This window comes from Neolamprologus multifasciatus, chromosome 16, assembly GCF_963576455.1.
Source record: "Neolamprologus multifasciatus chromosome 16, fNeoMul1.2, whole genome shotgun sequence".
NCBI classification, from domain to species: Eukaryota; Metazoa; Chordata; class Actinopteri; order Cichliformes; family Cichlidae; genus Neolamprologus; species Neolamprologus multifasciatus.
In genome coordinates, this window is record NC_140454.1 from 21,093,240 (window position 1) to 21,543,888 (window position 450,649).

Here is a 450,649-nt window from a genome sequence, read left to right on the forward strand (position 1 = left end):
AGATACTTGGAGGGATAGGACACAAAATGTACAGCCTTGGATTTGAAGTCAGGGCACGAAAGTGTTGAGTTTCTTGTCATGATGGTTTAATGGAAACGGGTTAGGGAGACTATCAGACTTAAGGAGACAAGAGGTTCAATTGCTCTTGTTGCGTCCTTGGAAATTCCACCAGGATGGGCTCAAGGAAAAAAAACAACAAACAAAAATGAGCTTTTCTATAAGCAACAGTAGTTATGATTTAAAGGGAAAAAACTCAAGTTAATGCTTGGATTTATTTTTAAAAGGATGGCATTTACTAACCTTATTAATAACACTATTTATATTAACCCACTAAAACACATTGATGCACTTCAACACAATTATTCTATTGTTTATACTGTTACTACAACTAACTAACTACAACACACAAGACACAATTTAGTGCACACAAATCACACACCATCTTCTTTTATTGCCACATGTAGCTGCAGTAAGTCTCACACACCGGTGCTGCAACTTAAATATTTCCTTTGCACTGATTTAATTTTTCTGGTGACACAAATACTACTGTAAACCTAAGGTACTTTTATAGTGCGCATCCTTGGCTTCTGAATGAATTCATGTTTTTGAATAAAACATTAAATAATTCCCTTGTGTTTTCTAAACAAACAGTCTCAGGAATAATAGGGACTTTGTTGTGTAAAATGGGGGAATTAGACATGGTGTAATATGGTCTTTGGTCTCTAGATAAAACCACCTATTTATACAGCATTTCCTGAGCATAAAAAAAGCCCATGTTTTAAATAGCGGAGAACTGCACAGTCTTCATCGTGAGGATGTTCTACCTTCAAGAGCGACAGAAAGCTGCAGACAGCCACAGATAAGGCTTCCATTAGGGCTATTATTTTAAAGCATCTCACCCCTTAATGGACCCTCCTGGTGTGCCCACAAACCCACTATCTTATCCTCACAGGGCCCGTTAACCAGCCTGGGTTTCGCTTCCTACAGGTGTGAGACTGTCTGAAACCACAGTCAGTCCCCTCAGGGCAGCTGCTGGGAGCGCTGTGAGGCACTGATGTTTTGTCAGCCCCACAACAACAACTGTTAATACCTCTGCAGTGGGCACCTTAGAGAGCTTTGAGAAATACTGATCAAAATGCTACCATAAGTGAGGACAATGAAAATGCACAGTATATCTGCAATGAGTGTTTATTATTTACCCACTATGTCTAATGAGACTTTAGGCACAAATAGTTTGTTTTCTTTTTTAATTTTATGCTTAAATGGTTATTCTTTCTTTTATTTGGTGAAAAAATGAAGACTTACACCACTCTCATGACTGTACTTTAAATGCAAAGCTGAGCAGAAACAAGGAACATCAGCACACCTAACACTCAATATTCATTATTGGTCTATTTTTTATAATTTTTGTACAAATAGTTACAAATATTTTAGCATGGACTGTGTTCTGGATTGCACTTTGAGCCAACACATCTCTATGAGGCTGTCAGGTTTTATTCAGTGTCCCTTCTTGAGCCTGGTTCTGCCAGAGGTTTCTTCCTGTTAAAAGCGAGTTTTTCTTTCCCACTGTTGCCAAAGTGCTTGCTCATAGGGGGTCACCTGATTGTTGGTGTTTGTCTGTATTACTAGGTCTTTACCTTACAGTGTTAAGTGACTTGTATTGACCATTGTTGGGATTTGGCGCTATATTAAAAAAAATATTTATTTTTTTTGCTGGATTAATGATGCTATACCCAACAAGTTAAAAAGTTAGCTTCAGAGATTCTTTGTTTCATGTAGATGTGAGAAAGGTGTTGAGACTCACATACTTGCTAACATCATATCTAATCAGCCAATCACAGCCAGTGAATTTAGGCATAAAGATAATAACAGGATTATCGGCTGAAGTTCAAATCGAGCATCACCTAGGGGAAGAGATGTCATCTGAACATGGCGTTGTTGTTGGCACCAGGTTGGCTGAAATTACGAATGTACTGGAATTTTCCCACACAACCATCTCTGGGGTTTAGCGAGAATGGATCGAAAAAGAGAAAACACCAAGTGAGCGGCAATTCTTTGGTCCAATGTCAAACTGGAACATGACAGTTCATTGTACTTAAACGGCCTTCATAGGCACCTGGTTACAATCTAATATATCTCATGTGGTGGAATGAGGAAGTTGCATCATTGATGTGCAGAAAACAAATCTACGCAATAGCAAATTCAATTAGTTCGCAAGGCAAAAGTGGGTACTGGTCAAGCCTAACTTACTGTATAAAGTGATGAGTGTAAGGATGTTCGTCACCATGTTCAAATCGTTTTCTAATTCCTACGCTCTGTGCTAACAAAGAGTGGCAGCAGATAATATTGTGCTGGATAAAAATGCAGATTTCAAACACATTTACAGTGAGGAAGGTGTTTTATGCCACTTTTAGTCGTTTTACCAGTTTTTAGTTGGGTGACTACACTGACACCAGCTGTTCTTGAAAGTATTAACATGATTTGCTATGAAGTCTATTATGAAGCCTGATTTGATAGCTATAATAGAAGAAGTTGGAAATGTTACCTTAGTGTTATATCATGGTGGCCACTGGACTGTGGGCAGCACTTTGGAAATCCTGGTTCCAATCCATAAGCCTGACATTTGAGTAAGTCATCAAGCCTTTTTTTTCTGATTCCAGCTTCTGAAATGTGCAGACTTGCTGTTCACACAACTTTGCCTGTAAGAGGTTAGAGTATAGAGTATAGAAAACAAATATTAAAAATATATGCTGCCCTTTTCAACTTAAGGCTTCAAGGCTAAGCCATTAATTAATCAACTGAACAAAAATCTGAAAAATGAATGAATATTTCAAATAATAATTACTAAAATTGTATAATTCATGACATCCAGTGTCTGGGTATTCTGCTAGCTTTATTCTTTCAAAGCTTTGCTCAAAAAGAACAATTTTGCGTCTCAGACTTTTTCAGAGTCACCTGAAAGGTCGAGCCTTCTGTGATTAAAAGCACACAGAATAATGACAAACTCCTTTACACATAAAGCATAAAACCAACAACTAACATTCATTACAACATAACTCTTATAGTATCCTGTTGTATTGGTGTTTTTTTTTCTAGCTCATAATAAAAGAGACGGTACAATTTGCTACATTTAAAAAGGACAGAGTAACCCCGGGTAATGAGATGTACGTGAGGCCTTAAAAGCTTCTTAATCAACCGTATATTTTGGTGCGACAAGCTGTCAGGTGCTCAACAGTGAAGCTAATCATTATTTTATGTTCAGAAGTTTTATTTTTTTCTACAAAAAAAAAAAAAAAAAAAGCAAAATGTACAAACAGATGACAAATGTGCAACCCACACATTGAAACATTACATTCCTGTTCTAACACCATGCACTTTAAGATAATGAAAAACAATAAGTGTGTGCATAATATCAAAGAGGTCACTGATTTTCAATCTGAATGCCAAGCAGGCACCTGGCATCAGTTCAGTATTCAAGCAGCATGGGCAGTATACCCCACCCCTCATGTACTTAGTCCTTCAGATAGTCTCCAAATTGGTTTTTGTGGGACCAATGAGGATTTCCAAAACACAGCACAATTTCAAAACCCAGTGTCAGCACTGTTTTTATTACTTCCAAATCTATCCAGTGATTTTGTTTAATCATCATTCAGTATGTTTTGCAAGAATATTCCAGTTTTACAGCATCTTAGAAAAATAATTGGTTCTGTATATATAACAACAATGGTGTTAGATACATCTGAACAGCATTATGTACAATACAATTTGTTTGCCGAATGTGGTGAAAGATATCTGTAAAGGTAACGATGAGTACTGATATACTTCATATTCACTTAATGCAATGATCAAGACTTTGTACAATTTATTTATGAGATATGGTAATTATTTACTATCAATAAGCTGCAATATTTTATCTTAAACCATCCTTTTCAGACATAAAACGAATCAACCATCCAAAATCACTAACAACCAAACATGTAACAACTTTTATAAAGAAAGATTTGCACCCGGATATGTCATGATATCTCCAATGGAAAGAATTTGAAATCATATGGAAACTGACTTAAAAATAATTTTTGATGTAATGATGTTTTGATAGCTATAATATTACAGTGTGATTTTCTCAAAAGTACCTGTTAAAATCTACATTCATTCAAAATGTATCACTTGTATTTCTAGTCCAACACCAACATCATATTTCTCATCACCTGTAATAGATTAACTTCCATGATGTAATTCCTGTTGGAGTAATACGGAACATCAACAGCTGCGTCAGTTAACAACAGACTTGAATTTCAAAGATATGTTTCAGGTATAGTGCTGTGCAAAAGTGTCGAGTTGCCCCTCATTTCATTTTGCTTTGCTTCCAAAGTAGTTAGAGTTTCATGCAATTTTTAAAGTGGTCTTGAGCAATAATTATCAGTAGAATATCTTTAAATTTTTGTCTTTGGACATTGACTGCTTTTTTTTTTGTTGTTGTTGTTGTTTTTATTAATTTCAGACAAGTTCTTGTACCTGACCTTTTTCAGACTAATGTTTTGGGGGGATTTTGCAGTTTTTGTTTCTTTGTTTTTTTGGGGGGGAAAGGGGGGGGGTGTCTATCCACTTAATAATAACCTATAAACTCATTCAAGCATAAGAACCTAACCCAAGGGATAAACCAGTATTGTGGCTACACATAACAGACAACTTACCACAGAACCAATTTTAAATTGTATCTTTAGGCGCTTTGTTATTAGCATTCTGTTGCAAAAAACATTTTTCCCACAATTTCTTTAAACCATCATGACTATGAACAAAGGCATTCAGGAGAGAGGTTCAATAGTGAGTCTCTATAGCCATCTGTAAAACAAGGTGGCCGCTCTGTCATGGTTGTAACTGCAATTCAGCCACTATTACTGGGGGATCTTCAAAACTCATCAAAATTGATCAGATTTAGATCCACCATCCCCAAACACACCACCAATGTAGTAAAAACATACCTGGATAGAAAAGCACACAATGAAACACTGGACTGGCGTCCCCAGAGCCTGGATCTCAACATTAATAAAGCAGTGTGGGATCAACTTGACAGAATGGAAAGAAAGGCAGCCAACATCCAAAGACGACCTTTGAATGTCTTTTAAAAAGCCTGGAGAACTATTCCTGAAGACTTACTTATGGAAGTTACAAGAAAGCTGCCTAAGAGAGTTCAGGCTGTGTTGAAGAATACTAAAAACTGTTTGTTTTTTTTAAAGCTCCCTAGAATTATACAAACTGTTTTGTCTTATACTGCATCTCCATGTATGTTTGCATACTTCAATAAAGCACTGCAAATATCAAGAAGTTAAGGGTGGCTCAAGACTTTCTGCACAGTATTAGAAAGCATAACTTAGTACAACTCTTTAACCAAGTTTAAGGGATCTTTATAAAAATGGTACTCCTCTTAAGTTAAACTGTAACAACTGATATGGGTGTCAGGGCTTCAACTGAAATGTGATTGTTCAGTTTGTTAAGGTTGGGCTTCCGTTTTCTCTCGAGCAGATTTGTTACCACACGGTCTCATGAAATGTGATAAAAAGACACGTCCTAAATAGCTAATGCTACAGTGGGCTTGATAAAGAAGAAGGAAAAGCATTTGTAGGTTATACAGGGCTACGACTTTATCCCTTCAGTAAATCACCTCAAGAGGGTAACACCTATCAGTGCAGACCTCCATATGTCAGTCAACAGTTGCAGTTAAAATGACCACCATGCTGCTTGAAGCATAGACACAGTAGACACCGACATGAAAAGAGAATGAGTAGCAAACCAGCTGTTTTCTTTTACGACTGTACCTATAGTAGATACATCAATGCCTGTCTGGATACAGTGGTGGTTATAGAATCTCAACCATTGCAAAGATGCGTCTCAGAAAATGACAAATGGTCTCTTGTTTATGTTTTTCCAGAAGCTAATCAGCAGTCAGTGCAGCAGATTCACAGCTAGCAGGTGTCCATCACAGTGTGACTCCTTTGATGTGAGTGTTTTCCATGCACGACCCGATACGTCATTATCCTAGTTCAGATCTGTAAAAGTTCCCAAAGCTACAGCTCATCATATTTTTAGAAATGCAGGTGCCAGTGCAGTTTATCCTCAAACCTGTGTTGAACTGTAATATGATCAAATGGAAGAAAAGCCGCTGCTGCCCAGTTCTCTGCATTTCTTGGCCAGGATGTAAAAGCAAGAGGTGCATGATGTGTGGTAAGAGCCATCTGGTGAGGGTAAGGAAAGCCAGGACTGGTTGGGTGAAGAACGACAGAGGACTGAGGTGAAGAGTCAGACGCTAAGGGTCATGTTACGGAGCAGCCACTGCTGGGAACGGCTGCCATTGCAGTCTCTCAATGTGGGGACCATCTTGTCGTCCTCAGAGGGCATGTCCAAGCACTGGTTGCTATTCACATGCAGCAGAGTAAGGCGCTGGAGAGAAAAGATGAAAAAACAAAACAAAAACAGGCAGTTACAGCTGATGTAATTGTTTAATGTCATGCATATATATTTACAAGTTGAAGACCAACCTCCCCTGTGTTTTACAGTCATGTACCCTCAAAGATGCAGGTCATCACCGAGGGCATCAGTGCAAGCTGCCAGTGCCTGACTGCTTCAACTGTGGTCTGAAGAAAAGCTGAATCTATGCACATCACTCAAACCAACCCTCACAGATTCATTTTAACTACTAATTTCCCAAATTTCAGCTTTGTTGTACCATTGACCCAGTAAATAAACTTAAGTCTGTGCCTGCACCATTTATTAAAACAATAAAAACAGAATGACAAAATAAGGAACATCAAGAGAAAAAGACTTGAATAAAAAAGGGTTACCCCTCATACAATACACCTCTCGCTGTGAAACGCTGTGGAAATCGAGGCTCCTGTCGGGGGAGGAACTTGTCATTGGCACTTTAACAAAAGGATGTTTCTGTGATTGACTGAGCTTCAAAAGCATCAACCTCTCTAGAGCCAACTTCCCCCCCACATTCAGTGGTAATGGGAAAATGAGTTGTTTTAATGTTAAAACCACTGCAACAAACCCGCTACAGTGTTTTCAGTTTTATCACTATGTTTAGGTTTGCAAACTCCTGTATGTTCACTGAATAGCAGGTGAAGACACATCATGAACAAGTGGATCGCATACAAAGTAAATGTAGACCTCTGCATACATTTGACCTTAACAAGGAGGTCTACTGAGGCATTTTCTAGTCTTTGAAACTGATTTTTTGACCATTAAAAAAGTGATTATATTCTGATTACAAATGTAAATAACACATTGTTTACACATCCAGAAATTACAAAGCAGCTTTAAAAATTAATGTAGGGTCTGTTTATACTCCGTTTATATCTCTGTTTTGGTCTGTGCCATCAACAAAGGAAAAGATCCGGTCCTGTAGCTCCTAATTTTCACCAACCATTCACTGCAGGCCAGAAAATCAAACCAAAGAGCTGAAATGATAGCGATGTGAGGTGATAATAATGTTTGTTCCTCTGAGTGACCCTTATCACATACATGTGGTGATCTGGTCCATTCTCAGGAACAATAACAAACAGTTTTAAATATTTATTTATTCCAATTATTAAAATAACCTAGGAAAAAGAGTTTATTGTTAACACTGCAGCTCATTATATTTACTTTTTGATCAAAGTACTACAATATAATAGGCACCATTAGTACCAGCAGTAATACTGCTGGTGCTTGTTAGCACTGACCACATCACGATTATTTATTCAACACCATGCTTGGGATAAACGGTGTTTTTATTGTTAATGCGACACATTATAGTAGCATCTTTTTTCAGAACAGATAACAAGTAACCAGGGATCACGAGGAGAGGAAAAAGGTTACAATGTAACATTAGTTGCAACAAATATCTCTACCCAAATGATTGTGTGTGCCTTAATCAGTACACCACAATGATCGCCTCTCAGTTGTGTAAAATCTAGAGATGGCACGATACCACTTTTTTATGTCCGATACCGATACCGATATCATAAATTTGGATAGCTGCCGATACCGATATGAATCCGATATAGTGTGTTTTTTAATCAACAAAACGTTTTTTTTAATATCTTGTTGCATTTTGTATAAGTTTATACTCAAGTTTAAATAAATAACAACACTAAAGCTACTCTGTTATACCTGTATGTAAAAAATACACTGCGTCCAAAATATGTCATAGTTCAGCAACACTGATCAATCTAATAAAGTTAAACCTGCTCCATCCTCCCTATTCTGGTATTTTAAAGAGTACTTAGAAGAAATTTTAAGCAACCTAACTAATAGGGTTGCAAACTCCCAGCAAAAAAAAAAAAAATAGGGAACCACCCTCCACCTCATGATGCTTAATCGATGTAATCAAATTTAATTTGATGCAGGGGGAAAATGCACAAAAATAAATTATTTTTCAAGAGTAATTAAATAGATTCAACATCTTTCTTCAACAGAATTGCAGACTGCACAGATGGTATCTTCCCAAAGGAAAAAGTACTATAGCTTACTAGGGTATATTAGACTTAACAGTTACTATATACAGTAATGGACTTCTATATATTTTACACAAGATTAAAACTTTGGGTGTAAGAGTCAGATAATTATTTATTAAAAACTTGACATTTTAAATGAGAATAAGAAAGAAAAGTATGTCTTTGTGCCCCCTTTTCCCTGTTCATGCCCTATCGGCCCCCCTGGCTAAACTTTGCTAGATCCGCCCCTGCACAATTACCAGCCGTCAGCTACGTAGAAAAAGATCCTGGTGTAGAAAGTAATATTAAATAAATTCTAACAACAGCTTATCAAGCTTAAACGTGCTGCTGTTGTTCAGCCGCTGGTTTCCTCTTTCTGGTGAGAAGTGGGCCAAAAACTAAGAAGAGACGGACTCGCGACAGAAAAGCCGATCAGCTGATCATTAAGCTGTTTCACGATTGAAGCAGCAGGAGAGAGAGAGAGAGAGAGAGAGGCAGTCGCTCCAGGTATGGTTGTTAAGCTTAACGTGGGAACGCTTTACAGACATTCAGAGATGAACTTACACACTTGCTTTACTTCTCTCTGGGAAAACTTCCTCATAGATGAAATGCTGGTTTGCTAGCAAGGCTACAAATACACACAGCCGCTCTATCACGTGATGCACACTGCTGCTACGTGCTGCGGTTATGAGCCGAGTTACGCCGCGTAGCAAGTTTTGTGAGGTGCTTTTTTGATATTTAATGGATCGGATTACGTTTTTTATTTCTCACCGATATCCGATCCAGTAATTTGGGTCAGTATCGGACCGATACCGATACGTAATATCGGATCGGTCCATCTCTAGTAAAATCTGATAAAAATTTTCCATTTTTGTTACTATGGTCGCTGTAGCTCAGGAGGTAGAGCAGATCATCTACTAATCAGAAGGCTGGTGGTTCGATATCTGGCTCCTCCAGTCTGCATGCCAAATATCCTTGGACAAGATAGTAAATCCAAGTTGCTTGTATGGATGGGTGAATTAGGCAAGTTGTATAAAGCACTTTAAGTGCTCAGTTAGAGTTGAAAAAACCTATATAAGAACCAGTCCATGTATTAGCAGTGTGTCACAAAAAACACACAATTTGTTGCCATTTTTCAGCTAATTTAAAGACAACACAGTTTGACAACCTTAAATTTTTTGCACCAACAAGGTGATTTGTAAAGAGTTATTAGCAGAAAACCTGGCATATTTGAGCAGGGTGTGCAGTGTGTCCTTAAAAACTTTGAGGAAACTAGACAAGTGAAGGACAAAAGAAGTGGCTACAGCAGATTCACTGTATTTGAAAGTCGTGTTCTTATAAAATAGGGGGGAAAAAATCCAGCAAAGACCTGACACAGAACCAGAGAGGTGTATCTGGCCATTGAACTGATCAATCTCTTGTTCACTGACACCTCATAAGAAATTGTTTCCGTGGAAGGATGGCAGAGAAGAGAAAAGGCCAAGACATGCCAAATTATATTTATAGAGTGATACATCCAGTTTAGAAAATTTAGGTTCAAATCATGATGAACAGAGGAGTTCAGGAGAAAGGTACAACAGGGAGCGTCCACAGTTATGTCTTAAACATGGCGGAGGATCGGTCATGGTTGGGGGTTCAATTCAGCCAGTGGTTCTAGGGACTTTGTCAAAATAGATGGAATTATGGACACAGAGAAGTAAAGTCAGACTCTGACCCACCAACAACTATAAGGCATCTGATTGGCAGCAGCTTCAGTTTTCAGCGTGGTCTCAAACACACTGCAATGCAGTAAAAGCACGGAACAAAAGAAGAGCTTTGACTGTCCTTCAAGAGACCTTGAGAATTATTCCTAAAGACTACTTTAAAAAATTACATGGAAGCTGCCTAAGACAGTTTAGCCTGTGTTAAAGTATAAAGTCAGTAATACCAAATATTGACTTTCAAGCTCGTTGCAATTGCACAAACTCTGTTGTTGCCTTATAAACTGTATTTCTATGTATGTTTGCACATGTTTTGAGTTTTGCACTTAGCATGTTTTGCATGTTTTGCACTTAGTTCCCTGTTTCCTGGCAAAATATAAAGAAATAAGAGGTTGCTCTAGACTGCATTGTATACCAGTAAAAACACCTGTACAGAACTAATGAAGGTGTGTAATTGCAAAGCTTATCATTATAGAAGTATTTTAATAACCTTACATTTCTCACAGTGGCTTCATTACACATCACAGGCCAAATATGCCATCATCTGCTAACTAAATTGACCGTGGGACAAGTTGGATTGGGCTCTGTCTAACTGTGCTCAGGTGACAATGACTGATTAACTGGCTTTCTTCATGAAAGACATTTTAGTAAAATAATGATGAGTGAAAACCATTTACACTCTCAGGGATCTGGTACTGTGTACTGTGCATACTGGCTCACTGTCACTGCCATAGCTCATCAAGACACTTAAATAGAACAGGGTCCCTGTTAATGTAATTACAGTATTCCTTCTTCTGCTCCACTCCATCGCTCCTGTCTGTCCTATGTGATGCTTTTTCGTGGAAACCAGAAAGGCTAGAAAACAGGACAAACTGGACCAGACTGGAAATAACACACCTGTTGTGATGAGCTCGAACTCAAGCACCACACAAGTGGTATGTACCACAGGAGAGAATCTGTGGCTATCTGCCACACGTCACCAGAGATAACACCCCCCACTAACAACTGTGAGAGAGCCCTCAATAGCCTTGATTAACCATTTATGTTTAAACCCTCAGTAGTAACATGCTTCCGCAATTTCATTCCTCACTTGAGTTGCTTTTCTCATCCTAATGATCACATGCAGAGGAGTAGGGGACTTGAGAGTTGGTTTGTAAAGAGAAGCAGAGCCTCTGCAGAGAAAAACAATGCCACGAGAGAAATTGGGAAAATTATGTTAGGAGCTACAAAGATGCCATGTAATATATGAAAATGTATAAGCGTATAAATGAAAACCAAAACAGAGATAGCCTCAGGTTTAGCAGTTTGTAGCTTAACACAATGTTATATTAGCATAAAAAATAAAACGCAGGTGAACAAGTAACCTAAAAATACATCATGGCATAAAAACTGGTCATTAAGCATGATTTTGTTTTTTTTAAATTCTGCAATCGAAGCATAATTCTTCATTAAAACAAGATTGTGCTTTGACTGTTAACATAGGATATTCAGACTAATGAGCTCACGGAGATGCTCAGGCCATGTTTGATCTCCAGCTATAAAACACAAGGGCCCAACACTATCTGCCTGGATACAAAGAAGTGCATGCAAACACAGCCACACAGCCCCCCTCCCCCCCCACACACCTTTCCTGAAGTACACATTGCAGACTGCCCTACAGGGCACACTTGTTCAAACAGAGTGAGAACAAAGAGAGCAGGTGGCACACAACCTCACACACCTGTCTAAAAACAAAGGAAAAGAACAATAAGCTTGTGCTACACTATACTTTAATTTAAAAAGTACTTCTTTAATAGTAGTTGTAACTTCACTATTGAGAAGAAGAATAAAAAAGAAGCAAAGATTTCCTAATCCAGACTGAATGAATACTACATTTTTGAGCCATGCGCAAGGCATAATCATTTACAAAGCCTTTCTAAACAGCCTTAAATCATAAAGATAATATTTTTCCTTTCATTCAAAATCTAAATTTCCTCCAGGGGAACATGTAGCACAAGAAAAGTATGATTTGAGAAAAAAAAAAAAAGTTCCATGTTCAATGAAATTACTCGAAATATGGAGGTACTGTCCTTTGCTCATAATTATTTCATGCTTGCTTTGGGGCAGAGAAAACTCCCATCTTCCTCCCAGCAAACCAAGCACAGTCTCCGGAGCAAGAAACCGAGTGTGTGCACAGCTGAGACCAGCTAATTAAATGATGACCGTTTCTAACCATAACCCAGGTTGAGGAATAGCATCCTCTTTATCACCACACAGCACACTGGACTTGCTGAGAGGCAGAGAGGTTCTTGTTTTGACGTGATCTTCTGTGCTTGCTGCTGGGGATCTAGATAGAGGAGTGGCTTTTTTGTGGGAGATACAAACACAGCAGATACTTTTGTATCTCAGGGCAGATTCAGCAACAGTGTCATTTGCTTTAATGGAGCCCTTCTCTTGTGTACGTGCTCCTCTCTGCTTGCTATGCTAGGAGGACGTCTGAGAGTGAACAGCAAATCAGGCCATCTAACAGCAGGTCACTATACTGCCACAACTCTGACACACACCAGCAGTCCCGGGAGCTCCTTACCCAATTTGCCCTGCTTGGACACAGAAACTGTGGCATGCTACAGTGAAATTGCTCTTCAGCGTTTTGAGAGATACAACAGTACAGGATTCTGAGGTGTTCACTCCAAATTACTCAACAGAACAGAATTGGCTACAGAGAGAATGACTGACAGACACAAAGCCTGGAAAAGGCAGGAAAATAACAACTCCGAAATGGACAGAAATGCTGAGCTGAAGAACATTCCTCACAAAAAGTATGTAAATAAGAAGGCTTAGTGGTGAAAAAACACTGATAATGGGCGTTTTACAATGTACATGGAACACTGTGTACACAGCTGCTTTTGGCCAATAAGAGAGTGGCCTGAGCAACTACAGCCATGAAAGATAGGTTCACAATGAAGGATCACTTCAAAAGAACTTGTAAACAATGGCGAGCCCATTTGAATAAGCTCCGCATGCAGATAATCAGCTAAAAATAAGCACGTCCTCCATCTCGGCCATCATTCATCATGTGCAGGCAGTCCAGGGGACAGCCAGTGAATTTTCACATCAAAATATAGTTATTTTGGAAAATAAATGTCAATTGAGATATAATTTAGCAAAAAGATTAGCTAAAGGTCTTCCAGATAGCATCTTATACAGAGAAGCATCTTGACAGGACATCTGTCATTGCGTGATGAAGCTCTTCCCATGTCTCTGTGCACTCCCCCCTTGAAAGGTCACCAATAACAAAAAAGTGTTAATGCTTCCTAAAACACATGCACATTCAGGCATACACCTGGAAGAACCACAAGTCTACTCTCACTGACAAAAATCAGAAAATCAAACATACTCTCAAAACAGCCAAAGTTGCCTATTACAGCCCAAACAGGTCTAGTGAATTCTAACAGTGTGAAACTACGTTGCTACAGAGCAACTATGATGACCACCAACCTCTATTCTACACCTAACTTGTGCTAATCTGCTCACCTCACGCCCCCCGTAGCCCCCGAGAGCAGACTTGAGTTTAGAGAAAATAATCCGTGGGACTGAAGTAGAGGTGTCTAGCGACCTCCAGACGAGTGTAGTTGTGGAGGATCCACGACTGTATTGGACTGTTGTTACAGTACTCCACAGTGGGGCCATAGGTGCCGTCCTCCAGACGGCCGATGGTCAGACATGATTGGGTGATGATGTGGAGGAAGGTGTGCTTCTGCAGTGAGCCAGGAGGGAAAAGGGACAGATGGTTTTCAAGGTAAGTCACAGAGTCATAAAGTAATTCTTAAACTGATGTGTCTGTTCTTCGCAGTAAACTTTCCCAGACACTGACTAAATGTCTGACTTATTTGGTCCATTTCTTATTTTATTTAGTTATTAGATAGACCATATCTTCATAAGCGATATGGGTCATGTTTCAAGTTATTCATGTGACTATTAGCTCAGTCACCCACAAAAAAAAAAAAGGTAACAGGATGGCGGCAACCTTGCAACAAATCAGTAGCAACAATCACTTGTAGGCAGATCTCATTGATGCAGACAAATTGGCAACACATTAAAATCTGTCTGCATTTATGAATCCGAGTGTGTTTGCACCAATAAGCGCTTGCCCATTGAAAGTTTTCTGGTTAAATTCCTATATAAAAGCAAGCAGAGTGCCTATGTCATTCTTTAGTTAAACTGCCATCCTGGAGCAATTACATCACAGTTTAATGTTTAATATAAAGGTGCCATATTCTGCTGATTTATCACAGTTAATCCCTCTGTTGTCACAGATTGCATGTAACTGCCAACTTGACCCAATTCAATGGCGGACCATCTGATAGGAGACCCACTTATTTTTAATAGACATCTTGATGCACAAAGTGGCTTTGAGGTCAGCAACTGACTGCAAGTAGTTGCAGGCCTAGTTGCTGTCTCCAAAGCAACCACTTGAAAGTCAAGGAGGTTGGTTTCAAACCCCTGAGAAAATGACCACATCAACAATTTGAACATATCCTTACAATGAGGCAGACGATATTTGCCAAAATTAGCACAATGCAAATAATTTTTGGGGGTAATTTATAAAACGAGATGGACAATTTAAAAAAAAAAAAAAGTTAGATATTTAGTAAAAACATGTCATCTATGTTCCAATTTGTGGCAGGGCGTGGTCGGCGGTGCCGCGACAGGGAAAGCGGACCCAGCTGCGCGGCATCGCAATCACGCCTCGCCAACTTAAGATCGGTGTAGAGTCCTGTTGTGGTGTTGCTGTTGTTGTTGGTATGTGGCTGGCAGCTGGGAAGCTGAGCCGACTTGTGTGAGCTTCAAGCGTAATAAAGAGAATGTCCAACAGTGGTGAAACGCGGTCATGTCATGACCCTTACCTGCAGGAATTTGAGTTTATCTATATGGTTCTCCTATTTTACTCCCTGATACAGCCTGTGGCTTAGTGTGCCTCACTTGTAAATAGCTATTCAATCAATATGCCAATCCATGCCTCAAACTCTTTATCTCCAATAAACTCATTACTTGCATTTTGCTGCAATAGTTTAAGTGTGAATTAAATAACGATTAGCTCAACTATTTTAAGTCTTACAAAAATAAAGAACATTTTGGATTTCTTTAGCCAGAAAACTGGCTGAAAAAAAAGTTTAAAAACTACAGTAATTAGACTCTACTAAAGCTAAAACACAACTTGACAAGCACAGCAAAGTTAAAAAGTACAGATAAATTGGTGAAAACTTCAGCGCACTTAGAAATTTTGGCCATCATGTGTTTGAGTGGGATATCCATGCGAGGGAAAGCACAGTAAATAGAACTTATTACTGGCTGAAACAGCAGAGTAGGTGAACAGGAAAGTGGATGTCGGTCACAACTGTAAATGAATACAGGAGGAATATGGAGAAGCCAGGTATTTCTGTGAAAGTGAAACTGATGACCAGATGAAATGTTAATGGTACTGTAGTCATCCAGGATTCAGTCCCTGTCAGTCACACCTGGGCTAAAAATAACACCAGCCACTGACAGCGATGAAACCCCAGAGCTGTTTACAACAGAGACCGGTTCTCTTCGTTATGAATTATTCATTTTATTCTCTTTTTTTTCCATTTTAAGAAAAGCACACTGAGAGCAAAGTGTAATGAAAGGATTTCTCCATGGATTTGTTCAATGCTGGATGGAAAGGCCTCTGAGCTTCCTCACTTTGTCATATCGCCATGTCAGTGATAGGACATCTCAATCACTCATAGACAACTCTGCATGCGACGCTGCCTCGTCTAACCATCTCCCAGAGGATTAAAAATGCATAAATTGTTCATATAAAAATGCTTTTTGAGTTGTGTAATCCATAATGTATTTTGATTTTGATGTATTCTGAGGAAACAAGACTTGAGAAGAATATTTAGTTTTCCTATGAGATTCAAAATGTCTTTGTTTCCTGCCCACAACATCTGTTTCTTCATTTGACTGAATATCAAAAATGCAAGCTTATTACTGCTTGCATACCCAGGAATATTAGGTAAAGTGAAACCCTGGTGTTCAATATGCTTTGTCGATTTTTTATATTTTCTAATTCAGTGCTATAGCAAAAGGAAAAGACTTTGATACATACATATATAGCAATACCTGTAATGAGCAACACAGCTAAAAAAAAAAATAGACATAAGGTTATTATTTTTTCACCTCACCATTTTGCACCTAATGCATGCAATCATTTTTCTTTGATATTTGTAGGACATACTTGTGTTTTGGTTTGTTAGTTTTTTTGTTTGTTTTTCGAGGGGGGTTATAGGTTAGACTTCAGTTTCTCTCTGCGATGTAAATTATTTGGTGACTTGATTGTTCTGCTGCACATACAATATATTTGTCTACAAATTATAAAAGGATAAATTGCAATGCGTGATCCCAGGTCACCAATGTAGGAAAAGGCTTCAGTACACATCCAAAAAATATATATATTTATATAAACGATCTACCGTACTAAACACTAACACTTCAGAGTCCACACACTCATACTCACAATACTAAATCACAATGTGGCACTTCAGGAGGGACAAATTGAACAGCTTACCTCAAAATCATATTCCCACTTGCCAACATACTACATAATGAGACGAGAAAAGAGAAACAGCTGCTGGGTTGAAATAGCAACTCAACTTCCTTGGTGCTTTAAAAAAAAAACAACAACAACAACACACAGCACCATCTTGTGGCAGAAAACAGTCATTCTAGTTTCCCACAACCAAAAATCCTCAGTGTCCTGTTGCTCATGAAATTACCTTTTGACAGGTAAAGGTACAAATATTAAATTGAGGAACAGGGGAAAAGAATGGCCACTTGCTTTAGAACCCTTATTTTGAATTATTTGGTTCCTACAAGGGCCACAAATCCTACCTCAGCATCGTACTCAAACATCTGATTGCCCTTCATGTGGTGACACTTGAGCATGACAACAGGCCCGTTGAGGCGGGAGACATCCAGGCAGAGGTCATCTGTTCTGATTTCTTTATCCGCAGTGTACGAGAACACCTACAGGAGGAAGTTTTATTTAGCTCTTGAAAAATATCAGTAACATCAACATCACAAAAAATAAAACAACAGTATTGTAAGGGGTTTTAGGGATAGATGACTAAACTGTACATATTTATTAAACCTTAATTTTTTTTTCTTTTTGTTTTCTTTTTTTGTTTACAATCTAGAGCTTTTTAAAAATTGATTGTGTACTTTATTGGGCATTTCCAGGATGTTCTACAGATATTTTTTCTACAAGACTGGACAGATACTCTGTCTTGTGTGCTGCAGAAAAAAAACTATAATGAGACTTGAGTATAAAGAATATTGATTGGACCAAAGTGAATTCTGGGCTAGAAATCTTTGAGTCTAATCAACACTGGGCTTCAGAAATGAGAGAGAGAAAGCATTGTATTGAAAATCTGCACATTGACTTAGAAGTTGGAGATTAACACACTCCTCGCTTCCAACCTGAAGTCAAGTTTTTGGGCAAGATAATGTACTGCTAGAGGCTGCACTTTAAAATTAAGTACACCCCATGATTTAGTAGCTTGGAGAACCATCTTTAGCAGTAATAATTTGAAATCATCATTCTCTCGAATCACTGTGGAGAAATTGAAGCATTCGTTTCTGCGCAGCTCTCTTAAGGTCCTGCCATAACATTTCAGTCAAGTTGAGGTCTGATTTGACTGGACCATTGCAACACCGTGATTATTTTATTTTTCAGTCCTTCTGCTGCAGATTTGCTGGAGTCACTGACCTACTGCATGACCCAGGCTTTAGCTGTCAAACAGATGGCCTCACATTTGACTCTAGAATACTTTGATACGGAGAACGGCTCATGGTCGACTGAATGACTACAAGGAGCCCAGGTCCTGTGGCTACAAAACAGGGTCAAATCATCTACTGTGCCTGACAGCTGGTATGAGGTATCTGTACTAATGTGTTGTGTTTAGGTTTTACTAAACATGGTGCTGTGCATCTCCAATCTGGTGCTATCAGTCCAAAGGAGGGAAGTCTTGTTCAAGAAGTCCTGTGGTTTGTTCACATACAATTTTGCAAACTAAGCCATGCTGCCATACTCCTTTTAAAGAGAACAGGTTTTCCCAACAAGTCGTCCAATCAAGCTCGATTAGTTCACGCTAATTGTACCATCATGAACTTTAACATGCTAATTGAAGCCTGGATGGTCTGAGATCTAGTTCTTGGGATTGTGCTTTTAATATCTTTAAGTATTACATGTCCTGACCTTGGAGTAAATTTGTTGGCATGTCTACTCCTGGGAACATTGTGTTAACACCTAAATGGTCCAGATCAGCAAACTGCAAATTATAGAGGTGCTCACACCTGCTAATGATCAATTAATCAAGTACGTTTAGTTAGCAACACCTGGCTGCTACCCAAGTAGAACATTTAAGGCTGTGCTTAGTTTCATTCAGATTTAAAGTTACATTTGCAAATTCTATTATAATATAGACAATAGTATTTCTTTTCACAAGTATAATGCTCTCAATACAGTATTTCCTGTTATCTCCTCACCTGGTTTCCACCCATGCCATGGCAGTTGAAAAAGCCAACCTTCTCATTCTCCTTTCTCCCCATGTTGTCCATACACTGGTTGGTTTCAGCATTTCTGATCTATAGACAGGAAGTTCATATTTACAAATAAGAAGTACAAGTTTATTAACTTTGTAACACTAAAGTCTTAAAGTGTTACATCATAGCATTTTATTTATGTTTCTTTTGACAACAGCTAGGCTACAGGAACAGAAAAAAATAAATTACCAGAATAATGACGTCCCATTTCATACATCAATAAAAAAAATTCCTTTTCTAAGTCCTTGTTTTTTTTGTCCTCCCTCATTGTTTGAATTCTTCATCCAAGGATCTCTTATGCAAATTGATTATCAATCACTACATCTTAAATATTGTCTTCCAAAGAAATTAATCTGTTAATATATAATTAGCAACAGCATTTTAGTTCATTCAGTTGTACTGAGTATCTTTAGGGTTTGATTCGTTTTTTAATTAACCTTTTAAACCCAAATGTATTATATTTGATCCATGAGTTTTGGAAACATACCTCAGTGTTTATTTTCCTCCCAAAACAGCAAAATAAATGGCACAATATATTTTTAAGGGTTTTGTTTTTAATTTTTTGTCAGAAGGTTTAATAATCACTCAATTTCCAAAATCTTTAATTTTCTGGCAATTATTTCATGGTTCAGGCTTTAAAGGGTTAAAAAATTAACCTATTTCTTGGCATTTGACAAAATAATCATATAAGTAAATAACAGAGAATAATGTTAGTTGCCACCCCAGGTTTGCAAATATTGCAGCATAACTAATGCTGAAACCACTTTAAATGCAAGTCACAGATTTAATGATGCTTTCTTTTTGGAAACTGGAAAAAGTTTATCACCATCTTCCATAAATGTTTTAGCTAAAATCATGTATATAGCATGTCACTGAGTTAATTTAGTCCAACCTCTGCTCATTATATCCACTTTTAAAGATGAAACTGAGCTAAGTTGACTGCACACTTCTCAATAAGCAATTATCACAGCTCCTACTGACTTCCAGTCAACTCAGCTATCTAATGAACTCCTACATTCACAGAGCTAAAGCAGAGCTGACTGTGTATGTTGCCTAAGCCATTACCATGCCTATCATGCAGGAACGGAATGGCATTCATAATAATTAAGTGATATAAAACCTAATGGTTCCGGCTGTTAAAGAAAGGCTGACTGTATGTTACGGGGGATGAGAATCAGCCAGAAGTAGTCCGGTTTAGAGGAAAATTGGAGAAAAGGTGCTGCAGTGGCTAAAGGGAGATAGAGAAAACCAGTTTTTACTGCAGTATAGGAGAGCAGTGCAAAGGAGAGAGAAAAGTCCCCTCATCCTCAGCTGTATGAGTGTTAGAGGATTACAACCTCATTTCACACTCAGTTCTTAGACTGACATTACTTTTACATGACCTCCATCTATGTCCAGATAGCACGGTCCATGTTAGCACTGAGTTGACCCCCGCTTCAATGCTTCCCACACAAAGCTATGTTCATCAAGAAGCTGATTGTGGTCACTTTAAAAAAGCGGAAGGGAAATAACTAAAACATCTATCGTAAAATAAGCTGCGTCAAAACTGTAAATGAGTAGTTATCAAACCATACTACATGCTTACAATTTCTACCTATTAACAACCCTATGAAAAATCAGATTTCTAAGGTAGGTACTCGGAAACAGTCTTTTTTTGTTCTTTAAAGAGCAGAAAACTATCTAGAATGCATACACGAGCTTTATCTCACTGCCTCAACATGTGGGGGGGATCAATACCGACTCCTTGAACAGCCACACGTCTGTTTATTATTCACGTTCAATACAAACTTGGTTGGTTGTTTTTCAGCTTTTTTTAAGCCTTTCCTGGATCCTGATATTTTCAGGCTATATCTCACAGAGATATTGGCTTTCTGAAAGAAAATGAAAAAAATGAGGCCAGGCGCTAAAAGGATATATCTGACTGAACGCAGAAGGAGCCGGTGTATGCGATACATTATAGAAGATGAGAGTATAAGAGAGCTCATACTTCACCAAGAGAGTAGTATCTTCTTGGGATCTGGGAGTCTGGGTAGATGTTCTCTAGATACCAGGAAAACGGTTTGCACTTTAAGGCCTCACGGAGGGTTTTGCGAGAGGAGACGTCTCCGTACTCCACCCGCATCACGCCTGCAAATGAAATGTCAAGACAGGAAATGCAGCCATATGTATCAGTGAACATCATCCGTCACATTAAGAGCCACATTTTCTGCTCTGAAAAATAGGATGGTTCTGAGTCTGTGCACCACCGAGACCAGACACCAGAGGGAACCTTTATGAAGGGAAACAAAGCGCTTTACCTGAAAATATCCCAATCACAATGTTAGCCTGCAATACCATTTACAAACAGTGTAATGTGGAAGATGCATCTCCTTCAATAGTGCACAAGCTGCAAAAGCTGTGCAATAACTGTGGGCCATGATGTAAGTCACTTTAGCCAAATGTGAACTGCCTGATGTATCAGCCTTGATGAAACTAAAGACTTAGAAAGGATTAGACAGCGACTGGGCACAGACACTTACAAACACATTAGACAGATGGTTTCTTCCTAAAGTGCCGCTTGAGGACTCGTAGCTTGAATGCAGATAGACTCAAGGTGGTAATTTAATATGAAAGAGCATGACTGCAATGAGGGAAAATAGAGGACAGCTTTCAAAAACCAGTCAACATGTAAGACGTACAGCACTGTACTGTATGAATCTATCTATCTATCACACAAGACTAAGATATTGTAAACAGCTTACCAATACCAATAGCATCTCAGGCTTTAATGTGGGAAACAGAAATATCAAGTTGGCAGATAAAAGCAGTGAGCTGAAGGCTACTTTTCTCTTCCTCTCTTTTTTTTTTTTTCTATCTGTGGGGGCTAAGCATCACATGTTATAGATCATGATGAATAGCCTCTTAGATGCAGTGCAGAGGAAGGACAAGGAAAGGGGTACACTTTTAATAGGATCACTAGATGACACTCCCAAATTCAGCCTGAGCAACATACTGTGCTCTTCTCCACCAATAAGGGAGGTCTGGCAGCAGCACAACCCAGATCATTCTCCCTAATGTCCTGGAGGAACAGACAGTCATCGCGGGGCCACAATATACAGAGAAACTCATCCATCACAGCCCTGGCTCTGTCTGCACACATGCCCGTGGAGAATCCTGCCTGACTGAGAGGAAGAGAAGGTCACATTTTGTGCCGTAAGATCAAAAGATTGCGGATGATCCCTTGGTTGGCTGGCATCTAAAACAGTTAACCCGAGATTTCCGGGATACCGCTTCCTGCAAAAGGGTAATCACATTACTAAGTCGACAGATGGAGGGGTACTCATCTCTCAATCTGCACAGTTGTATCGTTCTAGTTAATCCATATGTGTTTGAGCTCTGTTTGAAGGATGGCCGTACGTGACTAATTTCTGAACCCAAGTTCAAGAGAGAACTAAAAAAAATGTATCTGAGAGAAGGAATTAATTAATCCCACTTTGAAGATGGCAAAGCTGCATTAAATTCAAATATAAAAGTAAAAGAAAATGCATATTTGCATAAGAATAAAAAAAGAACCTTGCAAGAGAATGAAAGACTAAAATGGAAGAGACATGTCTTTCCTTTTACACCAATTTGCTAAATTAACCACACAGGGGTCCAGCAATGAGGTTTGTTCACGTCTTCCTTTGACCAGCAGTGCACACTGAAACTTTTTTTATAACATGTAAAATCAGCAGAGCTGATGGTTTTCAGTTTCAGTTTTCTGCATCATTTTAGTGGCTGAGTAGTAGTGACATGGTGGCAGTTTCATTGCTCTGTACCTGGTGATATGATATAAAAGAAGTCTTTGAAATCATCCATCCAGACTTCGGCCAGGCGCCTGTTGTTCTTGTTGATGACTTGGCCCGTTCCTCCAGGGAAACTGTATGGGGTGGCCTTCCGGAAAACATGGCCCACATGTGAACATGTTACAATTTCCAAGGAGCCACCGCATTGCCAAATCTGCAAGCGGAGAGACAAGGCAGATTTATGTAGTATGTGACAGGAAAGCAGACAAATAGGCTGGATAAAAACTGATGAAACAGTCAGTGAATGCTTGTTCCCTTTGTTCTACCCCCTTGATGCTTAGGTGACCTACATAAATGATAACGTTTGTTACCAGTAAAAAGATTTGCTCTTAAATTTTAACAGCGAACCATCGTACCACACACACACTTACTGTAGATCTGTTTGTGACTAGATGCTGCAGCTCACAGGCATGCCTTATAACAGCACTTCATGTTTTCTGATTACTAACGACAAGCTGTGACAGGAAGACAAAAACACCTTCTATAAACTGCCCTTGTCATAGTTTCTGGTACAGTAGGTGTCCCCAGAACTAAATTTTCCATGATAGCAAATTCAGAGAGACTCATGAGTAGGGATGGGTACCGGTATCCGGTGCCATGATGGCACCGGTTCTGACATAAACGGTAGTAACCAGACCGAAAAGCAGCGCACATTTCGGTGCTTTATTTCGGTGCTTTTTTTCCTGAGCTGTGATACACTTTCTTCTTCCTTACATTTGTATTGGCGGTTGGCAAACAACTGAAAGGTGCATTACCGCCACCAACTTGTATGGAATGATACACTTTAGATTCTAGCCAATCATTTTAAGTTTCCGAGAATAGTAGGCGGGTCCAGGTACGTACGTTCTTTTAGAGCAGAGCTACAAATTAAAAATGTCCAAGGCGAAGCGGTCAAAAGTCTGGCTGTACTTCACAGCAAAAGATGCAAACTCAGCAGCTGCAACAAGTGCTTTAAGGTGATACTGTGATACTGTCAAAGGAGGTAACACCTCAAATCTGATGAAACACCTGGCGACGCATAGTGTTTTTTTTTAAAGCCGAGAAATGCGCCGTATTTGATAGCTTGCTGCGAGACCTCACACCGAGCACATCTACTGCTTGTGGGTTGCCTGTTATCGGACCCGGAATTAGCAACATCCCCCAAAAACCCGAAGAGGAGAGTCCTGGCCCCTAGCCCTGCCAGTGTAGCAGAAATGATGACGGATGATAATGGCAGCAGCAGCCGTTCTTCTCTGCGTGAGTAGCTTAATGTTGTTCGTGTGTAATTTACGTTGAGTAGGCTAACCACGTTATTACATTAATGCATGTAAGGTGAACAGCAAACACCATCATAGCTACATGCAGCTGTCTTCTTCTTTGATGGCAGATACTCCCTTCACCCTGGCCAAAAAGGCTAAAATGACCAAAGAAAAAGTGGAAAACAGTTAAACATGAGAGGTTTTTGGACAAAGTTTGTGTTTTTTTCCATTGTTTAAGCACTGCTTCCAGCCAAGAATGATACCATATATGCCCCATAGCTGCAGAAAAGGCTAACATTGTTATCTTTTTACAAAAAAACAGCTGAACATGAGAGGTTTTTGGACCACTTTTGTGTTTTCCATTCTTTAAGCACCGGTTTGAGCACCGTTTAAGCACCGGCACCGTTTCAAAAGTACCGGTTAGGCACCGGTATCGGATAAAACCTAAACGATACCCATCCCTACTCATGAGGTGAAGTACGAACCACACTATCACTAACTGGTAATAATAACATATACTTTTTACAATAAACTGTACAAACATAAAGCAAAGAGACTAAATATTTTTCCCTTATGTTGGTGCCAGGCACCAACTTGTAATATGAGCACACACATCTAAGGCTTTCATGTGATGTCAGTTCCACATCTGCAAGGTTTCATGAGTACATCCTGTACAGTTGTGACATTACAACAATGACAAAATCTGTCCACAGATGTCTGCCAAAGTGCTCAAACCCATCAATGCCCAATAGTACATTTGCCAGGATGATGCACAAAAAGAGACTCTTACAAAAAAAATCAGCAGCAGCAACCACATGGTTGCAGCAGGAAACAAAAAATGTTTGCAACAGTGTATTTTTTCATATATATTTAGAAAGATCATCCAATTTTATAATATGTGTAAATATCTACAAAAAGGGAACATCACAAGGCAGAAACATGTGCTGGTATACAGAGAAACCACTCACTCTAAAAGACATTTCCAGGTTTTCTCCTCCCCAGATATCCATCCCTGGATCGTAACTCCCAATTTCTTCAAAATACGTCTTGTCTATAGAGAATAATCCTCCTGCCATGGTGGGAGTCCTGCAAAAAACATAAATTAAGGCAACAACACAAAACCTCTTTGTAATATTTCATTTCCTCATACTGAATTCGTTAGCATCTTTTTGTAACTAAGGGGAACATTGAGGATATAATAACAGGCCAATTTGTTTGACAATTTGAAACAAAGCCTTAGAGGGGCAATTACTTTTATCTTTTAATTCATTCTACACTCAAGTCAGTCCTAAATAAAGGATATTGTTTGCTGCTTGGAGTGATTTGCATACAGATGAGTTTTGTGAAGCCAAAAAAGGCAGCTCTAAGCAGTTTCTATTTTCCCGTTTCAAAATACATGGATAGTTATACTACAAAGAGAAACATCACAACTCTGTGGATGCCATTTAGGCAGAAGCTGGCACCAGTGGGACACAGAGGGAAAGATTATCTATTTCTAGCTCTAGATAAAAATGGAGCTTTTTATAAAATAATATTTTGTAGAGAAATTTAACTTTCAGCGTTTCCTCTGTAGCCTGCTGTACAGAAAAAAAGCTGCATTTAATTAAGCTTACAAAATATTTCCAACTTTTTCAGCGTTTAATCTGATCTCGCCTCTCTTATTTCAAGACGATATGCAAGTGCAAAGTCACACACAGATGTACCTGACGGGGAGCGTTCTATCCCCTTTGCGTCGATCCATCTCCCGCTGGGGAACAGGATACCATCGAAAATTCAGCTTCCAGTTGAATCCACCATAAGTCATATCAGAGCCTGCCATGTATTCAAATGTCTCGTCGCTGATTACATCTATGATAGGGCACACCACTGCAGTCCTGAAACACACAAAGTGCCATAATGGTTACATGTATGATGAAACTGGCTTGACTGAAATGAAGCATGTGGTTCATTATCATATTCAACGTGCCTCAACATCCCACCATCATAAAATCGACCGCATACTGTGAAGAAATCAGGTTCTGGGTTGTAACTGCAAATTCTATGCACACCATGCCAGCAACTAGCTATTATTCACATTATTAAATGTTCTGAAGAAAATGATCATTAATCATAATGCGCTGCAATCAGCTGAACATTCACGTTTTGATTAATCAATTAACTGGTTAGTCTTTAAAAAGTTACAAGAAAATATGAAAATTAAATCATCAAATGTGTTGTTCTCCTTGTCCACTCAGCTGCTGTAATATAAACAACATTTCTGTAAAAACAGATGAATCCCTGTTTCAACTTATGAAATACGAAGTCAAAACAGAAGTCATTTAAACCCTAAACACAAAATAAAGACAATATATTGAATATTAGCTGGAATATATAGTAGCTTAATATGTTGAATTTATATCCAACAACATTTTTAAGGTGGAGCTGGGGGAATGAGGATTGTGTAACAGTTTGAAGGGCAGAATGACACTGTGTTTTAAAGGACAGGGATCTGAGAGGCTGATTGGCTTTGGAGAAGGAGTCAAGAAGATTACGGGATCAGAGGGGATGACGACAAAATTAAGAATGAGTGGAATTTAAAATAGTGGGAAAGCGGAAGTGACCAAAGAAAAGATCAACAGTGACAACAAAAACACCTAGAAAAGCAGGCAGATGGAATAACACAATAATTTCATTTCTGAAATTATGGAAGCAATATTCAGAGAATCCAGGGAGATCTCGGTACACAAGGGACACGGAGAAAACCAATATTGAATCTTGAATATTTTGAATTTGCCCTCAGGCAACACTGCAGTAGAAAAAAAACCCCAGCTACAATTCTGTAATGGAAATCACTTCACGGGCTCTGAAAATCATTGCAACTGAACGCAATTTTATCGCAGCTAAAAATTTACCATGTGTGTGTTTTATGTGAGGACGTAACACAAAGAAAAACACAAGTTCCAGAGCCCGAGCTCATTTAAGATTGATTGAGAGGAAGTAGGAAGGTGGTGTGATGGAAATCACAGATCCTGCATCCTGTGGGATAAAGAGGAAAAGGACCACCCAACTTATTACCAGCACAGAGTTAAAAGTCTAAAATCTTATGGGATAAATTTTTAAAAAGATATATTCTATGTTTTATATGCTGCCATCCAGACAATGTCTATGTTTATTTGATCAAGACAATTTTCTTGCATGCATTACAACAGCACAGTAAGACTGTAGCTACCCCACAATAAGAGGTTTTATTTAAACATTTTACATATTAGACATTAAACAAAATCGAACACAAGACCACCGAAATTCTTGGGCAGCTGACAAACAACGATAAACATTCTCAGTTCTGTGTGTTGGAAGACAATGTAAATACAGTTTCTTGGAATCACTGCATTGTTTTTATTGAAGGGCGGTGCAGATGTGTAGGAAGTAGGGTTGCACAGGTATTATTTTGTAAGATAAATGCATGTACTTCCTCTCAGGATAGTCACAGACAAAATTATTTCTTTATCAAAAAGAACAGGTCTGGAAATTTAATCTTTGAACATACAGTATAATTTTTGCACCATCTCAACAGTCTGCACTCAGACTTAAAGACATCAATACATGTGCAGCAGCATTCAGTAAAAGTGTAATGGCTCCATAATACAATATTCGGAGTCATATGATACCAATTTCCTCCTGAGGGTAAATTAATGTGTCTGACCTCAGATAAGGTAAGAATCACAAGAGGATCATCATCATTCATTACTGTCACACAGAAACAGTGGATGGCATAATGGTGTCTACAGAGCATGGGTAAATGCCTTATGTAGTATCTTAATATTTTGATAAACAGCATAAATTAAATGAATTCTTCATCACTTTAAATCAAAGCTATTTGTTTAACGGTTTTACAGACGCAGCAAACTCAAACCTTTGCCCACTTAATACCGATACTGCATAAGTCATATAGTGTTGACATGATGACGGTGTTACTGTAATTGTCTTGGTCCCAGGATTCTTATTTGTTGGTGGTTTTGTTTATTATTACAGTTTCTTTTTTGATGCTGTGATTATTTCGCTTTAATGACTTTCTTATATAAACTTTACTGAAATTTCCCAGTATTTGCCTTAGTGTAAAACTGCTGTGTGTAGGTGTGTGTCTAATCTCTGCATTTATTAGCTATTTCCCTTTTTTCCCCAGTAATGATTCATCTCCGGTGTTTTGGATTTAGTCTTACTTCCCACCTGACTCGCTCTCTTTGATTATCTTCACCTGTGTCTCGTTACAGGGCTGTGTCCACTTTCCCTTAATTATAAATACTGTCATATAAATGTTGTTGTCTTCCCCTCTGTCCCTGTCTGTGATCATCACCCGGGTGGTTTTGTCTTCATGCTCTTGCGGCTTAGGTTTTGTTTCTCTTCGTGTTTTGCTCTGTGGACTTCTGCCATCAGCCTAATTAAACGGCTTACCTTTCGTTAAACCCTGCTGCCTCCTGTGTCTGTTTTTTGGGTTCTCAACCTTACACTCTACACAGTTTGCATAACCTGCAGATTGACAGAAGCTATCTTTTCCTCTGAGGTTGCAGCATAATTATTATCTCATATCAGCAGTGCCAGGCAGCGTATTAATAACTGAAAGTTTGCTTTCCCATCAGTATTCAGATAGTTTTGGCTCAAGTACCCAGTGATGCAACTAAGGCGAAATATGATAACAACTGCAGTAATAAAGCCTTTTTAGGGCTCAATAGTAACACTAAACTGTCAAAACAATAGGAGGTTTTGCAGCAGTGTGGTGCACTGCTGCAAAAACGTCAAACATATGTGTGATTTCCTATCAGTGCCTTCAAAAAAAACAGCATTAAATTCAAAATACTTAGTGATGTCAATTTTAGCTCCTACCTGTCCTCTTTGATGCGAACCAGCAGGGGCTCTAGCCAGCCATCAGTACACTCGCAGTGAGCATCAAGAAAGGTGATGACCTGACCGGTGGTGGCAGCTGCCCCCCTCAACCTGGCTCTGATTAGACCTGAACGCTGCTCCATCCTCAGGATCCTCACCGGCACCTCCAGAGTACGCACATAGTTCTCCAGTTTCTTCTTTAGGAAATCTGAAAGAAATTATGCAAAAGAAAATTCATAACAAGTTAAATATGGACAATATGATGATGAGATTTCAATCAGGTCATCAAATTATCAATTCGAGCTAGTCAGCTTATGTCCAGCTGAGAACTTATGGATTCCAAAAGAAAATAATAAAATTTGGAAACAAGGTTTTTAGCTACTACCTATTAGGATTATATGTCATTTTATGGGTTACAGAACTGCAAATTAAAAAAAATAAGGTAAAGATAGTAAGACCATAATTACTTGAGCACATTAATATTGTTTCTTGACTCATCAGAGGTGGATGTGCCACCTAAAATAATAGCACAACCAATAAAGGAAGACATTCTTTACTTACAGATGTCTTTCAATATTTCACGATTCCTTAAACTGTGATATAGCAGAATCAAAACCTGGAAACCCGACCATTATTTCTATAATGCTCAAAAATGTACTTATCAATGTGTTTTTACTTGAGTCTTCAACATCACACTCCTCATTAGTTTTTTCCAGGGTTTAGTGAGGAGTTCTCAGAGTAAAAAACCCCCACAATTATGTAAATTTGAACCACAAACGTTCCATTTGGCTTTTTTATTAATCTAAAATATCTTAAATGGTTATTTGAAGATTACAAGAACAAATGGGACTCACAGCCTTACATCGAAGGTTAATTGGTGTATTTATTAATCAGGTTCTAAAAATAAATACTAACACCATAAAGTCCTTATGTTGTAATTAAAAAAAAAAAAAAAAAAAAAAGCTAGATTAGTTTTAATTTATCTTACTACACAGCCAGAAACTTGGGTCCCTTTTATCATAATCATCCTACAGTACTCCATCACATACATCCTGTATGTATACTTTGTTAACGTACACAGATTACAAACCTCGCTCGCTGGCATCATCAACTAGGATAATTTCCACTAGCAAGTGTTTAGGAGAGCGGTTGATGACACTGTGAACAGTTCGCAGCAGCGTGCTCCATGCCTCGTTGTGAAACACGATGACAATGCTGGTGTTGGGCAGGTCATCTGAGTACACTTTGGTCTTACAGCTGACAGAGTAACACAGGGGGGGAAAAGGCAAATCAGTGACATAAGACTTTACACGGAAAGTTCCCTTAGATATGCAGAGTCAACAAACTAAGTGAAAAGTCACACTTATAGTTTTAGAGTGGTACTTTAGAGTTTCAGAGCTTTAGTAAACCCTATTAATTTAAATCCATTTCACAAATATTTTAACTATACTGGATGTTTTTCATACTGATAATTATTAATATGTAATCACCATTTTACAGTATATTAATCTTAGATTTTTACACTGACAATTGTTGGAGATTGCAGATTATTGTGTAACAATATGTATTACTGTATAACAAATTTTAAAAATATTATTTCATTTTTTGAAAGAAAAACAATTATACTTTTAGTCTCAAATAAATAATTTAGTCCTGTAAAATTACAAGCAAGTTTCTAAAAGGTTAATATATGGTAAAACTGTAATGTTACGATAGCTGATGATCTGATTATCATTTGTTATAATCTTTGATATTCTGTTTATTAAAAGGATTCATACTTTGACAATTTATCCCAAAACTAAAATGGTCATTTACAATGACAAACATAATTTCTCAATATGTTTGAACCACTGCACAGAGCATCTAATCTGTTGCTGTACTTCTACTGAGTTAGTTTCAGAATGCAGCCCATTATTTTGTATCAGAGAACATAAAGTTCCCAAGCGTTATCCAGTTTTGCCATCAGTGCAAAAACACTGTCACAATAGGTTTACTGAAAGATATTGAGAAAGAAAGTAGAAAAAGTTAAACCAGTGTTGACAGCTATGTCAGCATGTCCTTGGATTAATGTGACGTCTGTCAAAGCCAAAGGGTGTGAATGTGGGACGGTGCTGCAGTCAGTGCTGTTGAATAAAGAATTAGCTACATTACAGAAGAGGATGTGGACAGTGAAGGCAGCATGTATGGCCAGAGGAGGTGGTGATGTGGGGGGGGGGGGGGGGGGGTTTACCGGAGCAGGGTGCATTGCTAGTTCTGTCCTGTCTATTCAATGTGACAGCACTGACTGACATAACTAGGCCAGGAGGCTGCCTTGAAGACATAATGCTGGTGAAATTTTGCACAGCTCAGCTGTGCGCTGTAATAAAGACGCTGTATTATTTATATGGACCCATATTGGGCAGAAATACAGAGTTCACATCATCTGAATGTTCAACTTTTTCTCTCTAATATAGAGCTTCTTTTGCACTGTATAAATTTTTATGTATTGTATTTTATACAGTTTTTCCACATCCCAGACAATCTGGAGTGGTCTGCTTCTTGAAACAGGCAAAAACAGGAGCTAAAACAAAAAGAATGTAGGAGTTTAGAAAGATAATTTTGTGGCTTATTTCTCATTTGACAGGTAAAGACTCTGATAACCACTTAATGAAAAGTGTCATCCAACTCATCTGGAATAGTTAAACATGAATCACTTGGATATTGTCTCCGCACTGGGCAAATGTCTGTGCATATCAGCAGCCTTAAATGAATGTGCCCATGTTTCATACAAGATGCATTTTGAATTTTCATTAGGTGTTCAAGACGCTCTTGAATGACAGTAAACAAACCCTACTCCCATTCAAATGTCAAACCTAATGCAAAACGCGAGGGACCTAATAGATTGATCCTGCATGGAAATGATAGTCATTATTAAAGATATCTTTCACAGTGGGTACAGTTGTTATTACTAATAACATGTAATGGACCCAACTGTTTAAATTCTATTTAAATTATCAGAAGACTTTTCTTAGTTTAGCATTTTTTCATTAGTTTCTGCAGTCCTTATGAGACTATATAAGCATCTTTCAATCAATTTGATAGCATAATTTCTTGATTTCACTTTCAGATATCATTAAGCTCTCTCTGCAGTCTCCTTCGCACTCAAATAGTCTCCGTACAACTTCGTTCAGCTCTTGCTCAAAACTGTAAGTGTGTCACATACTTGGCTCTGGTTTTTGTGTAGCGGCTTATCACTATAAAAATTCCTCCAAGAATAAAATGCCAGATATGGTGTCGACCATGGAAGTCACCTCTGTATTCTTATCAGGCTTTGAGTAGGGTGAGTCAGTCTTGTTCTATTATTCTCTGTTGCTTTCTCAGTAACTCTAAGTTAATTATATGTTAGTAAAAATCTGACAAAAAAAACAAAACAAAAAAACAACATCTCTTAGCAATGACGGTAAAAACAATATGTGCCATGAAATGTGATGGATATCAAAGATCTGCTGTTAGTGAGGACACACGAGCCTACGCACCCATCCAGCCTCACATCTGGCAGACTCCTGTTGAGTGCAATCATATCACTGGCCATCAAATTGAACTGGTTAATCTTAAAGAGCTCCTTCATTTTCTCCTGGTCATCCTTAGGGATGTTTACCGCTTTGCCCATCTCACCTGGACCCTCGTGGCTCCGTGATATCACTGCTGTAACGTAACAAGGACACCACAGAAAAATATTTGATAAGAAAACATTTTTTTCTCACCAATGAGGCAAAAAATTAACATCAAACTGCATCATAAAACAAATCCTACTGCATAAAAAAAATGGACTCTGTGGAACAAGGAGAGTGCAGAAAAGCGTGCGTGTTCTATTTCTGTCCACTTTGTAAATTTTCTAAACTCATATAGCACCCAGAGCATGAAAACCTAATTTTCCAGATCAATGTGCATGTGCGTTTGATAACAGAAATAAATGTACTGGCAGCTGGTGTTCACACATGAACAGTACATCATGTTCACATTTATTACATTATTATAATACTGTATATACAAAAAAAAATGTGAAAGCCTCTAAAAGCCTGTGCTATTAAAAGCAAGGAAAAATGTGTTTCTTCAAACATCAGTGCATGCTCAGCAGAGAAAAACCTTTAACACAGTGACAGTGCATCCACTCCGCTTAAGCTCTCTCCTGGTGGTTCTGGCTTAGGCTGACAGGGTATTAAGCACTGTACACTTTGCCAGCTATATTTAATTTAAAAATTTAATCTATTAGGATGTTTTGAATTCAGAGATTTAGGCCGATGTATTAATAGGTGAAAAGAAGAAGCATGACAGCAAAACAATTGCTACAGTTTTGGTTATGAAAGGCCTGGAAAATATCAGAATTGCTACTGCACAGCGCAAGCTTCTTTCACCGAAGGTAAATAACCACCCATTGATTTATGGCTCTGCTCTCTCTCACTCTCTTTCTCTCTAATAATCTCTTAGAACAGAGGCTGTGATTTCCATGAAAGGGGAACACATAGTTCACATTAGCTGCATGGCCTCCTGCTAAGAGGATTTCCTAAGACCCCTTTGTGGAGACGGACTGGGATCGGTCGGATTGTAACCTCAACTGATCCTGGGTTTTCTTTATAATGCCGCTGACACTCTTCATTTGGACACCAGCTGACATCTGATGGACACAGCTCTCGAGCTGCATGACTGAGCATCAAAACATTCTCAGCCTGCTCCAGCCATACTCCAATCCATCATTCTTTGTGTGTGGATAAACGTCTTGCAGAAAGAGAAAGAGCACCAAGCAAACCATCGATAGTAGTTTGGGTTTCTAAAGAAATTGTAGTGAAATTGCCAGCTGCAAAGCTGAGACTGTGCAATATTGCTTGATAGATGGATGGTGGCCAAACAGCAGTGCAATGACTAAAAGCTGGAAGCTGTACAGTACAGGTTCGTGTTATCTGAAAGCTAATTTGTACTGCCTAATTTATAGCTGCTGACAAAATATTAGATATGCTAATGTGAAAATAGGGTTAAAAGGGCAAATGAAAGGCAGAGAAAGGTGCTAAAATGAGTTAAATGTGTAATTATGTGTAAATTCTCAAGACCCAACTTAAACTATACAGGTAAGAGTTGTCATGTTTTGATTGTTAGCTAAGAACCATGTGCACTAAACACATGCGTACATCTTGGTTGTGAGCTTTGTGCTAGGTATTGCAATTTTTTTTCCAAAGCCTTCAATGGTCATAAAGCTTGTCCTAGTGGAAAATGCAAGCTGGAAGGGACATCTTTTATTAGTCTTCCCCTACTCTGTAGGCACCAATTAGCTTCACTTCACATCATCGGTCACTTTCTTAAAGGAGCCCATAACATTTGAAGGGCCTGATAATTTATCAGTCTCTGAATTATCATAAACTGACACTCCCTAATGACACTTCTTGACCTGGTTTCCAAGTCCTTATCAGTTGATTAGGGCCCAACTTTCTAATGACGTTCTGAGCCCGAGTCAGTGTACGCATGGATAAGTGTTGAAACAGTCTGAACCCAGGATTTTAACAAAAGAGAGAACCTAGAGGCCTAAAGAAACACTTCAACAGACCAGTGCAATTAGCAATCTAATTAAATTGCTTGGTTTTCTAGAATATTTCCAATCTTCTGTAATGCTGTGGTAGCTAAATCAGAAAGAAAGGTTCTGGAAGAGAGAAAGATGTAAAAGTGGAATATCAGAACAGTAGCCAACATGCTATTTAGGCAATGCCAAGTAAGAGAAGAAGCCACAGCTGAGACTAACACACACATGAGCGTGCAGATTTTGTGCAGTCATCATCACATGGCTCCTAAGGTTCCCCTGTTGTTTTCATTCTCGTTTACGTAGAAAAAGATCTGTGTAGTGTCTCCTCCTTAGGCTCAATCCATTCTTTTTCATCCAGACATTACCTCCTCTTCTTCCCTCGCCTGCTCTGCTCTGCTTCCTGCCTGGCACAGCTGCCATTTCATTAAAGATCAGAGAAGCTCCTCTTGAACACATAACCACAGAAGACCATGAACACACATCACACAGAGTACTACTACACGTCTCTGATATGTACTTTAACTGTAACTCTCTCTGGTGTTGCATGACAGGTAAGGGGCTTTGTTCACAGAAAGATTCCAGCCAATTAGAATTAATGTACCATCTGTGAAATGTAAGTACACAGAACTGGCTTAATTATTCTTGGCATAGATGTAACAAACATTCCAGGAAGATTTTGGTCTATATTGATATGACAACATCACACAGTTGTTGCACATCCAAGAAGAGAATTTTCAGTTCCACCACATCCCATCATTGCTCTATAGTATTGAGATCTGGTGACAATGAAGACAATTCACAGCTTGAGATGATCTGAGCTTTGTAACAAGGTGCATTGTCCTGCTAGAAAATGCCATCTGAAGATGAGCACATAAAGGAATAGATATGATCAGCAACAATGCAGAATGGAGATCAATCAAGTGAGACCATGCGAATTATAGGAAAACAGGAAACTGAGGCTGACTTGACAAGAGTGGCACCCGGTGTGGTCTTCTGCTTCATGGTTTGACATGTAATAACGCACCCTGATTCTACCAGCCTAAACCAGTGTGGCCATTTTCCTCTGACATCAACAAGGTATTTTCACAAAGACAAATGCAGCTCATTGGAGATTTTCTCTTTTTTGGATCATTTTCTGTAAAGCCAAGTTTATGAAATCTCCCCACCTGCCACCAACAACACCACCAAATTCAAAGTCACATAGTTCACCTTTTTGCTCCCATTCTGATGATCCACTTCAGTGGGTCATCTTGACCATGTCTAAATGCACTGAGTTGCTACCACTTGATTGGTGTGATTGATTACACATTTTGTTTATCAAGCTGTTGCACTGGTGTACCAAAGCAGCCATACTCCTGATAACCTAAAACTGCCATGTAGATATTTTTTAGAAAGGAGAAATTTGTTATGGAGACATATACAAAACTTATTTTTATATCAAACTGCAAGAGATATGAATTTTCTGTCTGAAGTTAAGCATTTTTAAATCATATTCTATAGGGAATACTTAATCAGCCTCAAGCAGTCATTCGTGGAACCCCAAGGGCTTCCTTATTCAGCCTCAGAAGTTGTTTTGTCTACTTAACATACTAACACGTGTTTTATTGTGTTTGAGGCAGGTTTGCAGTACTGAGAAAGCAAATTTTTCATGCAAGACTTGTTTTTACTAATGTGAATCCAAGCAAAGAACTGTTTTAAACCCAAAATAAAGCAGTGAATTTGTGCTAGACTAAAAATTATATTTTCATTTGACAGCTGAAAAAACAAAATAAAACAGGGGTACACTTAACAAGATAAAACAGGAAACACCTGCAGAGACATTGCAAAATCCAGTGTTTGACAGCAATCCTAAGATATTGTTCATATACACGGAAAATCCTGCGATTTTAAATGCAAAATAACATCCAATGTAACTGCTGACTTTTGTATGGTAATGAGACAGAGTAACTTGGAGCTCAGCATCATTCTAACCTTAAAAGCAGATTACTAAGCTTCTTAGAAACCTGCTTACTTGAGGACATGTGAGCAAATTAACTCTCCTAGAGGAAGTCTGTTAAAGTGATTTGAGCAGCACAGCTTTATACAGAAAAGCACAGTTTTACAACAACAAAAAAAACTCAATTTCATCAGTTTTGTTTCATAGTCCATTTAGCAAAAAAGACACTACATCAGAAATGTCTAATTCCTATAAATGTATTAATATTTTTGTAGTTATAAAACCAGAATTCTTACCTTTTCTTACATTACCATCAACTATTAACTGTTTCATACGTTTTGTGTTTTTCTGCTCTTTCAGGCAAAGCTTTCCCCTCAGTGAACACTGTTTTAATAGGATTTGTCACAGATGATGAATATTTTACACTCAAGTGAAATTTTAGAAGGTATTATTGTCTCCAGCTTACATTCTCATGCATGTTTGATACAAAATAACAGGGAAATTCTGCAACATCAACTTACCTCGAAGCGCAGGGAGCAGCGAGCGGTCCTTCCTATCATCACATTTGTTACACTCGCTGAAGTACAACAGCAAGAACACATCTACCAGCACCCACACTAAAGAGGTGGTCAACACCACCTTGCAGTAGACAAACCGTCGCATCACCTCTCTAGGATGACAGCCAGGCAAGTTGATAGCGAGCACTTAGGAGCGCTCAGGCTGCCAGTGAAACATCTGAAGTCCAATGACAGGGTGAAGTAACGGGGACGAAACCAAGCAGGTTTGACCGTGGGGCATCATCCTTCAGGAGATGGGAGAAAAAAAAGTGGACAATACTAAATTTAATGTGAAATGACATCATAATAGTTTAAGTATTCCTGCTATGAATCCAACTGATATCAATCCTTACTATAAAATGACATAAAATGCAAAGGAGGAACTACATTAAAGTAGATCAATATTAACCTCTTTTAACCTTTCTCAGGCTTCACTTTATCAGTTCCATTGCTCTGTTAGCATCCTCTGTCAGAGGTTTCCAGTAGCTACTTAAGAGACCTGCAAAAACATGAGTAGTATGAGTATGACCTGCTAAACTTAAGTCAAATTTCTATGATCTTTCTAGGGTATTGATGGATCAGCTATAATCTAGTCATGACACTGCTTCTTCACTGTTTTAGGAGGACCATTATAAAGCTCAAATATTTCCTTTTGTAATTTATTTTGTAATTGATCTACTTTTTGCTTTGAGTTATTGCCCTAGAAATGTTTAAAAATATCCAGGGGGTCTTATACAAGCTGCAATTTCTTTTTTTTTTTTACTAGTAGTGGTTCAGTTTGTGGCAAAACAACAATGAAGTTCATGCATAAGTTTAAGAAGTAAGCTCTCTATTTACTCATCTGTGTGTTTGACCTGCTAGTCCATTCTTAAAACACTCGAGTCTGTCTTCATCACTTTAGCCCATTCATTTTCCCACCTTCTACAAGCTAGTGACCCACTTTTTCATGTCCTTCTGATCTCAGTGCTCGTCTATCATTCTGCCTTTCAGAGTCTCATTCATGCGACCTGCCTCCTCCCTGCCTCCACCTAACTAAAACATCTTCATTTAACTTTTCATTACTTCTTCTCCACTGTCAACAGCACCAGCATCTGGGTTCCAGGGGATCCTGTCCCACCATTGCTGGTGCTATATTCTGCTATATGGGGTCGCAGTAAAAGAAAACAAAAAACAGCTCTTTAAGTTCAATGGTTTTCATGTCAGGACATAATAAACATATGGTAAGATCTGCCAAAATCAGCTGTTAGTTCCTGTGGAGCAGTAAGGATGCACTTGCATGTGACACAGTGCAACAGCTGAGAGGACCACCAGGCTACACCCCATGAAAAATGATCTTGCTTGACAGTAGCCTGTTTTGTATTCAACTGTATATCGCACTTAATTTTTCATTTTTTCTAAGCATGACCTCCCTGTACTGATTTTTGCAAATCATATTTTCTTCCGGTGAAGTATAACTGACAGCATATACAGACAAAAATATACTCTTCTTCAATGCAACAAATTCCTTTGTTGGATTATTTTTCTTGTTCAGCTACATGAGTGTGACTTCAGTGTCTGATCAAGTTTTTTGATAGGAATATTTTCGTAGTGGTCCCCTACGCTTTATTTTGGTAAACTTTGGGTCTTCGCTTACAGTGAAGAGCTTTCATGCTAACAGCATGTAAGTGTGTGGCTGTGAGTGAACACTCCACGTTTTTTTATCACTATTTTTTCCCCACTGTCCACATGTTATGCAGGAAACCCATGAGCTACATCTCAGACTCAGTTAAATGTTTAAGTTTAAGACAATGTGTTTAGAAAAAGACTGAACAAGAATGGCTTATGTGGAATGGCTTTTTCTCTCAAAAAAACAAAAACATGTTAGCACAGCCTAGCTTTGCAAAATCTGGAACAATTTCCTTTGGACAGACGAGACCAAAGTGGAGATGGTTGCACATAACCACGTTTGGTGAAAACTAAACAGAGCAAATCAGCACAAACATGTCATGCCAGCTGTCAAGTACGGTGATAAATTGGTGATGATTTGGGTTTGTTTTGCAGTCAGAGGATCTGGGCACCTTGCAGTCATCGAGTCAACCACAAACTCCTCTGTATGCCAAAATATTCTAGAGTCAAATGTGAGGCCATCTGTCCGACAGCTCAAGCTCAGCCAAAATTTGGTCATGCAACGGGAAAATCATCACAAGCACAGCAGCAAATCTACAGAATGACTGAAAAAGAAAACAGGCTGTACCTTAAGAAAACTGTGCATGAACAAATATCTGCAAATTGAAGCAACATTGGAAAAAAACAGTGGGGCAGAAATCCTCCACAGTGATGTGAGAAAGTGAACAAATAATACAGAGTTATTGTTGCTAAAAGTTGTTCTATAAGCCACTAAATCATGTGGGTATGTAGCTTTTCACACACCGATTTGCACTTCAGTTCATTTTCTGTTAAAGAAATAATAACACAGCCTACTGCAATTTGTCATGTTTTATAGGTCATCTGAGGTCGTATTTACTTAACTTTATGACCTGGTAACATGGTAACATTTACATGCTATGAAAATGAGTGTAAACCCTTAGGGCATACTTTCCTTTTACCATGACTCTAGGTTCAGCTGAGTCTAATTCACTTTAATTCATATAGCGCCAAATCACAACAACAGTTGCAGGAAGAAGCTTAATATTGTCAGGGGAAAGACCCTATAATAATAGAGAGAAAACAGAGAAAACCCAACAATCAGACAGCCCCCTGTGAGCAAGCACTTTTGCGACAGTGGAAAGGAAAAACTCCCTTTTAACAGGAAGAAACCTCTGGCAGAACCAGGCTTAGGGAAGGGCGACCTGTTGGGGGTGAGGAGAGGAAGACAGGGCAAAGACATGTGGTGGAAGAGAGCCTAGATTAATAATAACTAATGATTAAATGCAGAAACGTGTATAAACACTGAGTAAAAACGGTGAGTAAAATAATAGCCAAATAGTTTATTACTCAAACTCTGTGATTCTATAAATCACAGTCAATTCTCAAGCAATCTTTGCCTTCTCTGCAGGTGTTTAACTTTACTGCAAACATTTTCTAATTATAACTAATAATGATGAGCAACATATGAGACAAATAGCACTACACATAGTATATTTTCTTCATACACGGTTCTCATTTTCTATTTCTCTTCTTTGTTGCTTTTACAAGAATAATAAATAAATAAAAATTAAAAACTGAGGAATGAAGGTCAAATCCAGCCTCCCACATTGGACTGACCACAGTCTCTTCGCATTCTTCCATTTGAGAGAATGAGTGAATGCTCATTTCCCTTGTACAGTCTTCACCCACTTCATCAGTAGTGCTGCTAAGACCATCTGGGATGCTTAAATACCAGAGGCAATTTGCAGAGGTTAAATATCTCATTGGCATGGAAAGTGCGCCTCACAATATTTCTGATGAAAGACAACATAATTTTCTGTCTAAAAGGATCCTTGACTGAAATTATAGGTTTTTGTTAACTGAAAGACTTACGAAAGTACAATCTGGATGATATTACAGTCATGAATAACGCTTTCATTCAAATACACAAACCAAGCACAGAAATGGTCAGGAGTTTTTTTGAACATCTGTAACAAAATACACCACAGTGCTTTTACATTACTCTGGGTAGTAAAACAGATCAAAAAGATTGGATGGTCTACCGATTGTTTCCAGCCTAGGATGATGTGGTACATCCCATGTATTAAAGCCACATGAGCCTCTTGATATTCTCAAAATGTAAAATACATTAAACATAGTTTCCATAAATAACTATGCATTTAATTGCCAATGCATTTAGATATAACTTACCTGAGTAGTTACTTTCATAACTAGCGGAAAAACGCCTGCAGAGTAGTAAGGACAGATTTTCTTATCTTTCACATGCAGCATGGTAATGACTTTGCACTACACACACACACACACACGCATCTCTCAGTCCAACTCTGTGCCCCCTGTCTAAATGTCCATCACAGAGGCTGACACGGCTGCCTTAGGCTAACTCTTATCTCATTCAAAAACAAGGCAGCCTCTACCCAGCTGCATCAAGACTGACATCACGGTGCAGTGGATGATTTCAGTCATTCAGACAGAAACTGCACACCACTCAATAAAGTAGATGGATGCAGTCTACACTTAATGACTGTAATGAACAAAATTGTGTCAGTAAAAGCGAAACACAAGTCTGCATCTAGCATATCACCTCCACTCACACTGTAGACAGATCAGTGATGATTCTGCCTTTATGATGTCTGTTTGCATCTCTAACCATCTGCTTTGCTGCATGTGTGTTACAAACATATTTGGGTGACTATGACTGCACCAGCCACACCACCAGGAGTTTGCTGGTCTGAAGAAGTCTGACTCAATTAGTCCCACCATCTGGAGAGATGAATATTTCCTGTCTGCTGTGCACAGCTCTAAAAATACATGTCTACATTCTCGACGTGAAGCGATTTTTTTTTTTTCTTTCAATCTTTTCAATAGGAGTGTAAACCACTGGCCATTATTAACTGCTTCTCAAGTGACACTTAATTGTGTTGTTAGCAACACTCTTTGTTGTGAAATGTCTGGTGCAGTGCTACAAGTTAAATTATGTATTCCTCGCCCATTCAACAGGAGTGCTTCTACTGTATGCAAATAAAAAGCTGTATACTTAAGCTGCCAAACTGCGTTTCACAGTAATATAATTGGACACGGCTCACTTCAGCATCTGACAATGGAACTGTGACAGTAACAGGAGACTAAAAATTTAATAAATTAAAAAAACATAACATTTTTCATGAATCTTTTTCTCCTCCACATTTACAGTACAAACCCTGCTGACCATCAAAGCACTCACTGAGGTTTGGGTGCCTTCTTAGGAGTAAGAGAGACCAGGCCAGCTAACAACTGACTTTGATATTTTCCCATCACGCACCTGCATCTAAAAGGTCACAAGCATCATGTAAAGCTGCAGTACTTTCTTAAGTGTTAAATGAAAACTGTATTTGTTATGTATGGTAAAAAAAAAAAAAAAAAAAAAAAAAAACCTGGCATACAAACAATTAATAATTGGGTTAAACATATTGGTACAAACTGGAAGTCACACTGTCAGTGGCACTGAAAAATAACAATACATACACTGATCTTAGATTGCCCACTATTCATATGCAAGAGATTGTGGCAGCAGAAAATCATAGGCTTACTGGAAGAAAAGACTCCATCTATATAGCTCACTGTGGTGGTCTTAAAAGTGTTGATTACCCTCAATCTGTCAATCTTTCATTCATGTTCAGGTACATTAGGCCTTGGCTTCAAAGACTGGTTTAATAATTGTTAGATGTCACATGAACAAGACGGCAAATACTGTAAGAGCAGCCAACCAAAACCACTCATTTTATGGTAATATAGATTAAATCTAAACTATAACCAAGCTCTCGACCACATTAAGATCACCGTTTAATGGTGTGATGTGTAACCATAGGAGCCAAATTTTAGTCTTGCTATGCAAGGTGTGCACGCAACAGAAAATGGGGACACTCTTTGCTTACCTAAATTATGGATGGAGTGAACCATTGACCTGTTCCTGACTCGCTCCCGGGCAACGTGTTGAACGTGGACGACATACCCAAATCTACTGCTAATTACTGGTTTAAAACAACGGGGCCAAATTTACCGCGCGAGCGCATAACATCTCGTAAAAAGACACCTAAGTTGCAGTCCATCTCAGCGCAGAGTAGTCCAAAATCCAGTCCGTCCAGTAAACCTTCTCATGGTACCCGTGTGGACTCCATAATGTGATAAGTCTCCGGCTGAGCCGCACTAAACCGGTGGATATGAAGAGTCTCCATTATTTTTCCCCTTTTTGCGTTTAAATGGATATGCGGTCACTGCAACAGACGCCTCTCTCTGCGCACCTGTTTTCCGAGTGAATATTGTAACGGTAAGAGGACAGGCTGAGATAATAGTCGGCACAATCTAACCTCAGCTCCGACCGACCTGCATATATACCGAGTCTCCTCTCTGATTGGCTCACAGCGACGTCGCTCACGAAATCCCTTTGAAGTAGGGCTTCACGGGCGTCTGGTAAATGTAGGCGCGTGCATGCCACCAAATATAGTGTTTGTTTTTTTTAATCATATATATATATATATATATACATTTATCGAAATACGCTTAATTTGATTTTAGCTACTTGAATTTTTATTTTGTTTTAAATTCGTTTTCACGGAATCTTCTCAGACATATATTAGGAGGTCAACTTGATAACAGTTATTTTCCATATATACTTTTCATTTGGCATAGGTTACCTGCAGCACGAAATACAGCTAATCTAAAAATAAAAGCAATCAAAAGAAACGCCTAAATGCCTATGCTCTTTGTGAAATGATCTTTTATTGACATTCTCGGTTTTAACTTTGTCCTAATATTCTGAACTAAGCCTGATTCCTCGTGTGGTTTTGTAGTTTCGCCTTTATAAAGCTTATAAGCAACTATTAGAGCGTTTTCCTGTTTATGTTTCCAGCAGGGACAAGGAGAAAGCTGGTTAAAATGCACTCTAAGGCAGATTACACCCGGTCAGGGTCTAAAGGTCAATTCACTGAAAATTTCCAAACGACACAGACACTTGTGTACATCACAGGTATTTTGAAGCAGACCTTTGGTGGATCGTGTTGAACAATGCTGCCATCTACTGTTATTGATAAGAAACTCTGTTTTGCCGCTGGGCAATTAGCCAGATAAAATCTAACCGAAGCATTTAATAAACATTCAGGGAATCATAATGTACTGTCAACGAAGTGCAGCCACAGACTCCAAACTCTCCTTTATTGCTATTTCATTTACCTCAGCGACAATAAAGAAGCTGCAATAAATACTGCAATCTGTTTTCTGTGAAATAAATCTGACTTCCGTTCATATCTGCAGTGTATGCAGATGAACACTGGCTTCAGATCAGACCCAAATTATCCACTTTTTTTTACAATGTTTGTCTTGCACCCAATTTCAACTGAAAAAAACATTTTGCATTTTATCTTTGTTGTGCTATTAACTCAATGTAGGGATTTGCCAGTCATTTGGTTAGGTTTTTTTTTAGCATTTACCACAGCCTTCTTGCTTCTTTGGAAACATGGCTGGAAAAAAGCTGAATGCAGACTATAAAATGCAGATATTTTCATCAACAGTAAAATGTATTCGGTCTGAACCAGCTGGTGCAGATGTCATGAGATGCCAAAATCTAACGAAAGCAATAATTGTGGAAGATAAGTTGTGATAAATCCACGAAGACTAGTTCTGAAGAATGATTGCATTACTTCACATCTCGAACAGCACTTATAGGATGAGTCATGGCTCTGTTGTACTGTTGATTGTTTCACACTGAAGCATCACTGGGATTTAACATCTGAGGAATCCTGCCACTAACACTTTAGTGTAATCCAACGTGTGTGTGCATACATTACTGAATGAGTAGGAGCAAAAGTCTGTTCACTCACAGTCACTCACTGAGGAGGACTGACCTCAAGTATACAGACTTTGAAGGTCATAACTTGTGGTTCACTTTTAGATTACTCTCAAGCTGAACAACTCGTTCGCTTTTTGTTTCTTGCAGTGCAGCTGGTAATGAGTAATGCAAAATCCCAACTTGGCTGAACATCACAGCTCCATGGAGCATCATTTTCAGTTTACGGAGTGACTTCAACTGCTTAATGCTGTTGTGTTCATTCATGTCAGGTTCCCGTTTTTTGTGTAAAACCTCTAATTAAGTTAATGTTCAAGCAATTTTACCACTCAATGTAAGGTTTATGGCACAGCTGCCTGAAATTAACACCATTGTTAATTATTGAAATAATTTTTTATGTTTCTGTATGCCAAATTACAGCTATTTGCTTGCACTCCTGAACAGGAAGAAGTGGAGGAAATTTGATTAATTTCATAGAAATCCAGTGTGCCTGCTCAAATATGGGTATAAAAACATGAATTCAGTTTGGGTTTTTTTTTACTAATATATAACAATATGATTTACAGTTTTCTAAAACATTTGTTGCAGAAATTTAACAAATGACAGGTTGTTAAGAACACTAACTTGGACAAAACAATAACTGACTAACAAGATTTGTAAAGGATTACTATCTCATAATATAAATACTACTAGAATCTATTTATTAATCAACCAACAGGAATACCACATGAGAGGTACCCTGACACTCATGTTGGTGTGAAAAAACAAAGCAAGTCCAAACCCAAAAGTTCATACACTGCATATGCTAAACAAGAAAGAAAATCTCATTTAGTTTGGCCAGCAGACGCCTTGTTTGTAGAATGTGTCTTCCAGCTGTTATCATGGCTGCATCAAGGAGGAGATAATACAGGGATAGAGAAACTAGAGGGACAGATGAACACTGGCTTCAGATCAGACCCAAATTATCCACTAGATGTCACTACACGCCCTCCTTGAGTTAGAAAGTAATACAATTTTTTGAAAAGAATACGTTTATTGTCATTATTATTATTAGTAGTAGTAGTAGTAGTTTTAAGACTTTGAGTAACTAGATTGCTTTGGGGAGTATTTTTTCCTACAACAGCTGATGTATAGTATAAAGTTTTTCTCAAGTTTTAGAGTGAGCTCTATTGGCTGGGTAATTGTGGGGGAAATGTAAAGTAAAACTCAGTGGAAATAACCTGAGTTTTGAACTCAAAACTTTATTTCAAAAAAATTCAGAAAGGATTCATTTTATTGCTTATGACAGGCCAAAGCTGTGAGGTGTGAGGCATAAACCTAAAGGTAAGATAGGAAAACACTGTGCTATAAGCAGACCTTTTGCATGTGGCAGTGGAGAAAACACTGATTCATATTATTAAATTTGCCTCCAAGCCATTTCAGGGTCCTGTTCATGTCCTGCATGTTGGTTCACTGTCATGAACAAAGCCATTGTTACAAACATCTGTAACACTTGTGTTCTTCTTATTATCACGGGGAGCTTAAATCAGCCAGCTAAGCATCCAGTCTCCGCGGCTTTGGATCATGTGTAGGAGGGAATATATTTTGGACTTTTAACTTATATTCATAGGTTTCAGCTTTTCCAACGGATAATCATCGTTGCTATTCATAAAAAGGAATTAAGTAACAGATCAACAATAACAATTAAAACTACATAAATTTCTCTCTCTCTTTCGTTTTATGTTTGCTTTTCAATTCACAGACAAATTCATCAGGACTTTTTCTGTAATTTTACGCATGTATTAACTACATTTTACTACATTTACTACATCATTTACTTTATCATGTAGAAAAACTGAGACGTGCTGTTTCAGCTGCAACTCGCATTTGTAAAGCTTATGAAGCTCACTTTGCATTCGTATATTGAACAGTGCTGGTCTTCAGTATGGCTGCAGGAACAGGATGCAAGCTGCTCTGGCCTCTCTCTGACACGGGGTCAGCAAAGACCTGTCAAGGTTTTGAATGAACCACCAACTCATTAAACCATGCATGCATACACACACCAACACAGAGATGGCCGCAAACACCCAAACATACGTAACAGACAGTACGTAATGTCCTACATACATGCACATTCGTGGCACGCATGCGGTCCGGTCGTATGGTGGCGCTCTTGCTGTGCCTTCCTGCCACTGGAAAACAGCGACAGTCTGGCTATTTAACGGCGGGGCTGGTGGCTTCATTCCGCTCTGAAACTGGCAGCACACCACATGAAATCCCCAGTAATGCGATGCCAAAGCAGCTTGTTAAACTCAAGAAGAGCGTTGTCTGATCTGAGGGAACTTGTTCAACTCGCCGCCTCCTCATCTTCACTTTTCACTTGATGACAATTTCTGCCGGATCGTGCCCAGCGCGTCTTTCTCTCTCCGCCTTCCGCATCTGTCGCACTGAAAGTTTGGTTTTGCGAAAGTAGACATGAATAACACCGGCTTCAACCAAACAGAGAGCGGCCTATTCAACAAGACAGAGGAGTTTTTTTGCTGCAACTTTTCATCCGTGGTGACTGATAATGGCTTTGTGGCAGCCGCTCCGGATGAGAGGAGCCTCTTCATCATGAGGGTGGTCCAGATAGCCGTCATGTGCGTTTTATCCCTCACGGTGGTGTTCGGCATATTTTTCTTAGGCTGCAACCTCCTCATAAAGTCAGAGGGGATGATTAACTTTTTGGTAACGGACAGAAGACCGTCAAAAGAAGCGGAAGCAGTTATTGTTGGAGCCTACTGACTGATAAAGACATATACAGTGATCACACTCTGATCAGATGGCCACAGATCGGAGACAGTGTGATGATCAGCCGCCAAAACCGGGCGCCGTTTTCATAATTATACTTAGAAAAAGAAACAAGAACTCAGAGGAGCGGTCACCTTGCAAGAGGTAACTAAACTCTGCTGGTGACTGATACTCACGGGGTGGGTCTACCTTATTTCTGGTGACCTTTAAAGCCAAGAAAGACTCATTCATCTTCAAGAGGTATAGTGCGTTTTAAGCCTATTGTTGTATTAAGTACTGTAGGCTATTTAATCACGCACTGTTGTCATTTCAGTATAGTTTCCCTGTTTGTAAAGCAGCATCCTTTGTCAAAATAGTGGCAAAGTCTTTGTATTTGCTGCTTAGAAATACTTCCTTGCATCGAAAATGCAAGGGCAAATTACATGAATGTTGTATGCCTCTGCATGCAACATGCAGCTCTCTATTTTCTGGTGACAGTTGTTTGCGTGTCTTTGCGGTGAAAGTCCGTAATGCTGTGTATCATGTTCATTTGAATAAATTCATTCTGTAATTAAAGTTTTCTTCTTAAGATCTGCTTTTCTGTCATATCCTCCGCCACACCCTCTGCCAAAGTAACTGAGATCTCAGAAGCTAAAATTACAGCAGGAGAAAGAGCTCTTTGATTCATACTGTGATAATGACATGATGTTAAAATACAACGGAGGGTACTGATCCTGATGAATATATATATTTAAGCTTTATCTATATCTATGAAGAGTTGTACAGTTACAGGGAACCAAGAAATAGCTGCTTTTCCCTCTTTTGTTTTTTGTTTTTTTTTTAAATTAGATTTAGATTTAACATTTAAATATGAATTATTTCTACCCAAAAGGATGCCTTAAAAATGCTCTAGAGTCCAAGAAAAAAAAAGCCTTCTCGCCTTCCCAAGAGAGCCCTGTCTGGGTCAGATTTTGATCCATGCAGCTTTTTACATCCTTCCTCCTTCTGCCAAAACATCTGTTATGCTCATCCGCTTCTTCGCCTGGATTCTACCTCCCCTGGAGCCTTAAAAATGACTTGCTTTCTCAGTTCAGAGAGGCTGAAGCTATCGGACAATACGCTGCTGTCTGATTGCTCACCTGTGCTCCGCTCGCAGTTAAATAGAATCAACTTACTTAATTTAAAATGCCCTTCACCCCAGTTACTCCCTCCATCTGTTTTACCCTTTCTGATCTATGCATCTCGTCTGACACGGCCTTACTCGTCTGATTAATGTTTGTCAAGGTGGAAACTGTCTCAGGCCACATTTGCTGTCCTCATGCTGGCTCTGAAGAACTCAAGCAAGCACTTATTTTACTAGTCGTGCTGAGGAAAAATAAATAAGTCAGCAATAATTAGATTTTATACTCTTATAGGTGGAAGACCTACACATGGGTTATATTAAATTAAAACAACTGCTATCAAATATGGCACAATCCAGTAGAGTGGCAATAAATGCTGCATTTGTGAAGCTTATGATGTTGACTTTACTGGGGCTATATTTTATAGTCTTGAACAGTGGGGGGGGGGGGGGGGGGGGCAAATATTGCCTAGATTCTTTGGAAGAGAGGTGTTTAATGAAAGACCACCAAAAATAACAGCTTGTGAAATTGCAACAACTGAATCAACACCTCTCTGAGTCAGCCTCCACAGAAACTTAAATATACAGCTGAGCTGGGTTTATAGGGTTCATATTCTGTTCTTGTCTTGCCTTCTTCAAATTTCTAATAAGAAATAACTGCAAAAGCACACAATCCTGGGAGGTTATTAATAGCAAGTTAATAGGCTTCTTTACATGTAAAATTCACACCCCATAAATTTACCTCTGAATAATTAAGAGACATTTAGTTTTTCAAACTGAGCAATAGATTTTTTCACATTTTCACCTCAGGTATGACTCTCTGTAGTTAGAGCAACACATTAACAAAGCAAATGATGCAAAGAAAAACACGTCATTCTCTGTTAATAACAGCATGAAGTGTTATTAATATAAGTAAACATAAAACATATAAACACACAAAAAAAAATTTGGTCTAACTGAATATGGAATAGAATAACAGTAAAAACGCAGCAGGTATAATTGTATTTGTATATATGACTCCAAGCGTTTCTCTTTTCTGTGATTGCTTCTGTTAGGTAGTGCTGAGACTAGCTCTCAAATATTAAATATCCAGCAGAGAACAATCTTCTGTCTGCAGCTGAGTTGTAGTTAGTTTATCCCGCAGTGCTTCATACACATTTATATAGGCTGAAATCTGGCTAGAGATCCTGAAAGAAGCAGATCTAAAGTTGGAAATTCAAGTTTAAATACTATAATTTTTCTTCTTATTTAGGATTTTACTTTGGATTTACCACTAGAGGCCATCTCAAAGAATACACACACCTGTCACACACCAATGCTGAGGGAGATTTAGGAGATACTAACAGCAAACAGTCATCTATACCACCGGCCTTCCTGCTCTCAGCAATCTGATAGTTCCCCGCAAAGCTTATGTTAAAGTCCTCTCGATATATTTAGGCACGCATTAAGAGTTTTACTCGGTGTAAAACAAAAGCACCAAGCTAGGGCTTCATAACACGGTTCAGTTTATAACTTGATGTTACCTAGTTTTGTGTTAATCATCATTTATTCACAAAGTGTTTGGGATTTTAAAAAAACAAACAAACATGTTCTTATTTTGTTAATACACTTGCAGTCTGGTTAGAGTAACTTATATCACAACCGCAGCACAGGTAAAAACAGCATTAACTCACTTTATCCCATGTGGACTGTATGCCAGCTTTGTTCAACTGTGACTGCATCTGCAGGGTGTTGATTGTGGGCTAAAAGAGGCTTCGGGTCCTGACTCGCTCTCATATGATTGGCTGGTAAGTAGAGATTCAGTCGATGAACTGGATAGTGACTAAAAGCTCCAAATAGCAGCAAGGCACCACAGCCACCTCCTCGGTTTACTCCTATTCTCCCACAGCTTTATTCCCATTCAGTTTATTTTATTGCTGTGACGTGGGAGAAATAAATCTGTTAATGTCGTCTTATGTTTCTCTCATTGAATTGTGGTTTTATGAAGTTTTTCTCTGCTGTGTCTTTAAACAGTGAGATGTTTCTTCTCAAAACTACTCAGGCTCAATGTAATTCTTTATTACTTTCCCATTTTTAAAGAGTTGGTACACTGAAATAAGAGTGAAAATTAAAATGTGAAACACATTTTAAAAAGAAGAGAAAAAAAGGAAATTTAGCAAATTCTCTAATGCTGAATGTGATTAATTTAATTGTATTTAAAACAAAATATTGTTTGTGCCCATTTCCAAAGAGTTAGGACAGGGGCTTGTTTATATCTACAATTCACGTCTTCTTTGAAAAACCTTGCATAAGCATCACAGGCAAGAGATTTAACTCGTACTGTATTTTTATTACAGATACATGCTGCTGCAGCATGTGCAGAATCTGGTTTGACATTGTCGTTCAGAAATAAGCAAGCCTCATCTGTAGGGTACCATATGACACTCCTAAATCTGTATATAATGCAGTTTACACCTAGAATATGATATTATTTTAATGCAGTGTTATCCAAGGGCCTTAAGATTACAACCCTTCTGTATTGGTTTTCACCCATATCACTTGTATGTGGACAGATTTTTAAAGATTTTACATACCACAGCTGAAATCTACTGAAATCTAGACATTTAGACATTTAATTTTATCTTTTATTTTCCTAAAATCTCAAAGTATTTACCCAGCTTTTTTACAATGTTTGTCTTGCACCAAATTTCAACTGAAAAAAACATTTTGTCATGGTCCTGAGTCTGAGGACTCGGTGTTTTGTGTTTCTTTATATTATTCTTTGTTCTCAGTTATTCTGTTTTGTCTTTTGTTTAGGTTTGCTATGTGTTAGTGTTTTTGTTTCATGCCTGCCTGTGTTCTCTCTGTCTGTCCATGGTGTTATTGTGTCTGCTCTTGAGTCTGCCTGTCAAGTTCAGTGTCCGGTCTGGTTCTCTGTGTCTGTTAGTTTCCTGTTTTATTCTGAAAGTTCATGTCTCATGTCAGTGTGTTCAGTTTTACCTCTCCCCTGTCTCGTTAGCCTAATTGCTCCCAGCTGTGTCTCCCTCCTGTGGCCCATTCCCTGATTACTCCCCGTGTATTTAAGCCCTGTGTTTTCCTGTGCTCTCTGTCGCGTCGTCTGATTAATTCCATGTCAGTCTGCATTATTCTATGTTACCCGGTACTCATTCTGCGTCTCTCTGCCATCTCTCTTTGTGCATTTTGCGCCTCCTCCCGTGAGTGGCTGGTTGTTCGTTAGTTTTCCCAGTTTAGGTTTGTTTACTCCCTGCTCTGCTCTTCTTGTTTTGTCACCTTCTCACCGCTGTAAATAAACACTCACTCGCACCCCAGCCAGTACCTGCATTTTGGATCCTTTTTCAATACACCACACGACTGCCCCCAGCCGTGACAGTACGACGCGACAGCAAGATGAATCCAGCGGACTTGCCCAGGGAGAGTGACCTCACACGCGCCCTACGCCTGGTGGACTGGGTAACCCACACCTCCAATGCACGAGCGAAAGTTGTGGGGATAAATGCCATTGAGGCTATCCTGGCCGGAAATCCCTATCTCCACCAGGTCCGGGGATTTACAGACTTAATCGCTGAGCTGCATAAAGCCCGGGAAGCGGTGCAAGCTTGGGAAGATTCTGCCCAGCAACAACGGACAACGACCGCCACAAAGCAGCCGTCTCAGATTCACCCACCGGAGGTTTCACGGCCCGACCCCCCAGAGGTTTTTCCCTGCCTGTCGGAGCCGTCAGCGGTGGGGAGGAAACATTCGCGCCGCCGGCGCTTCACCCCACAGCCGGATTCAGGGACCCCTGTGCGGCCAGCTGGGGTGAGTTTTAAGGACGCTGGTGCTTCTGGGACTGTGTTTTCTGGGGCTGTTCATGGGGAGAGTAGAGACAGTACACGGCGCTTACCTACCTTCGTGGTAACTGACCTCTCACAAGTTGGCATTTTCAAAACATCCATAACAGTAACTGACTGGGTTTCATCCATTCCACCACCAACTCCAGTCTCACCTCAACCAGTACATCAGCCTTTAGCCAGTTCATTAGCCCAGCCTGCATCTATTCCATTAGCCCGGTCACCCGCTCCCTCCATACTGGAGGCTGTGTCTGTGCCACCCATTTTGAATCCCGTTCCTAGCACCCATTTTAAGCGGAGAGACAAACCCATTAAAACCACTCTAGTTTCTCAGAAACTGGCTAATTTAGAGACTGTTATTCGCCCCAGGGCCTCCCCAGAGGCTGAGTTTCTGCCTTCAGCCGACTCTGGACCCCTGGAGGCCAAGACGCCAGCTAAGAACTGCATCGTGCCAGCGCTGCCTGGGCAAAGCCAGTGCCCTGCGCAGTTTCAGTTACCGGTGTCTCTGCCAGAGGCCCGTGTGCCTGCTGGTCCTGTTCTGTCCCTGCCGGAGGCCCCCGCACCTGCTGGTCCTGTTCTGTCCCTGCCGGAGGCCCCCGCACCTGCTGGTCCTGTTCTGTCCCTGCCGGAGGCCCCCGCACCTGCTGGTCCTGTTCTGTCCCTCCCCGAGGAGCCCGTCCAGCCTTCTGCCTCGTCAGCTGGAGGGCCCGAGGAGCCCGTCCAGCCCCAAGACTCGTCAGCTGGAGGTTCAGGAGAACCTAGCCAGCCTTCTGCCTCGTCAGCTCGAGGGCCCGAGGAGCCGTCCAGCCCAAAGACTCGTCAGCTGGAGGTTCAGGAGAACCTAGCTAGCTTCCTGCCTTATCAGCTGGAGGGCCCGAGGAGCCCGTCCAGCCTTCTGCCCCGGCAGCCTGGTCCGGCCTCCGCATCCGCTTCCGCCTCGCCTGGTCCGTCCTCAGCTTCCGCCTCGCCTGGTCCGGCCTCAGCTTCCGCCTCGTCTGGTCCGGCCTCAGCTTCCGCCTCGTCTGGTCCGGCCTCAGCTTCCGCCTCGTCTGGTCCGGCCTCAGCTTCCGCCTCGTCTGGTCCGGCCTCAGCTTCCGCCTCGTCTGGTGCCGCGAAGGCCACGCAGCCTTCAGGTCCCCAACTGCCGCCGCGAAGGCCACGCAGCCTTCAGGTCCCCAACTGCCGCCGCGAAGGCCACGCAGCCTTCAGGTCCCCAACTGCCGCCGCGAAGGCCACGCAGCCTTCAGATCCCCAACTGCCGCCGCGAAGGCCACGCAGCCTTCAGGTCCCCAACTGCCGCCGCGAAGGCCACGCAGCCTTCAGGTCCCCAACTGCCGCCTCAACATCGTCGGTCATCTGCCTGGCCACATGTTGGGCATCTTCGCCACCGTGGCCGGCCATCTGCCTGGCCACATGTTGGGCATCTTCGCCACCGTGGCCGGCCTCCGGACTTGCTTTGTCGCCGCTGTTGCCGTCCGCACGGTCGGCCCCCAGAACTGCGTTCGCGCCGCTGTTGCCGTCCGCACGGTCGGCCCCCAGAACTATTTCCACGCCACTGCCTACTGCGTGGCCGGCCTCCGGACCTGCCCCACTGCCGCTGCCTTTCACACGGTCGGCCCCCGGAACTGAACTGTTTTGGCCTACGGCGCTGTCGGCCTCCGGGTCGGCCCCCTGAACTTGTCCGTCTGGGCCTTTTTGGACTCTTTTTGGTTAGGTTTTTGGGGGGGGGTTAGCACTTACCACAGCCTTCTTGCTTCTTTGGAAACATGGCTGGAAAAAAGCTGAATGCAGACTATAAAATGCAGATATTTTCATCAACAGTAAAATGTATTCGGTCTGAACCAGCTGGTGCAGATGTCATGAGATGCCAAAATCTAACGAAAGCAATAATTGTGGAAGACAAGCTGTGATAAATCCATGAAGACTAGTTCTGAAGAATGATTGCATTACTTCACATCTCGAACAGCACTTATAGGATGAGTCCTGGCTCTGTTGTACTGTTGATTGTTTCACACTGAAGCATCACTGGGATTTAACATCTGAGGAATCCTGCCACTAACACTTTAGTGTAATCCAACGTGTGTGTGTGTGTGCATACATTACTGAATGAGTAGGAGCAAAAGTCTGTTCACTCACAGTCACTCACTGAGGAGGACTGACCTCAAGTATACAGACAAGTAGCCCCTTCGAAGGTCATAACTTGTGGTTCACTTTTAGGTTACTCTCAAGCTGAACAACTCATTCGCTTTTTGTTTCTTGAAGTGCAGCTGGTAATAAGTAATGCAAAATCCCAACTTGGCTGAACATCACAGCTCCATGGAGCATCATTTTCAGTTTCCGGAGTGACTTCACTGCTTAATGCTGTTGTGTTCATTCACATCAGGTTCCCGTTTTTTGTGAAAAACCTCTAATTAAGTTAATGTTCAAGCAATTTTACCACTCAATGTAAGACACAGCTGCCTGAAATTAACACCATTGTTAATTATTGAAATAATTTTTTATGTTTCTGTATGCCAAATTACAGCTATTTGCTTGCACTCCTGAACAGGAAGAAGTGGAGGAAAATTGATTAATTTCATAGAAATCCAGTGTGCCTGCTCAAATATGGGTATAAAAACATGAATTCAGTTTGTTTGTTTTTTACTAATATAAAACAATATGATTTACAGTTTTCTAAAACATTTGTTGCAGAAATTTAACAAATGACAGGTTGTTAAGAACGCTAACTTGGACAAAACAATAACTGACTAATAAGATTTGTAAAGGATTACTATCTCATAATATAAATACTACTAGAATCTATTTATTAATCAACCAACAGGAATACCACATGAGAGGTACCCTGACACTCATGTTGGTGTGAAAAAACAAAGCAAGTCCAAACCCAAAAGTTCATACACTGCATATGCTAAACAAGAAAGAAAATCTCATTTAGTTTGGCCAGCAGACGCCTTGTTTGTAGAATGTGTCTTCCAGCTGTTATCATGGCTGCATCAAGGAGGAGATAATACAGGGATAGAGAAACTGCATCCATGCATGCTAGCCTACAATTTAGTAGATGAAAGTATTATCATCTCTCAGTCTACTTACATAAAACTTGATGTTGTGTACGCAGGTTTGTTATCCATGCTGGACAGCGTGGCCTGCAATAAACTTAAGACTTCTGAAATCTGACAGTCAGTTGGTGCCTTAAAAAGTAGGTTAATATGAGTTTAAGGACAGAGTTGGGATAAAGGTGTGTGTGTGCATGTGTGTGAGTGTGTATTGTATTGAAGAAGCGTACTTAAAACCTCTTGTGACAACAGCCATAATAAAACATCAATAAGTGAAAGATATAATAAGATAATTTATCATGTAAATAAATCTTTAAACATTTGATAAAGTTACAAATACAGTCAAAATTTAAAAACAATGTGGGAAGAAATGTGAAGTGTCCCTTTGTAAAATAAAATGTCCCCTTACTCAAAATTTATGGATGCTGTCAGTGCTCTCTGCCAGCTCATATTTGACCTGTAACGCAACAAATGTGCCTTTTTTTGAAGACCCTTACTAAAATGGTGAAAGTGAAAACACATTTTTGTTGTTACAACACTGTTAAAAAACCTGCTTCTGAAGATTGACATGAACCCTTGTTTCAAAGAAAATAAAAAAGCAGAGTGCTTTTCACATACCTAAACAAGTCAAATGTGACCCAAACACAATATAAGCGTTCCTCCCTTGTAGTTTTAGGCTGATCGACCACCTTAATCTTGATTATCCTCACTCCATGAGGCCACATCTTGCATGGACCTACAGGCTGAGGGTGATTGATGGTCATTTTATATTTCTTCCTTTTCCGGATAATCACACTGACAGTTGTCACCTTCACACCAAGCTTCTCACTGATGGTTTTGCAGCCCATTCCAGCTTTGTGCAGGTCTGCAGTCTTGTCCCTGATGTCTTTTGACAGCTCTTTGGTCTTGCCGGTGGTTGTGGAGAGTTAGGAGTGGAAGAAACTGATTATGTGGACAGGTGTGTTTTATACACATAGCATTTTTTATTTATTTATTTATTTATTTATTGTGATTGATTGATTGTAATCACAAAAAAATCAGCACACAGCTGATATGTGGGATTCTGGATGAGTTGTAGGGGATCAAATTTCACTCAGTGAAATGCACCTGCCAAAGTACTCACAGCCACCTTTGTCATAGATACTGCTGTGGTAGGTGTACCCAACACAGCACAGTCACAAATAGACTCACAAGGTAAAAGCAATACCAGCTTTGCTATGGCAGCTTGTAATTAGAGGATACATCAGATTTTGCTAAACCAAACAATTTTCACACTAAAGACAAGATTCATGACAAACAATATGTCGATGTGTTATTGAACCTGCAATCCATTACAGCTGTTGTGTGAGTGTGTTTCAGACTTTACTGACCTTCTAACCATGCCACTCTCTGCCAGCTACAATCTGAACAGTGTTGTCACCGAAAGGGAATTATTACTTGACTTTCGGGGGGGGAGTTTCTCTATACACCATTACCACCAGGCAATAACCTTTTCAAGAGACCACTCTGGCAGAGTATCAAGGGAGGGAGTTGTTTTTTTGCTTTTTTCTTAAATTGCACTTTCAAACTGATTTTTGATGAATGAGAAGACTTTGCTATCTTTCATTCCTGATATACAAACTGTTTTAGTGCAGTAATATTTCTGGGTAATGATTTGAATCTGTAATCTGTTCATGTGGATGTATTTTCAGCAGCGAGAAGTAATACTGTAACGTGACAAAGTGTGGAAAAAGTTAAATGTTGTGATTATTTTCCACACATCGACAGTCAAGAAGTCGAGCTCACTAACTCAAATCACCAGAATAAGCTACAGCTCCTGTCAATCAAAGCAGCCACACCCCTAACTTAATGTCTTATATGTAAGACACACACGAGGGATATCAGTGGCTGCAAAAAGACCCTCAGTTCTGTATGAATCCATAAGAAAAACAGTCCACAGCCCTGACCTGAATGAGTAAATGACTTTAGATTATGGTTTCAAAACATCAAGATTGTGATTTCAAAAACACTCATTGCAAAGCTCACAAATCAGTGGATGATCTCACAGTAGGATCCATCTATTATAGACCTTTAACACAATGGACTGAGCAGGAGAGAAACTACAGTTTTTGCCATTTCTGCAATGTCTTCATTTTTACAACTGCTTGATTCTCCAAGAAACCCCATGAATTTGAAAACATTTGGTAATATATGAGGAGCTGGACAAGCTTTAGTCTGTATTTCTACTCTACCTGAAGCATTCATCCAAACTACTTCAAGCTTGGCTCTGCATTATCAGCAATATGCCTAAACCCACCAAGTGTAAAGTAGACTGGATGAATGGTACACAACAAAAGCTAAGACCAGCCCCACACAGACAGATTCTTTTTTTATTAATGAGATTGTTTCAACAGAACAACAAAAGACCTTCTGCGCTCTTCCTGCTTTTACAGTTTGCTGCATCACATTTTTCCTGACCTGTCACCATGACCAAAGTGTATTTTTAATCAAGCGGTCTGGCTCACACTGGCATCACACACCCGTCTGTGGGCTTTCATCATCACCACCACCACCTGCTCTCGTGAGACCTGAATGACATAGAGGAGTACTCATTCGACTGCTTTACCGTTTGAAAGGATAGAGAGAAACCGTGATGGTGCAGTACAATAAAAACAAGCAATTATAAGGTCACACAACCTCTAATTAATAGAGTTAATAACTATTCTGTTTTCAAAAGTACAAAGTCTTCTGCAGCGTTTATGTGAAGAGCTAATCTTTTGGCTGAGCAAAGATACACTGATGAGAAGTGTACTCTTCATTCCTGACCGTGGAAATGAGCCGTGACAGTTTTGGCCTCCCTGCCAAGCACCACTGTCCTGTCTGCCTATGCAGTGCACTCCCATGCCCCAGCTGTCATCTGCACTCACTGTACACAGTCACTGTACCATTAATGAACTACTTTTGGCCAAGCCATACTTTACTATAACATATAGTATTTCTTAACCCGATCATCTTCATCCAAACTGCCTCATTTCTACGCTTTGGCCACAACAGACTTTATATACAGCTATACAGTTTGCCCCATGCAGTGTACAGATATAGAGTCAAGTCATTTTATTTATATAGTAAATGTAAATACAACAGATGTTGACCAAAGTGCTGCACAATGAATAAAATCATCAAAACACAATGTAAATGATTTAAGGGCAATAAAAGGAATACAAATAATAATTCAATATTTAAAAAACATGTAAAAATATAAAATGATCACAGTAAAAACAACAATTAAAATCACTAGGGGAAATGACACAGCAAGTTCAAAAGTAGTACGAAGCTCAAAAAGCTATTGAAAAGAAATATGTCTTAAGTTGAGATTTGAAGACTTTTAGCGAGGTAGATGGGCTAATCTGAGGAGGGAGACTATTCCAGAGTGTTGGTACTGTGACTGAATGCACAGTCACCTTTACAAGCCAACTGGGAATTCATAATAATAATAATAATAATATATTTTATTTATAGCACCTTTAAAGAGCCTTAAAGTCACCTTACATTAATGTAGCAGAATAAAAACCTATACAATAAATAGAATCACAATTATAAACCTAATGAAGGTAACAATAGACTAAGACCAAGAGATACTGGATGATGATCCACAGCTCTAAGTGAGCAATATGGGACATAGGAATGTAAAAAGAAATCCACTAGATAATCTGGGGCAAGCCCTTTTAAGCACTTGTATATCACTTTTATATGAGCAAATATATTTTAAAATGGATCGAATATATTATTACAGGACAGATCTGAAAACAGAATTACTACATTTGTAACTTATTCTATGCATCCAGTATGAACAATAGGTCAAATGTGACTTGCCAGCTGGGCAAAGTGTCCTTTCTTTCCGATCTGATGCCGTACCTTGGGAATTCATGCCTAATGGTGCACCTTCTGATTCTGTCACAGCACATGAAAGTAAGCCTGAATGCTGCATGATAAAACCTCTACAGGGTCATGACTTATTGAGCTACCTCAAATTGCTTCTCACGGTGCTGCAAGCTCTTCCTCCCCCAGGCCTGGCTCCATTATCGCCTGACTCTGTCTGCAGGTTACAGTCACATCCCTGACTTCCTCTATTTAAGTTATATGGCAGCTTAACTCTACAGTGCATGCGATTGATTTGAATTTAGAAAACTTTTAAATTATCACAGGAAAAATAATAATGCCACATGGCTCAGTTTGTGTTAAAGGTGAACACATGAAAGTATACTACAATAATCCTTATGAAAAACAATAATTACTCCCATGTATGACTTTTCTATTAAAAGCATCATATTTTATAAGAAAAAGACAGACTCTTTAAAGGGGAGACTTGGTGAGTAAAGATAAGAAGTTGCGTTGACAGAACAGATCTATCATATAGAGGATAGAGAGAGACAGAGGAGACGTGGCAATAGAGAGAGAGCGAGCAAGAAGAAAAAGTAAAGATAAGAAAAAGACAGAAGTTGAAGCAAATGAGTCAGAAAAGCAGATGACTCGAAGTGCTCTTTCTGTGCAAATGATTTTCATCTGAGCGCAGAAGAAGAGTGCCAATCACTCAGTGTCAAAATTATCCAGCGCACAAGTAACGTGTGTGACATTCAGAAATGCCACTACTATAACATATAACAGTGCTTCTCCCACATACAGTAAGTGTATGAGCAACAGCCACTGGGAAGCTGTTGTTGTTGTGTTGCCAAAATAGAAGTAAATAATCTGGCAAATTGATTTTGACTACAGCCATCCTGATAACATCTTTCTTTCAGGTCTCTTTTCTTCAGCTTGAGCTGCAGTCGCCGCGGTGTTATCTCCACCATGTGGCGTGCGTCTTTATGTGTGTGACACCTTTCTCTCCTCTGCTCATACACTATAAGGGTCTGCATCGCAGGTGCAGCTGCGACCACAGAGTGTTGCAGCAGTGCGTGTGCGAAATGACTTCTCGGCCTAGCGGAGCCGCACCTTACCACACAACAGCTGTCACAAAAGATCAGCGCCCAGCCTGCCACACTCCAGGAGCTGCTTTCTGAAAGACCTCTGCTGTTCTGTTGTCTGAGCTGCTTATTCTTACAAATGAAAGGTCAGCTCCATCATATGACAAATAAGCGCCCACCTGTTTGACTGTGTCGGTTTGCATCAGCTCAGGTGTACGGTGCCACAAAGAAGTGTTTGTGGGCTATTAACGGTATAACTTCCAGGTAAAATTAATAAAGAAATGAAGTTTTTCTTCAAAATTATCAAAACATGCTTTGAAGTGTTTAAGAAGCTCTTGCTGGATATTAAATATAATGTGCAATAAACATCTTATCTAAAGCACCAGTCATCCAATCAGCCACCTCAGATGCTCAGATATTATTAGCCTATAAATGACTATGGTGAGTGACGTCGCTGCATTTTAATTGCCATAGAACCACCAATTTAAAAGACAAAGTCTGACTATAATATTGTGAATTAGCTACACATAAAAGGTTTGATCCCAGAGCTTTGCACCTGGCTAGTGTTAGAGACGCTTTGATCTATTTCTCTGCTTGTTTTCCGCTTTTTTGTAACCATTAAACAGCTCTCTGGTTCCTTTGAGGGGAAATTGATTAGCGATTAAAAAAAGAAAAAAAACAGGAAAGAGGAGGAGAGGCGTCTTTGTGTCTGAACAGACTTGCGGGTCTGTGGGTGGCTTTTACAGTGCAGAGTCACTGTTTGGAGAGGACAGCAAGAAGATGTCCGCAATATAACATCTATCTGAAGCTGCTAAAGCAATTGTTTTATGCATACGGAGGTAGTGAAACATTTCACTGTATGTACTCTTACTTCCTCTGTGTTAGAAAATTGAATAAAAAGAAACTGATGATGTGATCTCGGCTCATGCAGTAGCCAGACTGTGATGCTGGCTGCAGATTCTGAAAGTACTCAGACCCCTGCGCATTTTGCACTAGATTTAATTCCAGATGGATGAAGCTGCAGCAGTGTAGGTGATTTTTACTTTAAGGATCCTGTCCAGCACCTTGAGTTTGGGTGGTGTCAGTTGTTACATAAAACCTAAAGGTCTGCGCACAGTTAGGGTTCAGTTTGCTAATATTTCCATACATTACCTATTATGTGGAGGTTTGAAGGAACACTTATAGAACAAAGCAGACAGAAACAGAAGAGAAGCTGTAAGAACTTGAATGAACTATTCAATAAAGTGCATTCCTTAAATCTGTATAAATTATCTGATCTCTGCATTGCACTACAAACAAATGTTTAAAGCTCACATTAAAGTCCGTTCAAACTGTATTCAAAGATTGTTTGAAAGTATGCAAAGTAGGGCTGGGCCATATCATACCGTTCACGGTAATACCGGTATAATGTTGGCCAACGATATGAAAAATGAAATATCGCAATAAAATATGGGTTAAACGCGTATGCCTTTGTTTTCATACACACGGCGGAAAAAGCGCGACGGAGAATGAGAAGAGCGAAAGCGGATCGTTAAATGAAACGGATGCACCAGAACTGGTTTGTAAAAATGCTGCACTATTTTTGGTAGAGCATGCTAGCGGGCCGTCGTTATTACCGTGTTTTGTGGAAAATACGGCACACTTAAAATCAATCCTTTGATTTTTCTGAATATCAACAGTGCCCCTTATAATCCCGTGGGCTTTATGTATGAATTCTGGTTGTGTTTACTGACCTTGAAACGATTTTATGTGGTACACGGCGCTGGAAACTCTGTCAAATGTTTTAGTACAACTTTGCTAAGCTACGAACCCGCACTGCTTGATGGATTGTCGGAGCATTAAGGCTATCGTAGGCAGGAGCCACGCGGAGTGATACGTACTGTGCTTCAACATAATATTACCGTATTGTGTGTGTATAACATCTTTTTAAGTTCTGTGGATATTATACACGGTTATGCTGAGGATATGTCGGTCAATTTCCACTGGAAATGCCTTTTGGTTAAACTTTCAGCAAGGAATTTGCATTTGCACTGTTACATTTTTATATAACTTTAATGCACATAAAAAACAGTTGCTTGTTTAAGTGAAAATACATTAATGTTGTTGTTTTGGTTTTTTTTGCACTAATAAAGTTGTGGAGTTGTAAAGTATTTTGTCCAGTGTCAATTATATCGTCAGTTATATCGTTATTGCAAATTTTCAAATGTATATCGTGATAAATATTTTTGGTCATATCGCCCTGCTCTAATGCAAAGTATGAACTTGGGGGAAAAGATGTGTTTAAAAAAAGCATGAATCTGGACAATTATTTAAATTAATTTCTTTGGTCTTAGAAAAGCGTTGCCATTTGGAATATGCTGTATGCAAAAAAGGTTGTTGTAATGTAGAGTAAGTTTTTACACTTCCACTTTTACATTAGTTTATTTTCACTGAAGTTATGTAGGAAACAGTTGGTTTAATAAATATGGTTAATTTGTCTTAATACATTATGACACTACATTACACTTTTCTTCAGTTATCCATCTGCTGCTCCAATCCTTCCTGGTTTAAATAAAAGAGGAGGCTCCTGGTTTTCTTCTTCTTCTGCTACTGCTCCTTCTTCTTCTTCTTGTGCAGAAGGTCCCAGCATTAACAACCTCTTGCAACAAAATACCCAAAATTAAGTATATCTTTATTTCTCTATTTCACCTTGAGAACTTCTATAGCTCTTCTATATTCATTACACTTCAGTAACACTGCTATACTTTTCCTTTTCTTATCATTTTTCAGTGTCCTGTATAATGCTTTTCTAATAGCTGCATGGTTGAATTGAACCCTGTATGACCCAATCAAAACCTAGAGAATATGACTTCTTCCTTTCTATTATTTTCAGTTGCTTTTCATTGCCCCACTTTTTCTTATATATTACATAAGTGTCTTCACTTTAACCTGTTGTCTCACCTGTGCTGCAGCTTCTTTTTCATCGCTAGTGCTGTCAATGCTTTTTGCTTCCATTTTACTAAGTGCCATCTCCACCGTTCCCTGTTTAAGTGCCTGTTTGGCCCCAGTACCTGCCATTTCATTTCCTCTAATACCAACGTGTGCAGGTACCCAAATTAACTTAATTACCTTCCTCTTCTTTACCAGGTGAGAACACTGCAGGAGTGCTTCATGCAGTAAATCTGACCCGCTACTTGAACTAAAGTTATGTAAGCTAGTCATGTCAACATCTGGAGGAGTTTAAGTACAATAGTTACACAGATTGAGCTGTCTCCCATTTGGACAGGTCAATGTGTTCAGATATTATTTTTTAAGCATTATTTCTTAGTGGAGTTCACTTCAGGTGACTCACTTATTTCTTAAAATAGTTTTTTTATGATAATGTATTTATTTATATTATTTTGCCTTTTTTAAGTGTATAATAAAACCCTTATTTTGAAAATTATACCTGTCCCTGTACATCCTCAGTTGCTTATTCCCTGCCATGTAGAATTGTATCTTTCATCTTTAATTTTAGTTTAATTATTATGATCAAGTATTGATACTTTTGGCTTGTCTGGATGTCCTCACATAACTCATCTCTTTTCTGAATTGTCAGCCGAGCACCGTCTTCAGTTGTTTTTACAGACGTTCTTTGAGATTGAGGGCTGGGCTTGTATCAAGCTCAGAGCACGAGAAACAGTCAAAAAATTGTTTTCATGAACTGAACTCAGGACGAAGTAATAACAATGAATGTTTAGAGATAAACACTACAGGTCATCAGACTGTTCGGCTCACGTGGCATAGCTCAGGGCCCTGCATTTTCTTACCTGTTTGTCTCTAAACATTCATTGGATTGATAAGTATGAGCAAGAGGAACATGTGTGTTGTGTTGAACAAAAAGTTTTCTTCTAAAATTATTTCCACAAAGTGTCAGTGAGACAATATTAGTATATTTTATCCATTTTCAAGAGCTTTGTTTTTCTGTGTCTAAAGTTAAATCAAAGACAGATGTGTCAAGTGTTTTTAAGAGGCTCTGCTTTGGGGCGAGAACAAAAAGAAAACTAAATGTGTACTAAATGTCTGTAAAAGGGAAGGTCTGTGCTGGGGGACATTCATAAAGTGTGAAAAGAGGGATCATTAGAGTGCTATCAGCCTCCTACTCTCCTGCTGCTGTCTCCTGATGCAAAAGGGTCATTGCTGCCATTAATCTGTGCCCTGCAGTAATGTCAGAAACTGCAGCTGGTGTCCCTAAGCCAAACTCCGACCCCCTCTGCTCCCCCATTTGCAAAAGTGGTCACATCCCTTGAAAATGCCTCACTTTTACCTGTGAATGCAAATTGTTCTGGTACCTTTTGCAGAGAATATGTCCTGTCTTTGCTCTTTTTAATGTTTTTGTTAGCTTGTGGACACCTTAGGCTCTAATTCGGCATGAAATTCTAATTTCTGGGCATATTATTACATAATGATTGCATTATTTAGCATTATAAATTCAATATAAAATAAATTTGCAGGAACATAATAATTAAAGCTAAAATTCCAGAATGAATGCTGCTTTCTGGATTACAATTTCAGTTCAGATATTCTGCCAAACAAAGCCACATCCCCTGCTGCTGCCAACCCTCCTGTTCATTCGTTCTCATTTACAAGACTGAATTAAAATCAATGTGTATGAATCCATGGGACTTTCCACTGCAGACAACGACAGCCAGCCTGTCACATGTGCTGCACACTTTCAGAGCATCCTGTGACAGTTTCACCAATATCCCAGTCTTCCTCTTACACTGGCAAAGACATATATGGATTACCTCAGTACGCTCACCAGGTTAGACCAGCTCAACACAAAATCCCCAAGCTGACAGCCAGTAAAGGTTGAGCAAGTCCTTGCTGAAGCTGCCCAAGGGCAGAGAGGAAAGTAGTGCTCTACTGCCCCCAGCTTTTATCACGCAACGCACATCAAAGCATCTCAAAACAGGCAGCCCGTGAGGGGGGACCTCTTTGTCATATGTCAGACACGGGCATTACTTTGTCTGGTTGTTTGAAAGATTATCGGAAAGGTAAATTACTTTTCAAAGGTTTGCTCTAAAAATATCTCAGTCCGGGTAGTGCCTTGTCATGTTAGGTTATTTTTACATAGCAGATGTGACACTGGCACAAAATGGATGGAAAAGCCTGGAGATGATCCGATAATATCACTAGCTCCTTTAATCTTTTTCTAACCTGATAAGATACCAGCACAAAACAGGAGCTGTGGAAAGCTTGAAGAAATGCACTGTTCTTCTTAGACTTGACACTGCATTTGTGTTTTTATGATTAATACCCTCTGACAAAGATGAAAGTGACAGCTGTCGTTCTCAGAGCCCTAAAGCATTCACTATATAAGGGTTAGTGAACTCTAAGAGCTTTCAATACCAGCAGCACACAGACACCTGAGAGTGCATGAGAAGCTGTCTCCATTACACAGACTATTTCAGCTGGTCAGCTGCTGATGGATGAAAGCCCTGAAAACTACAGGTGACATTTGGAAAGCTGTTCATTTCATGATGAAAAAGTAATAACAGAACATGGTCAGCTGCCAGATTTCTCAGGTAGACAGTGCAGAAATGGAGCTTTTTTTTTTTTAGGCAACACTATGAAAACTTTGTCAGATATAAAAATCACATGAGGCTCTCTCTCTTTCCGTGGATGTTTATCTGTGCATTTATCCCTCCTGTTTTAATGGTCTTCAGCCCCCCCCCCCCCCCCCCCCCCCCCCATCTCTGCTGTGTCACTCTTTCTGAAGTCCTCAGTGGGAGCCTGTTTGCTTTCAGCTTGCATTTTGGTGACACTAGTGTCAAAACACATCAGCTGTTCCAGCATAGGTTTCAGTGCCACCAGGCTCCACAGCTCTGGCTCTGTAAATGCAAATCTCTCACATGGGCTACAGACACCCACATCTCTCCCTGAAACCACAACATTAAACCTGCTCCTTCATCCTGCAAAATAAATGCATTGTTTTTGCAATCAGAGCCTGCCAGACTGCTCCGAGCTGAAAGGTACATAAATTGAACTCTAATAATGCCTATAAATGGGAGAATGTTTTTTGCTGAAGAATGATAGGACTGTAGACAGCAATGTGCACATTCACAAGATCCAAGGTGTCAAAACAGGGTGCATACATATAAGACTGAAAGTGTTACACGAAACATGTACTGGGATTAACTCTGCCATTAAGAAGCGGCACATTTTTCTAAGCAACTGAGAAATTGTGACACTTATCATTGTTGGCTTTTGAAAAAAACAATCTTAGCTGCAAGGTTTCTGTCTCTAATCAATCATTCTCATTGTGGGTGAACTGAAATACTTACTTCTGGCGTCTGGTCAAGAATGAGACAAGCACACGCTGTGAATGACTGTCTCGGTATTGACTAGCCTCATAATCCCCACTTGATTTTGTAGCATCCAATTTCAGAGGCTCTTCTGGAAATACTCCACTGTGGGCAATGCTCTGATGGAGATCTCTAAGAAGAGAGAGGGGGACAACTGTGGTATTAAAAATGAAAATGACATCAAGAGGCTGCATCTAGAAACTGCCAGTTGTTGGTCTGCAAAAACATAGCTTGTATTATGGCCACAGGGCATTGGGGTACACACTGAAGCTAGCTGTTTGCATACTAACAAAGCAAAACCTTGAATTTACCCTCATTTGCACAAATCATTATTTTTGTAATAATAACAATTTTTAAATTTATGATTGATTGAATAAATGTGCATGTCAGGAATACAAAACGCTTCACTCTACCAGCAGACTCTGGACCACACCTCAAACACATAAAGGCTTAAGGCAGACCCGACACCATATTCGCACTTTTCAGCACACTTTGTTACGGTTGTCGTTCTCTTACACTCAGCTGCAGCTTTTCAGCTGTCAGCCACACACACTACCACCACCAACAACGTCAGGACCCAGTTTATTCATCTTAAGCAGGTGACGCATAATTGCTGATGCAGCTCCGGTGTGTCAGCGGCGCCACAGACCACGCCCCACGCCCCACCACAGCATGCTTTGAAGATTCAAATTCTTTTTGTAAAATAATTCAAAATCATTTTGGGAGGGATGCATGTGAGCTAAAACTACAACAAACCCAAAGGCAGACTCTTTACAAATAAAATTTAAAATGTCTTTATTCTCATGGCGTGGTCACATTTATCCTAAAAAGCTCCAACGTGTTTCAGATTACAACCCTTCAGCGATGAGTTGATTTGATTACATGAAAACGCCAGTTGTGAATTTCCACAGTTCCAGGGTGTGAGTGTTATATTCAACCAGTGATGCTCCACTAATAAGAGAAATAAGGTGTCAACACAAAGCCCACAAAACGTAACAACTTTAAATCAAAATTATCCATCATCCACAGATAACATGAAAAAACTGTGAGATCCATGTCATTATTTAAACTGGGATATTTAGAGGTTTTTCATTAAAAATATAAAAAGCTTGCCTTTGGTTACAACTCCTTTGTCTGTCACCTCTTCATAAAAGGCTATGACTAAAACTTTTTTTTTAAAGTCCTTGTAATATGTTAATATAAATATATGCCATTAAAAAATGTACAAAATAGATTTTCAGCACATTAAACCAAAATTCTATGTAAAATATCAGTCATTCTAAAAGCTGGTCACAAGACCATGGTCAGAAGCCTCTTTTTCCATGTCCGTGCACAACGCTGAACAGATCCAATTTCTACAGCGATGCCACAGATATGTAGCTGTGAGCTGTAAGGCTGTGTCTTCTGGAAAGATGCGGTGGGTGACATGGTGCATCGATTTGACAACTGTCATGTTGCATTAGCCTTTGAATGCAGGCACTGATTACTGGCAGGTTGAACAGGTTTGACAGAAGGCAACTGACACTTTGAGATTCAGTTTTGAGCAGCCAGGACACTGGAATGTAATCTGAGAGCTGGCTGTTAAACATGTGACTGTTGCCTGTGTGATTCTTAAACCATGTTTATGTCCCTCCACAGCATCACGTGCAGAACAGGGTGAGGATCGGTGGACTTCTTTCCTTTTAAGCCCTTCATTACTGAAATAATGTTGCCAGCTCCTGACCTTTACTTCCATGTTTAGGTCTAGAGATAATAGGCATCACATCCTTCAAAGATTCCTGTTATGGAAATGAGCGTGTGAGTGGGCCAGCAGAATTAATAAGTGACTCTAATAAGGGGCAGCTGCCACTCAAACAATAACAACACAATCTTCAGTAAATTTCACTCACTAGATTATTTCATGTTGAATTGAACTGCATTGTACACAATTGCCTTTTAGCTAATAGAAGAAGAGAAAAGTGTTGTATTTAGCCATAGAGCCAGTGCCATATGTAAATAAAGTGGCTTTTCTGCTTTTAAAGAAGAAGGACAGCATGATCAAACATCAATACCACAGCAGTACAGTACATTAACCTTTCATGAGGCTGTTAAAATTACTAATCAATCAAAAAAGAAGACAACAATCCCATGTAGGAAGTCAGTGAACCAGTTAATTTTACGCATCACACAGCCGTTGCTCGTGTTGATTGATTTCTACAGTTTATCCCTACTTATTTCCATACTTAGTGAAGGTATCTACTGCTTTGTGTGTGCACAGAGGTGGTTGATATGTGTTAGTTGGGTCTGTCTTGGTGTAACACTGAAGATTTATTTATTCTTTCTGAATCCTTCCAACATTGTCTAAAAATAATAAAATGCAATATTTTAAAACAGGCAGATCTTTTTAGGTTCTGCAGTTTCAGGGAAAAGATGCGTTAACTCGATTTGTTATTATTTGTTACTTTTGTAGTAGTGATGTCAAATCAAGGCAGATAGCATACACAATATTGGCAAACGTTTTCACCCACCCAACCAAATCACTAAAGTCAGGTGTTCCAATGACTTCCACAGCCACGGGTGCATAAAATCAAGCACCTATGCATGCAGAGTGCTTCTACGAACATTTGTGAAAGAATGGATCCCTCTCAGGAGCTCAGCGAATTCCAGTGAGGAACCAGGATAGGATGCCACCTGTCCAGCTGAAATTTCCTTGCTAAATATTCCACAGTCAACTGATAGTGGTATTATAACAAACTGAAAGCGATGGAGAATGCTAGCAACTCGGCCACGAAGTAAAGCAATGTTGCCACTGGACACTATATAGAGTGTAGATTGGTTTATACACTCATCTGCCATTTAATTGGGTACATTTTTTGTCAATATTGACATGACAGCATCACAGATGCTGCAGGTTTCTCAGCTGCACATCCTTGATGTAAATCATCCTCTCCATCACATCCCAAATATGTAAATAATCCACCAAGTTGATACCACATGATCGGCTGGTTGGTCATTTAAATTAATTAGCAGTTGTTAGCAGAACAAGTATATCTAAAAGAAAGTGGCCATGAGTGTACATAGATCATGATGCTGAACAGGCTGAAAACCTTTCTCAGGTTTCAAGACTATTTTAACTTCTCTTCAACATATACGTCAGCCATGCAATGACTTCAATCCAAGCAACTGAACACTGGGGAAAATGGTGTATCAACAGGCATTTTATTGTTGTTCTTAATTGGCTGTTTGTGCAGACACTCTCATTTAATCTACTACATTCACTTCAAGAATCACTTAAATGTGCTTTAAATCTCGTGGCCTTATATTCAATCTGTGATCACAAACAACTTCAGAGTGAGTCGAGGTCTTTTATCTGTGCTCAGTGATTGGAGAAGTGCAATTACGGCAACATCTAGGCATCTGTTATCTAAACAATTAAACATTTTCGTGCTGATAAGTATCACAACTTTGCATCAGAGTACAGACGATTGGGAGCACTGTTTAATAATGGTAATGCTCTCAATTTACATTTGAATGTGATAATCATAGATTCGGTCCAAAAACTGATCCGAATGGGCTGAAAGGTTTATCAATATTAATGAAACTGGACCTGCATTTAAAAAGATGAAACACCAGACGTTTTTTCCTTAAATACCACTTAACCAATTAAAGAGAAAGTGATGTGGCTCAATGCAAGACAGTGAAAAACAACTAAGAAGTGGTCTTTTAATTAAATGCCTGTCTCAAGCCTGACAGGACAGACCTGTGGTATCACAGCCTCTAAGAAACGGCACAAGAGGATTGCTCCATGTGTGAAGTCAACAGGACTGCAGCAGCCTAAATGAGAGCCAGTGGAGAGATGGCTTCAGCCCAACTGTTTCCTGGAGATAAGGGGAAACAGAGCACTTGGGATGGAGCAAATTAAATAAGTCAGGCAAACAGGGAATGACAGTTTAACATGATATCTAATTAACAATCGGGGCTTGCCAGATGCTGACACGTTCAAAAGTGTCCAATTTGGCTGAAATGCGGCACTGAGGAATTGCAAATTTCCCCACATCGTTAGCAGGTTTGATTTATCACAGAAGAAGAAAGAATTTTTGTCCCTTAGAGAATGAAAGAAGTTTCAGCGAATATAAATGACAGCAGATCCCAACTCTAAGATTTAACAGGAACATGAGTCGAAGCTATAAATAAATTTTACCCTAATGGAACAACAACTGAACCCTGGGTACACGTAATTATACATCTATTACTTTTCATCTGTTTAAGTTGATACTATTCAAATTTTGACATGTGTTTCCACCCTAATTCACATCAGTGATCACAATCAACCTGAGAGAGAGTTGAGAGCTTTTATCCATACTCTGTGATTGGAGGAGTGCCATTATAGCGTCATTTAACCCTAGAACACTATCGCCGGGTGATTTTCACCCGAGCAAATGTATTTACATAATTTTCAATATGTTGCGTTTGTCTGAGTGTGGTGGGTCCCTGGGTAGCTTCAGCATTGTCTTTGACGTCTTTGAAGGCGTGGGTGTTTCCCTACCCCAAATCCCACTTTTTCCTACAGGCATGTGTTCGGGTGAATTTCACCCGGCAATAGTGATAGAGGGTAAAGTAGGTTTTGGGTGGATTTCACCCGGTGATAGTGTTAGTGTATAAAATCAGGTGATCTTGCCGCATTTCAAGGGTGAGAACATTCAGGCTCACCATATTTACTGTCCCTCTTCAACTACAGCTGTCACCCTGTTGCAGGTTTAGTGTCTTTGGCATCCCAGCTAGTGAGTAACACATAGGTAAGGTTTGTTTAACTTGGCAATTGTTAGCTGATTAGATTTCTTTTTCTTTTCTTTTTTTTTAATCTAAAAGCTATGTTATGTAGCTAGCTGTGGCATGAGCTTAGTGGGAACAATAAAAGCAAACAAAAGGGAGATCCCACAAGTGATGAAAGTTAAAGAAAATCACGCGCCAGGCTCCAGTGCATTTCTCTTTACCAAAGAACTAACCTTGGTGTCCTTCCTCCCTGACAAAGCTTCAGAAAAGAAGGTCGTACTGCTCCTGTCATCCATGCATACACAACCGAGCATAGGACCCACTCGTAAGGCCGAAGTGATTGAATTTTACAACAAAACAAAGGGAGGCGTCGATACTTTTGACCAGATGTGCGCTCACTATGGTTGTGGAAGAAAAACCAAGAGATGGCCCCTTTGCGTGTTCTATGGCATGATCAATGCTGGTGTGATAAACTCATGGATCATTCACAATGAGAATGCAATGAAGAGAGGTGAAAACCAAATGCAGAGGAGGCCTTATATGCAGGCTTTGGCATTGGCACTCATCAAACCATGGGCAGAGCAGAGGCTCCCCTCTTCAAGTCTGTCACGTCAACTCATAGTCCTGATCTGTAGCGTGCTCGACATCCCTACCCCTGGCACTCTTGAAGGTGAGGCAGGACCAGTGGCAGCAGAAAGCAGTGGTCCCTTAGTGAGGTGTGCTGAGTGCCCCACAGGCTTGAACAGGAAGACGCGATACAGGTGCCATGTCTGCCGTCGACCGGTGTGTCCACGCCATTACTACCCTGTGTGTACTGACTGCATATAAGGAATAGGTAAGTAAGAGTGGTCCTGGAATTTGCATGTTATCCTTATTTAGTGCAGTGGTTATGAATAAATATCAACAAGTGGTGATTTCCAAGGGAATTCACATGGTAAAAAAAATATTTTAGTCAACTGGTCATTTTTACCCACTCAAAAAATGTCATTTTTTGTTTCTCTCTCCTGCAGCTGTTCGCGTGTCAAGGAGACTGTGCCTTCACCAGGGAAGACTCAAATATCCCAGGAATGGGTGGACCAAAGACCAAGTTTCCAGCATCATTATATTTTTGTTTAGGATTTGTTTTGTTCTCCAACTGCTAATTTTCCAGAAATTTTGGAGCATTTTTTAGGGTCCCCCCATGAAACTTTTTTCCCATTTTGTTAGATATGGCACAGCTGAAAATAAAAGAAAACCACTCTAATTTGTCATGTGTTGTCATATATTTCATATATTTTGATGACAAGTACTTTTTGTTGGGTATATTATATTGGGTAAAAATCTCCCGGCGTTAGTGATGGTGTTACTATTTATAGCGATAGTGTTCTAGGGTTAAGCATCTCTTATCCAATAAATTAGATGTTTTCATGGTGATAAATAACAACATTTTATAATGGACTAAAAAAGATAGGAGACACCAGTTAACAGCCTTGCAGTAACATGTACATCATCTAACGTTTAAGCATATTTAGTATACCTTTTTTTAGATACAAATTCAAATGTTGTTTTAAATATCTTATTTCCAGTCTCCTCTAATATTACAATATGGAAATGTATGATTGCCCCCATTATTTTTTTATTTTTTGTATTTATTGCTCACAAAATAATAATAATAATGTTAAACCATGTTTTGAGAATTTGCCTTGTAGGTTGGAATAATCATGAAAACAAACCTCTGCAGAGAGCGTACCACAGAGAACTGCAGTTTCTCACATTACAGATTAAGGCAACGCCTAAATGAAATATCAAATATGTCACTGAGCTAAAGTGGTTATGGGATTTTTAAACTGAGTCACCACACGAGCATCAGACACGGGGTCATTTTACCTGGGCTCACAGTTTCCATCAGGTTTTTAGTATTTGGTTGATGTGCAGCAAAGCCTGCACATATACATTGCACATACGGAGCAGGTGCATTCAGCACGCTCAATATCATAATGCTGTGCCAGTCACAACATATGAGATAGCAGTGTCTGACTCTGCGAGGGTATCATGGGTCCCTGGGAAACTCAGAAATTGAGTTTTTAATATAGGGCAGAAACAGAACCCAAAGGGGAGGGTTGAAAACTGCAGATAAACAACATTTAAAAACTGCAGTCATACATATAAGTGGCATTGCATGTTGCATTGATATTACCATTGTTGACTATCAGTGTTAATGATCAGCTCAGTTGCCTATTTGTCAGCATAGCTTCTTGGGGAGTACTAACAAATTACAGTCATGTGAAAGAGAAAGTTTTCACAGGACTGGATACAGTGCACTGCTTGATTCAGTAGTCTATAGAAATACCTTCAGTAATAAGCATTTCTCAGTCTCTCATGCAATTGTCGAGGAATTTTGGCCCTCTCTTCTATACAACATTGCTTCAGCTCATTGAGTTTGGTGGCTATTTGTTTATACATAGCTCTCTTAAAGTTCTGCCACAGTTTTTCAGCCAGGTTGAGGTCTGAATTTCTTCTGACGCATTGCAACATTGCACCTCGATTCTTCTCTTTTTCAGCCTGTTCTGTTTTGCGTTGTGCTTTGAATTATTGTCCTGCTACCTGACCAAATTTGGGCAAAGCTTTTGCAGAGCACATTTAACTCTAGAATACTTTTGTACACAGAGAAGTTCAGGGTTGACTCAATGACTCCAAGGTTTCCAGGTCCTGTGTCTGCAAAACAAGCTCAAATCAACCACTCCACCTATGCATTGGCTGTTTATTTGAGATGTTTGTGCTATTATGCTGTGTTTAATATTGCCAAACATGCTACACTTTTGGCCACTTTAGTCCCGTCTGACCAAATGACAAGGTTCTAGAAGTCTTGAGGTTTGCAAACCTAACCTTTGTAAATCCAAGCAAAGCCATGTTCTTTCTAGAGAGAAAAGACTTTCTCATGGCTTTGATCAGTGGTTGTTGATCAATGGTCATGAGAATCTGCATATCAATGATCAAGGAACAGACCATGCTAGTTTCAGTCATTATGCAAATGTACTGTTTATAAGATTGGGGAAACCTGCAGTCAGCTGAGACTGAAGAAGTCACTTGGATGAGTGACGAAACGTTTCTCCCACAGAAAACGCTATGTCCAGATGAACAGAATCAACTTTTGGAGATTTACTTACCTGGATGATTGAGCATGCATCAAGATGTCTTAATGGCTACCCTTTAAACAAGCCATACATTCCAACTGAGGCCTGTAGCTCTTGTTTTTCTTCTTTTTTTGCAATTTCTGCACAGTCTGACCTTGGTGTGAATTTGCTAGAACATCCATTGCTGGGAAGAGTGTGCCATTTTCTTAACATACACCTCAAATTGTCAAAACCTCTGCTTTTATAGAGGTGCTCACACTTGCTGATGACCAATTAATCAAATGCTTTTGATTACAGTTTTTCTCAGTTGCTTTGGTGCAATTCTCACAACAGAATGAAACTTTGCACAATAGTTAGTTCAACCTCCACAACATGTAGTCGTTTTGGCACAACCTTGTGGCGGTTTCATGTTCATTTCGTCCAAAGGCAAATGTCTTTGGACATGAAGCAGTTGAGTAAGTACAAATATCTAAAGAATGGTCACTTTTGATTTGCTATTCATCACTATCTCCTTGCTTTTATCATGAATGTCACAATTATTTATACTTGTACCGGCTGAATAGTCATTGTCCTTACAACTAATAGTCTTCATTTCATTGCTTGCGTCAGTGCACTCAAAATTGTTGAACATCTTGTCAAACAATTTGTACACCCATTTTGAAAACCCTATTCTTAAGGAGTTTCCATGAAAATCTCCATAAAAAAGAGGTCCACTTTTGACTCCGCAGCAAGAGGAAAGAATTTGTGCAATGGTGGCTGCAAACAACGCTTTGAGACTGAGAGAAATACAAAGAACTGTCGTAGAAGATGACACCATCTTCGGAAATATTCAGTCAATATCAATTTCCACCATAGACAGAGTCCTCAGACGGAATGAAATGTCCATGAAGCAATTGTACAAAGTACCATTTGAACGGAACAGTGATCGAGTGAAGGAGCTCCGTCACCAGTATGTACAGGTAAAACATGTTTGCATATGTACCTCTGTTTACTGTAAAAGTTTAGGCCATGTACTGCACTTACATTTATGCATGTTACTGTAATCCTATTTACAATTCAAACTGTACAATCTGTTGTGCCAAATGCACCATTACAGACTTTTTTATTCTCATCCTTTGTATAGCGTATCCTGGAATTGGAGGCCAGGGAACCCCTGCACACGTTTGTATATCTTGACGAAGCAGGATTCAATCTCGCAAAAGGCAGACGGCGTGGACGAAATCACATTGGAGAAAGAGCCACCATTTATGTCCCAGGCCAACGAGGAGGAAATATTACAATGTGTGCAGCAATCTCAGAAAATGGCGTTCACACCCATATTCCTCGTATTGGTGTATACAATACACAACACCTGTTGGCTTTTCTGGACGCTCTTTATAGGGTTCAATTGAATATTATCAAGAGTGCATATGAAGTGTCTTGATTTTCCTTTATAATTTATGGTTTTCAACATGCCATGCATGCTGTCCAGACTTGACATGTCATTGGGAAGCACCTACAAAGAAATCCGTCACAATGAGAACATGTTCAAACCATTTGATTTTGTGACCAAAGGTGCTGGTGTTATGACTTGTAATTGTGACAGCCCTGACACTTTGATTGATATAAGTACTTGCTTTTGATGAATATATTATCTGTTTTGATTAAGGGACTTGCTTTTGAAGCATTGACTACTTATTTTGAGCAACTGACTTTTCTTTTTGATGAAGTGACTCATTTTTGCAAGTTATCTACCATGTTTTGCAGTTTGCACTAATTGTTTTGAGAAAAGCCTTAGTAGTGGTGCAAAGTTTAATTCTGTTGTGAGAAATGCACCAAAGCAACTGAGAAAAACTGTAACAGCATCTGGCTGCTAATTTTTCACAGGACTGTTTTTTTTAACATGGCTATATGCTCAGAATCTCATGTCAGCATGCTATTTCCTGATTAAATACAAAATACATTTAAGGCTGGCTGAAATATCACCAGTTTCTCAGAATCACTGATATTCTATTTTTAGATAGCTATATATAAGAAAGTGGGAAATGTAAGGTGAGATGATTTGGTCACACATTCTACTCCTCAGGTCAGCATTGAGATTTTATGCCTAAAATGATTTTTCTGATATGATAAAGTCTTGACGAGTTTAATTTCTGCTTCTTCTAACACATTTTGTTGTAATAACTCACAAAAACAACATGTTGTAGCACATGCTCTAAGTGCAATATTTTTATATTAAAAAGTCTCTCTACATATATCAAAGTTTAATGCGCAAATGTAAATTTAAAAACAACAAAACTCCAAAACAAAATGTTCTGCTCTCTTGTGGCCCCAGTGGTCAGTCTTGCGTGTCTAATTGGTATTGCCAGATGTTTAGAAGCATTCCAGTGTGTTACAGAATTAGTGCTGTTGCATAACAGATGTCAAATGTTTCCTCTGAATGAGCATTTTAGGGAGGTATTTATCTCAAGTTTGTCAAGTGCTCTGGGATTTAGCAAGGTGTGGTGAACCTGCCATGACGGCCCCATTTTACAGTAGACTACTCACAGCAGCCCCCTTTGGGATGTGTGTGTCTTTCCACACCTGATGTTAGTTACCCACCTGATCTCAGCACTTCTTTTTAAAGCAGCCATGCTTAGTTTCACAAACAGATGTCACGTCAGCCCTATAGATGGGAATCTTTTACTTCTGATTGTATAATTCAGAAAGTTTAGTGAGCATCATTATCTCCATGGAGATACCCTTCCTGTCTGATTGACAGGAAGGGTATTAATAACACACAAATGAGTACTGTAATAGCTAATTGACCGCTCATTCGTGTCCTGAACACAATGTTCCGTGAAGAGAGGAGGGACTATACTAGCAATTACATTGAGCAGTGTAAGTCAATGTGCTTATCGATTCTGTGTATTTTCCCTTCCTTTGGAAAAGAAAGACCTGTGCTGTTCCTTGGAGATAGGACGGCTTTAAATGGGCTTTGGTGTTGAAAGAAGCTTAAAATTTGAAGCAATCTTGTGAGAGCAGTACGGAGACTTTGGTAAAAGCCATATCTGATCCAGAGATTACACTGTAAACCATTCCCTCTTCATAGAGATAAGCTGAAGATCCTGTGGCAAATATATTCATCTTGGGTTTGAGGATAAGTCTTATGTATGTGACAATGTATGTGATGCTGCACTCCATGGAGATCTCATGTGTTAATTAAAGCTGTGGAGTTTACAGATGTGTAATGTGTGGCTGCATAACACATAAATTTAAGTAATATGCGTCATAAAAAATGGGAGGGTTGAAATGATTTAAACTGCTGCACAGACAGAATAAGAATGAGCTTATGAGCTTTATTCATCATCATCTTCTCATTTAGATGACAAACAAGCAATTACAGTGGACACATCTCTATGCACTGTTAATTTCTACCATGTCTGTGATGACATTTTCTTAAGCAAAAAATTTATTTTTCATTAAATATTCATTTGTGATTAGATTTCACAGTGTGTTGAATTACAAACAAAAGTTGATGAACACACTTTAATTCAATTTACTATAAAGAACTTTTTTCCTTTCTTAAACTTAACTCATAGCTTCATCAGAACGATTGTTCATAGAAAATAATCTCAGGAAAGAAGCCGTTACAAAACAGACAACAGCAAACTACTGTATGTGCACACGTAGATTTACTGGTTTCATATAAGACAAGTGATTTTCCAGCAGCCCTTCATTCCTGATGAACCCCCCACCACCTCCAATCATGAGAACACATTTCAGCAGCAAAATATTCCGCATGAAATTTGAAATATGGGACATTTCAAAGACTTCTATTACACATAAATCCCCTGGCATCCTCTTTACGCCTCCAACGGTCCCCCCACCCCCGCCCCCCATTTTTTCCAGCGATTTCCCCTCATTATAGGCCACAGACACGGCGGCGAGTGAGTGCCACTGGCAACAGCTGGACATCAGTGCTCAAATGAAAACAACTCACCACCTTTATTCCTTCCTCAGATGAATCAAATGAGAATCTATATTTTTGCCTCCCTGTCTTAATGGAAACAGGCAGAAAATACTGGATATAAGGATTGACTGAAGACAAAGTGAATGACATCTTCAGTATCTAAAGGTGAAATTCAAATAGTTTAATTTAAAAGTTTCATTGAGAATGCATATGCATATATAGATAGATAGATAGATAGATAGATAGATAGATAGATAGATAGATAGATAGATAGATAGATAGATAGATAGATAGATAGATAGATAGATAGATAGATAGATAGATAGATAGATAGATAGATAGATAGATAGATAGATAGATAGATAGATAGATAGATAGATAGATAGAGCAACAAAGCCATTTCTGAGCCTTTGAGACTGCAGTATACCACAGTGAGATCCATTATCCACAGATGGAGAAAACTGATGATATCCATGGGAGTGTTCCAATATGAAAACCACTATGACCAAAAAGAACACAATGGCTCCTTTCACATTTGCCCCCCAAAAAACAACTTCTTGATAATCTCCTCTAAGTTTTCGGGGAAAAATCAAGAAAAAAAGCTGATGATCTAGTGTAAAACTAACACAGCATTTCATTAAGAAAAGCATCATACCAACAGTCAAACATGCACACAAATATGCAAATATAGATAGACAGTGGACACATCTCTATGCACCCTTGGCCTGCTGGGAGTAGCCATCAGAAGATCAGCTCAGGAGTAATATTCAGCTGAAAATGAGATCCATTAGAGTAGGCAATATTTTTTTATTTTTCTTTTGTCAAATTTTGGTGAGCCTATGCGATTTCTAAACTCTTTTTCCAGTTTTAGCAGACAGAAGTGGCACCTGATGTGGCCTTCTGCTGCTTTAGCCTATCTGCTTCAAGGTTCAACACATTCAGATATACATACATTTGTTATAGAGCATTTCACTAACTGATGCCTTCCTGGCATCTCAAAGCAATTTATGAACTCTCCCAATTCTCACAGAGAACTGCTGCTAGCTGAATACTTTCCCTTTTTTGGGACCATTCTCTTGAAACCCTGGAGATGGTCACCACGAATTGCTTTAGCAGCCCCCCAAAATATCAACACACCAAACTAACATTAGGTCTTCTGGTAGTAACTTAATACCTAAAGTATTCCCAATACTTAAAGTTAATTGATATGTATTAATTACTTAATTACATGGGAATTGCAATTCAAGTCCAGAAAGTCTGACCATCTACTATAGATACTATTCTGGTGTAGTTTTAGCAAGACCTAACTTCATTCATATTTTTTATGATATCTATATCAGTGTTAGTAAACATATTAAATCACCCATGCAGGGGCTTGCAGATGAGACAGTGTGAATGTGTTGTATGCACACGTTTGCTTTCAAACAAAATAAGATTCTCTGAATTCATCTGGTATACCGAAACATTCAGTGGAAACTTACAAGTGCTGAACATCTCTTACTTATCAGACAAGAAATAGTCATATTTCAGCAACTCAGAAAGTCAACCTTTTCAAGTTGTCTCTTTACTCTATAGACTAATCTTTCAGAGATTTTCTAAGTGAAGTCTAAAAAGTGTACAAATAACACCAAGGACAGTGTCTGACATTTACCGTGACATTCAATGAGATGCCTGCTTACTTTCCTCTGCTTTGCCCTGATGCCGTGGTCATAGGTTTTCTGTCATTTCTGTCTGAGAAAGCGATGAACGCATGCGTGTGGGTGGCATTGCAAAGGGATAGAAACAGACCATTTGACCAAAATGATTGATATCTGTGAAATCAGCAACTCTTTCAGAAGCAGAGACTGTGACTAGCTGGTGCTCGGCAATCAACAGATTCGTGTTGTGTGAGATAATTGCACCCCAGCCAAGAATCTTGCCAAAAATAGTTTTTCAACTCCTGCAATAAATTTTCTCTGCAGAACACAGGGTGAGAAAAATTACATCCCTAATTTGCGATCTCTTGAATTCCTAGAAGCAGTACAATGTAAAGTCAAGTAGAAACCAGGCAGCATATAGCAAGGATGCCATATGTCATGTTTGACTTTTTTTTTAAGAGCAGGGCTGAGAGGTCATGATTTCATTGATTATGTGGCTCAATAATCACCCACAGGTTAAAAAGGCTTTTAGAAAGAAAAGAAATATTTTCTCAAGAAACATAAAAACACAAGAGCTTTGGTTAAGCAGCGTGCCTTTGCTTGTCAAAGAAATAACTGGAGGCAATGTGAACATAAAAAAAAAACTTAACTAAAAAGAGCTAAAAATAAATCATGAAAAAATCCATTAATATGCGTCTACAACCCAAAATTGTTTTTTTCTTTGTAAAACCTGTGCAGCTGGTCTTAACAGCTGCACAGGCAACAGCAGCAAACGAATCTTAACAAAGCTTCTTCTGCTCCTTTATTTTATGAGACGAAATGGAAAAGCAAGCTGGAATTGTAATACTGTGTTTTGTTGATAGTTAATGTGACTGTGGTTGACAGGAAGCCAATTGTCAGATGAGAGAAGAGTGCCTATAAGGCAGGTCAGCAGCAGGCTGGGCTCAAAGCTCACTGGGTAAAATGGCCAGAAGCAAACATTGACCACATCAAATATTGTGAATCAATCACAAACAAACAAACAGACACACACAAACACAAACACAAGAATGAGGTTCTGGCAAACAGTGAAACTATGGAACACCAATGCGCATAAATATACAGCATATAGGACTGAAGAGTGGAAACTAGTTTGGAAACATCATAGCATTCTCAAGGATTTTAAATATAATATGTCTTTATTCATAAAAAATAAATCAGTTTGTCAAAGCAGCTATGTACAAGCAATGCTGACTCATGGCTGTTTTTTTGTTTGTTTGATGCACTGTGGTTGACTGACTCCCGTCATTAGACTGAAGCCTGATCTATCTCTGCCCCTCACTGTCACTTCCTTTTTTTTGTTTTTTAGCTTGTTAAGATAATCGATAGGGAATTCTCCTGCGCTTGTCAGGAAATGCATCAGAGTTTATTGCAGTCTGCCTCAAGTGAGGGCTCATCTGTTTTCCAACTCTTTGTTGCATGCTTCACACCTCAGTGGCACTCTAAATCCCAGGGACAACTCCGGTAAACAACTTCACTGACAGGCATAAAGATAAACCGGACATCGCGTATACCTGTATAATCGATTTTTCGTTTTGAAAAGATCTGAACACACACGCACGGATCTGATTGTTCAAAATCTTTAATATAGAGTCCAGGCGATCTGCAAAGCAAGAACAGCAATAAATGAAAACATGTTCTTTAGGCCATCAAACTAATTTTCTGTTTGAATAAACACCTTAATGGGTGAGCTACTCCTTAACCTTGATTTGTGTGGAAAATATATGACTGGAATGCAGAAGCAAGAAGGAAAGGAGAAAAAGTGAGTGCTGCAGCCATGTGAAAGGCACTTAAAGCTAAACTGTGTAGACTGACTGCTTTATAATTTCCGCTGTCATGGGGAGTCTTTGCAGCACCACAGAGGTCTAAGAGCTGTGTCACAGAAGCCAATAATTGGAAAATCACAGCCGGTCCTTCAAATGATCCCCAATACACTGAGGTAATTTTGCTGTGTCTGAACACCAGCTACCTCGGCTTCTGAAATAGGTACCTGTTATAACAGCAAAAAAAAAAAAAAAAAGGGAATCACTCTCTGTTACGGTGTAAAGAGCAACCTGATCGGTATTCATTCACGAACACTAAAAAAGTTAAAAATAAGGATTTAACAGTTCATAAATTAGTGCCATAATGACAATTACCTCTTACCAGGTGTTCCTAATTATTTAAGACAACAAATGAAAAATAAACTAATTGATTAGTAATATGCATTAAGCTGCTTATCAGATTTGATAAGCTGTTGAATACTATCGATCATGGATTGGCCTCCCCAGAGCCTCAACCTCAACATAATTGAAGCAATGTGGGATCATCCTGACAGATAACAGAACAAAAGGCAGCCAGCATTCAAAGAAGAACTTTGAATGTCCCTCAAGAAGCCTGGATAACTGTTCATGAAGACCACCTTCCTGAAGAAATTACAAGATAGCTTGCCTAAGAGATTTCAGGCTCTGTTGAGGAATAAAGATGGTCAAACAAAATATTGATTTTCAAGTTTGTTAGAATGATTCGGTCTCTGTTTTTGGCTTATATTTTTATTTCCATGTACGTTTACGCAGATTTTAATAAATTAGTGCGCCTACTTCCCATTCTACCTTGCAAAATATAAAGAAATGAGGATTGGATCAAGACTGTTGCACAGTACCATATATCGTATTAATAAGACAACTCATAAGTATTTGTCTTTCTCTATATTTGCATATATTGTATGGCATAAATTAAATTTCATAATAGAAAATAGAATTTGTTTATTTATTTATTTATTTATTTATTCATGCAGCTGCAGGGCTATCTTTACTTTAAGCTATTTAACATCAAGAAACATATAATTTTATGTTTAAGTTTGACTATAGCTTATTGACTTAAAGTGGACTTTTTTTTTCCATCGCTGTTTCTTCCTTGGTTAACACGCCAGTTTCTTTTAGAGGAAACGGTGGTGTTGCGCATTGGTGCGCATTTCCAACGCAGAATGACGCTACAGAATTGTTACCTTTGACCTCTGAGCGCTAGGCGGAAGCTCAACCAATCGTTTTGCTTGTTGTTGAGAAGTGCTCAAATTTCTCGGAGGTTCTTCTCTTCAACATGGTGAGTGCAAGCGTTCAAAAAATAGTTTATAGCGGTAACGAAAAAGACGAAAACTGTTAAGACTATGTGTATGAATTTTTAAGGCCTGGTTAGCAGCCGTCTTCTTCTCTAAACTATACCGTAACGATGCCGTGTATCAAAGACCACGGGTTAGCATTTCTTGTTAGCAGTGGGCTAATAAAGCGGTATGTGCCTACCTTCGTGTTATAAGCGGTTTCCTTTAGCTGAAGCTTTTTTGGGTATAGCACGCCCTTTGCTTTGTTAATGTGTAAAAACAGCAAAACGTGTTACGGTATTCGTGAAGTAAAATTACGGTGGTGAAAGTGTATTTGGTTAGTTGAATAATTAAGCAGTTGAACTCTTGCGTTAGCCTTTTACGATTCATTTCCAGAGATTAGACGGAGCCTGCAGTCATTCATCACAAACAGCAGCAGTTATCTCAGGTTCTTACGTTCTTACACATAATTTACATTAGCACAGCCAACGTTACTGGTCAGATTAAGTCAGGAGGTAAGTGAACTTTATCGGTTAAAAGTAGTAATTTCGTAGTAGTAAAATAGAATATCCCACTCATGCACCCAAATGAGTGGATTTAAATAGACCATATTTGACATAAGATAACCGAAAACAATCAGTACTATTCTATTTCCGATAATATATTGTCTGGTTAAACTACAAGGCTTTCGTTAGGGTTCGTTATTCAGATACAAAAAATGTTAAAGCTTCACGCATGAATTTTTTGTTACCCAGGCAATGGGTACATGTGTTTGCCTGTGCCATATGTAATGTTGGTGTCCGCATTAGAGGACTCGTATTCATTCTGAATAAACCGGAAGTCTTTTTGAATATTATTTATGTAAAAAGGAAGCACTTGTTTAAAAGGTGTAGATTAAGGTAGGCACCGTTTCACCCTCAGTTAATGATGCAGATATTACTTTTTAAATAAATACGTTTTTTTTTTAAATAAACCAAATGCTTGATAATTTGTGTAGTTTTTCTAGTCTTTTGTCTTTAGACATTATAAGCTTTATATATGTCAAATTAAAACTGATTTCATATAATGTTTTGATTACTGACACCCCAATTAGTACTACCTCATTTAAACTTTCAAACCAAATATTCACACACTCGTTGTGGTTTCATGTAACTGCACTAATTGAAATGCACAATGTAGCCATTACTTTACTTTTTATGTGCATTTTTTATTTGGGAGCAGCCAAATTTATTTAGAGTGCTTTATTAGCTGTAAACCACTTAATTTCACAATTCCTTAAACACATATCTGGAAAAATGGTAGTTTTCCTGATTGAAGCACACTGCTAACTGCGCAACTGGCTGTTGGGAGTTCACTAACTCTGTGTGGTGTTTCTTACTCCTCACAGTCTTCGTCGGAAGCTAATAATGGGCCGAGCCAAGCCCCACCTTATCCAGGTGTACCGCCCGCGGCGATACCTCCCCCATTTGTAAGTCATCAAAATGCAGTTTTGTTTACAGATCCAAAAGAACATAATTTGAATTACTTTGATTTCTGCATTGATTACTTATAAATTTGCTGGGGGTTAAAGTTAGAATTATAGGCAGTTATATGAATAAATCTTTTAGGCAAGAATACCAGTAAACTCTTGCTTCCTATAGCAGCAGCAACATCTTACAAAAACAGTTTCCAGTAGCTGTTTAAATAATGATACAAACTCTCTTTTTTTCCTCTTTTTTGTTTTAAGGAAAAAAAGAAAGGACCTTTCCAGACATTGATTTTATCAACTTGCACACATTTCTGCAGGTTTTCAATATTGCATATTGGGCTGATTGGGCTCGTGTCTAGGTACATTTAGAAACTGAGAGGATTTTTTCATGCTCAAACATTTTTTCTGTGCAGGAGAAACCCTGACAGTCTTACTTGTATTTATAGGTGACCCAATCTCAACAAAACTGTACAAACGTCCTCTCTCACACAGTAATTATTAACATCTGTATATTTAAAACCATAACTTTACTATAAATCACAATTCTTTTGATTTTCGTATTAATCATCCTCCTGCAAACTTGATCATATATTCTTCACTTGCGTTTGTTTTGCGTGTCATGTTCAACAAGTGTCGCCATACGTAACTTAAAGGTTGCCAAAATTTATATCTCTGGTGGAATTTTCACCACTAAATGTGGGATGAAGACTTTGAAAAAACACTTGCTAGTTCCCCAAATTTTTAGTCAGTTTGTCTTTGATTCAAAGAACTTCCACATCTGTAGATTTGATTTAGTTTTTTGCTCTTTCCAGTTTAGTGCATGTGTAGTGCTTCTCCTAAGGTCCTGTGAAAGTTAGTGTGACTGAAGCACAGTTCCTCCACCATGTTTATCACACACTGTGGCAGCCAGTGTTCACACACTCCCTATTTTATCTCCTCAGCTACAACACCTAACTTAAATTAGCCTTTAAAGGAGCAGAGAGTTGCACTTGCTTTCTTTCATTTCCCCCTTTTAGGTCTTACTTATTATGTGTAATTAACTGTGATTCAGTATAATGTTAGATTGCATATTATATGGAACACTGCAGAGATCCAGGTAATTTCAGAGGGTTAAGAAACTATTTCTTCTAACTGCAATATAATGTTTTTGTCTTCCTTCTCCTATGAAGATGGGACCACCTGGAATACCACCTCATTTCCCTCCCATTGGAATGCCCCCTATGGGACAGCGACCTCCCAGCATGACACCAATGCCTCCTGGTATAATTCCCCCGGGTATAATGCCACCAATGGGGGCACCGCCAATGGGACAGGTGAGCTTTGTAGTAACCTCATAGATTTGTTTGTGTTGGGGTTTTTTTTTCCTCTTTTCGTCCTTTGTGCCTTATGAAGTCTAGGGACTATGCAGCCTATTTATTTGTCCCTCCACTTTAATAATTTAGGGAGAAGCATAACCTTAAATGAGACACATCTCAAAATGTTTTAAAGTGAAAGAATTAACATTATTTTCTAGTTATTTGCTTGAATTGTTCTGATCATTGTTTCATGTATCAAGTGGTTATACTTTCATGTTAGTCACACTTAGCCACATCCATCAACATTTACAGACCAGGTATATTTTCTTATCTTATAACTCTCCGAATGCTTGATACGGGCGCTAATTAACTGAAGAAAAAATGTTGTTCGTCGTAGGGCTGGGCCATATCATACCGTTCACGGTAATAATAATGTTGGGCAACGATAGAAAAATGAAATATCGCGATAAAATATGGGTAAAACGCGCATGCGTAGTGCCTTTGTTTTCATATGCACATGGCAGAAAAAGCATGGCGGCGAAAGCAGATCGTTAAATGAAACGGATGAATCAGAATTGGTTTGTAAAAATGCTGCAGGGGTGTGGAACTGGTTTAGCTTTCGTCCGTCAAAAACACAACAAAGCACTATTTTTGGTAGAGCATGCTAGCGGGCCGTCGTTGTTACTGTGTTTTTTGGAAAATACGGCACACTTAAAATCAATCCTTTGATTTTTCTGAAAATCGACAGAGCCCCTTACAATCCCGTATGCCTTATGTATGGATTCGGGTTGTGTTTACTGACCTCGAAATGATTTTATGTTGTACACGGCGCTCGAAAATCTGTCGAATGTTTTAGTACGACTTTGCTAAGCTACGAACCCGCACTGCTTGATGGATTGTCGGAGCATTACAGCTACCATAGTCAGGAGCCTCTCGGAGTGATACGTACTGTGCTTCAACATAATATTACCGTATTGTGTGTGTATAACCTCTTTTTAAGTTTTGTGGATATTATACACGATTATGGTGAGGATATGTCGGCCTATTTCCACTGGAAATGCCTTTTGGTTAAACTGACAGCAAGGAATTTGCATTTGCACTGTTAAATTTTTATCTAACTTTCATGCACATAAAACAGCTGCTTGTTTAAGTGAAAATACATTGATGTTGTTGTTTTGTTTTTTGGCACTAATAAAGTTGTGGAGTTGTAAAGTATTTTGTCTGGTGTCAATTATATCGTCAGTTATATCGTTATCGCAAATTTTCAAATGTATATTGTGATAAATATTTTTGGACATATCCCTGCTCTAGTTCGTCAGTGTAAATCTCTTTCATCAGCTGACAGTTAATGAATAAATAGGCATGATGTAGCTGTAGTCTTTTTTTCTTTTCTTTTTTTATCTAGTGATTAAAAAAAGTGGATCATGCATGTAATCCTGTCATGCATAAATAGGCGTGATCATGGGGAGGACTGTTTGATCAGAGTGCCAGAAACGCAAGTCTGAAGAGGTGGTGAAACACTGTAGTTTGGCATATTGCTGCTTCACAGGTGTCAGGCTGTGGCATCACACTTTCAGTAAGCGCAGCATAATCAGTCAAGCAGCCTTCTACACACCAGCAACCTGTTTCACACTGTGTCTAAATACCTCTGCCTGGATTAGGTAGCATGGAAATACCAGATGAATATTTCATGGTGCCTCTTTTATTAGATGCCAGGCATGATGCCCCCTATGATGCCAGGAATGATGATGCCCCCTCGCATACCAGCTGCGGCTGTACAGCCAACGGGACCGGTAACTCTTTTCGCTATGTTTCTTGAGTGCTCTGCTTCACACTTCTTAAAATACACTGCAGTCTGTGAAATGCCTAATGAAACATTTGCACAGCCATGGAACACTACTGTTGGCTATAAATTTATAACTTTCCATAAAAAAATATATTTTCATGTTGAAACAAAACAGCTAAAAAACCTAATTAAACACTAGCTAATGAAAATTTTACACTTGTATGCAATGTGTCTATTATTGTCACATTTTTTGTGTTTTTGGCTTTGGGTTTTCTGTGAATCGCTTATCCAAAAAAAGCCAAATACATTAACCCTTCACTGCTGAAGTTCAGTTGATTTTTCTTTTTAAGTAATAGTTAGCAAGTTATGCAAATAAGCAAAATGATTTACTGTATTTATCTCTAACAACATCCAGATGGGTTTAGTGATCATAAAGCACATGTAACCAAGCACTAGCTATACATCTTGAGGTTGTGGAGTAATGTACTGATTAGTAAAGCTGTGTCTCTTACTGTTTTGTTGTTAATAAGGAATCTGTAGATGTGCATTTTAAGACTGGGGAAAAAAATTATCCACCAATAAAATTGTTGTTTTTTTTCCTGTCAACAGCCTGGTGTTGACTCCACAGGTAGGATTTTTTACTTAATGCAGTAAAATTAATGTTTAGGCATATTTAGAAGTTTAAAGGCTGACTACTTTTTGTCTTGTTTATCTTCACAGCTGCTGCTCCTGGAACATCTGTAAATATAACATTTTTTGATATGTAGTAATTGGAAGTCTACAAGCTTTGACAATTTTGAGCTACCATCATTAGCTCCAGTATTTTTCCTGCTGTCTCACAACATTTATTTCCGTTCCCCCTGCAGAGTACCACAAATGGATCCCCGCAGGAAGAACAGCCAAGGAAGGTTTGTGCACATGAAACATTGAAAAACTAGACACAATTAACAAGGAACTATTCAAAATGCAACCAAAATAATTATCTGATTTATCTGTCGTGTTTGTTTGCTTCAGAAATCTGTGTGGACTGAACATAAATCACTAGATGGAAAGACCTATTATTATAACACAGAGACTAAGCAATCCACATGGGAGAAACCGGATGAACTCAAATCTCCTGCAGAGGTACAGAGATTTTAATTTTAACTATTTATATTACTTGCATATTCACATACATTTTATTTATTTGGCACTTAGCAATTGCAGTGCTCACGTATTAAAATTACAGTAATGGTAAATGTACCAGATTAAGCTAAATTGGATTTTGCCCCACTCATTTTGGGGGAATTATTTAAATCCTTTGTGTGCATATATTAAACAATTTTATTTTTAAAATATGTGCGTCATCTATACTTAATAAAAACTGATTTGTTATTGGACTATGGATATTGACTCACACTAATTAAGGCCTTGCTGTTCATTTAAACTATTAAAAAAACCTTTCCCATCATTCTTTGAATTCTTTAGCAAATGCTGTCAAAATGCCCCTGGAAGGAGTACAAGTCAGACACAGGGAAGCCTTATTATTACAACTCTCAGACAAAGGAGTCAAGATGGACAAAACCCAAAGAGCTGGAGGACCTGGAAGGTAAAGAGCGGTATCTGATTATATCAAAGCTGTTGTATTAAAGGCAGGGATTTTTATATTGAAAAATGTTGCCTTCTACAGAAAAGCCTTTAATGGCACAATGACTGTAAGAATGCTGACTTTGTCAACAGATCACTCCATACATTAGGGGATGTGGTGTGATTGATGTGCAAACAAAGAACTTACAAAACACAGGACACTTGATGGCTCCTTTAGTACATTTATCCTTGAAAAGGTCTCTTGATCTGCTGCATGATTAAAAATGAAAGCAAGCGCCTTAACTGTTATCTCTTTTGTCAATTCCAGCTATGATCAAAGCAGAGGAGAATGGGTAAGAGCTTGCTGTTACTCTTGATGTCTTCATTTTGTATTATGATTAACAAATACAGCAGTCATCAACAATTATTAATCTCGTATGGCTTTATTGTCATGATCTTACATTAGGACTGCAGAGGCAGCAGCTCCTGGAACCACTGCAGCTCCTGCTGTGCAAGCAGATAATGTAGCTCCTGCAGCGACTGTAGTGGAGGCGGAAACTGCGGTAGTAGTCTCAGAGGAACAACCATCCCAGGCAGCAGTGACTCAAACACCTGAGGTGAAGACGGCTGATGCACCTGTGGCTTCCTCTGAGACTTCAGCAGCTACCGAGGCTGTAGCCAGGTAAACAATTATGAATCTAGGGTTTAACTGAGCAAGCGCAATGACATGTCTGCCTGTGTGGCTATCTCCAAGCATACCTGCTGTTGTGGTTGAAGTGGATTATGAATCAGAAGGTGTAGTGATTAATAAATGGACTCAAAGCCAGCCACATTGCTGCTCTCATCGATCTGGAACAGCTGTGCTGGTCAGAGTGATGCATGACAACAATAGCTCGGCAAATGAAAAGAGGCCTCTCCAGGAAATGACATTATTGTGAGAATGGTTCAGAGCAGTGGAGAGAGACCACATAGCTCCACAAATCTGCAGCAAGATGCAGATGGTGGATTTTTTTTAAATTTAACTTGTACAATATTGATGTAAATAAATGATAAAAATTGATTAATTCTCACACTGATATAACCACAGCAGTCTGAGCTATTCTAGTTTTATTATTATTAAACAGTCACATCAGAAGATATGACTCAACGGCTGTATCATAATCCATTTCAGAAAATAAATAATGAATGGGCTTTGGCATAAGAAGAAGTTGGAAAGTAGGCTGTAATGCACAGTGATCTGCTGATGTAGCCAGAGATTTTCCTCAGTTTGGCTATTTTGTACCATCTTCCTCTCAATTAGTTAAACACAGTAGATACTATGTGTATGACAGTGTAGTCCACCATAGTACTCATAAAATCCTAGGGTTCTGATTGATTGTTGTACATCCTGCTGCCTTTTGGTGGCTACAGGGAGTAAGGAGTTGAAGGAAAAGGTCTTCATACAGTTTTATGCAGATGTTAACATAAAATACTCAAAGTATCAGTTACAGTATTTTACATTTTAAACTTGTTGTAATTGAATGGAAGCCTCTGACTAAACTAACTTAAACTAAAGTTAGTTTAAGAATTGTTTGAAAATGTTGCTGTTTTTGTTTTCATAAAATCACTATAGTGGTGCCAGAAACCCATGTGATTGTGAGAAGTTAATATAATGCAAGCTTGTAACACATCTGCCATCAAAATACCAACAGCTTAGATTGCGCTTCCTCATTTAAATGAACATGATGGTCAAAGCAAATTTTTAAATGGACCTATTATGCTTTTCCTCATTTCCTGTCACATATTGTTAAACCGGTGCTCTTATTAAATGTGGGTAAAGTTTCAAACAATGACATCAGCAGTGTTGGGAAGGTTACTTTTAAAATATATTCCACTACAGATTACAGAATACATGCCACAAAATGTATTTTGTAACGTATTCCGTTACGTTACTCAATGACAGTAATGTATTCTGAATACTTAGGATTACTTAATATGTTATCAAGCTTTTTACAACTACATGACTGTACTATTGCTGTGTGATTTATTACTATTACTATTACTCGCCACCAATACCAACTGGATTTTTAAATATTAATATAAAACGAGTAACAGTAGTGTGGACATTAGATAAGGCTGCACTTTTTGCAGCAATCTTGTAGAAAACTATTCTGTGCATATATATATATAAAAAAGGTCCGCTGCTCCAAACTGTAGTAAAGGGACCTCTGGCTAATACGTCGGGTTCCATGTCGGGCTTGTAACCAAAAACTAGCTTTAAAGGGTATCCCCATTATGGTCATCTCAGGCCACCACAGCTCTATTGGGTTAGTGTTCACAGAGCACTTTCTACTTATAATATTGGTGTAACAAAGCCGTTTTTTAATCCATCTTTGATTGCAGAGAACTACAAAAGTGCTCAGTGTCAATAATATTTTTCTTTGCTCTTAGTGTCGAGGTTGTAAAAGAAGAAAGGCCAGAACTTCAGAAGAAAACGTACAAATGGAATACAAAAGAAGAAGCCAAGCAGGCCTTCAAAGAGCTGCTGAAGGAGAAGGTGAGTCAGGCTGTTAACAAGCTGTAGGAGAGAAGGCATGCCTTTACTGCAGGGGAGTACCGAGTGGTCACAGTCATTCTTGTTTTCAGATTCTAACTCTAAAATGTTTTCTATTTTTCAGTGTATAAAATCAGATTAATTATGTGAGATGTTAGGCAGTCAACAAGTGTGCAGCAAAATTAGATTCATGACGTTGCATAAATTTGGTTCTTTAATCAAGCAGAGTGTGTTTTAAATCAGAAAGCAAATATCTGATAATTTGATTACTTTTCGTGCCCAAAAAGTCATCCTACAGCTTTTAAACTGTCTCCATTGAGGGTTGTTTTTTTAAAAATGTGTGTGTTTAAGTATCCATTGACTGTTGCTCTGTTGTTGGCACTGAAATGCAAATCTTGATTTGTTTTTAAGACTACTTTTGCCACCTCAGTGTTCACTAGTGCCTGATGTGTTCATCATCACATCATTTGCATTCAGATCTGGATCTAATCCCTGTCCCTGCTCCTGAGCCCCTGGGAGACCTATTAAACCTCACCTCCTGTTGCTGTGGACATGTTGTGTGTTCGGTTTGCACGGCGGCCCAGCACCACCCACCTTGAATGTTGCTATATTTAGGAGCTTTTTAATTTTGTGCACAAAGCTCTCCTCTGAGATTGCTTGCCATTTCCTGCAAGATCTTAATGGCTGTGTCTTTATGATTAGCTTTATTGGATCAAAGGCATGAGGACTGGCTGGGATTAAGACAGCGAGAGAAAGTGGCATGCCTGAGTGAGTTAGAATAACTGTGACAACTGACAAGACCGAGGCACATAGTGGAATCAGTCATAATGGATGAAGTAGTCACTCCTTGGGAGAGGCCAGTGGCAGAAAGGGCACTTACAAAGGTCCTTAGTGGCACTTCTTGATTTATTGCCACTCCACACCTTTTAACCCACCATCTATTAGTAATTAAGAAAATGTGTTCGGTTCTAGACCAAAGCAGCAAAGCCCCATTTTCTTATCCAGGTTTATGTACTTTTTTCTAACACAGGACAACAAGGCAATCCATTTGAATATTTTTGAAATATTTCTTGTGTGCAGATTTTATTTGAAACCATCATGAATATTTCTTATCCTTTGTATTTCAGGGCGTATCCTCCAACTCCTCCTGGGAACAGGCCATGAAATTGATTATCAATGATCCTCGCTACAGGTACAATGCTTTCCAGAGATCTGTTTATCCTTCATACAATAGTAAGTTTAAACTGTCACCATCTCTGACTTAGAATTTGTTACTTTTCTTATCAACAAAGTGCACTTCCGAAGCTGAGCGAAAAGAAGCAGGCGTTCAATGCATACAAAGTCCAGACAGAGAAGGAAGAAAAGGAGGAGGCCAGAATTAAATACAAAGAGTCAAAAGAGACTTTTCAGAGATTCTTGGAGAACCATGAAAAGATGACATCTACCACTAGATACAAGTAAGTGTTACTGTGATATGGTAATAAAGTATTTTGTTTTTCCCCCCCTGCATTGATTTGCAGTTCTCTGAACTGTCAATATGATTATGCAGACTGGTTGAGTGTGAGGACATCTGTGGCGCTTGCACACCATCGTGCAGTTACAGCACTGTTGACTTCCACTTAAGCTACTTTGACCTGTTAGTGCTAGTCACGTTGACATTGCTGAATTTGTTTACACAATAACAAATTGTTACAAGGTCAAAGTTTCGCATGTGTAATGAGTTCATTAGAAAGTTAATGATTGATGAATCTATTCAAAGTCAAGGTGCATGTGACGTAAAGGTTATATCTAATTCAAAATCTCTTAGCTTTTTTGTTGTTGTTGATTTTGTTTGCTAATGTCTACAACATCTTTCCAACAAACACACTTATTGGAAACTTACTCGATCTCAGTGAACAACACATAAAACACTTAAAATATCAAACTTCTTAATAAATTCTTGGAACGTCTTTTTCATCAGCACTCTTTAGTTTTTGGGTGAAAGTCGTGATGATGGGCAGAGGAAAAGGGGTAATCAACTGGTGACCTTGACAACAAGCCAGCTTCAGTGTTCTGCTGACACTGGGTTTGTAGTCTGGGGTGGCACACAACAGGCAGTTGGATGGTGAGAGCAAGGCTTTCTGATGCTGTGTGGGTGTATGCCCTTGCATTTAATACTTTATTTTAGCCCGTAACACCTAGTGACTCTTCTGAGCAACAGGGTTTCAACAGACGTCAAATATATTGAATATTTTCAGCACACATCTTAAAAGACATGATAACTTTTTCAGCTTTCATTAATATCTGTGTTGTGCCTAGGATGGCTCGCAAAAAACCATAACAACTGGTGCCTTAAAGCTAAATTTGGCAAGTGAAATGGTGCCCTCACGTGGCTTTGTGGGAAAAATATTCTAAAGTGTGTGTGTATCTGTGTGCGTACTCTTGCAATCCAGGAAAGCAGAACAGATGTTTGGTGAGCTTGAAGTGTGGAGCTGCGTGCCAGAGAGAGACAGGCTAGAGATCTATGAAGACGTGTTGTTCTACCTTGCCAAAAAAGAGAAGGTAAGGGCTCCAAAGTGCATTAGGAATCTTGGATTTTAATTTTAGTTAGCATGTTTGGCATAATTATTGGGTATAGGTCCTCTTTCAGTGTCGTATTTGGGAGTAGGAACTTTATGGTCTAGTGCAATTACCATCTGGTTGTATTCTCTACTTAAGGAGCAAGCCAAGCAGCTGAGAAAAAGGAACTGGGAAGCTCTGAAGAACATTTTGGACAACATGGCAAACGTCACATACCGCACCACCTGGTCTGAGGCCCAGCAGTATCTGCTAGATAACCCTACCTTTGCAGAGGATGAGGAGCTGCAAAGTATGAGATAATACAACGGTTTTAGTAGAATTAGAAGAAAAACATTTATCAGGTCATTGTGCTTCTGCATGAATGTGTGTTTGTATATGTTCAGCCTACTGATAGTGCCGTTATCTTACAGATATGGACAAAGAAGATGCCCTTATATGTTTTGAGGAGCATATTCGGGCTCTGGAGAAGGAGGAGGAGGAAGAGAAGCAAAAGACACTTCTCAGGGAAAGAAGACGGCAGCGCAAGAATAGAGAGGCTTTCCAGGTGAGAAGCAAAAACAAAGAATTGATGTCTCAAAAAGAAACAAAAAAAATGCCCTGCATGTAATTTTTCACATTTAATCAGGTTAATAACAGTTTTAATATAAGCCAAAAGAAGAGGCCACATGTACTTTTCCGATCCTCATCTCTTCTTGTTGTTTTCTCAGAAATTTCTGGATGAGCTTCATGATCATGGCCAACTTCACTCCATGTCTGCTTGGATGGAGATGTACCCAACCTTGAGCTCAGACATCCGCTTTGCCAACATGCTGGGCCAGCCGGGTAGGACAGCGGGCCACACGCACACATATCTGCATGAGCTGAATGTGATAGTCGGACTTGAATCATAGCATTAACACAGAAATAAAACATTCACAACTGACAACATAAACGATGTATGAATCACAGTTTAGCTTTTTGAGGTTATATTTTCTTTTAATTTCCTTATTATTTCCATATTTTTTCATTTTTATTTTTCATACTTATTCCGATAATACACTAGTCTCTAAATCTTTAATTATTTGGCTTCACTGTTTTGCACCCTTGTTGTGGTCCATTGATGCTGTTGAACCTTGTTTATTTGCTGCAAGGATCAATATTTACACATTTTTAAATTTAATGTTGTTTGTTGTGCAGGTTCCACTCCCCTGGACCTCTTCAAATTTTATGTGGAAGACTTGAAAGCACGCTATCATGATGAAAAGAGAATAATCAAAGATATTCTTAAGGTATTACTCTAACGTCATAAAATGTTATTTATATTTGGTATTTTTAAGGAACAGTCCGTACTCATGCACCTTACTTGCGTTGATCCAATTATACATCTAATAATTATCTGATCTGTTCTTTCCCAGGACAAAGGATTCCTGGTTGAAGTCAACACCAGCTTTGATGACTTCGGATCAGTCATCAGCTCAGATAAGAGAGCTACCACGCTGGATGCAGGAAATATAAAGCTAGCCTTCAACAGTGTAAGACTCCAGCTCTGCATCATATGCTTTGAGTTGGCACCTGTTCGTAAACATTAATGGACACAAATATTGATATTAAAGTAGGGTGAACTGTTAAGTAGCTGGGTTTAATCTATTAAATCAGCATAATAAATGTAAACAGGTCACAGTTTAAATAACCAGCACCTCTCCTTCGCTTAGAGAGCTTTAAGTTTTATCCTGTTGTTAGGTGTTAAAAGACATTCATCGTATCCATTTGAATTAATAATTATTTTAAAACTCATTTTAGATCTTTTCACACAGTTATTTGCAAGTGATCTCATCAGAGTTCTGTATCCACACGTAATCCACCTATCCCCATCACAAGATGTGTCAATGCTGAGCCTACTTGTTTCTACGGCCCCCAAATAAACAAAAACATGTTATTACAGATTATAAAATTATGGAAAAAGGGGAATAATATACCTTTCAGGATAAACAGGCCCAAATCAATGACATTTTAATGAGTATACATAAGCACAGGCCTTGACCTGCTTGTTTGAGGATGTATGCAGGTCTGAATTGGCTGTAAGTGTGGATGTGGTGAACTTTCCTGGGTGTACCCCACCTTTTGCTCTGTGCCCTGTCCAATCTGAAAGACTTCACTTGGGATGAAAGATGTGTGCGTTGAACCATGGCTGTTTGTTTTATTTCATTATAAGATGAACTCACTTAGAAACCCCTTTTCCTAATTAGTTGCTTGAGAAAGCTGAAGCCAGAGAGAGGGAGCGAGAGAAGGAGGAGGCCAGGAAGATGAAAAGGAAAGAAGCTGCTTTCAAGAACATGCTGAAGCAGGCCACACCGCCACTGGAGCCAGAGACTACGTGGGAGGGAGTATGTACTTTCAATGCGGATCAAATTCGTGTGGTTTTGCAACACCATTTATTTTGTTTTTTTATCCTCATCCCTTTTTTCCAGTCTTGATTGTATTTAATGTTTTCTGATGACTGACATTTTACCATTTCAGGTCAGAGAGAGGTTCCTAAAAGAGCCTGCCTTTGAAGACGTGACTCTGGAGTCGGAGAGGAAAAGAATATTCAAAGATTTCATGCATGTCTTGGAGGTGAGTCATGACGCTAGCAGGGGCATGAAGTTTTTAAACTTGATGACGACTATAATGATGTTTAACCTGGTATTTACTTTTAATTTAATTTAACAGCATGAGTGCCAGCATCACCACTCAAGGACCAAGAAACATTCAAAGAAGTCCAAAAAGCACCACAGGAAGCGCTCCCGCTCTCGATCAGTTAGTACCACCACAAGAAAATGAACATTTTATACACTTAGACCACAGATCAAATGTTTAAAAAAAAAAGTGAACATGTGTTTTAAAAAATGTGTTGTTTTTTTTAAAATACGTTTTTAATCAGATACAGGGTTTACTGAATACACATCATTCCATTCTGTAATTTATGTAAAGATTTACTGGAAAAATGATGTAGCAAAGCACACTTTACAAAAAGCATTGTTCATATCATGCACTGCTAATCTGTAATGTTTTAATAGGGCTCTGAGTCTGAGGATGAGGAATACCACAAGAAGAAAAAGAGGTCGCAGTCCAAATCCCCCTCAGAACGGTCATCTAGTGGAGAATCTGGTGAGTGTTTTTACAGCTCAGATCAGTTGATTTGTGTATTTAGGAAGGAGAAAAAGTGCCACACTGTGTGTGTTCATTGACATGTTCTACCTGAAACCAGAGAGAAGCTATAAAAAATCCAAGAAGCACAAGAAGAAGGGCAAGAAGAGACGCCACAAGTCTGTAAGTGTGCAGGAAGAAACAAATGTGTGCGCTTGATGTCTTAAATACAAATGTATTGGCAACACTGGTGTGTGCACTAACTGTAATTATGACAAACAGGCGTCTCCAGATTCTGACAACGAGAAGAAAGGAAGAGACCGTGATGGGAAGCGAGAAAAGGAGGTAGAGAAGGAGAAAGAGAACGACAAGTCTCGGGGGAAATCTCGCTCAGAGTCCAAACAGAAATCTCCCAAAAGGAAAGCAGCCAAAGAGGAGGTGAATGTTGTTGTTGTTGTTGTTGTTGTTATTATTGTTATTATTATTATTATTATTATAATAAAAAAATCGCCCCTATATTGTGAGATTAGCTGGGGGGCTCAGGTCAAAGTTAGTGTGTTTTAAAGAAGTTTCGAGCGTATATGTTAGCTTACAGTTTCTAGCATGAGATAAAGGTCTTGCGGTTAACTAGTTATTTAAAAAGATCGAATTTTCATTATGACTGAATCTTTGTATTTTTTTAATGGTGCGTTTAAGGGTGGCTGGGACACGTCAGGCAGTGAGCTGAGTGAAGGAGAGCTGGAGAAAAGGAGAAGAAACTTGCTGGAACAGCTGGACGCACCTTGATGATAATTCATGCTGATCTCTCCTCTCCAAACATGCATTCCCCTTCAAGCTCATCTGACCGTGCTGGTCATACGCCCATAATGGACTGATTTGTGGTATTTATGGGAATGCCATATACTGAGCTTTTACATAGACTTTGACTAATTTGATATCAGGAAACTGATCAGCTGTTAAATACTGAGTTGTTTTTTTGTTAGCTTACCTTTCTTCAGTTGGCTGTAGTTATACATGTTTTCCATTGACAATTTTTTTTATATTCACTTAAAAGCATATCTTTATGACACACTGCAAATGTGTAGAAATACAAGAAACTTGTCCACATGTCCAGGAATACTGGGGGTTACGTCTGATTTGAAGTAATTTAACTGCAGCTGGTTTGAATGAATGAAAGGTTTTAATTGGAGGATTTGCTGAAATCGATACTTTAGTTAAATGTAATAAAACAGTTTCACTGGAAGTTGTCTGCAGGTGTTGCTTTGACTTAGACGATAACTTGTTGCCAAACCTTCCAAGATAATAGGATTGTTGCCATGCTGTTACAGATTTACAAATAGCCAACAAAGAAGACTAATGGGTGATGCCATTGTTGGTTTATTAGGAACACCTATGCCATGGCTATTCAACTACGAAGTTAGTTGGGCCAGATTTTCAAACCGAGGAATTTATCTGGGCCAGATATTTTTTTTGAAGCCAGTAAGCAGCAGATCATGATCAATTTCAAACCCACACAACTGTATTGAAAAACAAGTATTTTTTTTTTTATTCCTTTTCCCCTGTAAATCTGGTGACCTCACAAATGCACACCAAAAGGTCCATTTTAAAAAAAGGGAGCTATAACTAAACTATTTTTTGCACATTTGAAATAATAATAATAATAACAAAAAAACATTTTGATAATTCCCTTTCAAATTAAAATAAATATTTCGCTGACCACTCGCTTTTCCTGCCATGGATGGAGCCCCATCCGTCACAAGTATACAGACACGCTTCATATCCAGACCATTTTCCTCAAAAAGAGCTTAAATCTTCTCAAACATTATTTCGTCAGCTGTGTGTCCCTCTAACGGTAGTAAGCAAGCAATTTCCCATCCAAAAAAACGGACATATACGCACAACTTTGCATTATCAGTTCTGTCTGTGATCTCCTGCTATAGACATTACATCAGTTTTCTTCAGGTCATCTAACAGCATTTCAAACTCGTCTGACGCCAGAACTTCAACTCTACGAATATTTGAACTGTCCTACAGGGGTACGTTTTTAATAGCAGATGTCACACTTTAATTTTTTCATCACTTTTCACCGCATCCACCACGGCCAGCATGCAGTATTTCACTGTTTCAGAATCTGTGAAAGGCCTTTTCTTCTTCGCCAAGAAGCAAACACGAAGGGAAGATGCTGCAGCTCTCTCTTGGGCTGTACAGGACCCTCACCATGGTAGTACAACTCCGGTTGTAAGATTATTAAACTCGGTAAAATGAATAAGTATTTGTCAGTCCAGGCAGGGTTGAACCGACAGTTTTCATTGTAAATTTTGCGCTTTTGGAGTGAGAAAGACATGCTGTTGTCGCATCATTTATTACGATGATTGTTTAATATGTTTACATCACGGTGCATTGTGGGTTAAATATTGCTAGGCTACTAGGAGTGTTGCATTCACAGTCTACACTACGCTGTAGGAATTTTTAATTTTTTTTAAATTAATTAATGAATTAATTTTTTGAGTTTTCTCTGTGTTTCTGCCAGGACCACAGGCAGGGCCACTTGCAGGTTGCTTCTGGGCCGCATTTGGCCCGCGGGCCACCATTTGAATAGGTTTGACCTATGCTGTCTAATGTCGTCTCAGTGATTTGTAGTGTTTTTTAATTCTGGGAAACAAGTGGTCCAATATTGATATTGGGCAAACATTAAGTGGGTGAATATTAACTCCTTGTGTTGCGGAAACACTGTTTCTGGTGAATGGATTAAGAAAATTACATCTATTGCTAGTTATTGGTAACACTTTACTAACACAAATGCAGTCATAACCACTTAATGTATCTTTCTGTGTATTTTAAGGGACAGAGTCTGCATTGTGGTTCAGTTATGGTGTGCTTTACTACTGGTTAATATTCAGTCAGTGTCCTAAATATGAATAAGTCAGACAAACACTGTGTATGGACTGTAACTACTTACAGTTTAAACTCATAAAATAAGGTTGAATTGACATTGCTTAAATAGAACAAATGGAGAAACACTGGTTAGCTTTTCAATGTGAGGTTCTGCTCTTAGCAAAAAAAAACAAAAGCTAAATGAATGCATCTGCACTCACAAACGTATATTTTGACAAGAATCAGACAACAAATCACAGAGAGTAAAGAACTTTATATTTCATGTAAATAGTTTATTTGAACATATTGAAAATCTCATCACCTAATTTAAAAATTGTTATTTTGTTATAAGCACAAACTGCCTAAAATACATTTCTGGTGAACGTCCAAGATAAAAACATGCTGGTAATATCCAGTTCGAGAAGTTACGCTGCCACAGACAGTGAAGTTCAAAGAAAAGGAGCCGATGGCGTCACATGCTTCAGTGGAGACAATGAACAGAATTACTTTCAATTGTTAGTGTAGCCATTAAGTTGGCGTGTATAAACATCTGCACATCAGAACCTTTTCCAGACTTTCTTTGTTTTTATGCACCTCTGACACCCTAACAGGTAAAGTGCATGACCCCACTGCCTTCTGCATAACAGTAAAAGATGATCAAACACACTACTGTAGATTTCTGGCTGAATTTGGCTTAATTAAATATACAAAAATGGGGAGAAAAACTAAGTTAAAATAACATTCAAGTTGTATAGCACAAGGCAGGGAAAACTTCTGTTTAAACAATATGTACAATATTAACCATCTGGTGATGTGAATTAAGTAAAAAAAAGAAAAGAAAAAAAAAGTTTGTAGCAAAATATCTGTACATTTAGGAAGCTTTAGGTGGTATACTTTTGTTTTGCCCCATTTTAAAACACACATTAGATGACGACATAAGCTTAAATGAATCTTTTAAGTGGTTAAATACTATACATTAAAATTACAGTAAAGCGAGTAGACTCGGTGACCTGGAATGTTGTTAGCCTGTAAAACGCTCACAGAAGCACGACGCTTAGTTATATCCAGTTCTGACAATGAGATCATCCAGTAAAGTTTCGCATCTTGCGTGCAGTTTCTACCCCCGATAGAAAAGGTATTCGGTTTTCTTGCTCTGCACAATTCCTTCCACAAAACCAGCTGGGCAGCTACAGATATGCACAACTTGAAAATAAGTTGTTTTTTAATGGATTAGAAGCTACAAATTCAGCCCTCACTGATCACTCGTAATAAGACGTGACAGAAGAATCAGTATGGAGATACCTGCTATAAACAGAATTCACATTAAACTGGTCTTTATTTACCTTTATAGTTGCTTTAGTACAAATATAGAGTTCATACCGCATTGACAGCCCTTTAATAATTTGAGAAACCCTCATGAGATGTAAAAACATTTTTTTAAAAAGTGCAGGTTGAGCATGTTCATGTTGTTAGAGGAGCGGACTAAAGGGCCGTAACAATAATATTTGTAACAGCTAAAAAGAGAACCCGTCCTGTACATTCTACATCATCTTTCCCCACGTAACACCATTTCACATGGCTCTTAAGGCCACCGCATGTCCAGTTTTACACATCTGAAAAATTAAAGCCAGGTCACGTTGTATTGCTCAGAGTGGGATTATTAAGAACAGTCATTAGGCAAACACGGCAACGTGACGTGAAACCACAAAAAAACAACAACAATAAAATTCAGGCACTTGGCTCGTCAAAGGTTTTTAAATCAACCTTTCAGACACTTTAAATTCAGTCCCGTACGTGTCCCAGTCCTTCATAGTGAAATGCTGCTAATACTATAGCACAGATGTGGAATATTGAGTATTCTTATGTAATATATATACATAATCATCTCACATGTTGCTACAAACACCTGACTTTCACGCGTCATCCTTCACTCTGCTTCGATCTTTTTGTCACTCCTTACTCTCGTTCTCTCTCTCTCTACCCCCCCCCCAATACCTTTCTCCCTTCCCCCCAGCCCTAGCACATGCACTATTCCCTCATCACATGACTACGTCGCCATTGTTGACTGGCCGCAGGTTCTGATCATCAAAGCGTCTCCTGACACTCCTCCGTACGGCATCCGCTCTCCTGTAAGGCTGATTCCTCAAATCTGAGAGAGAAAAGAAGGGTTGGGGATGGGCATGGATAAAAAGATGGTGTCAGGCGTCTTCATCGGGGTGTTTTGATGAGCTCACGTGTTCACAGTGCTGGCAGCCTGTCTTTCAAAGCAGTGTGATGTCTACACAAACAACAGCCAAACAACCTGTCTTTGGTTTTTAAACATGAGACAGTCCGCTGAATTTTTTTTAAAAACCTCTGCAAAAAATCTAAAATCTCTCATGCATATTGTTAATGCATGAAAATGTATCTTTTCTCTACAATAAAGCCAAAGCGACAAGTGAGGAGAGTAAGGTTATGTGCTAATCACTACACACAGAAATTTCCTGCTACAAAGGAGCATTAATGACTACATCGATGAACAGAAGTAGGTCAATGATGAGTGGACTTGAAATGAAAGAAGTATGACAGAAACTGAGGTAATAAAGAGATGCTTGCCAGGTTTGGGGCACATCCACTACAGGGGTGCTACTGGAGGAGTTCCTTACCCTCGAGTAGACATTGGGAAATTTAGTAATATTATTCTTCTTTAGGGCTAGATGAAAAGAAGACAAAATGAAGGTTAAAAATGGAGAAGGAGGCTGACCGGTGCACGTCAGCCAAACAATTCACACTGGCTTTGCTAAAAGAGCGCTGCAAGAGCCAAGCGGTGTGGCAGTAGGCTGGATGTAGAAAAGCTAGAGCTGGGTAAGGACACGAGAGAGGACAGAGCTAGAGGTTGTTAACTGTTTCAACTGGCAGAGGAGGGAGGAGGGAGTGGAGAGAAGGATAAAAGCTTTTTCTTTCTCCTTGTTACTAGACCCAGACTGCTTTGCAAAGTGGCTACCAGCAAGATGGAAGAGAGCCCATTTCTACCTTTCTGTGCAGCACAACTGTAAACTGAAACCAATACAATTCATCACCACCAAAAAAAACTTAAAAAACAAAACACTGAAGCATGCATGCAGCCAGGGAAAAACACTGACAACAAGTGATTCAAACACCTCAAAACCTTCAGTGAAGTAACCTGGTTGCATGTTAGTAGCACACACAAACTCCTGAAATGCACCAGATGATCTATATGCACACACCATGCAGAATAGCAACGAGCCTGACCGAGTCACCAAGAAGTGACCCAGAGCGGGCGCCAGAGCGAGCGTGGCACATGGACTAACTGGGAGAGCAGGGGGTGCAGTATGAGCAAGCAGCAGGGATGAAGCAATCAGCATGCACACAACTATGAACATGTGATAAAGACATGTGATAGTGAACAAACATGAATTTTGAATGAAAACACTCTTTGAAAACACACACAAAAAAAGCAAGGTATAATGCCACAGACACTTCTACATCATACCTGCTGTGAAGATAATGACCTTAGCTTGTATATTGCAAGATGTAGTGCGACATGTTAATGTCAAAGTGACCCAATTAGAGGCTAAGAAGAGAAAAACTTTTTAAGTATGTAATTCATAGCTCAGTAAATGTTTTTGAGTCATGGCCACTAGATGGCAGCAGCCAGCTTAACGGTGTTTCTTTACTTCTCAGCACTCTTAATATCCAGATTGGAAACTGCTCTCTCTGTGACATTATGGTTTGCTGGATTTGATAAAACAATGATGATCAATGTGGGTGTCACACTCCATGCATTTGTGGAAAGAAAACTGTTACCCCAGCACCTTATGATGGTCAGTAAGGGAGAAAATATGAACACACGTGGGGTGAGGGAGAATTGTTTTGAAAAAGACAAAAAAAACAAGAAACGCAACACCCGCACTCGGGCGTGTCTCCAGGGCTTGTCACAGTGCACATGCACAGGTCCGAGGTGTGAGAGGTGAGCGTAACTGTTAAAGGAGAATCGTGGGGGGAAAAAAGGCATGCAGAGGAGGAAGGAGAGAAGGACACCAAGAAGAGAACTGTTTGTTTCCAGCAACCTTTGAGAAGATAGAGAGTTCTACAAGCTTAGTAATGGTACTCCTCATTGAGAGCGGACTCGCAGAAGAACCGAGAGCCACGCTTGGCTGTGCGGGCGGTAAAGGGCACGGTCTTCAGCACTGCATTGGAAACGACAGGGACAACAGCCAAGACAAAACAAGACAAATACAATGTAAGAAAAGCAGACTCCTACAGGGGTTTAGCACTGGTTAGCACTAAGCAAATACCCAACAATAGCATCTCGATGCAAAGGCGAAGTCTTTTTTAAAGAAGGTCACAGAGCGAATTCTACAGCCAAATTCTCCCAAAAACAGATGATATCGAGGTTATACTGTTAAGGAAACATCAGTAACATTTTACTGTTATAGCTCTTTGATAATGAGCCAACTGTCACCACTTTATCTTTAAAGCCTGAGTTGTTACTGTTACAATCCATTAGATGTTTTGTATTTTTATAAAAGTAGCTACATTCTGTAGAAACTATCTAACATTTCTCGCTAAAATTTTATTAAACATAAACGATAAAACTAAATACTTAAAGTTCGTCTTTTATTGCTGCTTCTCAGAACTTCTGTTTGCCAGGAGCAGCCAATCAGTAGAGAGATGGCTTAAAGGGAGGTTGGCGTTAAACTGAACTGAAGAGGTTCAATGAGGCCTAGTTTAAGCTATACAAAGACTATAATAAAAGCTACAGAGTGCCTAAAAAATACACTGAAGCTTACTTAGGTACTGAACTGAGTTAATACACTCAGTTGCTCAAGTTTACTCAAGTTTTATCTCCCCTCCGTAAACAAAGGGAGAATTTCATCCCTAAGTTTTTAGTGCTGGAGATAGTCATATCCGGGCTTGCCTATGTACAGATGGTGTTACAAAGCAAAGACAAAGCAGATAAGCCACGGTGAGACACATTTGAGTTGAACAGATTGCCGTCAGTGCATGTTTGGACTAGTCAGGTATTACCTTTGGTTCTCAAGCACCTGACAGTTGAAACTTAAAAGAGCCAAAGTCATTGTGTTAGTTTTGAATCCTTCTGTTAATGACTGCTTTTATAGCAGAAAAGGACCTTCATGCAGGGCACCAAGTGTGTGTGTGTGTGTGGATGTGTGTAAATATGAGTTTAGCCACAGACTGTAGCCACGTGATCCGGGGGACGTTACCCGTAATGATGTCCTCGATCGCTCCGTCTTTGCCTTCGTAGACGTGGCGACTGTCTTTCACCTGTTTCCTTCTGAGCTCCTGGATCAACTCTTGCTGCTGCCTCTTGCTCTTATGGGATGGAGACTGAGGAAGACACAGGCACATAAAAGTGTTACGGCCAGTAAGTAAAATATCGTCGACAAAGGATTCTCCCACTTGTAATTTGTTTCAGTTCAAAAAATGCCTCGGTTCATTCAGGCATGTGTGAGTTAATTGAACCGTTCAAGTCGTATAATTGCCGATTCTGAGTTGATGCGATGTGACTCAGCAGGGCGTAAGAGTGCAGAACTAGATACAAGCGCGCCCAGCAGGCAGTCGGCACTTAACTAATCCTGTAATCAAGAGTCTGGAGGAAATTAGGATGAAGCGGAAGGGGAGGAAGTGGAGCTGTCTTACCTTCTGGTCATTGTGATCCTCTGTAGACTCCTGTCCTAGAAAGTAGGGGGTTGGGGATAAGTAGAAAAGGGTAGTTGGAGAGCTGGGAAAGGAGGGTGGGAGGTGGGGTGCTTACCTTCTGGTCTTCCTCCATCATGGCTTCTTGCTCCATAAGTTTTTCCAGCATAATCTGCTCCTGTCTTTTTCTTTGCTCATTGTCCTCCTCCGCTTGCTGAGAAGATTTCACATTCATGTTCAAATTCAATTCAATTAAATGAAGTGAAGACTACTATTTATCATGGAAAGAAGTGTGTGTTTTGTCTGTTTCTGTCCAATGTGTGAGACTAATATCCAACTCACCCTGTAGGCCTTAACAAATCGCACAAACACAGGGAAGAAGACTGATGGCGGTGTGGTTTTGGCGTTCTCGCCGAAGAATTTCACCACCTCATCAAAAGCATCCTTAAAAAAGCAAAAACAAGAGCAAAAGGCACAGATATCTGTCAAATGAAGTAACACAGACTCATTGCCTGCACTGTATGTGGACCAATCACGTTTGCATGCAAATACACGCCCCAGTGTCTGACAGCGAGCCACGAATCACCCTTTTACCTGTGCGATCTTGGCATCATCCTGCAGCTTCTTTAGCTTGCTCTCATTGTGTGCAATGAACTCTTTGAGCATGGTGTTGTGGCCATGCATGCTGTATTCTCTTTTGGTCAGCTCCATGCCTCTCTGCAGCTCCTTAACATCCAGCAGGACGTTCTCCAGCGACACTGTGAACACAGAGAAGTTTAGCTTACATGACACAAACCTGTACATGTAAAGTGTGTCGCATCTTCTTAATCAAAATCACATTGTTCTCCTGTGGGCTGTAGTGCAGTTTGAACATCTAGATTTTTGTGGCATGAGTTGTCTAGCTTTCTACATTTCTGCTATTTTCGTTCTATTCCCTTACTCTCACAGTCGGATACATGCATGAAGTAGATTAACTTCTTCTTCCAACTGCTCCCTTTAGCGGTCGGCACAGGGGATCATCTCACCCTAATCCTCCCATCCTCCACTGTCACACTAACCCTCTGCATGTCCCTCCTTCACTACATCCATGAATCTGCTCTGCGATCTTCCCCTTTCCCTCCTGCCTGGTAGCTCCATATTCAACATGGTTTGTACTTTATATCCACTCTCCCTCCTCTGCACATGTCCAAAGCATCTGAGCCCTGTCCCGTACTCATTTTTAATCTCATCCATCCTGGTGGTCGCTCCCACTGAAAATCTTAACATCTTGCGCTCTGCTTTTGTCAGTGCCACCATCTCTAAACCGTACATAACAGCGGGTCTCACTACCATCTTGTAAACCGCTCCTTTTACTCATCCTGCCATCCTTCTGACACTCGTTTCCACCTGCTCCACCCTGCCTGCACCCTTCTTCACCTCTCGTGTGCACTGTCTGTTACTTTACATGGTGGACCCCAGATATTTAAACTCATGTACCTTCACTACCTTTACTCCTGTTACACTTGTCTCTATTCTAAATTGTCCATATGTGTGAATCACCCTATCATAGACAGCTGACCTATGCACGGTGCCTTTCACCCTAAAACAGACTACAACTCACATCTGCACAGGTTGGCAACTCACACTGCAATAATCTAGATGGATAAATTGCACCGCCGGCTAGAGAAAGAAATACACAATTAAATTCTGGAGTTTATTCCAAGAGAAACATGATAAGATTCTGTCTCTGTCTCTCACTGACAGACGCAGTCAGATTATGTGCTGTTCACTTTCGCCCAACTTGACTTCACTGTACGACTCACCTGCTGCAGCTTTCTCCACATAGTGCATCTCATTGTAGAAAAGGGAAACTTGTGTGTATTTCTCTTTAACCACATTGGCTATGTAGTGTAATAATGTTTGTTTCCGGTCTGTAGACTTGGTATCAAGTAGCTGCAAAGAAAGAAAAAACAGACATGTTGAAACATGTTCTAAAAGTCTTTAAAGTTTTGCTAAAAGGTAACAAAATGCAACTTACCAAGTCTAAACTCTGCAGCTTGAATCCATACACCGCTCCTCTTTTGCTGCTGTTCATGTAGTTTCCAAGAGCTAAGATAATCTGCAGGACAGGAGCAAACAAGAATGAAAAAGGAAATCACGCATGCATTTGACACGATGCGTCATAAGGGACGCAAATGGTTCCGTTACCTCTAAAATCTTCTTCAGTTTCTGTGATGACTTGATGGACACAGATGCTGCAATGACTGCATGCAGTTGCTGTGGGTGAGAATGAGAGATCAAATCCAGCACAGCGCTGTTGCTTTCTAAGGTTGCAGCATAAAAACATTAAGAATGACAACGTAGCGTCGTTATTCACCGGTGTAAGCATCTGCACGCTTTCGGCGAAGTTGCCGATGAAGGCCATGATGGTCATCTTCTGCATGAGCCTCTCGATCTTACTGAACTGCATCATGAAGCGGTCCTCATCCGTCAAGCTTTCGAGAGGCTTGCGCTCCTTCTCGAACTGTCGCAGGACTTTAATCTCGTTCTCCGTGGGCTGGAAGCGCATTAGACACTCCACGAAGTCCACCGGCAGAGTCCGTAAATCAAACCTAGGCGATGAGGAGTCACAAGGACACGTGTTATGAACCATTAGTCTATTTTATAAGACAAACAGGCATACAGCCATGTGAGTTTAGGAAAACAGACTGCATGCAGGAACACCAGTTGAAGGCTTACAGTTGAATGGCTTTGCAGATCTCCTCGGGTGTCTTGCCCACTTTCCTCAGCGTGATGGCCAGGTTCTTTGCCCTGTTGGAGTCCAGCAAAGCCACCTTGTTGGGTCCCTTCTGGGTGACCTTCTGCTTGCTTGCAGTGAGGTCAATAGGTGGGCCCTGGGCTTTCGTCTTAAACATCTCCTCAAACTCATCAACATTCAGGTCCTAAAAAGCAACAGCAGTCAATTCATGATTCATTTTCCTGGGATATAGGCAGGAAACGGATGCGTAACCTCTGAATCAGCGGAGAGCTTTACCTCCAGTATCCTCTCATCATCAATCTCATTGAAAACAGTCCCGTTGATCTGGTTTGGTTTCAGGGCCACCCAGTTGAAGACGGGCATACGGAACTTGGTCTTTATGGGTTTCTTGATCTTAACAGCTTAAACAGAATACAGACAAGTTAGCACAGGGTGTCTATCTACAATCAACAGTTCAGATAAGCATGCAGGTGAAAGGGTAGACAAGTACCTGGGACTGGTAACACACATGGATATGACTCTCTGGGTAGCTAGATGGCATATCTGTCTAATCTCTAAAAACAAAGTCCCACTTTGTGTTATTTACATTAACTAAATGCTTTCTGTAAGCCCTTCAAAATAAAACAGAAACTAAGCTGCCTTGTATGTATTTTTTCCCCAAATAGAGCAAAGCTTCTTAGCTTTCTGTACCTGTTAAGTAAACGGTGTATGCGGTAAGCCTGATGACAAACTATTTATTGGACAGATTATAGCTATTTGTAGCCACCACTGCTGCTTCATTGAAGCTGAACATTGACATGGTGCCCTGATTCCCCACACAGACAAGGTGTCAGCAGGGACAAATAAGATAAGGCTGTCATGGGAAAGGTAAACAGCATTCCAGTATGCACGGCGCCTATCGCTTTAATCATCTGCATGCCACAGCAGGTCACTGTGCCTCAGCATGCACTCAACTCTTTCTGATGTTGCCAGATTTCATTCAAATAAACACTTAAACAAACACTGGAGTAATACTACAGAAGTGTAGAGATTGCTGTGTTTTTCAAGGGAAAACTAGTTTGGGGATGTGTTGCTTTATATAGCATGTTGGCAAGCGCACGTTAATGAAAATGGTGAAAGAAGACAGAAAGTGTTTGAGAAACGTGGAAATACGGCATGAATACAGCAAACAGGTTTGTGTTTTTAACTGGGGAAGTGAAATGTGGGACACTAGAGGGGAGGGGTGGGGACAAAACAGCAAACACGACAAGCATAACCTACAGAAGAGTTTGATGGGTCCCTCTGGTCGGCAAAAAAAGGAAACAATTATAAGACAAATAAAAAGGAGGGTTAGTGAGAATTAATGCACATCTCAAATCACACAGTACAATATAGAAACTGCTCTCCAAGGGGGAAATATTTACCCCCATCTACATACAGTAAGAGCTGATTAGTGACGGAACTTAGTCATCAAGTCACACAAGGGTCACTTATCAATACTAATCCACTGAGCAGAGCAATCCTAGTAAAGTAAGTCTGAACGTGTATTGTGGTGTGGGAAAACAAATATATAATAAATATGTTCCTGTCTTTCTATTTATCTGATTGCCATTTTTTAATATTCTGTTTGAGCCCACCAACTAAAATGAGGCCAATCAGTGGCTACTGTCTAACTCAGTACGTCACAAACTGGCAGCAGCTCTACAGTAAAAAGCCTCCCAGCAGTATCTCTGGAGTTAGATGGTCCTTTCAGCTGCTTGTTTATCTCCCAAGAGGTCACCGCAGCAGACGATTTGGCGTGTTTAGTCTTACGCCAGATGCCCTTCCTGACATAACTCTTGACCACAATGTAAGAGTGACACTGCTGAAAGTAATACTTATTAAGAAAAGGGGTTTTACAGGAGAATCGGTACAAACCCCACATTTTTATGCAAAGGAGACACATCGGTAACAGGATTGTTAAGATCATAAAGAGGTGAAGAATTCAGCCAGTCCTAGGAAACACTTGTAAGTGACTGGTAAAAAAAAATGTTAAAAAACTGGCACAAAGTAAGAGGCAAAAGTTTCTTTAGGGCTAAAATACATCTTTAAGCAACCAAAGTTTTCCCACTTGCTAAATTGTTCAAACTTGCTGTGGTTTTTCTTTGCATTTAAAGTAATCGCCATATGACTCCATATGCAGTGATTTCTGTGCACTTTATGAATCGCAGGGGGAGGTTTTGATTAAAAAGTAGCTCAGAGCAGCTCATTAAACAAAAAAGAAAAAACGAACCAGCTAATTTTTAGCTAAATCTAAAGCTCAAAACTTTAATGTCACAACCTGAGTCAAGCCTAGTTTGACGAAACCTTGGTTTTATTTTTAAAAAATTCTTAATAATCTCAGCTACAAAGACTTATCTCCCAGAAAGCACCAAGGCAAGAAGTGGTGTCACCTCAAAAGCCAACCTCAGGCTCGCCTTTACCCAAACTCCCTTACCCATTAATTAGCAATTAAGCCGCAGTGACACCCTGAGACTCCTGCGCGGCCACTGCAAGGCGAGTAGACTTTGCAGAGGATTGCAAACCGTGAACTGTGAATTGAAGCTAGCTTGTTTGAGTCTGTATGAGAGTGAACACTGAACACAAGGTCTTTACTGTGAAGCAGCAGCAACAAGTATCAGATAGCCTCAAGGTAAACTAGAAGCAGCTGAGTACATTAGCCGCTGTTATGTAATATTCCAGAAGTTTGTGTGTACAGCAGCAAACCTGTACTAAAGCAAATCAAAAGCAGTGCTAAAGCAGAGCCACATAAACATCACCTCTTGTATTATCCTATATGAACAAATTGTGCATAATCCCTATTCTACACATTTTCACAGTGCATTAAAGAACATTGACTCCGTTGATTTGATGACCTTACCTGCTAACCCAGAGTTCATGATAACAGTGGGAGTCCCACAGCCGGGCAGTGGGGGGGCCACTGGAGGAGGCGGAGGAGGGAGAGGGGCTGACGTCTCTGTAGGCATTCCTGGGGGTGGCGGGGGAGGCGGAGGGGGTGGTGGCGGAGGCGGGGGAGCTGCTGCTGGAATTGTTGACGTTGGTCCGTTTGACACTGGGAGAGGGGTAAGAAAAACAGTTCAGGCTGACCCGCTGTTATCGGCTCGGTTTTCTCCAGCTAATAATTCTGAGCTAATATTAAACTTACATGTGCTGTTCATCGGAAGCGGCGGGGGCGGAGGAGGCGGTGGAGGTGGAACAGGTGTGCCCACCATAAGTGCAACATGGTTTGGACTGACAGCTACACCGTTTCCGCCGATCACGGCGCCCAGCGAGCCCTCCGTAGCAGAGGGCGGCGACGTTAGGATTGAGATGTCTCCGTCTCCTTTTTTGTGGATCTTGATGGTGCCCTGCTTCTCCAGCTCGTGGATCTTCTTCTCGAGTTTACTTTGTCGCTGGATGGCCTCGTCCTTCTCCTTCAACATCTGTCGCAGCGAGTGCACCTGCGAGCTGGCATCTTTATAGACTTCCTGTGTGGTACAGGGAAACAGAAAAAAGGAACATATGAGAAGAACAGAAAAATACGTGTGGCAATATTTTACATTTTTTTCTACCATTGGCTTAACTAGCTATCACCAAGTTGAAGAACTGATGTCAAGGTAGAGAAAGCGGGTCTGACCCTGATGGATTCCAGCTCCTTGTTCCTTTGCATCAGCTGCTTCTCCAGCTCTACAATTTTGGCCATGGCCTCATTCTCCATGTCCTGCAGCTTCTCTGTCATCTATGGGAACAGTATCAGGAAGAAAAGATTGCAGAGTGATGTGAACTAACTGAAGAGACACCATTCGAATCAACATGTTAGCACAGAAATATACTGAGGCACTACGAGGGTTTCATATTTTCATGTATCTGGATTAAAAATGATCTGTCAGGGCCTAAAAGTTCTGCATTTTTCAAAAAGAAAACCCTTTGCACCATATCAAGTTGCTATTCCATCAACTTCCTATTGTTAATATTCAGACTGCTGCAAGAGAAATAAGATCAAAACCTTTGCCTCAAGTCAAAGAGTACAACCAACACTAGAGGGTTCTCACATGTGATATGTTCTCCTCCAGCTCCTCCACCCGCTCCAGGGCAGCATTTTTGGTCTCCGCATCCTCCAGCAGCGCTCCCACGTCAAACACATTATCCAAGTAAGCCTGGATCTGGACCTGCAGCTTATCACTCTCTGTGTGCTTTAGTTTCTGCAGAGCAGATACAACAAGTTAGGGAAGAGGAGCTGTAGTTTGATTTTAGCTCACAGCATTGGGATAACATCGATCTTTCTGCAGAAAGTCAGGAGACAAAGAACTACAAAGCTGACCACTGTTTCTGAAGTAATGGAAAAGCCATTATTGACTGTGGTTGCTGTCTCAGGGGCACTGTAATGACAGCCTATCCTCTGGACTGTGAGTGTTCAGAAGAATGTCTGTCTAGCCATTTTCCTGCAGCACTATGTCTCAACTCACATCTAAGTAGTCGTCCAAACACAGCTTGGTGAAGTCGTACTGTAGATGAACCCTGAAGTTCATGTCCTCCACTGAGTGCACGACGATGTTGATGAACTGCATGCACGCCACCTGGGGAATGGCAGGTAGGAACGGTTAGCGGAAGAGAGAGTTACTGCATGTACATTTTCTATATTACACTGTTTATAGGACTGTAAAACACCTTTATAGATCAGTGTGCAACAAGTTTGTATTTTTATACACCAGTTTGCTACTTCCACGATTTGTTTTTTATGCTCATATATAATATATGTTGCCTTTTATTATGTCTTGGGTATATAAATCCTTATTATTTTGCTCGCTTAGCTGGCAGGGTAGCTTTTCTGGCGGATTAAAAGGATCTGAAAAAACAAATGAACAAAATCTGCCAGTTCAACACTACTATGGGAGCTTGCATAAAACATAAAACATAAAAGATCAAGGGGGATCTACTCACAGTTTCTAATGCACACACACGGGCTTCCCAATGCTAAAATGGGCTTCATAAACATCCTACAACAAGCTCAGCTGCCCCAGTGTGAGAAAGCAGCTTTTGGCAAAGTCTGTTCGCTTCAGAGCTGCTGTCAGGTGACCACTGCCTATCGGGAGGACTGCAAGGGAAACTTGTTCAAAGTGAAGCACTATTCAAGCACAGCCTCTGTTGGTTTTCACTCAGATTAATTAGAAAGGATTCACAGAGATGTGACGTATAAAATCAAGCATAAGGTGGCATGTCCATCGATGTTCTTAAGTCTTTTCTGTCAGATTAATTAACACTGCTGAGCCTTGAAAAAACAGAAGTCTTTGCTCAGGGATCCTCACGTTTGATCCACTGCAACACACATCTGTAGCTTATGCAGTGACCTTGCACAGAAACTGATAGTACTACATATCACAAAACTGGAGGAACAGTTTGTTAATTTTTTACACTGAACTCCTGCTCAACCTCCTGGTAGAGGCAGGGCAGGTCATCTACCAATCGAAAGGTTGGTGGTTCAATTCCTGGCTGCCCCAGTCTGCATGTCTAAGTAATCTTGAGCAAGATACCAGACACTGAGCTGCTCTCGATGTGTTCACTGAGTGCGAATGTGTGTGTGAATGCTAAAAAGAAAAGAATCGGACGTAGAAAACAGTTGTATAAAGAGCTCATTTAGGTACAAGTATGTTTACCATTTAAGTTCGATTGGGGTTTAGACAGGTATATGAGGACCTGTTTCTAACTTCTTCTGCCCACACATTACAGTTCACATCATTTTCTCTGAACTTTTGACACTAAAAAAATCATTCGGCTTCACAGGAAGGGTTTTCGGGGATTGCAGCACAATTAACAGTCATCACAACTGTGCGTGGGCTGACCATGAAGTCAATGTTGTTGTCCTCATTCTTGAAGTACTCCATTAGCTTCTCAAATCGCTGCTCCTCCATACACACCTGCAAAGAAAACCACACATTAATTTACTTCATTTATTTCAGACCAGCTGGAGAAACAAAGCCAGGGATTTAGCCAGGAATTGCACCTCATCATGTGTCAATATGTGGTAAAAAACTTTTAAAAAACTACTGATGTAAGCTGCGAAATACTTTACAGCTTCCTATGATCTCAGAGAGAGCTGTTTTCAAAGTGATAATTAATAAGATACGTTTTTACGAACTGCTGCAGGATCATTCTTTTATTTTATTTCAGCTACAGTTTGCACCGTGCATCTGTTTTCAATGTTTCTCGCAGTATGTTAAAGCGTGTTTAGAGTGGAATTTGGGAGATATAAAAGAGGGAGTAGAGAGATGCTGTGCAGTTCAGGGAGTTCATGTGGATGTCAATGAGGCAGACAGAGGATGATAAAGAATTGAGAAGGAAGGGAAGAAGGAAAAAACAGAGGGATGCAATGCGGTGAGCTTTAGCCTGCAGCCCCCATCATTCAGCAACATATCTAAGTTACCCAGAAAAATAGATCTCACATTATGGTCGACAATGTCACTTTTCATCTAAAAGGAAAAAAAAAGAAAAGAACAACTAAACCCTGCCTCCACCAGAATAGAAAAACATGCCGCCGTGCTTCCTGCACTCACATTATCCAAATGCTTTCTCAAACTTCGCCTCATTAGACGGGCAACGTTCTCTCTATGCCTTAATCTCCCATTAATGCCAGTGCCGCTGAGAGCAACGCTCAATATTTCATTCAGGGAGTGTAAATATTACATTAACTGCAGTCAGCCCATGTTTGCGGGCCGTATGCTACAAAATGGGGCTGCTATTAGCGCTCTCTCCATCACAAACCTCCCACTTCTTTCTCCAGAAGCCTCATCCAGACAGGCAGAGGTCAGGCAGGGCTATCTGTTACAACTAACTCACTGCTTTTCTGAGCTTTGAAGCTACTGCCAAATCCAGTTAACACGCATATAACTGTTATCACTTGCGGCTGTGTGGGTCGTCCTATGCGACACAGCTAAACTGGTGTCTGTAATCTGTTGACTAACAGAATTCATTCCTAGACGCTATCCCTTTGAAGCAACGAGGAATATGCCGGCCTCACAACTGCCAGACGAGCATTCCTCCAGGGCTGAGTCACTGTTTGAAGCAAAATGTAATGACATATTCGTCTCCTCTGAACCATCTTTGCAGCTCGTACCTCCTTAAAGTTGTCGAACGCAGAGAGAATAATTTCGTGGCCTCCTCTCACGAGGCAAACTGCCGCCAGGAGCTCCAAGACCAGAGCTTTGGTTCTGAAAAACAGGGAGAAAATGATGTCAGGAATAATTAATGAATGAACAGAAAAGCAGGAGATAATCGCAGTGGAAACAAAGCAGAAAACTGTGTAATTTAGGATCATCTCGCTACTGAAACGTCTGCATAGGACAGATCATAAACAGCAACCACTGTCACAGCAAAACAAATTTTCATTGTGTATTCATTGGTTTAACCTCTTGAGAGTCAAAAGCCCAGAGTTAAAGGGGGGTTAAAGGGCAGGTATAAAAATGAATACTTCTTGGCCTGATTCATGTGAGTTTATTAAAGTGCACAGACACTGAAAGTGCCAGCTCATCCCGTCTCCAGTTCATTCACGCGGGATTTCTATGTCTGGATGAGACGAAATGTGACAGGTGATGCGAAGTGGTTCCACATCCACTTTTGAGAAAATCCTTAAACCCTGGGGCATGAAGTGAAAACACGACCACACACACAGAGTGCTCCTCGTAGCCGTCTCAGTGAGCAGCTGCCAGTGTGGTGGACTGTGCCAGCGGTGCCTTGACCCGTCTGTCAAGATGAATGTGCCCCTGAGCAACAAGGGCTCCCACTCTCAGACTGTGCAGGTGCACAAAATCTAGCGTTTGTGCTTTTATGGATGTGGGTCCAAGTTGGTAAAACATAAAACCCACCTTATTGAATCTTTTATCCAGCAGCTCTTTTTTTATTTGAAAAAAGAAACTTGAGATTTTGTTCTTTATTTACTTACCTTTTCATTTTTGGTTCCTTTTTTGTTTTTGTTTTTCAACCTTTGGTCGAACTTACCTCGGGTTTTTGTTGTTGAGGCTTAGTGCAATTTCATTCACAGCATGAGGGTGTGACATGACCATGTTGAAGCCATACTGGAAGATGAAAGACAGAGACAAAGCAGTTCATTAACAGAGAAGATGAGACACAGAATAAGCAAGGTGGGACTCGTAATAATAAAAACAAGTTAGAAAATTGAATTTAGCTTAACAAAATGTGGCTCAGCTCAGAGAGATGTGCAGTCTGTGTGGACTGGATGATCCCTGTAGAGGCTTTGGGGGCTGACCTGGTAGTTCATGATAGCACGCAGGCACATGATGCAGACGTGGACATCATCTTTTTTGCAGACCAGTCTGGAGTTTTTCAGCGTTCTCCGGCTGGGCAATGTGTTGAAGCTAATAAATAAAGATCAGAAGTCAGTATTAAAGGGAATAAAGCTATGGAATAAAATGCTAAGCCTATGTGACTGAACAAAAGAGTTCACAAGAACTGGATAAACAAGATAACAGATGCCATTTGTAAACAAGCCCTCATTGCACACCATCTTCTGCACATAATGAGGCTGTTAAACTGCCAGGGCACCTTATATTAACACACACAAAGGCCATAAAATCTACAACCGAGCACAGGGCCACCGGATGCCTTCTTTCAATTGTTTCAACAGACCTTCACAGAGATATCACTTACAGCTAACACCACAGCAGCCAGTCATTTGCATGCAGCACAGTGATTGTGCAGCTTTATCTGGACAAAAACAAGGCCTCTGCTCCTGGTGCAGCTCCCACATTAAAACAGAAATGCTGGAGCAGCAGTCTAACTGAATAATATGCAAAAAGAGTCGGAGAAAAGGAGTTCATTTTCAGACTTTTATCACGAGGTACAATTACCAAACCCAAGTTCTGGGGAAAAATGTGTCTTCGGGCTACTGACAGACATGCCAATTCGTGTCATCACCCATGCCTGTAGGCGTGACTTCTCTGTGAGTCAAAACACAGTGCGTGAGTGTGCATGTGTGTTTGTCAGAAAAGGAACAAAGCTTTCAAGGGAGAGGCAGCGGTTTGAGGATGAAGACAGCTCTAAATTAGCAGTAAAATGAGCTAGAAAATGGATTTGAGGCATGATTTTTTTTCCTGCTTACACAAGTATCCACATTTGCTATGCGAGTATTAAGTAAAGTGCAGCATTAAAATAAATGAATAAACAAATGAAGTAGATAAACAAGGCTTTTCCTGACAGAACAGGAGCACCTGCTTCAAACTGCAGAGATAATCCTCCATCCAGGGTTTTTTCCACTCCTGATTAGGCAACATCCAGGAAATGACTAATGAGCGCTTTCTAATCTCAAACCAGTGAATAGATACATTATTATGTAACACCAACAACATGAAGGAGAAGTTTGAGAGAAAAAGCACAAAGAAGAAGGGAGACAAGGAAAGAAAAATAGAAAAATAGGAAGGTAGGACAATAATGAAAAGAGGGTAGAAGAGATACAGAAGAAACAGAAGAAGACGGAGGAGGAGAAGAACAAGGAGGAAGAAGAAGAACACGAGTATGGCGATCAAGGAGGAAAACATGAAGGAACAAGAAAGAAGATGAAGAAGGAGGGGAAAAGGGAGAAGAAAAACGAGACAAAGAATGAGAAGAAGCAAAAAATAGACGAGAAGAAGAACAAAGAAGTAGATGAAGCAGAGGTGGAAGAACAAGAAAAAGCAGAAGAATGGGAAGAAGGAAAAGGAGACAAAGAGTGAAGCAAATGTAACACCACAAAAACCTAAATGTAATTTAAATAACAGAACATCAATCACTACAACTCTATTTACAAGCTATCAATAACAGCTCTAACACGGCTACCTGTGACTAGCTAACGCTTCAGACATACCGTCTTAATTGAGAACACTTTGGACAGCTCAGTGCACTCGGTGTCCTTCAAGTTGGCAGTTTCAAGAAGACATATAGATAAGACTTAATGTGGGATCTAACAGTTTCTCGGTATTTATCATTCTACTTCAAAGCCCGTCTAAAAAGCATAAGGGAAAATAATCTGTATAATGGACAAAATCGATATTATTAGGAATTATAAAACCACTTAGGCCCAAGCAAAAGATTCATAATTCATTTGCCATTTAAAAAATATAGAAAACATAAAAAAGGAACCAAAATACAGAAGCTTGTTAGAAGCTACTTATTCTACTCATACTGGTTGTAGCCTAGTGCTGAGCTTTTAATGGTTGTTGTAGAAACTAGGCTAACGTCTGCACAGAATGGCATTTAGGGAGCCACACAAGCAGCACACAGACACACAGGCAGGAACAATGAGTGCAGTAAAACCCATTTGCTCCAAGGAAAGGAGAATTTAGTCACAAGCGCAGGGGGGGTGGGGGGGTGGGTGGGCAAGCAGTACAAATAATTCACATCCCCGACACAGACAGCGGGACAAATAAACTGGGCAGCTCTAGCAGGGAGGTATAAAGTACAATGAGGCCGGGGGATTGTGTGTGGACGTCCATGTGTGTCTCTGCTCGCAGCATTATAAGTGCGTTTGTTTCTCTAGAAGGGACGGGGATGCTGGGGTTACAGCCGAAGAAAGCTCACTCTGAGCCAGCAGAGCGAAACTGAGACCTGCCTGCTGTCGAAGACTGGCAGACAAAAGAGCAGATGACTATAGGAGAGTGGGGGGGGGGGGGGGGGGGGGGGGCATTAGGACAGAACAGAAAAGACAGTCAGCCTCACTGAAGATGCATGCTCAAGAGTGATGTCACATCTGGGGCCAGCAGATGTGTAGGTGAGGTGACATGGCATGGGAGGGTGAAGTTATTTATGGGACAATATTGATATTTGACAGTCATTTAAATATCAGTAAAGCATGGATGAAATATGTGCAAGTAACAATAAAACAAGACCTCATCATGTGGTCTGTCTACAACTTCCACATTTAGCAAATTAGCATCTAAATTCCTGGTGAAAAATGTGCAAAAGCCAAAACACCAAGTCAGTTTGTCTGGTCTGCATTTCTTCCATTGCATCTATTTACATATTTATCAAGAAAACACCGCTACTTTGTGACACCACATAACAGAAAAAAACAACAAAAAGTGGCTGACTTGATTATCATTTAAGGATCTCGTATTAAAAAGACATGTGCTTCCATGAATCAATAGTGCTCTTTGTGTGCAGTGTGTTCAAGTTAACCTCTTCAGACTAAAGGATTAGAGGCCACAGAAGTCAGCAGGAGTGCTGTACCAAAACATTAATGGAATGACGGGCAAGATTAGAGAAATAATGCACAAATGAACAGGATTTATGCACCTATACTGGCATGGGTTTATAAATAAACTGCCCTGAAATCCTCTACACACTGGATTTTGAGTGAAAAGGTCTGTTTGGTGTTTATAAAAACCTAGACAATAAAATCTGACAAAAACCTAGTTCCATAAGAAGATCTGTCACAGAAATTACTGTTACTTATGTAATCACAGATTATCACAGTCAAAAACTCCAGGCAAATGGTACTTCCCCCCTGCACATGTCTTAAGCCATTTAAAGACTTAGAGACCTCATGACTACACAAAGGACGTGGCTGAGGCGTCATATGAAATGTGTGAGTTCTCAAAATAATCACGATTCCCTTGGCTAGTCATTTCGTCAGTCAGAGAGGGCAGTTCGTGTGTGTGCTGTACCGTAACGTGGAATGTCGCCCGACTCGGGTGATACCGTTCCCAGTGATGGGAGATGGTAGGGTGCTTCCTCCATGGAGGTCTTCTATAGAGCGGCTCCAGGGCTTAGACTTATCCATCGCAGCCTCTGGGTTGTTCTCCAGGCACTCGCCATCGAAACTGTTGTAACAAGGAACATCTGCATTTACTCGGATTGCTTTACATCTGATGCTGTTTACAGGCTGTGAACAACAGGTCGTCTAATTTATAAGACTGCAATGCCAATGCAATGCAATCAATCTGAATCAGTCTGTGCCGATAGGTGCCACTTCTCTGCAAAGCATCTGTTAGCAATAATGACTCAACTTAACTGGCTGCCAACTAGTTGTATTCTGGTTGTTCCTGTGTCATTTTGTAGTTAAACACCATCCTGTAGCAGCTAAGTCATTTGGGGAGGAATTTTTGCTTCGAAATTACAAGGTTATGGCTGGACTCTGAATGTAAATTTTAATGTGAATTTTTCTGCATGCAGACAGCAACTGATTTGTGACTGAGTTTCAGCAATTACAGCTAATTGCTGCATTATCACAAACAGAATGTAATTGTTAGCTTGAACCCATCCAGTCAAAAACGGGATGGGTTCAAGTGACTATCGGTCATTTGAAAACTGCGATTTTTTCCTTGGTGTGACTGTAGCATGAAGTAGTTATTTCCTACTACTACAACCAAATCAATACATGGTGTCTGATACACACATGTATTTTTTTTTAAATTTGTTTAACCATGCTTACATGGTTAAACAAAAGTGCCACAAAAGTGGCACATTACAATTATGCTCTGTAAAGTGTATGAATTAGCATATTGCTATCATGTTATGAGCAATGTACATGTAGTCATGAGCATATTTCCTAAAACAATTTTTTTTTCTAGATGTGGGTGTAAATTCACTGAGGACTACAGCAAGGAAAACATGCAGTAAATTTTGAAGCAGTGGCATTAATAGGAAGTGAAAAATGCTAATAATTAGCCAGACTCTTGCTAAGCTAATCGAATGATGCTAGGCTAGCCAGCAGATTTTTAAAAAAGCCACATTGACCACCCGATAACAGATGAGGAATCCATTAGTAAACCACAAACCCTGCTTCTGCCTATAACATATCCAAACATAATATATGCAACCTTATTATCTTATATATTAGGGCTAATTATAATTATATATGAGGCTAATTCTTTTAAAAGTAAAAAAGTGTTCAACTCCATGTTTTAAAAAAGTAACAAATGTTTTAAAGGGTTTTGCGTTAGACATGATCCTGTATATTAGAAAAAAGCTCATGTTTTGTTGTAGTTGGCACAAACTGTGGAAACTGCTAGTTAAATCATACCTTTTATGATCTATTTCAGTTTTTAGACTTAGACTTTGACTTTAATTTGCTGCTGCAGTGGTACTGTGTAAACACAATTTTACGGCTAACCATTCATAATTTCGACAGACTATAATAACATATGGTGGAGTGGTGAATTAAAAATTTAACTGTGTGGCACTCTGGCCCTGAACAGCGACTCTGTGAGTGACTAATAACCACACTGTCAATCCATGAATAGAAGCATATGGTTAGCATAACACACAGTGCCTATGTGTCAGCACTGGGCGTCGAGTGACTCAGTGTTTCTGACAACCGGGCAGCAGCGACGGTGGTGCTGGCGCTGTGTGGAGATGCATCAGCGGTTGTGCAGAATAGCATCGTTGTGTTGATTATGAGTTCTGCATATAGACCATTGTGGTGCAAAGCGAAAGAGCTGCTAGAGACTTACGTGACAGCATACTGTGCGAAAGAAAGATAGTCCACCAGCACATCCAGGCCTTTGTTCTCTTCATTTAGGAATTCTCGTACCCACCTGAAGAGAAGAGTAAACTATTAAACCAAAAACACTTCAAATGTGTTAAATTAATTGACAATTACAAATTAGGCAAGTTAAAGCAGGACTTTTCAGAAACATGACAGTTGTGAGCCTAAACTCTAAAATAAAAAGATGGAAAGGGAGAGTAATACATTGCTTTTAAGAGTACACAGTATTTTAAGCCGGTTTAGCACAAAAACACAATTTTTGTCGTTTTCCCTCTGCACACAGTGGATTGTAAATCAAAAAAATCAGTACGTGATTGAAGTGCAGACTTTGGGTTTTAATTCAAGGGGTTTTACAAATATTACACCCATTTTCATTCACCCAATTTTCAAAGGTTTAAAATTAATGGGAAAGACTAATATAAATGTGAAGACTCTTTTTAACCATTTAAAGCCTGAACCATTAAATAATTGCCAGAAAATTCAAATATTTTATTGAACCATATGACAATATTAATTTGCATATATGAGTTTTATTTGTATAATTTTACTACATCTGGCATTTTTTTCCATTTATTGCTTAAAAAATACAATTTTTGTGCAATTCTTTCAGGTTTCAGTATGAGAAAAAATATATCACACTGATTATGTAATAGTTTAAAAAATGCAAAAAAAAAAAACCCAACCCGGGTACCAAATAAATACTTAAAAAAAAAACTTGCTCGAAGTCTAGAACTCACGGACACCATCAAATTCTGCATTTCCTCCCTTGAGATCCTTAATTGAGGCCACCTTCAGTTGATGCTGGTCTGTGTCTCTCTGCATTCAGTACTTAGTAATGGAAAAGCATGCTCTGTTCGGTTGAGATCAGCCAACTGACCATTGAAAAATAATCTGTCTGGTACAAAAAAGTCTGAGCTGTTTTGCAGCATTTGGCTGAATCTGAGCAGAATTTAGTTCTGTGCACTTCAGAGTTCATCCTGCTTCTTCTAGCAGCAGTCATATCATCACGAAGCACTAGTGGCCTGGTTCCACTGGCAGCCATACATGCCCATAATTGCATAACACTGCCTCCACCATATTAGATGTGATATCTGTTCTCTCCTCCTCCACACTTTTCTCTTCCTGTCATTCTGATACAAACTTGTTGGTTAACCTTGTTTTATCTGTCCAAATAATTATTTTTCTGAACTCTGAAGGCTCTTTTAGATGTTTCCTTGCAAAGTCTAATCTGACCTTCCTCCTCTGGAGTATAATGAGTGGTTTACGACACAAACTATATACTATATTTCCATTCACGAATGCGTCTCTTGATTGCAGGCCTTGACAATGATACGCCTACATCCTCAAGAGTGTCTTTGACTTGGTTAGATGTTGTAAAGGTTTTTTTTTTTAACCATGGAAATAATTTTGTGATCATGCATTTTAGCTGTGATCTTTCAAGTGTTTTGGTGTTGCTCCCTGATAGATTTATTTGGGTTTTTCTGCCCAATTTTGGCTTTACTCATTTGCAACAACATCTCTTTGTGCCTCATATTAGAAATCAAATCTTTGTCCCGAACATTATGTATAACACATTATGTGCAATTAGTTTTTTCTAAACATTCTTCCCGGGCTGTAACCTGGCCTCGGTAGATGTTTTCAGATTATTCACCCTGTCTCCCTTCCTTTGCAGAGAAGAATTGCATTGACCATTTCAAAGCTTCCTGGCTCAGAGAAACAAACGTGTTCACAAACACTCAAATAGAAACTCATTATTAATCTTTTATGTATTTATTTCTCTATCGCTCACACACACTGATAAAGACAAAGCTGAAGAATGATCAAAAGCCCTTTATCGCTTTCCTTAAAGGCACTACAGTGGGCCACCCATCCAGCGCTTTGCCTGCTTTCTAGTTTTTCATTCTGCACAGAAAAGCTGAGCTTTTCACAGGAAAGCTCCCACCACCTTTGGTATGTGCTGCTCTCCTTTCGTATTTATAAGCACTGTTAGCTGAATCACAGAGGATCTTTATTTAATCGCGTCTTGTGGAGGTGCCGTTTCGTTTTATTGGTCCCACAACTGCTTCGATGGGGCTGATTGCTCAGCGATGAAATAAATTTGTAGGGCATAAACATAATGACACAGGCAGGCTTCAGAGCTGATGAAAGCTAAACTGCTTTAAAAATCCACTAGCTGCTTCTTTATTAGCTCCCCTGTGGTGTAACTACATGGAACTGAAAAAGACTAACAAGATTGTCCAGTGAACTAGTGCCTAGTGGGGTCGGTGGTGGTTTAAGTAGTCTCGGGGGGTGTGGTCTCATAGTAATTATTACCAAAGGACCCTAACTAACAATCCTCCATTCACTGCATGTTGGTGACCAAGTCAGAAGCAGGCTCACATCAGCAGTGCTTATAAAGGGACAATCTGTCTATTATACACAGCCTGCATAATTAATATCTGTTTTAACCTCTGACACTGTGTTCCAACATCATCAGGCACTTCTACCCTCCCAATCTCCCTTTCCCTGTCCTTTTGCTATTATGGTACCGCCTCATTGTTTAATCTAGATTAGTGAGACTATTTGTGTAATCTAGTTACCAACAATAAGGTTTCTAAGGTTTATCCTTGTAAACATAGCTTCAGCTCTGAAGGCGGACATCGTCTCTGGCTGTGGTTGGAACGTATTTTTGGTTTGAAGAGCAGAATTTGACTATTGTGTAAACAGCGTGTAGGAGTGTGAGAGACAGCGTTGTCAGACACATGAGATAACTTACGTGAGTGTCGCTGACATGGACACACTGAACTAAAACAATATGTGTGTGGGAGGCAGGAAAAGAGAAAACCAGAGAGACTGAGAGATGCAGTTTAGGATATAGAGTATTGTTGCTGTTACAACAGCCGGTGGGCAGCGGATGTTCTCAGGGTTGCTTCATCCAATCCTCGACAGTGTGTCCATGTTATCCATGACCATCCAACCCACCATTCCGCTGTGAGCTGCTAACTTTCATTACTCGTACAGTAAATCCAGGTGCCTCATTCATAAGCAGCACAGGTTTTCCTCAAGGTTATACTAAAAATATTCACGTCTTAAGCACAGCCGTGAATCATTCTCCATTGAAGCCCACAATACTAGTTATGGTCTCTATCGCATATTTTAATATGTAATAACATGTAAATGGTGGTGTATTTATAGTGTAACCCATTTAAATTTTATTAAGGCTTAAAGTAGTGCATTATTAGAGACTTAGATACTACTTTTGGGTGATGAGCGGGTGCTGCAAGCTCACTGCAAGGCCTCACCTCAGCAAACCGGAGTCAAGGAAATGCACTTTTCTTTTTTTTTCTTTATTATCTTAAAGATTTGTAGTCATTTTTGACTATTAGATAGAAGACAGTAAAGTTCGGAGAAGGGAGGGAACACATAGCAAATGACCGAGGCGCATATTCAAACCCCGGGTCGCTGCACTGCAGCCACGCGGCACGCGGTCGCCTACTCTTTTAAAATGGACTTTTCAAACATGTTTGTTGTGCTGATGCTTTTTACTATGTAATTATCTGACAGATAGCATGGCTTGCTGTGCAGGTAATGGTACTAACAAACCATCTAAAAAGTCTGCTCTCCAGTGTTTGTGAGTGAAAACACAAAAACAATCCACAGGTGAACTTCTGTTCTTAATAGGAAAGCAAAGCGACTGGGAATCTGTGTCTTTAAAAGAAAAACTTTGAGCTCCATTCAAATTCAGGTCTGTGTGCTATTGTGCAGAGGAGTGGGTCCGCTCTAGCTCTGCATATTTTTTACACATTTTTTCCTCTTCCAAACTTTAAGCCATCAGCAATAACCAACTATCATTTACACTCGCTTTATGCTAATAAAGGAAGCAGTGCTCTTGTACCGCTCCCTTTAAATTATGAACATTTCAAAGGACAGCTGCTTTTGGCTGCTTCCTTGCCACAAGGGGTCGCCACACCAGGTAGCGCTGCATGTTTGAGTTGACAGATTTACACCAGATGCCTTTCCTGATGCAACCCCAAAGGGGATTTGTATGATTATACCTAATTACAAGTGTCTCTAACCCTTGTTTTGGTTACTATTTGTTTCTCTAGTACTGCAGTAATAACCTCTTAATTGTTTTAGCCAAGCAAAGAATATTTTCTGCTTAGCTGACAAGCAAAAGAAAACTGTAATTTTTTATGTCTCTTTCTAAATGTTTGCACCATCTTCATTTATTTAAGTAGTAATAGAAGTCTCCTGAATCCAAAATGTCCCAGAATCCAGTGGGACTCATTAATGTCGAGCAGGCCATCGTTATCCTTATACAGGGTCTCTAGTTAGTGACTCGAGCCCTGTGATCTTCAGCAAGACAAAACACTGAGACCTTGTATGACTCTCACCGAGATATTGATCTTTCCTCAAGGCTAAACATACAGCACTGAATCAATAACAGCTGCAGCCAGTCGAGGCTTGTTACCCTGGAATACCAGAAAATGCAGATGAATGCATCATTGTTTTATCTGTTACAACATCAGTATGTCTTTAGCAACCGTATCAATACGTCTTCAGAATCGCAGACTGGCGAGCAACTATTGCAAGAGAAATGCGTTTCCCCTCCAGACGCTGTTCATGTGTCAGCTGCCCGAAACAATCAATTGATTCATCTTTTCTTCGTCGCCACATGGCTTTCGGTGTAATATTAGGTCAGAGCACAAATAGGAATGGGGGATGGTGGTGGTTAGTGTCAGTGTCTGCGTCTCCGGGTGTCTGGAATGCCAGACTTTTCCCCTTAAATCTAATATAGGCAGGTCGCGGACATGCAACGCTACACAAGCCTCGCGCACTTTCTGCGGTGACTCACCCTATATGATTGGTCCGTAACGAAATTTCCAGTTCTCTCAGGACTTGGGTGGACTCCTGTACTCGTCGTCTGAATTTCTGAAGGAGGAAAGAAAGTGGGGGAGGTAAAGTTTCATCATACTCCTGTAAATCAACATGTGGAAGCACAGAGATATTTTGGCTGGAGAAAGCTTTGTTTCTGACAGAAAGGTCAGACAAACAGACAGAAGGAACCACATTGACATTTAGATATAAAAGCAGGCCGCCTGTGCACTGATTACAAAATAAAAGAATGAAAGAGGAGATGGAGCTGTTTCTAAATGATGCTTTTATTTGCCAGTAACCAATAAAGAGGCTAAACAAGAAGGCCGGCTGAGTCATTGGAAACTGTGAAAGTGCATGAGTTGGATTTTTTTTTTTTTTTTTTATCCACTTATGTTGTTTCTGTTTGCTCATGTTGGTTCTGTAAATAGCAATAATCCCTCCTGGAAGCAGCATGATAAAATCAAGTCACCTAATTGGCTACCTCTCAAGCCTGGCCAGGAGCAGCAGCAGCTACATAAACACAATTGTACACATACAACACACACACACATTCTCAACCCTGTTACTGTGGCTACAGACAGAAGACAGCACGCATGAAGCTGTGAACTAACTAGTGAGGGAAAGAGAAACGAGAGAACAGAGAAGATGAGCGGGTTCTTCTTTTCTTTCATCCTCTAACGGGAGGTGTTCTGCAAAACCAAAAACAAAAAGGCCCTTCAGGCTGTTATACAATCACAGGAACAAAACAAGAGAAGTGAGTGACCGGTGATGATCAAACAGCCTCACAGTGCAACAGGAGGGCGGGGGGGATCCCTGATCAGAGAGAGGGAGAGAGAGGGAGAGAGTAAAAGTGTTACATCAGAAGAGCGAGGAGGAGAGGAGGGGAGAAAATTGATTGTATAATAGAGCACTGGCACTGGAGTTTGAAACACAGTGTGTCAAAAGGTGAAAACACCATCTCATATCCCGTTGCCGTCTTGTTAATAAAAACTTCAGAAGAGCGTAATCGGAGCGGTGCTTGAAATCAGGCAATTTCCAGTGTTGCAAAGAGCTCGCGAAATATCACCAAACACAAACATGTGTCTGCAAGTTAAAGTTTTAGAGGGAGGAAAAAATGTTAGCATTTGCTCTAAGAGATGGAGAATGATATTAAAAAAAATAAAGGACAGGAGAGGAAGATAAGAAAATAAGGACTGCTCAGCAAGGAAAATTTGATACACTGGAAATTCAAGTTTGGGTAGATTATAAATGTTGCTTTAAATATCTTTTTTTAATCAGTTATTGGATCAAACTTACTTAAGTTGAATGACTTAAAAAAACAATTTAAAGTATCTAACTTTTGTATTATTTAAACATGAACATGATCTGCAGTTTAGTGCAGGTTAAACTAGTTTGTTTCCAGTATTGTGATGAATTTTGCACTAATGTAGCATATTGGACTGTTATAGGGCAAAATGGGGTGTTTATGGCCGATGTTTGGTTACATCGTTGAATTCAGTCAAATCCACAAAGAGCACACAGCAGCTGCGCAGGTCAGCTGATCACATCCTGTATGCAGAAAAAACAAACCCAGTGCAGCTCACAAGCCAGTTTTTTATATGTCTTATTTCTAAGTGATCGTATTTTCCACTCTGCACTGCTACACGGGATATTACGGTACCCCCACCAGCCAAATCCCACTTTAACCCCTGGTCTTATAACACTCAGGTATATTCATGCTAATAGTTAAGCCGTGTAATCGTTTAGGTATTTTTCCTGACAAAGCAGGATACTGTAAATTCTACTGTAGACTTTTCATGCTGTTTTATATTCAGATTAAATAGAAGTTAGTTCTGCATTAGTGCTGTCCTGTTTTCCTGCTGTATATATACAATATACTAAACATTGCCAGTGTTTCAAATAACAAGGTCAGCGGAAGTGCAGGCAATCCTCATGAGACTAAAGCAAATACAGTTTTTTTTGCTGTTCTCCATATGATGTCACTGAGAGTGGATATCCCTAATATGGTCATCTTGGGCCGATAGCTGTGGTTGAAAGAGAGAAGAGAAGAGAAGAGAAGAGAAGAGAAGAGAAGAGAAGAGAAGAGAAGAGAAGAGAAGAGAAGAGAAGAGAAGAGAAGAGAAGAGAAGAGAAGAGAAGAGAAGAGAAGAGAAGAGAAGAGAAGTCCATCGAGGGTTGGAGGGCCTAGTCACTTTCCATGATGCGTTTGTATCAGGGGGGAAACGAAGCTCAGTCCCACGTTAACCTATTATTAACATTCACAAGAGCTGTTCCCATAGCTAAGGCCTGTGTCTTTGGGCTTAGGCGGCGTGTGTCTGGAACATGAGGAGATGAGAATCAGAGTGTTTTTATTAGGGAGGAGTCATTTGTGCGCTTGTGTGGAAAGCCGAGCAAATTTCGGGAGAACTGCGCAGGCTCTCAGAGCCCCCACCAAACACCCCGCACTCCACACTTTAAGTGCTACCAGCTGCAACACGGAGAGAGCAGGAAGAGAGAGGAGCAGACAGTGGGGAGGGAGGGTGAAGACGACATGAGGGGAAATGAGAAAAAGGAGGAGACGTGAAAGGGGAAAGCAAGCGCATGGAAAGCACTGAAACCATAGAAAAGGGAGGGTAAAAAAAAGGGAGTTTTTAGGGAAGTGTGAGCTCAGGAGGGGTCATCCTGGAAACAAATCAATAGCTGATACATTCTTGGGGACTAGTTGGACTGCAGCTCTTCCTCCTTGGCTGCCTATTGGTTGAGAGCTGCCTCGAGGAATGCACCGGAGCCTGCCTATGGAAAAGCAGAGGCAATGACCTCCAGCTCTCTCACAGTGGCACAAAGTGGCAATTGTTTGAGCTTGAAGAAAAGGGGGATGGAGCAGGAATGTAGAAAGAAGCCCATAACTCTTTCTTTTCCTCCACACTCTCTTGTGCTTCTTTTTTTGTCTCTCACTCTCTCATTCACTGTCCATCTCTTTCAAATCCCCCCACCTACCCCCTTAACCCGCTCTATTATTCACTATTTCTTGTTCCCTCCCTCGCCATTACCCAACTCACTTTCTGTTTTCATTTGATTCCCCTGTGCCTGACCACTTGAGGTCTCCGATCAGGGCAAAGAACAGGCAAAGACTTTCCAAAATCCCACATGAACCACTCAGCCTATGAGACTAATCGGTAAAAATATGATGGTAAATAAATAAAGAGAGCTTTGTTTTATTTAAAGGGGTTTAATATAGATCAGTTAGTCATGTAGACACAGATGACTTTAAGATAAAGAGAAGAGAAGGAGGATGCGACTTGAACCGCATCCTCCTTCTCTTCTTCAGAAGCTAACAACGAGTGTGCTGAGTGTTTAAACTGCAGGAGCTTTAAACACCAACTCCTTCAAGTATGGCACTGTGGAAAATTTGCTTAGTCAAATTTTACAGGGGATTTGGAGGAGAAAGTTGAGACACCAAATTTAAAGCTGCAACCAGGAGGTGGACAGCTCAGCCTTGCTTACAATTACACCTACTAGCACCACTGAAGCTCAATCAACAACATTGTTTTTGACACCTCAGCTTTAGGCTGAGGTGTTAAAAAAAAGTTAAAAAAAAGTTAATTTGAGAGCTTAAAAAGTGCTGGTAGGTGGATTTTGTTACCTTCAGCCAGAACCAAGCTTATGCATTTCCCAGCAACTACAGCTAAACAGATTTATTACACACCTGAAAATATTCTTCCGGTTCTCTTATGAGATAAGAAATGTGAAAATTAAACACAGTGATAGTCAGTAACTACCTCATACTAGGCATTCATGTGTGAAAACTTCAGCAGCATATGTGAAGGAAGGGAAGAGGAGTACTTCTCCATCTATAGTTTCACAGTCGGTGTCAGTTACCGAGGCAGATTTACACTTGCTGTCAACAAACCTGCACCTGTACCACTGACACAGCCTTTCAGTGTTTTGTCTATCATGTCTCCTTTGACATGCGTCACTTTCTTCGTGCTTCCTGCCTTTATCAGATCTTCTATAAGTGCAATCTCTCAGGCATTACATTAGCCATTAAAGTCAGAGAGGTGTAGCAGTCCCAGTGGCGGTCGATACTCCAGACGACCTATCAGATCAGCCTAATTAGCCCTTTATCGTCACCATCTAACATGCTGCAAATGCAGTTCTTTGTGCCAAAAAGCAAACAAAGTCCCAGCCTGGCAAGGCCGAGAACTAGGAGTCAAACTGCTGAACTTATCATTGAAAAGCATATATTTTGCAGCCTAAGCCACCATCACCAGTCAGTCTTAACCTCAGTGGTTGTAAATTAAATTAGCATTCAAAATGCTCTTAAAATTGGCAATCTGTGAGAGCCTTGATTGGCTCGTATTATTGAACTGTCAGTATTTCAACAATTTAGGTGTACTAGGAGACGCAGTATGTGCAGAGAAAACTTTTATCGCATTAATTTTATGTTCTTTCTCTTTAAAGATCATTGAAGCTACTCTTTCATTCCTGACTAAGCTGCATAATTTACCATTAGGAATCACTCCTCACTGTACCCATTAATAACGCTGATTTTGGCTACACACAGAGAATGTGCTGTGCGGGGTATTTTCTTGCACCAATAAAACATTGCTGCTCCTCTTTTTACCTTAGTCATCACAGCTTTTGTTTGTGCTGCTCTAGCTAACCAGTTGTGCTTTAACATCTTAACTCTGGTCAATCCAAATTGAATTATTCAGCGATTTGTTGTTATTCTGGCAGAGTCTTCGGGTTAATTTGTTTATCACAGATGCTGGTCTCCCAACCTTCCCCCCACAGCTCGCTCAGCCAGGCCAAAAAGACTTCATTTTGGCAAACCCCTAAGAGCTGGCTGATACTTGTCTTCACGAAGCTCCTCCTTTTACTCCCTTCTCCCTTCCAAGCTGCCAGGAAAACAGCCAGAACTGGCTGCTCAGATGACATAAGGCCATCTTTATCATGTTGCTGGGACGCTCCTGATCTCTTCAGTTAGTCCCTGCTATGCTACAAGGTGATGTGAGTGCAGCGCTTCATGTGACTGCGTCACTCTGCATTCAAGTAGCTTGTTTCAAACTTTTATTTCTCCATTGCTCTTTCTGGCAGTGCATGGTGAGTGCAGAGCATGCCCTCAGCCACAGAACAGCACCGCTAAGCATTGGCCAGTGGTTTTCTCAAACTCGGGCGGTTCCAGATAAACAACTGTCTCCTTTCTATCTAAGTCAGTCTGATGCCCGTTTTGCAACTAGTTCCCAGGTTGTCTCCTCCAGAACTCATGTGCACAATTTTTCCTCAGTTGTAGGGATATCCTGGACAAGAGATAGAGGGGTCAGAGGGGAAGGAAAAGCCACAGCACTGGAACGGCCAGTGGAACAGGGAAGCATGTTTTAGCAAGGCCACTCACCTTTCTTGTGACCGCTGGATCTAGATAACTCCTCAGCTTTTGGAGGTATGTGTGAGGCGGGTTTTTCACTTGGAATCGCTCCTGTAAAAAGGAACAAAAAACAAAAATACCAAAATGAGCAGGGGTGGGAGGAAACAAGACGAGAGGAAGAGGAGAACAAGAGCACAGGGCAGAAGCTAAACATCTGGACAGTTCTCGTGTAACAATAGTGGAAGTTACATTCACAGTTTCACAGTTTTGTTTGACAGAGCCACTTTGTTCATTCAGATGACTGCACACACACAGACACACACACCACAGCCTCACAAGTCTGAACTCATGGCTAGTAAACGGCAACCAGCCTTTATATGCAAAACAAATTTCACTGATGATCTTTTCATTAATTTCAGCGTGCTATGAAGAGCTGCCTGCCTGAGAACTGTGGCCACACCTGGCTACATGAATGTTTAAGTCTCCCAAGTTCAACCAGCAAGACTTGAGGCCAGACCGTTGTGCTCTAAATATATACGATACAGCAGATTAGTGCTGGATTTGGATCACTGTGTTGAGCAGAAAAGAGCGTTTGGATCAGGCTGAGTGCCGCATCGTAGCCCACACTGCATCAGTTTAAGACTGCAGGCCATATCACAGAAAGGAAAATGTGTTCTTCATGCAGTGCAGTCACATTTCTCCAGTGTTCTTCCTAATTTTGAATGCTCTGATCTTGTATAGATTTATAGATCGGGAGGTGATATAGATCGGCGGCTCGTTTCACTTACTAGCAAGAATATTTAACCAGAAAGAAAGAAAGTTACTGTCCAGCGTCAGATTCCCCAAAAAGAGGAGCGAGAATTTAGCAGGCAGTGACAAGAACTTGATCTCCCAGTGGCTTTCCTCTAACGGACAGCCATATCTCTTCAAACAAATGTAACAGGATACAGTGATTCTGATCTCGTTAAAGGTCAGCGACAGTTACAGCTTGGCCGTACACGTGTGCGAATTACTGGAACACATATACTTACAAACCTCCCTCACTGGTAACCAAAAGCCATCCATATCACATGCTTTTATGCAAACAACTTCAAACTGTCAGCTTCATCAGCACAGTATTTGCTGTGCCGCTTTTGTCATGAATCACATCCTGGAAAGGTGTCCACCCTCCGTACACAGATACAGAGAACGGATCGACAACATCATATTTGTCACTGCCACAGGGTCTGTCGCATAAAAACAGGAAAGACGAGAGAGACGTCAGGAAAAAGAGCTGGCTCTCAGCGGACAGCTCTAAAGCTTGGGAGCTCGAGCTGGAGAGTCTGCAAAATAACGAGCGAACGGTACGGTGCAAATCATGACGAGTGCAAAGACCTGTGAGGTGTGTAAATACCTCACAAATATAAAAGTGTGAATTTAGAAAGACCGGTGAAATCACAGTGAGCAAATATGTTTGGTATGTAGAGGAATATAAGCGGGTTTCAACATGCTATGTGGCAATGAAGAGTCCAGGATAGCAGGTTTAAGTTAAGTTTGAGCAGTGATCTTTACTTCCTGCTCTACATCTGAGAAACCTTTTAAAATTAGAGTTGCCAACCAGTTGTTGTACTCTCACAGCGACTCATCTATATGAACTACGCCTCTGTACAACGCTCCGATGGCTAGAAATAGATCACAACCACAGGATTCGACTGGGAAGAGTTGATCGTGCCGATCTCCCTCTTTGTACTCGGGATGTTTTAACCTTGCATTCACCTCAAGAACAACCTCAACAATTCATCAATATTTCATAAATCCTCATAATTGCTGGAAAGAAAATGTTTAATATTTCATCCGCAAGGGCTGTTTTCCAGAGGGGGTGTGTACCTGTCGTCTCTGCTTCTCTCTGTTGCCATAGTTACATTAAGGGCTTCACTGTAGCTATGACACAGAAAGTAACTTAGTCCCACAGCTGCCTGCAGTGTCATGGGTATAGGTTTATTTTGAAAACAAAAAATGAATAAAGAACTGGAAGAACTGGGTTAGCAATATTCTTTGATGTCAACAGTAAAACTGAGGAAGATGCATTATTTCATTCTATAACTTCAACCTAATACCAAACAAAGTGTAGGAAAGAGATGGAGCATACTTTCAAATGACTGATGTCCACCTTTATTGTCTGAGCAGGTTAAGCTTCTAAATTTGGTTTTCCAAATGTAACATTTCTCATAAGAGAGAATTATCTGACTAGATGTTATCACAGGATTGAAGCATTACCATAGTAAATCTATATTTGGATAAATTTGCAGTGGTTTTTTCCTTGCTAATTTCAGTACCACACAAATTCATTGCTGTAACTTCCCTGCGCTGAAAATTAGTTTCCTTTCAGAACCGATTTTCTGGCTGGAAAAATTTACACCATAGTTTTCCAGCCCAAAGCGGTCTGTCTCAAGGTTCCCATCCTCACAGAAAGGATAAGAAACTTTAAATTCACAATATAAAATGTTTATTATGAACATGAACTGTGGCGAGCGTGTTCCCTTCTTCTGTGCGTGACCATCGAGAAGCCAAGACTGTCAGTAAAAATCACCGGGCAATGCTTAGCTTCAATGAAAGCGACTATTTTCACTTCAACTGTGACAGTTTGCAGTCAGCCCCATGAAGATATCTGACTGCTGGTCAGCAGTCTGGTGGTTTCTCTCTGTTACAGTTCCTCTCAGGGTCAGTAACTATCAATACAGTTTTTGGTGGGTGGTGGTCTTGATCTTGTCTCTGCTTTTCTCCTCTGTTCAAGGAGGCAGAAAAACCTTCTGGCACAGAGGTTGCGGACTGAGTGGAGCGCTCAGACCACAGCTCATTGCACAACGTACACCCTCTGTTATTTCCTACACGCAGCACTGACGCCAATAAGAGGCTGAGTTTTTTCAACTAGCTAAGTGATGTGCGCTCCCTGCTGTGCCACTTAACCCACTTGACCAAGGAAGCCAGAGTGGCGTGTAAAGATGGCAAAAGACTTACTGGATAAAGGCAGGGCAATGGAGCATGAGTGTTGCGGTCACGACACACAGTGGGGTGGGACCTTCTCCTAGATTACACGCTCAGCTGACAGTCCAGACAGCACATATAACATCATTCTGTGTGAACCTTACCCAGATGTTTTCAGCATTTAAAATGATTTAGTAATTAAGCAGCAGCTACATCATTTAGATGAGTGGCTGATGCTCACCTGATCACAGATCAGTTCCCACTTCTTCTCATTGTCATACTGCCGCAAGAGCCGCGCTTTGTCTGGAGGAAGATTCATTGAGTTCTGAAAGAGAGAGAAAGGTCCCAGTTAATCAAAACGATGATCAATGTAATGAATAAATAGCATCATTAATCCCAAACATAAAATCAAACTAAGAAACCTATCATCATTGGTAAGATGCAAGCATCTATACACTATACTCTGCACCAACAACATCAGGGTGTCCATGGCTCCCAAAGAGAGTAATTAAGAGATTGCAAGCTTAATGGACCTCTGACCTAACAGCTGGTTATGCGCGCTCTCGTTGCTAAACATAGCAATGAGCAGGCAACAGAAGAGTTATATTAGCCAAAGTGTGAGTGAGGATCATTGGGGAAAGGTCGGCAAAAGTGTTTACATGTGCTCTTCCCTCCTGTTCATTTGAGATAATCCAGCTGTAAATGAAACTGACCCCTCCCTAAGGCGTCTTAGAGGTTTTATAAAAATGGACCACAATATATAAACAGAAAACAAAAGGAAAGTTTAGAGGGAAACACAAAAAGTTCCACTTTGTTAAGAAAAAAATATTCTGTTCTGTAAACAAGATTGGACAAACAGTGCATAGAAAAAGATTTTCTATGATTAAGGAAATCTGACCATGAATTTGTTTTCCAACTACTTCAGCACTGAGGGACAATGTGGCCTTCACACTATATATATATGTGTGTGTGTGTGTGTGTGTGTGTGTGTGTTAGTTTGAGCCTGTTGCTAAATAGAATTTTTTTTACATTCCTTACAAGATTTTTGCCATCAGTCTACAAATAAAATATCAAGTCTCCCACTAACCAAACAGCTGATGGTTTATCTGTCTTGCCGGATACAGAAATCTGCTGAGGCAGGACAGGTAAACATCTAACCCTGCTTTCTAAGTTACTGCTATGACTCTTCAGCCAGTTATCCCAGGACAAGAAACGAAGGTGTGAGCACAGAAGTGAGTCTGAAGTAAAGGTGGATGCTCTGAACATCTTTCAGTATTTTGTAGGGCTGCCACGATTAGTCGACTAGTCACGATTGCGTCGACTATCAAAATCGTCAACGACTGATTTAATAGTCGACGTGTCGTTTGAAGCTTTGTAAGATCACAAAAGCCGCAAGAATAAGTAGTAGGATTTAAGAGTGTAATAACGGACTGAAACAGAAGATGGCAGCACTGCATGTACAAGGATGCCAGCTGCCGTTAAACCCCGAAGAAGAAGAAGTAGCTCTGTCCCAGAATTCATAGCGCAGCCCAGCTCAGTTTCCAACAATGGCGGCAGCTAGTTAGTTTTAATATTACTCTTATTATTCTTTCTGGGTCACAAAATAAACGTTTAACATATTTTCAGGGGAGAATGTAACTGTGTAAATCTCAAATATCTGCTCAGTTTATCAAGACACCACATATTTTCAAAAGCGCTCCGACGTTTTCGGAGACGTCTGTTACCCACTAGCTCGATAGCTAGCCGGGGGCAAGGCTTTTTCTAGTATTTTATTTGTTCCTGAGTAAATCGGTTTGGCTGAGATTAAAGTTATAGTTTTTACACAGCTGAATAAATATCAAACAGACAACTGATTATAAAAAGTGTGAGATACTCCGGTGTCCCGTTATATTTTAGATAGCAAGGAGTTTATTAAACTTCACCGAAACAATCTGCAAATTTCATTAAAATTTAATAAACTATCATCTTGTCTTTATTTTTAGTTAGCACATACCTTAAACACTTAAAGCTGTAAGCTAATGATAGTTATATAAGAGCAGATGCTGCTGGTGCAATAAGCTGTACGTTTTACATCCAATGGATGCATGATCTGATTAGTAGACTAATCGTAAAAATAATCGGTGACTAGTCGACGATCAAAATAAAAGTTTGTGGCAGCCCTAGTATTTTGCTTTGAAACTTTTTTTTTTTTAAAGCTGTTCCTCTTTGATGAGGTTAAGCAAGTGATTTCCTGTGAAGAGCCTGTTGTTCAGTCACACCTAATGTGACCCATGTGTTGGCGAACACATTAAGACTGAAAATAAGCTTCAATCGTGCAAAAAAACACAACTCTTGCACAACTCTTTTTCTTTATCCGGTTTTACTTTATCGACATCTGCTTCATGTATGAACACTTCTGCAGCTGTCCAAAATGTTGCACTTTCCAGCATTATTCACCACACCCTGGTGTGGATTTAGAAAGGCTTCAAACAATTATCCAGCGCTCCCAGTATGCTGCGCAAAGAACATGGAAACACAAGTGCGACCCAGCTGGATACTGGTTAACCAGCTATTCTTATAGAAATAAAACAGAAACAAATTAAAAGCACAAAAATAGCATAGAGGTGTATAGCTAAACTGAGTGTTTCTGCAGCTTTCAGTCATAGAGAATACACAATAATACAGATGCACAATACAACTGTGTGAGAGAGAGCCATTCAGCAAAGAGCAGGGGAAAAAATTAGAAAACATAACCATTAGAGTTGAGGTTGTTTTTCCCATCCACACTGGTTGGGCTGCATCACCTATCAGAGCGGGTACCGCACTCAGCTTCTACTTTTTCTTCGCTGGATTTTCCAAAGAGCACGAGGGGGGGGGGGAGGGGGGGGGGGAGAAATATCTTGAGATAAGACCCATTTCCATGAGTGAGTAACACGATAATCGAGTCAGACCTGCTCTTAGAGCTATTGTTTTGTTGTTTTAGAATTTGCTTGAGATTTTTTTGCATAATAACGTGTGGCAAGCCTATTAGTCTTTATCACCATTTTAATTATGAAATAGTCCATTTATAAAGAGAACAATCAATGCGATGCCGGGATCGGGCTTAGGCACATCTTTGGATTTTACTAACAGCTATCGAGAGGAAGGCTAATATACATAAAATAAAGCTCAACCTAATACAAAACATAATATCTAAGCCAGTTTTTGGACCTTTTTTTTTTATTCCATTATGTTCATTAGGTCATGTTTCCCCCCACATATCTTTGTGCTTCAGAATAGTTAGTGATGAACTGAACTGATCCCAGTAGACCTGTGAAACAAATAGAAATCCAACTGACAGCTCAGTACTGTGGAAGAATCTTGCACCTAGGGCTGTGCGATATGACCAAAATCTCATATCCAATAACATGTCTGTGAAGGTTCTCAGTCATCCAGGTCATCGTAGTCAAAGGAGCTTGCAAAGAAAAGCGTCTGGACTTTGTTACTTGAAGACGTTTCACCTCTCATCCGAGAAGCTTCTTCAGTTCTAAGGTCAAATGGTGGAGAGTCCCAGATATAAACCTAGTGGGAGTGTCCCCCCACAGAGGGACAAAAGGACCCCCTGATGATCCTCTAATCGCCTGAGCCAAGGTGTGGAACTGGGTGTGGGTCCCAATCAGCCAGAGTTTCGGGTGAGTTTATTGTGAAACCTGGCCCCACCTTATCATGCGAATTCCTGAGGTCAGATGGCCCAGGGTGTGAGTGGGCGTTAAGGCGTCTGGGAAGGGATCTCAAAACTGGATTATAGATGGCAGAGAGTTGGTGTCGTAAACCACCGCCTCTGTTCAAAGATGGTCGCTCACAGTGGACATAGATGGCTTCTTTCACTCCTCTTTCAAACCATCTGTCCTCTCTGTCCAAAATGTGAACATTGGCATCCTCGAAAGAGTGTCCTTTATCCTTAAGATGCAGATGGACAGCTGAGTCTTGTCCTGTGGAGGTCGCTCTTCTGTGTTGTGCCATGCGCTTGTGAAGTGGCTGTTTGGTCTCTCCAATGTAGAGGTCTGGGCATTCCTCGCTGCACTGTAGGGCATACACCACATTGTTAAGTCTGTGTTTTGGCGTTTTGTCTTTCGGGTGAACCAGTTTTTGTCTGAGCGTGTTGCTAGGTCTGAAATGCACCGGGATGTCATGCTTGGAGAAAACCCTCCTGAGTTTTTCTGATACACCGGCTACATAGGGGATGACAATGTTGTTGCGTCTGTCCTTCTTATCCTCCCTCGCTGGTGTCTGATCTTCTTTTCTGTGCCTCTTTGCTGACTTTAAGAACGCCCATTTAGGATAGCCGCACGTTTTGAGTGCTTCCTTTACATGTGTGTGTTCCTTCTTTTTCCCTTCAGGCTTAGAGGGAACATGTTCTGCCCGGTTGTGTAGGGTCCTAATTACTCCAAGTTTGTGTTCCAGAGGGTGATGGGAGTCAAACAGGAGGTACTGGTCCGTGTGTGTGGGCTTCCGGTAAACTTGCATTAAAATGATGATGTTTTTGTCCACAGCGTTAATGTGCGTTCACTGCGCACATTAACGCTGTGGACAAAAACATCACGTTCACCAGGGAAGACACAAAGGACGACTGTTTGCCTTTCCTGGACTGCGCTGTGCACATTGAAGAGAATGGCAACCTCAACATCGAAGTTTACTGGAAGCCCACACACACGGACCAGTACCTCCTGTTTGACTCCCATCACCCTCTGGAACACAAACTTGGAGTAATTAGGACCCTACACCACCGGGCAGAACATGTTCCCTCTAAGCCTGAAGGGAAAAAGAAGGAACACACACATGTAAAGGAAGCACTCAAAACGTGCGGCTATCCTAAATGGGCGTTCTTAAAGTCAGCAAAGAGGCACAGAAAAGAAGATCAGACACCAGCGAGGGAGGATAACAAGGACAGACGCAACAACATTGTCATCCCCTATGTAGCCGGTGTATCAGAAAAACTCAGGAGGGTTTTCTCCAAGCATGACATCCCGGTGCATTTCAGACCTAGCAATACGCTCAGACAAAAACTGGTTCACCCGAAAGACAAAACGCCAAAACACAGACTTAACAATGTGGTGTATGCCGTACAGTGCAGCGAGGAATGCCCAGACCTCTACATTGGAGAGACCAAACAGCCACTTCACAAGCGCATGGCACAACACAGAAGAGCCACCTCCACAGGACAAGACTCAGCTGTCCATCTGCATCTTAAGGATAAAGGACACTCTTTCGAGGATGCCAATGTTCACATTTTGGACAGAGAGGACAGATGGTTTGAAAGAGGAGTGAAAGAAGCCATCTATGTCCACTGTGAGCGACCATCTTTGAACAGAGGCGGTGGTTTACGACACCAACTCTCTGCCATCTATAATCCAGTTTTAAGAACCCTTCCCAGACGCCTTAACGCCCACTCACATCCTGGGCCATCTGACCTCAGGAATTCGCATGATAAGGTGGGGCCAGGTTTCACAATAAACTCACCCGAAACTCTGGCTGATTGGGACCCACACCCAGTTCCACACCTTGGCTCAGGCGATTAGAGGATCATCAGGGGGTCCTTTTGTCCCTCTGTGGGGGGACACTCCCACTAGGTTTATATCTGGGACTCCCCACCAATTGACCTTAGAACTGAAGAAGCTTCTCGGATGAGAGGTGAAACGTCTTCAAGTAACTTAAAGAAGTCCAGACGCTTTTCTTTGCAAGCTCCTTTGACCATATCCGATAACGATATAAATCACAAAAATGTAACATTTTCTGTAAACTCTGTGAATCTCGGGCAGCTCGACTTGCGGGAAGTGTTTCCAGCTGCACGTTATGTAGCTGGAGTCGAGTGAACCAATGCATGAAACTATATATTTTTAGACATAAGTTGTAACGGCCGCCGTTTTCTTTGTGAGTATTTATTACACAGCGCGCTGCGGGGAAAAGCCTGTTCTAACGTTTGAGTCTAAGGTTTATTTATTAGCACCTGGCGGCTCTTTTTTACTTCTCATCCGTAAAAAATCTGCTCTTTCACGTGATTCAGTTTATTTTGAAAAGTCTCAACAGGATCTTGAGCTTTATTGTGAAAGGTTTGTGTGGAACATAAACAAGGGGACGCAATGGTGTTACCGTCGTTGTTGCTAACCACAACGCATAAAAACAGGCGCTTGTCCGTCCTTAGTGTGGTTATATAAAATATAAGAGAAATAGAGAACTTTAAGAAATTAATATAGCCACTACAGTGACCATCAAAACAATGAAAAAATATTGCCGTAAAGAGTTTATTTTGCAACACCACGAAACAAACGATAGCGTAAAATGAAACGATAGACGTTTTTATATCGTCATCCGATATATATCGTTATATCGAACAGCCCTACTTGCACCACCTATTATTTTTTTTGTTTTGCCTCCTAGAAGACAGACTTCAGCCAGCAGTGTTGGGGATCTTCTGAAAACTGATGGAAATATGAACATAGAAAAGTATCCTCAGAGTCTGATCCACCAAGTATCATCATCTGGAAAGCTTTTGATTTTTCAGACTAACATTGATCCCAAACAGTGTCAGTGCAGTGAAACCCGCATGGATAGAACAAACACGCAGTGAAACACTATCAGCCGTGGATTGGCCTCCCCAAATCATGGACCTCAACATTACTGAAACAACGTGTAGTCATCTTGGTGAAGAATGGAATGAAAGGCAGCCAACATCCAAAGCTCTGAATGTCTTTTAAGAAGCCTGAAGAACTATTCCTGAAGATGACTTAAATAAATTACAAGAAAGCTTGTGTAAGAGAGTTCAGGCAGTGTTGAAGAATAAATGTGGTCATGCTAGATATAGACTTTCAAACTTGCTAGAATTGTACAAACTATTTTCTCTTATATACTGTTATACACTCATATATAAATTGTTCACCCCTTTCTCATTTTCCTGGCAAAATAGTAAAAAAAATTAGGGATGGCTAATGGATATGGTAAAAACTCAGGTTGTAGCCTGTAGATATTTAACTAAAGGAAATTGAATTAGTATTCTGCCGAAGCTTTGAGTCGAATGATCGCTGCTGTGCTGACTGCAGGGAATTGGGAGTCATAAGGGTTCTATTGACTCATTCTGGCTGCTGACCAGATGACTAGGCTTTGTATCCATTCGTCTTCCCTAAACACATTAAAATACAATCTGACGCCTGAGCGGACGGTCACATCAAGTGACAGAAAACCACCAGCGGGTTTACTATGTTACACACAGAAGTGGTTTTACATTTTGGAGAGAGAAACCTGAAGGAGGGTAGACTTTTACTTCTAAACGTCTACCTTGTTTTGTTTGGAATTAAGAGTACCTTTGGCCTGGGTGCTTGTGTGGCTTGGGTGGTTTGCTGAGTCGCTGTGGGTGCACTGAACTGCTTGGTGAGGCTCCAACTAAAGCAAAAGACCACTTCTACCAGCCTTCATTTCATCCCACTGCTAATGAGCTGTGACCAGCACTCAGCTCACTGGGTTACCCCATGTCTACAACCACACTGGTATCTGTGCAACTGTGTTATTAATGGGGTGCAGCTGAGGAGGGTTGGGCAGCTTCTAACCAACACCTGATGGCAGACCACCCTGACGAATATGCACCTAAATTGAACTGGTTAGTAAAACAGTAAAGCATAACAGAAATTTGAGACACAGGCGAACACGCTAAAAGGATGCACTTATTCATGCTGAAAATTAATAATAATCTGATATAAAATGGTGGCAAAGCCATTTTAAGTATTGGTAAAGCAGATGCGTGCAACCAGTGCAGCTGCAAGGAAGTTTAAATCCTAAAAAAGCACAATGAAAGGGATTTAGTCAACAAGACAATCCTGTTGGGAGACCCTGACAAAGCATAAGAGACTCCCTCCAGACGGCAACAAAACGCAAACGACAAGAGGGAGAAAAAAAAAAAAGAGGAATTCACTGTGCTGGACGACCATCCCCTCAGTGAAATGTGGGGTTTCAATGCTCTCCAGTCTCCCTTCATGCTGCCAAAGTCACATTTCATCTCCAAAGCAGCTGTCCCACATCTGTACAGTTAGTGAGTGAGTTCTTTTAGAAACAAAAATGACCTGAAAGCTGTAGCCTGAACATGAATCCAGGTCATTAATAACTGTCAGTACTGTGGAGACAACGAGCCAGTATGTCGTGCTAAACTATGTCATATTTACTCAGATACAGGGGGCCAATTTTAGTGTAGCTCAACTTTAAAAGTTGCTACTAATAACTTTATGTCAATGCTTAACTCACATCAAGTCTTAAGGTTCTTAAGGTTCATAAATATAGAACTTATTAGAGCTAACGTATCCTATCATTATCCAGCTTAAGTCATAAAAGAAGTAAAAATAGACTGCTGGCTCAAAGCCCACCAACCACCACTACCTACCAGGAGGTCTGCTCAGGCACAGCCTTCACAGCACAGCTGGCTAGAAAAGCAAACACACAGCCCACATGAAGGACCTGCTTCAGTCAGTAATGCTGCTACAAGATCTAAAGTATATTGACACAACTAGCTAACTAACTACTTGCTTTGGAACGTGTCTAAAATGTAGTGTTTTGCACCTTTAGGTGTGCAAACACACGCGCGCGCGCGCACACACACACACACACACACACACACACAAACAAACAAAACACATCTAACCAGGTCAATCATTTTTATTTTCATTTTCTTAAAACACCCTGCAGGCCTTCAAATGTAACGCAGAACAAACTAGGAGTAAAACATATACTGTAAAGTATACATAAAAATAGTTATAAACTTCATAACGACTTTGATGGTAACTGCAGTTGAAACATAGATCTGGGATTAAGGAGAAGCACTTGAATTTTCTGTGACAGCCAACAACAAAAAAATGATAAAGCACCAATTTTACATCAGATAGAATCCACAACCACATGTTCACATCATCACTCCACATGCTGCCTGCTGTGATCTCACATACCAAGCAATTTTGGCTTGAGCGAATGCAAACAAAAGAGCTCGATCCAACTAGGAAAGTCAAGAAACCCTGGTAGACCACCTATTAAAGAAAACATCCACTTTCAGAACATGCTCCGCTGCGTTTACTTGTGTTTACTCTTCAACAACATGAGACAACCTGACAAAAGTGTGCAGTACATCACCTCACTGTCACCAGCTCTCCTCTCAGATATCTTTCAGCACAGTCATTGGTTTCTCCTTGAGGATTTGGGTTGCCATGAGTTGGTAGCACACCCACGCTCCCCTCTTTCTTCCTCTGCGTCTACCTTCTCCCTACTAAAGCACCACAATCCAGAAGAACTTAATCTCTGTGTTCAAACCACCAGATGCAGCATAACTGTTTTGTCAGCATTAATGAAACTAATGACCTTAAAGAAGACGTGTCTTTCTGCTGTAAACAACCAATTTGCATCATTCAAAGCCACGTTCCGACCTCTAATCAATTTATTTTCGCTAAAACGTCTCACTTGTCTTTTTAAATGAGCCACGCTGCGTGCCACAACAAGAAAACCTCACATTGCATCAGTTATTAAAAACTAGTCAGAGCAATAATCCTCAAATTGCTCAACTCTACGGAAATGACTGGATGCTGTACTGGTCTCTCCCAATGCTTGCTTCATCGAATGCTGGGGTGTTTTGTTTCTGAGGCATTTACACATTTATATTGAGGTTAATGCTGCGCTTCAGGCTAGTGTGAGTTGTAAAACACCATCCCTATGAGTATTAATATGTGACGGCAAAACTGCATAATAAATGATTCACTTCACTTCTTGCTTTTCACGTTAACCTTCAGGGGAGCGGAGGAGCCCCGCAGCTCAGGCAGAATTGAAATCTGTCATATTCATAATGGAGTGTCAGAGATAAGAGCCTACTTAAAGGAGAAAGGAGCTGCACAGCCCCGAGGCGTGTGCTGTCCAAACCGAGCTGTCCTCCACTCATTAGCACAGCGTGGATCTGTAATCCCTGGCGTTCTTTGGGGGCACAGGTGTCCCCTGTCTGTCCTCAGATTAGCTTTGTAATCCCCAGGACCCCCCTGACCCGACAGTAGCGTTTGTGTTTGTGAAGCTGTTCACTAGAATGCCTCTTGACCACTCGGTGAGTCAAATGTTTTTGCCTCTCGTTTTACGCATTCCAACGACATTTCATCCATTTACCTCACCGCGCTCACCAATAACATGACATACTGGACTTAGCAGACCATCTGTCAGCTTCACACTCTCTAACAAGAGTGGGTACTCGCTATTCTCAATTTATCCACGCTGCTCACAATGCCATCAAAGTGCCTTCAGCAAGCCTCACCACAAATGCAGCGAAACGCAGAAGAAGTCAAATGATTGATGTTGAAATCTGAGCCCAACAGCTTTGTTCAATTTTAAAGCATGACACAGAAAAAAAAAATCTATAACACTTTGTGTGTAAAATACACAAAATATTGCAAAAATATGTTTAAGTTGTGGATTAAAAAGAAAGGGAAAAAAAACTGTGGTTTGAGTACTGGATGCTATCCAAATTCCGGAAACATCATGGAGGTGGTGTGGAGCAGCAGGAAGCTGTCCAAATAAAACAAGTGATACATGAACACAGAGGCGCTCTGGCCAGACCAGATGTTGTGAGGTTGCGAAAGTGTCTGGACTGAGGTGGAGTCCATGTTCCAGAGCGAATATGAACCCAAAATGTTGTTTGTTCAAAACAGTTAATAAAAAAATGGCACAGCTGAGTTAAAAATGATGAGAAAAATTAGTTTACATGGATTATAACATTTAAAAGAACCTTTTAAATCTTCCTCCTGTGGCAGGAAATCTTCAATGAAATGAAAAAGAAGCCGGATGATTTAATACCAGTGCTCAATAATAGCATTTAATTTGTCCTTTATTAACACAAGCCTGACAAATACAACCAGCTTAGTGCCTAACTGTAAGCTGTGACAATGATGGCCACATTTGTGTCACTGTGTCGCATTTAGATCTGTAATAAAGTAAAAGTATTCAGCATCCTGTTTTATGTGTGCATTCGGGTGGGTGGGGGTTGTTTTTTTATCCTGTTATACACACTTATTCATTAGTCACAAGAGTGGAATTCAAAGGTTAAATGCAATAATGAAACTGATTACATACAAACTTCACAAGAAAAAGTGATAAAATAAAAAGCCTTTGAAATGGCTTCCATGATGTCACCCACACACACTGATGGCAGGCATGACGTAACCTGAGAGCTGAGTGCTTTCGCTTTATTTTCACTGGAAAACCAGGAAGCTTTACCGTTGCTTCGAAAGAATTACTGTCCCCTAGTTTGCAGTTTCAACGCCTTAGGTGGCACCGCAGCTAAAACATTGGTTTCCTGCTCTGTGACATTTCTGGAAGGTGTGCAAACATTTCTGACAGAATCATGATTACCTCCCCCACAAAAAAAACCCCCAAAACACACCTGTAAATTTTGACCCTCCAATCCCACCCCGTGTGAATCGGCATCCCTCAAACGCCGAAGAGCCGTACACTCACTTTTTCTAACGAGACGATAGAGGCACTCTGAACAGCAGGTGCCCGCCACAAAAGTACACTTTTGCATCATCCAGTGAAGAAAGGCTAAATGGGAGCTTGAAACCACATGATTACTGAGCACACAGCTGCTTTTATGGTATAAAAAAAGGGCTGCAAGTGCCTACAGACTTGACTACAGACAGTGTGGATCAAACTGTTCAAAGCTGAAACATTTGAACATCAGCGTCAGTGATCAAAGGTATTATGTGTTATTGATAAACCTGTTCAACTGTCCCATGGTGAGCATCTAAATACAAGATTTTCATAGGAGAGGAAAATTGCCTGCTCACCTGAATTTGAAGGATTCAATCTATTATTATATATTATAGATTTATTTTATAGGTGTATAAAATAAAAATTATTTACCATTTGTTGGTAATGTGTTTTTTTTAACGAAACAGCAATCTGAAGCCTCTACTGTAGGAAAGAAACAAAACTGATGTTTTGCCAATTTCCTATCTCTGCTTTTGAGATTTACTGGAATCGCTTGAGTCGGTACTGAATCCAAATCCTAACCCCGGATAGGCTGGTGCTCCTCTGTGGCTACTTGTAAAAAGTCTAGAGTAAAAGGCAAATCTCCTGTCCAATAAAACCTGAAACAGCAGACTGCCACATTGTCTTCAGGTCTAATGGAGTCCATTCAAATTCAACAGCACCTCCCATTCTGCGGAGCAGAATGGGAGGTGCTGGCAATTCTGGCAAGTTGCTACCCGACAGAACCTGCCTTTTTGAATGTGGCCATTTCAAAAGCAGCTTATGTCTCACACAGAATTTAAAAAAGTACTAAAATAAAAGCCTGAAAAAGAATGTTAAAGTTAACTTTTGAGACAAAGTGTTACATCACATCACAGCTGAGGACAAAAATTAAGCTCAAGGCCCATGAATAAGGATTGACAAGTGTCAATCCCAGAGGATAAAGTGTATCCTTGTCATAATGACTCTAATAACTGATGAATTTGCTGGAAGTTTTAGATAAAACTCAACATCATTAACATTAACTAATTCTTAACAGGTCACAACAAAACGCCCACTCTTGTGCAGAACTTTGACAGACCAAGCAGAATGTCTTTCTAGTGCAGCTGCCACCTTGGAGCCTGGACAGATCCTGACCATAATGCACTTCTCAAAAGAGCTGCAACTCTGTTGCTCTTTTGTGTGAATTTTGGACAGGTCCTGGCAATGGACTGTTACCCACATGAAAGGATCAGACTGGTCTTTTTAAGACTCCATCATGATACACCTGCAGGAAGAATTACAGCAAATATAACTATGGATGGCCAAGTCTAAACAATGACTCCAGGCTGATGTCAAAACTCCCAGGGACATTTTCTTTTCCTCTTAACACAGTTGCTAGCTGGCATTCAACATTTCATTGATGCCAAACAAAGTGTCCGGCTGTTTTATTAGTCCACAACCACGCAACTGAAACTTCATTCAGCAGGTAAACAAAAGCAAAGAACTGTACAATCAAAACAAAGTCCAGCTGACAGGTTTAAAGGTTATTCTAGAGTCAACGATTTCCTTTGGCTTCATGTGCCACCCACATAGTGGAGCAGAAAACCGAACCACCGAATGTGCACATGTCAAAACTGAAGTTAGAGCAACAATACTGATTGGACCCTCGGTAGTTTCAACTGGGTGGTGACTGCACACAGCTGAGAGACTTTTTCTCACATAATCAGCTGAGCCTCTGCCAGCCAGGCAAGATGCCTCCAGGCTATGCTTTGGGATCTTGAGCAGCACATTATCGCTTCACACCGCAGTACCTCACATCCCTCTGAGATTTCACAGGCCAGAGCGTTGGTTGCAGGATTTCATTGCTCCCTGAGCATAACATCCTCAGTGCTGTTCTGGCTAATTGGTGGGTGAGTATCCTGGGGATCCAGCACAGCAGAAACTGATACAAACACACACACACATAGAAACGGGTATGTGTGGAGGCCTCTCGTGGCCTGCCGGCTCTGGGTCCAGTGCCAGGCTCCGTCTTGGGCTTCACACAGAATAAAGAGCAGCTCTGTCTGGTGGTCCTGACGCACGGGATTCAGCCACTGTTCATCCTCTGCACCACAGACAAAACCCACTGTTCTATTTTATTAATGAAGAAGAGTCAACGTGGAAAAACCTAAGAGGTTTAGCTTAGTCACTTCCTGGGTTTCATGTAGCACTGTGAGAGATGCAGGGCTCAGTGTCTTCGCACATTTGAATGACATTCTAACAAAAAGCCACAATTTGCATATTACCACCAATGCACTTTGGATACACCTTACCCTGGGAAGTACCAGAAAGCGTTTTCCAGGTAAAAACCCACTCTGGACCTGCCGATGTGACAGATTAGACTTCATTTAAACATGAGGGCTACTCTTGTGATTAATCTGCTGGAGTAGATTTCAGATGCGGTACCTCACAGCAGAAATAACAGCAGATTGTGGTGCGTCGCAGCCTTTAAACAAAGCAGCTTAGACGTAATCTGGGCAGACTACTGAGAAGAGCAACAACAGCATCCAAGCTAGTCCCCCCCATATGGCATTTAAACAAGTAATGACTCTGAACTTCTCTGTCTCCATGACAGCAGGCACGATACTCAGAGATTCAACTCGACGGTCTCCTGGATGTGGGTGCAATCTAATTTGATTGTTAACTCTGTGGTTAGCTGAGGCAGAAGAGCAGACATGAGGCCTTGGCTGCATTCCTGTTACACAGAGTCATTTTCCTTTGGTTCAGTGTGAAGCATATAGACTGACTAATAGTGTACATGTGACTCTCAAAGACTGACTGTAATCATTTCACGTGCTTTCAGCTATTGTGCACTTATAAGCCAAGAAACATGTTAAAAATGCTGTTCAGAAATTTTGTCTGGATCTGGCAAGTGTATGGTTAACTGATCAGCAGCACACTGACATGACAGAACTGTGCCGTGTAGATTAGACATCAAGAGGGCTCACTCATAATCATGTGGAACTCATCTGTGGTTGACTTATGTTACCAATACTACGACAACAAGTGAGCAAAGATGCTGTAAAAGAACCAGCAACAATGAGAAGTCGTAGAAAGCAGAGAGCCTTGGCATACAAACAAATTCCTATTTATGTCTCTATGACAATCTGCGCCGTCTAAACAAAGATTATTTGGGTTTAATCTCCTCCTGACTGAAGGCCAAGGCTGCATGTGAATCAGGCAGTCCTATCACAGCAGAGGCCTCAGATTACTATTAGCTCAAGTCTGTTTCAGAGATCAGTTCTTGGCCTAATGAGCCACTTCACTGGGAGCTTTTCATTTGTTAGAAACTGCAGACTCCACCAGAAGTAAGCCACTTGTATGACAATCACACACAGTGAGAGCAAACAACCATATCTAAGGAAGGTGGGTTGAAATTTAACTTACTACAGCTTTGAAGGAGCTGAAGCCAGTTAAAACTACACCATTATAAGTTAGGGTTAGCTCACTGAGCACAGGCAAAGGTTAGAGTTTCTATTATTTCTTTGGGTCTTAAATACAAACTTTGAACTATTTTAATGAGATAAATGCGATAAGTACAAAAAAACAACAAGATATTACAACAGCCAAGAAGTGGGGACTTCTAAGTATAATTTAGATTGGCACATGTACACAACACACTACAGACAAAATATGGTGATAAACTTTAACAACACTGAATTTTGCATTGATCTTAACAGTTTATTCTTGACCTTGGAAACATTTTTGCTAAAACAATCTCCAGTGAAGGACCATTTAATGGCATTGACACATTAACTCATCTTGTGGACTGTGCCAAGATCCTGGACTTCCTGGATCTTCTAGCATTCAGTGGGTAGTTTAACAGAACACAGTGACACCAGTTCCTGTACAACACAAGTCAACTTTACTTGTGCAATTACATAAAATCTTTACTGTAGAAACAAGGTTTATTTTACATGTGTGGTTACACACAGATGCAGTCTGCTCAGATGATTTGAGTCACGAGTTCATATTTGAAAAGCTTTTCACATCACACACCGTGCAAATTTTAATAGAGTGTAGTTCTGTGCAAAACTCTTGTCACCCTTCATTTCTCTTTATATTTTGCTTCCAAGGAGCTAGACTTTCATGTAATTTTTAAGTGCTCTTGAGCAACAGTTCTCCAGGCTTGCTGAAAGTTATTCTCTGGACATTAACTGCTATTTCACTCGGTCTGTTGCAAAAGCATATGTCCTCATTTCTTTAATTGAATTCATAAAAAATGTCAAAGATAACACAGTTTGGAGGGTGGATGAAAGGGTGGTTTTCACGCAGATACTCAAAAGGAAGAAAAAACAGAGTAAAGGCTGAGTTATGAAAAATTACACTAGAACTGGACTAAGAATCGGTGGCAACAGGTCTTATTTAGTGGTGAATCAAAATTTGTAATCTTTGGATCAAAGTATCATCATGTGTACAGAGGAGCTCAGAACAATGGATAGAAAAAAATAAATGATGGAGCAGTATCAGTCATGGATTGACCTCCTCAGAGCCAACACCTCAGCATTATTGAAGCAGTGACAGAGACAATGTCAAAAGGCAACCAGCATCCAAAGAAGAGCTTTGAATGTCCTTCAAGAAGCTTGGAGAACTAATCCTGAAGACTAATACATAAAGAAATTACAACTAGTGATGGTCAACCTCATTAGAATAGTACAAACTTGGTTTTTGCCTTATATGTTTTGTTTTTAATCTTTCATGTTTGCACGTTTTAATAAATCACTGTATCTATTTCCCATTTTCCTAACAAAATATCAAGAAATGAGGGGCAACTCAAGACTATTGCAAAGAACTATATGTCCTTGATTAAAAAGAAAAAAACAAATACAAAGCTGTGGACCACTTGAATGTGGTTACATACTGTGCAAGCCTTTAATCCAAATGGTTCCCTGCTGTGATCCAAAGCTTGCCTGTTGATCAAATCTATTAAAAGTGGCAAGTAAACAGTCCTGCAGCTATTATTTGACCAATCTGGTGTCAATATGCAACAAGAAGACTACTATATATATCATCATGTCCAAAAGCAGTCATTTAGTTATAGTTTACATAACTGATAAGAGGAAACCAGCCAATCAGATTGATAAAACTTTATGGGTGACTAACAAGGGGCTAAATGGCCCACTTAAATCTTGATCAGCTCTGAAGGCCTCTGTTATGTCAGGACACAAAGCAGAGCGAGGGGAATCATCCTAATTGTTTGCCACTCAAACTGAAGTGAGGTGATCAGAGTCACGTAGTGCCACTTGATAGTGCCAACTGCCATGAGCCACAGCTGAGACACATTAGGGTTTAAACGGCAGTAACTAACACTAAATGCTGTGATTATAGCACTAAGTTCTTTTAATGCTGGAGGGCTTCCATCCCACCGAGAGCTGAGGCATCATGCTGGCAGCAAAGAAGAGGAGGGGAGTCAGCGGGGGAGTTCCTGAAATGGTATGAGGACGGGCGTTTCAGATAGCCATCTTAAGAAATTTTAGACTTAAACAGTTTGATTAGGGCGGGGTTTGTATCCTGGAAAGCATAATGATGATGAGTTTTATAATCAACAAACTAAATTTTCTAGATCACAACTGTTTTGCTATTTCTCATTTGAGAGGGGAATTCCTAATGCTTGTAAAATGTAGGAAGTAGGTGGTTCTAGTAGCAGATGTGATTAAGAAAAGGGCCTAAATCCCTCAGCAGTGTGACGTCAAACCTCTCTCTCCGTGCTGCCTCCAGGGGATTCACCAGTGTCTGACAAGTAGCAATCACACCCCAACACAACACAGCGAATTGACTTCCACCTAAACTGCTTTTTTGTGATGTGCTTACAGGCTAAATGATCTGCCCCGCCACCACTAACATAACAAAAATGCTCTGTAGCAAGTTGAAAAAAATAAAAGACAAGCTCGAAATGAAAAACCTTCTCCTCGTCTCCGGACGAGTGCACGACGATGCAGTGATAAGAACCGGCTTGCTCAAGTCAAATTCCTTCTCTTAAAGCAGTTAATGTGTATGAGGGCGCGAGGCCAGGCGACAATCACGTTTGACCCACATTTTGCCGGCTCTCAAATTTCACCTCACTGTTCCTCTGTGCAGGTTTTGATTCACTGACTGGGGCACAAAGCTGGAGAGCAGAAAGTCATGTGTTACTCTGTGATGGCTTAAATAAATAAAATTGTCCAGTTTTTCCACACATCTGGCCAATCAAAACCTATTATATACAAACCTTCTTTGAATCCCTGCAACACGGTCAGTATCTTGATCAACTGTTTAGAACTGTTCATGCATGGAGGACTCTTTATGTTGGTGCCCAGGTAAGGTATCTGTTGACAGATCCACTGCCTGCCTATGATGTGACAGATGTTTCAAAGGACCTGACATGCCGGGCACTTAAAGCTTTAATGGGGAGCTTGTGTCTGGACTCATAAAGTTTGGGGAAAATGGCAATAAACTCAATAACTTACCACTGTAGGTGTCTCATGCATATACTTGTGGAAGTGCTACAATATTAACATTTTATCTTTTTTAATTTATTTATTTATAGGGCCAAAACGTAGTGTCTGATCTATTTCAGGACTATGTGGTAAAAAGTGTAAAAGCTGACTCAGATACTTGTTGAATCAAAAAGAAAGAAGGTATCAATAAATTCCCAGTCCTGCTACAACTTCATCGCTACTTTGATTACGGTTAAAAAAAAAACACACAACAAAGTTTAGAAGTTTTGCGAAGCTCAAAAAACGTCATATATGAGGAACAGATGCAGATGTTGTGCAAATAAACAAACACTTTTCTGTTTGGAATGACTTTTTTTTAACTGAGCAACAAAGAGAGGATCGGGGCGTGCAGGACGAGAAACAGAGGGTCCAACCTACACACACAGCTGTCCCGTCCCGGGGCACCGGAGCATGGAGGGAACAAAGAGAAGACAGATGCAAACGACTTTTTTCTTACCAAAACGATTGCAAATCTCTCCTCCAGTTCACCTGCGTCTGGCATGGGGAGTTTCAGGGGCATGTTGTGTCCCCTGAGATCAGTGTGGTGGTCCATGCTCCCTGCGTTCCCCATGATTCCTCTTTTGACCAGAAACCCCAACTTTTTCCCCTCTTAGTCCACTTGAGAAAAAAACTAAACAAAACAAAAAAACTTTGCACGGCGATAAAAAGGGGAAATATCCGCACGCTCTTCGCTTTGCTCAGTCGCCCTGGCAGGATCCTCGCAGGTTTATCCAGATCACTTCTTCTTCTTCAACATAAAGCACATGTGAGGGAAGTAACATAATGCGACGGGTCCGAGCGCCAGCGGCGGCGGCGGCAGAGGAGTCCCTGATGAAACATTTTCATGGCAAAGGGAAGAAACCTGGAAACGTGACTCCTCTTACTCACTCGGACCTTTTCTATGCAGTTATCCGTATCTTGCACAATTTCGGCTCCACTCCCAGCCGGTAGTAATGACGACGAGCATGATTCACGATTACTGCAACCCTATCTGTTACTTAGTAGTGACTGAGTGAGTGAATGAGTGAGTGAGTGAGCGGGTCCGGCTTTCCTAATCCCTCCACTGCTGACCAGCTAGTTAAGGAGGAGGGGGGTGTCCACACGCTCACACACACTTGGACACACTCGCAGCCTGCGCGCACACTCTCATCCCTCTTTTACAATGAGTCCTTTCAGGGGGCGAGCCTCCCACTTCTTCTTGGGGCGTAGCTCCCAAAGCCGTAGCTAAGGAGATGCTCGGTGTTGCATTGTGGTACTTTGAGTCTAGAGCCAGGGGCCAGTACTCAAGGGACGCCCTCGTGCAAAAGAAGAGCGAGTGCAGGGGGTCTGTGAAGTGAATCATCCTTCCCACGGTGTGTTTTTCACTTTTTGTGTAGATAAACTTGTTAATTTGTTACAGAATAATATCCTGCCAAACTCTGTCACAGTGACTTAGTCAAGCGTTTTCTACACATGTGTGATTATCAGTTTTGAGCTTAACCAGTCATCATATTGAACAATGTTTTCCAAAAACAGCACATGAGTGTAATAAATCAGTAACTCCAGGCAAGTAATCACAATGAGATAAGGCTATTTTAATTTACACCTATTTCTAAATTTTGACCATGACTGTATTCGAGGGAAAAAAATTGGCACACAATGACCTTTTCCCTCAGAACAGTCATCTTATTAGACAATATTTATTGGCTGAAAATGTGCGAACCAATCACTGCGGTCAAAGCAACAAACACAGACAGGTGTTTTTAATTGTGCGTACTTTTCTATAGCAACAGCAAACTTATAACTTATAACAGGAAGTGATCGCCAGCAGAATCAGGCTCCGGGTGGGGCAGATATGTGGTGACTGATTGGTGGAAAAGAGAGACCTCTAAAAAACGGGACAAATGACAGCTAAACAAAGATGCGAGTAAAGTTAATAATGGATGGATGGAGAAGTGCCCAGTGCTTCAGGCAAAGTCCCTCAATGTGACTAAGGGGTGGTTCAGGATCATAACATCCAACCCAAACTATAAGCTTGATCAAAACGGTTTATCAGCTATTTCAAACATTTCCCCCCCAATGAACTTACATTTTAAAAAACTAACTCTTGAACCTCTTGAACATTGGATTCAGTGTAAAATGTGATGATCAACATTCAGTGACAGTAGTAGCAGTCTGCTCAGTTGTGACACCTTAACATTTGTGTAATAAACATATATGCATATATATCTGTATTATACTAAGTACATATTCAGTGGTGAAGGGCAGTCAACATCCACTGGAAAGTTCCTATCAGATCCAGTCTGTTTTTAAAAAAAAAAAACATATTAGGATCTTCAACATGGCTTAAAATGAAATCTGATGCGGTCAGGGTGGAGACCACATTACACACAACTGGGTGACATCAACATGCAACCTTTTGGAGAAAATCCAGAGGTTCTCCAGATGCACAGTGCTTTCATTCAGCCTGCTTGACTGAGGAGGGGAGGGTGTCATATATGAGGTTACTTGGCTGCAAACACCAAGGATGCAAAACACAGCTGACTGACCTCATTCGCTCATTACGTGTTTAAAGTTGAGTATTGTTAATTTGCTCTGTAAGAACCCCTCCCCCCTGCACTGTGTATGCGTATTCAAAAGCCATTTATGCTCATTTTGATGTCTGAAAATACTAATTTACCAACAAATTTATTTCATACACCAATTCAACTGCTCAATAACACAAATAGCTTGTCATATGGCAGCTCAGTGCATTTAGATATGTTGACACGGTCAAGGTGATCTGCTGAAGTTTAAACTGAGCATCAGAATTAGTGCCAGGCGGCCTAGTGAGCGGCAGTTCTTTGGGTGAAAATGCCTTGTTGATGTTGAGGTCAGAGGAGAACTGCTTTGAGCTAATATTACAACCAAGGTACGCAGAAGAGCATCTCTGTACACACAATACGTAGAACCAGTAGCAGAAGACCACACCGGGTGCTACTCTTGTAAGCTAAGAGGAAAATGATGCTGTATTTTGCATAGACTTACCAAAACTGGACAACAGAAGATTGGAAAAACATTGCCTGGTCTGATAAGTCTTGATTTCTGCTGCAACTTTTAATGGTTGGATGGTAGAACCAGAATCTGGTGTAAAACTGTGAAAACATGGAGCCATCCTGCCTTGTATCAACGGTTCAAACTGGTGGTGTAATTTTGTTTGAGATATTTTCTTTGTATGCTTTTACAGACTTTTGGGGCTTCATGTTTTTTTTTATGGCAATATAAATAACAATGATAATAATGTCAACATAATTTAACTTTGAATCTTGCATTTGTTCTCTGAAAATTGTTTCTTTTTCTCCACATAAATCTAAATGTGCAGCTAACTCGATAATCCACCTATTATCTCAGACAATAAACAGCCCTTACTTTACAATGATCAGCACATGACACGAGCTCAACAATGACTTAACATTAAAACAATGACAACAACACTGTGTGTCGATTAAGTGCAGTGTCAAACAAATGAGGTTGTGTACTGAAATAACAAGCGTTCCTGACACAGCGGACGGTGACACAGCAGCAATAAAAACAAACAGTGAGGAAGACTGTTTCATTCTTACCCCTTAAAGTAAATAATGGTTTCATTTTTAGTAGATATAGAATGTGCAGAAAGGTGATTAACATAAGCTTAATTAAAATAAACAACTGATCATTTTTCTTTTACTCATTTAATCAACACAAAACAGCACCTCAGTTTTCTACCTAACACAAATTGCTGAATATTCTTCCAAAGACTGTGCATTAGATGCCAGCAGGATGTTGCATGTATGGGTGGAGGCGGCACCTTGCAGCTGCATTTCTGAAAAATCTTGGGGGGTGGTATGATGGCCTCAGATATGTCCATGAGGAAATATAAAATGCAAAAGAGGTGCCAAAAATAAAAGCAGCACAATCACGCCAGTGTGTGAGGAATCTCACAGGGAGTTCACTTGGCTGCTCATTTTAGTAACATCTGTGAAATCAAGCTTTCTTAAAAGGAGACTCATGAAGTTCTAGCCTTCATAAGGCTCAAGCAGATAAAACAAATGTGTCTTTGTACTTTAACTTATGGCGCTGGAGGGTGCAGTGATTGAATCAAGTACCAACAGATCGTAAGGATAATGGTGCCATCTAGTGTATATTGCTTCCTACTCTGGAGCAGATTAAGACAAAGCTAAATGTCCACAACCCTTTAAAGGAAGACTAAATAACCTGATCATGGTCTAATGGTCAGGGGTACCAAACATATGGGCCAGAGGCCAGAACTAGCCTGCCAAACTCTAACTTGGACCACAGGACACCTTTCAAAAAAAGTGGCCACTTAAGGAGGGCATAATTTTGGGACTTAACTATATTTAAGTTTTACAGCTTTTCCTACTGACATGCATACAACACCAAAGTAAATAATTTCTATCCCACCCCCCCCATCTACAATAGAAAATTATATGAGAAAAAACCCCCAAAAACATTAAAAGATTTATTTTTTTTAAGTAGTATTTTTTTTTTAAATGGTAAAATCGTATTATAGCAGAGAGTGGGTAATGAGCTACCAGAAGTTTCTGTAAATTTGCAGATTTATTTCTTAGAATTTAAGCCCAAAGAATCATGCTGGCAGATTTCTTTGACATCTGGGCTTGGAGGGCAAAAAAAAAAATAATGCCTGGACTTGTGAAGTGTTTCCAAGCTCCTTAGACTACGATGACCTAACGCAACATTTACTTCCCATCATAACCAGTGTCCAGGATACTTATTTTCACATGTAGCTTGACGAGGAAGAACAGATAAAAAAACCAAAACAACACAAACAAACAACAACAAAACATTGTAATTAGAAAATCAGGCACGTTTCTTTGCCCGCTTTTTTAAATGAGTTCCCGTTTATGCCAAAGATGTAAATATTTTACACCCGCTCTGCACTGGCAACTAAAGGCTTTACAGTACTCTGACACAAATGAAAGCCAACAGGGTTCAGACAGCTGAGTATCAAACTATATTTATTGTATTCAGTAGAAGGACAAAAAAAAATTAAAGAAAAAACATTTGCCAACACCACCATGCAAATCTAAAATGTTTAAATTTGAAACGCAGGTGAAAATGAACAAAAACAAAAAAGGTTCCATCAACACACAAGCATAAAACAACATTAATGTTTGGATAGACTTTTTACAAACGTATTCAAATTGGCAACATGTCATGTATGTATGTATACAATGAGTGAAATACTTATTCTTGGATGAGATAAAATGTCTCTGATAAAAGGTGAGGAGTTTTTCCCCTTTTAAAGTCCTGGACAGGCATAAAATCAACTTTACACATGAAAACAACCGGTTTTCTGCTGTGCAATACCACCAACCACTGAGTTACAATAACTTTTACATCTACATTTTTATATTAGTCAAACCCTTTTATAAAAAGAAACCTTTTCATTTAGCATTTTTGGTCCAAGAACCTTACTACTGTACTACCAGTCAGATAAATCCACTTTGAAGGTAACAGTATTGAGGTAAACCATCCATAATGACGCTTTCCAAGCACAAGTATTTCTCCTGTTGAAGATAAACTTTGCATGGACAGATTATTTCTAAATGTTCTTTTAAAAACGCGACTAAAATCTACATGAGAATAATGTCACAAAATCTCCCATCTATGAACAGATCACTACTGACTATCCCAGCAGCATTCCTCATAAGTACATTAATATTTAAATAGTCAAGTCCATCCTGAATATGAATTCTTACCATTACCTGGAAAAAAATTAAACAAATATCAAGAAACAGAAAAGAAAGCATGTCATTTAGCTTACTCAGACAGCTGAACATCACAAAAACCCCACAATGGTCCCGTCATTACAAGCCATAATATGAGATGTACTCTGTCCTTATGAATTTCAAATCGGTTTTGGTGAATAAAACATTAAGTTACCTAATCTCAAAGTCGGTATTTGGCCCCAAATGATCATTATTATGATTTTTATTTTTTGTTGTGTGAAGTCTTTCATTTCGGGAAGCACAATCGAAAAAACCTAATAGAAAAAGAAAACTGAATTGAAAAGGAGAAAGACAAAACAAAAGATTGTTGACTCTTTCCACTTAACAGACTCCTCCCGTCTGTTGCTGAAATACATCAATAGTGTCTTCATCCTCCATCTCCAGCTGCAACAAAGACACGTGAACATTAGTCTCTCAGACCATGTCTTGACAGGAAGTTTTCAGTAATGCTAATAATATCATGTAGGCAGGTTTCTCTGCCTAAATTACCACTTTTATATTACCATGTTAGGACTGTTTTGTTTGTTTGTCTTTTCCCTGAGGTGTGATATATATTATTAGAGTTAAAATAACAACTGACAATTTGGTGCACAAAAAGAGCTTTCTGAAATAAACAAAATTTACACATATTTTGTACCCTGTATGTGTAAAGCACAATTAATATTGGACAATGTTTCCCCGAAAAAAGGTCACTACAGACACTGGACTTTTACCATAATTCCACTTTTTTTTTGATTGGTTTGAGGTCGTTGCACTTTGAAATGATTTCTACTGAACAATCCTGAGGTAGATACAACATCCAGGTCTGTTCAATGTACCAGCTCCACTGGTAGCTAAACAGTTCCAGATCAACATGCTACAAGCTGCATGTGGAACAGCTAGTAATAGTTCCTTTGTTTATGTCTGAAGGATGTCTCCTCCAGACATACTTCAGGTAATTCTGCTCAGAAACAGTTTTGTCTAATCTGATTAACATTCACCTGGAAAACAATTGTGCATGTGGTCAGCAAAAAGCTTTTGTTTAGCTTTGCATGTCCTTTTTGGATGGCGGCCTCAATCTACAGCAATACAAACTCATGAGTGTCTCCAATGGTCCAGCAGCTTCCAGTTTATGATGGGTCTATGCCTTGATGGATTCACACCATCCAAACCAGCTTCCATTCAGCCAACCTCTTTAGTCTTTTCAGACTTTGGCCAACTTGTTGACCATTTGAACCGATGGTCTTGTAATGTGCAGCTGTTCAGGAATTTGTCACATACACAAATATAGGTTTTCCTTTCTCAAATCTGCCCTGAGCGTTTTGGACTTCCATTCTGCTTTTTGTCAGTCCAGTGGAAAAAAGCAAATGGTTTGTGAGAAAGTATGAGCTTTAGTCAACCACAATTATTAACAGAAGGCTGGAAGTTTTTCAGGAAAGAGAATTTAGAACTTACAGCATCGCCAATTTAAAACAAATTTTAAAATCTGTTAAAAATGCTCGCTCTGGGTTAGGGAAGACAAGCTGCCTCAAGCAGTTTTGCAAACTGGCACGTTGTGCCACAGCTAAGCTAAAGACGTGTGTACAGTCATTTAGGATTTTACAGTCATTTTGATGATATTCCAGTACAGAAGCTCAGATATATCATTCAGGAGAATACTGCACCGGGTTCCTGCACTTAACAGCAGGAAAACTGACTGCGTGATGGTGATCTAGACTTCTAGGGGAAATCTATGTCGTAACCGGCACCTTTAGATCCTACCAGTAACTTCCCAAGTAGCTTGATGCGAACCTCCTGACAAATGTAACTACATGTATGGTTGATGCACCTCGAAGCAACTGAATGGCTTGGAAGGTTACAGCATAGGGTTAATAGGGGTTTTCAGTTACGTCATAAGTAACGATGTAGATTTCCTACAGAAGTCTAAATCACGCTTTAAAGATAAGGCAAGGAACACAGAAATCTGAAAGGATCTCTGGAGTAGAACCACTCCTCCTACAAAAGGAGCCAGTCGAGGTGGTTAAGTCCTCTCTTTGCAAGGCATGCCTAACTTGGAAGAGAACCCAGAGTAGCGCCTTCCTTTTCTCTTTCTTTTAAATGTCAAAAAAGTTGCTTAAAACTAAAAATTATATTTTAATTTATCAGTCAAATAAACTAAATCCACATTTTAGTGGATTTACTATTTCCTAATTTTTTTGCATTCTAAATATTACTGATTAAGAAGGTTTTACATCTTTATCTTTATTTGGCCACGTTTGAGCAACAAACAAAGAATTTGGCTTTGGTTTACTTTGTATTCAAAATATTTGTTAAGCCCTGTACTATTTCACAGTGTTGCAACTATAAAGTAGCTAAACACAGAGCAGAAACAAAGTGGTCTTATGCTTCACACTATATAAACGTATAAAACTGATACTCAACCCTGAATATGTTTTCATAAAAATACAAGAGGACAAGTAGATACTCTGATTTGTCTGTTACATGCCATTTTGCATCACTTTAATGACGACATTACGAATATCCAACCAAATACATTAACTTTATGATTTATAGCTGTAAGTCTTCACTTTGAGGTTGTGATTGAGCATTTTCTGGAGAAGCTGAGATGTACAACTTGGCCTGAGGACTGTACTTGTTGTGCTGGCATAAAAGACTTTCTAGTTAAAGAAAACAAGGGCAATGCTATTTTGCATCTTCAAACCTCCATAATGAACTGGGCCTTTAGTATTTTACCAACCTGTGCAGGTGTGTCTGTTTCATTAATTGGTTGTCCATCAAACCTAAACCTTATCTGCCGAATTGACAATCCCTGGAAAAGACAGAAAAGAACTTTCTCTTAGATTCTGCATCTAGTTAATCATTTACAAAGTAATACGCAATAATATGAGCAAAAAAGCTCAAACGGCCCCATACCTGTCTTTCGCAGTATGCCTTCATTAGCTTGCTTAATGGAGTGTGCCTTTTAATTTTGAACTGTACAACCGAGCCATCCTGACCAGCTACCTTGAGGTTAATGTGGTCGTTCTCCGTCTTCACTCCTTCCTGCAACAAAAGCAAAAAGGTCACCAACAGAAGAATCCGGGAGTAAGCCCCGATTAGTTCAAAGTAGCAGCCAACCTAAGTTGGCCAACTACGTTTACAAGAAAGCGTGATAACGGAGGGAGGTAGGTTTCAAACCCAAAACCCACACGCATACACACTTCCTTTCGCCTTCTCCCAGCGTTAGCATAGCAGGCTAGTCCGTGTTCAAACTGGCGCAGAAAGCCACAATGGCGCAAACAGTAAGTGGGAAAAAAAACAAGCCATTCATTTCACTAGCACTCTCTGTTACCGACATTAGCAAACATAGTTTAACTGAAAGGTATGCCGATAGGCAGGAGGCTGGATATGAAAGATACAGAACAGGGTAGGCACAAACTGAGCTTAAAGCCAAAATATCCGCAAATTGAGCAACCTTTGTTTCCCCCGTCTACCCGCTCAAACTAGAAAACTGCAGCCTTTAAGCAGCACTAGCTTAGCAGAACATGCTAACGGCTGCTTGCAGCGGGCATAATGAGCACCTAAAGGTGAACATGACCCAGATGTGTCTCTGTAGGAGCGCGGCACCGACCTTTGGCTTTTCTTCAGACATTCTGCTATTTCCTCCGGTATTTAAGAGTAACGTGGACTCTGGCTGATAATGGTGAAGCGGTTTATCAGCTCCTCCGGCTCTTTCGTTTGGCGAGGGAGCGCGCAGTGATATTTAAAATGTAATTCGACCAAAAACGTCACGTGATCCATTTTTCGTCGGGGCCGCGGATGCGTGAGCGTCCGCTAATTTGCGCACTCCTGTGACATGGTGGAAACAAAAGGGCCCTGATCAAAGAAAACGCGGGAGCTCAGGACAGAAGCTTTCAAATGGCAGCTAATTTACCATAGAAGTTGGCCACACTCATCTCATTACCATAGTAATTACATAGATTCGTTATTATTTATCCCTTGAATCCAAAAGTTGTAATTTTTATTTTATTAATCTTTAGAGATCTGCCATATACACTTAGGTCTTTAAGTTTTTGGATAGTCACACCTTTTCTTGTTATTATGTCATGGATGAGCAGTGATTTTGCAAAGTGTTGCATAAACTGTTTTGTTCAGCTTTGAGATTCAAGATTACAAATAAACATATCAGAGAGTTATCAAAAACTCTGAAAAGGACTAAAGTGCATGATTACAGAATTCTTTTCATGGATAAGAGAAACACCTCCACAACATCTAGCTAAGTCAAGAATGCTCCTGAGGAGGGACGTGTATTATTGTCAATCAAGACACGCCTTCATGAACATAAAGAAAGAGAGTTTAGTTTAAGGTGCAAGCCACTGGTTACAGTCAAGAACAAGAAATCCAGAGTAGACTTTGCCAGAAAGATTCTAAAACAGCCTACACAGTTCTGGAAAAAAATTATTTGGGCAGATGAAACCAAGATTAATTTGTACAGAAATTTGGGACTGTATAGAAAAATGTCTGTACACTGTAAAATGTAATATTGTGTTTAATTAAAAATATTCAATAGGCTGAACTCAATTTTTATCAATTTGTTATTAGAACTCAATTTAAATAAGTTACAAGTACATTTTATGCAAAAACGCTAATAAACTCAATTTATTTGAGTTGTCTTAACTTAGAAAAACTAAATAAGCTGGAAGTTTTGCTTCTCGGTGTGGAAGGATGAAAGATGTGTTTTGAAAATGCCACATGACTACTGTCCTCCCTCCCTCTGGGATCAAGTCCGCATGCCAGCATTTGTTATGGAATATGTTGAGCAAACCTGGAGAAGCTCAGCTCAAGAGATTATTGTTGTCATTGCTGTGAATCTTTACCTGATACACTGACTTGGTGAGTAAATGTTTACTCTTATTTAAACTGATTTTGTGGCTGCTCTTAGTTTAGCACCAGGTTTATAATCTTGCTAGCTAGTTAGTGTTAGCCTGGGTTCATGTTACTTAAAAATTAACAGCCTTAAAAACCTTACATAAAACTATGTCTGTGAAATTTTCTGTTGATTGTTTGAAATAAAAAAGTGAGATAAGAGCACAGACAAAATTCTTCGGGAGGTGCAGCTGTTAGGGGTGTGGTGTGGGGGTATTTTCAATCCATAGCCATAACTAACTAACTAACTAATTATATATCATGTTTAACCTGAGTAGCAAAAGACCGCAGGGGGTTGAAAACAATAAGCCAGGAGTTAGCTGTGCTCGCAGACTCTATCAAGCCTTGACCTCCCGGTCAGCTATCCCGCTGGTGGATAACAGAGCTCTCTGAAAACGTGGAAGCACTTTTGCAAATATGTGATATTTTGATAAATTAAGTAGATATTTGAGCATTACACAGCTACATTCTCACCTGAAAATATCTTAAAAGGTTATTTTGTGACCCAGAAAGGGTAGTCTGGGGAAAAAGAGGATCGCATTTGTCGGCTGTGGTTGTTGGAGCCTGCGCTTACTTGTAAGCGAGGCAATGGCAGAGGAGCACGGCTAAAAAAACGTATTACTTTTTCTGGGTCACAAAATAAACTTTTAATATATTTTCAGGCCAGAATATAGCTGTGTAAAGTTCAAATATCTGTTCGATTTATCAAGACATCACATATTAGCAAAAATGCTCAGACGTTTTTGGAGACATCCATTTTTTTCATGCTTTGTGGCAGCTTTTGAACATCTGTGACATCTATTAATGTCAAATCTAGCCTTTATTTAACAACATAAGCAAACTCTATGTTACAATGATTGCACAGCCATTAAGGATCAAATCAGTTTCTGAAAATGTTCTGTTTTTTCTCCCTCTGCTTGCTTCTTACTGTCTTTGAGGCTCGGGACCAGCACTCCTGCTGTTGGACAGAAAGACATCAGTAAGTATTTTGGTTTTCCAATATATTAGCAACTGTCAGTGACATTTATATTAATCAGGCTGAACTTTAATCATACTTTAGATCAGCCTGTTTTACTTATTGTTTTATTTGTGCTTTGGTTTGGGGAAGTTGTTTCTGTACTGATTTTTTCCTGTCTTCTGTTATTAGACTTGAGATATGACTGCACTATGCTGTTGCTGGTGACTCCAGTTAATTCTACAAGACATGCTGTGTAAGTAAACAAACAACAACAGTTTGGTTTGCATTTCTTGAAAGATCACATCCCCCAAACTTAGTTTAGAGGGTCTACACTGTAAATAGTGAAGTCTGCAAGTTTTCTAACAACAAAATTTATTTTGTGCCCAAATTATTTTGCACATCATTAGAATGAAAGTTATTGGCCATGTTTGCATAGCCCTTTTTAAAATGATGCTTTCATGACATTATTGTGTGTTGGGTGGTGGTCAGGGCTATCCAGACTGACAATTGGGACATTGAATGTCACCTCTCTGGTGGGGAGGGAGCCTGAGATTGTCTAAATTGGAGTCTGTTTATACCAAATGCAGAAAAAATGTTTTAAGAAAGCAATTAAGTTCATGTTCCAAAAAATATGATTGTTTGCTTGCAGGACAACAGGAGAGATGAGTCCTCCGTCACAGATGGTGTGGTCAGTGAAGATGGTTGCCTGCAGGTTCAAGCTCATTGCATCTCCAACCCACATCCACTGCCACTGTACTTAAGGGAAGTTAAAGACTTTCTTCTGCACCTACATTTGGATCACCTCGATCCATGATAGTCATTTAAGTCATCCTTAAAATATTACAACATTCCAGCTCATGTGTTGGAACGAAAAACAAATGTGTTGTTTAAATCAGAGACTGCACTTGTGACAGAACAATAAATATTTTATTTTGATTATATAAGTAATGTAAGTACAAAACAAACTTGTGGTATGCCTAAACTTATTTTCAGAATAATTACATCTGAGACTTTGTTTCATTGTAAGATTATAACAGTGATGGCAATATAATTGTTTGTTGTTCAGCAGAACAGTGTCCAGTATGTTGGCTGTTATACTTTGTTGTGTTTGAAAATAAAAGTTGGGCTGACTTTAACATCATTACAAAAAGTGTTGTTAATTATTTTTAATCATATTCAGGTTACCACAAATTGTTTTTTCATTTAGTTGAACTTGAAATGTTTGTCAGTAGGTAAACAATTAGTATTGTACAGTCAGAAATGTCAAGCTATTCTTAATACTGTAGACTTGCACTGTATAAGTTGTCCTAACAGTCACCTTAAGTAAGCTTTACTTAGTTTTTTTGAGGCAACGAGTTTCCTTAATTTTTTTGAGTTCTGGGAACTAACAAGGCCGTGCAGTGTACTCAAAATGAGTAAGTTGCCCTAACTTGGTCATCTTACGTAAACTTGATTCAATTTTCTTGAGTTCTGGGAACAAATGAGCTTGTACAGAGTACTCAAAATAAATAAGTTGTTCTAATTTAGTCATTTTTAGCTAAGCTTTACTCAATTTTTTTGAGGCAACGAGTTTCCTCAATTTTTTTGAGTTCTGGGAACTAATTGGATTTCACAGTGTAATCAAAGTCCACGGAGGTGGTGTATAAGAGGCAAAATTACAAAAATGAGTGATGAATCACCCCAAAACGTATTATCCGTTTTGTTATTGTCATGGTGGGGCGGGACCAGAAGACCAAACAAGTGAGCAGAATATTATTCTCAGGAACTGAAACATTCTTAGATTGCTTAATTTCCACTGTCAGTTGGAATATTTTGGAAAATTAACTTATTAAAAATATTTTTGAAATTTGATTTGTTCATAGGCCAAAACATAAAAGAGCATGTGTGAGAGAGACACAGGGAAAAAAATAAAACAACTAAAAAAAAGGTATGATTTTTTTTAATTATTTTTTTTATTGGCAGATGATTCAGATGCAGTTCAAAAACACTCATTTTCTTTTGTTCAATAAAAAACGAAAAATAATTCTGGAATGCAATAAAAATGGAGAAAAGGACAAATATGTTACATGAACTATTTAAAGAAAAAGAAGTGTTGAGCTGCAGACATGGATGAGTCAAATCGAGAATACTGTAAATGTAGTATGAAAGTGAAACTGCTTGTTACAGAAGAAGCACCACAGCACTCGTCAGCTTTGGACTTTTACAAACTAAACTGGGGATGCTTGCTTTTTCAAATTAAATTGAAATTAATGCATAAGAAATATTAATCAAGCAAAACAGTGCAGCATCAGGCTAAGAGTATTCTGAAAACACTGTCGCGCTGAAATCAATCAGACAGTCACAGTTTATCATGAGCTCCTTGTAGGTTGTATCTCCGTATTACTGGCTTCAATAGGATCAACTTAACGAACGGCTGCTTCTCCTTAATGATCATCCATACGGGCGTATGGGTTATCCTTCGACAAACCTGAGAAGAATAATTGAAAAGAAGGATGTGTAATCAATAAAACTGAGTCCAGTTGTTCATAAGAATATAAATTATTCAAGGAAGTTTGGTTTACTTTTCATTAATGTGATTTAAAATCTAAGTCTTTTGACACTGAATTCTAGTTTATCAAACATGTGCAGTACAGTATTTCACCAGTAGATGGCACTCAATGATAGTTGTTTTCCGCCCTCTTTGTGTAAATGGATTTTTTAATTTTCACATTTTGTTTTCTTCTGCTCAGATTCCATTATCTTTATCTGTTCCTTAATCTATCTCATCATAGTGTTGTGGGGTTTTTGTTTTTTTTTGCTGCTGTTTGATCACTGCGCATACAAACTGAGCACTTTCAAAACAAACCTCTCTGATAATCAAAATTTACATTTCATAACCCGTTCAAGCCACACAGAAAAAGGAATTAGTCTCACCGTATTTGTGCCTGATTTCATCGTGCCTCATCTGCATTTCTGACCTCCTGAGAGGGAAACAAAGACAAATTGTTAGGCAACAGAGGACGCTGACACTGTCACATGACAGTTATTTTAGTTTATGAAGTAGTAAGCAAAATTTTCACAGAAAAAAAAAAACCTTTCCTGCATGTCAATCTTTTTTGCTCTTTTTTGGCACCGTCCAATTAGTCTAATTCAATTATAACAGTTGTGATGAAACACAAAGCCAAACAGTAGCGCTGGATTCCCAGAATATTAACTTTTCCAGCATGGTGTCCAGGAGCAAAATGAACCAGCTCAACAATAAACAAGTGACATTATGTTTCTTATTTTTGATGTAACATCAATGATTTTATGCCGCATAATAACATAACACATTTAGTTCCTTATGGATGAGTTCGATTTTTACACACGATTACCTTAAAAGTTTCACATGCCAGTGTTTAAGTCACTGGTTAGAAGGTTTGTGGTAACATATACTACAGCCTAAAGTAACATTAATTTTATGTTTAATGGCTAAAATGTGATAGTTGAGATTGACTGTTCTAATAACCTGTGAATGTTCATGTCCATCAAAAGGATAAATGTTCAATTCAGTTTAAGACTTAGATGACTAATTAATAATCTGGGAGACTTTGTGAACAATCTTCATGTTTCATAACTGTATAGTTATGAAAAATGTAGAGTCTCTGCTTCTGTGCGAAGCAGACATGCAGAGCTACAAAAGCTTCCGTGGACTAGTGCCTCTCAATCTGATGGCCATAAAAAATGAGCAACATCAACCTGCAGCAACAGATAGAGCGATGGACCGTGGAAGAAGAGAGCCTGAGAAGAAGGTAGAGATGTCCTGGGCATGCCCAACATCACAAGACAGTTGCTGGCCTGGAGCCCATGAAGAAAAAGAAACAGGGGAAGGCTGTGAAGCACCTGGCATGGGTTTTTGATGGCCTTTGCTCCGAAAAGAGCAAAGAGCCTAACTAGATTTATTTCATTATCATTATCAGGGTGTGGCGTCAGAGGAGGCTGACCCACACCCTGATCTCTATTACTTAATCATGCCTCCCTATATGAGCAGGATGCCAGGAGTTGATGAGAGAGCTGTGTGCTGCACTGGAGTGAGGCAGGTGGAAAGCTGCACAAGCAGGAAAATTCAATAACATTGTAAATAAAACCTTTGCGTGCCTTGGGTCCTTTATACTACAGTATATGGATCAACTTACTCAAGAGCTTACACAGAACTTTATATTTTGCCCATCTGAGTCAGGCACAGTAGTAAGGTTTCGGTTAATCAAACACTCTGAAACTATGTTATATGCATGAAGATTTAAGTTAAAACACATACTCCACAGACATTCACCTCGCTTTCTGGCGGTCCTTCCTTAGCCGAGTTTGTCGCTCCATCTGCATGTCTTCTCTCTTTCTCCTATTAAAAAGACATTTTTTTTACATCAATTTACCACTTTTATGTTTCTGCACATAGACATATATATTAAAATATGAACATCAAAGATGAGCATTTGCTTTTAGCTTTATACATTTACATAGCAACAAAATTGAAGGCAGTTATAAAATCAGAAAGACCAAAGTTACTGCAGCCACAAATTCTGGCAGCCTTCTGGAGATAGCCGTATCAGCCTAGCCTCACAGAATAACAACCCATTGTGTTCCCATCCTCCTCGTCCTCCTCGTCCTCTTCCTCCTGCTTTTGCTTACATTTTGATCCAGATTTAACAGCGAGCACTTCATGTGACTTAATGCTTACCCAATTTTTTCACACTTGCAGCAGCAGCAGCAGCAAACAAGAATAGCGATGATGATGATACCAGCCAGCACCGACACGGTGATAATCAATATCTGGAAGTTGACTGTAAATCAAACGTGGACACAAGGACAGCGTAAAAAAACACCAGCTTGCATGAGCAAATCTTATCATTAAGTAAACATAGCAATGAACTACTAAGTGGAAAAGATGATAATGTATTTTACTCAGAAGATGATTTTGATTTATGAAGAAGACCTGCACCACAAAAGAGGGTGAAAAAAGCACACTTATAAGTTTTTCTTTTTTGGCTGACATGGTACATTACAAATTATTTTTCTTACTGGTTAATCTTGCAATCTGGGCTTTTTTTCACTTATTTGTTCAAAGTCTAAAATGTCATAAATGTATTTTACAGACAACTTACAGCTGCAATAACATCTTCAAACTGGACTCAAAGTCCAAACTCGTATATTCATTTTACAGTCCAGCAAGAAAATGAGAAAGTCATCACAACTGAGAAGCTTTCCTGGACAATGTAAAAAATATATTTCCCCCATGCAAACATCACACATTAAATAATAATAGTAACAAGTGTGTTTGCCAGTCTTACGCCAGCATAGCCCCCAACGTGCATCATTCAGTGGACAAACGCTGTTGGAGGGCAGGATGCTCTTCACCGGGTATTCGATGCATTTTTTGGTCGTTATGCACCACAGGCACTGCAACAAACACAGTCATAAAGAGTTACATTTTATCTTATAACTTCCCCTTTTTATGGCAAACGTGTACAGGATATGTTTTTGGCTGAACTGCAGGAAACTTACTGTCACATTCTGCAAGCATTCATCACAAGTGGTGTTGGATTTCAAGGCACAGGGAGCTGAAACAGAGATAAGCTATGACACACACCTACAAGAAGTAAACTAATATAACCCTGAGAGAATTTAACTTTCTGTGACATATTAAGGATCACTGCAACAAAAGAAGTAACGTTAGCCTAACTGAGGCAGGCAAAAGAAACTTTTTCTTTTGTGTTTGTGTGTATGTGTGTGAATGCTACAAGAATATGTATAAAGCCACTGAGGATTATCTTTACATTTGCTTCTACGATTGTGTAGATGTCATGTGACTGCCTCCTGACCCGTCTCTGGCACTCCAAAACAAAGCGCTGCACTAACACATACAAGAAGAACAAACTTACTTTCCGCTGGAGCAGGAGTCGGTGTTTGCGCTGTAACTGTAATAATACCGCAGGAAATTAGGACAAAAACAAAGGCGGACGGGCTGTACATGGTGACACGAGCGCTGGACTGCATGGAAAAAACAGAAAGGCTCGAGAGGAGTGAAGCTGAACCCCTGGTTTACTAGCGGTGACGTCACGAACTCCTGACGCTGGTGTCATCAAGCAGCTGCAGGGTGACACATCTCATTGAAAAACATGTTTTATTATTGGGAGGGAGAGCGGAGAGTAAGGACGCACTGTGCTCATTAGCTCAGACTCAGCACATATCATAAAAAAACACTTATATTATTTATACTTCGTATTTGACAGACATGGAAAATCTTTACCACCTCACACCACAATGATTGCATTCATTCTAGATTCAAGCTTCTTATCGTATAATATTGACGTTTTAGTGAGATTTATTGGGGTTTTGTTGTGTTTTCTATCTTCTTTAGATTAATTTTGTGCCTTTCCAAGCTATTCTGCTTTGGTAGATGGTATTTTTTTTTATTGAGCTTAGTTGGTTTTCATCTTTTTAGCTATTATAATACCGTGATTTCGCTGTCATTGGGATAAATAAAGCATTTCCTGTCTTCACTTATCTTTTAAAACTTTGCAGATTTGAGTTTATAAAACAAAAATACAAGCAGCAAATAATTTATGGTGTATAATTACAGACTTTAATACGACTTTACTGACCCCAGCACTACCAACCAGCAGTAGTCCCATCTATCAATCAGGTTCTACTAAGGATTAGCTGATCACCAGCAAGTTTGAGCACCTCTATAAAAGCATTACTTTTGGCAGTTTGCTGCTCTCAGGTGTGTATTAACACAGTGGAAGCAGGAAAGAAATCAGTATTGATCTTAAAGTAGCAATCTGGGAAAGGTTATTAGACCATTTCCAAGCAATTTAAAGTTCATCATTCTACAAAATGTTATTCTCAAGTGGAAAATGATCAAGACAATTGCCAATCTTCCGGTGCCACTAAAGTCACTCCAAGATCAGACTGTGTAATCCTCAAAGAAACTGCAAAAATCCTAAGAGCTATATCTCCGACTCAACAGGCCTCGGTTAGCATGTTAAATTTTAAAGTTCATGACAATACAATTGGAAAAAGACCGAACAAGTATGGCTTGTCTGGAAGGATGCCAGGAGAAAGTATCCTCTCTTTTAAAAGCGCATGGAAACACAGCTTAGCTTTGCAAAGTTGCAACCGAACAGACCACAAGACTTCTGGCGCAATGCCTTCAAAACAGATGAGATTAAAGTGGAGATGACTGGTCATAATGCACAGCACCACGTTTCTTGAAAACCAAATACAGCATATCAGCACAAACATCTCATACCAGCTGTCAAGCATGATGGTGGAAGGGTGATGATTTGGGTGCGTTTTGCAGCCACGGCATCTGGGCACCTTGCAGTTGACTGTGAACTCGTCTGTAAAGTATTCTAGGGTCAAATTTGAGGCCATCTGTATGTGTGCTACAGAGCAGGACAATGTTCCCAAGCACAGCAACAAATCCACAAGAGAACAGCTGAAAGAGAAAAGGATCAGGGTGTTGCAATGGCCCAGAAAAGTCCTGAGCTCAACCTGATTAAAATGCTGTAGCGGGACCTTAAGTGAGATATGGTAGCGTTTTGCAATATTTTGATGTCATAAAGTCTCGTCTTTTCTTTAGTTTGTGTTTTGTTTCATTTCCATGTGCTGTTTTATCCCCCCCACCCAACTGGCCATGGCAGTTTGCTGCCCTCCCCAAGCCTGGTTCTGCTAAAGGTTCCCTCCTGTTCATAGGGAGTTTTTCCCTCCCACCATCAGGAAAGAGTTTACTCAGAGAGTGGGTCTTTACCTTACAGTATAAATGTTGTCATGTCAATATGTTGTCAGGTAGATATGATAAAAGACAAGATGGATCCAAACAGCTTTTGAAATACAATAATTTATTAAAGCATCTTTAAATTCTGATATAAAACATTTTCTGATTCTTCTTCAAAACAATCAGAAATCTCAGAAATACAGTCATCATCGATGGCAAGATCAATCTCTGGTTTGGCCGCCGGCAGCTGACCAGAGCGCCTAAGTGAGTATGATTGGAGAGCTATGGAAGACAGTGATGTAATGTGAGGTAAATACTAAGTTTAATATGTTGCGATCACATCATCCTATCATGAACTATACTGTAGGTTGGCATAAGCTTGATTCACTTGTGTTCTTTAACAATTGCATAAGCGCAGCAAACGTCTTCTGGTTAGTGAGACAGTAACAGAACCTCAGCGAGTTGGGTGCTGAGGGCAACACACACAGCAATTACTTCAGCAGTGGCGAAAGCTGAGAAACATGACACAGAGTGGCTAAAAATCAACAGTAAGTTATGAACAGCTCGTCCGCTTCTGAAACACATCAGTTTTTCTGCATCGCTCCATCCACAAATAACAGACACAGAAACTTACAACAAAACTGCGTCACTGCATTTCAAGCACACTATTCGTTTCTCTCAAACAATTTTTACACTTCAATAAATAAATAACCCATCCTCACATGGCTGCTGACATCGCTTAAAAATCCCCAAACAAACAAACAAACAAACAACAACAAAAAAAAAAATATCAGAGAAGGCGTTTTCATGTATGCTTTGTCAAACACGTCCGCGAACATCAGCTTTGGCTTTTACGTACACTCAGCTCAAACATGACATCAGCTCGACTCCGAGTGCCTGTTTGAGGACAGAAGCACAAATATTACGACCGATTTATTCATCATCGCCTTATGAGACAATACAGTGTTTATAGACACTGTGGTGCAGTTGATATTCACATTTAATTTCTCTTTCTTTTCTTACACGAGGCAAACTGCTGTTAGAACTACAACTCACCATTTTATATTATGATCCTGCAAGGCCACGTCTACTCTTAAAACTATTACAATAGCCACAAGGCAAAGTGAAGAGGCTAAACTTTCTGCTTCCTGGGAAAATGACAGTTATTTTACGCAATAACCTGAGGGAAACTCCATTTTAGGGGAACATTCATCACAACGGATCGCAGTATTCAACAGAATAACCGCTTTTAAAGGTGCCAGTTCAGTCAGTGTTTGTTTTCCATTGCAACACATTTACGACCTCAAAATGGGGAAGAAAAGCGCTATAGTGGCAATCAGAGAGTTGAACTGTCGATTTTGCAATGAAATTTGGGAGGAAAGAGCACGCGAGCTCCTGCGAATTAGCCTGTACATTAAAATAAATCTGTGAAAGGATACCTGAATAGCTTTTCAAGTAACGTGAGAAAGGGCCAGTGTAAAGAGAAATGCGATCAGCTGATATTTTCGGAGACTGCACGGAGGGCGGCGGCACACCATCGCTTGAATGGTTCCCACATGTGCTTCAAGCAGTAAAGAATCAACATTGTGTCATGGCAGAAAGGAATCTTTCTGAGTGAAGATTGTCCGTGTTGCTACGTTGCTCAAGTCAAAATCTCTGTTGCCTTTCCTTTGCCAGGTGTCGGTGGCTGAGTGCGTGCTGTGGTCCTGCCCAGCGGAATCACCTGATCCAGCTGGTTCCATAACTGGATACAGACTTCACACTGCAGCGCTTCTTCACGATCATGTTTATGTAAGCTTTCATGATCTTGGTGATCTCTCCAACCTGCCAATATACAGATGAAAGTTATATTTTTTTAAAAGCTGCACTAAAAAAGTCGTGTTTAAATTAAGGGGAACCGACTCCTCTTTGTCTGGAACTGTGGCCCTTTTGTTCTTGCCACAATGCTTTATCACTCTGGGAAAAGAAGCTCCCGCTAATGAAAACAAAGAGGACAAACATGTGTACCTGCGGGGTTTCAAAGAACATTTCTCTCTCATCCACAGTGATCTTGTAGGTGCAGGGCTGTGGAGCACCAAAGAAGATGATGTGTTCATAAGGAAAGGTCTCCAGAGGCTTTGGCTCCCCTCGTTTGTAGACGGACACATTCTCAGCACTCACACTTAACCACAGATCATGTGGAAATCCTCCTTCTTTGCACTGCCAAGACATGAAAATACAGTATTATCAATTGTCAGTTTAATATTGCAGGCTGATAATTAACTAGGCAGACTGGGTATAGGCCAGATATAATGATAACCCACGTATATACAGTTTCTTTGCTATTATCGTTATAAAGTTTTGGCGTTTCAGCCCTGAGTTACATTCAAATAACACCAGCTAACCAAAGACATCAGTATCATCTTTGGAGCTAAGAAATCACACTACTATGATGTCATGGCTTTGAAACTTAAGAAAAAAAACAGCTAAGCACAGCTCCTCCTGTAATGGAAGACAAATCAAACGGAAAAGTCCACTTCAGATGAGGTTGGGGTTGAATGAAAGGTTCAAATGAAGGAATTTCACCCAGAGGTTGAAGGTTTTGCGTCACATGAGTCCAAATATGTGAAATTTGCATTTCTAAATTTACAGGACTTTCACTTCTACTTCTAAATGCACATTCAGATTTTAGTTGCAGATGTTAAGGCTTTTACGAGCTGAAACAATGTAACAGGTCAATGTCAGTGTTCCTGCTGGAGAAACATTAATTATGATGATGTAGGAAAAGCAGTAGCAGGGCGATTAATCACACTTCAGTTTTCAACTTCAAAGAAATCCTTTCACACAGTGAACTGAACAAATTTTAGATTTTAAGAGAAAGAAAGCGCTCGATTAATACTTAGCATCTACAGGGTCCCATTGTTAATGTATCCGAAGTAATAATGCAGGGAATAAAAACTCTGGTCCATTACTGACAGCAATGTGGTTTAAGATTTAAGCTTACCTCAACATCAAACAGTGTGGATCCATATCCAGGCCACTCTTTGATGATAGTCATATATTTGAGCATAGCCTGGTGCTGGTCCAAACCGTTGAGGCGGGACCATTTCTCCATGATGCTCGCCCTGGTTGCAGACATCTCCTCCTTTATCCACATCTCCAGCATCTGCTCCTCCTCCATGCGCTGCTTCTTCATGGAGCCCGTCTTCAGCCCGCGACGCAGCGTCCCATCGAGAAAACTGGTCCTCCGACGCTCCAGAGTTTGGCCCGACCCCGAGGCTCCACCCACCTTGGTAAACTGTAAGATGCGATTGCGCAGGCGACCCACGGGGTAGACGTTTTCCAGGTTCCACGTGACTCTTGTTTTGTCTCCATACAGAAACTGTAGGCGGAGAGCGGCAAGGTGCTGCAGGGTCTCTTCACGGGCAGGGAAGTGACCCCTGGTTAAACTCTCATGGGCCTGAAGGAAGACGAAAAAACAAAATGATGCAAACTATGCACTTGATTTTCTCTTAAATAAACTAGAATATGCATGGTTAAGCATACCTGCTCAAACATGAATGCAAACTCTACTCCTTCCTTTGGCATGCTTTCCACATCCAAGAAACAGTAGAGTTTGAAATATAGTTTCCATTGACCTTCATCCTGGGCTTCCTCACTGCCAGCCAGTCTGAGGAAGAACGCATAAATCTATCACTTTCACATCTGTTTTTATCTATCACTGCAATATCTTCTTTTCTTCTCATCATGTCCTGGACATAAATGTTTATGTACATCTTAAAGTGTTTGCATGATAAAACATACATGTTAAAAATGTATCCATGTGATGTAAAACATACCTTTCAAATTTAGCTAAAACATCAGCGACAAGGACCCTGCTTTCCACCGCTTTGTCAACACTGTTGTTGTGCTCAAAGAGGGCAAACATGTTCCTGCTGTCCTCCATAGCCAGACCTCTGATTAGCTTCTCCACCACCTGAACAATAAAAGGCAAGATTAAAACCACGCCTTTAGGACACATTAGTATGGCTCTTTCCCCTGCTGTGCATGCTAAGGTAAAAAAAAAAAAATCCCAGCGCCGGCTTGCAGAGAAACCTTTAAAAATTTCTATGTTGCAACTGCAGATCGCTCACCTCTCCAGCAGTGGTGTGGGAGTTAATAGAAATCTTGCAGGAGCCTCCCCCATGGCAGTAGACTGTGGTGGTCATTTCCTGTCTGTTAAGCAGTGCAATAATTTCCTCTTGGGAAGGAACAAATTCTCTGGTCTTAGTCTTCTTCAGAGACTCACAGATGAAATGGGCAAACATTTCGATTTCTGTGCCTGGGAACAGCTCCTTAATCCTGAGGAAACAGAAAAAGAGAGCGAACAATAAGTTTCAGCCAAAGTACATCTTCCCATTGAGGTTAACTGAGCCACATCCATGATGGAAAACTTTACATGTTTAGAAACCACAAAGAGATACTTAATATAGGGAGTATAAAGTCTGCAGGACAGGCAGTTAGCTCCGAAGGCCCTATAACTTTTATGTTTTTTTCTTAAGTCCAACTATGGGCCTAACTGGACCCTTATTTTGATCTCAACTACAGACATATCTCTTACTGTGACACTCATCTCCTTTACAAAATCAGAAGACACATGAACTCAAAACAACCTTCTTGGTGGTTTTTCCCAAGAAAATACGTGTCTCCAGCACCACATTTTAACATGAACACACATACACATAAGCATAAATAAAAACAATATTAGTCATGCTGCCACGGCTGGATGGCTTGCAACCAGGTGTTAATTTTTTCTCCCTGGAACATGCCCATACCGTTTCAGGTGAAACTTGAGGTAGCGTAGGATGCCTCGGCTGGGCAAGAAGGTGCAGCTCATACAGGTCAAGAGATGCCAGTGGGCGCGATTGGCAGGACTGTTTGGGTGCGGGACATGATTGGTTTGCTTGATCAGCTGACAGTAAACCTCATCCCTTAATGGCCTTAAGTCTTGACAGGTCTGCAGGATTCCCTGGATGATTGGCACAGGGTCAGACACAGCCTCCATCTCCTGCAGCGAGTTGAAAATCTTCAGGGCCTCATCCTGCAGGCTGGTGTAACCCTTTTCTTTTTGCACTGAGGGAGACAGAAATGGGTAAAGTTAACCTTCAGCATCGATACTGAACTTGCTCAGTTGCCTTAAGTAACCAGTTATTTTACAACTGAGCACATTTGAATAGTTTTAATGTATTTAAAGTCTAAATTAATGTGCAAGATTTGCAAGAAATGTTTTTTATGGCTAAAAAAAGCTTTATATTCTAAAATAGATATTGTGGCAGATTCTGCTACTTACTGAAGAAATATACAACAATTTACAGGACAGCACACTTACAGTGGATGCTGACGTCTCCATAAGGCAGAGGTAGAAGAGGGGAGTGCAAAGGATGCTGGGTATATCTCAGGATAGGGTTCCTCCAGTATGTCTGCTCCACTGCCTCCACGTTCAAACTGCTCTCCTGGTAAGACAGAGGAGCAGATTAGTAATCTTACCTTTCAAATCATCGATTTTTCTTACATAAAAGAAAGTTTACGCTTGATAAGAAAAAAACAGAGCAGCAAAAACGGCGATGATGCAGACTATCACTGCGGTAAATCGAGTACATGGCCAAGTGTATGTATGAAAAAGAGACTCAAACAAGTACTGAAGCAGGAAAAACTTAGGCCAAGAGAAGATCACAGCACACAGATAGTGAGTACAAGTACCTCACTTTATTACAGTGTGTGTCCTTGCCAGAGGCTTGCATGACTGAAAAAAGTTTGATTTACAAAAATGTCAATGAAATGTGATGTAGTCTGTAGTCAAAATGGGGAAAACAGTGAATACCTTGATGTCTCTGATGAGTTGCTGTGTTGGAGTTTCAATGGGAACTTTGCTGTCTATGGCAGCCTGTATGGCATTGGCCCACCTCATGGCTTCATTCAGCATTTTGGTGTAAAGCCGATAAGAGTGTTTACGCCCATGGACAATTATATTCCAGTAACCTGGGTGAGAAGGAAAGATAATCATGCACAAGACAACAAAATTTCAGGAAATAGACCATAAAGGCTAAATTGTGCACATTGGGGTTTATATATTTTCTTAAATGTTAAAGCTTAGGACCCAATGATAACTTATGTTTCTATAAGCATTAATTGATTAAGATGACACTGAAGTAAGTTTAACTGACCAGTGTCCTTGAAGACTTTCTCATCTGGCTGCACCACGGAGCAGAGGCTGTTGAGGACCAGTGTTCCCAGTTTGGAAGCACTACGCTCCGACGACTTGTAATAGTCCAGAGAGTTAGTGGTGAGAACAAACCAGCGCTTCTTCAGCTTCAGAGAAGTGCTTTTGGCTCCAGACTTCATCTCTTTATGGAGCCAGCCTGTGGGGGTAAAATAAGAAATGACGGCCGAGTTGTAATACCTTCAATATTCTGTCTACCAGACAATCACGTAGTGCACAGCTGTTAAACCAGCACATATAAGAGGGCTGTAAGGACTGATCTTCCATCAGTGAAGCACAACACATCATCAGAGCCTGCCATCGTCCAGGTCACAACCTCCTCAGACCAAAACAACCAGCATACAGCTTGAGACGCAGCAGAGTGGGCAGTTTGATCATACACACAACACACTTCCATAGTCAAACTGATGGCAAATAACAAAGGAGGACCACCTAAAAAATGTGATAAAAGTGTAATATATATTACAATAAGATGTGCAGTCTCTCTGTATATTTAAATTTTCATATTTCTACTTTTTTACTGGGGGTCTTGTGACTTTAGCTTTGACTCTAAGCTCTGCACATGTGGATGTGTACAAACGGCAAATAAAGAGCTTATCTTATGTAGATAGATTAAATCCAATATCAAAATCCTCTTACCTCTGACTATAAATTCCTGTCCATCAACCCTAGAGTCTCCCTTAGATTTTTGCAGCAGGCCTATCCAGTGGTGCATCTCCTCAGGCGTGTCTGTGTTGCAGTGGATCACTCTGTTAGCCGTGATGATCACAAACGAGTTTGGTCTGGGAAAGAAAACATAGCAAAATTGTTTTTTTTTGTCCTTGTTTTTGTTACTCATGTATCTGCTGTGGGATCACAGGCCAGAGTTTTAATACATATATGCAATCAGGCAGGTGTTGGGGAAAATTGCTCATTTCTCACCTGTCTGGGTTGTCTGACGCACAAACAGAATCAATCAAGCCAACATCTAATGTGCCCTGGACAGGGAAAAATGGTGTTAATGGCAATAATTGTCAAAAATTTATCATTACTATACTATTTAGTATAATCATCTTTATATAAAAGATTATATCATCTTTATATAAAAATATATGTTTTTAAATATAGCAATCTTTTAGAACCAAAGAAATGGATGGTGGTATGTGCACTTTTCTTCTTCAGTTTAGATTACTATATGACCCAGAACTGGACTGCTATGCGATTCAATTTCATGCTTCTTCACCACTGCAGAAATACGGAGTTGAGGCTGGGGCCCAGGCAGGAGAGAGGTAAAACAGCACTAACCACTGCATTCTTTGGGTTGGCCTGTTCGTGGTGCATCTCCATGAGCTGCTCCGGACTGGCGCTGTGGACCCGACTCAGCACATTAAACCAACCGCTAAATGGGTCAGAGGGAGTTCAAAAAGCAAAAGTCAGCAGAAGTGTAATTGAAAATGACACCGCGAACTTCCACTGGCAACCACAAGGGGGAACTTTATTTCTACACATAAATTTTACGGTGAAAGGAAAACACTATTTACAAAATAGCTGCAGTTTGTTCTGAGAAATCTGTGGATGTGATGTACCTGGCATCTTCAGGAGACTCTGCGTAGATGTGGTACGTCCTCTCCTCAGTTACGATATTCAGTGCATTTTCCTTCTCGTGATTGTCCACTATTTCCCTGCACAAACAAAAAGAATAAACCATTACTGCATGTGGCTATGTTTGTTTCAAGCTGGTAACAATGAGTTCAATCAAAGCTAAAAATAAACAAATCAAGAAACAGAGAACTGAGTCTTACTTGGCTACACGGATGTCGATAGTGCCTTTCAGCTTCTCTTCGCTGTCATTCTCAAAATACATGAGCTTTGACTCGCGCAGAACGAACCAGCGCATCTTCCAGTTGCGCCGAGACAAAGTCGACATTCCTCCTCCTTTCTTGTAAAGCCAGCCAGATTTGAGGGAGTCCTGCTTTGCGCGGAACCACATGAAAGTTTCGTCTTTCAGGACGCACCAGCGACGGCGCCACGGGATCATCAAACCACCTGAGAGGTGAGAAAAGGATGATAATTTATTTTGTTTACTGTGAAATCTCTCTACGACAGATGGAGATCGCACAACTTTGTGCACACAGAAAGACGCATCTCAAAAACACAATGCATAAAAAGCTCCCTCAGTGAGTTAAACTTCACAGCCCTGACATAAACCCGAAAACATCAGTAGAAAACAAATGCGTAAAATACAAAAAGAGCCTTCAAGAAAAGTCACAAAATGGACATTAAAGCTGCACAAAGACAATGTGCATGCCTGCTGGTCAGTGTCTTGTTTTTATTAGCTCTACTCACTCTTCATGTAGAGGTAGCCATGGAAATATGGAGGCCCGGTGCCGTTCAGCAGATTCACTCTGCCATTACAAACTTCTTCATCTGTGTCAACATATCCATCATTGTCCTCATCGCTGTCAATGAACTGCAAAAAAAAAAAGACAGCAGCATTTGAATAGATTAGACAGACTTTTAAACTGAAATCTTAAAGTAATAATTACTTCAAAAAAATGCACAAAAGCAGAAATTTATAGCAACAATTTAAGTTAATTTTGTTTTTTAATTTTTCTGATGGTGAAGTCGAGCTGTTATTTTGTACTTTAAGGGCCTAAAATCTGTCTGACTTTGTAGCCATGGTGCTGCCAATCTCCTTTAAACTTGGCTCACACACATCCACCCACACAAACACACGTGCCATTACATGCACCCATCCTTCTTCCCCTTTGACATTTTGCTGATCTCACAGTGTTGGGTCGCTGAGTGCAGATTCACCTGCTTGTCAGCAGAGCCAAAACAAACATTTTCAGCATTGCTGCTCAGCGATTCTTAAACAAGCCTTTTGATAAGACGCAGCCTTGCAGAAATGCATTTTCTAACCGACTTTAAGACAATCTCTCTTGAGGCAACACGAGGAAGTATAATAAGCGCTGAGGAAATCTAGGTGGGTTTCGGTGTACCACAGAACAATGGCTTAAGTTAGACCAGATATGGAAACAGAAAATTCAGTGACCCCATGTTTTTGTAAACTCTGTGAGCAAAAATTTAAAAGATTTTAACAAACAATCCAATTTCTCCAGAGGGGATTTCCCATCTTGGCTAGATTTACTGATTTACTTTCTTTTTCCACTGGACCTCAGAGTTCGTGCCAAATGTCTAGCTACTTAAAAGTGAAACTCTGCACATTTTCCAGTTAAAACAACTCCACAGAATTTAACAGCCATGACTTTTTGTTGTTATTTCTCACCGAGTCCGAGCTGCCTCTGAAGGAGTCCAGGCTGTTCTGAGTGCATGAGGATTTTCGCAGCACCTCCTCATCTGTGATATGGCCATCGTTAATGCTAGCACCTGAACTCCCATGGGCCTCCTCAAACTCTTCCTGGTCATAGTCTGACTCTACATCTGGCAGGTGAGTGAGTGAGTGAGTTGGCTCTTCATTTACAGGCTCAAAGTCTGAGGCCCTCTGGCGTGGCCGCTTTTCTCCATTAGTAACCAGTGGAGGAGGTGGAGGGATTTGGGAGTCTGTGAGGACAGGGGCATGACTCAGTCCATTGGGGGTATCTTGGCTTAGCTTTCCTGCTGCAGGGGAGGCTGATGAGGAGGAGACCACTAATCCTACTGCAAAGGCAGGCGGAGGAGGGGGAATACTTTGGAATACTTCCTTATCAAGAGGAACTGCAGCTGGAGGTGGGAAGTCAGGCAAAGCGATGCGCTCATCCTCCGCGTGGAAACCCTCATCTACCTCCTCTTCAGCTAGAGGTGCGGTAGATTCAGCTGGGTCGTGGAGGTTCTCCTCGCTCGAGAGGGATGGCTCCAAACCACCAAAGTCCAGCAGTTCCAAGAATTCAGTAGCCACACGAGAAGCCTCCTTTTCCAGTCTGTAGATCTCGGCATCCCTTATCTGACGCAGCTCCTCACGTGAGACGTCCCCAAGAAGCGACACGCTGTCTTCCTGCTGCTTGTGCAGACGCTCGATCTCCCTCTCGAGCCGCAGGATCTCCTCCATCTGACGGCTCTCCTCTTCAGACGTGTGGCTGTTGGACAGAGTCTGGGACAGCTCCTTCTATCGACCACACAAGTAAAAAAAGTGCAGAATTGTGTTATTTATGTGAATGCACTCATGGGCATTCTTTATTTTCAACATTGGAAGAGAAACTGAAATTACCTTTTGACAAGCGCCGTTCATGAGTGAGTTCCTAAAAATAAAATATTAATACGTTAGTCATGAAATGAAGAAAGAAAATGACTTGACAGATGACTTGGCTACTCCTGGAAATTCCTGACGAATCACAAAATTTAGCAGTTTTGTATTCCAGTAACAGTTAAAGCTGTTATTTCAGGCGCTGTTTTGTGTGTTAATGCATACATAGATCTGCACATCTGTTTCTGAGCCACATTATTCTTGTGAGTCTCATGAGTACTACATCGCTTAACATCAGAATCTCCGCGTAACTCGTGACTATATGTTGCCTCTCAATTCTCCCTGTTTAGCGTGGTGTAGGCGGCATGAGATGTTGACAGATTAACCTGCACTTGACCCCGCGATGACAGCTTTTTCACAACCACTGGGAAAAAGCCGGAGCTTAAAAAAGCATCTGTCCAGAGCCAATCGCAATGGTCACTCTACTCGTGAACCAGCCAAACCCATCTGAACTCTCGACCTTAATTGTGATGGCACATCTGTAAAGTTTCGGCAGAGACATAAATGCCTGCTAAAGAGCTCAAAACTGCCTTTGAGGCTGATTCTCCAAAAGATGGTGTCACCTGCACCACCAACACCAGCTGCCATCACAACATCCACACCCATACACAGACTGCGGTAAACACAGGGCATTGTACCTTGTCTTTTCCCCGTTTTCTGCTAATTTCTGCTTTTCCTCTTTCTCCTTAATCAGTCTTTGCTCCTCTTTCTTCATCAACTCCTCCTCCTCTGCCCTCCTCTTCAGCTTCTCTTCGGCTAGCTTCCATTTCTCCTCCTCCTCCTTCTTCCTCCTCTCCTCCTCTTCCTCCTGCTTCCTCCTCTCCTCCATCCTCTTCTTCTCCTCCTCTACTCGCCTCCGCTCCTCTTCCTCTTCTCTCCTCCTCCTCTCCTCCTCCTCTCGCTTCTGCTTCTCCTCCTTGAGCTGTCGATACAGGGCTCGGGCCAGCTGGCCTCTGTGATGTTTCTGCAGGACAATGGCAGCCAAGCGCAGGCGCAGAAAGACGCGTCTCCGAAAGTGAGCGCGGTAGTTCTTCTGGATGGTGACGATGCTGGACAGAGCCCTCTTATACTGTTTCCTGAGGACGAAATCAAAAATTGACATTCATAATCGGCATAAAAATCATATTTAATCCAGCTTCACTGAGGAACTTTGTGCCTCGCCACAAACATATTTGTAAAGCTGGACAGCCCTACATGGCCTCCTAATGCCCGCTGCTATTCTCTGTTCAAACAAACACACTGGTAAAAAAGCCAGTTGTGAACTATGCAATGTTTAGAGTCTGACGAGCTTGTGCTCTTCCATTGTGGTGGTGTGGGCTGCTCTGTTTAGCCCTCTGACTAAGCCCCATCACCCACACACAATACATGCATTGAAAACACACACATATAAACACGCACAAATACACGTGACTTTCTCAGGACCACACACACTGCTCCGACTCTCTGACCCTTAGGCCGACCTAGCCTCCACGGTAATCACTTCATGGCCTTTATCAGGTCTCAGGATGGACCCTGACTGGAGATAAAGTTACACGTAATAATACAAAGGCTTTATTTGTGTATTTGGGGAACTTTTCAAGGCCCTTCTTTAGTATGAATGTCTCTAAGGGGAAGCAAACCCAGAACCTGAATGCTGTCATCAGTCCTATTATAGTCTCCCAGTGGAGCCTTTCAGAGGACTGTATGTAACGTTATACTATATATGGCAGCACGCAGGTGGAGTACGGCTAGATGCCCCTGGGTGTCTGCGAATGCAGCTTCTTAAACCACCACGGTGATGGATGTTCTGCCAGTCAGGCGGAGTGGACAGGCGAAGAACTTGTTGCTTAGGCTGAAGACAGATTTACATAGATTTGCTTAAGAAGAAGTGCACTTCTGATAGTGTAGGAATAAATGACATCTCTGTTATGCTCAGAAAACTGTCTTTTTCAGAGCAGTCTAATTATCATGAACATCATTAGAGATGTAGTAATTCAGGGATAGCCGTTTATAACTTGAAACAGTTTTGGCCTTTTTTTCCTTGAAAGGGTGTTGAAATCATGCAATTCCTCATCTTTGAAGCGACAGGACAGCGGCACAAGTGGGTTAATACTTCATTCGATTGCAGGGAATCATCGGGATATTGTGTAATTTCAATGAAAGCCAGCGCACTCTTAACCATGTGTCCTCCCTTTGATAGGAATCTTTTCTTTCATCAGACTTTTAAACTAAATGTTCATCTTAAAGAAATAAACGTAAAAAGGTCTAAAGATAATACTAAAGTGACCAGAAAAATTCACACTTTGTTTGGGCTATTCTGCAGTCTCAGTTCATCAGTTTATGAGTTTACCTTCCAATCTACAAGGCTTTCTAAGGTAGAAACTTTAAAACAGTGCACGTACACGGTTCTGCATGCCCGAAAACGGCTTCTTATCTACAATTTCAACACTGTGGTAATCGCTGGCCATCTCCAAGTCAGCAAGGTTTAAGCCCACTTAACACACATCCACACACAGGCGCGCATACAGAGGTAAACAAATGTGCAAATGATTCCACGAATATGCACTTAATCCCCCCCCCCCCCCCCCCCCCCCCCCGCGCTCCTATACACGCAGGTTGTACTACAAAACAAACACTGACAACTGTCTCTGCCACTCAATGATCCATCTGCCCCCCACCTCCACACTCCACCACTCACCTTGCCACATAGCTCAGGACGTGGGCGCGGATCACCATGCCAGCCCTGCGCCGCACCTCTTCCCTCTCCTTCTCCAGCCTTTGCTCCAGGGCCTCCTTCAAGAACACCTGCGGGAAGAGCAGCGCCACGGCCGACAAGGAGTGACACAGACACAGAGAGACACAGAGAAGGAGGTTGAGGGAGAGGGAGGGAAAAAAATGGGATGGGTTAGTTCCTCTTCCTCTTGGTAGGCTGTAAAAGAGGGCCCACAAAGATGTAAAGGGCCCCTGTTGTCTGCTGGCAGAACCCCGTGCCCACTGCAGAGGAAGCTGTGGTGCAGCTGAGGCTAGCAGGCTAGCTGCCCTCCCTGTCTGCAGAACAGAGCAGAAGGGAAAACTGGCACTGAGACTGCAGTGTTGCTGCTACTGCTACTGCAGAGCCTCATTGTGTTCAAGCGTCCTTCCTGAGCATTTCCCTTCTGCTGCTACCGCTGCGTTGGTAGTTCGACTGACGTGCACAGGCAGAAAGGCACAGAGAGGGAGGGGAGAGGTAGGGAGAGAGGAGTGATGAAAGGATGAGGGGGAGGGATGGTGGCTGGCGTCCAGATAGAAAGCCACACCCCTCTTTGCTCATATGAAGGAAAGAGAAAGAGTTTAGTTAACCCTTCCCTCACTACTGGAGTTTTCTCGCAACCTTGTCTTTGTATGACTTTTGACAGCTCGAAAGTCACACTCGACTTAAATGAACATGCCTGCATGAAACATAATCAGATTTTCACTGTACGAATATGCTGTGAGGCTGGGAACAGCAGCCAGCTTAGACACGGCAGTATCTGTCGCTCAACTGGGTAATCAAGGGAAGACCCTTGCTCGTATGCGTATTTGTGTCCCAGATGTTGCGCTAATCAAAGGATCCCACAGCTGCAGCCCTGCCTGCCTGTCTCGATAAAGTCTGTGAGAGGAGGAAACTTCCCCTTCATCCACATCCTTCCCTCGTCTGTAAAACAAATGGCTCACAAACACACATACACAATCCATGCAACATCACCAAAGCCCCTAATTCTGGGTACACGCTTCCTCTGCACACAATCAGCACATACATAATTACACGCAGATTGTTTCTCCAAAGGAAATGTAGCCCCCTTCTCCGTTTCAGTCTCTTTCCCACAGCCCACACTACATTAACCTAAACCCCAAAATATTGCCCTGCCATGCACAAAATGAAACATACTCAGCCGCACTATGTCTTTTTGGGTTTTGCTTTGAGAAACTAGCCTTTTTTTCCTTCGCCCTCGATGTGTAGATAAGCTTTGCAGAGCAAAGAAGTGAGCAGCGGCAGCCAGAGGTCAAAGGGCTGATCACAGAAGGGAAGCTTTACCCGCACGGTGACTTCGGGGATGTATACTGTGTGCATGTGCGAGAAATTTAATATAGATTGGCATGTGCACATTAGTGGTTATGGACCAATTCAAAAGGAACCAAATGTGGCTCGCATCTATTATTTTCTGTCTTGATGTACAGCATGCCATGTGTGCAGCTGACACTATTCATAGTCTGCCAGCCAAATTGGGTATTACAACAAAAGTGTCCTAAAAAGAAACCAACAAATCCGAAATGTCTCAGTGATTTTTACAGCCACGCAGGAACCACAACTTAAAGCAGGAAGTCGAATGTGGATTTAGCCGATTTTTAAAGAGCTCCACAAAAACTGCTTTATTTGTATCCTTTCTTGCCGCAGTACTGACGCATTCATGCTGAGTATTAACACAGGTTTTACTGTCCAGTTCAAAAAAGTCATTAAAGGTTAATCATTCAGTGATAGCATGGAAAAAAGGGGCAGTCTGTTGTTGGCGGTGGCGGTGGGGGGATTGATGATTGTTGGAAAATGAAAGCAGAAAAGGAAGGACAGCCATTGATAAGCTATGCTGCCAACAATCATATCTGTTATACGTTTTCTAAGATGAAGCATGATGTGTAACTTTCTACAAAGCTCTGCTTGGCTGCAACATTTCACCAGCACCGTCCGCCTCGAAATCACACGCTTGCAGTTTAGTTTATTAAATCAGCAACTCAGTCGGTGTCGAGGCTAACGCTCTGCTAGCTACAATAAGTTTGCCTCAGGATTACTGTAAGCCCCTCGGTTACAGTTACAGTAACAGTGTCAGGGTTTTTAGGAGCGGCCGAGTAACTCTGCGGTTGTCAACAAGAGAGCCGTAGATTGACCACAACCGGTCAGAAAAATCTTTGTGACATGAGTCACAGCAACTGTGGTACACATTAACAGCTCGGGAAAGACAGCAGCTTGACTTCTTGGGAAAGATTCGCTCCCAGATAATTACTGAGTGAAGCCTTTCAGTGCACTGTTTCATCTTAAGGGAACTGCGTGTTTTTTGGGGGGTTTTTTAAGTATCAAATCAAATTATTGTTTTTTGAGCATGTTATCAGAGCATGTAGCTGACAGAGGGGTGTACTGGAGAGTCATTCGTAAAAGAAAAAGAGTGGCAGTTTATATAATCCGTCAGGCTGCCCAGTTGTGTCTGTGTGCATGCATTTGTACTGTATTTAATACACTGTGGGGCCTGAGATCGGTTCACACAGATAAGGTGTGGGGGTTCACCTCCTACTTTGGTAACAAAAAGCTCATCTTCACAAGGTAAAACATTAAAATTCTTTCTGCATAATATTAGGTATATCAATTAAAATTTAGATTACTGGCAGGGGCAGGGTTGGCTTAGTGATTCTGGTTACTGAAAGATCTCAGGACATAAGTTAAAGTCAGTGCCATGTACTGCTAAGTGACATAAACGAGTCTGGGCATGTGTATAAGTGAGTCCATGTGTGAATGAATGCTGCACCTTTGTCTTCCCCAGCTGCCACTCTTTCTTGTCTTTGTTGTGAAGTGTGAGAAGCTCTAAGCAACTCTCCTTCTCGTCCTCTGAGCTGATTTTGTTTGTCAGGATCATCTTATACCTGCAGAAAAAAAAAAAAAAAAAAAGCATACAGCACAGATCTTCTTTCCTGATTTTTTAAAAATAGTTTTCGACTACAATATTGAGCCAATTATCTCAGTTTTATTGTGTGCACATATTTTTCTAACCTGCTGTAGAAGTCCTTAAAGGTTCTCCGGACAGGGAATCCAGCCCTGCGAATCTTTACAGTTTCCAGCATCCCGGAGTACCTCAGCTGGTTCAGGACAACGTCAGGATCAAACTGGCTGGCCTTCTGTATTTGGTAAACAACAAAACATGTTTTTCATGTCAAATAATAACAGTAAGACATCAGTGTTTAGAATACTGATGCCATTTTTTTCCTGTTGTGTGTTCTATATATAACCTTCCTTATTGTAGGTAGTGCAAAATGTGTTGCAGCTAAAACCTGCAGGCACGCCTAGTCAAACAGTTTTACTGCTGAGTCGAGTTAAACTTGAACTAAAAAGTAAATTACCATGGCGAGGACTATCATTTTACATTAACAATCAGGTTACTAAAAGGAAAACGCACACCACCGGCAAGAGAAACCCGAACAGTGTTGAGCAAGACATAACCAGACGGAGTTGCCTTTTCTTTGAGGAATAATCAGCCGTATTGTTCACAGTTCTGTGTTACCAGTAATCCTCCGGCCTACTTATCAAAAAGGATCTGTGATGTCTGCCGCCCTTCTACACAAGCTGCCTGATCACTGCTCTCCACACGAAGGCCATTTATCACCCAGAGGGCACAGACTGCTGGATAAGCCCCACACGACCACAGCATTCCTCGATGTGTCAATCTAATTACAGGCTAATGCTACTACGCATGGAAACAGGCATACTTACAAAGGCACAGACACGCTTTGCATGTGCTTGTGCTCATAATCAAACACACACACGTGAAAGGGCAGCCCTCCGCGCTCTGAACTCTGCTCTTTAACGGAGGATTTAGGCGGCTTGAAAAAGGTACGAAATGTTGACTTGCTTGAGTGAAAAACAAGCTGACCCTTGCCTCGGTGACATTTATCCTAAGAAAAGCAGGAGCATGGAAATCACATAAATACATTCTTGGTGTGTGCGTGTCTGGATGCATTTGCATGCATGTAATCATGTCAGAGGATTGTGCATGCCATGCCATCATATTGTAGGATTAGCAGAGGCCCGGCGTGTTCCATCTTGACCAACCAAAGCTAGGTAAAGGAATACAAGACAGCCAATGAGAGCAGGGGACACATGAGACAGAAAGGCAGAAAAAAAAGGAGATGAGGAAAAACAGACAACAGAGCACTTTCCATCCAAGCAAGCAAGCAAGAAGCTGTGGAATGACGTATATGGAGTGGGAGGTAAAGAGTAGTGAAGGAAGGACAACCACCGCTCTGTGTACAATAATAACAGTAAGAAGGAGAATGTCCCTGGATTACACCATTCACAAGGAAAACAAAGAAGCATGATATAACTGACACTCCAACTATGTAATAAACGATAACACAGATTAAGAAGTTTTGTGGTAAAGAGCAGTAGGGGAGCACAGGAGTAGTAAATAAATACCCCGCTAGCTGGACCGCAAATACAGTTATGTGATCTTATCTTGGCATTCCACTGGTGCAGCCAGATCAGCGGAGCATTAGCCAAGCTGCTGCAGCTGGACTGGCCAGTACTGACCTCTGGCAAAGAGGCTAAAGTGGTAGGAATGTGCTGGTATACAGCCCTTTTATTTGAGGAAGTACAATGAGAGCCTTTGCACCAACGTTTGTTACTTATGAACGCTTGTACTTGGAAAAAAAGAGAAATAACTTTTCAATACGGATCATTTAAATGACTTTGAGGCAAAGTGCGAACGCGATGTGGGAGGCATAAGAACATAAACACAACAAGACTAAATATTAACCCCAAGCAGTGAATAACACCGAGGAGGTTTGCCTCCACAGGCGTTGACCTTGAGAGGAACTTTTTTTCTTTTCTTTTTTATGCGATGAATAAAAATGATGTGACTTACCTTGTCCATGTTAGGTTTGATGCAGCGTACAAAAAAGGGGTTGGAGGCACTTAGTGTGGCCATCAGGGAATGGAGAGAGTCCTGAAAAGCATCAAGCACAAGAGCATATTACTGCTTGTTTTTTTTTTTTTAAGTCTGCCAAAAAATATAAACACTTGTCTCACTGTTCTGTACTTTGTCTGCTAAGTATAAGTGGGTTGTTATTAAGGTATTGGTGTACGCAGTGTTGGTATAAAAAAAGTAAAAGTACTGAGTAAATGTTCTTTGGTACTTCTCAACTCTTGCACGATTACTTAGCCCACATTTATCACAAGAGACACAAATGTGTATATATACAAAGCCACACTCCGAGGACCCCTGAACCTCACAGACTCCTGTAGGTTCATTTTCCTTCCTGCCTCAGACAGACTGTCTCCAGTAAGGCCTGGCCTGGCAGAGCTGAGTGTGATTGGCCCCTGGTTGGCCCCTCTCTGCCCAGCCATCAACCCTAATCCCCTGGCTTTGGGAACTGTAGGCCAGGGCAGCCTGCCAAATCCTTCTCCGCTCCTTCCCTCCACACTACAGTTAGAGCATGCTAAGCTGTCCTCCACTCCACCCCCTCCTCCACCCGCAGCCCAGCTCACAACAACATATTTCACACAGCCCATCACCCATCATCCACTGCAGATCAAGTACACATACGCCATTCTCCTCCCCATCTGTGTCTCCAGGATTTCAACCCTCCGTTCTGCATTTACGCCGCTGAACTTGCACTCACCATGCCAATATAAAAAGTGTAGTGTTAAGGGTTAAGTGATCACCACACGCAGCAGTATTTGGGAGACAACTGGCTCATTGTTAGTGTAATGACGCAATCACGGTGTCATGTGCGTAGAACAGAGAGATATTTAGGTCTGAGGAGCTTCAGTCTCACCCTGAACTGCGAGCTGACGGTGGGCTTGCGTCGGGCCGTGCCCATTTTTAGGGTCTCATCTCCATTTCTGCTGCCAACACGCTCAAAGAGGTCGTAGATGAAGTCAAGCCTGCACAGACGAGTGCACGTAAATGTAGACGCATGAGCTCAATCGCATAGGTGTGCATTCAGAATAAAAAAGGAAAAGAGCGTGCCCTACTCACCTGCTGTCTTTGAGAATGAACAAGATGTCATCTCTGAAGGTGTCTCGGTTCTTCTCCAGGATTCCACGCACATCGTAAAGCACCTGAGGAAATGAAAACCAAAAAGACTGAGCGTGTTTAGATTGAGGAACAGCATAGGAGACATAGGAGTTAGGATACAAAGAAATAAGATGAATACAGATGTTTAAATGCACTGTGGATGGGAACAAGTTATGAATTTTGCCCCCTAACTTTAAAAATCAAAGTACACTTTTGCACTGCATGTCCTACGCTCACGAATGCGACACAAGTGATTTACAGTGACTATGAATATGCGTTTGAGGCTTGATGTAAATAAAGATAAGGGAGCAGGTGGCGGTGGGGGTGACTTGTCGAGCTCAGTCGAGGGCGTCACCTGTTGTGTCCCGTTCAGCTCAGCAGCATTCCTAAGCTCACCCTGATCCAGAGGGATACACTCAGAGTTTGTTTGCTGCAGACACACTAATTACACTCCAGTGCAGCTTTAATGGAATAATCTCATATAGGACGCTCTCTGCGTCACTCAATTTCAGGTTCATTAACTCAGACAGTAAACCAGGGGTGGTCTCATGATTCTAAAGCAAATTAGATTTGTCTGGAGGAATTACAGTTTAATGCAATATGTTTGCACACAGTAACAAACTGAATACATTTGGACTATCAATAAACACTTAAAGCTTAAATATCAGACAGTAAGTTTTCTTGGACAACTTCTCGTCTGTTTTTCAAATTATCTGTCTTCCTCTGGCACCGAGCAGATTATCTAATCTGTGGGAAGATGCTACGATTTCCTCCAGAAAACTCAGCAACATTTCAAATAACAAACAGGGCTTTCAGAGAGGCGAGTATACGGTCTAGAGAGAGAACAACTGGCTGCCCTGGCAGCGCCTGTCTTCTCTGGACCAGGTCATTACCATAGCCATCCTTGCCAGGCTTGTGACTGAGCCACCCCACTTGCACTAAGGAGACCTTGTCCGAGGCAGGCTTCATAAAGCCATTCTTTATATGAAAGCGAATCTTTCTACTCTTGCTCCACATTACATCCACTGTCCCACTCAATCACTGCAATTGTTCCCCTGCCCTGGTGTCTTTTTGGCCTTTCCTACACTCACATCAGGAGTGACCTCCCTTATCTTGCAAAGCAAAGGGAGGAGAAGACGATCATAAAGCAGTTTCTCCTGACTCAGAGAAAAAGACGGCGGAGGAGGCATCAGGCATCAACATCCCGCAGCAGATTTTGACCAGGAAGATCCCACTGTCCGACCAACAGCTACCTCACTTCCCCGAAACTAACAATTGAGGGAGCAAAAAAAAAACAAAAACCTGGTGTCATGTGTGTATGTATGTGTAAATCTTGTTAAATACCTCTCCAGCGTAGTGCTTGATGCCAAACTGGTGATCAGTTACTCTTGGTTTGACATAGTACGGGTTTGTCTGGGGAGAAAGGACAAAGATACAGAAATTATCATGACATCCACTCATGTAGTTATAAAGAGATTAAGTAGAAGACACTGTGCGCTGGATTCACAGAGACAATAAAATGCCATTGCAATGTGACAAGTTAAACATCAAATATAACATCAAAGCACATGAAACAAAATAAAACACATAAAATTAATACAAGTTCCAGTTATGCATAGCAGTTAAACAGTTACAGTTTAATCCTTTAAGGCAGGGTTCTCAAAAGCACCTAATTTTCATTAATGTGATTAATGTGACTGTTGAACAGTTAGGGTAATGTGGAGTGCACATGGTAACAGCTGAGTTTTATCAGTGCTCAGACTACAGTACTTTGTGAATGCGTTGTGTTACTATGATACACCAAATATCCCCATAAAAGAATTCTCTTCTTCTATAAACCACTGAATTATGTCTCTAGCACAAATGGTAACAGAGTTATAGTCCTTTAAAAGCCATTGTAAAATTGCCCTGCTACCAGAACAGTGGTTAAAAAAAGATAAAATTACCACCTTCCATTGAAACCATTGCCGATGAGTCTTCAGCAAATAGTCGGTGGATAAACGGAAACACCAGATGAATCTCTCAGGTCTTTTTTTTTTTTTTGCCATTTCTTAATTATTTTTCTTAATGATACTGTTCATCTGCTGTTGGTAGTGAATTTTTTCTAGGTCCTTCACCATTAGCACAAGATATGCTAGTAGCTAACAGTATTTAATTAGGGCAGTGGTTCCCAAACTTTTTTTGCTGGGCCCCCCTTGTTTTACAAGAAAAATGTTTGCGCCCCCCTTCTCGCGCTTGCACGCGCGCACGCACTAACACATCCTCCAACCACACACACCCATATTTTGCTCCATTGCAGTTTATTTCACACCTCAAACATTTAGTAAACAATTAAGCAAATACAAGTAATCTGCAATAAATTACAGGTAGTACTAAAATAAACTACGAACTCTTTTACGCTATGTCCACACCTACACGGGTATTTTTGAAAACGCAGCTGTTTTGTCCACACGTAAACGGCGTTTCGAATCACCGAAAACTCAGATTTTTTAAACTCATTTTTTGCATTTACGTGTGGACGAGGAATACAGAGTTTGTCACGCAACGTCAAAGGTATGTGCCTTTTTCACGTCACGCTGTGCACACGTTATTTTTTACATGAGACGAATTGCAGAATGGCAGATAGGGAGAAAATACTGTTAATCTGACTATCTGCAGGTTTTACACCCGTACACAGTTACTGTCGCTCCATTTACAAAGGCAGAGGCATCACAGTGTGATTATTTTACACGTAGTTTTTTTTTTCATGTGTAATAATATTCAACATTGCTTACAATACATTTTTCAAAAAATGCCTCTCTGTGCAAAATGGGTTTAAAAACATAAACAACTGTGGGATACTGTTTGCCAGTGATTTAAACAGCCCAGCGAGTGCTCCTGACAAAGGGAAAACCAATTCTGCAGGGGAGACCTACCTCGGCACTTGTGCAGGTGAAACCAAAGGGCAGATATGCTTCACCATATTTTCTAGTCTTTGGCTTAGAATGAAGTTGGTTTGGAAACATATTCAGCGATGCTTCATCTCCTGCTTTGCGTTTCTGTGGGCGCCCCATGCTAGCAGTGTCCAAGCGTTTTGTCTCCGCGCCCCCCCTAGGGGGCGGGCCCCACACTTTGGGAAGGTCTGAATTAGGGCAACATTGAGCTATTAGCCAAGCGGTTAACAGCTCATCGTTGATCCCAAACTTCTATTTTGGGGCGCGAGCCTGTCAAACTGTACTATTTGTTGTCAATTTTTTGTACCTTCGAATTAAGAATTGGAAACACGTGTTTTTTTATGACAGTTGTGGTACAGTTTTTAAAATTGCTTCCTTGCTAGTTGTCTGTTATGTGTAGACACAACACTGTTTCTTCCCTGAGTTAGGTAGGTTTTTTTTTTTTTTCTTAAATGATTCATAGGTCAGTTTGGACTGAAAATGAGTAAAAAGCAGCCAGTGTCCAAAGAAAACTTCGAATGACCTTCAGAAAGCCTGGAGAACTATCGCTCAAGACCACTTTAAAAAACTACACGAAAGTCTGGGTGCGTCGAAGCAAAATACAAAGAAATGAAGGGTAGGTCACGAGACTTTTCACAGTACTGTATATAATGAGTTTCTATCTATTGTGCTGAAGATACTAGAACCCGAGTTTACAAACTAATTAATAAACAAATTTATAAAAAAAAAAAAAATACAACGTACACGTTTACATGTGTTGATTCATTTACGCTGTTTGCAACTTCCTTACATGATGTGATACAAACATCTTCTGCTCTGATCGCGACCTTAAAACGTAACACACGGATCCGCACCCAAGCAAACACCTCAGGGCGAGGTCATGCGGTTCTTAAGTCTCGCTCTGTATCGTTCTTGTTTTTTCCGTCAGCCATAGAAAACTCTTTTCTCCTGCACACAATGCTGGTGAGACCCAGAGAATGGCTGATCACATTTCAGTATTATTGTGTTCATGTGCCGGAGCGCCCGGGGGTGTGTACGAGTGCTGCACAGACATTCAATGCGACAGGCGATTCGTCAGCCAGGACAGAGGTTTAACTCTTTGAGGCTGTCTGAGCTGGTGGGCGGTGAAGGCATTTCCCCAGCTGGGGTTAAGAAGCTTTGGTGCACGGATATGGGTCATTTTTATGGCTTTGCTGTCTGTCGGGGAGGGATAGAGTGTGCTGCTGCATGTGTAAAGGAGCCATGTAGGTTTTTACGTGTGCGTGTGGACTCACTGCGTGTCGACTGTGTAGTTTCTCCAGAAGGGTGTAGTCGGTGCCTTTGGGGAAGCGACTCTCCTCATTGATAAGAGCCAACATGCCCAGTTTCTAAAGGGGAGACAGACAGAAAGAGAGAGAGCAAAGAGTTTGAAACACACCAAAGTCATGATGGAACTAGTTCTAATCCCATTGGGGCACATCTGGCAGCTATAACAATACGTACAGGAAACAGCAATGTTATTCATTCAATAAGCTTTTTTTAATTGAGAAAGAGAGAGGAGGCACTGCGCTCAGCAGAGCAGTTTCATGTCTTATAATGAACTAAAATCAGACAGATATGTAGGGATAAAGTGGTTGTAGTGTAGTGTTTCCTCCAAACTTGCCAAGTTTGTGATTTTAAACCAGAAATCTTTCAAACACTTATGTAGAGGCTCAGTTTTAACGTCATTATAAGTATGGTGGTAAAATAACACAAATTCATGCCTTACTCTAACCATACCTCTAACCGCTGACTAGTGTACATTACTGTGCAAACAACATGCAAAATGAGACTATATAATGATAGACTGCGAGATGGGAGTCAGTGTAAGCACAGTGTGGCGTCTGGGTCAGCCCCGCTCTGGCTGGTGGTTAGCGGTCTGTCCTGGTGATGACTTTGCTCTGTCAGGGTCTGACTGTCTGTTACCTTTTCTATGAGATCCAGACACTCAGCGTTATCCATCCAGTCTATGGCTTCCCACTGGATCCCCTCCCTGTGAAGACAAACACCCACACAGACAGACACACCATGTATACATAAACATCAACAACCAGGAAGACACAATGGCAGCATTATCCAGTGTGAGCATGTGATGAAATGAGCCATGTCCAGGCTGCTGGCCTATTGTACCAGAAAACAACTGGCTGCGGGAGAAAGTGAGGCATTTCCAAACGTCTGGCAGTTTGCCGCTATGATCATGAAGAGGCTCAACCCCCATCCCCGTGTGTGTCTGCGCTGTCTGCTCTTTCTACTGTATGCATCCATGTATGATGTTAAACTATGTAAAGGTTTCTGACCTGTTGTACTCCAGCTGCTCCAGGGAGAAGATGTGCTTATTGAAGTACTCTTGGAGTTTCTCGTTTGCGTAGTTGATATTAAATTGTTCAAACCGGTTCACCTACACAATGGAAGAACATGCTTTTAGTATACTCTCAGAGATTTAAAACAAATAAAAGCACACACTCACCAGCCACCTTATTTAGTTAATTTGTTCAACTGCTTATTAGCGCATGTTTCTAATGAGCCAATCACATGACAGTTACTCAGTGCATTTAAGCATGTAGACATGGTCAGGATGACCCCCTGAAGGTCAAACAATTCACTTGAAGGTGATTTAAGTGACTTCAAAAGTGGTATGGTTTTATAGTGTCAGACGGGCTTGTCTAAGTATTTCAGAAACTGCTGATCTACTGGGATTTTCCCACACAACCATCTCTAGGGTTTACAGAGAATGGTCGGAAAAAGAGAAAATATTCAGTGAGTGGTAGTACTCTCAGAAGAGAACGGTCAAACTGCTTCAAGCTGATAGTAAAGCAACTAAAGCAGGGTTCAGAGTATCTCTGAACGCAAAACAAGTCAAACAGCAGCAGAAGACTTCACTCTGAGTCACTCCTGTTAGTTAAGAACAGGAAACTGAGGCTACAGTTTGTGTGTGCTCAACAAATTTGGACACAAGATTAGAAAAATGTTGCCTGGTCTGATGAGGCTTGATTTCTACCATGACATTCAGATGGTAAGATCAAAATTTGGCATAAGCAATGTGAAAGCATAGCTCCATCCTGCCTTGTATCAGCTTGCTTCAGGCTGGTGGTGGTGGTGTAATGGTGTGGGGGATATTTCCTTGGCATATTGTTGTTCTAGGAAATTGTTAAAACTCTAATGTTGCAGGTCTCGTTATCAGTATTAAAAAAGGTGTAATACTCTGTGTTTTTGTGCAAGTCTGTGCTACTACTGCAGATATGACTCATGTTTGTCAAATGCACGTGACTAAAAAGAGCACAGATAAGGAAGAAATACAAAATGTAGCAAAATGCTTTTGGTAGAACAGTCATTGTGTTGGTATTCTCACAATGCACCAGAGAAGTAAGTTATCTGGAGATTTAAACCAGGATTTGATTCTTTTGGGGCTTTCACCTCAAAGTTCTCAAAGCCAAAGATGTCCAAGATGCCAATGGACTTGAAGTTGTCTTTCCCTTTGATCTTCTGATTGATCCTCATTATGATCCAGGAGAAACACTGGGAATAAAGCGCCATGGCCACCGAGTCCCGCGAGTCCACGGCCTACAGATCAGGGAAAAAGAAACCACGTCAGGCATAAATAAAAAGGAGGGGGGAAAAAGGAAACTTTGCAAACTGTACCCTAAACACAGCATTTATGACCACACAGAAAACATTTCATCGGTTCTATCAGGTGGCGCTTAAAGAAGTTAAAAGCAAAAGATATGTTTGGACTGCTTGAATGATAGTGTGTGTGAGGCCTCAGTTCCATAAAACAAATAGTGGCTTGAAGACAAAGGTGTGTTATGTCAGCGTCTGTCTGCAGTTGAGAAGATGTCTGTTTTCACAACAGTCAGTGTTTTTTATCACCTAAATATCTTCAGAGTGACGCACTGCACTGTAACATGAGAAAAATCCAGTGAAAACAACGGCAAACTGGAATAAAGTGTAAAAGTTTTTTGTTTTTTTTAAAGTATTTTTCGTTTAAAGGAAATGACACCTACAGAAAAATCTCAAAGCCCACCTGGCAGAAAGAGGCTCATGGTGGCAGGCATCCAAGTTCACTTGGAGATTTATTTCAGCTGCTTAGTAGTTTATATTTCCATTCCACTAAATTTCAGAAAGAGCTGATGTTTTGTTTTCGGTACAACGCTTATCTGACATCTATTGTTTAATTTAATTTATGTAAGATTTTACATAGAAAGTATGAACATGTGCCCCTTTTTCTGACTTCAGGTCCATTTCTCTCACATTAGATCTTCACAGCGATCCCTCAGGAGGTAAAGCGGGTCATTTGTTAACTGGAAGCTCCCACAGCCCACATGTTGCAGCATCCTTGGGCAAGATACTGAACTCTAAGGTGCCCCTGATGCATCCATTGGAGCATGAGTGTTACATAAAAAGTGCTTGTATGAGTGTGTGTTTGAATAGCTGAATGAGGTTTGGAGTTGAAAGTGCTTTGAGTGCTCAGATAGAGCAGAAAACCGATCTATAATTACTGATACAGTTTAAATGTATTTAGCTTTTTTCTGAATTGTTGGCACTTTTACTTCAGTAAGAGGCCTGACGGAGGCCATGTGCTAAACTCTTGGTGTCAAGCTTTGTGCATTCATGGGCCACATACAGCACATACAGGCCGGACTTGTTGGCCAGACCCCTGAAAATGACAAAGACGTACATTCTAAAAACCAAGTTAAATGAACCATCCATTTACAAAACAGATGACGAACAGTCTCAGATGTCCTAAGAAAAATAAGAATGTCTCAGTGTTTCCACATTAAGCCAGCGTGCTGTCATTTCGAGGAAACTGTCCCAGTTCACAAGAACACATCCACAGGACTCATTGGCCTTTCCATACTTCGGTGTAATATCTTTGTCATTAGTAAGGCTGTGAAACCGATGAGTCAGTCCTCAGGCTTAGGATGAAATTAGCAGGTCGGACAAAGCCTCTCATGAAGGATTCATTCCTAACGTAAACACAATGCTTCCTTCTAAAATATAGTGAAAAGTTTCAAAATTACACCCTGCTCCTCTGCAATTTTTACACTCTGGATCCAGTCTGCTGGATCCTTCAGCAGCCTGGTTCTGGCCTACAGGCCTTGAGCTTGGCATAAATTCACAAGTAAAAACTAAAAATGAAACTGTCCAAATCATTGCTCAAACTAAAACTGATGAGAAGTCCTGTGAGCTACATGCAGTTTCACAGAAGAACATGAAAAGAACATAATTAATAACTTGACACGTTACTTCTCCGTGGTTCGCAGGACAGATGCTACAATGTGAACAACAACGAAAATCTACTTCCCATCCACATTTGAGTCCAGGGTAATTTTCTCCAGCTGCCATTGAGGAAGCTTTACAGCCTGTGTATGAATATACAAAGCCTGAGCTTGCCAGCTACACTTCCTCAACAGGTATTGTGCTTGATTTAAAAACAAAACAAGAGTGCGGCCGTGTGTACTTTATTCAGAGCCACAATGCTCCTGGGCTTTTCAGTAATCCATCACGCCCGGTCACCTTGTACGACTACTGGGAGCGAACAGAGTGCTGCTGGCTCCAGGATCTCCGTCACGGGGGAGAGAAGAATGGCTGCTTGTCCAGGACAAGGGGTGGGGGTGGGGGGGTCTACTGCTGGAAGTTGTGAGGGGGAGTGACCCCTGGCTGTTGTGAGAAGAGGTCTTTCTTGCCGACTCTAGGTCTGGAATAATGAACTCTATTAAGAGGCAAGTTGCTTCAAAGGCCAGGCAGAACAAGCAGCAGCAGGGTGACAGCACAAGACTCTTTGTCTGCTGATGAAAAGCTTTCTTGTAGCTTTCGTGTCCCGGTGATAATAATAAAGGTCCTCCCTGCATATTCGCTGACATTTATGAGCGTGAGTGGGCCGACGGGTTGAGCCCAGCCGAGAAGGGATTGCGGCATGTGTGTTCTTGTGGCATATGGTGAAAAGCACAACACATGCAGATGAAAACTTGTGCAATGTTTACAGTATTACAGATGTCAGCGCAAACATTTGAAGCTGAGGGAGACACAAGTGGATTTTTATGCCAGCGTCTCAGTGCCTGGCTGCACTGCCTCCAGAGGAGAAGACTCTTACTTCACCACCAGTCATTGGTTCTATTGTGCTTTTGACTCAGATCACTATCACGATGGCTTTATTGTGCCTGAAATCTGGCAGACAAAAAGCAGGAAATGGCTGGGAGTCACGCAAGGGGATCTGGAAAGGCATGTGGTGGAGCGCGTCAGAGAAAATTGTGTGTGTGAGTGTGTCACCAGGACAGGAGAAGGAGAGGGGCGAGGACAAATATGGATCCACTGCATGATTAAGATTCTTAACAGAGCAGGGTGCCTGAACTTAAAATTATACGCTGAATTCTGGGAAGTGAGGTCCAAGTGCTTCTCTTCTGTTTCGGCGTTAACTGTGTGATTCATGTAATGAGCAACAGAGGGGGAAATTAGGCTGGATGTGTTGTTACCTGCTCCACAGTGAGGGGGGAGCAGATCTCCTCTCCTCTGAGGATCATGGAGCGCTGGGTCAACACCTCTGACAACTGGAAGGAGTCGAGGCCGAGCAGCTCGCTGACGTTACTCACCACTGAAACAAACACAAGCACACACAGATGTACACAGGGTATCTATCTCTTACGCAAACAGTTCAGGTGACTCCTATTCATGTTAAACAACAGATGTGGCATATACACAGCAATCCTATACCATCTGCAGGAAACTCTACTCTGCAGGCTACTCTGTAGTGTTGGCAGTCACCGTAGTTCACAGGTTCTTTGGAAAAGAGGTCGGACACAGCAAACAAAGGAGCCTGAAGCTCATGTTACAGCCTGCTTGGCGCTCTGTCTGCTGGTACAATGTCAGTCAAACTCAGGGCAGTGAGGAATACTGCAGAGCGGTCCAAAATCGCTGATAATCCAGTTCTCTACTTCGGAAATTTCACCAGAAACAATTGGACTGAGTTTATTTTGGAATTTTTTTTAACTGCTTGATAAAGCTTGCATAGCTTGCGTATTTGCTTTCAGTACTAAAACCACTGCTTGGATCTTTTTTTTTTCCATACAAAAATTTCCCTTTCACTAAAGTCTAATAAAGGAATCAGCAAAAGAAAAGAAGCAGCAAATAAATAAACAAATACAAGTGTAACACGCAGTTACACAGTTTAGCTTATTTAGCTGAGGCACAGTGTTGGGGTGGTTATCACAGTGGCTCCTCCTGCATACCCTGACTCTGAATTAGATAAGCAGAAGAAGGTGGATGGCCTTTTTTTGCCATAGAGTTAGAGCATTTCCAGGTTTTTATACTGCTTTTAATCTGTGTAATTCCAAGCTTCAGTAATATGGTTCACATTGAAAATGTGTCATCAAGAGCACACACCCAGGAAGTGACTCTGTGGTGCCCAGAGACTGTCGACTGAAACTCGACACCTTGGATACCAATGACACACAAAGTAACCACAGCATTACTAAGTGCACCGAGCTCAACTTTGAGGCATGTAAATGAAGCAACAACAGACCAAATATTCAGTAGTGCGTTCTACACAAATTGATACATGTACATAAAGTTTAACACAGCACCAGATCTTTTAAGATTTTGGTATTAATTTCTTTTTCTACCTCCTTTGGAAGTTATCTGAGCTCCACCGGCAGTCATGAACTCAATGTTGCCCATCTGGAGGACTGCCGAAAGCAGCTTGAACACGTCCCTGATCTCCTCCTCATTGAATTCCATCACTTTCAAAGCTTCCTGCAACACAAAGTTACCCAGACGTGCCACAATAAGGAATCCTAAAACAAATTAAATTCATTAATTAACATGCAACCACCTACAAACCAGACCCAATGTGAGATTGTCAAATAATAAGTTCACCCAAGGCTCATGTTCTATGGAAGCGAGGTCTCTGACTCATGAAAAAGAGTTACAGCGCCCCCTGGAGGGGAAACAAATGATGTACAAGAGTCCTTTTCATCCTCACCATCACACTGTTGAAGAGCTGCTTGTCGTCCAGACTGCTGTCCTGCACGCAGCCTGACTGGCTCAGGTAGTGATACGACTCAGGACCTTCAGACAAGAGGTACATATCTGTGACACAGAAACAGACAAAGTAGATGTAATAAAACACTTCAAACAGACAACACAGATGTTATTTCAGAGGTAGCTGTAGAGATGCCCCAAAGTACATATTTTCAGGATAGCAGTCACATTGCAGTCATATGTCTTCACTAAAGAAGTGTTTATATGGCTATCATAGTCAGTCACAGACTAAAAACCAACCTCTGTGGTCCTTGTCTGCCCCTGCTAACAGTGCGTAGAAGATGTGGTAGTTTCTCTCACCGGGATTTTGTCGGACCACGCGGTTCTTGGAAAGACAGCGTGATTAGAAAAACTGCTACAAGTACTTTACAACTGAATGAGTTATTCCGATTACTTATTTAAACACTGGTGTCATCAAAGAAGACTTGCTGAAGATACTGACTGTATCACAAGCACAATATAAGCTTACCTTTTCCAGCAAGTCTGACAGCTCAAAGTTAAGGAAAAAGTTACAGCGACTCGATCATCTGTGCAAAATACAATCTTTATAGTATGTGAGAGTTGATTTACTGTATGAAGGATACAATCAATGATGCAACCTCCCTGGATGTTTCCGTTTTGGGAAAAGTGGAGCTGTATGAACTTCCCGAAGCGACTGGAGTTATTGTTGTACACTGTTTTAGCATTCCCAAAGGCTTCCATGATGGGACTACAGAAAGAATAAAGACAATCAACCAAATCTGTTACTATAAAGAAGCCTTTAAAATGTATCCGGTGAGCACACACTGCAGTGACGGTGATGTCGATCCAGATTATTTAATAATGTCTGAAGCTGAATTAGGTTAACATCACTGCCACTGCCACAAGCTGTTTGGAGAGGTTGAACTGGTATTTGAGGGTAAGCTCATAACAATTTTTTTTATCTTACCATGCAAATAATTTAAAAAATCAAATAACCTAAATATTAAAATAATGACTTGCACCTGGGGATATGCATTTACACAGTACCTGCTCTGGACGAGGGCCTGCTCCACCCTGGTTGTCCTCTCTGAAGGAGGAGTACCTGCTGAGTTTTGACTCATCACTGAAAGAAACTTTAGCAGCAGCTTGGTGCTCTCTGTCTTCCCAGCACCGCTTTCCCCACTGAGCATGCAAAAAACAGAGAAGATACATAAACGGATCTGCTTGAATCTCTCCATGCATCCATTTTCTTAACTGCGTATCCAGTTTGGGGATGCGGGAGCTGATCTCAGCTATCACAGGGTGAGAATCAGGATGGGGCTAACCCAGAGAGACAGGTAACCATTCACACTCGCATGTACGTAAACTTTAGAGCCACTGCTTAACCTAACATGACTGCAGGAACCCACGCAGGAATGGAGAATATGCAAACTCCACCAAAAGATTTGAACCGAGGATATTCTTGCTGTCATTCAACGATGCTGCATTCAGTTGGTCAACTATATTCTTTACTATGTCTATTTATACAGTATTTTTGGGAAATGCAAGAGAACATTTTTCAGATAGGAGTACCTATTTTGCAAAGGTCAAAGGAAGACCACGATATTCCTTATTTCATATTCTATTCTCAAGATTTATAGTGCAGCCAATAAATCTGCAGGACTCACCTGATGAGAACACACTGGCTGTCGTGTCTCTTCCACAGGCAGCGGTAGCACTCGTTGGCCACAGCAAAGATATGAGGAGGCAGCTCCCCCATGTGATGTTTGCTGTACAAGTCGACAGCAGCGCCATCGTACAGGCCTGCTATCTGCTTATAGGGATTTACTGCTGCCAGAATTGAACCTATGTTGGTCTGAGAGCAGATAGATGAAGGAAGACAAAAGAAGTCAAAGGATAACACAGGTGGTATGAAAGAACACACTAAAATGTATAATTCACTAATCGCTTTGCTATTCATTGAGCTCTGCAGTACAGTTAGTGAATACCCCTAGTTCGGTGGATCCACTGAGTACCTGCATTCAGCAATAGTATTAAACTACTGCACATAGCCTAGTTTGCTGTAAGGATGATAATATTTTAGGATCCATTGCTTCTGCTCAGGTAATGCGCTTTGGGAAAAAAGTCCCCCCCACACACAAAAGTGTGTTTGTGGGTCATCCTTCCACACAGTGATACTATTCTCCAATGCCACGAAGCCAGGCTTGGCGAATGCTCCGAGATGAGCTCAGGAGATAGGATTTCCAAAGGCATAGTTAATGTGTGTCTGTGGGGAGTGATTATTTTAATAATACCTGGATAATATTTCCGTGGAAGCCCAGAGCTTTACGTTGAAAGCAATCCTGGGGGTGAGAGTAGGTGAAACAAGGATAATAGAAATCCTGTTCTGAATACGTGCACATTATTCCAGAGTTTATATGTATTGTAAGTATTATTTAATATTATTAAACATCACCCTGCCGCCAGTCCTCTTGTTTGTCCCTGTATAACTTTCTGACCATTTTCCACTATATAAATATATCCTCCCCTGTTCGAGACGTGTTCTACTTTTCACTGTTCCTCACATTATTTATTCCCAGAAACCTCATGTCAGGACTATACTGGTACACCAATGAACACTTACATAGATGTTGTCTTTCTGATAGCGCAGAAACAGATTGTGCATGATTGCCGCTTCGTGCAGCTCTGCCAGTGTGGACATGTCTTCTACTCCATGGATGCTGCTGGGGTGCATCGGGTACACCATCTCCCTGTTCAGCTCCTCTTTTTGTAGGCAGATCACCTGTAACAGCAAAAGGCACACGTACATAGACATATATGTTAATATAAGGTATTGTCAAGGTTTATATGAGCCCATAAGTGGAACTGCACAAGTTGTTGTACATTGAAGCTGCACCATTTTGTCTCTGCACAAGAAAAGGAGAGTAAACCACATAGATACCTCCTGCATTTCACTAAAATTCAACTGGGATCCTTTTTCATTTTTAGTAACTGATAATTTAGTGGAATGAACTTTGTTATTTTATTTCTGAAGTAGAGAGTACCAATAAAGTTTAAAACCACTGTAAAACTTTAGCAACACAATAAATTACGTTATCATTAAGTTATATCAAGTTTGAACAAAACAAGTTATGTCCGGGTCACCTTTAAGATGTTAATCAAACTCCTGACAGAACATCAGTCTTCCGCTGCATGCTTTGGTGACAGGTAGATCAGAAATATCACTCAGGAATAATTGAAGTAAAATAAGATAGACTGCACCCCTAATATGTGCCTGTCTGTGCCTGCTGCCAGCATACCAGGCAGGCAGAGAGCCCCTGTCTTACTCATGCCCGGACAGTTCTTTCACGACCTCTCTCTGGGTGAAAAATTAAGGGATGGACAAGATCTAACGGCATTTATATAATGGAAGTGAAAGAGTGAGAGCAAATAAGGTTCTTGCAGCCTTCTTTGGCTATCAGAACTCTAATGCACAAGATAAGAGAGCAGAGAGACCACAACTATGTCACCTGATGGGAAGCGGTGTCCAGATCAATACTGATGGATAAGAGGCTGTGGCATCCCAATGCACTACTGCTGCTCTCCTGGCATGTTCATGTGTGTCCCAGCTGGGAGGAGACAATGTGTCTCAGAGAAACACTGAGTCAGCAAAGGCTGGCTGATGAGGCTGCTAATAGACTGTAGTCAAACATTTGAGGCTCTGTTGATTCTTTGAAAGTAGATCTAATGAACATGAAGTAGGACTATATCAAATCTTTCCTTTAATAGAGCATGTAAATAGTAGCCTATGTTTTTGTTCTTGTAGATGGCATCTGGAGTAGCCCCTCTGTTTTAAGGTTTGATGTGTTGTGCACTCATAGATGGTCTTGTTCCTACATTGATTGTAAAAGTGGTAATTTGAATTCCTGTTGCCTTCCTGTCAGCTCAAAGCAGACCGAGAACATTCGGTCTGCTAGAGATCGTTGTGTATGAAAATCCCAGCGGCTGTCCTTAATAAATTGGCCAGTGAGTGCACATTATACCTTTATAAAAATCAGCTGCATGAAGATAAAGTATATGACCTGCATTTTCAAATGTGTCTTATTATGTAAAACCCTTTCCGGGATGGCATACGTTAGAGTCTATCTAGAGAATATCTTAAATAAATGGTAAATGTAAATGGCCTGTATTTATACAGGCCATTTACAGCTTTACTAGTCCCTAAGGACCCCAAAGCGCTTTACATATCCAGTCATCCACCCATTCACACACACATTCACACACTGGTGATGGTAAGCTACAATGTAACCACAGCCACCCTGGGGCGCACTGACAGAGGCGAGGCTGCCGGACACTGGCGCCACCGGGCCCTCTGACCACCACCAGTAGGCAACGGGTGAAGTGTCTTGCCCAAGGACACAACGACCGAGACTGTCCAAGCCGGGGCTCGAACCGGAAACCTTCCAATTACAAGGCGAACTCTCAACTCTTGAGCCACGATCGCCCCTAAATAATCACATGTGCAGTTAGTAAATCTTTAAAGAAAAATGTCAACCAGGCCATTTACAGTAAGTAACACAACTCTCACTGAGTAGCCTCGTAAAGTACGAGGCTACAAAATAATAGAATGGGTGTATGCTGAGAAAAAGTCACAACAACAATGTAGTCATTAATGTTTCTGTGGTATTAACGTTTATAAATGAGTAAAGACCTTTGAGAAAAAGCAGTTTGTGCAATGATGTCATTCAGCGAGCAGAAGTTTGCAGATTTGCAGCCAGATGTCCTTCAACATTTGGCTTTAACCCCACCCTCTCCTTTGGCAAATTGGTGCAGATTCACTATGGGGCCTGAGTGACTAATAAATCAGAAAGGCTTTTCACTTTGAATACATCCACAGTCAGCATTAGCATTTACACCAGTCACTTAAAGGGAATGATGCCATTTTTAAACGCTCTGATGGATTTTCTTTGGTTTCTTTTTCTTTTTAAGATAATTACTGAGACGGCCAAACAAAAACGTGGTTTAAAAAGCGTTTCTGTTGACACTGATGACAAACAGCAGATATCTACAATAACACAGACTGCTGATGTTAGCATTCACCAAATGCAAGTTCAAAGCAGCTTTAAGGTGGCTGGGAGCAGAGTGTAAAACGGGGAGATAATTTGCCTGTTTGCATTTTTGTGTATGTCGGGACATAGAGTGGGTGTTTGTCTCCGTGTCACATTATCACCTTGTTTCTGATCTTCTTTAAATAACTTGGAGCTCAGATTTCACAGAGCGAGCCGCAGGGACTTTTTCCTCCCTGAAACATCAGAGATGCCCAGGGGCAAACTGAGCTGAAGTTTTTGGCATCAAAAGGTTTCACATTCCTCTGTTTTGCCCCACTGTAGTCTTGGTTTCATTGTTGGTTGCTTTCCTGTGAGAGAAGTTTGAACTTTCTCCTAATAGCCACAGCTCATCAATATTTATTGTTATTAATTTGTTTTCAAATGATTTATCGACTGCACGAGTTCCTCTTGGGGAAGAGATAAAAGACACCTGAGACGCATGGATTTCTATTTTTCCTCCTTTCAACGAAACCAAATGAAATCACAGCTTGAATTTATTGTTAAATTTGTCCATTTAACATTTTTAAGTCGTAACCTTTCAGATGAGACATCCCTGAGACAATTATCACAATGCCTGTTCCACAGAGGGGGCAGCGTCGCCGCTGTTAATGATTGGAGTGGTGTAATGATGGAAACTATTTCATGCCACTTACAACGACATAATTGATTAGCAAAGCTGTCTGCGGTGCAAATTGATCTTCTACAAATGGAGGCTGTATGCACAAGAGAGCTATGATGCTGGACACACACGCAGCACACAAAGCAGAAAATGCAAAAAGCAAAAAGCCTCAGTGTTCATTTATACTATATGCAGGATACACCATGGTTGGGTCGTCAGGCTATCACAGGGCTAACACACAGAGAGATAGAACAGCTATTCACACTCATATCCAGACCTACTTCCAATTTAGAATCACCTATTAACCTAACATGCATGTCTTTGGGATGCAGGAAGAGGCCGAAGTCCTCGGGGAAGGCCCACAAGGACAAAGGGAAGGCACGCAGGCTTTCATGTAGGGCGGGGACTTGAATCCAGGACCTTCTTGCTATGAGACGACAGTGCTAACCACCCCGTGTTTCGCTTAGTTTCTCTCTTAATTTAACCTAATGTCCTATACAACTCAATGAACAGACATATTTTACATAATTTAACAGATTAGGATTCAGTGCAGACACATAACTCTACAGGTCATGTGTGTTCTGCATATGCAGGTGTTTTGGGTTTCCTTGAACTTAAAGTTGTAACTCTGTTTTATGCAAACTGGAGTAATATCTCCAGTTTGCATAAATCATCATTACTCAGGAGAATTTACTGCAGATATGGGATGGGAACCTCCCATAAAGCATGTGCCAAAAAGCTGCAGGGGCCTGGGTTTGAGTCCATCTCTCCCTACTTTCCTGTCTTTGTGACACTGTGCTTTTAAAATAAAGAGCTATCCCCCACTCCCCAAATATCAAATACTTTGATATAGACTAACATTTTGCAGTCATGCCCACACTAATGAGTAAAAAAGTCTTTATTTTGTTTGAAAAAAGTGTCATTCACTTCCTTGAGCAGGTTACTTTGTGACAAATCGATCTGATACCCCACGTATAATGTTAAACAACCTGTTAATATGTCAAGATAGCGATAAAGACATCAACATACATTATGATTTTATTGCATTACACAGAACAGCTACACTGTTGAGCCTTACATGCATTCAGAAACACTGCCATAAGCCTCAGAGAGACAATCAGGCTCATTTTGTTTTGTTTCCCATCATTTGAAGACATGATATTACATAATTGTTGGTAAAATGTCCTCCATTTCTGTTGACTCATAAAAAGTGAGTTGCACTTTTGCAAGAAAACCTTTTTATGGCTGATTTTATTTGGTAGGCTGAGCAGAGAAAGAAGATTATTTTGTTGAAGGCCAAGCTGTAAAATAACAAACATGAAAGAAATTTAATGAAAAGTTTGACCACTGCGGCTGTACTCTTTGTGTCTTGTAAGCCCACAAAAAATGTTATAATGTGAAATACAAATAAAAGAATATGAATAAAATTAAACTCATTGGGTTGAACAGATGACCCGTGTCCTGAAACGTCTCTCCAAGGGCCCGGACTGAAGTTGGCCCCAGGCCATTTCCTCCATGTCATTCCTCCTGCACTCTATCCCTGCTTTCATGATAAAACAATACATTAATCTAAAATAAAAATGATTATATAAAAGGAAAATCAATGGATAGTCACATTCATGGTGTCCAGGTGTACCCTGGCTTTCTCTCTGGGGTGGCTGGGATAGGCTACAGCAGATGACTTAAAGAAATAAATAACTGGCAGATTGTTTGGGGTTTTTTCATCCTTAGAAAGAAATTTTAACATAAATTAAAATGATACAAAAAGACTAAAAGGAAGCAACAGCAAATAACTGAGTTTTAAAGTTGTTTTGCAGCTGTATTGCTCTTCCCTTTTGTTTCCTCTTCCTTGAAACCACACCCTGCTGCTGCGCTTTGTCCAAGCAACTCTACTTAATATTCACATATAGGTGGAGTCAGGCTCTGTGGCTCACAGCACTTATGCTTTAATGTCAGCTGTATTCAGGCCTTTACTGGGGCACATGGACAGACACAAAATCACAAGCTTCTGGATGCAAACACAGTCTTGTTTGTTGCTGTTTTGCCTCTCTCTGTTTCCCTTTCTCCTTTTTTAAAAAACTCTGTCTGAGTCCCTCTGTCTTACAGTGAATCCATCTGCTGCAGGGGGATCCCGCCCAGACCCAAGAGAAGCAAGGCGGTGAAGGGGGTGGGGGTGAGGCTTGGTGAAAATATGAAAAGAAATAACAGAGAGAGATTTTTTACAGCTCAAAAATCAGGCAAAGTATCTATGCAAATCCAAATCCTCAAAAACGATTTTGTTTATCACACAAACAGATGCTAACAATAATGTTTGTGTTATTTCTTCCAGCTTACTTGTGAATGTGCATCACTCACATAAAGGCTCACATAATAGCTCCATTGACTAATTATCCAGAAAAGGCTGAAGGGCCATCAATGACCCATTTAAAACTGCAGACAGCATGTCTACGGGCTCTGGACAACTTTAGGATTCACACTGGATAAGAATAGGTTTTTCGCTCGAGTTAAATTCTTAATGTCATGAAAAAGGCTTTTAGTGTACAATCAACTCGGGACAGAGGCTAGTTTACAGTCACTATTAACTGAGGCCATCAAAAAGCAACTGTTTTCACTTCTTATTAATAAAAATGCCATTGATTTTCTCAGTTAGTCAAGCCACAAGTCACATGCATTTTGTACTGTATGTGTAAAACGATTCATTGGTGGTCGTAGACTAACACTGGTCAAGTGGGACAACAATGACAGCCCAGCAGCAGGTATTCGGCTCAGGTGGCCGATCCTCTTTCTGCTTTTCTTTACATGTAAACTCCTCTGGGGATAACTCACACACCGTTAATCCAGCTTGTGCCATCTGGCCACAAACACACACACGGACACACAGATGGATCCATGCACTCAAACACACAAAGACATTCACTCTGCTGTATTTTACCCGTCCGGTCAGGACTATGGCAGTGAATGCTGATATGATGGCTAATATGACAGGAGCCAGGCCCAGGCCGTGTGGGTAAAGAAAGTCCGGTGGTGCTCTATGGAGATAAGCTGGGCATTCAGGCAGGGAGCAATGGATAAGAGTATATCCCAACCCCCGAGTGGAAAATGCTGCCACAATACATTTAACAAACACCCTCTGACATGGTAGGAAACAGACACAGGCAGGCTGGCAGACAACACATATACACAGACACAATACCCTGGGCTTGATAGAGAAGCTTAATTAAATAAGAGACAGAGACTAGATCAGTAAGTGCCCATAAACCTCAGAAGATACTGTACGTCATCCAGGAACGGGGGATGACATCAGGTCAGCTAGGAATCCTGATGGTGGAGACGGTCAGTTTCCCAATCTCACATTCCTGGCATTTCTGTTACAGCTTTGGAAACAGAGGAGAGACACATGTGCCTGGCTCGATAAGCAGCATCCACTGCTCACATGTCGAGATCATATGAGACCAGCTTCAGGCCACCATCAATGCAGTGGTCCTACTACCAGTCAAAGAAAATGGAGCACCACATAAGCCTAGTGCTATTTTTTAACTCCCACTGAGGGTGGTGGAATATTTTGGGAGTAGCACTGCACTTCATTCTCCAGTCATATTCCATTACCCAGAGTTATCCCTGCCCTGGACAGCGCAGGGTTGACTGCATCCCTTCCACAGACCACAGAAACACTGCAGAAGATGCTACGATGGCTCGAGGATGAGTAAATGGGCCATGTATACGTGTTTCAATCAGCCTGGCATGTTCTGATGACAGGAAATAAACAGGGAAATTTATGTATATATATACACAGATTATTGATTGTGCATTTATGGTTCGCTGTCTGATATCAAAGAACACCAGCAAGTGTTTAGTTGCCTCTATTGCTTCCTGAATGGCAGAATGGAAAAAAGTCAGTGCTTGTGGCAGAGTCGTTGGCAATGAACGTTCACTAGGATCTAAGGCGCCAGCACTCTGTGGAAACCACACTGTGTGACATAGGTCTAATAAACCTGAGCAGGATATCAAGTTCAATGCATGTAGACTAAACTAGAACCAACATGCACAGCTGCTAGTCCTCCACCGTTCTTTACTCTTTCTCAACTATATCTTCGATACAGTCATGATGATAACAGACAATAATCCTTCTGCAAGTTTCTGCTGTTTCTTGTTTCTTTACAATTTTTTTTGTCAACTTCATCACATTATTTCATGGGACATTTCTATTGGTTGGTTAGCAAATGCAGTTGTTAGCAGCAGTCAACTAAAGTCACCTGATTTGTTTGTTTGCTCTCTCTGAGAGTCAATTAAAAGTCCTGAACTCACAGATACAATTTATGGACAAGTACAAGGCCACCTACACACTACACCCATAGGAGCTGCTCAGCCATTGAAACCAATGCCATGAAGCTCCCTGCGCATGTTTTTCATACTGAGGATGTGGTCTCGATCTCTGCAGTTGACTCAGCAGAGCACCTCAGCACTCAGCTCTATAATTTTATGTGGTAACCACCTTGTAGCTGAGGTACTTTGGTTCCCAAGCACTTGCTAACAACAACACTTACAGTTGATTGTGGAATATATATGAAGGAAGAAATTTCACAAACTAACTTGTTGCCACAGTTGAATTCTGCAACAATATCATCGAATTCAGAGTCCTGTCGCAATTAGACTACAAACACCAAAAACTGGCCCAGTACTTAATTCCATAATCCATAGAGTTTACTTGAAAGCAGACATCTGTTCCACCTCCAGACCATTTATATGGATGGGAATGCATTCACAGCTTCTAGCAATAAGCTTCTGTTTTCTTAGATCCACTATTAGCTCATTGCTCTTCTTTGTGTTCAAGGTCAGACTGTTGTTACTGCACCAAGGTGCCATGCTTTGTCCCCGTGAACTGAGTCATGTTGCACCTGTGTGGGCCAAACACCATTATGTCACTTGCAGACTTGATGATGGTGTTAGAAAGTGAACAGGTAACCTAACAGACTGGGATGAACTGGCCTGAAACTCCAGTCTCCATGTGAAAAGGGAGATGGGGATGCAAAAGTCCCAAAGCTATGAATGCAGCTTGGAAGGTAAGATAGAGTATCATGAGAGAGAACTGATGAACAGTGAACTTACATATGTTGTTGCTGTGCTGTGTTGACAGCACCCTTTGTGTAGCTGCTGTTGTGTTATAGACTAGTGTGGCTCTAATGTTGAATGTAATGTAAAATGACCTAGAGCCAGCGGCTCGAAATGTTTTGCAATGATGGTGGATGACATCGAATACCATGGCTAACTGTCATAAGCCCTAAGCAACCAGTACAGGACTGCCAATACTGGTTTTGTTTGGCCACATTATTAATAACAGTGTGAAAGTTAACAACATCAATGTACAAAGGGGCACTCTTTTAGATAAAAACTACAGAGCTTCACAAAGTTTCAGTGACAATAAAGCAAGTACTCCTTTAACCAGTTAATGCACGAGCATGAAAAAAATGCAGCTTTCTTACAATTTAGCAATCTACACTCTACTTTATAAGTCAGTTTTTTAGAAGGACTCCTCTGAAGGCAAAGCGCTTATAAGTACAGATATATAACACAAGATAAAACAGCTTTCTTTTGATCTACAGTTTTTGACTCACAAAGACTTGAATGAGAAATTATTTTTGACCTTCCACCTCTATGTGTGTGTGTGTGTGTGTGTGTGTGTCTCTCTCTCTCTGCTTCCCTGTGTCTGTTTCTCTCTCTGCCTCTGTAACAGGATTTCCTCCAGACACAAAGACCACCAAGCACTGCCAAACAGATAAGCTGAGGCCAGTGAATTGCTGGACTCCATTCCTGTCATTCTTACTTTATTACAAAAGGTGTTGATGCCGCTGCAGAGCCCTCAGATGAAACACATATGTGCAAACAATTAGGTCTCCCACATATACACAATGGGAAACAAACCTCCCCCTTTTACTTTATACGACCCTGGACGCGTTAACAGAAACCAAGGTGAGATTTTAAATGGACACAATCAGTTATGGACACTTAAATACTCTCTGAGCGCCTTGGCGCCTTTGCTTTGTTAATTTTTAAAGGGAATAATGTTGGTTTAAGCGTAAACTTGCAAACACAGAGTCTGAATCCTTAAACCAACGATAAAAGCTTCATGTTCCAGATATACTGCCAAGGTGACGAATCAGGGACTAGTGAAAAAGAACGTCTTCTTACCTTCCCATAGTCGGTGGTGAGGATGAGGGTTGAATCATCACAAGAGCTGACAGTAGAAGGGCGGAGCTGCTCTTTGTGTCTCAGCCACACACGGGCCCCCTGCAACACAATAGCCAGCACAACAACCTTAACATCTGGACACTGGGCTTGCATTGGAGTCATGCGCTTTACACAAAGGTCTTAAACATTTGCATTACAGATACTAAGTATTCCATTGATGTTCTTATTGTTCATATTACCAGAAACAAAGGAAGACAAAGATCGACCCCCACTCCCCACACGCACAGGCTTTTTAGCTATATTATAAAAGAGCTGGGTGAGCAAGAGCAGAGAATTTCTCTAAAAGTAAGAATTATCCTCTCTGCTTTTCTTCTCTCTGTCTTTTTCCACCACCCCCCCCCCCCTCAAAATTGCTTACCATTATGTGCCACATACTGCAGCCACTGTTTCACCAAGATTGGATGGGCACAGTTAGTCTCTTATTAAACTATGATTAGAAGCGAAGAAGTTGTTCACCAGATCTGCATGATGAGGCCGTGCCAGAGAGTCAAAACACCACCAAAAATGCTTTCAGTGTGCCCGGTCTCCTCTATAAAGGAAAAGACTATGACCCCAAATGAGCATTTACCACTTTAGCATATCAATCGATTCAAATGTCCATCATCCTTCCTTTGTTTTCTATATTTCAGTCGGGCAAATCGCAACACACTTCTAGCCATTATCAGATGCCGCTTCCAGACAGACACTAATATCTGATCCCAGCGGCCCAGTTTCCAGTGTTTGCGTATCCATACGGAGTCGCTGACCTTCCCAGACATGTTTGTTAGCATGTGAGTAAGTAGGAGCAATAACAGGAATCTGAGTCTGATTGCTCAGGCAAACTGTCATTTCCTTACAGCATTTGCCGCTTTAGCACCAGCGGATACATTTATAGATTTGGCTTTGTTTGAAAGAGTGTACTAAATGAAAACAAACAGTCGCCTGTCTGACCCTGTGGAATAAAAAGTAAAAATCTTTTTGCATGACTAAATACACATTTGTCTGATAGTAAACGGGAGTATGTAGTTTTGCAGAAAGACAGACGGTACCACCTTCATGTCTGATTGCTTACAATAATCCAGCAACTTTCTGTGTAATTAAAATCTTAATTGTTTCATTAGAGCCAAAATCTCAAATTGAAACTTGCAGTTTTGCAAAGGAGAGATGAAAGCAGTATGAAAAACATCCTCGATCTCAAAGAAAATTCCTCATTTGGCATTTTAGTTGATGGAGACGACTAGGATGTGGATTTTAACAAAATTTAACCCAAAAAGTTACAACCTCTTGTAATAAGCTCGGCTTTAACAGCTGAACACGGTTAATAATCACAAGTGCCACCGGTGGGGGGCCAGAGAAGCAACGAGCATCAGCAAATAAAGTGTGTGACCAACAAAGGATCAAAGTGAAGAGATCAATATGCATGGATTCCACTAAGAAACCTTAGACAAGGTCACCACTTCCAGACATCAATCCTCATTAACTATTAACAACAGGCTGCCACGTGTGTGCACACTTTCATCCACGAAGCACAGATGTGTTTGCCACAAGACCAACATGCTTTTGTTTTATCCACTCTCCATTTACAAGCTGAGACACAGAGATGCTAAAAAAATCTAATAAATGAAGTCCCTCAGCAGCTTGTGTGATGACTGATTGCTGATGTTTTCTTTATTTTTTGATTCAGGCCTCTTTCTTAGACAAAGCAAGTCAGTCTAAAATAAAAGAAACACTTCCATCATCGCAGATTTTTTTCTTTCAGTCAGTTAATGGAGCACATCTAAATGTGGCTCTTAAACCACGGGGGACAGGAGTGAGTGGGACAAAAGAGGGTCGTGTAAATTAGGAGGAGGAGGCAGAGGGGAAGAGAGAAGGGAAAGAGGAAGGGTGCGAGCAGCTCTTAATGCCCTGCCTCCTATTGTGTTGAATAAAGAGGCGGACAAACAGAAACATCAGGACAGAAATATAGCAGAGGTATCCTGCAACACGTGGCCACCCATTAACAAGAGACGACCGGTGACTTTCACACCAGTTTCTGCCCGGCACCAGCCTGGCATGCCTGGCCTGTTCAGGGAAAAGCTGATTCACGTGAGTTTGCTCAAGTGCAGGGATTACAAGTGTTTGCTCTATAGATTTCAAGAAGATCAGCCTCAGCAGAATATTGCTAGTTCTCGTCATTTTATGGGGATTTTTCCTTTTCTCGTGTCACGACTTGACATTAACAGTAAGGCCGACAAAAGAGCCGAAAGTATTTTGTAACAAACAGATTGCATGAGATGTACAGCAGAATAAGACAGGGGGCAAGCCGTGACAAGGAGAGGACTGTGATGGCTCATAAGATGGCAAATTTCCACACTCATTCCAGTATTGCCTCAATAAAGAAATTTCAACACTGCAAAAAGTGAAGGAAAGTTTTGAGTGGCTCAGCAGCTGAGTCAGTCTCAGAGGTTTTTCCACTCACATGAACAAAGACCCACTGCATACCGGCTGCATGTCCACCACACGTAGTTTTTTAGATTAAAGTAATTAGGATTTCAAATTTTTTAAAAAAAGTGACTGTATATGGTAAACCAAGCATCAGTGACAAAGTGGCACATTAAGATGCTAATAACAGCTCAGCCTGCTGCACCAGCATCTGTAAAGAGTGACTCGCACTCTGGATAAATCTCTCCCAGACACTATAATCAAAGGTGGGCAAAAAAAAAAAACAACGAGATACTGTGCTGTGCTACCGTATAGCTGTTTTTGTTTATGTACTATAGACAAAAAATAAAACTAAGTTGACTTAATAATAAAGCTAACACCTGCACCATTTATAATAGTTCCAACTTGCAAACTTAACTCTTTCCCCTATAAAGATGACATCTGATGACCAGCTTTGACATCTCAGTTTATATCAGTAAACATGTAGTTTGAAAATCATATAAATAAGTTCTGGGTTCTTCCAAGGGTAACCCTGGTAAGCTGTATAGGCAGAAATCCCTCTTGCTAACTTCTAATGCACAACCAGAAAAAGCTCAGTTCAGAAAGGAGAGACTGGGGTTACCCCTAGTAGACGATAGCTTGTTTTAACTACTTTAGCTTCCAAAAATGTCTTATTATGTGATACGAGGAGCCAAATATAAGCCACCAGCTGCAGAAAACTGTAGAATTATATTAAATATATGCAAACTTAAATAAATAGGACTGCCTGTGATATATATTGGCACTATTGGACACTCGTCTGCATTTTGGTATGCGAGTCTCAGGCCGTAGGGTACGAAGTCAAGATGAATTGTCTAAGAAGCAGCAACAGATGGTCTAAACAAAACTCCTCCCCCTCGTCCTCTCCATCTTTAGGAGCTCTGTCACTAAGTCAGGACAAAGACAATCACCTCTGACTGAGGCCTCAGCAGTTAGCCAGGCGGAAATATCCCAAACAAAGACCAGCTGGGACACAAAGGAGCACGGGTAGCGGCTCATGTTAAATCCCACAGACCTGGGTTACCTCCTGCAGCACACCTTCCCATTCCAAACTAGACAAACAAAGTCATATCTTTATTTGTAATCATGGGAAAGTACAGTGTGCATTTGATGATGAAGCCCAGTTGCAAGTGGGATTAATTGTGAAGAGTTGGTTAGCGGTGCTCCTCTGCTTCTGGTAACCAGATGTTTTATTAGCGCCATTACAAAGCAAAGCAGAAACGCTGCCATGACATCTCCGGCTCAAACTAATTTCAAATTCTTAATGTTGCATGTCACTCAGCATGTGTAGCACTGCTGAGGCAGAACCAGCTGACAATAGTAATCTGACTCCACCAAAACAGGCTGCACGCCAACCTCCCATCATGCCTTTTGACACAGAGACCACTCAGGCTGAATGATGTGATCCTGGAGCTGGAGGCTTAAGTTTCAGCAGCTTGTATAAAGACATCCAGCTCAAGGATTTGCTAATGAATGTCCCTTAAATATTTAAGGTCATACACAGTACAAGGTGCCACGGCTCTTTCTCTGCCGTCTGGCGTGTATCAGGTGATCCTATCAGAGAGAACAAGAGAAAGCTAATTAACTCAGCCCGACTTGGACTCGGCTGAACAATTAGTTATGATAAGGTACTTTCTTGGATCATAAAGTGGTTTTGGGGAGTGGTGAACAAACGGCTGCCCTGCAGGTAGGACCGATGCCTGAGAACCTCCAGCTGGAATCCTGACAAGCATATCAGTTGTTGTTGTGCTCACATGTGGAGGAGGATAAAGTTAGCAGTGGAACATGTGCAGCAGCAACATATTCGACTGAAAGGAATATGTTTCCGTTCTCCCTTTTCTACTTCACCTTTCAAAGAATTAATGTGGCGATTAATGCTAATAACAAGCTGGTTTGCAATCATGCTTGTTTAAAATCAACACAAAACTCGAGCTTTCGATTAATCTCATTTAGATTTCTCTCCATCATTTTTATGGATAGAAGTGTAATCCAGTGCTGCATTTACACCTCAGAGATTAAGACTGCATTAGCATAACAAACAGAGTCACAAGGTTGTGTCGCTACCACTGTGCAGACAGATGTGCAGTCCAGAGCATTAACGGGATCTGTAGCATTTGCACTTGCACGCTAATGCTGTGCACTTTCACAGAAACTAGTGCAATAAGTGTTCAACAGAAAATATGTTATTAGTTATTTATGTTGGAATCATTGAAACAAACTTTTCAAAAATAATTTTTTTTCCTTTTTTTTTCTTTCAGAACTAAAAGTAAACTATAATAAAATAGTATAGTAAAATATTTTACTATAGTAAAATATATATTTTTAAAAACCAGCACATCACTTTGTAGCAGAGCGCAGCCAAATTTTAGGAGTTGTAATGGTATCTCCTGAACATCGGGTGAGTGGGATGAGTGGGAGTCTTCCATGTGGATGGTGTGATTAATAAGTAGGACTAAGGCAGCTGGAAGGGGAAACTGGGCAAAGCTCCCTCTGGGTTTTTGAGCAGAAGACTTTCCAGTAGGTTAAACCACTGTCTGCTGTATATCCTACAAACAGCAAGGCCCATGCTTAACTGCAGTTTCTTTACCCTCATAAACACGAGACGCTACTTATTTATTACCTTATTACAGTATACGTGAGAATTATTTTAATTCATACAACATGTTTAGTGTGTAAATGTGTGTGAAAATAAATGTATCTACTTGTGAACAGCTTCACTCAAAGGGAGGTAATTTAATTCAAGGGTTTTTCAGCAGCGGTTGTTGCAGCGCAAAGGAAAAATCCTCCGTTGCACAGATTTTCCAAGGATTCATGTCTCGGCACATGCCTTTTATGTCTTCGTCTTTCTTTGTTACCTCGTTGCAACTACACCGTCTGCCTGCCGCACACGTTACAGCCTACGACCCCCAGCCAGCATGGGGTGAGGGCAGGGTGTGTGACCGAGGGGAGAAATCAGAAGATTAAAAGCAACCTCTAGCATCTGTGCTAGAAGACGTATGAATTAATGATGGAGACAGCAGCTGATCAGAAATTAGCTAATGGAGGAGGAGGAGTCCCCTGGGGAACAGGGCTTTCCCTGTTTGTGATGATGTGGGGTGGGGGGCGTTGGGTCGCTGGTTGTTCTTGAATCTGAAGAACAGCCTGAACCCTGAACAGAAGAAGCTTTACACAGAGGAAAATGTTTTTGTTAACTGAGAAGGACTGTTTGAGAAGTATCCGTAGCTAAATGGAAATCAAACAGTTTTCTGTTATCACTGTCGTGCAAGCCATTATCATTATCCCACTTAATGGACCCGAAAGAGATGAGTTACAATATTAATCTAACAAATATGCACAAATCCGTGTGCACAAGCAGGATTAAGTGAGTGTGTCTTTTTTGTGTCCAAGTGTGTTTGGTAGTCCATTTATCTGTCAGTCAGCAGATACACACTGTCTGCAAAGGCGGGGTTCGAGGGCACCACCCCGTCATCCATTGACGCTGTTAATCTGTTGTGTTGCTAATGAGTGTATTGAGGAGAATTTGAATAACAAATTGTGTCTTTGGGAGCGAAAGAGAAAGAAGAGAAACACTTGAATCTCTGCCACATACTCCAGGCACAGTGCAGCGTTTTACCTCCTTATCCTGTGCAAACATATTTTCACTCCACTGGTGATCAAAGCATGCACCCTGATCCTGGGCGCACACAGTGGAATAGGTTACAGGACGGGGCAAATAGGCAACAAATGATGTGATTACTGCAGGTCTGATTGGATTTCCAGCAAAGCTTGATGACTTGGAATATCTACCGAGCCACATGCCAGCACCTCGCCCGTCTGGCATCTGCATACCTCTGTTATTCGTCTGATAGTTATGGGGTCACACAGCAGGAAACCCAGAGGTACTCGAGGAATGCTGCTCAGTCAGTGTTGTGTTTGAGAGTGTGAGACGTGAGGGGCACGGTAAGCAAAGTGGTAGCTTACAAAGCAGCCCCGCTACTGTTATGCTGCCATTGACCTTGTAGCTCATGCTGTCCACACTGATTACTAGAAACTCTCCTATCTTCAGCATTTTGTTATTTCGAGTGTTTCATACTGAAGCTATTTATGGTTTGATCAAATCCATCCAATCTGGCAATGATAAGCTGCACATTAGTGATACTGTGGATGTTAAAGTCACTGTTAGGACTCTGTAAGCAAATAAAATAAATGCAGTTTTAACCTCTGTCACAAGCGAATTTATTTACATGTACTGAGTCTAAAAACCTGCAAGGATATTGTTTCACTTTTAAAAATGGTGCTGATTTAGCGCCTGCAGAAACAGTACCACCTCCGTCATCAGTGTAATGAATTGTGAAAACACTTCATGAAACACTTCCGCAGCATTATCCTTAAAACAAATGTTACCCATCCAGCAGGAGCTGATGATATGATAGCAACAAACATAAAAGACTCAGAATAAAATAATAAGCTGCCTTTAATCTGAGTTTACAACTTGTAACTGCAATTCACCTCCATTCTCTGTACTTTTCTTCTTGGAATATGCCCTTAAACTTTTATCTGAACTGCATCACATGCTTACAATGCACATTTTACTTTTACCAGTACACGCCCATGCTATGGTATTGTCTGGTCTGTGATTTTCGTCAGCTGCTAGATGATTGCTAGGCAGCATGATGACATCACAGCACATAATGCATAATTCAAGTTTTGTGGCTATAAATTAGATGCTACTGTCACGACATTGAAATGATACGATGCTATTAGGAGGTGCATAAACGCTACAAATGGGTCATTTTAACCTGTTGGTAAGTGGTTGCTAAGCAACATGATGGCATCATAATATAGATAAGAACCTTCAGGGAGCTAAGATGTACCTGCGTGCCGGTCTTGGTTGCTCAGCTCCTGATGGTGTAGGAGGAATTTGCGGGCAAACAAGCAGACAGGGATTTTGTGTGTTATAGTCAGATGTATAATTTATAACAGGAAAGAGGGAGGACTGGAGGTCAGGATGAAGAAACTTTGGCCAAAACTATTAGATCCACTGGTCGCGCAGCATTTCAACAGCACACAGACTGATTCCAATCAGAAATCCCAGAACAAATATGAGTGAAACTGCTCAAACCTCTCCTTGGATTGTGGCGAGTGTTTCTTATACAAAGCAGGGGGATGAAGTATGTTTAGCAGTGCGTTCAAGTGGCAGAGATAAACACACAGAGAGTCCTAAAAACACGGGACATTCCTCCTCATGTTAGTCTCAGCTTCTCAGCGTATCATCCTACAAACAGCCCCGGGCCTCTAACCACACACACACACACTTGTAATAAAACACACTTAGAGTGGATGGGAAAGCTAACATGTCATGACTGTGGATTGTGCCATGCTGTGCTGTTTTCTCCAGTCAGGCTCTTCACACCACGGCAAGCTAGGCTCATGCAGAGTGGGATGTGTACTCGAACTCTACAGGGTGCTCACCCCTGTAATTAGTCCTGGAATTACAGCTATAGCATTAATCTCTTCACGAGAATCAACAAATTTGACTGTTTTTAAACATTTTTTTCACCTCAGGCTATATTCACATATGGTAGTTGCAATGTGTTTAACCTAAACTCACAGGATGGTGTAGCTTAGAAACACGTATACTCCATCCCATAATAGGCTGACTGTGCAGCGTAATCATAGGGGACTAAAAAAGGAAAGTCAACATCTGGACTGGGAGCAGTAATCACAGGTTGGCTGTTATTAAGCTGCCAGACGAAACCTTGGAACCCAGGGGATTTAAGCGACACTCATTACCATCTCACTATGTCCATCAAGTCGGCCAGTCAAGGTGAAAGACAACAAACACTTTTTTTTTTTTCCATGAGGGAAAGCGACAATAATCTTTCATTTTGTCTGTGTAAAAATCTCAAATCCTGCACACAAATCTGATTTGTCTTTGGATTTGAGTCGTCCACCTTTACCTCACGGAGATGTACTGAAAATCATTTTGAGATATGAATGACAGAAGGGACTGCATGCCTGACACTTTAAACTAAACGCAGATACCACACCAGTAACATGAGCAGCCCAGGCACAGACATCCAGTCAGCCTACAATATCAACAACCCATCATTCAGAAACATCGCTGGTGACAAAAAGACGCCACTGAGATGTGAAAATAACAGTCTGGGACATTTTGTGAAATACATTTACATATATGACATCTTTCTGGAAGCTACACAAGAGAATCAGTGCAACTAATAAACAGTAAGAACCAGGACCTTCTTTTTACCCATGCAAGACACAACTGATACAGCTATATTTGTGGTCAGTGGAGGTGTTTGTATGTCCAAGTGATCCCAGGACCGACCCCTGGTAGGGTCTCCCCTTGACAAAATGACCCTGGGTAAGAAGCCAGACAGGGCCTGTCCTGTGTAGGGTTAACTGGTCCAACTTGTAGTACAACTTGGTCCCTGCTAAGTGAAAAAAAAAAAGAATGGATGGATGAGTGTTAGATTTTTTGGGCGGCGTTTTTTCACATTTATTCGACGGGATTATTAGTAAGCAGGCAGGAAAGAAGGGAGAGACCAAAAGGCTCTGACATGCAAGAAAGGAGTCCAGGTCCAAAGTTAAACCCTGCAGCCTTTCAGCCAGTACACTTACTTCCATCAGAGAATGTTTTGTCATTGAATAAAGAAAGTACATAGATCAGTATGACTGTATCTTTTCAGCAGATTTGGCATAAAATTGTTTGAGAGTGTTCTCTGTCATCACCGACTTACTTGCCCAAGTGCCCTGATGTGATTAATATTTCAGAGAACAGCACACCCAGAACGGCCCTGATGCACACACACACAGGGAGGGTGGCAGGAAGGATGGGCGTTGGAGAGAAGATTACAAGTGATTTTTCATGTGCAGTGCCTCAACTGAGTGAGAGGTCTCTAATCATGGAGGATGGATTTGAGTCAAGTGGGTTGAAGGTCAGCTGTTAAAGGAATAGCTTGAGTGAAGCTTTGTTTGTTTTTAATTTGGGGATTTGCTAAGTTAGATGATAAGATTGTCACCAATCACATCTATAGAAGTACTACCCACTGGGGATGTCCTGGGAACCCAACCTTGGGAGGGTTTTTCCATTTGTATCACCAGTACCTAATAATGCACCGTCACCTCCTGTTGCTGTTCTTTACTTTTTTGTAATTCGACTTCATTTTTTTTCCTCCTGTGTGGTGAATGTGCAGCAGTGAGTGTAAGGGAAGTTCTTGCCAAGATTTTTATATTTGTGTCCAGTGGATCAAAATCACTGTGTAGGCAGCATAGTCTCAGTAAAGCCTGAACAGTGTTAAGCGCTGCTGTTTATATGCATGGATGTTTTATCAGTGTTCCCCGTGCTGCATTCAAATGGTGGCTGTATCAACATACACACTGGTTTGGACCAATCGCTTACATCACTAAGGAAATATCTACTCTATAGGACAAAAAAGATCCTCCAAACCAAGTTCTGATGAACCATGATGGCACCCCCAATAGTTACTAAAGCTACGTGGAAGTTCCTGTGGTATTAAAGCAGCTTAAGTTCAGAAACACATATGCACAGAACATCACATAGAATAAGCTTCATATAGATTGTAAAGATGTGAGAGTGGTAACTATTTCTTTCAGGTTTACAGGCAACCAAGACCACGAGAGACTCCCCACAGCAACAGTTCGTCCATCACCAGGAGCTAATAGACAGGAAGAGACGATTCTGTGCAGTGTTATTTTTTACTGGTAAAGAAACTGTGGAAAGATGGAGATATGTTTTCCTTTTATTTCCACAAACACGGACGGCTTTGTCTGAAGAGCTCGGTGACATAGCGGATAAAACTAAAGTCAACAGCATGGCGTCAGCAGGAGGTTATCACAGCGCTGAGTTCCCTGTGTGATGGTCAGCTAACTGATAGACAGGGGTCGGGTTACTGCTAGACTCACAAGAAATGCAAATACAAGCTAAAGAGTTAGGAAGGGATTGAGTCAGAATATTGCAGAGCGCTGACTCCAATTTATGTCACGTTAAAACGGAAAATTCAGGAAATCGTTGAATAAGCTGTGGTCTCGAAATCCTGACGCTGCAAATCTGTAACATGATAAGAACGGATTATCCATGTTTTCTGGTGCATGGTCAGACAATGGCTGCTGGTAATTAGCTTCTGTGCTCTTGTGGTGGATTAAACCACCTCCAGATTGTTCCAAAGCTGCAGGAGTTCTGCTGTCGCACACTCAAACCGCTGCCTTAATAATACCTTCCTCTTTGTGATCATAAACAACCAGCCCCGTTAATTCACCACAGCTCCAAAGCTCTAAAGAGCCTTGTTTGAAAATCCCCTAATTTGATGTGATAATGCAGACAATAAGCACTTCAATATTAATTACAAATGAAAACAACCACTTAGAAGAAAAAAAAAGGAATGCTAGTCCCATTACATTTCCTTCCTTCCTTCTTCACATCCTAACTGTACTTCCTGGCTCTTTCCTTACTCCATCAGCCAGCTGCATGGGAGCAATGATTCTCGGCTCTTTAAAGTGGCAGCTGGAGGAAGTGACAACTGGGCAGAAAAGTGTCTGTTGCCAAAGGGGGGAAAATAGTCCACCTACTACTACGGCAGGTTGGCCTTTCTCACGTTACCCATTTCACCACAGAATGCAGCCTCGGATACCGATCCATAACCCCGACTTCAGAGATCCAGACATAAGCGACACGTAGAGCTACAAGGGACGTTTTTAGGATGGGAAGAATGTGTCTGAGGGTGAAGGGGTCAGCGGTGACGGTGTGAAACCTAAAGCCTTGCAACCGCAGCTCTACAGGATGGATGACATGCAGCCGTGACCAGGAATTTGGGAGGTCAAGGCTGGGTATTTGGGATTCCCTCTGTCAGAGTATCTTTAAGAGGAAAGAATTTGGTGTGTAATGCAATGAAGGGGTTAATGGGTGTGGAAAGGTCCTCCTTGCTTGGGTTTACAGTGTGTAGCAGCTGCTGCTATAAAGAAACTGATTACCAAGTTTAGAAAATAGCTGGGATTCAGGATGTTCTACAAAGGTATCAAGTATCTAAAGTGTGTGTGAGAGCTCACACATACAAAGGGAGGTCACACAAAGGTATAGATAATGCTCATATTCCCTGGCAAATTAATAGCCAGGAAGGAAGAGCCCCAAAGGCACAACAATGTTTCTCATATTCGCTATATGAAATGGATTCTTGCATAAAACTTTTCACTGAAAAAACGGTTATAATTAGCAGATATTGTGGATAAAGCTAAATAAACTCAATTAATTTCATAATGGAAGCTCTGATTCATCCAAATTTGGGTGTGACACGGGCAGGGAGTTTCTCGTATGTCTGAAAAAACAAAATGTGAATATAAAGTCTGCCAAATCCAGCAGCCTTGCAGTATAAAAAAACAAAAAAACACCCTTCGATACTTGTGTGTTTTTGTTGGGTCACTTCCATTAGAATAACGTATTGGGTGTGGGGTAAAGGACAGTGCTGAAGGTTTTATGGTGGACAGGATGAGGATGAGCACACCCATGTACCGACCACTCCTCTCGGTCCACCATGATTTCTAACCCTTGTCAACGTCTCCACCTTACCAAACAGTGGCCTATGAGGAAAAGCCGATTCTAGATTAGTAACTGGCAAATTGGTAAACGTGCAGATTTCTTTAATGCATGATCTGCAACAGAGTTTTGTGATGCAAAAGGTTAAAAAAGATGTGCTCCTATCTACACAGTTCCAGCTTTATACAACCGCAACATTCACAGCAAAGACACATCCATATGATTTATCCTGGTGCACTTGTTTTTAGAGTTGAGTTTAATCCTTATCTTAATTCACTTCCAGAATTCCTGCTTAATTAAATCCAAGCCGTGGCACTGCGGAGTTCAAGACCCTGGCATCTTTCCATGACACCGAAATTCACTTGAAAACCAGGACAAGTCATTCATTCCCTCTAACACAGCTCAGACTGGAGATGTGAAACAGCAGGTAGAGATAAATATATATTTTTATGCTGTTGTTGTCCATTAGTGGTCTGTTACAGAGACTCAGTTTAATTTTAACAGTAAAAAAGCAGCAGAAAATACAACGAAGTCAAACCAATATGTATTTTAGCTTAAAAATTTAAAACACTGCAAATGAATGTAGTCAAGTCCAAAGACAACCAAAGAAATCAAGTAGAATGAAATATAAACTACCCCAAAAAACTTACACCTATTTGGAGCAAATACTACAGGATGTCTTGCTCTGTTGGTAAAGGTCAACAGACACAAACCAGATTAAAACTGAGCTGAAAAAATAACGTTCCTCTTCGCAGCATATCACTGTAATAAAAGCAGATTATGAGTCAAAATCCAGCTCTCCTCCATCTGCTCGCTACACAGTCGGTGTGTGCAGCAAATTATTGAAAGCTACGCTCGAGGCTGCTGAATTTATTATTGTATGACTGAAGTCACTGAAAAATAGAAATGCATCGATAATTGTCCAATCAGTTTGCATTAAACCTGCCTTTGCAAAGAAAAGTGTATGGAGCACCTCCTGCATGCTGAAACTTCTGTGAGTCACAGCATCACTGAGGGGCACGGCTGATAGGGAGGTACAGAAGTAGAGGATGGGAGGAGATTCACCTCCCTGTACTCCATCTGTCTTCTCTGTGAGTGTGTATGCCCTCCTCTGAGTCAGAGGGGCATGACAAATCAGACCTAAAGCTAGCCTGGCTTTCACCTACATCAGAGTGTGAGTGTGCTGCTCTCTGGACTGATTGGCAGATGACACATCCAGCTCAGCAGTCACTGCATTGAGAGTTGCATTGTCTAGACTCTAATTAAAGCTACACAGAGGTTTCCCTGAGAAGCTGTAGTAGTTTTTGTCAGGGCAGACATTTGTGTGACTAAGAGGCTTGTGTGGACAGTGAGGTTGCCACTCTGGCTCCATCCTGTAGAGGTATAGGACACATGAGCGGCTGATAAAGGATCCCAAAGACCCCAGAATACATCATAATAAGGGCTGCTTTTACAGGGGTGTGAAAATCATGAAGTGGTCTGAACCCATCTCGCATTTATAAAAAAGCTCAAAACACAGCGTGGGGAAACAAAACAAAGGATCGCGAAGGTCTCAAAAAAAACATGTAGGGCTCCAAATTAAAGCAAATAGCTACTAAAAAGTATTCATACCACTATGGAGAAAGCAGGCGAACTCACCTCTAAAAAGGAAGTATTCATCTTAACCAGTGCGCGACCTCACGGCTCTTTGTAGTCTGACTTCAGGGTACCACAGCTGAGGAGGAGAGCGGGCTGTGTTCCCAAATTATTCCCATCCGCTTCGGTAAGATAATAAAATCTTTTCTCTTTTTTTCCGGATACTTGCTCAGAACTCTGCGCCAGTCATGAAACGAGTCATTCTGCTCTCTGATTTTCGGACACTTTCGGACTTGTTTTCTGAAGTGTCCCGACGAGCCGCTGTGGAGCTGCCTGCGCCGTTTCTGCTGTCTACTCATTTCAATCGACCCGGCATATTATGCAGGAGGAGGAGCCTGCTGAGCCACAGCCCTCCCCTCAGCATACGCCCTCTTTGTTCATGTTTCTACAGATTTTAAAAGGATGTGCACATGTATGCCCATGGTGTTCAACATACCAGGTTTTTGCTTAAAAAGGTTTATTATAGCACAGCAGGCCTAATATGAATCTACTTCTATGTATATCTAGGGTGAGACTGAGTCTGAGTCATTATTTTGCTTCCTGGAAAAATATACAGAGAAGAAAGAAGCAGATCAGGAGGAGTAAGTTGGTTTTATTTTTGCAGATGTCTTAAAAAAATATTTCCGATAAAATGAGCATTTTATGATTTTTTGATTTGAGGACCTTCTTATTCGACTCATACTGTATGTTTCCATCACCAAGTAAAAACTGTAAAGCATATTGAGCACTGAATGCACAACTGGGCTGTCTTCTATTCCTCAATGCGTTTTTCTTTCTTTCTTTTTCTTTACCTAAGAGTCACTGACAGATGAAGAAGCTATGAGGTCCCCAGGTACAAATACGTAAAGGCCCCACATTCATCCTATGAAGAACAATCCCTTTCATTTTGGCACATTTTGGTTGTATTTTAGTAATTTTGCATGCCTTTGCAGCCGTTCTTTGTCTCTTGTGAAGTCGGTTTGTGTGGTTTTTCCTGTTTTGCATCTGGTATTGTTGCTGTCTGTCTGATTTGGGTTGTTTTACATTTTGCTGTAGTTGGTTTGTTTCTAATTTCAGCTCTTTTGCATCTCTGTTTCCATGTGGGGCTTTTCTTTTAATGGTCATCTTATGGTCTCATTTTCTAAACACTAATCAGCACCCTAATGTGGTGTTTGTTTGTATTTGTTTATTTTTAAGGGTATGCATTTGTTGCAGTTTTTTTTACTGGCACTGAATTTGAAAAATATTCAAATACCTCATCACGCCGGGTGATTCACCATCTCCTTACTCTCACTTTATTTTTTTTAAGGATTTATATTCAAGCTGTCATGCTATTAAGATAAATAAAAATATATTTATATGTGTCATGGTGCCAAATTTAAAAATGGGTAGCCAGTGTGTCTTTAAGCTCATTCTTTTGATTTTCTTTTGGTTCACAAATCAATAATAATAAATAATGAATAGATACATTTTATAAATAAATAATGATATGAAATGATGTATCGGTGATTGACGGGGTCCTCAGCAGCCATTTATAAAATCACAGACAGCTGCTTTACAGTCTCAACACAAAAATCATTTTCTTCTTTGTATTATTTGTTGAAATCAAACAATGGATGTGCATTTTGCAGCTCATGTACTGCCTGTGCTAACAGGTATGATAACACCAGATAGACTAATATGTTACTCTATACTGAGCGGTCATGCAACAGCCCCAGACTGCAAGCTGTATGCAGTCTGTTATATAATAGATGCTTGCTGTGTGACATGGCAGAATGTTTTGGTCAGTCTCCTGATATGACAGTGTTGTTCTCACAGCTTAAAATTATTTTGTAATTTTACTTTGAAGTACATTCTCTTTTTTAAAAAAAAAAACTTTTATGATTTTGAAACACCATGTTTTCAGCGATGGAGCTATATTACCACTGGTTAGTGAGTTTACTACACAGTATTTTAAAGTTACATATATGGGATGTTCAAACATTTCTCTTAGCATTTTTGCAATACCCCTCTGAGAAAACCGTATCCTTTATTTGTACCCTTAATTCACCTCAATACTAGTGACAAAATCTACTAAATAGAGCAAAGTGCAATCCCCAAATTTTGCAAATCCTTCTCAATTTTGTCTTTCAGTTACTAACTCAACTTTTGAGTCAAATTGCTGAATTCAATCTAAGTACATTATCTGTACTGATCAGCCTTTCTGGTTCCTAATATGTCAAAATGCCTATTCAGCATTTCTGTTGCATTAGATTATACAAGCCTGTTGTTGGTAGTCAGTTAGTTAGTTGGTACTTATTAATCAAAAGGTTAAGAGCAGCTTTTATAAGAACAGTGCAGTCACTGTTTTGCGTTCCTGTAAGGATTTTCAGGGAGTAATACTTGAACAATCCCATTGTTGTGCCAAAGCTAGTTTACCGCTCAAGACACTTTGACTGGAGGTGATTATACCCTCTCAGAATCACCTGACTCACACATGGGGGCCACCGGGTGCCCTGACTCTCTGCTGTACAGCCCAGGTGAATCATTATGCACACTAAACAGATTCTCTCTCTGTGACTCAGAGCAATTTTACCTGTTTCTGGATAATTATTCCTAACCTGCATCCTTTCCTGATAAAAATGATAAAGCAGTAAATATCACAGCTACAGCACGAGTGTTTGCTAAGACATAAAGCCTTTATTAGATGTGTTAAACACACATCTAATGTGGGTCAGTACATGTCCCAAAGACAAAAAAGCAGTTCTGAACTTAACAAAGGGGGCTTGCTGAGGATATAAGATAAGATAACTCTTTATTGTCATTGCACAGTCATACATAGTACAATAGTATGCAGCACTAAACCACAATTAAACTCACTGCTTTTTAAACTACATAACAACAGTGGAAGAACTACTGACTATGCTTACTGTCTGCATGAACAAAGAGAACAAAACATCCATTTGGTTATCAAGATCCCCAAACGGACTGGGGGGAAGGGACAGGTGAGACCTGCTGTTCTTGACCCCTGCTATGGACTCAGCCAGCTGATTTGGTCTTTTTTGGATACATTATTTGCTGCATACTAAACGTTTGCTTTAATGGTGAAATTATGTTTATCTATAGAAGCCTGTTTACTCCTCTCTCTGGGTTTTTTTATTGTGTAAAATTTATAAAAGGCAGGAAGAATACCCAGTGTTTAAGCATCTGTTTAGTGCTTTATTTTACAAGCTTTAGAGCTCTTCTTTACAAGCTATGCCCCCACATCCTGCTCTTACAGTGCGTGGTCCACGGAAGTAAAGATCAGTGGACACAAATGACCACATGCAGTAGCACCATCAGACAGGGCCAGAGCAATATATACTTCATGCATGAAAGCCATGGGCTGCACTTAAAAGGTACCAAGTCATGTGACCATTTCAGATCTGTCATTGGCCCTGTTATATAAACATCTGGTTAGTTGTGAAAATAAAGCGTCACACGTGAGGAACTGTGTTTTTGAAAGGTTAATCAGAGATAGAGTCTATGATGAGGCCCCCAACCCCCACTGGTGGGAAAGACCTCAGGCAAAGTCATTCAGGTCAGGTGAAGGATCCTTTTGTAGCCTCGTGTCAAATAATGGACAAGTCGGGATTGAACGCATGTGATGGAGGTCCCAGTGATGGGGGATGACTGATGATCTTCTCTATAGCCACAGGCTGTTAGTCACAACCAGACCATGCTAATCACTTAACTGGAGCTGCTTTGATTATGTAAAAAACCTCCACCCATAAATTGATGAGTAAACAGTGCAGCTAAACAACAAGCGCGATGAACCCTGGGCTATCGTCAGCTGGAAATATCACTGGTGTCTGACCTACAAATACTATGTTGTGTTAACTAAGAGCAGGTTTGAAATCTGTGAAATTAGCACAGTTTATATGATAGTGAAAACTGAATATATTACTAATGATAATACCAAGTCATTCGCTTACCTGGTATGCAAAAGTAATACTATAAAATTAGGCCTAAAGACAAATCAAAAACCAAAATTGACCAAACTTAAGTGAACAAAGACATGAAAGTCCTAAAAGTAAGCTTTTATGATGTTTTCTCTTTTTTCTGTGTGAATGGTCATGGTCATCCAGGGAACAAAGCAACAGGAAGATGGGAGTTAGGTAAAATTAATTGAATCAGAGATAGTTTAGCCAAGATGGATGGCCAAATGAAAGCAAAGACATTGAAGTAAAAATGGATCATCTAACAATATCAAACAAAGGTGATTCGATCTTTATTGTATCACACTCGCAGGCAGCATCACCTAAATGTGTAAATATGGTCGATGACAAATCCTGCTGTAGCTTTTATCGAATTATGGTACTGATCCTTGAACTTCACAGAGTCGGCCGGTCTCCAACACAACACATTACTCACAGCAATGTCAGCAAGTCCTGCTGTTTTATAAAAGAGATGAAGGGACAAAAATATCCTTTAAGCAAAAACGATTTAGTTGATGTTATTATAATTGATTTTGTTACAATAAAATGTCATCGCTTTATTCTGGGGGGGTTTCATAGCAAGCTGTACATAAACAGAAGGTTATTCAAATTTTTAGGAGATCAGCAATTTTCTGTTTTATCAAAAAAAAAAAAATGCTATAAAGTTGAAAAAGGTTTAAGTTACCTCTCATTACTTTTTCCAAGGAGCCAGACTGTCTTGACTAAGTAGTCTTGAGCAGGAGTTCTCTGGGCTTTCTGAAAGTTATCCAAAGTTTGTCTTTTGCCATTGGCCGCTTTTTTTTGCACCTGACCATTTTCAGAAGTGTTTTTTTTATTTGTTAAGTCATTAAACACTCACCTATCAAGCATAAAACCAGCACCCAACTCAAGGGAGGAACCAGTGTTGTGTCTACACATAACTCACAACTTAACGTAAAACAAAGCTTGCCAGGCATAAAATAGTAGTTTTACACCAACAAGGTAATTTCCAAACAGCTGTTAGCTGGAAATTTGGCATATCTCAATATGGTGTCCTTAAAAATTGACAGGTGAATAGTATCTGTAAGTCATGTCCTTAAGAAAAAAAAAGGCAAAAATAAAGAAAGCAGGGAGTAAAGGCTAAGGTATGCTAATTACACAAGACCCGGACTGAAAATCGGTGGCAACAGGTCTGATGGAGAAATTAATCTAGATTTGAAAATTTTGGTTCAAAATGTCATCAATATGTGCAAAGGAGCTCAGGTAAGAGAGTTAGAGACAGAGGTTAAATAGTGAGTGTCTCAAACTATTTGTAAAACACGGTGGAGGCTCAGTCGTAGTTTAGGACTGCACTTCAGCCTGCGATGTTGGAGATCTTGTCAAAATTGATGGAATTATGAACACATAAAAGTACTTTTTAGCATGATAATGATCCCAAGCACACTGCCAATGCAGTAAAAGCATATCTGGATAGGGAAAAAAGGACATTGGGACACTTTCCATCATGGATTGACCTCCCCAGAACTCACACCTCAACATGAGTGACCATTTTGGGATCATATTTACAAAGAACAGCATACAAGGCTGAATGTTCTTCAACAGGCTTGGAGAACTGTTCCTCAAAACTACTTAAACAAGAAAGTTTACCTACAAAGTTCAGACTGTGTTGAAGAATAAAGGCTGCCATACCAAATATTGACTTTCAAATTTGTTTGACTTGTGGAACCACTGTTTTTGCCTTATATACTGTATTTCCATGTATGTTTGCACATCTTTCAATAGATCAGTAAACCTATTATTAATTTTTCTAGCAAAATACAAAGAAATGATAGTGACTCAAAACTTTTGCACAATACTGTATAATTGAAATTCATCTGATCCTGATCTAAACAATAAAATCAATTATGGAAAAAATGCAGGATGTAACATTCATTCCAAGCAAGCAAATGCCTAATGGGGTCATCATTATCTTAGCTTGTGAGCATAGCTAATTAGAAAAAAAAAAAAAACCAGACTTCCCCTGCTCAGGATGAAAGCAATGCCATTCATTTTGCAGATACTCATTTATAAAATCAATCTGATAGCCTGATTTTATCAGGCAAAAGCAAATAATCTAATGGACTCAATGGCTGATAGTGGCGCTGGGATAGATCCCTGCTGCTTGTGTAGCTAAAGATAAAGATACAAATGAGTGTTAAAGTTTAAAGCCTGACAGCCAGTAGGCTTTTAGCTAAGGGGGGTGAAAGAATTTCAGAAAGACATTCCTCGCTGTGATTAATTTGACATAATAAGCCTCACTAACAGCTATTATTGGAGCTAAAGTCCAAGCATCAGGATGTCACAATATCACCACAAGCATTCCTCAGAGCATACTTGCACCCCAAATGCATACCATACCTTCCCTGAGTTTGAGGAATGAGAGCCAACTCACTCTTCCCATGCTCCCCCCCCCCCCCCACACTGTCCATTTCCTGTTTGTTTATAGAGCCTTGTGTTTCAGTACTCCCACAATTAATTGCTTCAAGAATCCTAGAATTTTTTTTCATTGATCCAAAAAGAGAAAAACTACAGGGTTACATCAGTAATGAAATACAAACATAGCAAAGGTATTTTGTCATGGTATTTTTTTTTATTGTTCGTTGTTTGTTTCTCAGGACCAGATTCTCTCAGATGCCAGAGTATTATGGTTTGTGCGCCTAACGCTGACTCACTGGTCATTCAGAGCCTGAGAAAACAGGCAAGGTACATTCCTCTGCGTAGCCTGACCTCCGGACTGATGCAGAGACTTCTTGGGAATTCATTTTGTTCAGCTGTGCATGAATCACAGGCAGCTCAGCACTTAGATTGCCCCCCCGAAGGGTTGCATCACTAATCAGTGAGAATTACCATATATGTTCAGAACTGGTCATATTAGCAGTTGGTGTGTAACAAGTAAGCAAAATAACCAAACGTTATAACCATAAGCTTGAAGCTGCATTTAATAAAATATTTAAATCAGGAGTTAAAGATTGAAGAGACTAAGCATGTAAAAGATCACCTAATAAAAGTGAGACCTTCAGGTTAGCTGATAAACTATTGCAGTTAATTCAATCTCAGGGCTATGATCTCAAAAGACCAGACCCTTACTCATACTCTTCTGTGTATGAGGATCTCAGGTAAAGAAAAGTTCAAAAGTTCAGTTTATCATGGATTACCTCTTTATCTTTAAGAAGAGACAATAAAAACACACTGCGGTTAAACAGTAACAAAACAGAGGAGCTAAACAACCATAGTTTGAAGTTTTGGTCTGCACCACATTTACTATATATGTATGCTGAGGTGTTTCCTCTTGCCTATATGGCACTGTGTTGGAATGTGAGGGGTCCAGGGGATGGGAGGTTGTTGATGATCTTAATGTACACAGCTGTATTTTGGTCTTGAGTTGATACAATATATAGGGGGAAAGGATATGAGGAAACACCTGGAAGGCAGGATAAACTTAAACATAAACTACATTACATTCTTGAAACTGAAAACTAAGAATATTCTACTTAGTTATTTAAACTATTCAGTTTTTATACCAGGTCTCTTTAAGATATGAAATATCACATGTTTAAATCACTGGGAAAGGTGTTTCTGTTTAAGATATGTACGATATAAAGTTGAGCAGATGATGACTTTAACTGAGAAATGGTTTTTAGTAAATCAGACAGTGGGCACAAGGTCACACAGAGGAGCTGTGGCAAAGGATTTGACACCTGATGTTGTCAGTCTTACTTCAAATAATAATAGTACTAATTCTTAAGATAAGGCCACGGATGGGCAAACTGTGCATTGATATAACTGACATTTTTGTTTTTGTTGCACTTTGTATGAAAATGATTGATTGATACAAAATACTAATGGCGTTTTATTTTTGAAACTTCCCCACTTCCCATAAATGCAACTCACTGACATGTTTTATGGCCCCATCACATTAATTAATTCCAAGCAAAAGCCAAGATAACCCCAGTTCATGTAAAGCTGATGGAGTTCCTAACAACAACTATTCCAAATAGACTGAAGTGGATTTTTTGGAGGTGTCATTTCAGGGGCGGTGGGGATCTGAAGACACCTGCTTCCACCAGAAACAACAAAGAGGGTTTATTCTGGGGGTAGTGGGTAGTGACAGAGGGGATGGTTCAATCTAATTACAGACTCTGGGGAGATGACTTCATTGAGATGACGCCCAGCCCTAGAGCGAGTGGGTTTTTTTTTTCTGTATCTCCCATCACACCAGGGACAGGCCTGCCTAATAATTGTAGGGTAGTCTGGACTGCACCTTTAACTTGCACAGTAATTAAAAAGTGGACTCCAGTTCACTGCAAGATGATCTTGTGAGTTAAGCAGTTTCTCTAGTGTTTGTGCTATTCTAAATCCCATCTTTTAGGCTTACAATTGTGCTTCAGCACCTCAGTAATTGGTATGGCCCGGAGTGCATTAGTTTGCTGGGAATTTTTTTATGGTTTGAACATCAATTTTCCACAAGGGGGGGGGGGGGGGTGCAAAGATGGGATGCTGACAGGCTTTCCTCAGGCACTACCATGCTCATAACCAAATTATAAGCCCATGCACGTCATTCTTCCGCTCATTCCCAGGGCAATTGACAGCATCTGACAGTGGGCTAATGAGCCACAGAGTCCTATCTGTAGCTGAGATCAGCTGCCATTAGCAATTGTGATGGCCCCCTTTTCAATTTTCTTAGAATTGACACTAATGAAAGAAGAGGCAGGAAATGACATCCGTGTTTAGGCCGTCATTACTGTAAAGTAGATAGAACTGACAAAAAGAGTAAAAGCATGTGGAGAGTTGAATCTATATAACCATACAAGTGGAGTGATGGGCCTGCAGGCAGATGTAGGATCTATTAACTGAAATTGCCAGGATTAGTGTATACATGTCACATGGAGATAAACTGCTGTTCCCATCACACATCAGTCCATCAGCCACTTAAGAGCTCTTTCTAACCATAATGGAGTGCACACAGGCAGAAAAAGTAGCCTGGAAGCAACTTTGACTTTTCTATGAGTGTAACGAAACACTAGGAGGGACACAACAGCCTCATAGGAAAAAATAGTGTATAAAATTTAATTAAATGCATGCAAAACACACCAGAATGGCTACTAATGTGTTACAGTGTATGTAAATGGTACAGGAACAGGGCTTCATGTGTTTTACTACAGTAGTTTGAGTACGCAAGGATCAGTACTAATGGATTCTTTTAGTCTGAAGGTAAACTGTAATCATCTGTAATCTACCTTAATATCATTAGTGTTCAGTAATGTCCCTGTGAAACTATGTTAACCAGATAAGACGTCAGTCGCAGCTCTTCATATATTGCAGCGCCATCTAGTGTCCTTAAAGGAACATAAAGTTATAACACGGTATATTTCCTATCAGATAGCTCCTGATAAGTTATTATTGTACCACAACATCGTGATATTAGCTTGCCTGAGAAATTTTCCAGAGGAAATTAAAAGGTTGATATTTTTTTCTTAATTTTTTTTTAAAGAAGAAAAAAAAAGATAATTCCACTGATGTAGATGTTAGTACTGGTTGACATGCAGTTATCATTCATACCCAGTGAAAAGATACAAGGACACAGAGCTTATAGCTTTAGGAGCGGGGTCCTAAAGCTATAATAAAGCTACCCGTTCCTGAACTGGCTGCTTTGTTATTTTGCCATGCAAAACACAAAGGGAATTGTTCTCAGCCTACATAATGCATAGTATGACAGCATGTTGTTAAAAGCAAGGCGTCATAGGGTGGCTTTGGTGGCAGGATCCCCACTTAGCCTGCACAGTTACAGACTTACATACTTCTATTTTGTCGTTTTTGTGTTTTTTGTATGTTCACATGTGTAAATAACCCCAGCAATAGACAGGTATAAACACAGGAATGCAGTAAAGTTATGTTACTTAGCTACTGACATTTCTTTTTATTTAAAATCCTCTGTTTTCTTTTTAACTTCCAAGTGTGCTTGACATATTTGGATCAAGATTTAATCTTGTTTATTTTTTATTTCATTTACAATTTAAGCATTGAGATATTTATAGTATATTAAATGTCTCTATTTATGAGAAAAATAATAACTACTAGTGAAATTGAGGTCTCACTGATAACGGTGATGACAAAAAGGGGCCTGCCAGAACAGGTTTTGAGGTGAATCGACAGACTTTAGGACCCAGCTGATGGCTAAATAAAAATCACGTGGTAGTGCTACTGAAGCGGGGAGGACGTTGACTCAATGCTTCCCCCTGTTAATAATAGACTTGGACTGAGGTGAAAGAAGACTGTATATGTTTGCATCTATAGCTGTTATAGATGTTTTAGGTTTAACCGTCACAGGTAGGCAGCGGACATGGCTGCTGCTGCTGCCTTACTCCTCGCTGCACTGACTCTTGCCTGTTCAGATGTGAGTGGAAATTTGGTAAGAATGAAACTAAAGGTTTTTTTTTTTTTACAGTAGTTCAGTCAGCTGATCTTTCATCGCCCCCCCCCCCCCCCCTACTTCCTTGAAAGATTCGTGCAAACAAACAAAAAAAATCTGTAACCTTTTATATGTGCATACATACATAGTTTACCTAAAGATGTTCTCGCAGCATCATTAATATCTGTCCAGGCTGCTACCCAAGTTCAGTCCTGAGAAATATGCAGTGGAAGTTATAGACAGATTATCAGCACTTTGACTCTCATAGCAGTTACCGTGACTATATTGCAGGCTGGAGAGAGATCTTTCTCTATAGACTACAAAAGAAACTGTTTCCTGAAAGATGGGAAGCCTTTTCAGTACATCTCAGGGAGTATCCACTACTCCAGAATCCCACGGTACTACTGGAAGGACCGACTCGCGAAGATGTACATGACTGGACTGAATGCCATCCAAGTGTAAGCCGAACGCATCGCAAACATTTAAATATGAATGTTTTTCAACTGGATTGTTTGTTGGCCTTTATAAACATTGTACATTTACCACATCTGTATACACAGATATGTGCCCTGGAACTTCCATGAAACGGTACAGGGGGTTCAAAACTTCACAGGAGACAGAGATCTGGAGCATTTTTTGGATCTGGCCAACCAGACAGGTCTGCTGGTCATCCTGCGTCCTGGACCTTACATCTGTGCTGAATGGGAAATGGTGAGAACAGAGGTCATAACATCCACATCCCAAAGGTGCTTTGTTGGATTGAGATATTGAAGTCTGGTGATTGTGGAGAACATTTGAGTACAGTGAACTCAACGCCACCTTATTAAACCACCAGCAGCATTCTGACCTGTTGATACAAGGCAGCATGGATACAAGCATTTATTTTACTTAAACCAAGTTTAGAGCCTACCATCCAGTGTTGCAGCAGAAATCAGTACTCATTAGACCAGGCGGCATTTATCCAATGTTCTGTTTTTCCAGTTTTGAACAATCTGCTTATTGTAGCCTCAGTTTCCTGTTCTTAGCTGACAGGAGTGGCACCTGTGTGGTCTTTACATGCCCAACTGCTTAATCTGTGAATCTGTTTTACATGTTCACAGATGCTCTTTTGCATACCTTGGTTGTAACAAGTGGTTATTTGAGTTACTATTGTCTTCCTATAAGCTTGAAGCAGTCTGGTCATTCTAATGGGCCAGAGAACTGCAGCTTACAGGTAAACTGTAGCCATGATTATGTTGTAAAATCAGAGTACATCAGCCTATCTGGCACCAACAACTACGCCACGTTCAAAGTCACTTAAATCACCTTTCTTTCCCATTGTGATGACCAGTCTGATTTTCAGTAAGACATTTTCTACGTGTCTACGTGGCTAAATGCATTGTGTTGCTGCTGTGTGATTGGCTGATTAGATATTTGTGTTAATGAGCAGTTGAGCAGGTTCACCTAATGAAGTGGCTGGTGGTATATATTACTATAACTGTAGTAGGATGCACACACTTTTGTATATTAAAAATACAAAGTTAAAATGTGTGGAGGTATTTTTTTACACTGCTCTCTAAATCCATGTGGTGAGATGAAAGAGGCTGGCTAACCACATGATTGCCCACGTTTCTGCCTTCATTCCCTTCTAATTTTCTCTTGCAGGGTGGACTGCCTGCCTGGTTACTTCAAAAGCCAAACATCATACTGCGCTCTGCAGACACAGGTAAAACATGCACCTATGACCCTTTTTAAAATGTATTGCTTTATGCCCATTATCTGTTTTCTCCCAGATTACCTGCAGGCAGTCAGCAACTGGCTTGCTGTTCTCCTCCCCAAAGTGAAACCTTGGCTCTATGTTAACGGGGGAAACATCATTACTGTCCAGGTAGAGTTCTGAGTGGGCTATAAAGCTTTTTAAGAGTTAGTGTATTATTATTGGATTTGAAAATATACAATCTTAACTGCAGGTTGAGAATGAATATGGGAGTTACTACAGCTGTGACTACAACTACATGCGTCACCTGCGCACTCTCTTCCGCTTCTTTCTGGGCGAGGACGTCATCCTGTTCACCACTGATGGAAACACAAACAAGGAAATGATATGTGGGACTCTGGAAGGATTATATGCCACAATAGACTTTGGGACAGGTTGGTATTGTGTGACGGTGTCCAAAGATAAAACATCATCTTTTTGTTCTTTTAGAGATTGTTGTTATTTCTACGTGTTCTTTTCTCAGACACCAACATCACTGAAGCCTTCGCCCGGCAACGACGATTTGAACCTCGAGGACCCCTGGTTTGTTACATATCTATTCACTAAACATAATCCTAACAAGCAGGGGCTGAATATACACAATACACACTCACTGGCCATTTTATTATGTACACCTGTGTATTCTAATGACATTCAATACGATTAAAAAAGCTGCAGAAAAAAAGTCTGATGTTCACAGTGGGTGGTGGTGCATTACTAATCAGTTACTTTTAATTTATTGATTGATATAGAAATGATTTAAAACGGAAAAGCTGAGCTCTATACCTTTCTCCCTGGATACACTTAGAGTAGCTTTGCATGATTCACAGTTCAAAATAATCCTTATGAATCTTTCAGGGTGTTTCTCCATCACCTTCTAAAACAAATCTTTTTTAGGTGCATCTCGTTCTGGACGACTTCCCCTTTAACAACTTTCTTTTTGGTTTTCTTTGTCTTAAAGGTCGCCTTTCATACAAAGACAAACCTCATAATAGGCTCAGCTAGGACAGCTATCTTACATGACCAGCAGGGGTGGAGTCAAAGCAGTTAGAGAAAAGAAAGGCACAGTGAGGTGGACACAATATTTGAATGCAATGCAATCATGTGCACCACCACCTGCTATTATGTCAATAATGTACTATAGTTAAAACCTCTTTCACCAGTAAAAATGAATTTGTGGCAGACAGTATGATTTCACAGGTATATGTGATAAAACTGTTTTAAATTACGTTGCAGGTGAACTCAGAGTTTTACACTGGCTGGTTGGATCACTGGGGAGATCAGCATGCTGTGGTTGATGCTCAGAAGGTCAGCAGAGTGCTAGGAGAAATGCTAACCATGGGGGCCAACGTCAACATGTATGTCTCCACAAACCCCCAAACCTTCCTCTCTGTAGAAACACATTCAAATAATAAAACTGTGTTAGTATACCAATGTAAAAGCCTGATCCAACAACCACAACAACTGGTTTATTTTCCCAGCTTATAAGCTTACCTGCAGTAAGTCAGTGGCATTTAACAAAGAGTCATGTTTGGATCCAACTGAAGATGAGGATTTTCATACATCTCTTTTAAATTACAGCGTAAGGCCACTGTCCATTTACAGCTACTCATTTCCTACTTCATACCTTTGTCCTTATACCATACTAGAGAACCTTTGCATGATCCAGAGTTCAAAATATTCCTTATTTACTTGAATTTAATGAAACAGGAGGTAGGTAGGAAATCTGTGATCACAGCCAGAGCTGTGCCTGATGGAGGGATTCCCACTCATATCATACAGAGCCAAGACTAGCCTTTGGCTCAAAAGTGTTACACTGATCACACATTAGAATCTTTAACACGGTGTGGCATGACAGGCCTCCTTTTTTGAAATGTTCAAACTGAATCAAGCTGACAGATTAATAGACATATGGAGAGGTAGATACTTTTACTGCCACCAGTTTTATTCTAAAATGGGCATTGGTGTACCCTTCTTCTTTCCAATGTCAGCTGGAATGGGCTACAACCTCACTGTGACCCTGTGGGGATAAGCGGTTAAGAAAATGGACGGATTATGTTTTCTTATAGTTTTTGGATAAGCTAGGTAAATTTGGCTAAAAGGACATCACAGTGCCACTCTAATCAATGTAATGATCGTTGGGATCCTTTAATTGGATTAAATAAAAGCCAGCAACCTCATCCTTTAAGACACCACTGCTAATTTCCTCTGATATTACACTCTACCTCTTTCTTCTCAGGTACATGTTTGAAGGAGGAACAAACTTTGGCTACTGGAATGGTAACTTATTGACAGAATCTCAGTATTCATTCATTCATTGTCTCAGTGCCAGATTATATCACAGTTTTCATGTTTTAGAGGCAGATAAAAGCTCAGTTTGCAGTTTAGTGGTCTCTAGTAACGCTCTGTTGTTCTCACTAAGGTGCTGATCATGACACCAGGTTTCGCTCAGTTGTCACAAGTTATGATTACGACGCCCCGCTGACTGAGGCAGGAGATCCAACAGAGAAGCTCTTGGCTATTAGAGATGTCATAAAGCAGGTAGAACTGATTGAACAGCCACCTGCTAAGGCTGATGTCCTGATTAATGCATCATTAATTCATCACCATTTCTCATCAGTTTAGAGAGATTCCCTCTGGCCCCATGCCACCAGCAACTCCCAAGTTTGTCTATGGCTTTGTGACCCTGCAAAAGGTAGGATCATTTCAGGAAATTAATCCCAATGTTAAGAAATATTTTTAAAAATGTTCAAAACTCAAAAAAGTGTCATTGTAACAGGTTGGGGACATTAGTGGCTTGTTGAACACCCTTTCACCTCTGGGACCAATCAAATCTCAGTATCCTATTACGTTTGAAGAGGTGAAACAGGTATGGGGTGTCTGAGGGAAACAGTGGGGAGAGCATTATTGTAGAAACAGTGTAACTCTTGAACCATGGAGAACTTCTAGACTGTTGTGTCTGCAACCTGTGTTGTCTATTGTGTTCAGTACTATGGATACGTGCTATATCGGACCACGCTGCCGCAAAACCTCTCAGAGCCCACACCACTTATCTCTCCACTGAATGGGGTTCATGACCGTGCATATGTGTCCGTCAATGGGGTAAGGCCTGACTGAACTTTTGTTGAGGTCCTCGTCAGGGGAAAAACATTGTAGGTTAAATCTGAGCTTGTTTGTCTGCGTCAAATTGTGAAGTTTCAAATATAAATGATGTTGTATCCGTTCACGCTTTTGGAACATACAACTGTTTGAACAGGTTTTCCAGGGCCTGTTAGAGAGAGACACTGTGCTGGTGATGAATGTCACGGGACAGCAGGGGGACACACTGGACATCCTCGTAGAGAACATGGGCAGGGTTAACTTTGGCAGCAAGATCAATGACTACAAGGCAAGGCAATTAATAGAGCAAGCAAGCAGAGGACAAGCATTTAAAAACATACATTTCCCTGCAGCTGTTTGGAAGTTGCAGCAAGTAAAACCGTGGACTACGGGTTTTAACTGGTAAATATTGTGTGAATTTCAGGGCCTGTTGAGCAACTTGATCCTGGGTAAAGATGTTCTGACTGACTGGAAGATTTACCCTTTGGACATTGACGGAGCCGTTACTGGTGGATGGCCTCACGGCAACAGCCGAAAGTCTGACCCTGCTCCTCGGAGAGAACCTACACGCGGACCAACCTTCTACATGGGGACTTTGCAGCCCAACGGCTTAGCATGGGACACTTTCCTCAAGCTCAATGAATGGACTAAGGTAATGCTGACTATATTTGGGGACATTCTGGACCTGGCAGACTTTATTCTTTTGTTCATTTACCCCACATTTCTAGCAAGGAATAAGATAACTGTATTCTTCTGGATGTTCGTTTTTCCTTCATCAGGGGCAGGTTTGGATTAATGGTGTGAACCTGGGACGATACTGGCCAGCCAGAGGGCCTCAGCAGACTGTCTATGTCCCCGGACCCCTGCTCAGCACCACGCTGCCCAACAACATCACAGTGCTGGAGCTGGAAGGAGCTCCAGGACACTCGAGGGTTCTTTTTATGGACCGACCTCAGCTCAACATCACGCCTAAAAAGCTTTGACGGAGCCCACTGAATTTTGAAGTATAACATTTTCTTCACATTGCAGCTATAAAAATAATTATCAGTCTGACTGAAGCACAATAGTACTCTGAACAAATGATCTCACCTGAAGGAGCTGCTACACAACAGTATTTCTATGGCATATGAGACACAATCTGATGTCAGCAGTTTTAATTTTTGACACAGAAACACTAAACACTTAATTACTTGCTGTTACAATATTCACCAGGCCTGTGCAAAAGAAATATATGCTGACTGTTGTTTTTAATTATTGCTTTTCTTTTTGCTCGATTACAGATGCTGTAAATAAATTGTACATTGATTTTATTACATACAGTATATGTATCCGAGTGTCTAAAATCACCTGCAACAATAAAATTAAGGCAAGTCAAACCCTTAAAGAGCCAAATTAACCAGTACTTTTAATGAGGTAGACTCCTCTCCAAGTAAAATAGTTCCTAGATGGACACTAGGTCTTTCCTGGAGGAGCGTTTGCTTTCCGATGCGCTTGAACACAGCGGGGAGTGCAAAATGAATAATCCAGGTACTGAAAAGGGATCTTCCCAAGCAGAGACTCCCCACACAACCAGCACCTCCTGTTGACAAAGACAAACCCACAGCAGAGTCACGCTGTATTTCAGTTCAGCTTTTAAATAACTTGCTATTACATTATGCATTAGCTCAGCGAGAGGATGGCTCGAGAGACGTACTTGATATTAGAGATGCTGGCTCCTGTTGCAGCAACTTGCGCTGCAAATCTCTTCTCTGCTGCCAGAGCTCTCTATAATCAATAAGCCAAAGATGAACATTTCCAAAAAACAGCCTTTTACAAATAATCAGCTGCAGAGCTTTAGCAGTAACCTACCTTTTCACGATCAGTCAGAGATACAAACTGCTTCTTTTCCTCTGCCTCCAGCTCTTGTTTCTTCTTTTCCTCTTTCTGCTCTTTTTCTCGCTGTTTTTTCTGGGCCTTTTTCTTTTCCATCTTTTTCAGTTCAATCTCTGCCGTCAGCGGCCCGGGGATCTTTAATTGCACAAGAGTAAGACACTTAGTCAAATTACCAGCTTGCGTTTAATGCAATACATGTTCAAAGGTGCACGAGTTTAACCTTACCTGGGCCTTGCTGTAGTCGTATTTGTCGGGATTATCCCCCATATATTTCCGAAAGACGTTTCTTGTGTCTTTGTCAGGGGCAACGATGTACGGTGTTTGCCCTTTATTATCCCTGTAAAGGAATAATGTAGAGATGGTAATTAAACCTGGGCAAGGTTTCACTGTGTTCACTTCAGCTGCTACACAATCACACTTTTACAACGCTTGACGATAATATTCTTTATACCTGCAAGAGGGGTCTGCTCCTTCATCTAGGAGGAGGCCGATCACTGCCTTTTGTGCAGCAGCTGTGGCAACATGCAGTAATGTGAACCCTGAAGCATCAATGGGTTTATTGAGGAGAGTATGAGGACTTGAGCCATTAGAAAGTTTGCTCTCCAAATGCTCTTGACCCTCTGACTTTTCCACAGGGAGCTGGAGGAGTGCGCGCAGAGCTTCCACATCCCCAACCTTGCAGGCAGTAAAGAGTGCATCCCTGAGGCTATACTCACATGACTCTTCAACAACATCTATAAAGAAAGAAAGCTTAATGTTGAGTTTTCACACTTGAAAACAATGCATTACACAGCTTTTGCAAGACTGAGAAACAAGTGGAAAAACAGATTTAAACCCCTACTCACCATCCACTTGTTTCTTGCTCTGTACCTTCCTTTTCCTCTTGCTCTTTGACTGCACTTCTTGAGGGAGATCTTCTACTGGTGTAGCCTCTGGCAGTTCCTCTTCTTTACCTTCTGCTTCTATGCTCTTTGGATCTGTCCCAAATGAATCTGGTATTTCATAAATTTTGCAGAACAATTGAGTAATAAACTAGCATGCCTTGGATTCCACCTGTGATGAGATAGTTGATCGGATCTACCTTCAATTGGAATTTTAGCTTCCTCCTTCTTTCGTCTCCTCCTCCTTTTGTGCCTGGAGGGATGGATTTCACACTCCCTGAGGTCCAGTGTTCCTAATGTCATTTCCACCATCTCCAGCTGGATCTCCCCACACTCTTCTTCATCAGTGCTTTCACAGTGTTCTTCAGCTGATGCAAGCAATAAATTTGCAGTCAAGTTTACTAAGTTTAACATTATTATTTGATGCTATAGTTTATCCACCGAGGTCAACAGAAAGCTTACAGACCATGTTTAAACGTCTTAAACCTACCTTTCTCTTGATCTGCGTTTAGTTCTGCTGTGGGTTTAACAGCTTTTTTCCACACCTTTTTAGTTGGACTGAAGACTGCAGAAATGTCTGTGTCTTTCACTGAAAAAAGATATTACTGATTGTGCGATAAATACATCTTAGCTGCATAAACATGTGCAGAAGACGTGTTATTATTTCAAGCACTTCATGCTTCTTACCATACACATGAACAGTAGAAAGGACCTCATGTACCCTCTGTACCTCTCGAAATGTTGCCCTGCGTGTTGCAAAGGGGATTGTGCAGATCCTGGGATCTTTTTTATCAAGGGGACCTCCTCGACCACCGAAAAAGATAGTTTTGTTGTAGCTGGGAGCTCGTATGAATATTTTAGAGGCCCCTTTCAAGTGTTCGGCCCAGGTTACAAGAAGGTCCTGAATGTCCTGTTAAAAGTAAAAAAATAATAATAATTTAAATAAAAATCCAGGTTAACAAAATAAATAAATAAAACAGAATACTACGTCATCCTATGAGTGAGGCAGAGAATTTAACCACATAGCCAAAACTAAACTTGGCTCCATGGCTACACTACCACAGCCTCACAAAAGTGCACGATCTATTCTTGGAGGAGAAAAACTAGTGAATCAGCCAAAGGAATCTTGAGCTTTTATAGCCACTGTTTGAAAAACATCAACCAAACTTTATGAAGAAGAACAGATAAGACATGGCTTTCACTCAAAAGGCGATCTGATGGAGCGCAGTATGACCTTGACTAGCGCCGCCTCATTGTGTCGTCGCAGTGCAGCTCCTGCAGATTTTGGTGCGTGACTGCGGTTCTGAGAATCTCGGAGTCCCTGGGCAGTGCCTCGTTTTGCTCGCACTGTGTATCGGTGGAAGGTCTTGTGCAGAAGGACTTGTTTTCTGGAACATAAAATACATTGTGCTGGACGCTTCACATCTCTGTGAATCGGCTGTGTTGTTGTGCTTTAAATTTCAGCCATGATGTGTAATATGAGAGCATACAAAGCAGGGAAATAAAAAATTACCCTTCAAATACAGCACCAGCAAAATGACCTCCACCAGTCATGAGAATGACCCACGCAGTCTTCTTTGTTATAGCTTTCAGAGAGGATCCTGCATCGTGTTCGTCATCCAACTGAAACTTTTCAGGAAAAATGACAAAATATTAAATTATATAAATCTAAAGTGTTTTGTTTTTTTTAAATAGATTATAGATTTCATTGGACTGATCCTCACCTTTCCCTTAAGTATGCAGCGGTAGACTAACAGATAATCTCCCACTGAGTTCTGGAAAACCAACTTGCTGGAGAGCCGACCAGCTGTTAAAGGAGTTTCACCTGAGCTCTCCATGTCTTTGTCAGAGACCGTTCTGCTTTTAACTCCAGCATTGCTGTCCGAGTCTTCTTCCTCTGAATCGGACTCTGAGCCCGAGATACTTGATAAGTCTCCTGTAAAGTGACAACAATAGGTCAGCTCTTCCAACTGCTTCAGACCTTTTTTTCCTAGTTAAACTCCATCTTAGATGTGTATTACTCCAGTTTCCTCACCTGCACCCGTCTTCCTCTCAAACTCCTCCGCTGTGAGGGGTGGCAACATGGCCATCTTTTGTCTCAAGTTGAACCGATGCCAGTCAAGCTTGTAGTGCTCCCTCTGCAACACAAAGTGCGTGTTCAGGCACCGGTTCTCAATGCATGAACAGATTGTAGAGTACTGCGTGGTTACCTGCTCCTCGCGGTTAATAAAGGGACATCTGCAGGCTGAGCAGACCATCTTCTCTGACACCTCTCTAACCAGGCTGGACTCGCCTTCTTGCCTGTCATCTTCTGCACTTCTATTTTCCACACCTGTGTGAAGAAAAGACATTTATTCAACGACTGAATAAACTGGGCATCTTTTTTCCCCACAACAACATATGTGTTCCATACATACAATCTGAGGCGAGGTCAATAATTACACCCTCCTTCAGGACGGGGTTCACCTCTCTCAATCCAAAATCCTCATCATTCAAGCACAAATCAAAGATGGAGCGACAATCTTTGCGGGTAGTCATCGTTTGCTGGTTGGTTTATCTCATCTGTCATGGAAAGAAAGAGAAACCTGCTATAAGCTGTAGTTGGCGATCTCCTAAAATAGTGTTTGGCTGGGGCAGATCCACGACTGAACCAGATCATTAACACTTACTCTCCTGAACGAATCATAAGAGCAGCTGGCAACAACCTCAAGCCTATATTTATAGTGACAGTTTTGATCTACAAGGCTAACCCAATTTTGCTAATGTAAACATAAGTGTGTGCTCTTTGAACGACACATTAAGCCACAATCTATTTATAACACCGACTCTGTCCACTTCCTTAAACGGGACTTTAAGGACATTACAACTACTAAAAGTTACAATGAACTACTGTGAAAATAGTAAACGACTTACCATAAAAGGAACTGACAAAAAGCTGAGCCAACCTTAGGGTAACATGTGATTACGCTGACATTTCTACGGAAGCCCAAGAGCGTCATGAATGCTTCAGCGAGTGGCGTTCAAAGACCAAAGGTTGTAAATTAGCCGATCTCACTGCATATATCTGTGCAGTGAGACATTTACATGACAGAGTACACTATTTATTCCGTTTATACACAAGTTTTCTTTATAATTACTAATAGTTTACAAACGTAGCCCACCAGTATTTAAACAAAAGTACTGATGGAACTTAAAACGCTAGTTTGTGTTTTAAGAATAAACAAATAAACAAAGTTGACTCTAAATTACAAAAAACAGTTGAGTTAATCTGCCTGATTAATGGTAAAAGGCGCTTACAGACACTTTATTAGGTACACATTTTGAACCGATCATTGACTGTGTATAATCAATTAATCACCCAATCACATGAGACCAACTACATCTAGATACTTTTCAAAAGCCACCCAGTGAGTGTCAGTCTTCTGTAAGAAAATGCCTTGCTGATACCTGATGTTAAAGGAGAAACACCAAATTGATTGAAGCTAATAGCAAAGCAATGATAACTCAAATAATGACTGGTTACAACCAAGGTGTGCTAAGAACAGTAAACTAAAAATAGTTTGTACAGGATCATCAAAATTCTGCTGCAGCATCTGGATATTAGGGCCAACCAGAGCTTGCTGTAAACAACACAAAGAGCTGTTTGTGAGCCCAAAGAGTCAGCCCTTGTTTCTGAACCAAAAACAAAAATCCTGCTCAGTACAAAAAAAAAGAAAAGAATTCCTTTCACTGTCTGGTTTTTTTTATAGACAGCATTTCCTGAAGAACATATAGTGTGACTGTTGAATGATTTTGCAGCTTGCTCTCAGCTGTGGCAGCCTGGTTGCAGCTGCTGAAGCTGTCATCAGCATGTGCATTTAACCAGCTAAGGAACTTAGGATTGAACATGTGTTTGCTATAAGTGAGAGCATGTGGAGAGTGTGAAAGTTTTTCCAGCATTGCAGTTTTGTAACTGCATGGAAGCTGGCTTCTGCCACTGAAAAAGAAATTGGATCCATAAGTCAAAATTTCGGGTTACCAAAGTGAACGTCTGAGAAAATAACTTTAATTTTAAAATTATTCTCAAATTTTTGAGATAATAACTTCAATTTATTACCTATGGATGCAAAAACTTTTTTTTTCCAGTCATGGAAATGAGCCTCCAAGATTGCCTTGTTGATTTTCTGTGAGCAACAACATACAGTAATGTATTATATATTAAGAAAAACAGAAAGATTTTGTATCTACTATCTAAGTTGCCCGCTGGATTTATGTAAACTACAAAATTCGGGGTTGCAAAACCTTAGTTATGAAGTAGGAAATCTGAGTTTTTTTAGATTTTGTTTGCAGTCACACGTCAGAAAGTTGAGCTGTCAATGCATCCAGGATTACAGCAGTTCAAACTGACCCAACCACACCCTCATCAGTTTGCTAGATGATGGAAGAAAGAAACATGTCATCCAGACATGATATCTTTGGGTTTTAATGAAGACTAGATGAAATGGGGAAAATAGGGAATAAAGGTTTTGTTTTTGCAAAATATTGCAAATGGCTGACAGTGTGTCAATTCTGTCATCACTGAAATCTCACGAGAAATTTTAATCTCCTCCATACTGTAACTGAGATAAGCATAAACATTTTGCAATATTTGTCATCTTATTTAATCACTGCATAGAGAAGGTCGACCATTTGTGACTATGTGAAGCACCCGAGTAATGAGAAGCTTTGGAGATATTCACTGCAGAATCATCCCCTTTACTGTTATTTAAGAAACAATAAAATACATTTAAAAGATAAAAATGAATATTTTATTAGCTGTTAAAAATACTTATATACACTTTATTGTACTTATTAAAATAACAGTGTTTGTAAGTCACTGCATCATGTGATTTCTCTCCAACTTGTAGGTTGACCCAGGGAGCAAAGCTTGACCTGTTGACAGAGAGAGAGCACATTTATCTCCATGTCTGTATACAGTAAATTCTGTAGGTATTCTGTGAGTGATCCCCATACCCGCCGAATAACGATCCTCAACTTCTTCTAACTGCTGTTTCACCTCCAGGATTTCAGCAAGAAGCTGGCTTGCCTTAATGCTGGCGCTCTCACTCTGGTCCTGCAAACTGAGCCTTTCACTCCTGAAATATATAAAATATATATTGTAGGTTTGCACATGTCATGTCTGCTTCGGTTTTTCCCACAGCACTTCGGAATACCTGTCTGGAGAGCTTTGGCTATTTAGTTGTTCAAAGAGATCCATCTCACTTTGGAGCAGATGACCCAGTTGTTGCAGTGCATTAACGATTTCGCTTTTTTCCATCATTAAATCCACTCTCCGTTCAGTTTCTCTCGTACTGCAAAAGACAGCAGAATACATTATGTAAGGGCTACACATTTAGAAACAAAGGCAAACATCACACCTGGTTATGCATAATTAACTGTTTGACTAAATCTAAATGGGCAGTAGGTAATTTTTTCTTTTTTACATTAACTTATTATTTTGAAATAATTATTGATTGTTCAGTGTAAGGGCTTTGGGATGAGGACACTGTTAGCAATTAGATGGTCACTGTCTGAACTCTCCGAGAAAGGCTCGATTGCGCAACCAAAACAGAATGAGCATACAGTTGTCCACTGCTTTTGACAACCAGAGCATCTGTGGAAATATTACCCAACCCTAACTAACTAAACCCTAACTAACTGTACCCTAACTAAAGGACAAAATACTATACCTTTCAGAAGGTGATCAGTTAAGAATAGAAATATCCTTTACTGTCCCTCACTGGAAAAACTTATATTGGAATTCAAGTTCAAGGTGTGTTTGTATTTCAAATTAATACAAGAGATAAATCTTTATTCAAGACAAACCAATTAAACTTTTTTTTTTTAAACGCTAGCTGGCTCATGAATGTCGTTCACTAATAGACCTACATGAGGGAAATCTTTGTATGTGTCTCTATGTTCATCAACAATATTCCTGGAGGAAGAAAAGATGTTAAATAGTTTGGATAAGCACTCCAAGTTAAGACTGGGGAAAGCTAAACGTCACTGATTACTATAAAGAAATAAAAAAAACAAAAAGGAAAAAACACCCCAAGCAAGTCTGGATAGTATCTACCTGAAAACATTTTTTTTTTTTTTTTACTGATCGAAGGAAGAATGGATCCATGCTTTTATGTTGTTTACAGCAGCAGAAATGGCGACCCATCAGACCAGGCGACACTTTTCCAATCTTCTGTTGTTCAATTTCTAGTGTGGTCTTCTGCTGCTGTAGCCCATTCTACTTCCAGTTCACCATACTGTGCATTCAGAGATGTATTACTGCATACTTTGGCTGTAATCAGTGGTCATTTTAATTACTGCTGTCAGCTTAAAACAGTCTGGCCATTTTCCTTGACAAGACATGTTCACCCAGAAAACTCAGTGGATTTTCTCTTTTCTTAACCATTCTCTGCAAACCCTAGAAATGGCTGAGGTACTCACCAACAGCTGTGCCATTTTCAAAATCACCTCTCTTCCCTATTCTGCGGCTCAGCTTGACCTTGTAACTTGAATTACATGCCCAAATGCACTGAGTTTGCCGATTAGATTAGATTGCATGAGGGAGCAGTTCAAGACATGAGGTGTACCTAATAGACTGGTCGATTAATCTACAGTAACATCCTGTTGTGCACCTCAGTGCACCCACCGACGATAACTGGTATCACATCACAGGAAGCATTATACGGGTTGAGACAATATCAGGTTTTTGGACACTTTAAGCGTGACAGGCACCCGATTTAATTGGAAACTAAAGTAAATGGGTGGTGTACATTGAGATACCGTTTAATTATCTCTTCTTCGGTATGCAGTCTTCTCTGTTGGACCTTCTCCAGTTCACGATTGGTTTCTTCGATAGCACGCCGCAGCTCATTAACCTGCTCCTGCGTCTCCTGCAAATTGCAAAGTTTGCATGCCGTAATTCACAGCTAGCCTGCTGGCAACGAGTCAAAGCCTGCTCTGTTAACGAACTGGCATCTTAGTTTGTTAATACTTCTGTTGTTTACTTGATAATTAGTAACTTTAGCATCAGTGTACGTAGCTGCCAGGTAGCTAGTTGTGTGCAGGAAGGCTAGCTTACAAAACAGCGTCGACTTACCGCAGAAACTTCGTCCTGTGTTAGAAATGTATGGCTAGAAAATGCGGTCATGCTGGTATTTTCACGTGGAAGAATTCCTACTGGGATGGAAACTCGACTTTTCCTCTTTATAAATACTGCTTCCGGCTGACTTAGCAGAGCCCGGATAGCTCAGTCGGTAGAGCATCAGACTTTTAATCTGAGGGTCCAGGGTTCAAGTCCCTGTTCGGGCGTCATAATTTTTATTTCTTCTACGTTATCAACAAAAATTTTGCACAACTTAGTAATGATTTAAAATTAGCTGCGTTCATGCATTGCACGTGAACTGATGGTAAGCTTAGTTTCAGTAGAAAGAAAACAGCACTCTTGGTTCATGTACACACCTAAAGCCTAAAATTATACCAAATTTCTGCCAGACATTAAAACCATTTCATTTAAAGCTAGTCATTGGTTTTAAGCTGTTATTATACACAGTGAGACCTCACATTATGCCACTGTTGCAGATGTTGTTTATGAAAGAATCAAACTAATTTGGAGATTAGGCTCACTCACAAACAGCTAACACCAGCCCTGTTATTTACTTGAGGTAATTATGGGTATTATCTAAGGACAGCAGTGGGAACACATATAAAGCTAGGTGTTAGTGCATGTCAAATGGTAACACTGAAGGCATACCTGACTGGTAAAGATGGAGCAGATTATACTCCTCTGCATGGTTTCTATTTGTCTCTCAGCTGTGCAAGCTCAGGTAAATGTGCTTGGGACCGCTGAATTTAATGAATTCATGAACAGAGCTGTAAATAAATTTGTCTGTGCTTTCTGCAGAAATTTTTGTTCAACCAAAAGTGGGGTCCCGCTGGCTACAAAGGTGCACTCAGTTTCGATTTAATTTAAATTATTACTGTGACTGACGTAAAACTGCACACTCCCTCACTAACTTTTTTTTCTTTTTTTAAGAATGGAGAGGGGTCAATGAAGAAACGGCAATGGATAAAATCATTAAAACCAACGAGCTTAAAGGTAAGTTGCACACACTTTACTTGAGGGGTTTTCTTTTGCAGATTCCCCAACTTGCTGTTAAAAAATTTAATTTGATTTCTGCATCAGCTACGCAAATCATCGATGGCACCGCCACCCTCAGAGAGGGAGATATTGCTGTTTCCTCTGGAAGACCCCCCAGAATCTGCTTTGCACGGAGCTGCCTGTGGTCCAAATCAGTGGATGGACATGTCTACATTGCATATAACCTCTCACCTGAATACAGTATGTTGTTTTAGCGTTTGAGGCATAAGTACATGCAATGGATTACAGTCTTCTTTTTAATGATGTATGAATTACTCGCCCCTATTAAACAACTGAACAGATGAAATGGATACAATGCTGATAAAGACAGGAATGGCCAACATAGAGCAAGGTACCTGTGTGCGTTTTGTTCCTCGGACTCACCAGAGAGACTACATCGACATCCAGCCAAAGTCAGGGTGAGCGCTGAAGCGTGGAAAGTTTGATTACATAAAATTCCTTTTGTAAAATGTATTCAGGTTTTGTTTCCTCTCCAGCTGTGAATTCACCACTTGAAGTTACTATTCTGTCCTCTTATGTGTTAATCCAGTTGCTGGTCCTACCTTGGTGCGCGTGGTGGAAGGCAGACTGTGTCTCTCCAGATCCCTAACTGCGTCCAGGTTGGAGTGGTTTCCCATGAATTCATGCACACTTTGGGCTTTGTGCACGAGCAGTCCCGCTTAGATCGGGACAACTATGTCACCATCATGTGGCCAAATATTTCAAGAGGTAATTTTAAAGTGTGCAGGGGTTGGCATTGTGGAAAAAGAATGAAAGCTTTAACTGTATTTCTGCACCGATTTTCAAAGCAGAAAATTCATTTTTCCAACAGATCGGTTGAGAAACTTTGAGAAGTTCAGGACTGACACTCTGAATCTGCCCTATGACTACGGCTCAATTCTGCACTTTGGAAAGTAAGTAAAAAAGGATCTGTTAATCACTCAAAATATTATAATTTACCCCCTTTATTTTAAAATATATTTATAAGCTGATACATATTTATGTATATGTTTAGATATGCCTACTCCCAGCGTGGGGAAGCAACCATCCTTCCAAAGGACAACAACAACATCCAGCTGGGCCAGGCTTTGTCTCTCAGCCACATTGACAGGCTAAAAATCAACAGACTTTATAATTGTGGTTAGTATCAAATGTCCTGAATGAACTCCTAAACACACTGCACATCACTGTCACAAATGTAATTTCTTTCTGTCTTTCTGTTCAGACGACATGGATGATTAGAGACCCGACTGAATGGAAGTGAACCAGGAGTAAAGGCCAATTTAACAAAACTGCAGTTGAATTATATGAACAGTTTCAATAAAGATTGATTCAAACCTTCTATCAGCAAATCCTTGGTGTACATGAAATTTTGTGCGTTTTAAATTGGATATTTCTCTTTATGTAAAAATATGTCTCACAATAGATAGCCTGGTTTGAAATAGACATGTGGTAATGCACTCAACAGTAATATTACGGATCAATAAGAGATAAAGAGTAATAAAGCAGAGGCAGGGTAATAAGGTATGTGAAGAATCTTAGAACGGGTGACTTGATCACATTAAACAGGAGATCTGAATCTGTTTTAACGAGGAAGGTTAAAGAAAAAAGTCTCTGGTAATAAATAGACATGATCTCTATATTTAAAAATGTGCTACCTTAACTCAAGATGCAGTAGTTTCTTCTGTTTGTCCAATCACCATGAGGGAAGTTTTCATAAAGTGCTGACACATGAGAATCTTCGCTTCGTCACTGCCCTTCAAAATTAGCCCCTTGATAAGAATAGAAGCGATATTTGGAAAAGGATAAAGTTTTGTTTTTGTATATTTAACTGTGTGACAAAAAATGACCGTTGCCAAGACAGTTATCATCTGATAGCATATCACAAAATCACTAGTTGCCAGCTCAGTCAGACACAAATTGCTGGTCTGTCGGGCTGAACTCGGACAGCAAAAACACCTTTAAGTGCCTTGTTTCTGAAAGTGCTGAATCTTGCACGCAATAAGTACAGGGCATAAGTGAAGGTCAGCATCAGGCCCACCCGTTATGGATCAGCAGTGGATTTAGAGTAAATTACACACACCGCATGATGAGGGATCTTAATCATGCTTCATCATCTGGATTGAGGCCCAATCAGTACAGAGCAGCGGAGGAGAAGTGGGTATATAGATTCAGCGGAGGTGAGGAGTTCATTTAGCTCCTGCATCAGGAGAGCGCTGGATTGAAACTGGTGAACCAGCCTGAAACACAACAATGCATTCTTCCATTATACTTCTGGTTATCTTGTTTGGCTTGCTGACCCAGGCGAACACAATACCTGTTAAAGTAAGTATGTAATTAAGAGCAGTATATAGACTCCTTTTTTCTCGTCTTGTCATGCTTTGCAGCTGAAATATGTCAACATTTTTTGTGCGACAGAATTCAACTGGTGTGCACGAGGGGAAAGTGAGGTTGAAAAGGAAATTCTCTGGTGGGTCCCTATTCCTTGCACCTCATCTTGCATTTTCACAGTGATTTTCTGTTTATTCCATATTTATTTTTGTGTTCAGAGGAAAATATAGAGCATGATGAAATGACCACAATGGATCAAATCCTGGAGGTCAATCGCAGTAAGTAAACTGTAAATTACATAGAATTGTACTGATGTCAGTTTTTTCCCTGCATATTGAAAAGAATGTATTTTCTCATCAGAGATACGAGCCCCAAGAGGAATGTCAATAAGGGACGGCGATATTGCTGTTTCTCATGTAAGGAGTGCCATAACCTGCCCCGGCAACACCTGTTTGTGGCCTAAATCTGTAGATGGATTTGTCTATGTACCCTACATCATCTCTCCACTGTATGGTATGAAGCTTTAAGACTTAAGGAGATGCTTCCGGTTTCTTATATCCCTTTATTATTTCATATTTTGCCTTTTTTGTGCATTCTTTCACCCTAACTTTAGACGACATGGACAGAATCACCATAGAAACTGGAATGCAAGACATTTCCGCTGGAACATGCGTTAAATTTGTTCCCCGCACTCACGAAGGCAACTTCCTTGACGTTCAGCCTAGATATGGGTGAGCGTGACTCCTGCTTATGGCTTCTTACAGTGTGCTGTGATGATTGTACATACCGTAGAATTTGTGCTCTGCATCCCATAGCTGCTGGTCATTTCTGGGGCAGACTGGGGGAAGCCAGACCCTGTCACTGCAGACTCCTGGGTGCATGTGGTCGGGAATCGCTGCTCATGAATTCATGCATGCTCTCGGCTTCGTACACGAGCAATCCCGATCAGACCGTGACAACTATGTCACAATTATATGGAAAAACATCATGCCAGGTTTGCATGTTTTATCACTACGTCGTTCTAATTGCAGTGGCTAGATTTTTCACAAAATGAGTGTGAAGGTGTTTTGTTTTTTTTTTGTTTTTGGCAGAGCACATACATAACTTCAGGAAACAGGCGACAAACAATCTCAACAGCCCATATGACTACAGCTCTGTCATGCATTATGGACGGTGAGATGCTCTCTGATTCAACATAATTATCTGTCATTTAGACTCGGGCATCCCTGTATCATATATGTTTTGCATCTTTGATACAGATATGCCTTCTCTGAAGATGGCGGACCAACAATAATCCCCAAACCAGATCCCTATATCCCCATCGGCCAGCGAGATGGTCCTAGCGTAATGGATCTTCATAAAATAAATATCCTCTATAACTGCGGTTGGTAGATTTATACAGTAAACTGACAGTTGTTAGAAAAAAAGTTGAAAAGGACTGACTGGATTTCCTCTCTGTTTCTCACTATAGCTACCGATGACTAACTGGATCCAGAAACCTCTGCTGTAATGTCCTGCCAGATGTCACAAATAGTTTATTACAACTTCTCATCTTGAGATGATAATCTGGGCAGTGGTTTAACCTGAGTCTATAGCAATGTATATTTTATTTTCACTGTCTAGTCTGCACTTTGAGCTTTTATTGATTCAAGACCTTCTGCTGTGAGGTGTTATAAATTACCAGATAACAACTAAAGGCTGCATTTCTCTAGGAAAAATAAAGTGCCAAAAACAAAACTCACCAGTTTTAAGTGCCCACTGATGCCAGTAACATCATTGTATCCGATCTCCGATCTATTTTATGGCTCTTGTCTATCTTCTGCTTACTTTAAATTTAAAATAAAAAATAAAAAAAAATAAAAAATGGCTAATGGTTTATTTTTATTTTCCAGAGACAGACTACAAGTTTTTAAAAAATAGACACTGCTTTCAGGTGTAAAAGTAGAGTAAATGAAAACAGTATAAACTTCACATCTGTGAAAAATAAACAGTGGATGTTATTAGGCAGATTTTTTTTGTCAAGAGCTGGTAAACAAGATGTTCAACATATTACCATTTTGAAGTAACCAAAGTCACTGACATTTAATTTCACAGTAAGCTGATATCTCTGATCTCTCAGGGCCGCTGTAGTTTTGGACTTGAGCAAGTCCATTAATGTCCCAGGTGCAAATGGAAAAGACACTGGACAGGTGATTTTCACTGAGAGAAGATCTGTGTCTGGATTTGTTGAACTTGATCCCTGAGAAAGAGAACCAATGTCTTCTGAGCATGTGTCCTTATGTGTTAAAATTATCCATTCTTTGAGATAATAAAAACCAGCAGTGATACTGACCTGAAGTGCTCAAAACCGAATGAAAAGTGCAACAAACTGTGTGATTCATGCTCTTGCCCTGGTGAAGTTAACTATGCAAACTGCAAAATCAAAAGTATGGTTAATTTTTAGCACATCACCTGCCACAGTATAAATCGATGGAAAAATATGAATTTCACTTCTGGGTTAATTTTACTCACTTTCACAATTTCACTGCTGTAAATGTCTGACGTGTTTCCCTCTTCTTGATGGATAAATATATTTTGATTTTATATATTCCATGGGGACTTCAATAACAATGGTGCCACCCCCTGCAGAAACTAACACATGTCACTCTCTTTTTGTAGCTTTTAAGGGTGCCGATATTACACTGCTGCAGCATTAAACTGTGCATTCTGCCAGGCTACATAATGTCTGGGAGTTTATGCACCACTCACTGTAGAATTAAGCAAAACTTGCCACTTATCTTATTGTAGTGTTAAGCTAACACTTACTTATGTACACTTCTTGGCCACTTCATTATTTACACCTTCCTAGTGATTGAGCCTTCTTTTCCCTTTAAAGCTGCATAAATCTTTTATGCCATACGCTGAACAAGGAGCTGATCTTGTTTTGGTGAGCCCCTGCATTTTAGTTGTAATGAGTGTTTTTTGAGTTACCAGGTGTTTTCACCCAGAAAACTGCCATTCACTTTTTAAATTCTCTATAAACCATAGAAATGTGCAAAAATAACAGTAAATTAGTAGTTTCTGAAATACTAAAATCAGCTCATCTGGCACCAACAACCACGTTGCATTCAAAGCCACTTAAATTATCTTTGTTCTCCATTCTAATGCTCATTTTGAATTTGAGGAAGTTGTCTTTGCCATGTCTACTTGCCTACATGTTTTGAGTTGCTGTTGTGCCATTTATTGATTACATATTTGCATTAGAGAGCAGTTGACCAGGTATACCGAATAAAGTGGCCAGGGAATGTGTATACTTGTATTTCCTTAATAAGGATTAGTGCAGAGTTTGCATGTTTCTTTCACTTCCCCAGTTGTTTTGTCACATTACTGTCTCCCTCTATCACTTCCATTGTGTTTTGTGAGCTTTTGTTTTAATTTTTATTTTGCTATTTCAGTTGTATGTGTTTGTTTTGTTTTTTTATTCACCTTCTGTCACAGAGTTTTTCTATTTGCTGGCATTGTACAAAACAGACTATATTTCTCTCACAGAAGAAATGCAAAAAATAAAAGAACTGAAAAAGTGCTGATGAAGTAACTAAACTACAAGCAAAATAGCAACAGGACTTGCTAAGTTAAAAGTTTACTGTTGTTTATGGATTAAATTGTGATAAAAATGTTGGCATATTTGCTGTGCCTATTTCACATTTTCATTGCCTAACTGTTACATCTACTCCTACCCGTACCAGTTTTAAAAGAAATTTAAAAAAAAAAATTAAAATCGTGCAGAATTGAGTTCAGCTTGTTTCGCAACACTCCGAGTTTCTCACGTGGCTCCTTGGGGGAAATTCTACACGTAACCAAATCTCGTGTTTGGCACGTAAAAACGCGATAGCCAGCCCCAAGACCGCTAGATCTTTCTAGACGCAGACCTGGGGGTGGAGCTAGAGTCTCACACGCTGAGACTGTGTAGTGTAGATTGTAGAGTATCTGTCAACAATAGATTAAATTTCAAAAATGTGCGATAACGACAAAGGCCGGGTATGTATACATTTTATTACCGTTTGTAATGCATTAAACATTTTAAATATTTGGGTTTGACAGGGTAACTGAAATTGTAACGGTAACAACCTTATTCATATTTTGTTGGCTAGTAGTACCCAGGTTACCTTGTTGGCACAACTCTTTGGTCGAAAGCTGGGTTTTAGAAATAAAATAAATTGCACAAATTTAAACAATAAAAGGCGATTTTATGCGCAACGGATACGAGTTTTCAGTTCATCTTTAGCTACCTGGCTAAACTAGCTAAGACTAGCTAAGACTAGCTTATAGATGAAAGCTAGGCCTGGTGCTTTTTTGTTTACGAGCCGGGGTTTGCACTGAAAACACTGCAATGTCGGCAAACATTTTTATAACGTTTTTAATTTGTTAAAACTCAGTAATTTTCATGTAAATTTTAGCTGCTTCGTCTGATTGCGCGTAGAAACCAAATGTAATATTTCATGTCGTCGCGGATTCAGTGGAAGACATTTGCCTAACGAACTGTTATATTTTCGCTGTTTTGTTGTTGTTTGTTTTTGTTTTGTTCCCCCCCTCTGTTCCCCGGATTGAATTATATCATGTTACGTCTGCTGGTTATTATTCTTTGAACGTCATTGTTGGTTTCCTTAGTTCTTAGGCACAACGGCAATTTAAAACAAAACTAACGACCTCAAGATTTGACCTTTTTTTTATTTTTTTAAATTCATTTTTATTAACTCATGCAGCTCTCCCACACCATCTTAAAACTGTTAAAGCTGATACGCCACAAGCACCAGCATTATGGATACGTTTGATTAATACTTGCTGGGCTGACTGACCTGTGTGCAGTAATATCCTTCCTGTAGTGAACTGTTTAATATCCCCTCACCTTGCACAGCTCCTGAATGCTTCTGTCTGTTTAATGGGTGCGTGATATGCCCTGTGTTCCCGTGTTATTAAATATATGTGGGAGGGCAAATGGCAGATTAAGAAAAAAAGAAATGAAGAATTTATTTTCTGCATGTAAACCCATATTTTGAACTGGTTTGTATTAGTTCCTGCAAGGTGCTGGGTGCTTGTTGCTTAACTAACAAGTTGTTTTTTTTTTGCCTCTTATTGGATTCCTTTTTTTTGTTAATGTTTCATCTTTAAGGTTTTCAATATATTATGTAATCGTAACAGATAGCAACAGTTTTCAGTCTTTGCATTTCCAGAACAGGTTTTAAGTGCTGCTCAGTACAAATGAGTGGCTGCTACATCTTGAGGTCGTTGGAGCAAATTTTAGACTTTATTTTGGAGTTATCCACTTAAAAAAATGGAGACAGTGTTGGTAGTTTTAATCTTGATTATAAAATATTCACAGTCAGTGGTTTGATGAACACTATGGTGACTTAAAGGCCATTTGTCAGAAATTATATAAGAAGGGTTCATTTGGGAAAATATATTGTTAAAGGAAGGCAAAGGGAATCACAAGAAGTGACCTTCACATCCTTACCCTTCAGTTTTAGTTGTAATTTTAAAAAAATGATCACACCCGGTTTTACCTCTCAATATTTCCAAATTGTTTTTGAGGAAGTTCTTAGGAAAAGTGGCCAGAAAAACACAAAAGTGAAAGGAAAACCACTGAGCGTGAAAATTAATAAAAACACTGACAGTATGTATAATGTGGTCTTTAACATTCCCATTAATGTCATTAGCTCGTACTACTACTACTACTACTACTAATAATACCACATTAAACATTGAATGAGCGTGCAGTTTTAATTGCAGTCATATATTCTTCATCCTTTTCTTTTTCATAAAGGTTAAGGTTGGACGAAGAAAATACGGAAGAAGTCCACTTTATTTTCAATAATATGAAGCTCAGATGTGTGAAGCTGAATTGTTGAATGCATGCTAAAACATGAGGAGGGAAGAAGTATGGGCAGTGTGTGAGAGATGGGGAAGTAAGAAGAAGTAAGACAATTGAAGAAAGAAGAATAATGTCAAGTAATGAAGTTACAGAAATGAAGTTAAGGAAGTAATCTGGATAAGGTCACTGCGCTAAGTAAATTTCTGGTCTGTTTGTCAAATGTGTGCATGTTCTTATTCAATACACACACATTAGTTTAAATCATTGCAATTTTATCTCACAACTGACAATTTTCTTTTTTTTCCCACTATTTAACAACATATTAATGTAAACATATTGATGTCATATTATCCATGGCTACACAGCACTCCTATTTCACAACCCTAAATTCAGTTTCCTTCCTGTACTTTTCACAGGATAGTCTTAATTCTTAAATACACAGTAATATTTTTGGCAAATGTATGTGTTGATCACTTCATTGGTGCTGATAAAAAAATGTGTGTGGTTCGTTCAGGAGTCTCGCTCTGCATCCAGGAGCCCACGGGGCTCTGGGAAGTCGGGGAGCCAGTCCCCAGCTCAATCCCCTGCCCACTCAAAAGGAGGCTCCCACTGCTCCCGCTCCAAATCTCGCTCTCGGTCAAGGTCAAAATCTTGGTGAGTAATACACTGGCATAAAATTCTCTACTATCAATAAACAGACTCAATATGGCCACTTTCATGTTATACCCACCCTGTTCAGGGCTTCACGGCAAGAGAATCCTGGGTTCAAACCCAGACAGGGGACTTCTCTGTGGAGCTGACTTCTTCCGTTTCTCTGGCCGTTGACAAATCTTGCAAAAGTTCAAGAGTTTCACTTCCAAGTTGTTGAAAAAACCCCAAACGAAACCAATATCTCTGGGGTGATTGAATTGATAAACTCTTTTGCAAGAATATAAGAGTACTCAGTTAACTGGTCAAAATCTACAGTCCTTCCGATTAATTGCTCCTTCCATAATTCCTCTTCTACTCCACTGCAATCGGGAAATATAAAATATTTAGGTATTAATATTTCTCCCAAGCTTGCAGATCTAACTAAATTAAACCATAACCCACTTTTAAAGAAAGTAGAAGGTGATCTGGCTAGATGGAAATGTCTACCCATATCACTCATGGGAAGGGTTGCTGCTATAAAAATGATGGTATTACCAAAAATAAATTATTTATTCTCAATGATCCCAACTAAACCGCCGCAAGATTGGTTCAGATCTCTAGATTCATATGTGTCCAAATTCCTTTGGAAAAATAAGCCCCCACGTATAAGCTTAAAAACACTACAAAAGACCAAGGATAAAGGAGGATTAGAACTACCTAACTTTCAGTACTACTTCTTAGCCAACAGGCTTCAGTTTATCTCAGGATGGCTAAAGCATACCCTCTTAGATGAACCTTGGCTAGATGTAGAACAAGCACTTTGCAATAATCTAGAGATTTCAGATCTACCATTTATCAGCTCAAACATCCAACGGCATGAATGCTTCAAAAGCATCAACACCAGCTCTTCTCTGACAGCATGGTGGGAGTTTCTGAAGTTGACAGAGTCTTTATTAATCCCATGCAAACGTACACCTATCTGGAACAACCCTGACATATTACAAAACAATAATATGATAAACTTTTGAGATTGGAGTGGTAAAGGAATCAAATATGTAGAACATATACTAGAAGGAACAGAATTCATTTCATTTGACAGACTAGTTACACAATATGGGATCAACAAGAAAAGATTTTTAGAATATCAACAAATTAAATCCATAATAAAAAAGAAATTTAAACCGGGTCAAGTTGAACTACAAACACCACCAAGTGTGGTTCAATTTCTTACTCTTAAAACCCCCAAATTACTATCCAAAATATACAGAATGCTTTCTAAAACAGATGAATCAATATCACTTCCTATTGCAAAATGGGAAGCGGATTTATCAGTTAACTTAGACCAAAACTTCTGGTCTCAGATTTGCTTAAAAACCTTTCATCTAATCAGAAATCCCAGTCTTCAATTAATTCAATACAAAATACTACATAGAGTGCACTATACAGGTCATCGGATGTTCAAGATGGGCTTTACGTCTACCAACAACTGCTCACACTGCCAAACCAATTCACCGGACAATTATATCCTTGCTCTGGTGGTTCTGTCCACCAGTTCAGAAGTTTTGGCGCGAGATATGTGAAGACTTATCAAAGTGTCTGAAATGTAACATTCCAACTTCCCCCTTAGTGTGTTTGTTGGGCAGCTTAGATAATGTCACTTCAGAAAAGAATATAGCCCATATGGTTTTCACTGCCCTATGCATAGCCAAGAAAACAGTCCTCATGAACTGGAAAAATAAAAACAATCTTAATTCTAACCAATATAGAAATTATCTATTAGATTACATTAGTCTTGATACAGCCTCTGCCACCGCATCAGATCAATCGCTCTGGGCTCCTTTGATCAGCTCCATCACCTAGTGGGGGTGGGGGGGTCATAGTTTGGTCTCGCCTTCACTGTTGTGATTTGTGTGGGGGTAGGGTCAGGCTTAGGGCGTCGAGAGGTTCCCCAGGAGCATCTTCCTTGGGGGGCTCAACCCGGGGTAGCGGTCATGGCCAATTAGGGGCTCTGTTGGCTCTTAGGTGACGGTTTCCTCGTGGCTGCGTGCAGCAGGGCTAGGGGAGGGTCTGTGCTGAAGGACGGGGGTTACTGACTTGGTAGCCTGGCTGCCCCTGGGTGGGTCCGGGACGGGCGTGAGGTTCTGGGGGCGCTCCGTCTCTGGGCTGGGGCCCTGGGTCCTGGTTGGTGTGTTGCCGGGGTTGTGGGCGGGTGGGTGTATGGGGGCCCAGCCCTGGCGCAGGGTGCCGCCGGTGCGTCGAGCCACCTGGGTGGCTCTTCAACTGGTGGGAGGGGGGGGGGGGGTTGTCACATCTTGCAGGAGCTTTCCTCTCTTCAGGAACTCTCTCTGCAAGAGGGGGAGATACAGGAGAGGTGGAGGAAGATCTCAGCCTGGGCGTCTATTGTCTTATGTAGTCTGGAAGATGAGTGGATGATGGGGTGGGTGCAGTTTTCTCTGTGGTGGGGTTGGGTGGACTGTCCCGGGCTCTGTGGGGCCGGGCGGCGCCGCTGCACTGGGCCCCGGCTCGGATGGGCCTGGGCCCCCTTTCCCTGGCGGGTCGCGGAGTTTGGGGGTGCCTACTGGGGTCAGCGGGGAAGCTGGCCCCAGGGAGGGGTCACTTGCCCCTCCCTTCCATCCCTCCCCATCTCCAGCTGCTTCCCTCTTCCCGCTCCACCACAACCACCACACATGCAGGGCCTTGGAGTAGGGGTGTGTCACCAGGGTGCAGAGGAGGTAAACACCCCCCCCTGTCCCCTTCTGGCTGCCTCTGCCTCAATTTTATCCCACAACTTAGACATTCACATTACTCACACTCTCATTACACATACATATAGGATCTTGGGGGTGGGCACGCTACACGGAATCCAAATTACCATCAGGGTGTACAACTCACCCCTGGCGTCGTTGCCCACCTCTCAATTTTAAATACACGTAGACATTGAGGGCTAGCAGGAGGGGCTATACGCTTACCTGCTGCTCTCTGGCAGGTAGCTCCATGCCCTTCTGGGTTTTAAATGCACCTTAGAACACACATACATCAACACTACAATGAGCGGGTGGAGGGAGGTTAGGAGTCTTCTCTCACCCCCGTTCTCTGCGGCCTGCTGGAGCGGGGGGGCTAGGAGGAGGAGTTGGCCGTCCGACTGGGGTCCGGAATGTGGGGCCTCCCTGCTGCTGCGGAGTTGGGGCGGTCTGCTTCTCCCCACCGCAGGGAAAAGGGTAACACCACCTGGGTCTGGGTGCAGTTCCCCCCTCCAGGGGCAAGGGTACCTAGACTAGAGATGGCACGATACCACTTTTTTGTGTCCGATACCGATATCATAAATTTGGATATCTGCCGATACCGATATGAATCTGATATAGTGTGTTTTTTAATCAACAAAAATGTTTTTTTAATATCTTGCTGCTTTTTGTATAAGTTCATACTCAAGTTAAAAAACAACAACAACACTAAAGCTATTCTGTTATACCTGTATGTAAAAAAACAAAAAACAAAAAAACACACTGCACCCAAAATATTTCATAGATCAGCAACACTGATCAATCTAATAAAGTTAAACCTGCACCATCCTTCCTATTCTGGTATTTTAAAGAGTACTTAGCAGAAATATTAAGCAACCTAACTAATAGGGTTGCAAACTCCCAGCAAAAGAAAATAGGGAACCACCCTCTTCCTCATGATGCTTAATCAATGTAATCAACTTTAATTTGATGCAGGGTGAAAAAAATTCACAGAAATAAATAATTTTTCAAGAATAATTAAATAGATTCAACATCTTTCTTCAACAGAATTGCAGAATTCACAGATGGTACTTTCCCAAAGGAAAAAGTACTACAGCTTACTAGGGTATATTAGACTTAACAGTTATTATATACAGTAATGGACTTCTATACATTTTACATCAGATTAAAACTTTGGGTGTAAGATTCAGATAATTATTAAATAATTAAAAGCTAGATATTTTAAATGAGAATAAGAAAGAAAAGTATGTCTTTGTGCCCCCTTTTCCCTGTTAATGCCCTATCGGCCCCCCTGGCTAAACTTTGCTAGATCCGCCCCTGCACAGTTACCAGCCGTCAGCTGCATAGAAAAAGATCCTGGTCTAGAAAGTAATATTAAATAAATTCTAACAACAGCTTATCAAGCTTAATAGTGCTGCTGTTGTTCAGCCGCTGGTTTCCTCTGGTGCAAAGTGGGCCAAAAACAAAGAAGAGAGACGGACTCGCGACAGAAAAGCTGATCAGCTGATCATTAAGCAGTTTCACGATTGAAGTAGCAGAGGGAGGAAGAGAGAAGAGGCAGTTGCTCTATATATCGGTTGTTAAGCTTAACGCGGGAATGCTTTACAAACATTCAGAGATGAACTTACACACTTGCTTTACTTCTATCTGAGATAACTTCCTCGGAGATAAAATGTTTGCTAGCAGGCTACAAATACACACAGCCGCTCTATCACGTGACCACACTGCTCTGACGTGCTACGGTTATGAGCCGAGTTACGCCGTGTCGCAAGTTTTTTGAGGTGCTTTTTTGATATTTAATGGATCGGATTACATTTTTTATTTCTCTCCGATATCCGACCCAGTAATTTAGGTCAGTATCGGACCGATACCGATACGTAATATCGGATCGGTCCATCTCTAACCTCGACCCGGTTCGTAGAGTACGCTTGGGGAATGTGATTGTGTGTACAGCGTCTCTTTATGTCTGTCTCCACGTTGGTTGAGTGTGGAGTAAGTGCATATGAGAGCATAAGGGTGGGAATGGATGTTTGTATCTGTGTGTGTCTATATGTCAGGTTGGGTATCAGACGCCACCTCTCTGTGGACATCTCAGGCCCTCCAAGGTTTGGAGGCCTATCTCCCCCCACCACTTCCCCTGCCGGGGGCGGACTCCCTCAGACATCGGTGCGTTGGTGGTTCTTTGTGTCCGGGGATGGGCGTCCGGGTACACACCGGCTCACTCCTTGGCGGATGCTTATCGGGGCCTGGAGCCTGGGGCTCGCTCGGGCCATTTCGGAGGTGGGGTGCCCCCGGCCTCTCGGCCTGGGGCTCGGTCACTCAGGCACAGCTGGCTGCCGGCGGAGCTCACGGGCACGTCACTGCAACCCCCCCCTGGCTTCTGCTCCGTGGCTGCTGAATGACCCCTCATCTGGGACTCTCCTCAGCTCTTTCTGGGACAGTGGCACAGCTGCCCCTCTGTTGGTCTTCCTTGGTCTCTTGTGTTCTGGGGGCCTCTGGATGTCTGGAGTTTTGATCTCCTCCATACCTGCTTCATGCCCTGGAGGACGGGGCAGTGGCCCCCCACACCCTCTAGCAGATCATTACATGAAGGAACCTTTTAAAAAAACAAGCGCGTCCATGCTCACAGGTGTACACACGGGTGATCACACACACAAACTACACCCTTTTTGGCTCCTACCTCAAAGCACACTGTGCTGTCGATCTTACGTGCTGCACAATAATGTTTAATATTTAGTATTTACTGTCATATTCCCATATCATTGTGATGTTGTTTATTCTATTACTCTCGTTTTCTTCTGCTTGTTTTCTTTTTTCTTTCTCAACAGGTGATCCAGGTGATTGATATATGTATTTTTTTCCCTGCTTATTCTGTTGGTTTTTGTTTTTTGCCCTTCTCCCCCGTCCCTCTTCTCAACTGTTTTTCTTTCCCTCTTTCTTTCTCCCTTTTCTTTTCCCCAGTCAAGTCTGTCCCGTATTCAGCAAGTGAAAATAAAATAAATAATAAAAGGTGAATCAAATGGACCATTACGGCAAAGCTGGGATGGTCAATTTGGTAAAGAAAATCCGTTGGGCATCTTTCTTCGCCTTTAGACAATAATTCTGAGGGCAAAAGAGCCAAACGGGACAGGCAAAAAAGAAAAAAGAAAAGAAAAAGAAAAAACCCCAAACAAACAAAAAAAAAAGACATTTACATCTGCATTGTCTGCCAATGTCTGCTTCATGTGTGAGTGAGTGTCCTGGTCACTGTGCTACAAACGCAGTGGCAATGTCAGTAGATCGGACCATGCAAGTAAAATTTACACTTTCAGTGCAAATTTTCAGTGGGGAATTAAATGTTGCAGCTCTTGATGGTTGACAACACAAACACTATTCAGTTAAACTATGTTCATATTTCATTGAGGCACAACGCAGCTTAGCGGTTCAGTCTCAGTTGTTACGTAGTTGTCTGCAGCCCCGGCAGGTGAGAGCCTGTCTCTATCTCTCACTCTTCAACCTCTGTGACGGGAAGTTGTTACCAAGCGAAAGAGGCACGAGCCGGCGGGTTTTGCAGTACTTTGATCTTAAAAAACAGAAGGTTTGTGTGTTGGCTACGTCACAGGAAACTGGCATTAAACTAGCATCGCTAAGTTTAGCCACACGCTGCAAATTAATCTGACATTGTGCGTGTTTTACATGATGCAAAGTGCCACACATTTCATCAACATTTAAATATGATGTGGTTATAGAAGACTGTGAGTAATGGTTTTAAATAGCTCTTAAATACACACACAGTATTTCTGTGTGCAGTGTTTCATCCATTAGACTGTGTGCACTTCTACCTGTTTTCTGACTGTTTTATTACTTTTAGGCTATTAAAAATCCCATTTCCATCCCATATTTGACACCATCCCTACTGGATGGTGTCAAATTATTGGATAAGCATGCAAAAAATTGCACCTGTTCATCTCTTTAATATTATTACTCCTAGTGGTGGTCCCAAGCCTGGATAAATAGGAGGGCTGTGTTAAAGCAAACATGCAGATCAATCCACACTGTGGCAGCCCCTTGGGAAATAAGGAAGCAGCTTAAAGTACCTCCAATAAGACATTTGACTTGTGCATTATGTTTCCCCATTCACAGGAGAGAGACTTTTTACTCTGTTTGTAAGGTGCAGGGGCAGCGCTGTCATTCAGCAATACAGCACCAGGTGTATTTTTGACAGAAACACTTTTAAGTTGCACAGAAATCCAAAGTAAATTGTCGGTTTTCAAAAGTTTGCGACAATGTGAACAAAGCCTTGTCGGAAATTTGACGTCACTGAAGGTTTAGTGTTAGAGATTGTGACAGTGGTAAGTGGGATTACTTTTCACTAGAGTCTGGGATGTTTTGGCAGTTATTTTAAGTATTTCATGCTCTTTTTTGGTCCATGCTATAATTTTCATAAAGACAAATGTAAATTTGTGGAATTACTTGAAAATTGCCAGAGAACGTATGAATATGGGTTGTTTGTTTCTCTCGCTCTCTATAGGTCACATTCCCACCGCTCACGGAGACACTACAGCCGATCCCGCTCCCGATCACGATCCTATCATCACCGATCTCACAGTAGGTCCTACAGCGGAGAGCGTCGGCGCAGAAGCCACAGCCATTCACCCATGTCCAATCGTCGGAGGCACATTGGCAACCGTGTATGTGCTTAGCAATGTGTGATATCTAAAAACAGAGGATGTATTGGTTTAATGAATGATTTTAATGAGAAAATGATCACATCCAAATCTTGAAACCTTTCAAATTTGCAGGCTAATCCAGATCCGAATTGCTGCCTGGGAGTCTTTGGCCTGAGCTTGTACACCACAGAGAGGGATCTGAGGGACATCTTCTCCAAATACGGCCCCCTGGAGGATGTCTCCATTGTGTATGACCAGCAGTCGAGGCGCTCCAGGGGCTTTGCTTTTGTGTATTTCGAGAACACAGATGATGCCAAAGAGGTACAAGAACAATAATAAATAAACCCGCCTGCCACACCTATACTTACAATATCCTCTAGGACTGCAAGTGTAATTTATGTTCGCTTCCAGGCGAAGGAGCGAGCCAATGGCATGGAGCTGGACGGGCGTACAATCAGGGTGGACTTCTCCATCACAAAAAGACCTCACACCCCAACACCTGGAATTTACATGGGCCGGCCCACATAGTAAGCAATCTCTTTGTGTGGAATAATTAAATATGTTTTTAAACAAAGACACAGTTAAAATGCTTGTAATATAAGACAGCGCTAACTTATGGACACATCAAAGCATCTGAAATAAAATTCTTAGTGTTACTAAACCTGGAAAGTAGTGTTTTTATTCAACATTTAATCAGTCAACAGTAAAGGAAAAAAAGAAAATAGAAACAGGCTCTTACAAAATTAGTCCCTATGTCATAAGTTGTATCCAGTTGAACCTAAAATGAACGCAGAGATTTTAATGGTAAAAATGACACAACTAACCTCTTCAAAGGCCTGAGCCACACGGGCTTAGAGACTGGTCAGCAAATCCCTGGCCATCAATGATCACTTGGGAAAATATGCTTTCTCCAACCTCTTGGCGAGTGGTTGCTAAGGTCTCAGTCACACAGCCCTAGAGTCTAGTCAGTGACCCCCTGATAACCACAGGTAACTAGGGAACAGTGTAAGCAAGTAGGTTCTGGCAGTTGCTAGGTGAAATTTGTGAAAAAAAGATATATAATGCTACACCAAAAACCTTCTTTTAAATCTTTTTCATTGGAGGTGAGAATGTAACAGTAAAATAATGCAAAAGTACGCTTTGTGTAACGTGAAAAATCTTATGTTATTGTTTTTGTGTAGCGGAGGAGGCGGTCCAAGCGGTCCCCGACGCTATTCACGTGACTACGACCGTGGTTACGACCGTGGATATGACCGAGGTGGATACGACCGCTATGATGACAGGGACTACTACAGATCATACAGGTGACTGTTAAAGGACATCAGCGGTTCCTTTATTCTCATCGTGTCGTATTTGGGTTTGCTGTTCTTTATTTTATCCCCCTCTGACACTGACAAAAATGATAAACGGTCTTTGTTCCTCTAGAAGGCGATCTCCTTCACCGTACTACAGAGGCGCTAACAGGTCTCGATCGAGGTCACAGTCTTATTCTCCCCGTAAGTCATTTCAATAAAGTATCAGATGTTTTTATTGAAGAATCCAGCATGTTGTATTGTGTCATTTAATTACCCTGTTTTGTTCCACAGGTCGATATTGAAGGCTTCTGTCCCCTTATCTTCCCAAACATGTGCAGAATTTCTTTTATTTTTTGGGGGGGGGGGTGGGGGGGTTGTTACGTTTTGTAAAAACGGATATGATTGACTTCAGAGTACATATTTCTTACTCTAATCATCAAACACCTTTTTGCTTAAAATACATTAAGTATAGTAAATTTAGGAAGCGGTGCTTTCATGTTTTGAACGCCTGTTGTAAATGTTATACTCATGTCAGATTTTTGTTGTATAGTGGAGCAGATTAAAAAGCAGATCTGTTTTTCCCACCTTGACTCGTGTCCTTCCTCGCAGTATTTTATGCCTTATACAACAGACTATTGCATTCGCAAGATAGTTGTAATGCTGACATGAATATATTAAAGCCTTGACTTTATCATATTTATGCAGATTCTTTCTACAGAATTTTAAAATATCTAGTGCAAGGCGTTTCTGTTGATTTGAGTTAAGTAAAATTTTCTGGAGGGCTTCGTATAGTGTCAAGTGGGTGAGGATAACATCAGGAATAAAACTGCTTTGATGAAATAGTAAAACACAAAAGTATTTTAATCTTCCTGTTAAAAGCTCAATCACTCAGGCCTCGTCCTTTCCTTACTGCAGCTGTTCATGCCGACCACGTTTAGCTGGATGGATTTGTTGTTGTTTTTTTAACCCAGCTGGAACTTTTTAATTTATTTATTTTCCAAAGTAAACAGATCTGACCAGTTAGACAACTCGTTTGGCAACAAGCATAGCTTAAAACTCGCCACTGTGCTGAATATACAAATGGTAAAATTATACTATTTTGGGGGTTTTTTTAAACCTCAAACACAGCTAGATGCTTCTCTGGGTCAGTTGGCTCTCTGAAATCAAAGTAATGAATCCAGAATTTCAGTTTCTCCCTTTTCTGGTTTAGAAACATCAGGATCTGCTCATCGTTGCTTGGTGTCAACAGTGTGTTTTTTGAGGACAAATGTTCTGCAGAAACGCAACGTGTTTGATGTTTATACGTTACAAGTTCTGACCTCCTCCACCTGGGGTAGTAACTCATCCCTCACCCATAGCTGGCACTATACCGTTTTCTATCTGAGATCTATGGTCTTGGACTTGGATGTGCTAATTCCCGTGCAGGTGGAGGAGGTCAAGTGTCTTTGGGGTCTTGTTCAAGAGTAAGGGAAGAGTGGGACATGAGATTGGCAGATGGATTGGGATGACGTCCACAGTGATGCAGATGCTGAACAGATCTGTTGCGGTGAAGAGAGAGCTGAGTATAGAAGCTAAGCTATCGATTAACCAGTCCCCCTACCCTCACCTATGGTCACAAGCTCTGGGAATGTAGTCGCGGATACAAGTGGGAGAGATGAGTTTCCTTTGAAGAGTGGCGGAGCTCGGTCATTCAAGAGGGACTCGGAATAGAGCTGCTCCTTCACGTTGAAAGGAGCCAGTTAAAGTGATTCAGGCATCTGACTAGGATACCTCCTGGATTGACAACAAATGGTGAATGTTTGCAGATAATTCAGCTTCTACCATACAAACTGCAGATAACCACAGCAATCACAAGTAGCCAGGCATGCACACTGACCCCCTGGATGAGCTGGAGGAGGTGTCTGGGATGAGGGAAGTCTGGGCTTCTCTGCTCAGACTGCTGCACCCACAAACTGAACCCAGTTAAACGGTAGAGGATGGATGGATTGACCAATTCAGAACTGAAAAATCTGGGCTTTCGTGTCACTTTTTTGCAACATGCTTGCCGAGTAATGGCCTAAAGTTGGACCTTTTCGACATCTGTTGGTTGCAGCAGTAATGTACAACTTCTTCTCTGAAAGTGAATAGTCTCTGTTTCTGGTTTCCATTACACAATTTCCAAGTTTCACTACAACTTAGACAGCAAGTGGGGACTGTTTGCAGATAAATCCGCTTCTTCAATGCAAACTTTAGGTATTAAGTCAACCAGGGGAATGATCTAAAATGAATATGACTTTTTAGGAGAAAAATAAACAAAGAGGAGTTTGTTAATGCAATCATGCTGACCCTTATTAACATTAAATTACATATGGATCCTTTTTTTTTTTTTTTTTAGATTGTTAATGATTGATAATAAATAAGGGTTTGAGGCATGAACTTTCCGTCAGTTTCCCAATGCCATAAAAAGCTGGAGTACTATCAGGCTAATTGGTGCTTCTAAACTGGCTGTAGATACAGGATTAAAGTGCTGCATGAATAGCCTGAAAACTATGAATGTGGTGGGCAGCGTAAAGTGCTTCAGGTTGTCAGTAAGACTAGAATATCAATATCATTTTCCAGCCTGCTTTGTTGAGGGTCAAAGGTTACCAAGTTGTAGTACAGCAGCTTTGTCCACAATAGATTTGCCTTGTATAGCCATAGAAAACGTTTATTTAATGTCAGAAGAAGGTGAGTCGTTGGACTGCTTTATGATTCTTTTTTTTAACATGGTTTTGAGGAAAACTGATCCGTGACTAAATGCAGCTAAACAGCCACTGTGAAATCAAGTCAGTTACACCAAGCACACTGTTTAAACCTTCACCACAAGGTGAAGCAAGAGCCTCGGAGTAGCACCTAGCTGCAGGAAAGCAAAGTCCAACATCTACCCCTGCTGGTCACAAATGGTCCAAATCTGTATCCATGACATACAGTACATTACATGGAAAAATTACTTGTTGGATTCTCTGCTTATTGTAGTTTTTCCCTTTTTGCCAGAGAGGAGAGGGGGAGGCGGAGAGGCACAGCTCGTGTCTTGTAAAAACAGGCCGTTTCTTTACTCAAAGGGTCGGTTCACCCAAATTATTAAAAAAACACAACCCCCCTCTTATCTCAAGTGAGATCAAGCCATGCAGATAATTTTTGTTTTATTTGTCCAGGCTTTGCAATATCCGTTCTGAGATTCCTTGCTTCACGCCAAGACCATTGAGGTGAAAGGACTTAATTTGTGGTGCGTACAAGCACCTCAAATTATTTTTGGTTTTGTCCAGAATTTGGGTGATTAACTGTTAAAATTAATTAGATTCCCACAGTGGAGATATTGACAATTTAAAAAAATTCTAAATCTTAAAATTAACCATATATGATGTATTTGATGCCCTCCAGCTGTTTGAGTTTCACTGAGTATAATGGAGCACTGTAACAAAATAATTTCCCCCAGGGATCAATAAAGTATTCTGATTCTGATTCTGATAAATGGATGCTTTACACTTTGGTTTACTGCACAACCAAGCAAGAAATTGACCCTGTAATAGACACACAGAAGATACAACAATACTCTAGATTCACTAAATATATATCAATATCACTAAATTCAACTCTGATTTGAATGGTTATTTACCCCAAACCCTATTCAACAGTTTATTTTGTGGACTTTTGTGGCTTTAGTGCTGAAATTAATAAAACTAAATACTTTGCAAGGGAGCATTGTAACTTCCATAATTTATAAATTAGTACTTTAAACCTTGAATTAAAGTAAAAGATGTTAGAAATGATAAATAAAACAGTGTTGGGCAAGGATACCGTAAAAATTAATGCAAGTTAGAAGCAAGAAAAATTCACAAAGATGTTTTTTTTCACTACCAAAAAAAGGGGAAGACCAGCAGAAAGACACCAGCAACCAGTGACCACACCTTGGAAAGTGCATAAGCCTATTTATTTCCATATTCTACCACAAGTCTACATGTGCAGTGTGTAGTGAGTTTTGTTCAGCAGTTTTCAGCACGTTCCCCAAATGTCACATCCCTTCCACTCTCAGCTCAATTTTCCCCTCAGAGTGGAAATAATTTTTGGGTGGCTGGCGTGATTTGTCAGCACACTGACCTAATTGGGCATAACACATAAAAAGAACACATGTAAACAAACCCTGCTTTTCACGGGGAAATGCAAATGCGGCGCATGGATGTGATTTTATGACTTCTATACTGATCATGGGGAGTGGTAACATTAATAAAATAGCTATTAATGCGTTTAAAGCGACTTAATGACTTGTTTGAATGGTGATTCTGATCTCTAAGCATAAAGACCCAAGACAACTGTGTTAGCAGGTCACCAAGGAAAGTAACTAAATAGCTTGTTTTGTAAATAGGCCACAGTTTGGACATTCCTCTGTTCGCATACTGACGTAAACAGGGCAGGGATGGTCAGTACTGCTGCTGTTGGCACTATCTCCACTACAGTGGGGTGGCAGTAATGTTCCAAGGCACAGGCCAGTCACATGTAGAAACACTCAGCTGCTGTTAGCACGAGGCTCCTCCCCCTTCTTCGGTAGTGTAGGTAGAAGGACTACACATCCATGCACGAGCCCTGCAGCCACAACCTTTCACTGACATTTCAGCCTTTGTTTGAAATGCGCCTTACATACTTAGCCGTGCTTCCCTCCCAAACACACCCATCCGTGCGCACACACGAAAGAGACGGGATGCTACATCATGCGTAGGGTAATAAATAAATAAATAAATAAATATATATATATATATGGCCTGAGTGGCACCGCATGGAGGGCGCATGCAGCACAAGGCCTGGGATCCCCTCGCTCCTTCTTATCAGCAGCTTAGAATAAATATTTGCCCCTTTTTTACAATTTGCGCACTGGGGCTGTTGGTACTATTCAAGGCTTAAAAATGGAAACTGTCGCCACCTTTAATTAAAAAGTGTAAAAGCCAATAAGAGATATTGGTGCCAAAACAGATGCCTCTGGTAAGGCTGTATAAGTCATGAATATAAGTAGTAATAAGTAGCTAATTCACCATTATTCCTGCAAGGACAGCGTGTACAGGCAAGCCAAGCTTTCACTTTCTGTATTACTTAAGACAGTTACGTTCATATTCTCTCTTTTTTGTTGTTGGTGTTTGTTTTTTGATTTGTTACAGCTTTATAATTATATTCAGATTTTACAAAATCACAAATATTACCTGAGGTGGTCTTATTGGAGTGTAATATATGCGTAATAACAGGTGTTCACGGTCGAGGATTGGGCCCACATCTTACACGCCGCCATAAATCCATATTTTTATGTGGCTCATAAATAAATAAAAGGCAAACTGTGGAGATCAGTGACACTCTTTGAGTCGACAAGTGCAGTGACAACGACTTGATTTTCCACACAGTAGCTCTTTTTTCCCCCTTTCTTCACTCCCCCAGCCTGGAGGGACTCGTGGCACGGCCCTTATTATGATTTGTTAATATAACCCCTCTGCCTCCTTTAAGCCCATCCCTTTGCTGAATGTACCCACTGCTCATCATGCCACTTTCATACCCTACTGCACTTTCTGTGCTGGGAGAGCAGCAGTGAACCCACATGCACCTCCAAACAATTTTTTTCTTGTGATTTTAAGGGAGATTTTATTTAGAGGCGGTGCTTGTTGGCTCCAGAGTAGCGTCGTAGCGACGACACTTTTCCCTCAGTCCCTGTTAAAAGAGTTTGGCCAGGGCCAGTTGGTGCCGGGGGGTCGCCTATAGCTTAGTACTATCCTGGGGGGTGATTGCTGCGTCTTTTTTTAAATCCCAACAGATTTTTTTCTATTTTATTTTTTATTTTATTTTTTTAATTTTTTTCTACTTCTCTGAATATCGCCATTCTCTCACTCTAAGATCTGATACCCCTTCGAGATTTTTCCTTTCAGATCATGAACAAACTATATGTTGGGAATTTAAGTCCTTCGGTCACTGTCGAGGACTTGAAGCAGCTCTTTGGGGAGAGGAAGCTGCCAGTGGCCGACCAGGTCCTACTGAAATCCGGCTATGCTTTTGTGGACTTCCCCGATCAGAACTCGGCCATAAAGGCTATAGAGACTCTTTCTGGTAAGTGTGGATTTGATAAGTGATGCTGCTGGTGACAGGGAAATTTCACAGCGAGTTTAACTGCAAGACGAGGTTTAAAAAGCACAGTAGGTCAGAGTGTCCGAAATGTGAAATAGGCTGTTAAGCAGTTCTTGTGTTATTTCTTTTACATATATATCTATATGTATATGTGTGTGTGTGTGAGAGTGTGTGTGTCTGTGTATGTTGTTCGGGACAGTGTTTGCGATCACATCCGTGTGTGCCATCAGAGTTTAGATGAACGCTCAGTCATGCACGCTCCAGCAAAAATTGGATAAATTATCGATCACAGGACACACTTGGGGCTTCAGTGCCCATTTGCTTAAAGAAAGCACGAGTCGTCGTAACGCAATTAACGCGCACAATACCCTATATTTTGGGGATTCCGATAGTGCGGGGCGCTACTTTGCAATCACCCACTGGAATGTATGGGATGGTCTGATGGTTCGGGTAGGCATAATTATTTTTCACTTATTTTTTATCTTGATTTTATTCAAGAGAGCACGGCGAAGCGAGCGCGGAAAACTTGTCAGATTCGTGTTCCTCTGATGTCTGGCTATGTTTTTACGAGGTGTCTTGGAGGTGGGTCACGGGGGTCCAGAGGAAAGAGCTAATAAACAGGTAGCTGAGGGGGGACGAGGTGAGACGCTAATTCCGTGCTGCGCCAGGCCACTCAATAGTAACGAAAAGCCGTGTTTGAAAGCCTCGCCGAAGAGCGCTTCAAATTCACCCTCCGAGCCGGGTCAGCACGGAGAATTAGGAAAAACACCTACCTAGAATAGAAAGAGTACAAGTCAATTCTCCTTTGCAAACCATCTCCTCTTTTGATGTTGCATTCTTTACTGGGAGCTGAAAAATATCCCTCATTGCACTGTGAGGGTTGTGGGAGTGGAAAGCATGGCTGCCCATTTTCCCCATAGTATATAAGCTTATCATGCTTCATTTTGGCGCCGATACCCCCCCAATTGTCACCCACAGGACCTCACCCCGAGTTGGGATTCATGTAAACGTATACAGTTTGTTCGCCGCCGCGCACACAACGCGCCCGTGTACACTACTTTTTTCAGGGGTTGGCTATTTTGAATGGGGACGCACCTACTTGGTGAAGTGATTCAAAGTGTTGGTGTGTAGGCCTACCCAGCTTGCATTGTTACTTTTATGAACACAACAGCTAACGCTACACTATAAATTGTTTTTCGTCCCTACAGGTAAAGTTGAATTACACGGAAAGGTGATAGAGGTAGACTACTCTGTTCCCAAAAAACTAAGGTAGGCCTACAATCTGTGACACACACGTTCTCCACAAACACACACGCATTGTATCATACGCCTATACTGTGCCCCATGGCAGACTTGTGTGACCTGTAGGCTTCCGCTGTGAAATATAGCGAGCAGATTTTCCCTCTTTTCTCGGCTGCCGTGTGTGATTTCTGCCACGCTGTTGCTGCTTTGTTTCCTGGCGATTAAATTGCGATTGTGTGGTGATTAGACAAAGGGAGTTGAAGGGGTGGGTGGGTGTTGGGGGGAGAGAAAAGGGCGATAAAGAAACAGTTTAGTCCCAACATCCGCACAACACACGGTGGCTGCTGCCATATCGCGTGATCTTGCAGCAAGGCCTATCCCAGTTTAAAACATGGACTCACGCGCACACGCTTGACGTGTAATAATTAATATATCCTAATTAAATCTCACCTAAAGGCTGAAATTAAACTTGGTTCAAGTTTAGGCTGAAATTAACGTGGTCCAAATGCGTTTATGTATTAACCTCCTCTCCTTACGCAAGGTTATTTTTCCATATATGTAGGCGATAAAAGTTGGGTTTCTTTATTGACTGTTGCACTGCAATGCACGACGTGATGCATACCAATCAGCTGCCTCTTTCTCCCCTATATGCATGCGTGTGGATGTATGTGGGAGTCACGCTGTGTGTGTAAGAGAGAGAAGAAGTAGCAGCTAGGGTTGACTGTTTTAGTGCGTAAATCTATAGGTCAGCCCCTCAGCTTCACAACCACGACATCACTGCTGTGTACTTGTGTTTGTGTCAGCTTGCTCACAAACGTAAGAAATCCACGAGCTTTTTAATTTTTTTTTAAATGCCTGGGTATATTAAAGAAAGAAACTATTTTTTTTTACCCCTACGCGTAACGCCTGAAAAAGTCACTCGTATGTGGCAGTTTGCGCAGCCTAAACACTCCCTCGACATCTATAGATCCACCCATTTTCACAACAATGCCATTGGCTATAGGGAAAAACTACATTGCGTGACAAAAAGGTAAATATTCAAGCCCCTTGTGGAGGAACACGTGACCCATACTTTATGTGCTTCCAGCATAGTCCTCCCCCTCTAGTGCAGGCTTTCTACTTTCCTGCCTAAGCAGCCCCTTCGTGTTTTTTCCTTTCTTTTTTTTTTGCTTAACAACACTGTAGAAAAAAATCTGTATGCTTTAAATATACAATGATCGAGCTGCTGTGTCGTTTTCCTTGCTTTATGGCTCGATCTAAAGACGTTTTGTAAGCTGCAAGGCGCAACATGGTGTAAAAGCCTGCGCCACTCCCCACAGTTAATGTGCACGTAGGCCATGGCAATGTTGGAGAGCCTCATAATGGCTGCCATGATGGCCCTGCACACTGCACGGCTATAGGCTGAATCAGATGGAGCAAATGTCCATACATGTGCCCGATGTGTCCAATCGGCAGTGTGTACAGCTGCTGGATGTGCTTGCATGTGCTGAAAAAGGCCTTAAAGCGAAATCCTCGCCATATCAGCGAGATCAATACTAGTGCTGTTTGAATACGTATAGGTGTTCATTTTGTAACGCAGAGCCTGCCTCAACGTGACACGCGGAGGTGCAACTTAATAGTTTGCTGTTGTTGTTGTTCGCTTGGTTTAAATACAGAATGCCTTAAAAAGTAGTGAATTTAAATTTGAAACCCTCTCCGCAGAAGTTCGTCACGATTTGTTTGAAGATTTTGCGACAGAAACGTTCGCCCAGATTTAAATTTTAATAAGATTAAAATGCGTATTTTTGTGTTCACTATAAGATTTAATTATCATACTTTACAGGCCTCCAGTTAATGCAAATGTCCCATCTTTTTCGTGTATAATTTTTTTTTACATGTATTCAAGCTCTACAAGACATCATTGAAAATGCAATTTAGATGTAATAATATAGGACGATTCTACGCTGTTTGCTTTATTTATGGTATTTTCTAAATCTTGCATTTAAATAATTATGTTAACAACTGCAGGAATTCTCGTGGATTTAATTGCAGCTGAGCTCAATGCATATAGTTACACAGGGCTCATCAGTTTTTGTCTTGTTATTTAGGAAGCTGTGTGAGCTTTATGTCTCATCTTCAGGCCTGCTGACACTTCTTGGGTTTTGTGAGGCTGCTGTAGTTTCAGCTGCTGCTTGTTTATATATTTTTAGTTATGTTTTGTTGTGTAACAAGGTCCCTGTGCTGACAGCCATATATGGATTCACAGTTAAATTGTACCCGTTTTAAAGGGTAAAATTCAGATTGATTATGGTGACTTTTTCACTTTTTGTTTGCTAATGAGTGAAAGCCTGGGCCTTTTTAAACCTGTTTTAAATCACCTGAAAAAAACAAAGGTGTGAGTTTATGTGGTTTTGATGTCCTGTTTGCCATTTAAATATTATTTCACCTCTGTGCAGTTTATGTGTTCACATTTCAAATAGCTTTGGAGCTATGAGCTAATTTATAAGAATAAAAGTAGCTTTTGTTTTTATTTGGGGAAGTTTGGAAGCTTCTTGTCAGGGAAATGTTGAATAATTAGTTACAAATTTATAGTCATATTTTAAAGAGAGTTTTTACAATTATGAGGCTCGTATCTGCTGAAACTGTTTGTTTGTAGCACTTTATTAGTGTTTTAAAATATGGATGACTTAATATAGATTTCAGTGTTAAGACAATTGTTACTCCAAATTTATATATTTATGTTAATGGTCTCATACTTTAAATAATTTCTGTGTTTTACATATATATTTAATTGCCTTGACATGAGCTTGATATATAATTGTAGGTTTTAAAAATAATTGTTTATTGCAGCAATAATCAGTGGAACTCATGAAACAGAAATTCAGTATGCTTAAGAATAATTATTATTAGCCATATTTCTTTTATTATAGTTGCTTAATTTATATGTTCCTAATAAGAGTGCAATCGCAAAGGAAATTAGTTTGATATTATAATTAAGCAAAATATCTTTGTTGCTTTTTGCTCATGTGTTTTGTTTTTTAATGGTGGCCTGTTTTTACACAAGAAATCATTTAAAAAAAAAGGTTTGTCCTCCATATTAAGTTTCTTGCAGTTGTTGCTCGTGCTGCACACGAGGCAGGAGAGTGGGACTTGGTGCTAATTGATATTGGAGCTTCATAAACCGTTTGCAGTGTTGCTTGTCTATCAAACTCGAGCTGGAGTTGCACGCAAAATGACCAATGTGAGCGCTTGCTGTGAGCCTGATCAATAGTCAGTCAGTGATAGTAAGCACATGAAGGTGGTGCTTGCGGAGTAAACACAATTAAAGCTGTCCTCCTGTAATATTATGCAGGTTTGTTTACTTGCTTGTTCAGTGACAAAAACAGACTTTTCGTCCTTCCAATTATCTCCCGGCACCTTTGACATGCCTAAATGAAAATGTGATACATTTGTGACCGAGTGCTAACTCTTGTGCTACACTCCACTGTCTTTCTAATGAGCTGTTTTGTGCTCTTCATCTGCGTATCAAGCTAGCTAACAGTTGTTTAATAAAGCCAGGCCGATTACAAGACGTGCATTCTTTTTTTTTTTTATATATAATGGGATACTACGGTGTGGTGTAAACATCTGCATTGCACCACAGTGGTGCCCGTGCAGATGTGTGTGTTGGGTTGTCTGTGCACACTGAGTCAAAACACCGAAATACGATAGCCATCAGTTGATCCACTCAGAATCCATTAATACTCCCCAGTTGATCCTGGGCAAAGGGGAAGCTCTCCAATTCAGGCTCTGGTTTTGTCTGGAGTGATATCAGGAGGTACTGTATTGCTCTCCTCCAAAGCCACATCCGCTGCACCCTCCTCCTCCTCCTGTCTCCTCTCACCTGTCCATAAGGAGTGATCCCTCAGAGTGATCTGTTTTATTTAGGAGGAGATGCCACACATGTTTAATCTTCCATACAAATGTATCCCCTATTGAGATCTTGTATTATAAAAGTTATGGCTTATGAAATTGCTCTTCATTAGCAATTACAGGAGAAAAAAAATGACAATTTTCTTCTTAGAAATTAGCCTTGGGCTTTTATTTTTTCTATGTTCAGGCTACTGCATTTCAAATTTCAGCGCCTCTACAACTCTGCTAAATTTGTATAGCAATTATTAACTTTTTCATGAAAGTGAAAGAGTATATTTTCTCTCCTGAAGTGATAACAGGCTTGCTAGTGCAACAGAGTACATAGCTTAAGGGAGCAGCGAGATTAGATGTGAGAGAATTGTGAGTTCATTGTGTGTCTATTGTAGCTGTGGGATCACTGTTTAAGCTCCCTGAGAGTTTGAAACACCTTTTTAAAAAAGATTTACTTCTTTTTTTTTTTTTTATTATTATAACAGGAGCTTGCGTGTGTATCACAGCAGTGTCCGTAGAAACTCACTTCTCAATGAGCTGCCACTCACATTTCACTGCAACCTGTTGCATGACTAATAGTTCCTGTAGCATTACACCCATTACAACCAGGATTTAAATAATCGGCTAGATGACTCTCCAGAGCCATAGTGAGGAGGTGTGGAAGGCGTGGCTGGAATGAGGAGGATTGCTCTGACTTGATGACTTAGTCTCTGACTAAGCCGTCCAAATATGCTAGAAATAAGCGAAGTAAAACAGGACTGGTCACTATTTGGAGATGGTTTCACCTGAAGGAGAGTGTGACAGTGGGAGAAAGAACTAGAGAGGTGCTATGTAAGCATCATCTAAATGGGAGATGAAGGGGACAGCTCTGTGTTTTTGTTTGTGACCTCACAATCGTGCATTGCTGCTGCAATTTTTATCACGATGGAATAAAAAGTGTAATGAAAAAGAAGTCTGTTGTGAAAGGGAAATGAAACCCTCACGATTAAAGACGAGAGGCTTAAAGTTGCCTTGAACTGAGACACCTGAAGACATTTTATTTCAATCTGTAAGTTTGTCCCTGAAGATATGCTGTCATTGGCTTTCTGTAGAAGATGATAGAAAAAGTTGAAGTTCTGAACTTATCAAGACTAAAAAGTTGCATTTTTAATCAACTAGGTGCTCGGTGGCACACCTGTCTATCAGGTATGCCAGATATGTCACCTAGTTTACCGCTTGCTTGGAGATAAGTGAGAGCGCTGCCATGTCAGGCTGTTCGGAGCGGTTGTTTGGGGACGCCGTTATGCTAAACAGGGTTTGATGAAATACTGGAATCTAAAACGTGCTGAACATGAATGCTTAATGGCTTTATAAGTCATGATTATGAGTGCCACAGTTTGTACCCAAGTTCTTTTTTAAGGAAGTCATTTGAAAGTTGTAACAGCTGCTAGGTCTCTCTTTCCTTTTCTACATCATCCCTCTGTTGCTCAGGCTGGTTTCCTTCGTGTGTGTGTGTGTGTGTGTGTGTGCGCGCCATGTGAATATAATGGTTGAACATGACACAGGATGACACAGGAGAGACAGAGAAGCTGTGGGGAATCCCAGCGAAAAGCAACATGCCGGATGTAAAGTTTAGTGTTTCGGCCCTTCAGTGTGCCAGCACACAAGGGTGTGGTGTCCATGGAGGGGAGGGCAGCTGAGGCAGACAGCAGGTGGCATTTCTCACACAGGCAGATCCCGTCCTTGTCCCATATCATCACCATATAAAACTGCTACCCTGATACTACTTTAGAGCTCTGATGGGTTTTGAACAGGTGAAAACTTCCAAGGAGCCAATCAGAGTCTGACATGGAGCGAGCCCAGAGCCAAAAATGCTTACATGCAGAGGAGGCACTGTGTCACTGGCTTAAAACTGTGAGCTGGGAATACGGTCTGCCTAAAGATTCACCCTGGTCAAATGGGCTTCATAATCCTGTCAGGCTTTCACCCTTTTCTCATTCTCTTACCTTGGTTTTAAAGTAGAGATGTAGCAGTGGAATTAATTTCTCTCATACATGATTGCCCATTGGTTGACTGGTAGTTGACCTGTCAGTATCAGAGATGATTATTGTACCTACCTGGTTTAATCCAGCCCTGGTACCAGGATGCCTGTAATTAACATTACTTACAACAATTTTAAAATAAATGAATAAAATGTTGAATGCTCCAAAGAGAGGAAAAACAACCAAATGGGTAGAAAAAAGAAAGAAGAGAGAGAAGACAGGCAAAAAATTACCAGGTAGACTCAAATTGATGGCAAAAACATGAACATTTTCCACAAGGAGATGGTGACTGATTGCGGAGACAAAAACAACCACAAACATCCATAAAACAAGATGCTTTGTTGATTTGAAGAGGATTTTTTTGTTTGTTTTTTCATTTTGCACCATATGACACAAGCTATGCAGGGATTTGTGGAGTCCTTGAAAAGCAGCGCCTCTTCTCACAAGCATTTACCAACAGGGTTGCTTGGCAAATAAGACCAAAAAACTCAATAAAAACAAACAAAACAACATAACTTGCATGATCGTATCATGTGAAGATGACTTTTAATATCTTTAAATTAGAACTGTTGTTTTAAAAAAGAAAAGGTTTTGCCCATTTGGTATGTTTTCATGCGTGAGCTTGGAGTTTTGCAGTAAACGGCTGTCTGCCGCCCTTATTTGATCTTAAATATACTGGAAAGGAGTCTGAAATGTTTCTGAGGCGATACACATTATTATTCATGTTAGAGCAGAAAACAGATGCAATAGCACCAAAATCTGGTGGTGGTGCTTCCATTTGTGAGACTTTGGTGGCATTTGGTAAAACAAGAGGGAAAGTTCTCCTGAAGCCTTGCTTTTAGGAGCTAAATAGCAGCTATATGTGTTTATTCAGAAGGCATTTATTACCCTGAAAAACAATATTATTGCCAACATTAGGCAGTTTTTCTTGCAGAAATCCAACTCATTTGAGTCTGAACACAAAGTGCGCTTTAGGCTGGTTGCCCCACTCAAAAGTTTCTAAACCCAGTTTCATTTCCAGGAACTTCCAGATTTCCAGACAGCTTGTTTTTTTGTTTTTTTTCTTCATGTAGCGGCAGTAACATCGTTTGATATTTATCCACGAAGAGAAATGCCACAAGATACAGTCGTCTGACATTTACAGCATCTTGATGTGGGAGCAAAACTGTGTCATTGTGCTGTTGAATGCGCGTGTGTGTCCATGTGTGTTTACAGGTCGCGCTGTATTCAGGTCCAACTGTTCTGCGTTGCCACGGAAACCAGTTTTGAGTGTTTTGCTTTAGTTAAAGAAGCAGAGCTCGAACTTTCAGAAATTAGACCCAAAGCGCTCCGGTGAATAGAAGGACCTCGCAAGCTGCAAAACAAAAAGTTTCCTGCTTTTTATTTATTTATTTATTTTATAGAACCCCCTGAGATTCACCCTATAGCCGATCACTTTAATAACTCTTGATATCAAAATTGCAAGATTACAGATTTTGTTTGTCACAAACTGCTGTCCGTTTGGGCATCTTGTAATTTCCATCCATTCCCAGGAAAGTGGAGAGTGCAGTCCAGGCGTGTATCCGTGGCTTGGGATATGGGCGGCGCAGTGGTCAGAGTGCTGATTTTATATGACAGTGAATTCACAGCCGAGTAAGGTGCCTCAATAAAAATGCCTGTGCAAAGCTGGCACTTCACTGAAACCTTCAAGTGCTCATTTTCTTTCCACAAGTGCAGCAGGGAAAACTGCTGAATGGGCTGTCCATCTATGTCACAGCCGCAGCCCTTTTGTGACCTTTCTTATTTATGAACCCTCTCGCGGCCGTCATTTCCACCCTTTTCCATATGTATGCAGCAGAATCACTACCACTGCCACCGCCATCAGAACAAGCCATCTACAGTAGGGTCATCGCACAGCTGAGCCTCTGACACAACCTAGAGCACAGTCCGGCTATTGTGCTTTCCCTGTTTCGCACTGTTTCTGATGGAAGAGGAAGCCACAGAGAGGACTTCCGAGTCAAAGATGAGCATGTCCCACATGCATACTTATAGGGAGAAATGAGCACTGCTGATAGAGGGCAGCATTTCTTTCCCCGTCACTGAGGCTCATGGGGAGGCTGTGTGAGGCCGTTAGTGTCCTTTCTCAGCAGGGTGTGTGTGGTCTGCTCGCAATCATTAGGATTTCCGGTTGTTGCAAATCACATTAAACGTTAAAGCACATTGAAATCATGTATATTCTCACATTAACCATGTATGACCACTTCTTGAAAAAGAAATCAAATTATATGTATCTGAAATCTTAAGATACTCGATCTTCTTCCCCATGCTGAATGCGAGACACCTCCTTCACTTGTATCCAGCCATAACATTAAAATAAAACTTAGCAAAAACATCCCAACCCACACAGAGCTGGACAAATCCCTAAAATCACATTTTAGTTTTAAAGCCGAGTGAGTGAATATCAGACTGCTTTAAATGTTTAGTATGCTGTTTTCAGATACTCTACGCAAACGGCTACTTTTACTTTGCATGTTAAACAGGAAGCAGTCACGTTAAACTGTCTTCTTTTGAAGCTGTAACTCAAACTAACTAAAAAATTAAAAATATATGTATGTATGTGTATATGTAGTAATTGCTGGTGTTTTGCTTGGTAATTAAATAATTGCTTTAAAATGCAATACTGGTTTGGAAAGTAAAAATGAGAGAAACATTTGCAGGGAAGATGCATTGATGGAATCTAAATGTGCAGGAATGGCTCAGCATGAGGAGAAACACAATCATCCAGTGTTTTTGTAGTTATGTATTTAGCATATATGACTTAGTGTCAGCATGAAAACTAATAAGCCTTAGACAAAATGTCAATCTGTTCTTTGACTGATTTATTCATTTTTATTGAAAGGAAACATGGTTATTCTGTCTTTGTGATTCAGTTTTTGCCACTTTTAAAAATTGTGGTTCTTAGTTACAGTGTCCTTGGGCTATGTCAGTGTTAGCAGTGCTGCTTTGCATTTGTGAATTGTGATATACAGTGAAGCCTGTTGTGTTACACTGGTATGCCTGAGTCTGACTTTGACTTGGTGAGCCATGTGATGAGTTGGGTGATAAGCAACAGGCAGGAGCTGGAGAGTAGGACAAATCCGTCTGCAGCCTTGCCAAGTGGCCAAGTTCACGCCAATACCCAGTCAGTTGCTTTTGGATGAGAAAAACATGTATGAGAAAACTGGATATGGCGATAAGCAAATGGAATGACAGGAGTCTCACATTTGCATGGAAACACAAGGGACCTTATGGGAGTCCTTTTGATCATATCAGACCAAACGTCAGTTTGCAGGCAGAGCTGGAGAGTATTTTCATATAGACGCAGCAGAGCTGCTCAAAAAGACCCGTGAGCAGAATGCGAAAGAAACAGTATCAGCTTGTAAATAGTTGTCGTCTTGCTGACCCTTAGCTAATATATTTCAGGAGGAGTTAAGCAATTAATTGTGAAGTGTTCAGTCTGTGTGCATCTAACTAAAAAGTCTATTCTAAAGGATTCCTGTGGGTGCAGGAGCTGCTGCGTAGCATAGCGTACACGAGGAATACAAGTGTATGTCCTTCCTGAGTTTTAAATTGTTACATTCACATATTTGTAATTATGTTGTGGTGAAACAGCATGCAGGAAACTGCCAAACAGCAATGTGATTTAGCAGCTGACTGATTCATTTGTGTGTGCGTTTATCGTGGTCTCCTTGCATGTATGCTGCTGTGGTTGCCCAACCAGCAACGCAGAGCCTCTGTCTCACACATGCAAACAACATTATGACACTGATTGATGAATGAGCTCTCTCTGTCAGGTTAAACGAAGCACACGCTCACACAAATCCAATTAAACTTGAAGCAAGCGTGCATTGAGGAGCACAATCCGAGAACCTGAAGGCAAGAACGAGGGCATCTTCTTCCCACCAGGTTAATAAATATTTGATACTGAGGCAGCCATGCGTGTCTTCTTGTTCAGAGTGTTGGGAAAGTTAAAGAGGGTCTTTGCCTTTAAGCACGGTGCGACCAGAGCCGCTTCTGTTAACACACTTCTGCTCAGGTGATTTTTATTTTTAATAATTATAAATTCCAAAAGATCCAGCTGCAGCTCACCTCCTCTCTCCAGGGACTGTCACACACTTCTCGCACTGCAGTATTTGGTGCCTGTCTTCCCTGCATCCTCCTCCTTCCTCTCCTCCTTCTCACATGTCCATGCTTTGCCACCTAGATTGCGTGAACTGTCTCCCACTGGCTGTGACACCCCTGCTCCCCTGGCACGGAGTGGTAATGCAGAATGAAGCCTGCTGTGTCTTAGCATGAGTTGGTGTAAATTGTTTAGAACTGTATGTTATGTATAGTAAGCTGAATGTGAGCTGCCATATCAGATAGTGCAACGGAGACAAGCGACTTATTCTTAGTAGAGTTGTGGTTGCCGCCATTCAGATCCTTCAACAACAGTAGACGTATGTGTGGCCGTGTCATTGCGTGTGTGTATTATGCCTCTGTGTTCCTGCCAACCTCCCTTCTCCCCCCACCACCGCTCCTCCGGTGGGAAGCAAGAGTTCATTTCAGTGATGGCAACTGAGATGGTTTTGTTTCAAGTGGTGTGAGGAGTGACTCCAGGCTGGGAGGTTTCCGGTCGCTTGACGTTGCGGGACGATAAATTACAGGGAAATAGAGTGACGAGCTTCAGAGGGTAGATTGTTGATGAAGAGACAGTGGTGGTGCAGATGTGGAGCCACTGAAGATGACACAAGTGTAATTAGAAGGGACTTGTGTTTGTTCTTCCTTTTGTCAAGCGCAATTGTCGTACCCTTTGATAGAAGCACACAGACACACACCCCGGGCATTGGTGAAGCATTTACGGTATCACAGTTACAGTTTCCTCCTTTATTATGGTACATTATTACAGATGGCGTATGCCTATGTAGGATTCATAAGCCAGGTTCTCTCTCTCTCTCACGGTCACAGACACACACACACAGATGGACCCTGATTTGATCAAATCACAGAAATGCCACTGAGGGGAAAAAATGCAGTTTTATTTGCTTTTGCCGTCTTTTCGCTCGTTGTTGTAAAATACAATCCACCGCTGCAGATGTGAGGTCTGATCATGACGAATGATCCCATTACCATTATGTGGCTGTCACATGCTCGGATCCGCCAGGGCCTTCACACCGAGATGGTGCTTTTCAGGGCAGTTGTTGTGGTTGTCTTGAAGAACTGGCAGCCCGTTTTTCAGAACAGCCTTCACTCCTAATAACCCCTTCAACTTAGACAGGGTGTTTGTTAAAGAGGGGAACCAGGCTCGTTTGTTTTCTGCCAGGAATGATGAAAGCAGCCGGCCTGTAAATACTTGCAGATTTGTTTTGGTGTTTCTGTGGAGGAGTGGCGTAAACTCGAGTGCGACTAGAAACAGTTGTTAAATGAGTGGACTTTGACATCCTGCTTGCCTGTCATTGTTATTAATATTTTGGTTGCAACTCAGGTGGATCTAAGAAATGCAGATCTTTAAAGGGGGTTATTTTCAGCCTGTGATTGTCTTTAAGTAAAACTGCACGTTAGATTTGGCAGAAGTCTGACCCTTGTATACAATATATCCTGTTTTTGTGTTGCTGCGTTTGCAAGTTGTAGCAGTTTGTTACATAATCAAACCTGGAAAGCAAACAGTAAAGAAACATAAACTGCTACTCGGGCCGCAACTTCATGCGCGTTGAAGAGTTGCTGCAGCTTGGCAGACGTTTAGACTCCACTGAGCTCCTTCTAGTCCCATATATAAGAGACTAGAACAACAAACCTTTCCCTCAGGCTTTTTCACAATCGCCAATAACTCTCTCTCTCGCCTTCTCTGTCTCACTTTAAATGCTATCCACGCAAATAGGCATTTCCACCCGCTACCCGCTGTTGTGCAGATCGGCTTCCTAACCCGAGGTATCGATGTCATCCTAGGATATTTACTCAAGTATTTATTGGTTATCGATCAGGGCCGGTATCCCTGTCAGCAGCTTCCATAATTGAATTAGTCTATATACTACATTCCCACACAGTGTGCAGGCATCTGCCAAACTCCTCCTTTCTCACCCAAATCAACTGCTCCTCGCGCTGAAGCACACGTAGCTCTGAATCCTTTCTATTTCCTGTACGCTTCCTGTCGATCTGCTCTGTCATTTCACAGAGCAGATCAGGATTTGGAGCCATTTTAGCCGCAGGATTAAAGTCTGACAGTGATAATGCCACTTCAGCCACTTGTGAGTCACGTGACACAAGATGATCTAAGGTTTTGGGAGGAGCACTATAATGTAATTAATGTATCGGAGGCTCTAATCCATTTGACTCCACCCCCTTGTGGAGCCAGATGGCCATAAACCTTAAAAGCTGCTCTTTTTCCCCCGTAGAGGACAGTGAGGAAAACAGAGGGGTTGATGAGCGCCTCTGTCTCCTTCACGCTGCTGCCCCTCCACACACTCCCTCTTCTAAATAGAGCGGCCTGTTCACGTTATTTTAACCTTAAACCGGCACGCACTAGCGTCCCTCAGCCTGCACGAGTACGTCCTATGTACTGTACATAATCCCACCTCCTTCTTAATCTCCTGATGGTTTATCACCGTTACTGCCTTTTACCCAGTTATGTAAAATTGCTGCAAGTCAGCAGCTAATTTAATATCCTACTGTTCACTGGATCTTTTTCTTATTCTTCACTAGCATTGTTATTTTTAAAAAGGTGTCACATTTGTGGAAAGTTTACTTTAAGTTTGCTCTTGTCAAATGCAAGCAAAGGAATTTACTTTTAATGTGTGCTTGTTATTTTATTATTATTTTTGTTTTTCTTGCATTCCTAACACTGCTGGGACTTTGCATTTATTAAAAGCGCTGAGGTGTTAAAATAAATGTTTCAACAATTAGCTAAATATTTATTGATTAATTAATGTTTAACTGCTTTTATTTCTGTCCCACTCTTAAATGAATTATTATTTCCGATATTTGCGGCTTTTTAAATAAACACTTAAATACTGCAGGATTAAAGGTCAGGTGTTGCTTCTTTAATTTAATTAGTCTAAACTGTAATAAAGGTGAGAAGGAAGACTGCAAAAGAATAGGTGTAAACCTGTATAAATATACAAAGTAAGCTTAAAATAAATTAACTCACCAAACTTTAAAGTAAACATGGCGACCGAGGCATCGTTAATAAATATTTCCCCAAATTTGGCGGTGATTTCCTGACCCCGGTGTTTGAGAACACACTCTTTCCAAAAGCTGCGTTGTGCCGATGTTTGGAGATTAAGGACTCCACAGTGACGGCAGCTGCAACTGGCAGGGGTGTTTTGAAAGATGTTGCTCATTGACCAGACGTGCAGGGTTTCTGTTTCCCAGAGGATGAATCTTCACTCACCTCCTGCTAGTTACCGTGCGTATTTTCGCTCTCTGTTAGGAACTTCCCTGCAGATGGAGGTGGGGGAGGTGGTGGTGGTGTGTGTGTGTGTGTGGGGGGGGGGGGGGCAGTGCATTCAAGTGTGTGTGAACAAGTAAAGCTTGCTCTCCAGAGGGAGCTGGAGGGAGAAGTAAGACGGAGACGTTGAGAGACAGACTGTAGAGAGAGCAGCAGACAGAAAGCAGGAACAGTTCGAGGGCTTGCGTAATGTTGAGTGGTGTGCATGTGTTATTGATCCTGGGACCTACACCTATGGCAGCCGCGCTGAGCCTTCCAGCTATGGTATAATACCTTATGGTTGGCAGATTAAAGGATGAGACCTCAGGAACAAGCTGCACAACTCAACATAAAGCAACAGAAGCAGCCATGAGGAGCAGCTAGCAGCGGACCCACACACTGCACCGCCGCAGTATGAGCTGGTATCCACCTGTCAGTAGCTGTAGGCACTGAGGTGTGTGAGAGGCAGACACAGGAAATGCATCAGTGTGTGCATGTAGAGAGGAGTAGACAAACTAGTCCGCTACACTGTACATTAATGTGTTTTGGATGTGCGTGTGTGTCCCCGTGGTCTGGCTGTATGTCTGTCACTGACTGTGCTGACTTTGTGCTTTGTGACGGGGACTCAGAAGGGTCCTCGGTTTCTGGAGGAGCCGGCAGGCATTTGATGTGCACAGGACAGGACAGCACATGAGGAGCACTCTTGAATTATCTTTCTGTTTATTATTCTTCCTTCTCCCTCCCCCCCCCCCCTCCCTTTTTGTTCTGTTGCTTGTGGCTCAGTGGTGAGGGAAGTGGTTTGAGCCCCAACGCATTAAAATGTAAATGCTGTAATTGCAGCTGATTGAATGTTTTCTGCATTTTGCGTGATTACCAGAAATTACTTTTTGAACAGGATTACACATAATGCTCCACGTCCCTCGTGAATTAGCCTATACGCTTAGTTATGAGTGTAACACTCATTCCCGTGAGCGTGATCTGTGAAATCACAGCAAGTTTGGCAGCCATGCAATTTACACAATTAACTTTTTTTTTAAATTAGCACAGAGAAATTACTTTTCAGTGCAGCAGAAGTCTGTGTCCAGTATTTAACTTTAGAAATAAATATAATTCTAGATTCTAGAAGTTTTTGAGGAAAAAATATGTACATCTTTTTTTTAATGATTATCTTATGTTATAATAATTTGGATTTGCAAAATACAGGTAAATAGGTGGCTTCTCGTTTGAGCCATAAACCTTTTGGAAGCTCGTAATGTTAATATATACACACAAAATAGAAGAGATTTTAAGACCTTATTTTACTTCTTTTTTAAAAAAAAATTTCACATGGGAATCCTGCAGTCCCTACCATCCCATTCAAGTATAACAACAGTTATAAATTAGATTTATATGTATTAATTTGGGAGGACTAATATAGGCTAATAGAATACTATTCCCTTAAGAGCAGCTGTTTATGTTATGTTTTCTGGATGTTTTCTCCTTTATTACTCATTACAGTAGGGATTTGATACGAAAGTGGGAATAGAGAGTGTGTGTGAAACCGGAAATGATGTGGGACGGACTCAAACATTCCTCATTGGCCAGCGCTTGGTAGCGACCTCGCAGTCGTGTCTAGAAGCTCTTCAGACCCCCAACGTTTGTTGTTGCTAGGTTTCTACGTGAAAAATTGTGAGCACAAACAAGAAACAGCAGCTTCTCTCAGCATGAGGAAAAAAAGGTAACGTAACGCACATTAGCAAGAAAAGAGTGCTAGCCTGTATTGTGTTTACCTCGTTAACTATGAATGGTTTAGCTTACAGTAATTAGTGAATGTAAGTCAGCAGATATCAGCTGAACGTTTTATGTAAAGCCTGGTCAGTTAAACAGGTCTTTTAACTTTTTTTGTTTAAATAATTTAAACTTCTTTATTCAACCAGAGACATTACAGAAGAGATATGTGGCACTAATTCCCAGACAAAGGGTGGTCGAGCTTCCGTTTTTTTAAAAACAAATAAGCTTTTTAAAACGGTATTTTGAGGCGACGTGGATAAAGAGTTTTAGGCTTTCTTTATCATATTTTTCTAGTGTTACTAAACATACAGTTTCCATTTTCTGGTGACCGTTGAAATGAAAGTTACCTGAGATAAGTATTTAAGGAAAATCAATGGAAGCTAAGATGGCGGCTGCGCGGAAAGTCTTTGTGTTCAGAGGCCTTAAGTTCATTTAAATCTAGTAGGCTGTTTTTACATGTGGATTTTTTTTTTCTTTTTAAATGTTAGCACAACATTTGTTTGTGTTATCTTAAAAACAAAAAGGGTTGTATTATTAGTGCACTTAAGGCCAATGGTTAAAAAAAGTCAGATTAAAGGCACATTTACCCCCCAAATATATATTCATTCAGGGTAAGTTTACCATTTATTTAAAAAAGTTGATACATACGTATGACATTTATTAAATTCAGTAATAACGTCTCCTGGAGTGTCACCAGAATGTAGGGGTCCTCCATTGTGCTTGCACATTGCATTGAAGGAAATAAGAATGGAGGCCCTTCCTTAAATTTAGTTACTGCACTTTCTAATAGACATCTACTGTAAATAATTTTTCCCTCCAATTCTGTCTAGTCCCATTATTGTACATTGAAATTTAATAGTTTAAATAAAAAAAAACGGCTTGGAAGCACATTTACACATTGTATGGCAGTACCATCGGCAGGATATCACAAATGTGTAAAATGCTTTTGGTGAGGGGAAAAACCCCCACTGTATGTGACTGAATTTATATCTGAATGTGTTTGTTTTTTAGTGTTGTGCTTTGTAAACAGTCCCTTACACCAGTGCTGTTAATCTTCTTTGTAGTTTGTCTGCTGGCCTCAGTCAGGCAGGCCTGGCAACCTGTGGTTGCTAGGGACGAATGCATATTCGCAGATTGGTGTGCGAGCGGTTGCTGGCAGCCACTCATCGACTATGCGCTGAGTGGTAGTGAAAGTGTGAAAAGTGTCTCACACACAGGAAATCAGGTATCCACTCTTTCAAAATGTTGCACCCTTTGAAATGTATTACAGAAGGTGACCATTCTCTGTTTCCGGTGTGCAGCGTACGTTTTCAAGTGCTCAGGGAATAAACATTTTTCCTTAGTGATCTGTGGTTGCCAGGATGTTGTTGACTGTTTTCCTAGTGTGTTTCTATGTTGCCGAGGCTCTACAGCAGTATTTTAGGTGGATCTAAGGGGTTAGGGCCCCACCTTTAACAACAAGCAACCGAGAATTTTTTTTCATCAGCTTTTATTTGAAGCAGTTAAAATAAATATGAATTTGTTTTCCTTTCTGAAAGCATAAATGGCCTATGTCACGCTGAAAGATGCCTATTTGTTTGGAGCATGCATGTCACGATTAAGAGCAGTTGTTGTTCAAGAGACGAAGAAACTTTCTTTGTTTTTTTTTTTGTTTTTTTTTAATGCATTGTGTACTGATGTGGATCCCATACCTCCTGACTTGAGCTTGATGTTCTAGGACGTCAGGGGTTTTTAGGTACACTGAGCCTGGATGGTCTTCTCATACCGTTTGAGATTTTTTTTTACACCAGAAGCCTCAGTGGAAAAACACAACAAAACATTTTATCTTGAGAGTTGTTAAGAAGTAGGTCACCTGTAATTAATGGATGTGGTTTTTATTGCATTTATATTTAGACTTTCACGTTATTATTATTTTTAAACAGTAGGGATATTACGTCAGGTTCTGCCTCTGCAGGAAAAAAAACATGTAATGGGCTAGAGTGAGGATGAAGTCACTTAGCGCAGCAGATAGCTACCTTTTCTATTGAAAGTAGAAAAACCTCGAACAATAAAGAAGACGGGAGTTAGCTGAAAATTTGTGCTTGTTGTATTTCCTCCTTGAAAGCTTAGGCGGTTTCTCTTGAGAGAAGTTAATGAATTTACAGCGCAGTGCGCTGCTGTCTCTCTCGCTCTCTGTTGATACCAGTTAGTGTAGCTCACCCGACAGCCTCTTTCTTTCTCCCACTCTTCTTCTCTCTTCTATATGACAATAATCATTTGAATAAGAAGGTATTTAATTACACTTTGAATTTCTGTGTTTAAGTGAATGGATGACCTATATTGGTCTTCACCACGTACAAAATCACACAGTAACAGTGATAGATTAGTTATGTTTCCTTCATTTTTGCACAAACATTTGTCTGCGTGTTAACAATAAAAGCTTTAATTTTGAAAACTTCTGTAATTACAAGGCCTGGTCCAAATTACTCTAGTCCATACGTAATCAGAGTCTTGGCAACATGCCTGCTGAAGCCTTAACTTCCTAAGACCCGAACTCTTTCATGGCATGCATTTTTAATTTTTCGTTGCTATTTGGGTTGATTGGGGCCTAAAGAATGTAAAAACAAAGAGTTACCAGATTTATTTTTTTTACTTAAGTTTTGTTTTTCTGAAAAAATGAGATCCACGTATAAGGACATTTGTTTCAAATTTTGATATAGAACAGTGGCAGTATAATGTCCTTGTAAGTGGATATCAGGCTCTTGTAGAGAAAAATTAAGTATTTTGGTCTAGACGTTTCAAAATGTGATGTCCACATATGTGGACGCCAGGTTCTAGGAGGTTAATGGTAAGATTAGTTATTACATGTTATTTTATTGACATCATATTTCTCTTTGTTATTGAAAGGGTATTCTCCTTGACGGGAAAAATAGACATTTTTATCCCTTTTTTTTCCTCCTAAATTTGCTACATTAGTCTAAAAAACTTGTAATCTCTTCTTGGATCTTTCCTCTTCCTTGTCGTGCTTGCCTGCTTTTTTCACGTTTTTTTTCACTTAAAGTATCCAAAATAGACTCTTTCTTTCCCTTTCAAAATAAATGTGTGACACACACGCAGGGACATACATACATCTCTACCTGTATTAGAATAAATAAAGATAATTAATCCTGATGATTCACAGTAGAACATCAAATTAAGTGTAATATATCAGCAATATGACTTAAATTTGAAAAAGTGCTTGTAGGCTAATATAATGAATTTAGTTAAAGTTGTAGCTTATGTGCTAAAGAAATGTCGTAAATATGTCTATTTCTCTAATGCGGAGGGACATTTTAAGTCGAGCCTGTGTGCTGGCCCACACCCTGCACAGTAAATAGTGAAACTCACAGATCAAAGTTTTGTCTGACCAACAGTCACTTTGCTGTGGGTTTTTTTTTCAATTGTGAAATTTAAAAATTTGATTACACTGTTCAATATTTGTACACCAAACTAGTAGTTATGCCTTGTTTAGAATGCATTATTTTTATATTATTTTTTATTTATTAAGCTCTTAAGAGAATAGATTTTAAGGCCTAAAACAACTCTGACATGTTATTGCCATTTGTCAGTTTCCTACCTGCTCAAAAATAAATTTAGCAAAACAAGTGTTTATATAGTAATAAAAAATGTGTTTGATTTAAGGTGTGTGAATGTACTTTACAGTCATTATGAAGTGCTCCGTCGCTTTGTTTGAAGCAAACGGTTGTCATTGTCATAGAAATGGATTATGCTACAGTTATGGGCAAATGAAACATTTTTTAAAAAATAACTCATTTCATTGGCTTAGCAGGCATGACGGGAGAAAATTTGTTTTGTGTCAGCTGGGCATCCTGTGGCATTGTAGCTCTGACTAAAAAAAAAAAAAAATTAATTTGTGATGATTACACCTGAGAGCTGAAAATGATTTTTATATATATCTGCAACACTGTGCAAATTACCTTTGGCATAACAAGAGGTGAACCGGTGGTATTGTAAACATTCATTTATTTTTTTTATTTTTTCTTTTATTGTAGTCAAACTGCAGTCTGCTTATCTTTAAGCTTACCTGTATTGTACAGGCAGAAAAGTTAATGACTTTGGACTGCCAGCTTTCACTACAATAGGACCTCAGACATGAACGCTGTGTTTGACCTGAATCACTGAAATCTTTTGAATCATTTGTAATTATCTCATTATATAACCCAGAGTCACTGCTTGGTTCAGTTAATCTTGAAATGTCCCTACGTACATGTAAATGACGACGAACAACACGCAGTGTTGCCTTATTTACATCTTTCTATTAACCAGCCGAGTGAGCGTCGACAGCAAAGAACAGACAAATGTCAACAGGAAGGCTGTGGCTTCCATCTGAGCCACATGCGCCTACCTGCATGCCTCTCGGCCTGTGCCTCCCCGCCTTGGTGCCACGGTGAAAACTAATGCGTGAAGAGAAACGGGCAGGCAGGTAAGCCTGCTGCATTCTGATGAGTTCTCGCCCCACGAGGTCTGGGAGGGGAACTGAAGCAGGCACCTGAGTGCTACATACCGAGATGAGGTGGTTAGCACTACCGTGGAGCAGCAGCTTTGTTCACTCTGCAGCATCAGTGTGAAAAATATGTAGTTAGGGAACAATGGAAAAGGGGAGACCAACTGCCTGTTTTCTACCTGATGATCATGGGATGTATTGGAGGGATAAACACCATTAAGTGAAGCTGCATGAGCAGAAGACGTTGACTGTAACACCCTTCAATATATTTGATATGTCACTATACGTTTAGTCAAAAAAAACAAGCATTTTGTTTCTTTACAATATGACTGTGTTTTTACCCTGTGAAACCTGTCCATGTAGGTGTGGGACATGTGTGTTGTCAAAGAAGTGTCTTGTAGTCATAAACTGATCGAAATCTAACTTGACCCTGCAGTTTTCCTCAGGTGTATAGAGCATTTCAGTGCTTTTCAGCTCACTGGTTTGGTCTTCTCATGGCTTATAATGACGTTTTTATCTAGCCAAGCAGTTTTCACTGAACAAGCTCTGACAGTACATTATCTGCCCACCACTGAACAGTCCTCAGTTTTTGCCATAACTGGAAATGATGGATGCTCATATTTAATACGGCCAAAGTTTCAAGCTTGCGTACAAGTAATCCCCATTAGGTTGCAGACTGCTGTAAACGCTTAGTTTTGGGCTAGGTTGACGTCAGCTGCTTATATGGTCGTGTCAGGCACCACTAGATCTGTGACTCTGTGAACAAAATGGCTCACCCAGAAAATGTTTCTTCCGTTATGCTTGAAAATGCTGTGCAGCCTTTTAGGGGTTTATTAGGATGTCTTAAAATGAGCTTTTCCCCATTGTGTGTAAATGTATATCTTTAACAGGGTTTTTTGCTGCGTTCTCTTCATAGATGGTATCAAAAGTATATGTAGCTACTGTGATATTACCCATACGTTTTTGAAATCTTAAAAAGAGGATTTCTGCCATTGCCATCTCAGTTACAAAAAGTTGGATTTGACGAGAAGGGGAGGGTCTAACTGTTGCTAATGATCTGTGATCGACAGGTTGTTAGGCTTTATATAAGGTCAAAAAAGGATTTATTTTTCTGTAAACTGTAAATAATTTAGAACTACTTTAGTGGAGTCCTGGGATTAAAAACATGGAGGTGGAAATGAGCATAATCAGTCCATTTTAAGAGTAAATTACAGTGGCAAGTTATGTCTCATTTTTAGGGCTGCATGTCTCCAAAAATACTTTAAAATAGGTTCAAAGATGCATTTTATATCTAACTGTATGAGACTGTAGGGTACTGATTATCTATAACTAATATGGAAAGCAAAAGACAGAGGGCTTTTTGCCCTCCTTTGATTCTTGTAGGCAGTGGTTTTGCTGATTGTCTATTGGTTATGATTATATTGTGCTTCAGTCTTGACATCTAATAATGGTTTTTAAATTTCAAACTAAAGTCATTGCAGTGTCGTTCTTTTCATGCGCCTCCTCCACTAAGAAAGAAGAAAATGAACCACCGCTGCACCAGTGCCCAACCATAAACCATTTCAACTCGGATATTATTAAATAGTCATTAATTCAGAATCATTTCCTAAGAAATTAGGAAATGATTCTGAAATGATTCCAGGAAATTTCTTCCCAAGAAATTTGCTGGATAGAGTTAATAATTATTTGACATGTATCAAAAATATGAATGTCCTTATAGGAGTTTAAAACCCAAGAATAGATTTATTCACCATACATTTGTTTGTGCAGTTGTTTTTTTGTTGATGTTGATAAATCCCATATTTTGCACTGTCACTGCTTATTTCTTACCTCTCCAATGACTGCAAAATTGCACGTTCTTCTCAGAATTTCTGGAAAATAATTGGAAGATTGCTGAGTCAGAAAACTCAATGCCACATTTCTTTTTCAAATTGCCTTGTACAGCCATTATCTCCAATGTGTTATATTTGTTCCGTGCTCTTAGATGTGTCCTGACAGAGGTCACACAACCCAATATACAAACTCAAACCAGCGTGCAGAAATGGAAAAATTTTGTCGAACAGCGTCATAGGTTTGTGTGATGTCCTGTTTATGTTTTGCTTTAGAGTCTGTTTGTCCTTGTGGGTGGAAAAGCAGGAACAAATCTTTGTGGCTAGAGGACGGTAACAACGTATAGACACCACTCTCATACAAATCCTGTTATCTCTGCTGCACAACAATTGGATGGGACTTAGAGAAGCGCTTAGGAGCACTAAACAGAAATGGTCTGAGCAGCGTCTTAATCCAGCAGCAGAGAGTGGGCCACTGTGGGAGTGCCAACAGAGTTTCAAAGGAGAAGCGGGGGGACGTCTTCCACTCTGAAGGGTGTCCCGAATATTGTTGACTTGTTGCGCCTTCTCTGAGATTTCAGGGCGTTTAGGAGCTTAAGGGTCAAAACCAGAAAGTGGGTTAATTCAGATTAGATGAATCCGCTGCAGTTGGTGTCTAAGGACCACTGGGCTTTTTGACCAACCCACCCAAACTGAGCCATATACTGTTTCACCCCTAGACTCGGCGTAAATGAAAACTGTCAGTGCAGACTTGCATTTACCGTAAAATCAGTCCAGACTGAAGATGTAAGAGCAACAGCCACTCACATACATGCGCTGGCAGCTGTAAATGCAGCTGATTGTTCGCTGATCACATTATGCTGCACTCAGCACTGCACTACCATACATAAAAGAAACTGAGACATTAGTGTTGCCTGCACAGTATATATATCACTGCATTAGTAACATGAGCATGTAATAGGTGCGTAATCACATGCCTCCAGTGTGATTTACGACCGCAGAGTTTTTCATTTCCTATTTTATCTGCATAGTACAGCTGATGTGATGGAGGCCAGATCATCTTTCATTTTGTGAAGCCATCACTCGTGTGAAAATATGAAGTCTTCCGTCAAGCTGTTTCTAGATGCTGTGAACTTCCTGTGTGTGTGTGCGTTATATCCTCAAGCATGGCCGTCAGTTGCTAATAGAGCCTTTTGCTAGCAACTGAGCTGTTTTGTTAGAGAGTTGTTTTCTGACAGAAAATAGGTTCGGCAATATTGTTTATCTTATCCCAGAGAAGAGATTATCTCCTTAAGCATTAAGCAGTAAATATGTTCCTAAGCTGTTGTGAAACAGTGGTGAGGACTTTGTAATATGACATGTTTGCATTGACAATCAGCCGGTGTTGACAGCTAAATGGATGCTGGAAAGAGGGGAATGACAGTTAAATGGAGAAAAAACTCCCAACACATTTATCATTCAGGTGAATGTTGCAAACCATTATGTGAGGACTGCAGTAGCAGTGAGTGAGTGTGCAGAGGTGTTTGTGTGCGTTTTGTGAGGCAGCGTGCTCCAGACTGAAAGACTATTTGAGATGCCTTTTTATTCGTCCAGAGCGAGCCACCCTGCTGGGCGCAGGACAGCATGCCTTGTGAGGCGTCTCTGACAGCCTGGCCATCCACACAGAACAGTAGAGGTGGGAATCACCATACATTCCATGATACAATATTATCACAATATTTAACTCACGATACGATATTATTGCAATTTTTTAAAATATTTTGCGATATTCAGATTCTGTACATAAAGGTAAACATTATTAATATTCATTTTATCTAATATCAAAGTCTCGCACTCAGTCTTTCTCTCATTTCAGTCAGTTTTATTGTTGACAAACTGAACGGTTTGTATTACAGTCTAGTCCAACTTAACTGAATGCAACCATCTGGTACAATTATAGCTATTCTGAACTATGCAATTTATGAAAACTATGCAGCCCATTCAGCAACTGAAGAATTTGAAAGTAAATTAAAACAAAATATAATTTTACATTAAATAAAAAAGTCTTAAACTTAATTAAAATAAAACATGTCTTAAATTAAAATAAGTAAACTGTCATGTTTATTGCTCCCAAAAAAAGTTAAACACATTTGGACAGTGAAAGAATGTCAGGATTCTTGCTCAGAAAAAGGATGAACATGCTCTGAAGTCAGAGCATGTTCCAGTCCACAAAAACTTTTTTTGTAACAAAATATTGATTTCTGCTGTCCCTGTATCGATACATTATTAGCAAACAAAATATCACGATACTACACAGTATCGATTTTTTCCCCCACCCCTACAGAACAGGGTGAGAAAGGTAAACAAGGCTTTTAAAGGTCTCATTAGAAAGAATCCTTTAGCAGAGAAGGAAATGTTTAATTATTCACTTGTGAGTCTCTGTGTAGAGGGGAAAAAAAGGAAGGAAAAAAGGTTTCCCCCTCAGCCGAAATTCCAAAAGACGCCTAGGGGGAAAAAAAGCAAAACTTATCGTGTTGTAGTGTGTTTCTAGTGACATAAGTGAGTTTGATTTTTGGGGGTTAGGAACAAAGTACACTGAGATTATGATAAATTGAAATCTGCACTGTGCATGCTGAGTGAGCGTGGAGGACATTTTGAAAAGCACATGTGTTAGGAACATAAAGAAAATTTATTTCATATGAAATATTTCTTCTGACATACAGTTAGGTCCGTGCATGTCATGTCAGTTTACACGATATAAAAGTGTCATATCACAGTATCAATGATATAGGAACACCATGCATTTAGATTCAGTGACTCAAACAACGAGGGAAGCCCAAGTATGTTTGAGGGCAAGAGCCTCCAGTGGTGATTTAGTATTTAAAAAGTGAACTACTCAGTAACTTAGAATCAGCACAGTACTTTGCAAAACATGCAAGAGAACTATTTCTGCTAAATGTTGAAACACTGCATGTTTTTCACCACTTGATACATGTGTGACTCAAAAGTAAACTAATACGTTGACAAAGTGTGGCTGGAGCGGCCACTTGTTGCAGTCCATAGGACAGGAAGAGCAAATGCTAGATGGAATTGACTGATGTGGTTACACAGTAGAAAAGAAATGCTATAAGCAGTTGGTTACAGGGCTGTAATACATGGAAAAACAAAACATACAAGGTGCTGGGGTTGTTGCAGCACGTCACATCATGGTTCCCCTAGGACAAATTGTTTAGTGTTAAAGTTTGCTAAGTGAAGTTGAACTTAAAACTCTGTAGGATGTTTTCATAAATAAGTAGAAGAAATCGATAATAATTTTTTTCTCTTCTCTAAATAATGCCACGCGTCATGGTCAAATGAGGTTGTATATTAGTAACCAATGGCTACAATGGTGCAATTTTTTTTTCTAAATTAGCTTTTGGCCAATACCTATCACTAGGTACTAGGCCATAAAAGAGGGCACATCAGAAGACCAGCAGATTGATAAGCTTGAATTCCCTAAAAACCTGGATTTGTCTCTGTTGGCTCCATCTAAGTGATCATTCTCTAGTTTGTGATTATAAACATGGTTGTGAATCATCATGATGCAAAACAGGCTCACACACCTGTCCCTAAGGTGTCTTCACAGGCTATCTTGAAAAATTTGGACATCAGTGCCCGACATGAGGAAATTTACTGCCTAAATCTCTGAGCGCTGATGATACGACGATAACGTTCTGGTCCATTATGAGCTGCTGCTGAGCACTTTAACATTATCATTAAGCAGTAATTTCACACTACTTCCTTTTCTACAAAAGGGCATTTCACTGTGTTGTAAGCTGTGCAGATTTTGCTTTTGGGCCCAGTAAAATATGATGTTGGTAAAATATTACCTTGACTGCTGTGTCTTAAGAGACCTCATAGTAGCAAGATTGGCATGCTTTTTTTTTTTTTATGATTTCATAATGAATTTGCCCACCCGTATGGGTGCCTGACATGTGTGTCCTGTGTATTCTTGTGTGCAACTACAGGGTCTGGTAGTTGCAAGACTGGCATATTTTTATTTTATTTTTTTAAGAGGTATGTTAGAATAGGGCTGTGCGATATGACCAAAATCTCATATCCCGATATAAGACATCTATCGTCCCGATAATGATATAAATCACAAACATTGTCTGAAAGTTCAGTGAATCTCGGGCAGCTCGACTTGCGTGAAGTGTTTCCAGCTGGGCGTCGTGTAGCTGGAGTCGAGTGTTTTAACCGATGCATTTTTAGACATAAGTTGTCGCGGCCGCCGTTTTCTTTCTGAGTATTTACTACACGGCGCGCTGCGGGGAAAAGCCTGTTCTAACGTTTGAGTCTAAGGTTTATATTTTAGCACCTGATGGCTCTTTTTTGCTTCTCATCCGTAAACACTCTGCATAGTATTTCATGTGATTCGGTTTATTTCGAAAGGTCTCAACAGGATCTTGAGCTTTATTCTGAAAGGTTTATGTGGAAAATAAACAAGCGGACACGCGATGGTTTTACTGTCGTTGTTGCTAATGACGACGCATTAAAACAGGCGCTTGTCCGTCCTTAGTGTGGTTATACTAAATATAAGAGAAAGGGAGAACTTTAAGGAATTAATATAGCCACTACAGTGACCATCAAAACGGTGAAAAATATTGCCGTAAACAGTTTATTTTGCGACACCACGAAACAAACGATAGCGTAAAATGAAACGATAGACGTTTTTATATCGTCATCCGATATATATCGTTATATCGAACAGCCCTATGTTAGAATGTGACAAGACGAATGGAATATTAGAGCCTCTGTACCTTACAACTTTACAGTCCTCTCTCACACAAACACACCAACACCCCAACATCGTGGCCACTCCCATGACTCTGGATGGTTTAAATGCTCAACCAAAAGATACAACATCCTATGTAGAAAACATTGTGTAGCTTCTGAAGAATTACTAGGTTAGGTCACTTTAGCTACTGTTAAATTGAAAATGTTAAACGGTTATTTTATACATTTACTAAATAAAATTTCCAGGGAAAACGGTATCTGGGCTACTTTTGTGCTTATATTTCGCTTGGTTTGTGTCACTGGATGTAGTGCTTGCTCACTGCTATTGCTGCAGTAATAGCAGTGAGCTACTTTTATTCCGTTAGTGTACTACTTGTAATCTGTTAACGTTCCAAGTGATGTGAAGCTGTCCGAAAATTTGATGCCAGCAGATTGCATGCCACTGATTAGCTAGTCAATGGCGTCACTTGATGACTCATGACAGCGTCTCCTTCATGAAAATCAAAAACCCCATTTTTGAAATCCAGCAAAGAGGGAAATTTCTATACAAAAACAACACTGTGGTCCCAGATTCTGGAAAAAAAAACCACACACACTGAGCAGCAGGTATACCACCAACCAAAACCCAGTAGAGTTGACCTGAGTAGCTACTAATGGAAAAAGGATATATAATGCTGATTTACTTTTGCAGTAAATTCACACTTCAGATTAACGAGTGTGTCATCAGTGACAGAAACTTACTGGAAAAGAAGGACTGAAAATGCCCTTCATTTACTTACATTTATAAATGCTGCTGCCTGCAAGCAAATACCAAACACACGATTTGGTATTTATTCATTTATTTTTTCCTATATTGTCAGAAATATCATGGCAAGTTTTCTTGAACTATCATGATATAATTTAGAATCTTTGTCATCCACCTCACTTGCAGTTTATATTTATAAAGTCACACACGGTATCAGATATGGTTACTTCTAGAATATGTTGCATTAAACTGCCTTTTTGTAACAGCATGGGGCCGTTTTGCATGGTAACTGTTTTTTAATACTTGCACATGTGAATTTATAAGCTCTTATAGAATCTACTTTTATCAAAGTAAAAACGCTGCATAGATCAGCCCCAGCTGTAGTTATGTCTAGCTTGTTTTAGTTGTGTGTCTAAATTTTATAGACAATATCTCCCAGAAGCACCTGCAGTATTTGATAAATGTAGCCTGCGTTTCGGGTTGTGTTTTGTGTTAATCTCGTGTCATTCCTGTTGAAACTTTTCCCAGACTGATGTTGACACCTTGTCCAACTTCCCTTTTTGCCTCCATTAAAATGAGTTCAATTTCGGAGTCTTTGCCCATTTGCTTTGACAGAAGCTGTAGTCTCATGTAGCCCTGTTTCTAATGTAAGGTGGAGTTAATCTTTCATAACTTGAGGGGGGGAAAAAAACCCATCAATGTCTCACTTTTGACATTTTTGGGTACAAATTAGGGCTGGGCGATATATCGAGTTTTTAAAAAATATCGATATATTTTCATACGAGATATAAGATGTGACAATATCCTTTATATTGATATAGTCCATGTTACGTTATAATTATACTTGTGGAGCCACAAGTTTGCCTCTCTTTCATCCACTTTTGTCTCTGCGCAACGTTACTCGGCCTCGCCTCTCCTTCACTGAACACAACTCCCCCTCCTCCCCCATAACTTCACCTGCAGGCAGCGACAAGATGGACACGGCAAATCTCCGTTAGCGAGTTGTGGGGCTGGACGGCGTCAACGTGTTAGCGAGCTAACCGCGCTAACGAGCTAACCACGCTAACGACATGCAGCCCACAGGGGCTGCACGGCCTAAAATCCTTTCATTTTCTCAAAAGTTGACAGCGCGCCTTATGTATGAATTCTGGTTGTGCTTACTGACCGCGAACCGATTTTAGGTGGTACAAGGCGCTCAGCAATCTGTCAAAAAATGTTTTAGTACGACTTTGGTAAGCTACGGAGCTGCAGCGCTTGATGGATTGTCGGAGCATTACGGCTACCGTAGTCTGGAGCCTCGCAGAGTGATACGTACTGCGCTTCAACGTAATATTACCGTATTGTATGTGTATAAGGGCCATAAAGAGGATTTCAAACTCGAGGCTGTTAGTCACGCAGTAGAAGTTGGGAACAGAGCAGCTGGGAAATCTGTCTTTGTTATTATGCTCAGCGTCTGTTAGTTTACATTTTGACTGCACAATTATGAGCTTTTTGTTATGCACAAAAACAACATTGTTTTCTTTTATTTATGGAGCATGATTATTTAATAAATGCTGATAATTTATTTTTGAGTAATTTCTTCATGTAAATTATGCTGTATGTAAATAAAAATGCCTGTGTGACATCTGGGACACAGTGTGACTAAGAACTCTCTTTTTGTTCTTAACTTGCGGCTTTAAAACAATATCGAGATATATATCTTATATCGCCACCCAGCTAAAAAATATCGAGATATGAATTTTAGGTCTTATCGCCCAGCCCTAGTACAAATTAATCTGTTAGTGCAATGTTAGCGATGGATTAATTTGAATGAATGATTAATTTTATATTTTTTGACAAATAGATTAAACAGTCAATTGGTGCAGATCTGCTGCTTCTATTTTAATCTTACTTGCAACCAAATGATATGTGCCGATAGCAAGCTGAGTCTCTGCTCCAGACACACAAAGGTTTTAAAATCTGAAGGTAGAACTGAAAGCACAGATCAGAACAGAGGAGAACAGAGAACCTGTGAAAGGATTCCTCTAGAATGGTTGATGATCATAGGGTCATCTTTAGGAGCAATGCAAACTTTTAGCACGGGTTGAATACCCTCTTTCTCACCCCTCTGTCTGCCTGCTCTCTCAGAGGTTAAAATTCCTTCGACTGCACCGCTTGCGTGTGCGTATTAGTATGCACGCCTGTGTGCAGACACGGTTCGTACAGGTGGGTGCAGTAAATATTAGCTTTTCAAATGAACATGGCCACCCTCGGATATTTAAAGACTGAAATTGAGAGGCTTTCTTTTTTCTCGTGGCAGGCAGCTCCAAACCAGCAGCAGACAGCTTGGTTACATTCAACAAACATTAAGTAACCATTGACTTCAGTCTGCATCATCTACTGCAGTTCATTTTGGACTTGGGAAAGGAGGAGCTGAGAAAGGGTGCTGGGTTCAAGCTTGAATGCAAGCAAACAGGAGATATTAGCAGATGACTGCCTCTGGTTTATTCACGGATAATAAGGGAACACAAATAAGTTGAGGATACCTGAAGACTGTAGACAGGCAGCATTTTATTTTACAGAAAGCAGTCATCTTGTGCTTATCCAGTGTATGCTGACTGAGACCCCAAATGTGTCACTGCTTATTCAAGATGTCCCTTTGGATGCTTTCAGTCTGACAGGAAAACAGGTGGCTCTAAATAATGACTTTGCCACAGAGATGCTGAAAGAAATGGTGCATTTCTTACAGTGATGTTTTCCTGTTGAAGAATGAGTTTGCAAAGTTTACCCCAAACCCAGCGTCCTGCTCAGGTTAGCCTCTCCCATCATCAGATTCACTAAAGTATCCATTCTAATATAAAGTAAGTGTTCAGCATCGGGCATCAAGATTAGTTGGAATAATTAATTAGCACAGGCGCTATAGAGAAGTGGTACTTCTGAATTCACGGACTATTTACGCAGACTACGCCGAATGAAAGGACCTTTCAGTTTCCATATTCTGCAGGTTGGCATTCGGAGCTGTTTTGAGGTTTTGACTTGGTCTTAAATCCTTTTCAGCTACTGGCCGCTTTTTGGATGTCACGGGTTTGTTTACGACGTTAGAAAAAGTGATGTGTTTTAGCGGTAGAGACAGATTTTAATTGGTTTACCCTTGTTTGGATATTGACTGCCAAAAGAGATCTTTCATCAAGCCACTTGCTTTAAACTGCCATCAGTGACAGAAAGCTTGCAGGCCACTGTGCTGTACAACACAGCAGGAATTGTCTGTTTGTTTTTTATCCTTGTGCATTCTGTTTTATTTTGGAATGAAGGCAGTATCTGAAGTGTCTATCGCTTTAGAGACTTTGAAGTTTTATTGCTAAATATACATATAAAAAGGTGTTCTACTCTTAAATTAAGTTAGCTTTTTTGCTGCCGTTTCCCTTTTGCTTACCTTAAATTGGTATTGTCAGTTTGTTAATTTATTTCTTGGTATTTTAAGAAAAAGGGGAGAAGAGGAAGAGGACTGTCTTTACTCCACGTGACACGGTGTTTCTCCGGACAATCAGAAAAGAGTCATTCATTCGTGTCCAGCTGCCCGCGCAGTGCTCTCGACCTCTCCTCAGCCACTGACGGGAAACTCTGACCTGCAGTCTTTTACGCCCAGCCTGGTTCAGGAGAAAAATGCAGAATAGAAATGTTTGCCAGTGCGTGAACACAGGCATTCGAGGCGCAGGAAAGCTGATACGACGTGCGTGTTTGTTTGTGGGTCCCATGGTGATCCCGCCTGAACTGAAATCTACCGCTCATTATCACATCCCATTACATTTCCTCCTCCGCTTCATATCTGCATCTCAGCCCTTCAGTCTCACTCTTTATAGTGTCTCCTGTTTTCCCACCAAAATGCTTCTCAGCAGCATGGCTTTCTCTCCACCGGCTCCTCATCAGCTGCCTTCATCGCAGAGCTCGGCTCTCTCACGTTAATGTAGTTGTTAACAGCCTGTGGTCACAGGCGGTTTGTGTGGCTTTGCTGTTGGAGCTGAAACGCTCACAGGAGGCAGAGGAGGTGCTTTGTAGGACCTCTGATCCCAAATGGACCGGCCAGTGATGAACTGTGCTTGGTTGACTGATATAGTTTGACAAGAAACTAAAAAGACCAGGGGTTCAGTGTTAAATTACAGAAATTGAAGATACAAATGAAAGGGATATGAACTGAAAACCAGAGCGAGAAACTGTAAAAGAACACATGAATAAATTTTCAGGGAATACATGAATATCTTGTTTATTGCTGAATGTGGGTGCTTTTTGTTTCCTTTGTTCTCCAAACCAAAAACACACCCTCTGTTGTTCTAGTTACGTCACTCAGGACGAAGGAAACCCATCATTGTGGTCTGAGCGCCTCTTTTGTTTTTTGTTTTTTTCCTTGTCATGTGATACTTTCACGTCTCCAGTTGAGTGTAGTAAGCACAGTGCTTGTAAGATGGTCTTACCAGGAGTCACATGCTGCTGTCTAATAAACACCCTCACCTTACATACCTACGGTACCTTCAGCACATCTGTGACAGCCCTTTGATTGGTGATAATGAGCCGTGGGTGTTTTACAGTGACTGTGAAATTACATACAGTAAATATAGTACAGGTCTGATTCTACATTATGTCTTTGCTTTAGAGCTACTGATACAGCAGAGGTGTGTGTGTGTGTATAAATATACACTATATATATATATATATATATATATATATACACACACACACTGTGTGTATGTATATATATATGTGTGTGTGTGTGTGTATATATGTGTGTGTGTGTGTATATATATGTGTGTGTGTGTGTATATATATGTGTGTGTGTGTGTATATATATATATATATGTATATGTGTATGTATATATATGTATGTATATATATATATATGTATATATATATGTATGTATATATATGTGTGTGTGTGTGTGTATATATATATATATATATATATATATATATATATATATATATATATATATATATATATATATATATATATATATATATATATATATATATATGAGCACAGTTTTTCGCCTTTGCTCTGAACACAACAGATGAGTGTAAGTTTATGTGAGTTTGTGGTTCGGGTCTGTTAAATTCTCTCCGTCTGTGTCTTTCATCTCTGCAGGAGTCGGAAGATCCAGATCCGGAACATTCCCCCTCATCTACAGTGGGAGGTCAGTGTGTGTGTCTCCGTCTGTGTGTGTGTGTGTTGATGTGACAGTAATGCCCTGTTGATCAGCACCAGGTAGCACATAAACCAGTTTCCTGACGATGAGTCACCAGCCTTTATCCTGTGTTTGTGTGTTTATGTCTGTACTTGTGTGCGTGCTTATGTCTGCGTCGGTGTGCAGATGACAGTGCGTCTGTGTGTCAACATCTGTAACCTTGCTGGGGTCCAAGTTGGTTTTCTCTGTGTGAGAGTCTCTGTCTTCAAGCCTTTACTCGGTCATTTTTCTTATTTTAATATCTGCAGCCTGTCTGCGCTCACAGCTCTGGGCATGTGGTTTAAATGGGTTTTATTGTTTTTAATATTATAAACATTAGCGGATAAAAACGCTTTGTGTTTACTGAACAGATTAGGACAATTTGCCTTATCTCCCCCCCCCCCCCCCCCAATCTTTTAGTGCTGCATACAGTTGTATTGTACAAAAGAATTTATTCACATTTAATAACACAATATTTTTGTATTAGTATATAGATAAAGAATTGAATATCTGATAGAAAACACGTGATCCAAGTGTCATCTATTTGTTTCTGAAATTTAGTAGAGACGCTCAGAGGCAGCTCATTTTATTGTATGTGGCTCATTCAGAGTTATTTCATTTCTGTTGGACCAGATGAGTAAAATAATTAGTTTCCATAATAACCGAAATAAAAAAATAAAATAAAATATAAACAAAAGTACAGTTTTTGAAGACTTAAAAGAAACCCATCTATTTAAAAGCAGATAGTGGACAGCATGAAATGTCTTTAAAAAACAAACAAAAGATCAAAGGTATGTTTTTCTGCATTCAGTCAGTCTGCTGCGACTTTTAGCAGCATGGTGCCTCAGCACTTTTGCCTCAGATCTGCATGGTCCTGGGCTCAAACCCACGAGGGCCTTTCTGTGTGAAGTTTGCATGTCCTCCTGAGGCTTTCACAGGTTTTCTGCTGGAGCTCCAGTTCTGCCATTGAAAAACATGTAATGGTAACCCTGTCTGTCTTGCCCCAGGCATTTTTGTAAGAGATTCTTAATCTCAAGAGTTTTCTGGTAAATAAAATAAAATATCAAAGATGCGCTGCTGTAGTGAATAAAAGAATGTGCTGCAATGGCTCCTTGGCTTAACCATTCTAATGATGTGATTTATTCTTAATGCGTGAAACACAATTCCTTGCCGCAAAATACAGTGAAAAGTTCAAAATTGTGGCCCTTCTTCTCTACTGATGTCACTCTTTGCACACTGTTGGTCCAGGAAAGATCCTTTGGTGGTTTTCTTTTTACATTCCCTGTTTTGTTTGTTTTTTGTTTTTTCCTACATGAATCTGACCTCTTTCTGATTGAACAGTGACCTTTTATTATTTAACATATTATGATGGCACGCTGCCACACATTCTTATATCATCTTAGGTGTTAGTATGTCTTTTATGTCTGCCTTATTTCCCCTTTGCACCATAATGTTTGCGCAGCAAGATTAGGCTCTTCAGCCACAAGTATAACAACTGAGATACAAGTTCTTGGAATAATACTTTGATTGATCACACTTATGAATGTTAAAGTATCTCTGTTTTTACCAATATTGCGTGACTGCAGGGAGTGCTATCTCTGACACACACACACACACACAGTGCGTGTGTGTGTGTGCGCGTGCGCGTCTTTGCTACCTCTCCAGGTTTCTTTGCAAGTATTAGCTGTGATCTCAGATGCCATTCAGCTCCCATTTTTTTATTTACAGACAAGTCTGCACTAGCTGCAGCTACTCATCTGACATTAGGAAAAGTTTTTGTTTGGAGCTAGGTACATCAACGTACAGTGCTTTTTATTATCCATGCATTGTAGAGGAATAAGCTGATATGAAGTGACGTAATTAAAATAATGTAAGGTTAAAGGTCTGGCCTTCCAGTAATAAGCTTTAATCTAAAGATCAATCAGATCTTAAAGTTTTGATCTCACTCTAATGTGTATGTGTGTCAGTGCTGTTTTGTGTGTCTGAGTTTTCTCTTTTCTCTTTTCCCCATCAGGTTTTGGATGGCCTTCTAGCTCAGTATGGTACTGTAGAAAACGTGGAACAAGGTACAGAATTCTTCTCCTCCCTGTTTGCTGTGCATGTCATCTTCATTTGGTTCCAACTGTTCAATGCACATGAGACTGTTTAGCATCACACACACACAAACATGCACGCACGCAGACCTCCCAGTGAGTCAAGTCTCCCTTTGTGACTTCACTTCCTCGTTACCATCATCCCACACAACCATTATCTAAACATAACCCATCTCTGCATATGAATCAGCCTTTATCATCTTGTCTGTCTGCGTGTGTGCGTGCGTCTTATAAGTTTGACCCGAAGAGTCGAGCGTTTGAATTGCATGCAGCCTCTATAATAAGCACTGTGTACTACCACAGTTCCCGTTGGCCCCAGCGTATAGATTGAAGTGGGCAGACATGGCAGTAAACCAGTAGTAATGTGTCCACGTGTGTTTATGCCTGCTTGTGTTTGCGAGATGGATCTCTTTTGGGGGAGGTGCATCGTGGTAACTGGGGAGGACACTGCAGGCGCCTGTGGTGAGGCTTTTGCACTGTTTGATTTTGTGTCTGTGTGTGTGGTGTTTGTTTTTTGTTTTTTTTTTTGGGGGGGGGGGGAGGGGGGTAGGCAGCATTAGAGCAGTCCCTGCAAACTTTTTGCTGTCTAAGCACGCATGCATGAGTAATAGAGGCATGCACCGCGAGGTATAAGCACCAACAAAGATGCACATGTACAAATCTTTACACACACGCACACACATACAGGCACAGTGTCTCCTTGTATATCAAAACAGCCACAACCAACTACTACCCACTGTTGTCATGACAGGTGCTAAAAGAGAATCCGACAGAGGAGATACTCCACTCAGAGTTTACCACACGCTGCTGTTAAACAGTCTACTTCATGCTGTACCACACACCGGCACAGCATTTTCCCTTCACCTCGTCTTTCAGTTCCTCAGCCCGGCTCTCCAAACATCGCTAGTTGCAGTGAATTATCAATGGAGCCAGCTTGCTCGTGTGTCCGTCCCTGCTTGCGGTCTCTGTCACTTTTCTCTGCCTGGGTCTGTGCGCTGTTCTTACAGGGGTGAGGTTTTAGAGAAGTCCCGTGTTCTTGTGTGGCATGGTCAGAGCTGCTGGTGGCGGGGTGGGGCAGAAATGGCTGTGAGTGCCGGTGCCGGGCACCACGCCAGGCTTAGCCCACTCGCCCTCTCTAAGCCAGCTGGGCGCTCTCCCTGGATTTAACCCTTTAAAATCTGCTATCTGCTGCTCGCTAACAGGTTCGGAAGTTTCTTTTTTAGACATTGATGCCTCTTATGACTGTTCACAGGAAAAGCAAGCTGAAACATAATTTTACTACTTCTGTGGTACACCTGGCATCTCAGACTTATTTATAATTGACATGTTTTGTTCTTGGCTTGCATGGGCGTTTATGTGCCTGTTTTATCTAAAACTTCAGAAGTATCTTTACAGAGCTTTGAAGACCTGCTCTATTTGCCATTTATTTGATTTCACAAGCGTAGTTGAAAAAACGTAGATACTGTTGTCTCTTGTGGCAGAAAGCATTTCATCAATAACACAAGCTGCCTTTCTCAGACCTTGTTCTTTTGCCATTAGTATCACTGTTGTTCTCTCAAATTACAGGTATCATGCAGTTAAATAAAACATGCTGAAGTACAATGTGCTAAGACCGGTTAAGGAAACATGTATACCAGGGTGACAAATTAAAGGGAAATTCCAATTTTGACCCCCATAGTGAGGAGAGCTAGTGGCTCTTATCTGTTTTCACACATGCACTAGCACAGCAGCCCTAAATCTTTCTAGACTTTATCCAGTGCAGGTACATGTGAGCAGTATTTAACCTTCCCATGTCAAAAGATTGTGTGCTGGTCGGTTACACCTGTCAAATATAAGATGAAGAAATATCTTTTAAAATAAATTTTCCTGTGTAATGCAGAGACTGAAGCTGTTTTGGCAGCTTGTGGTGGTTCTGCATCTTGCAAATAAACTCTCTTATAATGTTTTTTTCTTTAATTTGTCACATTTTTTTGTATTTATGCATTACATGAGTTAATAACAGCCAAAACAAAACATTCTGAAAACATTTAATATTAGAGCAAACAAAACCTTTTTTGTGATCTCTTAGAGAACAAGAGAGGAGAAGAAAAATGTTTTGCAGTCGAGTCTCAGTATTCATAGCCCAGCTCTTGGCTTCAGCTAGACTGCATCTGTTGATTATTTCATTAAGTGATGAATATTGATGGTGTTTCTCTTTATTATAAGACAAAGAAAAAGAATATAAAGTTTGTGCTTGCTTATCGTTTTTCCTTATAAATTACTAGAGTGATCAACTCAGCATCTGAGCTGTTTGATCAATGGACAATTTCATCAATCGATCGATTGTGAGCTTCCTTTGTAATTGTGTGTACTTTACAAGGCTCGCTTGAATTGAATTCCACTTACAGTTCAACCTTTGAAGAATTGAAGAATGCGTGACCTCAGCAGGAATCAAACCCTTCAGTGTGGCAGTATCCGTGTTGTTCTTTCCTCACTGGATCACAAGTCTCGGCGAGGTGCTTCTTAGCTGTGCATTGCGTTGCATTTTATCACAGATTACTTGCTTTGTTAAGGCTGTCATGTCAAACTTAAATAGTTATTGTGCAAGTGGCAGAGAGGCTATTGTGTTAAGCTGCTCCTGTCTGTAGAGGAAGCAGCAGGGTCTGGAGGGGAGCCAGTGTGGTGATGGTTGTAATGGATTCACACAGGCAAGTGGTTCTCTGGGTCACCACGGGAACCTGAATGCGTCTCTGACTCACCTACGGCAACAACAAAGAACTGCTATGTGCATGTGACCGAATCTCTGTTTACTGTGTGTCATCTTTTTGGTGTTTTTTTTTTTTTTTGTTTGTTTGTTTTTTTTATTTGTTTTTTTTCATGTCCTTCTCTTTCTGTCTTGTTTTGCAGTGAACACTGATACAGAAACAGCAGTGGTGAATGTTACATACGCAACCAAGGAGGAAGCTAAAGTGTAAGCAGCACATAATAGTGACACTGATGCATGAAAGTAGAGCAAGACTCATGATACACTTGTACAGACAAGAAGCTGCAATACAAGGAGTACTGGTCCTGCTGTTTGTATATTTCTCTTTGTATCAGGCGGTTTCAAATGTGTATCCTTAAAGGTTACAGCAGGGTTGGTTCATCTGTGGCCCACACAGTAACAAACTCCTTGTGAACTGATTTTTTTTTTTTTTTTTTTTTTTTTTTACACAATCAAATGTAAGCTTGGAGGAGGTTACTATACTGTAGAAAAAGACAGGATTAAAAGGTAGAAGGCAAACATGTTTGTTCTCTCCATTAGCTGTCCATCGAACACCTAGGTGACATTTTCCCAACTTTTTTAGCCTTGTGAAAACAGAGTAGATGTGTTTCAAACCATTGTGTTGGTGTGTTTATGAGGGGAATTTTTTTTTCTTTTGGAAGGGAAAATAATGTGATGTAAGCTCACCAGGTCACTGCCGGTGGGTGTGTGGTGAGCTAGAGTTGAGAAGCTTGCTGTGTGATCTTGCATTTTAATTTTTTTGCGTTTCCCACGAAAAAGTGCAGTGAATGATGCATGAAATCAAATTATATTTAATGTTTGTCCACAAATAATCAGATGTCAGGTGTAATTTGCCGCTTTGGTGACTGTTGCTCGGCTGAGGTAGTCATCATGTGTAACAAACATGTGTTTACAAGCAAATATATCAGAGGCTTATGAAGTTAATCAGTCAAACTGTCAGAGAACCTGTATTCTGATATTCTTGTGTTATTGCATCTGTTCATTTATTTCCCCTCTCTCTTCCTGATACTTCTGCTTCTACATTCCTACTACCACCCAGAGCCATCGAGAAGTTGACAGGACACCAGTTCGACGACTACTCCTTCAAGGTGTCATATATCATGGACACGGATGCTGCTCCACCTGTCCAGGCTCCCCGCACGCGTCGTGGGGGTCGGACTTCCCGGGACCAGGGCTCCTCTCAGCCCGGGCCATCAGGAGGCTACGGATCTCCACGCCCCAGACAACACGACTTCCCACTGCGCATGCTCGTGCCTACTCAGTTTGTGGGAGCCATCATCGGCAAGGAAGGCAACACCATCAAGGATGTCACCAAACAGACGCAGTCAAAGTAAGCAACAGCACCTCACCCTGCTGGAGTTTAACCTTTCTTTTATTTTTTGGGTCAGGACACATTTTGGCAATGTACCTCTGCTGCTGCTGGTTCTTCTTCTTCTTCATCTTCTTCATAATGTAGGGCTGGGCCATATCGTACCGTTCATAGTAATACCGGTATAATGTTAGGCAATGATAAGAAAATGAAATATCACGATAGAATATGGGTAAAACGCGCATGCACAGTGCCTTTGTTTTCATACGCACATGGTGGAAAAAGCATCGCGGCGATGGAGAATAAGAAGGGTGAAAGCATTGAATGACAGATTAACCAGATTTGGTTTGTAAAAATGGTGCAACTTCAGTGGTGTGGAATTGGTTTGGTTTTTGTCGGTCAGATACACACCAAAGCACAATTTTTGGTAGAGCAGGCAAGCGGGCCGTCGTTATTACCGTGTTTTTCGGAAAATAAGTCGCTGTTAAAATCTTTTTGATTTTCTGAAAACGACAGTTATAATCCGATGCGTCTTATGTATGAATTCTGGTTGTGCTTACTCACCTTGAACCGATTTTCTGTGGCACATGGCGCTCGAAAATCTGTCAGACTTTGATAAGCTACGAAGCCGCACCGCTTGATGGATTGTAGTCAAGAGCCTCACGGAGTGATACGTACTGTGCTTCAACATAATATTACCATATTGTGTGTGTGTAACCTCTTTTTAAGTTTTGTGGATATTATACATGGTTATGCTCAGGATATGTCAGCCCATTTCCACTGGAAATGCCTTTTGGTTAAACTGTCAGCAAGGAATTTGCATAAAAAAAACAGCTGCTTGTTTAAGTGAAAAAACATTGATGGTCTTTTTTTTTTGCACTAATGAAGTTGTGGAGTTGTATTTTTTTCATGCGTCAGTTATATCGTTATCGCAAATTTTCAAATATATATTGTGATAAATATTTTTGGCCATATTGCCCTGCCCTACCTACTACAATGCCAATATATGTCTGTCTCTCTTTCTATCAGGGTAGACATTCATCGGAAGGAAAATGCAGGTGCAGCTGAAAAACCCATCACCATCCACTCAACACCCGAGGGCTGCTCCGCCGCCTGTCGCATGATCCTGGACATCATGCAGAAGGAGGCCAACGAGACCAAGACGTGAGTCTGCCCAACTATTCTTTTATATAAACATGCTCACATGTGCTCCTGTGGAGCATGTTTACAACCTCACAGGGCGATTAGCCATAATGTCTGCAGGGCTATAATCTTATCCTTTTACCTGCCTGCGCACCTTTTAATCTCACTGTGCATTCTCTCGGTTGGACCACTGACACAGTAAACACAATGACACTGTCACATAGGCTAACACGTGATCACAGCTTAACATTTAAGAAACAAGGTCAACATGCCTAATTGGGGCTGACAACTTTAATGAGAAGCTGCACCTTTTGAACTTTCGGAGCTTCTGCTCTGTTTGAACGTCAACCTTTAACACATAATACTCATGTTTGTCTGCATTCATTTGCAAGTGTGCTTTTTTTCAGGGGTGGCTGCTCTCTGGTGTAACAGTATTTGAATTTATTTTTTAAAAAACAAATCAATTTCCCTGAGATGATACATAGTAAAAACTGCGCTTAAATGTGTTTGTGTGACTGTTTTGTCCTTGGCTGTTTGAGCAATGCTTAAAGAACAGCTTTGAAAACTAGTTCAGAATATATATTTTAGTCATTCTCTACATTTTGATGTGTTTGATGCAGTTACAAAAATACTTTGATATTGGAAGGAAGTGAAAGTCTTCTTTCTCCAAAGAAATAAAGCTGCCCACCAGCACCTGTAAAACTCAAAACTTATAGGAGGAGTTATAAAAAGTGTTACCACCCCCAAAAAATTCAAATGATTTTAACTTTTATGCTGCAGTATTTTCATATTTCAGCACAATCACAAGGTTTTCATTACAGTTACAAGTTATCCATCCATCCATTTTCTTCCATTGTTTGTGGCTGGACCCTGTTGTTGTTATCCCAGGAAAAGGGGCAGGGCACATTGGGCGTGCCATATACCTAAGAACCTATTTATATTCATCATTCTCACCCAAGCAAAGAGTGCCAGATTACAAATGAGCCACCGGTGCAACCTGTGTGGTTGGTGTCATTTCAGCCTTCCAACTTTTGAAACCTTGCACGTTTTCCGTTGCTGGCACAGGTGTCCTCAAAATGGCCGAACTCAAGGCGCCTGTGCAGACATTTAAATGACACATCTGTGCCGGAGCGCAGGGATTCCCAGATAGCACAGAACTCCTAGAGGGAGAGTTCTACAGTGCTGAAGAAGTTTGCAAATAGACAAAAGTGCAGTAATGGCGAGTATAGATGGATACAGCTCTGTGATTGTGTCACATTGGTGGGGAAAGCAACCTATGGGTCAAGCATAAATGGGCCATAATGCAGAGACATACAACAACTCATACAGTCATACCTACAACCAGTTTAAGATTACCAGTTAGCTTAACACGCATGCCTTAGGACTGTGAAAGAAAGCCAGAGTACTTGCAGAGACCACCGTGCTCATTTTTTAGTTATAAAAGTTATAAAAATGAAATTTTGCTTGCACACAGATAGGCTTAGATTTATAGAAAATAATCTCTGTATAATGTTTTGCATTCTAGATAGTAAGATTTTTTTTTTTCCTTGACAGTGTCAGTGGAGCGTTTTCCCTCTGTTTCACACTTACTGTACTCATGTACTGAAAGTGATAAACGTTAAAGTAAATGTGTACACTGTGAATTCCATATACATCAGCATACCTTTAAATAGTATGTATTTTTTCTGTCCCTATTAAATATGAATGTTGTCTCTTTAACTGAAAGTGCCTGTCAAAGTATTATGCAACCAGTAAAGTCAGAAATCCTGCTGTCACACGTAACAATAACCTCCACGTCTCTGTCCCCTCTTTCTGTGAAGTAACACCACCCAGTGCCACACCTGAATTACACCGTACCCTGTAGTTTCACTTAGTGAAACCCAAACCACTAAACTTGGCCTCTTAACCTACACCAATGCCATCTCCCTTTACTTGACCTACAGCTCACCCCATACTAATCTCACCCTTTCAAAATTGAACAGTATGCACACACACACACACACACACACACACACACCCCACCACTATCATGAAGTCTTTCATCTAGCACAAAAGAAACCTCCAGCATCTGGCTGCTAAACACCACACCCCAGGAGGTTTCTTAGGTTAGTGTGCTTGTTGCTTGTGCACGTTTGCAGGAGTGTTTCCTCTAAGTTTAAATAGTTGAAGCCTAATGGGGTTTCCTACAACATCCCTATTTTATGTCCTTATTTCTTTTTATTATTATTTCTTTTTCTTTTTTTACCCAAAGCAGGAGAGTTGTCCATTTCTAAATGTAGCACAATAGCATTAATAATATTCATAACTATTAATCATTTCAGACAGGACAGTCATTTGCAATCTGTACCTTTCTGCATCTCAGACGGGTGACCTGTTCCACACACAGAGGTTTAATTAAATGATTTTTTTTACACATTGGTTGTCCTCAGGTGGAGTTATGAGCTCTACCACAGTTCATGGAAATGTTTCTGTTAGTGTAAAATAGTTTCTCTCCTCCTACCTTATAGGGGTTGAGCAACCAAACCTGGCAAAGAGGTACATCTTAGGTATTAGATAAGAACCTTCATGAGCCTATCTAATAATATCTAATGTATCAGCTATTATGATGGCAATATGTTGCCTAGCAACCAGGCAGCAAATGGCTACAATGACTTGCTTTAAGTATTTATGCAGCTATAACACTTGAATAAAGCATTGTATCATTTTTGTTTGACTAAAATGTAATATAATTTATATCTGCACAGTTTAATTTCTTCATGATATATCATGACACCACCAGGCCGACTGGCAATCCACCTTAACAGGCTAGAAGGACCTGTTTTTGCTGTTGTTATGCACCTAGGATATCTTGTGAAAACATCTAGTTTTAATTTTACAACCAATAGCACAAACGGGCGAAACAATACTGCAGCATGGTGTACTTTTGTATTATTATTTGTATTTATGATAGTGTCATTATATAACAAGGCTTGTTTAATCATTAAAGTGACTACTAATGTATGGTAGCAGGTAGCCCAGTAGCAATGGAAAAATATTTGCTGTTATCATTACGTTACATAGGCAGAGGCGGGTGGTGGTCGTGTGGGGAATCAAATCCCAATTTCACCCAGCGCACCAAAATGGCTATAGCGGGTCGTGGGCACACAATGGAGAGGAATATGAATCATACAGTAATGATAGTCCTTCTGTTTCAATAAGTAATAACTACACCATGTACAGTTTAGGTACAGTACACTGAAAGCAGATACTATCATACATGAATCATCAGTAGTTAATTTATTGAGCCTCTTCCTTCTCTAGTTAGGGACTTGAATGTCAAAATCATACAAGCAATCTTTTTTTATACCTGTCTGTACTTCAGAATATTTTAAAGTCATGGAAAATTAATTTTGTTAAATCATCCTAATTTGTGGCGTGTTAAAGAAACTGGGACTCACTTTCCATTTCACTCTAATTACAAAGCTTACACAATCTGTTTTCCTCCTGAATATTTTTTTTAAATTGACTAAACTCAGCAGCCAGAGAACAAAATCACTGCTTTGGCTTCTAGATAAATGTACTGTAATATATTATTCAGGGCCAAACAGTGTACTTATATGCATTAATTTCTCAACTTTGATAGGAAGGATAATTATTTGAAATGGTATTCTTTATTCTAACTTGATTCTTTATATTTATTAGTCATTATGTTGGTTTGGTAATAAATCAGACTCAATTAGTGGAAAGTAAGTGGCTTAAACAGCCTTTTACATTGTTTACCTATAATCACTGCCAATTTGCTTGATTCATACCAGAGAAAAAAATCTTGGAAAGTGGTAGGTTATCATGTGGAATTGGCAATAAACAGTTTGCGTTTCGCCAAAATTGAATGTGACAAAGGTCCAGGAGAGAATATTCAGTTTCAAGGAAATAGTCTGCACTTATTTTGCACCATTTAACAATATCTAGGTTTTACCAAGCCCTTTATAGTGACTTTTCATTCTCTCTCTCTCTCTCTCTCTCTCTCTCTCTCTCTCTCTCTCTCACACTCACACACACACACACACACACACACACACACACACACAAATTGCGAGGTGCTGCTGGCTCGAGGGGATGGAGCCACCTGTACCACCTGAGACATATTCCCCCTCACAACAAAGAGACTCATAAGCACATAATCAACAGATCATTTTCGCTTACACCGTGTTTTCACCTTCACCTTCTGTCACCAAAAACACAAAACATTTTTCTGGGGTTTGGTTGTTGCCACGTATGTATTGTAAACTAGATTTGTCTGTGAAATGCAGCTTTTGAATAGTAAAATTAACATCAGCACAGGTTTGTTTTTCATAGAACAATACGCTTTGTAACAGAGGCACGTCAGCATTAACCTTTCTGCATTCTTCATGACACCATATCATAGCTCATAGGTGATACTCTGTAGCACCTACCTTTTACTATATCACCTAACACGTGTGTGTGTGTCTGTGTGTAGGACGGAGGACATCCCTCTGAAAATCCTTGCCCACAACAGCCTTGTGGGTCGGCTGATTGGCAAAGAGGGCCGCAACCTGAAGAAGATCGAGGAGGAGACAGGGACCAAGATAACCATCTCCTCGTAGGTCCAGCTTTTAACTTGCTTATGGTGCTCTTACACATGTGTAATCTCTCATATTTGCAATTCTCCTCAGTGGATTATGTTTTGAGTGAGATCAAAGATTTTTACTGTCGCTGATTTAACCAAATTACAAATAACAGACTTGAAACAGTGATTTCAAGCCCTTTTCACTGTAACCTCCTTCCTCTGTGCTCATTAACCCGTCGGCATGTGGTTACACTTAACCGAGTTGTTAGAGAAGTAACGTGACGATTCGATTACAGCTTTTTCTTTTCAGAACATGATATTAGAGAGGTAGAGATTGCACCCCATTTAACGGACTGTGCTCCCCAACCTTCCTTCATTTAATGCTAATGAATTGCTCTGTGTCTGCGAGCTCTGAGAATGTAATGAGCCTTGAGAAAGAGATGTCGAGGTGGAGGAAGAACGGGCTAGAGCCCTTTTGAGAAGCTCAAATAGTAGATTCAGAATTGATGGTTCTGTTAAGTCCTTTTGCAGTGTCAACTGTGTTCACCAACAGAGTGCAGAAAGTTTGAGCTTCAAAGGCCCCGAGGTGTTAACATTTGTGTAATGTCCATGATAACTGGTCTATGGGGCTTTGCGTCTTTGATTCATGTAACAGACTTTTTAGAGTAGTATTATCTCAGTGGTGCCGGTTCAGCTGAGTATCAGACACCTTGTATTTCAAAAATTTGCCAGCAGCTTTCAAGATATCAGGTAACCATAGACATAAGCATTTTTTTCCTTTTATATTCCTCAGGTTAACATTGAAATGTACAGAATAAGTCATTATCTGGTTGTTGCACAAATAGAAGAAAAACATCAATCACACTGTTGCTTCCTTTGGCTTCCATTTGTATATGTATGTCCCTCTGCTGCTAATTCACTTGACTCGCTGAACTTAATTTATAGCATTGCGTTGGATCCCTGCGGAGCCTGTGCTGTAGTGGGCGACATTTGTTTTGTTTTGTTTTGTTTCGCTGACATATTATCTTTGTGTTGCAACCAAACAGACCTGTCACACTAGTTGAGGTCTGAGTTGCTGCCACATGGCGCTAGGTTTCAGGGAATGTGCGGCCAGAATACAGACAATTAAAGGAGTAACATGAATTAAGCAGTAGTAGTTTAAAGGGACATAGACTTTTTCAATAGCCTGCAATGTGAACAGTATGTCACATTACATCACTGTTCACGTGATGTAAAATGCAGGATTTGATTTAAATCAGGTGCTAGCATAGCATTATCCATGCATGTTGTCCGGTGGTATAAGCTGTTGTCTTCTGTGAAAGGGTCATGTGACTGGTAGGTGCGTGATGAGTCTGTGACGGACCACCTTGTGACCAACAAGACCCAATTAGGAAACAAAGTGTTATGTCTCTTATGGTTTAAAAAAATGTCCAGTCTGAAATGCAGACCTCTTTTGTTTTTGTTGACAGCATTTCCAAAAATCTCTTTTAGAATCTGGTGAAGTGAAAATGTATCAGATGCTATGTTTTAAACCCAGAGCATAGTTGGAACATGACTACAAATCATCGTATCTGTATTTTTTTTGACGTGTGAATCATAGTCTAAGCCAAAACTGCACTTTTAAAGCTCCCATATGCTTGACTGAGTTATATTGGTAATAAACTAGAATCTAAAAACGAACAAAACATGTCAGCCAATATATGTCGTTTAGCGTTAAACCTAAATTTAATTGATATTCTGTTTTACTGTCAGTGCAGTTTAACTCACTCAGCCAAGTTATTATTAACAACGCTGGAAGCTTCTCTTCACTGCCATCCATCCTGTATGTCGTGAATGCAGCATGTTGAAAGACACAGCTGAGTTGCATTATGGGAAATGTAGTATCCAGCCTGTGGAAACTTAGTCAGAACCTAAATATATCATTATTCTTTAGAATCTGTTTTGGGAATCCTCTGCACGTCTATACAGTAATCATTTCTGTGTCTGTATGTGTGTGATTTTCCTTTCAGGTTACAAGACTTAACTATTTACAACCCTGAGAGGACCATCACGGTGAAGGGCAGCGTAGATGCGTGTTGTAAAGCTGAGATGGAAATCATGAAGAAGCTGAGGGAAGCCTACGAGAATGATATTGCTGCTATAAATGTAAGTCTTGAGGGTACCGTCTGCAGGCCTCCTGATTGTTTGTGTTAGTATGTGCTAGTATGTTGACTCACGCAGACTGACAGGTGAACAACGGAGAGAAGCGATGATATACGGCGGGATAATATTGCCTTCCCATTCAGCGCATGTTAGAGCCAGCATTAGTAATACCAGCTTGGTAAATGGATAACAGTAAACGATCGCTGGACAGCTCATCAGTGAGTCGAGTGTTTGAGCGCTCCGTGTCTCCGTGTGTGTGTGTGTGTGTGTGTGTGTGTGTGTGTGTCTGCCTCTTTCATGGAGCTTCTGACTCACACTTAGTTCCCCGCTGTGTATGTGTCTGTGTTACTGCTGTAACACACTGCTTTTCCCAGCATCCACCTGATATGTGCAGGCCGCCCTCTCGCCCAGCTCCTCTTTCACACTGCCCCAATGACATCACCAGCGGTGCAGCCTGAGAGGTCATCCTCTGAGGAAGAGCGATAGCCATGATGGCACACTCTGCATGTTCTCTGTTGTGCTGCAAAGAGATGAATGCTGATAAAGTGACTGTATTAACGATGACGATGCTCCTCAGGATGTGACTCGTGTAGTAACACGGAATTAGTTGGTTTCTTTCCCTTTAGCGCATTAGTTGATTAGTTTTTCCTTCACAGTGACAGTCTCAATATTTGTTCAGAAATAATCATAACGCAGCGTGCTGTCATGTTGTTCTGGATGGTACGAGCAGTTCTGGCACCTGTCAGGTTGAGTGTCAGCTCTACAGTAAGCATTTAGGGCCATCTAGTGTGACAGTCTGGATATTACAGAGAGCGTTCTGGGATAAAGGAAGCGAAAGGAGGCAGCCTTGTCTTTTCATGGCCATGAAACCAGAATAGCTGACTTGACTTTGGGGGAAGATTTTTCTTTCTGTTTTTGTTTGTTTGTTTGTTTGTTTTTTTGGGGGGGGGTTGTTGTTGTTGTTTTTGGGTTTTTTTGTTATGCTTTTACAACATCTCTCCTGTAAAAGCCATGTACCACAGGAGCATGATCTTTTTAAGGAGTTAAGAAAACAGACCAATTTTAAGCTTGCAACAAGCATTTTAGTGGGTTTTTATTTTAATGTAGCTCATGCAGTAGAAGATTTTTCTAAACCCCTAGAGGAAGATTTATTCCTTCACTTTTTCTTTAAAACCCTGTGGGCAGTTGACACAACGAGACATGCAGCTAAACAGTATTTTAATTATCAATAAATGAAGAGGATTTTGCAGAGAATGTCATTATGATGGTAATAATTAATAACGTTTAGGACATATTTTTCATTGATAAATTATTCAGACATTTCCTCAGTCATCATAACTATTGTTGAATACTTCCTCCAGCTCTGCATCCTTATTTGTCAGCACAAATGTGGTGTTCTTTGAAGTGATGTGAGAACAGAAAATACTTTTTGTGCTTGTGACCAACTTTAATGTATCAGATTCAATAAAAGGCTCAGAGTTGTTATTGTTATATTAAAAAATACTTGAAAAATTGTTGTTTATTGCTTGCATTATTAACTTTAAGAAAAAAAAAAGTTTAAAATGTGCTTAAGTCATTTGTGTTTGGTATGTTTTCTTCATCTTTCTTCAACTTATGTTTTTTCCAAGATTACCGCAGTGTTCTTTTTTTCTTTTTGTTTTGCATGCTTTGGATATTAAATGAAAGTTAAAATCTGATCAGCTTCTTTAAAAAAAAAAATCGCATTAATTAAACACCAAGCAATTGTCTTCTGTTGTGATAACTTTTTAAAACTCTGCCACTGCCTTTTCTTTTTTTGTCCGCTCAGCAACAGGCCAACTTGATCCCGGGCTTGAACCTGAACGCTCTGGGCATCTTCTCCTCTGGTCTGCCGGTGCTGCCCCCTGCTGCTGGACCACGTAGCGCTGTGCCTGCTGTGGCGCCAGCAGGGTACAACCCATTCTTAGTGAGTATCCTCTGGTTTGTTTGTTTGTTTGTTTGTTTGTTTGTTTGTTTTGGGACCCCCCCCCCCCTTTTCCCACAGACTACCTGAGCACATGGCCATAAAAGGGAAGAAAAAGTTATTTTGGAAAATGCTTCTTTGAGCATGACTTTGCCTTTGCTGGTTTACCCACAACAAGTGCATGATAAAGATTGACTTGATAAAGCCATTTATTTCCAACACTTGGTAAACCAGGCTCCCCTGAAGTGCATTTTTAAAATACACTACAGTGTTGACTCAGGTCTTCCTGCATGATTTTGTACACAGTTTGAAGCAACCAGAATTCCCCCATCTTCTCCGGAGATGAGTCAGTCTGTCAGTAAAACAAAGTTTCCACTCATTGCCTGACGAGCGCGAGCCAAAGCAGCGTGAGACAGTGTGTGAGAATGCATGTGCGTGCTTCGTAGTCAAGACACTCAGTGTGTGATTCACTGCGAGTTTCTACCCTGAAATTCCCCCCGAAGAAAGAGCTTGACTTGTGTTCGTGCCTGTGCCTTTTAACATGTATGTTAACATGCCATCTGATAGGCATGCTTGTCACTTCACTTTCAGAGTCACTCTTCACATCTCAGTGGCCTGTATGGGGTTCCTCCAGCAAGTGCCATCCCACACCAGCACTCAGTATGTTCCCTCAAATCTGCACTACAGTCAGTGTTTCCTCTCTGAATCCTTTGTTTTGTTTTTTGTTTGTCCTACTAGATGATTGCTTTAATAATCAAAAACAGGTGAAATCCATGTTTTGGAAAAGAGACCCCTTTAGAATTTACATTTCTTCTGGTTGTGTGCATTCTGCAAATAGCTTCTATGCATGGGAGTTAAAACCATCAACCCTGCTGTAAAACAGATAAAGGCAGATCTAAATGAGGTGGATTTGTAAATAGCAGACCGTTAGAATGCCTCAGTCAGCGTCTGTGTAGGACAGAGAGTCTGGATTCCTGTTTACCATCACCCAGTCACCAGAACACCACAAATATTCCTGGAAGGGGACTTTTTAGCCCAGAGTTATCCCGTGGCTCGTAAAAATTCACTTTATAAACCTCAACTACATGAGTGTTACCATGCTAAGAAAAACAAAAACACAGGGCAGGCATCACCCCTAATAGGAAATATTCCATTCAGACACGGCCAGAGGGCGATGTTTACCCAAAGAGGGCTTAATTTAGCCTCCCTTGCATGTGGTGTCAGCTTTTTCGGCCGTTCCTCAAGTATCTGTCAAGTATATTCAAAACCGTTTTTGCGACAATTTGAATTTGAATAATTTTCTTTTCTTTCACAGTCAAATAAATAGTAAAGTTTAATAAAAGTACTTTAAATGTTTTCTTTTCTGTGTGGTCCTTTTTCAGCAACAGGCTCCAGAACAGGAGGTTGTCTACCTCTTTATTCCAACTCAGGCAGTCGGGGCCCTGATCGGCAAGAAGGGTCAGCACATCAAACAACTTGCCCACTTTGCCGGAGCTTCCATTAAGGTGCGTTTGTTCCCTGTCAACAGTGTGCTCACTAAGAAAGGGGAAAGAGGAGGATGGAGTGTCGCTAATCTAATAAGCGAGTGTCTTTTTTTGTTTTTATAAATAAACCTCAACTCATCATTCACCCAGCAGCATTTCATGGATCTGGGGTGGAGCAATTTCCATATTTCAAAATGTTGGAAAAGAAGAGAAACATTTCAGATTATGCAATCAGAGACAATTCATCTTATTGGATTCTTCAGTTGCATTCAATATATTTGTGGGATTTTCTTCTCATGATTTTATTGGCCGCAAGCTTTACATGATCTCATACCGCATGAATTTGTTCAGAAGCTAGAAATCTGATTTGCATCTTTCTGTGCGTGTCAGATCGCTCCGGCTGAGAGTCCAGATGTTACTGAGAGGATGGTCATCATTACTGGAACACCAGAAGCTCAGTTTAAGGTACAAACTGCATATGCGCATGAATCTTTGTGTTAAATAATTTTTTGAGGGGGGGTTAACTTCATAAATAGTTTTCATAACAGCAATGGATCATTGTTTGTCCCCATTTTCCCCAGTCTCTCCTTGCCTCATTCCCTCCTCTGTATTCCAGGCCCAAGGTCGGATATTTGGAAAGCTGAAAGAGGAAAACTTCTTCTCTGCGAAGGAGGAGGTCAAACTGGAGACACACATAAAGGTTCCTTCAAGTGCAGCTGGCAGGGTCATCGGTAAAGGTGGTAAGACGGTAAGCATGTGGTTGAATTGTCCTTTAAACTGCAGCAACAACAATGACTTGCTCCAACTTTTTATTTAAATGAGCTCGTTATGTTTACATGATAAAACTTTTATCTGTGAGAGTCTCACGTACTGGTGTTTACTGCAATTACTTATTGGCTTCAAGGGGTGTTTCAGTTAAACACAATTTAGAGGTTGGAGGTAAAATTCAAAGTGAGGCTGTGATAACGGGAGTCTGTGTTGGTGTTTCAGGTAAACGAGTTGCAGAACCTTACGAGCGCGGAGGTCATCGTACCGCGGGACCAAACTCCTGATGAGAACGACGAGGTCTTTGTGAAAATCAGTGGGCATTTCTTTGCCAGCCAGGTACCCAAAATTAAACCAGCGATACTCATTATTTGGCTAATTAGTTCTGCTGCTGCACAGGTATCAAAAGAATAGCTGCAGCCACAGCATTCAAAAGGCATTGTTAAATCACATAAAACAATAAAACGCGGTGTAATGTCCACATTTTTATATGATCATAAAACCTGGTGTATTCTGTCTAATGGCTCTTTGTTCAGCCGCAACATGCTTCCCCTATGTTTGTGTATTCTCTTCTGGCCTGCAGTGCTAAAACATCTAGATTATTTTAGTGTGAGCAGCCCCCCCCCCCCCCTTTTTTTTTTTGAGATGCATAAATGTCTGCCTGCTTTTGAATACAATTGAACTAAATGGCAGCTATATTGTGTTGCTCAAAGTGCCTGTAATGGATTAAAAACCTTAAAACCTTTTTCGTGACCCAGTTATTATAAACTTGTGCAGACCTCTGTTATGTAAAAAGGATTTCCTTTCTGCCGAGCCGCCTGCCGTTACTATCGCTGTGTAGAAGGCAACATCCATCTGCCTGTAACGAGAGGCTCATGGTTGTGACAGCAGGAGAGGATGTTAACATTAATATTGCCCCCCTTGGCTGAGCTCTTAGCTGCGCATATCTTTTGCTTGGCAGATGTAGACAGCTGGTAGTACAATTTGTTTTCATTGTAACCAGCTGGACATGAAAGTTTTCTGATGGTGGACAAATCTAATCAGCCCAAAGCTGAGTGTGCTGAATGTAACTGTTATGTAACTGTCTATATGAGTAACTAGTAATAATAAAGTGAAAACAAATGGGTAGCTGTTCACTGGCTTTCACACGTATCACATTTAGTTGGCTCAGTCGGCTGCAGTCAGATTAATGCATCCAAGTGCTTTAAAAATGGTATAAAATTGTATTTTTCTTTTCTTTTTGAGCGCAGTTTAAATCGGCTCATGCATTTTCTGCAATATTAAAATTGACAAACAAGTGGACACACACACACAGTTTTGGATGTTGCTCTGCTCATATCTGTAACACTTTCTTTCAGATAAAGCTTGCATACTGCATTTACCTAAATGTATCTGTCTACACTTGTATTTTATTGATGATTGTCCTTTACTTTGTTCATTATTCTTACTTGAACCTGTTATGTTCTGCTGCTGTGTTAATTCTTGATCTCTCCTACAGACTGCACAGAGGAAGATCCGGGAGATCATTCAGCAGGTCAAACAGCAGGAACAGAAGCACCAGCAGGGCGCCGCTGTGTCACCGCACCACTCCAAGTGACCAGCCGGGTGGCTCCAGTGGGCACCAGCCAATGAATGTAGCCCTCCCAAATGAACAGAGACCTATCCAGACTAAGGCCAAGGCCAAGGGGGACATGCAGGGCAGACCAGCAGCACCGGGATCAAAACCAAAGAACTTCGCTAGGGGGGACACAAGTGAGAGCCAAAGGCTGAGGGCATTGTGTGCACTGCCAGCCCTGTGAGAGCAGATAGATTGGGAGAAATCGTACTGAAGCTAAAAAAAAAAAAAAATTAATAAAGAAACAAAAAGACCAAAAAAAAAAAAAACCCTACAAGAAAGGCAGAAATGGCAGAAAATTTGGGAACTGTTGTCTTCACGGTTTAAAAAAAACTAGTTTGTCGCCCTGCATAACGTTATCTCTTTAGTTGGACTAACATAGGCCTAAAAAAAAAAGAAAAAGAGAAAATGCAACTCTATTTTAACACGAGCGTGTACGAGGCATTGTGATTGATATTTTGGGTTAGAGCGAGAGCCAGCGACAGCGGACTCCTTCTCTCACGCGTGTTTGAGATATTTAGATTGTGAGATCAAATATCCTTAGCAGTATTAATGCAGTAGAAACGTGTATGGATACACACTGAGAGCATGCTCTGTTATTTTATTCATCAAAATGACAGTAGAGCTTGGTGTTAGTATTTTGCTTGTACCTGAGATTGATTGACTGAGTAATCGATTGATTGACAGCCTCCCCTTGTTTGTTCCCATTTTTAGGCCACTGAAATTTGAAAAGAAAACCCCTATAAGTAAATAAGGTGAATGGTTCTGAGTCTTTGTAACAAGCCTGTGTGTGTGCCAACGCAAAAGATAACGTCCCTTTCAAATATATCTCACCATTCATATCTGATACTAAGCTTATTTTTTTTCCTCTCTTTTCTTCTAATTTCTGCTTCACTTCTCATCACTCTCTCTCATCGGACACAATGTATTTTCTTTTGTTTTTGTTTGGGTCTTTTCTTTTTCTTTTTAAAAAAAAAATGGGATAACAAAAACTTTCCGTAGCTTTTTGATAACCTTGAACTGACTGCCACTTTTGCTCAAGAGAGGTTAAATGCAACTGAGGGATTTTTCTTTTTTCTTTCTTTTTTTTGGTAATCAGTAAAATTCTGTCATGCTGTGGAGTAGACGTCGTCTGTGTTCACGCTCGTCGTCTCCTCTTCAATCAGAGCAAAAACCGACGTCTTAACAAGCGGTGCGCGTTCGCCTGTTAACCGGTCTTCTTCGGACGCGCGCCGCCACACGCTTGGCCTTATGAGGACGTTGCAAGGGCCAGCACAGAATGTGAGCTGAGGGCCCGGTAAAGGAGGGGGACAGGGTTTGGGGCAGGGTTGGGAGGGTTAGGGGGAGGGAGGGTGCAGACCTCTGGTGTGTGGGTTGGCAGCGAGGTTGGATTTTAAGGGAGGCGCTGTATGACCTGTGGTACACGACCAGCCGCAGCCGCGTTTGGCTTTAACCCTCTCTTGTCAGGGAGCTTTCTAAAAATGGCATGACAGCTGTGAATGTACAAAATGCAGCCTTTTTAGAAAAAAATACAGATATCACCCCTGCCGTGTCCAGCAGGCCAGGCCAGTGGCACACGACACACAGATTGTCATCCTCTTGCTCTCTATTGTTTTCGCTTTTTTTTTTTTTAATTAAAAAAAAAATTATTTTGGCGAGCTGGCTGCCTGCTCTGCGGGCACGCTGGACACGCAGGTCCTGGTGTCCCTTTGTGCTTTACTTTGAAAAACATAGAAGCTTGTTGCCTTATTTTGTCACCTTTCATACATCACCCATCAGCTTCATCTTCCAGACGCAAGGTTATTGCCAATACGCACAGCTTCCTCCGTGTGTGTGTGTGTGTGTGTGTGTGTGCGCGTGCGTGTGTGTGTGTGTGTGTGTGTATATATATATAAAAAGAGAGTAATATTTATGAATCTATTTTTTCCTATTTTGTCATGAGAGCTATTGATAAGAAACAAAAAGAAGACAAAGTCCTTTTCTTTTTTTCCTCAGTGGGACACTGCCATATTATTTTGAAGGGAAGTGTTTATTTTCTTGAAAAAACTAAAACAAAAACTAGACTATGAATAATAATATAATGAATAAAAACCTGAAAAAATAGGAAAGCAGTAAAAGTGAACCACCGCGTTAACTTGTGGTCGGGATGTGAACAGTGCGCATGTCAGTATTGTGATCTACCTCAGGCTTCAGGGTACCTCAGTCCAATCTTTCATTTCCCCTTTTTTCCACATTTTTGTATGCCTTGTTAACTAATCATTTTGAGCGTTTTTAATTTTCTTTTTTAATGAAATGAAAAAAGATAAAAGATCTACAGTAATCTCTACTCTCTTCAGGTCCAGCCGACTAGTAAAACTTTGTAAAAGAAAAAATCAACTAAAAATAACCGTAGTCAACTTTGTCGGACTGCTTGCCTGGACGCCATACAACCTCTTAATGATACAAAAAGAATTTCCAAGTCAGTTTTTTTTTTTGTTTTGTTTGCTAGAAAGGAATGAAGAGCAGGATCTAAGGGGTACATACCTGCCCGGTGTGGTTCTGAATGTGGATGTTGTGTACTGATTTCACCTTAAAAAAAATTAAAGAGAACGAAAAAAAAGAAAAATCAGTTGATAGAAACAGAAACTAACCGACTGTACCTCCTGTTTTTGTTTTTTTTTGTTTGTCTTTCCCAACCGTACCTCCAGGTTTTTTGAGACTTTTAACAACAAACCACGACGTTTATTCACTTGTGGAAAAAAATAACATAAAAAAATTAATTACTTTTGTTGTTGTTTTTTTTATAACAACCCAATTTTACCAGCTCTATTTGATAACAGCATCCTCTGGGGTTGATTTGATGAAAACACAAAGCTGCAAAAATACACTGACAGGACTCTTGAACGTGGTGTGAAGCCCTAGTCTTCTGTGTAGAATGTAGAACAACTCTAGTCGTTGAAATGTCACTGTGTACAACAGGATAACTGTATATCTGTAAACATGTACAATAGTCACACATTAATGCATCGTTTTCTGTCTCTCTATAACACCTACAAGTCTGCGCCTGCATTGTGAGAAATGGTGGGAGAAGTTTAGAGCGTCACAGGTTCCCTCAAGCTGACCTCTAAATGGTTTTCTCATCGATCTACCGGTTATTACATTTATTTTTTTTTTGTGCTGTACATTTCAGAATTACCTCTGAATCCAAGGCTGACTTAGTTACAGTTACTAAAACCAGTGTAGGACAAAGGAATATAATAAATAAATGATGTAGTAAAAGTTAGTTTGTTTTTGGCACTATTTTAGGGATTTTTTTTTTTTTTTCCATCAGATGAGGATCCTTTTTTTTTTTGGGTCCCAGTGAACACAGATTAGCAAAATAAAACATAAAGGTCTATCAAACTCACACAATGCCTGGGGCTGCTTCAGCATGCCTCCACCACAGCCGGTACAGTACCTCATACTGATGATGTTAGCTCGCCAGACCTGATTCAATTACCCTGACCTTACCCACACGAATGCAGTACAGTGCTTCTGTTGGAGCGCATGACTCCTGCGGTGGGCTGCTTCACTTTAGTAGGGCATGTCTGTTCGCAGTAGCACTGGAAAATTGAATTTTGTCACTTACGGTTTGTTTGTCTGACTGGCAGGAGTAGGGTTTTTTTTTCCTCTTTTTTTCTTTTCTTTTTCCTAGAGCAGATTTGAAGTTCTTTTCTCGCATTGCAGAGGACTCCTCAGGCCTCCGCCTCTCTTGTGTTTTTGGCTCTTTACTAGAAGAGCAGGTTTCCCCTCAGCCACAGTCTGAGGCAAAACCTGCAAACATCATAGTAACTTTCTTTTTTACTTCCAAGGATTTTGGTGTTTCTAGGTTCAGTAGGGTGTTGCTAGGCATTAATTTCAGTATCAGAAAAAACACACTCGCATCACTGAGGACGCACAGTGCTGTTAGTCATATCGCACAGCAGTTGAATAACTTAGGCTTTATTTTGTTTTCTGTTGATCTGGTTTTCTTGTCAGTTACACTGATTAAATAATGTAGTCTGGAGCAGTAGCTGGGATTCTTTAATATCCAGTCATGTTAGATCACTACTTGCTGTTAAATTGTGTCCTAGCTAGGATTTTAAACAGATTTGAAGATTGGGATGGGGATGTGGGGGGATAAGAAAAAGAAAATGCAAAGTAGACATGTGTGGGCAGAGTAACCAGGTCTGAAAATAAAAGTGCTGGTAAAAGTTGTTCTGCCTATGGGACTGAATATTCAACACCATCCAAATTAACAAAAACAAGTATGGATCAGGTGATGAAGGATCAAGTCTGGTCAGATGTGCAGAACCACAGCAGTGTTTTTTTTTTTGTTTTGTTTTTTTGTCGTCCTAACTTGTGAACTGAGAAAAATGCAAAGACTTGCATGAGACTATTGCAGGCGATCCAGTATGTACTACACGTCATATAGCACTATACTTCAATTTGTGGTTTTACATCGATCCGACTCTTAACTGCTCTTCACCATTTGGGAGATTCCTTTTGTTTCCTCAGTAGGTCACAAACCCTCACGTCCTACATTTCCCACAGGCCAAAAGGTCCCAAAAACACCTCAAGGTAATTGGTGACTGTGCACTGGACAGACATACGATCCATTGTTACTACATCTCGTGGATCCATGCCTTTCTGGTAACAGCCATGCTGTTGTTTTGAGTTGTGAGTGAACTGTATTGCTGAGCAACCTGGATCTGAGCAATAAAGAATATTTGAAAGGAAACTGTTTTTAAGTTTTATTATTTCAAAGGTTTTGTACCTCTCTAATAAAAGGTGCTTTCAACACTTACAATCTGACACACCAAAGGTCAGTCACACTGAAAAAAAGCCAGAAGTAAAACCATTAAAAAAAAAAAACAAATCCCTTCATCCACCGAGTGCACTGGAGCTTCTGCTCAGTGATTCTGCTTCATCTTGCACCGTGCATAAGATCACCAAGTATTAAATTTGAAACCCATACATTAAAACAAAATATACAAATAAAAAAAAAAAGACATTTTACTGCTAAACCAATAAAAAGACTGCAAAGAAGGATTTTTTTCTAGCAGGATTAAAGCTTCCAGTCACCCAAATTAACTGCACATCGGTTTTCAGACAATACCGGAGAACACCTTAACACGTTAAACACGTCCCATATAACGAGCCATTAAAACCGGTCACGCTGCTTTCCAGAGGTCAAATTCTGGCCTCTAAATGCCGCCCCCCCCCCCCCCCCCCCCCCAAATGATTAACACTGAAACTGCAAGAAGCGATTGTCAAAACAATAAAAAGAATAACATACTCGTATAGTGTGTGCTGCACACAAAACCAAAAAGAAAAATCATAAAAGCCCCACAAAACCAACAACAAACATTTACACCATCTCTTTCTGGTGCTCCTGGAGGTAGAAGTGTGAGTTCAAAACTCCACGACAGGCACTTTGAACACTTGCTTTCTGAACATGAGTGCAAGAGCAAAGTTTCCTTAAAATGCCCCCCTCCCTCCCCTTCGTGTCACCACTGTACATTCCTACATCTATAAACATTTACTGCTGTGCCAACGTGGCACGGAAATATCTGGTAGGACATAATTCTCAAATACTCCCACTGTGAATTGTCCAGGTGGCTCTGCAACCGTAAAGCACTTTACACGTGTGTGTGTGTGTGCGTTTCATTCGCTCTCGAGGGCAGATGGCATCAGTATGTTAACAAACAAACTCGGTCCCAGGATGGATCACTGGACCTTCTTATCGAGTCCATTCTGTGACTGGATGCCAAGTTTGAGTCGCTTCTGACTGAAGCGGCGGATGAGGGCACCAGGCAGCAGAGCCATGCAGGCGATGGCCAGCAGCTGCAGGAGCCGCTCCCAGGAGAACAAGTCATCCAGCGATGACACCTCGGATAGCATGACGCCTGTCTGGACGCAGATGAAGTTGTATGGCAGGAGGCCTGAAGAAGCAGACAATAGAGCAAGAACAAATTGTGCTGAGACACGATGGGTAACTAAATTTGCAATGACAGATGCAGCGTTGTGTTGTTGTTGCTTAACCCTGTAAGGTCCAAGAACGCATAATCCTAACCCTATGCTATCACATGAAAACTGTGTTTTTTCCCCCCTTTAAAAAACAGTTACTTGTTTTTAATCTATTACAATTCATGTGGTTAAACCGGAGTGTTGGCATATGCCACCATATAAATTCTTAGTGTGCATATCTATGTAGAAACCAGGCTTAAGTCTGTGCTGTGAAGAGGAGTTTAATTAGGTTTAATGCCAGCTGTAGGAGGCCTGGCACGAGCTGGTAAGTAACAACATCACAATCAATCCGATATTTATTTCGAACATATAAGTAATAATTTTGTTAATACCCTTAAAAACAAACAAATGCATTTATCAAAATTAGTAAGGAAAAAACAACGTTTTCATGTGTGTGATGGGAGCTGGATACTAAGAGCCTACAAGTGGCCGACACTGTTGCCAACATTTATACCTGTTCTGTTCCTTTTCTATTAACGGTATGATTTAACTTTCAACCTGAAAGTCAGAGTCAAAGAGGTTGTTGCTCTCTGTGCAAGTTTAATGATCATGACCAGATCAAAGCTGCTTGCAACTGTATCGTTTAAAGACGATGAAATCAGTCAGTTTAAGTCAGATATGGTTATGATTTTTTATAGGCACAATTATCTAAATCTAGAGGTGTATTAATAGATATAGCAGAGTTTTCCAGGAAGCGATAATTCAAAAAGTTAAAGCTAATAAGCTTGGTTTTAGCCTGTCAATAGTGACTGACTATTTTAAAAGCTGAAGCCCATCGTCATCCAGTATTTTGTTTTCAATGTGGAGTGCTAGACGTACCTCACTTAGTGTCACCAAGCAGAAAATCTGTGTGTGCTTACCAATGAAGACTGAGCAGAAAAAGAAGGTGATGGGGATGTTTACAATTGGGGCAGACATATTCAGAAACCAGTTGGGAGTCATGGGAAAGAACCTCAGGAAGAGCAGGAAGAAGAACAAACAGTCCTGGTTTTCCTCCACCTGGAAGATATGGAGAACAGATCAGACGAGCTGGAGATATTTACAGAGGCAGGAGGTAGGTGTGTGTCATTGTTCTCGTCCCCTGTTCACATCAACTAGTCACGCGCAAGTTAACTCATCAGCAAAACTATACCAAGAGTCATCTTTTCAAAGCGTTACAGTCAAGTAGTCCTTTTGGTGAATAATAATGCAAATCCAAATCTGGCATAACTCTCAGTATACTCGGATATTTGCCAAATACCCACCAGCTACGAAGAAGCTCATCTTGTCAGTACATATACGTCCGTTACAGGCCTACCTTATTTTGCCTGTGCGCGTGGGTTATCCCTCTCTCCTGTCCTTGGCACCGCCCTCTGCAGCTGACTCCACTCAGCATTCAGCACCAGGGAGTACTTTAGGTCAGGGAGAGCCACTGCTGTGTCAGCATGTGAGCCGTGCAAAGGAGCGTGTTTAATCAGTTCTCTTCAACTTATTCTTTTTGTGACCCACACAGCAAAGCCGTGTCTCAGGTTTTGCTGCATTTGATCTCTTTCGGTTTAATTATTAAAACTTAAAAAAAAAAAAAATTGACTCCTTTTTCACTATTGCTTCTCTCACGTCCCCTGAGCACTGTACTACCAAGCAAAATTAATAGCTTAGTGACATAATGCCAAATGTATTCGATCGTTTGGCTTCACACACATGTGAACTTTAGTGACATCCCATTCTTAACCCATAGCGCTTAATATGATGTCGGCCCACCCTTCGCACCTTAGCTTGCAGCCATACATCCCTGAGCACACCCGACCCGATCTCGTCTGAAAAGGATATAACAGTCAATGAGTCTGTTTATGGGAATTTTTGACCATTGTTCCAAAAGCACATTTGTAAGGTCAGACACTGTGTTGGACAGGAAGGCCTGTCTCCGCTCTCATTCATCCCAGAGGAGTTCTATTGGATTGAATTCAATCATCTGGATGGATGAGTGAATACTTTTGGCAATATAGTGTATGTTGAGCTGAAAATTATTATTATAATATAATTATTATTATGAGTTATTTGCACTCTTACACAGAATCCTTTTATGCCTGGAACTGCCAAGTCTGTTTCACACTGTTTACGCCGCAGGTTAAACATAGACCAGCTGATCTTTTAACCTATTTTAAGGATTTATTTGTAGGATATTTATCAGCCAAAATATTTAATAGCTAATTAATTACATTTTCATTTGGCAACAAACTAAAGTGATTTCCACGTCTCAGTCGTCAGACGGTGAGATGGGAGACAGAGCTGTTTAAGTGGATCGAGTTTAAGGTTTCAGAGTCTAATGTGCAGCTGTCAGAAAGAAACAACAACAACACATAAACTCATGAATTCACAAGATTAATGACTTCCTGCCAGCGTTGTCCTGTTGTCTTTTTTTTCTTTCTTTGAGCCAGCAGTATTGCCTTCAGTGGTTACATATTTCATATTCTTTACAGACCTCTATCACCTGCTCTATCACCAGGTGTCTCTGACTGGAGTAGGTGGGACTCAATCTATTTTATGAGCAAGAAGAGTGATGTAGCAAACACCCCCTTTCACATAAGCACACATACAGCCTGAAGCAGAAAGGCCTACCTAACAAAGAAAGCTGACATTCTGGTAGCTGTTATCTCTGAAATTTTAGGTTATGGCTGGCTCTGTGTCAAACTTTCTCCTGGGCTTCGTGAGGGAACACAACAATGTCGCTTCTACACATTTGACAGCAGAGTCTGAAATTACACCTGTCAACCATTTCTTCCTTTTCAAGGACAAGAAGTCACTGATTTATCAGATTCTATGTGCAGAAATGAGTATACTGGATTTCTAAAGTGATAATATGATATGGCCAATGTCTTCTTGTTGGAAGTGTTATTGTTAATAATAGCTTGACAGGTAAAACCTTTGATTTTTGTAAATAAGATAAAGCGTAGCCCTCTTTACTGTTTATTTACAGCACACACAGCCAAATTAACAGTTGTTCTCTGAGAAAACAACTGTTAATTTTAGTCCACCAGTATTTCAAAAACTATCTTTGTTTCCTTCAGTGGGTTTTGTTTGTGTGACAGCCCGGTCATACCTTTCTCTGCAACGTGGAGACTTTATCTGGGAAGAGGTTCACAATGTAGTGTTTTCCAAAGAATTGGGAGAGGAGGAAGCACATTGTAGAGCCCACGGTTGTGAGCACACAGGCAAGCAGCAGTCCTTGATAGGGTCCAAATATAGCTCCCGCAAGAATGTTCTACACAATGACAAATGGAGACCAAAAGCCCGCGTTAATAGGCATCATCTGACACACAGCTCTGTGGCGTCTCTACATGCGAAAGGAGAGAAATACTTTGTGATCTAACACTGGTGTGAAGCCAGTATTTTGGCAGTTCTGCCCACTCAGATTGTCATTTGCATTATCTGAATATTCTTTTATCCTCCGCATTTATTTAAACAAGAGACACAAGCTGCATACCGCATGCTGCCCAAGTGCCTTCTGAATTTTCCTTCATCTTGCATGCAAATGTAATCTTTTCACACCTACAAGATGTGACACTTTTGGCATATTTTAGCCCATGTGTTCTCGTAATGTATTTAAACATACAAAATGCTTCATTAAAAGGATTTTACATGTGTTTTTAAGACAACCAGCACAAGAAATCTACCAGTTTTGTGCTCATCACAATGCTTGCCTTATCATCCTGGATCTATCTGTACACAAGACATTATTACCTTACCAGGAATGAGGATCCAGGAATAGCAAAGGACTGCTTGTAGAGATAAGCACTGCAGAAGAGGAGCAGAACATATCCAGTGTGCTCTGTCTTGTAGAACTGCAAGAGTTCAGCGAGTTCCCGCAGCTCCTCCAAGTCTGAAGGGAACTTTAACCTGTGAGAACATTCACATTTAAGTTAGTCATTTCTGTCAGGCCAGCTTCATGTTCACAGAAAGACCGGCAGCACAGAAAAAATATCATTGTGATCAAAAATGTTTTAACTTAAAGTTACTTTTAGATTTAAATAGCCAAAAGAGTAACCCATGTGATTTCTGAGGGGACTACAAACATGGTTCTATACCTATACTTATCTGCTAAAACTGATACCAAAACAGTCTTTTTACATCACTTAACTAAGCTATTTTTTTAAAGAAACTGCAATTTTTTTTCTAACTACCATCTGTTTTACTATTGAAAAATCTCACTTCAATCCAAGATAAGTACAAAGAATGAAGTGAGTTTCTTTGAAAAGTTCATTCTTTGTGAAACAGAGTCAAACAGTTAGCATCACACTGTTGCTGCAGATTTTGTCAGCTGCACATCCATGGATGCAAATATCCCATCCCACCACATCCCAGGGGTGCTCTATTAGATTGAGATCTGGTGACTGTGGAGGCCATTTGAGTGCAATGACCTAATTGTTATGTTGAAGAAACCAGATTTAGTGTATCTGACACAGTGCATTATTCTGCTGGAAGAAGACAATGGACACACTGCTGCTATAAAGGAAAGAACATGGTCAACAATGACACTCAGGTAGGCTGTGGTGTTTAAACAATGGTCAGCTGGTACAAAAGTACCCATAGGGTGCTGAAAAATCTCCTTTGAATTCCAGCATCAGTTTCCTTTTCCTATGTAATCCTCTGCCCTGTAGCCCATCTGCTTCAGGGTTTGATGTGCTGTGAGCACAAGCCATGTTCACCCAGAGAACTGCCACTCGCACCGTGTGATTGGTTGATTATATATTTGTGTTAACAAACAGTCAAAAAGTGTACCCAATGAGCACAAGTATTATTTTAGGCTAATGAATGATATGAGGATCCCATTACACCTCTTTCTATGACGTATCTGAATGACACAAACACCGGAAGGAGGTTTCCTCACTCAAAAATGGGACCTCGCTTGAAAACTTGAATGCTCTGCATGTAATTTAGGCGAAGAGGGTCCTGGCTTGGTGCAACTTTTATATGGGGAAAAATCGTGACTTGGTTTGGGATGACACAGCTTTGAACGTGTTCTTTTTCATTCATTACCAAAACTACACTTCAGTGGGGGGAAAAAAAAAGGGTTGAGCCCAGATAAACGCAAAATAATGCAGGAAGAGCTGGACATTGTTGATCTACTGTATTAAAACCAAATTACATTTCTACAGTAAACAACAACACAGCACTTGTCAATTATGACCTGATGACAATCCTCACAAGTTAAAACAGAAGCAAAAACTGGACTTGCTATTTTAACTTTAGCTTTTCCAAAAGAGGCTTCAGTTAGAGTTAGTTTTTAGAGTCACTGCTTTTTGAAGGGGGGGTTAAAAGCCTGCACATACGCTGCCTGTCTTTTTATGAGCTGCATGCTAACATTAGCTTACTAGTGACCCAGCAGGGTCCAATTTAAATAAAGCTAAATTATGCACAGCATATAACAAAGCCCCAAACTATGGGTTACCAGCTAAATATACCAGTCACCTGCTGGGCTCTTCTTCGTCTAAGGAGTCGCCGGGCTGCTGCTGTTGCTCCTCGGACACATGTCCAGCCTCGGCGCTCCGGACAGAACGCTTTCTTGGTCCCGCGGGGAGGTACAAGGACAGGGAATATAGATACAAGCTAGCTGCGGCGACAACCGTAATTAGTCCTACGAGGGAGCGCATGTTATCCTGAGTTTGATAGCCAGAAAAAAGCTTCACGTCCCGGTTGCTGTCAGCGAGAATAGCAACGGCAAGAAGCGGCAACCAACCGCCGCAGTGACGTCACATCCCCATGTCAATAGAACAGTTAAAATATTCAAAGTACTAACCCACTAGCACCCACAAGTATATCTTATAATTTAATAATCAGATTAAAGTACATATCAATAATATAAAAGGCGGGGGGAAAAAATAATTACTTATAAACTCTGCTTCCGGTAGGGGGCGATAAGCGCGAGTGTTTGCCGTAGAAGAAGAGCGTTTGTTTACACGGAGGGGAGGAAGTGTGACAAAGGTGATGAAGGATTGCTAACTGGGTTAAAGTCAAGTTTCAAAGTTCAGTCTGCACAGCAAAAAAGAGAGTGCGACATCTCCAAGTACTCCTTCGACACCATGGCTCAGTACACTCGCGTTTCGGGCTCCGTGGGCTTGATTACTCTCCAAAGTCCTCCCGTTAATGCACTCAGGTGAGCTGATTTAATGAACTTGGTCTGCACAACTTCTTATACTGCAATTTCTTTTCTTTTTTTCTTTTTTTTAGCGTATCTCGTAATGCGAATTCACATGTGCCTGGTTGATTTTATATACAGTAGAGCTGTAGCTGCAACAGCAATTTGCAGCTTACACAAGAACAAGTAGTATTATCACGAAAGAGCTTTGTGCACCAGAAGATAGTAACTCAGGTGTTTTACCAGAGGGTGGCGTCAGAGAGAGTGATCCTCTGATTGCTGTTGTAAATAGCTTGAACCATAATCTGTCAAACATGAGTGATATCAAGTCTTTCTATGCCAAGTGAAAGTTGAAGTGACTTTTACATGTCCTTTATTTATCAATTACGTTTGCTTGACTCTGTGGATTCTTTAAAAAAACAGTTTAAAAACTCTTCTGTTCAAACAAGCTTTTTGTTGATCTACATATTTTATATTTTTTACATTATTTACATTTGATCTTTTACATTGTATATAATGTCTATTGATTTTATTGTTTATTTTAATATTTGTGTACAGCGCTTTGTGATTGTCTGTGAAAAGCGCTTAATAAATAAAGTTTACTTACTTACTTACTTATCCAGTAAAAAGACTTATCATACTTAATACGTTTAAAAAAAAAATCTGGCCAAGAGGGAAGTATAAAATTAAAACAAATACCATATTCGTTGTATAAAGATATTTTAATTGCTTATAATGTAGAGCGCAGAGTCGCTACTTGCAAAACAGGTCCTTTGTTTATTTTATATACACCCCTTCATAAACCCTGGTGTCTACAGCCTGTTTACAAATAGACACAAAAGTTTTGTAGTTGGTACTTTTTATAGACGGTCTCATCAGGCAGATTATTCCTAAACTGGCAGCTGCCATTCTTCTGCATATAGAGTCAGTAGGTTTTCATACCTTTTAAGTACATTTTAGTGATCAGTTAATCTCATTCACGGCATTTACTTCAGGGTAATTTATTACCACCGCTGCTTTAGGAACAGCTTGAGGCTTAATACATTACAACAGAGAACTGTGATTAATTAACAGCTCACTAAAAACACACCCAACCACAGTGTGATCTACTGGACCCTGGAACCTTTACTGGACCTCACAAGTTTACTTTAAGTCACTTAAGCTGTAGCAATAATTGAATTTATTTACTCTTTTCTATATTACTATATTCTATTCTGATGTGTACCTTAAAATGATCAAAAAATAAAGTACATAGATGTTAATTATCAAAGGTTATGCTGCTGTGCCTGTCTTTGTTACATGCTTTTATTTTAAATTTGTGAAGAAGGGCTACAGCAGAACAGTTTACTGTTAAGTTTAAAATTTCACAAAGGGTGGAAAAAAAGGCCAAATAAAGTTGTGACTTTTTCCTCATGCAGTGCAGCGGTGAGGCAAGGCATTGTCGACTTGATGCAGAGAGCACTCAGTGAGCCAGAAGTGAAGTCTGTGGTCATCTGTGGCCAGAATGGGATATTCTGTGGGGGTATGGACATTTTTTTTAATCATATACCATTATATTATCTATAATGTAAGTATCTCTGTCTGCCCATCTTCTTTCACCTATCCTATTGAAATTAATTTTTAGAGTATATTTTAAAAACATGCTCCATGACAGATTGGATCAAGTTGATCCCACTTTGTTCTTCTGGTGTTTTCCCTTCAGTTTGAGTTCCCTTCAGAGTGGGCACCTCGAGTCCCTAAAAAGGGAACAAAGTGTCAGTGAAGTTCACAAGCAACCAAACATATTAGTGATACTCTAACAAAATAAACACATTTTTAGTAGTTTTTTATTGCCCTTTTTTATTAATTTAATGTTAATATTCCATCATTAAAAGGTGATTTGTTGCATACACATAATGCAGTAAACAATACAGATCCTGTCATGGCATTTGCAAGTGTAAACACAAAAGCAAAACCAGAAGTAAATAATTTCACATAGAAATAATCCTAAACTGTACATTTTTCAACTATTTGTGTCATTATGTCCACCATCATTTAACTTGGAGCTTATTTGCTTAACTGTTGTGTTTCATTCTGTAAACTATGAAAAATAGAGAAACATGTTTTTTCTCAACTAAAACCCAAATATATCTGTCAGACAAGATTGAGAAAAGTAGAAAAGAGCCACACAAAATAATGAATTGCTGATCTGCATATCCATCTCTCATGACCTTTCTTTCTCCAAGTTTCTAATCATTTTGTCAATTTGAATTTGTGCAACAGGAGCAGACATCAAGGAGTTTGGGGGACAGATGTCTGGGCCTCCCCTGATACCGATGATCCACGCCATTGAGGCTGCTTCCAAGCCCGTGGTGGCAGCTATAGAGGGGATCGCTTTAGGTGGAGGCCTTGAGTTGGCACTTGGCTGTCATTATCGGATCGCACACTCTAAAGTTAGTTCATGCTTCAGATCTCTGTCCCTGTCGGACAGTGTCTCTTTAATGTCAGCGATGTAACACATCGATGTCTGTCAGTATCTTGCATGTTGTGAAGCTTTTGCATAATGTTTTTTTTTTTTTTAAATAAATTTGCAAATGACTAGAAAAAGAGTGAGTTTGTCTGTCAGACTAGAAAAGTTTTAAAGAAATCTTATCTGTCCAGAATACATTTGATATTTATGTCACTCACAGAAGCCAGGCAGAATAACACATATCATATTCAAAGAATATTTCCAGAAACATTTTTCTCTAATGTCTAAACCTCCACAGTTCAGTACGTCCCGTTTATCAAATTTTGTGCCTTTATGTCTTTTCAGGCCAGAGTGGGACTTCCAGAGGTGACTCTGGGGCTGCTGCCTGGTGCAGGGGGAAGCCAACGTTTGCCGAGGCTCATCGGTGTCCCGGCTGCCTTGGACCTCATCACCACAGGTAGCAGAAAGAAGTTAACACTGTCTGACTTTGATTAATAAAGTTCCCTAAACTTGGCGACTCCCAGCAACTTTTGGTTTCTGAAGAAGAGCACGTCCTAAAACGTTTGATAATAAAGCACCCAGACATGTCACTGTATGCAGTCCTGCTAAAAACTAATGAGAAACTATTCAGTAGCTTGTAGAACTGCCTATAGAGGCAATAGTTAGACTTTATGAGCCTCTCACATCATGTGTTTACAACATTGCTTCAGTTCATTGAGGTTTGCTGGCATTTGAGTATGCAGAGCTCTCTTAAGGTCTCAACACAGCATATTAGTCACTGGGCCTACAGCAAGAGTTGTAGATTTGCTGTTGTGGTTGGGCTCATTGTCCGGTTCAATGACCTAATTTTGGCCGAGCTTTAGCTCACGGACAGAGAGCCTCACATTTGACTCTAGAATACTTTGGTATACAGAGTCTGAATGATCAGCCCTTCAACACAGTGGTTAACTGTTGTTGTGAGGTGTTTGTGCTGATTTGCTGTGTTTTGTTTTCTGTGCATTATGACCAAACATCTCCACTTTGTCTTGTTTGTCCAAATTACATTGTTCCAGAAGTCTTATGTTTTGTTCAGATGCAATTCTGCAAACAGAGCCGTGTTGCCTCTGGAGAGAAGAGGCTTTCTCCTGGAAACCAAACAAGTCATATTTGTTCAGTGTGTCTCTGATTGTACATCCATGACTTTAATATTTAACAAACAAACTAAGGCCTAAGATCTTGCTCTTAAGTTGGTTTATTCATTTATTTATTTTTGCAGTTTCTCTGATTGTTGCACGCTATGACCTTGAGGTGAATTTGTTTGGATGTTGGCAGTCTGCCAAAGCTCCTGCTTTCATAGAAATGCTCACGCTTGCTAATGATCATTTATTTAACTGTATTTGATTAGCAGCACCAGTCCGCTACTTACCCCTGTAATTCCTATGGAAACAGTAAGGTTTTTTTTTTTTTCACGTGTGACTGAAAATAAAATGAAAATAAACCAGGAGACAGTTTACATGGATGACCAGCAGAGGTCAGCATGAATTAACGTTTTACTATGTGATGCTGCAGGAGCGATTCACTGCCCTGTTCAGAATGTCTGAAATGTTCTTCACAAACTATAATTCTTCATCTTTTGATTTATTTAAAGTCTATTTTACTCTATTATGCTATTTAGTTTTGTGAGACGTTGCCTTTATTTAACTAAAACAGGAGATGATGTGGTTTTAAGCTAAGCGTCTAAATGCCAAGGTCACCTGAAACGGTCCTCATTAATTCATATTAGGTTCATCGTATCATTCATATGGAGCCTTGACGACACTCATGTCTCCCACAGGTCGCCACGTGACTGCCGCAGAGGCACTGAAATTCGGATTAGTGGACCAGATTACTGATCACAACACTGTGAATGTAGCTGTGAAGTTTGCCCAGCGAGTCGCAGGTGAGATGTTGAGGGAGGGGAAAAAAGAAGCAAATGGTACTCACTGGCTTATTATACTCTCTCTCTTCACTGGTTTAAAAATTGATTCTGTGGAAGCAGGCAAGAAATTCCACCTAGAGCAGTTATTTTAGGTGAGTCTGACATCAAGAAGCGCTGATATGTAGGTTGTGGAAGTAAAAGGAAGGAGAAAATGCAGCAGCCAGATCCTTCACCACAGAAGCCATAAATGTTTCATGGATCTGTCAGATGTGCTCTGATGTCTTCCCTGCTTTTGCTGTATTATTCAGAAGGGCGAAAAGGGACAAACTTTCCTAGAATATTCATAACGGGCCCTCACCAGTCGTTTTGGAGGATGAGGATTTCCCCCACACGTGTGTACCAGCCTCATTTACTTGCTGAATGGGCTGCGAAGTGTGCCACATCCCCGTAGTTTAGGATGATTTATCAGTCAGTGGAAAGAGCGGCCCATTCATATTTGCTAGATGGTGATAAATAGTGACAGAAAGCATTTGTAGACTCAGCCTGAATGAAAAAAATATGACAAAATTTTTCAGTCATCTAGTTTACTTTTTGGAAAAAACCTCAATTTTTACCGGTCTTTGTGCTAAGCTAAGCAACCTCATATTAGGCATACAGACACAAGTACTACGAAACCTTTCATCCAACACTCAGCAAGAAAGCAGAGAGGCATATCAGAATGTCCTATTCCCTTTATTCATTTGAGCATTTATGAGTGCTATATTCCCTCTAGTACTGCAGAATAATGCACACACCACCCACTCTGCTGTGTGGTTCGATGAGGGGAAGGTACATTTTGTTTAGTCTTGCCTCGGCATAGCCCTGCGAGAGCTTATGTTTCTTCTCCACGAAAGGAACGTGAGATGATGTTTTCATGACTACCCTGTAGGGTGCGTGCTAGATTTTTTTTTTTTTTTTTTTTTTTTTTTTTTTTTTTTTTTTTTTATTCCAGAGATGTCATCTTCATCTCTGTCGAGATTTCTTGGCAGTGACGGCTCATTTCGAAGGCATTTATGTTGGCAGCAATCTCACTACATCTGCACAAAACGTCAACAGTTAAGTCAACAGTTTGATTTACAATCAAAAGATGATTGCAGTCTTGTGCTTTTTTTTTAAAAAAACATTTTTTTTACACAAATGTTTTTTTTTTTCCTCCGCACTCTACTGCCAAGTTGACTTTGAGTGGGTGAGGAAGTGAGTGTTGTTGGTAAAGCCGAGGCTTAGAGTGAGTCAGACGGAGAAGCCAACAGCGTACAAGATGGGAGATTTGAGGAGATCGGGCCGAATCTGTGGAGATTTTTAACAGATACTCCAGTCTTTTTGGTTGATTATCAGGGGTGTTAAGTAGGGACGAGAAATGTGCAATTAAATTTACAAACCGAGCGTGACTGTTTGTGACGTCGAGATGCGCAGCTGACGACACCCGCGGAGTACAATCAGTCTGGGCACACAGTGTGTGGGTACATATTTATCCAAAGAGCAGTTGCACTTAAACTGATGCACATGTGGCCTCGCAGATGTACACACACACCATATACACGCAAGCTCGCAAGTCGAGGCTGGTGACGAGATTAACTTTTTTACCCCAGCGGTTGCAACATCTGTCCCGCTACATCTGTGAGGACGGCCAGGATTCCCAACCGCTGCACAACAAATCCACAGCTCGACCATTTACAGATTAAGCGCTTCAATAATACTCTCCTAAATTACACAGGAATCGCATTGCACTGACACACAATACTTCCCAGACATTTATTGTAGACAGAATGTGCATTAAACTGGTTTAAAATGACCCTCATAAGTCATTCCACACTTACAGTATGCTGTTTTAGGCAAAATACCTCCTTATTGGACTAAGTGGATACTCATAATCAAATGTGGCCACTGTCCCTTTAAGCTTTGCCATGGTGACCCAGTTTCTGGCCCAGACCCATGGCTGAGTGTAATTCAGTGGAGCTGTGAAGGATTCTGACTACTGTCCCATGTAATCACGTCAGAGGAGACAGGAATGGGAATTAAGATTTTTAACAAGGTTTTAGCCGAGTGGTCATCTTCTTCGCAGTCATTGTTCCTCAGGCTTGAATTACATCAGACTAGAAATCTTACGTTCGAAAGTTTTAGTATCTTGATATTAAATCTTTTCATGTAATTTGGCTTGTGGGGGGAATGATGTTGCTCAAAGGATTGCGAATTCAGTTTATCCTCTCTCTCTTCTTTGCTCTCACAGTTGGAAATTTACCTGCTATTTTGTCTATTTTGCTTTTCATTCTGTTTCAGATCTGCGTTATTCAAGGTGAATGGTAACAGTAAACTGGCAAGGTCCCTCCCATTATCTGGGAATGGTCTGTCAAATCCCTCTGCATGTAGAAGCTACCGGGCTATCTAGTGATTGAGTGGATGAGTGTGCCTGAAAAACCAATTACACCTGGACTGTGTGTGCTGAGTGCTGGTTGACAAATTTGAGAAAGTGGAAAAGAGTGGTACCTCTGGAAGATGGGAGGCACTTTTCAGTTTGAAAAGTTGAATTGTGCAGAGGCATCTGCACAGAAATCAGAAATGTAATTGCAGACTACAGGTTTAGCTGTCAGAAGTGTGACGAAGCTGAAAGCAGGCGATCATTCGGCTGGGGTCACATCGTCCTTTTTTTCTTTCTTTCTCTCTTTCTCTCTTTTTTTTTTTTTTTTTTCCCCCCCTGCAGATCAGCTGCTGGATGCACGTCGTATAAGCACATATCCGTGTCTGTGCCCTCCTGATGTGGATGTTCTGTTTGAGGAAGTGATGCAGAGTGTGCGCCGGACTGCCCGTGGAGCCATAGCACCAATTGCGTGTGTCCAGGCGGTGCGCGCAGCGGCCACCCTGCCCTACAATCAGGGAATGGAGCGGGAGAGAGAGTTGATCGCTACTCTCTTCACCTCTGGCCAGGCCCGCGCTCTGCAGTACTTTTTCTTTGCTCAGAGAGCCGTCGGCAGGTGGAGCATGCCCAGTGGAGCCCGCTGGGATACGAGCAAGCCCAGGCCTGTACATAAAGCAGCTGTGATTGGTAAGGGCTTTTGTGTCTTTTAATTTCTACTTGTCCCGACCTTTTCATTTATCACAAGCACGTTGACTCATCTCACTATCCGAGTGGCATCTCCACATCCAGGTTGCCTATGGAAACTAAGCCCTTGTTTACACTTCAGCTGAGTTTTAATGGATGTCTCTTCCCTGCCGCGAGGCTTGGATGTATGACAATCTGGATATGTGAAGCTCAGCAGCTTGTGTATTAAAATTGCAGGCTTTGGAAAAACGCTATGCTGCCAACGTAAAACTATTTACAGTCTAGCATTGCACAAAATGTTCCGTGCATATATTTATCTCCTGTAATTTAACAGAAATGTCTCTAGCATTTGCATGGCTGTTGGTTCTGATATTTTTCCCCCCTATAGTCAGCATGATTTTTGGTTTTGTTTTTGTTTTTTTTGTCATTTCAGGTCTTGGCACCATGGGAAGAGGCATAACTGTTGCCCTTGCACAGGCAGGGTTCTCTGTGGTAGCTGTGGAGACTCAAGAGAAGCAGCTGATGGAGGCAAAGCAGGCAATATCAGGCATGTTGGAGCGAGGGGCTAAGAGACGTGGGGTCGCTCCTGCTCTAGACAAGATTAATTACGGCCGTAACATCCAGTCGGTAGCAGATGTCGACCTTGTCATCGAAGCTGTGTTTGAGGACATGGCTCTGAAAAAGAAGGTCTTTCAGCAGCTGTCCGCTGTTTGTAAACCTAGCACATTCCTGTGCTCAAACACCTCTGGATTAGATATCGACCAGCTGGCCTGTCAAACCCGCAACCCAGAGCTTGTGGTTGGGATGCACTTTTTTGCTCCAGCCCACGTCATGAAGCTGCTGGAGGTGGTTTATGGGCCAAAATCCTCTCCTCTCGCTGTGGCAACTGCCATGCAACTGGGAAAGAAAATTGGGAAAGTCAGTGTGGCGGTTGGAAATTGTCGGGGTTTTGTGGGGAACCGCATGCTGAAGCCGTATTTGGAACAAGCCCTCTTCTTGTTGGAAGAGGGAGCCACACCTGAGTTTGTGGATCAAGTGCTGGAGGAGTTTGGGTTTGCCATGGGTGTGTTCAGAATGTCTGACCTCTCTGGGCTTGATGTGGGCTGGAAAGTGAGGATGGCTGATGGCTTGGCAATGCCAACAACGGGACAGCCAACGAGACTCAGACAAGGTCGTAGGTACAGCCCCCTGGGAGACCTGCTCTGCGAGCAGAGACGGTTTGGTCAGAAAACAGGCAGAGGGTGGTATCAGTATGATAAACCTGGCAGTCAGGTGGCTAAGCCTGACCCTTGGTTGCACAGCTTCCTGGACGAGTACCGAGCCCGGCACGCCTTGGTGGCACACCGCATAGACCACCAGGAGGTGCTGGAGCGCTGCCTCTATTCCATGATCAATGAGGGCTTCCGCATCCTGGAGGATGGAATAGCCGCAGGGCCTGAAGACATCGACGTCATTTACGTGTTTGGCTACAGCTGGCCTAGACACCGCGGAGGCCCCATGTTTTACGCTGCCACAGTTGGCCTAAACAAGGTCCTTGAGAGGCTCGAGCACTACTACCAGGCTCACCCTGATGTGCCCAGCCTGCAGCCCTGCCACTTGCTCAGGAAGCTGGTGGCCAGCGGCAGCCCACCAATCCAAAAGTGGAGGGAAGTGATTAAGAAAGTCCGCAGCCAGCTGTAAACAACATTTCAACTTTAATGTGTTAATGCACTTCTGAGTTTATAAGCTGATTAAATGTTGACTTGCATAATCAAATAATAAGAAGCACCTGTAAAACTAAATGCATTTACCTTAAACCAAAAAAAGACCTCCTGTCTTTGCCAACCGCATTTGTTTTTTATCGTGACAGGAAAATTGCTCACCTCATAGATCAATATGTTCAACATGAAATACTAATAAAAACAGTGTCTATTGTGTATTAGTAGCAGTAATAAAGATTGATACAATAGATTGAGCCAAAAAAGTAATAGTGCAAATCTTCAGGAGTAAAATAGCATGCGCTTTAAGGAAAATTAACCATAATTTGGAAAAATAAACTGAAAGAAAAGTGTGACGGGAGTAGATTAACAGCACAGTACTGGGGATATGTGCAGGAAGCAAGTCATCTTAGTGTACGTGAAATGTCAGCTGATAAGAATAACAGAAGGAAGAAATTATACATCTTCAGCAGAGATGGATGACTGCAGGGAGGAGGGACCTCCTGTGGCGTTCAGCAAAGCACTTAGTCATTCTGTCTCTGGCGGACCAGACCACTGTGGAGAGGCTGGGCAGTGTTGTCTGTAGATAGACAGACAGATACTTTATTGTCCCCATGGGGGAAGTAGGACTTGGACACTGCAAAGCCAGATCCCTCAACAAATATGGGCACTCGGCACCAACAGATACAGATTTAAAAGCCCAAAGGATAACAACATCACTCAGACTGGATTTGAACTGCAGCCTCGTTTTATTTTGATCTTACCGACAGTTTGTACAATTTGACTGTATTATCATTTCTTATATTTTGTCTACTTTATTCACACACGGAGGTGGACACAATACTAGGAGTGGCCACAGTGAAAAACAGACCTGACCAGGCTTTGAAGCCAGCGAATGTATTGCAGCAGATGAAGCTCTACAGAGGAAATAAAACTCTAATAATTGTGAATAAAATGTCTTTACTTAAGTTTGTGCTTTTAAAATTGTTTACCAAAAACATATATGGCACATAAAATGCTAATGTTTGAATGTAAATTAACTCTTTGCTTTTCCTGGTTTTCACTAATGATACTGCACAGTATAATCTGACTCTTCCAATAAAGACATTATACAATCAGGTGTTGATCTGCGATGGTCCTCAGATTGTTCCTCAGCAAAATGATGCAATATCTAAAATCTAAAGTTTATTTAGTCAAATAATGAATCATTAAGGAAAGTGTGATCGGTATAAACTGAATATATATATTTCAAGTAAATGTAATATTTTACATATATAACATGTAATCAGATTACTTAAAGTAGGGATTTTGGGGCTTGAATAAGTTTAAGTGTAGTTTTATTTGGCATCTTCACGGGGTTTCACGTCACTTGTCCACAGGGTCTCCTTGGGTCTGTGTTTTCTGCTGACTCAGCCGAAGCGGTGACACAGGAGAGCCGGTGGAGACACGCAACTCTAAATTGCGTTTATAGAAATCAGTGGCTCACTCTCAAGTAAATCTCATCCCACGTCCAGCAATAAACAGATGTTCGGGTTGCCACCTAGCGGTAAAAACACTCCACGCTGAGCAGCTGGCTTGTGTTGATGTATTGCTCCATTTTCTTTCTTTCTTTCTTTCTTTCTTTCTTTCTTTCTTTCTTTCTTTCTTTCTGTATTTATTTTACTTATTTATTTATTTATTTGTCCCCGATCCGCAGAGTTTCTGAAACCGTTAATGCACTTAAATAACGCACGCCCACGCGTAGGTGTTAAGAATAAATAGCACGAGATCTAGCAGTAGACTTTCATGAATCAAAACCACCAATCAAAATGCTACTCTTGGGTGAAATGCGGAATATATTAATGTCATAGTCAGACGTTGATCTTTTGAAGTTTTTTTTTTTTTTTTTTTTTTTTTTGAGGGTCTGATGAAAGCCTGTGTGTGTGTGTGTGTGTTTGAAGTGTGCAGAGCAGCTGGCTTTGTGTTTGTGGACTCCCCCCGTTGTGTGATGAAGTTCAGATGCGCGCCGTTGTTCCGTACGCGCGTCACCAGGGGCACAGAGGAGCTTCCCGACGCGAGGGTGGATGGAGAAATGTTTGGATCACGATCACGGGAGGCTTTGCACATGACATACCCACCCCTTGCCTCCTCGTTTGACTGACGCCCTTCGACTTTTACAGGATATGCCGCCACCCTTTGTGTAAACCGAGCTGCTTTGGATTTACACATCCAGCCACCGTGTTTCGTTTCGCGTTTGTCTTCCAGCAGGGAAGCTCTACGGGGCGGCTCGGACCGTAAACATCGCCTCGGTCACTGGCGTTTATGTTGTAGGTTACTCATTGGAGCCTGAGTGCGTGTTTTATTTCCCTCCCCCTCCCCTTTGATACAGGAAATGTTGGCATGGCTGCCTCGGGAGCACATAAGTGTCCGAAGAGCGAGAAGTTGGACGAGGCGCAGGCTTTGGCCAAGAGCTGCGCTGGGAGACCAGATTTCCTGCCTTGTGATGGACTCTCCATTTGCGCCACGCACAGTCACGGGAAGTGCTTCAAGCTGCACTGGTGCTGTCACTTGGGCTGGTGTCACTGTAAGTTTGTAGTTTATCAGCTGCATTTATTTCAAAGAATCGATTCTCACTATCACCAAAGGCATTGCTGGCAAACGTGCGTGGTATTTGGTAGTTATATGTCCGTGTTTAGTTAAAACCACACAAGCACTGTTGCCTTCCTCCACAGAAAGGCTCAGAATGAGTCAGATATGAACTTTATTTGTTAAACAAGTTATAACGCTTCACAGATTATGTAAAGGTTGTCCGTCAGTCTGATTTTTTTTTTACATGCGCCTACAGGCAGCATTGGCTTCTCCTCGGGAGAAGCTGATGTCGTTTCCTGTTATTTGATTGTTTGTTTGGTGTAACTTCTTCATTTTATTGCTGTACTCGCTCCTGTAATACTTAGTTAATTCTTCCTACCCTTCCTCTTGCTGTATGAATAGTTTATGTCGTCTAGACAATGGAGGCTGAACAATTCATAAATTTACTAGTAGATTTACTACTGTACAGCTCTGCTATTTTTTTTAAGCTTGCTTTTCAGGCTTTGTGAAACTAGTCGACACAGTCTGATGACACAAACCCGAGTCACCACTTTCATTTCTCTTTTAAGGATGATTCCGTGTTTTATTTTTGAGCAAAAGTCCTGTAAAAGCAGACAATGACCAGACACAGTTTATTTCCCCATTGACCTATAGTCTGATAATTCACTTCTCTGTGCCACTGCCGTCCAAAAAAAACAGATCACCCTTTTATTAGATTGGCAGTGAGTGTCGTTAACACTCACTAGGGCAGTAGAATATGTATTAATCCACTGCTGAAAATAGTCCCAGACTAAATCCACTATTTACTCCCGTTTTTTAGTATTATGCCTTAACTGTGAAAATTCCTGAGCCACAGCTGTCTTTGTGACCCATTTTTTTTCAAGACAACAGGGAGGACTGTTGGAAGGGCTGAACCCTTTCTTTTTTTTTTTTACCTACTGAAAAATGCAATTTGTTGACAACAACAAGAGATGGAATATTTCACCATCCTTTAATATGTTGTGGCCACAGCCCTCATCACATGCTCACACAAGTATCATGCACTCACCTGCTATTTTTGAGCCACAACACTGAACTCTGCAGCCTTGTAGTAATTTCATTTGTATCGACTATTGCATTGACTGTAATGGGGATGAAGTGCAGGGGTGCAGCTCCACTCGCACACGCACACTTTCCTTTCCACTTTGTTTGTGCGCCATGCTCTCCATCTCCATTTGAACCTCGCTCGACCTGACACCCTGAGACCACCGCAGATTCCCAGTAGGCGGGCCTGCACCTGACAGGATGTCTCTCTCTCTGTGCTGCCCTAATTTATCCCCATCTCTGGCTGCCCAGAAAATCCTCAGATCAGTGTAAAACACAATCACCATCTACCCTGCACCACTCATTCTGAGCTTATAGTGTGCAACTGCACAAGTCACATTGTAATCTTTGCTGTGTAATCGTTGGATTTAGATGCCCGCCTCCGTCCGGAATGAGCCAGGCGGTTTTTGAAATATCAGATGTGGCAGAAAAATGATGAATTCCTTCCAGTGTTTATTACAAGCCACATACAGCATTTATGACTCCACGCAAAGCCCATTCTGTGTTTCATCATTTGTCAACATTTAGACTTGCTCCTCCTTTCTGTTTTTGAAATGTTCATCACTCTGGCTGAAAGTGTGCCACAAAATGGACACAGAGCTTGTTATGATATAGGAGAAAGAACCAGGCATATCCTAATGGAGTTTCTCACCTTCTCATCTCCTTCCACTGCAATTCAAAGGTTCCCCTCGCACCACGGTGAAAATAAACCAGCTAAGACTGCTGAATCAGGCAGAACCAGGGCACCCAGTGAGAGAAGTACACTAGCGCGCCTTCACAAAGCCTGCCTGCTCGGCTCACGCCCTTGTCCTCTAGAAATCCATAATAACACTGGATGCAAAAGCAGGAAATGTTGTAACAGCCTTATCTTGTCACGTTTTCATTTTGAATGTGCCTGCGACGGCTGCCTGGAGTATAAACTTATTCTGAAGCTGATAATTGTGCATTCACCACAGGGAGTCTTGCCGGGCTGCCTTTTTAATTACATTTTTAATAGGTTCCCAGCAAAACAAATACAAAAGGTCACTGCGTATGAAGACTCGGCTCAGCAATTTAAATTCACAAACTAAAATTCTTTCCATTATCTCACCTGTAGAGCAGCGCGAGATGATTAGGTGTGACTTAACGCCTGGCTTCTTCTATTTGTATGTGCCCGCTGCAAACTGAACGCATCCACAATGCATTTCTTCCAGTTTTCAATACTCAAAGGACTCAAATCATGTCTGCAGGCTCGCACAGGAAAAATATGTTGGATGATCTTCCAGTGTTTTCCATTTAGTTGTGGAAACTTTTGACAAAAAACAAAACAAAAAACAAAACAAAAAACAAAACAAAAAACGACCACGGAAAAAAGATGGTGGAAACTAGAATTAGATGTAGGTGGAAGCAATGTTCCCAGCTGGTGACAACATCAGTCCAAGCCTCTCATTAGCAGTAATTAGCTGTGTTTAGTGTCACCGCCAATATGTCATGTCTGATGAGAGCTTTTGCTCAAAGCGGCGCTGAAACCACCTGGTCTGAACACTTTTCCCCCCCCTTCTCTCACTTCTCACACTTTATTCTTTAAGAATTGATTACAATTACCAAGCAGAGCAATGAATTACTCATTACGAAAGCCTAACAGAGTCTGTAATGAGTCCTGAACAGTCTTGTCAGTCTGCTTGTACTCTACTAATTTCAAAGGGGCGACTAATTTCAAACTTGTAGATACAAGAAAATGGGATCTTTCTGTCAGGCTCCCAGGGCAGTCTCATCCGTTACACCACGCAGCAGAAGCTCGCAACTATTTCTAAAGGGAAATACAGAGATTTGTTGAATATAGCCCTGCGCTGTATTGACCAGTTTGGTGATGGGTTCAAAATTTATAGCACTGCCGAATCATAAAAAGCTTCACCGGTTATAAAGGGATCAATATATTGTCAGCACATGCCTGAGGGGATGTTTTTGATTGATTGCTCATGTTTAGGATCTGCAGCCCTTCAGTCGCTTTAAATGCTGGTGTATCAGTGATGGATGCAGAGCAGCACAAAAGTTCAGCAAGTTCTCGCTTTTGTTTTCATGGACAGGTTTGTGTTACTGCCATCTGACAAGAATACCTGACCAAGTCGGTTCTGAAAAGACTCCAACTTTGTTGTGTTCTTACTTAATTAATAAGAAGCACATGTCCACAGGATTCATAATTTCCACGCCCAGATGTTGCCCATGCAGAGGGCTTCAAATTGCCTTCTTCTTCTTTGCATAGAATCGAGGTTTCGGCTACTTTATTCAAATTGGTGTTTTGATCAAAATGAAGAAGGTTCATAGCATTTCTTCCTTCAAATAGTGCTAGAAGCACAGTTTGCTGAACTATTTGTTATATACAGGAAAGTCTGCACAGCAGCCACTGTGATGGTTTTGATTTTAAATTCATGGGCAGACAGCACAGGAGCTGTTTGTCCAATCAGATGCAGCTCGGGGTTTGTTGAGGACAGAGCTTTTAGTTCTGTCTAGTGGTTTTTCCATTAAGTGTGCCTTGCTGGAAAGTAACATGAGCCCTTCCTTTAGACTGCTGAAACTTTGAGCTGAACTTTAGAATAGATCGTTACAGAGGAAAACACCCCAGCTGGCATGCAGTTTCTTTTAACAGGTCCAAAATTTAGGTGGCAAATTTGTTGTGATGTGATTTAAAAGGGCAAGAAAAAGCCTTAACTGTTTCTTTTTGTGTGTGTCATGCATGATGTGATATCCAGAATGCTTCCAGGCATTATTTTTTAGTCGTGTTTATTCATTTTTGTTCCGTTCTTGGATTTTGCATTAACCGAGGGAAAAGCAATCGACTGTTTCATTAACAAGACACTTTGACAAGTCGCAGAAAGCACACGTGTAAATAATAAAATCAACAATGGCTGAAATTTGTTTAGCTACTTCGGGCGCATTGATCATGCTGGCTCATTGTCTCTGTAATGGCTTACGGGACACTGACGCCTAACGGCGCCTTGTTATTAGTTCCTATGGATTCTCCTTAAACTGTAAAGCAGAGTCAAGTAATGACCAGCAGTTGGGGACTTCTTTGGTTAGACTATGAAAAAGCCTACAGGGAAAAAAAAGCCTCAAATGGCCTCAGTAGACACCTTCCTGATGATTTCATGGTCTCAACGTCCAGTTTCACATCCTACTGAAAATAACATTATGTTTATTTAGTAAATTACAGTCCCCATTCGAGTTGAAAACAGTTATAAAGCAGGGCGGTGATCTATCACGGCTGCATGAGCACCCAGTGTCCCCTGATTTCTCAGAGACATCCCCCTTTCTTTGTGTCTGGTTTGAGAACGAGATGGCACAAACAAAGGGGTGACATCACGGTGGCCACCTACAGCCATTTTTTATATACAGCCTGTGGTTTCTCTTTCTGTGACGGGCCAAAATCTCTGCTATAACAAAGGCTTGCTTTGTTCATTGGTCACTAGAGCATCAATAGATCACTTTTGGCGTGCACAGAATGATTTCATAAGATAATTACAGATTGTTTAAGAGATCGATTCTTGGCCATTGTCGCCAGGAGTGATCAGTATCTCTTTTTAATGGACAAAAAAAGTCTTAAAGGGGAATTCTGTCAATTTGACACATCCGTGTGTGGTTACATATTGGGAGGAGCACTCATGTAATGGTAAAAAAAAATCCCTTTGAATTCCCTTCAGTGCCTCTTGAGTCAGTGTAGGCTGGAGGTGTGCAGTTGAAAAGAAGTGAGCTTGACAGACATCTGTAACCTGCTCCTTATCTCTGCATGTGGCTACATTATCTGCTACCTGCACAACACACTTGAATCTCTAACCAAACTGTCACGTTTGAATTGCACTAACCAGAAAAAAGTATTCTCTGAATAGAATAAATAAAAGAACTGTGTTAAAGCAGTGCAGTGCTAAATCAGTGGAGGGCTTTTCAGTGGTGTACTGTTTTGTGTGCACAGGGACACAGTCAGGAGTTTTTCATTATGGTTACAGATTAAACAGTGGACTTCCAAGTGGCTGCCTCCGGAGGCACGAAACAGGAAGCACGATGCCGGGTCGGACCGTCCTCTTCCATGAAACCTGAAACTTGTGTTGTTTCCCCCTTAGCGCAGCCCCTTTTTGTTGGCCAGATTTAAACACAAAGAGCAGCGGATGTTGGAGCCTGTAGTATCTGCTGGCCGACTGGGCGCAGCAGCTGTTATGAAGAATGATAACAATCTGCTAAAATAATTGTTTTTGTTCGATGGGTTTTGCCAACATGCTGCTTTGAACTGGTATGTGGCATATTCAGTGGGCTACATGAAGCCGGCTGGCTTCAGCTCAAACATGCAAAATATCAAACTGAGGGGGATGTTAATGACTCATTCACTGCTGAGGCTTCGACGTGAGCCAATATCGAAATGACATAATGTGTGTGTGATGCTGACTACATGTTGGGCTTGTCAACAATAATCCAGCTGCAGCTGGTAGGGCAGCAGAAGAGTTGATATTTTTTACAGTGTGATTTTGAAGGGGAGCAGGGGACTGATGGGCTGCAGGCAGCATTTTCCAGAGAATCTACCTCCTGTATTAAAACAGTCTTTGCAGCCCTCGGCCAGCTACAGGCCCAGGAGAGAGGAGGCGTGCAAGATGGAGACGTGCGGTAGCAGAGGAGTACTCGACTCTCTCCTCTGAGCAATCTGCATCTCCCAGGGATAAGCTGCTTGTTCTTCCACTTCCTTATTAACCTCTTCAACTCTTGAGTTTTACTATAAATAACTTTGCATCCTTACGCAACATTCTTTGTGTACCGGTTCCAACACTTTATCTAGCTAAATAAACACTAAAATAATCCAGATGATGTTTTTTATGTATATATATATATATATATATTGAAGATACTTTTCATTCCCTACCTTCAAATTGAAAAAGCTGCTTTCGTAATTAGAATTTTGTAATGAAAATCTGTTAATTCTTCATTGGCTTATTTACATCTCCTTTAGTTAATGACCTCATTTATATCCCAAATGCTTTTAATCGGTCCCTGGTGAACTTGTTGGGTTTAGCTGGGTTTTAATTGTAGCGTGATGAAAAGCTTTTCAGTCGAGAAAGAGTCATTCCTTCCCTTCACGAAGTGCAAAGCGTGTCCCGCGCCCGGTCGACCGAGGCTGCCGTCAGCAGAAAAACACAGCGCCTGTGTTTGTGTTGAGAACCTCCCACTGTTTGACACCGAAGGACTGAAACCATCTGACATTCACTATTGATGTTGCAGCTGTCTGATGGGTTTTTTATGCTGCCAATCTTCATTTGTAGCAGGACAAATTTCTCGTGGCATAATTTTGTCTGTTTGTCTGGGTATCTCTGACAAAAAGGACAAAACTATGTTTTTCCTTCTCCACCATTTTCAGGCAGATTTAAACCCTCACTATTCAAGGACAACACTGTCACATTTGTCTTATTGTCTTCAAAATCCAAAACAAACAGCGAGAAACTGATTATATTAACAAGTTTCGCCTGTGTAGATAAAGCTTGTTTTGTTATTACTCCACTTTTCATTCTGTTGCCCTCAAAAAACTGCTAAACAGTGAGTCACAGCATCGCCTGCACGCACACTCCTTTATAATAGTTAATTTAGCTCTTTTCATTTCACAAATGCAAAACGAAAAGAAACACGTTGAATGTTTTTGCTTTGTCCATGAATGAAAAATGTCCCACGCCGGGAGTTTGTACAGCATGTGGTGAATGTTGCTGACTGTCCTTTCTTTGTCAGGACATGTGGTCTTTGTTAGTGCGGAAATACAAACATGCACAGAGCGGGGGCAGCACACGCAGAGGTCACCCAACAACTGACGTCTGACGTTGTCATGCGAGGGCTGCAGCACTGGGCACCACATTGTTAGAGTACAATGTGGTGCCCAGCAGCTCAATATCAATCAAGCTTCTCAGACAGAGCTGGTGTCGGTTTCAGTTGTCACTGAGCAGTGTACGTACATACAACCCTATAAAAGTTATTGCTGAATGCAATATTTATTTTAGTCAGAAAGGAAATACAAGTTTTATCAATCTTACATAATTTTAATCGCTTGGAAAGCCCAAACATATTCTGTGGGTAGTTTTCAGTTCCGGTGGATTGGTTTTATACAGGGGCGGGATTGGTAATTGGTTTACCAACGCAAGTGAACTCATTTGTACACCTCAAATTTACTGCAGTTTCAAGCCAGTGGTCTCAGAAGACAAAAAATAATAATAATTGTGTGCACAGCATTGTCATCAGTGCCACCAGGCTGGGCTTTTAGTATGCTGGGTGCTGGTATTCGTGTCCAAGCATAGTGTAGCTGATATTCACATATTGGTTTTGTTCTTGCATCGTAATAGTTATATTCTTGTTGTGATGTCATAGCTTTCAAGCGTGGGGAAAAAGGTCCTTGATTGTATAAAACCCCCATCAACATTTCACGTGTTTTCTTTATTAATTTATACAATATAATAAACATACTGTCAAGTCAGGTTTGTTGTTAGCCAAGTTTACGCTACTTATGTTGGTTTGCTACAGCCTTTAATAGCACTAGCTAACCTCTTGAATGCTTAGACAAAGTCATTGGTCAGTTGCGGTGTTGATCCTGGACTGACATTATTGTTTGATGATGCAGGATCAACACCAACATGGGGATATCAGATCGTGCGTCCAAGCACCACCACTGATCTGATTGTTCTGTTGGAAATCTGAGTGGATGAACATACAGAGATGAGGTGCTCCAACCTGTACTTATGATGTTCTTACTGTAGTACTGTGGCTATTTCAGGAGGACAGTGCCCGCCCCCTCTCTGCCAGCAGTAGAAAATGCCTTTCTGAATCAGGAGGATAAACATTTAGTCCACATATCTCTGCTATTATGTCTGGGACATGCTGGGTTGATAACCAATGACCACTGCAAAGCTGCAGGCGCCGCCGATGGAACGCAATACCTTAACAACAGATCTGGACACTTGTGTGTAGAGGGGTGACTGCTCGTATCACATCCAAAAGAGGCCAAACCTCATATTATTGTCTTGCGTGGACTTATATTGTTGGATTATAAAATCTAGTTAAAACTAGTTTAACAAGATTTCAATTCTAGTTTTTGGCTATGGTAGAGATTGGTACTTCAAACTGATATTTCCACACAACAGAGAAGTGCACAAGAGTAGAATTATTCAGGAATTTTAAACTAAAAGCATCTGTAAATTTTGTAAACGTTTACTATTGTCAGCTGTTTCTTGGATGTAACTTCTGAGTCTGAAAAATCATTGGAGCCAATGTGGAAGTGATTTCAAGTTGTATTCTTTCTAACAGCCAACAGTAGGCGACTCCTCGGGTTATAGAAAAAAGTTTGGCTACACTGAAGTCTATGCAAAAACTATCCTTCGGCTCTCTTGATCTGTGGTCTCAGAAAACAGTTTTCCTGATGTGTCTATGGTTTAAACTGATGGTGTTAAGTCTTACTGAAAACAACATTATATTTATTTTTATGTTATGGTCCCCATTATAGTTAAACTAGATGGAAAAGCAGAGTATGCTTTAGGGCTGGCCAACCTTGTGGTTGCTACTATATGAGCATGAAGTGTACCTCAGTTTTTCACTCAGATTAACCCGTCACTCATCATGTCTGGTATTAAAAACACTAAGCTGAGTCGAGCCTTGGCTACAGGACTTTAATAAACAATTCAATAAGCGTTTAATTGATGTAGAAACCAAGGTCGCTCAATGAAACAAAAACCCAGCTGGTGTAGTTTCTTTTAAACCTTATTTGAGTTTCTCTTTCTGTGTTGTTGACATGACTGACTTCATTTCCAAGCAAATGTCACCCTTGAACTCTTCCTTCCATACAGAGGCCTTTGGGGGGGGTTTCACAAAAATCTGGCCCAACGCCTTCATTTATTTCAAGCACGCAACCTGTTATAAGGAACCGAGAACGTCAGATGACGTCGTATTTTTCACTTGCAGATTCTCCACACGTTGGCAATTAAAGAACGATTAATATGAGAAAATTTAAAAGATTCTGTTTGTGCATTATGATTGTTTTCCGGCTTGCAGTCTTTTTTATGTTTATTGGATGCGGCACATAGTCCCGGTATTAAAAAACAGAAGCTTGTTTTTTTCCCCCAACATATAAAGATTCTCTCTTCTCATTTCTTTTGTCAGATTATTGTAAGTGAGATTTATCACACATACCGTACTGTCCTCGGGGCTCACAGAAACAGTGATATTTCTAAGAAAGTGCAGACACCTTGTAAATTTACAGACGAGCTGCGCTCCTTCTGCAGGGCTGCTGAGGACAAGCAGTGTTGGTGTAGCGTTAGCTCCATATGCCTGTCTGTTTTGTTGTCTGACTGTGCATCTGTCTGTCTCCTAGTATTGCTCATGTTATTTGAAACTCCAGATGGATGAATGCAATTAGATGTAATATGCTTAAAAAAAAAAGGCAACTAAATGTCAACACATCTCCCTCTACAGCTTTAGCTCTCATTTGTTGCCGCTTTCAAGCCTGCCTGAATGGGCTCATCTCAGTCTGAACATGGACCATTGAGTTTCTCTCATTAAACAGAACAGCTACTCTGCCTCCCTTTTTGTCTGCATCAATATTAGCTCTTGTGTTTGATATTAAAAATATTTACAAAGTCTGAAGATCCAGCCACATCCTCTTCGCACGCCACGTGGCTAATGCAGTCTTGTATAATTTAATAGTGAGGTGGTCGCGTGACTTATTCCACAACACTGCAGCTCATCTGTAAGGCTTGTGCTTGCTTTAAAAAAATGTTCTTCAGCATTGAAAACTCACTTTGTTCATTCATCAAAAAAAAGATGGCCTCCTCCCTAATTTGAAGCAGTTTGATATTGTCAGTGTAGCCCAGGAGAAGAGTTTGATTGAATGGAACAAGGCAGCCACTAAAACAAAGGACAAGGACACACCACGAGAGGAAGAGAAGTGATGCGTAGGCTTGTCGTCTTCTGTAGTTTCTCTCTCTCTCCTGGGAGCCAGTTAAACACACATCTGAACTGCAATATTCAGGCAGCACAGAGTTGGAGGTGGTGGGCTGCAAACAATGAGTAACATCTGGGAGCTGTTATTTTGAACTATCACAAGCAGAACTTAATGTGGCACGGCTTAGAGTCTTACAAAAAAAAACTATAGAAACACAGTCACTGTGTAGAAAAAATGCTATTTATTGGATGGAGAATGCAGGCTGCCTCATATATTAGAGCTTTGTATTTATATTATGTCAGTAATTCTAGTGTTAATCATGAAAACATCAGCTGTAAATATTGTACACACAAACCCTGTTATTAATTTTTTTTATATTTGAAGAATGAGTCTTGCATCAGCATTGAAGGGTCAGAAATGATTGTTGTTCCACTCCAGCTGGCCTAAAGTTTACACTCTTTCAGTCTGGCTGCTGTTTCATTACAGATGTTGGAAAGAAGAAAGGCGTCTTTAATTTGGCAGCAGAAAATGCTTTGTTATCTCAAAATTACTCATAAGATTAAATAGGTGATCATCTGATTTTAGATAGATAGATAGATAGACAGATAGATAGATGCAGTGTGGGGACTTTGTTAAAACTACTTAAATGAATGCAGGAAAGTAAAATCAGATTTTGCTCGACCATGCAATACCATCTGGAAAGCATCTGATTGGCAGTGGTTACATTTTTCAGTGTGACAATAATCCCAAACACACCGCCAAAACAGTAAAAGCATGGCTGGATAAAAAAAACACAAAAAAACACAAAAACAAACCACAAGTCACAAAATATAAACAAAGGGCATTGCAAGACTTTGCATGACTTTACTGTGACATCAACAGGGATTTGTTAAGCTAGCATCTTTCTTAGATTTGGGCATGTACTGGAATGTGTGGGAGTGGTTGACGTTCACGTGCTCATGCTGCATTGCTGTTGTGACTGAGATTGCTTGCTGTTGATATAAGGTGTGTAGGTTTTCAGTCATCCAGGTCGCTGTAGTCTAAGAAGCTTGGGAAGAAAGCGACTGGACTCCGAAATTTCTTCAAGAAATTTAAAGAAGTCCAGTCGCTTTCCTTCCAAGCTCCTTAGACTACAATGACACGGATGACTGAGAACCTACTCAAAAACCCAAATTTGATTTTTCCAGGGAAATTCTTGTCATATCATTGATGCTTGTTGATGCACATTGTGTCACCCAAACAGAATGCTAATCCTCATCTTCTCTTAGTGTTCTTTTTAACTATATACTGACATTTTCTTGCCTTTTTGGGAGATATGGTGAACATGCAAGAACAGTGGTATGTTACACAGGGCAACATTAGCTCTGAGTGAAAGCTGTGTTTCTCACTTTCAGATGAACATAATAAATCCTTGCTATTTTCCCTCCTTTTAAACATTTCCAGGGGAAAGCACTTGAGCCATCAGCTGGTAAACCCTCCACAACATTTAGCTGCAGAATTTTTCTTTGTTGTTTGGTGTTTGGCAGGAAGTTTAGTGGGTTTGAAGAGTTTTTCCTTTCTTTTTTTCTGAAAGCAGCTGCATACTGATGACATATGCAGATGACAGAGGTGGGAGTAAATGGTGAAGGTGTGGGTCTGGAGACCAAAACGATTAGCTGAAAAATGCTACAAGTGGTTTAGGGGATAATTTTGTGTGGGTTTGTCACTATGTGCAACAGCTCTGCCATATGAGTAGGCAGTGGTGTCATTGTTAAAATACAAATGAATGTAACTGCATGTTTTGTTTTGTTTTATTTTGTTTTTCTTTAGGCAAGTACGTGTACCAGCCCATGACCAATGTGTGCCAGCTGCCCAGCACGACCGTGCCGCCTGTTGGCTCAGAGTACAGCAGCACCATCGACCTGTCCGTCTCTCTGGCCGAGCGCTTCCTGAAACTCGCCCCTTGCTTCAAGTCCCCGCCTCACCTGGAGTCCCCGAAGTACTGCGTGATCGCGGACCTGTTTGTGGACGACTACATCGTCAAACGTATCAATGGGAAGATGTGCTACGTGCAGCGTCCCCCGCCTCCTTTGCCAGAGCCGCCTCGTCCTCCTACCCCCCCCCCACCTGCTCCAGCTACACCTACAGTTGTCGAAAATCCCAGCCAGGCTCAGCAACCACCCAAACCGACACCGTCAACCCAAAACGCACCTGCACCTGTACAGCCAGTCCAGCAGGTATATGGTGAACACAAACACCCCTCCCCACTGGATAAGGTAAAAGGTCCCAAAATGGACCACTGTTCTTCTCCGTCAAGCTCCGAGGACTCCGGCATCAACGCCCTCGGTCTCCACTATTTGGAGTCCTGTGAGGAGGAGAGCGAGGAGGAGGAGGAGGAGGATGACGAGTTGAGCACAGATGGAAACTCCAGCCCTGGGAGCCTCTGGGATCAGGATGACTGTTCTCTGCTCTCTCCCTCCAAGTCTATGATAGAAATCATCGAAAAGATTGAAACAACTGTGTAACTGACATGGCATCAAGGTGGAATTGATCTATAAGGAACATCTACGGAGCAGAAGCTTATTATTGAGAATAACTCTCAAGGATTTATGACATATGGACCAGTAGGAAACAAACCCCTCTCTACGCTTCAGCAGGGCTTCGCCCGGCTGTTTTGGGATGAATTTGTTTTCCTGCAGGTGGCCGAGGACAGCGCACTTACAATCTGAAACAGCCTCTCCTCTGCCCGCATCCTCTGCACGGATTGAATTTGCTGAACTTATTACAATAAAGACGGAAGCACAAGAATATCAAGAACATGCACAGTCTACCAAAAAGATCTCCTTTACGTGGTCGAGTGGAGAAAAATCAAAAATACAAAAAAGAATCTAGAGTAGGTGCACATCAGAGGAAATAGGAAAACAAGAAAAGGGGGACACTTTTTTTGTGACACTTCTCTTTAGGTATATATTACTGGAGCTAAATTATGTATGAACCAAGGTGGTATGAGTATGTTTCATGATGATAATGAGCAGTTAGGTAATTATTGTGTTCTCCAGTCAGTCAGTCTGTCAGACTTCGCTCCAATTCAGCATTCGAGTGGCAGATAAGCATGCTGTCCCTTGTTCTCCGGTCAGTGACTCCACCCACACATATTAGTAATTCTGACTCTTGAGCGTAATAACCACAAGGCCAGCTACCTCTCGTGGGCCTAAAGCACACCGGCCTTTTAACCCCTTAATTACTCAGCTCTGAGTTGCTCAGAGCAGGCGCACCTGCTTTTATCGCATTATTAAAAAGATTTGTGGCCCACAGTTTGTCTGCACTTTACTGACACCATCACGGGCAGTAGGGTAGGTAGGTCAGTGTTTGACAATCAAGAATTACAGAGAAGCACATTTCTATACTGAACCTGCCAGTGAGGACCAAGGATACTCTTATACCTTCTAAAAAATGTCTCAGACTTTACAGAAAATTCTTCTGACCACCTTTTCTGGTCAAGCTGAACTGAATGACAGTCCCGTTAAGCAAAACATGACTTGCACTGACCTCTATTAGCAGCCAAGAAATTGAATAGCACGGACACGTCTCCGGTACAGCTGCAGTGACAGGGAGGGAAGTTGTCACAGTAGACACAAGTGAGACAAATATCGCTGAGGGAACATATCTAATTTATAATCTTATATTATAATAATAATAACAATAATAATAATAAACCTACATTGTTAACTAGTTTGGGGACTTTTGAGAATGAAATGCCTTTTTTGTGATGACCAAAAGGGGGGTCTGGGGAGGTCATTCATTTTAGACTAGTAGGTTACATCTTAAAAGAGATTAGAGTGTGAGATAGGATGCCTGAATACCTGTTGTGATGTTGTGATTGGCATAAGAAACGAGTAGCTTATTAGTCAGATAGTAAAATGAAGCTGGGCGGTGTCTTTTATTTTAATGTTTAAAAACATTATTTTCCAGAGAGCTATCAGCAAAAATCACCACAGTTATCACAAATATTTATGGCTGCAATGTTATAAGCACTAGATGTTTTAAAAAAAGATGAAGAAGAAGAAGAAAAAAATCATTTTGCATGACTGCATTCACTTGCAGGAATCCCCTAATGTCAAACTCCAATTAAAAACATGCTATCAAAGAACAAAGAAACCCTGTATTAGTTATTAAAACAAGGTGTTTTTATTCAGGGACAGCCCTGGACATTACACTGAGCACAGTCCCTTATAATGAAGTCGAAGAAAAATGCATTTTGTTCTTATTCTTGTTATATTATTATTTTCATATGAATAAATCTTAATGAAACTCACCTTTTTTCCCTCTCTCCTGGTTCATCTATTGTGGACAGCGTGAATACCCTCTGTAAAAAGAAAATGCACTCAAACGCCCTCCACACGACACACTGATGATGACTAATGCTCTCCAGAGCTGGAGTGGGTAACAAGAAAAAAACAAAGTAAAGTAAAGTGAGAGATACACTCGAACTGAGTCACTATTTCAGCTGTGGATGTCTGATCTAAACTGTGTTGAGGTATGTATCTTACATTCCTGCCTTTGAAAGCTTTAATTACTTTGTGCTGCACATTTTAAACATTTTAAAGGGGCAGGAAAAACATCGGGAGTTGGTTGATTTAAGATTGGACACATTCTTTGCTTCAGCTTTATGTAAGACAGAAAACACTGAGCTTGTACGATGGAGACAGAGACCCCCTCCCGGTTTCCTCTGGGCTTCTGTCGCAGACAGTCTTCTCCACACTTCGTCTAGCAGCAGATTTTATGAGAGACCATGCAAGCTTCTTTCTCACCTTGCCTGCAAACTGAGATTGATTTCTCCACGCTTCTTTTTCCCCTTGCATTGTGTCTATCGATCCTTTGTGCAGAGAGAGAAAACCAAGGCTTGGATGAAATGCTAATCAGTGTATATAAATGTACATCCACTATTCTGCCCAAAGATGAAGAGGAGAGGAGTGGAATTGAATGCTGGAGAGCAGATGACATAGAGTGGGAGAAGAAGAGGAAAACCTGAGAGAGAATTTGCGGAGGGAGTACAGCAACAGGCAAGAGATGTGGAAGCTTAATTAGCGGGATGATGATGATGCAAGCACATGTAAAGTCGTAGGATGGACTTCATGTGTGCATACGAGTGTGTGTGTGTGTGTGTGTGTGTGCTCCGGTCTGTGCAGGCGCACACACATTTTTACGGCGTTATGAAATAGTTCCCGTTTTTTTCAAATGGTACAGAGAGATTGCATGAAGAGATCACTGTTACTGTTAATCCCTCACAGCAAAGTCATTCGATTGGCAGGAACCATTGAGCAGTAACAGCATGCTAACACACACACACACACACACACACACACACACACACACACACACACACACACACACACACACACACACACACACACACACACACACACAAAGTCACACACCAAATGAAAAATATGCCCTTGTTCAAGGACTGCTTCACAGGCCAGGTTGGCACAGCTTGAGTCACACAAGCTGTAGAGGGATGTCAGTTTCACTCTTTTCATTCTGATGTTTGCACAACCACATTACCTTCCTAAGGAGACGTCCTTTTAATTTCATACAACTCCATTTTCTCTACAGGGGGCAAAACAAAACAAGCAGATCCCCAATACTTAAAAGAGGTTTCAAGTTACAAAATGAAAACATGAAGTACCAGCAGGGACTCACCTGAGTAGTAGGAGAAGGATTTTAGAAATACATCTGCTCTCATGGGCAATCCTCAGAAACTTATTAAAAATGTTTCTTTAAAATAGATGCTAACCTTTTTGTGTGTGTAACTGCAAGCAAATTAGAAGCATCACTCCCAGAGACCTCTGTTTATAATCTCCTATATTACATTATATTTACTTAAATGAGAACTCCATGTCTCTAAATCACATATTTGTATTTCAAATAAACACAAAATCCAAAGAACTGCCAAAAGGGATAAAACGTCTGGTATTTTCTTTGAACTATTCTTTTTCCAGGGTTGAATGATTGAACATCACACATGTTTAATGACTTTAAAAAGCAAGAATCGAGTGCACAAGTTTGATTTTTGGTTGGGGTTTTTTTTCTGTAATCCACTGGGTCAAAAGTGCACAGGCTTAATTGTATACACACATCCCCACTTATAATCAGCTGAATGTCCCATAGCAAGTTGGACCTCAAGTGGACATCAACAAGCTTCTGGAAAAATTCTGGCTGGATATTATTGTTGGCAGATTAGTAGAGTTCATTTAAATTGTTTAGTTTCCTGGCATGGACCAGGATTTTAAGGATATTTCACAAAGTTTCACCTGGGTTGCGGTCGTAGCTTTGGGACGGCCGGTCCAGAAGCTTGCTGTTAGCGCACTTTATCCGTCCAAAAAGCCCGTTTTGATCTGTGTTTAGATAACTGTTATGTTGGAACACCCCAAAATTTCAAGAATTTGGAGGTAGTCCTCCTCCTTCATTATTCCAATTATTTTGTGCAATGTACCAGTAGCACTGGCAGCAAAACAGCCCTAGAGCATGATGCTATTACCACTATGCTTGACAGCTGGTACAGTGTCAATTTTGGAGCAGGGTCTTCTTTCTTGGTGAGACCATCTCTGTCAATGGTGATATAAAAGTTTGCCTCTCTGTGGACAGTGACACTGTTCTTCCAGCAGTTTTCACTTCTTGGCATGCTTGGTGATCCCTGTGTTTGTCCTGAATATTTCCTTGCATCTGAGGACTGTGGGAAAGTGGTGACACATCTAAATAACTTGCACCTCCTGTATGTGCACTAGTTTATAATGATGATCCTGCAGTTGTTTAGAAAGAGCCAATTAAGCTTCTGGAATAGATTTCCCAAAGCACCGACCTCAAACCTACTTCTGCCAACAAGCAAATGAATTTAAATGAACTCTACAAATTCTGCCAATAAGAAGGTCAAAAATCCAGCCAGAGTTGTTCCAGAAGCTTGTTGATGGCTTTCAAGAGCATATGGTTGAGTTGCATTTTGCCAGGAGATATTTAAACAAATATTAGTTGGGGTGTGTATAGTTTTGAGCTTGTATGTAATCATTTGACTTGTGTGGATTAAAGGAAATCCCCAAATAATTTAAAACATGCTCACCCAGTTTTTGGTTTTTAAAAGTCATTGAAATTGATTGTTGTAAATCCACCTTGGCAACAGTTCAAAGAAATAATTAACAACTCAAATTTACCACAATATTCATGGACTCCATGAGAGCAAAGAACGTAAACCTTTGACCACAACTGCAATTCAATGTGATAATAAAAAAGTTGCTAATTTTGTCTCCTTAAAGCAAAATGCAATTAACAGGAAAACTGAACAGCTGACTTCTTGGAGTACAGCATGCTGAATTAGACAAATCAGCACCCACCCATCACTTGAAATAGCAATGCCCTCAGTTTAGTCATAGGGATGCAGGTCGTGCTGCACAGCGTACAGCTGAAGTAAATTTAAAACTTCAGAGTTTTATATTCATGTGCATTAATCATGGGCAGGCAGACAGGTTAAAAAAGCTAACATCATCCACCTGTCAGACAGAGTACAGTGAGATACTTTTCAAAACCTAAAACTGCTTATGGGAAGGTTTATGACTAAAATCTGGAAGTTAAAGTGTTACCATTATTTACAATTTGACAGCGCACATCCTAGAAATCCATATCAGTTCCTCACAGACAAGCAGCACCATATTTGAGGTATACCTCCTCCCCCTATAGCTACATATTCAGAGCTAAACTTCAACAGCGGCACTCAAAGGGACCATTTATGCTTCAGCATATTGTCCCTATCACTGGCTTGATGCAATTGGCATGCACGTAATGGGAAAACCCACCAGCACCCTGCTAATAATCAGTCGGGACACATGGCTTTGCCCGGGCCGTGCTCTGTGGGTGATGGGTGTCTGATAAGCCCTATAAACACGAGTGTCACCTGGAGTGCAGCTCTGCATTCCCTGCCTTTGAAATATTCATTACATTTTTCGTCAGCATCTGCCCTTGTCTTTGAAATGGATTTCAGGCACTTTTTAGACACAGAGCACGACTTTTCCTTCTGCTAACCGCAGACAGCAGCTTTAAGCTTTGGTGTCGATAGACAGGGCTGTTTTTGAAAGTGTTCTCTTTTGTGTTTCTTAAAGCTGGTGATTTACCGTCCAATATTCCTTTTGAAAAACTCGTGGGGTTTCTTTGTCATAGCAGAATGACTCACGCTGACATGTTTTAATGTGATTAGTTGTCTTTGTTGTAGTAAAATAGTCTGCATTGATGGATTAGTCTGGGGCTGCACAGCAATGGATGATTTATTGTTTTGCACATAAAATTCGAAAACACTTCTTCTTGTTTAAATTATAAGACTCTACCTTCCATTCCCAGAGAGAGGATACTTTACTGATAAAATAAATAAATACATAAAACCAGTCATTATGATGAATGAAATAAACTATTTTACATTCACTCTATATAACCACTGCTGATGGGTTTAAGGCCCTGGATGGTGGCCATTAACAGAGCCAGTGTGGGTTTTTGTGCGCTGAAGAAATGTTTGAATCCATCTTAATCACATCAAAGAGACAGAGGATGTTGGAGAAGCCTGTGCTGGCTTTCAAACCTGAAAGCAAGGCAAGTCAATTCGGGCACCTTAAATATTTTTTTGCCTTTTAATTTATTTCATTCGTGGGCGATTGAAGCATTAACTACAGTTACAGTTTCACACCAGTCTATTAATTAATGAAAGACCAAGACAGACTTTTAATTCATTTGAAAGCCTGATGCTTAACATTGTCCACCCCAGCTGTGAAACTCAGAAACCAGTCTTACTTGTTATCATCTATCGTCCACCTGGGCCTTACACAGAGTTTCTGTCTGATTTCTCAGACTTTATATCTAATTTAGTTCTGAGCTCAGATAAAATAATTATTGTGGGTGATTTTAACATCCATGTAGATGCTAAAAATGACAGCCTCAACATGGCATTTAATCTGTTGTTAGACTCAATTGGTTTCTCTCAAAATGTAAAAGAACCCACCCACCACTTTAATCACACTCTAGATCTTGTTTTAACATATGGCATAGAAACTGAACATTTAACAGTGTTTCCTGAAAACCCTCTCCTGTCTGATCATTTCTTGATAACATTTACATTTACAATAATTGATTACGCAGCAGTGGAGAGTGGACTTTATCAAAGTAGATGTCTTTCTGAAAGCGCTGTAACTAAGTTTAAGAATATAATCCAGCCACTGTTATCATCGTCAATGCCCTGTACCAACACAGAGCAGAGCAGCTATCTGAACGCTACCCCAACAGAGGTCGATTATCTTGTTAATAATTTTACCTCCTCACTACGTACGACTCTGGATACTGTAGCTCCAGTGAAAACTAAGGTCTCTAATCAGAAGTACCTGACCCCGTGGTATAATTCTCAAACACGTACCCTAAAGCAGATGACTCGTAATCTGGAGAGGAAATGGCGTGTCACAAATTTAGAGGATCATCATTTAGCCTGGAGAAATAGTTTGTTGCTTTATAAGAAAGCCCTCCGCAAAGCCAGAACAGCTTACTACTCATCACTGATTGAAGAAAATAAGAACAACCCCAGGTTTCTCTTCAGCACTGTAGCCAGGCTGACAAAAAGTCAGAGCTCTGTTGAGCCAACCATCCCTTTAACGTTAACTAGTGATGACTTCATGAACTTCTTCACAAATAAAATTTTTATCATTAGAGAAAAAATTACCAATAATCATCCCACAGATCTAATATTATCTACAGCTACTCTTAGTTCCATTGATGTTAAGTTAGACTCTTTTTTTCCAATCGATCTTTCTGAGTTAACTTCAATAATTACTTCCTCCAAACCATCAACGTGTCTTTTAGACCCCATTCCTACAAAACTGCTCAAAGAAGTCCTGCCATTGATTAATTCTTCGATCTTATATATGATCAACCCATCTCTAATAATCGGCTATGTACCACAGGCCTTCAAGGTGGCTGCAGTTAAACCTTTACTCAAAAAGCCATCTTTAGACCCAGCAGTCTTAGCTAATTATAGGCCAATCTCCAACCTTCCTTTCATATCAAAAATCCTTGAAAGAGTAGTTGTCAAACAGCTAACAGATCATCTGCAGAGGAATGGTTTATTTGAAGAGTTTCAGTCAGGTTTCAGAGTTCATCACAGCACAGAAACAGCTTTATTGAAGGTTACAAATGATCTTCTTATGGCCTCTGACAGTGGACTCATCTCTGTGCTTGTCCTTCTTGACCTTAGTGCAGCATTCGATACTGTTGACCATAATATTCTATTAGAGCGATTAGAACATGCTGTAGGTATTACAGGTATTGCACTGCAGTGGTTTGTATCATATCTATCTAATAGACTCCAATTTGTGCATGTAAATGGAGAGTCCTCTTCACACACTGAGGTTAATTATGGAGTTCCACAGGGTTCGGTGCTAGGACCAATTCTGTTTACATTATACATGCTTCCCCTAGGCAGCATCATTAGAAGACATAGCATACATTTTCACTGCTATGCAGATGACACCCAGCTCTATCTGTCCATGAAGCCAGATAACACACACCAATTAGTTAAACTGCAGGAATGTCTTAAAGACATAAAGACTTGGATGGCCACTAACTTTCTGCTTCTTAACTCAGATAAAACTGAGGTCATTGTACTCGGCGCTGAAAAGCTTAGAAATATGGTATCTAACCAGATTCTTACTCTGGATGGCATTACCTTGGCCTCCAGTAACACTGTGAGGAACCTTGGAGTCATTTTTGACCAGGATATGTCCTTCAACGCACATATTAAACAAATATGTAAGACTGCGTTCTTCCATTTGCGCAACATCTCTAAAATTAGAAATATCCTGTCTCAGAGTGACGCTGAAAAACTAGTTCATGCATTTATTACTTCCAGGCTAGACTACTGCAATTCATTATTATCAGGATGTCCAAAAAACTCCCTGAAAAGCCTTCAGCTAATCCAAAATGCTGCAGCAAGAGTACTGACAGGGACTAGAAAGAGAGAGCATATTTCTCCTGTTTTGGCTTCCCTTCATTGGCTTCCTGTTAAATCCAGAATTGAATTCAAAATCCTGCTCCTCACATACAAGGTCTTAAATAATCAGGCCCCATCTTATCTTAATGACCTTGTAGTACCATATCACCCTATTAGAGCACTTCGCTCTCGCTCTGCAGGCCTACTTGTTGTTCCTAGAGTATTTAAAAGTAGAATGGAAGGGAGAGCCTTCAGTTTTCAGGCCCCTCTTCTGTGGAACCAGCTTCCAGTTTGGATTCAGGAGACAGACACTATCTCTACTTTTAAGATTAGGCTTAAAACCTTCCTTTTTGCTAAAGCATATAGTTAGGGCTAGACCAGATGATCCTGAGTCCTCCCTTAGTTATGCTGCAATAGATGTAGGCTGCCGGGGGATTCCCATGATGCATTGAGTTTTTCCTTTCCAGTCACCTTTCTCACTCACTATGTATTAACAGACCTCTCTGTATTGAATCGTATCTGTTATTAATCTCTGTCTCTCTTCCACAGCATGTCTTTATCCTGTCTTCCTTCTCTCACCCCAACCGGTCGCAGCAGATGGCCGCCCCTCCCTGAGCCTGGTTCTGCCGGAGGTTTCTTCCTGTTAAAAGGGAGTTTTTCCTTCCCACTGTCGCCAAAGTGCTTGCTCATAGGGGGTCATATGATTGTTGGGCTTTTCTCTGTATCTATGAAGCGCCTTGAGGCGACATTTGTTGTGATTTGGCGCTATATAAATAAAATTGAATTGAATTGAATTGAATTAAGAGCAGGCAGATTTATTTAGTTTTGGGGTTTGTGTGAGAACAAGGTTAATGTTTTAGTTCTATGTTGTAGTGTAATTTGAGTTTCAAGTCAAAGAGACATGTTTTTTGTGTTATTACTTTATGTACTGAACATTTTATTATAATATTAAATGGGAAAAGAGAGTCATTTTGTTATTTTCAAGCCCAAATGGTGCTGAAAACAAAGCAAACGGCTAGAGGATTTCATCAACAGCAGGCACCCTGAGTGTACGGGGGAGGGTTTGCAATCATGTAAACCCTGATGACAGCGCACGGCGATGTTTCCAATCATGTAAGGTACACATCCTCATGATGGAGTTACAGCTGCAACATTCAGAGAATTGAACATCCCCAAACTGCAGCACCTCTCTTTGTGAACTAGTCGAGAGATGATTCTTATCACTCGATTGATGCTGCTTCACAACACTTTGGACAGATGTGGCCCCCATCTGTGAAAGCATTTCATAATGCCGCCACTCAAACATTGTATTGTTCTCCTCTGTTTAATATTTTCTAAAGGGTTGCCTGAAATAGTGATTGAACTAGGCCAGCGCCGGACCCAGACTGCTTCCAGCAGATAGGACTGAAAAAATATAGGACGTAAGCTTTCTAAATCTAAACGCCGGCAGCCTGTCAACCATAAAAAACATTGGTTTCAGGGGAATGATTGCATTATGAGATTTTGGCTGTTATGGCACCCGAGGACAAGCTTTGTGGCTCCATTAACGTGAGTAGAGATCTTGAAGGAAAATGTTATCCTCAAAAGCACATCATCCTTGAACTGAAGTACAAAAAGCAACATTAAAACTTTCAAACTTCTTCTGTGTTTAAAAAAAAAAAAATTCCTTGGTGGGAGGCTCTGAAATGTCACAGAGTTTACGGTTCTTCCTACCGCACCATAATTGGTGGTTTCACAGGTGATTGGTGTCATTACTGGTATGCTTCAATCAAGGCTCTGTGAGGCTATTTCTGGGCTTTTTCTTATTTTTCTACTGGATAGCTAAGTTACAGTATACCCACACCAACCTTTGAATTGCATCTAAATAGAGGACATTACACCTACACCACAAAGTTAGAGTGAGGAAGAGAAATAAAGGCTGCTTTTATTGTAGCCTTGAATCCTGCATGCTACTTAAGGCCGAGGTGTTTTGTGAGTTCACATTAAAACGAATATATTCTTCAAATATTTCAGCTTAAAACACACAGAGATGTCTGCAAACACAGCGGCAGCTGAACCTTGTACAGCAGAAACAGACAAGCAGCATCATCAGATAAAATATTTGATGTCGACCAAAACCAGGTGCATGATACCAGCAGCTCAGCAGGAGGAAATAAGACCGGCTAATTTGGGTTTGAAAAGAAACCTTGGTGAGTGTGTGTGTGTGTGCTAGAGGATAGGAGGAGGAGCATCAGACACATCTGATTAAGCAGTGTGTAAATGGACCTGCTGACTGGACCAGATGAGGACCAGCAGATGGTTTTCCGCATCACAGGGTTGGATCTGCTGCACCGTGTCCACCACAGCCCTCCAAAAAGCTCTTCAACCGGCGACATTGGCACAACCACCCCCCCGTCCCGGCCTTTTTCCCATCATGCCCACCAACGCTATTAGCATGCAAATACTGGCTGAACACCCCCTACACCTCAGCTGTCATAGGCTGCACCAGACCTCCAGCTTCTCGGTGCATTAGTGTGATTTTCTTTATTGTTGTGGGATTAGGCGGTGGGAGGGTGGATGGGGAGAAGTGGAGCTAGTTTTTCTCTTGGTACTAATGTCAAAGGTGGTATGTTGTTGAGACTGACACTAGTTCTAATGGATATAAAGGCAGAAGCGAAGGAGAGAAAGTTAGCTTTGGGGCATTTAGAGGTTTGGAGACACACAGTTAACACCTGCAGTTCCTTCTCTGCTTTTTTATTTGACCACAAGGTCAAGTAGCAGCTTATAATATTTCTTCATTCTTCAGATGCTTGAATCAAACTTAAAAAGCAAAAACAGAAAGATTATTTGTAATAATTATTGAAACGTCCATTAATATTCTGTCCAGCACAAAATCAGACAAGCAAGAATGTGGACTGAATTTCAAAACTGGAATTACACAGACACAGTCCAGGAAAGTGAAGTTACTAAGGTACTTTAAGGTTGAAAGAAAATATCAAGGGTGTATTTGCTTATAACTTAACACCACCCTATACTATAACACTATACCCTCTCATCTAAATATACATAGCTCATGCCAAAACAAAAAAAATGAAAAGAAAATGTTCTTGAAGCTAGGTTTACAAATGTGACTCATGTAAGTTTTAGCAAGAGTACGATAGGGGCAGGTAGCTTCTCTGTCCGGTCTTTCTCAGCACCTCTAGGGTTGTCTAATTAACATGTTTGATTTCTTAATTCATTTTTAAAAAATTCAAATCTCATTTTACTGTTTTACTTCCACCAGGAACTTCCAGGACTCTTTTCTCTTTGCTTCTGTTCCCAGTCCTCATGCTAAGCTAGCTAGCCGCTGCCTGTAGCTCCACATTTACCAGCAATGAAAGTGATCCGTCTTTGCAGCCATCTCTTACCAAGAAGGCAAATAACAGTAATTCCCAAAATGTCAAACAGTCCATTAAGCTGCAATCTTAATGGCAAATAAATCAACATGCAACTCCAGAGTCCATTTGGCTTTGTGATACAATCAATGCAGGCACCCCAGGTTGTAATAAATTGTCACCTTTCTTGTTTTCCACAAACACTGTACATACTTCAGCAAGGTTAATGAGTAAGTTTTTATTGTAAACATAATTCATATTACTCCGCAGCTGTATACATCCTTCCCTGCAACAGCAGCCGATTGTTAATTCCCCTGCTCTAAGTGCTGCTAGTTTGTCTTTGTTTCCTGCTCCGTTTCCTGGCTCTGTTTCTGTGTTCGCTCTTCGCTTTTGTGCATCGAGCCTTGTAGTGATGGGTCGTTCGCGAACGAAATGGCTCTTAGAGCCGCCTCTTTGACGTGAACGACGCGAGCCGGCTCCTTATAGCGAGCCGTCACGTGTTTTTTTTTTTCTTCTTTCTCTCAGCCCCTCTCTCACACTTTTTTCTGCTTCACTCAGCACGCGAGCCTTGTGCTTTACGCTGGGCAGAGGGGGGAGGGGCGGTAGTTACACTCAGTAGCACAGGAACAGAGCCAGAGGGAGAGAAAGAAAGCCAGGGACAACAACGTCACATTAGAAAGGTATAGTAATCATCCACAACTATTTTCAGTTGCAGATGATAAAGGATTCAGAAAGTTTATTCATGCGGGCCCATATGACAGAGAATATGCATGTTATTTTTGTTTTCATATTTTAATTTATATTTAATTGTGTTGTGGTTTGCAGGGTTTTGTGTTGTTTCACTTTAAATTTGTAAAAGGAAAAAGCTGAAAATTTAAATAGTTAAAAGTTGAAATGTGAATAGTTGATTTTTGTATTATATGATTTATTTATTACATTTTATGTGGAGTGAATAAATAAAAGTATATTTACGGTGGCCCCTAGAGACAAAGCACATACAAACTTCAAATCACGTATGAACTCTGAAGCACGTACAAACCCTGAAGCACGTACAAACTCCAAAACACGTAAAAACTCCAAAACATGTAAAAACACATACAAACTCAGAAGCACATAAAAACTCAAAACACGTACAAACAGAAGTGCTCCAGAATGCTAGGCGCAGTGTTGAGCTTTTGTTACCTAGTGGCTACACAAGCCAGCAAGTACCAACGACCGGATTTGGTGTGTGGTAGTAACAGGTAAATGAACATTGTTTTTAAATTATTTGAATATATATGAGTGCCTGTGTATAAATACACAAACATGCTTTCAATTGTGTAATTTAAGTGATCTAGTAGCTCTGCTTTGGAAGTTCAGTTCATGCTAGAAATGTGTTTCGGAGTTTGTACGTGTTTTGTCTCTAGGGGCCACCGCATATATTTATATATAAACATATATAAATAAAACCACTTTTTTTTACGTTAGTAATTCCTTTTGTGCATAATTTAATATTATTGTTAATAATAAATTAATTAAAGCAACAAAACAACCTGAAGAGTCGGTTCGGAGCCGAACCGAAAGAGCCGGATCTCTAAAAAGAGCCGGAAATCCCATCACTAGAGCCTTGCAAGCACAATTACCACAAATTAGATTAATTGCGAATTGTTAGGCTGGTATTTTTAGCCAAAGGCTGAAATGCTCTCTTAACCAAATTAAAAGGCACGGCATATCCAAACGTACATAAAAGACACTCCATAAACACTCACAAACATGCTTAGAACTGTAGAATATCTCAACTACTGCAGAACCTTAGCTCAATCTTCTTTTTAAGTCCAAAGTATTTTTTTTCATCTTCTAACTTGATTCTGTTTCCTTTGATCATCCTCCTCCTTTTACGCTCTCATCCTGACTACAGAGAGTCCGATAGATGCACCCCGACTGCAGCTCACCTTCACTCACATTTCTTCCATGTACATTTGCAGTGCTTAATCATCAGATGGCATAAGTCAAATAAGGAAGAGACCTTGATTTGCTGCAATTCCGAGCAAAATGTTTCTGTGCTAAACCCAAAATGAGTAAACTGAAATCTCATTTATTATCCTCTTGATTAGAGTGTTTTTGCCCTCTCAGTGCTTTGCTCTACATAAAGACATGAAGTTATTTGAGTAACCAAAGTATATTTCACCTGAGAGCTGCTGGCCCTTTATGTAATACCTGCAATTTACAGTGTCGCTTATTTATCCTTGCACACACATACCTTACACTTCCAATAACCACACAGAGCTGCAGGGAAAGACAGAAGGTCAGTAGGTTCACATAGCTGGCAGATACAGTACCTTCAGTTTTGCTCGCTAAGTGCCTCTGTCCTTCACTGCTCTGAGCTTTCTGTGGCTGCACTAAATTATTTAGGGAAAAGCAGTCATCTCCGAGGAAGCCCAGCAGACTCTCCTATGGATCCCATGAGCCTAAGACGAGTCAGACGGGTAGCTGGGGCACCGCTGCTGGAAATAACACGGCAGAGAAATTTGTCTGTATAGTGGCTTTAATATATCTAGTTCAGAGTCAGCCACAAAGGAAGCCTGTGACAGTGTCAAGGTTTTCAAGCACACACGTAGCTGCCAAGCAGGAACAAAGCCCTTTTCTTTCTTCCTAAAGAGCATTTCACTGGTGGATGCAGTCAAGTCAGAACAAAAGAGACACAGTCCTGTTTTAACCTTTGGTGCTTTTTCACTTCCAGGCAGTGGCCCCTCTTACCCACACTGAGATGCCTCTCCTCCGTGAAAAGTGACAGTCTATCTTTCCCTCTGAGTGGCGTGACCGGTCAATCCTGAGAAGTCTGATGGAAGACCACAGACTCCTCTCACTCCTGCTCCCAGCACCTGACCAGTTCAAAGCTTTTTAAAAATTCTTTATGCACTTATCAGCCAGTACATTGATGTGTGCAGAGCCATACAGTCTTCTTTGTGTGTGTGTGTGTGTGTGTGTGTGCGTGTGTGTGTGTCTTTTTACCTACCCAAGGAAACACTGGACATATATTTGTGGTTCAGACTGGTAAACTCTCACCCACACACATGCAGACAAAAGCGTAGTTATGCTGCTGCACAGTGATCAATAGATTCAGTGAATTCTGCTGCCACCTTTCCATTAACAGCCAGCTGAATACGGGGGACCAAATAGCTGGAAATAGTAACAAAGCATTTTAACTCATTGTGCAATACAAACATGCATTAATACACTAGTTGTTTTCAAATAAAAGAATTGCTCTACAGGCTATAATGTTTTCCTCTTACACACTAAAAACAATTTTCTATTTGTTAAGAGGCAACAAAGGCTCTGAACAGTTCACTGCAGTGAATGGCTATGTTCTAGTTTGTGTTTTATGGACTCCACATGAGAAGAAATTATTTTTGTGCTTTGACTTCTGTAATAGAGTTAAAGCACTGCAAATATGAAGTCTTTGATCACAATCTTTACAGAAGCACCCTAAGAATGCTTATGACATTCACACTCACATGCATGTATCCAACCACATCGGACACTCAAGTATTGCAAATTAGAAATACACTCAACAGCCACTTCATTAGTTAAACCTTGCTAGTGCTGTCTAGGACCTCCTCTTGCCTTCAGTACTGCCTTAATTCTTCAAGAAGGTGCTGGAAATATTCTTCAGGTGTTTTAATCCATGACACAAATCTCCTTTTTTTGCCACATCCCAAAGGTGCTCAGTTGGATTAAGATGTGGTGACCTTTGAGGCCATTTGAGTACAGTAACATGCTGGAAGGAGCCAATAGAAAATGGGCACAATGTGGTCGTAAAGGCATGAACACAGTCAGCAACTAAAGGGGCCCAAAGTGTGCCAAAGATAATCTCTAAGACATCCTTACACTGCCACCACCAGTCTGAAGTACTGATACATAGCCCGGTGGATTTTGACCCTACCATCTGAATAGCTTGAGACTCATCAAACCAGACAACATTTTCCAGTCTTCTATCAGTGCTGCTGTAATCCATCTGCTTTGAAGTGCTGTGTATCCAGACATTCACGATCACCTGGATATCTCGTAGTTATTTGAGTTACTGCTGCCTCGAACTGCCAGCTCAAAACAGTCTGGCCATTCTCCAAGATCTTGAACAGGTGTGCCTAATGAAATGACCAGTGAGTGCTTCTACCTATACAACACAAAACAACTCGAGTGCCCCTCTCAGTACAGCTTCTCTTAAATCTTTATGGACTTTACAAAAAAAGATTTAAGCGAAGAAGCCCGGTAAGAGATTTAATGAGCCAAACTTTATTCAGCGTTGTTTTCAGAACTTCATTTCATTTTAAGATGCTGAATTTCAGTTTAAAAAAGTGGGTGTCACAACTTTAATAACTTTCTGTAACTTAACCTCAAACAAATTCAAATGAAACCTAATTAAAAGCTAATAGAGCTGGATGTTTGTTTTTCTCTCTCTCTTTTTTAATTAAATATGTACAAATCTGAGTTCTTGCTCCTTGTTGAGCATCTGTCCGGAGAGTTCTGTTTTTAGAATACACCAGTTTCTATATCTAGTGTTGAGATAGGATTGAATGTTTTTAGGCAGAAAAGTACACGCACGCTTTTAACTTTCAGGTTTTTGTGCCAGTAGAGTTTGGTCATGCCTTTTTTGGCCCAAACCAATACTGACTGGCAGCAGTGAAAAAGCAGCATAAAAGCTGTACAAACACTGAGAAATGCCCTCTGCTCTGCCATCAAGGAGATAAAGACTGTTATAAGGTGGCCAGCAAATTTCTACAGGTGCACAGGAGCCTCCTGGAAGATAGACAGAGACAGGAGGTGAGTCAGCTCCAAGTAGATCCACAGGAAAACAGAAGGTTAGTATTAAAACTCATGGAGTTCTTGGACCTCCTTGCTCAAAAGGACAACGAGCTGAAGAGGAGAGAAGACTACTTGCTCTATCTATCAATGCTCTCAAGACGAGACTCAAAGAGGAGAGAGAAACTGTGGAAAAAGACAGTGTGCATCGAGCCTTGCGTGGAGAAAGTCGAAAAGGAAAAGTAGGTGAGGAAGAAAAAAGGTGGGGCAGATGTGATAATCAGCTTCCTCATCTCCACATACTGCCAGCTTTAGGTGCGGTGCCTCAGCTGATTGTTTTTGTGATATATTTCAAAATAATGGCTCGTTAGATCCTAACAGCTCATTCCAGACTGCTTCATGGTTTAGTACAGGGGTGGCCAACCCGCGGCTCTCGAGCCGCATGCGGCTCTTTGCCTGGTTTCATGCGGCTCTTACGTTCATATCAAAGTTTGTGTTTGTGTTTTGGGTTTTTTTTTATGTTGTTGTTTTAAAATGTGCGCGTTCGCTTCGCTTGAGTTCAATACGGTATTTTCATCAAATGCGCATGTGTGTGAGATGAAAATACCGCAAAGTTTCCCAGTAGGAGCAAGTTCGCCCTTAAAAATGGCAGGAAAAAAATGCACAGCAAAAAGAAAATATGAAGATGAACACAGGACGTTTTTAACAGAGTGGGAGAGTTTATATTTTTTTGTTGAACGCAATGGCAAGCCATTCTGCCTTATATGTCAGACGTCATTAGCGCATTTCAAAGCTTCAAATCTTCAGCGCCACTGCAGCTCACTCCATGCTAACATCGACCAGGAATTTCCAAAAGGGACTGAACTTCGCAAGCACGAGTTGGCCACTTTGAAAAGTCAGGCAGAAAAGCAGATACAGTTTTTCCAAAAATTTACGAAGCGGTCAGAGACCATAACGCTCGCATCCTATCAGCTGGCTTGGAACATTGCACGGGCTAAAAGGCCATACAATGAAGGGGAGTTTGTTAAAAAATGCCTCAGTGACGTTGTTGAAATCTTGTCTCCTGAAAACGACAAATTAAAACGCATGGTATCAGACGTCCAACTGTCCCGCCACACTGTTGAACACAGAATATCGGACATTAACACGGCTATTGAATCACAGTTGCACTCTGACCTTCAAGCATGTGAGTATTTTAGTGTCGCATTGGATGAGAGTTGTGATATACAAGACAAGCCTCAGTTGGCAATATTTGCACGGTCTGTGTCAAACGATTGTGTGATCTGTTCTGACTGACACTCATGTGAAAGAATTGCTCCGAGTAGCAACAACGGAATACAAGCCGGATTTGAAGAGGATTGTTCAAGGCAAGGAATGCCAGAAGTCCCACTAAACAACATGCATTGTAAAAGTAAATGCTATTGTAGATTATTATATTTTTGTTTGTGGACTTGGTTGAACTGAGAGTTTGTGTGTGTGAGACAGTGCACACAATGTTCATTGTTGAAAATGACTGGCCTGTGGTTTTAGTACTGTAGGAGTCCATTTCTGTCATTATCGTGTTGGTGTGTGACATTTACAATAAATCTGGCTGAGCAGAGATGTGTGTATTTTGTGTGTTGTGAGTGAGTGAGAGAGAGAGAGAGAGAGAGAGAGAGGGGAAAGGATGGGTGATGTCCATGTGTGCCTATGTGTATGATGTGGCTCTTTACGGTAACACAGTAAAAAAAAGTGGCTCTTGGTCTCTGACTGGTTGGCCACCCCTGGTTTAGTATAATATAAAATGCATTCTTTGCCTTTCCATGAGCTTGCAAGCCAAAGGAGTTGGGGGGAGAGGACATTTCAAAAGAAACGAGAGAAAGAAAAAGCAAGAGGAAGAGGAGAGGGAGAAAGGGAAAATAAATGTAAAATAAAAAGAAAGGATAAAGTGAAGGAGACTCTGAGAAAAAAGAAAATTTGCATAAAGCATCATTGCTCATGAAACCCCCTCCCCAGCCTCCCTCTGACCTCCCCCTCTCTCTTTTCCTTCTACCCACCCTTTACAGCATACATCCACACATTTACCCCTCCCTTCCCCAACAACATTTGCACATACAGGCATACATGTGTCTGTATGTGGCTCTAAATCACCGCACAACAGCTCTAGTTTTAAAGGAACATAGTAAACCGTATAACAACGCTATCTTGTAGGTGTGTTGAGTTGTCTTGTGTTATACTTTTGGACTTTAATTAGACAAAACATAAATGTGAATCTTGCAGGAAAGACAGTTACCATTTCCTCAGGCATTTTCTCTTTCAGGTGTTTTATGGCTCATTTTCTTTTTTGATGAGTCTCAGCTCAATGGTTTGAGTCAGCACTCAGGAGAGGCACCTGCTCTGCAAGAAATTCTCAAAAACCGACCTGAGGAGAGTGTAACTACATCTCTGATGGGCTATCTCCTGGCATGTCATGTGAGAGGGAATGCCATCACAGGATTGGCCGGTGGGGATTAAACTAAACTCTCTGCAGCATCCCAGTTGACTGTCTAGGTAATACCATCAGCAGTCTCTAAACGCCAGCTGTTTTATAATTACTTGAAGTAGCCTCTTCAGAGCATGTTGACAAACTGGAACATTACTGCTGGGGCAGTCAGCCAAAGAAATGAAATGAAATAAAATTATATTTTTAAAAAATGAAGGAAAGATTTAAACACATTGGAGCTTGATGAATGAAGCATTTAGACTGAAACTTTGCTGAGATACTCTGACATAATGTAACAGCACTGAGAGGAAACCCTTTGTGGGCTGGATTTAAAATCACACCAAAAGAGTTAAAAACTGAGTGCTTGTAAGTGTCTATGGCCCCCACATCCCAGGACTGGATCAGAGCATCACCTAGTTCAATTGCACCGATTCATAACGTCTCTGAGGGTCTAAGCTGAATTCAGGTGACAAATGCCTTTGTCATCCAAGGACTGCCTAGGTGCTCTAACCACATTGCCCTGCACCAGGAGGAACCCAGGTCCCACTGCACCAGCATAAGTTCTGATCCTGGTACCTAACAGTGCCTAACAGTCAGGTTACTGTTGATGAGTAAGTAGAGGTCTGTGCATCCCTCCAAGGATTCTCCCACCTAGAACAAATTCTTCAAGGATTGGAGGCAAATGCCTGCTGTTGCAGGCAGCATAACAATTACCAGGCATCTCTGGGCTCTTTCATGTGTGTCACATGTGCTTAGGTCTGAAACTGCTCTCATCCATTTAGAGAGCAGGATGCCAGTGGTGGACCTGGCAGCTGTGGTTTTGTTGGGTGAATGCCAATCAAGCTGCATGGTGCTGGGCTGTGAGCACTGGCCCTGATGCTACGCTGATGGAGTCACACACATGCACTTCAATAGCCCGACAGAGGTAATTTTGCAGGCCTCTGGCAGTTCTCCTCCTTATTCAAAGGAGCAGACACCAGTCCTTACTGGTTCTTGCCACAGCATGTATGGATGTGCCATCCTGGAGTAGCTGCACTACCTGTGCAACCTTAATGGAGTGCAGGTGCCATCTCATGATGCCAGGAGTGAGGAGAACAGTGGCAAAAAGCAAAACTAGAGACAAATCAGCCAGTAGGGATAAGAAGAGAGGAATGGCATTTGGCTGACTCCTCCTAAACCATTTATTTAAGTGTTACTATAAAGTAGGTGCACCAACACTTTTACACATTTGAGTTATTTTAGTTTCATATACACTGGAGACACAAATATATAAAGGACACATTTCTTCACTTTCTCATCCTCATATTGGCACAGCTGAAAGACATTAGTTCTGTTACGGTTCTGGGTCAGTGTTGACCCAGCATTTTGAGTTTCTTATATTTTGGTTTATTTTTGCATTATGGATTGTTTTCTGATGTTCTGGTGCTTTGTTTATTGTTATTATCATTATAGATCTGTTTCTGTTCTTGGTGAGGGATCAGTTCTTTGGTTTTGGGTTCTCATGTGTATTGCAGTTTCTGTTCAGTGTCTGGTCTGTCTCTCAGTGTCGTGTCTACATCTTTATTTAGTGGTTTCCTGTTTTATTGTGAAAGTCTTTGTCTTATGTTAGTGTGTGCAGCTTAGCTCCCCCTGTCTCGTTAGCCCTGATCTCTCCCAGCTGTGTCTCCCTCCTGTTACCCATTCCCTGATTACCACCCTGTGTATATTAGCCCTGTGTTGTCCTCAACCCAGTGTCGTGTCGTACCTTCAGATCCTGCCTGTGTGTTCCAGTTAGTGGTTTCATGTTTGGTTTCTGTTTTGTTGGTGCCAGCAATAAAGCTGTGGTTTTCAGTTATATTTCCGACTCAGAGTCCTGCACTTGGATCCACATCTCCACCTTCCCGCACACAGAGCCCTGACAAGTTCTGTTTGTAGTTAGCTTTGAGAAATTAGAGAAATCTTTGGTTCATTTCTTTCTCTTGTCCAACCACTGCTGGGAGCTCCACGTGAGTTCTGCTGGCATCATGAAAGAAAAAAAAAAGATTTTAATGTAATTGGGGAATTAAGTAATTTATTTTATGTTATTTTAAATATTTTATTTTATCTTCCCTCACTTTATTGACCTTCACTGTTAACACCCAAGGTCAAAACTGACCTTCGAAAAATTTCAAGAAACCATATTGAATAATATAATAATAAAACTCTTTTTATTTTTTCAGTATGATACCCCACAACATCACAGCGACAGCATAACAGCCTAATGGCATCACATTCTCAAAAACACAATAAAACATCAACGTTTTAGTGTAAAACTTGCCCTTCATGCAGATTTGTGCGCCCTGAGTGCGTCAGACTGATTTATTAAGCCTCTTGTCTCTTGTGTGCTAGTTCACTTTGGCTGTTAGTTTAGTTCATGCAGTTAGCTTATTAGTATTTTGTTGTGTTAACCTGCAGTTATTTGGTCTATTTTAAGAGCCTTCCATTATTATTTGACTTTTGTGTAATATATTTTTGCATTCTGGGGAGTAAATAAAACCCACTTTTTCCAAAATTACTCCTATGTCCTTATGTCTAATCAGCTTGGTCCCTCGCCATTCCTTTTTTTTTTGGGGGGGGGGGGGGTTGTTTTATGTGTTACCTCTCCACTGCACCTGTTGTCACTTTCATCTACCACAAAGGAAGCGAAATGGATTTGCAGTGGTTTATGTTTCCTAGCTGAGTAGATTAACATCCATGAAGTTTAACTGACTTGGCTTTATGCTGTGATGGGATCAAGTGTCGCCTTAATTTGTTTAAAAATTTAAGGTTTAATTAATATTTTAACAAATTGATTTGCATGCTACATTTACTTATTAATAGCTATTTAACAATGAAAGGAATGCTTCATTACTGCTTCCAGGACCTTTTGGTCCTCCATAGCCAAACCCTCCCAGGTTCATATGCCTGTTTCTGTTTCACGGTTTGTTAAAGCAACAAAAGGTTCCATCTTGGGAGGTTTGTCTGTACTTGCATGCTCAACTCTTGTAAAGTCACACGCGAACGAAAACCACTTGAATTAAAATTGCGCAATTAGATGTAAATGTGAAATAACAGTTCTTTTCCACGCCACTGCATTTCCACATGCATGCACAGTGACACAAAAAGTGATGACAGCTTGTCCTTTCAAGCTGACAAAGTCAGGAGAAGTCTGGTGACCGTCGGTGTCTGCTGTCATCCTCCTCACCTTGCAAAAAATCATTACCCATCATCTCTCTCCCTCAGTCTGAATGCACCCTGTCATCCGTCTGTATTTCAGTCCCCATTCAAAAGCTCGGCATCTCAGGCTGCATGCATGCATGCTGCAAAAGGTTGCTGAGAAACAATATTGTTGAGCAGCAGATATTCACTCAGAATTGCCTCCGGCTGAAAGAAGACTTAATGAAGACTAAACTGTCACCGTCTGTGTCTTTAGGATGTCTCCAGAATGCAGAGAGTATTTTCTCATCCCTCTCTGCTTCCTCACATGGCCTACAACACAGCTGCACTGGGAAGGAAACCTGCCAGAGAGCAACAGAGAGAGAGGGAAAAAAAAACCTTCCTTTTTTATCTACATGTTTTAATTAATCTCCTTTTATTCACCAAGATTTGCTTCCAGTGATATATTTTAACCCTTACGTAACCCATCATATTAACCAGGGACAGCAGCGAGGCTGTTTTTTTGTACAAAGATGTCTGTTTCATTTTGTTTTCTAGATGACATCATGCATCGCCTCCACTCATTGTGGAGAATAGAAAATGGGACCATTGTTAGCGGCTGTCTCATTTTGTCAGTGAAGTCATTAAAAGCAGGATGGAGCTGCAAGCAAGTAAAAAAAAAAAAAGAAACACACATGCGAAACAATCTCAACTGGAAGTACGTGGAAGAGTCAAGTGTGTAGAGTCTGAAACACCTCTGACATCTATAGAAACAGACTAGACGTACCTCGTTTCTATCTGATGAATAAAAATAAGAAGCGCCTTATGTGACAAACATTCAGTTTATGTAGGGAAAAGGCAAATGCACCAAATGTTTTACAACTTTTATTAAAAACTGAGTAATCACACTCCATCCTTTATATCCAGTGCTGTTCTTTTTTAATCTAGAGAAAAGGCAGGAGGCTCAGAGGCAAACATTTCAGGCTCACAGCAGGATTTCCCTCCACTGCTGTTGTCAATAGTTCTGTCTGCACGGTGAAATCCAATGCATTTTTTCACAGTTTATTCTCACACTCCATTACCCAGCTTAATTTGTAATTGTCTGTAACGGGATGTGTCTTCTGATTTATGCTCCATTCTGCAGCATCATTGATCATTATAGGTGTTCTAATAAGCCCCCCAGCACTTTTTGGCTTGCATATGCTCTGTTTCACTTCTATCTTGTTAAAATAGGCTTATTTTTTATCTTCTGCTGCTGGCATTTCTGGCAAAAACAGGCACATTACTTAAAAAAAAACAACAACAACAAACTATTAGACTCCAGCTGTTTTATTCCTTCTTTTTTCTGCCACCCAGAAATGTTTTGAATCCATCCTAATGAAAGGAAAAGTCCAATAGTTAATAAATGGGAAAGATTCAGTCTCGGTAAGCCTGGCAGCTGCGTATGTGTGGGCGTCTTTGAATACTATAACTCATTACGATTAGGCTTTTTGGTCTGCTCCAGTCTATACTATATTTTAACCACAGTGAAAAACATCTGGCTCCAAGCCAGCATTTTCTGGCACCAATGTTCAACTGACTTATGTTTAACAGACGTGGAAGTATTTCCTTCCTTCCCTCCATCCTTCCAATTGAAGGTTGCTGGAGTCTATCCCAGCTGTCACAGGGCAGGAGGCGGGCTACACCCTACATCGGTCGCCAGTCCATCACAGAGCCAACAGAGAGAGACAGACAACCATTCACACTCAAAGTCACCAACTAGCATGCATGTCTTTGAGTATTCTGGGGGAAAGAAACCCCAGGCACAGGGACAACATGCAAATGCCACATGGAAAGGCTCCAGCCAGGTGGGAGATTAAAACCCAGGACCCTCTTGCTGTAAGGTGACAGAAATAGCACCTTTTGTCTCTGGCCATTGGTAAACACTCCATCACTATATATTCAAGCTGGTTTTATGACATAACTCACTTTCCAAAAAGGGATAAATTCCCTTTCATGCATGTTTTCATTTTAAAAGTCACAGTTTCTGTGATTTCTTGTACAGCATCTACTTTGCTAAGTTAAAGGTCTTATGTGACAAGAAATGTGAGGAGTCTTTAAATAAGGCAGATTATCAGATTATCTGAGCTGCTGTATTTAGGGTGTAAAGCCTAGACTAGTAACAGTCAGGTTACTGTTGACTTTCTAGGGACTAGAAAGAGAGAGCATATTTCTCCTGTTTTGGCTTCCCTTCATTGGCTTCCTGTTAAATCCAGAATTGAATTCAAAATCCTGCTCCTCACATACAAGGTCTTAAATAATCAGGCCCCATCTTATCTTAATGACCTTGTAGTACCATATTACCCTATTAGAGCACTTCGCTCCCGCTCTGCAGGCCTACTTGTTGTTCCTAGAGTATTTAAAAGTAGAATGGGAGGGAGAGCCTTCAGTTTTCAGGCCCCTCTTCTGTGGAACCAGCTTCCAGTTTGGATTCGGGAGACAGACACTATCTCTACTTTTAAGATTAGGCTTAAAACTTTCCTTTTTACTAAAGCATATAGTTAGGGCTGGACCAGGTGACCCTGAATCCTCCCTTAGTTATGCTGCAATAGATGTAGGCTGCCGGGGGATACCCATGATGCATTGAGTTTTTCCTTTCCAGTCACCTTTCTCACTCACTATGTGTTAATAGACCTCTCTGTATTGAATCATACCTGTTATTAATCTCTGTCTCTCTTCCACAGCATGTCTTTTATCCTGTCTTCCTTCTCTCACCCCAACCGGTCGCAGCAGATGGCCGCCCCTCCCTGAGCCTGGTTCTGCCGGAGGTTTCTTCCTGTTAAAAGGGAGTTTTTCCTTCCCACTGTCGCCAAAGTGCTTGCTCATAGGGGGTCATATGATTGTTGGGCTTTTCTCTGTATCTATGAAGCGCCTTGAGGCGACTTTTGTTGTGATTTGGCGCTATATAAATAAAATTGAATTGAATTGAATTGAAAAGCCGTAGAGTGAGCCGACCCTTAATGGAGGTAATAATCCCACACTGTGAGAGGAAAACTATGCCAGTGCATATCTGTGGTGACTACAGGAGGTCAGTTATAAACCACGCAGGAGGTCAATGGTGTGATGGCTGTTTATTGGCCTTTTAGTTGTCAGAGTGTCTACAGATAAAAGCTCCCAAATCCAGCAGGCAAAAATAAAAAGTGAACCTTTTATTTAGTTCATTGCATGTTATTCCAATAACAAAATCAAAAAAGGGAACAAACAGAAAAATCCAAATCATCCCAGGGCACCAAGAAAAACTGATGACAGCAGAGGAGAAACCCAGATGATATGGACAGGGCCATATATACTAGGGACTGACTGGGGAGGAGACACAAGAGTGAAAGGAGTTCAACCGATCAATCAGACAAAGAGGAAGGCAAAACCAAAGCATGACAGCAGAGAAAACCATGAAAGGAAAAGCAGACTGTAAGAAATCAAGAAAGTCAGGTAGCTATACAGATGCTTTGACATAGACAAGGAAAGGCAGGACAATAACACAATATAATAAGAAAATGGTTTTGAATGAGACATGTAAAATCAGACAGACAGGAAATAAAAGCCAAAATAAGACACGACAGGCAGTAAGATTCACACTAGAGACAATACCGAGGAGCACAGACGATATAAGAGCATATTACTGTCACTAAATTGGTCCTGGAGGATGTTTTTATGCTATTTTTTATTCATGGCAGAGATTTGTGGGAGAATTATGAGAGGCCATTCCCATGGATAAGAAGAAACCCCACACATAGTCTTGGGATGCTTCACTGTACATGGCACAGATCTCCTTTGGACTCTTGATTGTGCTCCATCAGAGACTTTGCACAAATCATCTGCCATCTGTCCCTGATATCTCCCTTGGAGAGAAGTGGCTTCTTTGCTGCCTTCTCGATAGTAAGCGCTTCTCCAGAAATTCAGTGCCTCAGAGCGTGTGGAGATGGACTCACACCTGCTGACTCCAGGAGGAGACGATCCCAGCACTTGCTGGACACTCTAGGACAGCATGAGGCCTTCTTAACTGCAGTTGAACCACTTTCCTTGAAGTTTTTGATCTTCTGGTAAACGGTTATTTCAGGTGCAATTTCCGTGGCAGCAATTTCCTTGTGAGTGAACCCTGTTTGATGCAATGACAGCTGCTGAACTTTCTCTGGAGGCAACCACTCCTAATACAGGAAAAAGATACTGTCGGGAAGTTTAAGCAAATTGTTGGAGTTTTCTCTGTATCGTAGGGTCCTCACCTTACAACATAAAGACAAATGCCTGCTGGTGTGATTTGGCCCTATAACACTAAAAATAAAATGCATAAAATTTATTGAATTCAATTTAAAATCCTGTGTTAATGCGATTATAGAGAACTGCTCTAAGCTGATCATTTAATTTCATGGAAAAAATACAGTTTATTTTTTATTTTCGTGATAAAGTTAATGTTTATAACACTGAAGCTCTTTCCAGTTCAGAGATATTCTTCAGTCTACACAACCATAAAAATAAAATAAAGAAATAAAATAAAATGCATTAGCATTTACAAAGCACAATGTTGGTGCCTTTCAAACCACAGGCCAGGACTGTGGAGAATAGGGTTGTATCTAAATTTCTTTAGTCTCGTGGGTTTCTGTATGTCTGCATGATTGTATGATCACACAGGCATTAAGGTAACAAGACTAAGGTGACAATTCACCATTATTTTTGCAAATAATATGCTACTATTCCTTAAATAAAGGTTTATTGAGGTGTTTTATAAAGATAGAACTATAAAAACCTTTCTGCCACAAATCCAGTCCCCCAAAATTATAAGCTGAAGTGCTATTAATGCCTGAATCTTGGAACTGTAAGTAGCCACTAAATTAAAAGAAAATTGGAAATATTAGGGGATGATTCGATCAGTCTTGTGTTTGAAGCAATTATATCAACATGTTAGCTTATAACAGGTGTAGATGTTAATAGGAAGCTACTTCTAGACTCTAGTTTTGGCACATTTAATGTTTGATCAGCCCACATTCCTGCTCTAAAGATGACAGCTCGTAAGCTTCACCCTTTCTAATTTCTCTCATGGGGAGTTGTAAATTGGCATGTCATCACGACTTAGGTGTCAGGGAAAGAGTTCCTCTTTTTTTGCTGTGGGGATTCAGATGTAAAAGGCTACATATAAAGGCAAACTGAGTTTTCCTTGGGCAGAGGGATGACACACTTACTGCGCGCTGACACTTTTAAAGTTGCAGGTAAGTAATCTTCGCTTGTCAAACAGACAGGTTGTCTTTTTTTTAAAGTGACACTTTGAAGGTCTCAGCTCTTTCCCCTGACTTTTTCCTGCAGAGTTCAGATGCTGCTGATTCATCCTGTCCCCCGTAGAGAAAATAACTACAGTATGATACTTGTACTTGCAAAGTAGGGGCCCGCCTCAAGGAACAAAGCCTCTGAGTCATTGCTTAGTACAAGCCTTTGAAGGATATCATTAGCTGCAGCACCAAATGCCATGCCAATGGCAATGAAAATTGACATTATAAAAAAAGACGAGGGTGGTAGCTGCACCACTGTTGTGTAGTGTGAAGCTTTGTAAATAGTAATTACAGTACTGAGCTTCATATCACTGCAAAATAATTAAAGTTTTGACAGTGACTGGTGTGCTTTTGGTGGTTTCAGTATTGGGTTTTTATTAAAAAATTCCTTGAGGTTTGTTAGTAAGTGGTTAGCTCCCAGTCTGATTCCACTCTTATCCTTGTTTTTCCTGCAGGCTCATTAGTGAACCACTGGTCTGCTACAGAGACACATGAACATTTCAGTAGTATCCAGCCTGCCCCAAACCATTTCTACACTGCTAGTGACTAACCAGACTACAGTTGCCCAGTTGGCTCGCTGACCTGCCTGATCCAGTTATGCAGACACCGTCATACTCATGCCGACATTGTGGCTCTCAAATCATTTTCATGCGGGGCAACAAATCAAACCGCTGTGGAGGCTCACATCAAAAGTAGTATGAAGCAGAACTGAATTCAGCTCACAGTTTCTCATGTGGCCCTTTGCTCACCCCTCCTCTAGCCCCCGGGCTCGGCCAATGGGTTGATGCCAGTCCTGTTCTTGTGTCTGCAATGAACAGGACCAATACGAGTCCTGGCCTATTTAGGCTCCCGCTAAACACAAAGAGGCTGAAAAATAGGCAAAGTGTGAGTGCCAAAAACTGCAGTTTGTCTAATAGACACTTGAAGCTGGCTCCATAAGTGAGGCAGTCTCTATAGACTCTCATACTAACATGTCCAACTTTCTCAGGGATTTTAAAATGTTTACAGCAGCTTGGTATAAAAATGGTTTGTATTTCTGTAGCGAATTCCTCACCTTTATAACAACAAATGCATGTGTTTGAGGTGGGGCCACTGACAGGTGTGTCAACGGTGGCAGCTGTCAGCTGTGTTTGCACTGTTGGTGACTTTAACAACATTTTACTGAAATTATCTGAGAAATAATATATGGCCTGCTGTAAAATGCAGGCTGTTGCATTTGTGGAATCATGCTGACCCTGACTTGCATGGTCCCTTCAGCACCTTTTGATCATCTCTGGTCATTTTTATTAAAGTTCTTTTTTACTATCTTATGCCAGTGTGCATCTGAGTACTACATCTGAACTACACTCAGCAGGTGGCTCATTTAAAATTCTGTTCCTCCTCGTGTCCTTTTTCAACGCACACAACTCATGCACTTCGATTTACCCTACTAACCTCTTCCCCCTTACACCTTTCTTTCATTATATCACCAGCACAACGCTGACTCTTTGGGGTGAAAGAGGAAGAAGTGCAGAGGAAGAACACAAGAGTGAAGATGAATTGGCAACAGAACTAACGGCACTGAGGAACAGCAGGTCCCACATGCCCCAGCCCCCTCAGCTGGCTTTGTTCCTGCATCTTCTTTGCAACAATTCAAAAGCAGCTTGCACAAATTAGACCCATGGGGAGAGAGAACAGACCAATGTACAGCAAACTACTGTCACTCAGACCGGTTTCTGCTGAGGAGAGAGGGGACACTGGATACGCTGGGTGCCCAAGCAGATGAATTAGCCACAAGGGACCAGATGTTCCTCTTCTGTGTTGCTTCCTCTCACTAATAAAAGCACTTGCTACTGCAGTGCAGCATAGCAGCTAACTTTTCTTGCTTGAGTCTTCATTCATTTCAAGGCATGGTAGTCTTATTTAATACTGAGCAAACTATTCATTTGCAGGAATCATATTGACTCATTCTTTTTAGATTCGTGCAGCCCCAAAAGGCAAATGTTACAGCTCCTCTCTGTGTCACGCTGTGCACACGCACCTGGTATAGATGGTGACGAGAGGTGACAGAAATTAGAAAGGAAGAAAGAAAGCCAGACAGATAGAGAAACACCTCTCACCATGGGAGGAACTTGGCAGCTTTCTCAACTTTGTAGATCGCAGGTGTTGTGCTCACAATCATGATCGAGTTAGGGATGCCACACATCAGTGCAGGCTGGCAGGGTGAGCTGGCAGGTGTTGTCTGTGGGGAGATGCACTGGCAGAATCAAGGTGTCACATGTGGAGACGATTGAAGAAACAGAAGAAACCCTTAGTGTATCATCATCCAGCTTGTGATATTCATCATTGTTAGATCTACTCAAATCACACACCCGAAAATCTACAGAAAAAAGTGCAGCCTGCTAGATGAGGATTATGTGTGTGTGTGTGTGTGTGCATACTTTTGTATGTATCTGTGCAGTGTGGTGATTCAGCATGCCACTGCTTAAACTGGATTCTCCACAGTTATTAGTTACACATTACAGTTTATCCAATAAAGGGAATTAAACATATTTAATACTTGAGCAGCAAAGTAAACATTATGCAGCGACTGTGTAGTACATAAATAAACATAAATAACCCCCCCCCCCCCCCCCCCCCCAACAACAACAATTCAGTAACCATGCTATTGACTGATCAATTAATTAATTGCAAATGAAAATCACAATGTGGGCTTTAGATGACTGGAAAACTTTCCAGGGAAAACCTGGTCTATTCAATAGAGATGACATCCATCCCACTTTGGTGCAGCTTTCAATTCTAAAAATTGTCTTTCTGGCCCTTAATCAGACATTTTATGTGATTTCTCAGACAGCCTCCACACCACATTTAATTCACAATTAGATTTGATTGGCTACTCTCAAAATGTAAATGAACCAACACATCACTTTATTCCACCTTGTTCGGACATATGGCACGCAGACTCAATATTTAACACTATTTTGTTTCATAACATTTAAGTTGGCTATAATAGATTACACAGCACTAGAAAATAAATATCATCACAGTAGATGTCTTTCTGAAATTGTGATATGTGCCAACACAATGCAGAGCAGTGTTGCGTGTTCTTTTTATCTGAGGTAAAAGAGGGTGTCAGTCCCAATCCAGGTTTTCACTAATTTATTGCCTCAAGCAGTTCAAAAATAATTCATGTACATGGATCTCTTTCCGGTTAGAAAACCACAGTCTGCAGCAGTTTGCTGTGGCCAACTTCCGGAAGAGAGACGACTCTAACTAGCAGTACACAAGTTTATAAAAGAGAATGTCCTTCTATCTGATTGGCCTGTTACCCAGTTTAGAATCTATCTGTGAGAGCTATTGTTTCTCAACCTTGCTCTGGTTCACTCCTGCATTTCTGCACACAGTCTTCCACTAAGTCTGCACAATCAACTCTCACATCATGTGAATCTATAACTTTTCTACTTCTTCTATTCTGAGTTCTCAGTAGTGCATTTAACATTTAAAGTGATCTAAAATTGATGAATGTCCCCATACCATTTGCCAGCACAGATTTTGTAAACCAAAATTTTCTAGTCTTCACAGCAGCTACCTAAACTCTACTCCCACAGAGGTTGATTATCTTATTAACAGTGCTACATCATCATTGTGGATGTCCCTGAATACTGTGGCTCTGAAAACAAAAGCGTCAAATCAGAGTTTTGACTCCCTACTATATCTCCCCCATAAAGACATCTTACTATTCATCCCTTATTGTAGAAAATAAGAACAACCTCAGGTTTCTTTTCATACTGTTGCCAGGCTAACAAAGAGTCAGAGCTCTGTTGAACCGAGTATTCATTTAAACTTAACTAGACTTCATGAATTTCTTTGCAAATAAACTCTTAAGCATTAGAGAAAAAATATTCACAGCTATCCCATGAACATATCACTAGTCACAGGAACGTTGACAGCTGCTGTTATTTTTTTAGACACTCTTCTATCAGTCTTTTTGAGTTAACTTCAATAATTACTTCTTCTAAATCTCAATATGTCTATTAGACCCCGTTCCCACAAGGCTATTCAACAAAGTCCGACCATTAATTAAGGCTATGATCTTAAATATGATGAATCTATCTTTAGTAGCAGGCTACGTACCACTTTGAAAGAGGTTGTAATTAAGTCATTACTTAAAAAGCCTTTCCCTCACCCAGCTGTTTTAGCTAATTATTAACCAATCTCCAACATTTGTCTTATTTCTAAGATTCATGAAAGAGCTGGGTGATCATCTTCTGAGATACAAGTTATTTGAAAAGTCAAGATTTAGACTGCATTACAGCACAGAAACAGCACTAGTGAAGGTTATGAATGATGATCTTATGGCCTTTTACAGTGGACTTATCTCTGTGTTTGTCCTGCTAGACCTCGGTGAAGTTTTCAATTCTGATGAGCATAAACTTATTACTACAGAGATTAGAACATGCTGTTGGTATTAAAGAAACTACACTGCAGTGGCTGAATCATATCCGTCTGATAGACTATATAATAAATAGATTATGTAAATTTTGAGTCTTCTGCACACACAAAAGTTAGTCCTGAAGTTCCACAGGGCTCTGTGTCAGGACCAATACGTTTTTACATTATACACGTTTCTCTTAAATAATATTATTAGAAAACGCAGCATAAATTTTCATTTCTATGCAGATGTTACCAAAGTTTATTTATCTGTGAAGTACGATAAAAATAAATTAGTTCTCTTTTTCTAAATTCAGACAAAAGGTTCTAGCCAGATGCTTACTCTGAATGGCATTCCCTGGTCTGAACAACACTGTGAGAAACACTTTTTGACCAGGTTGTGCATATTAAATGTATATAAATGTCATATTAGTGTGCATATTAAGTTAATATATGGGGCCTCATTATTTACAGTAAGATTATGCCTAAAAGTTTCCAATTTGATAAAGCTTATAGTTAGGGCTACAATCATGCTGCAGTAATGTTAGGCTGCTGGTGGCATCTTCACTCATCTCTCTTGACTCTTTTCGATTTGAAACCACTCTGTATTTAATCATTAGTTATTATTAATCTCTGGCTCTGTTTCCTCTGCTCTCTGCTCTTGTCTCTCACCCCCAACTGATCATGGCAGATGGCTGCCCCTCCCTGCTGGATTCCCCTCTGGTTCTGCCGGAGGTTTCGTCCGGTTAAAAAGGAGTTTTTCCTCCCTACTGTCATCTGATTGTTGGGGGGTTTCTCTCGAATATTGTAGGATCTTTACCCCACAATACAAAGTGCTTTGAGGCAACTATTGTTATTAATTGTGATATATAAGTAAATAAATAAAAAAAATAAATTAAAAAGCAATTAGAGAGAGCAGCATACTGAGAGCAAAATGACTGCATTAAAAATAAAAAAGAATTTGTTATTTTACTTTATGGCAGACACTGGTTTCAAAAGATGGTGGGGACATGCTTCTTTTCACTGCCATTATCAAAGATGGTGTACAGTTTGTAATGGCAAACAATTACAGGGGCCTTTCATCCAGAAGGCAGCATCAAACGGTTCAACTGTCAGTCTTTGTTGCTGTGGGCAGGCAGGCAGCCTAGGGAGAGACTGATGCACACAGCAGAACTTTCTTCTCTTCTGAATGTCGATCACTACATGATAAAACACTCTAAAGCTCGGGAAAAATCAGGACCTCTTACAGGTGAATGAGCTGAAAACACTAAACTAGACCGAAGACTGTTTTCTTTTGTTGCAAACCTGGACAGTGATCAGAAAGTAAATCCATGCGTGTTTCCTTGAAAACCCAACCTGTTTGCTAAGCTGCTCTATCACCCTGTTGCCACCTGGGGGACGTTTCCAAGCTGCCTTCCTCCTGGGATATGACAGATGTAACAGATGTAGCTTTACCCTGCTCTCACTCACATGCACACACACACACATATATACACAATGCATGCATACACAGAGGCAGCACACACATGTAAAAGCATCAAGGGACAAATGGATCGTGCCTGGGAGGGGGTATATTTAGACTCTTGCATAATGTGCTTTTAACACAACACAGAGTGGATGAATTTTTAATGCCAGACCAGAGAGAGAGAGGCAGGAAGAGGAAAAAATGAATAAAGTTAAGTATTTAATCTGTGCTGTTGCTTAGGGGTGAGACAGAAATCTGAAAGCAGCCTATGAGCATCAGGCACAGCACACAGGCTAGCCACTGGTGTAGCAGCCATGGATGAATGGTTCTGCAAGAGAGGGGAATGGGAAGCAAGTGAGGAAGGCAGAGAGGGAAATATTGTGAGATATGTAAGGTTAGAGAGAGGGAGCGGAGACGAGTGTTTGCATGAATGAGCGAGCAGGAATAACTACGAGCCATGCCAACGCTGTGCAGGGTAACCCAGGGGAAACTAAGAAGTGCACACTACCGCAGCTTCTCTGGCAAAGCCCTTACACATAAAAATGTGTATAGTTCAAAAATATATACAGAAATATCTGTAATATTGTCTGGCTACATTTTCCACCATTTACCTCATTAGAGAAGTAATTTCATTGCAGGAAGAAAGCTATGAAGAATGAGTCCATCAGGCATTTGACAGAAATGTACTAGAAAAGCCGAAAGATAGTGGCAGTAATAGTTTTATCCGTTTTACAAAAATGCAACAAAATAGAATTAGAAAGCTCGCTCCTCCCCTCGGAAAAGATTTCAGACTTATTGCTTTGAGGATTTCATGTTCAGGATCAGTTGTTTTCAGCACTGTTTTATACAAAGCATAATTCAGAAGGCACAAACTCAGGGTACCCATTCATTTGATTAACCATCAAAACTTTACAGTGTGTCACCTTCTCAATGATATTCTGGTGAAACATAGCCCAATTTGTGTGAAGCCTAGACTGCTTTGATCATGTATCGAAAGATAGCAGTGTCAAAAGTGTATTAATGTTTTTTCGTGTTTTTTTTTTTTATTAAAATATGTAGGCAGTTCCAAGTAAAAATACATCACAGGTTTTTTTTTTAATAATATATGACCAAAAACAGAAACTAGTACTTCTGTTATGAAATATTTTCAGGTGCAGATGAAAGCACATTTATTGCTGTACTAAATTTTACAGTCACACCAGTCGCACCTTGCCGCTGTCTGCGAAGGTTGTATGACGTCACATCAGTCACACAGATTAGAAATGCGCTGCCGTCACACTGCCCGTCACACCCATCACACCCTGCTGCCTGTGCGGTTTAACTGGTAGCGCGGTTTAACGGGTAGCGTGGTTTCACAAGCAGCAAGATTTCACGGGTACCGCAGTTTCACGGCTAGCGTGGTTTGTCGCTCCCGTCACACTGCGCTGTCTTTGAAGGGTATGGAAGTATGTTGTTTGTGTGAACTGACCATTTGAGATCCTCCGCCAGATGTACGGCTAGGAAACGGAAGCGATTCACTCTTTCCACAGCAACGCCGTTGATGGTAATCGGGGTATGTGCTTTACTACACCTCCAGAAGTCCACCGTCATCTCTTCTGTTTTTCTGACATTGAGGGTGAGATGGTTCGCATTAAAGTTTAAAGGCACTGAGATCCTTCTTGTAACATCACCCTCACTGTAGTGGCAAATTTCTGTCCCAAGCTTCGAAAAAATAATTCTTCCACTTCTTAATGTGAGCTGTTCAGATTTATTTCTGACTCGTACATACAAACAAAAGATGTCACGGTCAAAAAACTATTTGCTGCTACAGCGCACATTTCCATTGCCGTCCTGGCTCTGTCAGGGTTCCTGGGTCGGTGACCCAGTGCTTTCCGTTTTGTTCATGTTCAGTTTATTTTGCCACTTCCTGTTTCATTTCCTGTTTGTTCCTGTGTCACCTCGTCTCGTGCCATTAGTCAGATTATGTTCAGCTGTGTACTCACCGGTCTCTCATTATCATCCTCATCAGTCTGTGTATTTAAGTCTTCTGTTTCCACTCGTGCTTTGTCGTGTCATTGATGATGTTTAGGCTGTGTTGTTGTTTCCGCCAGTGTTCGGTCAGCCAGCCAGCCAGCCAGCCAGCCAGTCAGTCAGTCAGTCAGTCAGTCAGTCCGTCCTTCGTTCGTTCGTTCATTCAGTCAGTCGTCCAGCCAGCCATGTCCTTCCTCTGTTCTGTGTGTTCATTCCATCATCAATAAATCACCCAGCTTCACCTACCTGCGAGTCCTGCGTTTGGGTTCCTTCTTCCTCGCCTCCACTCCACAACGCCTGACAGAATGACACGACCCGTGCCACGAAGACACGATTGGGACCCAGCGGACTCGGACCTCAACGAGCGGCAGGTGGCAGCGCTTTACCGTTGGGCAGAGTTGGTCAGGGGAGAACAGCGGCTCTTCGCGGAGCGAGAGCACGTCTTCGAGGGGACTCGCCTGGCTCTGGGCGGGCCTCGGAGACGCCGCGTTCCCCCACCTGCTGCCACACCTGCTGCCACACCTGCCTCGGAGCATTTGCCGCGGAGAGCGGACGTTTCGTGCCGCGTTTCGGCCGCTCCCTCTCTCGCCGCTCCGCTCCTCGTTCGCACACCCGCCGCCTCATTCGCCGGACCTCCACCTTCGCCACGGCACCGCGGCTACGCCTCCCACCTCGACTCAATGGAGGCTAACGCGCCAGGGGCTCAGCTGTTTACCCCGGCCGCTTCCTCTTCCCGAAGAAAGCGGCGCACACGCCGCCATAATATGGACTATTTTCAACCACTCCCGGTGGTGAGTTCCACTAACTGTTTTCCACATCCATCGTCTGATTATTCACATAAAACACATAACAGATCCACCACCGATCCATGGGGGGATTTCCTCCTGGATGATGTAGACTGGGAAGAGTTTTTCTGCTGTGCTCCCGCAAAGACTGTAAATCGTGGTGGCAGAAAAAACAGACTGAACTCTGATAAACCTGCCAGTAGCACACACCCGGTCACCATTTCCACACCCGTCACTCAGCCATTCCCCACCAGCACGGCAGCCCAGATTTGGCCTTCTTCTTCAGCCATTTCACCTCCTCAGATGTCTAGGGCCCGGCCTACACCCACACCGGTGCCAGCTCCCAGGAGGAAGGCAGCTGCGACGCAGTCTACCTCCACATCCACTCTTGTTTCCCGGGTGGGGGTGACTGGTGTCCAGCCACCTCCCGTGCCTGTCCCAGCGCCCAGGCTGAGGGCAGCCTCAACCCAGCCTGACCTCCCTGGAGGCTTGGAAGAGCTAACCGGCCCACCTACTGCTTCACCTCTTCATCCACCTCCTGATCCAACCTTTCACGCCCTCGCACTGTCCCTGGTTAGGCTAGCTGAAGTGTCCCCTGCTCAGGCACCAGCCTTATTAGCCCAGGCCGCCATCTTATCCCCCTCGGTAACTCTGTCATTAGCTCAGCCATTAGCATCGCCAACCTCTGTTCATCCCTTAGCTTCCCCACTCCAGTCAGTTCACTCACCTGCTGTTCAGCTTCCACTCCAGTCAGTTCACTCACCTGCTCTTCAGCCTTCACTCCAGCCCCCTGTAGTCCAGTCTCCTCCCGTCCTCCAGTCCCCTGTAGTCCAGTCTCCTCCCGTCCTCCAGTCCCCTGTAGTCCAGTCTCCTCCCGTCCTCCAGTCCCCTGTAGTCCAGTCTCCTCCCGTCCTCCAGTCCCCTGTAGTCCAGTCTGTAGTCCAGTCAGTCCAGTCGCCTCCCATCCAGTCGATTCAGTCCCCGGACCTGCAGCCACAGCACCCAGAGCCAGCTGTGAGCCCTCCTGCTCTCCCGCCAGGGGCCTCCGCGCCCGCTGGCCCGGCCGCTCTCCCGCCAGGGGCCTCCGCGCCCGCTGGCCCGGCCGCTCTCCCGCCAGGGGCCTCCGCGCCCGCTGGCCCTGCCTGTCTCCAGCCAGGGGCCTCCGCGCCCGCTGGCCCTGCCTGTCTCCAGCCAGGGGCCTCCGCGCCCGCTGGCCCTGCCTGTCTCCAGCCAGGGGCCTCCGCGCCCGCTGGTTCTGTTCTGTTCCTGCCAGAGGCCCGTGCGCCTGCTGGTTCTGTTCTGCGCCTGCCAGGGGCCCCTGTGCCCGCTGGTCCCGAGACTGTTCTCGCTGGAGGGCCCGAGGAGCCCGTCCAGCCGCCTGTCTCGTCCGCTGGAGGGCCCGAGGAGCCCGTCCAGCCTCCTGTCCCGTCCGCTGGAGGGCCCGAGGAGCCCGTCCAGCCTCCTGTCCCGTCCGCTGGAGGGCCCGAGGAGCCCGTCCAGCCTCCTGTCCCGTCCGCTGGAGGGCCCGAGGAGCCCGTCCAGCCCCACGACTCGTCAGCTGGAGGTTCAGGAGAACCCAGCCAGCTTCCTGCCTCGTCAGCTGGAGGGCCCGAGGAGCCCGTCCAGTCTTCTGCCTCGTCAGCTGGAGGGCCCGAGGAGCCCGTCCAGTCTCCTGCCTCGTCAGCTGGAGGGCCCGAGGAGCCCGTCCAGCCGCCAGCTGCGGCCTCCGTGTCTTCATCCTCGCCAGCTGCGGCCTCCGTGTCTTCACCCTCGCCAGCTGCGGCCTCCGTGTCTTCACCCTCGCCAGCTGCGGCCTCCGTGTCTTCACCCTCGCCAGCTGCGGCCTCAGCTTCACCCACGCCGTCGCCTGGTCCAGCTCCGGCTTCATCATCGTCGCCTGGTCCAGCTCCGGCTTCATCATCGTCGCCTGGTCCAGCTCCGGCTTCATCATCGTCGCCTGGTCCAGCTCCGGCTTCATCATCGTCGCCTGGTCCAGCTCCGGCTTCATCATCGTCGCCTGGTCCAGCCTCAGACCCGGCTTCATCATCGTCGCCTGGTCCAGCCTCAGACTCGGCTTCAGCTTCAGCGTCTGCTTCGCCTGGGCCAGCCTCAGACTCGGCTTCAGCTTCAGCGTCTGCTTCGCCTGGGCCAGCCTCAGACTCGGCTTCGGCTTCAGCTTCAGCGTCTGCTTCGCCTGGGCCAGCCTCAGACTCGGCTTCGGCTTCAGCTTCAGCGTCTGCTTCGCCTGGGCCAGCCTCAGACTCGGCTTCGGCTTCAGCTTCAGCGTCTGCTTCGCCTGGGCCAGCCTCAGACTCGGCTTCGGCTTCAGCGTCTGCTTCGCCTGGGCCAGCCTCAGACTCGGCTTCGGCTTCAGCGTCTGCTTCGCCTGGGCCAGCCTCAGACTCAGCTTCGGCTTCAGCGTCTGCTTCGCCTGGTCCGGACTCGGCTTCAGCTTCAGCTTCGCCTGGTCCTGCGGCTGCCGCGTCGCCAGCCTCTGCTTCGCCTGGTCCAGCGGCTGCCGCGTCGCCAGCCTCTGCTTCGCCTGGTCCAGCGGCTGCCGCGTCGCCAGCCTCTGCTTCGCCTGGTCCAGCGGCTGCCGCGTCGCCAGCCTCTGCTTCGCCTGGTCCTGCGGCTGCCGCGTCGCCAGCCTCTGCTTCGCCTGGTCCTGCGGCTGCCGCACCGTCGCCCCAGCCACGTTCTGGACGTCATCGCCGGCGCGGCCGCCCACCGGACCTGCTCAGCCGCCGCCGCCGCCGCCGCCTTCCTCGCGGCCGCCGCTGCCGCCTTCCTCGCGGCCGCCGCCGCCGCCTTCCTCGCGGCCGCCCACCGGACCAGCTCAGCGGCCGCCGCCGCCTTCCTCGCGGCCGCCCACCGGACCAGCTCAGCGGCCGCCGCCGTCTTCCTCGCGGCCGCCCACCTGAACTGTCTCGTCTCGGCCGCCGGCCACGCGGCCGCCCACCTGAACTGTCCCGTCTCGGCCGCCGGCCACGCGGCCGCCCACCTGACCTGTTTCTGTTTTGGACTCCGTCCCTCCGTCCTGGGCCCCCTCCGCCCGCCCTGTTCTGGTTTTTCTTTCTTTTGGCCGTCGGGTGCCGGCCTTTGGAGGGGGGGGTACTGTCAGGGTTCCTGGGTCGGTGACCCAGTGCTTTCCGTTTTGTTCATGTTCAGTTTATTTTGCCACTTCCTGTTTCATTTCCTGTTTGTTCCTGTGTCACCTCGTCTCGTGCCATTAGTCAGATTATGTTCAGCTGTGTACTCACCGGTCTCTCATTATCATCCTCATCAGTCTGTGTATTTAAGTCTTCTGTTTCCACTCGTGCTTTGTCGTGTCATTGATGATGTTTAGGCTGTGTTGTTGTTTCCGCCAGTGTTCGGTCAGCCAGCCAGCCAGCCAGCCAGCCAGCCAGCCAGTCAGTCAGTCAGTCAGTCCGTCCTTCGTTCGTTCGTTCGTTCGTTCATTCAGTCAGTCGTCCAGCCAGCCATGTCCTTCCTCTGTTCTGTGTGTTCATTCCATCATCAATAAATCACCCAGCTTCACCTACCTGCGAGTCCTGCGTTTGGGTTCCTTCTTCCTCGCCTCCACTCCACAACGCCTGACAGGCTCACTCTAACCTGCTACCACACATGCGCTGTAATGTTTTCTTACCCGACACAAATTAAACGCGCAGCATTTATTCTCTAACAACATATTATACAAAGTCAAACATGTAACATAATAACTGAACCAGTATCAAAAATATTTCTCTATAGATTGGCTCTAACACTCACTATTGTGTCATCCGCAAACATCAAAATGAAATTTGAGCTACTAGTGGCCGTGAAGTCAAAGGTGTAGAGTGAGTACATGAGAGTTCAGTATACACCCCTGATGTAACACCACGCTGCCGTCTGTGAAGGCTGCATGATGTTACACCGCGCCACACCGGTCACACAGGTCGCACCGTGCTGCCGTCACATCTGGGTTTCACCTTTGGTGATAAGACCCACCACTGTTGTATTGTCCGCCAACTTCACATTGAAATTGGAGATACTAGTGGCCGTGCAGTCGTAGGTGTAGTGTGAGTACATGAAAGTATACACCTCTGACGTAACACCACACTTCCGTCTACAAAGGCTGCGTAACGTCACACCAGTGACATCGGATACACAGGTCACATCTTGCTGCCGTCACATCGGTCACACCGGGGTATTAAACCCACCACTGTTGTATCGTCCGCAAACTTCACAATGAAATTGGAGATACTATTTGCCGTGCAGTCGTAGGTGTAGAGTTCAATATACACCCCTGACGTAACACCATGCTGCCGTCTACGAAGGCTGCTTGACGTTACACCACGCCACACTGGTCACACAGGTCACACCGCGCTGTCGTCACACCAGTCGCACCTCGCTGCTGCCTGCGAAGGTTGTATGACGTCACATCAGTCACACAGATTAGAAACGCGCTGCCGTCACACTGCCCGTCACACCGCCCATCAGACTATGGCAAGCCATTAGTGCCAAAAATCGCCACTTTTCTAACCCGTTTGGTTAAGAAATGGCGTAAAAAACGCCGTTTAATTATTCAAAACGCCGAAAAAAACGGCGTTCTGTTCCGACAAACGGTGCTTTTTACGTCACTCGAATGGCGCCCTGAACGCACCATCCGAGCGGCGTAAAAAACGGCGTTTCCGTCTGTCTTTGAACGCCGCTTTTTACGTCACTCGGATGGTGCGTTCAGGGCGCCATTCGAGTGACGTAAAAAGCGCTGTTTGTCGGAACAGAACGCCGTTTTTTTCGGCGTTTTGAATAATTAAACGGCGTTTTTTTACGCCATTTCTTAACCAAACGGGTTAGAAAAGTGGCGATTTTTGGCACTAATGGCTTGCCACAGTGCAGTTTAAAAGGTAGCGCGGTTTAACGGGCAGCATGGTTTCACGTGTAGCGCGTTTTCACAGGCAGCACAGTTTAACGGCTAGCGCGGTTTGTCACTTTACTACACCTCCAGAAGTCCACTATCATCTCTTCTGTTTTTGTGACATTGAGGGTGAGATGGTTCTCTTAGCATTAAAGTTTAAAGGCACTGAGATCCTTCTTGTAACCGTCTTGAAATGGCGTTACAAGCAACGGCGTTACAAGCAACGGCGTTACAAGCAACAGCGTTACAAGCAACGGCGTTACTAACTGCGTTACCTTTTTCAGTAACAAGTAATCTAACTAATTACTATTCCTATCGTTACAACGGCGTTACCGTTTCTACCAAGAAAATGCGGAGCGGTTGCGTTACTATTTTTCAACAAACAAACGGTCGAACCTGTCTTCAGTGTTGCCAACTCCTCAGTAGGGAAAATCGCTATTGGTTGTCCTAAAAGTCGCTAGAAGTCGCTAAATGATGTCATGGCCTAATTTGAATAATTGGCCATGCTAATGTGATTGTAACCTACGTTGTTGGAGAGAGAAATAACATCGTGGAAGAGACATAAAGTGAGTAAAAAAACGTCCTAAATGCATTTAAAATTAGAACGACAAATGAAATTTCTTTTAGCAATTATTGTTTTTTAATGTCACAATTCCAACCCTGATCCTTTACCCGGGCTTGGACCGACAAAAGTGACCCGAAATTGGCACTCTGGGAGAGTTACTTTGTGTGTGTTTATTAGTAGTTTTAAAACTTGTGATCCACAAAAAGCATAACAGTAAAATAAGAACTGACTGCGTTACAGTCAGTGCGGGAGCAGCGGCTTCACTCATGTCATATGCAGTTTGGACGCATAGGTGTGAACATCTCCTGCCCTGATAGCAGCTGGGGGAGGACTATCCTCCGCCCGTGAGCGCTTTGGCACAGGTGAGGTGCACCGTGCCAAAGCACCGCTGCTTGTTGAGAGTAAGAGCAATACGTGCTTTCACATCAAAAAGTCGACATAAATAAGTCTCCAATAACACCAGAAAGTGTCGCCAGATTTGTCGCTTATTAGAAAAAAAGAGTCGCTAAGAGGGTCTGAAAACTCGCTAAATATAGCGACAAAGTCGCTAAGTTGGCAACACTGGCTGTCTTCAGCTTACTGCACCTTATATCAGTTGCACAGAAGTAGCTCTACATAATCTGGGCGCTACAGCTTTAAGTAGCTCCCGCGGACGGCAATCACTTTCTGCCAGACGATCACTTTCTAGCACAACACCTGGAACTAGGGGGCAAAACAATGGCATGAGTGTTGCTGTCTGCCTGAGGAAGAATAAAGTAGTCGTTGTAAGCCAATCACATGACCACTTCAAGATGACAAAGCAACAAGGTGATATTTAAACCAGTCTTTTAATTGTGTTGATAGGCCACGTAAAACCAGAGTCATGATAAACAATATATATGTAGCGTTTTTCCTCAATATTTTTGTCACATTTACTGTGTAAGGACAGCACTAGGAAGCACTCTCTGCTATGACCAAAAAACACCAAACAAACAAACAAAAAAACCCCACCCCTTTCATGTTGGTGGAAAAATGCACCATGTCGACCAATCAAAAAATGATATGGCAACATGACATTTGGTTGTTTAGAAAGAGGGGGAAGTTTTAGGAGTGACAGTGAGAGAGAGAGAGCAGAAAAAGAGAGAGAGAGCAAGTTTTGAGATGTGAGAGATTTGTGATGTTTAGCATCTTTGGAGTGTGTAGTTAATGTGCTGTCTTGTGTAGTTAGTGTGTAGTGTTGTGGATAGTTTTCTGCAGGTGTCAGGCTTGTGATGTTCTCCTTTATAGTGGACAGAAATTACTTTTTTTGGAGTGGCACAAATAATTTGTGTGGCATCTTATATTTGCATTTAAAGTCATGAAATATGATTCAGTAAACATGTTTGTGGTTTTTCGTCTGATTTTAGATCAATTGTGTTAATACAGTATGTCAAAATGAAAATATAAATATAAATTCAGACACGTGAGGTTGTGCTGAAAAGAATGATACCAAACAGGGTAAAGTAAATAGTTTTTAACGGTGAAATGAGGTAAAACCAAATGTAGTGAAAAATGGCCAATTACACCCTGGACCCCAAAGGGTTAATTTTTTTCCTAAGTAATGCAATAGTTACTTTTCAAGTAATTAATTACTTTTAGACACTTGTAACTTAGTTACTAACTCAGTTACTTTTTTGAAGAAGTAACTAGTAACTAAAATAAATTACTTTTTCAAAGTAACTTGCTCAACACTGCCCACCACTATTGTCTCATGCACAAACTTCAAGATGAAATAGGAGATACTAGTTTCCGTGCAGTCTTAGGTGTAGAGTGAGTACATTAGAGTTCAATATACACCCCTGACGTAACGCCACACTGCCGTCTGCGAAGGCTGCATGATGTTACACCACGCCACACTGGTCACACCAGTCACACCAGTCACACAAGTCACACCTCGCTGCCGTCACACCCATCACACCAGTCCATCACGCTGCCGTCTGCGAAGGTTGCATGATGTTACACCACGTCACACAGGTCACACCGCGCTGCCGTCACACTGCCCGTCACACTGCCCGTCACACCCATCACACCGTGCTGCCTGCGTGGCTTAACTGGCAGTGCGGTTTCACGGGTAGCTCGTTTTCACAGGCAGCGCGGTTTAACGGGTAGCGCGGTTTACCAGGTAGCGTGGTTTACCGGGTAGCGCGGTTTACCGGGTAGCACGGTTTAACGGGCAGCGCGGTTTCACAGGTAGGAAGGTTTCACGGGTAGTGCGGTTTAACGGGCAGCAAGATTTCACGGGTACCACAGTTTCACGGCTAGTGGGGTTTGTCATTCCTGTCACGCTGCGCTGTCTATGAGGGGTTATGTTGTTCATGTGAACTGACCATTTGAGATCCTCCGCCAGATGTACGGCTAGGAAACGGAAGCGATTCACTCTTTCCACAGCAGCGCTGTTGATGGTGATCGGGGTATGTGCTTTACTACACCTCCAGAAGTCCACTATTGTCCCTTCTGTTTTTGTCACAGGGTTAGATGGATGCGAAGGCTGCATGACGTAACAACGCAGTGCCGTTGTCAAAGGCTGCGTAACGTCACACCAGTCACATTGGATACACAGGTCACAGGTCACACTGCGCTGCCATCACATTGGTCACACCCGGGTTTCACCTTTGGTGATAAGACCCACCACTGTTGTATCGTCCACAAACTTCGCAATGAAATTGGAGACACTAGTGGCCGTGCAGTCGTAAGTGTAGAGTGAGAAAATGAGAGTTCAGTATACACCCCTTACGTAACACCACGCTGCCGTCTACGAATGCTGCATGGTGTTACACTGCGCCACACCGCACTGCCATCAAACTGGTCACACCCATCACACTGCACTGCAGGACGTATACAAGTTCACTATAGACACCTGGCGTAACATCACGCTGCCGTCTGCGAAGGCTGCATGACGTTATACCATGGTGTGTGTAGTCGTTTGAGTCAGAACTAAAGTACTGTGGGTCATTTAACTGCTTTAAATATTATTTTAGACAATAATCTGTTATATCAGGCTACACAATACTTTCTAGAAAAATCATTGTTGGTTTTGGTGCTTTGTTAGTATCTTGATAACTGTGTAAAAGCCTGAATACAGAAACGTAAGCAATAGGGCTGGGTATCGTCACTGATTTCTAGAATAGATTCAATTCCGATTCACAAGGTCCCGAATTGATTCGATCCACGATTCAATTTAATTCGATTTGAATCTGGGACATTTTGACAGTCAGAAATATTATAATTCAGATCAGTACATTTACATATTTTTGTATCTATAAAAAGGAAGCTGACACACGCAAGATTTTATCAAAGGTGTAAGCATCACAGCAGATGCCTTTGTGTCAAAGTAGCTGAAGATAAAACACAGAAAAACATGAAGGCGATTTTCCTGGCCTGGGATTTTATAAAAATATTCTGAAGTACATCAAAAGCGAAAGAAAACCATTAATCAACACATGAACATTACCTCTGAAGTTACAGCGGTTTTATTAGAGACACGGCTAAGCGTTTTGCATTTTGCATAATTTAAAAAAGTTTAAATTTGTTCAGTATTGAACGGCAGAAATTAGGTTTTCTTTTCGGAAGTATATAAAACGAAGAAAAAAAAATGTCGGCCGACAGCGCTGTAAACAACGGTAGACTTGTTTGAACAAGCAAGCGAATAATGAAGAAAACAGATTTAGACGGGAAACTGTTCTTGAAGAGAGAGAGAGAGAGAGAGCTGTGCACCGTGGTCGACAACAGAACAGACAGGCTGCTTCCCGCCAACAGATCAGAATCAGCGAGCTGTCGGCTTTCAGCCCCCGACTGTGAGAAAGGCGACATCTAACTGATTCTGATCTGCGGGTTGCGCTGTCTTTGTGCAGAATCCGTGTTCCTGCTCCTGTCTTAGCTGTTTGGTGGTTGTTGAAATTGTGTGAGATTTCACCAGAGATTCTGGCATTTCGGACAAAATAAATTTATATTAAAAAATCGATTCAGGATTTTAATGAATCGATTTTACATTTTCCAAGCCAGAATCGATTTTAATCGATAAATCGATTATAAAAACCCAACAACATACACTGTGATAAAGGTGGTGGTGGTGGGGAGGGGGGGGGGCAGGACTATTTATACACAAAGGATAATCATGGAAGTGGAGACAGACAATTGAGACAATCATAGGCCCTCTTTTTGACCATTGGGCCATTAATGACAGCTTATTCCTGATTTCCATAATTACTGTGGCCACCCAAAACTGTCAGTGTTTTGCACAACAGTTCATCTTAACTTGAATATGAGATTTGAGATTATGCCAACAGATTTTTGCAAAAAACCCTGTGAAATAACAAAATGTGAAATAAAAAAAACCATGGGGAACAAGCAGAAAGTGAAACTTCATATCAAGTCTCTGTTCCAGTGACCTTAGTGGCTTATGCTAAAGTCAACCATAAACAGCCTGCTGTAATTTTCATAACACAGCTCAGCATTATTCCCTTTAGCTGATCCTCACCTGCAATTATAGGCTTTCAAAAACTTGCCAGACTACTGGTGTGATAAGCTCGAGGGATGGAGTGTGCAATCTCTTAATGGTGTTAGAGCAAAAGCATAAGCAATAACACCTGCATTTAAGCTACACTGTCGACATATGGACTTGCTTACACTATGTTATACTGATGCCAAGACCAGGATAGACAAAAATATCAGCATTTCCCTGCTGTTGGATTAAAAACAACAACAAAACAAAAGGAAATACAGGATCCATAGGTCATGAGATATTTTATGCCTTTAAAAGTAGCAGGCTGAGCAGAGCACACTTAGAGTATCATACCTACTGGATGAGTCATGACATGGTTTCTCAGCTCTGCTGCTTCCTTTTCCAGAATAATACTTGAAGTGATGGAAAATACACAACAAAGGCTGTTTGGCCTTTCCAAGTGTTTGGCTGAAAACATTATGACAGTCAGAGTCAGAGAAATTACTGTAAAAAATGCTTCTATATTCACTACGAGTTCAGATTGCTCGGCACTGATGGCAGCCGGAAATGACAGATGGGCGTTCAGGAACTGGCTATCTATCATCTCGCTTGGCTTTTACTGTACGACGTAATCTTTAGAGGCAGAGGCTTGAAAAACGATCAGGATGGCCGATAAGCAGAAATATAGGCTCTCTGCTGTTAATCCTTCCCATATGCTGGGATAACCCAGAAGAGGCACAACAGTGAATGACTGTTGGAATGAGCCAGTTGTGGGTGAGGAGGAACAAAACCCTCAGAGCAGGCAGCAGTAAGGGCACGAAAGAGGTCAAACAAATTTCCACATATTCAGTAGCACAGGCAACTCTGAAAACATTACAGTTACCCTCTTTTCACCTTCTTATTTCACATTCTCTCAGTAAGGCCAAGGGATGCGATTCATGTTTTCGTCACTCTACAAGTCTACAACAAAATAAATAAATAAAAAATCATCCTTTGAACTGTTTTCAAGCATTGGAAAACAGATTTTTATCTTTTGGTCACATCTTACAAAACCACAGAGGGGGTTTTTGGCCTCAAATTGACTAACTTGGAGATATGTTGCCTTTTTCTAAATCCTGCGTCACCACCATGAAGAAAAATAGTTAAGTCAAGGAGCCTTGCTTATGCTGTTCTCTAATTTACGACAGCAGTGTTTCTTTTAAAATGACAGTAAACTGCAGAAATGTGGAAAAACTGAGACATGATATTCACATTTTTTACCCTTAAGACATCACAGACTGCTCTTCTGTTTTATAAACAAATTGCTAAATGTGAGTTCTCTCAGAGTGCATGTCTCTTGGAAAAAACAAAATTTGGAGGTCATTTTTAAGGGTTATTATGCAATAGCTTCACTGGTCCGGCCCACTTGAGATCAAATTGAGCTGTATGTGGGCCACAGATGAAAATGACTTTGAGTTCACCTGTGGTCCACAACTACCAAGAAAGTCTTTATTTTCTCCTTTTTGAAACAATGTTACAAACTCACCTGGCTGCACTGTAAAGTATGATTTGAAGTGAAACAAACAGTAAAAATAGAGGCATGTGCATGTTTCAGCATTTTCCATCATTTATGCCACATCATCTGACTAATAAACATTTAAAATACTACAGAATGCTGCTAAATGGGAGGCCTTATACATATTGTGTAATTGTAATAATTTTTATTCATCTTAAGTTAAGGCTGCGAATGATTTCTGTTATCAGTGAGTCATAATTTTTTACGGTTAAATCTTTGAAAGAAGTGAAAATAATAATGTCTCCATTATTGAGCCCAAGGTGACAGCTTGGAATGTCTTATTTTGTCCAAAAATAATAATTCATAACTCAGAGCTATTTAGTTTGAGATGACACAAAGTAAAAAAAAAATCTTCATATCTGAAAAGACTGAAAGAGTGAATGTTTGGCATTTACCCTCGATAATTGAAAAGCTAATTTACTTTGAACAGCGCTAAAGACTGAAAGACACTCATTCCTGGTGAATAGACAGGCAGGTCTGTGTATATTTTTGCACTCTGCTTTCCTCCAGTTTCATTTATTTTTGAAAAAGACTTCTGCTATATCCTTCTTTTCTTGCTTTTTCTCTTTAGCTGAAGAGTGGCAGCATTATCCTGGAGCATCAAACATGTCTGTATACACACTCAGGGGGCACCTCTTCATGCTGACTTTGCTGATAGCAGAAATAAATTCAGAGGCCCATCAGTCAAAGAGGTAGGAGTGAACTTTCTTCCTCCACAGTTTCACACTGAGGCTATAAACTGAGCTCTGTCACAGGAACAGAACAAAGCAGCCTTAACCAGACAGTACACATGCAGCTGCAGCATACAGGCGCAGGATTATTGCCACAGTGGAGTTTTCTATTTTGATATTGTACTTGCTGTACTTCATGCTGAAACACCAGCTGTGCTGGTGTGATTTCTTGTTTGACTTCTTTTGATGCTTCAGCGGAAGGCGAAAAAGAGAATAAAGGTGGTTGTCATATTTGTGTAAAAAAGGATTTCATATGTGAGAAAGAAATGCAGCAGCTGTTTCGTGTCATACAACGTACTGGGTGCTATATATAAAATGACCTATCACGTCGGTTAGAGGAAAAATCAAGGTCATTCTCTCCAGCAACCCCTTAACTTTCTGCGTTTCTCTCTCTTATCGGTTGTGACTGATGGAGCTCAGAGATCTGTGAGCTGCCATCCAGGGCTCATCTGGCCCATGACGGCCCTGAGGCGGCAACTGTCACCAGCAGAGTAGACCTCCTGCTCCTGGCTGCAGTTTCTGTTGGGCTGAGGTCGGCTAATGAGGACATTATCAGATCAGTGTCTTCAGCCTGACACAAACCTAGCCGCCAGCACACTTATTCAACCTTTTTGCACCTGCTCTCAAGATGAACGACCAACAGCTTCACGCAATATAGTCACAGGAGATGGGAGGTCATATTGTGTATTATTTCAAGGAAGTGAATAACTTCACGGATGATGAATGAAGCCAATATGATTTGTGACTTATTGCTGAATTTTATTTGGTCAGAATACAGTATGAGAGCAATTATTTAGGAATGACGTCTGCCTTCGTTAATGCATTCTTTGAATATTACATGTAGATTTGACATTTTTCATGCCATCTCACAGCATCTCTGTCTCACTAACTCAGTGATGAGTTGAAAAATTGAAAAAATTCATATGAATGAGTGCAAATGCCATGTAATAAGTTAACCTCTCAACAGCTTCTTAATGGAGCTTCAAGGGAGATTAGTTTGTTCGCAGCTGTTTCCAAGGTCAAGAATGAACTTTGAAACTCAAATTTAAGATGACAGCACAGCTGTGCTTGGAGCTTTTTTTAAATGTGTGGATTCAACAGAAATTTTGAAGCAGTTTATAAATGTGGCTTTTAAAAAGTAATACACAAATTAAATTGTTTTAATTATCATTAATTACACATTAATTACAATTAGGACTGAAGGAAAGTCAGAGATTACGATTCATCCTGTGGTTGACATGGATACATTTAAATAATTTCAACAGCCATTTTTATTAGGTACATGTTGTTGTTTAGGGTTGGCCTCCTTTTTACCTTTAGCCCTAATTCTTCATAGCTCACATTCTACAAGGTGGTGGAAACAAGGTGGTGTTCCACGTTAAGATGATAGCATCACACAACTGCTGTAGATTTGTCGAATCCAAATCCACAATGTGAATCTCCCGTTGCACCAAAAAGTGTGGTCACGAAGGAAGCAACAATACTCAGGTAGGCTGTGACATTAAAACAATGGAGCCATGCTTTCATGTTATTTACAGCCAAATGTTGCAGCAGAAATCAAGACTCATCGGAGCAGGAAACATTTTGCCATTTTCTATCATCCACTTTTGATTAGCCTGGACAAATATTCTTAGTTTCCTTTCTTTTGCTGCGATCCTCTGCTGCAGCTGTAGACCATCTCCTTCAAGGTTCAGAGATGCTCTCCTGCATACTTTCATTGAAAGAGCAGTTATTTCGGTTGCTGTTGCCTTTCTATCAGCCTGAAGCAGTCTGGCTATTCTCCTCTGATCTCTGGTATCAACAAGGCATTTTCAACCAGAGAATTGCCGATCACTGGATATTTTCTCATGTTCCGACCATTCTCCCAATCTGGAAAATCCCAGCAGATCAGCAGCTTCTAAAATACTCAGACCAACACAACAGGAAACAACACAAACATGCCACATTCAGAGCCACTTGCATCATCTTTCTTCCCCATTCTGCTGCTCAGTTTAAACTTCAGCAGGTTGTTTTGATCATGTCTAAAAGTCTAATTGTATTGAGTTCCTACCACGTGATTGGCTGGTCTCCTTTAACAATTAGTTGAACAGGTGTACCCTATGAAGTCGCCAGTGAGACTGTGCATTAAAAATAAAAGATGCCAGCTTGCTGGTGTCACAACAGAAAAAGTCAGTTCATGGCCCTGATGCTTTAGCTTCTGTAGAAAAATTTAAGGTAATTCATCACTAATTAATTTGATATATAAATTGATGGACCAACAGACCAACCACTACTAAAACATGCTGATCAGTGGCTAAAATTGTTTATCAACGATTCATTTGTTTGATTTAAAAGTGTTAATATGACACAGAGTGTCAAGTGATTAAACAAACGCTGCTGCTTTTTTAAAAATGAACTCATTCACTGGCAGAGACACTTTGGCAAACATGCAGCAGCTGCAGAGAAAATGGCAACAGTGATCACACTGTCATACACTCATCTTCACAGAAGGCTTTAAGATGTCAGCGCCACCTTTAGAAGTCTCTGAACTTCAGTGGGGTTCAAACAAAGTGTGAAAACTACCTGTGATTGCTACGTACGCACTACTGAACATTTGGTTGACAGGCCAAAGTTACAACATGACGGCCGAGCAACAGCAGAGAGCCATCTGTTTTACCTCCAGTCCTGAGACAACAGTAAGCATCTCACTGAAATTCAGATTATGAGGGATGAAACGTCCCCTTTTTCAGCTGCTGCAGAGCCAGAACCTTTACAGTAAACATAAACATCCCTTGCCAAAAAGCATCATTCTCCAGCATCAGAGAGACCTGAGAGCAAATTGGCTGTTTACCATTTTGAACAAATGAATCAACATAATTATCAGCACTGATGGGAGAGAGATCTCTATAAGCTGAAACTAATTTTAACTTTCAATATTCATCTCCAAAACAGAGCTGTTCTATCATTTTGTGAGCCTCACGTGGGCCATTAGTATGCACAATGAGGTGTACTTCATCACTGCATGCAGGGAGCAAATTAACTTCAAGCAATGCCACTGTGATGGTGTTTTGTAATATGGACTAGAAGGGTAGGTGTTATTTTTTTTCCACACTGTTGGCTCCATGCTCAGCTAGGGGCAGCTGGACCATAAACTGCGAACACATATCTTATATGCGTATTTATCTCTCCGTGCAGTCAGTTGTTTGAGTAGAACCTCACTAACCTTGCTGCATCCATTTCCAAAAAGGCATCTTGGGCAGTGACACTCGCAGAGCATATATATATTTATATGCAGCAAACACATTTGAGAGAGGGACCTCAGAAGATGACAGCTTAATGTCCTTGGTGACAGCTAATTTGGCTGTGTGGGAGTGAGAGTGAGCTGCCAGAGTGTTTATTTCCCCCAGAAAAAAAAATAAAAAAAAATCAACATATCTGATCTCGGGTGGGAGGGAGAGTCATTTTACAGAGTGAATTTTCTTCCTCAGTGAGAGTAACGGCTGTTAGAGGCAGTGCAAGATCACTGCCTCTCCTATTCACATGATGCCTTTCAAAATTAAGATTAGTCACAGGGGTTGGGCTGTTACTATGTGCATGCATTTGGCAGCTTTTTGCAGAAACCTTCATGAATGCAACAATCATGGGTAAATGTGTTTGCATGCAATAAACATGGTAAAAGCACAGAAGAAGGTAACGGAGTAGATCCAGTGACAGCAACGGCTGTGGGCTCGACAGTGCGACAACATCTGCCCTTTAATTTTGTGCTAGTAATTGCTACTTCTATTCACATGTCAGCCACAGAAGACACAAATTATTCAGTCTGAATAAATTACAGTAAGGTTTATTTCATTTGTTGGAGCAAATGTGAGTGCTTCATGCTGCAATAAAATTAGAACTTGCATAAGTGGATCCTTCTCTGGAAGAATGTAATGAGTGTTCCACTCGTTAATGGATGATTTCACAGCTGTGGATTGCTCACCTATGCGAAAAAGAAAGAAGTTACATTTTAACTGCCTTTGGCGACAAGTGCAGCATCAGCACAAAGAGGCAAAATGTTATAAATAAGAAGCATATGTGCCACACATTAAAGGCTGTCATACTACTAAAATATATAGCACAATGCTTCACATAACATTAAAGGACAGCTTACAGCTTCCTGCAAATTATGTTTAGGAATAGATTTGATTAACCATCTCCTGTGCGTCTGACAAGCAGAAATGTTATAGTAATATTAATCCAGTGTCATCAATGTAATATCATTGCAGCAGCCTTCCACACGAGCTCGTCCCTGCGCCCTGAAGTAATAAAAAGGTGAACAGCCACATTATTGTACTTGCTTGAATCACGCTGCTTCCCTCGACAGTTTGAGCGCCTGTCTCATTTATCAACATCTCACACAAAGCCCAGTGTCGCCTCTACCTCAGGTGGGACTAACTGGCTGCATGAAAGCAGAGGGAAAGCTTCAGGGACGATAAAAAATAAAAATAATTTAAAAAAACAAAAAAAACAAACGCAGGCTGCCAACAGAGCTGAGATAAAATGTCTTTAGATATAGAAACAAGATTTAAGTTGCACTGAAATGTGTCAGTAAAGCTGATGAGATTAAATGCTTCTGGTGACACATGTGGGATGAAGTTGATGTTCAGTGTATTAAAAGCTATTAAAACAATTGAGCTTTATTTTGATAATTGTTTGGATTTTATGAGCAGCTTGGCTAAAACCGTTAAAAGGAGAATTTGGTGCAGACCAAAATTTGTTATTTTCATGTATTGAGTATTATACAGAGCTCAAACATGGCAGGGCTAAAGAGCACTTGCGGGCTCCATCACTAGCAGCCACTAATTGAGCTACAGGCAGCCTTTTATAAGCTGCTGCTTCTGAGCCATTCATATCACGCCACGGGCTTTTCCATATTTCATAAAAAGGCAATTAAGTCATGTGACCATCTCCCAGATTATAAACTATAATAAAAAAAAAAAACTGCCATCAACACAACATATAACTAATGCATCTACAATACATTAAGATAATATAATGCTAAAAAAAAAACCCACACAATTTCAGATTTGGTCTCTCCCAGAATAAATCCACTTCTCACGACAGTTAGCACGTCCATGTAGTGGTCAACATGTGAAAGATGCCCGGAAGGAGCCACAAACCCAGCCTCAGGGGTTAATGGGCTAGCGTTAACCTGGTGCCCGTGCAAAGCCTGGACAAATGGGAGCGTTGAGATTAGGAAGGGCATCCCAGCATAAAATGTGCCCAGATGGATATCCCACAATTTTGTTGTACATGTGCAATGAGAATAAATGGCTGTTCTATTTTATTCTAATTCCAAAAAAAAATTAGGCTGCTGTGTAAAATGTGAACAAAAAAATGATGCAATGATTTGCAAATCTCATTGCAACTAATTGCAATTTTTCTGATACAACTCTCCCATATTTTGTCCACAGTAGGACATAGAAAATTATAAAAAACAAAACAAAACTGTAAATGCACCATTTTAAGAAAAAAGTTAAGCTCATTTTGAATTTAATGGCAGCAACACATCTCAAAAAGTTTTGGAAAAGTTGGGACAGACACAACAGAAGCCTGGAAAAGGAAGTGGTATTAAAACGAAATAATTGGAGGAATATTTTGCAATTCAGCTTCATAGGGGAAAAGAGAATCTCAGAGATGCAGTTTCACAGACGAAACTATCCCCCCCGCACACATCTACAAATTGTGGAATTTCAGAATAATGTTTCTCAACATAAAATTGCCAAGCCTTTGAATATCTTATCATCTACAGTACATAACATCATCAAAAGATTCCAAGAATCTGGACAAATCTTTTTGCACAGGGGACAAGGCAAAGAAAATCAGTACTGGATGCCCGTGATCTTCAGGACCTTGGGTGGAACTACATTAAAACACTTTCAGAAATCACTGTCTGTGAACACAGTTCAGAAAAATCCCAATTGGTTTTCTTTTAGGTAAACATTGATACTGTGTCCTCAAGACTAAAGAGAAGAAGGACCATCCAGCTTTTATCAGCATTCGGTATATAACGGTATATATTGGTTTAGAGCAACATATGCTTCCATCCTGATGATGCCTTTTTTTGCCTTTTCATACTTCAGGATGACAATGCTACACTGCATACTGCAGTACAAGAGCCCAGGTGCTGAACTGTTGTTTCTTAAAATTGTCTCACTTTAAACATTTCATGTTTTCTATAAAATATGAGTTTATAAAATTTGTAATTCACTGCAGTGTTTTTATTTACATCTTACAGTATTTTTTGGAATTTGGGTTGTTCTTTACATTACGTTATCTGCAACAAATTGTACAAATATAATTACCCATACTTTAATCTCATGGTAATCAGTAATATTACTGTGGCTCATACCATTTTGCAGATTCTTTCTATCATTCACTTAGCAGAAGCTGAAGCACCTTGAAAAAAGAATAACACACAAGTCACAAAAATGTTCAATAAATAACTAATAAATATTGAAAAGTTCGCAAGGTTATGCTTCCAGTTTTTTCTAAAATTGCAAATGTGCCGAAAAATCCCCCCTGATATAACCCCAAAACAGAATACATTATATTCTGGACCAGCAACAAGATACATCTTTGTGAGATAGTTACAGGAAAAAAGATCCAAATGCACGACACCTGAGGCAGACTTAAGTCCAAGATATAAATGTTTAATGCTCTGTTAAACACACGAAGACAGTCAAAACTTGAAAACAGACAAAACTTGTCCGAGGCAAGGTTTGCAAAGAAAAAGAGGGAGGGAGAGAAAAGGTAGGGGAAAAAGTAAGAACATAAGCAAACCCAGAGCTTGAAGCAACAAGAATGAGGTGGCGAATTGACAGAAACCCCAAAATGTGACAGCTCTGTTTGCAATAACAACATTTTAGGGTGATAATTGCCTTTACAGCTTGTTGCCCAGAGCCACAGTGCACCCTTGTCTCTCCCAACACTTTCAGTTTAACAATAACTGACCAGAACAGATGAAAGTCAAAGATAATCACCTCTGTCGCAGCATTGATTGCCACAGTTGCCAGGCCGCAAGTTCAAACCTCTTCACCTCCAGGGTAGAAAAGGACAAGGACATCGTGAAGGTGATGTGGGCTTCTGATGATTTACCATGCAGACTTTCCTGTCCACAAGCAGATGGTGAGTTGGATCGGTGCCTTTAGATTTACTTCTCACGTGTGGCCTATCTGCCGATCAAAAGCTGGCTCTTAGGTAGTAAATGTACTGATTACAGGTGCTGCGGATCAAGCTGAGGCATGTGGGGCTCAGTGCTGGACAGCGGCAAGAAAAACAGGACCAATGGCAGAGTTGGAGAATAATATCCAGACTTGTGACATATTTTAAACTATTCTTACAAAGCAAAGAGTAATTTAAAGACACTGACATTTTCAGATTCTGCCTGCGGGTTTCTTTCAACCAAGGCTAAAAACAGAGCGCTAATTGCAAAGGAACCAGTTTATATTATTAATTAATATTTGACGCGCTCATCCCCACACTCCCATGCAAATACACACAGTTTAGTCACACTGATCTATCTGATGAATAAACATACTGGAACCCACTGTGGCTCTCTACAGGAGTAGCTAAATCCATGGGTGATCTGTTTCCAGCTGTCCTGAGATGTGAAGGAGACTTTTTACTTTACTCTCATTAAAATCCAGATTTCACTGGGCGGCTTCATTGCTTGGTGGCTCACAGTGTCTGCTGGTATTTACTTTATCTTTCATATTCCAGTGGGTAATTAACTGTTTTAAGGTCCCCAAGGCTTCTTTTTTTAAGCTGAAGTCAAGAAAATGCATGTGATTAATAAGAAAGACAATGGAAAAAGCTTCAAAAACGCTGCCACTACTATATATCAAGATTCTTACTTTATGTGATGTGGGCTAAAGGACTGGAATAGTTTCATTTGAAGGCTTAGCATTAGCATTATTTTATAATTACTAACTATTTATGTTATGTTTGATTCAGCTGTCAAATGTTTTCCCTGATTTTGAGATCTTTATGTCAAGGTGATGGGGAAATGTTTGAGATGTAACATTTCCACTTTCCCAATATCTGCTGGTATTCCAGAGTCCAAGCTTGAGCACAGACACTGTGACAACACTTTTTGGTTTTGAACAATGACTGTAAAAACATGGAGGACCTGGCTCCGCTTCCCCCTATTCTACAAAAATGAAGCCAAAATTTCTCGTTTCTTGGAGCTGCCATGTTGTACTTTTGGAGCCAGAGTCCACCCACTGCTCCAGTTTTCTCCTTAGATGAAGGTAACTACAACCACAGGGATATATATTCAAAAAGACACACAGCTTAACATTCTATAGTTCTACAGCATGTGACATCACTCTGTAGCTCCTGTTGTTAATTCGTTAGTTAGATTAGCCGTTAGCATATGGACTGGTGGTTAGAGGCTTGTTGCTAGCTAGTTAGCAATGCTACACACCTGCATTGTTATTGTAGTCATTGTTTGAATGATTTAACACATTTTAGTTTTTCTTATCCTATTTTAGGCAGAGATGGCATCAACTGCGCACTCCACAGAGGCCCAGAGTTACTGTTAATATCAGAATTATCTGGAAGCTACATGTTGTCCTTTGAGATTTTAACATAAGATTTAGGATGCCATAAAAATTAAAATATAAATAGTTTTAGATCCATTACACGTACAGAGCACTTTACAGGTACATGCATGAAAACTTTCAGCAGCAGAAAAAAAATTCATATGAGTGTAATTTGTTCTTTTCATTTAATAACAGTACCCAGAGTGCACAGCTATATCCACCCTGGAGAAAAACGAGTGAGGAAGACCAAGCAGGGTTTGCTGGGTCCAGAGTTTTGGGGAAACTTTCTCCCTTCCTTTCATCACATCGCTCCTTTTCCAGATGTTCTGTTGATCCACTGAGAGATACAGCATTTCAGAAACGTCATGAGGACTGATGCTCATCACAGAGATCAAGCAGGACTCATAATTTTCACCAACACTTCCCTCAAAGGTATGTCTTCACCAGACCTCCACTGAAGGCCGCCCAAGAAGATGGACAAATCCAGCACTTCATGAACAGTGTGACAGCGACCTTTGCTTTGTGTAATGTCAGAAGTAGTCACACCATCCTCAGATAAAGGACAGAGGGCCTGGATCTTTACATAATGATGTTATATTCAGTCCTGCCAAAAGTTATATTATCCTCTCCAGGGTTCGCAAAATTGCTAGCCCGACGTCCCGGGGCTAGCGATTTTTCCAGTCGGGCTACCAAAATCTATCTCTGCCCTGCCCGTCAGGCTATCGTAGGAAGGAAAAATATATGTCAATGCTTTTGCATTCTTTCGAAAATGTAGCTGGGTAATTATGTCATTGGCATCGGTGAGCCACTGTCAATATGTGACATATTGAAATCGCGTTTGAATTTGCGCTTGTTTTTTGCTTTCACTTTGCAGTCGCGCGAACTGTGTATAGAGAGCGACAGTACTGATTGGTGAGTGATGATAATTTGCGCACCAATTCCTCTGACATCATCTTATCAATCGTTAGCTTACTATGCAAACATGACAAGTGAAATCTCCCGCAGCAAGCTTAAACATGTGAGAGGTTGATCGCGCAGAGAATTGCTGAGCGTTATGTGAGTGTGTGTGTAAAAGCAGCAGGATATATATTTTAGTTCTGCTGAGCCAAATAAGACAGGTCAGGGTGAAGAAGTGACAGGCAAAGAAAAGCTCACCACAAAACGGAAAAGTTATGGCAAATCAGACTATAAGGCAAAAAGAAAGTGCAGCTTTATGGTTTCATGGACAAAAGAATTTCTGTGGCTGCAATATGACAAGCTAAATAACCAGGGCTGCACATAAGTGGTCCGCAGGTGCGCATTTCTGTCAAAATAAAAAACGCGCACAAGATAAGAAGTTGCAACGCGTGTTTGCGTACATAGGATTTTCAGGAGGAGGACAGACATTTGTTTAGAACTCTTAAAGATGTTGAAGAAGCAAACTCCTTTAAGCAATTACTTTGGTTTTCCTCCACCTCCAAAGAAATGTCAGAAGGAGTCCGAACCACAAAAGAAGCGCGTATTCTCGGAAAAGTGGTTGCAGGAGGTGAGCTGGCTTCAAACAAATGATGAACGCACAGAGAGGTGGTGCAGAATGTGCCGTGAAAATCCCACTCTAGCGGACAAAAACACTGCCTTTTATATGGACGCAAACGCACGTTGCAACTTCTTATCTGGTACGTATCTTTTATTTTGACAGCGAATGCGCACATGCGGACCACTTATGTGCACCCGTGTAAATAACATAATGTTCTGCTGGGTGTGTTGTTGGTTTTCCCTCGATTTCTGAGTCGACAAGCGCCTTTGTTACTGGGACCAGTAATTTTAAGAAAGGCCCCCATTAGAACCCATGAGAAATGCAAGAAATGCATTATTGCTCAGTCTGCAATATCTTTCCCAGAACAAACACCAATTGCAAATAACATACTAAAAATAAACCTGAAAATCAGTTTAAAACAGCGTACTATGTTGCAAAGAGTGAACTACCACTGGCACAATTTAGCAGTCTTTGCAAACTTCAAAAAGCAAATGGCCTAGATCTTGGTTCCACTTACCTGTGACTTCAGTGGAAATTTCAAATTCAGGATCTGACACAGACTGATTCATGTTCTACACAGTTCTTACAAGTTCATAGAAATTTCTGTTCAATTAGAACCAAGTATTTGAGTTGATGATTGTAATTTTTATACAATGTTGTAATTTGTGTTTCAACAATTTTTTGATTAATGTTTTGTTTCCTTTACAATATTATACTTTAATGTATAATATTGTAAAGGAAACAAAACAGGAAACAAAACATCAATCAAAAAATTGCTCTCTTTTTTATTCGGGCTACTTAAATTTATTTTGGGCTACCAAAAACTGAAGAGTCCCTGCCCGAAGGGCTACCAGAGATTTTGAAATTTTGCGAGCCCTGCTCTCATTTTACTCAAATATGAATGACTCTGAATATCTTATGGTAAATAAAACACTCTGTGATAGAAGTTTGGATTAAATTATTTAGTTCAATGTTAATTTTAAACCTTTGACCTTACATCTGGTTTTATTGATAGAAAATATAATGGACTCTACATTCAGTGTTAAAAGCAGAAGCTGTTCAGGTCTGAGATCAGGAGCTTTATTAAACCCCAAGGTTCTGTTCATGCTCCTATATAGTGACACCAGTTATGTGGATGATTAAACCCTTTAACTTTTCGTCTTTAACTTTATCAATAAAACAGCTGCAGCATCCACTGACAGTACATCATATAGTAATTTAACCTTTGCACCGTTTTCATCGTTTGATTTTGGAGTTACTACACAGAGTGAACATATAAGCTGATTGGTTTGTTGTCACTGGGTGATGCTGAGGTCTGAATCTGAGGGCAGCTCCTGTAATCACAAAGGAAAGACTCATCACAAACTGTGAAAATGTGAAATTTATCCTTCAAATGTGAAATAAAACTGATTCTTCCCTGTCCTCACCCACTTCAGGTTCTGAAGTTTTGCCCTTACATTTTTTCAGTTCTATAGTTCTGACTTTTACAAAAAAAAAAGGGTCTGATATATTAACAGATTATCCAGTAGAATATTTATCTTTGAGTCACTGTTACATTTTTAATGGCACTCTGCAAAGATGAGATGATAGGGCAGGTTTCCAGTCCTGGTTCAGTTGTGCTACTGCACAGTGGTCATCTGCAGGAAAACAGAAGCATATGGAGGTTTAAACTGCTGCCTCGGTACTGGACACCATATATGTATGCTTCATAGTATTTCTCTCAAAGGATGTAAGCTGTACGGAGTAATGCACATGTAAAATCCATCAGGAGGATCTGAACATCTTTCAGTTCAGTCGAAGCAGCAGAGCTAATGTCTGAACTATAGGACTGATTTTAATCAACAGCTCAGAATGATTTATTTTTTTAAAATTTGGGGTAAATTCATTCATGTGTACAGATTAGCTAACAAACACGGCTTTCCCCAAAAGCTCATCTAAACTAGCTAGCTAAAAACATTGGTTACTGATTAGCTTATGTTACGGGTCCCAAGGATGAAGACCACGGTGACAAATATGTTACCTGTAAAAGCAGGTGAAGAGCGGAGTAAGGAAGACACGATGCGTCTCTGCTTTCCTCCAGAACGTGTCTGAGTCTGATTTATTTCACACAAATAAATGCTATATAAACACTAAACATGAGCTTTCAATATACTGTTCAGCTGGTTTCTCATTTACATCAATTACTTATCAATCAATTTACTTATTTCACAACCTCAGTGAAATATACTCTCCTTAACTGGTTCAGTTTCTCAAGTTCACACTTCTTTCCATAGCATTTACATTCCTTTATCATATTAATAAACACATCACATTGTATTCTGCAGTCTCTTACTGGTTAAACAGTTATATTCAATAACAGCATTGGTAAATACATCACATTTGTTGCCTTCAGTAATTTACTGGCAAAATCACTATTTAGTGCATCATGAAACACAGCTTGTTTAATTAACCCATGAATGCCTCTGTTAGCTACACAGAGTTGCTCAGAATGCTTGTGTTTCACTAGCTAATCTACTCAGTCACTGTAGCATAACTATTAACATTCACATCTCACAGAACTGATTTGATTGGAGCATTACAACACGTTTACACAGAGCATAGGAGCGCACTGACTCTGCTTCACGAGCGCCCCACCTAACGAGCGGGCTCACGGTGCGGTCGCGCGGGATACCCCTCCGGTTTCTCCCGTGTTTACATATAAATAACTTGGGCGGACCGCCTTAACTCTCTCATTCACATTAACGTGGGTAACCATGGTAACAATAAACAACATTTTCGGTGCGAGCACCATTTACCAACCTGTAAAAGCAGGTGAAGAGCGGAGTAAGGAAGACACGATGCGTCTCTGCTTTCCTCCAGAACGTGTCTGAGGAAGCAGCGGAAGGTGGGCTCCACTTACTGCACCCCGAAACTCCGGAGCAACCACCAAAGTTCCGCCCTCACTGCTTTCTAACATAAAATGAATCCCTGTTACATGGACTTTTAAAGAAACTGAAAATAAATACATATAGTAATGAAAATGTCCCGTTACATGAGTGTTTTACACAAAATAATATTAATGTGGTCATTCCCTCACAGGGGTGCCACACACTCCCCTACAACAAAAGTGGCTCCTGACACTTGAAACAAATTTGCACTTACAGTCTCGGTATTCTTATCAAATCTCAGACAGTGAATAATCAAAACCCTTAAATTAAAACTTCAAGCACTTAGGAATGTTTGGTTCTTTAGGATTAGGTAACCACCATAGTTTAGGGCTCCTTCCTAATAACTACATATGGGGTAGAGAAGAGAGATATATGGGAACTGGATGACCGGTGGGCCTTGGAATGAAGATAGGCTTGGTTGTGGGGGCCACAGGGCGGCTGAAGGCACGAGGTAAGTATCTACCATGTTTACAGTGGGCCGTGACTGGTATGTTGGATGACCTAGAGATGAATAGGTGAGCATTTGGCCTGGACGCCTCTGTCGGGTGGATCGCCTCAGTGGGGCAGGTGAGTTAGACTGAGAGTCTCCTACCTGCTCATCACAGCACTCATGTTGAGGGGACTCGGGTTCTACCTCTGACTGAGGTAAGCTAAGGGCTGCCGAACTGTTACTCCCCTCGCGGTCACACTGGTGAGTCTCAACTTCATCTCCATCCTCAGGTGCCATGGGACCCTCTCTTCCTAATCGACCTCCTTCGTGGGCTCCAGCCATCTCTGACAGATTCTCAACAATGTCCTCGGCATCTGTCACAGGTGTCCTTCGTCCTGGCTCCTCAAGATCCCTCGGACTCAGAACAGATCCTCCTTCAAACTGAGCCTGCGTCTGCCTCCCCGGTTCCAATCTGTCCTGGCTGACAGCCTGTTTCTCGGAAGGGACAGTTGTTCTGAACTCAACCTGGATTGGTGGTACCCTCAGCCAGTAGCCACTACCCGGGTCATCATCTGAATCAGAGGTCTCAGCATTTTCTATCTGTCCTTCCCTGTCTTTACCTCTCACTCGAGCATTGGTCTGTTTGTGTGTCGATCTTAAGGTTAGTTTAGTTGGTTGTGGTGGGAACTCTACTGGCAAATCATTGACCAATAGGAGCAAGTTCCGGTGCAGGGTCCGAGTTCTTCCCTGGTCATTACCCTCGGGATGGACAACATACACTGGGTTATCCGAAACCTGTTCCTTGACCACATATATCCTGTTCTCCCAGTAGGAGCGTAATTTGCCGGGTCCACCACGCTCGCCTAAGTTCCTCACCAACACTCTGTCCCCTGATTTCAGTACCACTCCCCTCACCTTCTGATCATAGTACGACTTCCCCTTAGCACTAGCCGAGAGGCTATTTTTGGTGGCAACCTGATAGGCCTCTGTCATTCTCTTACGCCACTTTTCAGCATACCCCCTGTGCGACACTGGTTCAGTTTCCTCCACCAGGCCGAACAAAAGATCCACCGGAAGGCGGGGGTGACAGCCAAAAAGCAGGAAATGTGGGGAATAACCAGTGGACTCATGACGAGTACAGTTATATGCATGTACAACCTGTGGGAGATGATCTTTCCATGTTTCCTTTTCTTTGTCTGTCAGGGTACGCAACATCTGCAGCAAGGTGCGGTTGAATCGTTCTGCGGGATTACCCTGGGGGTGGTATGGGGATGTCCGAGAATGACCAACCCCTGAAAGCTACCCAAGAGTTCGGAAGAGCTCATTTTCGAACTCTCGCCCCTGATCGTGATGGAGTTTGTTGGGGAACCCAAAGCGAGGTATAAAATCATTGTAGATCCGCTCGGCTGCAGTCCGCCCGGATTTGTTCTTGGTCGGGTAGGCCTGAGCGAACCGTGTAAAGTGGTCGACCACCACCAAAATGTATTCATACCCGCCTTTGCTTTTCTCAAGATGTAGGTAGTCTATACAGACAAGTTCAAGCGGTGAGTTGGACTTCAGGTTGCCCATGGGTGCACGCACATGAACTGTGGGTTTCTTTTGTTTAATGCAACAGCATTTCTTAGTGACGTAGTCCTCTATGCACCTCTTCATGTGAGGCCAATAGAACCTCTCTCGTGCGAGATGAAGGACCCTCTCAGTACCGACATGACCCATCTGGTTATGAAGATGTTTCAATACCATAGGCTGGTACAGGAGAGGTAGGACTAGTTGTTTCCGTTCGGGTGTTCGTCTGTACAAGATTCCATTTTCGAGGTGTAATCGGTCCCACTCGCGGAGGAGTTTACAAGCAGACCCTTCTAACGACCTCCTGATACTCTCACTGAGTCTGACATTAGACTCTTTAAGCCTGATGACCTCCTTCATCGTAGGGTCATCCCTTTGTGCCTGCATCAGGTCATCAGGTTTGACTTCCTGGAGAGCCGCGCCTGGCTGCAGTATGGCGTCCTGAGAGGAAGCCAAAAGGACAGCCGCCCACGCAACTTCTTTCTGCTGGGCTACTCTTGCTCCCTCCCAAGCCGCTCTTACCACCTCCTGTGACAACTCTTCGGTACACACTGACGCAAGGTTGTTCACATCCAGAGGAACGCGGGACAGCGTGTCGGCATCTATGTTTGTTTTTCCTGGCCTGTATTTGATGCTAAATTGGAAATCCGACAATTCCCCGACCCATCGATGACCAACTGCGTTCAGCTTAGCTGTGCTCATGATATACGTAAGCGGGTTATTGTCTGTATAAATGGTGAAGTGTGGTGCGTAGAACAGATAATCTCTGAACTTTTCGCACACTGCCCATTTAAGAGCCAGGAACTCCAACTTGCCACTGTGCAGGTGGTAGTTCCGTTCAGCAGGCGACAGGGTTCGTGACCCATAGCCAATGACGCGCAACTTCCCGCCCTGCTGTTGGTAGAGCACAGCGCCCAGTCCCTGCTCGGATGCATCAGTGTGCAAAACAAAGGGTTGGTCAAAGTCTGGATATGCTAGCACTGGAGGATGGACCAGCATGTCGACCAGTTGTTCCAGTACCCTCTGATGCTCAGGAGTCCAGTCTATGGGCGCCCTCGATGGCATTTGGGGCCCTTTGGTTTTACTCTGACGGCCATGAGTGGGCCGTTCTGAAGACTTGCTCTGGAGTAGCTCGTACAGTGGCTGAGCTATCCTCGAAAAGTTCTGTATGAAAGAGCGATAGTAGCTAAGGAAGCCCAGGACCCACCTAAGATCACCTACTGTCTGTGGTGACTTGGTCTTCAGAGCCAAGACAGCCTCCAGATCCTTTGGGTCAATCCTGACGCCCTCAGCGCTAACTAAGCGCCCCACATAACGAACTTCTGCTTTAAAAAGCTCACACTTCTCAGGCCGCAGCTTCACACCGTGGACCTGTAGGACCTGAAGCACTTTGCGGACCACCTCGACATGGGCTTCAAAAGACTGTGAGTAACAGAGGATGTCGTCAAGGTATGGTACACAACAGTCATCCCTCAGCGAACCTAAGATCTCTTCCATACTTCTCTGGAAGGCGGCGGGTGCATTAGTGAGCCCGAACGGGATTCTCACCCATTCGTATAGGCCCCAGGGTGTGGTGAAGGCGGTGAGATGGCGGGAGCCTTCACCCACAAACCCCTGGTGGTAAGCCTTGCCTTGATCAAGGATGCTGAACCAGGAGTATCCCCCTAAGGTGTCAAACAGGTCGCGTATCCGAGGTAGTGGGTGTCGGTCCGGAACCGTTTTCTGGTTCAATAGACGGTAGTCTATGCAAAGACGGAGTGAACCGTCTTTCTTCCGTACACACACGATGGGAGCAGCATAAGAGGACTTGGATCTTACTATCCATCCCTTCACCAGGAGGTCTTGCACGTACTCTTTAACCTCCCGTAGCAGCGGCTTAGGTATGGAAGTATATGCTCTCTGCACTGGTATGTCATCCTTTAGGTTTATCACCATTTTCAGATCAGGATTACAACCAATATCATTCCCATCCCTCGCAAAGGCCCTGCACTCATCGAACAACATTCTTTCAATAATCTCTTTTTGTTCCTCCTCCAAATGTTCAAGGTTCACTGGCGGATGCCATGACGTTGGGAGGGGTTCAGCCGGCTCCACCGTTACCTCGCGAACTGTTACGGTAGGTGGGGACTCGTTTGGGGCCTCAGCCTCCACAATACGTTCAACCGGCTGTAAAGTGCCCAGGGCCGTCTTCCTCGTCAAGGTGATATCATGTTTGGTGTCGTTACTCAGAGCAATGGCGACATACGGCTTAGCTGGATTCTGTATTTCAACTAACCCCGTCCAGACATCCAACTGCTCTAGGGCCTGGTTACCCTCATCAGCCTCAAACAGCACCAAACAATCAGGTGGATTCATGGTTGATGGAACCCGGCACTTTACCCAGGTGACCTGTCCAGCAGGGATAATCACATCCCTTTCACCTGTTCTCAAGCGCCCTTGTGTCATGTTTGGCTCTGCCGTCTGGATGAAGCTTACGACCACCTCAGCTTTCTCAGGGGGAAGACAGATGGCATTACACAGCAAGGTAACAAGAGTAGGTATCAACCGCTCTGGTTGCCCCTCAATGATCTGTTCCAAGACATTAAAACCGATCAATGGTTTGTCCATTAGCAAGGTACTGACGAGGACCGGAGTACTGACGGAGAGGCTGGGGTCTTCACCCCCCGGTAAGTTGATCATGATGGGTACCCAGCCATCAAATGGTATGGTTTCCCCATTGACTGCGCACACTTTCAACTCATCAATTTCCTCGATGATCTCTGACAGAGGTCGCATGACTAAGTCAGGCAAGTATCTGTCTTTCCAATCTCGACTTATGATGCTAACTTGAGCACCTGTGTCAAGTAGTGCTTTCACTGCTAAGCCATTCAAATTACACTGTATGAGAGCTTTCTTACCAATTAGCTTAGCAACTGCCCCACGTTTAGTGTGGGGTGCCATAACACCAGACGTAGCGAGTGCCTCACCCTGCTGCCAGTTAACTACTTCTGATGTGACTGGTGAGGGGAAACTGGGTTTGCTACGGTTAAGGCTAGGTTGGGTCCTCACCTCCCTTAAGCGCTCACTGTGGGGCTCTCTTTTGGACTCGGTCACTGGGCGCCCCGCTGCAGAGACCGGTTCACGTTTCCCTGGTTCTTAGATTTTTTTAAGCAGCCAACCGCCCTGTGACCCTCTTCCCCACAGATGAAGCAATGGCAACAATCTGGACGGTTCTGTTCAACACAGTTTGGACACCCAAAGGTTTTGTCTTTTCTATTTCTTGACCTGTTTTGTGAGTATGGGTTCGCTAGGTCTGAGGCTCGTGCTAGAGTCTGTTGTCTCATCGCCTCCACCAGCCCAGCGAGCTCATTAACTTTAGCTGTGAGTTCTTTAATCGGGTCAGTCTTGGTCGTGTCAACTGGTCGGTCTTGCTTACTACATTCTTGGATGGTGTTGAGCTCAGACTGGGCACTATGTGCGCTAGTTGTGTTCTGTCGAAGGGACGAACCTATTCTCTTTTGCCTCTCACTTTCTTCGCTAGTGATTCTCATTATATGGCGCAAGATTGTTTCATCACTCACCTCTCCGCTTGACAACAGAGGTTTTAACTCTCGCCTAATGTCACTGTGCTTATACCCAAGCCCCTGGTAGACCGAGTGCAAGAAAACATCCTGAACAGTAGCTGGGCTGTACTTTATGCCCGCATCAGACATTTTGGATGTGAAGAGGACCCGCTGCTTCAACCCTATCACCCGGTAGAGAAACTGCTGTGGTGTCTCACTCTCGTCTTGTCTGGCACACATTAATTCCTGAAAGAGTTCTGTACTATTTTTCTCTCTCAGGTGGGCCTGGAGGAACCCCTTCAGTTCAAGTACAGTCAAATCGTCTTTATTGATTAGCATATCTTTAAAAGTTCCAGGCTTTATTATCCTGAGCACTCCACGAACTATCTCTGCGTCAGGGAAGCCTTCTCTAATCCCCTCATCCATCTGTTTGCAAATGTTGTTGTAGCTAATGTCTGATGAATGGTCACCAACTTGACCCCCTTGTACTCTAAATTCTCTTCTCTGGAGATAAGAGAGGTCTCTCAGAGAGATCATCCCCTCACGAGTGGGCTGGGCCCTTGGCTGCCCGGGTGGGTTGGGTTGAAGTGGGTTGCTCTGTGTTAGGTTAGCTTGAACTAGCAAACCCGTCGGCTGTCGAGGTGACTGTTCAGTGGGGACCATTACACTTTGTCTTAGTCTTTTACCAAGCTCCTCATAACTATTTAACATCTCCTGCAGCTCGGCGTTAGTGATATCAGGGATAGAGCTGGCTAGGCCAGTCGGGCTAGTTGTACCTGCAACTGGCAGCCGGTTAACCATGTTAGCTATTGTGGTCACCGGAACAGGCTGTGTAGGACTATCACCCATGCTACTTGAGGGGTGAGCTGGTTGCAGAGTTTGTGTAAATGTCTGTGTAACAGGTGAATCTACGTCCTCACTATCATCACATACTTGTCGATTTTCAATCACCTCATCAGTGAAGTCTTTTAACATTAGCAAGTCCACCATCCCACCATCTTCTGCCTCAAGCAATGGCTTACTGTGCATGAAAGAACTGATGTGGTCAAAGCAGTCCTCCTGGTCTGTCGCGTCGAGCTCTGGCTGACCCGGGCCCGCTGGACCCACCTTCTTAGCGACCTTGTAGAGTTCTCCCGCGGACAGGGTGAGTAGGCTTCTCCTAATGTCCCACACTAGGCTCTTCCTCCCGCCCTCGGCCATGGCTGCAACTCCTTGCTGTCCCTCTCAATGGGCCACTCAGCACGACGATGGATCAGTCTCGGCTCCAACTCTCAGCTTGCTCAGACGGCATCAGCTCGCGTCCTGGTCCCAGATGTCATTTATGGATCAGCCCCGACCACAAGGTGGCGCCGATCCCGGACGAGCCCCCAAGATTTGTTACGGGTCCCAAGGATGAAGACCACGGTGACAAATATGTTACCTGTAAAAGCAGGTGAAGAGCGGAGTAAGGAAGACACGATGCGTCTCTGCTTTCCTCCAGAACGTGTCTGAGTCTGATTTATTTCACACAAATAAATGCTATATAAACACTAAACATGAGCTTTCAATATACTGTTCAGCTGGTTTCTCATTTACATCAATTACTTATCAATCAATTTACTTATTTCACAACCTCAGTGAAATATACTCTCCTTAACTGGTTCAGTTTCTCAAGTTCACACTTCTTTCCATAGCATTTACATTCCTTTATCATATCAATAAACACATCACATTGTCTTCTGCAGTCTCTTACTGGTTAAACAGTTATATTCAATAACAGCATTGGTAAATACATCACATTTGTTGCCTTCAGTAATTTACTGGCAAAATCACTATTTAGTGCATCATGAAACACAGCTTGTTTAATTAACCCATGAATGCCTCTGTTAGCTACACAGAGTTGCTCAGAATGCTTGTGTTTCACTAGCTAATCTACTCAGTCACTTTAGCATAACTATTAACATTCACATCTCACAGAACTGATTTGATTGGAGCATTACAACACGTTTACACAGAGCATAGGAGCGCACTGACTCTGCTTCACGAGCGCCCCACCTAACGAGCGGGCTCACGGTGCGGTCGCGCGGGATACCCCTCCGGTTTCTCCCGTGTTTACATATAAATAACTTGGGCGGACCGCCTTAACTCTCTCATTCACATTAACGTGGGTAACCATGGTAACAATAAACAACATTTTCGGTGCGAGCACCATTTACCAACCTGTAAAAGCAGGTGAAGAGCGGAGTAAGGAAGACACGATGCGTCTCTGCTTTCCTCCAGAACGTGTCTGAGGAAGGAGCGGAAGGTGGGCTCCACTTACTGCACCCCGAAACTCCGGAGCAACCACCAAAGTTCCGCCCTCACTGCTTTCTAACATAAAATGAATCCCTGTTACATGGACTTTTAAAGAAACTGAAAATAAATACATATAGTAATGAAAATGTCCCGTTACATGAGTGTTTTACACAAAATAATATTAATGTGGTCATTCCCTCACAGGGGTGCCACACTTACAAACACTGTTATGCCTCCTTGAGGGCAGGAGGGGGTAACACAACAATGGTTTATGATAACTTTTTATTTCTCTTCTTCTTTCTTCTGTTTATAAACAGAAACAAGTTTAATGGCACAAAAACAATAACCCAACTTCATACAATTAATGTGGGGGAGAAAGGGACAGTTAGGTTGTGCCAAAAAAAAAATGGGGGGGGGGGGGGACCCTAATCCTCAACTCAAAACAAGCTCAAAATTACATGGGTGGCACCAACCTACTTACCTATCATTCTATGTGAGTAAGTGTATGGGTTCCCCAGACTTACCTAGTCCTCTTTACTCCCACCACAACCCTCAAACAAAAGAAATACACCAGAGGCCCTCTACACGTGCCAAAAAATTCTACGCAAGGAAGAGAGAGCCACCCCAACCACAGGTGAGTTTGTCCAATCAAAGCCCCCTTCCTCTAATTAGCTGGAGATCCACAAATTGACACCAGCCTGCAGTCTATGTACCTGAGGAAATGGCAAACAAAAGGAGAGGGAAAGAAATCTGCCTGCAGACACGTAACAAACACACATTTCACTTACCGAAAAAGTGTGTCGGTGAGTCAGTTTACTGCGGAACACCTCACGCTGTCAGTCTGAAACAGTTGATCATGGTTTTGGAAAGTTAATGCAGTGTCCCTGTCCTATTTGCCATTCCCGAACAGAGCTATGCAAGCTTCTCTGTGACTGCAGCAGCCAGTCAAAGCTTTCATGACAGCTTGTTCAGATTAAATAAAACAAGATACAAAGCATTAAAACATTTTCAAAACACAACAGCCTTAATAAAATAAACACGTAGAGTAGTTTGGCCCCATAAGCAGGGTTCATACGTCATCACTTGAAGACTGGATAGGTTAAAAACAGTTTTTGTACCAGGCTGTAAACATGTTTTGTAATGCTGGAAAGTTGGAAATTTTAGCATAGGCATTTATGAGGGCGGAATCGCTTTTGAGGCATGCTTCAAGGGGCACCATGAAGCTCGAACCTTCACCTGCTTCAAAATGAACTGCAGTTTTTATTGTATTGTGTTCTCTATGAGTGGCTGTATCATTATTTCATTGAAAGTCAAGTGACTTCAAGTAACTTGGGCGGGGAAAAAAATGCTAGCAGTGCAAATTGTTCTCAACTTCTAAGCCAGTGATTGAAGCAACTACCAATGAGACTGCATGATACTGCTGATTGACTTGTGACATGGTAGTAAACACATTTTAGAGTTACCTAGGCAACTGGAGCCTGGAGTCCACTGACCAAATGTCAGCTTCAAAGAGGTGCTTGACAAGCTAATTGCTCCCAGTCTGGACGCAGTTTTAGAGCACTAAAACTGCATTGAAACCAGCAGAACTGACTTATCAGGAAACTGCAGACTTAACAAAAAACTAGACTTCACTGTTTAGTTAACCTTCTTGCGTTTCCCACCACAATGTGAAATGTGAACTGAGAATGTTTCTCTTGTCAATTATTGTGGTCATATATTAATAATAAAAGCCAGACTGGAGTACATGCTCTCAGCGCTGCTTTCCCCCCCAGACAACACAGTCAACATGTTGTGTATGGTAATTATGTGGTGTGCATCATGTGTGGTTCAGTGAGTGGAAGTCAGCATGAAAAACATGCTGCTCCCTGGAGCTAGGGAGAACAAAGCTGCTATTCAGGATGCAAAGCAAAGCTCTTCTTAATAAGAATGACTTTTAGATTTCAAAATGTCACCGAGTACAAGGTAAAATATATTCAGACCCCTCCTTTGCAATAGGCTTTCTCACTGAGATCCATTGAGGAGTGCTTAAGAACATCTGAAGATATTTCTCAAAGGCTGGAATAATAAGGTTAGAGCCTAGTGGAGCACTTTTTAATTACTTAGTTACGGCCAGAGTCCTGCGAGAAGTGTTTTACCTTGCTCTCAAACTTCCCTGCAAAGGCAGAAAGGTCAAACACTTAAAGAAATTACCAGACTTAAAACACTGAAATCTAATTGTCCTTACAGGTACTTCTCTTAATTAGTAAAGCTTTGGGTTATGTGTGGCATGCTGAAACAGTTTGGTAGGATCCAGGAGGAGCAGGAAAGCATGTGAATATCTAAATAAGAATGGCCCTTTGTAATAGCATGTTATAGGATCCTCTTGAGTCTGATGTTGCACCAAATGTCATGGTAACAACCTTGCCGAACAGAGTGCAGTCTCCCTCCGTCACAGCCCCCCATCCTGACTTTCATCATTAAACTGCACACATGGGCAAGAGCCTTTGAAAATCCTGCCACTATTGAGCACTCTTGAAAGGAAGGCTCTTTTCATTTAGTGGTCTACTGAAGATGATTTGCTTTCAGGGGTTTTAATTGTTGCTGTGTGATGTTCAACAGGCTAAGCTGCTCCAGAGAGCTTGCTCTCCTCATTTGCATTAGTGATTGATGGCGGCTGATTTTCCCTTGAACTTTCAGGGATGTAGAGTTCAGAGCGCTGGAGGCAGATGTGATGGTGGGAGCGGAGGAGGGGAGAGGAGGAAGGGCAGGCAGGAAGCATGCTGGGCTCAAGAGGGACAAGCTCTTTAGACAGACCATATTCAGCGATATTCAGACAATCAGCTAGAGATGTTTTTTGAAAAGGTTTGATTGTCATTCTGTGCGATAATAAATAGTCAGTCAGTAATCTTCCAAACAGGGCTTGTAGCCTCAGAGAGCACAAATACACATTAACATTAAATCCTCATTGAATTGGTGCTTTCAGAGCGTTTTAAATAAACACGGGGTGTTTTGTTGAAGCAGGATGTGAAATGAGACAACTTTAACACAAGTTGGATGTCTACTGTGTCTATTTAATCATTAAAATAATAATTGTGAGGCACAAAAATGCTTACATTTGCATCAAATGTGGGGAGGTTGTTCAGGAAGAGCATCGAACCCAACCCACAGCCACTGCAATACTTATTCTTAGTTTCATGCTACACTGCTGATGGACAGGCTGTTAAACACTTTTTTTACTTTTACCCACTAATAGAAACTAATGAACAATATAGAGCTGCTTTCATTTACTCCCTTATTTGCAAGAGGTTCACCACAGCAGGTTTGATTTGTTGGATTTTTAGACCCTTCATGACACAACCCCCAAGGTAATGGTACTACCTGCTATGGAGCCACTAAACTAATGAACAATCTAACTTTTTCACTCAGAGAAAGTCTGTGGTTTTGCTTTCTCACTGAGACAGAAACACTGGAGAGGCCATGTCTACTTAAGAGCGACTATAATCAGCCTTGTTAAAGTGTGAACAAGGTTGTTTGTACAGAGAATTATTACCTGGCGAAGCCTGATAAAGAGTTTCAGCTTAATTGGATGTCACAACTTTACTGTTTGGTTCACTACTTGGCTGCAGCAGGAAGATGTTTGAAGATAAAAAGCTCTGAAACCCACAATGCACAACACCACTACAGGAGCAAAAGCCAGGCAGACAGTTAACAACAAGAAGAGATCAAGACAGAATATTAAAACTTTTAAATGATTCAGTACAATAAACGGTGGATGTAGTTATCCAGACACCTCCCCCTAGTTTGTGATACCATGAGAACATTTTCGCCATCAGCATCTGGGTGTATGGAGACTTGATGTGACGATCGGGACAGATATAACTGTGAACCACCTCCTTTCTGACACTTAGAGTGACCAAATTGTACTGAAAAGGAATGTATAAGACTGTAAACTCAGCAGGAAATTTTTTACATAGATCCCAGCTCAGCAGAGAACTTTTTCCCCCCCACTTCTGTAGGACCGGAGGTTTTTTTGCAACCACAGGTATCACCATGTGTTGCCCCTTTAAAAAGAATCCAAGTTTAAAGCACTTACACACTGGATTTAGTTTTCAGACCCAGAAGCTACGTCCATCTTTTACACTGTCCACAGTTACGACATAGGGTTTCAGAAGGGTTTGCAGCTACAATACAGCATAGATTTAACACAGAGGCATTAATCTCACAAGTCCCAGAGTGTTCAAACAAGCAGGTCAAATGATCAATTTGAAAAAGGTGTTGAGGGCGTAAATGTAATAGTAATAACTACAGGAAATTTAAATGTCACACTTGCTACACATCATTGCCAGAGAAAATAATAGTTATTAGGTACACATGTAAAATCTAAAGCAAAGAAGTATTCTCAGTTTGTGTTGGTGAGTTCATAAAGCTTAAGTGATTTTACTTAACTAGACTGGATTGCCCTGGATTGCATATACAAAAGCAAAATGTTGGTACTCTGAGAAACAACAAGGTTCAAAAATCTGTTACATCATAAAGCTACGCAGCATTTTTAGTTCAGCATCTGCTGCAGCGATACCTGACTAAACCTTTAATACTATGTTTCATTGCCAGGATAAAAGCTCTTTGCTCTGTGAGATAGACCGTTAAACAAGAACTATTTCAGAACAAATGAGCTCTATATTAACCTGTGGTGCCCTAAAACTGTCTGTTAGACATTATACTGCCTGATAAAAGTCCATATTCTTTATAAATGTGCAACCTTGATGTAGGGTTACACAGTGTTTAGTGGAGTCTTTGTTCTGGCAACACCTTATATAATCTAACACAGCCTTAAAGCTGCTCTGATAGATATTCTATATTAACAGTGGGTGAAATGTTGTATTGTATGTAATGTGAAGGATTTCACTGGAAGTGACGATTCCACTGAGAATTATCATCCGACTCTGCAGTTCCCTGCAGCTCTCTCAGAGTTTTACAGCCTGCAACTTTGCTGTTGTGGCTCATTGTCACAGCACCACCTCGCCCAAAGCAGACAGCTGTGTCACAGGGAAAAAAAAGTTCAATTAAACCTGATGTGCACTACCTGCCCAGCAGTAAATGACAGACAGATGGAATTACAAAAAAGCTAGTGAAGACATTCAGCATCTGAGGGGCTCGACTGTCCTCCTCTTTTTATCTCCCTGTGGTTTTGGCATTTCAGTCCCCTGACTGCCAATAGTAACCCCTTTGGTCCTAATAATCACATAGCAAATACCAGCTGGTATGCATTAAAGTGATATGCAGATGCTAGAAAAGTGAAATCTTCCTAAATATGAAACCGTACATTGTTGAAATTAATATACTGGATGTCTGGCTATTCACTGCTCCTCTTTATCTGCATGGGGTGTTTCATTTCTCCACCAGCAGATACATGAAATAACACAGAGAGGCAAGCTGGGTTGTGCTTGATGCATTTTATGCTCTGGATTAGCATCACCTGCCAGAAAGCTTCTTTAGCGTCTTGAATCAATTCAGACTGAAACTGAATCTATTAGGAGCAGAAAGTTGAAATCACAAGACCCCGTGGGCTCCTAAATGGATTCAGCCATATCCCTTCATCTTCGGATGTCACTATTGAAACCGGTCTTATTGTGATTGTGGCACTATGGAGTGGAGGGTAGCACTGAAGCAAAGAAGATTAGCTCAGCCTACAGATGCTTGGTTTGCTGCGAGCACTGTTTGGTGATAAAAGCATGCCCGGCAGAATCAAAGTGAATGTGACAATCAATTCCAATTCACTTTACAGACAAGGCTAATTCAATAACCTTCCTTTTCACATATACACCCTAAATGGTAGTTGACACCTACTGCTGATGTTTTGAATAGATGCTTTCTGCTCTGAGGTGAACAGAAACTGGCTGCATCACTATCCCAGCACCAGCCTAGTGTTTGTTTTTTAAGGATACCATTTCAACGAAAGCTTTCTTTTTGCTGATTGAGCACTGTTGAGGAAACGGCTGACTATGAGAACTCGTTGTGGCAGTCCATCCGCCAACTATGAGACGGACACATCACTTTTTTTTTCTTTTGCTGCATTCAGTCTTTGAATAATGCATGCTTGCTAGCTGCATGCATCAGCAGCCTCCATGGCATTTCTTGTCCTTACAGTCGAATTGCAAGCAGCCCATCTGCACCCATCAACGCTGAAAACTGAGCCAGCAGCAGGAGTGCTACAGTGCTCAGCAGCCTGCTTGCTTAAAGTGGGCACTACCATCCAAACAGTCCTGCTTTTTGTCAGACTGTGTCGACAGCAGATGATTGTCGGGGTATATCATTTTCTTTGGTCACTATACACTCAGTTCCTGTAACAGCACTCAGAGGTTTGCAGATACGAGACATGAAAGACAGAGCATAGCTGGAGTTTGAACACCTCAGTTCTCTCTCCATTTGAATGCCAAAGATCCTAGCTTGATGCTCCGTTTTCACAGCTCATTTTGTGCCATTTGCAGAATCGTAGGACTCGATGGAGAACCTTCACTATTAGGTTGCACAACTTCTGAGAAATCCCTGTAAGTGTGTCCAACCACATCCAATCATTCTTTACAAAAAAGACGTTTCTGTGGTTTGACAAAGAGTTGTGCAGGTACTCTTTATCTTCAGCCTCGGCAGAGGCTTTTTTCAGTCCCAGCTCACAATTGTTGCTGCCCTATCTGAGATTTTAGAATTATGTGATTTGAGTTTAGACAGAGGCATTTTTCATCTTTTATTCTCCTGCCCTGGTCATTGCCAAATAGGTCTGGCAGTCGTAAATCAGTTGCTGCCATGTTAGACCTGTATGCCAAAAATCTGAAGCCTTGGCAACCACATTATAGTGTTTGAAGTCTGCACTGTCTGTATGAACGATCACATTTGTTTTTCAGATGCTGTGGTTGCATCAAGACACTACCCTCTAGCTTGTACAGAAATCCCACAAAATAAGATTGCAGACACTCTGGTGTTTTGCTTCATGACTCACAGTAGCGTCAGACATATTGCTTTTGCCAAGTACAGTACTGTAAGCACACTGCTACTGTAAGAGCGCAATAAAAACCCAGAAGTGCATGATACTACAAATAAAATCTTAACTTCGGAATAAAACACGTTATTACCACAAAATTAAATTATATGCTCACGAGACTTGGAGCGAAAGGAGAATGAAATCAGCAGAAAACAGGAAGGGGGGTTGGATCTCAGAGCACCACAAGCTTCAGTAGAAGCAGCCTATTATCTATAATCATTTGGGAGGCTATCTGAAACAAGACCTTTAAAACCACAGCCCAACCCTCCGCAGACTGTCAGCCCACTAATAAACTGGCTTTTCAATTAGTACCTATCTGACATTACAACGATAACACAAAACCAATTACACGCCGTGCTGCAGATAACTCGTAATCCACTTAATTGGCCTGATTTGACGACTTCTTTTTTCTTATTCTCTTCCTCTGCTGCCGCCGTAGGGCTTTTTGTCCTCCAACCAGGAGAAGGTATCACATTGAATTATCAGTATTGAAGGCACATGTGAGATATAATGTTGGCCAGACTCCTGGAGGTCCTGATAGTCTTTTGTGTGTCTGTGTATTGGGATGTTGATGGCACCTTTGGAGGTGAGATGAGCAAAGATTAATCTGTAGCTTCAGGATGTAACACTTGGATTTAAATTTCACAACTCTGTGCTTCTTGTGTTTTTCCTTGATGATGCTGTGCATAGCTTTAAGCTTGACCTCAGATTTGCAAGAAAAATATTCAGACACTTGTGTGTTTTCTTCATATACATGGAGACATTAAACCTACAGGAGCTTTTATGACATCCCATTCTAAATCTACAGGCAAGATTTTAGAGTGCGCCTGTGGGAATATCTCCAGTTATTGAGTTAGCAGAAAGTGTGTAACTTTTACGTGCCTCAGCACTTGACGAGTGGCACTTGGTGACCGAGTTGCTGCAGTCCCTAAACACGCCCGCTTTGCAATAATACCACCTATAGTTGATTGTGGAAGATCTAGGAGAGTAGAGATTTCATAAAATGACTTGCTGAATCTCTGACTTGAATAAAACAAGCTCTATATAGCTACCCATTCTTTTGCAAATGTCTGTGAAGGCAGACTGCATGGCTAGACACTTGATTTCATATTTCATACTCCTGTGGCAATGGGACTGAAAACACCCAAATTCAAAGACAGAGGTGTGGCTCAGTGGTTTCGTCCATATATTTTATCGTGCAAACATATGATTTTTAATGCTTCTATATTCTCCTATTTACCAAATAATTTTCTTTAATGATGTTATCAAATGCAATGCTTTTCTGACCAGCGGTCAAAAGGCATTCAATTTACTATAATTCAATATACTATACTATCAGCTGCTGATAATCAACTAGTCATTTCAGCCCTACTATTGCTGTGCGATGTTTTGTCACAGTGCAATAACTATTAACATATATTTCACAGTATCAGAGATTATAAGGTACAGAGGGATTATTATTTTTGTTCGTATTTTGGTAAAAATTATATAACTGAAAGTAAAAAGACTATTAGAAACCCCTGATTCATGTAAAGGATTCTCATTTCTGTTTTCAGTGCTGGAAAAAGACAGAAAGTAGGAAAATGAGCTGCAGATCGAGGAAATGAGGCTTTCTGGAAGCAGCAGCGATGAATAAGTAGACTGAGTGAGTGCAGCTATTAACCCGAAGCTGTTTCAGCTTTGACTGATAACCCAGACCTGACGCTAATGATGCCACAGAGTCGCAAGAACAATCAAGCACCTTAATCGTGAGGAGAACGAGAAAAAAACAAAACCCAAATAGCTGCATTCAAGTTACGACGTTAAGCACTCAGAGGAAAATTTGCTGTTTGTGCAAACTGACACAGAGGATAAATAATTAAATAAGGGAAAGTAATAATTGTCTCATTTAGCATCCATGCAAAAAGTGATCATCAATTTCCAATTTTTAATCACGATAGGTCTCAGTAGCCTTGAGTGAGTGACTTTCATTGCACACCTGATATGAGGCAACTCATCTCACGCGTCATACAACGTACAAATCGATCATAATTTGCATCAAAATGATATTTCAGGCGACTCTTTTTTCACGGGGTCTCCTCCATGTTTAGGAAAGCAAACAAAAGTCATTTTTGCTTCTGGCTGATTGGTACGAATGGGTGGCACAAAAAGAGACGGTAGATGCATTCATCAAATATGGCAATTTGCTTAATGGACTCTGACAAAGCCATTGGCAGTCTTTATTTAGATGCAGATGACTTCCTGCATACTGGCTTCCTCTGACTGTTGCAGACGCCTGCCATGAGAAAAGAGAGAGAAGGCTGCTCCCTCCTGTTTCTTTGTTTGTTTGTTTTTTTTTTAAATAGACTGACAGTTAATCACCGATGCTGTCTGTCTACGTACGAGACTGACTGACTGTTGACACGCTCCCTAAAACTCTCTTCTGGCTTACATTATTTTCAATTTATTCTGTTAAATCTTTATTGAGAGACAACTATCTCTCGGCTAGAATGCTGCACATACAGCATACAGTATGAAGACAGATAGTTATGACTGTCATAAAGCAGAAAGGAAAAGAAATGGGAGAAGGTTGATTGAAACTGTGTCACTCAAAAGCAGAGCTGCCACCCATAAACATAGTCTGCCGAAAGAGTGAGATAAATTGTTTTTCTAATCCTTGCTCATAACAGCACTTGATATTATAGGCCATAACAAATATGCCAGCAAAAATTGTGCTATTCTGTATTCAATTGCTGTATTGCTTACGGGAAAGTTTTAGGCCTGGGAGAGCTGATAAGCATTCAACCAGCATACTGAAGACATAGAGCTTTCCTACTATTGAAAAAACTCAGAGCACCACTCTGCTGTTGGGTGTTGGATATTAATGTGTTTTATACTCACAAGCTTCAGTTTGTGTGTGAAAATATCCACATTATCAAATGTCTCTCGATACAGCGTCTTAAGAAATATTTACTATGGCATCAGAATGTCCGATTTATCACTGCAAATACATAGGATATCTGAACAGCTGACATTTATTTCTTCAGAAGAGCGGTTTTTCTTTTTTGTTCAAAATTAATCGTTTTAAATCATTTTTCAAGCACTTCATGGAACAAATGGCGTCTCTCTTGATGAAAGAAATACAAATAAAAACCCCAAACATTTTAAGATGTTGCCTTCTGCTCTGGCGATTGATCAAACAATTATCAATAATTAGCTGCAGCCATGCATTAAGCAACCAAAAAGAAGGGGTGAAAAAAAGAGAGTAAAGCAAAGTAAATAAAGATATTTGTCATTTTTGAAAAAATGTCTTAAAGGCACAAAGACAAAGATAAACTGGGATTTCATACATTTGTTGCTCAATAATTAGACCAAAGTGATTTGGGCCTCAGCTTTGAGGTTGGTAAGCCTTTGATGAAAAAAAGAAAATGGAATTCTTCTTTAATGAGGCTTAAATATGACTTCTACGCTTAAGATGTCCTAATGGAGATTAATCTTCAGCATGCAGTGGCTTCAAATCCACTGCGTCTCTCATGGAAGAGGAGAGATTAACAGAAATCTGCCAGGGAGGATGATAAGTGGGTTTTTTTTTCCTTTTTCCAGCTCACACAGGGACTGAGGGTCTACTGAGACGCTGAAATGACCTGTATTGTACCAGAGAATCCCTTAGCATTAGTATGGTAACCAGCTTCAAGCAAGGACCTTCAAAGTCTGTCAAAGAAATTGTTCGTGGCAGACACTCTTATGCCCTGCAGGAAGAAGTTCTCCGAATTCAGTCAAGGGTCAGTGAAGTTTTCAGGCCAAGATATAAAAAGCCTTTACTTTAAGATGAAATTTAAGTGGACAAATACTCAGGAGTTTCTCAGGGACTGCTTGAGAAACCTAAGTGAGTCAGACAATTTTCTTCCAAGTTAGGTTAATGCAAACAGATTTGTAGGAATACTTGCAACATAAGGGGGAAAATCCCAGGGTGCTACATATCTAAATATAAACAGGGCATCCTTCAAGCCAAAGTAGGTCCATCCTACACAAACAACCATGTGGCATATTGATTTAGGGATCAGTACATCGTTACCGTGTTGAGTGAGTATAGGGCAGACACATATCTGTTCATCATTCAGCCAGCAGCAGACCTTACTGATGGCATTTGATGGTACAAAGGTCAAAATTTCAATTGGACCCATGAGACTAAACCATCAAATCAATGTTTCTCATCGACTTGATAGAACATAAGCAATCACCCTCCTTCATGATGAAACGCAGCACAGAAACACAGGACTGCATGCTACCCACTGTGTGAATCTTATTTCTGTGGACGTGTCAGGACCTTGTCACAGCTGTGGGGATGGAAGGGGGTGATTGTTGTTCCCATCTGGCCACGTAATGAGCTCAGAGCGAGACACAGGGTTACTAATAGAAATCTGTCATACGCCACATACAGCACAGTGGGAGCAAAACAACAAACTGTACAGCTGTTGTCGTTAAAATAAAAGGAATTTCATTTTGAGCGTCTCATTTTATAATTCTCTTTCTCACTTACTGTCACAGTGTGATGCGATTCATCCTTTTACAAAATTACTCCAATTGCAAGGCTTGTTTTTCCTGGGCTCACTTAGTTTGTGAGGGAGGAGGCTGTGGAGCTGAACCGCTTAAGTGCAGCAGTTCATTGAAATTCATGTGGGAAGAGCATGCAAAAGTGGTCTGATCTCTTTAGAGGACCTATTTCACTTTCAAATAAAATGTTACAGTTGAAGGGCAGCCGCTTAAAGGCGTCAGGAGAGCACAAAGTAAGAAAGTATGGAGAGCTCCAACACCAATGCCCCTTTGGTCTTTACCTCAAAAGTGCATAAGAAGCAGTTTCAGCCTAAATCAACACTGAACACAAACCCGAGTGCCAGTCTGAGTTTAAAGAGTTAAAAGTGGGATGGTGGGAAATTTTGTAGTACACAAGGAGCGTGAATGAAATACCAAAAATGAGGGCCAGTGGATAATGTTTCAACAGCTAATAATTTTAATTTCATTTGTGTAATGGGCCTGGAGGGAAACAGGAATAGATCAGTCTGCTTAAAAATGGCACCTAAGTTCATCAGTATTCCTCTTTCATAAAGTGAGAATTGATGCAACAATAAAGAGGGTTTTAGTGTCTATTGCTGCAAATACACTGCAAAACTGCAAGTCATCAAGTCCAAGTTGATGTCTTTAGATGCCTCATCCTGTCCAACCAATACTCAAATACCAAGTGAATGTGCTACTGAAGAAACAACAAAATCATTGCTGGAAGTGCTGAATGTAATAAAAAACACATTCTGTAAGCTGTCATCTGGAGTCTACAATACTACTGGACTACAGTGTATGTGATATGATATGGCATAGAGGATTTGGCTTAGTAAACCAACCGGTAAGTAACCAAAGACCTAAAAAAAACAAAAAAAAACCAAAGCCCATAAAGTAAACAGGAATTCAAAACACAGGTGAGATAGAGAATAAATCCAAAGAACATCACAAGAACAATGTTAATTCAAGTCATCTTGAATGTGGCGTTGCTGTTGCCAAGACGTTGAGTATATCATTTTCTCACACAACCATCTCAAGTGAGAATGGTCGAAAAGAGAGAAAATATCCAGTGAGTGGCATTTTCCTGGGTGAAAACGCTATCTTAAAGTCAGAGAAGAATGGTGTGATTGCTTTAAACTGATAAGTAAACAGTAATCCAAATAACTCCAAGTTACACCAAGGTGTGCAGAAGAGCATTGCTGACCACACAGCAAACTGAATAAGCAGAAGACCACACCAGTTTTCACTCCTGTCAGCTAATAGGTCAGAATTTGGCATAAACAAGATGAATGCATGGATCCATCCTGCCTGGCATCAAAGGTTCAGGCTAATGATGGCGGTGTAATGTTGTCAGGTATGTTTTCTCTGCACTCTTTGGACACCTTAATTAAGTGAGTATCATTTACACATAGCCTACATGAATATTATTGCCGACCAAGCCCAGCACATGACCACAGTATTATGACCACAGTATACCTACCCAACTTCTGATGGCTATGTGATGTTATCATGTCAATATGGACTAAAATCTCTGAGGAATGTTTCCAGTACCTTGTTGAATCTATGCCTTGAAGAATTGAGGGAGTTCTGAAGGCAAAAAAAGGCCCAACCAGGTACTTGCGTGTATCTAATGATGTGATTACAGATTAGACACAGAAGAGGGTGAGATGCGAACATGCAATCAATGACAGGGGAAAATGATCAAGAAACGGACCATGCAGGAAAACTAACCTTCAAAGTAAAACATGAAAAGACCCAAAGAAACAAACACAGTCAACAACAACAATGAACAAAGAAACACAGTGGGACTAAGGAACAAAAATCTAAGTGAGACAAAGGGCAGAGAAAATAAATACTAGGGAAACTATTCATTATTCCAACAACAATAATAATAATAATGACTTTGTTATATAAGACTCACATTCTACTAGAATGCCCAGCACATAAAACACAACAAAAACAGGTATAATGACAACAGGCAGCCAGCAGACCGTGTCCCTTTTCACACTCAAGGAACAAACACACCTTACACAGAGTGGGATGAACTGAGGTTACAGACTTATTCCAACTCATGATCATGACTCACAACAGATGTTTATAGGCTGTGTTTGCAGAGTCAAGGTCATGTTAATCCGCATCACTGCAGAGCAGTTTCAGTTATTTCGGTTATATTTCATGAGAGAGTCGTGTAAAGCAAAGGATTTAGTTAAAATAAAACAAAACAAAAAAACACAACACAACACAACAAAACAAAACACATAATTCCACAAAATTCGATGCAAAAGGCAATTAAACACCATTTCAATTCAATTTTATTTATTTAACACCAAATCGCAACAGCAGTTGGCTCAAGACCCTTTATATTGTAAAGTCGAGACCTTGAAATAATACAGTGAAAATCCTTTAAGCAAGCACTTGGCAACAGTGGGAAGAAAAAAACTCCTTTTTAAGAGGATGAAACCCTGCCAGAACCAGGATCGTGGCCACCTGCCATGAAAGGCTGGGGGAATACTATTAAATGTTCATTTAAATATTCATTAAAAAATTTAAATAAAGAATCCAAGTATTGTTTTTGTTTGTTCTGCC

At 41.0% G+C, this 450,649-nt stretch overlaps 17 protein-coding genes, 4 long non-coding RNA genes and 1 other non-coding gene across 61 annotated transcripts; 13 read left to right on the forward strand and 9 right to left on the reverse strand.

The window, feature by feature from the left end:
• The first annotated feature begins 3,723 nt into the window (after positions 1-3,723).
• On the forward strand, positions 3,724-7,323 carry LOC146500775 (uncharacterized). The gene is made up of 2 exons (XR_014869758.1): positions 3,724-4,554; positions 4,588-7,323. It is a non-coding gene; the product is annotated as an uncharacterized LOC146500775 (long non-coding RNA).
• Positions 4,486-42,722, reverse strand: galnt13 (polypeptide N-acetylgalactosaminyltransferase 13). Of its 7 annotated transcripts, none has more exons than XM_085135032.1 (14): positions 42,282-42,720; positions 36,709-36,989; positions 32,219-32,387; positions 29,794-29,960; positions 28,704-28,911; positions 25,547-25,717; positions 24,812-24,929; positions 22,579-22,759; positions 20,769-20,908; positions 18,725-18,823; positions 17,069-17,203; positions 16,746-16,775; positions 13,688-13,910; positions 6,336-6,438 (listed from the first exon to the last, which is right to left on the reverse strand). In XM_085135032.1, the coding sequence occupies exons 2-13, from the start codon at positions 36,848-36,850 to the stop codon at positions 13,725-13,727; spliced, it is 1,746 nt and encodes a 581-aa protein (XP_084991158.1). In that variant the 5' UTR covers positions 36,851-36,989; positions 42,282-42,720; the 3' UTR covers positions 6,336-6,438; positions 13,688-13,724. The 7 variants fall into 7 exon arrangements, with proteins under 7 accessions (XP_084991163.1, XP_084991158.1, XP_084991160.1 ...); XM_085135034.1 differs by lacking the exon at positions 6,336-6,438 and adding an exon at positions 37,154-37,243 and having other exon boundaries at positions 12,203-13,910; XM_085135035.1 differs by lacking the exon at positions 6,336-6,438 and having other exon boundaries at positions 12,203-13,910; positions 32,219-32,384; positions 42,282-42,722.
• A 3,655-nt stretch (positions 42,723-46,377) lies between these two features.
• Positions 46,378-47,512, forward strand: rprma (reprimo, TP53 dependent G2 arrest mediator candidate a). Its single transcript, XM_085136579.1, has one exon. It carries the CDS (start codon positions 46,643-46,645, stop codon positions 46,949-46,951), a length of 309 nt encoding a protein of 102 aa, XP_084992705.1. The 5' UTR covers positions 46,378-46,642; the 3' UTR covers positions 46,952-47,512.
• A 35,125-nt stretch (positions 47,513-82,637) lies between these two features.
• prpf40a (PRP40 pre-mRNA processing factor 40 homolog A) lies at positions 82,638-98,311 on the forward strand. 2 transcript variants are annotated; one of them, XM_085134835.1, is made up of 27 exons: positions 82,643-82,761; positions 84,144-84,224; positions 85,394-85,537; positions 87,229-87,312; positions 87,915-87,933; positions 88,026-88,045; positions 88,172-88,213; positions 88,320-88,430; positions 88,773-88,893; positions 89,200-89,224; positions 89,338-89,553; positions 91,302-91,407; positions 92,532-92,596; positions 92,697-92,861; positions 93,837-93,945; positions 94,102-94,252; positions 94,374-94,507; positions 94,671-94,785; positions 95,140-95,231; positions 95,358-95,474; positions 96,189-96,326; positions 96,460-96,555; positions 96,652-96,738; positions 96,999-97,089; positions 97,190-97,251; positions 97,351-97,506; positions 97,765-98,311. In XM_085134835.1, the coding sequence occupies exons 1-27, from the start codon at positions 82,759-82,761 to the stop codon at positions 97,852-97,854; spliced, it is 2,640 nt and encodes an 879-aa protein (XP_084990961.1). In that variant the 5' UTR covers positions 82,643-82,758; the 3' UTR covers positions 97,855-98,311. The 2 variants fall into 2 exon arrangements, with proteins under 2 accessions (XP_084990962.1, XP_084990961.1); XM_085134836.1 differs by lacking the exon at positions 84,144-84,224 and having other exon boundaries at positions 82,638-82,761.
• Positions 98,312-100,214: 1,903 nt separating this feature from the next.
• On the reverse strand, positions 100,215-154,145 carry fmnl2a (formin-like 2a). Of its 16 annotated transcripts, none has more exons than XM_085134824.1 (30): positions 153,421-154,143; positions 135,218-135,301; positions 132,043-132,123; positions 126,646-126,722; positions 121,777-121,860; positions 119,989-120,144; positions 118,935-118,970; positions 118,191-118,235; positions 116,598-116,706; positions 116,330-116,406; positions 115,449-115,542; positions 114,178-114,252; positions 112,804-112,914; positions 112,390-112,539; positions 111,975-112,076; positions 111,504-111,825; positions 111,219-111,410; positions 109,601-109,621; positions 108,617-108,741; positions 108,322-108,524; positions 107,960-108,194; positions 107,791-107,859; positions 107,621-107,701; positions 107,406-107,535; positions 106,198-106,361; positions 105,946-106,047; positions 105,722-105,817; positions 105,171-105,294; positions 102,538-102,634; positions 100,215-102,091 (listed from the first exon to the last, which is right to left on the reverse strand). In XM_085134824.1, coding segments are annotated over exons 1-30 (3,357 nt in total). In that variant the 5' UTR covers positions 153,535-154,143; the 3' UTR covers positions 100,215-102,090. The 16 variants fall into 16 exon arrangements, with proteins under 16 accessions (XP_084990950.1, XP_084990951.1, XP_084990944.1 ...); XM_085134825.1 differs by lacking the exon at positions 102,538-102,634 and adding an exon at positions 104,013-104,132; XM_085134830.1 differs by having other exon boundaries at positions 101,976-102,091; positions 102,588-102,634.
• A 4,237-nt stretch (positions 154,146-158,382) lies between these two features.
• Positions 158,383-162,465, reverse strand: sumo3b (small ubiquitin like modifier 3b). 2 transcript variants are annotated; one of them, XM_085134839.1, is made up of 4 exons: positions 162,321-162,461; positions 161,624-161,752; positions 161,448-161,519; positions 158,383-159,115 (listed from the first exon to the last, which is right to left on the reverse strand). In XM_085134839.1, the coding sequence occupies exons 1-4, from the start codon at positions 162,339-162,341 to the stop codon at positions 159,053-159,055; spliced, it is 285 nt and encodes a 94-aa protein (XP_084990965.1). In that variant the 5' UTR covers positions 162,342-162,461; the 3' UTR covers positions 158,383-159,052. The 2 variants fall into 2 exon arrangements, with proteins under 2 accessions (XP_084990965.1, XP_084990964.1); XM_085134838.1 differs by lacking the exon at positions 158,383-159,115 and adding an exon at positions 159,122-161,367 and having other exon boundaries at positions 162,321-162,465.
• A 29-nt stretch (positions 162,466-162,494) lies between these two features.
• Positions 162,495-165,413, forward strand: LOC146500781 (uncharacterized). 2 transcript variants are annotated; one of them, XR_014869735.1, is made up of 4 exons: positions 162,495-163,582; positions 164,554-164,594; positions 164,763-164,826; positions 165,223-165,413. It is a non-coding gene; the product is annotated as an uncharacterized LOC146500781 (long non-coding RNA). The 2 variants fall into 2 exon arrangements; XR_014869734.1 differs by lacking the exon at positions 162,495-163,582 and having other exon boundaries at positions 163,680-164,594; positions 165,223-165,407.
• A 537-nt stretch (positions 165,414-165,950) lies between these two features.
• On the reverse strand, positions 165,951-170,657 carry pttg1ipb (PTTG1 interacting protein b). 3 transcript variants are annotated; one of them, XR_014869732.1, is made up of 8 exons: positions 170,471-170,657; positions 170,094-170,149; positions 169,880-169,988; positions 169,270-169,372; positions 168,865-168,930; positions 168,291-168,389; positions 167,487-167,533; positions 165,951-167,040 (listed from the first exon to the last, which is right to left on the reverse strand). XR_014869732.1 is itself a non-coding variant. In XM_085134837.1 (7 exons), exons 1-7 carry the CDS (start codon positions 170,583-170,585, stop codon positions 166,997-166,999), a joined length of 540 nt encoding a protein of 179 aa, XP_084990963.1. In that variant the 5' UTR covers positions 170,586-170,650; the 3' UTR covers positions 166,500-166,996. The 3 variants fall into 3 exon arrangements, 1 of the variants encoding a protein (XP_084990963.1); XR_014869733.1 differs by lacking the exon at positions 168,291-168,389 and having other exon boundaries at positions 166,488-167,040; positions 168,850-168,930; positions 170,471-170,656; XM_085134837.1 differs by lacking the exon at positions 168,291-168,389 and having other exon boundaries at positions 166,500-167,040; positions 170,471-170,650.
• Positions 170,658-172,418: 1,761 nt separating this feature from the next.
• myo10l3 (myosin X, like 3) lies at positions 172,419-228,371 on the reverse strand. 3 transcript variants are annotated; one of them, XM_085134816.1, is made up of 41 exons: positions 228,071-228,371; positions 214,384-214,482; positions 205,115-205,273; positions 204,159-204,346; positions 203,539-203,673; positions 203,115-203,239; positions 203,000-203,013; positions 202,771-202,855; positions 202,472-202,578; positions 202,113-202,242; positions 200,967-201,085; positions 197,911-198,057; positions 196,794-196,894; positions 196,423-196,489; positions 195,753-195,845; positions 192,890-192,958; positions 191,507-191,589; positions 191,304-191,412; positions 190,391-190,471; positions 188,524-188,648; positions 188,282-188,396; positions 185,449-185,555; positions 183,410-183,847; positions 182,736-182,766; positions 181,818-182,633; positions 180,875-180,998; positions 180,331-180,574; positions 180,115-180,210; positions 179,834-179,927; positions 179,471-179,526; positions 179,189-179,331; positions 178,494-178,688; positions 178,151-178,308; positions 177,659-177,782; positions 177,105-177,402; positions 176,424-176,631; positions 176,130-176,266; positions 175,837-175,960; positions 175,295-175,750; positions 174,319-174,510; positions 172,419-174,135 (listed from the first exon to the last, which is right to left on the reverse strand). In XM_085134816.1, the coding sequence occupies exons 1-41, from the start codon at positions 228,089-228,091 to the stop codon at positions 174,031-174,033; spliced, it is 6,318 nt and encodes a 2,105-aa protein (XP_084990942.1). In that variant the 5' UTR covers positions 228,092-228,371; the 3' UTR covers positions 172,419-174,030. The 3 variants fall into 3 exon arrangements, with proteins under 3 accessions (XP_084990942.1, XP_084990943.1, XP_084990941.1); XM_085134817.1 differs by lacking the exon at positions 203,000-203,013 and having other exon boundaries at positions 181,818-182,627; positions 203,101-203,239; XM_085134815.1 differs by lacking the exon at positions 203,000-203,013 and having other exon boundaries at positions 203,101-203,239.
• A 9,868-nt stretch (positions 228,372-238,239) lies between these two features.
• Positions 238,240-248,579, forward strand: glb1l (galactosidase, beta 1-like). Its single transcript, XM_085134601.1, has 16 exons — positions 238,240-238,429; positions 238,721-238,887; positions 238,990-239,140; positions 240,074-240,134; positions 240,202-240,296; positions 240,379-240,559; positions 240,649-240,707; positions 241,401-241,522; positions 242,404-242,444; positions 242,587-242,705; positions 242,785-242,859; positions 242,944-243,033; positions 243,153-243,266; positions 243,421-243,552; positions 243,688-243,915; positions 244,043-248,579. The coding sequence occupies exons 1-16, from the start codon at positions 238,361-238,363 to the stop codon at positions 244,244-244,246; spliced, it is 1,908 nt and encodes a 635-aa protein (XP_084990727.1). The 5' UTR covers positions 238,240-238,360; the 3' UTR covers positions 244,247-248,579.
• ankzf1 (ankyrin repeat and zinc finger peptidyl tRNA hydrolase 1) lies at positions 244,403-248,562 on the reverse strand. 4 transcript variants are annotated; one of them, XM_085134599.1, is made up of 15 exons: positions 248,434-248,562; positions 248,227-248,348; positions 248,052-248,154; positions 247,741-247,952; positions 247,530-247,639; positions 247,251-247,404; positions 246,704-246,926; positions 246,507-246,605; positions 246,217-246,384; positions 245,981-246,112; positions 245,587-245,869; positions 245,361-245,472; positions 245,112-245,270; positions 244,957-245,027; positions 244,403-244,842 (listed from the first exon to the last, which is right to left on the reverse strand). In XM_085134599.1, the coding sequence occupies exons 1-15, from the start codon at positions 248,552-248,554 to the stop codon at positions 244,716-244,718; spliced, it is 2,196 nt and encodes a 731-aa protein (XP_084990725.1). In that variant the 5' UTR covers positions 248,555-248,562; the 3' UTR covers positions 244,403-244,715. The 4 variants fall into 4 exon arrangements, with proteins under 4 accessions (XP_084990725.1, XP_084990723.1, XP_084990724.1 ...); XM_085134597.1 differs by having other exon boundaries at positions 245,981-246,127; XM_085134598.1 differs by having other exon boundaries at positions 247,530-247,645.
• Positions 248,580-250,780: 2,201 nt separating the features above from the next.
• Positions 250,781-253,280, reverse strand: LOC146500786 (uncharacterized). Its single transcript, XM_085134616.1, has 5 exons — positions 253,131-253,280; positions 252,815-252,924; positions 251,209-251,346; positions 251,009-251,130; positions 250,781-250,927 (listed from the first exon to the last, which is right to left on the reverse strand). Exons 1-5 carry the CDS (start codon positions 253,179-253,181, stop codon positions 250,869-250,871), a joined length of 480 nt encoding a protein of 159 aa, XP_084990742.1. The 5' UTR covers positions 253,182-253,280; the 3' UTR covers positions 250,781-250,868.
• Positions 253,270-253,342, forward strand: trnak-uuu (transfer RNA lysine (anticodon UUU)). The gene has a single exon. It is a non-coding gene; the product is annotated as a tRNA-Lys (tRNA).
• Positions 253,343-253,727: 385 nt separating this feature from the next.
• Positions 253,728-255,523, forward strand: hce2l2 (high choriolytic enzyme 2-like 2). The gene is made up of 9 exons (XM_085134615.1): positions 253,728-253,857; positions 253,935-253,977; positions 254,067-254,129; positions 254,217-254,372; positions 254,473-254,590; positions 254,722-254,900; positions 255,004-255,085; positions 255,187-255,311; positions 255,397-255,523. Exons 1-9 carry the CDS (start codon positions 253,798-253,800, stop codon positions 255,411-255,413), a joined length of 843 nt encoding a protein of 280 aa, XP_084990741.1. The 5' UTR covers positions 253,728-253,797; the 3' UTR covers positions 255,414-255,523.
• An 825-nt stretch (positions 255,524-256,348) lies between these two features.
• On the forward strand, positions 256,349-261,211 carry LOC146500789 (hatching enzyme 1.2-like). Of its 2 annotated transcripts, XM_085134612.1 has the most exons (9): positions 256,350-256,496; positions 256,590-256,641; positions 256,721-256,780; positions 256,863-257,015; positions 257,116-257,233; positions 257,318-257,496; positions 257,594-257,675; positions 257,762-257,886; positions 257,974-261,211. In XM_085134612.1, exons 1-9 carry the CDS (start codon positions 256,425-256,427, stop codon positions 257,985-257,987), a joined length of 855 nt encoding a protein of 284 aa, XP_084990738.1. In that variant the 5' UTR covers positions 256,350-256,424; the 3' UTR covers positions 257,988-261,211. The 2 variants fall into 2 exon arrangements, with proteins under 2 accessions (XP_084990739.1, XP_084990738.1); XM_085134613.1 differs by lacking the exon at positions 257,974-261,211 and having other exon boundaries at positions 256,349-256,496; positions 257,762-257,894.
• Positions 260,396-272,255, forward strand: tra2b (transformer 2 beta homolog). 3 transcript variants are annotated; one of them, XM_085134611.1, is made up of 8 exons: positions 260,396-260,519; positions 262,865-263,004; positions 270,232-270,391; positions 270,503-270,691; positions 270,782-270,897; positions 271,552-271,674; positions 271,796-271,866; positions 271,957-272,255. In XM_085134611.1, exons 1-8 carry the CDS (start codon positions 260,496-260,498, stop codon positions 271,965-271,967), a joined length of 834 nt encoding a protein of 277 aa, XP_084990737.1. In that variant the 5' UTR covers positions 260,396-260,495; the 3' UTR covers positions 271,968-272,255. The 3 variants fall into 3 exon arrangements, with proteins under 3 accessions (XP_084990737.1, XP_084990735.1, XP_084990736.1); XM_085134609.1 differs by lacking the exon at positions 260,396-260,519 and having other exon boundaries at positions 262,638-263,004; XM_085134610.1 differs by lacking the exon at positions 260,396-260,519 and having other exon boundaries at positions 262,638-263,004; positions 271,799-271,866.
• On the forward strand, positions 265,710-268,821 carry LOC146500791 (uncharacterized). Its single transcript, XR_014869704.1, has 2 exons — positions 265,710-267,080; positions 267,254-268,821. It is a non-coding gene; the product is annotated as an uncharacterized LOC146500791 (long non-coding RNA).
• Positions 272,256-277,199: 4,944 nt separating the features above from the next.
• Positions 277,200-331,905, forward strand: igf2bp2a (insulin-like growth factor 2 mRNA binding protein 2a). 6 transcript variants are annotated; one of them, XM_085134602.1, is made up of 16 exons: positions 277,216-277,761; positions 278,988-279,048; positions 311,043-311,091; positions 313,136-313,187; positions 316,101-316,164; positions 317,018-317,308; positions 318,317-318,451; positions 322,908-323,030; positions 325,007-325,142; positions 326,947-327,084; positions 327,649-327,741; positions 328,464-328,586; positions 328,956-329,030; positions 329,182-329,313; positions 329,556-329,669; positions 330,829-331,905. In XM_085134602.1, exons 1-16 carry the CDS (start codon positions 277,587-277,589, stop codon positions 330,925-330,927), a joined length of 1,860 nt encoding a protein of 619 aa, XP_084990728.1. In that variant the 5' UTR covers positions 277,216-277,586; the 3' UTR covers positions 330,928-331,905. The 6 variants fall into 6 exon arrangements, 5 of the variants coding, with proteins under 5 accessions (XP_084990728.1, XP_084990730.1, XP_084990729.1 ...); XM_085134603.1 differs by having other exon boundaries at positions 277,221-277,761; positions 327,673-327,741; XM_085134605.1 differs by lacking the exon at positions 277,216-277,761 and adding an exon at positions 277,822-278,229.
• Positions 331,906-332,554: 649 nt separating this feature from the next.
• Positions 332,555-342,713, reverse strand: tmem41aa (transmembrane protein 41aa). The gene is made up of 5 exons (XM_085134614.1): positions 342,421-342,713; positions 340,698-340,848; positions 340,052-340,213; positions 337,833-337,971; positions 332,555-336,887 (listed from the first exon to the last, which is right to left on the reverse strand). The coding sequence occupies exons 1-5, from the start codon at positions 342,600-342,602 to the stop codon at positions 336,673-336,675; spliced, it is 849 nt and encodes a 282-aa protein (XP_084990740.1). The 5' UTR covers positions 342,603-342,713; the 3' UTR covers positions 332,555-336,672.
• A 130-nt stretch (positions 342,714-342,843) lies between these two features.
• ehhadh (enoyl-CoA, hydratase/3-hydroxyacyl CoA dehydrogenase) lies at positions 342,844-353,324 on the forward strand. Its single transcript, XM_085134600.1, has 7 exons — positions 342,844-343,105; positions 344,506-344,609; positions 345,350-345,519; positions 345,882-345,993; positions 347,350-347,454; positions 350,171-350,512; positions 350,943-353,324. The coding sequence occupies exons 1-7, from the start codon at positions 343,032-343,034 to the stop codon at positions 352,187-352,189; spliced, it is 2,154 nt and encodes a 717-aa protein (XP_084990726.1). The 5' UTR covers positions 342,844-343,031; the 3' UTR covers positions 352,190-353,324.
• Positions 353,325-354,111: 787 nt separating this feature from the next.
• On the forward strand, positions 354,112-370,194 carry LOC146500795 (UPF0524 protein C3orf70 homolog B). The gene is made up of 2 exons (XM_085134608.1): positions 354,112-354,769; positions 366,596-370,194. Exons 1-2 carry the CDS (start codon positions 354,586-354,588, stop codon positions 367,288-367,290), a joined length of 879 nt encoding a protein of 292 aa, XP_084990734.1. The 5' UTR covers positions 354,112-354,585; the 3' UTR covers positions 367,291-370,194.
• A 54,136-nt stretch (positions 370,195-424,330) lies between these two features.
• On the reverse strand, positions 424,331-446,710 carry LOC146500796 (uncharacterized). Its single transcript, XR_014869977.1, has 2 exons — positions 437,304-446,710; positions 424,331-427,413 (listed from the first exon to the last, which is right to left on the reverse strand). It is a non-coding gene; the product is annotated as an uncharacterized LOC146500796 (long non-coding RNA).
• Between the last annotated feature and the right edge of the window lie 3,939 nt (positions 446,711-450,649).

Excerpts from the sequence above, each read along its gene's own strand:
- igf2bp2a (XM_085134602.1), top strand. The coding sequence starts at position 277,587 with ATGAACAAACTATATGTTGGGAATTTAAGTCCTTCGGTCACTGTCGAG. Across the intron at positions 325,143-326,946 it reads ATGATATTGCTGCTATAAAT|CAACAGGCCAACTTGATCCC; the intron begins GTAAGTCTTGAG and ends TTGTCCGCTCAG. Across the intron at positions 327,742-328,463 it reads CCATCCCACACCAGCACTCA|CAACAGGCTCCAGAACAGGA; the intron begins GTATGTTCCCTC and ends GTCCTTTTTCAG.
- myo10l3 (XM_085134816.1), bottom strand. The coding sequence starts at position 228,091 with ATGAATACTTCCTTTTTAGAG. Across the intron at positions 204,347-205,114 it reads ATCAGAAAGACAACATCTAT|ACCAACATAGGTTCAATTCT; the intron begins GTAAGTGTTCAT and ends ATCTGCTCTCAG. Across the intron at positions 179,928-180,114 it reads GAGTCTCCTGAAGATGCCAG|CGGTTGGTTTAATGTGCTGA; the intron begins GTACATCACATC and ends TGACCCATTTAG.
- tra2b (XM_085134609.1), top strand. The coding sequence starts at position 262,808 with ATGTATGTGTTGATCACTTCATTGGTGCTGATAAAAAAATGTGTGTGG. Across the intron at positions 270,692-270,781 it reads ACACAGATGATGCCAAAGAG|GCGAAGGAGCGAGCCAATGG; the intron begins GTACAAGAACAA and ends GTTCGCTTCCAG. Across the intron at positions 271,675-271,795 it reads GACTACTACAGATCATACAG|AAGGCGATCTCCTTCACCGT; the intron begins GTGACTGTTAAA and ends TTGTTCCTCTAG.
- sumo3b (XM_085134838.1), bottom strand. The coding sequence starts at position 162,341 with ATGTCTGAAGAAAAGCCAAAG. Across the intron at positions 161,753-162,320 it reads TGTCTGAAGAAAAGCCAAAG|GAAGGAGTGAAGACGGAGAA; the intron begins GTCGGTGCCGCG and ends CTTTTGTTGCAG. Across the intron at positions 161,520-161,623 it reads AGGCATACTGCGAAAGACAG|GGATTGTCAATTCGGCAGAT; the intron begins GTATGGGGCCGT and ends TGTCTTTTCCAG.
- LOC146500795 (XM_085134608.1), top strand. The coding sequence starts at position 354,586 with ATGGCTGCCTCGGGAGCACATAAGTGTCCGAAGAGCGAGAAGTTGGAC. Across the intron at positions 354,770-366,595 it reads TCACTTGGGCTGGTGTCACT|GCAAGTACGTGTACCAGCCC; the intron begins GTAAGTTTGTAG and ends GTTTTTCTTTAG.
- glb1l (XM_085134601.1), top strand. The coding sequence starts at position 238,361 with ATGGCTGCTGCTGCTGCCTTACTCCTCGCTGCACTGACTCTTGCCTGT. Across the intron at positions 238,430-238,720 it reads CAGATGTGAGTGGAAATTTG|GCTGGAGAGAGATCTTTCTC; the intron begins GTAAGAATGAAA and ends ACTATATTGCAG. Across the intron at positions 241,523-242,403 it reads ATGGGGGCCAACGTCAACAT|GTACATGTTTGAAGGAGGAA; the intron begins GTATGTCTCCAC and ends CTTTCTTCTCAG.
- tmem41aa (XM_085134614.1), bottom strand. The coding sequence starts at position 342,602 with ATGCGCTCCCTCGTAGGACTAATTACGGTTGTCGCCGCAGCTAGCTTG. Across the intron at positions 340,849-342,420 it reads GACGAAGAAGAGCCCAGCAG|GTTAAAGTTCCCTTCAGACT; the intron begins GTGACTGGTATA and ends ATGTTCTCACAG. Across the intron at positions 336,888-337,832 it reads TTTCTGCTCAGTCTTCATTG|GCCTCCTGCCATACAACTTC; the intron begins GTAAGCACACAC and ends CTGCTTCTTCAG.
- rprma (XM_085136579.1), top strand. The coding sequence starts at position 46,643 with ATGAATAACACCGGCTTCAACCAAACAGAGAGCGGCCTATTCAACAAG.
- LOC146500789 (XM_085134612.1), top strand. The coding sequence starts at position 256,425 with ATGCATTCTTCCATTATACTTCTGGTTATCTTGTTTGGCTTGCTGACC. Across the intron at positions 256,781-256,862 it reads AATCCTGGAGGTCAATCGCA|AGATACGAGCCCCAAGAGGA; the intron begins GTAAGTAAACTG and ends TTTTCTCATCAG. Across the intron at positions 257,497-257,593 it reads ATGGAAAAACATCATGCCAG|AGCACATACATAACTTCAGG; the intron begins GTTTGCATGTTT and ends TGTTTTTGGCAG.
- ehhadh (XM_085134600.1), top strand. The coding sequence starts at position 343,032 with ATGGCTCAGTACACTCGCGTTTCGGGCTCCGTGGGCTTGATTACTCTC. Across the intron at positions 347,455-350,170 it reads GTTTGCCCAGCGAGTCGCAG|ATCAGCTGCTGGATGCACGT; the intron begins GTGAGATGTTGA and ends CCCCCCCTGCAG. Across the intron at positions 350,513-350,942 it reads ACATAAAGCAGCTGTGATTG|GTCTTGGCACCATGGGAAGA; the intron begins GTAAGGGCTTTT and ends TTGTCATTTCAG.
- LOC146500786 (XM_085134616.1), bottom strand. The coding sequence starts at position 253,181 with ATGACCGCATTTTCTAGCCATACATTTCTAACACAGGACGAAGTTTCT. Across the intron at positions 251,131-251,208 it reads AGCCAAAGCTCTCCAGACAG|GAGTGAAAGGCTCAGTTTGC; the intron begins GTATTCCGAAGT and ends TATATATTTCAG. Across the intron at positions 250,928-251,008 it reads TGAGGATCGTTATTCGGCGG|GTCAAGCTTTGCTCCCTGGG; the intron begins GTATGGGGATCA and ends CTCTGTCAACAG.
- hce2l2 (XM_085134615.1), top strand. The coding sequence starts at position 253,798 with ATGGAGCAGATTATACTCCTCTGCATGGTTTCTATTTGTCTCTCAGCT. Across the intron at positions 254,373-254,472 it reads TAACCTCTCACCTGAATACA|ATGAAATGGATACAATGCTG; the intron begins GTATGTTGTTTT and ends ACAACTGAACAG. Across the intron at positions 254,591-254,721 it reads GACATCCAGCCAAAGTCAGG|TTGCTGGTCCTACCTTGGTG; the intron begins GTGAGCGCTGAA and ends GTGTTAATCCAG.
- pttg1ipb (XM_085134837.1), bottom strand. The coding sequence starts at position 170,585 with ATGCAGTCCAGCGCTCGTGTCACCATGTACAGCCCGTCCGCCTTTGTT. Across the intron at positions 170,150-170,470 it reads GACTCCTGCTCCAGCGGAAA|CTCCCTGTGCCTTGAAATCC; the intron begins GTAAGTTTGTTC and ends TCTCTGTTTCAG. Across the intron at positions 169,373-169,879 it reads ACGTTGGGGGCTATGCTGGC|TCAACTTCCAGATATTGATT; the intron begins GTAAGACTGGCA and ends TTTGATTTACAG.
- fmnl2a (XM_085134818.1), bottom strand. The coding sequence starts at position 153,534 with ATGGGGAACGCAGGGAGCATGGACCACCACACTGATCTCAGGGGACAC. Across the intron at positions 132,124-135,217 it reads GGGAACTGATCTGTGATCAG|GAGCGATTCCAAGTGAAAAA; the intron begins GTGAGCATCAGC and ends TCCTTTTTACAG. Across the intron at positions 118,971-119,988 it reads GGGCGACATTCCACGTTACG|TCATCTGCTCTTTTGTCTGC; the intron begins GTACAGCACACA and ends ACTCTCCTATAG.
- prpf40a (XM_085134835.1), top strand. Across the intron at positions 84,225-85,393 it reads CGGCGATACCTCCCCCATTT|ATGGGACCACCTGGAATACC; the intron begins GTAAGTCATCAA and ends TCTCCTATGAAG. Across the intron at positions 88,431-88,772 it reads AACTCAAATCTCCTGCAGAG|CAAATGCTGTCAAAATGCCC; the intron begins GTACAGAGATTT and ends TGAATTCTTTAG.
- ankzf1 (XM_085134596.1), bottom strand. The coding sequence starts at position 248,554 with ATGACTACCCGCAAAGATTGTCGCTCCATCTTTGATTTGTGCTTGAAT. Across the intron at positions 247,646-247,740 it reads GCTGCATACTTAAGGGAAAG|TTTCAGTTGGATGACGAACA; the intron begins GTGAGGATCAGT and ends TTTCCTGAAAAG. Across the intron at positions 246,606-246,703 it reads TTCTACTGTTCATGTGTATG|TGAAAGACACAGACATTTCT; the intron begins GTAAGAAGCATG and ends ATCTTTTTTCAG.
- galnt13 (XM_085135032.1), bottom strand. The coding sequence starts at position 36,850 with ATGCGACGGTTTGTCTACTGCAAGGTGGTGTTGACCACCTCTTTAGTG. Across the intron at positions 18,824-20,768 it reads GATACTACTCTCTTGGTGAA|ATCAGAAATGCTGAAACCAA; the intron begins GTATGAGCTCTC and ends TCCTGTCTATAG. Across the intron at positions 16,776-17,068 it reads TGTTTGAGTACGATGCTGAG|TATGTTGGCAAGTGGGAATA; the intron begins GTAGGATTTGTG and ends CTCATTATGTAG.